The 478306-nt window shown below is 42.8% G+C and overlaps 46 protein-coding genes and 3 long non-coding RNA genes across 87 annotated transcripts; 25 read left to right on the top strand and 24 right to left on the bottom strand.

The window, feature by feature from the left end:
- Positions 1–4906: 4906 nt before the first annotated feature.
- Positions 4907–7899, bottom strand: exd1 (exonuclease 3'-5' domain containing 1). The gene is made up of 11 exons (XM_037241001.1): positions 7750–7899; positions 7546–7614; positions 7442–7475; positions 7311–7372; positions 7183–7250; positions 7014–7100; positions 6812–6916; positions 6672–6752; positions 6450–6593; positions 6166–6357; positions 4907–5467 (listed from the first exon to the last, which is right to left on the bottom strand). Exons 1-11 carry the CDS (start codon positions 7871–7873, stop codon positions 5078–5080), a joined length of 1356 nt encoding a protein of 451 aa, XP_037096896.1. The 5' UTR covers positions 7874–7899; the 3' UTR covers positions 4907–5077.
- Positions 7900–9119: 1220 nt separating this feature from the next.
- Positions 9120–18808, top strand: LOC119116001 (RAS guanyl-releasing protein 1-like). The gene is made up of 17 exons (XM_037240995.1): positions 9120–9394; positions 9870–10045; positions 12472–12577; positions 13233–13295; positions 13760–13891; positions 13992–14145; positions 14281–14454; positions 14896–15012; positions 15250–15525; positions 15904–15984; positions 16124–16228; positions 16305–16414; positions 16700–16844; positions 16969–17005; positions 17153–17287; positions 17781–18097; positions 18178–18808. The coding sequence occupies exons 1-17, from the start codon at positions 9282–9284 to the stop codon at positions 18310–18312; spliced, it is 2376 nt and encodes a 791-aa protein (XP_037096890.1). The 5' UTR covers positions 9120–9281; the 3' UTR covers positions 18313–18808.
- A 6316-nt stretch (positions 18809–25124) lies between these two features.
- Positions 25125–31463, top strand: LOC119116003 (synapse differentiation-inducing gene protein 1-like). Its single transcript, XM_037240999.1, has 4 exons — positions 25125–25524; positions 27195–27646; positions 30363–30500; positions 30887–31463. Exons 1-4 carry the CDS (start codon positions 25491–25493, stop codon positions 31043–31045), a joined length of 783 nt encoding a protein of 260 aa, XP_037096894.1. The 5' UTR covers positions 25125–25490; the 3' UTR covers positions 31046–31463.
- Positions 31464–35368: 3905 nt separating this feature from the next.
- LOC119116006 lies at positions 35369–36187 on the top strand. The gene is made up of 3 exons (XR_005096223.1): positions 35369–35495; positions 35801–35895; positions 36089–36187. It is a non-coding gene; the product is annotated as an uncharacterized LOC119116006 (long non-coding RNA).
- A 23-nt stretch (positions 36188–36210) lies between these two features.
- Positions 36211–37914, top strand: LOC119116362 (gastrula zinc finger protein XlCGF8.2DB-like). The gene is made up of 3 exons (XM_037241677.1): positions 36211–36415; positions 36586–36597; positions 37016–37914. Exons 1-3 carry the CDS (start codon positions 36211–36213, stop codon positions 37912–37914), a joined length of 1116 nt encoding a protein of 371 aa, XP_037097572.1.
- A 2602-nt stretch (positions 37915–40516) lies between these two features.
- Positions 40517–48449, bottom strand: vsx2 (visual system homeobox 2). 2 transcript variants are annotated; one of them, XM_037240997.1, is made up of 7 exons: positions 46703–48449; positions 45826–46035; positions 45017–45651; positions 44700–44784; positions 44140–44263; positions 42163–42343; positions 40517–41945 (listed from the first exon to the last, which is right to left on the bottom strand). In XM_037240997.1, the coding sequence occupies exons 3-7, from the start codon at positions 45450–45452 to the stop codon at positions 41557–41559; spliced, it is 1215 nt and encodes a 404-aa protein (XP_037096892.1). In that variant the 5' UTR covers positions 45453–45651; positions 45826–46035; positions 46703–48449; the 3' UTR covers positions 40517–41556. The 2 variants fall into 2 exon arrangements, with proteins under 2 accessions (XP_037096892.1, XP_037096893.1); XM_037240998.1 differs by lacking the exon at positions 46703–48449 and having other exon boundaries at positions 40517–41882; positions 45826–46445.
- Positions 48450–48540: 91 nt separating this feature from the next.
- lin52 (lin-52 DREAM MuvB core complex component) lies at positions 48541–55589 on the bottom strand. Its single transcript, XM_037241000.1, has 6 exons — positions 55521–55589; positions 54868–54942; positions 54729–54766; positions 54585–54651; positions 54371–54454; positions 48541–48828 (listed from the first exon to the last, which is right to left on the bottom strand). The coding sequence occupies exons 1-6, from the start codon at positions 55537–55539 to the stop codon at positions 48773–48775; spliced, it is 339 nt and encodes a 112-aa protein (XP_037096895.1). The 5' UTR covers positions 55540–55589; the 3' UTR covers positions 48541–48772.
- Positions 55590–55730: 141 nt separating this feature from the next.
- On the bottom strand, positions 55731–60743 carry pomt2 (protein-O-mannosyltransferase 2). The gene is made up of 21 exons (XM_037242025.1): positions 60099–60743; positions 59921–60005; positions 59736–59840; positions 59555–59663; positions 59371–59479; positions 59124–59283; positions 58952–59058; positions 58804–58886; positions 58613–58722; positions 58465–58531; positions 58325–58385; positions 58181–58259; positions 57901–58052; positions 57744–57835; positions 57571–57647; positions 57424–57495; positions 57292–57351; positions 57107–57212; positions 56899–57039; positions 56723–56834; positions 55731–56228 (listed from the first exon to the last, which is right to left on the bottom strand). Exons 1-21 carry the CDS (start codon positions 60353–60355, stop codon positions 56123–56125), a joined length of 2250 nt encoding a protein of 749 aa, XP_037097920.1. The 5' UTR covers positions 60356–60743; the 3' UTR covers positions 55731–56122.
- Positions 60744–61288: 545 nt separating this feature from the next.
- Positions 61289–112157, bottom strand: LOC119115982 (latent-transforming growth factor beta-binding protein 2-like). The gene is made up of 40 exons (XM_037240977.1): positions 111544–112157; positions 109308–109381; positions 102789–103041; positions 92148–92374; positions 91348–91536; positions 89933–90133; positions 89579–89856; positions 88845–88947; positions 83235–83309; positions 81215–81337; positions 80494–80658; positions 78970–79266; positions 78874–78893; positions 78769–78805; positions 78338–78397; positions 78035–78163; positions 77845–77973; positions 77644–77763; positions 77453–77572; positions 75436–75555; positions 75158–75280; positions 74961–75086; positions 74777–74902; positions 74508–74633; positions 74242–74367; positions 73728–73853; positions 72744–72869; positions 72440–72559; positions 71348–71470; positions 70816–70944; positions 66643–66771; positions 66347–66481; positions 65422–65619; positions 65264–65353; positions 64901–65029; positions 64229–64369; positions 63996–64169; positions 63644–63922; positions 63410–63559; positions 61289–62875 (listed from the first exon to the last, which is right to left on the bottom strand). The coding sequence occupies exons 1-40, from the start codon at positions 111843–111845 to the stop codon at positions 62700–62702; spliced, it is 5874 nt and encodes a 1957-aa protein (XP_037096872.1). The 5' UTR covers positions 111846–112157; the 3' UTR covers positions 61289–62699.
- A 9270-nt stretch (positions 112158–121427) lies between these two features.
- arel1 (apoptosis resistant E3 ubiquitin protein ligase 1) lies at positions 121428–131499 on the bottom strand. 3 transcript variants are annotated; one of them, XM_037240792.1, is made up of 22 exons: positions 131430–131499; positions 130261–130444; positions 129868–130036; positions 129008–129228; positions 128828–128899; positions 127810–128036; positions 127492–127729; positions 127231–127400; positions 126967–127147; positions 126542–126786; positions 126382–126459; positions 126074–126215; positions 125894–126015; positions 125746–125821; positions 125551–125660; positions 125297–125476; positions 125030–125155; positions 124676–124805; positions 124517–124575; positions 124070–124159; positions 123820–123995; positions 121428–123633 (listed from the first exon to the last, which is right to left on the bottom strand). In XM_037240792.1, exons 2-22 carry the CDS (start codon positions 130406–130408, stop codon positions 123531–123533), a joined length of 3063 nt encoding a protein of 1020 aa, XP_037096687.1. In that variant the 5' UTR covers positions 130409–130444; positions 131430–131499; the 3' UTR covers positions 121428–123530. The 3 variants fall into 3 exon arrangements, with proteins under 3 accessions (XP_037096687.1, XP_037096686.1, XP_037096688.1); XM_037240791.1 differs by lacking the exon at positions 131430–131499 and adding an exon at positions 131078–131161; XM_037240793.1 differs by lacking the exon at positions 131430–131499 and having other exon boundaries at positions 129868–130028; positions 130261–130360.
- Positions 131127–132688, top strand: fcf1 (FCF1 rRNA-processing protein). The gene is made up of 8 exons (XM_037240801.1): positions 131127–131245; positions 131510–131574; positions 131646–131714; positions 131793–131941; positions 132016–132088; positions 132154–132241; positions 132320–132414; positions 132502–132688. The coding sequence occupies exons 1-8, from the start codon at positions 131243–131245 to the stop codon at positions 132548–132550; spliced, it is 591 nt and encodes a 196-aa protein (XP_037096696.1). The 5' UTR covers positions 131127–131242; the 3' UTR covers positions 132551–132688.
- Positions 132689–133005: 317 nt separating this feature from the next.
- Positions 133006–135711, top strand: vash1 (vasohibin 1). Of its 2 annotated transcripts, XM_037240800.1 has the most exons (8): positions 133006–133203; positions 133638–133874; positions 134150–134238; positions 134302–134358; positions 134493–134567; positions 134670–135051; positions 135119–135228; positions 135296–135711. In XM_037240800.1, exons 2-8 carry the CDS (start codon positions 133653–133655, stop codon positions 135366–135368), a joined length of 1008 nt encoding a protein of 335 aa, XP_037096695.1. In that variant the 5' UTR covers positions 133006–133203; positions 133638–133652; the 3' UTR covers positions 135369–135711. The 2 variants fall into 2 exon arrangements, with proteins under 2 accessions (XP_037096695.1, XP_037096694.1); XM_037240799.1 differs by having other exon boundaries at positions 133006–133874.
- A 132-nt stretch (positions 135712–135843) lies between these two features.
- On the bottom strand, positions 135844–140074 carry angel1 (angel homolog 1 (Drosophila)). The gene is made up of 10 exons (XM_037240794.1): positions 139987–140074; positions 138841–139467; positions 138555–138766; positions 138412–138481; positions 137886–138328; positions 137552–137693; positions 137356–137478; positions 137247–137277; positions 137000–137157; positions 135844–136932 (listed from the first exon to the last, which is right to left on the bottom strand). The coding sequence occupies exons 1-10, from the start codon at positions 140051–140053 to the stop codon at positions 136775–136777; spliced, it is 2031 nt and encodes a 676-aa protein (XP_037096689.1). The 5' UTR covers positions 140054–140074; the 3' UTR covers positions 135844–136774.
- Positions 140036–143749, top strand: LOC119115905 (leucine-rich repeat-containing protein 74A). 3 transcript variants are annotated; one of them, XM_037240797.1, is made up of 13 exons: positions 140036–140640; positions 140717–140889; positions 140954–141061; positions 141144–141237; positions 141422–141471; positions 141543–141624; positions 141722–141807; positions 141870–142064; positions 142132–142227; positions 142295–142438; positions 142507–142611; positions 142758–142843; positions 143060–143749. In XM_037240797.1, exons 1-13 carry the CDS (start codon positions 140514–140516, stop codon positions 143631–143633), a joined length of 1920 nt encoding a protein of 639 aa, XP_037096692.1. In that variant the 5' UTR covers positions 140036–140513; the 3' UTR covers positions 143634–143749. The 3 variants fall into 3 exon arrangements, with proteins under 3 accessions (XP_037096692.1, XP_037096690.1, XP_037096691.1); XM_037240795.1 differs by having other exon boundaries at positions 140711–140889; XM_037240796.1 differs by having other exon boundaries at positions 140711–140889; positions 141870–142068; positions 142136–142227.
- Positions 143750–143976: 227 nt separating this feature from the next.
- si:ch211-173a9.7 (olfactomedin) lies at positions 143977–145927 on the top strand. Its single transcript, XM_037241676.1, has 5 exons — positions 143977–143995; positions 144084–144328; positions 144507–144719; positions 144782–144929; positions 144998–145927. The coding sequence occupies exons 1-5, from the start codon at positions 143977–143979 to the stop codon at positions 145831–145833; spliced, it is 1461 nt and encodes a 486-aa protein (XP_037097571.1). The 3' UTR covers positions 145834–145927.
- A 212-nt stretch (positions 145928–146139) lies between these two features.
- On the top strand, positions 146140–151228 carry mis18bp1 (MIS18 binding protein 1). Of its 3 annotated transcripts, none has more exons than XM_037240843.1 (16): positions 146140–146835; positions 146922–147053; positions 147133–147353; positions 147608–147681; positions 147762–147883; positions 147956–148046; positions 148264–148358; positions 148445–148593; positions 148692–148764; positions 148906–149890; positions 149952–150136; positions 150206–150333; positions 150399–150532; positions 150652–150736; positions 150805–150859; positions 151015–151228. In XM_037240843.1, exons 1-16 carry the CDS (start codon positions 146229–146231, stop codon positions 151113–151115), a joined length of 3237 nt encoding a protein of 1078 aa, XP_037096738.1. In that variant the 5' UTR covers positions 146140–146228; the 3' UTR covers positions 151116–151228. The 3 variants fall into 3 exon arrangements, with proteins under 3 accessions (XP_037096738.1, XP_037096737.1, XP_037096736.1); XM_037240842.1 differs by having other exon boundaries at positions 148258–148358; positions 148695–148764; XM_037240841.1 differs by having other exon boundaries at positions 148258–148358.
- Positions 151229–151384: 156 nt separating this feature from the next.
- On the top strand, positions 151385–155731 carry tpp1 (tripeptidyl peptidase I). Its single transcript, XM_037240844.1, has 13 exons — positions 151385–151483; positions 152195–152269; positions 152392–152531; positions 152733–152883; positions 152959–153080; positions 153164–153333; positions 153402–153600; positions 153677–153865; positions 153946–154018; positions 154077–154197; positions 154272–154433; positions 154518–154643; positions 154731–155731. Exons 1-13 carry the CDS (start codon positions 151473–151475, stop codon positions 154869–154871), a joined length of 1680 nt encoding a protein of 559 aa, XP_037096739.1. The 5' UTR covers positions 151385–151472; the 3' UTR covers positions 154872–155731.
- A 59-nt stretch (positions 155732–155790) lies between these two features.
- yy1a (YY1 transcription factor a) lies at positions 155791–158368 on the bottom strand. Of its 2 annotated transcripts, none has more exons than XM_037240846.1 (5): positions 157738–158368; positions 156991–157075; positions 156854–156914; positions 156616–156774; positions 155791–156484 (listed from the first exon to the last, which is right to left on the bottom strand). In XM_037240846.1, the coding sequence occupies exons 1-5, from the start codon at positions 158234–158236 to the stop codon at positions 156302–156304; spliced, it is 987 nt and encodes a 328-aa protein (XP_037096741.1). In that variant the 5' UTR covers positions 158237–158368; the 3' UTR covers positions 155791–156301. The 2 variants fall into 2 exon arrangements, with proteins under 2 accessions (XP_037096741.1, XP_037096740.1); XM_037240845.1 differs by having other exon boundaries at positions 156991–157141; positions 157738–158366.
- A 566-nt stretch (positions 158369–158934) lies between these two features.
- Positions 158935–163660, top strand: degs2 (delta(4)-desaturase, sphingolipid 2). Its single transcript, XM_037241969.1, has 3 exons — positions 158935–159108; positions 160836–161578; positions 162284–163660. Exons 1-3 carry the CDS (start codon positions 159027–159029, stop codon positions 162425–162427), a joined length of 969 nt encoding a protein of 322 aa, XP_037097864.1. The 5' UTR covers positions 158935–159026; the 3' UTR covers positions 162428–163660.
- Positions 163661–165148: 1488 nt separating this feature from the next.
- evla (Enah/Vasp-like a) lies at positions 165149–181030 on the bottom strand. 3 transcript variants are annotated; one of them, XM_037241483.1, is made up of 14 exons: positions 180587–181030; positions 172227–172395; positions 171978–172158; positions 170498–170555; positions 170306–170367; positions 168801–169619; positions 167862–168115; positions 167456–167571; positions 167352–167379; positions 167221–167260; positions 167050–167110; positions 166928–166985; positions 166790–166847; positions 165149–166695 (listed from the first exon to the last, which is right to left on the bottom strand). In XM_037241483.1, exons 1-14 carry the CDS (start codon positions 180589–180591, stop codon positions 166658–166660), a joined length of 1947 nt encoding a protein of 648 aa, XP_037097378.1. In that variant the 5' UTR covers positions 180592–181030; the 3' UTR covers positions 165149–166657. The 3 variants fall into 3 exon arrangements, with proteins under 3 accessions (XP_037097378.1, XP_037097377.1, XP_037097376.1); XM_037241482.1 differs by lacking the exon at positions 180587–181030 and adding an exon at positions 178862–179258; XM_037241481.1 differs by lacking the exon at positions 180587–181030 and adding an exon at positions 176892–177684.
- Positions 181031–181313: 283 nt separating this feature from the next.
- eml1 (EMAP like 1) lies at positions 181314–203023 on the bottom strand. 6 transcript variants are annotated; one of them, XM_037241578.1, is made up of 24 exons: positions 202865–203023; positions 192091–192273; positions 191886–191939; positions 190845–190983; positions 189302–189430; positions 189149–189177; positions 188565–188591; positions 186930–187059; positions 186673–186822; positions 186464–186533; positions 186256–186363; positions 186073–186168; positions 185733–185867; positions 185516–185615; positions 185109–185260; positions 184667–184792; positions 184460–184591; positions 184231–184298; positions 184002–184090; positions 183700–183797; positions 183488–183575; positions 183305–183400; positions 183086–183216; positions 181314–182921 (listed from the first exon to the last, which is right to left on the bottom strand). In XM_037241578.1, the coding sequence occupies exons 1-24, from the start codon at positions 202890–202892 to the stop codon at positions 182796–182798; spliced, it is 2484 nt and encodes an 827-aa protein (XP_037097473.1). In that variant the 5' UTR covers positions 202893–203023; the 3' UTR covers positions 181314–182795. The 6 variants fall into 6 exon arrangements, with proteins under 6 accessions (XP_037097473.1, XP_037097469.1, XP_037097472.1 ...); XM_037241574.1 differs by lacking the exon at positions 202865–203023 and adding an exon at positions 198482–199012; XM_037241577.1 differs by lacking the exon at positions 202865–203023 and adding an exon at positions 192884–192938.
- Positions 203024–210913: 7890 nt separating this feature from the next.
- pkdccb (protein kinase domain containing, cytoplasmic b) lies at positions 210914–219548 on the bottom strand. The gene is made up of 7 exons (XM_037241573.1): positions 218846–219548; positions 217762–217875; positions 216310–216581; positions 215654–215733; positions 215260–215367; positions 212801–212977; positions 210914–212674 (listed from the first exon to the last, which is right to left on the bottom strand). The coding sequence occupies exons 1-7, from the start codon at positions 219386–219388 to the stop codon at positions 212583–212585; spliced, it is 1386 nt and encodes a 461-aa protein (XP_037097468.1). The 5' UTR covers positions 219389–219548; the 3' UTR covers positions 210914–212582.
- A 1237-nt stretch (positions 219549–220785) lies between these two features.
- Positions 220786–228960, top strand: disp2 (dispatched homolog 2 (Drosophila)). The gene is made up of 10 exons (XM_037241571.1): positions 220786–221036; positions 222991–223135; positions 223191–223429; positions 223519–223548; positions 223672–223795; positions 224275–224390; positions 224482–224573; positions 224895–224992; positions 225176–225334; positions 225407–228960. Exons 1-10 carry the CDS (start codon positions 220942–220944, stop codon positions 228644–228646), a joined length of 4338 nt encoding a protein of 1445 aa, XP_037097466.1. The 5' UTR covers positions 220786–220941; the 3' UTR covers positions 228647–228960.
- Positions 228961–229431: 471 nt separating this feature from the next.
- On the bottom strand, positions 229432–231667 carry rpusd2 (RNA pseudouridine synthase domain containing 2). Its single transcript, XM_037241572.1, has 3 exons — positions 231022–231667; positions 230609–230905; positions 229432–230528 (listed from the first exon to the last, which is right to left on the bottom strand). The coding sequence occupies exons 1-3, from the start codon at positions 231643–231645 to the stop codon at positions 229794–229796; spliced, it is 1656 nt and encodes a 551-aa protein (XP_037097467.1). The 5' UTR covers positions 231646–231667; the 3' UTR covers positions 229432–229793.
- A 168-nt stretch (positions 231668–231835) lies between these two features.
- On the bottom strand, positions 231836–251160 carry pcmtl (l-isoaspartyl protein carboxyl methyltransferase, like). 2 transcript variants are annotated; one of them, XM_037240711.1, is made up of 9 exons: positions 251101–251160; positions 233750–233904; positions 233567–233671; positions 233465–233496; positions 233256–233360; positions 233038–233158; positions 232859–232944; positions 232524–232693; positions 231836–232315 (listed from the first exon to the last, which is right to left on the bottom strand). In XM_037240711.1, the coding sequence occupies exons 2-9, from the start codon at positions 233865–233867 to the stop codon at positions 232303–232305; spliced, it is 750 nt and encodes a 249-aa protein (XP_037096606.1). In that variant the 5' UTR covers positions 233868–233904; positions 251101–251160; the 3' UTR covers positions 231836–232302. The 2 variants fall into 2 exon arrangements, with proteins under 2 accessions (XP_037096606.1, XP_037096605.1); XM_037240710.1 differs by lacking the exon at positions 251101–251160 and having other exon boundaries at positions 233750–234128.
- LOC119116360 (fibrinogen C domain-containing protein 1-like) lies at positions 244529–249727 on the top strand. Its single transcript, XM_037241675.1, has 9 exons — positions 244529–244600; positions 244752–244840; positions 244924–245275; positions 245717–245810; positions 245892–246022; positions 246183–246279; positions 246358–246537; positions 246610–246767; positions 249299–249727. Exons 1-9 carry the CDS (start codon positions 244529–244531, stop codon positions 249725–249727), a joined length of 1602 nt encoding a protein of 533 aa, XP_037097570.1.
- Positions 251161–251221: 61 nt separating the features above from the next.
- ccdc32 (coiled-coil domain containing 32) lies at positions 251222–252570 on the top strand. Its single transcript, XM_037240712.1, has 4 exons — positions 251222–251386; positions 251506–251750; positions 251846–251999; positions 252122–252570. Exons 2-4 carry the CDS (start codon positions 251507–251509, stop codon positions 252309–252311), a joined length of 588 nt encoding a protein of 195 aa, XP_037096607.1. The 5' UTR covers positions 251222–251386; position 251506; the 3' UTR covers positions 252312–252570.
- A 1228-nt stretch (positions 252571–253798) lies between these two features.
- On the bottom strand, positions 253799–271566 carry bahd1 (bromo adjacent homology domain containing 1). Its single transcript, XM_037240709.1, is given in 8 exon segments — positions 253799–256952; positions 257028–257119; positions 257219–257298; positions 257402–257561; positions 257631–257660; positions 257662–258041; positions 258111–259695; positions 271217–271566. Coding segments are annotated over 7 exon segments (2421 nt in total). The 5' UTR covers positions 259597–259695; positions 271217–271566; the 3' UTR covers positions 253799–256759.
- A 1563-nt stretch (positions 271567–273129) lies between these two features.
- On the bottom strand, positions 273130–277610 carry ivd (isovaleryl-CoA dehydrogenase). 2 transcript variants are annotated; one of them, XR_005096360.1, is made up of 14 exons: positions 277553–277610; positions 276767–277011; positions 275973–276062; positions 275851–275902; positions 275580–275749; positions 275401–275494; positions 275145–275275; positions 274975–275071; positions 274818–274911; positions 274667–274748; positions 274496–274600; positions 274311–274383; positions 273690–273920; positions 273130–273386 (listed from the first exon to the last, which is right to left on the bottom strand). XR_005096360.1 is itself a non-coding variant. In XM_037242453.1 (13 exons), exons 1-13 carry the CDS (start codon positions 277593–277595, stop codon positions 273787–273789), a joined length of 1410 nt encoding a protein of 469 aa, XP_037098348.1. In that variant the 5' UTR covers positions 277596–277610; the 3' UTR covers positions 273130–273786. The 2 variants fall into 2 exon arrangements, 1 of the variants encoding a protein (XP_037098348.1); XM_037242453.1 differs by having other exon boundaries at positions 273130–273920.
- A 28-nt stretch (positions 277611–277638) lies between these two features.
- Positions 277639–284415, top strand: itpka (inositol-trisphosphate 3-kinase A). The gene is made up of 7 exons (XM_037242454.1): positions 277639–278159; positions 281777–281873; positions 281958–282171; positions 282693–282897; positions 283186–283287; positions 283464–283535; positions 283836–284415. Exons 1-7 carry the CDS (start codon positions 277914–277916, stop codon positions 284037–284039), a joined length of 1140 nt encoding a protein of 379 aa, XP_037098349.1. The 5' UTR covers positions 277639–277913; the 3' UTR covers positions 284040–284415.
- A 1138-nt stretch (positions 284416–285553) lies between these two features.
- ltk (leukocyte receptor tyrosine kinase) lies at positions 285554–313163 on the bottom strand. The gene is given in 30 exon segments (XM_037242449.1): positions 285554–288804; positions 288890–288980; positions 289063–289197; positions 290441–290542; positions 290962–291054; positions 291124–291221; positions 291296–291425; positions 292687–292751; positions 292940–293030; positions 293111–293297; positions 295355–295465; positions 295547–295708; positions 296305–296403; positions 296468–296653; positions 298385–298541; positions 299204–299326; positions 299418–299568; positions 300019–300193; positions 300404–300475; positions 300716–300810; positions 301369–301529; positions 301603–301703; positions 302528–302677; positions 303598–303741; positions 303834–303970; positions 304736–304880; positions 304883–304963; positions 305117–305260; positions 306587–306682; positions 312881–313163. Coding segments are annotated over 30 exon segments (4500 nt in total). The 5' UTR covers positions 312933–313163; the 3' UTR covers positions 285554–287838.
- Positions 313164–318699: 5536 nt separating this feature from the next.
- Positions 318700–328227, bottom strand: rpap1 (RNA polymerase II associated protein 1). Of its 2 annotated transcripts, none has more exons than XM_037242450.1 (27): positions 328156–328227; positions 327419–327621; positions 327147–327295; positions 326946–327038; positions 326556–326721; positions 326284–326451; positions 325941–326159; positions 325211–325320; positions 325021–325119; positions 324817–324918; positions 324586–324753; positions 324346–324522; positions 324134–324268; positions 323904–324074; positions 323683–323840; positions 323428–323598; positions 323143–323338; positions 322901–323010; positions 322611–322806; positions 322399–322545; positions 322131–322273; positions 320967–321399; positions 320775–320893; positions 320405–320636; positions 320163–320339; positions 319303–319359; positions 318700–318975 (listed from the first exon to the last, which is right to left on the bottom strand). In XM_037242450.1, exons 2-27 carry the CDS (start codon positions 327615–327617, stop codon positions 318820–318822), a joined length of 4251 nt encoding a protein of 1416 aa, XP_037098345.1. In that variant the 5' UTR covers positions 327618–327621; positions 328156–328227; the 3' UTR covers positions 318700–318819. The 2 variants fall into 2 exon arrangements, with proteins under 2 accessions (XP_037098345.1, XP_037098346.1); XM_037242451.1 differs by having other exon boundaries at positions 327419–327638; positions 328156–328205.
- A 379-nt stretch (positions 328228–328606) lies between these two features.
- On the top strand, positions 328607–332430 carry LOC119116359 (transmembrane protein 151B). Its single transcript, XM_037241673.1, has 3 exons — positions 328607–328733; positions 328800–328948; positions 330768–332430. The coding sequence occupies exons 1-3, from the start codon at positions 328607–328609 to the stop codon at positions 332337–332339; spliced, it is 1848 nt and encodes a 615-aa protein (XP_037097568.1). The 3' UTR covers positions 332340–332430.
- Positions 332431–332779: 349 nt separating this feature from the next.
- Positions 332780–335547, top strand: lrr1 (leucine rich repeat protein 1). The gene is made up of 5 exons (XM_037241974.1): positions 332780–333250; positions 333680–333778; positions 334104–334356; positions 334421–334895; positions 334997–335547. Exons 1-5 carry the CDS (start codon positions 333068–333070, stop codon positions 335250–335252), a joined length of 1266 nt encoding a protein of 421 aa, XP_037097869.1. The 5' UTR covers positions 332780–333067; the 3' UTR covers positions 335253–335547.
- A 57-nt stretch (positions 335548–335604) lies between these two features.
- dnaaf2 (dynein axonemal assembly factor 2) lies at positions 335605–339361 on the bottom strand. Its single transcript, XM_037241973.1, has 3 exons — positions 339116–339361; positions 336851–338880; positions 335605–336097 (listed from the first exon to the last, which is right to left on the bottom strand). Exons 2-3 carry the CDS (start codon positions 338798–338800, stop codon positions 335735–335737), a joined length of 2313 nt encoding a protein of 770 aa, XP_037097868.1. The 5' UTR covers positions 338801–338880; positions 339116–339361; the 3' UTR covers positions 335605–335734.
- Positions 339362–340411: 1050 nt separating this feature from the next.
- Positions 340412–343775, bottom strand: klf11b (Kruppel-like factor 11b). Its single transcript, XM_037241963.1, has 4 exons — positions 343554–343775; positions 342695–342982; positions 341308–342151; positions 340412–341151 (listed from the first exon to the last, which is right to left on the bottom strand). Exons 1-4 carry the CDS (start codon positions 343590–343592, stop codon positions 340847–340849), a joined length of 1476 nt encoding a protein of 491 aa, XP_037097858.1. The 5' UTR covers positions 343593–343775; the 3' UTR covers positions 340412–340846.
- A 4092-nt stretch (positions 343776–347867) lies between these two features.
- grhl1 (grainyhead-like transcription factor 1) lies at positions 347868–357825 on the bottom strand. 3 transcript variants are annotated; one of them, XM_037241486.1, is made up of 16 exons: positions 357616–357825; positions 355213–355402; positions 354899–354972; positions 354631–354764; positions 354320–354552; positions 353814–353896; positions 353538–353691; positions 353333–353444; positions 353150–353244; positions 351845–352088; positions 351618–351745; positions 350912–350940; positions 350583–350668; positions 349483–349568; positions 349222–349286; positions 347868–348970 (listed from the first exon to the last, which is right to left on the bottom strand). In XM_037241486.1, exons 1-16 carry the CDS (start codon positions 357633–357635, stop codon positions 348856–348858), a joined length of 1848 nt encoding a protein of 615 aa, XP_037097381.1. In that variant the 5' UTR covers positions 357636–357825; the 3' UTR covers positions 347868–348855. The 3 variants fall into 3 exon arrangements, with proteins under 3 accessions (XP_037097381.1, XP_037097382.1, XP_037097383.1); XM_037241487.1 differs by having other exon boundaries at positions 351878–352088; XM_037241488.1 differs by lacking the exon at positions 357616–357825 and adding an exon at positions 357335–357588.
- Positions 357826–362868: 5043 nt separating this feature from the next.
- LOC119115890 lies at positions 362869–366832 on the bottom strand. Its single transcript, XR_005096206.1, has 3 exons — positions 366583–366832; positions 366233–366424; positions 362869–363648 (listed from the first exon to the last, which is right to left on the bottom strand). It is a non-coding gene; the product is annotated as an uncharacterized LOC119115890 (long non-coding RNA).
- On the top strand, positions 365145–368204 carry LOC119115889. The gene is made up of 3 exons (XR_005096205.1): positions 365145–365484; positions 367285–367397; positions 367505–368204. It is a non-coding gene; the product is annotated as an uncharacterized LOC119115889 (long non-coding RNA).
- A 915-nt stretch (positions 368205–369119) lies between these two features.
- Positions 369120–375101, top strand: LOC119115888 (14-3-3 protein zeta-like). 3 transcript variants are annotated; one of them, XM_037240764.1, is made up of 6 exons: positions 369120–369261; positions 369811–370184; positions 373262–373382; positions 373642–373805; positions 373886–373981; positions 374110–375101. In XM_037240764.1, exons 2-6 carry the CDS (start codon positions 369891–369893, stop codon positions 374182–374184), a joined length of 750 nt encoding a protein of 249 aa, XP_037096659.1. In that variant the 5' UTR covers positions 369120–369261; positions 369811–369890; the 3' UTR covers positions 374185–375101. The 3 variants fall into 3 exon arrangements, with proteins under 3 accessions (XP_037096659.1, XP_037096660.1, XP_037096661.1); XM_037240765.1 differs by having other exon boundaries at positions 369141–369261; positions 369763–370184; XM_037240766.1 differs by having other exon boundaries at positions 369146–369257.
- Positions 375102–375662: 561 nt separating this feature from the next.
- Positions 375663–382571, top strand: adam17a (ADAM metallopeptidase domain 17a). Of its 3 annotated transcripts, XM_037241622.1 has the most exons (20): positions 375663–375888; positions 376165–376297; positions 376480–376613; positions 376728–376816; positions 376895–377078; positions 377293–377423; positions 377507–377593; positions 377983–378105; positions 378355–378499; positions 378609–378700; positions 378790–378942; positions 379512–379711; positions 379819–379922; positions 380131–380265; positions 380337–380467; positions 380546–380624; positions 380689–380777; positions 380865–380924; positions 381181–381217; positions 381710–382571. In XM_037241622.1, exons 1-20 carry the CDS (start codon positions 375783–375785, stop codon positions 382078–382080), a joined length of 2583 nt encoding a protein of 860 aa, XP_037097517.1. In that variant the 5' UTR covers positions 375663–375782; the 3' UTR covers positions 382081–382571. The 3 variants fall into 3 exon arrangements, with proteins under 3 accessions (XP_037097517.1, XP_037097518.1, XP_037097519.1); XM_037241623.1 differs by lacking the exon at positions 381181–381217 and having other exon boundaries at positions 375664–375888; XM_037241624.1 differs by lacking the exon at positions 381181–381217 and having other exon boundaries at positions 375664–375888; positions 381714–381844.
- A 352-nt stretch (positions 382572–382923) lies between these two features.
- On the bottom strand, positions 382924–384222 carry iah1 (isoamyl acetate hydrolyzing esterase 1 (putative)). The gene is made up of 6 exons (XM_037241625.1): positions 384110–384222; positions 383965–384017; positions 383728–383873; positions 383496–383657; positions 383313–383434; positions 382924–383242 (listed from the first exon to the last, which is right to left on the bottom strand). Exons 1-6 carry the CDS (start codon positions 384170–384172, stop codon positions 383066–383068), a joined length of 723 nt encoding a protein of 240 aa, XP_037097520.1. The 5' UTR covers positions 384173–384222; the 3' UTR covers positions 382924–383065.
- Positions 384223–384618: 396 nt separating this feature from the next.
- On the top strand, positions 384619–385980 carry LOC119116421 (dnaJ homolog subfamily C member 30, mitochondrial-like). Its single transcript, XM_037241756.1, has 2 exons — positions 384619–384734; positions 384864–385980. The coding sequence occupies exons 1-2, from the start codon at positions 384635–384637 to the stop codon at positions 385571–385573; spliced, it is 810 nt and encodes a 269-aa protein (XP_037097651.1). The 5' UTR covers positions 384619–384634; the 3' UTR covers positions 385574–385980.
- Positions 385981–386071: 91 nt separating this feature from the next.
- On the bottom strand, positions 386072–390071 carry LOC119116419 (cleavage and polyadenylation specificity factor subunit 3). The gene is made up of 18 exons (XM_037241755.1): positions 389887–390071; positions 389706–389769; positions 389526–389623; positions 389283–389411; positions 389021–389198; positions 388803–388892; positions 388568–388718; positions 388317–388492; positions 388049–388207; positions 387809–387955; positions 387567–387719; positions 387319–387427; positions 387149–387247; positions 386982–387076; positions 386826–386913; positions 386701–386767; positions 386539–386635; positions 386072–386438 (listed from the first exon to the last, which is right to left on the bottom strand). The coding sequence occupies exons 1-18, from the start codon at positions 389955–389957 to the stop codon at positions 386316–386318; spliced, it is 2094 nt and encodes a 697-aa protein (XP_037097650.1). The 5' UTR covers positions 389958–390071; the 3' UTR covers positions 386072–386315.
- On the top strand, positions 389298–393621 carry itgb1bp1 (integrin beta 1 binding protein 1). Of its 3 annotated transcripts, none has more exons than XM_037241759.1 (7): positions 389298–389426; positions 391093–391211; positions 391389–391467; positions 391546–391676; positions 391816–391908; positions 392187–392336; positions 392409–393618. In XM_037241759.1, the coding sequence occupies exons 2-7, from the start codon at positions 391140–391142 to the stop codon at positions 392478–392480; spliced, it is 597 nt and encodes a 198-aa protein (XP_037097654.1). In that variant the 5' UTR covers positions 389298–389426; positions 391093–391139; the 3' UTR covers positions 392481–393618. The 3 variants fall into 3 exon arrangements, with proteins under 3 accessions (XP_037097654.1, XP_037097653.1, XP_037097652.1); XM_037241758.1 differs by lacking the exon at positions 389298–389426 and adding an exon at positions 390232–390424 and having other exon boundaries at positions 391083–391211; positions 392409–393621; XM_037241757.1 differs by lacking the exon at positions 389298–389426 and adding an exon at positions 390239–390424 and having other exon boundaries at positions 392409–393621.
- A 721-nt stretch (positions 393622–394342) lies between these two features.
- asap2a (ArfGAP with SH3 domain, ankyrin repeat and PH domain 2a) lies at positions 394343–417601 on the top strand. Of its 2 annotated transcripts, XM_037241478.1 has the most exons (29): positions 394343–394858; positions 402707–402779; positions 404344–404489; positions 404586–404660; positions 407554–407603; positions 408498–408627; positions 408977–409062; positions 409134–409209; positions 409296–409382; positions 409506–409514; positions 409831–409934; positions 410047–410116; positions 410204–410291; positions 410552–410600; positions 410799–410965; positions 411147–411280; positions 411492–411586; positions 411657–411846; positions 411982–412067; positions 412276–412391; positions 412807–412874; positions 412941–413048; positions 413128–413329; positions 413733–413900; positions 414057–414162; positions 414364–414422; positions 414616–414695; positions 414767–414886; positions 416086–417601. In XM_037241478.1, the coding sequence occupies exons 1-29, from the start codon at positions 394733–394735 to the stop codon at positions 416158–416160; spliced, it is 2943 nt and encodes a 980-aa protein (XP_037097373.1). In that variant the 5' UTR covers positions 394343–394732; the 3' UTR covers positions 416161–417601. The 2 variants fall into 2 exon arrangements, with proteins under 2 accessions (XP_037097373.1, XP_037097374.1); XM_037241479.1 differs by lacking the exon at positions 409506–409514.
- A 1436-nt stretch (positions 417602–419037) lies between these two features.
- Positions 419038–437443, top strand: mboat2a (membrane bound O-acyltransferase domain containing 2a). Its single transcript, XM_037242114.1, has 13 exons — positions 419038–419285; positions 425731–425876; positions 427430–427507; positions 430223–430318; positions 430693–430748; positions 431623–431677; positions 432044–432230; positions 432575–432767; positions 433119–433222; positions 433304–433368; positions 433427–433559; positions 434317–434468; positions 434787–437443. The coding sequence occupies exons 1-13, from the start codon at positions 419202–419204 to the stop codon at positions 434938–434940; spliced, it is 1503 nt and encodes a 500-aa protein (XP_037098009.1). The 5' UTR covers positions 419038–419201; the 3' UTR covers positions 434941–437443.
- A 1986-nt stretch (positions 437444–439429) lies between these two features.
- Positions 439430–469322, top strand: kidins220a (kinase D-interacting substrate 220a). 11 transcript variants are annotated; one of them, XM_037242102.1, is made up of 33 exons: positions 439430–439561; positions 442085–442302; positions 442435–442533; positions 442763–442861; positions 443551–443649; positions 443799–443897; positions 444029–444127; positions 444204–444401; positions 444485–444583; positions 444906–445004; positions 445080–445178; positions 445249–445426; positions 445504–445668; positions 445751–445930; positions 446127–446292; positions 446376–446527; positions 446862–446962; positions 447031–447216; positions 447348–447488; positions 447938–448175; positions 448234–448325; positions 449924–450068; positions 450138–450300; positions 460279–460457; positions 461645–461859; positions 462226–462342; positions 462632–462691; positions 464032–464064; positions 465400–465516; positions 465624–465722; positions 466556–466777; positions 467189–467410; positions 467577–469322. In XM_037242102.1, exons 2-33 carry the CDS (start codon positions 442171–442173, stop codon positions 468351–468353), a joined length of 5070 nt encoding a protein of 1689 aa, XP_037097997.1. In that variant the 5' UTR covers positions 439430–439561; positions 442085–442170; the 3' UTR covers positions 468354–469322. The 11 variants fall into 11 exon arrangements, with proteins under 11 accessions (XP_037097997.1, XP_037098005.1, XP_037098004.1 ...); XM_037242108.1 differs by having other exon boundaries at positions 439434–439561; positions 442144–442302; XM_037242106.1 differs by having other exon boundaries at positions 439444–439561; positions 442090–442302.
- Positions 469323–470485: 1163 nt separating this feature from the next.
- On the bottom strand, positions 470486–472399 carry id2a (inhibitor of DNA binding 2a). The gene is made up of 3 exons (XM_037242115.1): positions 471915–472399; positions 471764–471825; positions 470486–471167 (listed from the first exon to the last, which is right to left on the bottom strand). Exons 1-2 carry the CDS (start codon positions 472284–472286, stop codon positions 471769–471771), a joined length of 429 nt encoding a protein of 142 aa, XP_037098010.1. The 5' UTR covers positions 472287–472399; the 3' UTR covers positions 470486–471167; positions 471764–471768.
- Positions 472400–478306: the final 5907 nt, after the last annotated feature.

The following is a 478306-nucleotide window of genomic DNA, read 5'->3' as shown; positions in this document are numbered from 1 at the left end:
AGCGCGGCGGCCATTGTCCACCGGCGGTAATCGTCCATTTTGCTTTCCCCATTACAGCACAAAGAGAGGGGAGGTAAAAACAGTTTACCCACAAATCTCCCTCTGTGTGCCAACTGGTTTCCTCCACTTATTCAGGCCAAGAAGCAAAGACCATCTGCTCATTTCTACTCCCGCCTAAAAACACTCGATAATGCGCATTCACTGCTCGCATTTGTTGTTTGCCAGCACACGATTTGACCAAACACTTACTAAAACTCCCTCCAAAACACATCTAAAGCTAGCTTGACCGAGCCATGAATGCGGCCGCTTTGAATGCGTGAGTCCTTCGTCTCCTCCTGGCTCGACTTGAATGGCATCCACCAAAGGAGAACCGGACAAAGCCGTAATTGAGGTGTAAGCCAAGATACAGTCAGCTAGCGAAAATGAAATGATTTGGCAGTACATAGTACAACATTGCTTTGTTGATATATATATATTTTTTTTAATTGTTGGATTGAGGTATTTTGGATCTTTATTTATTGCTTGGCGACCCATCTAAAGACCTCCAATGTCTTTTGGCATGTCTCGGTATGACACTTTGATCCACTTAGCGGCTCGCAGTGCAGGGCCAAACAAACACGCTTTGAATGAATATTCACATACAGCTGTCTGGGGCAAGGCGATAGCAGCTGCTACGCTTGACACCCACAAATAGACCAAAGTCGTGCCTGGACATGGGCGGCTACATCTGGGCCAGGTTCAACCCGCCAAATCCCACCGGCAGGTCTGCGTGAGGCCATTTTTATTACAGACCAGCAACACGGGGAACGGATTCGTTTTTATTGGGTCACTCATTTGTAGAACCTTTCATTCGGAAGCCTAGGAAATTAATTTTTAGAATGAAATATTCTCTTAATTTAAGAGTCCATTTTGTTCCCAAATATTATTGTTTGCCTTTATGTGTCCTGCACTTGACTAGCGACCAGTTCAGGGTGTACCTAGCTTGACAAAATATATCTAAAGGCAGATGTTGATTTTTATAATTCCGCTTTTGTAATCTCAATAATAAAGGATTTTTTTTTTATTAATTAAAGTGAACTACAATCCCATATAAAAAAATGTAATATTTCAACAAACCAAAATTCCATTTGATCAGGTTTCTTCATTGTGATTCAATATAATCAGCTTAAAATGGCATTTCCCCTTTCCAGTGAATGTAATTTTTGAATGAGCAAATTTAATCTCATCCTAATCCAATGGACTCGCCATAGCAAGTACGGCGAGCGGGTCGGAAGACAAAAACCGCTGTTGTGAGAGTTTCTTGGGCATGGTATGGATACCCCCTAGCCCTCATGGGTTGTTGGTTGGCCCTGACAACACACCTCAACACGGTGCCAGGCTGTCAGGGTGCCAAGGCCGGGCAGCAGCTGCCGGCCCAAACCAGCGGGCACTAATTGAGGCAACGGCAGGGAGCCTCATCCTGCCCTGGTCCTCCCACTGCCTCCTTCAGGCTACGACCACACAACACACACACAATGCTGCTTTAATTATGAAAAATTAGCCAAAAGCTAATCTCCAATCTTTTCAATCAACAATGTGCCGGGGCTTGCCAATTAGCAATTTTAAGCAAAAATAAACACGGTTCCCTTTGAGTAACTCTCATTTTTCTTCCGAAGCACCCTATAGCCCGTTTCACATAAATACGTTTGAATATTTAAATTGATCATAATCGCAATTTCATTTAATACCCGTTTAATCCAGCTTTATTTTCGGGGTGTTTTTGATTTATTAATGTTTAAGACCAGGTGGCAATTTTTTTTCTACATTTATTGACTCAATGTGAATTGAAGGGCAGTTAGTACTTAGACTTTCCCATTTAAATACAAAATGGAGGACAGTCAGCCGTCACTTCAATTTGACCATGCTAACAGAGTCAGAAGGACAAAAGTAATATTTTCCATCGTACTTCTTTGTTTAGCGTGCGCCTCTTTTTTTGTTGACTGTTTTAGTGTGTGATGCTGGTATGATGTCACACTCTTTCCATTCATGAGGTCATCCTGCCTCCATCCTGCTGTGTATGAAACATGTAGTCATACTAGTATGACTATCTACTACTATTGATTGGATTAGTGTTCAGGATTGCGCGCATTTCTTTTGATGCATTTTCAGGAACCTTCCTGAGTTCAGGTACTGCTAATAAAGTAGCTTGAAATATTGATGCTCTGTTTTGTTTTCATTTTTGGTGTACTTGAGAGGCCATCTGGATCTGCCGTCCTTTCTCACGTTAAATATTCATCGACCTGGTGAATGTGACCAGGGGAGAGCAAAAGAGGGTCATATTGTAACGTGAGCAAGGACCCGGGAGAGGTGCTTGTGGTTGGGGGGGTTGAGTGAAGGGGCCTGAGCAACATTCAACAATAGCTTTGGCTAACAGATGGACGATAGTGCGCGGGGTTATAGTTCAGTGTCATCGTAGAACCCGATATCTGATTATGTCCAGCCCAACCTATAAATACAAAAGGATTACATGTGGTTACATGAATAATGAATTTGAGATTATTTTGTTGACATGCTTCTAATTTGTTGTGGCCTTGCAGAATACCACAAAGGAGCAAGCGGATCGTGTTCCTCCAGCGGGCCAATTAAATAAGATCCTTGTGACCGGCTCTCGCGTGAAGTGAAGCTATTAATTAGCGCGAAAAATGTCCATGTTAGCAGGTGCAATCAGGAGAACATATTTAACAAGCTGGAAAACAAAGCGCTTATTAATGGGCCAGCGCTCCAAACTGTTTGGAACCTTTTTTGTTCGTTCAGCAGTCATAATAAAATGAAGCGTGGTTGGAGTGTACACAGTCAGCGAACTCCACAAACAATTCTAATGATGTACAAACACCCCCCCCACATGAAATGCATACAAAGGGGCTGCTTTTTGAGTCAATCACCTTTTAATATTTAATGACAGTCCATCAATTATGAACAAATCTGCGGCTGAACACTCCTTAAGAAGAGGGACGGTTGCTTAGGAGCACTGGTATGTTCTGTCACTTGTGCGGCGTTCGTAACTGGACACCCTGCAGTGTGACAGTAATACGGTGGAAAGTAAATAAGGCAGGCGGTGCGGGGACCTTTGTTGTGGGGGGCTGCCTCAAGCGTGCTACAAATCCAAGTGTTCAATAATGCAGTCTGACACGTGTCCTGCTTGCTTTGTTACCCAGCACCCTGGACATGCCCAGGCGTGCGTGAGCTAATAAAAGAAGACTTTCTTTAACTTTTTAAGGAAGCCTTATTGGGCTATTTAGTGGAGCGTTTGTCCTCATTAGGATCATGTGATTATGGGACCCCCCCTGGACTGGTCGCCACTCAATGTGTGAAAGAATATATATCAAGTCTACCCACCACTGATCAAATTTTTTTGGTGACTATTAACATGACCTAGATTGTCTGTACAAATTAACGAAAAAACAGAGATGTTGCAGAAGTGTGCACACCCTTATAATGGTTGTATTGAGATTTAACCAATCACATTCATGTCAAATGGGAGACCGCACACACTTGCCACTATAATTAATAAAGTTCAGTTTTAATATGTTAAAAACTTCTACAAAAGCGGCCATTTTGGTTGATTTTCAAACTTAACATTTTGCGGTAGCGGATGATAATGTTAAATACACTGAGATGCTGATGATTTATTCCTACCAAAAATCGAAGTCAAAACAATCGTTGTCCTTGCCTCCATTTTTAGGTTATAAACACAGCTGGACACCCTAAAACTTTTTGTGTTTATGTCTGTTTGCTACCTTTCCAACTTGAGGCTAAAAATAGTCTCCGTGTATCCGGCTGGGATGCTAACAGTGCAGTCATCTTTCCCTGTGAAGGACACAACACTGTCTGAAGTTTTGGGAGCAGGGAGAAGGGAGAGCGGAGGGGGAAGGAAACGGTGACTACCGTGTGACAAGCGCCCTGTTCCTTCCTCCCAGGCCTGGGAAACAGGAAGTGCTACACACAAGGCATTATTGTGACGGAGAGGAAATGCAAGGTCCTCTAAAATAGGAACCTCAATCTGGTTGTCAATGACATGGGACAGAGACCCCCCACTGTTACCACACACACACCAACAGTATCTGAAAATCTAGATATGGATATTTATTATACAGGCCTGAATAATAACATTTCAAAGGGGACATGTGTTAAGCAAACGTTAAGGAGGGGCTGGTTGCTAAGAGAGCTAATCAAAATCTTCCTTAATCTGTTCCATGCTTTCAATTAGACAGGTCTGGAAATGGCCGACTCCTCTGTGAGGAGACACTGGCAGAAAACTGGCAGAGCAGAGTTGTCGGCCATGTCTTATGATTTCACACACTATCATCCTGGCAAATTCGCAGCTATTTCCCCCCTTTTGCCAAAATCAGCATGGCAGCTCATGTAGCACATTACATGGATAAGATCTCCATTGTGCGCCTGTGGAGAACATAGCAGATGTTGGCCACCTGACTTACTTTTTTTTTTGGTCAAGTGGGGGAAAAAAAAAGATCTGAATTGTTTTTGTTTTTCTCAATTAAAACTAGATCCATCAATGTCATTAAGCTTTTCAGCACCAATTAAAAGAAAGGAGGAAGCCAAGACATTAATCACTCTATGTAAAGTAAGATATGGCTGTTAATGCATTCAGGGGTACCATATACACTACAAATTATGATTTGATTAGGGCAGATAGTCAAATTTTTTGAATCAATTGTTTACGATAGAAATACTTTTTTACTATTATGTTTTCCTGTAAGTACACAGATGAATGTTGTAAAGGCAGAATAATACAGCTCTTGTAATGGATTTCAGGAATCATCATGGTGGTCAAGTACAGAATATTTGTGGCGTAAGAATCACTCTTCACTCACATCTGAAAGAGGGAAATCTTATTTTAATTCAGAACTCAAAACTGGCATCATTCTACATTGCAAACAGATGCATGTACAAAGTAGTTGAACAAAACAAAATGTTTACTGCCATCTAGTGGTCAATGTATAGACCAACAAACATACTTGGCTTGTGGCAGTCTGAACAGTAAATGACCTGCCTGAACCCAAAGACTACTACTACGCCTCTAACTTGGTGATTCTTTGCTAGAAGGGCTCCTTGGACTCATCACTTCCATCAAAAGCGTTGCTAAATCTTTAACTCCACCACCGAAAGATATTTCGCTCACTTGCTCTGATGTGGTGTCTGGGACCGGATCTGGAGTGGCCACATCCACTAAAGTGGCGTTTTCATCGGCTTCCATCGGCGGTGGCGCCGATTGCGGTTCCACGGTAGGTTCTGTAGATTTGTGTTGCTCTGACACAGGTGAGGTGTGGAGTGGGGTCTCCGTTCGAGGACCAGAACGAATCAGCAGACCTTTGTCTGTAGTGGGGTAGCGTTTGGCGGCACACTCCCGACGCTCGCAGTGCATCTGATCCAGCAGCCTGAGCTCGGCCGGCAAGTCAAACACTTTCTCCTGAGGTAGAAAACACAGCATTTAAATTTGTTCAAAAAGTGAAAATAATTCAAATCTCATTAACGATCATCGACGGAAGGGCTAACTGACTTATTATAGCTCGAATTAATGGCATGCATTTTTAATGCTAACATGGATATCCCGCTATAAAGCTCAAATTACTTTACAGGCATTATATTTTGATGTTACTAAAAAAGAAAACCCAAACAAATATTTTACACATACCTGTGATTGCGGTTTGGTCCTTTTAGAACTGAATACTGCGTGGCAGACTTGGCATCTTCTTTGTACAAATTTTTATGTCATCCATTGACTCAACGTACCCGCTTCACCGACAGGTTCATATGAAATCATTTTTACATTTTCTAAGCAAATTAAAAACTCTGAACCCTTTGGGGTCTGACTGACAGAATAATACCAAACACTTTTTCAATTTAAATCAGCAGGAGTGACTCTTTTTCTGCCACCCCGAAGATACAGCAACCAAATGTAACCCCACCAAATATTTCATGAAAAGTGTACCACAATCCAGACCATGACCCCAGTTGACTTTCAAGTTGTGTGCACATTTAAAAAACAGTCATAGACCCCCCCCCCTCATCATGGCACTTCTAAATTGCCAAATGACATTTGCAATATATATTTCAATGTAATGTTAATCAATATTTCAATGCACCACCCGGAAAACGCATTCCTACCATATTGATGCTTTCCAAATCTTCATTTGGATACTGGCTATTTGAGAGGTAGACATCCACTATAGCCACGTAGTCCGTGAGAAGACAATCCAGCAGTGCCATTCTGAGAGGTTGCAAGTGGATCACTGACAGCGCCATCACATTTAGCAACGGTAAAGGACATGGACGGTTGTACCACAACTTGCTTTCCTCCTGCGATTAAAAATAAAAACACAAACACACCGCTGTCATGACAATTGACTGATCAGGTGGAGTAACCCGCATTGTCCTCTATCAAGACGTACCTCGGTAAACTGGGACTTGGTCTCTAGAACGGAGAGGTGGGAGGAGGGCAACTTCAGGTGGCGACTCACCAGTTCATGAAGAGTGCTTACTTTGTGAGGAAAGAATCCTCCAGTCTCAGAGTGAAAGCACATGACATCTGCCACCTTGGTAAGGTAAAGGTAACTTTAAAAAAATGGTACCACAAGGATGTACATATTGCCACCATTTTCCCCCTCATATACCTGAGTGTCAAAGACATTCGTCATCTTCACGCCGTGTTGTGTCATCAGACACCCGGCAATAGCTCTGCAGTCATGAACGACCTGTGTCACATAACATAATCAACAAAGCCCCCCCCAAAAAAGCATGTACGACTTCTCACCTTCAGTATGCGCTTACTCTCGAAAATCATAGTCAGACCGTTTTTAAAGGCTTTCTCTCCAAGCAAGAGAATGTCAAAGAGATAAACCTTATGTTTGGTGGCAATCTAAGACACAAACAAAAAACATAATTAGATACAGATAACATTGAGTGAACCTAATGTTTGGGATTTTACTGAAAATGCAAGACACCAGACTTCTCACCTGAAGCCAACACAGTCGGCCATGCTTGTACATGTCCACCCCATCAGCCCCAACGCCAACCACATGCTGCTTCTTAATTTGCATCATCTATAAAGTAACATCACAAACAATCTAGCGATTGTATAGTATGGAATCCTGAGAACTAATGTGTTTCTTACGGACTACTTACAGCGGGTCCAAATTTCTCATGAAATGCATTAATAACTTCAAATTTGATGTATTCATCATCATCATCAGCTATGAAGATAAAGACATTATTAATCAGCAATTAGTGTTTCTATTTTGATGATTACTGACCGTGGTAAAAAGTCTTGAATGGCTGGAATTCAGACAGCTTCAAGTGGTCTTCAGGAATATTTCTGTGCAAAATTTAACAGCTTTAAATCAAATTTTTGCCTTCAAGATGAGACATATTGACAACGACTTACCCATGCTTTTTGTCCTCGTCATCGGCAAACTCCACTATGAATTCACAGCTTGTTATTTGGTGGAATTTTCACTTAAAAGATGTTTGTTGGGCTTTTGTACTCACCATTTACAAACTCATGGCCGAAGAATAATCTACTTCCGGGAAGTTCGCGGCCATTATCGCCAAACACGACTGAAAAATCACCATTTCAATTAAAAAAAAGATCTGTTTAATGTCCTCGGTCATTCAAGCGCAACAGATTATTAGCTTTAATTTTGTTTAAGTAAATAGTTACAATAATAAATAAATAAAAATAAAACTTCATACCGTTCGTGAGGGTCACCGTTTTGCTGGAGCTGATTCGTTGCACAACGCCGACGCAAAACGACGATTTAAGAGTAATTTTAATACGTTTGCCTTGGAATATATTCGAGAATGAATCATCTGCCATTTTGAGGGGCACTTGAGTGTCGTTAAATTAAATAAACTCAATAGTAAGTTAACTATCGAACGCGGACATCATCACCTCAATCAAGCTAACTTGATGTTGCGTTCAAGAACAACCCGCGCGTTTGGGAAATAATACAGAGTTGTTGTTTTTTTAATGTATCTTATTCTTAAAAACAATTTGTTGAATCATTGTTACAGGTAACACTTTTTTTTTGTTTCTTTTCGAATAAAATTGATTTCGCTACCTTACATCTGAAAGACGTGTTAATATTTATTAATTTATTTATTGTAACTCGTGTAAGCAAATTAAACAATATGACTACAGTACATTTTCAGCCACATGGGGGCAGGCTTATTGCATGTAGCACATTGCAATAAGCCATATAAAATAAGTTCTATCATGAGCGATACTTATAAACATTGTATAAATAAGGTAGTAAAGATGTGGGAAATGAGTATTGGATGTGTTTCTTATGTAGTTCTGCAAAAACTTAATTTGATCCAATGTCAATCATTTCTAATTTATAGCTTTTGTATGCTCACCTGCTTGGACATGGACCTGCTTTAAAAAGTCGACAACTGATAATTACTGATCACATCTGATTTAAACTGGGTTTGAGATGATTTAATTCAATTTCAGATATTCACAAAATGGATCAGTGCTGGATTGCATTGGTTTGTCATTGCATCTTGTGCTGCACATCGCTGTGATAAAACAATAAAACCAGATCAGAATTGGATTAAATTTGGGTTGACACTAAAAGTGCTGATACGCATGCCCACATCTCATTTGTTTTAACTGGCTTTAAAAAAAAAAAAGTTAATCGTGCTGTCACATGCACAAACTGGAACTACAAGTTCTGATATGCATGCCCACATCACATTTGTTTTAACTGACATAAGAAAAAAAAAAGTTAATATGCTGTCACATGCATAAACTGGATAAAATTGAAATGCTGCCTATTGTTCAATGTGGATTCTTTTTTGATTGAATTTTGACCTAGCAGACACACACACATAGACCATTTTCTATCATATCTGACAGTTATGTTGGTGTTGGGATTCCCCCCCCCAAAAAACCTGATCAAATTACATCATATACTTTAGGAATATGTCTTCACTAGTCTAAACACCTGTGAAAGTTGAGTCAAGAAAAGTGACTGGCAACCGAGTGTGACGCTCAGAGGAGTTCCTCTACCCACTTTGCAGTGCAGTTAATGACATAGCGGCCACAGTGCAGCCTGCCTCCCGCCCACAGACAAGCTGCGTCTGAATGTTGCCTGTTGCTTGTGTCACGTCCATTGACGAGTGTGCGTGCGTGCGTGCGTGTGCGTGTGTGCGCAGCATGCTGCTAAGAGTACCGGTGTGGCGAGCACAGTGATCAGTTGCTCCCAACGAGGAGGACGCAGATGGACAGCTTAGTGCAGCCTCTCGTCGCCCAGTACCTCGCCATGGGCTGTCAATCAAAAGACAACAACAAAAGTGAAAGTATGACCGCGGACGACAAGGGGAAAGACGATGCGTAAGTGTCATACGAAGATTTGAGTCTTTTCATTGAATTCTTTTTCAAATTCTTTCCGTCACTAGTTCTGTATATTTAGTTTTTCACGTGTGTATGCATATTTTGTCGATACGTAGGCTCTTAAAGCAAAAATAAAAGTAATGCATAACATTTAAGAAATGTTGCTTTTTCATCTTAGTTGGACAAAAAAAGATTAGTATTTGCCGGTCAGCCATCAAGCTAAAGTGGATGTCCGTAATTAAGTGGTATTTCCCACAGTTGGAGGAAGGAAATGAGAACAATGCACCCTATCTCACGGGAGTTCCTTTAAACACAAGCCATCTTTTGTACTTTGCATTTTGTGCGATGGATGTTGCGGCAAAAAATACTCACACTCTGTATTTAAGGTGAACTACTGCATGCATAGAAGCAGAACATATATTTTTATATTCAGAAGAAATATCTGACGCGATCCTGTGTGTTTATTTCCAAAAAGGAGAGGGACACCAGGATCCGGCCCCAGGTCGAGAGTTTCCCCTCCAGGACGTCCTAAAAAATTCCACAAGCCAGGTCAGGTCCAGACCCCCATGGGGAAACCCACAGTGTCAATAGGCCATCTCGCCAAAGGAGCCAGCTGGGAGGAGCTGATCCAGGCTTGTTTGCAGGCCTTTGGTAAGCCTTATCTGGCCTTCCTTGACATGTTTTTAATGTTGAAGTGGTTTCAAAAGTCTAAGCACCCCTGTTGCTGACTCGCATGAGTTTGAATATGATCAGTCCATTTTCAACACTGTAAAATTCAAGTTTTAAGAGGGTGTGCACATTTATGCAACTACATTTTCTGTTTTTATTTTGACTTTCCCTTGCAATTTCAATTTGACATTTATTTGGATGACTTGTTGTTGAAGTAGGTTTGTGATTTGGCTTGCAGTCATCTTACTGAAATCTGCAGATTGATTCCGGTATGATTTTATGTTGCAGATGTTGATGATATGTTTTTGCCTTATCCAGGCAGGAAAGGTGTTTACGAGCGCACCGCAGGTTGGTTGAGTAGGTTGGATCAATCAAGCCAATATAATTGGCTTCATTAAGTTGTCAGGAGAGCTTTCTGAGTTTTGGTGATTATATCTCTGGAAAGAGAAGCTTTCAAAGTGCCGTTGCCCTGGTTACGCAAATGGAGCAATGGGGGAGGCGTTACAATGGACCGCACATAAAAGGGCATCCCATAAAGAGCGGTCGTCAGCAGCGAGCTACAACCAGGTGGAAGTTTGTATTGCCACATAAAATATCAGCATGAAAATGACAAAAAATTGAAAAATGGAAATAGAACTTTAGGGAGCGTCAACATTTGTTGTATTACTCGTGAGTGTGTAGTTTTATGAATATCTGTGGATGAAAAATTCTTAAAAAAAAGGTCGGCGAGTTCCATTTGCTCTTCCAATATAAGCGTGCTGGCAAGAGTTATTTGAAAAGTGACCCTATGGTACCTTCAGGCTCTGCTGAGCCTAAAGGTCAACTCTTCATGTAGCATCGTTCGCATGGTGACCGGCTTTTGAAGAACACTCCGCTGTGAGACGTCGATCAATATCCACTGACATCATCGCTCGCTTTGTGCTTTGAGTTATTTATTGGTGCACCCCCATTTTTTTAAATCAATTTTAACCATAAGCATCCACTTGGATTATTTCAAACTATTGAAAAAAATACTGACATCATGTTCTATTTTCAAACATGGACCACCTCCCTTCAAGTCTAAATGTTAATCAGATTTCAAAGAAAAACCATAAAAGGATCATCATTCCATCTGATAACATTTCAAAAGAAGGAAAAAGCCACACGCAGATTTGGAGTTTGCTGATGAGCATTTAAGATAACCTTAAAAGTGCATTTCCACCACCGTGGGCGTTTTTCCTCATTTTCCAAGCGTCGAGAGATAGCCCAAAAGGGATTTACCCCAACAAACAACCCTTTAGTGGTTGTCAAAACAAGCATGGGGTCATTGTTTACCTTCCGCGGAATCATCCCTTTCCTGTTGTCCATTTATGGCTCTCACTTTGATGCTTGTGGTGGCTATAAAAGTAGTAAACAAATGAAATGGAAGCTTCGAGTGAAAATTCAGGTAATGGCTGAGTGGCACCAACGGAAATACTGCCCAAGCAGGATATGAGAGAGCAGGCGGGAGAGGCTGGTTGCTTACAGATAACACAGATTGGAAAATGTGTTGCCATGGAAGTGGCAAGTATATCCAAGGTGATAAAAGTGTGTCTTAAATTCTCCTGAGGAGATGGAACGCTTGAAATTATTGTGATGCATTTTTTTGTCATCTCGTTGAGTGTCTTTTCTCTGTGTTCACCGCGACGGTGGTTTTTCTCAGAAGATAAATGGTCAGGAAAAGGTTTGCACGCTCTGAAATTGGAACGTGGCACAGCATGGTGTTGTGCGGTTTTGGTGCATTTTTTTTTTTTTTACTTTGCTTTGTGTCTGTCATGACAATAGAGGAAGTGCTTGAGTGCAAATTGGTAGAAAAGAGGAACATAAAATGTAAGTCTACATACGTAGTTCCAAAGGTCAATGGCCTCTATGACATCATTTATTAGAGTGTCTCCATCAGTGGTTTCCCCGCCTGGGAAAAAGGGATGGCAAAAGTTTGCATACACATCATACAAATCCTCCAGTTACAACACCCGAGTATTGTGTGATTTCTAATTTAATTGAATTGAATTGAATTTAATCATTTTATTTATTTATTTGTCTACCACTAAAATCAATTTGATCAATTTCAAATCAAACCATAGTTTTATTTTCATAAATCCTCCTCCTACCAACTGTTATCAAACAGAGCGAATTTTCTTTACACAAAATTTGGAACGCTTGCTGATTTTACATGGCAATGATTACTGACAACTGCTGCGCAATGCATTTGTACAGCATCGCACCTTTTAATCCAGTTGTGATGAATCACACAGATTCTGCCTTTGTGAAACAAGGACGATCATGAGTCACTGACGATATTTCTTTTTTCCCCTGAGCGTATACATTTTGCATCAAACAATATATCCACACTCAGGTTTATATATATATATATTTTTATTTCTCCCCAGATTCAGACGGTTACACAAGTGAGCGCAGCCACTTGTTGAACATCACACTGACCATGCATCGCCTTCTCATCTCCTCCAGCGACCTCCTGGAAAAACTCACCGATCTATATCCTTCCGCAACGTCACAGATACATTCCGAATCGTGCGTTTGCCCGTATTTAATTGTCAAGAGCGACTGCCAATCACCTGCTTGGCTCACGTTGCTGGCGTGAAATATTGGGATAATAACGCGGGTGAAGGGCTTTGGGTCTCGGCCTCCATTCAGGAACCGTCACAAAGCCTCTCCGAGGAGCGTGTCGAGGTTTCAGGTGTTAATTACCTCTGTTTCTTTGGCGGCCGTGTACACGCAACTCCTCCTCTTCAACTATATATAAACAGCTTAAAGAGGAGCCCGCTCGCACAAACCACGTCAGCGAGCACAATAACAAATGTCCCTCTGCTATTTTTAACCCTCTCATTGAGAACCCAAAGGCCCCAGAAGAATCCATCAAATAGATTGAGAGTGTGTTATGATCAGGGAGGAGACGCGGGGGCCATTAACAGGCTTCCTCATCACAGTCCGGCCTTGGGATTGCGTAGGCGCTTCTTCTGTTCCCATGACGCCATTAGCCTTTTTATGCTCATCACTTGAAGATGATTCCTGCCAAATGTCAGTCCGTTTATTTAGGAGGGCTGGGAGTCACATCACACCGTGTCTTCTTTTTGTGTGGCCGCTTCATGTTCATCGTATGTTGTTCGGCATCCTTAACCAGAAGCTTTACGTTTAAAAGTGCCGTGGAGAACGAGCAGCCGGCAGAGTGCCAGAGAATTTGCTACTTCATCAGGTTTGTTCATTTATTGGACACTGATATTAAAGGTGTGACGACTGATCGATTAATCGGCAACTAATCGATTCCCAAATTAATCAATGGTTATTTTTGATAAGCCATTAATTGTTTGTTGCTCAAGATTTCTCTACAATAAATGTTATCTAATTTCTGTAGTCATCCATGAAAGCAGACTGATTGGGTCGATTCAAAATAAAAAGAATTGTTTTTATTTTGGAAAACAATGATCAACATTTATGTTCTTGGACCATATTCAAAACTGAATATCGTTAATTTCAATGTCAACTTGAATTGATATATTTTTAATTAACTTGAAAATAAAAAAAAAAAAATAGTAAATCTGATTCCTTGATTAATCGACAAATTAATCGGTTGCCAAAATAATAGTTGCAGTACTAATTGATATCAACATTCCTTTTGCTATGGCTATCGTCACACACATTGTCCTCTCTAACCTCCAGGCATTGGATTCAGGAATTCTGGATGATGTTCCGATTGCACCACAGCTTGTCAGACAGCTTGGACCAGCTCCGAGATCTAATCAGGGAGCAGGGACAGGAGCATCTCTGCTCTCTTCTCGAGACCAAATGGATGTAAGCGTGCGACCAGCTGTCAACTGAGAGGCTTGAGCACGACAGCCAGGGAAAAAAAAAAATGAATCGAGTCACAATTTGTTGCCATCGTGTATTCTAGAAACGAGCGAGACTGGTCGTGGAAGGCCAGCCAGAAGATTAAAGCCAACAGCAGTAAAAAGAGGAAGGTATCTCTTCTCTTCGACCACCTGGAGCCCATTGAACTGGCTGAGCATCTCACCTTCCTGGAGTTTAAATCATTTTGCAGGATTTCCGTAAGTGCGCACTCATAAGAGCATAAATGACTTTTGGTGCTCGGGGGGTTTGCAAGCAAGGTGCAGATTTCCTTCCAAAGGAAATGTCAAGCTGCTTCTTGCTCTCACCTCTTTACTCTCTACTCTCACCGCCAGTTTATAGACTACCAGAATTACATCCGCAACTGTTGCATGAAGGACATCCCAGTGATGGAACGTTCCATTGCTCTGTGCAACGGGGTCTCCCAGTGGGTTCAACTAATGGTGCTGAGCAGGCCGACGGCTCAGCTTCGAGCCGAAGTTTTCACAAAGTTCATCCACGTGGCCAAGGTAGAGTTTCAGTCACATCACTGTGAGTCTGAGCGTTTGAAAATATTTGTCAGTTGTCGGCGGGACTGCTAGCCTGCGCTGGTTCGTACCATTAAATCAGCAGCCTGCTGCAGAGCACAAAACCCATGGGGTGTGGAGACAAATTTCACACCATCATTCTCCAGTGACAGCAGGAATTAGAGAGCTGAGATGAGATTTGAAAATGCTTTGAGTAAAAAAAAAAAAAAAAGGAGAGAGAGAGACACGGTGTGAAAAAACAACAACAATTTAAGTGGTTTATGTAACTGCCGTTTTATGTATTATATAACCAGAAGTACTTGAAACTTGTGCCTATCATCGCTTCAAACTACAAACACAATCCCGAGCTTTGTGTTTTGGATCTCGATGGATCGCGCAGTGTCCAGTTGAACGACCTTGTACGTGTTTGTGTGCGTCCGCCAGGGTTTACACCTCATGCACAACTACAACACGCTAATGGCGGTGGTGGGAGGGCTTTGTCACAGCTCCATATCCAGACTGAAGGACACCACCTCTCATGTACCCAATGAGGTCATCAAGGTAATGAATAATCACAAAAGCATAAGAAAACCAAGCACGGTTGTATTGAATAAGAACAGATTTAATTTAATTTAATTTAATTTAATTTAATTTAATTTAATTTAATTTAATTTAATTTAATTTAATTTAATAATAAATGCATGATATAATTGCATTGGCTTATTTCTTTATTACTTTTAGTAGGCTTAGATAATATTCAGCATCGTGGAGTAAATGTGTCCTTCCTGTCTTCCTCAGGTGTTAAACGAAATGACAGATCTGCTCTCGTCGTGCCGAAACTTTGATAACTACAGACAAGCATACAACAAGTGTACCGGTTTTAAAATCCCCATCCTGGGCGTGCACCTCAAAGACCTGATTTCAGTGAACGAGGCCATGCCCAACTATGTGGAAGACAATAAAGTGAACGTGCAGAAGCTGCAGGCGCTCTACAGTCATATCAATGAGCTGATGCAGCTCCAGCAGATCCCACCCAGGCTGGACGCCAACAAGGACTTGGTCCATCTCCTCACGGTATAAATTCATAGCCAACATGTTGTTTGTTATATATCGTTGCATACGTTACATACGATCCGATTAGCCGATTAATCATGACTAGCATCGGTGACTAGTCGACAAGCAAAGTAATCGTTTGCGGCTGCCTCGATTCCAGCATGTGGTTTGTTGGCATGCGTGTGGGTGAGATGAGAGTCTATGATCCATGAGTGTGTGTGTGTGTGTGTGTGTGGGTGGCAAACCGAGTGTGAATGAGAGGGAATTCAAATTGCTACGTTGTACTTGTGTGTCATCCTCGCAGTGTTTTGCATGAATACAGTATGTCCTTGAAAATCTGCTCTTCTACAATGTGACCAATCCTCTCTCTCTCTCTCTTTCTCTCTCTCTGTCTCTCAGCTGTCCTTGGACCTTTACTATACCGAAGATGATATCTACGAACTGTCTTACGCCCGGGAGCCCAAGAACTGTAAAGCCACTGTGAGTGATAGAGCCATTTAACACCCTCAAGTCAGAGCTGTGTACATCCATCGGCACATTTGAGAAGCTAATACAGAAAAAAAAAGAGGCTATTTTCTTATTGAGACTTATTTTTCAACATAATTTCATTTTCCATCAGCCAACCACCCCTTCTAGACTTCCAGTAGTTGTCGACTGGGTATCCGGAGTGACTCCAAAACCGGATCCTCGAACTATTAGCAAACATGTGCAGAGAATGGTGGACGTGAGTTTTTCCTATTTATTTTTGTTTTAGTATTGGGAGCATTATTTAATTTATTCTTTATTTCTTCTCCTCCAAGTCCGTGTTTAAGAACTACGATCACGACGAGAACGGCTTCATTTCTCAAGAGGACTTTGAGAAAATTGCAGCCAGTTTCCCCTTTTCTTTCTGTGTCATGGACAAAGACAAGTAAGTGCTCGGCGGGTCGCACGCTCATTTGCAGCTGCAGGGGAGAGCAAAGTGGTATTTGTAGTGAGACGTACGGCAACAGGAAGCGTCAAGTAGCTGCACAACTAACCATAAACTCACCACTTTCGAGTGTTTTTTTTTTTTTTTTTTTTTGCACGCCGAGACATTATGCGATGTTTAAAGACCACAAAGAAAACCATGCAATCCCTGTCAAACAAAATTATCAGTGTAAATAGTGTTTTTTGTTGATAATACAGTTTTTTTTTTTTAAATATGTTTGTGCAGGGAAGGACTTGTCAACAGAGATGAAATCACAGCTTATTTCATGCGGGCCAGTGTCATCTGCTCCAAACTGGGCTTAGGCTTTGTTCATAACTTTCAGGAAACCACTTACATGAAGCCTACCTTTTGCGACAACTGCTCGGGACTCGTAAGTCACCAAAAAAAAAATCATCTTAACCCATTCAGTGCCATTGACGGTTATAGACGTCAAATATATTAATTGGATTGGCAGTGAATGAGTTAAATGTTGGCTTTTTGTATGTTCCTTCTAGCTGTGGGGTGTCATCAAGCAAGGCTACAAATGCAAAGGTAACGTCGGATATTAGTCATGCGAGGTCTCTTCAGGGTGGGAACCTCGACATAACGACCATTCGCACAATCTAATTGGAGGAAATAGAAAAGCTCCATCCTCAAGTAAAACACAGTTCCTGTTTTGACTTTTTTGCGTTCTCACAGACTGCGGGATGAACTGCCACAAGTTGTGTAAGGACCAGGTGGCCTTTGAGTGCAAGAAGAACACCAAAATGAACAACAATATCACCGACAGTCCCACGCCTAGCTCCACGCCTGTTACCACGGGAACCTCGGAGGGTGGGTCAGGGCACCACACTTATCCCCTCATGGTATTAATTATAAGGACTTACGCAACTGGCGACCCAGGGGCAGCGCATAGAATCGCAAATTCATTTACGTTTTGGTTTTATTTTTTTCCAAGAGTCGAAAAGGTTATCTGCTATGGGTGGGTGGTTGGTTTCCCTCTAGCTGTTTTTCTTTTTACTTACAAGCTGCCCACCTGCGACAAGAAATTTGCATTATACAGCTGCAGGTTAGACATGAAAAAAAAAATGTAATGTTGTATTTTGACACATCATCTGAGTCATTTTGTTTTGCAGTCATGACCTTCCTCTTAGACCGCAATCTTTTCTGTGTGTGTGTGTGTGTCTACACAATTAAAATGTTGCCCTACTTAATCAATCAACTTTTTTTGTGTTGACCCCAATATAATAAATGTGCATTATTTTGCCACCTCAACATGTTACATCCAATAATACTAACAGGCCCCTACCACTATCTCACCATTCAGGTTCAGACGAGTTTCCTTTCCAATACCCGCCTGATGACAACAAAGACTGGAGTCCAGACTCTCCAGTTACCTCCCATTTGAGGCAAAACCGGGTCCACAGCGCCACTCAGACCGAGGGTCCGCCGCTGTCCCCCGATGCCACTAGCCCTCATCCCTCTTTTCTGGGCCCGGTGGCATTATCTCCCTCAATGTGTCACAGCCCGCTGCTGCAGAGGAAACAGCGCCATTGCGCCAAATGGGAGAACCGAAATTCTGTTGTACAGAAACCCCGAGAGCCAGAAGAAGACAACAAATCCATCACTGAAGCCTTGCAATCAGTGGGTGGCACACTTCTTTTTTTAATGGTACTTGAACGCACCACGATACTTATAAATCTTTTTTTTTTTTTTTAAATCAGGAGAACGACAGGCTCCAAAAAGCCAACGAGACACTACACAGTAAGTTGAAGGACTCCGAGCAGGAAGTGGAAATGTTAAAGACACTGTTGAAGAGGCACGCGCTCTATCCTGTGGAGGAGGAAAAATCCTTCTAAACACGTCAAGGACATACGGTATCATCAGACCAGCTTTTTAACATTTAACATAGAGTGTAATAAAGCACAGTCAGAGTATTACTGTATTTTGTTTTTAAATTAAACATCACTGCAGAATGAGGTTAATTATAGAAATTAAAAAAAAAATCACTGTAATGCAGAGTGCACAGGAAGCTGTTTGCAGAGTGATAGTGTCACCTAGTGCTGGTTGCCTGAATTAAAGCTTTCTCACCAAAGCAACAGAACAGTATTAACTGTTCATTTGGGGAATAATGTGCTTTAAAAAAAACAAAATTTGTATTTTTATTCAGTGAGTGGCGGTTTAAATGCTGCTGGAACACAGTGCATGCCTGTCTATAAAATGTTATTTTGCTAATAAACGACAATCCTGCCTGGCGAGGTGAAATGGAGTAGAGGAAAAACTAAGTGCCATAAAAAAAAAAGGTGTTCAATCAGATTTGGGCAGCAACATGCTTGCGAAATATGTACAGTATCATTTTGTAAAAAATATTGGGTTGGCCTAATAATTGCAGTTCAATTGCCTTTCATTACAGACTTTAAGTGCATCTTTTTATTGTGTGAAACACTACACAGTTCACATAAAGCGTGAAATGATAAATTGTTTTGTACTTTGGTAGGCCCACCTTCTGTTAGATGTGGTTTTTGCTTATTTGTACACGCTACTTTTGTTTTTAATTTTTATGGTCAGTGTTGTAAATGTTGGAAATTGTGGTGTTTGTGTTTATTGAAAGTGCCACGACAAGGGTTGGGGGGGGGGGGGGTTGTTAAGTTACATCTCATTTTTCATGTCAGTATTTGTGAGCTTTCTAGTTAAAAATAAATGCTGTGCATTCTGCGTAAAATGTACTACTTGTGTTCTTCCATTTCAACAGTAGGGGGCGCTGTATTCTCACAAAATCCCATACCGTCTTCACTCCATCAGTGCTTTTGAAGAAACTTCTTCAATTAATTAAAAAACAAATTTTTAAATTAAATTAAAAAATTTTTTTTTATTAATTAGTAACTTGAGAAATAAAATACAACAAGTCTCCAAATGACTTTTTTTTTTTAGCAGTGTGATGTAGTGAAAGTGTAAATTCCTGTCACAGGTGTTCATCCCATAATAAGCAACCGAAAGCTCTCATTGAGAGTCATTGTGTGTACATTTCCAGCAATGTCGTGTGCAAAATTGCCTCTGAGGTGTAAAGCAGCGCCTCCCAAGTCAATAGCATTTCTGACAGCTCATTTAGTTCAATTTGAATGGGAACGAAGGAAATAACATTGGCCCGAGTCCAGCAGGCTGCATTCACGCTGATACTGAACAGTTTGTAATTATTATGGCTGGCTGATGGAAAAAGGCTCTTTTATACGCATCTTTAAAAAGGCAGTTACGCCATGCTGAAGATGAGAATTTTGGGGGGCATATTGACAAATAAATCAATTAAAAATCAATATGCAACTCACAATCTAGACAAGCTAATATTGTTTAGCGTGAAGGACGTGTGGGCTAAATGAAATGTTGCATTATAAAACAGCCAAAAAGATTTCAGTGTTTTGAGGAACCGCCCATCTAACACCCCAAAGAAAATCGGAACTAGTTTTTGTTTTTGCAATGCCAACATGATAAAGTATTAAATTAGTTAAATGATTTTGCACAAGCATCATTCATCTCCAGAAGTCTTTAGTCTTTGCTCCTCAAAAGTATTAAATTAGTTAAATGATTTTGCACAAGCATCATTCATCTCCAGAAGTCTTTAGTCTTTGCTCCTCACTTTTGTCTTGCTATCACATCTGTCTACATGTGCTGCTGCACCACTTTTGTTCAAACATCCATTCCTAACAAACACTATTCACAATCTCATCTAAGTCATTCCCATTATGTTTTAGCATTAAGATAAGTTAACGCTATCAAATGAATGTGTTCTTAAGCTAATTAGGCAACATTATCTTTGTCCTCCCCCGGCACACAAAACACCATGACAACAAAGTGCCTTGAACACACATTTGAACACAAAAGAACAACAATGCCTGCAGGGTGTTTCAAAGCTGCTCTAATTCTCTTGATTATGAAAGTGAGTTCATTAGGTTGATGGCCGAAGGAGCCGCATGGGCACCGCGGTGGGAGCCTGTAGTGATAATCAAAAGGAGAATGACTTGAAATAGCCAGAATTGCATGCAGACATGATTTCATTGTCCGCCAAGAGAAACATAACTGCTGTCTCATATCTCATTTAAATTTCATTATGGGATGTGATGCACGTGCTAGAGGAGGAAAATTAAATAACTATGGATGATAAAATGAGTCTATGCGGCACCATACTAAAATTCTAAACATTCAAAGTGTAAAAGTTTCTCATCCCTGCCAAGAAAATGCATAGTGTACAAAGTATCTTGAAAACAGCAAGCCTAAAAGCAGAGTAAGGTATTAAAAATAAATAAACCCATTTTTTAAAGAAGTGCTCAGCAAAGATGAGCTGCTGCATACAAATGTGTATTGGAACGACACATATCTCGAGAGAAAAGTGTATTGTGAAGCAACAGACACAGTCGGGTTGATGGAGCAAAGTCAGATGGGACTTGCTCCCCCAAATGAGAATTCCGCAGGAAGGGGGAATAAATTCAAGTCTGAATGTCATTTGCCAAGTTGTGGTGAAATGCACACAACTCATCTCCAGTAATGAAACACGCCTCTGGTATTTTAAATGTGACCTTGTGAGCCTTGTGAATTGAAAATCAATAAATATGAATACAATAATGAATATATGAATAAAGCACCAATTCAAATATTGCATTAAAAAATAAACAGTTGCGTAGGATTTCGAAAAATATATTTTAATGATCTGCTAGGCCACATTTGGCTCCACATCGGAAGGCAAATAAAAGTGGCATTAAAATTCAAATAGTTTATTTTACATCCGCAAAGAGCATTTCAGAGCACATTACGAATAAAACTGAGGGATGCAATAAATGTGTAAAAAGACGCTCTAACTACTGAGCACATTGATGTAATGTTGTAATATTCTTTACATCATTTTCAAGTATTTGCTTCTGAGCCTTGATCTAACAAAACGAGTTTATTTTTTTCTCACATCGGCATTTAGTTGCTTCCCTATCAGCGGCGGCCTAAATGGCGAACATCAGAGCTGTTTAATGGCTTTACTGTTGGCAGACCACTTTCCCCAGCAACTCCAGACACTTTTGGAAAAGGTACTGCACACAAGGTTCCAAATCATATTAAATATGTGTCATCCAGCACGTACAGTATCTTCACATAGTCTCTAATTAGTTAAGAGACAAAAAGCCATATACTTCCTCTGCAAGCTCTTCCTCCTCTACCTACTTGGTAACCATGACAACATTAGGTGTCATTTTGTCAATCTATTTTAAGAAACTGTCTCACACCATCCACTGTATTACACACACAAAACACACACAAATTGTAGGAGGGAGTTGGTCATGCAGACACTTAGACTTGCATAACTTTAACTCCATTTTTGAGTATATTTTTGGGCCACATTAGTGGTTGAGGGTGTGCATGCAAAACAATAAAAAAAATGTGCATGGCAAATGGGCCAAAGTTATTCTGGGCTTATTCTGTTTTTTCATTGACCTGATTTTTTTTTGGGTCGCCTGACATGATGAGATTTTTTGGGCCTTGTAAGGTGATGAAAACAAACAGGCGCCGACACTCTGTGTGCTCTTCAGATCAATACGCAAAAAAACCCCCCAAAAAAACGATGGTGCAGACATGTGGCGCTCGGTAATTATGTCCCACTTGGTTCTTCACTGTGGAAATGAGTGTCACAGACTCCTAATGGTCCATCTGAGGCTTCCCAAGTGATACGAGGTGTGGAGTGAAGCCCTCCCTGACCTCCTTCTCTTTTGAGCCCCCCCCTCCGGAATGCCACAGCCTCTGTGAGCTTGTTTACTGCTCTCAAGTGCACCACAGCGACTGTGTACACTGAGTATGGCTTTTTTTTTGATAAATGATGCCGTGGGCAGCCGTCTGCCAGGGCACGGATAATAAACCCACCTGAAAGCGCACCTCAGTGGGGGAGAATTCAAAAGCAACATCAAGAAAAATATTGATTGAAAGCAGAAGTTGGGTGCAGGGCTACATGAAAACATAAAACAAAAGCTACTTAGAGTAAAGTCTTGTTATTTACGCTAGTCCAAATAGTTTTAACGTGCGGAGGATGATGTCGTCTACTGCAAGATGTTGTATGCTGATAGCAAATGTATATCTCCTCAGTGAATACACAGCCATCAATCAAGAAGTTGCAATCCAGCAGAGCTGCAGAGGAAGCGGCAACACAGTATCATCCTGGTATCTTTAAAGCTCTCCGGGGAACTCGCTTTTATTGGTATGCGCTGTGGAGACTCTGGTCGGACAAAATGATTTTCCGTGGATTTCTAGACCCTGTTAGGAAGGGGAACATGTAAAGATATTAATATCCCAGTTCAATAAATGTCCTTACTATTTTCCCATCAGCCAGGGGTTTGGCGCCATCTAGTGGCAGAAAGCACAGATTCTACCTTTTTTTTCGGGAATCGCTAACCATGAGTCCATTGATTGATAGAAACAAAATATCAAAACAGCAAAACAACGCAGATTGTGACACGCATACCGACTGTCAGGGTTGGACGGTTTAATCGTTTTTCCCCCCTAGATGGTTGCACAAAATAAAACGGCCCTTCTGTAACAAGTCACCCCTGAGACTCACCCCAGAACATTCCATCTGCTTTTACAAGATTCTTTTAAGTGGTGCCGTGTCATTACGTGTCAAACGGTATTAAACGTCCAACTATAAATAAGCCGCGCAAGATATGTACACAACAGTTTTTTCTCGGGGTGTTCTTCTAGCACATTATAGGAAATCCATCATATTAATGATCTTCAGCTCGCTTCATTATTCATGGAGGAAGAGCGCGGCTGTCCAAATAGATTATCGTTGGCCATCCATTCGGCAGTGTAATCAAATGTAGTTGATAATATCAAGCTGCAATTTGTCTGATTTACTGATCGGCATACTTATTATATAAAAGTGAAAATAGATAAACTAGCTAGCTAAACTAGATAGCTAACGCCATTTTAATGTAAACCATCAATGATCATTATGGTAATACTGTATTTTGTAGTTATTATTTCCAAGACAATTTGTTAGATTTATCTTTGCCGCATTGCTGCATTTATTCTTAACGCAATTATAATAATGTACAATGGGAAAAGCTTCATAAATTGACTCTGGTTGCTTCACCTCCTACAGATCAATTCAAGTGCTTTGCTACTTTGTGCTCCCATCGGATTAGGCTGACTAATTCCCACTCGTGTGGACGTGATTGAAGCTAATGGACGTCGGGAAGATTTGCAGCCGCTCGTATTCCGCTACGCAGGCATCGTAATACATATGACGAGCTGCTTTTTCTAGTTAGCGCCCAATCGAGAGAAAATTGATATCATTCCGATGAATGTGGCCGCTATAGCAATCATGCCTGCGCTATGATGACATGACAGCTAAATATAGGGCAGGAAAATGGAGCAGAGGAAAAGGCCACAGTGAGGACCATAAATATTCACAGTCCAGAGGCTGCACTCGAAGCAGAAAGTCAGAAATGTTTCTTAGAATTTTTCACTAAAATGCTCTCATACACACAAATAAAAACATCTTGTCGTTTATTCCACGGCTGGTGTTGATGCAGCTCTCAAAGTCTGATGAGAAGATGAAGGAGGACGAGAAACTAAATGGTTGTGACCCCAAGCCCTCCAGCTCCTCTCCAGCCCTCGCTTCCAATATCCCCCGTCCCCCGAGGGAGCGGTATCCATCATGAAGACGGCGAGGCCGTTATGGCGCCTCGTATGGCGCAAGACGCGCTGGTGTAAAATGCAGCCCATGTTCCTGCCGTAAAATGTCCATCAGAGCCTTAATGCATCTCCCAGTGAAAGTGACAGAACCTCGCCTTTGCACATTATTAACTCCAGACGTTTTTATGAGCGCACAAGAGTGCTCTTCTGCATAAGATATGTGTCCACCTTAGTTTTTGGCATCACATCACTCTCCCTGACTGTGGCCCTTTAAATACTATCATTATGTCATAATTATTCACTGGTGGAAGCCAAATAAATTAGGCTGACGGATTAATCTATTTTGCTACACATCTCGCGGGCGATTTATAGGAACGTTATGTAAACTGTTTCCGGTGATAAATGGTGACGTGAAAGCATAAGAAGCTTGGCAGAGGATGCTGTCAAGGCATAACCAATTTGGCAGGCTCATGATAAATACATGGGATTAAATATGAACGAAGCGATACATTTATTAATTCTTTTTGTGTGTTATATTTAAAGCCAGATCACAGAGATTTGAGTCATGTTAGAATAAACTGCAAGCTTTTTCTTGCACGCTCGCTTAATACCGTATCGGCCCGAATATAAGACGACCCCGATTATAAGACGACCCCCTCTTTTTCAAGACTCAAGTTTGAAAAAAGCCTTTGTCTAGACCCCGAATGTAAGACAACCATCCCTTTTTTAAGTTTTATTTCAATGAAAAAAACCTCGTCTTATATTCGGGCCAATACGGTAAATGATGGACTTTGCTTGTCCATGGATGAGTTTTGTCTTGAGCAAAAATGTCAAATTTAGGTCCAGAAAGTAGAAACTGTGTCCCTATGTGGCTCCTGGGAGCTTCTACACTGTGAATACAGTTTGGTCCCATCTGCGGGCTGAGACATCCTCGTTAATTGTTACATTTTATTCGGAGGAGTACATCCACCCCCACCCAACCTGTTCCACTAAGCACTGATCACCGATGCGTAAAATCGCATCCAACCCATGACGCAACAGCAAGGGAGGAACGACGAGCAAATCCGTGATCATCTCCAGTCGAGAGGTGACATCCTTGCGAGCCAGCGAGCTCCTCCAGTCAAGTCAGTCCACCCTAAATAGGTCGTGATCGAGATCCTTTCGGGACTCTCCGGTGGGCGTGCATGCGTGCGTAAAATGGAGCCGCGTGTGTGCGCAGCGCTGCGCGGCACACTTGTGTCACACACCGACGGACAAACTTGCTTTTAACGAGGGAAAGCTGCAGCGTGCATGGCGGCTTCCCCCGAAACGATGATGTGAAGTCAGTCACGAGCGGGCGAGTCAGTTGCGCCAAGGAAGGAAGAAAAGATGCTGCATGAGCGAGGCTGCGAGAGGACATTTAAACCAAGGTGAGAGACACTACTTGTCTTCAGCTGATGGACAGCCTCGCTTTGTTGTTATTGCCTTTTTAACAGGTGTGTGACGTCATCTATAGTTTTCTAAAGTGTGCATGCTTTCGATGAGAGAAAAAAAAAAATGAGCTAAATGAACAAATTGGAAAATGAGCATGTATTATTCATACCAGAAGCGCACATACCTGCTAAGTGCACATCTTATGGTGTTTTGATTAATTATTTATGAATGTGGGATGGGCTTTTGTTGTCTAATGTTGTGTGTAATGGAATTGTGTGTTATTTCCTAGATAAGCGAGTGCGCTTTGTGCGCGCGTGTGTGTGTGTGTGCGTTCACAATCACACACACTTGTTTTTTCCACATTATTCACGCGTGTCCAGGCGGAACATTTGTGTCTCGGCCTGGTTTTGTGTTGAGCGCAGGGGCCACAAGCTTGGCAGCAAAGCATGTAGAACAGTGACAGAGGCACTCATGTGCAATATATTCTATGTTTGTACTGATTTTTCTCTATAAACAAACCTGTGCTAAGCTAAGCCATTCCAAAAAAAAAAAAAAAAAAAAAAAAATCGTCATTATGCACAATTGATGGGGTTACATCCATAACAACAATGCAAGCAATCGGAGTTCACTGAGCTGAAGTCTCACAAAGTTTGCTGGCATCTCACGTGACTTTTCCCCAGGTTCCATTATTCCAGGAAGTGGATATATTTCATCATTGATTAAATATATCCACCTCTCTCACTTTAACAGTCAGATTTACAAATATATAAACCCCAAAGGATAGCTTATATCAATTGGCTTCTGGTTATTTCATTATACCAACGCGTGCACACGATTTGCGGTCTTACCTTTATTTGTAGATGAAGTCCATGCGCCTATCCTTCGCCATAGAAGCTCCATTCCATTGTTAAAGTCCTTTTCTTTCATTTTAGCCTGCACCTCACAAAGCTCTGATGCAATCAAAGCAGGCTCCGTCATATGTTTGTATTCTCCAACATTCCCAAGACATACGTAGCAACAGTCGATTTCACTTTTAGCTCCATTGCGCAACATAACAAAGATCTGCACTTTGTTTGACACATCCGTTGTCTCGTCTACCTTGGCAACAACAAATGGGGCAGCATTAATCACCCTTTGGCTCACATACGCCCCCCTTCAGTGCGGCATGCAGAGTACCTGTGACCCGCAACCTGTGCTTTTTTTTTTTTTTACTAAGGTTTTATGTCCCGTCAGCAAAACAAATATGCAATTTCAGCTATTCTGGCTATAAAAATGTTCGAAATCAGTCATACATACAGATCAAATAATATTCGTTTTATGTTCTTTTTTTTTTTTTACTTGTCATGATCTGCCTCACCTGTCTCTCCTGCTATGTGAATATATGATTCATCATATATTATACTTGTGCAGCTATGCTCATAAAAGTGAGTCAGCCCCTGCTTATCGCCGTGGATGTCGGTGAGAGGGGGGGGAGAATGAAAAAATATTGAGCAGATGGTGATTTCATTGCACAGGATGCTAAAGTGTGTGCGCTGAATATTGACAAACAAGAATATTTATTTAGCCATATATTGAAAACCCTTGCAAAATAAAAATATATATGCTGAGGCATTTTCTCATAGTCAACTTTTATCATCAAGCCTTAATTTAAATGTTATCATTTCAGCTTCCAGACCGCCTAGCTCCGCTTGGACTGTAAGCAGGATCACAATGGAGAGCCTCAGTGAGCTCCAGAATCCTCTTCTGGACAAAAGCAACAAGCGGCTAGTCCACGGTTACCATGGCGACTACCCAAGCCAGCAGCAGCACCAGGACGGCCTCATGGGCTACCTCTACAGCGGGAGCCATGACGAGCACAAGTCTCAACAGTTCCTGGACGCCACCTCGCTGCATCTAGCGGTGGAGGCCTTCTACAAGCCTGATTTCATCCTGTGCAAGGATGACGTGAGCCTGCACAGCAAAGACTCCAAGAGCGAGAGCTTTGAGACCACCTTTACTGAGAACAAAGACGTGGCGCCGGGGGACGAGAAGCAACTGGGCGGCACCCAAGGAGGGAAGGATGTGAAGATCCAGACGGTGTCGTATGAGGTGGAGGATGAGCAGGCTCCTGAGTATGAGGTCAGTCAAACAAAAATAATTTGGGTTATCTTATATAAAAGCAAGAACAAGATCTGACAGGAAGTAAATTAGGGTGTGAATTTTAATGAGTATAAGTTCAAACGTAGAAACGAAATGTCAGTTCCTAATGAGGCAATATACATTTTCTGACGTTCATTGGCTGCTTTGGTGCAGCGGGATCGAAGAGCACTGTGCGCCGAGTCACTTACTTCATTAACAACAACTTATAAGGGCTCAGCCATTTTCCGTGCGGGCGGGGAGCCATGGGGATGTTTTGTCATTTACATTATTTTAACAACCTAAGAGACCAGCGGCACCATTCGCGCTCATTTGGTATTCCCTTCTCCTCAGAAAGGTCATTTCACTGCCAGGCTTTCAAGTTTGCTGTGGACTCACTGCGTTTTATAATTGTGATTCTCTCCGTCCGGGCGATTGTTCTTGGGAATGACTGGTAAGCTCTTCAAAGAAAAGTCTGTCTCGAAAGCAAAGCAGCAAAGTCATTTCTGATGTGCTTGAAATCTCATTTCACCCGCAGACCCTGATCGGAGCGCTTTTTTTTTTTTTTTTTCTCGCTCTGGCTCACAGATAGAGAGATGCGGCGTTGCTACAAGTAATGCGGTTGGCGCTTTGTGTGCATTAAGAGTCCCTGGAGCAGGTGGCCACTGGCTGAGGTTATTCCCTGTCAATTCAACCGAGTAAATCCCTCAGACCGAGTAAAAAGTCGCCTCTCCGGCTTCTGGTGTGTCCACTGACCTTTAGCTTCAGTGTGCGATAGAACCTAACCGAAGTCAAAATGAATTCACCAACGGATGACTTACTGCATTTATAGTGCAGCTTGGAAAATAAAATAACATTTAAGATGATATCAGGTGTGAGCAAGCTTTTGTTCTCAAGGGTCACTGATTTGAAAAATAAATTGATGGATGGGCTAATAATGACAGCACCAAAAAAAAAATCTTCAAAAAATGCTGATAAACATTCTGTAGATGTTCTCTATGGTGGAATATGTGGAAACAAATCACCTGGAGAAAGAAAACTGGCCTAGCATCTGCATAATTTGGGGGGATTCAATGCCCCCGTGGCCACCCCTCTAGCTCCGCCAGTGGTCATCCATCTGACAGTTTCCTTTTGATAGAATTCAACTATAATGGGTGACAATGTAGTTCAAATCCAGCCATGAGTCCTGTGACCATGTTTGCTAAGGATGACACGTGTCTCCACAAGAGTGCTCGGTCGCATCGGCAAATAATAAACAAGCACAGCGGGAGTGTGTCTCCAGTCCGTGTCAGCGACCTCGAAAGCAGCAGTCACTCAAGAGTCCTTATCCGGTACAGCTCACCAGATAAAGGAAGATTAGGGCTACTGTGTGCCCACTGCTTTATTCATGGGGTGTCACATCATGGAGTGCTTATGAGCAGTCGCCGTAGTGATGGATCACAGCCGCCTGTCCAGGTGCAGCGTGTTCATAAAGCAGATAACGGGGAGACTCGTAATCTTGTCTTGGCACAGGGGGCAGCTGTTGGGAAACAAGTCCGGATGATTTACTGCTGCACTTCACTGTCTAAATAAATACGACGTAGTCACAATGGAGGTTATTTATTAGGGAGTCTGGCGGCGATAGGATGTTTTAATTGGGAGGGGGCCAAAGGATATCTAAGGATGTCCACAATTTTTTTACAAACACAAATAATTCTTCAGAACACACAGATAAACATAGGGTAGGGTGGGTAATGTGGAAAAAAAATGATTTGAAAAAATCTAATCGTCAATTATCTGGCCTGGTAGCTGCATATTTGGGGGGAGGCACTGCCCCCACACACCCCCACTAGCTCCGCCAGTGGTCAGTATTCTATTATTAATTAATTGTACCCTATAGGAGGTTATACACCTTGCTTTATTCTACAGTATAGTGGGAGCGTGCAGCATCCACAATGTTTTGCTCCCATCTTGACTGATGGCTGCAGGCGGTGGAACTAATGAAAGCTGCTCTCTACTTTCTACTGGTGCAATCTTGCACCGTGCGCTCAGGACAGCTGAGCGAAGCAAAGGGCTGCGGCTTCGTCAAAGGTCACCCCGACATTCGCGTCGCCGTCCTCATTTCGCTGGCCTGGCTCAGATCGATGTCTGTCTGTCACTAATTAGCCCCCACTCGGTCTTTGTGAGGTGTTGAGATGTATGTTAGCGATGGTGGAGGGGGGTCACGCTGGAGAAGCAATTTAACAACTAAATGGCACTGTCCTCGGGCTGTGTCCCTGTCACCTCGAAATGATGGAACAATCCGTTAATCCCGCTTTATCTGTCAACCAGCTCACGGTCTGTTGACAGGCTCCAAATCCACTCGGGTGGGCGAAGCACTTCCTGTGTCAGTGGTCCAGCGACGAGGGTACGGTACTCTGTCAATAAGCTCCGTGGCTTACTAACGTCTTCATGTGTCTGTCAGTGAATGTTGCTAATTACAGTGTAGCTCACCACACTGTATTATTTTCATAACAGCTATTTTGAGTGGGCAGGTAATTGTATTTATTAAAATTGCACGCTTGCTTCCTCCCGCATTACAAAAACATGTTTGGCTGTAAATTAGACAAAGTTGCAAACGTTGAGTGTAAGAATAATTGAATGTTCTTCCAACAGGGTTAGAGTTGGCAGAAGAATTGGTATTTAAACATCTTTATGTTCGTTTTACATAGTCACTCATCCTGTTCTTAATGTTTTGCAGAGTGACAGCTCCAGTGAGAGCGAGAGCGAAGACAACTTCCTGGTGCTTCCTCCTCGGGACTACCTGGGCCTGACTATCTTCTCCATGCTCTGCTGCTTCTGGCCTTTGGGCATTGTTGCTTTCTGCTACTCTCACAAGGTATAAAGTTGACTTGCGGCATGCATATATAGATATATTTATTATATAATTTCTGATGACTAATGATTTGTTGTGGCCATTAGTCAAAACTTTGCAAAGCACGGCGTACCATGACTGTTTCTCTTGGGATTACTGCACACTGACAATTACAATGGAGGGGTATATTTTTCATAGCTCAAAAAAAAAACACCTAAACAAGCCATTCGTCACTGTCAGAGCCATGACCTAATTGCTATGGCAACAAATGGCAGAGCGAGAGAGAGAGAGATTACTTATTTTCTCTCCGCTAACTGGGGCCCAAAACACCTACTCACGCACTCGTCGCTGATGATGACTAACTCTCCGAATTTTTTTTTGTCCTTTCTATTTTTTTTTTTTTTTGTCAGACCGGCAAGGCCGTCGCTAAGGGAGACTTCTCCAGAGCTGGAATGAGCTCCAGGAGAGCCCTTTTCTTGGCTGCGCTTTCCATTACCATTGGCACGGGAATGTACGTGGGGGTGGTGGTGGCCCTCATCGCCTACCTGTCCAAGCCCGGACATGTATAACACTGGCAATAGAAGCAGACAAATGGGAGGAGGAGAATGGACTTCATCACTCCTGTGGGCTGCTGGTTGTCAAAGTAGAATAAGAGGGAAGGAAGAACAAGAAAGCTGTTTGGACATTCAAATGGATCTTGAATTTTGGGGATGGACTCTTAAAAGAAGAAAGGAAACAGCCTCCCTATTAAGAAATATTTCCCTGCTTAATTTAGAATGAATGTATTCACTCTCAATACAATCGCAGCGTCAAAGATTTCTTTTTATATTGTCCAGATTGAGAAAGAAAATGTAGATTGTCTTTGTGTAGACAAAAAGCTGCTGAGCAGTGGTCACTAGGGATATTTGTGTTTATTCTGTACTGTCCACCAAATTAAATGAACACTTTTGGCATGAATAATAAATAAACGTCGCTTCTACAAATGTCCTTCATCTTCTCCTCGTGGTAATGAGTGAAGTCATTTGTAGGGATGAGTCATGTTTACACATTGAAAAAAAAAGATGCACACTAAAAATATTCTGACCATAATATAATGCATTGTTGTGCCACTCCGATAAAAATTGTGGTGGAAGGTCAAACTACAAATATGATTCTTTTTGCTAAGACATTTGTTCTTACCCTTGTCTGAGGTTGCAAAACATTTTGGGTGTCTATCATGCTGATATTGTTTGCTATTGCAGGCGACACTGAGTCTCTTGGCATTCTTCACTGTCAGCGCTCGAGGTGACTTTTGCTGCCAAAGTGAAGAGAGCCTCGGGAAAAATGACTGCTCTCCGCAGTTAGAATGTCAGAATGCACTTTATTCCTTTCCGGCACTTGGATTCAGCATTTGCATTTTTGCACCACCTGACTGGCAGTCACAAAGTTTGCCTTGGAAAACACAACATCAACTTGGGAAAAGAATCCAAATATTTTCAGTAATTGCTTTCTAGAAAATACACATCCCAAAATTTACTCTATGTGAGATTTAAACAGAACCTCAAATGAGTTTCCCAAATTTGATTGAATATCAATTAGGGAGAATATACTCAGTTTCTCGTTAAAAAGCATTTTGATTGATATTTGTTGGAAGTTCTGAGGTTCTGTTAATATGGTTATTCATTTTTTTAATTTAATTTTTAATTCCTTAGCACCTGTTCTCACTGAAGTTACATCTACATCAGGGGCGTAGCTAGAACTTTGTCAAGTCAGGTGGCCAAGAGGGGCCCCCATTGGCCACCACATAGCTCCGCCCCCACTATACAAACAATTAACCATCAAAATGTTCAAAAAAACACAAAATTTCCTCATCTCAACGTTGGCTAGCTTAATGCCAATTGTAGTATATCAAAACCTCAACCATAAAATGTCATCTCAATATTAGCTACCTTAATGCTAATAGGCTACATCGTGCAAAACGCTAAGCACTAATGTACGTAATTTCACGCACACAAAAATCTTAAAAGAATCCGCGATATCTACAATATGGGGTGAAAACAATGAACCCCTGACAGCAGGGGAACGCTATCTCCTTTAAACTTCCGGTGAGGTCTAGCAGGCCTTAAAGAACAGCGCGGCTGGTCTCCGCTATGCTCATGTTGTCGTCTCTCCAAACAAGCGTGAAATGTGACTCGATGGGGGGGCGAGAGTAGCGCTGTCATCAGCGAGAGCTCGACGCGGGCGCTGGAGTGGGCTCGCTCGCCCAGCGAACGCCGCGTGTTTTCTCTCCCTCAGCGTTAGGGATTCAGGAGGAGGCTTCACCCACGCCTGCGAGGCTACTTCAATTAGTCATCCACCCCCGAGTGGACACAACGCTTGCAATTGCGCAGTCAGATCGCAACCTCGGCAAATATATAACAGCAGGACTTAAATCCCAGTAGGAGATTCCAGAGTTGAAAATATCATCATCTCTTTTTCAGTCAGTTCTGCAGAGGTCAAGTCAAATATGGGTCAAAGGTCACGTCGCAAGTATTGCTCTTCAAATTTCAAGCGAGTCCCAAGAAAAATAAGTTGTTTGCGTCTTTCAGAAATTTTAGCCAAGTCCTGCAACTTACTCAACATCTTACTAATGTGACACCGAATGAGACACCTTGATAATGACAGACATTAGGGCAGAAGAGGAAAACAGTGATTTATGCGCCGAGGTGAAGTTGATAAAGAGAAATGAGCACACATTGAAAAGAGGAAATGAGATGATGATTTATAACAAACACACTGCTGTTGATTCCTTCCATTCCTATCGCTCCTCAAATGAAACACCTGTCAGCCGGCCCGGGGACGACACACGCATAAACAATACTAAAATGGAAAAAAAAATAAAACAACATAAAAACGCCGGCCTCCATACTGCATACAATCTTTCAAATTAGAATCCCTCATTTAATCCAATAGATAACACATCCTCACATGCTGTTTGAAGCTTATCCGGAGATTATTCGCTCACTCGCACGGAGATACATTTAATGTATATTTGATTATTCCAGGGAGACTTTCTAGGTCAGCACCAGTGAGTCCACTGGTGAATGAAAAAAAAAAAAACACTCGCTCAGCATACATCTCACCAGAGTCAAATACAGATGTAGTTAAAGACTCTTTGAATGACGTAGTTGCCTTGGGACTCTGTAATGGAAGACTTGGAATATTTCGATCCAGTCCACAATATTTTGCTTAAGATGGATGGAGAGCATAAATTGGAACAACAAAGATCAATCTTTTTCATCCTTCATGCTATCCTTCTTTAACGGCGCCGTTTACAATAACAGTTGGACTTGAAGGAATAGGGTCAAAAGACACAAAACCCGCCTAGCCACAATACCAGATACGCTCACATCTCTTTGGATAAAGTATATAAGCAGACAAGTATATTCATGGAATCAACCAATAAAGCAGACATAACTAGACATTCTTTGATATAAGATAATAACAGAGGTTGCTACAACTTCATGATTCAATATGTATTTCTGTGCACTGCAAAATAAATGTCTTTTGATATGTTGCTTACATAGCTTAATGACCCTTAAGGGACTGTGTAATGCATGCCTGATGTTTGTTCTCTAAATCATGGACACGGCCAGAGTCGTCTTGACCGTACAGTACTTGATTATATCTTGTGTTTTGATTAAACGTCATATGTCGCCTAATGCGAGACGCCAGCTTTTCGATTACTACTGAACGCTCTGCACAGAGGGAAATGTTTTGCCTAACAAAGAAATGATATGGTGGGAAGCATGATTAAACTAAGAATATAATAATGTGAGCAAAGACAGGGAGTATCAAAAGAACTAACTTTGCATAGTCAGGGAACAGTAATAGATTAATGATGTTACAGCCAAAAAGCTCACATTAATTCGTACAAAATGACAAAAGTGAAAGAATGAGGTACGACAGCATATGTGCAAGAATGGAGGAGAATGTTTACAGGAAGGTCACTCGGAGATAAAAACCAGCTGGTGCCAGAAGGAGACAGCCAAGGACTCGGCCAAAGATGATCACCAAGGCCGAAAGACGGGATGAAAGACAACAGCCCCCACACACACACCGAATCTTCCATAACCAGCACCCACTCTCATGGAATCAAACTCTACTGCGAACTCGCCCCACCCCAACGACTCATCACCCATCAAACGCGCCCCACACCAACTGAATATAAGCTGACCAAAGAACCTTGAACGTTGCCTTTTCTGAATGGAGACTTTCTGCTCTTGAAAGGCCCAGCGCTGTATTGTACTTTCCTGAAAACAGAGCTTTCTTAACAAGAATTACGATTGAACTCAACCAACCTGTGTAAGTCTAATTTCTGCTTCAGTGTCTTTGCATTTTCCTAAATCTGAAGAAATTAAACGAGCACGCAGTGAGTGAATTGGATAACAGGTGATTGGCAATGGCTTTTGCCGGGAGGCGCAGATAGCGCTCCCTAAATTGTGGACCAAATCCAACAGACTGTTGCCGATACGGAATTGTAAATCATGGCAGCAAATGCTGTCCTTGACAAACTTGACAAAAACATGTGTACTAGGCACATTGAAGAAGTCCTTGTATAGGTTTTGCCAGTGACAATGTACTGTACATGTATTGTATTATGTTTGAGGCGGTCCAACAAATTCCTGGACAATTTTGAAATTTCCCCGGACATTTTTTAGGGCTTAAAAGACGACGTCTAGTCACCCTAATTAAAATCTATTGGAGTTTTTTTTTTTTTTTTGAAAACGTGCACAAAATGTTTTTTTTAATTGCACGCAATGTTGGTTTGTTTGCTGGGCAACAACATGAAACGTCCCACGGTCCTTCGCTAGAGGGCGTACGAGAACTCTCTCAAATGACATCATCATGACGTAGCAGGAAATAAAGCGGCGACGGCAGAACCGCACTTGGCAGTCAAACAGAAGCTTATTGCCTTCTATTTGGCTGCATCAGATCAACACGGCACTTATGTGGTGGATCAGTAATATTAGCTACATTTGAAGTGCCACGACGAAAGAGGTAAGTTACGACTGTGGACTGAAGTTGTCATGTTAGCACCGTTATTTGTAGTACGAGTTGGTTGCGGTACAGAAGTGCGGCCCGCTTTTATTAGCATGGTAGCTACCACAGCATAGTGCTAACGTTATGATCTTTAGCTTGACTATTGGCGTTATCTTTGAATTACAGCGGTTTTTTTGTCATGTCGCTGCAAAGGCTACAATGAGAAGCGGACTCGACGAATGTTGGATCTCAAATGAGCCATTGTCACATGCTAATTCTGCATTTGTTAGCCAAACGTTGCTGAACAGATGTTGTGATTGCAGTGTGAAAATGTCTGCAAGGACTCCATCAAAGGACCGTAGTCGTCGACGACTGTATGATCTTTGGCTGCAGCCTTATGTTGTGTTACGCAGAACTGGTTGGTACTTGTTTAGGAAATATAACTATTTTCTATGAACCCTCTTCCAGTGTTTATTTTTAGTAGAATTCTATCAAAATCATGTGCAATAAGTAGATTGAATAAGTCCTTGTATAGGTTTTGCTAGTTTCTCTTCAACTGTAACTTTTATTGTTAATATACATTGATATGATGTGTTTGTCTTGTTTTGCAGACATCAGTGAAGCTATTTGTCCTAGGCAGCAGGCGCAAGAGCGCACTCGCGTTAAAGAGGAAGATGGAGGCAAAGAGGTCCACCACTTTGATGAACAAATGAAGCAGACGTTTCTTTGCAACATGAAAGAGGAGGAAGAGCCGGAGCGGCCTTGTATTAAAGAGGAGGGAGAAGACTCCTGCAACATTAAAGAGGAGGAGGAGGAGTATACATGCCAGATGCTAATGACTGGTGTTCTTGTGAAAAGTTTAGATGAGGGTCAACATGAGATGAGCAAAGGGGCGGAGCCTCCAAGCTGCAGTCCAAGTCAACAAATGACCAGCAAAGGTGATGGAGACCACTGTGGAGGATCACAAGCAGCTCCACCATCAGATAGTGATGACGTGTCATCACATGCTTCTGCTGCTGCTGATGAGTCTCAAAACAAACACAGGCAACACATGAGAAGAAAGAAAAAGTTTTCTTGCTCAGTTTGTGGCACAAAATTCCATGAGAAGGGAAACTTAAAAGTGCACACAAGAATCCACACTGGCGAGAAACCTTTTTCATGCTCAGTTTGTGGCCAAATATTCCGTGAGAAGAAACACTTAAAAGTGCACACAAGAATCCACACTGGCGAAAAACCTTTTTCATGCTCAGTTTGTGGTAAAGAATTCGCTCAGAAGGGATATTTAAACTGGCACACAAGAATCCACACTGGCGAGAAACCTTTTTCATGCTCAGTTTGTGGTAAACAATTCTGTCAGAAGGGACATTTAAACTTGCACACAAGAATCCACACTGGCGAGAAACCGTTTTCATGCTCAGTTTGTGGTAAAACATTCTCTCAGAAGGAACATTTAAACTTTCACACAAGAATCCACACTGGCGAGAAACCGTTTTCATGCTCAGTTTGTGGCCAAAAATTCCGTGACAAGCAAAAGTTAGACTTGCACACAAGAATCCACACTGGTGAGAAACCATTTTCATGCTCAGTTTGTGGCCATAAATTCTCTCAGAAGGGAAACTTAAAAGTGCACAAAAGAATCCACACTGGCGAGAAACCTTTTTCATGCTCAGTTTGTGGCCAAATATTCCGTGAGAAGAAACACTTAAAAGTGCACACAAGAATCCACACTGGCGAAAAACCTTTTTCATGCTCAGTTTGTGGTAAAGAATTCGCTCAGAAGGGATATTTAAACTGGCACACAAGAATCCACACTGGCGAGAAACCTTTTTCATGCTCAGTTTGTGGTAAACAATTCTGTCAGAAGGGACATTTAAACTTGCACACAAGAATCCACACTGGCGAAAAACCTTTTTCATGCTCAGTTTGTGGTAAAGAATTCGCTCAGAAGGGATATTTAAACTGGCACACAAGAATCCACACTGGCGAGAAACCTTTTTCATGCTCAGTTTGTGGTAAACAATTCTGTCAGAAGGGACATTTAAACTTGCACACAAGAATCCACACTGGCGAGAAACCGTTTTCATGCTCAGTTTGTGGTAAAACATTCTCTCAGAAGGAACATTTAAACTTTCACACAAGAATCCACACTGGCGAGAAACCGTTTTCATGCTCAGTTTGTGGCCAAAAATTCCGTGACAAGCAAAAGTTAGACTTGCACACAAGAATCCACACTGGTGAGAAACCATTTTCATGCTCAGTTTGTGGCCATAAATTCTCTCAGAAGGGAAACTTAAAAGTGCACAAAAGAATCCACACTGGTGAGAAACCTTTTTCATGCTCAGTTTGTGGCAAAAGATTTTCAGGGATGAAAATCTTAGAAAGGCACACAGGAATCCACGCTGGCAAGAACACTGCTGCCCACTCAGTCACTTGCTAAAGAGTCTATTGAGAATTCCGAGTGTTTGAGTAGATTTCATGAGTTTTTGCATTAACGATAATTCTATTTATTTACCTTTTGATTGGGATGCTGAACTCATTTTCTTTGCCACAGTTTGTATATTAGTCGGCATAAATTTGAGAATATATACCTTATCTGACCATTTTCTGTTGGAGAAATCTAATGCATATGTTATGTTTTGATTCACTGAAGTCAAATCAATAACTAGCTGCAGGGGTGTGAAAAAATAAACGTATCTTTGAAATTGTCAAAGTGATGTCTTCTCACAAATACAGAATGCCATTTATGTTGTGTTTCATGCCAAATCAAGTTTGCCTTGATTGGAAGATGGTTTTGTGTAAATTAAACACATACACTCCCAATTTGATTAGTTTACAGTTTTTGTGGAATATTACCTGATGATGAAGTGTTCCTCCAGTTCAGTGAGCCACAGTTTCTCCACGGCCGCCATTATATCACATACAGCAGACAGTCTCATCTCTGCAGGCCTGATTACACATGACAAAAATAATCAAAACATTACATCATGTCTTTTCAAAACATCCATTGTCCCTCCTATCCAGGTATGTGTAAATCCATTTCAAAGTTTCCATTAGGTTGTGAAAAGTAAATCAACTCTAGTTTAAGTGTAAAAACCAAAAACTTTGGTTAAAAAAAATGTGAAAAATGACTTTTTAATTAGCAAAAAATATGACCATGTATAGTCAGCCTTTTTTTTTTGTAAAAAACAACAAAAGACCACGACCATACAGTTGCCTTATGCATTCTTTTCGGTTAAAACTAGAGCGACACTGCCCTCGTGTGGTTCATTATTGTACTGCAAGTCAACCTATTTGTATTGATACAGAAAAAAATATTTGGAAAAAAGATCTCGTTTATTCACAGTAAAGTAACTTCTCGTGTACATGCATGCATAGAGCACTACGTGCAAACTAGGTAAAAATATAATGGTGCCGCGTCGCAGAACGGATGAAATTCTGTATGAAATTTTGCAGTAATGCGTTTGTGTGAGTCAAACGTCAGGATAGTTATCCGGCTTCTGCAGACTTTGCTGCAGGTCAAATTAAAAAAATAAAAACCTTGCTTATTGTATGATCATTTAATTGAGGTGCTGCAGTCGAGAGACAAAAATATTAGAGACATTCCTGAGGAGAAAAATCGAGTCGGAACACTTAAGATACTAATTAGCGATATTGATCTACAAGAAATGACAAACTGTGCTTCACAATGATCATAATAAATAAATAAAAAATCTGCAGTTCTTCATATGACCAGTAGATGGGGATATAAGACCACTTTGGCGCACTCTCACGTCAACCCGACCAACAGGACATCTCTATTTAGATGAGACTCTCGCTGAGGGGTTTCCCAAAATGAGCTGCATGCGCTCGCTAATCTCACCAATGTCAATCAAATTGCTCCAAGGGAAATTGAATGTTAATATTGCATTAGTGAAAATCTTCCCAGAAGCCTCCGCCTGATCTCACTTTGCATGGATTGAGATGATCTTGCGGTGGTCTTTTACGAAACATACAGCGTTCAGGCCCACTGTGTGAATGACCTCGTGGTTTCCAGTGTAAACAGCTGGATCTTCCACAAATCTGATCTATCATAACCTCTTCCTCTCTCTCAGGGGATTAAATAGATTTGCACTTAGAGGACTAATCCTCACTGAGTTGCATGTCTTGGCCTCAATAGATGAATTCGGATGGAGCCTTGCAGATGAGGACTGAAAGCATGTTGTTATTTGAGTGGTGCCCATTGCTTGAAATGTGATCTCAATCCTGCAGATAGGTCAGCGTGAATTTTTTAAATACATTAAAACTAACTGGGTTTAGTCTACAATGAATAATATTATAAATATTAAACTATATAAAACATTGGAAATGTAGATTTTAAAAATATTTGATTTTAAATAACTGGTTTTCCTACATTTGTAATGCTGTTTCGTAAGGGACAATGCTTCTATGTCCGTTTCTGAAAAAAAAACTATTTTATTTGTACAGAATTATCCATGTGTATACTTGTATTCCAAAATTTGTCATTTCCAGGGTCATCCTCTCAGACACTAAAGTTTCCACTCAGAGGAGTCAATAAATAAACAAACTTTATAGAAAAGTCCCACGAGCTTGATAAAGTGGCCTTCAGGTAGCTTGATAGAAAACATTTTTGAGCAGACAAGAGCGGTGTGAAGTCAAGCTGTCATTCTTTGGATGTAGAAAAGAGGATGCGTGAGCGGCTTAAATGTTGGCTGTTAAAGTGATTTCAAATCAGACATTCTCTGCTTTCGCTCTCGTTGCCCAGCCCCTCCCACTCCCCTCCAATTTCATCTGAAATTGAAGGCTCTCAACTGCGACGGATTATAGGAGCTAACCCCGGCATGCAAGGGGGGGTCGCTGTGCTAATGAGGCAAGCCAACAGAGCATCAACAAGTAGCTTCTGCACTGAGGAGACGATTTGCAGTGCAGACCAGTTGAGCCGGAAGAAAAGTTAGATGACAAACACCGGAAAATCACATTTATTAATAAAAAGATGTGGGTTTTTCTTTTGGATGCTTTGTGGATGATACATTTTTTTTGGGGGGGGGACGTGAAAATATTCAAATTGTATCATGGAATACATCAGCAGTGGTTCTCAAATTGAAGGTCCGGGAAGCTGCAGTGAAGTTCAGAGTCAAATTTATAAATATATATAAACCCAAAAGGGTAGCTTAATTGAATAAATTATACAATTTGCTACCGGTCATTTCAGATTTCATCAGCAGTTTGTGGTCTTACCTTTGTTTGTAGATTTTGACCCCATGAATTAAACTTGGATGCCATTGCAGCTGCTCCGTCATACTAGTTTTTCCACAACAGCTGTATTTCTCCAAGGGGCGCTTCTATCATCACTCACGTCATCACATCCCAAAAACGCTTCCATCACTTCCCAGTCCACTTTTAGCTACATAACGCAAAAAAAAAGACAGAGATCTGTGCATTATTTGTGACAGCCGTCTACCTCGACGGCAAAAAAAAAAAGGGGCAGCACCTGTTGGCTCACGTACGCCCCCCTTCAGTGTGGTAGAGTACCTGTAACCCGCAACCTGTGCCTACTGCGGCTTTATGTCCTATCAGCAAAACAAACCTTTGTATTTGAACAGGAAATATGCAATTTCAGCGATTTAGACTATAAAAATGTTCAAAATTAGTCAAACATAAAGATCAGTGGACAAATATTAATATTCATTTTATGTTATCAGTATATTTTTTTTTACTTATGATGCTCCCCTGACCACACATCTGTAAAGCTGTAACTATGGGGTCTGCAAAAAAATTGGGCTTCTTGGTGTCAATATTATGAAAGGATCCTTTGACTTTAGTTAGATTTTTTTTTTTACAATGTCAGGGTTCCCTGGACCCCAAAGATTTGAGAACCCCTGATATACAGCAGAACACAGAACAACAATTAAGTTTTTCTCCTTATGAGCGGATCGTTGGCGGGATGGTTTGCATTGGAAATGTAAACCCCCAAAAAAGTGCGTCTGCATCTTCTGTATCGCAGTGAATCATCCTCATGAGAGTCCAGATGCAGGCTGCTTGAGAAGAGCCAATGAGAGGTCAGCGCCCTGCATTCAGTCTTTTAAGGGCTGCTCGCCTCCTCGGCAGGACTCGAAGGAGCGCCGGACTTCTCCCGCTGGTCCTCATCCGGTCGGTCGTGACAAACCGTCCCGAGCACTTTGGCACTGTGCTCCTGCGCTTTGGCCCTAAGGGCAGCGATGCTGTTCTCTCTCAGTTCTTCTTTAGAAATGACTGACTCGCCCTTCGACCTCCTCTCCTCTGCCTCAGAGTCTTCGGCCCTCTGAGAGCCGGGTCGCGGCGGCGGCTGAGGCTGCAGCGGCGGCTCGTCACAATTGGCGACCGCCGGCTGAGGGGGCGCCGGGGTCTCCATGGACTTTTTGTGCATCCCTGCAAAGAGTTGCGGGCATTCAGATTTAGAATAGCGCCTGCTGATTGGTAAGCCATCTTGAACTGAAAACAGCAAGCAAAGAAGGTTCTGGTTTAGAATTGAATGTCGCAACAGCAGTGAAGGAACAAGCTTGGAGGATGAACATGACATGAAGAAGGAAAGAAGGAAGGACAAAAGGAAAGAAGCATTGCTAAAAGGATACAAGTAATATTGAGCAAGGATGGGGGGGTTGACCAAACAAGAATGAGGAAGAGGATGACAACGAGGTAGGTGGCTCACCTAGCAACCAAGGCGCACAGGACTCCATGATGCCATCCTTCGCTGACTTGAGGATGGACTCCGGCAGAGGGATAGAATGCCGGACCATGGCCCCGTAGAGGCCGTACTCGGCCATGACGGTGCTGCGACCCCAGCACTTCTCTCTCTTCCTCCACTTGGCTCTGCGGTTCTGAAACCACACCTGTGACGACATAACACGCTTATTTACTATGCTTGTAATTTCCAATCGCTTTCAACTGCGGCTGATTCTCGTTGAGAGAACTGAATCTGAAGTCAAGTCAAGTCCCCGCTAAATCGATTCAAGCCAAGTCCCATGATTGGTGACTTGTCTCTGAATCACTATGGAAACAGATGTGGAACTCATTTACAGCGACATTTTACACTTTTGTCTTTAATGACATTTTGGGTGTCATAATTGTCATAATAATTCATACGTCCAAATGGGTCAATTTACATTTTTGTTCAGAGGATTTTTTTTCTCATGTCAAATACGAAAACAAATGAAGGATTCCAGTGGACGTGCCTCCATAAAGTTTGTGGGAACACTTCTTTATCAGATGACGTCTAAGGTCAGCCCCGGACGTCAAAGGGAGCTGCGAAAAGGAGCAGCTACCCTGGGGCATACTGCCGTCTGATTGAAAAATAAGTTAATTTCAGTCCCGATCAATGGCGGCCAGGCGGACAAATATCACGGGAAATTAAACTAGCGGGACTCGGGGGTGCAATGCTATTGACCCGCGATAATAAATTCAATGTAGTTATTTCATTTGAGCTCACCCCCCCTTCCTCGCACAGCAGTAGCCCCGAAGCCGGTCTCATTTAACTAATTACGCTCAATGAGCAAAAATTGGGTGTTAATTTTTCCTCAGCAGAGGAGCCAGCTTGATCCTATTTATTTATTTATTATTTTATTTATTTATTTATCCATCCCTTTGCATGAGGTATTATTTATTGGGAGATGTTTTGCGCCCTTAATGAGAAACGAGATTAAAAGGCGGGCTTGTGCAGGCAGATGGATGGTGTGGGGTCACGGCGCAATCTTCTCCCGCCTTGATCGCTTGATTAGGTCGTTAGTGTCTGCTTCCACACAACAAATTGTTTCACTTTCCAAGTGAGCCTGATGAAAAACGATGTGTCCCGGGCAGGGGGAAGGCATCACTCAGAACCTCGGAAAGATGAGCAAAATGCAAGGTGCACACACGGGGAACGGGAATTTTCATTATTATGGTTCTTCTCTCTTGTAGCTACTAAAAATGTGCCAAAATATTAGGAACAACTGATGACAAGTCTACATTCCAACCACAATAAAACATTAATTGGCCCTCTGATAGTGTCAATCAGAAAATAGTATTAGACTTTAAAATGTAGATTTTATGCACTGACCTTGTTTTATTCTAATTCATGTCAGGAAATAGCCAAAAATGTTCCTCGTTGTTTACAAGCAGATATTTGCAGATGTCTTATTTTCATTCAACACAGAGAAGTCTGCTTTTATGTGGAATACAGAAATCTGAGAATATTTGCTATTAAGAGGCTTAAATTCTGGGGATTTGAATATTTTCAAATTCAACAGGGGCTTGAAACAATTGATGAGCAAAAATAATTATCAATACATTTTCTGAGCGATTAGTTGATTAATTGACGCACCTTTAATGAAAATAATCTCTATATGCATACTTCATCTACACAGGCCTTCATCACACAGGAGTATGCTATGGGGTCTTATAGGCCAAAAGATGTGAATTGATGTTCAAAATACATCAACAGGTGACTAAAATTCATATAGGCCTGACCTACAGTTTTTTTTTTTTTTAAAAACATCTTAAAGGTAGCTCAAAATAAAAGATATAAAGGGATATTTATTTGAAACTTGGTGCAAAATATAATCTCGTATATGATATACGTATAGGCCTGTATCTGTAGCTGTGTGTGTGTGTTTGTGTGTGTTGTGTGTGCGTGTGTTTGTGTGTGTCTGACCTGTATTCTGTCTTCAGGTAATTCGGTTTTCATGGCCAACATCTCTCGTGCGTACACATCCGGGTAATGAGCCTCATTAAAGGCCTTCTCCAGCTCCTCCAGCTGGTACGAGGTGAATATGGTCCTGTTTGGACAAGTCCATCAAATATCACCCACGCTCAATTCATGCACAAAGCCATCCCATTCCCTATTTTTTTTAGAATATTGGATTTGATTTATTTTATGGAAATATATTAAAATATTGTATAGGGAAAACATGCAGGTGTATTTATCTCAAATGTGTAATAGACATGACATGGGGAAAAAAAATAAAGATAAAAAATAATCATAAGAGGCACAATATGACTCCTGACTATCCAGTGTTTTTTAATATAGCCAAAATCACATTTAATATACTGTTGTTTTTCCGTTTCCTATTTTTTAGATTTCTTTATTGCACAAGAAAGGCAAAAGATTTAGCCTGTTAAAAACAATACAGAATTTAACAACGTGGTACCGTCAGATAAATTGGAATTTTTTTTTTTTAGAATACAGATTTTAATTCTGAAATCATTACTGACCTGTGACGTCTTTTCTTGCGTTTCTTGCTCTGAGCTATTGAAGATTTGGGCAGTTTTCTTTCACTGGAAGACAAATCCTCAGAGTCTGGACAAGGAAAATATTACGTTTGATCACACATGAAATAGCATATTTGTTTTTTAATTTACGTGGGGAAAATAGTAGACTCTTGAAATTTAAATTGAACTTTGCACTCTCAATTAAAAACACACGAATAGCGGACGTTGTATTGTCGTATAGGAGAAAAATGCGTTTTTTTTTTCTTTTTTCTTAAGGCATGTAAACTGATTTCCTGCAAAATAAAAAAAAAGATGCTGACCAGAGCTTGCAGACTGCCCGGCGTCCATCCGCCCTGCAGAGGTGTTGTTGTGCGGCCGCAGGTGAACATCCTGCGGCTCCAGCACGCTCTCCAAAAACGCTGGCTGACGATAAAACGCCGGAATCCCACCAGGGCCGATTAATCCCACCCCGACACCCACGCCGGCATGGCCCAGCATGGACCTAGCCGCGATGAGATGCGCCCCTGCCGGCAATGAGCTGAGCGGGTTCCTCGGGGCCGCGGACGGCTCCTTGTTGAGCCCCAGGATCTCCTGGATTCCGAATCCGGTGCACCTGCTTGGCGGGTGGATCACGGTGGTCTTGGCCGGCTGCTGCTGGTTGTTAACGCTGCTGCCTCCATTTGAACCCAGAGGAGTTCTTCTCGTCTCCACGGGGTTCAAAGTTGCCGATAACACCGCGCCTTGTTTGCCCGTCATGGTGGCTTGGCTTCAACAGGGAGTTTTTTTTTGTCCTTTTTTTTTTTTTAGTGGATATAACAGGCTGCTCCCCAGTGCATGGTCCTCTGTGCACAAGTGCATGCGGGGGCTTCTTTACAAAATGGTCCCTTTATCCAACAGGTCCATCCCGACGAGAGGCAGGGCCCAGCAGCCAATCAGCAGCGAGGATTCAGGATTCCTGTGGATCATCATTGATGCATTTAGGCAGACGCTTTTTCCCTCACCCTCATAAAATCTTAGGACTAAAGAAACACACAGCAGTTTACGACAGGCAGGGCAGATCGTTTAAAATTAGGTGAATTTGAAAATCATGTTTTCATGTGGGGGCGGGCGGCGGATTATTAATCCTCACCAAAACGCGTGGCCATAACATGTTTTTTTTCTGCAGATCACCGACGCATAATTGATCTCCAGATGTTGTGTGCGTGGCTCTGTGCGTTGGGGCTTCATCAAAGGCCCTCAAAAACACGACAGGTGGACCAACGACGTGGAGCCAGCGCGTTCTGGGTGATTGTTTGTTGCATCCGTGGACCCAGCATCGCGTCCTAATCCCCCAGCAACACTTTCAAGGGCAGGCAGAAAAGAGAAAGATGATACACGTATCGGCTGAGTGCACATAAAAGTGGCTGGAAATCGGCCAAGTCACATTAAAATAATGATAATAATATAACAATAATAATACTTACCGTTCACATAGACATTATCGTTTGAGAATATTCACAAATTAATTGATGAAAATATATTTAGGGGATTAGGTCAAAGATTTTGGCCTTAATCATGATATCATTATACATTAACGGACGTAAAGGAATGTGAATACAATTCGAAAATCACATTTAAGTATCAAATCTGTACATACATTTATAAATAATGACATTTATAAATAAATGTATCAATAATGAAAACTCATCACGCCATGCCTCTTGTTTGACTTTGGTCAAAATATTTCTTAATATAAAATACATATGCAATGAAAATAATTAGTTTCGTTTGGCGTTTTTTCTTTTCTTCCCTAAATGGCTCTTTGGCCTTTATAAAATAATTAAATAAACTGAAACAACCCCTGACGGCTTAAGTGCTATGCCCACCTACTACTACTATTTATAATAGTAATAGAAATAGTCATAATATCAATAGACAATACATATATTATTTTTCCAACGCACTGTTTAAAGTACTTTAGCATGACGAGTGCAGTCAAACATGCCACTTAATGTGTTTTGACTCACTTGGCAGTGACAGGCACACGTCAATGCTTTGTTGAGCAGAGCAGCCTATACTGTTGAGTGTTGAGAATTAAAAGCGCATTTAAATGCATGGCACAGTATTTCTTGACTATAATACTGACCTCAGGTGCTCCAGTCTGTTGGCATCCTTTGCATACATTACCATATCATCTTGAGCACACAGCTGATAAAGTGCAATATTGACTTAGAGAGTCATCGCTGCGTGCACATCCACTGATCCACTAACAAAGTCGTAATTCACATCAAACATTTGGAAATGAGCCGCTGATTTGGAGGCAGGAACATATTGCTGGTCCAATTAGTGCTGGGCCTGTTGAAACTAATTAGAGCCTATTTAGTGGAAATTCCATTAATGAAGAAATCAATGTTATTAAGGTATGCTAATGACACATCAGCCTGTTGGGATCTGGTCATTTATTAAGATGGAAGGGAAATGGGAGGGGTGGGGGGTTTACGTGGTGGTCACTCTCTGGCCTATCGATTACAAACAATATATAATTTTTTTAAAAAGTCTTTTGTTTTTGTTGAGGGAGGGGAACAGTTTATGGCTTGTACTAATCTCCTGCGTGAGCATGGCGGCACGCTGATTTGTATGTTTCGGAGATGCGGCCTAATAAGGCTCCAGATTAAGCTTGAAGCTTTACAGTATCTGGTGATGCCCATCAAAGAGCATGCAGATTAACAAGTAAACAGCTGTTGTGACTTTTTTTTTTTTATATATAGCATGCAAAAAAGGAAACAAAAAAGTCTGAAGAGGAACGAGAGCACCACAAATGATGATGATGATGACCTTACACACACACAAAAAAAAAGGTTTGCAAGGTCAGCAGTTTTCTCATGGCCCTACTGTAATTAATGGCATGTTTGGTAGCTGCCCGCAGATATTGCTTAATTAGGCGAGGACTTGATTAATTTGCACTAATTGACGGCTAATTTAAAGACTGAGAAGTGGGGGGGGGGCACATCGGACTGACATTTGTTGGGGGCTCAGAGGGTAACGTGGGGTTAAGGTTTGGACTAACCCCGCCAGGCTGTCTGCCTCCATGTGGATGAGCAGGTCTGCGGACAGCGACCCGGTCAAACGTGGTGACAGGCAATATGGAGAGTGTCAGTGTGGCTAACATGTCAGAACAATTTGTATGGCGTGGGAGAGTAAATTTACCGTGGGATCATTTACTGGTTCATCGTCCAGCCCAAACTTAGAATCGATCTTAAGTGACACCAGTCCTGGAAAATGTTCTGCCACATTTTGTCTCTGTGACCTGGTAAATCGCACAAATGATTGTTCAGAAGGGGTGACCCGGGCGGGTGCGAGAGGTGAAGTCACCCAAGCAGAGCCGGCCGGCCTCTGTCCGTGTGAATCGGAAAGACCATTGGGGGCTTATTAGAGGCCCGGGAAGAAGTGTAACTGGTTGGCAGCGAGCGGCCAGAGAGCGAGCGACATCTCCAGCCGGGAACAGTCGGAGGCGTTGTCTTACCTAATTACGGCCGAGCAACTTCTTTTTTGTTTCCCATTCGGCATGCCTGTCTGATTCTCTTTTTGCCTGAGCGCTCGCTCCGACAATGCTGAAGTGTGCTAATTAGAAGAGAAATGGTCCAAGTAATTATGTCAACTCTGATTAAAGGTGACGACAATGAGCAATATTATTTTTACGCAATGTTTTGTGTATAAGGGAGCCTGCTTCCAAAGCTCATTAAAGGAGAAGCGCTGAACTGGCGGCTCAGGGAGACGCTGCTTCCTTGGCTGTCTGAACTGAGTTATTGCCCAAAATAAACAAGTTTGGTGGGATTTGGGGGAAAAAAAGGAAAGGAAGATGTTATTATATCAAAACAAGCAACATTTTAATACATCATAATAATGCAAATGAGAATAAATAAGAAGCTTTAAGTAAATGATAATACAAGGACAGTAGGTTCTTGAACCACAGCCAGAGGAAGGTTTCACACAACTCACCTTTTCTGTTTTTAAAACCTTAATATTTTTTAGTATTTGAAAAAAAAAATTGGTTGGATCCATCTTGCAGGAGTTAAACATGGGAACTATTACAAAAGTCACTTCTTCGGCCTTTCCAGGATGTTCAGGAACTTCCCTCTTGTCATTTCTCTGGCTGTAAAATAAATAAAAATAAACAAGAAAACCAAATGAAAAGTGTGAGGCAAAAACATCCGCATCAAGTTTGCACGGAGAAACTTCAATCTGTGATCAACGTTCGCCTTCTTGAGCCGCACCATTAGTGATGCAAAGCATGAATTTAATACGCGCATGCAAAGTCACACCGAGAAGGTAATTATTTCACATCTGTTCACTCACAACAGCATGAAAAAAAAAAAGTGATTTGTGATTCACTTGACAAGTGCTCCGAACGTGCTCATCGCATCAACATTATGCAAAGCATCGGTATAAGAAGAGCAGAATACTGAGGCCCAATGTCGCCATTCATTGTATCATGTCATTAAGGAGCTGGTGGGGAAAAAAAAGTAGGAATCATTTGTCCCGATTACAGAAAATATTTTCAGAAGAGTATCAGATGATCAATACTACTTCAGTACCATCAGAGAGTCCGTAGCGGCACCATCCAGGTTACCGTAATCACTCTTTGTTGAAGATGAGAAGCCGCTGTTGGCCGAGCCGGTTGCTTTTATGAGCCGCCGAGCCGGAATTACCTCCGTGACTTCATTTTGCACATCACACAATATAAATGCACGGGTACAAAACGGTATTAAGCAGAATGTCATCCACCTTCATAATAGCCGCAAGAGACGAGTGTCTGCTGCTAAAAAAGGCCCCTCCCCTTTCCTAGGCATGGGGGCTAATGAAAAAAAGCCAGGACCGGTTGGTAATTCTGATGAGGTGGCCGGTATGGAATTTGAATGGCGCTCGTGCTAGCGTCACCTTGAGGTGTGTGCTATCGGGTTAAAGACGATGCTAATTCAAATGGCGCAAATTAATTTTGCACTTTGCCATCTCGTCCCATCTCGGAGAACATCTGGGGCGTTGGACACACGTAGAGAAGCCGTCTGATTGGAACAGTCATCAAAATACTTGAACGCAATTACACCGGGATGACCCCGACGGCGCACTTTCTTATTGGGAGCAGTTATGCTTGAGAACTGTCTGCGGCAGTTAATTTTTTTTTTCTTTTTCATTTATGATGTCGCTCTCGTCTTTTCTTCAGCCTCTGATGAGCCCGAGATGAACGCGCCACGCCTCTCGAGCCCCCCGAACATCACCGAGAGTCTCATTAATTACAACTCGTCGCATAAATCAGCACTTTGTTTTCATGCGCGGCCTGTCGAGAAACTCCGACGAAGTTCGAATAATCTTTGTCAGAGTTTTATGGTGACTGTTAAGCTATCCAAAAGAAAATGGCGGTTTGTCAAATGTTTTTGATGCATTAAAAAGTACTTGCAAAAAAATGTAAATATCAGAATTTATCACATTTAATGAATTCAGATTGAGTTCAAGATTGCCTCAGATTACATTTTAATGGCACAATTGGCAGCAAAAAAAAGTTTTTCATTATCTTCCAGCTGGCAATTTTTTTCCCCCCATGCATAAAAGGGCTCAGAAAACAAACAAGGCGAAAAAAATAAAGGACAATGATGACAGGAACAAAACTCCCATCATAATCTCTCATCTTTAAAATGCAAGGGCTGCCTCGCGCGCTTTGTCATACAACGGGCGAGATCAATACTGATTAGGGGAACTTAGAGATTTGTTTAGTTGATTAGAAAGGTCAATTACTAATTTTGCACTAAGTTAATCAGCATCTTGTTACTACTGCCATCCATACTAAATGACACCTTATGGATTGCCGGGGCTCGTTTCCTTGCCCTGCTGATTTGCCGCCATCTCATTATCATTTAGGCGCTTCCGTCGGGGAACTGCATGCAATTACTGAACCACGTATGATTTCTATTTTTTGGGGCTATTTCTTATTTGGGCATTTTGGATGCTAATGTGGGCGGCTACTACCTCCAGACTGTTATAATCCTCTACAGAAGTCACGCTTAGTCCTGAATCCATTGTTGGTAAGAAGATTAAACTATATGTGAAAACAGATGAATGTGTTCCGCTGCTATTTAAAATGCAGGCTTTTTTCGAAATAAAAAAAAAAAAAGACCTGGATGGAGTTATACACCTAAAAGAAATTTGATGTCACAAGTCAAATGTATTTTACACGCTATGCATCGTTAAATCATTTTTGGTTTGGAGTAAATCACAAATGGTTGGAATGGAAATGAAACGCTGCAGTGGAACATCTTACTTGCACGCATTTATGGCGATTGATCAGCGTGTCATTGTCACCGCCTCCCCCGCACCCCCCAACTGCAATTCCCCTGTGTATGAAATGAGAGTAATCATCACTCCACCTCTCGGGACGGCAGGACCCCTGTTAGCCCCCAAAGGCAGCTGACCACCCGGGTTAACAGGAGTCCTGGACCTCGGCCCCGCCTGCCCCCGATTCACTTTCATTATGAGCTAAGAGGACTTATCTGACCCTCTCCGTCCGTCTCAAAGTGCTGCCCGGCTATTACGGCCTGTAAGCTTTATTTAATGGGTTTAACATCCACTTCCCTAGGGGGGGGGGGGGGGGGGGGGGACACGGGAGACACAGGAGATGAAACACACAAGAGTCACACACACACTCGGCCGAGCGCCGCATACACCTGACGCTCATGTTTGTGTTCAAAATTCAATTACCCACTTATTGATACTTCACAGGGATATTTAAGATGCAGACACGAGCTGTGATTTCCCAAGGGGGCCACTGGTTCCTCTTTATGTCCCATCGGGGTGGGGTCTAGTCATCCTCGCCTCATTGACACACACATACACACACCAAAACAAACACCTGCACTTCCCAGCTCCCCCCCTCCTGGCCCCTTACTATGCCTGTTCAAGAGGTGTCCTTATTAATAGGCAATCAGTCAAGAATCATTCATTAAAAAGCCTAAAAGGTTTTACACCCAAACTATGATTAGCTGGGAAGGAAAATTCAATGAATTCCTAATGCCTTTATGGAAATGAGATGTCATTTCCGATCCGCTCAGGCGGGAGGCAGAGACGAGGAGCCGTGTGTGTGTGTGTGTCTGTGCGTGTGTGTGTGTGTGCCCACAGCGCTCTGCCTCGTCTCCTTTCACAGAGCGCCAACACTGCTGCTGTCTGGTAAACGAACAGGCTGCTGCAGACACAGCCGCAACCTGCTGCACACGTTGGGGTCATTTCGTTGCAAAGGGTTTGCCAAATTATTTTTTTTCAACAAGGGGCTTACTAGAGTTGAAACTAAACGGGAGTGCGGGTGATTTTAAAGGCTAAAAAATACGCCCCCCCCCCCCCAAAAAAAAGAGAAAATGGAGAAACTAGCAAACCACACAGCAGTTTACAGCATTGAGCCGGCGAAGAAATTGGCTGGAGGTGAAAAGATGAGGCGAGCGTATTAGGAGTGGTAAAGAGGAGGAGGAAGAGGGCGAGGAAGGGTATCCTCATTCAGCGGCTGTCGCCGCAGACACTTCATAACCGCATGTCCTTTGGTCAGCCCGCCCTGATGGATTGATGGCGGCGCATTAGTGCCAGTTGGGCCCAGTGAATGCAATCATATTCAACGGCGGCACGCTTCTAATAGGCCGGAGATTGATCCTGGGGCGGGTGCCGAGGGGGAGGAGGAGGTGCCGAAAGCGGGGTTATTAGGAACTGTCAGGGCAGGCTGACCTTCAGGCTCACCTTCACGTAAGGAGAAGCAACAGGGGTCGGCACGGGACGACGCGGGGAGGGGCCAGTTGGTCTGGTGTCTACTTTCGAAACATGAATAGTTGGGATGACAAAGAAGGTCGGGCAAAGGTTTTTGAGAGTGTGTGGAATATATGCAGAATTAAAAACTACATAAGAATGGGTTTCTTTACGCGGCAGAATTGGCTTAGCTTACCCGTGCCAGCATTTGGACATAAAAACCAAAAGCCAGATTTGGAGGGGGGGTCGCTTTGGCTCCAGCGCCCCTTGGCGATGTTCAACATGCTGACGAGCTCATGTGTGTAATTAAGAATTATGACGCCATGAATTTGGCTGCCATTATTAACTCGAGGATGTATATGTGGAAAAAAACGGTTGTAAGCACTCAACTTGTGAGTCGATCGGTAATCTTTAGGGATGCCACTGACGGCGCTTGAGACACAACAAACTAATTGAAACTGCAACTTGACACAGATGAAAGGTAACGCCGGTTAATGAGCAGAGATACTTTTAATGAATATAATGTTCCCCGGTTCAAGTGTTGCGCAATATCCTCGAGCACACCGGCGGGATAGACTACCACCGACGCCGCCTTGGCAAAATCCTACGCTCTTCAGAGGCTCCCAGAGGAACACTCAGCTTTCAATTACCTCCGATAACAGAATTTACCGGAGCGCCGCGCTTTCCCCGGAGACGCGGGGCCTGCTGCCCATACTCGGCGGCCCGCGACAGAAGCATTCATCACTGGGAGGAGTAACAGCTGGGCCCGAGGAAGAGGCACGCGTCAAGCCCCAGTGGGAATTGACTAGGCCAGCGTCATGCAGCCATTGTTGGAGGGCGAGGGGGGGGGGGGGGGGGGGGGAGTGCATGCATGCTGATGAGTTAACATGAGAGTGTGATGAGCGTACAGGAAAGAAAAATCGACACAAACTCAGTTGCTATAGGAGCTCAAGGGAATGTTTTTTTTTTTTTATATGCGTTTTATGAAAGACTGGCTCAGGTTGCTTTTCTTACTGCAGGAGGCTGGCTGAGTTTTCACTACTTGATTGTGTCCTGCCCTTTTTAATAGTCCACATGCCCGAGGAGGGCGGGGGGGTAGTAAATCCCGTCCCCCTCGCCCTCGACCGAGTCTGGTTTACGGGTCCTGAGCAACACGGCAAACGTGATGAAAAAGTAGCTGAGATTTACAAGCCCTCCCCTGACAGCCAGGAAAAGGAGAAAATTAAACCAGAGAGCTTTAAACAGGCCGCACATTACAGGGTAGCTCCGACACCAATAATAACCATCGTTGGGTCTCGTCAAGCGCGGCTACATGACAGGACTGCAAATCTTGCATCTGTGACAGCAAACATCTTTATACCAACTAGATTAGTCGTTCCTCCTGGTTAGCAATAGTCCTAGTTGCAGTAAACAAAAGCTGCACTCGTCACTTTTTCAGTCACCAGCCTTTGCATTATTTCATTGGAAAAATAAGCAGTCATTTTCTCTTTGGAAATTTTGAGCACTTAGCTACAGCTCTCTAATCCACACTCCAGTGGGATTATGACAATGGAGGTAGTAAAAGGGGAAAGGATTAAAAACTCAATTTTGCATGCATCACACACATCCGGCACTTGTTTTATTACCAGAATTCATTGTCGTGCTTGTGTTACTCACCTTTGATGCAGTAACAAGATTGACCCAAATAGGTTATTTTGACGGTTAACTTGCTTGAGCAGCTCATTGCAAATACACATTTCGACCTTGGATCATGCTGTGTGTGCTCAACGCTTTGTGATTTAAAGGCAGCAGCTGCCATCTAGTGGCCAAGTAAGAATTTACATGGGTCATTTTAACAGAATATAAAACATAAGTTTAACAGAAAAGACTTGTCTTCATACTGACCACCAATAATATTTTGTGTTGCTAGTGGTACTTACATTCTTCCAAGCCCAGTTGGTAAGCGAGGTTCTGAAGGCCTTTGACCTTCTCCGTGAGATTGGCTGTTGTCAAACTACCCAACTCTGCAGGAAAGAAATAAAACATTTAATACTTATATACTGTTGGTTTACACGCAGTCAATATCAATTAATGAACGACAGATTTTCTCAAACAACAATAACATGGCATGTCAAGCAGGCAAATTGGTTTGACCTTTTAACATCTCAATGTCCTCGCTCTCCAGCTCAGCCATCCACTTGGGCGGCGAATTTGTGATGGGCTGCGGAGTCACAAACAGCCATTTGATTAGAATAATGCGTCAAAAGACCCGAGATGCTAAAGACAGATTAGTCTCACATTTTTACAAGAGGCAGCAAATTCAACAACTCCAGGAACTGCAAAAAAAGAGGACAGATAAGACATAAGCAATTCAACAAATCCAAGACTGCAAAAAAAAAAAGAGATAATAATAAGAGAAGAGAAAATTTGGCCTTACGCTGCTCAGGCCAAAGTTCGGGCGATGCTCTGTCCAGCTTCTCATAACAGAGCAGAGAGCTTCCAAAATCTTCAGCTATCAAGACAAGAAATGTGTTTGCTATTAGAATGGATATTAATACGGTATATTCTGGTAACATGTGCAAATTTGAAAATGCAACCCTCCATATTACATAATTGCTTTGCCATTCCATCCTTGGGGGAAATTGGGAAACACAAATTTGGTACCAGCAAGTGTACCACAAATGATAATAATAAAGAATTAGAATACATGCATTAATATCTTCAGCATTCTCACAACAATAACGTTACGTCATCGCAAATCAATATCATTGTGATATTAAGAGCATTTATGTCGATAACTTAACTCACTGAGTATGTCACAAACAGAGCTTGCATTTTTAGCAGCTAAGCAACAAGCACATTTAGCTGTTTACGTGTGTCAAATGTCTACTGTTGCTGCTGAACGTACATTTGACATACACAAACACACAAGTCCACTAGAAGAGTTCGCGTCAAACAGAAAATTGAACAGAAGATGTTGACTTTGACCCGTTATGACGTTTGAGTGGGGTCGATGATGAGTAACAGGGCAGAAAAATAGCGAAATATGAATATAGACACAGAACGTCTCGGTAAAGAATTAGAATTTACCTCCATTTGGAGACGCCATCTTCGAATTGAACACGTGACCAAAGTCGACCAATAGCAGCCACGAACATACGGACGTCCGTGTTGACAGCAGACGTTTTCCAACCAACATTGAGGGTGTAATTTGCCTTATCTTCCGCTAGGGTTCTACCAATCAGTATTTTGATCATTTTGCAGGAGATCGTGATAATTAAAGTACTGCAACACACAGGCTAAAAGAATATCATAGTTTATTAACATGGACTGTTATATATGCGTAAAAAGCTATATCACAAAAAAATCTAGATCAAGATAACAATAAAAATAGTCTTTGAACGACTACCAAAGAAATTGTGTTATTTTCAGAATTTTTGAGGCACTTACGATCGTTCTTACAACATCCGGTATAATTACAACGCAATTTGTAAGTTAGCGCTGATTACTTGTAGCCTCAAATCCTCCAGCACCAAACACTCAATTCAAACAACTCTGACGGTGTACAGTACTACGACAAAACATTTTCTTCAACACTGCAAGACTGTGCAATTAATGACAAATTAGTTGAAGTCCTTTCTGCTCAAAACGGTTTGACTTAAAACTTTAGTGTCATGTTCACGGAAAACTTGTTAGAACTCCCAGGACTCCATCCACTTCAGTCCGGCCATTGAGCTGCCTGGCTCGTGCGCCAGAGGCCCCGTCATGCCATAGGTGAGCGGGTGGAACAGGTAGAAACTGAAAAAGAGAAACAATACAAATAAAAAATTGAGATACAATGCACAATAATTTGATGTACTGTAAATGAAAAAAAATACAAAATAATTTAACACATACATTTAACAAATTATTTTATAAATCAAAGAATGATTAAAGATTAAAGATTAAAGTCCCAATGATCGTCACACACACACCTGGGTGTGGTGAAATTTGTCCTCTGCATTTAACCCATCCCCGTGTGATTTTAATCCATCCCCTGGGGGAGAGGGGAGCAGTGAGCAGCAGCGGTGCCGCGCTCGGGAATCAGTTGGTGATCTAACCCCCCAATTCCAACCCTTAATGCTGAGTGCCAAGCAGGGAGGCAATGGGTCCCATTTTTATAGTCTTTGGTATGACCCGGCCGGGGTTTGAACCCACAACCTTCCAGTCTCAGGGCGGACACTCTACCACTAGGCCACTGAGCTGGCCTATCTATCTATTATAAAAATCAAACGTGAAATATTGGGTCTCACCTGTAAAGAACAACTACCAGTAGAAACACTTTTCCAACTCTTTGCAGCCAGTCACAATATGGTGGCGCGAGAAGAAGGTCGGCCATGTTCAACAGGAAATCCAACGTAATTCCTGTCATCAGCAAACATCACAATTTGTATCCTCTCGAGCACAACGAGCGGGAATACTGTGCTACCTGTTAGCATGCTGCTAAAGAGCATTGCAGGGAAATAGTGATGGTAGTAGAGAACCCGGCCCATGGTGTAGAATGGCACGTAGTGCAGGAGCCAGCCAAGGAACAGGAGGCCTCCTCCCCTCATGACCACATAACATTGATCTGCAAGACAGAGAATGAGACATCATGATTCGCACTGTTATATAATAAAGTCCCAAATCAATCATACCTCTTCTGCTTTGGCTCACTGAGATGCCTCTTTGGAAAGCAACGGAAGTGACTGCTACCAGAATCAAATATAAACCCAAACTGGCCAGATTTAGCCACCAGACCACCTATGAAAAAGTTAGGAAATTAATGTGTGCTGATGAAGCACAACCCACAAAGGAAGACATTTTGAAGCAGAATACTCACAGGGTTGCCAAGTAAGTACACGCGATACTCTGTTTCATTCACTCCTGAGAACCTCAGACCCTGCACAAGAAACAAACACCAGTGATTTGAAATGATCGACTCAAATCACACTCCATTATCACCGCAGCTCACCTGGTAGTTGATGGGCCAGTGCCATGGTTTGGAGTTCATCTCATTGTCTTTGGGCTTCAAACCGCTGTTACCCTAAAAAAAATAAAAATAAAATTCGGAATGTTTCATTGCATTTGCTGAGAACGACAAGGATAGTTTTGCACTTACTCTTATCATCACAATGTGAGACTCCACGAGGATCTCGAGAAAATGAGGCTTCAGCACTGCCAGACTAATGTTGGGCACTGTCAAGAACACAAGAGCAGAAAAAATGGTGCTTGATTAATAACATTTAAAAAAAAAAAGAAAAAAAGAAGATGAAACGAAGAAGTGGCTCATACATTTGGCGTTGACGTGATCTTCAATGTTCCACTGTGAGCTGGGAGTCTCCTTCAAGTACGGACTACAGGTGACCTCCACTTGTTCCCAGCCCCTAAACGCAAAACACGGGTTCAGCTTTCCCAAGTTATAATTACGACTAAATGAGGTCATCCTTACCACTTGGGGAGAGTTTTCCCAGATGAGGAAAGCGCACAACCGATGGCTTTGTGCAGAAAGCGAACTTTGCTGCGCAGCACCTTCACAGGGTCACCTTTGCGACCTCCGCACACCTCCACTTGCCAGAGGTCATTATTGTCACCGGTATGATTCTAAGGATGAGAAGGTCCCGATTGCAATGAGTTCTTTCAGACACACAAATATTTTGTCCAAGCATGGTAATTCTATTTTTATTTTGCAATGCTACCACTTAAACATTTGCAGTACGTTATCTACTCACAATGCCATACCCCGTAACTTGGAAGTGCTTTGCGGTGAGCGGGGCTTCATGGAGGTGACTGTGAAGGTTTCGAGTTGTTCTGGGGGAAACCAGGGAAAGCATTATTTGAAGCAATTGATACAAAGCAATTGCCATCTTACTGACTCTTTGTGCTCCAATCTGATGATGTCACCATGACGAACCAGATCAGGGGACTTGGATTGAGCTAAAGCACAATAAAAAAATAATAAATGTTAAGATTGAAAAGTAAAATTACAGGTTGACTGGTCTCCAACTCTCCTTACAGTTTGTATCGTTGTGTCTGTGCACCAACCACAAGTTGTTGTAGTCCTTGTGAAGGTAGGCTGTAACCTGTAACGGTATATATCATTTTGTAAACATGCGAGATAGATTTTGTGTGTGAAGTTGAAATTAATGAGAACAAATGATGACCTGCTGCTGCTTCGCTCCAACTCCGTCAGGGTACAAGTGCCAGTGAGAGTGCAAGTAGCCTCCAGCAATGCGAAGATTCTTCAACGTAATGGTGGAGCCGTACGCCAGGTCTGCAAAAAACAAAAAAATTCCTCACATAAACAAGCAATTCTAAAACAGCTTTTTTTTTCTAAATGTTGCAGCACACTCACACTCAGGCATAGACGCATTGTGCAGGTTGTTCCCGATGAGACGGGACTGGAAGGCGGAACTGAAGAAACCATCTCCTGGTCCGCTGAGAACAAAGAGCACAATGAATCAAACAAAGTTATCCAAGACATTAATCTGCATCCAACTTACCTTTTGTTCAACACCACAAAATGGACTGCAAATATTGTAACGTAGAGGAAGATGGGAAGCAGGATAAGCGCCACAACCCTCGCCAGGAAGTTCTTCGCGATGTCCACCTAAAACCAGGAAACAAATCACGTTAAACTGGTCAACATCGTCATTTTTGTATACTGATGATTACCAGTGATAGATCCAGATCTCCTAAAAGTCTCCAAAGGTCCGAAACTGTGTTCAGTCCCACGAGCAGGATGACAAAAAGACCCACAAACTTTACCCCGAGAGCCCCAGCAAGATTGACACCGGTAAGTATCATCCAAAACCACCAGGAAGCAGAAAAAGGCCTGGAAACATACAATATAATAATATTAATGATAATAATAATGAGATGCAAAACAGTTGAAGGAATGTTAGGTAAAAATATTGCGAACCTGTCTTTTTGCTGCTTGAACTTGACCATACTGAGCACTGCTGCCATGATGAAGAACAAGAGGATGGGGTCCAACAGGATGTACTGACAAATCGTGATGCAGCCCGTGTCTGTCAGGAACAAGCGGAGAATATCAAGTGAATGATAATTCACAAAAAAAAAATGGAATTGACTTTGAGTCCTACCAAATATGAGCAGCCAAGCAGCAATGAGAGCAGCAGTCTGAGAGTGCGACAGCTCCAGTACGATGAGGTAGGCAAAGATGGGGAGAAAAGAGCCTAAGCCCGCACAGAACTGGAGGAACAAAACACATTTTTTAGAAAGGTAGATTTTTTTGATGCAGCAATAGTGGCAAATGCTATATACCATTCTCATGCCCCAATAATTGTGATGTTCATATTTATCTCCTGGCTTTGTGAATGGAAACGTGCCATCGTAACCACTCATGTATCCAGCTAGTCCGATCAGCATCTGAGAAAACGATGGAAAAAAATATTTGTTGTATTCCCTTCACTGGAATGAAGTTCAGATAAAAACAAAAGATAAATCACCTTCCCCAGAGGTGGGTGGACATCAAAAAAGAAGGTCCTGTTGATGTAGTAGCTTCCCATTTTTCCAAAGTGTGTCTCGTCCCAGCTTATAAATAATAATGAGACCATATTAGGAAGCATCCACATCATCAATCCAGACCAACAGTATGGAAAATGGATAATATTGTTCCCAACTCACCACACATGAGGAGGCTCTTTTATATTATAGAGACGTGTGGAGAAGGACAATCCAGCCACCAAGAGAAGCAGTCCTCTACTGGTGGACTCATCACTGGTGGAGCTTCTTCTTTTTCTGAAGTGACTCCCATTGGTTTGCCGACTGTCATCCTCAGTCAAGTGTCCATCCTTGTGGGAGTTTTTGTCAATAGATTGAGGAGTGGATGCCTGGAAGGTTTTTCTGTGTCTTATTGATGTGTCCCCTGCTATGTGGACCATTGTCCCTTTTCCATTAGAACGCTACAAAAAGAATGTCCATTCCAAATGTCGAGCTAGCGAGGTCAAAGCTATTTTTTTATTATGCAGTTTAGATATACTGCAATATGAGCATCATAACCTTTCTCTATTGACAGCCACGTGTGCCAATACTGTCCATGAATGTATCACACCGCTTATGAAACTCATATTTATCGCATACTTAACTTAGCTTGGTCGGTTCATCTGTTAAAAACAAACAAAAAAATGGTGCTTCCAGACAGACAGACTTGATTTGCGATTAATTTAAACTATTACAATAAAAAAGCCTTACGAATGCAATTATAATTTCGCCTTGTGTTATTGACCATAATCAATCTAGTTTGGGCAGAGCGTGAGCCGATAGCAATGGTGGAGGGTTAAAGGTGGTTTGTGGGAATTGTAGTACAATATTGTATTAGACTGGCTTTTGGAACGCCCAAAAGCATACATATCCCATGAGTCTCCGCGCTTAATAAAATCGTTTGCTACTGACCAATCACAAGACAATGCTGTGTTGCTGCATTTTGACCACAAGGTGGGGCTACAACATAATGGTTCATGTTGATTGTATTTTTTTTTTGCCCCTGAATGAACATATTTGAATACCTGCAGAAGTAAAAAATAAAAAAAGACTACATAAATCCACTTAAATTATTTTAAAAAACACAAATAAAATCAGTCAAAACATGATTAGTATTATTTACTAATAAATGAAAAAGAGGTCATACATTTCACAAAAATGAATAATGTACTTATAATATTCTGTTATTTCAATCCATAGACACACAAATGTACTATTTGAGCATTCATTGTATCTTCTCATTTGTTCATTTATGTACCTTAATTTAAAATAATTGACGAGGTACAGTCATGAAATGCATTCCTAGTAAAAAAAACAACACCACCAAACAGATGTCTATTTTTACATTTTTATTTGGATGACTGACAGTGATTACAGTCAAGAGGTAAACAAAACGAATGAGCGTGATATTTCCGATGGCCACCCGCATTTCAACGAGACATTACCACTAGGTTATTTGTGGCTTTTACAGGAGCCTTGATTGTTCCAACTCTGACCCAAATGTTAGACTTCCCGTCTGGTTCAGGTGATAATTAGAGCAGCACAATCAAAGTACAGTGCACATCGCATGGAAACATTTGCGTAATTGCAGCTTTTATAGTTCATTAATGCAGGTTAAGGGGGATATTGGAATTAGACTGTGCTGCCATGATTGTGTTTTGCCAGGTGCCAGTTAAACAAATGATTAAATTAAACCTGAACCACAAACATAAGTTGCAATAAAGAAAAAAGCATGTAGGCTGTCTATGATACATTCATGACTCAGAAAAACAACAGTTAATATTCAACCAGAGAGTTGTAACATACAGAAATCGGTGTTTACAATTCAAAAAGCGTTGTCTTTGTAATGAAATGGAAAATGTCGGCCATCAAATTAAGAACAGTGCTGTCACTTCCCCCCCAAAAATATATAGTTCATATTCTGCTCCACAGGGCAGGTTATACACACACACAGTTCCTCTGGTACAGTGTCAGTCACTCTCCTCACACATAAAAAGATTTGCTTTTAAAAAATAGTTTGTTTGTTTTTACAGATGTATAAATCTACAAAGCTATATATATTTTTTTCCAGATTTTGTGTTTTATGTCAAACAAACAAAACAAATGTTGGTCGTGCTATGTAGGAAGCATTAAAATGATATTTAACAAAAAATACATAGAGCTAGAGCTGTACAAAATATACCAAACCTCTCCAATGGAGCCTTTGTCTTAGTGGGAATGAAACGTTTGATTGAATTGTGTACACAAATTTGTTTTTACTTAAAAAAAAAACAACAAAAAAAAAGTTATACTTGGTTGATCGGGTCTTGAGACTAAATGTAGCCTCCCGCTTTGAGAATCTTGCTCCTTTGTCAACAGAATAAAATAAGTTAATACTGGTGGTTGGATTTTTTTTTTTTTTAAGTCTTAAAAAAAAGTGGTCAAACCAGATGAAGGCAAGTATTGCACCTTTACAGAACATCATATCATCAGATCCTCATATACATCTCGAGTCTTTAGAGGCGGCAGCGAAGCACTTTATTTTTGAAACGTTTGGTTGTATTGTCTTCCCAGCTCTTGGTCGGCACATTTGAGACGGTGCTGTTCAGCTTCGTGTGAAGAAGTGGAATGAAGAATAAGAAAAAGTTTTTTTTAAACATCTGTTAAGTGCCATCCATCTATTTTCTATTGTCCTCATTAGGCTCATGGCTAAGCAGATGATTCTTAAGGAAGCAGGAGAACTCCACGGCCGTCCATCTCTTGGTCTCAGTTCCCCGTTTGCTTGAGCTCTGTCGCCGGGATAGCCGGGTTGCATTTGTGGGGCTTGTCGGAGGCCACGAAGCCGGGCAAGCAGGTGCATTTGTACGACCCTTCTGTGTTGCTGCAGTGGCCGTTCTGACACAACGGCACCTTGTCGCTGATGTCCTCGCATTCGTTGATATCTGCGGATCAGGAGCATATTAAAAGCATATCAAGCATATCCCCAAATTAGCACTTCCTGGTAAAATATTGCACCACCTGTTTCCACTAGCTCGCCATCGACCTTGAATATTGTATTCATCGCATTCCAGAACAAGACAGTCTCAGTTTTTTTTTTTTTTTACGAAACAAAGCACACTTAAAGAATATAAAAACCCGATGTGATTGAGTAAGTGGCCGGAGAGTCAAGGCCTTCTTCTTGGCAGCGAGTATCCAAATTGTGAGCTAACAGACAATGCATGAGGGGAGTAAACAGCTTTCATGAGATCGCTATAAAACACAAGCTAATGAATGCAAGGTTGTTAAACGCAGATTCTTCTTGAGTCGCCATAAATCTCAAGTGTGACTCCACAAAGTTTAAATGCGGGAGTGAAAGATTACCAAAGTCTGATTTCAATATTTTGACAGACAATTAAACAGGCGTTCCATGGAGGCGTGGTCCAGTTCCCCCCACCCATCCCTGATTTTACATGTTAGATGTCATCGCGAGAACACACCTATGCAGGCCATCTTGTTTAGGTCCAACTCGTAACCGTCGAAGCAGTCGCAGGTGTAGCCTTCCCTCACGCGAACGCAGCGTCCATTTTCACAACCGTTCAGGATGCCGCATTCTTCCGCTTGGAGACCTTCAAAGGCATCGTAGCGCTCTGGAAAAACACAAAGAGGAGTTTGTAGAGACAGAAGTATTGGGACACCCCCCTAATCAATCCATCCTCACATTCCCAACCTACCATTAAAGGAATCCACCGGCCGAGGTTGATGCTCACGAGGTCGATGAACGGGGACTCGCGCTGGCGGCTGTCGGACGCCGTAATCGTTATCGTTGAACAAGGGGACGCTCGCGGGAACGTCGTACGGTCCCGCCGGGCCGCCGTAGTTGTCCCAGTAGGGCGGAACAAAAGGCTCCACGGGATCCTCGGGCCCGTCCACGCCGTACTCGTAGCTCGGCCGCTCTCGTAGACTGTCTGAACCTCCTCTCAGAGGGAGGTTGCACATGACGGCGTAGTCCTCTGAAAACAACACAGCAGAGAGAAGATGAGGGAAAATGTCATTTGAGGCATGGAGAAAAAATATTTTTCTCACCAGAGTCTTTCCTTGGACAAAAGGCACACTGTCCACTCCATGCAATTCCATACAGGCAGCAACACTCGGTGTAGGTCGTTCTGCGACCCTGCAGGGGTCCGACACACGTGTCGCCGCCTTCCAAACGCTGCCAGCAGATGTCCATGTGCACGTCCAGGCTGGACTCCACAGTTTCTATGAAAACAACAAAAGTTAGTTTTTGTCATGTGACGGGTTCTTCTTGTATGACATACCTTCTGTTGTGTTGACGCTTACGCAACGCCGCAGCGTGGCGTCCAGCATTAACGGCGGGCTGCAGAAACAGTTGAACGAGCCCGCCGTGTTCACGCACGCTCCATCAATACAGGCGTTTCCGAATTCACATTCGTCGTAATCTGAAAGTCATATTGACAGAGAAAATAAGTCCATCTTTAGAAGTGGGATGCAGCTGGAGAGAAAAACCACACAAGCTCAAGAGAGAACATGCAAATCCCGGAAATTCCACACCTGTTTGAAGCTCAGAACTGTGAGGCAGATGTGCTAAATACTAGACCACCATCTTTGAGCTCGGAATCCAGATCTCTTGACTCTGAGCCTAGCAACTACTCGGCCAGAAATTTATTTATTCTATTTGATCCAAACAATGCCTGGTCCCTTTTTTTATTTGTATTCATTGTCATCATCTCAAACATTTTTTCCATTCCATGACATAAAAATAGCTGCTTTCTTTATTCACAAGCAGAGAAGAATGCGGTACCAAAACAAAGAGTTCAAACGTGTGCTTTGTGACTGAAAGCAATAAGACTAATGGGACATGTGGTGTCAATAAGATCAGTCAGAACAATGGCACGAGATGCACGAGAGAGTTCAAAGGCAGTGATTTTAATCAACTGACAATTTCGAAAAAATAAGGACGACTTTCTTACCGACGCACTCCAGTCGGACGTTGTCGTAGTAGAAACCCGAGCGGCAGTAGCAGGTATAGGTGGAGAAGAGATTGACACATTGTCCGTTCTTACAAATGTCAGGTCCAAACATTTCGCATTCATTTGCATCTGAGGACAAAAAAAATATCTTGGTGAAAAGCTGTTTCAGGAAATGTTAGCTGGCGCCTGAGCAAACAATGAAGCAGACTGCGACGAAAGCATGAAAACAGGTGTGCATCCTACCGAGCTTTGGCATGGGTCCGTCTCGTAAAAGCTGGCGAGTGATTATATTTGTATGTTCGGCTTCAAAAGTGGCAGAAGGTGAAAGTAAAAGTGGAGGAAACGATAAAAAAAAATCATTACCTATGTAGAGTCGTTCTGCCAGATTTTGAGTGGACGAAGCTGGCAGGGGGATGGAGCCGCTGCCGTGAGGGCATAACTGGTTATAATCATCTAGAAAAAAAAATATTGTTTACAGGGTGAGCAGAATTAAAATGCATGCATTGAACATTTCATTGCACCTCCTCCTGGAGCGGGACAGCCGTGGACCTCGCAGTTGTCGCCCCAGCCGGCGCCGACGGTGCAGCAGCACTCCTGCTTGGTGCTGTTACGGGATAAGACGTTGTCGCAGAAGTTGGCGTCGTTTAAATTGTAGTAGCATTCCTTTCTCTCCTCGGACGAAGGGGCCGCTGGGGCGGAGCCTTTTGGGTCAGTGACAGCTACGAGTTGACAAAAAAAAAAAGTTAATCCAACATAAAACAGACTTTACGTGATTTTTCCTAGAGGATAAAGAATATATGCACGAGAGTATTGTTATATTATCGGTCTGGTGTGGATTTCCAGTCATCTATATCTGCAAAGGAATAAATCAGGACAACTAAAGTCTTCTTAATTGTTGGATTTATTGTGTTGTTCTCTTGTTTTCTGGAAACCTTTGAAAAATGCAATTATGCTTTGAGACTAACTATTGTTTTTCACTTTTGTCGCTCCACTGTATAATTGACTAGTATCACGCAGCGACATTGTCAAGTGTCTTTATGAGTCAATGTGTCTGCATGCCGCCTAGTAGGTGGTGCATCACATAAGCTGCCATTTTAACCAAATGGAAACACTGGCATGTGAGTCAACTCTTCACATTCACATGATTGATTAACACACGTCCAAAGCAAACAGTAGAATGTGGTAAAAATGTACACAGAGGCATAGCTGGGGTTTAGAGTAAAAACAACCCTGCCGAGACTCATACAAATTTTGCCGGCCCGTCCAACCAACCGCAGTACTTAGCCATGAAAGCAGCCAGGTCAAAATGATACACGAAAAGACACCGAGTAGGTCGGCCCATGTTGTTTAGATAATAACCACACGGCTCATTAAATGAAGGAAAACTCCGTCTCCCGTCGATGCCATGCAGAATTAAGTCGGCTGAGGCTCGCGGCGGTCTCTTACCCAGGGAGCGGCAGCGGCTGGCGATGGGATCAAATTCCTCATTGTCGTTGGGGCAGATGCACAGGAAGCTGCCGTCGAAGTTCTCACACAGGGCCTCCCCGCACAGCGCCAAGCTCATCTCGCACTCATTCACGTCTGAGGGAGAGGTCGTGAGGTCAATCAAAGGATCAGGCGTGTACACAAAGGCATGTGCAGTAGCAGTTGCTTAGTCGTGCTTAGATTGAACTGTGGGGGTCCACTGTGTATCATATTTGTGAAAGTAGAATGAGCAAAAAAGTTCTGGTGAAGATACACACCAACACATTTGCCGGTGTCTCCAGGAGGGTTGGCGTAGCCCAGATAGCACTCGCAGCGGTAGGACCCATCGGTGTTTTCGCAAAAACCGTGGCTCTCACAAATGGTCTCATTGAGGCATTCGTCCACATCTGCGGGGGTGGGGGGAGCGCCCCAAAAAGAACAACACAGCGTTAAATGTTTGCACTGTAACAACACAAGTTTCTTTTTATGCAAACTCACTCGCAATCCAATTCTAGATTTGACTTATAATAACGAGTGAAACCACACTTTGACATGTCCAAAAAAGTTCGACATTTGTATTATACGGTTCCGTGACAAGGTTTTCAAACACCGGTTGTTATTCAGTGAATTCAAAAGAAATTTTGCAAAATTGTTTTTTAACTAAGTCCAGAGGAGCTGTCAGGATACGGTGGCTGTTAAACTTGGACGGCCACCATTTTCTTTTTGAGGGAAACCTTCAATGAATTTTTCTCACAGACCACAATAGCCACACATTATTTTATTCTTTGTGCAAGAAAATACTTCGAGAGGGCTTCAACCTGATGTGACTCAGGGAGGAATCGCAAATGACAAAAAAAAAAAATACTGGAGCGCTCTTTTGGCCCAAAACAATCCACAATGAATGGAGTTGTTGTGGCAACCATACACACTAAAGAGACACGACAGACAAATTAGTCACTAAGTGTTTTGAAATCATTTGGTGAAATGAAAATATGCAAATAAATCTGGTCATTTGTGTGCTTTCAATTGAAAGCAACATTCCAAAAGCAATTTTCTTGCCGTTTGTAATTAAAAGCTATTATTCACTTTCGGCAAAACATGTTGTGACTAACTGGCTCTTGTCGGTCCAAAATTGGTTCTTTGAACAGGATGCGGCAGACCCACTTGCGTCTGTCAACCACATCCTTCTTTCAAGAGGAAACGAGCAAGTGATGTTACTAACTCGCCGTGAAAATACCTTCCTAGTAGTTACGGGCTAGTCCATAAATAACTCTGATGTATTGTTTCGCTCGTGCTCTGTTAGATTTCATAATAAAATAGAATTAATTTGTATTACCTGTTTCGTGAGAGTCCATTTTTTGGGATAGACAAACCGTATCGTTGGACATTAAACGGCGAGTGACTCAGGTGTTGATTGCGAAGTTGAACTTTCGTCATTGTTTTTACAGGCACGAATATTTTTAGGCCTTTGTGATGGAGCGTAACGTTAAAATTAGTGAAAGCACAATATACACGATATCTGTTGACCTTTTAGTGGTAACCGCCCCCTATGAGCGCTGCAGTCTAAAAGTTTCCATGACTAATGGCAACTAAGCTTCGAAAACAGGAAGGCCCTTTTACAAACAAAGAAAAATACCGTCTATAAAACCACAACGGTGCCCGTCACTCGTGCTACATTCTTATCAATGGCGATAAACACACGGTTCTTTTTTTATGGTTCGCTGGGAAGACATGTGATGCTGATATCACGAGTTTTTATTTTGACCCTGAGGACTCAGAAGGTAGAAAAGAGGAAAATGGGCCAAAAACCCATCTGATTTGAGCAAAGTATTTTGGCTGGCGTCCTGTTTCCTCGTTCAGCACAAACACACAGACTTTGACAGGCTTACTGGTAGGCTCATCCTCACTTGGCTACGTGCATAGCATGAGACGGGGAGGAGAGCTCCCACACGCCAATAAAACTCAGACAAGGCTCTCTTGTCCTTTTTCCAGGGAAATGTTGAGAAGGACCTAAATTGCTGGATTGTAGCAAGAGGAGAGAGAATGATGGAGACATTGCTAGCTTAACTTGTTTAGTGGTTGCACAAGTGTGCACACCCTCTTTTTCTGGATGGATGGATGGATGGATGGATGGATGGAAGGAAGGAAGGAAGGAAGGAAGGAAGGAAGGAAGGAAGGAAGGAAGGAAGGAAGGAAGGAAGGAAGGAAGGAAGGAAGGAAGGAAGGAAGGAAGGAAGGAAGGAAGGAAGGAAGGAAGGAAAGACAATGGATGGATAAACAATGGATGGACAGACAGCTGGATGGATGGATGGATTGACGGACGGATGGATTGATTGATTGATCGATTGATTTAGAGTTGTACAAATTATCCGTCAGATTAATGGTGGCAACATTTTCTATTAATTTATCTGGGTGTCAGTTTGTTATTGTAATTAGGTGGTGGAAGGAAAATGGAGATTAAACAAATAAATTCTATATTTAAAAAAAAAAAAGAGACAATTCTCCACCACTGCAAACCACATTAATAAACATGGTTAACACTTTCATGACATTCAGTCAAAAGTCTTTGTCAAGACAGTATGATTTAGTATGTTTTGGATCTCACTGGATCGTGCATGAGTGTGTACACAACTCGCTATTTTAATATTCCCTCAGAAATGTCAAATGGATCCAGAAATGTTTCCCTCAAGCGTGTCATTCATGTGGAACAAAATGTGTTGCAAACCGCATGTAATCCAAGGAACATCTCTGGGCAGAATGAACACATCAAGACCCCAATCATTTTTAGGATTAATGTCTTCTTCCTCAAAATGTTATGACGTCTTAACAGTAGCATTTCGTGACCTGCCGTAGTAGATCATCACAATAATATTTTGGGCTGGTACAACGGTACACACCAAAGGTGGGATTTCACAACTCTGTGATTTAGTAATCACGACTCCGAAAATTCCCTCGAGGGGAGAAATGAGTCAGGGAAGAAGGTGAACAGTGGTGGTTGAGTGCCAAGGAGGAACCAAAAAGGCTCTTCACCTCCAGTATCTGAAATCTCTGTGCTAATTTGGAGCACATGGCGGCAGGCAGTCGGTGACAGCCTAAACCTGATTGAACCCACATGCAGACGTTATTTCACGCGTGGGCAAGAATGAAAAACGACGACATATCACGGGAATCCTGTTTGTGCTCTTTAACGCTCATTACGTCAATCTCCTATCTTGGACTGACCACAGTGGATCACAATAATGTGGATTTTATTACAGTGTGTGGGCATAAAGACATGGTAACCAAAACACACACATGGCAAATTTTCTCTTTTTAACTCGGCTGGATGGTTGACATGGATTCGACCGCATACCATTTCCACCCTTAGGCAAGTCTTATTAAAGATGATGCTTACAGCATGAGGGAGCTAAATTTAACCAATGACATATTCATGGATGTATAGCAAGCCCAAAAATCCCCGATGGGCATCCGAATGACCCCTTGGAAGCACAGTTGCGGCTAAAGTGTAAGAAAACCAGATATCTCCCCTTTTATTATGATTTATAAAATTAAACGAGAAGCGCTAACAGAGCCAAAGAAAAGCAGCGTCCTTTCAAAAACAAAGCAACGCCCAACTGCACGACCTCCTCTTGACTGATCGATGATCATTTTTAGAAGCAGACAAACACACCCTAAGTATTTTCGCAACATGACGATAGCGAGGACGTCTAGACTTCTCCCGAAAAATGGGGTTTTAGTGGTGCCCGAGAGACCACAACAGAAGAGCATTGAAGAACCGCTAATGTTGCTTCTTGAGATGATCTCACAGTTTATATCTTGTACATTTCCTCCATGATGCGAACTGAATGCTAGCCGCTCGCCGCCATTAACACCGACGGCTTCCATCTGTGTTGGGACAGCATCATTCCATTCAGATGCTCTCAGCCTGCTTTCCCCTCTTCCCCTGTCCTTCTCCAGTGACTGTTTGGATGAGATAAATGTTTGGCCCTTTTATCTCTCAAAAACCTCATAAGCCCCCTTTTTTTTCTTCTTCTTCTTACGCTGAGAACAACAAAGATGAATCCTCCGCTTGGGGATTAAGAAGCAAGTGAGGAAATCCAAAAGCTGCGCAAAGAACCCGAGGTGTCCGTGCCAGTAAACACACAAGCGTACTCTGGATGTCACGGAGATGCGTCTATTGAAGTTGGACAAACCGAGCGAGGCCCAGATGTAGCGAATGCACAAACGCGGCCAGCGAAACTAGGTGAACTGAAACGGAGAAGGTATGCGGACATCTAAGCGAACCGTCCCCTGTCCTTCCAATCAAAAGCAAAACAACGATTCAATTTCAACACATCTCCAGACACACTCCAGACTTGTGTGAGCTGCTGACCTCACTCACTGGCCCTGTCTTTTCTCAAAAGCGCTAAATTGTGTCCTCTATTCCTACTACATGTGGTTTGACCACTAACCGCAGTCTGTGGCCTCTTCTCCCTCAAGGCCAGGCTGGCAACCCATGAAGCAGCGGTACGACCCGATAGTGTTCTCACAGCGCCATGTCCCGCACACGGAGCTTCCGAACTCCTTACACTCATTCTGATCTGCAGGGAAAACGAGAAACAGCGGGTCGGTTAGAAAATGGTACCATCCGTGGCACGAATGCAATCCCCCCCCTCCCCACATCTTCTGCTTCAAGTGGTAGCTACACAGCTGGAGTCATCCAGGAAGCCTGCGGTGGAGCTGTCCTCGGTGAACGCGGCAGGCAAGAGGGATGGCCAAGAACAATATTATCACAGCAACCAAAGAACTTGCAAAGGAGATGTTCCAGAGGGAGAAAACAGCTCCTGCTCACAATGGGGTCATTCACGCTTTTTTTTTTTGAGGGGTGGAAGACACTCACCATGTCATTCGGGAACCCCCCCTCGCTTCTTTATGCCACTTGGACACTTCTATGATGTAATAGCCCTATATTGAACTGATTAAAATAAATCGTAGCTGTCTTACCTTCACAGTCAGCCGTGTCCTCGCTGTACTTGAAACCGGCTTCGCATAAGCACATGAAACTTCCCTCAGTATTGAGGCATTGTCCCCGAGTGCATATGTTGTCTTTGCTACACTCGTCCACATCTACGATGGAAAGAAAAACGAGATTTATTCCATCACAAAATGTAACTCGATGAGTCAACAGAGAACATTGGTTTATATTACAAAATAAACTTGCGCAATCTGTTTGAACATGAGACGCATATTTGGATCATGTGAAGGTATACTGGCACAAAAGGAAGAAAAGTAAAAATATCTACCGTTGAGTCATAAATGTTGCTAGTGAATGCTACATGCTTGATGAGATGCACAATGTTGGATAATTGCAGCATTACAGCATAAATCGTGCTGTATAGAGGCGGGCGGGAGGTGAGGAGGAATCCTGTTTTCCCAAAAATGATCTTGTTATTTAAGTCGCTATACTTTTTGTGACATCTTTCTTTGGTGAGAATTTTCAAATTGGTAGACGTCATCCGTGCCAGCAAAAAAAAAAATAAAATAAGGAGACAACGTCTGATTAATATGATAATCAGTGTCCACCGTTTGTTGTGGGCGGACAGCCAAAGTAGCTGACGCAGGCTGGTAAGCAATCTTCCAAAACCTCAGTGGGAATATCTCCCAAGGCAAATAGCTCACTAGCAAATCCAAGAACCCGGACCAAGGGGACCAGCCCATCCCCACAGGCATCATTCATCTAACTTCACCCTTTACCGTATTGGCAAAGACACTCCAGAAATAACAACGGCTTCAATTCAAACATTCCAGTCAAATCCTTTTAAATTATTTTGACAGCAAATTTGCTGAAAAGAGAAGCTAACGGATTACAAAGCAACATTATTTCCCCCAGAGCTGTGAGTGCTCGGTCGTTGGGTGCGGCTGGAATAATATAAAACTGAAAGCCCGCTGGTGAGATTGATGCTGAGGTTATGGGCAATTAAAACAGAATGATTGGACTGAGTGCCTCAGTTCTCGGAGCTAACTCGAAATTTTTTGGGCAAGCTTACAGTATAAAAACTATATTGGGGACCCTGTCCTTCCCCGGAATGTGTTTACCTCTGCAGGAGGTCCCATCGATTACCTCCAGGCCGTCAGGGCACGTGAAACCGAAAGATCCAACGTTGTTGGTGCACTGACCTCCCACACAGCGACTTGTGTTCTCACATTGGTTTCCATCTGCGTCCAAACAGACAAACACGTCATGACCATGACATAGTCCGACCAGCTGGAGACTGCTGTGTTCTTTTCCAAATGTTTTGTCATCTTAAGGAAGATCTTCTGGTACTAATCAACAGGGTACCCATTGAAATGATTGCTAGTCTTGGAAATGATGGAAGCTCAAGTAGAAATGATGGCGTACCTTCGCACGCGCGGCCGACGGGTGGCACGGTAAAGCCGGGGTCAAAGGTCAGACATGAGTAGGAGCCCTCCGTGTTGATGCAAAAGCCCGCCGGACACACCCCTGGTGTCTGGCACTCGTCGATATCTGAGAGACAACGAAAAAAAAAATTAAAGAATCCACATTGTGGAAATGCTATATCTTCCCCGTCTGCTAATATTATTAACGAAAGAGTCGAGCTTCAGCACAAGTGCAAAGCATTAGGCTCGGTTAAGTAAATCTCGCTTAATTTGATCGCGCTGACTGTTTTATTAAAAAAGGACGGAAAGATAAGTACGCAAGACGATCGTCGGCCGCAAAACAGCAAGCTATCGCAGGTGGTGTGTAATTTCTGGAGAAACAAACAGTGACCGAGATGGCTGTTATGCGATCGCTGAAAATTCCACAGAGCAGCACGGATTAGATTCTTTCGAGGGGGAAAAGAAAGTGCGGGCCACCGTTAAGTGATGGCTCAGTTTTGCCTTTGGGTGAACGGAGGGAGTTCCACATAGCGAGCTTACGGAGGAAGGATGCACGGCGGTTGACTTAATTTCAAATTAAGGCCTTAATATTTTCCATCGTATCATTTAAATCCTATCAGAGGCGGACTTGGACCCGAGGTTGTTTTGTGAAACTTTTTCCCAGCGCAGAAACATACATCAGTGGGGGGAAAGATCATCCTCTCGGGCTAGAGCCCCACTTCCATTAAAAAACACACAAGAGTGTATGTGAATAACCCAGGCCGCATTTGAATTAAACAATCATCCGGTTTTGTCGTTCTCATGAAGTCATAGCGAAGCTAACCTCACTGGTTTGGTCAAAGCAGACGTTGGATTCCGTTGATCTCATAAATCGTGATGTATTTCGGCAAACTGTAATCAAGTTGAGGGTCTCGAGTAATTTTTTGAGGTCGGCTTAGATCCGGTTAGATAATGACTCTGATGACATCATGAAAGGTTGGTTTACCCTCACAGCCATCACCGTCCTGAGACAGCTGCAAGCCGGAGCTGCAGCTCGTGCAGGTATAAGACCCGGGAGTGTTTGAGCACAGCTGGTCCGGGCACACGTTAGCGACCAAGCATTCATCCACATCTGGATACAAATAAACAAATGGACACATCATAACCCAGATTGCCATCTCTGGCGTGAACCAAAAACATCCTGCCTGTTCGAATCAGCGAAATTAAAAATCAGCCAAGCTCGGAAACGTCAACACGTGGATCATTCCGTTATCCGAAGACATCATGCGCTATTCTGAGACAGATGTGTATTTGTTTTTGAGCAAGAGTTAAATAATCAGCGCTCGGGGGCAACGAGCTTGAGCAGCCAGCTATGATGTGATGTCTGAGAGACGGCATGTCGGCAAACCTGAACCAGATCGAATCCATTGACACATTAATCCCGCTGGAGACAAACATCTGCGTGCGAGTAAACAAACATGAACCGAGCCAACATCCGGCCGGGTAGCCAAAAATCTCACCATCACACTGCTGTCTATCCTCAGAGATTCTGTACCCAGGCTGACAGCTGACACATGTGTAGGAACCTTCTGTGTTTGTACATGTTCCCCGGGGGCACGTCGTGGGCAGCGCGCACTCGTTAATATCTGGCACCAAACAGAACAGGATATGAGAAAAAAAGTGGGAATCTCTTCCGCCAACAAAAACATCTAATCCGCCGTGACAGATCTTCTCCAGTGTTACTATGAAGAGCAAAAGTTAAAAATGAATGTGCTGAGTTACCGACCTTCACAAAGTTCTCCGTCATACGACACCGTGTAGCCCGCCGGGCAGTTCTCGCAGGTGTAAGAACCCTCGGAGTTTAGACAGATGCCATTGGAGCAGGTCGACAACGACTGGCATTCGTCAATATCTGGGCGGATCACAACAAAAACATCGCGGGACATGTTTGGACCTCACTCGTGAAAAGAATTCTCGAGTTGAATGCGAAGCTTATTTTGTCAAGGCGCCCGGTATGTGTCAAAGGAGAGAAGAAATGGTTTTCTCGGAGCTTACCTTCACATCGGCGTCGATCCGGAGTCACTTTGTAACCCGCTTTACACCTGGTGCAGGTGTACGAGCCAGCCGTGTTGGCGCACACGCCGCCGAGACACCAGTCGCCTTGAGAACACTCGTCCACATCTGCAAACAAACACACTTAGCCATATTGTCGCTTTTGTTGCTAATTATTAAATTGTACCTTCACATCTCAGCCCATCTTCTGATGGTTCAAAACCAGGATTACAACTCTGGCATGTAAAGGAACCTGGCGTGTTGACGCAAATTCCTTCAGGACACTTTTTACCAGATGCGCACTCATCGATATCTAAAGGGAAGAAAAAAAAAAAGTTTGATTTGGTTATATGTGTAAATCGTGTGATGAAATACACAACAGACCTTCGCAGGTTTTGTCGTCTGGGGTGACTTGGTAACCATGGTTACAAGTACATCTGTGGGTACCCTCCAGATTCACGCAATGTCCGTGAAGGCACATCCCCGGAAGCAGACACTCGTTCACATCTGGAAATAAGAAAAAGTGGAAAATGGAAGAATAAAAAAAAACACTTTTTATAACTTTTTTTATAAAAGCTTCAAATTTGCCATGGAGCTTCCGCAGTAGCACGCGTGGAAACTATTTACACAGCTTGTCACGGATCTCGCCGCTGACGACTTACCTTGGCATACGTTGTCCAGCGCGAGTTTGTATCCTTGGAAACAATTGCACCTATAGGAGCCCTCGCTGTTGACACACCTTCCGTGGCCGCATATGTTTTGGTTCAAGCATTCGTTTATATCTGCGGACACGGCGGGGTCAGGAAAGTTATTGTCAGTTTTGGGGGGGTTTGAAACAATAAAAGTTGTTTGCCAAAATGTTGATATCCACTGTGGTTGTTATACTGCGCAAAAAAGGGAAAGTATCATGCGTGTAAAAAAAAAAAAAAATTACTTTTTTTAAATAGACCCAATACTCATTAAGGCTTTTAACGATATTCCACTTTATTACTCGTGGAAAAACCTTGTGTTTTGTAGCGGAATGTTTTGTCAAGGGTTAACAACAATAATGTGGCAGGATTATGTGGAAAAAAAAAAAAAGCAAAGTCAGAGGAGTGGACGTTACATAACACACAAAGGAAGGGTGCTCGTTCATCTGCAAAGGAGCTGGAGAAAGAACAATACGACGAGGTGATACATGGAATTAAAACAGAGGAGAATGTCACGGATTGAGTTTTTTCTGGCCCGATGCAGTCATACGGCCGTGTGATCAACTTTGACAAGGCAATGGAGCTGTTCACTATCACGACGGCAATTAAGCTTATCGGCGACCCGGCCAATTGGACGCAAATTGCCGTCCTCCCGTCAGAAGGTTGAAGCGAAAACTGGAAAGCCGCCTGTTTATGCCGGAGCAGCGCCAGTAGGCCCGCATGTGGATTAAGTTGACAAAATGTTTACCTTTAACCTCTCAGCTCCTATTTATTCTTCCCAGATTGCTACAGATTAACAAAGTAGTTCACGAGGAGTTCTGCGTGGAAACACGGCAATTAGATGATGCACCGAAGAAACACTTTGAGTCATTTTCATTTAGTCTGCATTTTTTTTCACGTCTGGAATCCTCGAAGCCAGGCACTCGGCTTTCCAAACATATTAAAGGGGTGTAAGGTCACGGAAAGGGGATGTGGTAAGTCACACCGATCGGGTTGTTATGTAACCGGGCCACATTGGGGTTGAGTCTTAATAGCTTCAAAGCAACCATACGTGCATTCAAATCTAATAGACCACAGCGAGAGAACACGGCGGTTGAGTGAGAAGATTTGTTTGCAAGTCCCGACCTCTTCACAGTCGGGAGTTGACCGTTTGACCCTCCTCATACATCTCCAGTGACTGCCCGGTCCCCTCACCCAATCCCTGCTAATCAAATCCTGCCGGCTTCCAGCGGGCCCAACTGTACAGTGGTCAGAGCTCTCCAACAATAACATGCTGTTTGTTCAAAGCTGTGGCCGAGAGAAAATATTTGGACTGTACCAAATTGAAGTATTGTAAACAATCTTTTCTTTTTCGGGGGCCGCTGATATCAGAAGATCAACAATAACACGGGAAGATGTTTAAATAATATTGTGGATATTACCGCGGGGCTGCTGAGCTGATATTTCAGACATGGAAGAACTGAATGGACCCAGAAAGGGGCGGGCCGATCTAGCCGTCATCGCTGTGGTTTTTGAACCTGTCACGTCGGCCTTATACCGCTGCACGGCGGACATAAAACATACACGGCGAGCTCGTCTGAAGTCGACGCACAAATGTATTTTCGATACATTTAAACACATGAGCAGTCATCGCGCTTTAAAAAAAAAAACTAAACGCGATTTAATCAAACCAATGTTGGATCGCAGACTGTCGGCAGGTCATTACCGCCGGGGCTTGTTGCCATCAGTTGGGTCTGGCAATTCCATTAGGAAAACGCAGCTTTTAAATGTAACCCAATGCTTTTCAGAAGTTTGAAAAAAAAAATAAAAAAATTGCGGCGGTCTCACAGAACGCTTACACGACATTTGGTGAATAAAAATTTCTGATAGTTTTCCCATACGGACAACATTGTCAACACAATTCTTGTTTTATCTGCAAAAATATTACATAATTAGAAAAAAAAATCACATATAAAAACATTTTTGTGATGATAGGCTTACGTAACCTTACCTGCACATCCATCGCTGATTGGCCTGAAGCCGGTGCTGCAAACCCGGCAGTGAAAGGAGCCCACGGTATTAACACAACCACCATCAGGACAAGTGCTTGGATCCTGACACTCATCCACATCTGTAAAAAATGAAAGATGACATGAACGTTTAGCCGTTATCGAGCACGAAGCGTGCAAACATCCAGGTCACCTTCGCATTGGTCTCTCCAGGACTTGGCAAAACCGTTGTCACATTCACAAGTATAAGACCCTTCCGTGTTGATGCAGCGACCACTCTGGCATTTGTTGGGCATGCTGCACTCATTAATATCTGCAATGTAGGAAAGCAAAATAAAATGCAGTGTTCAAAAGCACATCCCAAAAAAGATCACAGCTTATCATTCTCGCTTACCTTGACAGAACTTTCTGTTTTGAGTGATGGCTTGGCTGTACCCGCTGAAGCATTGACAACTGTAGGAGCCATAGTTGTTCGTACAAATCCCTTTTCCATCACATGGCTCATCCTCACACTCATTCACGTCTACAGAAAGGAACAAAAAGTCAGCTCACATTGATCATTTTTCCATCTTCCAGGTACTCACCTATACAGGTGGTCTGTAGAGCATTGAGTTGAAATCCTGCTTCGCAATGGCAAGTGTAACCACTCTGCACAGGGATGCATTTCCCATGGCCACAAATGGATGGAGTGGTTGCACACTTGTCAAAACTTCCTAAAAGACAAAAAAAAAATTTGTAATGAGCTCGCTCAGTCGGGTCTCAACCAAAAAACAATATGGCTGACTTATTATGATGGTAGATGCTGTGAAGTGTGACCCAAAAAAAAAAAAAAGTCTCTATGGGAGCCATCATGCTGTTTTACTTGGATTTTATAATATAAATCTTACCTGAGTCTGTGTGGGCTGTTTCCTTTGGATCAGGCTTGGCTGGTGAGTTTGGAGAAACTTCTGGAAGGAGGGAAGAATAATGTTAGCTATGATGTATTTGGGTCCAGTATAAAAGGACACAACCACCAACGCTCTGCCTAAATTACGCATTGCTTATTCTCCAAAATTCAACTGCTTGAGCTGTCACTCGACAGGCGACTTGAAAAGAAAAACGATCCCGACTTTTCTTCGAGTTAAAAGAGTACAATAGCAGAATTAGAAATGTTAAAATTGGACCCTCTGTGTTTTTGCTGGCGCCAGAGCAGAGCATGTAACTGGAAATACTGCGTTGAATCAAAACATGCAATATATCTTCAGATAGAAATGACAATAAATCATCGTTGTTTCTTGATCTTGAGGAATAAACTAAATTAGAAGGTTAAAGATAATACCAGGATATTTGGATGGCGAGTCCGTCACAACAGCTGGCTGAAAAACAAACACACATTCAGACACATGTCGGTTAAATTAACACCTTTATAAAAGGAAGAACTTACCGGTCTTTGAATTTCCACATCTGGCAGGAGAAGACAAGAAGAGGAAGATAATTAGTAACCTCGATGCCATTGCATTTGCAAACGTGTTCTTCTCACCTTCAGGCTGTCGAGATGTTTCTCTGTCTGGGATTAAGGGATGGTGAGGTTGGTGCGGATCGATCGGGTGCCGGGGTAACTCTGGGTACTCGGGCCATTGGGGTATTTGTGGGCTTTGTGGGTAAATGGGATATTGAGGCTGGGAGGATGGCAGCTGAGGATACGTTGGGTTCTGCTCCTCCCAGGACAAACCGGTACTCTGAAGATCATCCCGGCCCAGCTGCCGCAAGGAAATCTGAACATCGGAGCGGGAGTAGGTGTATCCGTGACCGACTGGGCAGATCTCCTTGAAATGATCTGCATGGAGGAAAACATGGTAGCAAAAACTGGGTCAGGATTCAAGATTCTGAAAATTGATCGAGTTTGCAGGATGATACACGACATGGTCCTCAACTCCTCAGTCTTAGTCCTGACCAAGTCTCAGGTTGTGTTCCAGCTTCCAAATAATACCACAATAGACTTACAAGGTGTGATTCATATTTCATCTTTAAATTCCATTTGCGTAATTTTCTATTACAGTGTAATGGAAGACTCAGTGAGAGCAACCAACAAAAGGGTTTTTGGAAATACATTTGCATATTTGCATACCCAAATAGCCTCAGAGGATTCCATAGTACTCACTGACCCCCTTGCTGATAATTGCAAACTCGACAGACAGTCGGAGCCCAGCGAACCTCAGAGATGGTGAATCCATTACAAGCTCGAAGTGCACTGTCCTCTATTTGACCTAAGACGCGCAACCTAATGCCCAAGGAATCTGGAAAAACGTCGACACAGCTAAATATGAAGAAGGTAAAGGAGGGACTGACTGACTGATGAAGGTGTGGATGAAAATTAGCCTTGATATAATCCGCAGTACACCACCGGAGCTGAGGTGAAAGTTGGTATAAAAGTCGGCAGGATCTTGTTACCTGGTCACAAGGAATAAGCCCGAGTGCTTTGTTCGGATCATGACTAGCTCTTTGTCAGTCCATACAAAAGCCAGGATCTAAAAGATCAGAGGCTACTTGTCAGTCCTGGTCAAAGCAACATCGTGGAGGTCTATGATATTTGATCTATGACGATTCTTTAAAATCACTGGCTAAATCATACCGTGAAATCTCAAATGACGGGTTTGTATGACAAAAATGTTGACAGTTTCCCATGTTTCTTTTGGCTAAGCTATTTATTTTCTGTTTCTGAGTTTCTCTCAGTGGACATGAGCGATAACCCTAAAACTGACTCCCACTCTTGTGCGGCCTCCAAAATATGACAACTGTTATGCTTTTGGTCTTTTTCCACTTCAAACAAATTGTGATTATTCCGAACTCATTTGCAAAAGCTGGCAGACGAGAAGGGTGTTGACTGACTGAACGTCTCGATTCATCGTTCTTTGAGATGGCTTTCAAAAACACCGACAACCTTCACGAGTAGCATTTTAGAGCTACAAACATCAGCAACTAAGCAAATATGCAAAACTCAAGACGGAATGTGTTTGTAGATTGAGTACATGACCTTGTAGAATATTTGTGTGGAGCCACATACCAGATTCGGGCAAAGGGCAGCGATCGCAGCCATCTCCCCAGGCTTTGCCCACGCGGCTGCAGCAGCAGATCTGCTTGGTGATGTGTTGAGAAAGTGGCAGCGAACATGCTCCTGCTGACACCGATCTGTAGCAAAACGCCTTCTGGTCTGAAACGGCCTTGTCAGCTGCGGAGATAGTACATCATCATATTAGCGCTGCAATTGAGGATTATTTCGATTCATCTGCCGATTATGTTGCCGATTAATCAAGGAATTGGATTTACAAAAAAAAAAATCCAAGCTGTTACTTAAAATCCTGTCTTAAAGTGAAATTGAAATGAATTATGATTCAGTTTTGGATATGGTCTAAGAACAGTCAGAAATGTTGATCATCATTTTCCAAAGTAAAATCTAATTTTATATTTTGATTCCACACAAAAATCAAGCATCTGCTACAGAAATTAGATAACATTTACTGAAGCTGAAATTCTAAGCATTTGGCCAATTTTGAATTGAGAAAGATATCCAAACAATTCATCGATTGTAAAAAACAATCATCGATTAATCGTTGCACATAAACCTCCCCATTAGATTGCAAGCTATGATATCATTGAAATGGAAAATGTTCAAACTAGGGACTTGTTAATACATCATAAGAATCCTTGCTGTCGGCCAGTTCCCAAGCGTACACATCTTCCGGGCCAAACGACTGCCACCTCCAATTTTACAAGTGGATACTTACAGACGCAATGACTTCTGGCAGGGTCCAACATGAAACCAGGCTTACACATGCACCTGTAGCTTCCTTTGCTATTGAGACACTCTGCATTCTTGCAGATTCCCGGCAGCAGGCACTCATTGATATCTGTAAAATATGCAAAGCGTTAGCCTTGAAGCTTTGTTTCATCCTGACAGGCAATGTTGGAACTGCAAACCATCTCCTGGAAATGAATATCACATTTCTTTTACATTGAGTATGCAAAGCCGTCAAGACCAACGATGATGTAAGTTTTGGGAATCGTTCGAAAGGTGACAAAATATTGTATCGTTACAAAAAAATGCCAGCTGCTTAGAGGTGATGACGAGTGGAATGCTTGAAGTTACCTAACGGTATGAAATGCAGGAGGAGTGATGACGTGAAGAAAACACATGCACGGAGGAATTGACGCTCATTCATTTTAAAAGGAGGAGAGACAGGCAGAAGTGGATGCTTTACACATCCCAGGTCAGGGAGGCTTTGTTTTTCTCACTCACTGACCAGCCGAGTCCCAGTTCAGCTCCAGAGGCAATAAAACAAGTTAAAGTACCAGCCAGGAGCCGGGAGTCAGACACTTAATTTATTTTAGCCATTGTAGTCCCGCTGGACTGTGCAAATGTAAAGTTCAAGCAGTATGTTTTCTGGTCAGAGTTCAGGTCAGGATTGGGCTCAGCCTTTCGTCACATGGGGTCTCTAATCCACCGTTTGGTGGAGTTTGAGATTAGCGCTATTGTTACAGTCTGCTGCTGGGTTGACTGGGATTGACGTTGACTTTCAATGACACCCTGTCCTGACTTGCACTAATCTCAACATCATTTTTGACTTTGAATGCGAGACAGATGTAATTAATGGAATTAATCAAGTATTTGTGAAAGGTCGGGATGGTGTCTTCTGACCTTACATTCTTAACTATTATTATTAAAAAAAAAATGTCCACCTGTAGTATTACATAGGAGCGCTGTAAAGGAAATTGGCTATTAACTGTTTTAGCCAAAGGCGGGATAAGACAATTACTTTGCTGGTCTAAAAGTATAGACGTACGTTATGGGGGCAAAAGTGCATCGTTCGAGACGGAAAACGAGGAATGCAGCGGTAGTGAGATGGAGGCGAAGGTCGAAGTTGGCAAGCTAGTCGGCACAATTTTAATAATAAAGTAAAAAATTATTTAGAAAAAATATATACTTTTTTCTCATTGGCACTTGCAGCAAAGCCTCTGGGAATGAAGCAACAGCTGAAAGGGACATTAGACGTTCCAAAGAAAATACAATGGGGGGGGACTGGCAGCTCGGCTGCTTTTGTAATTAAAGAAATAAGCAGCTGCAATGGAGGAACATCTTGAAACCATCGCATAGGAAAAGCATGACTGTATTAAAGATACATTATTTTACCTGCTTGAAAGACAAATGTGCCCTTGTCTACAAAAAAAAGTTTTATTTCTTTTTTCAGTCAAACCCTTTGAGCTGTGGCCAATAAAGCAGATCTGAGATCCAACCTGAAAACTAGCACCTGCTTGAAGACCTCAGAATGTTTTTTTTTATTTCAATAAATAACCCAAATGGCTCCAATATTGAATATTTTTATTTTAAATGGTCAGACTACTTCCATGTCCACACATTGGAAACCATGTGTGGCTCTTTTGGACCTGACCTAGCAGACACTTGACAGCCATCCCCCCTCTGGGATGTTGTGATGAAGCGAAAGCTGCTGTTTTCTTTTCCAGGAGTGACTTGATGTTGTTTTTTTTAACAGATGGATGGACAAGCTAGCAAGTCACATCGCATCTCCTCGACGACTCGTGTGGGCCAAACCGGCACATAAGTCGACATACTTAAAGTGAACTCAATCAAAGGCTGCTGAAGAAAGGCTAATTGTGGTCTTGACCTCTGCGCCACAGGGGCCGAACACACGGGAAGAAAAACGAAAGTCCTCAGGGGGGGTCCGTATGTAGAAAACATATGGATTTTTTTTTTCCATCTCATACACAACTCAGCGGTTTGGTTCTTACCTTGACAGTGCGTCGCGTTCATCCTTTTATATCCGACAGGACATTCCACTTGTCCGTTTGCAATCACCGCATACGCTGCGGAGAGAAAAAAAACGATATTTTAAGGGATGCAAGAACACAAAGCATCGCATTCATCGTGAGCGAGAGGAACATATAACTTGCAGATGTGAGCATCTTGGCAACAGAAAAAATGAGGCGACCCACAGCTGGGCCACACGGGAGTGAGTGAACAGATGCTAATGGAGCCCCGTTGAAGTTTTTTTTTTAATATGACAGCGCTGCCATCGAACAGAATAGTTTGTTTCCATATGAAAGTATTAAAGGAGGGCTGCGGTAAATAAATCAGCACTTGGTTCGTGCCCCAGTGCGGCCACATTGTCGGTGATAGATGGTTGAAAAACATCAGGTCATTCGTCACTCGCCAGCGGGTTAAAAAAAAAAAGTTAAAAGCCTCAGGATGCTCCATTAAAGATACACACAGGTCAATGTGGTCATTCAAAAAGCAAAAAAGTCACACCGTGTGTGTATGCATGTTTCCAACACATTAAAACAATTACTGAAGAACGTCTTTTATCTTGCTCTTGAGTCATGCAAGATGAGTCACAATATTGCAAGCTTCTTCCAAAGTAATCGTTATGTAATTCTGTCCTTCTTGTCATCACTGTCGGATCCAAGCTCGGGCAGACACGTTTGAGAATCGAGAAGAAAAAATGGCCATATGATATTTGAAAATAAATCTTGACTTAAAAAAGTGAATAGATGCAACTATGTGAATAAAGTCTATAATAATAATAAAGTTACATTTTATATGAATGTAATAATAATAATATTAATAATAATAATAATTTAGTTCCTGGAATTGTCCCCCAATGATTAATTCCAAATCATGAATCTGTGCCACTCTCCCAGGAGTGTCTGGAATGTGCCAAATAGAATCTTCCTGGGAATAAAAGTGTTTTGTTCCCACTGTGACCCAGTGGACCAAGCGGGTTCAGCACACCTGAAGGTTTGACAGAGCAGAAGTGGGTCAGTATGAAGGGGGCATGGTGAAAAAAAAAGGGCGGGGGGGGCTGTGTCAGAGTGACGCCCGCACTCCTGTCTGCCCACCGCATCATGTTCCTCCACACCAGCCTAATCCGCCTGCAAAGTTTCCGAGTAATGAGCTGTTGTGGTCGGGTGCTGGGCATGCCCTCCTGCAGGGACGGGATCAGGGAAAGTCTGGCGTGAGTGACAGCGGGGCGCACATGCCAAGGGAAACCCAGTGGGAGAGGTCGGTCTGTCTCAATGAAGCTTATTAATACAAAGGAGGCTGCTATCTCTTCCAGGAGCAACTTTGACATGTATCTGAAATGGTCATGAACGTGAACCTACGGGCGTTGCATCCAGAAATGTTTGCTTCAGTTCAGTGAGTTCCTTTTGGGATTATTAAAATCCTGAAAATCCAACTAATGAACATTTAGACCAGGGGTGTCAAACTATGACCCGTGGGCCAAATACGGCCCGCAGTGTAATTCTATTTGGCCCGCAAATACAAATTCTGCATCGACTTTGCGTCAATACAAAAACCTTACTAGCAATTTTTATTACCATTCATCAGTTGGTTGCGTAGCCTATACTATATGAGACGTTCATTATTTGGGTCGACAGTCATAATGGCACTCCAATGCAGTCGGTGACAAAAATGAGTTTGACACCCCTGATTTAGACTGTAGACATCTCGTCGTGAGCTTCCTTATTGTTTTGTTAAGTTGAGTCTAATGCTGCAAAAATAAGGCCAAGTTGTTTCTGGTGCGGTACACAAATCTAAGGCCGACCTTGTTTTCGGATCACTTAATGATGCGTGCTGTCTCACGCTGGCACCTACCATCGTTTGAGTCGAAAATGTCTGTGCGGAGTTTCACAGGCAGCCACTTGCAAGAGTGAGCTCAAGCTGTGCATCATTAGCGTCGCCCTTGGTTACAATGAGTTGAGACGCGGTACTGGTCTGTATCCACTGAATGTACAGAGAAACACTTCCAATTGTTGTCCATCCATTTAGCCCCCGATTAACAAAAGACTTTGTCACCCCTCACTAATTTTGTCTGTCTCCATTCAATTGTGTTGTGAATGCCACTGGCAACTGTTGAATAATATTTGGTTGAATTCCCTGACTTGTAATTCACATCCCTTGGAGCTCCCTGATTGGCGGCTCGGTCCTAAATCTGTTTTTCGGATCAGGGACGACCCTATTGAGCAAATGAAAGGACGTCTTATGCAAAATACAAGGAAGGGGCTGAGAAAGGAGATGGATTTTATGCTCACATGGGGATTTCAGCTATACTAAAATGGCCTTTTAATTCAGTCTTTCTGCGGGACCACCCTGGCTAGAATGTAGTCTCGTGATTCGCTGATACGGTCAGGTCACGGCATGACTCGAAGAACCTTCATCAATGTTTGTGTGGATCTAGCTGGAGATATATTTTTAAAAGATGCAAAATGGAAAACTTTCGTATTGACACATGAAGTCGATGCATAATTCGTCTTCGCGGGCCACATAAAATGATGCGGTGGGCCGTATGTGGCCCCCGTGCCTCGAGTTTGACACCTATGATCTAAAGGAACTGGAGAAAGTCAAACTATTCCTTTGAGGGCCTCTTTCTTGGAAAACTTTCCTGGCCAAGACCTCCCCTGGACCCTTTTCCGGTAATTCGCTTCCTGACAAACTGCCATGGAACAAACTGGTGGCGCACAAAGGAAACAAGGGGCACACTCAGCACCCTAATCAATGAACGGATTAAGTCTTTTGACCCCCGTCAGATGCCAAAGCCTTCTCCTCTTGGCCTTGGAGTCAACATTTGATTGGAGGGAACAGCTCGAAGGGAAGCTGTTTGCTTTTAAAGTCTCCTTGGCACGCGCCAACACGCAATGATGATTTGCACGGCTGCTTTCCATCAACTTTACTTGGTGCCACATTTTAACAGCAGAGATAACGCATGGGATGTATCTCCTCCAAAATAACAACTTCCGTAGTTGTTTTCATATATCTTGAGCGGAAAGTATGTTCCAAGCATTTGGAGGCCTAATGTTGACGGGTGTGCAAAGTCGCATTCAAAACAGACCGACATTCCTCCCTAATCTCCAATTCACTGTGGCGCATTAACCACCTGGGATGGCTCCAAAGCAAGACATGCCAGGGGTAAATTCCTCATAAAAATTTGATCAACATCGCATGCATCCAATTATGAAATACAACACCAGTATGAAAATATATCAGATTTTATTTCTCGTTGCGGTAAGACTCTGAGTCCTCATTAAGCGCACGGTGATACATTAGCAAGTCAACACTACGAACGTGATTTGAGGTCTTTATCAAATCTAAATTGGAAGCTGCTGTGGAATAATTCCAAGGGCATCTGTTTCTTTGCTTGCTTATTTCCCACACCAAATTGTAGCACCTCTGGTTTTCGTTGGCCATTTACAAGTGTTTGATTGATCAAAGCGGAATCAAAAGCAGTTCCAAACACAGAATTTGGCTCTTTCCATGAAGGTTAGAAACCATGACTGAGGAACTGAGCAGAGTTCACATGGAAGGATGTAGATGTGAATCTTACATCATACATCAACGGGCAATTTCTGACATAATGCGAGGCCGCCTGAGGAGTGAGTGACGAAACCGGGCAACTCCCAAATTCTGGAAAGGGGCGAGCTGGATGGAAGGGCAATGACACGAGAAAGACCTGGCTGGCCCAGTGGGGTAGACCGAGCCATGGTTTAAATGGGTGTGGTGGTTCCTTAAGGTCCTGGGGCGGAACGTCTGATCTTCCATGAGACTTCCCATCATCTCATCCATGGGAGCGTCTCAAACAGGGAAGCTGCCCAGCATTGACAGATGAAGAGAAAAATGGATTGTGGAATTCCAATAGTTGTGAATGGCAGGGCTGCCAAGTGTCATGAGCAAAAGTTTACCGAAGGAACCTGATATAGATTTATTAAAAAACATTCCGATATAATCATCGCAACACAATCCTGGCTCGGAGCTTTTAAAGGATTCATTTTCTCTTGAGGATAAAACCGGACACGCAGGAGAGCCCTAAAATTCGACGAGTCTCATCCCATATCGCAAACTGACAACTGACCCTTTCACATTGAAACAGAACAAAAGAGCAACAACATTTTTCAGGGGCCATTTTCTCCCCCTTGGTTCCATATTGCTCCTGTCAACCACAGGCCACGCTCGGAGGAATGCACCTTAAACATCTCGCCAAGTTTCTAAAGTGAGAACAATAACACTCAGGAATTCGAAGCACTTTTCTTATTAAAGCTTTATATGACTTCATTTTCCTTCTCATTTTCCGTGTGAGCCGGGCCGACAGTATACCGCCAACATGATGAAGAAGAGTGAGCGCTTGTGCTTCTAGTTGGAACTTCAAAGCACCGGAGGAGAACATCTGTGAGCTCAGGGAAAAGTGTTGACTGGAGATGAGCGATATAGGAGGAAAGAATAGATCCATGATGGATGGAAGGGGATGCAGAGGGATGATGTCTGCTTCTTATTAAGAAGATATTAAACACAGCTTAAGGACTTTGACAGCCAACCGACATTTGTGGCTTTGGCTGATGCCACTATTGCTGCTTTGCTTGCTTCGGTGTGGGGACGCAATTAAGCCCCGCCCCTTTCCCTTGCAAAACACACAGGACTGTCAGGTCGAGTAGGAGTCTCTGTGTACAGTTTGAGGTGTCGCCGCCCACCCAGCTTGTCAGCATGCAACCAGCCTGCTGCTGTTTCTCAAACCTACCGCAGCTCAACTTGGAAAGCAGATGAATCACGCTTGTTCATTTCCTCAACGACCGCTTCGTTATGCCCGCAGGCTGGGTGGTGCTTGCTAGCACCAGCATCTTCGTACTTTCATAGGCTTTCCAAGTTTTTATAGAAGAAAAAAACGTAATTTTTACAACTCTGGGGATAGTCAAGTTACGCAGTCGTTTCGGAAAGCTAATGACGACTGACTGCGTTAATTATTCGCACTCCCTGGTTCTCGGTAGTCTTTAAATCGGTGATAAATGCTTTGAATCGCTAGCAATTAGAAACAACTAAATTAGACCACTGACTAAAAAGCCAACAATAAACCAAAATCTGGATAGGAAACTGCATTTAAAAAGAAAAAGGGGGCAAATTGTGGCTTGTGTTTTTTTGGGTGTTTGTATACAAAAGCAGAATATGAACAAATTAATATCACTACACAAAAATATACAAAAGGCTTGCTTGTAAATGGCCACAACAAGATCCACCTGGCATTTCCATGTGTTTATCATTCATAAAGTACACTTCACAACTGTCTTTGGGCAACAGATGGGGGGGCCCATTCTAGAACTGGTTTTGGTTTAGCCACAGCAAAAATATGCAAAAACTCCGACAGTGGGCCCAATTGTGAAATGAACGCAACATGGACAACCAGGCGACTCACTCCTCCATCTGTGTGGTCTTGTTTGCTTTGAAACATCACAGCTGGTAAAAATGGCTCCATATAAACACAAATGTAGCAAATGTGTGTAAGCCACCAGATGATGGTATTTATCTCTTTGGGTCATGTGACTTTTCAATCCAGTTGCTATTGGTCAGTGGTGGCTTACCTGGTTTGCTTGGACACTTGTGACACTTGTTAAGACCCCAGGAGGCTCCCACGCTGCCACAGCAGTCATCTTGCTTGGTTAAGCCCGGCAGAGGATTTCCACACTGCAAAAAACCGCATCGGTGGTAAATATCGGAAACAAGTTTGGCAATAATTGGCTATGCAAAATTGTAGAATCTACAAGTGTAGCGAGAACACGAAGACCTTAGTTTCAGTAACTATCAAGCATGGACCTCCTGGCAATTGGATCATGGACATTTGGCTAATTAGGAGGAATTCCTTGCTGAACTGAGTGGATTTTGGCCAGTGGAGATTTACGAAACTCAAGTGAAAACACAGCAATCATTCTTTCGCAAAAGCACCAAACGGCTACTCTGGCAAGAGAAGTGAGGACAACTGTGGAAAATGGGAGATGTAATCTAATACACACAAACATTCGTGTCAGGCTGGAGACACAAGTCCAGTGTGACTAACTCTGGATCATGACCATTTCGTTAGAAATCATCGTACAAAAATTTCCGAAACAAAACTTTGGGCCCGATAGAACGAGCTCCAAAAGAAAATTTGAAACGGAAAATAGCCGACAACATGTGAAACAGATATGTTGGAGCATTATGTTTGAACAGTTTATATAGCATGATGCCTTGATAGGTGCTCCTGTTTTGGTTAGCAACATAGTTTACTGTCATGTGGTCGTGGCTTTTCAGCCAGGTTTTGTGTTGGTGTTAATCTTACCTGTCCGTCAACAGTCTCCTGGAAGCACCTTCCCACATGTCCGTTCTGACGATGCTGTGTTCTAGCGTAATCGTCCTCGCCGGTGTGTACGTGTCTGCCGCCGTGTTCGACGGTGAGCTCGTGGCCGTTGCCAGGCTGAGAGCGTTGCTGGACGGAGTGAGCCCCCTCGGTGGCAGGCAACCGCTGGCCAGGTTGGACCCGAGCCACTTGGTGGACGTGGACCTCGGCTTCCGGCGGGTGCTGGATGTGGACCTTGACCAAGGATGGGTGAAGTGATGCTGGGAAAGACAAATAAGAATTTTACAGCTGCTGGTCTGGCGTATTTAAGTTTTTATTGAGTAGCACATGGAGTACCTTGTTGATTGGAAAGCGGCAGCGTGTACGTGGAATGGGAAGGAGATTTGTGTCCGGAGTTTCTAGAGTCCTTATGAACGGCGGGTTTCGTGTGAGGCTGAACCGGCAAGTGACAAAACTTCCCGGTTGAGTTGGACGGACACCAACATTGGTCCCTGCCAATGCAACGGCCTCCGTTTCGACAGGGGATCTGACAAAAGACTGCGGAGGACAAGACGAGACAATTGTATCGGTTTTTCAGGGTTATCAGCAATGTTACTGTTCAGGAGTAGGGGAAGGCCTCCTTTGATTAGATATGCTGGCTATCGTATCAGCTCAAGGGGGCTATTAAATTCTTTCAGAACGAGTCTGCACTCGTCGGGCCAGTCCCACCCGGAGCTGAAACTATTCATAGACCTCGCGCAGTATTTATGTGTCCGCTCCCAAAAAAAAAAAAAAAAAACACTCAAATGACCAAACGGAACATGCTGATGTTTGTCTATAAACGGACGTGGACCCCATGTGATGTCATGTTTCCAAGTGCTGTGCGCAAGGGAGTCTGTTATAATTACCCAAGCCGGGCTTTTTTTTTTTTTTTACTGCGTAGGGAGCATAACAAAAGCATGAGATAATTGTTTGCCGTCCTCTTGACATTCCTTGATGAAAACGCACGGCCAAGTGATAACAGGAAGCACACCACCGCCTTTCGATACATGTTTGACTTTGACATAATGGAGACTGACAGGGAAATAAAAATGATTCTCAAAGGGGGGGGAGGTGGTAGGAATACGACGTTGCTGCCGGGATGCTGGAAATATTGAATTGAAAACCAAGACAGCTCATTCATATAGGCGAGATTGTTCACCTGTTTTTATGTAACCATTAAGGCCTTGTATGTGTGTGGTACCCGTCACCGCTAATCCACAAGCGGTAATTAGTCTGAGCCTTAGCAGGACTTTTGCGACTGAAGAAATAAAAACACGCAGGGTCGCGACCCTTGACCTTGGTGTTGACCACCCTTCTCCCTTCCCAGGGACACTACTGTGGATACATTTGATGTAATCCCTGTTCATGCTGGTTGTTCAGTTTTAGCGTCGCGCCCGTTCTCGTCTTTCAAACTAGCGCGCTCTCCCGGTGAGCGTGTTAAATGGTTAAACGGCGAGGTGCAAACCGCAAAGAGTTGGGGGTAAGTGGTGGGGGCGTGGGACCACCATCTCTTAAATGTGTTTGGGGAGATTAGTCCTTCTTTACAGACCCTGCTTTTAATCTGCTCTACTCCAACCTCCAAATTTTTTTTTTTCTATCTCCTACTCTCCGAGTTTTGGTATTCAGAATAGACAGCATGACACTGGGAACCCATTTTGTCAAGCTCACCGTGTAAAATACGTGTGAGAGAATTAGAGAACCAGCCAAGGGAAAAGAAGATGAAGACTCACAGAGTCGAAAGCCCGACGTCTTTGGCTGTTGCTGCTGCTGCTGCTGTTGCTGCGAAGTCTCACTGTAGACGGTGGTCACGTCTCCTTTCTCGCAACTATTGTAGCAGCGTCCGTTGCCGCACACCCGGCGGCACGTGGTGGGCGTGAAAACAATCTTTATGCGGTCCAAGTTAGAGGTGAGGTTAGCTCCTGGAACGCACACGCACATCCGTTTGAGAAGGAGCACGATCAGAATTAAAGCAGAGGAGATCTCCATGCCTCCTTCCTCACTGCGACACTCTGCTCATCTCTCGGAAAAGTGACGGGCAGTTTATAAACGCACAAGGGCGTGTACCGATAATCACCATTGGCACGCTGGAAGTCAAATGAGCAACTACCGGCCGGCCGGCCAACATTCGCGCAGCAGATACAGTAAGGCCTTTATCTTTGCGAGAGGGTGTTTCAGATGGGTGAATGAGTGAAGAGGGCAAAGAGAGGTGAGGGTGACCAACAAGCATACCGCCGCTACTCTTGACTTTATTTTAAAGTGATCTAATAAAAAGAACTTTAAGTATATTCTTTATGGGAGACTAGGCAGAGTGCCAATAAGTGTTTAGAGTCTTCGGCAGAAGCAAGGATACAGATGAGCAGGCGTGAAGTACAGTTTGGGATTCTGCCAATATTTTTATGGCCCATGTTCTAGTTTGCAATGACACAGCAGGATGTGTCGGGATGTATTTGGACCTGTTGTTTGTTTTGACGTGCCAAGGCCGGGCAAAAATGTCAAGTGTGCATTTATTTCAACAGTTTTTTTTTTTTACCTGCTGGCGACAGCACATTGTTGAATTGGTTGTTACTGGTCGTCCTGTGAAAGTAGTCATGCCCGTGTCTTTGTCCATGGGAGTTCCCGTGCTCATTTGCGTGGGCGTTGCCGCCGGGCAGCGCGTTGGAGGTGATGGGCCCAGAGGATGACGGATAACGCTTGACGGTACGGGAGGTCCCCGTCAGCTGAGGGGAGGAGTCGGGGGGTTCCCGTCTCACTTGGGTCCTGTCAGTCACATCATCACAAGACGGCAAATATATGACCTCGGAGCAAAGCGAACATCCCACACATATATCGTCGAATCGGCGTTGCGTGTGCATCAGCGTGAAATCGGTTTAAGCGTGGAGAGCCTGCGCGACAGAAAATAATATCCCTGAGAGATGTCTTAGGTCATAACTCATCTTAATTAATCAATTTGTACAAATTAAATCGAGAATAAAAGCATAGTTGTCGCAACTAACATCTGCTGCAGGTCAAGAAGCCGTGACCCTTACTCATCCGCCCAAATTCTTTTTCATGACACAAAAGACATTTGGTAAGAAAAGATAATTCATCACTTAGATGAAAAAACAATCAGAGAAAAACCATCCCGATCCCGCAGAGGAAACGATATTACCATGAGGCCTACGTTAGCTTACCTATTTACTCTGCTTGACTAGATAATGAACTTGTCTGGACTGAAGGCCAGAGGAAGTATTAAAACTAGGGTCGAAGAACAAAGCTTGACCCCGGGCGGGCATTTTTTTTCCCCCCCCAGCGTTTTGATTTGGGTCAATTACTTGAGTCCGTGTTGTGCGACCTGGAAGCTGAGCTCATGTGAGCGACGTGGGGGAGTCGCGTGCCTCAGACAGTCAGGCAGACACTTCTACCTGAGCTGTCGAGGCTTAGGAACTTTTCATCCTTGCAAAAAAAACACATGGATCCTACAGATCAAGATACTGACCAAGAAGACCAGATCAATTCTGCAAAGTACACCAAGGACCTTGCACGGTAATTAAACCATAAATCTTCCCTTCAGATGAGAATGTTGGTAAGAGATAATTTATCGCAACTGTGATAAATGTACACGCAAGTCAATGCATGACTTTTTCTAAACAGAGCAGACCAGAAAGCGCCGCCCCGTTGCTGTCGGGAAGAAGAAATGAAAGGGAAAGAGAGTCAGATAAACATTTGATAATGTTCTCTTGCGTCATCGTTTTGGAAAGGCGGCAGACTGGAGTTGACAGCTGCTGACCTAGATCCTGAACCTCCATGGGCGGCTCCCACGGATTAGGATATGACACCGGGAAACACAAGGTGCTTGAGTCAAGGCGGGGACGCCAGAGAAGGCGGAACGCTAACGGTGCTCTGTCGTGCGCTCCAAAGCATGATGAGCTTTTTCCATCGTTTACAATGATACCTGGCTCGCACGCATCCTGCCTTTCTTCCTGGGCTTAGCCAGATGTCGCTGACTTCCAATGGCGAAGTGACTTCCTTCCAACATGAGCTCACAACTGCCCCATCGGACGCGAAGAGCAAGCTGGATGTCATCGGCAGGCCTCAACTAACTTCTTGCTCTGGGTGACTTAAAAGCAATCATAAGACCTTGGCCAAGATGACACTGAGCTTGATTTTAAAAGGCACATGGAAAAATGTTTGGGGTATCAAATGGTGGCCATACATGTTCAATTAAATCCCCGATGATCCCGATGAATAAGCTGCTAAATGTGAGCACGTGCGGTTCATAGACGGATTATTCCGCTCTGTGTCTGCTGGAAGTAAAACAAGCTCGTGTTTCCGAGCAGTTACGGTCAATTACACCAAACAGAAGATGTTGCATGCTTGACCACTAGCCCAGCTTATCTATTAGAGTCGATGTTACAAAGGAAATGTGATGGAAATCCATTGAGGGGGAAGATGTTATTTTAACATTTATTCAATTAATCGTGCAATTAATCGGTAATTCTTTTTTTTTTTTTCAAATAATCAGAATCATCTTTTTAAAAAATAAATTTCGTATCCAGTATAAAGGTAAAATCCTTAAAAAAAACCTCAGTCCATACAAATGATCTTAATTCTCTTCTCACTTTTGATATTTGATTGCAAAGAAGGTCTCCAAGACATAACGCTATCGGTCGGGTCCTCTTTCACTCGTCATACGGAAAGCTATTAAACCTCATCACATTTACGGAAATTACAAATCACAATAAGAGCCAAGAATTTACAGTCGGCAACGACCGGGACTGTTAATCTTCCAGCTCATTGCACAACCATGACTTGGCGTTCGGTCACAGCGAATATCTTTGAACTTGTTTTGGTATTACAGCATGCGGATGCTCGCCACTCGTGAAGACAAAACAGGCAGCCCGAATGGCAGTTCCAGACTCAGGTCCTAAACCCAGATGGGGCTGGAAAGCAGTCCAGGTCTGAGAACTGGAAGAGGAGTTCAAATAAAGCTTGAAAAACAGCTTCTGCTGATAATAAACGTAAACTATGTGTGAAATTGTGTTCAACGCGCTACACTTGCAAGCCAAATCGTAGTTGTGCTTTGAAGTTTTGTTGAACCTGCACCAAAGGCTGGGACGTGTCAAACTATTTGGTTAGGTGCTTTGCTTTGCTTTATTGGCTGCCAGTAAAACCCATTTCAGTTGACTTGGACCGCACAAATTGTCGTGATACCGGGAACTGGATGAACAGAAAAATCCTGGATTCTTCCGATGATCCGATTCAGTCCAAAGACACCAAGGAATTGTTTGCATCTCCATGGATTCGAGCTTGCCCAATGAATTCTGCGCCCACGTTGATTAATTTATTCACAACCCGGTCTGGTGGCTTTTATTCCTGTCTCTCCTAATAAATTTCCATTTGACATCAATGTTTTTTGTCAGCGAATACACTTCAGAAGTAAAACCTACTTTTTCCTACAGTACATTTGTTTGAAAGTGGCCTCATCCAAAACCATGTCTAATAGCTCGGGTTGCAAGTTTATAGAAGACATTGCAGAAAATAGACTGATATAAATAAGAAGCTCGCCTGGATGTAGGATCGAGTCATTTGGCTCCGAACATTCTGTCTAAACAAGAGAGTCTGACAGCTGGAAAAAGTGTCTGGAATGGGCATCCCAGTCTGGATCATAACACAGAACTCAATAACGAATGGATTCGTCTCGGTGACCTGAAGTAAAATTGCATTTAAGATAAACTTAAGTTTTCCATTTTCAGCTCAAAGTATCAAGACAAAACATGTTTTATATGAAAGCTGTATGAAATTCGAGTAATTTAAAGGCTACTTGGAAAATGGGAAAGTAAATGACCATCATTACAAGTGTAAATCAAAGTTTTCATCTCACTTGGGTAAACGCATTAAAGTTCATTTCATAGCCGCGACGCCAAATACGATGATCATCAGTCTGACTGGGGGGAGTAGCAAATATAAAAATTGTGCAGCTGAAGACAATGAAAACTTTGTACTACTTCGATCAAGCGATACAAAAAGATTTTTTAGCAAACAAAAAAGGGCTGATTTATGAATGGATCAGGGTGCTGACAAGAGAGCTTTGTAAGCGATTCAAAAATATCAAATGTAGAACAAATTATCTCATAACAGATTTCCATTTCCTCTGTGTCGTTACATCAGCTATTTATTTATTTTTATTTTACATTTTTTCATTTCTCAATTTTTTAATTTGTTTTTTATTTATTCTTAAATATTTTTTTATATTGGCACTAAAATGGAAGAAGTTTATGAAGTGGGCTATTGAGTCAGCTACGTGAACTACTACACGACTAATGGGCCTCTGTTTGACTTCATCAAGGAAATCCAAAAATCTACAGTTGGAACGGCAACATGTCCGATGACATCATCAACCTGGAACCAACTGCATCTCCTCAATCCTCACCATTTGTATAAAACAAAGACGTCTTGTGAAATGCCGTTGATGATCTCTGAAAAAAATTCACTTGGACTTTAGTTTACCTTTCTCAGATACCTGTATCTATTACCTGGATGACTTAACGCCTTCACTGATAATCCCAGGAGATGGAATTTAAGAAGTCCAAGACATAAATACACACTTGTTCGTGTTTTGCTTTCCTAAACCGAGCAGTGTTACAAATCCCCGTCGAAAACATCAACTACAAACTGTATCGGGGAAAGTGCAAACATTCCAGATTAGCTTAGATGCTATCGTAGTTTCAGATCGTCCTTGCCAAGTATGACATGGAGCGTGCAGAATTTCATTTAGTAACAAGTTTTTACAGCGTTTACATCTGATAAGCGATAAAAGATTAATTGCGGTATTTCAAATCTATTTGCTTTTACGTTGAAAAGATATGTTTACTTTTAAATTGTTGATATAGCGCACAGAGGCCACAATCAAAAGACTTTTAGTCTTGGAATTTGGTTTGTCTTTGCAGTCTCGGTATATTTTAAGAGGTGAAAGAAGTCTCGGCGGGCTGAGGAAAATAAATTAATCCTTTTTTTTTTTATACGCGTAAGGCAAAGCACCGCAGCAAAAACCAATTGTGGTCACACTTTTTATTTCTCAGGCTTCAGGCAGCACTCATCGTTTGCCACCGAGGCCTCGTGTCATTCTTTCAATAAAATCCTGAGGTTTGATTCCCAGCTTGTGCCATTAAATATAATATCCGACCCCGGGGAATTTTACATTGGGCTGTTGTTGAGCGTTTCTCTTGGCAACAAGCTCGTGTAAAATAAAAACGACAGTGGCAGACTTTATGCTAATTGGCGATACAAAAATAACTCAGCGACTGCTCCTGTCATAGTAAAGTTAAAATTATAGCTTTTCTAGAAGTTTAATATCTGGTAGTAAACTTCCACTTTATATTTCAAGCTAAACACTCCAAGTGTTTCAACTTTATGTTAAAACCATTAAAAAGAAAAATTTGTTAGCATAGGCAAGTTAGGTGGATGCTACGGATGCCAAAACTAAAATTTTACCTTTGAAATTTTGTATCGAAACATGTTTTTATTATTAACTACGGTATACATTTTTGGCTGAACTAAAGCGATTTTCCCGATGGCTGTGTTATGCAACGAACGAAGTGCTTTGTTTGAAACAAACACTCCTTGGAAATGACATTTCTTAAAGGTAGTGCCAGTAGTTTCAAATGAATAACACACTGACACTTTCTTTTAAAACACGTAAAGGGATAAGGCCAAACATCGGTGAGCAATTAAGGGCTTTTTTTCTTTTTTTTTTTGATAACATCTCAAGTCATTATGACTTAGATAATTGCGGGTCCTGGAAGAATATTTCCCCAAGTGAAAATCTGGGTGTGTCTAGAGGCTTATCGCACCCGCCACTGAGACTGGATTAAATCATGTTCTGTGTCTGGACAACCTTCCAAGAATCCCGCTAGCAGCAGCCAGATCCTGGGTGAAATGAATTACTGTGGCTTTGGGTTGGATAAGGTCTCCCAATATAAATGGGTCGAGTCAAGCAAAAAGGTTCTTGAGAAAGAACTTCAGGAAAGTATATTAGCTGGATGTGACACATTGACAAATTAGCAGATGAAATAATTATAATAGTATTATTTATATGATCAATTTACAAATGTTGAATCCAAGATAACTGGACTTTTTGGATTCTGTTGAAAGCGTCTGCAGTTTTGGATTCAACACAAAAGTTCAAGTCGCCTTCAGTTCAACTTTTGAGGATTGCAACGACCTGGATGACTGACTACACGGAATATAATAGATCTCGACATGAACATAACACACAACTGTATTGGGGTAAACAGTTCCTTTTTTGTCTCCTAGGGCGCCAAAGACATAAAAAATCCAGAGAGGTTTGATCCTGGATGGAAGCGGAGTGGTGCGGTTGCTGCGGTTCAGGGCTTACAATCAGAACGTCTGGAGACATTTGTGAACCCAGATGTAATTTGATCCTCGACGTTCTCTTGACTCTGATCAGTCAGGACAGGTCAGATCTGCTGACTCAGCTATTTTTATGAGTGTCACATGTCAGACTGGATGGAACTTTTGAATTTTTCTCTTACAGAGCGATTCCCCCATCTGGTACTAGAAACGATTAGTCCTCTTCACCGATTTGCTCGAAAGTGGGCCAACTGTTGCCCGGCGAGCGTGTTGCAGACAAGGCTTTAGAGAAATTGAATGCGCGAGTGAAAGACATATCTGTCCCACGCTGAGTGCTAAATTCTCTATGGTCCTTTGTTCCCCCTGGCCTAGCAGGAAGCCAAACACTCATGGGACTCATTTGGCTCTGTATTTTTAGACAGAAACACAGTTACTTTTCCTGGCCCAACTGAGTCAATATTGCCCGCTTTAAACGGAGTGAAATTCAGTCCACAGTACATTTAGACTGTCTTCGGCACATATGTTACACATGTCAAGCAATATATATAGTGAGCGAAGTCGAAACCACCTCCCTTGTGCCGGCGCTAGACAAAAACAACACTCGGAGGACAGAGATCTATTTTTTCACCTACATTTTCCATGATTGATTGGCAATCATCCTTCAGCTCTTTCATCCAGAGCAACTTTTTAGTTGCGCTTTGACATATTTGATAATAAGTGATTATATTTCCATACAGGTGCCGAGGTCACCGATAGGATTTTGACAGCGGTTTGTGCCACTGCTGCTGTTGGTGTGGTTTGTCCGTAATGGGAGTGAAAGCAAGCAGTGATCCATGTTTAACAAGGAGAACTCCCACTATGACCACAGTTTCCTCTGAGAAACGGCTGTGTGGTTACGTGCTAAAGTCTAAAGTCAACAAGCCACACACAAGCGCTCCGCCGCCTTAGTCGTCATTGCATACTCGGCGTGGTCATATCACGCTGTTGAGGGTCATTCGTCTCTCGTATTTGTTCCCGGTTGTTAATTCGTCATCATAGTAAGGACTGTGTTGTAAAAATAACAAAAACACGGATGGATCAAAGACGAGAATGACGGACAGAAGACGAGACCGCTGTCAGGGTTGAACTATCCCGATTTGGATGAGCCTGAAATGTGTCATGGAGAAGTCATACATGATTGATTGGGAGAGGAAAAGAAATGGAACAACTGAGGTTTCCAAACTTTGTTTTGGATTTAGAATGAACCGTTGGACTTGATGTGTAGGCTTTGCGCACCGGACTATAAGGCGCACCATTAATGCATCATGTCAGATTTTTAATCCAAATCAAATCATTCTCCATTTTATCTTTTTTACTTCAACTTCAGATGCAACAAATTACTTTATAATCACAAAATAATGATCCATAGTCTTTTTGATTCATGATTCATAGTCTTCAGCGGGCCACTTATGATTGATTTCATGACACAATGCTTTGGGCCAGTTTAAATTTAGGAATTTGGTCCATATATAAGGCGCACCGGACTATAAGGCGCACTGTCGGCTTTTGAGAAAATTTTAGGTTTTTAGGTGCGCCTTATAGTCCGGAAAATACGGTACATGAAAAGCCAAGAAAAAAAAAAGTAAAACAGTTTTTCAAGACTTTCGAGGCATATTTTTTTTTGCAGAAACTGAAACTGTACAATCTCAGGAACGGGCATACCCAAAAATGTCCTGGAATTGTGACTACTGTTTACATCAGGCTTATTACATACTTTCCCCCCGCCGGTGTTTTACTGTGTGAGCTTTTTTTTTTTTTTTACGAGCCAATATAGCGAACGGCTGGATTGCATTAAATTTCTTTACTGCAGGAAAAACAAAGCCGTTTAGTGAGCAGTAAGTTAACTTCTTGAATCCTGCCAGTCACACATGCCAATAGTTGGACTGACTGAGCTACATCAAGCGTCCAGGTGTTTTCTTCAGTCTGACTACGTAAACGAGAGCAAGATGACCTTAGCGGGGATGATGTACATGCTGCACACACATCCTGCTCTGCCCCGTTCTGTTTCCTGCAGACTGATGTCATGGAGGTGATATGAGCTCGGGCCTCGATGGAGAAGGTGATTTATATGTTATCGCCATTCCAGCTCAGTCAGGGGAGTTTATCATTGACCTTGACCTTTCTACCGTGACCATCTGCGATCTATAGGATGTCATAGTGATAGTTGCGTGTCGCACTTCCAGGAAACGGCCGATGTCAGAGTGAAATGTATTAACGCGTCACAATTCAGGTGAGGAAACAGCTATGCGATTTTTTCTTTTATCTTTCATTAAAATCGACAATTTATAGTCCCCAAGCAGATGCTGTTGAGGCATTTGATATTCATAGTTGAAAGGGGTCACAAAAACTCGGTTGAAAAAGGGTGACGGGTTGTTCCCGTGTCTCGGAGTTTAACATATGTTAAGACTTTCAAGTCCAAGCTGGAAAGGGAAAGATGGACTGCGGCTGCACTGACAAAGAGTTCACAGGTAGACTTACAGACGAAAAAAAAACTGAAGTAATAACTGATGACTTTATACTAAGCCTCTGAGACTGAAGACTTCCAGTCCAAGTGTCCACACGACTCAATATTTAAACCATTAATTGAAATAAATCCTCTGGGAACTTAAATAATGGCAATAAAGTCATTCTCGGGTTTGATGCAGTAAAAAAAAAAAATTAGGAACTTTGAAGTCACTAAATATTTTGCACAGGGGTGCAACCAAATGACATATTTGGAAGCACCAAGGCTAAAAACGCGTAAATGTTGGTCTGGTGCCTTGCGATGACTATTGAGCGCTCATAATGATGTGGTAATGGGTCAGATCATTCACCGTAACAACCTTAGTTATGTTTTATATGGCACCCCAATGGAATGTGAAAACCATTATATTTAAGGTCATCACTAATCGACAATAAATGAAAATAAAAGACCGAGTTGCGATCCTGACCAATTTATTATCGCCGTGGTTATTGCGTTTCAATCTTTTATGCAAATGTTTGCTCTTCCCCGGTGTTTGTCTAATTCTTTTTCCAAACTGTTTTTATATTCTACAATGGCGCCACTTGACAAGTGAGGTCAATAAAAAGGGTGCTGCTGACATAAAAAGTCAAACCTGATCCAAGGCAGACTTATTTAGTACCTGATACCCTCGCTAGTAGGACCAAACTGGAAGGAAAGTAGCTGCACACATGGGAAGGAATTTACTCCCTGGGCATTTAGGTAAGAAAAAAAAAAAGATATTTTTGAAGTAACGTCAGTCCTCCCTACTCCTTAATCCAAATACCGAGACTGGGCAATGGTGTTGTCTCACTATCTCGCTCCATGACTTCATGTTACTCGTGCTTTCTTGGCTTTGGAGCAACGAAACATCAATCAGATATAAGAAACGTCAATTTATCTCAAAGATTGCTGAAAGGTGCAGGAAGAGAATTAAATGTTGGCAGATATTCCATCTGTCATGTTAAGAGCATGTTAAAACCGCGTCTAATAATTAGCTTAAGCTGCATGCTGGGAAATGGTGAATTCCGGAAGAGGGGAAATGTCTCATCTCGGAGCCTAACCGCACTTCTTAGTAGTTAGTCAGCTTTTGCGGAGTTATCAAGAGGGGGAACAGTCACATTGAGGGCACGCGTGACTCAGCAACACTTTTTTCCCTTTGGCCCACAACTGTGAGTCAGGAAGCAGAAATACTCAAGAACAAAGAGGAATAGACACGGCAACTGTGCGATCTTCACCGAGGAGCAATTAGATTTATTATGGCTCGAAGATAACCATTTTGGATACATGAGATGATTCTATCAAACAGCTGCCAAAACTCAGATTGATCACAGATACCACAAACATGACCGCAGTGAAGCCGGGAAGACACTTCAACTTTGGCAAACACTCAATGGGCCCTATTTTCATTTTTTTAGTGGATGGAGTTTCCTTTAATTTGGCATTTTTGTAAAAAAATGGGCGTCTGCGCCGTTGTGGGATAAAACACAGTCCACTGACTTGATTCCCTGCGAATCGAAATAGGAATTTTTCCAAAATCTATTTGACGAATGCCTGCTGTAAACAACAATAAACTATTAACATTTTCCCAGAAAGCATTTGTTTGAAAAATAGCTCAACATCCCAGATAAATAATACGTTCGTATCCATGATCGAACGATTAATCAACCCAAAAGGTTATTTCTAAGGAGACGGAACTTAAAACAGTCACACGCATATAAGCCAAGAAACTATTAGGCCTGTCTGATTAGCAGTCTTTGGAGAATTAACTGAAACGACATATTCATCGGGGCAATTACAAGTTGGACGGGTTGCAGTTATTCGAAAATCGGGAAGAAAAACGGCAAATGTCAAACACTAAGAAAATATAATTGCCCCAAGGCTATTTTCATAGAAAATAGTCCGTTTGATACTTGCGTCTAGTAAACCGTATTAAGTTTCCACAGCTTAGGGCTTTACCTTAATACCTCAAGTATGGAAGCAAATTCTTATCGGTCTTGACATTTGTTTTACAACGAGTATATCAAAGATTAGGAGTTGAATCGACTCATCTGGAAGGATTTATTGCTCATGTAAACACGGGCATGTAATTAAACTGCGGCTGTTTGTCCAAGAAAGTTAAAAAATGTTGTAATCTAGTGGGTCATATCTTTTTTTTTTTTTTTTAGCCGGCCTCCCCGTATGACCGTTAAGGTACTTTAAACAAACTACTCTGGGGATTTTTGAATTTCAGATAAATTATTTGGCCTGTTGATTGAGGTTGTCTTGCGACAGGTGAGGGAGGGGGGGGGCTGGATTACTTACGCAGAACGGACTGGTTGCCTGGTGGTCGCAGGTCTCGGGGTCTGGACCTTAGTGCTTTCTTGGCGTCTTCGTGGTTGGTCTCTGTGGAAAGGGTTGCTGCCCGGCTGCACGCGCCTCAGAGACCCTCTGTCGTGGATGTACACCTGCTCGGGGGCCACTTCCTCACAACGGGACCCCTGGAAACCTGAGCGGCACACGCAGGTATGCGGCCGGCTGCAGGAGCCGCGGTTCTGGCAGGGCGGCTGGCAGTCGGCTGAAGAGAAAACACAGATTGAGTTTTTTTTTTTAGAACTTATTGCCTGTCCTCAGTTGTTGCCGTTAGCTTAGCTTTTATGTAGCATTGGGGAAGCTGTCATGTTCAATTCGGGTCATATTAAGTGAACACAAAAAAAAATAATCTAAAAATATCTGACACTTCGCAGACATTACGTACAAGTGCAGCTTTTATTTAAAAAACAAACCTCACCTCGATGATAAACGGCCGCATAATATTTATTAAACGTCGGCGAATACATTGTACCGAGGGTCACGTCGCGGTCATGGAAAAACAATCTGTGTCAGTGGGCCGACCCACTTCCACATCCTCCCGTCGCACGACAGCTACTTCAAGCCTCAAAATCCCGGCGGCATGCCATTTATGTAAACAGTCTCTCCATTTTGTGACACATAGCTTTTTAATAGAGGATGCTCGAAGGGGATTTACGACATTGTCCTTTTAACGGTAAATCAGGTCGCAAAGTAAAGAGCGGCACTCTGTCAACACGCCGATGGAATGCTATTGACATAGACGCTGTGAACACGAAACACGAGCACAGCTTCTGGATTTGAGACAGGCCCCCTCTTACGTGAAATGTACTTATCCAAACTAAAAGTCTGTGTTTCGGTTTCCTCGCCATGAATGGTAATCGGAAGAGCAGCCCTATTATGCGGGAGTCACGGTGTGACGTGAGGACAAAAGCTAACAAAGTGAGGATTGAATATCGCACTCTCTCGAGTTTTGCGGCGGATTCATATCAAACATTTAACGACTGTTGGGAAAAGTCAGACTGGTTTTTTCGCTGATGAGTCGTACACCTACATAGGGCGGTGCGGCTCGGTTGTGGTGATGGGAATTTTCCATCATGGGATTAAATGGGAATGCCCTGACTCTGTCTGGCACGGAGGTCGATACATCATCCAGATTGTATGGCTTGGCTATGTGCCAGCTTCATGTCAAGTTTTGAGGAGGAACACAGAAGCCAAAGTGACGTTCTGGAGATCCCCAACCATATTTTTGGTGATGTGTGAAAGGCCAGTTTTCTAGTAACAACATTGTCACAGAAACTCCAACAATGACTCGGGTATTGCGCCCCACATGAAGCTTCTCGGCGTTGATGCCCGTCTTCGGCGGGCTTTGCCTCTGGCCCGGTGAGCGCATTGTCACAGTAATTGCTGTCGTGCAGATTTGTCTTGCACATCATTAAAACTAATTGCCTAGCATTCCAACCATTTCACAAATACGAACAGCCAGCGTCATAAAAACAGAATCTGTCGGAAATAAATGAGAAGAAATGGCAGACATTCCTAACATTCGCCTTTAATGATTAGGGAAGGCGGTGTGGCCAAGTTTTGGGTGATTGTGTCCAAATCCGGTCATCTGAAAAGACGATTAAGATTGGTGTTGGCAGATTGGGACAGCCCAAACAAACATGCTGATGCGGCCAAATTAGCAATAAAACACACAATAATATGGACTTTCCACTCAGACTATAATTATTTGTCGTAAATAAATAATTTTCAGACAGACTAAGTGGGTGTAGTTTTCTTTTCACCAGAAATCTTCTTGGCTAGACTCCAATAGAAAAAAAAAATAGATGGACGAACCTCCCGTGAAGACAACCCGCAGAACCTGATACGTCCCATGAAGCAAGCCAAGTGTTAATTTATAAAAAAATATATATATTCTATTGAGAATTTCATAAAACGATTTTGCTAATGATTTCAAGTGAGCGTTAATCTCTTTCCAACATTTGACTTCCACATGGTTGCCGGTCCAGTGCTATGCCTGCCAGAACCTGACGTCGCTGTCCGCAAGCAAAACGGCATCGACTTTAAAGCTTCTCTATTGTTCTAATATAAAACAGACGGGAGCATGACAAATGATCATGTATTTTCTCTTTGCGGTAAATCTTACACGGCTCGCGTTTCAGCGGATTAGAGCGCCTCCGTCGCATACTATGCGCATTTCGGGAATCAAGTCTTTCGGTCTAATACGGAAGCTGGAGCTTTTAATTCTCCACACCACCCTCGGCTCATTGGGGGATTTTGCTAACCTACAGTCGACCCATGACTCTGTGTACGTTCAGATTGATGGTAGTCAAACCCACCACGCCTGTTATGTATTCATTTTTCCCATAGCTGACATTTTGTCATTGACAACAAACTATTTATAATTTCCAGTTCGCCTTAATTCAGAAGTATTCAAACACAATAAATGGATGAGGGAAGTGATTGAATGCCAGATGGGAGGAGGCATTTTGGGAAGAATTTTAAACAATGTCTGTGGGATATTACAATTTATGAAAGGGCAAAGTGGAGTTTAATCTTTGTAAATTTTAATTTTTTTAATTTTTCAAATTTATTACCCGAGATTTTTTATTCTACACATGAGACTGTTTTCAGGCTTCAGAACAATAGAAAATTCCATCTATGATTTTTCTTTTTTTTATGACAAGAGACTCCTAACTGAGGGAGGCATTAATTCATCCCAAGTGGAGTGTTTAAATATAATTACAGGCACAATGGTAAAATCCCCTACTCCAATATAAAAAAAAAATCCTCAGTGATGATCATCTGAGGATGCACAAAAAATAAACAACCCCCTCAAAAAAAGACAATTACATCCAATACAGATATTTGAGTATTCCTTCTTTTGGCTCCATTTTCAACGATGGTAGCAATTAAAGAAACATGTGGCGCAAGTGGAGGCTTCAAACAGGCCAAGCAGCTGGAGTGGCGAAAGCAGCACTCCTGCTTTTGGGGAAGACAAAGTGAGAACAGGTTGTCCGGCTTCAATGTTAATGATAGTTTTGGGGAAGGATGGCGTGTGTATGGATTACAGGCTCTGCCTAATGGCTCATAACTCTCCACGAGGCTGCCACAGGGGAGTGTGAACTCGCCCCCCCCCCTCTCCCTCGACACATATAAAAGCCAAGGAGGGGTTTGTGGCTGTCTGCAGAACTCTAATTTTACCCTCCGTTCAGTTAAATCACAAACTAAAAGGCATTTTAAAAAGCTCCTCCTGTTCTTGTAAAACATAAGGCTGCCACTCATGTGTAATGACGCCTTTGAAAACAAACTTCTTTCATGCTTCTTGGTTGTTGTGGATGCAACGAAATGGATTCCACCACTGTACGGTTCACGTCAGTTCATATTTTGAAGTTCTGAGGATTTTTCGTGTCGCAAGGAATTTTTGAACAACATTTGCGACCTTGGATGAACCCTGATGTGTATTCTCAAGGATTAAAGAAAATGTCGAAAATAATGAATTTGTAGCAAAATTAAATGGGTCTAATTTTTGTCGTGTCCTACATAAAATAAATGAATTAATTAAAATTAAACAGAAAATTAAAAAAAACATTAGAAATCACACAGATGGCTGGACAAAATTAACAATACAAAATCAAGAAGCAAAAATTGGGATAAATTGCACACATTTAGAAAAATGGGAAACAAATAGCACATATGGTAGAATTCACTTTTTGGGCAAATCACTTAGTAGTTTTTGTCACAATCCTGCCAACTAACAAAGCAACAACAACAAAAACGATGTGACAAGTACATTTCACATTCTTGTCCCGTAATCTACAGTTAACTGTTGAAATGCGACTCATTTGCTGGCTTTTGTTTGATTTTCTTTAGCTTCTCACGGCCTCCAGCTGCACACATTTTATCAATGTAAATGACCAACATTGCAGCTCAAACATGTGTTGCTAGATAAATTCTTGCAAGGCAAACAAATAGAATAAAAAATTGCTCCAATACATGCTTGATTGTAAGTGATGAGTTAACCCCAATGTAGTCACTTCCTTTCTTTTACACTACATAAGCAGAAATAATATTTTTGGGGATATTGAAGCCGAGGATGATGGTTTGTTTCTATTAGCGCGCCAACATTTTTCAATGCACATTTAAAAGATTCGAAAACATTCACAGATGTATTGTATGTCCTTGATACTTGCCCAGCTGTTTCACACATGTTCAAGACAACAATGAGCATGTTCTGTTGCTTTCCAAATTCCAAAGGGAATTTGAGAAGTCTAAATTGTGTGTTACGATGCTTGTTAAATTATTTTATCAATCAACGCCAAACGGCTCGAAGGGGGGGAAAAGTGTCACGGCATCGGGCGTGATAAATGATGATGATTAACAACTGCGTTTTTTTTATTTAGACACATTAGAAAACATAGTTCATCCATGTAAAGAAACACGCAACGATTTATGTAACAATTTATGTTTGAAATGAAATGATTCATAGCTGGAGTGAGCAAAAGGCTTTTAAAAATGGGGCCCGGCGGAAAAAGTTGAAAGAAACTCTGAAACCTTCGATCGTGTTTCACTCACGGTCTAGTCAAGATCCTGACATCAGTTCTATATCAATGATGCAACTCGTCATCTGCACTCTGTAAGACCGGCGGTGGCTATAAATCGGTTCGGAATTGTTCGCCTTCCAGCTTGATACCATGTGAAATAAACTGAATTATGGTGCGAAGGGTTGAAAAGTGTACCTGGTGAAGAATCGGGTCAATAATTTAAATGACCTTCCTAGCATGCTAGCTAAGAAAGCTAGTTGGAGCAACACTGCTCAGCCAAACATTTTTTTAAAACTACCATTTAAATCTAAATGAAAAATTAGAAAACAACACAATAGCGTCACTTTCCTCTTGAAAAAAAAAATCATGCCAACCAAAACTAATTCCAAATTGACCTACAAGATCTAATTGAGGATTAGCCCATACAGACCCAAAACATGTCAGCAATTCAACTCTCATTTTAATTCCACCGCTAAGTAGCTTATGGTTTTGTAAACAGATTTATGTGGCCATTCTTCTCAATTCAAACCACTGTTGAACCCTGCACGCTTTATCGCTTTAGCATTTAGCTCGATGAAGCGTTATTTTGAAATAGCGCCTTTAATATTCTTACATTGACGCTAATTTTAACGGCCAGCTGCAGCTAACTGATGCGGAACAACTGGCGGGCTATGAATGGGTGAGGCTAAAATATGAGTCCCTCAGCTCGCTAACAAAAACTGCAGATGTGGATAAAGTGACAGTGGAGCTTTCTATACACTAAGTCCTCCTGACACCAAAACAACACATTACATTCATCTCATCCAATTTTAAGATGCACTCCAGCCAAGCCTGCACATGTCCTCACTTTACCCAACCAATGCATTTGCTTTTTGGCCACCACATTGAATTTTCTCAGTTCCACCAAACTGGAGAGAAAATAAATAGTAGGAGGAATGTTCTGTTCGGTCCTAATGGATCAAAGTAGCAATACGTTATTATTACGATCATTTGCAGACCAATGATCAGAATTTCGTCTCTGGACGAAGAGTATTTCATAAATAACGAGGTGGTCCAATTCCAGTCATATATTTGCTCTAAGCTCAACTAAATTGAACAATAAGGTTCTGTTAACCCACGACACCCAATCCGGTCTCTTAAGAAAATCCCGAAGCTGACACTTTTAATATTACAGTCCCTTCAGCGGGAATTTCCTTGACATAGCTCAACCCTGCTATGTTTTCATATTTCTCTCCCAGCCAACAAGTTTACCCCCTCAGAGTGAGAAGTTTGCTCCCGCTGCCAATGCATAATAAGGCACCTTAAAGCGAGGACAGTTGGATGATAACCATTTTTTCTTTTTTTATCTTTCCAGCCTAGGGGAGCAAAGTGTTGGCAGCTCGTCAGCCGAGGGGGCTTCACTTTGCTGATGATAGCGATGCCTTCGTGGTCCAGAGCTATTTTGGCAAATTTAAAGTACATACACTTTTGTTCGGACCACCGCAGCCTGACGTTAAACGTAATTAACGCCTCGCTAAGTGTGCCTTTAGCGGGAAATTGAGTCGGGGGGAAAAAAATTCAGGAAAGAAGGAAGTGGATCTAACTAGGAGGCTGCTGGGGCCAATCAGTTTGTTGTGTAATCTACTTGTTGGGTTATGTGAGAGAGAGAAAGCAGTAAACAAGTGACGATACTGTAGATCGAGCCTTGTAAACAAAGTTGGCTTGTAAAATGTAAAAATAAAAGTTCCCCAAAAACATGTGATTACAATGACACACATAAACCTGAAATGTAATTGAAAAAGTGTTTTTTTATCCACAGTGACAAAAAAAAAACTTTACAAAGTGGGAAGAGTTACAGCACAAAATTAGGAACACCTAATATGAGTTGTAGCAAAAACGCTGACTTTGCAAAGATATTGTGGCAAAGTATTAAAAAATAAATGTTTATTATTATGGTAGTTGGGCTTACGTTTGATGCAGCGGTTGGTTCCCGGTGCCACGGCCCAGCCGGAGCAGCATTGTTGACCGCCGCACACGTTCGGCCTGCACAGAGGGAAGCATGCTAAGACAAGATACCGACAGCTCATAAAGCGCTAACGATATGCGTGAGTATCTCCTCAGCCCTTCGCGTGACAAACCCGATCTGATTTCATGTTTTAGGTTCGGATCATTCTGACGGGGGTGGCCGATCGATAATGACACGACACCTTGGAGAATACGATTTAATAGAATTTAAAGCAATAAGACGAAAATCAGGGGAGGGTCGGGAAACTCGATCTGAGCGTGGATCCCTTTTACCCTCATGCGAGAGTCCACAGTCAAAACAAGTGAGGGGTTATTTGAACCTTGAAGGGATTATCCGAGACACACGGGACTTGAAAAGCATCCTGCATCCTTGATAAATAAATTATCGAGCAAATGAGATGTTTAAAGAAAGATTTTTGGGCTGGCATGGATGTGGGTCACTTCTCAAGACAAATGCATATCTGAGTCATGGAGATTTGGGAAAAGAGGACTCGGATTGACTTCTCGACCTCGCTTGGATTTGACTCATTAAACTGAGGCGCCACGGAGATAACATAGTAGTTGTTTAGGCCCTTTGGCAGCGCTCCTCCATTGACGTAAATCAAACACGCCAAAGTCATCAGTCAGCGCATACGAATTCCATCACATGATTTACTCACGGAATGGACATTTGGATAGCGCAGGTTGCGATAAATCAGCTTGTTAACACCTTGACGTTTGTTTACTAAGAGTGAGTAAAATCAAGGAGTCGTGTTTCGGTTTCACAAAACAGGAGTCGTGAGTCAGTGCGAAAGTGGAAAGGGGAGGGAGAAAAAAAAAAGCTGCAGGCGATCGTTTTGAATGGAAACGCATCCAGAAAAAAAGAAAAACATTGAGTCATGTGAAGTTGAATGAATCAACGTGTTCAAATTCACGATTCATTTATTACATCGTTGGCAGATTTAAAAAGATCTCTTTTAAATTAGCTGGATTGAGAAGCAAAATCCTGAAGCGGATCTTTTACTTCAGTGTGTGCAATTCAAGGGCAGCCATTCAAATCCCCCATCTGATCATTATGTAAACAACCCCCCCCCCCCTCCCCTCGCAGCATGGGCGAGTATCATGCTTTGTCCCTATGGAACAAACAGAACTGGATGCATGGAGGGTTCATTAGACAAAAAGAAAAGCGCTTTAATATGGAAACAAGCCATCTTCTTGGTGGAGAGTTTGATGGAGAAAGACAACAAGAAAAGGGACTCATTGGACAAAACAGGTGGTTCCGATTGCCCAACAGATTTTTTTTTTTGTCCTACAGGATACTAAATGTTGCCCCACATGTTGTGTTTAGGGGTATTCACTTTTTTTTTTCTCCCACACTCTGCTTTCTCAAAGAGAAGCTAGTAAGCAAGCCAGCTGCAGCGCACACCCACCACCAAGTGAAGCTGGAGGGGAGACGGCCAAACAGCAGCCAGAACACACACACTTGACTTCCTGCTTGTCCCAAAGTAGAGAAATTGCATGCTTTACCAAAAACATGTTCTCTTTAGTTGCGTTTGATCCCGTTTTTTTTTTTTTTTTAACAATACAGTGCTCTATTTCTTTATTTGGATATGTTCCAAAATCTAGTCTATGCTGATAACATCCTTTTTTTTTTCAAAATTGGTAAACTTACCTTAAAAAGTTTGGATAATAAATCAATGGATATCTCGTAATATTAGAAATCTTAGCCAAAGAGCTGCAGCTATCACTTTGTTTGGTTTTAAAAAACAGAAAAAGCAGGTGAGGTCCAATTTAAAAAAGATCTAGGCTAGGTAGGTAACTTCCTGTGCTTGTTTTTAATTTGCAGTCTCCAGGTAGATTGTGCACTGCCCTCTAGAGGTTAAGAGTGGTATTACACCCCAAAGAGAAATTATTGAAAACATACTGAGTTGTTAAGTGTACAAAAAAAAAAATGTTAATACCAGGACTGCCAACTTGGAACCTGCCACTTGTTTTGTGATTTTGTGTGTGTGGTTTTGTAAAATATATATCTTTTTGGGGGGGTTGTTGAAACTGATTAATTGCACCTCATTTCAAGAAGCAAAAGTGATTTCATATGTAAATCATAAAAAAAATTAAAAAATGTGACTTGAGCAGGATGCATCTCATTTGAAATACATTCATGAAACGTGAACATATGCAATTCTGGGTGCCACTCTTACCCGACAAGTCTCCTGGTGCTGGACTTGCTGTTCTGCCGACGGTTCACTCTGGCTCTGGGCTGCGGGGGGGTCACGTTGCGGGGGTGTCGAGCGCTCCTGATCGGGACAGCCTTTGACGGGAGCCCGTCATCCCCCCGGGTGTGGGTGGTCTCCAAAGGGCTTCTTTCAGCACCTTCCATCAGCCCGGCACTTGGACCTCTTCTCTTCCCACCTGTCAAGGTGTCCGTGTGGCCATCACCACCTCCGTGAACAAGCGCTGCCACGGCCAAAAGCACCACAACAACCAAACGGATTCGCTCCATTTTGTTTACGAATAAAACCCAAAAATGTCCCTGCAATTCAACTTAAGATCTACTAAACAAAAAAAAGTCAAGAAAAAGAAGTCCAAGACTCTGCTTCTCAAGTTGTCTTAGACGTCATTATTTCTTTTTTGAAGTGGGTTCCTCCTCATAATGACCAGGTAAAACTTGCAATGTCCTCAAAACGATGATGAAAAAAAACTCAGAGAAACATTGTCCTTCCTTACTCCTTCAGTGAGGCGCCAGAAAGAGCAGCGAGCTGCTGAGGCTGAGCTCCAAATGTGAGTGAGAGACGCAGAGGAGAGACCATGTGCGTGTGTTTGTGCGTGTGTGTGTGTGTGTGTGTGTGTGTGAGCGGCGCCCCCATGAATATCACCACCTCCTCGCCTCAGGAGTCACCGGGAAGAAACAGCCCCTTGTGCGCCATATTGTTGCTCCCACTCCACGCGACTGCGCTTGACAGCCAGCTAAGAATATTGACCTATTTTTTAAAAAGTGTATTTTCGCAAAATAATGGCATTAGATTTTAAGAATAAAATTTAAAAAATATATATATATTCACACGTTGACTTGAATAACGACATATAATGACTTTATCTAAAAAATATATATACAACTTCGTAAAAAATGTGTTTCTTTTTGTAAAAGTTATGTATCTATTATATATTTATTTATTTATTATTATTTACCTTAAAATTATGGAAGAAGCCCCCCGCACCATTTTGAGTTGATTAATCACAAAATATGTCATCATAAAAACAGGCGAAACAATTCATTACGCTGCCACTAGATGGCGTTTGTTAAAATTCACCCTTTACATAAGCCATTGGATTACATGACAAACGCATTTTTTTTGCCTTCTTTTTTGATAGTCTGTGCGATTTTTCCAATGTAAAATAATGTGCCTTGGCTCAAAAACCATTGGAAACGCTGCGTTGAAGGGACCAGCTTTTTCAAGGCCAAATGCTTACAGCTTTTTTAAACCGAAAGCTGCTGTTTATTCAGAATTGTAAACATGCATCTTGGCCTGCTTGGGCACACAGATGTAGTAGATGAAGCTCGCATTTCAAACGTCGGAAACTTTGGAAAAGTGTTCAGGTTATGTAAGAGGTCCCATTCACGGGCTCTTGTCATCCACGCTGCATCATCAACCCCCCCACCCTAACTGTTTGGAAACAACATAATTCTGCACCATCATTAAATCTCCACCGAGACTCTGCCACCATCAGGAAGACATGGAAAAAGTCAATGGCTAGGTCTCACCATTTTTCTCACGGGTTGATTTGTTCTAATAGGTCTGCTGTTAGAATTTAACTTTGCTTGGGGATTTTTCAATTTGCGGAAAAATCCAAGAGAGTTGGCACCGACTCCTTACGCAGTCCGTGCCTCCATTGTGGCTTGAGCGCAACACGACCGCACTCGAAGCACGGTGGCTCCAAAACACACAGCGCTGGAAGATGGAGACAAACAGAGCGACGGATATTTTCAAAGCGACCGAGGCTGCGTGCCACAGCTGATTACAGCTAATCTTGCGGCCCAGCAGAATCGAATTAGAGAAGGAGCTTGTATGTATCTTATAATTGTGCAGTAGTTGCCCAAGACTACGGCCACTCCTTGACAGCAACTGTGCACTCATTCGAATAGATTTACAAGTTGTGAGGAAAATATGGAAGAGCGCTTCAAGCACAAAATAATAAACCAAGACTGACCGCAATTGTTTGTTATGACCCTTTTTGACTCAAACACAGCTTCAAGGAATGGTCGTGCTTACGATTGCGGCGTATAAACGATCTGTTTAGGGGGAAACAATAATCATCTGGAGGAAGCCGGAAACCACATAAAACGGTGTTTCGTTAACTAGTCAACAAGCAAGCGAGGGATTGGGAGAGCTTGGTATCTTTTGTCACAGGACTGAAAAGACCGAGATCCTAAGTTGATAACGATGTCCTTTTTCCGAGCGACACGCGGGCGTCCATTTACATCTTGAGTGACTGGCCTGTCGGCGCCAAGTGGGAGAAGGGTTAGAGTTCAAGTGTCCCTATTAGAAAGGCAAAGAGTATCACGAAAAGCCGGGCTCTCGTTTTTAAGCAAAGAGCGTCAACCGAGCTGAATTTTAAGTGATTCGCCTGAATCGGCCTCTGTGATGGTTTTCAATGGTGAGCACCACCGAGGAATGTCAATCTTTTCTTGGAGCTACTTTTTTCGTATCGAAGCTCTCTCCGGCTTCTCTTTCCTCTCGTCCAGGAACGAACATAATACCGACATTGTTTCCGAACAGGCGGCAGTCGGGACCTGAGGGAAAAGGTGGGAGAAGGAGGATTCGTTTTGGCAGAGGTCGTGAAAGTTGAAATGATGGACTTTTATTTCATTGAGTGTGACCGATGCCAAATATTGAAGGAGACCTTCATCATTATTTACACTGATGCAGCAAGACCAATGACATGAAGATGTAGCAGGAGAATCATAAAATGTGGATCCCTCTATGAATCAAATATGTAAGGTTTGGAGCTGTAAGCAACCCAGGATGTTTATTTTAAGCACATCCATGAGGAATAAGCATTACGTTAAGACGTAAGCTGTTACTGTAATTCAGCTCCATTCATTTGAATCTCTATCATTTTCTCCAATCATCTACCACCACTTATAAATAAATAAAATAAATAAAATAAATAAAATAAATAAAATAAATAAAAAATACGCCGTCACTCTTCTGTCTCTGATTTCCAAAGATATCATAAGAGAAATATTGTACAAAAATCTGTTTGTATAGATTCACCTGGCTTCTCACTTTTCCAGAACCCCGAGTGTAGCGTCCCTCTCGGTTTTGACCTAACTGTAATACGGCCTCGCCAGAACCCTTCTTACTTTTGTCCTGCATAGCGAAACAGCCACGGAAAATTGAATCCTAAGTATTTTCCGCATTACCGGGAGGATAGAAAGTGATATGTGTGGCGACTACCCCGCATCCCTCCAATCCTACCACAGAAGCCCCCCAAAAAATTATGATGAATAAGCAGAAAGGTAAAAAGAAAAAAAACAAGTCTGGTACTGAGTATTGGCTTTCCAGTGAGTTGTCCAAATTTTCGAATTTGAAGGACAAGTGGTTCTTTGAGGCAATACCTGTAAAATGTGTTATATCCTCCTCATTTCATTTCTTTACACTAATTATCTCCAGACACAATGACAGCACAGTTGGGAATCTGCACCAGGTCGAAACCTCAACTATTTGCTTTTTAGCGCGTCTGCCATAAATCTTTTTAATCGTTGCAATCTCCTCACAATTAAAAGCGCACTCTCGCTCAGGAAAACCACAAAAGGTTTACGAATCCCCGGCTCAGCCCGTTGAGTAACGCGTGTTTACCGCGTGGAGCAGATGATGCATAAAGACCATTTAGCGGTTGACTCACGGATGACACGTGCCTTCAAGCAACCCCGACGCCGACAGCACACCGGTTTGGTATGGTGTAGCGCGACGAGACTGACTAATTGCTGGCTGTGTTTTCAAGCTGGGTATTACACATATGTAGCGTTCAGTTTCATGTCATGCTCACGTTTGATGAGCGCCGGTCCCTCCGGACGGGCCTCATGCTTGGTTAGCTGCGAAACAGAGAATCATGTGCTCTGCGCGACGGTTACGGTTAGATGAAGCAAATGTCTTCTTCACTGCCCCCAATTAACAGTGAAGGTCGAGCAACCAGAAAGTTATGATGCGATTTAACCCCCCGCATGAGGTCAATTTGACCTCGACGGCTTCCTACTAAGCATGATAAATTTGTTATTTTTCAATCCATTAAACCTTTTCCACATAGTCCATTTAGTCGGAACAAACCGCCAGCCTGTCTTAACCTTACTGCCTGGACAAAGAAATTGCGCAAATTAAATGTATATGTATGCGTGTGTGTGTATATAGAATGTATAATATAATAAAAATAATAAAATAAAATAAAATAAAATAAAAGAAAATAAAAGAAAATAAAATAAAAATAATAAAATAAAATAAAATAATGTAATGTAATATAATATATAATATAATATAATAGCATTCCTATGATAAATAAATCATGCAAAATAGGAGGTTCAAGTGCATTAACTAGGTCACGATGTCCTTGGATGTCTCCCGTTGCTACCTAGCTTGTAAATAGCACCTTGGAGGGAGGTGTTCCTTACTTGTTGTGCAACATTGCTGTCTACAAGCCCACACAACCCTCCGAGGCTTTGTCCAGCCTTCTCGTGCAAACGCTAATACGGGAGTGTAATGTGGTGGCACACTTTCTGACTCAAATTTAGTAAACATGGACGAGCCCCGCGGCAGCAGTGAAGCTTTAATCACTCAGTATGTCAACAACAGATGAAAACTTCCATTATATTCTCTGGAGAAAAAAAAATAAAATAATCGGTGGGTTTTATTTGTCTTTTCTTAACATTCCAGTTCAATGTAATGTAAAAGTGTTCATATGACTCGACCCCCAGCCTGCCGCTACAGCTGACTTTTATACCCCGGCTCTCCGTAGGGAGCAGGAAGAGGCCCCGTGTGTCCAGGGCCCCGTCTCCTGGGCTGCACTAAGCGCTCAGCAGGCTTCAAGGGCGAATGTTCATTAGGGAGCCAAGTTTTAATAAGCCCGCAGACAGACATGCTGCTAAACAGCCTCAAATGCCAGCAGAGGTGACTTAGCTTATCTTGCCGATCCTCATGACTTCACATGAAAACGTAAGCTATTTAAAAAAAAAAAAGTTGCACAGAACACCTCATAGGGCAAGGAAAGGACTCAACGACTAGTGGAATTGAGTCATTCGGGAATTTAAGGACAAGAAAATCAGACAATCAAAATGTTGGATGAAAGAAAGTTGAAGAATCAAGACGACAATAAACTTGACCATGAGATATCATAAAGGTCATAAAGGTCATCCCTTAGATATGATAAAAGCGAGGAATGGCGGCGATTCTGGATCAAAACGTGCACGAGTGAACCCGATATATGTCCTCTCTGTGCGGGATGTTTAGATGTTTGGAGAAGTTTGGCTCGCACACTATGTTCTGAAGCAGGTTTTGCGCTTGGAACGGCTTCAGGGGATTTTAGAACGGGATGGACGAAGGCTAGAATGACAGGGTTGATACTCACAAACAAACCAATGTCTGTTGGATATTTGAACATTGATCCCTGATCCATTGTCAAGAGCGGACTTTTGAAAATAAACAGATTGTGTTGCTCAACTCAAGTGCCAAGTGTCAGAATTGACACATGTTCCTGTTATTTTTTATATATCAATAAAAATAAAAAAATATACATAATATATACATTTAATATATATAATATATATATTTTATTATTTTAATTATAATTTTTTTTTTTTTGGCAAGCGGGATGGTGCGCTGTATCTCTGCGGCATTGATCAGAAAAGTTGATGGTGTGCCGTTAGGTCAAAGCACATCTGGTTCCAGCCTGAACGCCGTTAATCAGTAAGCTAAACAGAATGGAGTCAGATCTCCTCGTCACAAGCACGCTCCTGGAGTTGCGTAAGGCTCTTTAACATGTTATTTACATCCTGACAACAAAAATATGTGAGGATTTGAAGATTTCCATGAGTTACTAACATACTTTGTTAAATGTCGAGGTGGCAAAGGTGCTCATGCAGAACTTAAAAGATATTTGTATAAGAAAAAAAACCTGGTAAATGTAGAAGTACTGATTTAAAAATTCTGTCAAGGCAAATTTGATGCTGATGTCATCTTAATTTGCTGGCTCGTTTTTGACTGGAAAGATGGAAAAAAAATCTCCACCGCAACGCACAGATGAAGTTGCACATCTGACAAAATGCATCCGTCCTTACGGAGGAGCCTTTGGCCCGACTCGCAAAATGAAAGTCTGGAATGGACGACCTCAAATGTTGGGGGAATCCATCGAGGTCTGCGGAATATGCTGGCCTGCTTGAGGTACAGGAAGTTCAACATCCTACCAGGCGGCCAGACTGATGGCGATGACAGAAGATGTCATTATTATGATTTCCTAAAAGCTGGACGCTGTCACCCTTGGGCCTTCTTCCCAGCTTTGTCTTCTATCATCATAAAACGGAATTTAGTCCAAAGAGTGCCAAGGGGGCATTTATGTACTCAAAGGTCATGATTTGAGAAGATTTGGAAAAATTTGAATCATAATCTGAGGAAGTGGGTTGGGTTTGGACTAAGATTAATAATAAAGTTTCAGTTTGGGATTACAGATCAGATTATGGATAGCAGTTCGGGTTCAGGTTTGGGTTAGGTTAAGCGATGGATTTACCATGAGGCAAACACAGGCAGTTCCCCCAAAAGGCTCATAAAAATGTTCAGCAAAGTTTGCTTCGATTTAAAAGGGTCAAGTCCAAAATGATCTTGACAATTCTATGTTCTATGCAAGGTGCTTATCCTTAGCTCACAGTGAACATAGAAACGCTTCCAAGGCAAATGAGTCATTTTTACCATTGCATCAACACAACTATGAAGTGAAGAGAAGAAAAACGGTTGTTTTGTTTGCTCGGGTCTCACACAGATTTCTCCGTGGTGACCTTTGAAGGCAGCTCTTTTACTACCGGTTGCCAAAAAAAAGACAAATATTCAGTCAGCTCACACAAAAAAAATGACCTTTGTCTGATTCATTGACCAACCACGTGGTATTCTCATCATCCTGCCTGGTAGCTGACACCTCAAACAGGAAGAGACTCCTGCCATGACCCATCAGAGGTCAACAGAGGAAGCAGACAAGTCCGGATCACTTTCGTCACAGGAGCACCGGCGGAGCTAGAGGGGGCCGCGGGGGCACTGCCACCCCCCATGAAATATGCTTTGACCCCGCCAAGGTGCCAGACCAGACAAATTATTTTGGTGTATTTTCCCACTGATTTTTTTTTTAACAATTCCACACATCCCCTGTAGGGAACATGAAGCTCCTCAAGTGCTTGTACCTGGCCCAGACTATGACTTTAATAATTTCTGAAAACATGCTGAGACTAACTGCGGATCACATGCGGCAGTGAGTATCAATACGAGTCATGAGAACATAGCTGCAAGGAAATCAAGCTGAAAACACAGTTTACTAGATGGCTACTCGCGATTATCAAAAACTAAAAGTGATTTTTCCCCAATATTCATTCCGTTTTTCAATTTTCGATTGGGATGAATTAAACACAGAATATCATTCTCTTGCCTATAGATGCTCCACTCGCCAGCCCTGGAGGACAAAGGTTAAGGCAATCTGCGGCTTCGGACCGTAAACACGGTCTTTCGCCAACCAGTACACAAAAAAAACTCAGACATGTGCTGGCCAGATGTGAATACATTTGTGGAAATCTTTTTAACTGGAAAGAAGGAATATACAAATGGCCCGACATGTGGATGACTAAAGCTATACAACGAGTCTCAGTTTGGCAAGGGTTCTATTTACCAACTGGTCACTTGGGGGCAATTTGCATCTTTTTATGGCCCTGCAAGACCAGTTCAAGGACAGACAAAGTCAGTCCAGGTGAGAATATCTTACGCATTGGCCTATATCCTGACAACGGGCCAACACGGGCTCATTACTGGCCAATTCCATCCATAGACCTGGCAAACCTCCCACTAAGGTTTGTTTAACTATTGGGGCAGAGTTTATGACCGGTGTTATGAACCGAGACCCCGTTCGGTTCATGAAGAAAAAACGGGCTGGACTCAACTGTACGTGAAGAGCTCAGAAGATCATCAAACAGCTGCAGCGCATTCAGAATGCTGCAGCTTGAGTTCTTAGCAGAACAAAGAGATCAGAACTTATTAGTCAGCTGTAGAATGTATTTTAAAATAATGCTACTGGTCTATACATCACAAATGGCTCGGTTCCTGAATACATTAAAGTTCATGGAATATAAACCCAGTAGGGAGTTCAATGCTTCTGATAGTCTTTGGGAATCGGTGATGTCCAGTGGCTCCAACCGCCCTTTTATATACTTAATGTTTAAAACTGCAGCTTCCATCTTAAAGGCCAATGGAATACTTGTAGTCAATGAGTAGACAGGAAGACAGCCATAAACCGAGAACCTTGAAGTTCTTGCTGCTAAGATGCCTGAATCGTACGCCGATGATGAAGTTTACTCATGAGAACGCCGTAGTGTACATTAAAAACCTCACACAGGAAGTACAGCATATCGCCTGAAATGTTTCATGACACATCGAGTATTATCGGGCTTCACCTCCCAGTAGGACCTCGAACGCTATGAATCAGCCTCCCTCTAAGGTCATTTATAATACGGGGCAGCCACCAGCTGCGGGACACTTAATCTCTCGCAAAAAAAGGCCGTTTTCCCCCCAAACCGCTTGTAAGCTTCTGCTCGTCTCTGACCGCACTTTAAATCATGTTCACAACAAAGCGCATGGAGGGATATAATCTAATAAGGTGATTTCGGCGGGGACTCGCGGGTGTGGAGAGACAGGTCACGGTACTTAAATGACAAGAGTTTGGAAACGGGAAATGGAAAGTCAGGGGGTACGGGGGCCTCCCTTGTCCTGGCTGGAGGATTGGGGGAGTTGCTTCAAACTTGGCGGGCAAAAGAGTGGGAGTCCCGAGTAAAGTGATAGGATACCACCCTGCCTTCATAATGCTTAAAGAATCTCTCCTGCATGACGACAGATGATGTCATCATGGCGGGGCGAGGATCCATACATTCTTGGGCTGTGATCGGTTTCCAAACCTCATCCCTGTACACAAACTAACAGGATGCTTTTAGTCTACAAGAGCGTCACTATCTGGAGAGAATTATCTTCTGATACCGTTGGAGAGAAGACAGACACGTTCTTTTGAAGCAGGCTGAAATGATTAAATGCATTTTATCTACGCTTGATACTACAAGTATAAACTAATTTTGACGATGAAAAGATTTTTCCAAATGTTGGGAATAAAAGTCATTGGAAAAATAAATGTTCAAGTAGAGATGCCCAAAAGCAACAAAGAATTTCTACTGTATTTCCTCCCACCACTGATTTATGTTAATGACAGTAACTTAGAACCTTTCCTCCAAAAAGTGACCCCCCACAGGTTCTTTGGGAAACAGGAAGTACTTCATCCATGGTACACTGCCTCTGGTCCAAGTGCCAGAGGATGACTGATTTGCGGACCCTCTTTAGCAAGCATTCCTAGGGGGGAATTTGAGAGGGGGCATTATGCAAATCACCAGGTGCATGCTGGGACCAAATAAGACCGGACTACCCGCCTCACAAGTACTTCAAGATGCATATCTGCTTGTCTGTTTTGGCCAGACTACAAATGCATGTCCACCTCCTGGAAATTCAATTCATTCTAAAAAAAAAAAAAAAAAAAAGATTGGTTGTGCAGGACGTTTTGGACCACATGAAAATTAACTTCAGTTTAGTATATTCACAATATGTCTGTGTAAGGTATCTTGCTCTTCTATGAACAGATTCAAGGTCACCTCCAGACTGGTTTGCTCAAGGAAAGGCTAAGGAACTAGCTTCCATGTGGAGACACTGCCCCCTGCTGTCTGAATCCTGCATTCTTTTTCAAAACATTTTTATACTTTTATTTTTTTCTGTATTTTCTTTTCCAAATTCATTTCAAATACATTGAGTCCATTGTTTTGTTATTTTTATTCTCATTAACAAAGCAACTACAGGAAATCCCAAACATTCATCATCAGAGGCCTGCTGTAAAAAAAAAATAAGCGCCTTATCTTAAATGTCATATTATATAGGTGAAATATAAACAGCTAACAGTCCACAAGATGTCTAATCTAGCAATCATTAAGAAACTTGAGCAGGTTTTAGATTTCTTTTCTTCAAATGTTTTGTTTGATTTTTATCCTGTAAAGAGCTCTGGTGAAGGCTGGAGTGATGACACTCGGCAATATAAAAAAAAAAAATTACTGGGGAAGAGGGAAGAAATAAATATCTGGGAAAAAAAGAAATCTAAAACCTATTTAAAAAAAAAAAGAACGTTACTAGAGCAGTCAGCGGTCATGAAATCACTAATGCACAACTCCATGTTTTTTCTTAATTCAGTTCATTGGGGCTTTAGAAGTTTGGAAAACAAAAAAACCTATTAGTACACTACAATAGTGCTGAGGTTACATGTTAAGCACATAAAAACCTTTTTTTTTTTTAATAAACCTACATTGCACAAAACAAAAGCTTTCCGTAAAAAAAATAATATTTGCTTCGCTCTGGTGTTAAGATCTCTTAGATGCTTAAATTGAAATACTACATTCAGTATCCTTGAGGGGAGCTGGGAGCATCCTCACGTTTGTCTTTATGAATTTACATCTATTGTTACATTTCAACTCAGCAGTATTTAAGATAGGGAAGATTCTTCTAAAAATAAATAGCTTGGGGCGGGATCAACAACGAGGTGTGTACTGCGGGAAAGGAGGCAGCTATGAAAACTGTGCGTTTGCTCAAAGCCACTGTACACTTGTGTCATGTGATGCATAGGCGGCCAATAGGAGATGCTGAGGTAAAGCCATAAAAGGCCGGGAGTGGTACAAAAAAAAAAAAGAAAACACGCCTTGTTAAGCCCTGCGTGCTATCTAACAATTTGTTTTCGACCGTGCCGCTCACCTGTACACGTCTCTGGATACAATCAGAGGCCAAGCATGGATAAGGCAGCCTTTAAAAAAATACTCAACACAAAACCCGTTACCGCTCCTAAAACAGAAGGGTGGGTCAACATAAAATATTTCCTCGGAAACACAACAAGCTAAAAACAGACACAAACAAGAGAGTGGGTTCTTCTAAATGTGACGCCACCCCCAAAAAAGCTGTCAATATATTAAACTTTCAAATGAATCAAAACCCTTCTTCATAAAAGGTCACATGAGAGGAAAACGTCCGCTGTGTTTAAACACAAAAGGAGTATTAAGACCACACTTGAAAAGAAATCTATCAACGTAAAGCCAGAATGTTACGAGGAAAAAGAAAAAGAAAATTGTTTTGACTAAAGTAATAAAGATGATTATTATTCTATTTCAGGAACGACGTTATAAGGTTCTGAAAAAAAATGGTGTATAACTGGAATTAAATTGTACAAGCATGAGACCGGTCATATTGTTCATTGTTAAACAATTAAATCAGAATGTAAGTGGAACTAAGTAAAACTAGTGGAACCCTAACATACTCAACTTGATGACATGAATTTGTTTATTATCAAATAGTTCACCTTTACTGATGAAAGTACCTCATGAAATTTCAACCTTATTCTTCAGTTATTATGGCTTCTTTTTTTTTCAGACTAATTTTCGTCTCGTTTTCCAATGTTAGTTTTATTTTGTGTGGCCCTAATCCTCCCGTGTGCACACGTGTATATGTACAAGTAAATAAAAGCGACGGTATATATTTACAAACACGTGTCAAGTCCCTGATGGTTTAAGGCCAAAGTGCTCGCGATGCAGACGGCAGCCACATCCCATGTGAGTTTGCTGCCTCAACTTTAGTCTTCCTCAGTTTGTACAATAATACTCAAGGCCTTTTTGCTCTAGTGTCATCCAGAAAAATCAGATAAGCTCAAATTCTAGCCTCTTTTTCTACAGTTTGTGGGTTCCTAATAGAAAAGTTTTTATGTACATACACCAGTTCATAGGATTCCAGCGCAGTCGTCTGGGAGCTTTCCTGCGACCCCTTCCCGTCCTAACGAGTCTTTGCAAGGGGTTTGACGAGTGGCCGGTCTCTCCAGAGTACCGTCAGAGCATCCCGAAACCTTCGCTGCCCTCGCTGATGGCCAGCTTCAGCAACTTGTGCAGCTCCTCGTACGAGTCGTAGGTGGGGAGACACAGCTGGTTGAAACTGCACACGGGAAAAATACAAAACAAAAAAAAATCATTTTTAGATAGAAATTAGGTATGAATTGACCTTCTGTGAAGTCTGTTATGCATTTAATGTCTGAGTTTCAAAGTACAAAACATTAAACAAAAATAGAAGACTCATCATGCACATACTGCAAAAATAATTATTCATATGTTCTGTACTAACCAGGTGTGTGCGGTGGGCAGGGTACTTTGTGTGGGGGCGGCGATGATCTGGAAAGAGGGGCACAGCGTGTTGAAGCCTCCGGGGGGCAGCTGCGAGGAGCCGGTGGTGAATTGCAGGAGGCGAGCCAGCTCCTCCTGAGTGAAGCTGGATACCACAGCCCAGAACCACTTCATCACCTGCGGGGGACGAAAGCGGACACTGATAAGCGTTGTCTGGCTTGAGGCGAAGACAATAGGAGACAGCGGCTGACCTTCTCCCGGAAATGCCACGATCCGCCCACGATTACGGCGTGGGCCTTGAAGTCTTGCACGTTTATGTCACCAGTGCCGCACATCAGCAACTAAAAACAACAAATAAAGCACAAAGCAAAAAAACTGAAGCAATTAATGCCCCACCAACCCCTTAAAATAAATTGTCAATGATAATGTTATCACTACAAATTATGATTCCAAAGCAGTTTAATTTCATACTCAATCTTCAAGATTGGCCTAAATAAATAATGACTTGCGTCTTGTGATGTTTTTTTTTTTTTTTTTGGTTTGTTTGTTTTTAAACACCAGACACATTTTATGAGATTTTAGGTTTCACACTTAAGGGCAGGCCGAGCCAGCAGGCACAAACTCCCGAATCTGTCTCTTATTAAATAAAAAGTTGCTTTTCAATAATAGCTCCCATTTCAATCTCAAAAAGCACATACCTCCAACTCGTTCTCATCAAATATGGCTAGCAGGTTTTCTGGAACCAATTCATTCAAACCTGCGATAGATGTGGAAACATTACACTCGTTATGTGTACATTCCCTTGAAAAAGATGCACGAGGGTGGGGGCGAGAAAATAGCAGGAAGCTTTTGCGTACCTTTCAGGAAGTGTTCCACCTCATCCCTCACCTGACTGGCCAGTCTATATTGGGCCAGCAGGTTGAGATAATGAATCTTGTTTTCATTGGTAACTGCAATTTGGGCTCCGCCTGCGATCAGCTCCACCACCTGAGGCAAAAACAAATACTAAAACTCACAGATGGAAAAGCATTTGGCCAGAATCCGTGAGAAAGCAAAATTGCTAAGCTACAGTGATCCACCACCTTAAATGTTCTTTCATTAGGAATAAAATCATTTTACCAATTAAACAACCTGGCTTCTCTTTTGTTTGCGTTACCGATGCTATCACCTGCAAAACGGCGTATTGATTTTTAAAAAATAAAGGCCCTCACCTTTTCCAGCTGTCCCAACTTGTTGTACTTCTCCTCAGCAAACACCAGGTCCATTTCGCTCACGTCGTTGTTCAAGATGAAACACACTTTGGTCTTGTACAACTCTTGATCATCCGTTTCAAAGTACTACACATGTGGAGGAGGACAAGAAATGTTGAAATAAACATTTTGTCTTCGCAATAGTGATCGGGGTCAGCTTTTGAAATGTTTAGATGCAGAGCAGCTGGTGGCTAAAACTTAAATTAGAGCAGGTGTAATATTTCATACCTTGTAATTCATCCTGAGACCAATGATTTGGGCCAAGAAAGAGCGCGTGAAGCGAGCTCGGACTAGTTGCTTGTAAGCCCCGCCGAGCGCAGACTCGTACAGGCACTTCCCGACGACGCGGCCGGCAAACTCGTATATTTTCAGTCGCAAGTGTGCCGGTCGCTCGGCATTTGGGTGCACCTGAATAACCAGCGAATGACCATGTCGTGACTTTTTGTTTGAGATTAAAAAGCCACAAAGTGAATGCAACTCACCAGGCCCTGGTTGTTGTCACTGAAGCGGGTGAACAACTGGTTGGACGTGTCGAAGAGAGTCTTGCATATCAGTTCAAACCATTCCCTGCGAGGCCCTCCCCAGTCCAGAGCTGCAGAGCATCATCAAAATGTTACTCTGGCATTCCAAGGAAATGTAGCAATTATTTACGATTGTCTTAAACTATTTTGATTTACCTTCCTCATCGTGAAAGAGCACCTCAAAGTTTTTATTCCAATCTGACACTGAGAAGTTCCGCGTTGCCTTCAGGGACTGACATAGGGAGATTTTTCACAAAGAGTTCATAAATCACCTTATCTACTCTTGGATACAAAAAACACTCACTGAATCAAGAATGGAGTGCCGGATGATTTTTAGGCAGATCTTGGTGCGAGGTCGCCTTGAGTGAATGTGCCTGAGTTCACGTTGAAAGAAGTTCACCTTGTCCTGGAACGTTTCGGAGCCGCCTGTGGACAAAATAAGTGTTAGAAAAGCGAACTCATGAATTAAACTTGAAAAACAAACCTAGGTTTTTGTGAAGAAAGCGGATGAAGGTGGCAGCCATGATGTTTCTTTCTTTGCAAGTGAGCTCCACAGGTGCCTGTATTCCATCATCCACCACGAGCGTCAAATACTTGTGAACGGGGTCCAGACCGTGATAGGTAAACTGAAAGACGAGAAATTGGCAGGATGATTCCGTGTCAAACTCAATCCAGTTTACTGCATCATTTTTAAGGCAAAAAAAATTGTTGGCATAACCTGAGTAGAAAAAAATGTTTACATTTAAGGTGGGTTGAGTCTTAAAGGTTTAAAAAAAAAAACATTTTATTTACCTTTGTTCCAGGACAAACTCTAAAAGTGAAAAGGCGCCATGGAATAATTTTCAGGTAAAACTCCTTCACAGATAGTTGCTGTTAAAAAAAATAAAAAGTATAAATATCGTACATAGCTACAAATGTTCCGATAGGTTTTGGGCTCTGTCGATGCACTTACCTTTGACGATATGTAACAGTAGACCTTTTTTGGTTTCTTGATTTTCTCCGATTGGCCCTCCACAGGAGAGTCGTGCTCGTCCTCTTCCTCCCCCATGGATGGCCTCCTCTGTGGAGCCAGCAAAGAGGAGGGGGGTAGTTGCCACGGCGAGCTGCTGTAGTTCCCGTTGCTGTAGAGGTATGCCTCAAAGTAGATGCTGTTGCCCGGAGTGGACACATTCTTCTCCACGTAGGCCTTCTCATTCTCTATCAGTCAAGGAAAAAGTTGCAGCACGCTTGAGCAACTGTGCAGGAAATGACTGATCTTTTTTTTTTTTAATTATTTTTTAACACCTTTTAGATGACAATATATTTTACATATATTTGAAAAAATAAAATTACAAAATAGGAGAATTGCAACAAACACATTGAATTCAATTTACCCACCATTGAGAACAATAATGTCAAATTCCCCATTGCTGAGCGGCTGATCCATATAAGCGATGCGGGCCCTGAAGCAACCGGTCTTCCACAAGGTCAATTTCATCAGAACCTGACACTGCTGCTTATTGAGGGCCACCGTCTTACTGAAGATGCCCTCCATGCTGTCGTCATCCACCGTGCCCAGCTGCAACACAAATAACGATGACAGAGCAATGGCGGCGAGCTTTCAAATTCCCATTTTTTCCGAAATTGAAGATGCTCCCTTACAGAGTGCATGTGAAGGCTGTAGTTGACCTCATCTGTGAGTGATGTGGAGTTACTGGTGGGGTTTCCATATTCATCTCTGGGCTCAATCTGCAGTGTGTGCACCTTGCTGTGTGTTAGCACCAGCGTGGAGAAATGGTAGGCTATCTTGGTCTTGGATGGGACGACTGTACCTGGAGTGGAACAAAAACAATGACGAGTCATCAGTTAAAAAAATTGTTTTTTAAAATGCAAGAAGTTTAAATATAGTCCATTAAAACCAACCTGGCTGGAAGATTTTATAATAAGGGCTGTAGGCCACGTTGAGGCCACCAAGTTTGACGGCGACTTCGTAGCGGCCAGCCTTGCGCACGGTAAAAGTGACTTTGACCACGTGTGACTCTGTTTCTACTAAGACCTCCTGTGTAACAGGGATATCCAGAGCCAATTCAATGTGGGTAATGTTGACCCTCAAGCCAACGGGCCGATGTGCCGGGAAAGGTTGGCCGTTCTTGTAGAACAGCTGAGAAGAAAGGAAATCGCAGATGAGTGTCACAATTAAAGTCGGTGAGTGACGTTTAGAGCCCGAGAGCAGATCAATACTTGGACTCTGAAGCTCATCGTCTGCCCCACTTCTTGTGGCTCCTTCCAATCCCAGGACACTTTGCAGGAGCGCGGATCCAGGTAGTTGCCCCGCACATAGTCGTAGATGCTGCGGTCGCCGCGCCGGCCCGGATCCTCATTTTGCAGGAAGCTGACAACCCGGGCTGCAAGCTCACACAGGAACTTGATGGTGAAGACAAATGCAATGATGGAAACAGTAATTCCACCTGCAGGATGATGTGAGGAGACACAAAGGGAGAAGAATTACAACTCGACAAGTGCTTTGCCTGGATCCTGCCAATAATTGGATCGAAGCTCATCAGTCTTTTCTATATTGATGGCTCGACATGCACAATAGATTTTGTAAATCTAACACAAATTCAAAATGGTCTTATCGTGAATTTCAATTTCTCGGGGCTCGTTATTAATGTTCTTCTAAGAAAGGGGTCAGCCCAGTTCTCGATCGAATGTTGGTTGCTTTGCCAGTAAATGATTTTCAAAAGTGATAATAAGGCAAACCTTCCTTCGGGCACAAAGCAAACAAACAAAATCCGAGTCAACGGAGGACATCAGAAGTGCAGTTCTAATAAAAGCAAACGAATTAAAAGCCGTTTCCTGTCATCGCAACACGCTGCTTTAAAATGGGTCCTTTTATCAACCGGCGTTAAATTAGACTCGCACTGAGGTTTCCGACGTTTGACTTCATTGAAGAGCACAGAAAAGAAAAACTGTGTTCCTGGTGTCCTATCATGTGTTCATCATAACTTATAATTGCTCACTGTACTCTAAAGCCAAGGAAGACAACTGAAAAAATAAATAAAAACACTTCAATTACATTAGGGACATAAAGACGGTGGTCCATGTGATGGGTCATTCTCAAAAATAAAAATACAGTACACCAAGGTAAAGTCTGACAATCTAGACGACAGCTTTTATATTTGCGGGAATCAAATTTCCATCGGAAAACAAAACACCCTGGTTGCTTAAATAGAAGTTGTGATCTTCAATATGGACTCACCAATCACGTAAAACATGAGGTCCCTTATCAAGAAGCACAGTGCCACAGTACAGCCGAATAGGAGCGCACCCGCTGCAAAAGACATGAAGAAGAAAAAAAATAAAATACAATGGTGTGATGACTTTAAGTGGGCCAATATGGTCTTCGTACTTGAAGGACAAAATGAAAAACCGATCTCACCGAATGACCACTTCTCATTCAGACGCCTTTCAGCAAGACTGCGCACCAACTGGATTTCGTAGTCCTGGTCACGACTTCTCCGTGAGGTCCGGAGGATCTTGATGCCGGTGGACAACCTGACGTAGTCTTCGTAGTAGTACCCCCAGGCGGCCAGGGAAAGGGGCAGCTGACTGTTGAACTGTGACAGATCGTCCAGATTCATATAACCCAAAGTCTTCAGCCTGTAGCGGATCAGAAAAGGGATTTCATGCATGCCAACGTTCAATTTTGAACATGCACAAATATTATCACCGCCTGATCCATTCAGCGGGATTTCTACAAGTAAATATTTGTTATTTTTTCCCATTTTTTCACATTAACTGTGACAACGGGGGTAAATGACATGACTTATAAACTTTTTATATTGCCTTATAAAATTCTGAATAATACAGCATTTAAAAAAAAGAAAAATTTGGTCTATAGTCCAGTGTGACTGGTTTTCTTCACAATGTATTGCTGATACGAGTTATAGTCCGGTTAATAGGGTTAATACATTTACACTTAATATATACATACACACATATATATATATTTATAAATAAAACTATTTAGGCAATTATATTTTGTTCATTGATCAAATCTAATCTTGGTTAAATATATAATTAGTCTGCCGATTAAAATGTGGAATAATTCATTAAATTCGCCATTCATAAACAAAAATGCTATGTAAGAAATAACCGATTAGGTAAATGAAGTAACTAAAAGCATAGCCATATAACATAACTTTTCATTGATAGTTTCCCACCGTAATAAATTTGATTCCCTCAATAGAAGTCTGTGTTAATGCAGCAAATTTCCTCGGAGCATTCCGATGAACTTACGTTTTGTAAAAATGTCCTAGGTTCTGAGAACAAAGCCACTCCTGAAAGGCAAAGTCTCGGAGCAGTCGAATGTGAGCCTCAGCGATTTCCCTCCAGCTCTGTTGTTCCTTCACCACCTCTTCCAAGCGACTCAGTACACTCAGACTTAGCTCCTCCAGTGTCTGCACATCTAACAGAGTACCATATCAAAATTGTCTATGAAGAAGCCAGAAAATGCACTAATTAGTTTCACACATTAAAACAAGTCCTCCCTCCCTTAAGGGGGCACATGGCAAAGGCGATGTTCTGTTATACGAATGAGACAACTTCCAGTCGAATTATTTTCTACCATTTCTGGAGGGCCGTGTAACAAATACATCTGTCTATTTTATCAACAGCCCAATGGACACTGACCTTCAAACAAATGCTTGTAATGAGAGAGACGGTGTCCTCGTAGCCATTCCTCAATCTGACCGTCTTTGCCTTTCTTCCAGCGCACTTCCCAGAAGAAGATCCACAGTGCGGAGCAGATTAGGAAGGTCAGGAAGAAGCGGCGGTCCATCAGACCATAGTGCCCCTGCCCTGACTATCTAATTTCCTGGTGAAAGAACAACAACAATGATTGCACTGCAAAGCATGACGAGAAATACAACAGTTAAGAAGTGGTTTTGAGGAAACACTTCATTCTAAACCTAACGTTGCAAGAAGCTTGCATTGTGATTGGTTCAACTACACGAACATGAATATTAATAAGGCACTATCAAGGACTAGCCGGGCAAATGAGAGAATAACAATAGCCCTTTTGTTTGACACGATTTCAATGACCTGGAAGAAGTTACCTGATTGACCTCTACAAAATCCAACAGAATGAGGACAGGTGTTTATGACGTCACAAAAAGCTTTCATGACGTGTTGGCTAGGGGTTATTCTTAGACAATATATGACGAAAATACCACACGGGAAAGGGAATCGTTTAGTTTACATAATCGACTTTAGCAACTTGGCAAAATAGATGCAAAGAATGCACAAATACATCATTTCGGTCAACTCAAAGGTGAAAACCGGGTAGCTATGACGCTAACAACAGTAAGCACAAAGCTAGCAAACAGCGTCAAATAAGTCAATAAAAGACCAAGACATGTAGGAAGAAGCACATCGTACGCATAAACGATAACATTCACAACCTTTCAACAAGGTGTTTCGCACATTTTAATAAAAATAGCATTTTTACCTCGGATATTTCTCGCATCACCACAGTGCAGTCCGTGCACCTAACAACCGGAAAATACGCAAAGCGCGTCGACGAATGATGACGTCACAACTGTGTCGCCACACACGAGGGCCACTGTAGCATTCCGTCAGTGGATCGTCAGGGATTAAATCATTATTTTCAAGCATGGTATGTACACTTTGTGTATGTGCGGACATGCATAATGTTGCGAGAGTTTAGTCTGTTGTGTTTAATACGTTAGTTTGTGTTGATTAGTTGGCGAAGCTTTGGCAGATCAATGCTTCGAGCTAACACTGTTAGCCTAGCGTCTTACGATACGAAAATGGAAATCGGTAATAACGAGCATACATACGTTTATCTCCACGTTAAGGATGACTTTTTTGTGCGAAGTACAACATGACCAAGAATGATTTTTTTTCCCCCCTCATGTAGCCGAAACAGAAAAAAAAGAAGTTTGCTGCAATGAAACGGATGATCAGCTTGAAAGATCAACGAGTGTGAGTTGTTTTCTGTTGTCCTTTTATGGTTATTAATTTGAATTTAAAAGACACTCACACTCGTTTTGCAGAAATGAGAAAGATCGCCACAAAGCCAAAGAAAAGAAAAAGGATCCTTCAGCGCTGAAGGAGAGAGAAGTGTAGGTGGCCAGTTGAATTTTCACTATGACCTGGACTATGACCTGGTTGTTTGATTAGTCTCTTATCTCTTTGCACAGCCCCAAGTATGCATCGTGTTTGTTCTTCCAATACAACACTCAGCTCGGTCCACCGTACCACGTTCTAATCGACACCAATTTCATCAACTTCTCCATCAAGGCCAAACTGGACATTGTTCAGTCCATGATGGACTGTCTGTATGCCAAATGTAAGCATGATTGTCAAATTTCAATCGTTTTATTATAAAGATTTATTAACAGCAATTGTTTTGTTCCAATCCAGGTATTCCGTATATAACCGACTGTGTGATGGCTGAAATTGAAAAACTTGGAATGAAATACAGAGTTGCGCTCAGGTATGAGCAACTTCCCATGTCTTCACCCATTTCATTTCAATGTCATGTAAGTGTTTGCATTGCAGGATTGCAAAGGATCCGAGATTCGAGCGCTTGCCTTGTACACACGCGGGAACATACGCTGATGACTGTCTGGTCCAAAGGGTAACACAGGTATAACATCTGCTATTAGCAGAACAACATGTTTTCTGGTTTCGTAGATGTGATAACTATTTCATATTATTTCTGCAGCACAAGTGTTACATCCTGGCTACTGTGGATAGAGATTTGAAGCGAAGGATCAGGAAGATCCCCGGAGTGCCCATTATGTACATTTCAAATCACAGGTAACGTCGGTCTACACTTGGACTAAGTAGAACTCACAAAAGTAATCGCATGATACAATTTTTTTTTTTATTTTTTTTTTTACACAGGTACAACATTGAAAGGATGCCAGATGACTACGGTGCACCAAGGTTTTAGTTATACATACAAATGTGCAGTTGTAAATAACCTTTCTTTTGTCTACATTAAACTTTTTTGAGTAGTTTGAACTGCAAAAAATTGTGTTTCTATTAAAAATGTGGATCATGCAGTTTCAATAAATTATTTCATGCAATTCGTCTTGAAGTCAGATTTTTTTTAAAATGTTTTTATGATTTAGTACATGCAAAGTGAAATATTTTTAGAATTTATTATTAGGGCTTAAAATATAGAATAATCAGATTGTTAAAAAGTATTATAATCTTGTTGACAGTTACTTTAGTCGTTATTGTTTATTTTTACCCCTTCAAAATGTTACAATGCTTTTCTGTTGATTTATCTTCTTTACAAACGCAAATGTGGTTAAATTCGCTACAATCTCAGTGTTAGTGATTATTACGTTTTACGAGTGTGCCTGAACGCACCCCTCGTGAAAACTGAGCTCATCCTCCTGGCTGTGAGCATGCGCAGTAGAGAGCAGTCAGGGAGTGTCGATCGGAGCGTCTAATCGGATGTGAAGCATCACGCTTCGGCTTTGTAAGAACCAAGTAGCATTTTGAAACAATAATCCCTGAAAGGATGTACAGGTTTTTAGTAAGAAACGCAAAAGAAGTGAACGACTGACGTGGAAAATTGGATTGTCGGACGAGCAGGTCATTTGATGGGTATCTTTTGTTCAAAGGACATCCGAATGGACTGGGAATTATGGGAATTAGTCATTTCCTAAAGAGACTTTTGTCTGCTTGCCAAATCCTCTTACATTAAATGTTAAAGAGCAGGCTGCTTTGTGTACCTTTAGTCATTTAAATAGGTTAACCATTCATTTAACCATTTTTATTACAGGTGACCAATAAATGGAAAATATTTTTCAAATTAATATGGAGTCAAAAAATTAAGTGGTGCACTTCATTCCGCTGCTACTTTAGATTACCTCATTATGAATCATAATACCTCGAAACCCGTTGGAGATAGCAGTTCCATAAGCTGGAGGACGTAACAGTGCTCTCTAAAGCAAATCTCTTCAAACCTGCAAGCAGAACCACCAGGCAGCAGTCCAAAGAATTGCCGTGTACATTCCCCGTGCCAGGTTTCCGTCAGTGGGATGCTGAGTGCCACGGCGGACTCAGTGGAGGAGAGGGATGACGAGCAGGAGGATGAAGGAGAAGAAGAGCTGAGAGATGGAGGAGTCCCTTTCTACGTCAACCGAAATGGCCTCCCCATGGATGAGGACACCTGGGAGAGGATGTGGCGCCACGTGGGTCGGATCCACCCAGACGGCGATGCTTTGGGGAAGAGCATCCGTGGTGCGACTGACCTGGCCAAGGTAAACTTATAAATGAAGTTAGGTTCAGAAATATTTCGACTCTGGACAGAGTGGTTGTGCAGCAGAAGACCTCATTTGAACCCAACCTAATTTAGGTTCATTTTAACCATTCCGTCATGGAGCTGATCATCTGATGTGTTTGTACACAATCACACACTTGTCCTAATTGTACAAACTGTCCTTGTGAAGTGCACACCGAGTGTCGAGATATTTCCACCGACTGTATGTTCCATGGAGGTCTTGCAGATATAACCAACTGCCTCTCTGTCTTGCAGATTCCAATACCAAGTGTGCCTACATACCAGCCTACCACCGCAATTCCATTGCGCCTGGAAGCCATACAGAAATATATCAGGGAATTACAGTATCCTTTGACAACAGAGCACTGACTATTGATCACATTTGCTGCCTTAACTATGACCTCCAGATACAATCACACCGGGACACAGTTTTTTGAAATCAAGAAAAGCCGGCCTCTTACCGCGTAGGCAATTTTTATTTTGTTTTACCTTGATACGTGTGAATAGGTTTTGTATTAGACATAAGCAGCAACTAATTCTAATCATAGTACAAATATTTGGATTATGGGCCATCTTGTTGTCACATTGTCCTCCACAGGTTGATGGACATCGCCAAGGAGATGACACGTGAAGCCCTGCCAATCAAATGCTTGGAAGCAGTTATCCTGGGAATGTATCTTTACTGTGGAAAATAAAAACAAAAGTTCAGCTAATGAAAAATGAAGCGAAAACAATATTGTTGTTCAAGACATATCCTTGACCAAGCTCTACAAAGTCACCTCACCAACAGCATGCCGGCTGTGGAGCGTTTCCCCCTCAGCTTTAAGTCTCAGTTCTCAGGGAACTACTTCTACCACATCGTGCTGGGAGTCCACAGCGGCGGACGCTTCGGTGCGCTGGGCATGAGTCGGCGCGAGGACCTCATGTTCAAGCCCCTGGAGTATCGTACACTGATGGACTTGGTGCAGGACTTTAAAGAGGCCTACAGGGGCTACTGGCACACCCTACGAAAGGTCAAGATCGGCCAATATGTGTCGCGTGACCCTCACAGCGTGGAGCAGATCGAGTGGAAGCATTCCGTCCTGGATGTGGACGCTCTGAGCAAGGAGGAGCTGAGGAAAGAGCTGGAGAGGCATACTCGGGATATGAGGCTCAAGGTTGGTTCAGTGCCATTCGTCTTGATGGGCACATTCTAAAGTGGGCTGTGGTTTTTTTTGTCCGCAGATAGGAAAGCCTGCACCTTCTTCTCCTACCAAAGACAGGAGAAATAGCATGGGTTCACCACTCAGAGGACAAGGAAGCCCCATTCGCAGGGTCAGCCGTGTTGACAGACGGTATGATTCTCAAATGCATACTTTACCTCTTAATTATTTCCTCGCTAAATTTCTTTTTTGGTTTCAGCCCATCTGGAGAAAAGAAAACTTTGGAACAGAAAGCATCTGGAGACATGAACATGTATCAGATTCGTGTGTGAAACCTCAAATTCATCCCAAAAAAAGAGCCGCATTCACTGTTAAGTTGTCATATCTATTTTTTAATGACTTCTTGAACATTGTAGTTGCATAACTGGTGCTGTTGTGTGTCAACATTTTGACTAACTATTCCACCGTACCTTGCATAAAAGTTAAGAGTATCAATCGACATAAATGTGCTACTTGATATCATCAGTGTCATTGTTATGTATGTTAGCATGTGTCAATTTACATCTAATCCAAGACTGCTTAGTGTGGTGATCATAAATGACCCTTGTGCCTTCCCACCCAGCAAAAACTGGTTGGGAAAATGTTGAAAATTTCACCCTGTCCAAAAAAAAAAAATGTCTGGTTTTGGTTGAAAAGTTAAAAGACGTCACTTTCATGTCGTTGAAAAGAAGTCTACAAAAAAGATGTCCTTTTATAGTCGAAATTTGGTTGTACTGTAGCTTTGCTTGTGTACATAAACATGCTTTCTTTATAGCAATTTTTTTTTTTTTTTTTTACTTGCCTTAACAAGTGAACACTTCCAAAAAGGTGTCAGTTATGCTATTAGTTGATTGCACTTTTTATCTTTGTACTTTTGAGAACTATCAAGTTCTGCTGTTTTATACGTCACTCTCGTCATATGTAAAATACTCCACATGGAAAACACGTAGTTATTAAATTGCCACAGACTAAATGTTTGTGTTGTCTTTTTTTTTTCCACGCTTCAATAAACATATCTCTAACGTCCATTCTTCTCTCCAGATGCAAAAACACTCGACCTTGTTTATGACACTGGGAAACAGACGGCACCTTGTTAGGAAGAAAAATTTGCTGACCCACTTCTTTCTTCCTTGTATGAATATATTAGATGTTACAAAAGCAATGCAGACAAGCAGGCAAGCAGCATTAAGGTCAAAGTAGTGCACATTAAACTACACATCCATGAAATAGTCTTTGGTATGTCCACCATGCATGACATTTTTTTTTTACTTGCACCGCTCAAAGGATATCGACTCATGTGACAAACATGGCATCCCTCAATCGCATCTCGAGTATTTGATTCAAATCCACAGTGGTGGACTATTAAGGCAAAAGCATTAAAAAAAAAAAAAAAGATCTGTCACCAACATTTCCAGACTAAATTACATTGTCCTGAATAAAACGTTTAATGAAAGCAAATGGAAAAAAAAAAATCATGTATTCAATACAGTAACACTTTTTAAATACTTACAATAAAAAAAAATACAATAAAATGTGCAAATTGTCAACCGCAACGGTCATTATTATTACTACAGCGTATAGAAATGTTCAAACCTTTTTGCTTCACGTCTCCTTTAACTTGAAACCCAAGTGAGGATATGCACAACAAAAGACAACAGAGCAATATTGCCCACTACAAAATTATCTCCAAGACCCGCTTTTAACACTGTGTGTTCAAGTCCAATTGAAATTTCGCCACAAGACTGAGATGATCAGATGGGAATATGTAGCTGGGAAGACCTTCCATGGAACATAAGCTTTCCTCAGATAGCAGCGAGAGATAGCCAAGCAACTTCAGACCTTCGCAACCAAATTGGCCTAATAAGCAAAACAAAAATGATTTTTACCAAAATAATGCAAATATTGAATGTGATGTGATTCATACCTGCTCCAGCTGAGATGCGTTCAGGGGAATAGAAGATGTAGTCCACGATGGCTCCGCCTTCAGAGTGCAGCGTTGTGACTTCTGGGTCAGCAGAATCGGCGAATGTGTGTTCATAGGCGGACTCCAGGTCTAACTGGTGTGTGATTTTGTGTTGAAAACTATCACACACAAACATTACAACAAATTATGTTGTGCATCGCGATTAAGAGACTTTCTGTTAGACGAAGAGTATTTCGGTATAACAAACCTAAAATCTGTCTGAGTTCTGCTTGACACATCTTTCAAAAAAAAAAGAAAAAAGAATATGAATAAAATGCATTGTGCATTTGGCGGCGAGCGTATATTTTTAGCTCTACCTAGATTGTTGTCAGTGAAACCTGGAATAAATGGTAAATCACTTGGACGAATACAAGAAAGTGGACAAAAGCGCAGTTCCAAGAGGAAGTCGTGGCTGTAGTGACGTTTTCCACCAGGAGGGGCTTGAAAAATCACAATCAATACAATTAATCATTTATTGTTATTGCTCGTAGAGAACATAATTAAAATACTGACCTGTGACTGGATTGTGGCTTGCATTCACCTCACCGGAAGCCACATACTGGCATCGGTCAGAAATTCCAAGACAGTCGGGCCATAGAGGAGCACGCAGTACGTCGTGAGTAGCTTTGTGTGAAAAATCCTTCTGACCCGACACCTGTTGGAGAAAACTGAAAGTGAGTCGATAAACCCCGCCCCCGGCAAAATAAATGAAACATCGTTATTGAAAGTTTCGATAACATGGGAGCTTAGTGGTTAGCACATCTGCCTCACAGTTCTGAAGATCAAGCTTCAGTTCCAAAACTGCCGGTGTACCTAATGAAGTGTCCATTAAGTGGTCGAGTCTCACCATCCATGTCGGCAGTCCTCGGAAATCGAGTTCCCCGGTGGTGACGAATTGGTAAAGAGGCATCCTCGGCACAGAGTTGAAGTCCCCGCACAAGATGACGTTACAGTGTTCGCCTTTATTCTTCCACGTTTTCACCACACTGTTGATTTCGGCCAGCATTATGGCTAGTTGGGCTAGCTTGATGTCGCCCCTCCTGGGATTAAACAGCAGGTGCATGTTGGCCACGCACAGCAAGGATCCCTTCGACGTGACCTCTGACCCCTGATAGACAACAGGCCGAAGCAGCACGATGATGCCCACGTTGTGTCGGTCCAGCAGCTTAGTTTGGGGTCTCAAGAACTCTACGGGCTTGACCGACACCTCGGAGAAGCGACTGCTGCGGTAGCAAGTGGCACAGCCGTCCGTCTTGTTCCCCGTGCGCTGCTTGTAGACACAGTTGTAGCCTGGAAAACCATCAGAAGAACATTTGAGTGAAATCTGGAACTTGATATCCATCAACAATAAGCAAATAATTTAGAAGACTCACCCATCTGGGTCAGAAAAGGCTGCAGTTGTGTTTGATAGTGGTTCTCCTGGACTTCTTGGAGACAAAGAATCTGAATAGCAACATAAAAAGTGTTTTTTTGTGTGAAATAGTTGTTAACTGTTGTGTGGTCGTATTTGACTCACATCTGGCGCCCATTTCTGTATTTCCTCCAAAATCAGCCTGTAGCGGTTGCTCCACTCCAGTACTTCTCGAGAGCAGTGCATGTACAGCTCAATGTTGGCCTCCAGCAGGTCCTGAGCCAAGATGTTGTAGGACATGACAGTAAAGTCCATGGAGGGTTTCGTGAAAGTGTCGGACTGCTGTGTTGAGACATCTTGCCATAACCGCCACATTACTGTTGGAAAACATAAATGCACATGAAGGATATTGAATTGAGATGTGATACGAGTCAAGATGCCACATCCGCACCTTCAAAGGGCGTTGTCTGCTCCAGTGATGGATGATAGCTCAGAGTAGGAAACTGCCAGCGCGGGCAAAAGATTTCCTCTTTACCGTCGGGTCCCGCAGGGAAGTGCCATCCGCTGGGTGGATGACGGCGATTGTCAGCGCTGGAGAGAAGCGATGTCTGCTTCCAGTTTGCTACACCGGGGAACATTAGAGGATCATATTCATCCCAGCACTCGCTTTGTTGTGCGGGTGCATTTCCTGGCTCGACTGCGCTTTCCGTCCTTGTCAGAGCCTCTATAAGACAGATGAAGTCATCATCCTCAGATTCAGTTTCTTTAGTGTTTGGATGGACAAGCGGACAGTGCATTTGCCCGATTTCTTCTTTGGGTGTCTCCTGTTTAACTTCTACTCCCTTTGAGGCATTCTCCATTGCTGCATATTGGGCCTCACTCATGTTTACGTCTGGCTCCAGTTTTGCATCCGGTGTCTTATTGTCCTTGTTGAAAAATTGTTCACTCATGTTTTCCTTCTTTTGTCCGGTGGACAAACTGCTTTGGCTGAGCCGCTGGTCAGGAGGGATTTTTGGAAGATTGATGGACATCTGACTTGTGGCAGAAGCACTCTCACACACCACCCTGCCATTGACAACTACAGGAGGGCAACAAAATACAGAATCACTGACAAAAGCGGGTACCGATGTATTACATTTACTCTTATGTTTACCTAAATAACTTTTATTTTAGATAAATTGCTCATGGCCTCACATTCAATTTACAAAATATAAAAATGAACAGCTATGTTGCCTCAAAACATTGCCACGCCCTGTTATCGTGACGTCACACGCAAAGAGTTCTGCTAACAGGTGCAAGCTAACGCGTTAGCATGTCCCCCCACCCACCAGTGTTTACCAAACTCGACAGTTGAGTAGTGCTCTAAAATATTACTTTCTCCACACTTTAGCTTTGCACAATAACATGTCATCATACAAAACGTCAGCTTTAACTCGTGCACGTGACAATTAAAGCTACCGAGTCTACAAGCAAAATGCATGATAAACTAAGCACGAGCGACGTAGCTTATTTAGCGTCGCAGCGCGTTGGCCAACGGTGGATATAATGGTGGCATGGAATAAAACGCATAAACATGCTTTTTTCCAATTCTGCTTACCCGAGGGGCGTCTACGCAAGTACTGTGATAGCGGGTACATAGCGTAAAATAACAGGCAGCTGATCATGCTTCTTTTCTCCCGTCTGCGCATGCGCCATCAGAGCTCTCTTGGATGCAGAGCACACAGTCAAGACCTAAATAACAAGTTTTCATCATAAAAGCAAACTTCATTACACCGACTGATGGAACTCAGAGATATGTTGCAAACTTAGCTTTAATTCAACAATTCTAAAAACTAATTTTTCTTCCATAGAGGGCTGCAGCGTGTCATCCTTTTTCATCAAAGTCTATTTTTTGCATCCTCCCTGACACCAGCTCATGTCTTCCATCAACCTCTTCCTTTCATACAATTCTATTTACTCAGACTGAACAAGTCTGGGATGCATGTACATAATTTAGTGCGGTACACACCACGTGCCATCTGACAGATAGATTTACACAAAGGTGTTCTCTTTCACCTCACAGACTTGTACATCAATGAAGAATATGGCACCATTTAGACAGGAAATTCCTTGTTTCTCCATTGCATGTTTTTAGTTTCACAGCTAATGCAAATGTCAACTCTGTCTTTTGAGTCTCTCTGTTTAGAGGATGATGATCCATCTACCTCATTAAGACGAGGCTTGGAAGATGATTTGGACGCAGACTTAGATGGTGAGTGCATTATAACATAAGCTCTCAACTTAATTATCATTTATTTTTAACGTTTTGTGCATCCCCAAAGCTACAGATGACGAAACCTTGGGTTCGACATCTGTAGCTGATGTCTACCTACAAGCCTGCAAGTTGTTGGGTGTTGTTCCAGTGTCCTCCTTCATCCGGAACCTCGACTCTCCCACCATGACCCTCAGCCACTATGGTCTTGAACCATTGGGGTGCAAGGCACTCGCTATTGCTTTGGTGGTGAGTTGCAAAATGTGAGCATGTCACTAAGAGCAATCACTAAGAGCAATACTTTTGCACTCAGGGTGACATGCATGTCAACACTCTGGAACTGGCAGACAACGACATCCAAGCAGAAGGAGCCAAGGATCTGGCAGAAATGCTAAAAGCTAATTTCACCATTCAGCATTTGGTATAAAGAAAAATGCTTTTAATAATAACAAATTAAAAATAAATATATTTATGGTACAAGTGGGTGTGCATACATATTATAGGACTTGTCCAACAACCATCTTCATTCTTCTGGTGCTGAGCATGTGGGTAAAATGTTGCTGGACAGCTTTTCACTAAAATCAATCAAACTTTCAGGTATGTACAGTATATAATGATGTTAATGTTTGAATTCTATTCTTTATACTGTTATGAACTCATAATGTGGACAATACTCATGACTGGATTGGATATATTATCAATCAATGTCATTGCATGTCATATTGTCACTGTCAATAATATTCGCTAGCTAGTCATTATTATGTTTTGTTTCATCCAACAGGAAATGGATTTATAGACGATGATGCAAAGTATTTTGCAGAAGCTTTTTCTGTGAGTTCTTCGATCCGCTGACATCTGACCCTTGCACTCTTTTCTTACGTTGCAAATATTTTTACATTTAGGTCAATGTAAGTATTAAGGAATTAGACCTCAGCCATAATAAGTTTTGTGGACGCGGAGGAGAGTATCTTGGACTGTTGTTAGGTATGCTAGCAATCGCTCACCTACTTGTTTTTGTTAATGTGTTGGCATGACTGTTGGATAATAGTTGAAAGTCTATTCCTATTTTACATATTTACAGCAAATGCCGAGCATCTGGAAGTGCTGAACCTTTGTTGGAATCAACTCAGAATGAAAGGAGCTGTTGCGTTTTGCGCCGGACTCAAGGTACATGGGCCTCGGAGTCTTAAAATATAACACTTGATCTCATTGTCTTTCTCCATATTTAGGTGAATACAATGTTAAAGCACCTTGACCTATCATGGAACGGTTTTGGGAACGAAGGAGCCCTAGCAATGGGTGAAGCTCTGAAATCCAATCACACTCTGGTGCACCTCAATCTCAACAACAATCGCATCACCAATGAAGGTGTCAGCATGCTCTGCAGGGGTCTCGAATACAACGACAACCTACGGGTACTGATGGTGAGTAAACTAGTGGTAACCAGCCGACTGTCTGATATAAAATTATGTTTTTTAATTGCTCCTACAGCTAGCTTACAATTCACTAACAGTAGAGGGAGCACTGTCCCTTCTCAATATGGTGAAGAAAATGTCGAAAACTGCCTTGGAGGAGATTAATATATGCGTAAGTGAAGATAGACTCATCAATGACGTATATTCCAGTTATTTATTTAATTTTTTTATCCGAGCAGAACGTATTGGTCAATGAAACCTTTTTAAATCTGCTGGAGGTGACGTGCGAAGATCATCCTGGTTTGGATGTGCAGTACAGAGGGGTTGGAGGATTTATTGCTAAGAAACCAGTAAAACGCATCGACCCAATGAAAGTCATCCAGGTTGGTTATATGTCCTCATGAAAAGTATATCCAATGTCTGTCGTAAATTTATTTTGCATTTATTGAAGGACTATCTGGATCAACGCAAGCTACGTCTGTGGGATTTCTTCCGAAAGATTGACAAAGATGCCACCATGCGAGTTTCTGTGGTTGATTTCAGGAACGCAATCCAGGTTTGAATAATAATTGACCATATTTTTAAAAATACACGATGGTTTATGTACCGCAAAGTGCATTTATAAAGAACTGCAACAGAGTCTATAAAAATAGAATCTAGAAACTTTTAATATATTTCATCTTTCCTTTGGAATTTGAACAGCAATCAAGCATTCCCTTGGATCGATTTCAAATTGAGGAGCTTATCCAAAGGCTCGATCGCGACGGGACGGGAATGGTGGACTACAGGTGACGATGTCTCATAATGTTGACTTATATTTGTCTTTTCAATTACTCCTCTCTGTGTATTGTTATAAAACATTTAGTGGTGGCAACTCTCTCGTCAAACACTGGTTTTATTAGTCAATGATGCTGTCAAACTGTTTGATTTATAACTCAACAACGTTATGAGGTGTCTGTGTTAATATTTAGCTTGATCCCATGGAGCTATTTTGTTCTCTGCAGGGGACTGGTGGATACCAGAAAGCAGATGGTGCAGAATCACCGGCGACAACTGCGCAAGGTCGCATCCCGTCAGAAGAAAGAGAAGCACAAGAGCGATCGCATCCTCAAGACGTTCCAGAGCGCCGTGGAAGCGGTGACGCCGCACGGCTCCGTGGTCATATCTCCAGGAGACACCAGAGAAGATTCCACCGGGCCTCATCGCTTCTCGGCTACTCCTTTCAGCTCTTGGCACCACATTGTGATGTCAAGCAGTGGTACGGTCTCCAACCCCAGCAGTGACCACCTGCCCATGTCAGCAGGGGTGACGCCAAGCCGATTCATCAAGTCTTCAAATTTACACTCATGTTCTCAACCCAACCTGCTGAGTGGTTCCGCTCAGTCTGCCCAAGCACGGGCCGTACGCTCCAATCCAGAGATGGGCCACAGCAAGCTTAAGCAACCAATCGTCAACCACCTGACCAGGTCCAGACCTGCTCTTGACGCCACGCAGCTCGGGATTAACACCAAGAAAGAGAAGGAATCTAAAGCAAAGAAAGATATGGCAAAATACTCAAAGAATCCCAAAACATTTTAAAAAATATAATCAGAACCAATGTGTCTCAATATTTTAAAAATATAAATGTGTCTCAAGCTTGACTCGGAAAACTGAATAAACACAAACGTGCCTTCATCATTCTGTCCACCTTTCAGTGTTGACCTCAATCAGAAGTATCAAATACACACACAAAGAATTCACGAGGGAATTCTGTCAGCTGTTGAACACACCCAACCGCATGACCATGGATAATTTCAACCTAAATGAGTTCCTGTTTGCTGAAGATAAAATTGTTTCATTTTAACCGGAATCCGAGCAAACAATGCTGCGAACCTGGACAGGTGTTACATCCTTTTAGCAGATTTTAATGGGCTATATAAGCATGGAAGGCTTGGGCCAATGTGTCATTTACCCATCTTGCTATTGCGAAATGATTGTCCCTCTGTATGTCTTGGCTCTACTAGGCTCGGCATTGGCCTGGGGGGTAAGTGTATGACTTGAATGGTCTTTTTTTATATATATACTCGGGCCTCCATCCATATAATATCTCTCTGTTTCAGGCTCTGAGCCAGTGGAATGAACTGAGTGCGATTGCTGAGGCTGGAAGTGGTGGTGCGGATTCTTGCACTTGTGACGCCTTTTTGCCAAGTGCTACGTTTCCTTTAAAAGATCTCGTGGTGGTGGAAGAGGCAGCTGAGCAGATCTCCCACAGGGTGGAGCTGGAGCTGGCCAAGGTAATCCGTTATGATGCAGCATTCCCCTCATATTTTAGATTTTTAAGAAGATGATTTATTTATTTATTTATATTTTATTATTATTGTATTATTTTACTTTTATTTTTTATTTTTTTTTATTTTTTTACTATTTAAAAAAAAAAAAACATTGCATTCAAGACTTGTCCATATTTTTTAGATCGAGGAATATGAGAGTAAGATGTCCCAATATGCGGAAAAAATCCTCGGGCTAACAAGGGAAATTGAGCTACTGGAAAAGGATCCTGATGGCCATAGTGATGCCACTCTGGAAGACTTGGAGGTGAAGATTGAACAAGTTGAAGCTCTGATTGAAGAGCTGAAGCTCTCATTCCGAAGCTCGACTGCTTTCTTCCAGTCGCTTCGCGAAGAGGTAAGTTGATGTGCTGGCTCAAACTATATACTATACTATCTAACTATTTTTTTCATGCTCAGATCACAGTCATGGTGGAGACCCTGAACCAGCTGGAGAAGACCCACGATAAGAATTTGGTTCTCCAGACACGCCGAGAGTACATCCATATCCAAATGGAGCTAGAAGAGTGCGAGAGACGCCACCAAGAGATCTTCAACCCCAACATTGGTAAGCCACGCTTTTCGTAGACGTGTGTGTGAATGAATTTAAGGACACGTTCCTTTCTCTCTGTGAAGGTTCCTGCGATCATACGGGTATCATCAAGGTCAGCAAGCCTATCGTGAGTCAACTTAATGCTCTTCTGGGCACCTCCTACATTTACGGAGGCTGGGGCAAAGACTCAAAGCCAATTCCTGACAGGAAGTCCATGTACTGGTTCTCCGGAGATTCCTCTTGGTACATTGATGACATTAGGTTCTACACAAACTACAAAAATCTGGTTTTAAGAAACCCTTTCCTGCATCACACCATGTCAAATGGATGGAATGGTCTTGGCAGCAATTATATAGTTCGTGACAACACACTATATTATCAGAAACACCATCCATTTGGGTTGGCTAAATATAATTTTACAAGCTTAAAATATGAAACCAGAGTGATTCCTGGGGCAAGCTCGACCTTTTCCTACGCCAATTATGCGTATCAGTTCTTTGATTTTGCTTCGGATGAGAATGGCCTTTGGGTGACGTATGCCACGGATGAGTCAAACGGCAAGATGGTCATTGCTAAAATAAACGAAGAGTCTTTTGGGATTGAGGAAATATGGGAGACCAATATCTATAAACCAACCATTAATAACATCTTTATGGTGTGTGGTGTTCTTTATGCTGTCAGGACAATTGACATCCAGAATGAAGAGATATTTTTCATGTTTGACACTAAAACCAAAGAAGAAAAGCAAATTAGTATAACTTTTGAGCGCTTCCAGGACAAGTATTCCAACCTGGATTATAATCCAATTGATCAGAAATTGTACATGTACAATAATGGCTACTACGTTAACTACCACTTGTGGTTTAACCACACGGCTAAGGCTACAGTTGAACCACCTTTTGCTCCAACCCAAATCTGAGATGAATCCTTTGGAAGGGTCGTATTGAATTTTCTTCATTTTTTGTCTCATGAAATTAAGTATCCCTTCTAATAAAATATCTCATGCATCATCAGTCATATGTGTCTTTTTGAGCAGGCATCAGAGTTCCACATTTAAAAGACATTAGGCTGACTACTGCAGATAGTATAGAATATAAATAGAATAAAAATGAAGGAATAATCTTTTTTTTTCAGATAATGAATAGATAGATGGCTGTTCTGAAATATAGTTTCAATAAAGAAAAAAAACGATGAACGGAAGTGACGTATAATTATCGTAATACGTCATGCGTCTCCGCCCAACGGCGGTCGTTTAAATTTTAAGCTAGTCCTTAGCAACGGCAACCAGGCGAGCATACAACTTTTAAAGCAGTCATGGCGTCGTATCAATGTGCCTTACAATGTCCACACACTCTGTACCAATCTCCGGCTAAGGTATTTGCCAAGCTTAAAAAGAAAGTACAGGACGGAGAACAAACGACGTGTGGAGTTGGACAATACGCCACGCAAATGACAACACGTTGGAGCGGAAGAGACTATTTCTGGGACTCGAATGAACTCCCGCACAAGTTTGGTGAGGAAGAGGCTTTGACTATTTCGCCTATAAAAAGTCCCCAAAAAAGCGATGGCTATTCATACGCAAGGGAGCTCCCAGATACAACCAACGCGTTACATCGATTCAAATCACCAATGGGACGATTTTTGGAGTCGACGTATGAACCTCGCGTCTGCACGGACCCACATTCAACAACAGACCCCCGACAGATTTTTGACAAAAACGTCGCGAATGAAATCTCTCCTACTGACTCCTGCATGCCTTCAGTGTCCAGTTTTTCCCCTGCGAGGAAGAAACGGCGGAAAAGAAAAGCAGAGGAGATGAACAAGATTTGCTGCGATGCAAATGTCACATCAGAAATCGAAGATGACAACATTGACACAGTTGGCCATCGCTGCACCCCAAAGAAAACACGCGAGATGGAAAGTAAGGCGATTTGTGTTGTCTTGAACCTGCTTGTCATTGATGCAGTACTTGTTTTGAGTAATCCATAAATGTATTGCTTCGCAAAGGTTGCAGTCTCTCTTTGGAACGACTCATGTCTCCTGCTAAGATATTCGCTTTCATGAAAGAGAGGGTAACCAGAAGAGAGAGAGAACAAGACAACAGAGACTGCCAAGAACCAGATGAACCCCCTGATGGAGGTAATGCTTAACCACAAAAGTCTTTGCCTGATGATAAAATCAACAAGACAGGTGTCCTAAAATTTGTGTTTATTATTAGTTGGATGTCATAGGCCGGAAATTGGGCCAGGAGTCACCCAGGAGTTTGCAGACAACCAGTCAGAAACACATCATCCCGAAGAGGACTCTCCCCTCAATGTCACGTCGGAGAATATTTTGTTCGATCCCATCCTCCTCAACGAGCCCTCCATCTGCATTCCAAAGAAACACAACTCACTGTTCAAGAACAAGCAAAAGGAAAACTTGACAAAAATACCCTATGTGAGTACAAGTTTCATCAAAATTAATTTATCTTAAAATGAAGCATTATTTATTGTTTTGACAAGATTCATATTTATGAGGAGCATCACAGTTATAAGCGGGGAGGTTGTCACGGAGATAAAGTAACTTGTGAAATTATGATTTATAATTTTTAAGAGTGACTATTATTTTTATAATATTACAATGTAATTTATTGTTGTTGAAATCAATTTACAGGCACATTACATTTTTTGTTGTTGTTTTTTCCTTGGCAGGAGAATGCTATTACTCTTAAAGAGTGGTTCCTGAGGAGGAATCATAATGGCATATTTGTGGAAGGAATCCGCATGTAAGTCATTTTTGTCATCTTTTGGCCAAGATTTAGATATTAAGTACATTTAAAAAAAAAAAGTGTTTCATCTGGCACAGGGAGAACAGGACAGCGTGGAACAGCAACATCATTGTGGAGAGAATTTCCAGCACTGTGTTGAAAACGTTGTCTGGCAACGTTTACATCTTGGTGGGGAAGATGAATCTGCACATGAAGACTGGTAAGATGAATGGAATGCTGAATTGTAATGATCGTGATTGTTTCACTGACTCGTGTCACATTTTGTTGTTAGACTTTCCCCGCTGGCTTTTGAGGTTGTTTGCTCATGGATTCCCTGCAAATTGGAAAGCGCTTTACCACAAGTTTTTGGCAGAATTAGAAGAGTAAGAATTTTTTTCTGCAATACTTCAGACCCGTATATTCTTCTGACAATGTTACAGTAAATGAGAAACAGTCAAGTAGGATGGTGAATGAGTGTGATGACTTAACCGAGTGCCGTCTGTAACCTCAAAATGTTGCATGTTGGGGGACTGTCTTGGTCGGGACCCCCTTTATTGAAATAAAATAATAAAGGCTGAGTTTGATTTATGTTAGCAACAGGAGAAAAGTAAACACTGTAAAGGCAAGTAAAACAACAGAGAAGTCTGCTCCCGCCCCAACAATAAAAAGACACAAGGAAGCGCCTGTCCAGAAGAGTAAGTAGAAGAGGGGAATAATCGATCAAATTTGAATATTGATCAATCTCCAGCATTTAACACTTTATCACACTCTTTTTTTGTAGCGAACACCAGTGCGTTTTTCCAAAAAGCGACCCGGAGCGGTCGGATGATCAAACCACCCCTGGAATTCTGGAAAGGAGGCAGGATCTTCCTGGATGCAGACTTGAATGCTACCGTCTATGACAATTACAACAGCCTTAGCCTCTACTCCGTAAGTACAAATTAGTGATACCATTTTTTTTTTTTTGTACATTTAGAACAGATGCCCAATGTGTGATGAATTTGTGATCATTTTTATTTGACTTTTAGCAGGATGTTTCCAAAGTGGTGCCTAAGGCAAAGTCTAAAAAAACTACCCAGGCTATTCCTCTCAGCGATAAAGGTAAATGCTCATTTGAGCAGCAAACATTTGCCACCTCGAATGAACTCAACGCAGTTCACTTCAAGTCACAGACATTTACCATGGCAATAAACAAATCAAATCATAAAAAAATTATGACTGTGTTCTCTCTTATGGTTCTAGGTCACACACAAAGCGAATCCAGCAGAGACAGCGTTCCGTCGGCGACACAGAAAAGAGACAAGAGGCCGCAAAGTCAAAGTCTACCTGAAGCGAATCACTCTGTTTCACCCAAAGCAGCAGTGAAGAGGCCGAGCCGCCACGCCGTCAATGAAGAGTCGAAAAATGACGATGCGCTACCGTCCAGTCAACCCAAGCAGCTCCCCCAACAGCCGTCCAAAGCAAAGCCGTGCAATGCTCCTCTGAGGAGGTCAGCGAGAAAAAACACCCCCCTTCAGTTATCCACCACTAATGAAAACTCACTCGCGTCTGAGGATGAACAGTCGCGGGACAAGGAGGAAAGGCGAAGCAATCACGCTGCTAGCGCCGATGAGAACACAAGACCCAAACCCCAAAGGTTCCCCAGAAAGGAGTCCAAAAAGAAAGCACTTAAATCTGCTGCGTTAAATAAGTCCGAAATAAAGCTCGCTTCACAGTTGTCTGCTGATAAAGAAATATTAGAAGAGGAGCAGGCGCTTTCTGCATGGAGGAAAAAACAGGACAAGAAGGGGCATCCGTCGCCAAGTCATTCCCAAAATCTCCCGGTAGAAGAGCCCAAAAGGAGGCAGGCGAGAAAACAGCCCCCGCCTCGCTTTTATGCTCAGGAGGAGGAGGTGCAGGAGAGGCCAAGTCCTCACACCAGCAGCTCCAGTGATCAGTCAGACATTGAGAACACATGGCCATCCAAAAAGACTTCCCAAAAGGGGTCCAAAACCAAGGGGTCCAAAACCAAGGGGTCCAACACTCCATCAAGAAGAGAGGAGGCAGTGAAGCGAAGCAAAAGGAAGCCCAGAAAGCAAAACAGGAACCCGAATCGCGACAGCGCCAAACTCACATCGCCCGCAAAGTTGACGCAATCTAACAAGAAAGTCAGCCCAAGGTCCACTGAATCTCCTCAAGGCCAAGATGAGGATCAGTGGACACAAGATGAGGAGGCAAAATTACAGCAGTAAGAGCAGCCACAAAATAATAAATGTTGTCTTTAGCAGAAATTCACTTCTCTTTGTCAGGGCTTTGTCCAGGTGTTTTTTTTCCTCTCCCACGGCATGCTGCTGGGAGAAGGTGGCCGCGATGGTCGGCACGCGCTCGGCAGAGGAGTGCTACTACAAGGACATTGCCTTGCGAGGCTGCCACGTTCCGGGGAGCAGCACCGGGAAAAAACAAAAGAAAAAGGCGGAACCGCCAAAACCCACAGGTAAGGCATTTGGAATTGAGTACAAATGTTGTGCAAGATCTTGCCAAACTATTTTTCTTTCTGTTCCAGACTGTCCCGTCATATCAGCAGGCATCGGGACCTTCAAGAGAAAACAGCAGGTGCGGCAGTTCCTGGAGACCATGCCCCGAGAGAATACCGACGACGCCTTCAGCGCACCGCACAATAAGGGCTTTGAGGTTGGCGCCGCTATTTCCTCTTTCTACTCCGGAGATGAGCTGACATTGCTCCTCACCCTTTGTAGTTCCCGCCCTTGTGTTTGGATGGAACGCAGGACTTCCACCTGGAGCCCATGTCGCCGAGTACGCTGCATTTCTCTCAAGCGAAGACTCCTCGCTGTCGTCACGCCTCTCCCGGAGCGGTGCATTCTACAAACATGTGACTGCTTTGTCTCAATTCTCGCCACACAATTCAGAAAAGCCTTTTTTTTTTTTTTTTTCGGTACTAGATTTTTCAAGATATGTCCTTGACTTGTCTCCTTCTCCTCAAATTTCAAGGCTCTATGGGGACAAGCTCGTCTTTAACCTACAGAAAGCGATAAAACAAACTCGGGTCAACAGCTGCAAAAAAGTTCCAGCGAAGGTACTATTTACATTCTGATGATACTTTGTCAGTCAATTTGACTTACTTTCTTTTATTATCCCTGCCAGAACGTCGCTCCCCCACCATCAGTCAAACGAACAACGAAAGCAATTAAAAACTTAGGTAAGGTTTTATTGACAGGGGGTTTGGATTGCTTGAAAATAATTCAAATATACGCAAAACAAAGTAGCAAAAGTAAAAAGCTTCAATAGCTTTAAGAAAAAATGATTTGTTCTTTCACACCTAAGCAAGTATGCACCCTCCTTTTCTCCCCCTAGGAAACGATTCCGTTATCATCCAGGAGTTGTTTTCAATGAAACCTGCCACGTTGCTTGACAGTGGGGAAGAAAAGGACTTTTACTTCTCCGACAGTGACTGAAACCAATTGACATTAGACATAATTGTAAAGATGTAAATGAAATATATCCATGGCAAATGTTTGTTTTGTTTTAATCGTATTTCATTAAAGAAAAACCTACCTTTTTTCCTGTACATATTTCAGGTTTTTTGGGGTTTTTTTTTTTTTTTTTTTAGGGTGGGATTATTGTCAACAGACCAATCATTGATCAATTCTATTCATGTGAAGTTACTTGTACTCTTGTTAGTTGTACCTAATAAAATGGCCAGTGACACGCTTGCGCTTGGGTTGCTGGTCACGTGAAGACAGTCACGTGATCACTGCACCTCTTTCGCAGCCTGTCCTCCGGTCAACTCGCCACACAACACAGAGGACACAATGAGTACGCTGTAAGTTTATACTTTTATTTCAACTTTATTCACTATCAAAATAAGTATAATTGAAGGTTGTGACGTCACTGTAGTTGTAGTACATAGTGTGTTACAGAAGTCTTTGATTCCGAGACATGACCTACATTCGCGTCCAGTTGTTAGCCGTGAGCTAATCGAGCAAGTTAACTGTTGTAAATATAAAGAAATTATGCTTTGGTTGTGATTCGATATAGCCCGATATATTATTGTATTATATCATAAATATACAATATTACACGGGGAGTGCTCGGTCTCCATCACTATGAAAACGCTGTAGTCACAATTGGAGTAAATATTTACATGAAAAACACTTCATAAATGTAAATTAATAAAATAAAAAGCGGGGTCCGTCGTTTACGAGGACGCAACACCAATGGAAGACAGTTGTGCAAGTCGAAACGTGCTGTAAGTGGCTTGTTGAGAATGGACCAAAATACTTGGAAATAAAATTGAACTGAAGTTCAAAATAGTCTTATGAAAACGAGTGTTTATTAAGCCAACCTACCTATTTTATGCAAAAACATTTCAATTGAATAGTCAAGTATGGCAGTATTTGAGTAAGACCATACAATTTCCCTGATTTGTAAACTAGTTTATTGCTCGCTGTTACTTATGAAACTGTATATTGAGACGATAAACTAAAGAGTAAGCCCCATGTATACTATATTATATTTCCCATCTTCTCATCAGGTTAGCAGTGGTCATCCCCTTGTTATTCAGCCCATTGGTGTGGAGTGGATACCTGGAATATGACCAAAATGTCCTGTGAGTATTTCACTTTCCATCCCTAACATCGTGGGGTCACATCTGGGGCAGCTAGTGACCACTGCGAGCTACATTTTAGTAGGGCTTGACTCTAATTGTTTTCCATCTTTTCTTTCCTTTAGTGTGCCCGCGGACTGGACCCGCGTTGGTCGGGTCAAGCCAACTGAAAAGCTGGAGCTGACCTTTGCGATCACTCAGCAGAACGTTGACGTACTGGAGGAGACGCTCAGAGTCGTCTCTGACCCTGACTCACCTCAGTATGGTAGGACAACAAAGCTGAAATTTTTGGCATACTTGCCCTGATAAAATGCCAACGATATTTGTCCAGCAGCCAACAGTATTTACTGTGTGAATCACTTCCTCCATTGCAAAATCAGCTCTTTCGGATAAGGAGAGTCTCACTTTGTCCTTTCAATTCCGCTTTTACTAAGTACACTGTGCTGATACAGTTTTACTCCTTCAGGTAAATACCTCCAACTCGAAGAGGTGGCCTCCCTCGTGCGACCGTCCGACGCGTCCCAAAAGGCGGTGCGCGACTGGCTGCAGAGCCATGGCGTCACAAACTGCTCGACGGTTCACACTCAGGATTTCTTACAATGCAACTTGACTGCAGAGTAAGCTTAAATGGATGTTTTGACTCACTTCTTCTTTCTGTTGTTGAAGCATATTCCGCATTTTTATGATGTAAGGGTTGCAGAGGTTCTGCTCCCAGGCAGCAAGTTCCAGCGTTATCTCAGAGACGGTCACCCCATTGTGAGGTCCTCAGCTCCGTACTCCGTTCCTGATGATGTTGCGCAACACCTTGACTTTGGTGAGCCTCATTTGTTTACATTTAATATAGCCACCGACTATCATGCGTTTTTGAAGTTTGATTTTGATCTTCTTTAATAACAGTGGGAGGGCTTCACCGCTTCCCGCCTAGAGGACACAAGGCCTCGAAGGAAATGCGGCGGAGCGACAACACCTTTCACTTGGGAGTGACTCCTGCCGTTTTGAGGGCCCGTTACAATATGACTGCAGCTGATGTGGGATCAGCTCAGAACAACAGCCAGGCTGTAGCTCAGGTGCCATCTTGTTAGTAGGTTTATACTGTCATGGAGTTTTTGGCATCAGCAAGTTGTTTCTGTTCTAGTTCTTGGAGCAGTACTATAGTCCTGCGGATCTGGCGGAGTTCATGAGCCTTTATGGTGGCAGCTTTCAGCATCTGTCCAAGGTTGACCGTGTCGTGGGGACGCAGGGCACCGGAAAGGCCGGTTTAGAGGCCAGTCTGGATGTGGAATACATCATGAGCACGGGGGCCAGCATCCCCACTTGGGTCTTCACTAATCCAGGTTTGTAACTCCAGTCTGTGCTGAGTCGCACTGAAGGTCAGAGTTCACTCACGGGATCGTCTCGGGTGTGTTCCAGGTCGTCACGAGTCCCAGGAGCCGTTCCTCCGGTGGGTGGTTCTGCTCAGCAATATCTCTGACCTGCCTTGGGTGCACACCATCAGCTACGGAGACGACGAGGACAGTCTGTCTACTGCCTACATGCAGCGTATCAACACCGAGTTCATGAAGGCCGGTGTCAGGGGTCTCTCCTTGCTCTTTGCTTCCGGTCAGTTAAAAGATCTTTCTTCCTCTGTCCTCTGTATGGTTTTCGTTTATTATTTTAACTGTTTTGAAATTTGCTTTTAGGTGATAGCGGAGCCGGCTGCTGGCACATGACTAAAGAACAAAACTCCTTCAGGCCCAGTTTTCCCGCCTCAAGGTAACAACTCTGAACGTCATGACAGTCACAAAATAATTTTTTAAATTTTTTTTCCTAGTCCTTATGTGACTACAGTCGGTGGAACCTCGTTCAAGAATCCTTTCAAGGTGACTTACGAAGTAACCGATTACATCAGCGGAGGAGGTTTCAGTAACGTCTTCAAGATGCCCGATTACCAGGTAGGAATTCTCGTTTGAGTCCAGCACAACAATCAACAGCATTCAAATGAGTGCCGTGCATTGATTCCTCGCAGGCCAGTGCTGTGGCAGGATACCTGAAGACTGTAGCGGCGACGCTCCCTCCGAAGTCGTACTTCAACGTCAGCGGGAGGGCATATCCTGACATGGCGGCTCTGTCGGATAATTACTGGGTGGTGGTCAACCGAGTACCCATTCCTTGGGTGTCTGGCACTTCGGTAAAATCGTTGAGATGGTTCCTCAAAATTTGAGCCTGTCAAGTTCCCTGCGCTTGTATTAAAAATGTTTTTGTGTCTTTCCAGGCGTCAACCCCGGTGGTTGGTGGGATGTTTTCTCTGATTAATGACAAGCGTCTGATGAAGGGCCTGCCTGTCCTGGGCTTCCTCAACCCTCGTCTCTATAAGCTCAAGGGACAAGCTCTTTTTGATGTCAGTCAATAAGCTCATGTGAAATACATAAGTGAAATCCATATCTGAAAGATGAGACCAGTGGTTTGTGTGCTGTTGTGTCTCCAGGTGACCGAAGGTTGTCACCTGGCCTGCCTTGATGAGCAGGTTCAAGGTCAAGGATTCTGCTCTGCACCGGCGTGGGACCCGGTGACAGGTTGGGGAACACCAAACTATCCAGAACTCCTCACGGCCCTCCTAACGTCGTAAAGTCAGTCACGCTCTACTGGAGAGGACAGGTACCAAACATCTACACGTCATTGTTGACGACCATGACGACTGTCATGGATCGACTCACTCAGGTCTACAGAGGTTTTAAGTTCTTTTTTTTCACTGTTCCGCTACATTTATCCACGCATTTCTTCCGTTTTCTATTGTCAATCGAAAATCAGTTAACACTTTTTTTTTTTTTTTTTTAAATCAAACTTCAACATGATTTTTTATGTTTCAATCTTGGGCTATGTTCAAAATGCAAACAACAAATTCTACAGGGATTTAGTCCATTGTTTTACATTCACTTGTAACCTGAGCCACAATTTTCTGAAAACAATCGTGTGGCACAATTATGGCCCAAACACTTTTTCAATTATTCATTATGTTAGGGAATTAATGTGTATATTTACTGCACTGCTTTTCAACAACTGTGTTTTTAGTGCAAAAAGAAACTTTATTTATACATTTATTATAAATTTTAGGGTTAAATATTAAAAAAAAAACTATAATGTAAATTGGAAGGACTAAATGAATAAATATGCTATCATCTTTTTTAGCATCATTTGCCCTAAATACAAAAAAATCCAGACAAAGATTCTGTCCTGTTGATTTAATTTTAAGTCGGCTGCAGCAGTTTACAGCCGTACACCAAACGAAGGCACTGGAAAAACATTTCCAAATGTTTGATTTCTTTTAAGCCTAAAGCGGAAAATCAAGTGCTACTGTCTAGTGGTGTGATGTCATAGATTAGTTGCAATTGTGCCAAATGCTTGCAGTGCAGAAGGAAATGCAAATGAACCGAGCTGCTGTGCAGTCATTTTTGTTCATTGTTGGAACTAATAAACAGTATGACTTGATTCATTTTCCGACCATACGCAACTGTGCAAAAGTCAGTGAAGTGATGGATAAGTCAATGTTGAGGAAGGGGAAAACATTTTAATCAACAACCTATGGATAATCACGTTATCTACAACATGACGGACATTGCATTGTACAAAATAAATTCCTCTTTCACACGCACTCGAATATTGGAAAACAAAGCAACAGAGATCCTCAATCAGCTCAGCGCTTATGTCAATCAGTGTACAATATGCACACTTGCGGGGGAGTAGAAAATTGAAAAAGGGTCACCGCTCGCTGAGGACTCTTTCAAATGTTTGACTTTCAACGTAACACTGCTCAGCTAGAGTGGACTGTGTTCAAGTATAAATAAGACAATCGAGTAGAAAGTTCAATTTGAGTAGCGCTCCAGTCAGAAGCGTCAACGTTTCCATCTCCGCGCGTTCGGACAAAGTCCGTTGAAGGTCTGTCTTGAAGAAAAACAAAGGGCAATCTGTTATCTCACAAGCAAGCACAGGACTTCAGATGTCTGTCAAGGAGCTGCGGTGCGAGTCTTCCAGTGTATGCTGGTGTCAACATGGATCCGTTCACTGATTGTTCTTTGCTTTGGCATGTGTGAGGATGTGAGACTTGAGGTTGGTGGACTGGGCAAATTTCTTGTTGCAGCCGTCAAAGGGGCACACGTACGGGCGATCTCCCGTGTGGATACGCACGTGTGTGCGTAAGTTAAAGTCCAAGGAGAATCTCTTGCCGCAGCCTTCAAATGTGCACTGGAAATGGGAAAGACAACAGATACATTTGGATTGAGATCATTTCATTGTCCCAAAGCTGAAGCTGGCAGGTCCAGTTAACCCCGTTTGAAGAACTGCTGCAGAGATCAAAACCAAATTTCGAGGCCCACCTGGAAAGGTTTCTCCCCCGTGTGTACGAGTTGATGTCTTTTCAGCTTGGAGCTCTCCACAAAAGCTTTGCCGCACTCGGCGCAGACGTGCACACGAGGCCCGTGGGTGTGCAAGTGCTTCCTCATTGCAGAATTGTCCCTGAACATCTTGGTGCAGCCCTGAGCACAACGTAATGTCAACAAATTTTCATCCCTGATATTAATATCATCGGTTTTTGACAGAAAGTGGGTGACTCACTTTGTGTGGACAGGCTATCGTTCGGGGTGCGTCATCTTCTTTCACTTTCTTTGGCTTCATTCTAGAAATTAAAACCAAAATATTTATTCGAGTCCACACACTTCTTCCAGTGTATTCTGAATGAGCGCATAACATACCTTGCAAACTCTGCCAGCTGTTTGGGGTCCGAAAGGTCGATGCCCGGGATGCCCCCTGGCGGCAGCTTCTTCCCCGTCATGTACTCTGAATAGTCAGGAGGAGAGTTTTCACCCGTGATTTGCTCTTCATGGTCAATGTCCTTCTTGTCATCTAAATCACATAGTCGGAATTCAATAAATGCAGATAAAGACAAATGGACCCGATAACCAACTCAAACAAGTTCACCTGTAAAAGTAGCAGACAATAATGTACTGCATTGCACATGGATGAGCTCTGCACATGCGACGCTAACTCATTTGGGAAACGCAATAGATATTTATGTAAATATTCGATAACGTCTTTCATCTACGACGTCGACGTAAAAAAGCAGTAACGGTCGGAAACGGCGTAAAAACCGAGGGTCCTTGAATGCACCGCCTCCACCGTTGTGAAGTGCGCAATAGAGGCCTAGCTAGGCGGTTCCAAAAGCGGCGCTGCACTTTCCGCCATCTTCGTGGGGCCAAATAAACGCCATTTTTCCGGGCCGCCATACTTTCTCGACCGGGGAAATATGGCGGCGCCCATCGGCACAGAAAACATGGCTTCCCATAAAAACAAAAACACTCCAATTGAATTCCAAGCGGCGTTTTCGAATGGTAAAATTGGCGTTAACTTTTGTTGGAGGACAAGGCCTCGACGGTGGCCTGGTAACGTCGACACACGCACATCGAGAACAAAGCCGCGACAGGAATCCACTCCAAACTTACCCGAAGCCCACATAGTAACGGAGAACTCCCCTTCCAATGTCTTTATCTGCACTTGCTTCTGTTCCCATTTCCTACCCATGTCCGCACCGCTTAGATAGCTCTTTTTGCCCGATTTCTTTCCACTTGCAACCCTTTTCATCCGACCCGTTGTCGAGCTTCTCCCCGCGACTGTGACCAGAGTCTGTTCGATGTAGTCCTCCTCCACGGCGGGCACTGGGATGAGGATTTGGTCTTGGTAGCCGTCATCCGTGTGCAGTTCCGAGTCATCCTCACCCACAACCTCCTCCCGGGTCTGCACCAGAATCACCTCTTGGTGCGGAAGGATCGAGTGCGGGTCGTCCGTGTCAAGCGTTTGTAAGGCGATCATGGGCTGGTGCTCGTCGTCATCCCCGACAACAGTTGTTTCGATGGTCTCCACTTCGATTTCGTGCAGTTCAACGATTTCGGCGGGCATTTCCGAGCCGTCCGCCTCAATGTACAGGGTGTCCCCCGAAGCCATGACTTGTTATTCCGTTCTTTTGACCCCCTCCACCTTCGAATGCTTATTTAGTCCACCGTGACTTCTCCTCTGTGTACTCTCTTGCCTCCTCCCTCTCCGACGACTCGGCAACAACGTGTACTCTCGTAGCCACTCTGCTCCACTAAGCAAGTCTCGCGTGATTGTGATGAATGGATGGATGGATGGATGATCGATATGTGGATAGAACTTTGGGGGAAATCTATTGCATAACTTGTCTGAAAAGAATTCCACAATTTATTTATTTATTTGACAGTAAGATAATTTCCTTGTGCAGTTCTCATTCATCAATTCGGAACTAATTATTAATCTTATTGTTTGATTATTGACAATGTACTGGATGATCATTTTCTTGTGCAGTTCTTCACTAATTTGGAATTTATTCTTAATTTCATTGTTTGATTATTAACGATGGACGTATATTGTTATGTAATAAAAAATCTTTTTTAGCATAACAGTATTTATTCCTTATTATTCCGTTTTGCACTAAAGTAGAATTAATAACCAAACAAAATGAAACGCCCTAAAACGAGCGTTACACAGGCTCATTTGAAGCCGGTGCGGCTGTGGAACACCGTTGGAGAGGAGAGAAGGGAAGGGGAAGGCGGAGGGAGCAGAGTCGACACACCTGCAGCGTGCTACCTGCTCGAGTGGGCGTGGCCTCGAGAGTCTGCGTGTTGGGGGAGGTTCTTCATTTCCACTACGAGTTGGAGCGGTGCCGGCCTGTAACTCCGCACTTCATCGCTCCACTCAGTTCCGTTCACTCGGCGACATGGACAAGACAGGTGGAAGGGGCGACTTCGAATGGGTCTATGACGACCAACCACACACGGCGAGGAGGAAGGAGATACTGGGTGAGTGACCCATAGCTCCTTTGGTTTGACTGTTAATTTATTTATTCAATTATTATTGCCAAGTGTGTTAACAAGTGCTATGATCCGGTTAAACCAGTTTACTCGCTCTTTCCCAACCCGTCCTTACGGCTCAATAGACTTTCCAGGGATACCTGAACTGAACCATTTATCGAGCCGAGGCACATATTTGACATTCGAAATAGCTCACGGCTAGGTATATAGTATTGTTGATTGATACTGGAAGTTAAATACGACGTTCGTCACGTGTCTGTTTCCTTTTTTATTTTTTTGGGGTCAAAAACTCCCAATGGAACTTGACCCATCTGTTCACCTGAGTTGCACAATGACAATATTGCAGATGGAGCCGTGATAATGCCTCCGTGCTGGTTTGGTAACAAGGCACAGACTCTATTCTTTCTCCATGTGTGCTCTTGACAAATGCATACACACGCACGTCCAATTACAAACAATGCAGTGCGTGAGAAGATGGCTTACATGGCAGTCAAATGAGTATTACAATGGGGCATTGACGGGGGGGGGGGGGGTCTTTCTACCTGCTGGGGCATAATACAAAATAACTGAGAAGCACTGCACTAACAAAAAATTTTTTTTTCTTCCCCGGAACCCTGCATATATCCTTGCCCACAGGAAAAAAAAAATCCTAGCTCCGCCAGTGGTCATGGGATATTATCCAATTACTCTTAATTTGTCAATAAATATATCCATGATCAAACAAATTATTGTGTTTAGATTTTTTGGTTGACTTTATTGTTTTTGTTACCACAGGTGTGAATAACACAATAGGTTGCTTGGCACCTCCAAGCCATCAAATATTAAAGGCTTGCATTTTGAATTGTTCGCTGCCCCGTGGAGCGGAAAATACTGCATTTTTTTATTGGACGTCAGTTCATTATTATATTTTAACTGCGTGATTGTTTTTCCAATTTAACAATGCTGGGCGCTGTGAATCATCCGCTCTTTATAGAATGAATGATGAAACCAGAGTCTGACTCTCGACACGCCCTCGACAAAACGTCCAGTGTTTTTATGATGTCTGGTTATTTATTTAACAATAGAGAAGGCTAATAAAAATGTAAAAATGAGCTATGAGGCAATATAACAAACAAACATACAGTGCAAACATACATACATGATGACATCACATCATGATGTTGCCTCATTCAATACATTCTTAAGTTTTAAGTAATAGTTTTATTCATCATTCCTTCCAATGAACAATAGTTGGAAAAAAAGGGCAATTGAGTTAAATATTAACTCTGAAAAGAAGGATTGGTCCAGTCAAAGGCATATCGACGCGACATGCTGCACAAATGTCATTCTGGCAAGTTACTAATCATCATATGTCAAAAATAAAAACCTTAAATCAGCAGCTCCACAAATTTTAATATTACATAATCCTCAAAACAATATTTTCAACACAATAAATGTCAGATTTGGAGCTTGGAAAATCAACAAACAACTTTCAAATATTGACTTTTTAATTAAGGTGGAGTAAACTAAAACCCAAGCTGGGTCTCTCTGTTTGTGGTTACGGTCCCTCGGGAAAGCAACACCTTTGCCAATTAAAAAAACAAAAACAGCACCCTCCCATGAGATGAAGCACTGCCTCCACACTGCATGCACCGTGTTGTTTCTTGGTCTTAACATAAGTTCTTTATTTAAAAAAAATTTATCATCATTGAGTTATTCTCTTCTATCCCCCATAGCCAAGTACCCAGAGATCAAGTCCCTGATGGGTCCGGACCCCCAGCTGAAGTGGGTGGTGTCAGGCATGGTGCTGTCCCAACTCCTGGCCTGCTACCTGGTGCGGGATCTCCCGTGGAAGTGGATCTTGTTCTGGGCCTACGCCTTCGGCGGCTGCGTCAACCACTCTTTGACGCTGGCCATCCATGACATTTCACACAACGTGGCCTTTGGCAACAAACTGGCCAAGTGGAACCGCTGGTTCGCCATGTGGGCCAACCTCCCTATCGGCGTGCCCTACTCGGCCTCGTTCAAGAAGTACCACATCGACCACCACCGCTACCTGGGCGGGGACAAGCTGGACGTGGACATTCCCACCGACTTTGAGGGCTGGTTCTTCTGCACTCCCACCAGGAAGTTAGTGTGGCTCTTCCTGCAGCCGTTCTTCTACTCGCTGCGTCCGCTGCTGGTCAATCCCAAACCTGTTTGTAAGCTGGAGATCCAGAACTTTGCCGTCCAGATGGCAGCGGACGCCATCATCTATTATTTGTGGGGGCTCAAGCCGGTGGTTTATCTTATCGCCGGGTCCATCTTGTGTTTGGGACTTCATCCCATCTCTGGACATTTCATCGCCGAGCACTACATGTTCATGAAGGGACACGAGACGTACTCGTATTATGGGTCGCTCAACTTGATCACCTTCAATGTTGGCTATCACATGGAGCACCATGACTTCCCGAGCATACCTGGAAGTAAGCTACCTCAGGTGAGACCGACATCTTTTTACGTTTGTTCCATTGGTGGAATTTTCAGTTGAATAAGTGAACACGACTCAAACTAAAAATTCAATCAAAGCAAGTTTGGGAATTTTACTCATCATGCTATCTTGATTGATAAGTGCTAATCTGTTGTTGATAATAAAAAAAAAAAAAAAAAAAAGATTACCCTTGACCTTGTGACAATGTCAAACCTAACTGATTCTATCACCAGTCTTTCAATCAATGACAAAAGAAACAGGAAACTAGAATGGCATGTACGAAAGGGAAACAAATGGCGACAACACAACTGATACTGGAACTTGGGTGTGACCTGTCTTCAAGTTTACAAAAGAAAAAAGCTTTATATCAGATAAAAGCAGGTAACTGATTAACCAATGCCACTCAAGCGTGTCACAGACACAAAAAGGCTGTCAACAGTTCATGTTCACAAAACCTGTTTGCCCACAGACACCTTCCAACTTTTTTTTTTCCTTTTAAAATAATTACCAATATCAAACATGTAACAATGTAAGAGGAAGTGGATGAAACCATGTGCTAAGGTAAATGTATTCAAAATGCGCACGCCACATCCTCCACTCCAACAAAGAGCTTCGGGTCTGTTTCCGTGTGCGTTTGCATGTCATCAGAATCAGTGAGAAAAAAAGGATAACGTGGCCCTCAAGCACTAAAATTCCTCTCCATCTCCTTTGCAGGTGAAGCAGATCGCGGCCGAGTTTTACGACTCCCTTCCTCAGCACACGTCGTGGATGCGGGTGTTGTGGGACTTTGTGTTCGACGACAGCATCGGCCCGTACTCCCGAATCAAGCGGGAGTACAAGTTGAACAAGCAGGAGTAGAGCAGATGTTTCTCAACGTCTCCAGGAAGGAGGGTCACCGATGTGAATGTGACTGGTCGACACACCACATTCCACGTGATGTTCCTTCTCAACGCTGGATGCTATCTTCTTTAGTCTATTCCGTTGCAGTCGAGCATGTTAAAAAAAAAAAAAAAAAGAACATTTCCTTCTTTCACAGTTTCCACTTGAATGGAAAGGCCTGCCATGCCATTTGAGACTACAAGGAATATTATTCAACAGTGCACATTAATTTTTTTTGTAAGGTCTACAGTTTCATGTTGTTGTTTTTTCACCCATTATTACTGTTGTGTGGTTCCTTTTGCTGCCTCTTTTTCCATATTGTTTGGAAACAATAGGAGTATTTCAGGGTGGCAGAAAGCAATATGGCTCCCAGATTTCAACTAAAAGTGGGAACAGAAAAAAAATTGTTTGGGATTATGCTGCCAATTAGCCTGTGGCTCAAAATGTATAAAACAACCCCACCCCTCCAAACCTAACCTAATTGAGCCGAGCAGCAAAATGGGAGTGGAAGTTACAAATAGTTTTACAGGGAAGATAACGACACTGTTTGACGTAGTTGGAACGACATAGACATTTTCTCAAAGGTATGTAGAAAATGTTCCCTTGTGTTGTCGAAGTAATTTATCAAATCGATATCTGGCCTACGACTTCAGATCAGCACTCCTGTGTGTTATAAAAAAAAAAATCAATCAAAGCAATAGAAAAATCATTAACTAGCTAGTCTCTTAATGATCACATTAATAATTTAATTAAATAGAAAGGTGTGTTTATTAAGTGGTGCCATCTGAGCAACTGCCACCCAGAAGTACTACATGCTTTCCACAGTAGGGAAAAGGTCTTCGGTGATGCGTTCAAGGGCACAGTAGAAAAATCAGCACTGAAACTCAAGCGCTTGACAAAATAGCGCACTAGTGTCATTTAGGCTTTTTTTTTTTTTTTAAGGCTCAACAATGTTACTCTCTTTCCATGTCGACGCTGAGCTTTACTCAACTCATCAAGAAGTTCAGAAACTTGAGCGGTCGCCAGTGAAAGGCGTAAGTGTCGGAAGAATGAGAAGAGTGAGAAGCTGAGTTCAGAGTCCCTAAACGTCAAATGTATTGTGTTTGCAATCAAAACACTTTGGCTTGACCAGATGCTGCTGCGGGCCTGCTGTATACACTTACTTGGAATGTGTGATGTTTCTATTTAAATGTATAATAAACAAATACATGTAATACAGAAGATACTGACAAAAACATGTTCTCTTGTTTGTTTCTTACAAAACAGCTTACCTATGATCTTAAGCAAAGTAGAGATGAGAAGAATCATGTTTTTTTTTTTCTAAACCAAAAAAGCCATTTTTTTTTTTCACAAAAAAAATACATATACATATACATCAGGGGTGTCGACCTCCAGTCCTCGAGGGCCGCGTTCCAATATGTTTTCTAAGTTACCCTCGTTAAACACACCTGCGTGAAAAGTTTTAGCTCCTTTCACGTTCTGTAGGAGCTAAAACTTTTCACGCAGGTGCGCTTAACGAGGGAATCACACGGACACTTCATTAGGTACACCGCCATTTTCAAGTGTACCTAATAACAGGCCACTTTATTAGGGAAATATCATGGTCAAAGGTCACAGGTGTCAAGCTCTAGTCCTCAGGGCCGCGTTCCAATATGTTTTCCAAGTTACCCTCGTTAAACACACCTGCGTGAAAAGTTTTAGCTCCTTTCACGTTCTGTAGGAGCTAAAACTTTTCACGCAGGTGCGCTTAACGAGGGAATCACACGGACACTTCATTAGGTACACCGCCATTTTCAAGTGTACCTAATAACAGGCCACTTTATTAGGGAAATATCACGGTCAAAGGTCACAGGCGTCAAGCTCTCGTCCTCAGGGCCGCGTTCCAATATGTTTTCCAAGTTACCCTCGTTAAGCGCACCTGCGTGAAAAGTTTTAGCTCCTTTCACGTTCTGTAGGAGCTAAAACTTTTCACGCAGGTGCGCTTAACGAGGGAATCACACGGACACTTCATTAGGTACACCGCCATTTTCAAGTGTACCTAATAACAGGCCACTTTATTAGGGAAATATCATGGTCAAAGGTCACAGGTGTCAAGCTCTAGTCCTCGGGGCCGCGTTCCAACATGTTTTCCAAGTGACCCTCGTTAAGCGCACCTGCGTGAAAAGTTTTTGGTCACTTTCACGTTCCGCAGGAGCTAAAACTTTTCACGCAGGTGCGCTTAACGAGGGAATCACACAGACACTCCATTAGGTACACTGCCATTTTCAAGTGTACCTAATAACAGGCCACTTTATTAGGGAAATATCACGGTCAAAGGTCACAGGCGTCAAGCTCTCGTCCTCAGGGCCGCGTTCCAATATGTTTTCCAAGTTAGCCTCGTTAAACACACCTGCGTGAAAAGATTTGTCATTTCCATGTTCTGCAGGAGCTAAAACATTTCACGCAGGTGCACTTAACGAGGGAATCTTGGAAAACATGTTGGAATGCGGCCCTCGAGGACTGGAGTTCGACACCCCTGCTATATATACATGGTCATTTTTTACATAATAAATTGTTTCACAAATTTGAATTTCATTTTGTTTGGGTAAGGACAGGGGTCAAAGGTCAGGAGCCAAATGTAAGCACTCATAGGTCAGGGATCAAAGGCCAGAACTTGTTCGGGTGTTGCAGAAATGTCCAATAGTGTAGTGTTGCCTTGAATGAATTTTTACATCCAGCTTTTTATTTATTTAATGAGAACATCGCTGACAATGCGAGTGCAACAATCCAAACTCCCGCAAAGACACTTTGAGCTACCGTAACATTGACTGACCATTCCATTGTGCACATTCTTCTGAGCTAACTTTGCATATTTCCATAGAAACAACCTTCAATGTTTAAATTATGCACCCCTCCCTCACTTTGCGACCATCATCAGCATTCAGGGGTGTCGACCTCCAGTCCTCGGGGGCCGCGTTCCAATATGTTTTCCAAGTTACCCTCGTTAAACACACCTGCGTGAAAAGATTTTGGTCATTTTGGCCTTCTGCAGGAGCCTAACTTTTGCCACAGGTGCACTTAACGAGGGAATCTTGGAAAACATGTTGGAATGCGGCCCCCTCGGACTGGAGTGCGATACCCCTGTTTTACATAGAGACTGGGATTCATTATAGAAACAAACCACTGTTATAAATGCACCACCATTTTTATTTCCTGTTTAACCAAATAAAGAAATTGATAGAGATTAAGGGTTCATGCATAACATAGGGAGGAAAACTACCACGTTGTTCGGCCATTTCCTTTTTTTTTTTTTTTTTTTTTTAAACCGCTTACCAGGGATGGGGAACCTGGGACCATTCCAAAAAAATTGACTTGTACATAATACAGCAGTGGAAGCCAATTTCCCTTAGTAATGTGAAATTTGGTAGGCATGTGTAAAGCCAGGGGAAAAAAAAGACTCAAGAACACATTTCTGCCATTTTGGTCCAAAAGATTTTCTGTCCCACTGCTACCAAATTTGAGCCTGTTTGTTCAGATAAAATGTCATGGTTCCTCATCCCTGAGGGCTTTTTATCAGGCGGATGGCCGCTCAGTGGTGTGGCCTTGGTGGTGTAGCAGAAGGTGAATTTCAGTGGCTACTTGTCTGCAGGAAGAAAAGGTCAGACGCATGACCCCGGTATGAACATGGCAATCAAAACATCAGCTCAGCAACATTTTTGCCAACTTTGTGCTTGTTTCCAACAAATGGTCTGGAATCAAATGAACAGAAGTATAAAAGGCTGACAAGTAGGGTGCGCAAGTTTCCATTTGTCCTTTCCGAAATACTCATGGTCGACGACATCGGCACAGAATTTTAAATAATACAACAGTACAAACTTAGAAAACCAAAAATATTTTCTTTTGAAGACGGAACAAAAGAAAACGTGGCAACACTGGGCAGTCTGAGTCGAGAGGCGCACGCACGCACAACCACAACAACGAAGTCGCCACGACAGTTCATCTTCTCTTCCTCTCCTCGAGTGCGTCTCGCTCTTTTCAGTACACGTTGCTGTCCGGCAGACTCAAATGTTGGCACAACGTCTCTGTGACGCGACTTCACAGAAACATTGAGAGAACATTCTAGGTGTTCTCCTCGCGGCTCCACCTGTGTCCATCCGACGTCCTCCTTGTCCTCCTCGTCGTCTTTCTCCAGCTTCTCCTGCTCTCCTTCCGAATGTCGCTCAGCTGGGATTAAGACGTGCTGATCCGACCTATTTCTTGTCTGATGGCTGACAAAAGCAATGAAAAAAAAAGCTGCTTATCATAACTTGTTTGCATTGCAGCAGCAAGATAGACGTCACCCGGAGGTTGAAAACAGCTTACCATGAATTATTTCATCCTTTACTTTATGCAATTCGCGTACAACTTCATCCAAAATCTCCTACGAGGAAAAAAAAAACAAGTTAACAAACAAAAGGACGGCTGAACGGTGGACTTGATTAGATAGAAGCATAAAGGAACCTGTTTCATCCTGTCAAATTCTGTGTCGGATTCACTGGTGCTGCCAACGGGTCTCACTCTGCAACACGAGAGAAGAAACAAATCAGCTCTGGCCTGTTAAAAAATGTTTTTCCTGTTCGCACCTTGACACCAATGAGGACTTCTCTGAGGAATTGGATCTCTCCCACGGCTTCTTCACAGCATCTAACGAGGAGCAGGAGATCAAATTGTTGGTCCACGCCAAAATAACTCGACTAAAACTGTTCTGAAAACCGACCAATGAAAACCAAGCTTTTGAATGGTGGTTGAAATACCTGTAGAGTTCTGACCAGGCCCGCGACTACCAGAGTCGTCCTGCAGGTGAGAAAAAATTTTGCATCATCATTTAGCAGCCTTAAGATTTGACCAGTCATCGAGCACAAGAATGATGAAAATGAAGACTTACCTCATCAGGTTTCTCAGAAGCTTTCCGCCTAAGAGAAAAGAACCATGACATCATTAAGTAAGGTGAATTTTCTGCTTGCTCATCAGATTTGATTTTTGTTTTACCTGCGAGCTAATAAGGCATTCATCTCCTGCATGAGACCCTCTCCGCCACCTCCGCTCCCGCCGCTAGATCGGTTGGAGTCACTTCTGCCGCTCGATCCCGGCGGACTGCTCTCATCCTGCAGCACACAAGCGGGCGGGTGTTTTGTTGACTTTCTATTTATTGCCCTCGCAAAGCACACACAATCACAGAGGCGGTCTCACGCCTCGTTGGATTTTACAGCTTGTGTGGAGTCTCAGTTCTATTGATTGTTCTGGATTCATTGGCTAAATTTTTATTCTGCATGAATTGGATGACAAAACCCTTTCCCGATTACTGCAGATTAAAATATTGTTGTTGTTGATTTAAAAAAAAAAAGATTAAGCAATATCGCATGAAAGGGATTTGATGGTTTCCAAGGACGCTCACCCTTTGAACCTTACGAAGCTTTGCCCCTGCCAGCGCGGCCGCCAGCCCCGAGGGCTGCTGCTGCATCCCAGGGGGACCCCCGGGAGGTCCTCCGCCGGTGGGCAGAGGAGGGGGCATGGGCGGGGGCACCGCCATCGGGGGCGGCGGACCCGGCGGCGGCGGAGGGGCCGGCGGGCCGGCCATGGGCGCCGGGACCCCGGCCGAGGGCGGGGCCACGGACAGCATAGCGGGATGACCTGCGGAAACGGGGGCGCCTGCGAGGGGCACAGTTAGAGCTCGGTTAATGGCGGCGGCCCCCTGGAAGGTTGACTCAAGGTTGGTCCTGGGCGCTCAAATTGGAGGTGAGCCGTTTGACTTTCATCTTTAACTCAAATTACATTTTAAAGAAGCAATGCGAATTGATTCATTGTTTCCCACTAATAAAAAATGAAATACAAACTTAAATATTAATATTCGGACTTTTCAAATTGAATCAGATTCAGTGTATATGAGATAATGCTCTGTATTATATTACGCTAAAAATAAATATAAAATATTTTAAAGTGGACAGAAAACTGTAAAACAAGCATAGAGGGGTAACTGGAATGCGTACTAAAAATCATACGTACCTACATGGCATCAAATCATCTTTAACAGTGAGGAAATGCGACTATTTGTTCCATGTAATATTATTAACAATGGCCTCTCTCTTCATTTCACTGCATTTCACTCGGCACCAGTACATGGAGATGCGTGTTCGATATTGTGTCCAATCAGATTTCAGGCCCTATGCTTTGCCAAGCCAATGTAATTTATCTGCCTAAAGGCCCTTCACAATGAAGAATAACTTTGCTTAACCTTTCAAATTCACCTCAAGGGGCCAGAAAAAATATTGTCGGCTTTTGTCTAACCCTTTTCTCATAAAGACGAAACCTGGTCCTCTCTCCTCTTCATACTTACTGCTGTTGGTCATGGGGACGGGGGAGGGGGTCTCCTTGGGCGAGCCCCCGTCATTGTAAGAAGTGGGCGAGTTGCTGAGGGGCTGGCCCTGCTGGTGGTGCGCCTGCTGCTGAGGGTGGAAGGTGGACGGGTACTGGTGATTGGGGGCGAGGCCTGCGGGTGGCTGGCCCATGAGGGGGGGCAGGGGCACGGCCTCGCAGTACTGCGGGGTGAGCGGCAGCTGGTGGGAGTGGGAAGCGTAGGAGTCGTCCGCTTGGCCGTTGGCGTGAGGGTGGGGCTGGTGGTACTGGGCGCTCGGCTCCAGCGGCGGGGGCTTCATCCTCATATTTGGGAGGGGGTGCGCCACGGGGAGGGCGGGCTGCGGTGGCGGCAACCCCTGCCTGGCGGGCACGGCCATCATGACCGGAGGGGAGGCGGAGGGCGGGCACTGGGCGTACATTTGCTGCAACTGAGATGCCGACCAAGTGCCGTGTTTGGGGGGGAGTGTGATGTCTTGGTGGTGCAGGTGAGCGTGGCGCGCGGCGGTGGGTGGAGACAGGGGGATCTGACGGACCTGCCGGCCCATCGTGGTCACACCTGCCTGGACGGGTGAGAAGGCGGAGGCCAGCGAGGTGGAGAGCTGGGAGGAAAGCTGGGACTTGTCCCTGGCCGCCCCCGCCTCCTTCTCTTGGGAGGGAGAGGAGGAGGCGGAGGGAGGGGAGGAGGAGGCCACACGCACATAGGAAGGGGGCAGTGTGCTAGCTCTGAACTGTCTGTACTCGGGCGGAGTGTCGGGGTGGGCTGGGGGTGCGCACACTTTGTATTGGAGAGTGGAAACGACTGTGGGGGGCAGCGGGGAAGGGAGGGGGGAAGGGGGAGAGGAGAGACAGAAGGAGATGCGGACGAAGGAGGGCGACAAACAAAGGAAAACAGAAAAGAGAAAAAACGTGAGAAGAATGAAAAGCAACCAAGCCGAGATGAAAAGATAAAAAATCAGGAGCATAATTCAAAAAACTGATAACCGCAAATAAAGACTCAAAATATCAAGCAGCAGAATGCAACATGACCAGAAAAGCATATGACATTTCCCCCCCAACAGCAGCTGGAAGAAAGAGATGGCAGCAGAGCATGTTGCAGGGGCTTGGTGAGGGGTGGGGGTCAAGGGTTAAGGGGTTCAGGGAGGGAGGGTCACCGATATCATCGAGTGGGACCGAGGAGATGTTGAAGTCTCCTTCTGCAGAAAGACTTGAACATGTGTGTGTGCACATGGAGAAAAGGGCAACGTGGGAATGTGTTAGTCGTAAGGAACGGGAAGTACTGGAGAGTGCTGGCTAGTCATGATGTCATCACCGCTTACGTTTGTTTACTCTGCCTGGCAACACACCGATAGCAAAAAAGACAAAGACGAGCAAACACGCGCCTGCTCCGAGTTCTCGTGTGACTTTTAAATGCTAGCGGGACATTGAGCCACCCCGGTTGCCGTGGCGGCCGCCCGGCCGGCGTGTTCATATTTGTCGAAGGCTCACCTGATCCCGACGTCCGTCGCTCCCTCTCCTTGTGCGCCTGCATCTGATGCTGCTCCATCATCCTTTCAAGAGCAACCATGTGGCTTCAGTGTCAACACTTAACTCGGACTGGCGCTCTTTTATTGCACTTTTGATACGCGTATAAAATGGAATGAGGTCCAATACAAAAGTCACATGAGTGGCAGTAAGTACCTCCTCTGGGCCTCGCTTTCCTCTGAAGAAGGTCCATTTTGGCGCTGGACAACTGGACCTGAGAGATAGAAAGTGGGACATGTGAGTGATCACAAATTTACCTTTTGTCCAATTTGAGATTTCAAATGTGGCACTGTTTGTCACAAGCATAACATTAAATAACCATGAAACCACAGCTAACACACTAAGATTGAAGCGATGAGCGAGACTTGACGACAGTCAAGCGTAAACACCCGTCTCCTGCGTCACGCCGACACTTTGTTTATGGCAGCGGGCACAGTCGGCGGCACAAGCCAAGCGTGGAGGTGAATGCAAAAAAGCAGCAGAACTGCCGGGCGGCGTGTCCCCGCACACGGCGTGCTCCACCTGCACGTGTTAATGGAGACAATTATCGCCCTAAGCTGCCAGGTGCTGCGAGTGCGCCCATGCGTGCGTGTTTGTGTTTGCTGACACCAAAAGGTGGCGGGCTGTTGCCATGGTAAAGGTCAAGGACGCTCCCATAGAGAATTGAGGAGGGCTTGATCAGGCTTGTTTTAGATGAGCATTCTTTCATGTTATGAAATTATAAATAACACAATTTCTTTGTTGTTTTTTACGTCATCTGAAATGATTATTTTCCTGATGACTCAGCAGCAGCAAGTAACAGATACACTTCGATACCCCCAATAAAGGAAGCCCAGAACATGATGTCGCCATAAGTGATATTTTAACCACCATTAGAGTCACAAGTGCAGTCTGGCTTGATATGGCAGTTCAACACATTCTTTTTCACACCACCCCCCCATTTTAAATAACTCGTAACCGGAGTGGCTCAAAGGCTGTTAAATGCACAGCGGGTGACTCCACAAGTACACCCGGCTAAATATATGTACTATATAAAACCACAGACAGCTTAACGTGTCTCACAGTGAGCTTTAGAAATAAAAATACATCTCCAGTCAGGGCTGTCTCACTCATTAAAATGATCCACCACTAGAGGGTGATACAGCTCACGTAAGACAGGGTTCAACATCTGCATGTCAGAGAGTATTAAAGGGGGGAAAAAAAAAAAAAAGATCCTGGTGCGGTTTAACCCTTGTATGTAATTCAGCTCTGTGGGGCCTGTTTTCATTTCTTATGAAAACAAGAAAGATACTAATAATTTTTGCAGACTTAACGTCATTGGCTCGGCTTCTGTGAAACATCGAGCGTGACTCATTTCAACACATTCGCTTGAAAAATACTGGAAGCTCTACTCGGAATGGGGAGTGAGATAAATATTCATGTGAGATGATAAAAGCAGGGCGCTTGCAACGTGCGCGCTCAAATTCCAGCAGCCGTTCCACGAGACTGCCTTTCCAACATCAACAAAAGGACACCAAAAAGACACACAAATCTTCCGTTTGGCTTTGGAGACGAGCTATCAAATGTCAGGATAACATTCAGCAAATATCTGAAATAGTCTGACACGCGGCCAGGAGGTCAAAAGGATCCTTTTTACCTCCGCTGTCAGGCGAGCTGAGCACGTTGAGGGCGAACAGCATGGCGTTGGAGAAGGTGGTGGCCTCCTCCTTGCTGGCAAAGTTGAGCCCGTAGACTTGGCGAGCGTCGCGCCATTGATGGAAAGTGGGCGTGGCCTGATTGTACTTCAGGCCCTTCACGATGGAGTAGTTAATCACCACCTTCGTGCACAGAAATGAGTTGAAATTACAGACTGCAAATATAGCGGACCTTGATGATGCGAACTCACCTGCTGGTCCTGCAGCTTGACACCCACCACCCTAAAGGTGTTGTTGGCAGTGTTGTGGTAGATGTTGATGCGACTGAAGCCCTGCTGGCCCGGCTTGATGGGCACCCACTTCTTACTGGCGTCGTCGTAGACCATCACAGAGGCCCGAGCCTGGCAGATGCTCTGCTCACTGCAACGAGAGGTGGCAGAGATTCATCAGTGAAGGAAAAAGAGAGGGACAATTGAAAATGGAACACGGATTTGGATAAGATTAATCATTTTTATCAGATAAGATAACCATGAATCTCAGTGTGTGGTACCCAGGCTCCCTCTAGTGGTGAATAAATTAATCATAATTACGTTTTTTTTTCCCCCAAAGATTTCCATTTTCCTGTAATCATGCACTATGTTAATACTTAAAATTGTGCATAATGTGACAAGACAGTAATGCTAAATATTCTTAATATACTTAAACAATTTTATTTAAAATATACTTTATCTTAGATATGAACACTTGAGCTTACTAAGCTACTGTATTTAAATGTTGATCAAATGCTGGCCGAATGATGACAAATGCAACATATACTTGACTTTTTACTATATATCACGAATAGCACTCCACATTCTAATTGTGCACAAATGCAATAAAACCGTGACTTTCGTGTGGGTCTCCCAATGTGGTTAGTTTCCTTTCCATCGGTAATAAACAGCAATGTGACGTCTGACATCAAACAAATCAAGAAGACGGTGGGGTTGTTGCTTTGAAAAGCTGCAAACCTCAAAACTAAAAACGAACATCACCCTTCTGTTCTTTGGTGCGGTGAGCATCAGTGCTGTGGAAGAGGGCGTCACGCGTGTGTGTATGTCTCTGGTAATGATATGGTTTGTTAGAATCACTCAGAACACATTGCTAGTTTTGGACACGCACTAAAAGAGCGAAGGGTGACCATGAAAAGCAACAATGTAAAAGAGACCATTGTATTTTGTACCAAAACATTAGTGCAACAGTGGAGAGAGCTGAGAGGCAAATCCCGTGTCTCCCAAAATACTTTGTAGCAAAAGGTGGGTGTTACTTGCTGGTATTTAAATGTCACTGTTGTCTTCAGGCAACAAACCCATGAGAATAAAGAATGATTGTTAGCATCCTCAGAAAAAAGATGTCGGACTTCCTTGAAGAGCAACTTCCACTGTAATAGATACTCTGTCTCAGTTAATTATGGGATACGTAGCGTAAATAAGTGCCTCTTCACCATTACATGCATCGCTTTTCCCCGAAAAAAAAAATATCCGGTAGTAACTGTGATTACCTCAGTTCACAGACGCTGTTGCCAAGCTTTGCTTTTCTTGGCCTTCACACCTTCAGGCCATTAATGTGAGCGGCTTTACAAAAGGGCTACACACATAGTTCCTTATCAAGAGTGATCATGTGTATCTCGGTACATTTATTATTAAATTACATTTTCTAATAAAATCCGTGAAATTAATTCCAAAATAAAATTATATACTGTAGTGTCAACAACATTCTCAGTCTTTGGTCACATGTTTTTTTTTTTTTGCATTCCCCGCAGAAATATTTTTGAGAAATCAGTGAGCACAGAATGTGGTTTTGGTGGCTTTTTGCTCAACACCAATAGTGACCAGAATGCACTGGGCTCCTTGCCCTCCGAGCCGACGCCCTCTGGGAATAAACCGCTCAGCCAGAAGGCAACACAGGCGGACGTTTGAAAGCATATTTAGCAAGTCACTAAGAGAAAGTGATACGATTCATCTGGTTACATCGATTAATCGTTCAATACAAAGAGAAAGCACGAGTCAGCCAATAAATGAGAGCTTCCATAAACAAATAGAGCAAACCTCATTGACATCATGTTTACAGATACACGCTAATCTCTTCACACTCTCTCCTGTTTAAACAGCAAACAGTTGGGCAAGTTGGGGGGGGACGGGGGGGACGGCGACAGTCCCACTTGTGTGTGTGATGGATCTTCTTACAAAAGCAGCAACTATTTCTGGAGTAGCTAGCAAAGGAATGGACTGATGCTTTCATTTCTCCTTTTGGACTTTAAGGGCGTCTCGGTGGGCAAGTCACAAATACAGCGGCATTCCGGTCTAGTCGCAGCGTCTAATTTCACTGGTAAACATCTCTGACATGCTGATACTTTGAAAGTGTTAATGAAGACAAGAAGGTCTTTGCGAACAAGTTTGATGCTAGTCATATTTGGGCCGCGAGGTGTCGAGAGTACACGTGCGTGATGGATGACGAAGATGCATCATCGTCGAAAGGTCGTTGCTCAAATGCCACTCAGTGACTCTCGATTAATAGGATGAATCAAGAGTTTGGGAGTGAAAACTACGTTTGCTAGCTAGAGCATTATGTACACCTGTGCTAAGCGCCCACCTATTCATTTTTAATTGTGCTTGTCCTTATTAAAGTTGCGGATTTACAGCGACAGGCGGGTACATATAGATAAGCCAGTGGCGGCGTTAGAGGGGGGAGTGTGGGGGCATTGGCCCCCTTTGAATAATGTCAAGACCTCCCGGTGCGAGGCCTGATCATTTACTTTTTAATTGAATTTACTCCGATAATTTTGCCCAGAAAGTCATGGTTAAGTATCCATTTTGTTTTTCAAAAAAAAAAGAATGTCTCGCTTTAGTTATCCATACAGTGCATGGTGGCTTGTAACTTTAAATATGCATAAGTCCCTCCTAACTGCCTGGAGAGAAAGAAAAGAAAAAAAACAGGAATACAGCACAGTTTGTATCCTGAACCTCGTGACAAATTTGATGAGCACAAAAATGCATCCTTTTAACTGTGTGGAAAACAGACTTCATGAACAAGGCTGAAAGAACACGAGAAGACAATAAGCAAACAAGAAAAGGTCAGCGAGAAGATAAATAAAAACCAACAAAGCAATGACACAAAGCCTTCTGCCACACTGTCAAACAAGCCTCGGGTAGGGAAAAGGAGGCCACCATGCCAGGCGGCCTTTTAAATAAAGCAAAGCTTGCACACATGCTTTGACATATGTGTCGCCTTTCTCCATCGACAGTAAGAAATATGAGCAGGAGTGATGGGAGACTTTACAATTAATTCTTCCAGCAGCCGACAGCTACATTATTAATTATAATTAATAACCTTCAATAAATCATAACCTCTGGTAGTCAGCTGGGAGCAATGACAGCATCCGGGGGAAACTTCCTGGTCGGCGTGGGAGGTAATTAGGCGCTGTAATGCATCCAGCCTGCTTCTGAATTTAGCACAGATACACACTGGTGAGTAAAGTAAAGAAAACAAATGTGTGTGTGTTACATTTGACAAAAAAAATGGAGGTCTGTCCGACAGGCAGGATTAGAGACGGGCGCGCAGCAGGCCGATGACTGCAGTCTTAAATCTAAATTAACCAACACTTAACTCTCAAACAAGACCTTTAATCTGCTCAAGGGGGGAAAGTAGTGCTTCAGGAACGCCCGCGAAAGCTAAAAACAGCACACGCTGACATTTTTTTTTCCGGAGGAATCAATGTCAAGTCTGCACCTTTGTAATAGAACAAATGATGCGCTTGTTGAAAACAAACAGCGAAACGATTCCATTGTTTCACGATACAAACATCGAAAGAATGTTCATTTAAGCATTTCTATTTTTAGACTTTGCAGCCCATCCCCTGCTAATGTAACGAGATCACGTCGAGGATTTTCATCCACCGTTGCAACGTATACGGACGCCACTAATGCATCACATTGAGCCTCATCATACTGTAATCTAGATTTTGTCACCAAATCCGCTCAAGTCCCTGGTGATGACCAGGTAGCGACCTCTGAGCTCCGTTGTAGTGTTTCTAAGTGCAGATACATATAAAGGGCACTTTAACCCTGCGGAACGGCTTGCAACTAAGCCCTCTCGTGTGTGTGTGTGTGTGTGTGTGTGTGCATGTGTGAGCATAGTGAGGCCTTAATGGCATTAATGCTAACATTAATGTGCTTATGTTCTTAGCTAAACATCCCCCAGTGTGGTTGAATGTGGAAAAGCTCAGGCAGTTATCTGTTTGCAATACTCCTACACTTACACAAGTTAAAAAAACCAAAAAATAACACAAACGGCACAGTTATTCAGTGCGTGACCTACATAACATTTTTTTCTTGTCTCTGTGATTTGCATGGATCGCAATTACACCCCCCCCATTCTGCGTATTGTGACTACGACGTATGCTGGAAGAAGAAGCGGCAGATAAAGCCAAGGCGCTAGCGACGCTAGAGCTGGAAGTCGTGCCGCGTGTGAAATAAACATGGCTTGCTCGAGTGTTTGGGATAAAGAAGATGCTTGGTGCAGTGGCTCCATTAGTCAGGCTGTATCCTACGCGGAAAAAAGGCAACGTGACATACCGGGAAAAAAACAACACAATATAAAGCCATCGCAAAGACAAAATGACAGTTTTGTAAGAAAGCCCGACGCCGACACAGTAGCTAATCCGAAATAACCTCAATTCTTTGTCTAAACAACAGATTAAGATTATAGATTAGTATTTCAGATCTGATTAAATTCAACAAGAAAAGATTTGCCTTCTGTGCAGTTGTCCGATCACAATACTTCTCTTTGCACACAATGTTTTTTACCTGAAAACCACAAAATATTGGAATGTAACATCATTTCTAGGTCTCTGGACTTCAATCACAACGAGTAGCACCAACCTGCAGGAGATGTGCGTGTAAAAGAGTCCAGAGTCACTGACGCTTTGAGGGAGGCCATAACGTAGCACCCGCACCCGTTGGATGTCCATTTTGGTCAACAGCTGTATGGAATATAACCTCGGTGGTCGGACTCCACTAAAAATCGCATGCTAATCCTCCGCTAGCCCTCCCGCAACGCGAATTAAAAACAAAACAAATAGACTCGACTTCCAAGTATGCGAGGCGACGAGGTTGATGAATGTCCACCCGGCAACAAAGAGACGAGCGATGGATGAAGTCATTGACTGGCCTGATGTCGCTCTCCAAACAGATGACCGTGTGTGTCATTGAAACTCCGTGTTATTGTATTGTGTTAACCCGGGGGGAGATTACCTCATATCTATCTCAAACAGCTCCTAATGCCAACCCCCCTCGCATCCACACGAGCATTTTATTGCGTTTTTTTTATTTTTTTTATTAAGAGGATGGCAGATGGACGCTGGGAATCACAGAGTAAACTCATGGTAGGATAATACCACAATATTTTGCCAATGGAATTATACCCAATGATGCCCCCCCTCCAAAAAACAAGAAAAGTGTTTCATATTGGGACAAATTCAGCAACCATTGTTGCCACAATTAAGATCATTCCAAATGAGCTGCTATTGACTAGCATGGCCTGAACCTCAGAGGTCAGCCAAAGAAGAGAGAGGCAGCACGCTAATTGTCCATTAACATGCAACGGTCATTGATTACCCCTCAAACTCAGTCAAGGTCTTACATTTGCTGGGTAATGATCAATACATTTAAGAACTTTTCCAAACACTCTAGTGAACCCCCCCCAAAGTAAAAGTGCAACTAGTGACAATAACAACAGTGCAGGATTCCCACTGCTTTCTATAAATACATTCAATTAATAAGGAATCAAGACTAGCATGTTAGGTCGGCTTCGACTAAGCGTTCCAGTTTGTCACATGACCTCTTTGGAAAATTATTAGCCCAACCCTGCCTTATCCCAATAAAGAATATAAACACCACTGAGCATTATATACGATGTTGTATGGGGGGAAAGTGGGGGACCATGTCACCATGGTAACAACAGCAACCCTATTTTCATTATTATAGTCCAAATTTACGGTAAAATTACGACAAATACTCGCTTTGACACACAATGACTCATCCCAGCATGTTAAGCCGGATATTTTGACCATTTATTTGACAGAGAATGATTGTTATGGATACATGCAATGTATAGACACAAGCAACCCTCCCCCACTCTCCACTTCACCTTCCTCAGCATACTAATCCTGATCCTCAAAGAGAGGCTGCTTCTATTCCGGGAAGAAAATACTTCCTATAACCAAACATAGCGAGAACATGCAAATATTTTGCTTTTGTGGGTTGGTTTTAAGTAGTAACCCCAAGACTCCATTTTTTTTTCCAGAATAAAAAAATGTTGCCAGACTTGACAGGAGATTACTAGAATGCACAAACACAATTTGGGAATAATGTCATGGCGTCCCACACATCTGTGTCTGGAGCATCAAGCAATCACGTGGTCATTTGCCAAGGTCTCGCTATCAAGGCGTCATCTGGCTCCGTAGTCCCACTCATGAGCGATTAAGCGCTCTCTATCCCGCCCGCGCTTCCTGTACTGACTTTCTCACACTCGCATGCAACTCAGATGGGAGAGATCCCGCCAGGCTCTGCGAACAGCTGACGGAGTAAGTCATTCCCTCTACTCGGGGAAAAGACTGAGCCAATAAAACAAAATGGAGCTTGGCTGGAGAAAAGAAACACAGACTGAAAAAAAAAAAGGCAGGGAAACAAGCAGGATTTTTTTCCAATCCGTGGCTGGAGAGCAAGGGAATTGCATCCAGGGAACATTTTGCGGTCACGCAGCTTAAAGAGGAGCCAACGGACGCATTCCAAAGCCATCTTCTATCACACTTACACAACAAAACACCATAACACAAATACGGTTGCCCTACCCGAAATCATCCAAGGAATACATGTTTCCGGCCAGCCGGTCCTTCGGGGCAAAGAATGGAGGGAGGTGTAAAGGAGGAGATTACGGAGGAGCGGCTGAGGTGCTAATCTGAGAGGAGAGAGCGTCACGCATGCTGCCGGCGTCAAAGCTTCCCTTCTTCACATCCTCGAAAAAGCCGAGTGAGCCAGAGACGCTGTTAAGAGGACCGTTGTGACTGACGAGAGGAAAGGAATGCAAGCCAGAGAGAAAGAGAGAGAGTGAGAGAGAGAGAAGGCAACACGTGCCCGGCAAAGACCAGTCATCTCGTTCCATTGGTTTGCGTGGAACGCTGACTTTCTGCTTCCATGTTTTTTTTTTTTTTGGTTTCCTTTTAAATGTTGTTGTGAGAATCGGTTTCTGCCGGGGATGAGGAACACACACGGTAAAGTTGCTAAATACAGCAAATAAATCACAACACTGAGTGTGTTTTTGTATACTAGCTCCTCTGTTAGCAGTCCTGTTGTTAGCATTAGACGTGCAACGATTAATCGACTCCTCTGCAGTAAATATTGTCCATTTTTTGTAGTTTGTCATGTCATGAATTGAATTGCAGGAATTGTCATAGAGCTTCAAATCCTATTTACTTCAATAACACGCCATTTTGAACTTTGACTGAACCTGTCAATGAAATGACAGGAGGACCGGCGCAGGTGTACTTTGTTGATGGCGCAGCATCCGAAGGCGAGACTCACGAGTCAGCTAGTACTTCACCGCAGCGGTCAGTCTGCATTAACAGGACAGGACGAGCGCATGTCATTTTGCGCCCGTTTCCAAACTAAACTCACACACATATAAACACAAGCCGAGTGAAAGAGGCCAAGAACAGAGAAGCACCATAAAAGCACTCTGCCTAAAAATAACTAACACTCGCATTAATGCTACAAAGGAAGCAGTCATGTCGAAAAAACGACTTGAATGGGTTTTCTTTCCACTTTTACAACTCAACCATCATGCTGCCTCTCTTTAACCGAGCAGTGTAAAACCAGCTAAAAAAAGCTCCAAATCTGAGCTGCTTCGTTGAACTTGAAGCAGTCAAGCGAACATTTGCGCCTGTACACACACCCACGAGAGTTCAACTACAGGCGGGAGGCTCATATACTGGAAATAGAAGTTCCATGAAGTCGGGCTGGAGGTTTTGGGGCCCCTGCAAATTTAGATGATGGAGGCAGACGAGGAGATGAGCTTTGGTAAATGTGTGACTGTGTGTCATCGGGAAAGGGGAGGCGAGGGGGGCTGCCTAACCTGCCTGGCAACCACCAGAATAAACACCTCCTCTTTCTTCTTCTTCTTGGTCTACTTCACTGCATGCGTGCTTCTCACTCCCTTTGCAGCCACCACCGTACCACCTGGTGCATAGTCAGTGATGCTGTCGTTGCCATGACTACTTGGGGGATTTTTAAAGCTGCATCTGTAACAATTGGGGTGCGGACCCACCGTGACAATTGGGGGAGACTAAATTAGAGGAAAGAGACAAATTAGACTGGGGGAGTGGGCGGCGAAGACCTCCCCCCCTACACACACACACACCACCCTTTGACGATGTGCTGTAGTTCATTAATGTTGATGCAGTAATACATCCCACAAGCTTCTGGTCACAATATATTTGATGCTAAGGCTGAGAATGTATCTGAAGAGTCAATGTTCATTCGTCATGACGCGTCAAATAGGGCGCGTGGGATTAGCTTACCTCATGTCGCCGTCTATTCTTCACACGACGACGACGAGGAAGCCGATGGAAGTGCTTTCGCCGTTTATATGAGCAAAAATACTATAAAACAAGTCAATCAGGCTTCACAGACGTGGAAAAAAAGCGTGCTTTAAGGGGCTATGTGATGAGGCGTGCTACGGCTTCAGGCTGTCTCTCCCATCCGCTTTGTGCTCCGGCGTCTCGGCTGCACACGCGCGCCGCGGCGTGTCCTAACATCCATGTTCTTTGTCTTCTATTCTATCTTATTCACTCGGAAGCAGGCTACCAGGCGGGTAACAGTGGTCGTCAGCGGACGCCGCCTCCGTCACGCCATATTTTCTTCCCATTCGGAGTGTTGTTGGTTTGTGAGAGGCGCGAGGCGGAGAGATTTGGCAAGGTTACAATGCGGCGTGCGGAGGAGTCGGCTCAATGCCGACCACTGGTGGCGTGGACACGTAACTGCAGGCAAGAATTGAGACCGCCCCTTGCGAATTATGCAGTGGGGTTAACCCCCGCCTATTCGCGATTAACCATTCGCGAATCTTTCAAAAAAAAGTAAAAAAAAAAAAAAAAGGAAATAGAGTAAATTCTACAAGTATATATCTAGTTGCTTTCCATCTGATTAATTCATGGTTTACAAACTGGGAATGGGTTTTTAGCAAGGGTTCACTGCACACTCAAACAATGACAGATATGGGATGTTTTAAACAAATGTGAATCAGAGACGTTTAGTTTGCACAGAATCCTAGGAGGTTTATTTGGTTTTATCTGTCAGACAAATGTTAAACGTTCAGTGGTAATTGCGGATCCGGGTGCATCATAGGAAGACAAATTTCAGTTCACAGCGCTAGCCTCATCATCAAGCCAATTTTTTTTACCCAATTTCCAAACAACATTTTGAGTGTGAAATGTACCTGTACAATAGATGATTCACAGATCAAAGGGTTGAGAAAAAAAAAAAAACTACTGGTAGTTCTTGGAAAGCTTAATGACTTAGACTGAATGTGTCATTTCTTCAATTGTGGGAATTTAAAAGAAAATCACGTTGAATTCATATGTTGCCTTGACTGAGTGTGCACTGTGGAGGAGCACATTAAGCAGTTACAGTGATACGGTCTCATGCTTCCAACAAAAACAAGCATGTTGTGGATTAGCTTGCAGGTGGCATTTTCACTCCCCCCACCCTCATGAAAAAAAAAAATCACCGTTTACTCCCCAAATTAGGCTCTATGTAAAAAAAAAAAAAAAAGTAGTTCTGTTGGTAATAAACAGTTCAATTTAAATGTCTTTTTAGGACATTTGAAAGCAAAAATACTAACTCACTAGTTAGTGTTTTTTTTGTAGTGCTAATGTCCTTTAAGTTGAAAAATCTGATGTGTAAATGCATATAAATAAATCAAGTGCAATTTAGCAAGATGACTTTAGGGTCAGGGGTGGGGAACCTAAGGCCCTGCAAGAGTGTTTTATCCAGTCCGCCATGCAATACTCAAAGTAAATATCTAATCCCAGAAGAGCTGTTTTAAAAAGTCCAAAGACATTTAACCCAAAAAGCTCATAGTAATATTTGTTTGCTTATTAAGAATTCCCCCAGATAGTAAAAAGGTATTTAGTTGAGTCCAATGTTTGTGTTGCTGTCACGGGAAGGGTTGAGTTTCCTGAGTGGTTTAATACAACAGAAAATTAACTAAAAAAAACGTTTCATGTAGTTTTCCATCTAATCCTCCTCTTTGATTTGGCTTGATTAATGTAAGGTCAGTCCATAAGCTATTTTAAGAGCGTGCGCAATTGCACAAATAGTGTCATAACTCGGAGCCTTTGGTTCTTTTTTTAAAATTTGGATTTTTCATCTCAGCAGTGATTTTGAACCAGTGTGCTGTACGAGGTGATCAGATCTGCTGCGTACTGTATGTGCCATGGCTCAATTGAGGATGGGAACACTGGACTTCAGTAAATTGGAGGGATCTTACATGTAGTGCGATTGAATGAAAATAAAAATAGGGAGAAAACACGAAGCAACACATCACACTTCACCAGCTCATCTCACCAAGGAAGTGAAAGCAGACCCGCAAAGAAAACCCTATGTAGATTCACCTCAGTCAAGATCCACGTAATTAGGCATTTCACTCGGTTCCTTCGTAGTGCAGTCGGGTTTTGCTTCCGTTTGGAGTGAGCACCGTCAGAGGGAAATCCATGCTCCGAGTCTTATCGCTCAGACTATCCTCCATTGCATCACACTCATGTCCTTCCCTCCGGTGGACACCAGGCAGCTGTCGTTATACAGGAACGTCACGTTGGTCACGTGGCTGCTGTGGCCACCGTAAACATGGCTGGGAGCCTGAAATTACGAACACAGCCAAGTGATCTAACATTAGTCACCTTTCAAAAAAATACTTCGCCTTCATTACTGGGGGTGTCCCTCAAGGTTCCGTGTTAAGCCCAATTTTATTCTCAATTTACATAAATGATTAAAGTTTTCACATAACAGAGGAGAACATTTACCCTGAACTGAGAACAGGGGAAGGAGAAGAGGTGGACCTTCCCAAAGTCGTCACCAGTAGCAAGAAGGCTCTTATCATTGGATCTGCTTCCAGCATTGATGTCGGTGCCGTCCGAGCCATCGGACCACATGCCTGGCGGGAAGATAATATACAAAATTTGTAACCCTAACAGATGTCCTAACCTTAAGAGAAGAAATGGAAAAGAGCAATCAGAACCTACCAAAAACCTGAAAACCGAGAGTGCAGGTGTGTGTGGCCCATTCAATATCTCTGATGGTCTCCATGCTGACCACCTGCTTGCACACGGATGGGATCCCTGTGGAAGTAGAAGAATAAATAATTGCATTATAAGTACATATGTTCCTTTAAGGTTCCTTGGACCTAAACAAGTTGGTGCACTTACAGTATAGTATCTCATAGTCTCCTGAGTTAGACACCAAGTACTGGGAATCCACTGACCAGTCCAGATGGGTGATGAAACTAGAGTGACCCTGGAAACAGATGTGTAGAAGACAACATCTTGAGCTGTATCTGACTTTACATTTGAATACAAAGCCTGATAAGAAATGTAAACAAGCTATTGCAGGTGAATGGGACGACAAAACAGACACTCACTGAGCACTTGCCCACCCTGCTGTACTTCCTGCCATTTTCTGCCACGGCATAGATATAGATGTAGCTGTCATGAGAGCCGATGGCCAGAAAGTTGCCGTCTAAAAGAGTTTTTAAAAGGTAAACAAGGAGGAAATGGAATCATTTTAGTCCTTATGTAGATTTAGAAAACAAAAAGTTACATTTAGATTTAATTAGACTTGTGAAGTGAAAATACTGATCTAAATTCTAACACCCTTGACAATATGCAGTCCTCCAAATCGCAAATAAATGGGAAAATATTTAGTGTATAAAAATGTACAAACCTGGGCCAAAGCTCATAACAGAAAGTTGTTCATTTCCGTCTGTGTGCACTGTGACCAAATCCTTTGAGTCAGTGTCCAGCACCAGCCACCTGCAAGACGGACCACACCAAAAGTTGACAAACATATAAATTGCATTGATCACTTCCTTATGGATTGCAACATTGATTTGTCAGTACAACATCAAATATTTTAAATGGTGTCTCTTTCAAGGAAGGGTTTCTCTTCCTACCTGCCAATCTGGGTTCCTATAGCAACAACAGATCCAGACGGGTGGAAGTCTGCAGATTGGGCAGTGTCCTGAAAGGATTGTGGAAAGTTTAATATTAGTAAAGCAAAATGAAAACAGAACAAGATTCAGTTGCATGACTCATCTCCTAAAACAGCACAAAACTGACGTGTAATTTAAATAGACTGAATGTGATTCTATTTAAGGCCTCCAGGGGGCAGTGTTGACTTACTTCCATGTTTTTACTCCAGACAAGTTGATGTGAACTGGAATCCCACATACACACTTGTCTATCATAACCACACGTGAGAAAGTGGGGCCTACAGGGGTGCACAGCCAGACCCCACAACTCATCTGTGTGACCCTAAAACCAGAACAAATTATTTATTTGACACTCACTTCACTTAAACCAAAATATTAGTGTGCAAAAGTGACTAACCTGAGTAATGGGCACAAACTCTCCATCCAAGCTGCCTTGCAAAACAAAGTTCTTTGTGGTTCCGATGAGAACAGTCTCACCTCTGCCCTCTGCTACAGTTCGGATGGGCCCAAACAAATCTGGCACCTGCGACCAACCATGTACACTATTTATTTTCATTAGCCATAAACATCTTTTAATGCAAAGTACTATCTTGTTCACTAGCAAGAGAAGCCACCATCTGTTTTATTTATGAGGTGCAAAATCTACCGCCTGCGGGACTGCTGCTTCTTGCCAACATAAGCAGCAAAGTTCTTCACAAGAAAGTAAACACGGTACACACTGTTTAATATTTTATCACAGCATTCGGATAGCTTTTTAAATCCAAAGACGAGATGCTGAAGAGTCAAAAATAGAAATCGTTTGCATATATGTGTTTCACTATTCACTATCTATTCCTCACCTCCACTGTTTGGATCTGCTGGTAGCCGCTATCCCAAGAGATGAGGCGGGAGTCTTTGCCTCCGGACAACAGCGTGCCATTCCTCAGCATGCACAGAGCAAAGATGCTGCCTTCGTGAGCTCCGTGGATGACGTGACTGATGCGATTAGTGCCTGCGTGACAGAGACGCCGTAAGATGGACGGGAAGCTCAGAGAAAGTCGGCTTGCCGGACTCCGACAGTCAGACAGCTGGATCGATAGAGTGGATCAGTGAGAGATTATGTTGGAAGGAGAGGGAGTAGAGTGTCTCTTGTTTGAAAAGTCTCGGCGCCGTTACTAATAGACGGCTTTTGAGCTAATGATGCAGTTAGAAAGATAAACACATTCATTCGCTGGGCTTCCGAGAACCATTTCAATCGATAATATACCTTTTCCCCACACCAATATGTTTCCACTTGAGTCGCCAGTGATGGTATCTCCATTTTCTGCAAAGGTCACGCATAAGAGGAATTTGGGCTTCTCATGTTTCTGTAAATCACAAACACATGAGCCATTTAATGTACAGTAAACAGCCACCTAGGTTTGGCTCAATGACGACATTACTTGGTCAACAGACAATAATAGAAAATGGATGTGACGTTTTACCTCGAAAAGTCCTTGCTTCTTGACCAGCACGCCTTTTTCCAAGTTCCAAAAATGGAGGTGTGACTTGCCACAAGTCACCAGGATATTGCTGTCAGTCGGGTGAAAGTCTGCAGCAAAGACTGTGTCGTTGGACGTCTGAAAATGAGTTTGATTGGTTAAGTGGCACACCGAAACCCAAGATCCAAAAAAGGACTGGGTTCACTGGCGGAGCTAGAAGGGGAAGGGGGGGCACAAGGGCATTGCCACCCCTATATAAGCTTTGACCCCAAAGATACCAGGCCAGATAATTGTCCTTCAGGTATTTTCAGATTTGTTTTTGGCTCCACCAATGAAGACCCACCTTGACCTCAGCCAGTCTGTCTTCTCGCTGCCAGTCCCAAACAGACAGCACGTGATCATTCGAGTCGTCAACAACGCAAAGCGTGTTTCCTCCATTCTAACATGTAAAAAAAAAATATGACTGTTAGCTAAAAATATCAAACGTCGCTTCCACGACTCAGTTCCTTGCAAGCTTTTTCCTCACCGACTTAGAGAAAGCCAAGCAGACAAGCGCTCGCTCAAAGTAAGCCGCTCCCAGAACATGAAGCGTGTTGAGGCTGACAGAGTCCCACACGCGAATATGTGGAGCCAACTGTGAAAAAACACATCAAAGTGTAAACAATTCCATCTTGTCATCAGAGAAGCATACTAAAATAAATGTGACTCAAAACATCAAACTGGAGTTCACTTACTTTACCCTCCAAAGAGGTGCCGGCAACCTGCCCGGTTGCTATGGTGATTTTATCAGGGTGGACTGCCAAGCTGAAGAAGACAAAAACAGACAACAGTAAAAAAAAAAAAAAAAAAAAGTCTTTCAGCAGCAATTCATCAAAAAGAACATTTGAATAAAGATGCTAGCAAAAATGGCTATACAGTTTTTTGCTTGAATCTTTTTTTGTACCATTTAATGTCGTCCGTGTGTCCAGTGTAGTGTCTCTGCAACTGCTCATCCACGTTGAAGAGGACAACCACAGAAGCAATGAAGTACACAGTTTCTCCGGTGGGCAACAAGTAAAGATTAGAACGGCAGTCTCGACCGCGGTAACCGTATCTGGTCAGAATTAAGGTCAAGAAAATAATACGACAGCCATAATATTCCATAGGTTAAAAACAAGTTAGAAAATGTCCATACATTTATTTAAAAAAAAAAAAGGATACACCCAGTCCAGTTTGAGTTTGTTAGCCGGAAGGTCGGCTCTGGCTTCCAAACAGTAGCCGTCCACTTGGTCTTTGGGCATGAACATGGTGATGGGACGGCCTTTCAAATACATTTTCACATAACCTTCCTCTGGAAAAAGAAACAGAGGATCAGTTTGATGAATGACTGTTGAGATGATATTTTGTTCATGATGGATGGTTTTTGTATGAGTGTAAACACAGCACGGTTTTGAAATGTAAGAGGACGACATAAGCTGGAAAACGCAGACAAGTGTGTTTTCAAACCGACTTTATTAGCCACTTCAAACACATTCTTGTAACAAGAAAAAAAAAACATTGTTATAATGCGGAAATATTTGGCTCACAGCAGAGGTTAACCAACATGAAAACGCACACAAAAGCAGATTGAAATGTTATGAGGGGGTGGGGGGGGGGGAAATATGCCAAAAGTCATTCATGCAATAAATACCAAAACAAACCAACTGAAACAATGATGACAGTTTGTTGAAAGATGACACAATGCCATCTTGGATTTAGAGGACATGTGAAATGCAAGTACCATTTGTAAATCAATATTATTATTTTTTGTAGTTGAGTCGAATAATGTAGAAATTGAGTGTTAATAACAAATTTGAAAGTATTGGCTGGGGGATTTCACTGCTCTGCGGTAACTTGGCGTATTGAGGCCATACTGATTCCTCAACTGGAAACTAACACTTGGAGTCTTTCTGAACGGTGGCGCCCTGGCGGCAACTCTTTTTCTGGCCTTGATGCTGTCTGGGGATTGGCGGAGGCCCGCAGCTGAACGTGCCAATATGGCCGAAGCTGTAGCGCCGCCGCTGGTCCCCGTCGTGGAGCGGCTGAGGTAAATCTGGACTGTAACTAGTGTGGGTGGGCCGTGAGGGGGGGGTCATAGAGAAGTTGGGCGTGGAACAGGGGTCAAGGGGAAGGTTTGGAGGAAGTCAGTAAAATTTGTTAGACAGCTCCTGTCGTCGCGGCGCTAACTAAAGCATCATGAATACAAAAACAGGAAAGTCAAGAAGGCGGACTTCTATTTATCAAACACATTTGGATTCGTAACGTTGTGAATTAATGACGTCGTACGTGTTTCAAATCTTTGACTTCGGACATACAAAAAAAACAACACATTTCTTAAAGCACAAGCAAACAAAAGCGGAGCTTGTTTGCAATGCAAATATTTATTGTGCGGTAACTAGAGCAGTGGCGGATCTACAAGCTCTGAGCTGCAGCGTGACGGCAAAACTTCAGCGAGGTTGCCTGAGTGTGTGCGCGTGAAATCTTTGTGTGGTTACTAAGGCGACAAAGCGAACATAGGGCAGACAAACACTCCAGGATTGTCTGAAGTGGAGCTGGAAGTGAGACGATTGAGTAAGCGTAGTGACGGTGGGGACACAGTGAGTGCATATTAGCTTGGGTGTTTTGTTAATATGCTCTTAAAACAATAAAGCTAACACACTCACAGTTTAGTAAACCACTCCTGTTCCTGTCTTGACAGCTCTCTGAGGAATTTTTAGATGGCTTTTGCGTGAATTAAGTTATCCAGAGAGCTGTGAAGTCTCAGGTGGGGAGTGAGGGGTGTCTTTTAGGGGGGTGGCATTAGGGGGAGGAGCATACCTTTGCAGTGTGTCACACGTCGCATCCCTTGTAAAGGTCACAGAGAGAGACACAAGCACCAGGTGAGGGGTGTCATGGCTTCCTCACTTCCTGGTCTGTTATAACAGGTGAACGCATGGTCTGACTTTTTTTTGGTGTTCATCTACACAAGTTGTGTATGATGGCTTCCCACGCAGTCAGTAACAATGTACACAAGGACTACTATTGGAGTATATATAGGAGTTTAATTCATGATTTAATTTATTTATTTGTGTCTTAATAGATGTACTAAATAATCAAAATTTAATTATTACAAATAATGAATATAAAAAAACGTTATAATTATTTTTTTAAAAAGCTATTTTACATTTAATTAGATAATAGTATAATAATAGTCATCTATCAATGTCTGGCCTCATCTTTTAAAAAGCAAATGTATTTGAAAATCATAGCAATTGACAATTCGGGAAAGGTGAATCAGAAAGAACATGAATGATGAAAATGGAATAATGAATGAAATGTGATATGACAGAATGTGTGTAATAGCTACCATCAGATTGTCATAATGCTAGAAACTAGCAAAGTTACAAGAATTGAGGTCTCACCTGCATTGAACACCGGGTCCCTCTGCTTGCTGCAAAGTAAACGAGCAAACTGTCAATCAGCGTCCTTCCTGCACGTTCGGCATGGACATCTTGTTGATTTGGATGAAGGTCACAGCAAAGCAAACTCATTGGCGTGTTCAAGATATTTGTTACCTGTCACTTCTTTTGCCACTGGAATTGCTTCCCGTCGACCCGGCCCGAGTTCGGTTGCCCTTGGCGTCGCCCGAGTCCTTCCGCGTGAGAGACCCGACATGCTCGTTGGAATTGGCTCTCCTCACCGTGCTTGACAGACGGACAGTGAAAAGAATAATTAAATATTATTCAGTGATTAACGCCAAATCAAATGACCCTTATCCTATTTTCAGATTAGATAGAGATGCAACATATTCTCATTCATAGTACAACAACATAAACAGGCTGCAAGCCGGAATATAAAAGGTGCTGGCTCATAGTTGGCTTTTTGACTCCCCCCGTAGATGGCTCAATCTGATCAATCGGGCCTCTTTTCAGCCGCGTTGTGTTCAACACAATAAAAAGACTCCATCAGCAGTCCACTGGCCAGTCGGCCTAATCCAACCTATTGACATTCAAAAACCGTCGGCCCGTTTAGGAGTGATTTGTTTGCTGCGAAACAGAATAAAAAAAGTTGGAGGAAAAAGCATTTGCCTGCTGAGTTAGCCAGGGAGGTCAAAGTTTGTTCATTTTTAAGTCGCGTACAATTACAAAACTGATGCAGGGAACGTGTGAATAAAAAATAAATAAAAAGAAAGCACTGAAAGTATGTTATTGTCATGACAGGAGAGTGATGTCATCATCGTGGTTAAGTTACGGTTAGACTGAGAGCGGCCTTATCTCGACATGCTCACCTGAGCAGCGGTGAAAGAATTCTGGGTGGCAGAGACAAAGGAGACAAACTGCGCATCTTATTAAAATGTGACAAGCTGTACATTGGCTGCATGACATTTGGTGAGTCACAAAAGAGGAATAATTGGGAAGACAAATGACCAGAATGGACCAGGAAGCCACTGAGAATTAAAACTAAGATTCTCCACATTTGTTATGATTAACGATCTTGTCTGCTCAGTCGTATTCCCTCAAGAGGCAAGCGTGAGCCACTGAAGTGGAGCTGCAATTTGGAAATTACAATTAAGCATCTCCGTCCAAGTATTTTCTGCATTGCCCAAAGCTCCCATGAGTGAAGTTTTTCATTATCATCTTAAGACAAAAACACAATTATGTGCTGATCATGTATCAAAGATAATGACAAAATATTTAAAAAAAAGAAAACTGTAAAATACCCTAAAATTTGTGAATATTATTAAAATAATAATAAAATAAAGAACGAGCCAAAATTCCTTTGACATCGTACGGCCACAATGCAATCAGCCATCTGATGTGCTTACTGAGATCTTTTGGGACTAGTTACCGCTGTGTGCTGAGGTTCATCTTATTATATTACCAACATCCAGCGATGGGAGACGCTTACATTTCCCCCCAATTATGCATGAACACACACACATACTGTATTCACACAGAAACACACTTTTGTTCTGGGCTTACAAGCCCTGTTAAATGTCAGCGGCTTCCGCTGACAAAGCGACATTTAAATGTCCAGAGAACACGATCCTACAACCTGGCAAAGTGGCCAAGCAAATTCACCATTAAATTGGATTAATGTCCTTGCACATTTGCTCACCTCCTGGTGGATGCTGTGCCGGTGTCCTTCCTGGATCCAGATCCAGACGGGGATGGCAGAGTGCCACCGCCTTTCTTTGGTAGGATGGTCCCGTTGTTCACTGAAGGTCTTAACGGCAGGGTGGCGATCATTGGCCGGGCTAGCAAACAGATTGGAATAAAGGATCAATGTAAAAGGGTACTTTGGTTATATTATTTATGGATTGTGTTACATTATGACGGAAACAGGTTCCTGCGTGGACTGGTACCAAAACTAGTAACCCTTCAAATTGGTGACCCATCCAAACTCATTTAGCTTAGCAATAGAGCTTAGCATTTTGGCTATACCGGTTGAGAACATAGTCGCAAAATTGATAGTCCAGACCACTTGCAAGAAGTAAAAAAAAAAAACTGTGTTACAGCACTATGTGAGGGGGGAATTGAAAAAAATAAAACAAACAAAAAATATGGAAGACATTTTGTTTTAAGTGGTAACACAAAAGCGCATGCACACACAAACGTGGCAAAAATAAAGGCCTAAATTTAAAAACTAACAAGGTGTTTTTTCTGCAGTGATAAATAAACATTCAATCCACAGTTTTATGAGGCGGACACACACACTTGTTCCGCTATCATCTTCCATGCAGTAATTACGCAGCAGGGGTAAATAAAAAGCTGTCATTTTGAACGTGATCTTGTGTTTGTGTCTTTCTGTTGCCCGGTGTGCTGTAACTGAAAAACAAAGCCCTGAGTCATCTACCAGGCCTAAACCCAAAAAGCGCATCAGTCAATTTGTAGGCTAAAATGACCAGACTAAAAATGCAGTTCTTAAGCACAGTTGCTGACACTTAGAGATGACAATAATAACAAATCCGTCTTAGTGTTTATAAAAGCATGGCACAATTCAAGTCCCAGTGCATCAGGCAGAGTGATACAACATTAAGTGTTTTTTTTTCTTTTCTTTTTTCTCCCAAAGTGAACACAATTTGAAAACACAGTGCGAGAAATGTGCTTGCTCACACAAATGCCATCAGGCCAAGTCGGCGCAATACAGTTAGCCTACCTGACTTCCCAACATGGCTGTCTGCCGAGGGTGACTTTCTCATCAAAGGAGGCTCTATGCACATGATGCATAATATGACAACACAACTCAGTCCCATGGATGGAAAGCGATAAACAGAAAAGGTTACGACCACACCCAAAAAAAAAAAATCCTTCCTAAACTCAAATTAATGGCCTAACCGAGAGTAAAAATGATTTATGATCACCTTTGGTTGGCCCTCGTCGTGAGCTCATGGCTTGCTGCTCCTCAGACGCGTTGAGCCGACGGACCACGTCGGCCAGAGCGGATTTGAGCAGCTGGATCTCGTCCTCCTGCATCTGGACCCTCTGCTCCAGGGAGGCGATCCGGTCTGTGACCTCCATGCTGCTGGATGCTGACGCGCTGTCATCTGAGAAAAGATGGTGAGCTGCTGTCAGAGAGCAGTTTATATTCTCGGCTGCCTCTAAAATGTATTATTATATTGAAACATACTCAATTGTCACCTCTGCATCACTGCTAAGAGACAGTCCACTTCATCAATACAAACACCCACGCAATGACTTTGATCAAATATACATGTAAATCTCCGCTGTGTTTTCCCAGCAGACTTGCAATAACAGTCAGATGAATAATGCATGGGGTGCATCGGACATCTGCGGCATGCGCGTTCTCTGAGGATTTGCTTTTAAACCCGACCGCCTGCTCAGATGATGGAAATGCAGAGGAGCGCTTGACTTGGGTAAATAATGTTGTCAAACACTTGACTAAAACATTGTTTTGCTTAAAACAAAAAGATACATTTTCAAAAAACCAACAAAAAAAACAACAAAAAATAAATTTGTGCAAAATGCTTTAAAAATAAGCTAGATTTCAGAATAACTCTCAAAAAGAACCAAATTCTCCAAATGTGATTCTACATAAAAACTCAATATAAAAAAACCCTCAAGATTCAAAAATGATTTTTCACAGAAATCTTCTCTCTCAGTCATCTTTCTTCTCTAAAAATACAACATGCTCACCTGATGTGTGTCTTTTGAAGTAGCGCTTCTTCATGTTCATTTAGGAATCTGACCATCCCGAGATAAAGCTTCAACTATCTGATGAGCACCCCCCTCCCCTCCCCTCCCATCTGCTCCCAGCAAAGACACAATCGTATGACTGGTGTAGAGCAAACAAAGACAAATTGTCACGCAAGACCCCGAAACCTGACGGACAGCTTCAAACGTAACCCAACATAAGGAATGGGACATGTTCTTGAGGTTCAGGCCATATATGTAATTTCCGTGTAGTGGCCATCAGCGATGTGTCACTCTCCATTTAACAAACAATTCATCAGGCTGGACATCATTTGGACACCAATGTCTCTCTTTCAATCCAATGAAGCCACATTATTACACCACACCCAACCGAGCTCATTGGAGGCTGGGCTTTTTCAATGACATCATTTCTCTCTCTGCCCCCCCATCTTGCCTCAATTTCAGCCGGAAGTGAGGGCGGAGCACAATTTTTTTATTATGCACTTGCGTCATTATATGATATGGAACACGCATCATCAAATCACGGAGGGAAATGTGAACTCGCACTTGGCACGTCCATCCTCCATCACTGAACAAACACAGAAGCACTTTCCTGAGTCATGCACTGACCTCACTCTCGTCAATAATTGAATTGTGGAGCGCCACTCATTCTGATCCATTTCAGCACTCTCGACATCAACAACGGAGGATGTCTTAAAAGCAGGCACTGAAATATCCTCATTCATCAAGACGCGCATAATTGTGAGGATGACCCAAAAGAAGTGGATTAGCTAACTCAACCGTTCAAATGGCGGTCGGTTTTTCGTGCTTCCAGATGACTCTGCTGCTGGACAGAGCTATTTATAGCCCAGAGATGGCCAACAGGAAGGAAAGCCACGATGGGGTTTGAATTTTGTTTTCAGATATTGGGATGGATGGAGAGGTCATAAATAGAATAAAGAACGAAGGGAGGCCCAATGACTTTGCTTGACTACTCAACTTGGAATGTGACAAGGTAGGAATAAACAAGACGCTGGTTCTACAGCTACGTGGCCATTTAAGAAGCGATTCCGACCACAGAGGCATAAGTCGAGCTTGGCAGCGGCTCCAGGCACCAACACAAATGTGCGTTGTCAAACTCAACCTTTTGAAACGAGTCTTTGTCCCCCGCCAAGTAACAAACACCCAAAACGGGAGATTTGTTCCATGCAGCGTTTGTGTGAACTGCTGTTTGTTCCGTCCACTCGCGCTGTTGTTATGGGAAACGCTTCCAGTGCCAGACACTGTCAGCACGTTGAACATCAGCCAGAAGTACTTCCACCATCTGGAGCGTTGAGAACATACAGTTGTGCAGACACCCTTGTTATACAACAAAATACAAAACTGACAGCTTATTAGTCAAAAGATTTCCTCAATCATTATTCGAGCCGTTTTCAACCAGCAACACCAGAAAAAAAATTTGAAAAATTTACTTTACATAATTTATGCCTTGCTAGCTGCCTGCTAACCATCCGGTCTGAAATAAAAGCACCTAAATAATAAAAAAATTATAACATATGAAAACAAAAAATAAATAAATAAACAAATAAAATATAATATACTATATAAATAAAATCAGCCAACTGAGCAACCCCGCAACTGTTCATTCATAATTTTATTACACCTCCCGAGCCAATTAGGCGTGTCCTCCTGCCTCGCATCTCTGCATCTGTGCTCTTGATTAATCTATTTTTAATGGGACCCTTCCTTTTCCTTTCCCCCCTCTCCATATGTTAGAAACAGGCTGAACACGCACTTAGATCAGAGGGTTCCCTCTCTGCTGACCAATTAGGGCACAAGAGGAACTTTTGAGAGCTGCACTGAGGTTAATTGTACCTGAATGCATCACACAAGATGTGCTGGCTGGAGAGGTGCATAAATATGTTGCAGAAAGCTTTCTTTTCTGGCCCTTGCATGACACACACACTCATTAAACTTAACACTTTGGTCTGACTCACATCCATACATAGAATCGTGCGGCCGCTCTATTTGAACCTTCCACAATTCCTACTTTGCATGCATGATTGTTTTAGTGGGTCAGACGATGAAGCTGCACGAATGTGTGTCAGTGCGGCAAAAGGCGAGAGAGAGAGAGAGAGAGAGAAAGAACGATGAAAGCAGAGAAGGCAAATGGATTCCTCGGCAAGTCACATTTCAATGATCAGCCTTAAGAATTTACAACAAGATGCATCAAGGCCGAAGTGGAGCAGGGATCAAGGATAATCTTATAGGACATAACTCTTTGGCATGCTGGGTCAGGAGGAAGCAGTTTTTTATTTACATTCTTTTTTTTATTACCAACGACTTCCTTTGTGTGCACCTCTAATGAGCACACATTGTCACTCTGAGTAAGCGTAAACACCTTGGCACGCTGCCATACAAGCAAACGCACAGGCTGAACTCTTATCAGGAGTAAAAACAGAGCAGAGAGATAAGAGCAAAATCGTTGAGGAGCTACAATAGATGCTCTAAAGTTCAACGCCTTAAGGCGAAGGTCACCAACGTGGGTGCAAGCCCCCCCAAAGGACCACGAGTAGCCAGAGGTGTATTATTTATTGAAATAGGAAATCCAAATCCGATTGCGGGCGGATCCCTTCAAAGTATTTGAAGTCAAACGTCTCAGATCGTATTTCTGTAGGTGTTAAAAATGACGCCGGAGCATTTTCCCAAGATCAAACACAAAGCTTGAGAGAGCGTGAAGGGAAAATGAGGAGGGGGGGGGGGGGGGGGGGGGGGGGGGAAATATGCCTGGGAGTTAAAGCAAATGAAAAGCTGATAAGCAAAAGTATGAAAATTTGATGGAATCCTGGGAAATTTGGGCGTCTGTGTGACTGCAGATAGCTAAAAATAAACCGAGAGTGGAGTGAGCACTCAGACGCGATGTTGGAATGGATCAGCAGTCGTGGAGGAGATACGCCGGATCAATTCCATATTGATCACGCTGCTGCGTATTACAGATGAATAATGTCGAAGAAACACAATCGCTCCTATATTTGATACATTTGTACGCAATCTTATTTAAGACGACACCTAAGGACGTAAGTAGGGCAGCTCTGAGTTGAGCTAGCGCGACATTGAAATGTGAAGACAATGGATGCTAAACTTGGCTGTTGAAGTCTTCGGGGTGTTGGCAGAATATCGTCCTCCTCCTCCCTGCTGGGCTCAGTTGGCTACTGTCTTTGGTAGCGTGTGTGTGTGTGGGGGGGGGTTAATCCTAATCCATGTACACGTGACATCATCAGACATGCTTTTTGGACCAAGGCTGAAGAAGGGTTGTGAGATGAAGTGTGTCAAAGTATCCCCATGTTGCAAGAGTGGGGGGGGCTGTGCCAATGTGCCCGTGGGCGAAGAGCATGGAGTGTCGAGATAAAGGGATGTCGAATTTACATTAGCACACATTATGAGTCCAAAAGGTTAACAGGATGAACAAGGATGGATTTTTCAAGATGGAGGTGCAGGGTGTCATCTTCAGAGCTACTCAATGCTGCACTGTTTTACGAAGCACATTTTGCCTCCGAATCGGATAGAAAATAAATACCAAGAGGAACTGGAACTGATTCGAAAGCAGAGCAAAGAACTGTTGACATTTGATACTGGATCACATGCTGTGTGTTTTTCCACAATGGCATTCGGAAAAAAAATCACAATTATTTAAAGGAGAGTCTTTGGGGGGGAAAAAAGTTAATGTAAACAAATGCAGGAATTCAGACACCAAAACCGAAACTATGAGCAAACTGCATAAAACAGCAACTATCCTCTCTTTCTCCGAACATGTAGAAAAAAAGAAACAAAAAGAACGACAACTCACTAAATGACTAAACGTCCATGAGAGTAAATCAGTCCTAAGTGAATAATGAGGCTAATTTTCTCTTGGCATAAACTAGCAAGCTAGCTGTGACCTCCTGAGGACAAAACGTGCAGCTTGCGTGTGTTCCTGCAGTTTAGCTGACCTAGTCTCTCAACATTAGTGTGCTCGGATGCGCCACAACACACGGAGGGAGCTGCAGAGAGTGGAACGGATGACATCGTTGCGTTTTGGTCCAGTCCAAGCGGCGCTATGATGTCACTCTGGCCTGCGGGGCCCAATGATGACACACAAGGCTTACTCAAAACAGACCTGCAAAACATTAAGAAGTCCAAATAACGACTAGGAAGCTACTCCGCTTTGTACTCAAATTTGTGTCTGTGTTCCCTCGAAGCCAATTTTGTTGCTACAAACAAAGCACGTCCTGTAATTTCCAGCATTGTTCCGTCGCTTGACATAAAACTGTTCTAAGATTACCGGTGCGCCTGTTTTTCTGGTCAATCGACACAATTAAGTTGTGTACTTGAAACTTCTCTTACATTACTTATAAAAATTTGCGAGAAGAGAAACATATCAAATATCCAAGATACTTGGATAGTAGCATACGAGCTATGTCTGTCACTTCCAAGTACACGCCCACCGGTTAGAACATGAGCCACGACAACTGTAACAAAAACAATGGCTTTAAAACTACAGTTTTGCGAGTCCAACTTAGCCAACCAATCAGAAGGGAGGGAAAAATGATGATGTCATTGTGCAGCAGTTGAAGAAAAAGTCACTTTGCTAATAGTTTACAGTAAGTTATTTCGGCCAAAACACCTGATTGTGAAGGTGGATTCGAAAGACATGGAAGCATTAGAAGCTCAAATCTGATCGGACACAGATAAATAAAGAAACGCACAAATAAATTAGTGTATAAATAAATAATGCATAAATAAATTTGCGAATAAATAAATGAATTAAAATAAATGAATTAGAAATAAATAAATAAATGTTTGTGATAGCTAGAATTCATTTGAAGAGTCGTTCATGATTCGCGCCCTTAGGTAGGATTATGCTCTCGCCCCGTCACAGGTGGTTAACAGCAATCTGTGTCGTAAACACTATTGACGTTTTCATTATCCAGCAATGTCAAATGCGTTAGGCCATGAATCGAAACCAATCACACTCATGGCAATGTCATGTATGATATGATATCATCACAGCAACGCCCCATCCGTAACATTCAGACATTTTGTACTAAGTGGACCTAATTAGTAAACATCAAATGACCCACATAAAAGCAATGGACCGTGGGTTCTCGTAAAAAGGACGTAAGAGAAGCAGAATGAGTCATCAACACAACAGCAGATTTAAATCCATCTGCCACAAAAGTCCTTCAACTTTGTTGCCCATAATCCCCTTTGTGCTTGTGTTGCACCAACACATCTTTGACTGCTTGCACCGTCTCTAATATTCTCAAGGCGAGGCTTAACTTTTCAGAACTTTACAGCCTGTTTTGGAATAAATCTTTGTTGAAAATGATGTCATATTGATGCGTCATGTTGCTTAGCCTCTCTCCTGAGTCATCGGCGCCTGGCTACCATCGCCACAACCTCCACCCAGCCGACACATCATTGCTGTCCCACAAGCACTTTGTTGATTACCGCTTAGCTCGGACTGGACGTGGAGAAACTTCCTTTTTTTTTCTCAGCTAAGCCCCACGATGACGTGTCAAGCCCAGAGGAACGTCATGCCAAAAGTAGGAGATTGTTTACCATTGCAGAACTGCAGCAGCGACGAGGTGTCATACAAGCTGCTGTAGCTGGAAAAGCCGTCCTCCATTCTCACACGCTGCTCCACTTCCTCTGCTATCCGCCGCTTCTCCTCTCGTCTCTCCGTCACTCTCTCTTTCTCCGGTGACTCCCTTTGCCTAGTTTATCGTTTCACTTGGCTCTCCCTCCATTCATTCTGAGCGGGTCAGGCTCCCTGGGTGTGTAACCATGGCAACCCATTCACTTGCATGAACTCCAGTTCCCTCTTCTCTCTCATAGGTGGGTGGGGGAAAAAATAAAATAATACTAATATAAAGAAACTCCAAGAGAACGCTCTCTCCCTGAAGACTGACTGAACTGGACCGAAAGAAGTTCAAGAGGTTGCTTTTCTTCCTCCTCCTCCTCCTTCTCTCGTCTGTCCTCAGCAGCTGTTCGCTCTCGCTGATCTCTAGCAGAAAAAAAACAGCTTTCGGAGGCGTTTGCTTCGTGGCTGCGCGCTTATGTGTGTGTTTAGATAATGCTAGGGAGAGCCCAGCCTTTCCCGCTGTCACACAGCACAAGCGAGTCAAAGCTCGGTGGAGGCGGAGCTTGTGGGATGGCTTGTTTCTTCTTTGCTTAGTGATTTAGAACAAGGTGGAGCAGATGAGTGGAAGGGAAACATGACATTAGATTAGAAAAGGGGAAATTGAAGACACGGGAAGGGATCATCATAAAAGAAGTGGAAGGTCATGCTTCTGATTGGCCAAACTCTGGAGTGTGTAGAGTCAACTTTTTCTTTTTTTTTGGCTGGAGTGACATAAGCATAGCATCATCAAGTCACATGAGGACAGCACAGCGAGCCCATAAGTCAGTCGCAGCCAAACGTTCATTTCCGGGGTCGCCGCCCGGCCTCAAGCAGATTACCATTCTGTTGTCTGCCTGCGTGTCTTATCGTCTGCTGCAGACCTCGCAAATACTGAGGAATCCCTAAAACAAGGACAAGAGGTGGGAGGGAAAACTGAAAGGGAGAGTGAGCTATAGAAGAAAGAGAAATAAATGGGATGGAGGGGGGAAGGGGAGCGTGGAACAGGAATAGAAACAAAAAAAGAGGGCTTGCAGGAGGGGGGGGGGGGGGGGGAGCAAATTAAAAAGTGAGCAGGGAGGGAGTTTATTGAGGGGAAAGGGGTTTGAACTGAGTGCTTCCTAATTCAGAATGGGGGTTTTATGTCTCAGAAGAGGTGGCAATGCATTATTTATAATTCAAGCTTGCTTGGGAAAAAAAAATAATCAAGTCGACCGTGTCTGTGGCCTCCTTTTACGCTAGAAGTGTGAGACAATTGTACAGATCAAGTGCTACGGTTAAAATCACTTAACATCTAGAAGGTTTGGCTATAAATAGAGTATTGATTTTTGGTTTTAATTTAAAAATGGTCTTAGCTGGTCCTTATGTTATTACACAAAGTCATCCAGACGTGCAAATCTCATCAGCTGTGTAGCAGAGAGGATTAGGGGGGGCAAAACAAAGTATCCTTTGTGAGTTGTTGAGAATTTAAGTAGTTTGTTACATTTGAGAAGCCACTTGAAGCAAAGCAGGATTAAACCTTGACCGTTACAACATTTGTGCATCTAAAGTAGACAAATAAAGTGGAACGCGTTTTCGGATAAAACGTGATTTGAAGTCTCGGAAGTGTTTACATTCAGATCGGTGGATTTAATACGTCGGATATAAACGTGCCACTGGATTTTGTTGTGTCAGCCATGTTTTGTCTAAAAGGGGCTCAGATTATTGTAAATCTCTTTCTGGCGCACATTTGGAATCAGGATAAGCATCAGATCTACTCGCTAACACCGCCAGCGCCACCCCTGCTTGTCCCCCAACCAACGACACACGGTGGGTGGCAGGTGGTGGGATCACGACCGCTTCGGGCCCTCCCCTCCCCACTGTTTCCCCTGTGGCTACCCCCCCTCCCACATACGATTAGCAAATAAACATTGTTTGTAATGATATCCCACTTCTAGTCGCAAATAATGCACGTACCTAACTCACATGAGAGCGTCCAAAGCCATTTGTAGACCACAAGATCCATTTGAGACGTACCAGAACACTTGCTTGTGTTATCAAACATTTGGATCTCTGCTTCTGCATGACTCAGCACAACAACCACCATCCCCTCCCCGACACACACACCTTGTATTATGACTACAAACAACAATAGCGAGTCAAAATAGAGAAAATAATGTAAATGATGGGGCATATAATCCAAATAAATTCAATTGGGATCAAATCTTAATTAAATTACATTCTGTCTGAAAGATACCAAAAAGCAACTCTATTATTACTATTAGAACAAGTAGGATAAGTATATTTTGGATGTAAATGATCGGAGTGAAAATCATTAAATATTTAACGTTAGCTCGCAAGACGCTCTCGAAGGCCGCAATCAAACTGGGCAGATTTGTTTTCTTTCTTTAGAAAAAAAAAATGCTGACGTCCTTTAAATTCCACACATGATCAGTCAGTCTGCCATTGGGTTGGGATTAAACAACCAAATCCAGAACGAAGGAGGGAACAAGGTCAATCCTCTGGTTGATCCAGCCACCATCTGTGTGCTGTCCTGGTTATTGGGCTGGTTTACACCATGAATTAATCCCACCTGAAGCTTCGGTGATTTAGATAAACACTACATTTGGGCAAAGACTGTAACAATTTTATGATGAATCATTTTTTACAAGACATTATTCTCTGAATAACAAGAACAAAGATGGTGGAGGAAAGAATGAAGAAACATTTCATAGCAAGAAATTCGATCTTTTTGTACGGTACGGATCTTCACACGGTATATATGTCGGAGAGTACAAGACTGCGCTCTCTCAAGCAGTGGCAACATTAATCACATCCGACATGGCTGCTGAAACATCCCCCCCTATTTCCTGAACAACCTTTTCTCTCCTCTCTGCATAAGATGAACGTGACATGTCCTCACGCAGCACTCGCTGTATGTTGCCTTGCATTGAGTTCTTTTTGTGTTATAAATCAGAAGCCTTTGTTTGATTTTATGCACTCCTCTTCTTTATCCTTTCAAAGTCAGAGCAAGTCGAACCCGAAATCAATAAAGTCGAAAAGAAACTGCTGTGGAAACCATTATGTCCTTCTCCACAGATTTTATCCAGTTGGTTGGGAGGAGTAACAGTTTCAGCTTTACCAAATGTTCTTGCTTTATGACTCAAGTCGTATATCCATTCAATATACGAATATTTAACATTGGACATTTTCTGGAATTTACATCTTCTTCAAGCAATTCCTTAAAATGTCCAGACTTGGTTTACTACAGCTTCAATTCAACAGACACGCATTAAACAACACAATCGCATACAGGCACAGTTTACACTGCCACCTGGTGGTGTACGAGGGAACCGCTGCTGAAACTCCAAACTCAAAAATGTGGAACGCGACCTGCACTCTGACGTCATAAAACCTATATGTCCCGATATATATTGTTGTTGTTATAATTATAAAAAAAAGTTGTTGTTTTTTAAATTCATCTATCTAGCTACTTTTCAAGCTATTTAAAGCTCACTTGTCAAGATTTACCGTCACGTTACAGCAGTAACAAAGATATAAAAACAAGATTATTTAAATGTAGACAGCTCTCAATAACAAATAAACGCAAATAGACTGGGGGGAAAATATATACAAATGCATTCACACAAATAAGGACCTACATTTGAATAAATGCCTGACAACTAGAGTAAGTAAAGAAATAAAATAGACAGACTTGCATTGCTTTTGCACTGTAAATGGAGTTGCTGTGAGAATAAAGGGGGGGGGGGGGGGAGATGGATGGGCTAATCGAGAAAAGTGGCAACAGAAGGAAACATGAGTCAACGCCTGAGTGAAAGGCTGAGAGAAACTATAAGCCAAGAGGCAAAGTTTCGATTCCCAAATGATTGTTGCGGTTAATCTGCCAGCTAGGGCACAAAGAGATTTAGTTCTCCTGTTCAACTTGGCTGCTCTTTGTGGGAATTTAACCTTCCTCCACGCACACAAGCAATCACTTGCAAGTGCAACTCATCTTTTTCTCACATCTCTCCTAATCAGATCACATAAGAGCTGCCAAGTCCCATGCATAAGTCTTCCTCACAGTTTAGCGAGACTGACAGCACATAATCAACATTTCGACACAAGCGGAACGTCCATCCTCGACTGGGAAATGCCTTCAAGAGTCCAAGTGTCCATATAAGGGGCAAAACCAAACCAGATGAATACTTGCCGGGTGCCGAAAACAGAATGAGCCCCCTCCTTCCTCCCCTTTGCAACACACATTCCCATAAGTTGAAAAATGCAGAAGTCTAAACAGATATTTCATCTTTCGGTGACACATAAAGACCAACTGTTTGTTGACTTACCCAGTGGAAGCCCCTCACTGTCAGACATGGCTGCAGAAAGCACCACCAGTGACTGTTGTGGCCTTTAACTTTTAATATCTCCCACACTGAGTCCCTCGCTCTGTTGTAACTTTCTAACTATACTTCAGTCCCCCCCCCTCCCCACCCCACCCAACACCAGCACTCCCTCTCTTTTTCTCTCTCTCCTTACTTTCGCTCTTAGCTCCATGCACAGAATCAGCAGTGGCCTAAGCACATGTCGATCAAATGTCACATTCTACGCCATTGGAGAGTAAATGTGTCACCAACAGCCCCTCCCTTGGGATATTATTTCGCTTAGGTATGACAAACATTTAATGATTTCGTTTGCATCGTTCAAATAAAAGCCAAGTTATAAATTTATATCCTTAATTAAGTAATAGCGTATTTAATGTGAATTTTTTTTTTCCAATTTGCTAAATAGTTTCACCAAAACCTGGCATGACTCTACTTCAATATGTTCAAGTTGTAGTAACTGAAATTTCCTGTGAGAGGCGCTAGAACCAAATAAACAAGCAGCTCCCGATTGCGTGGTTGGCTTTCTTTCTTTTTCCTATGGCCTACATACCAGCAAAATATCCAAAGCCAAGTCACATTTGAACAAATAATCTTAATGGAGTATTTGTTTCTACACGTCAATACCAGTCAGTCATGCATGTTAAGAAAATTAAAAGACAATAAAGAGAGGGTACGCTGTCTGTATTTTTCTTGACATGTCTTCAGGAGAAATATGAGTGCGTGAGGGAACGAGACGTGCCAGTACCATTGGTGGCAAATGAGGTCAGTTGTGTTCACACCCACAACAGTGCAAACTGCCCTTTTTAAATATTGGTGCTGTCCTGTGAAAAACAAGTATGTCCATTTTTGTCATTTAAAAAAAAAAAAATCTGTTAATGAGATTTCCAAAACACAGATGTGTTGTGTGAATGAAAAAAACAAAAAAAGACAAAAAATGATAAAAACGTGGGAACACGTTTGCTAACTAGCGCTTATCAACAAGCGATGTAACATGATTTTTTTATTTTCTTTTATGACCATTTTAAGTTAATAAAGAGTAAAACTATTCTTCCAAACGCCATTCAGCGGTCCTTGAGAGCCCTCAGCTGACCCATTGTCACTTGACTGAGAGGATTATGGCAAGAGAGAAAAATGCAGCGTGTGACTGGAGAGGGGTCAGATGGTAAGCATGTCCAAGGAATAACGGCAGTGTCGCAGAGGTTACGTCTTAAGTGCTGGCACACAAAGCTAATCTCGAGCTACAACACCAGAGAAGAAGAAGTGTGTAGGAGAAGGGAGGCTATTATCTATGCACCAGACCTGCCCCCACCTCCCCCCAGTACCAGGTCTGGTTGTCGCACAGCACCCTGGCTCTGTTTGATCTGCTGCAATTGTTTGCAGAAGAGCTGGAGGGCCTTTCCAAACATAACCCCAACCTTCACCCTGTCAGGACCTTTCGACCTCTTTTGCCAAGGCAAATAGACAGTCTGCCCCAAATGCATTACTTTGGTTCTGATAATATCCCGTGGTTCAGTTAAGACATTTGAACTTACTTTTTGACGCTATTGTAAACATGTTTGAACAAAAATTGCCAGCATAAAAAATATAAAAACTAGACATATTTAAACACACAGAAAATGTAAACATATGTTTATAAAATACAATATGGGTTGTGTTAGATAAGTGGCTTTAAGAAGTGAGGCCTGGTGGAGTTTTTTTTTTTCAATAAATAAAGTGCTCACGCAGTCTGGACAGAGTTATTCTAATAGCACTACCTTCTATGGGAAAAAAATGTTTTGGAAAATCCAAACAACTCTAAAGCGGACCCGGAACGAATTATTTTTGCCCTTGGATGTTCCGCTGTTGTTGTTGTTGTTAAATCACACAACATAGAGATTTTCACATGTTGGTAAGAAAGTAGGTCAGCTAAAGGCAACAAGCGTGAAATTGAGTGAAAATTAAGTGTAAAAATGAGATTGTGACTAAGCGGCTGAAAATGCTCTCCTCTGTTACGCCAAAAGAGTTGAACAAATGCAGATTATAATGCTTTTTCTTTCAACAGTATAAGAACCTTTACATTTATTGCCTTAGTATCAAGAGTGCAAATGAACCAGAAGCCTCCGTATAAGACTGTTAATCTATTCCTATATGAGCTGCATCTAAAAGTTAAAACCTGCACTCGGAGTTTATTGGACATCAAATGCCACATCTAAGAGCTGAAATGGGCTGGGCGTAAAATAAAACAAAATACCTATCGCGCTTTTACAGGCGTTAGCCAAAGGGGACGCAATTCATCCAAATGAAACGGAGCCCATTAATGACTCTTTGTTAATGACCTCACGGCAGTGAACGCAGCAACTAATGAACTCTTAATAGTGTTAAATCCAACAGCCTCTGAATGAATCCGCTAACTGTTTTATGACGTTGTGGGCAGAACCCTAATTGGGGACTTGTGGTAGTAGCGGGGTGGGAGGTCGGGAGGGGAGGGGGGGGCGTGATGCTTCACTTCATTGTTCCCAAACACAGACACAGAGTACACAAACAATTGCTGCTTTTACAATTGTAGCGAGTCACTGAGTTAATTTCTAGCGCATTCCGGACATTCGGGCCACAGCACTTAAGACGATGTTAAGTTGCAACTATGGACGTCGACGTTTTGTTGACCGCTTTTAATAAACTGGAGCGCTTGTAGGATGCAATGAACCTTTACGGGACACTCGTTAAAGTACTTTTTACATTTTACACAGAGAATTATTGAAGAGTATTAAAAGACAATTTGTCTTTGGGGACTTTTACTATTCCCTATCCGGCCATCCAATTTGGATACCGAATTACCTGGATAAGAATTAACGCTTAACTTCTTTTTACACTTGCATCACAGACGTCTGTGAAACAATTTTTTTCAAGCCATATAAAGTATGATAAAAATCTCAACGCTAAAAATAGTCTTTGGTTTTGTGAGAAGAGAAACATTCGAGTCATGGCAAGCTTAGTAAAAGCCATCGCAACGGAAAAGGGACAATAATTAAATTTCTCTGCTCATTTTAAACACCCATCCCAGTAACCACATATGGTTCGTTGGACAGAGAATGAGTCAACTTTATGCTTTTTGAAGACGCCGCAAAATCCTGAATCCATTTTATGCATTTTCTGTATAATTCTGTAACTTGGAGGGGGGTTCACAGGATGTATTTCTAGTAGATTAAGTGTGGAGGAGGAGGAAGTTCCCCTCTGGCTGGGGAGCAAGAGTTCCCCTACCACCCCCCCCCAACTGAGAAAGGGCCGAGGTGTGACGGAGGGGATTCCAGAGCATGCAACAAAAGGCACTTTGATTTGAACAGCAGTGGTAGACCTACCCGCACACACGCATGCACACACTCTTGATCCTCAACAGGCCCTGCCCTCAGGTCCCAGCCAGTTGAAAGAGGGGGGAAACTCCAGATGCTCCACAGAAGTTGTGGGCTGCAGCGAGAAAGGGAAAAAAGTTAGGGAAGAGTGGCTGGGAGGAAGAGGAGGAGGAGGACACTCGAGGAAGGTTGGAATTATATATGAAATGGAAACGTTTAGCAGCAGCGGTGAAGGCCTAAATTAATAGCGAGGCTATTGAGGGTTTCGGCCTGCTTGGAAGGGAAGACAGAGGGGCATGGGCGGGGTGAAAAAAGACAATCCCGAGCGAGGTCGGGTTTGATGGATGGACTGTTGATGAGCGTCAAAACAGGGAGGGGAGGGGGTGATGGGGAATGTTATGCAGCAGCACATATGGGAATCTCACAACCAGAACGTCTTGCGCTAACACCACAGTGTGGCTTCAAGACCAATTTATCCAAACACAGACACTCAGTGAAGACTAAAGACATAACTGGACTATTTTTAGGCAACTCTTTTTCTGTTTAGTCAAATATGCTGTGAAGCGACTGCAGCTGTATAAATGGAATAATTGCAGTGGAACCACAGCAAGACTTGAAAGGCTTCTGAGTCATATCGTTTGGAATTCAGCACCAATTTTCAGGAAGAATATAATTCTGTTCTTTGCAGCCCCACTAGTGCAAAAACAGCATTTTGATTAATATTGCATTAAGTAAGCATGTTTTTATCTCTCTCAGGGGGCGGCCATTTTGTCATTTGTAGTTGACTAAAAATGACATCACGGTTGCTAAGAGCTCAGTTGACGACTAATCCCAACTTCAGAACACAGTTTCTGTTCTTCTCCAGAGTGGCAAAGAGTGGCAAAACATCAAAACATCCACAAACTGTAATGAGTTGTGCTCTACTTTACTCACTGTATTTTTCTCAGTTTTGTCACTAGATACCACACTGTGCTGTTCCACCTTTCAGAGGAACCTGTGGCTTTTGTGGCAGGCATAAACCTTTGCACCCGGGTTAACTTGAGGGCTTTTAAAAATTATCCGACACCACTCGCAACCCCCCCCCCCCCCTCCCTCCCTACTCTTAACACAGACAAACCTCTCGTCACACACTGCTCGCTGCCTCCTTCAGGGCCTGCTGAAGCCATTACAGCTTTAAAAGAGATTGCATCGGCTCCAGGCAGACTGACAAATAGTTAGTTAGATATACAGACAATGACCTGCACGTGCACTAAGAGGCGTCTGTACTGAAAGGGTTGAGGGAGCCACACACAGCTGCTAAATGTCTAGCTGCTCTTCAGAAGCTCTCAGGTGTGACCGGCTTGCCTCCAGACAGACACGGAATTGTTCGGAGAGACCCGACGTGAGTGAATATCGGCTCTATCTCTCCGCTCTCATGGTCGCGAGTCCCTCCGACACAAGCCAGATCTTCTTTCCTCGGAGGACTGTGCCGGCTTTCACTGCATATTTTTAACCTGAGCCAGGGTCAAAGCGTTTGCCAAAGACCTGCCTGACGCATCATTTCTCCCTGCAGCTGCACTACTAATATTTTAATTTCACTTGGAAGTAGAATCAAAGAATGTAGACCGAGCACAAATGCATTGCAATGATTTTGACATGCAGAGGAGATGTTAGGGGCTTTGCTTCTCAGCTCAGTCAATCATCTTCCTCCATGAACTAATTGCCTCCACAACTGGAAAAACTGTCATTTTATTTAGCCCTTGTGTTTTTCTACATGAAGTCGATCCATTCATCCATTTGCCTCATTATCGGGGAAGCATAGGTCATCTGTAAGGCCTTCAACTATAGAACTGGATCCCTCGTTTATCGCGGATAATTGGTTCCAAAAAACACCCGCGATGAGTGAAATCCGCTAAGTATGGTCACCAACAAGAAGTACTGGACAGGCTAACGAGTTAGCGGAAAGATGTTAATTCGCGATAGGGCTAACACGCGAAAACGGACTTCTAAAGGAATGTAAACGAACATTTGGAGCAATAGTACATAGTCCTAAAGGTTAGACACATGTTTCCTCAATTTAGAAGTTTTATTTTTACTTTTAAATGTTTTTTCAATTTGGGAAAAAAATCCGCGATGGAGTGAAGCCGCGATAAACGAAACGCGAAGTAGCGAGGGATCACTATTAGGATTTGGGAGATGCTCACCTGCTCCTGGGTACTGATGACGTTGCTCTTGAGCCTTTTTTATTCTGACACATCTCCTTCCATTCCTGTGTAACAGTTGTGTTTTATCAGTTTGCATGATTGAGGATAAAAAAGTTTTTTCCTCCAGTGAAAACGTTTTGCCAGTTGCAATGAATGACTCAATTCAAACGCCAACGAAATAAAAATAAACGTCATTTCCTCTTGTTACTTTCCACGTCAATAAAAAACATTAAATTCATGTTACTCACCATTGGTCTAAAGCAGCCTCGGTCTCTGCCTTGCTTCACTGGTGCGTGTTTATTGACGCGTTGTCGAGCTCCATCATTGTTTACCTGTGCTTGTAAACTTCCGGCGAGAAATGGCGGCATTTCCGGTCAGCACCAAATTTTCTGTCTCCAGAGTGCCCTTATTTGGAAGTGTTGACGTAGCATCACTCATGCAACTCTTCCCTAAAATTGCTGATGGCTTGTTTTCATGAACATTTATTATTTCCAGATGGAGGTCATGAATAAAAGTCAACGGAAACAAGTTGGGTGAAACTGGAAACCTAAAAAAACAGAAATGAGGCTCTTCGGTGTTGAGAAAAAAAAAAAAAGACTTTCTCCTCCTCCTCCTCACCCTTCGCTTTCCCTGAACCTTAAAAAAGGAGCTTGTTGTCAATTACACGGTTGAAAAAAAAACTGAGGAACACTGTGCCACACACAAGCAGCACAACCACGACGAAAGATTTGCAAAAATGAAAACTTCCACAGTACAAAAGCGACTTTCATATCAAAACAGAAAGCCTTGAAGCAGCTGAAGCGTAAAAGCTCCCTGCGCCTTTGCAATTAAATAAACACTGACAGGAGAAAAAATACTTTCCGATTCAAGTGGCAAAAAAAAAATTTGATTACATCATAGCCAACACTAGACCAATAATTCATAGTGTGCCAAAAGTAGGGTGCATTTCCTGCATACATTAGACTTTTTAATTAACTTGTTTACGGAAGGGGGAAAAAAGTAGGAAGGAAGCAAAGAGGGAAGTAGGGTGGAAGGAATGAGGCATGGAAGGAGAAAGGAAGGAAGGAAAAAACAAGGAGATGAAAACAAAGGGGGAGGTTGATGGTGATAAGCAAGGAATCAAGGGAGGATAAGTGAAGAAGGAGGAAAGGAGAGAAGGAAGTTTGAAAGATAGGAAGGATGGCTCAAAGGAAGGAAACAAGGATGTTGAAAGAAGAAAAGGAAAAAAAGAAAGCAAAGGAAAGAGGGCCTAATTCTTGTACATGATTTTTCTAATCCACAAATAAAAACACAATGTGCAAAGCTTCAACTTTTAAGATGTTGCTCCATATGAGAACAATATGAAAGTGTACAGAGTGCAGCATGCACGCTAAGTTAGAACATCCATTAAGTGGGTCCCAAAAGGCGAGCCAAAATAAACCAGACGCCAGAATTTTCTTCTCTTTGCTGATGTGGATGGAGGAGGATGAACCGCAGCTGTAAACTTTCATAAATCACCTCTTATTACCGAAAGAAATATCAGCATGCCTTTTTTTTCTTGAGAAATACTTTGCAATCGGCGAATAGACGTACTCGCCTTAGCACGTACTATAAGATTAGAAATAGTATAACATTCCTGACGATAACTAATGAAGGTTATCTATATGCTACGTAAAAAAATATGATGTACTCAATAGCTAGCGGCTAGGTTGTTATGTTGTTAAGACAACTGGTTTGAGTTTTTCACTGCGGGGGGAAAAAAAATACATCCACATATTTTTGTCCTCATTATTTCTTGTAGCAATGAGGAAAAAGTCCATGTCTGGTTAATATTATGCTACCACTCAACCAGTCCTTCTAGTTAGTTAAGCTGTGTTGGTCCACTTTTCTTTCTTATCTAATCAAAGCCTTCCTATCTTAATGTCCATCTGTCTAATCAGCTCGCTTTGTCCAGACAGCAAGGGGCCAATGTGAGGCTAACAGAACCCTCGGGCCTTTCCACTTACGCCATTTTTAGACTGGATGGGCCATTTTTAAATCAGTAAAAATGTGATATTATTTTTTAAACATTGCCTTTAAGTTGTTTGGCAGGTAATCACCTAATCAAGACTTCCAAAATCCAGAAAGCCTTTGCCCTTATCTCAACCTCAACCCCATTCTTGTGCAAATTGCGCCTTTGCCTTACAGTAACTCCCTCTCAACATGAGAAAGGGTCAGTAGGTGTGCTCATTTACATTAGTATTAATTAAGGTCCATAATGAGCTCAGCATGACGCGGCATTTCAATGCATTCCTGAAGCATTGTGCAAACTCTGCGGAGCTCTGGAACTTTGCAAGCCAAGCCCATTCAGCTGGGTCTTGCGTTGGAGGCGTGGGGGCTAAAGGACTAAAAACACGTACTAAACCACATGTGACGTCCCCCACCCACAACCAAGATTCAAGAGTTTTTAGTTTTAACCACTGGTGCTAATGGGAAGAAAACAGGCCGCTTATTGTTAAACATCATAGAATAAAAATGCAAATGAAGACAGAATCAGTACAAATTTATAAAATAAGACTCTGCAGTTACATTTGGTGCAGTATATAAAAAACAGAAGTGAGTCATTTTCCATTGAAAATAATGGTTTCACCCACAAGGTGCACTTAAAACTCTACAAGCACAATTGTGTAAGAACAATCATCATGACACATTAAAAAAATTAAATTAAGTTGTTTACAAAAGGATGTAAATGAACTGGAATGATTTGAAATAATCTTTGCTGCAAATGCTCATAGCGATTTAAGTGGTAGTATACAGCAACTTGTCTTTAACTTAAACATTTCAAAGAATAAGATTTTTTAAAAAGGCGTGTCTCAAAAAACTGAAAAATGTTATAAAATTGAATATAATAAAAGTCAGCACAAAGCGCTATTGAGGCATTTAAGGCAACAAACTACATTCAGCATAGTCGCATTACTTTCATCCAAATATCAAACAGACCATGAAAAGGTGCTTTCGAAATAAAAAAAAGAGCAGTTGGTGTTTCATTACAAAGTCAAATTGACAACTTCTGGACTGGCATGTATATTACTGCATTTATGGGTTTTTGAAAAATGTGAATAAAAAGTATTACCACTAGCCTCTACTTGCATGAACCTGCAAAAATGACCCCAAAGAATTTGCAATATACATGCCAGGCCAAAAAACCACACCATTGCTTGGAAAACAGTTTTGGAATATTTGTAATTTCAGGCCCCAAAATGTCATTATCTTCATTATCTGTTTGTTTAAGCTACTTTGACTCTGGCTTTAAATGTTCCATTAAGCTAACTAGTTGTTTAGTTAGTTTTATTTACCTTCGTTTTATTCGCTAGACTGAGCTTTAATTACCAATTGACTTTTATATGCTACTTTCCTCTGACTAGCCGTTTGCTGTGACATCATAATGATAGATTATGCTAACTTCTTGTTAAATTTAGCTTTATTTTCCACGCTAATTAGTTCCTGGCCGTATCTTTAGACACTAACTAGATGTTGCGCTTTATACTATTCGCCACACAGAGCTAAAACAAGCTCCTGGCTGTAGCTTCAAATGCTACCTTATGCAAACTAGCTAAACAAACAGACATCACTCCCCCCCCCCCCCCCCCCCCCCCCCACATACACACACACACGTTAAAAGCGGCGTTGTAAAGGTCCCATTCAGATCACAGTGCAGTTAAGCCCCAGAGCCATGAGAAAACAGTTGGCACCTCAGCGCATCAGCCTAAGCATGTACTCGAATAAGAGCTTGTTTTCTTTCCTCGTCCTCTGGCTTTTTGGGCTGATGCTGCGGCTCGACTTCTTACATCCAAGCCTACCACAGGGGGGGCTGGCTTCACAAAAAAGCAGCAAATAAAGTCAAGGTAGTAACATAAAAAAAAGGCTTTCTTTCCTTAATTGTATCTGAAGGGAAATCCCTTCAAGTAGCTGTTGGCAGAAGCGGTGACCCGGCAGGCGCATGTAATGAGTGCAGTGAGCGGAAGGCCTAGAAATCCATCACATTTACCCGCCTTGGCTGCGACTTCTCTCCCGCAAAATTAGGGACGCCGTTGGACGCCGCGGGACTCGTCTAATTTAAGCGCAACGTGTTGCTTGCTTCACATCATCATTGGGAGTAAATGAGCTCAATGCATACTCTTCTCTAAAATGAGAGGTCTCATCTGTGCGTCATATTTACACGGCTGTGCTTTTCTTCACATACACCTCGGAGGTTTCGTCAGGCACCAGAAGTTTGAAGCTGCTCCTGAAAATGGCCAGTGGGCGACCTGCAGACGGAAAGTAGTTAGCTAACATTAGCTTTATAGTGTGTTATACATGTCATGTTAAATAATCTATATTTTAGCTTAAGCTTACCTGAAATGTAAATTTTGTGAAGACAAAACTTGACTGACCTGTCCATGTTTTCTGTCCAGTCAGAGTGAAGCTTGTGCACTGCGAATGCGAGTTGCAAATGTGTGCAGCCTCGCTGGCACTGTGGATGGACAAGACGCAGCCTTGTTGGCTGTAGGATGGCCAGCAGTGGTACTCTGTGTTTCCTGATGTTGCCATGCCTCGCGTCAAGTTGTAATCTAAACACAACAACGCGATTTATGTGACCAAACAATGCCAAAGATTCATTGAGAAATTCAGGACAGATTTACAACAGTAGCCTATATGATTTTATGTCTATCCATTAATTTTATATTTCTACTCATTGTCGCAAAAAGACATCATGATTTGCACCCTTGGCGATTTTTTATACACTTGTTTTAGCTGTTTAACATTCCCTCCTCTCTACGCAGTTGTTATTTTATAAGCACTCGGTTTCATTAATAGCATAAAAAAACAATTGTTTTTGCCTTTGTAGTTGAAGCTTTTATGAAGGCAGATGAATTGAAAATACATTCATTTCAATGATAATAGTTACAGATTAGAAACATATTGGATTTGACTGTGGTTCACTTGTGCGCCACACACAAACGCAAACTACAATCAAAATAAATGCTTGCCTTTGGTCCTTTTTAGTGTCGCTTTTTTTTTTTCCCTCAATCTCTTTACTCAACATATCGTTAGCCTACCGCAAGTTTTTTGTAATTGCACCATGCCTCTGCAGGACATCTTGAGCAATCCTCTTCCAGTGACCTGCCGCAACACATTGAACGCATCACCCCACTTCGACCCAAACATTTGCCTTACATTAATCATTCTAATTCTTCCAGTCAGGCGGCCTGTCTTAGATCATCTGCTCCACATTAGCCATGAGAAACACACACACAAACACGCATGCGTGCACGCAGCCACAAGCTGAGTCTGGGAGTTCATAGAAAGGAGAGACTCTGTTACAAACTGCTAACCGTCTAAATGGTTGCAGTTGTGTGTGTGCGTGCGTGTGTGTTGTTGAGGGGCAAAAAGACACAAGGGTCAGCCTTCTGGGGATGAGGAGAAAAAACAAGGAGTGTTCAGAGGATCTTTCTTCGGGTGGGGAAAAAAAAATGAGGCCCGTTGTGAAGGGAAAAGGTGGCCGACCTCAGCTGTTCGGGCACCAGAGACGTATGGATGAAAGCTGTCTTTGTGCTTCACGCGGAGGGCGGGAAATGTTTAATGTATAGCGAAGCCGTGTTGCTTTCCAATGCTTCACTTGAAATGTTTTATTATTAGCCTCAGCTGTGGATTGCATCGACGCAGAACGGTCTTTACATCTGCGAGCCATTTTTAAGTTACCTGTGGACGCTTGGCCTTTTTTTTTTTTTTTTTTTTTCAAAAAATAATACACCTATATTTTAGTAAGTTCGTTTTTTTATTTTATAGTAAAAAAATATATACATATGTTTTAAGGTTATTTTTTTCAATTTAATTTCATTATTTATTTAAATTCCTGTCGTTATTGCAACAAATAAAAAGTATTGATTAAAGGGAACAATGGTGTGAATTACTCCAATAAATAGTTGGGGTTAAAAAAAAAGAAAGTAAAATGTCTTTATATCTATTGCTGTTATTCTTGTCATGTACATTTAAAGACAAAAAAGCAGCTTCACACAAGACTGCCCGAGTGTTAAGTGAAAGTGGCCAACTGGATGTCACGTGACTGCTCGTGACCTTCTCACCTTACTCATGGAAACGAACCTGCTCACTCCACTTTCCCACAGCTTACCCTATTATTCACAAAAAAATACTCAACTAAGCTTGCATATTAAGTCCAGACAACCTTGGTGCAAAAACTCCCACGCAGCAAATGTGAAATAATAAGACACATTTTTTCGTCTCTCTTATCGCGCTTCCAATCAGCTAAGCGGAGGCTTGACATGTGGCACCTCCCTGCGAAGCTAAAACATTCCCCGCTGGTGTTAGCTTCGGCGCCCGTGGCCTCTTTCCCCTCAATCTGCGATTAAATTCACAAAGAGCTGCTATATAAACAGTCCGGCATCTGGGGGGGATGGAAACAATCTCACCGCAGGAACGTGGCCAGTCTTTCTGTTATTAATATTTCATAGACTGCAAGGAAGGAGGTCTGGCAAGTGGAGTAAAATGTTTATAGTTAGGGGACACAACGTGAGGAACGTAGACTTGAGAGGTTCTTATTGATTTAAAAAGTAGCCAAACTTTCCGTGCGTCCCAACCCCGACAGACTTTCTGAGCCGGAGACACGCAGGATTAATCCCACTCTGTTGGTTTTGTCCTCTCATTCCAGCCGCCTAATAACCTGTCAAAACAACCCATGCGAGCGAGAGCGACCGGACCCCCCCCCCCCCTTACACACACACCTCCGAAACAAAATGAAAACAGAGGTGCAGACTGTGCCGCCTTCTCAAATAAGGCCCGGCATTGTGTCCGCCCAAGAGAGGTCAGCGTAGCGTGTAAGAAGCGAGCTTACCTCGAAGTATGGATGAAGGCAGCTTGTCCAGGTGCAGGCCAGATTGATAAAGATGCAGGATGTTCTCGAAAGCATCCAGCGTCTCGTTGATGTCGGCTTTCAGCTCACCTGAAAGACGGACGGTACATGGAAAACAAATATAGGCAGTAAGGAAGATGCTACATGCTAACTTGTACACAGCGCTGTTATAAAATCAAAGTGAATCCGTTTAATTGAAAGGTGTGTCTTAATATTTTTTTGTTCACCGCGTATTCATTATCTTGTCACCTGTCAGCTCTTTGAGGAGCGTATTAAATAAAGCACTTAAGGCCTGTCATGACACGAGCGCAATTTGATTTACTCCTTTGTGTGATCTTTAAACGACGTCGTGTTAAGGCGGCGCTCTCTCGTTCACCTGTGACGTTCATGATGTTCTGCACCAGGTGTGTGAGGCCGGGCGGGGCCTGGTGAGGCAGCAGGTAAGTGAAAAAGTACCTGTGATGAAAAAGAAGAAAAGAGCACATCCATCATGGGACATGACTTGAAAGAATAAAGCTGTCAAAGATCTGAAGGGCTGATCAAACGCGACGAGACTCGCTTCATGAATCATGCCCGTAAACCGCGAATCTGCAGCACCCGTACACCTTGACTAGCAACATTGTGTCAAGACAGCCTTTGTTGAGGAACTCGGTGGTGGGTAGAAAAAAAATACAAAAACTTCATTACCGTGAGATGTTTTTTTTATTTTTTTGTGCGAGCACTATGAAATGTATTACTTTAACATCTACGCTATTTTCCGTTAGCCCGTCTATGGCGATTCATACCATTTAGCATTAAGCTAGCAAACTTCCATAAAATGAAATTATATGGTTTGGTTGAACATCTTGTGATATAATATAAATATATAATGTCTTGGTTTATGTGTCACCTACTGCTTGAGTCACAAGCAGCTTGAAGCAAGCACACCTGACCTCTTTTTTGGAGACCAGATCGAGCGTGAGAACAGACGCTAAGAATATTCGTACACAAGTATGGATATTTCTCGTGCAGAATGAGTGTCCCTCCGCTTACCTGTAGGCATTGTAAATGTTCATCTTCTCATTGAAACCCTCACACACGCCACGAGCCGAACAAGTCAGGGTAAAATTCCGGTGCGGAAACTGCAGGGAGCAGTCGGCGTCGCAGCCGCAGGGTGTGTCGGCCGCGCTGGCATCGTCCAGGTCGGTGAGCTTGAGCTCGCCCGACACCATAACGAACTGGCGGGGCTGAAAATCCAGCAGAGCCACCGAGCCTAGTGGCGAGCGTGACAAGAAGTGGAGGAGGCGGACTAAGTCCAGACACACCTGGAGGGACACAAGACAAAAGTCGTCTTCTCATTATCTGCTTCACTATTTGTTTAGCTGCAGAGAAGTAATCCTGTTAAGATAGTGTAATGAGATGACGGCATTAATCAGTTTATTGACATTAAAAAGCAATTGACTGTATCAACATTCTGCCCTCTATAAATCCCAGCTTGTTTTTTTTTAAAATGTTTCCTCAAGGCTCAAATAAGCACAGCTGCATGCTGACAAACCGTGAAATGACTCTCCACATATGCGGCATGCATGTGTGTGTGTGTGTGTGTGTGTAAGACGGTACAAGTATACCGCAGTTCGTGTTTAGTACTGTAAAGCTTCGAGGTAGACGTCACTGGCACAGTAAAAACGGCAGTGGATGAAACCAGACACCGCTGGATTAGTGGAGCTCATACTCATGGAGCTGACATTGAGCAGGCTGAGCAGCACTGGGAAGACTTTTTTGAACGCCCACTATGTAGATTATGGATATACATCATTACATTTTTTTTCACCATTTTAGTTTTCCAGATTTAGGGGGGGGGGCTAAAGAGTTGCCCCTCCCACCCTATAAGAGAACTTGAGAGCCTTCATTTACATCAGCGATGATATGACGCAACTGCTAGCTAGCTATCCCTACACCCCCAAAAAAAGCATCTTCTCTTTTGATAGTCTGCTGACGTGGTTACTTAAGAGCACACCATTGTCCGCCTTGAGTGCATGCAGACATTACAGCCAGCGAGTGGACCCTTTTGAAAAACTTTTGTGTTCAGCACCACTGTTCAAAATGATGCAATGTCAATGAGATACTTTTCATTGCACTTTATAATCCAAAATCAATCGGAGTGCTTGTTCTGAGTACTTCCCTCTCACTCTCTGCTTTTATTTCAAACACAGCAGCACACACTCCCACATTTGGATCCCTGCAGTGTAAAAACGGCCTCTGTCGACTCCCACTGTGAGCATACCTACGATGGGGGTTGAGCTAAAGTCCTGTGTGTGTGTGTATGTATGCTGAGATGACATTCCTAGCCTGCAGTGGATTAACTCCCGGTCCCATCTCCATTGCAAACCCAGCCTGATCGAATACACGGAAGGGACAGATGTTAGCGCTCCTAAAGTTTCACTCATCTCGGCCAACTGGACGGCGGTTAAGAGACAAAGTATGAGAAGAGCATCAAGAGCTTACCCTGAAGCGGTCCTCCCAGGGGCTCTGGAGCAGCTGGAGCATCTGGAGAGGGTTCCCCTGCTCCAAGATGGCGGTCATTTGGGTTCCCGCGTCTCCAGCGCAGTGACCGCGCAACTGTCGAAACCACATTAATCATCAGCACTTTGTCTTACATTTTGAAGAGTGACGAAAACTAAAAGCGGGTTTAAGAGTGGCGGGAATCAGGGGATGACGAGAGAGAGCACAGAGACACATTGTCTACGTAGAAAAAAAAAAAACGTCACCCTTAAGGTCAAGATGGGTCAATGGATTTAATTTAATTGGATGGGAAGATCCTGCACAGCAACTGGCATTGTCAGCTGGCAGGCCCGGATGTGAGACAAAAGGAAGATGTGGGTGGATAATATGATGCTGTGCCTGCTACTTTTTGGTTCTTTGCATGGAATTCATGAAAAGACTAAACTCATTTGATCATAGGCCTTGCTTTGTTGTGCATGCCGGAAGAAGGGGGGTTCAAACTATTCTTCCTTAGATAACGTGCTGCTTTTCATTTATTAAAGTTGCAAAAATGCTCTTTGTGACTGTTTTACACTCTTGTGTTTGAAGTTGTTTGTGCACATTTAATAAGTAAAGTGCTTGGCAGCCATTGACTATTAGCAGGAGAACACAAATGGGACACATTCATCGAATGGCCTAGAGACATTTGTATCCAATAAAACACACTTAAAAATAACTTTTGAGCCTTTTAAAGGAAAGGGAACATTTTCTAATGATTCAAAGAAATTAACGACAAACGTTTTATATAAGTTTCCTGTTACTCAAAAGACAACTATTTCTTTCGGTCTGCCATTCTCCTCAAGCATTTTGAGAATATCCATCAATTTTTGGTCTCTTTATACAAAGATAAATAAAGATAAAAAAAGTGGGCTAATAAAACAATAGTCATAGAATGTTTGCTTTTTGCACAAGTTTGGGTTATCTAAAGTTGAGGCGTCGTTTTTTGCAAAAAAAAAACTAAACTCTTTTATACAATACGTCTTCGAAGGGAGATGATAATAATGAATAAAAACAATTAATAATGACGATAACAGTGATGAACGTGCACCTTGATGATGTTGGGATGCCGCAACCTGTGCAGGAGGACAACTTCCTTGCTGAGCTTGTAGGAGACCAGCTGACGGCATCCGTGGGGGTCCTTGAAGCCCTCCACGCACTTGCCCATGTCGATGCCGTGCTCGTTGACCATCTTGAGGGCCACCGGCTCTCCTCCAGCCAGCGTCACTTTCACTACCAGCTTGGTGTACCCAGAGCCGAGCACCTCCAGCGGTTGCATGTCCAGCAGAGCTCCGCAACCCAGCGGAGTTCCAGCGGCGGAGGAACCACGCGTGAGCTCGCCCCACAAATTAGAATCCCAGGTGGAGAAAGGCTCCTTCTCGTGTCCGGGGGAAAGCAGTGGAAGGATTTCTTGGCGTCTTTGCGCGAGTTGGTGGCTCAACGCTGAGCGGAGAGAGACCAGCTCCTCATCCAGATCCTCGTGGCCGCTTCCGAGATGGCGCACGCTGCCGAGGAGCAAGCACACCAAGAAGGACAGGACCGCCACGGACAGCACGGTGGCCGCGCGTAACGACTTGCCCACGGCGGCGGGCATGTTCCACCACGGCCAGTACAAGGAGGAGGACTGGCGTTGACTAGAGGGTGGAAAGGAGAAGTGATCAGCTCCTTCCACCACCTCCTCCTCCTCCTCCTCCTCCTCCACCACCACCTCTTTGTGGAAACTCCCATTGGAGGTGTGTCCAGTCCGCGCGTAACTTTACACCCGGCAGGCCAACCAGCAGGAGTTCTCGTCAGCGCCCCATCAGCGGCAGCAGCAGTCGCCGCAGTTTATTTCAATGCAAACTGAATTTACGACACAAACTTGATAAAGCAGACCAGTAATACCTAGTTGTTGTCCGCAGAGGATAAAGAATATATGACATTATAGGATTTGCATATTCACAGACTCCCCCCTCTCTCTCATACAGCACGTCATACTAATATTATCGAGTGTGTTTAAAATGAAAGTATATTGTATATTGCATTGTGGAGCAGTGATGATTAAAGATTGTGCAAAGTGATTCGTTTACCCAATCAACCGACCGTGCTGCCTTCAAACCAGACTCCTTCACAAATTAGCTCCTCCTTGTGATTCAGTGATGCATTAATAGATAGAAATTAGGTCACATTACTGACATAAAAGAAAGCCTTCCTTCCTGCTATGGTTCTCATTTCAAACCTCTAAACTGACTTTGATCTGGCCCTTTACTGGTCCATGTCTTTTCAAAAGCCCCCCCGTGAGACTGTCAGGGTCCGGTGCCATGATTCCTATTAGGAAACAGAGCCAGACCAGCATCCATCCTGCCAGCTACCTCATTAATGCTCACTTGCTTTTCACACCCAGTGCTTCTGTTTTTAAGACAGGGTGTACTATCTTGATGTTTAAGCACTCAAACAATAATCAAAAGTCACTATTTATACACGCATTACCTGAAAATCAATTTACTCAACCATATAAATCTCTCTGAATCTTCCACTGACCCGGATCCTCTCTGCTGTACACTTTCATGGTTTTCAATAGGGTTAAGGTCAGGGGACCGAGATTGATTCTCATATTGATTAGCCATTTCTACCGTTTTTAGTTTGATGGTGTATAAAATGATAATCTGCATTAATATGATTTTCCCAGCTATAAGATCAATGTGTTAAATGTATAATCATCAAAATTCTGCATTATTATCTTCAAAAAGGCACAATTCTCGACACTTAATTGTATTGTGCAAGTGTACCTAATGTTGTGGCCATCTCAAAGCAATACAATAGTGACGTCACTGTGAATTAGGTATAGCATCCCCATTTGTGGATCCATCTCAAGACGGAAGCAGCAGGTTGTTTCCGAACAACTGGGAGCCACTTGTATCTATCATAGACGGTCCAGTACGGGCGGTTGGGCAGAACCAGGCGGGGTCCTCAACATCACCGCGCGTCCGCCAATCGGAGCGCAGCTCTGGGCAGATTAACCCGCAGAGCGCCGGTGATGCTCCAAAGTAGCCCCAGAAACAAGCCTCGCCTCCGAGGCAGATGGGGACTGCTCGATATTTTGCTCAAACCTTTATCATATCGATCTACATGTTTTTATTATAATCGGGAAATTTAAATGAGCAGGAGATGGACGCTGGCTCGACCACAGGGGACAGCACGGATGCGATAGTGATGGATGATTCTTCCACAGAGGAACGGGATACCCAAGAGGCTCATCATAGGTGGGTTTATGCACGGAGTAATTAGATTTTTTTTAAGGAACCATCTCGCTGTGAACAATTAAATGCACGCCGACCGCTTCTATTGTTTTGACACGCTGGATGGACACTTAATTAGGTACGCCTACACATTCTAATCATTCCAAAGAGAACACTGCCTTTACAAAAAAAAAAAAAATTCAACGGATTGGTGCATGTCAAAACGGCATTTATTAAAATGTATGTTTATTATTATATATTTTTTCGGGGCGGGGTTGCACTGGTGTACAATTTCACAATATGCCACCCCTATTAATCAAATGAGCTCAATTAAGTCAATGCAGTTGGATTCAATACAGCAGCCAGGCGACAAAGATTCATTTCAACACCACAAGTGAATTCAAGCTAAACATTCATGTTTGTGATAAAAGTCCAGATGGTGCAGGTGTAGCTAGATTTTTTGGTGCATTAAATCAGTGTTTACCTTGATTGAACCGAGGTAAATTAAATAAAAAATCTCACAACATATCCCTAAGAACAACATAAAAAAATGATATTCTGAAATAATTGTGGTTCTATTTCTTTTCAAATTTACTTACAGTGTAAAATGACAATCGCATTTGTTATTTGTAACTTCTGCCATCTAGCGGGAGAGTATTTAATTGTTCTGGTTGTCACTATACATTGCTGGGATCAATAGAACCAAAGGCACAGTCGATATTTTTTGGACTAATTGAGTGAAATTGGATCTCCTACCGTGGTTGGAAATCACAATGTCCTGAGATTGCCTGGCGACCAGTCCAGGGTGTACAGATAGGCTTCTCCTCCCCGACAACTCGAAAAAGTGGAATAAAAAAAAGATGGATGGCTGGAATAATGGAAGAAACATTAATACGCTTTAATCTTGCTTGATAACATTGCTCAGAAGGCTTGCAAAACTGCAAGGCAGCAGCAATAAAAAAATAAAACTATTCCCCTCTAATTAAAAACACACAAAAATCCGCAACATCTGGGAATGGTGTACCTAATAAATCAGAACTTTTTATATTGTGCATTCGAGCGTGCGCAATTAGTTTCGCCTTGTGTCAGAGTGCGGTAAGAATTTACATTCCTAGCACGGTGTGAAACTGGCTCGCACCTCCCTGGATTATTTTTGCACTCATCGTCTGAAATATTGATGACTCAGATTGCTCACTTTCCTCCACTGCTGTGCTCATTGCATCAATACGAGCAGATACGGATATAATTGGATTCTTTGTCATACTGTGCATTTCCTCCATCATTGTGCCTTATTAGGAGAAGCACATTAACAAGTGTGAGGTCACTTGCTTGTGTAGATTTAGTGCGTTGCCATAGTGACACGACAGGAAGTGCGGTCGCATCTCGGCCACGGTGGAAAAACAAGCAAGTGCCACACAGACAGCACGATATGCCTTCTTCTGACGCACATCTGCAACACAACCTATTTGTTATATATCTTATTTTTTTATTTTAATAACCTTGATTTAGACCAAGAACAATTCATTTAGACTGTATGGGCTTTTTTTTAAAGCTTGTCCATTTTTACATCACAGTGTGTCTGTTTTGTATGAAAAATAAGAAAACAAAGAGTCCTGCAGCCTGGTGGTGCTTATGTTCAGTAATTAGTTTACAAAACTGGATGGTGGCCAGATAACCCAGGCAAGCGGCAGTTGCCATCCATTAAAGCCGAAGCTCCATGGATACACGAGGATGTGGCGTGTACTGTCAGTATTCCGTGACGTGACACTGCACGAGTCACATCTGCTCACAATCTCCATTTCCTGCTTTCTTTAATTGCCTGCTGCCAGTTGTCACAGTGCGGCACCATTCTTAGCCTCATTAGTTTGACTCAATTGCTGTGGGGGTGGGGGGGGGGGGGGATTTAAAAGGCTAGACAGGAATAAAACTGGAAATGTCACGTTTTTTTTGTTATTCTCTCGTGACTCGTCCTCCACAGCGGGATTCCGGTCCTGTCGCTGTGCCCCCCTGACACTGTGTATGGGCAACAGAGCAATCTGGATGCCATCCGCGACGATCGGGAGCTATGCGACAGCTGCGGCAGCCTGGATGGACCCTCGTCATCCAGCCAGCTTTATTACCAAGTATGTCAAATATTCTCATCTTTTTTTGCACTGACTGAAAACAAAATCCCTTCAGGTTCCTCAGGGTCAAGCTCAACTCCGTAAATGCCCCCACTGTGACCCCTACGATGCTCTCAAAGCAAACACAGAGTCAAACAGTAGCAGCGGCGCTCGGACTGAAACCGGTTCGGTGGTCCGAATGGGCTGTAGTTCACCCCACGGGACGTCTCGGCAACACGCGGCGGTCAGATGCCACTGGTTGCACGGTGAAGGCGGCGCACAGAGACCGACGCAGCGGCACGTGGTGACGCTTGGGTGTGTTGACTAATTTAGTCTCTTCTGATAACTAGTTGCCTTGTTTTGTGATTATAAATAAAATTGCCTTGTCTTGCTGTCATTAACAGGGATGGACAACTTTACTGCTTTGTGAGAAGGTAAGAAACGTCTATAGATTTTCCCCGCCAGCATGTCCCACTTGCAAAATCAAATGCAATGATAGAATTGTAAGAAAGACTTACTCTGACAGCTTCTTCTTGGGTTCTGCCTCCACTTGACAGTTATTCCCGGATGCTGGTGGACTACCCGTTAGAGGTTCTCCTGGGATGTGCCTTGCTGCTACTTGGATGTTCTCTGGCTGGTCTCCTCATTGGACCGCTGCCGGACTTCTCTGAGCCTCTGCTGGTGAGTGATTGAGAATTTAGCTTCATGATATTTTTATGATGGACAGAAATACAAGAAGTCCATTAATGATGTTCAAACAAGACCAGGAGATGTGTTGAATGTTGAAATCTTGAGCAATTTTTTTTTAGCTTAAATTTTTGCAATCTTCTCTGTGACAAAAGTGACTTTTTGGGTCATTTTTACATTCTTCTCTGTGACACAAGTGACTTTTTTTATTATGACTTTGGTCTTATCTCCATGATTAGTCACAATGCAGCACTAAATTAGATCAAATGACACGCTCTGTAATCTTGATGAATTTAATTAAAGAAGTAAGGCATTCATTCCCACAGGAGCTAAATGGATTAACGAGGAAAATTAAATGTCCTGTTCTTGGTGTTAGTTAAGGACAAGCCGGATCTAATTGAAGTGCAACCGACAACTGTACGACTCGACGGCCCATCTTGAGCAGTTTTTGTGTGTCTTGTGTTTTTCTTAAGGGCTTTGAGCCAAGAGGGACCGACATTGCCGTTCGCCAGTCCAGCTTGTCCAAACTGCGGGAAAACACCGGCCCGGGGAAACCCTTGTCTCTTTTGCCATTGTGGCTGAGTAAAAGGTCAGTGGAGAGTTTGATTGGAAAGCCTTTTTTTCTCACTTTGAGATGATGAAGCAGTAAACAATAAATAATTTTCTGTCATTTTTTGCAGTGGAGATGAGATCCACAACACTACTGGAGTTCGATTCGAGAGGATGCTAGCCAGAGACTCAACTTCAGAGTCTTTCCTCTGTGATGCACCCGGTGAGTCAGTCTTGAGCAGAGGATGTCTATTTAAATTTATTTTTTAAGTAGACGGAACATTAGCAATCAATACATTTTTATTTCTAAAAAAAAAAAAAAAAAAAATGTTTTAATTATTCAGTCATGTACATTAGCAATAAATACATTTTTATTTCTAAAAAAAAAAAAGTTAAAGAAAATGATTGAGTCATTTACAGGTTGAGCACTGAATAATTTTGTTTTATCAATTATCTGAAATACAGAATTGTTTTAAATGCGAGAAAGAAAATGACTCATAGGTTGCCGCATTCTATGTTGAGTCCATCTGTCCCTTGCTCACAGGCCAGCATTTGGCACAGCTCGTTTTCCGCTCCGAGAGCTCTGCCAGTCTCTGGAGCCTCAAGGCCATCCATGCCATGTGCGAGATGGAGCAATCCAGGGTAGGCTCTCATCAATACTAAGTCTTAAAATCAATTTAGTCATATTTACCAATTAAAGCTGAGTCAAACTTCAATGGAAGTCATCATCCATTTTGAATTCCTCGGGAACATTTTCTCCTCTGAAACGTAATTGCTTAATTAGTCGCGGAATGTTTTCCAAAACATCTCCCTTGTTTATCTCAGATACGTTCCCAGGCGCGATTCCAGGATGTGTGCCAGCAACATGTGAGAGGCGAGACTGAAGCCACATCAGGAAGTGGCTGCTGTCCCAGCTGGTCCTTGGGAAATTACTTAGCCGCTCTCACCAATGCTTCCTGCTGCCTGGGCCTAACCTCACAACAGGTAGGAACCACACGGGGGCGGAGCCTAAAGTTCCCTTTTAATAATAATCTTCAATATATTATTTACCCTCAGGTCTCCGAGGCGCTGAACCTCCTCCGGAAATGCGCTCCTTACTACCACGATGGCCATCTGGTGGAAACTTGTTTTCAGCGACCCAAATACGGCGGCTGCTCTTCCGTCCCGTCACGCTGCAAACAAACCCGCATAGTATTCCAAATCCTTCACTTCCTGGTTGATAAAGATTTCCTCGGACCGCAGACCACCGAATATCAGATCCCCACCCTCAAATACAGTCTTGTGTTTCTCCCGGTGGCCAAAGGGGAACGCATGATGGAGATCTACATGAGGAGATTAAAAGGACGAGATCTGACGTATAAGAATACCACAATCACCGGCATGGACCTCGGGATCAAGCAGACCCTGTTTAAGTATTATCTAGCGAGAGATTCGGTCTTCCCCGTCCTTGCAATCATTTCACTTCTTCTCACAATGGCTCTCTATCTTCACTCTGTCTTCATGGTGGCATTATCTGTGGTAGCAATCAGCGGCTCCCTCCTCACTTCCTATTTCCTCTATAAAGTCGCATTTCGTCTGACTTTCTTCCCTCTGGTTAACCTTTCGGCGGCTCTCGTTCTCCTGGGAAGTTGCGCCAATCAAGTTTTTATCTTTGTGGATTTCTGGAATATGCAGTTGGCCCAGAAACCTTCAGCGTCCTTGGAGAAGAGAGTGCATAGAGTTTTGCAGGAAATTGGTTATTTGATATTAGCTTCGGGGTTGACGTCCAGCGCGGCGTTTTGCGCCGGTTATCTTAGCAGCATCACGGCTATCAGATGTTTTGCGGTTTATCTTGGGACCTCCTCCTTTATTAGTTCGCTCTTGGTCCTTGTATGGCTGCCGTGCTTTTTGATCTTGCGTGAACGTTACATGGAAGCATCCTCCGCATCGCCGCCAGGGTGGAAGCCATGTTGCTCCAAAAACCCAGGCGGCTTCTGGGACGCAAGCTCACGCAAGAGGTTCTTGTTTACATTCGGCCAGAAGCTGCGAGAACTAAAACGAGGTCTTGCTGACACGTCTAATTTAGTGTTCCTCAAAATCTTGCCTTGTGGAGTGGTGAAGTTCCGATACATCTGGGTGTGCTGGTTCGCCGTGTTGGCCGTAGGCGGCACGTACATGTCCTGCTTTGATCCTGGAATGAAGCTACCTACGCTAGACGGGGCAATCGCTCAACTTTTCCGCTCCAGTCACCCGTTTGAGCGATACGACGCCGAATATCGTCACATGTTTATGTTCAACAGACAGACCAATGGAGAAGATAAAGCCGTGACCCTGACGCTCGTTTGGGGCCTCCAGCCAGTGGATAACGGAAATCACTTCAACCCAAAAAGTAATGGCTCTTTGGTTCTGGATCCGGATTTTAGAATGAGTCAACCTCATGCTCAGGTATGGTTGAGGGACTTGTGTGGGCACGTGCAAAATCAAAGCTTTTATTCGCCGCCTTCCAGCGAGGACAAAGAAGCCATGATAGATAATATCTGTTTTGTGGAGCAGCTGCTACACTGGATCTCCTTCAGAAGATGTTCAGAGAGCCATATTTGCTGCAACAACATGGCTTTCCCTTTCCCTCCTGGTGTTTTTGAAAAGTGCCTGAGCATGATGTTGGCAGAGAGGTACGCCGAGGGTCATTTGATTCACGGCGGCGTATATTTCCAAGCAGATGGCCGGATCGCCGCCCTCGTGTTGGCGTTCAAAACTACGTACCGCTACAGCTTCAACTTCAGCCAAACGAATGTTTTCTACAGGGAAACCTTGGAGTGGTTCAACAAGGAAATATCAGGGGCACCGCCAGGGTTGGAGAACGGCTGGTTCATCAGTCAGCTGTCTCTTTTTGACCTCCAGCAAGCGTTGAGCTCGGAGATGTTGGTGGTGGCCGGCGCCTCGGTGGTTCTCACATTTGCTTTGCTGCTCTTGACCACTTGCAATATTCCGCTAAGTTTGTACGGAACTGCGGCGGTAGGGGGCAGTGTGTTCCTCACTGTCGGACTCCTGGTTCTTCTGGAGTGGCAACTGAGTGGCATCGAGGCTCTCCTCATTTCATCCGCAGCCGGCTTATCGGTTGACTTTGTCGCCGATTATTGTATTTCCTATTGTTTTGCGCCGCATTCGGACAAAATAGGAAAAGTGGCGCATTCCACTAAAAGGATGGGCTGTCCCGTAGCAATCGTTTCCGGGGCCTTTTTCTGCACCGGCGTCATTATGTTGCCTTCGACGGTCTTGCTTTTCAGGAAATTGGGAATTTTTTTGTTTTTGGTCAAATGTGTAGCATGCGGATTTGCCACCTTCTTTTTCCAATCACTGTGCTGCTTTTGCGGTCCTCAGAAAAACTGCGGGAGGATTCCTCTCCCGTGTTTGTCGGACCCGTCGGACGGGATGTTGTCGTGTTGCTCGGGAGCGGAACCGGGTCCCGTGTCTACTAACGGGGCTTTAGGTCGAGCTAGGGAGACGACTTATGACAAAGACACGGGTCGTTACCTCTACCCAAATCAACAGAAGCTGAAACAGACGGGAGGGGGAGGCGGGGACAGAGGGCCGGAGCAGTACGAGCTGCAACCTTTGGCCTATCGACTAAGTGACAGCTTTGAGAACAGCACTTGTACCAGCAAGCTGTCAAACAGGCCGTCCGTGCTCTCCGATGAGATCGAGTATTGTGGGAGGGAGGCCTCCTTGGATGGGGAACGTGGGGAGATGTGTAGAGAACAAGGACCTCCGGCTCTGCAGACCTCATCACCGTACAAAGAGAACTCAAGACGGTCTACAGGCCTAGCGAAAGACGACGTGACCAAGAGGCTGTGTAAAGCCTGCCAAGATCGTTGTAACTCAGTGCAGCAGTGGACCAATAAAACATTTTCATCCTCGTCTAGCATGGATGAAACTATCATTAGCCACACGCTGGAAACCACCGACCAACCATGTCTGTGCGCAGAAGATCACACCACAGGTGAAAGACTCCTCCAGCCCTCCTCGCAGTCTGTGAGCTCCTGCGAGTTTCTGGATGCCTCCAATGAAACGTGTTTGAGTGACATTGAAGCGGGTTCTTCCAATGCTCAGCAAAGCGATGGAGAAGCTCAGTTACAACCGGGACACCTGAACGGGAAGAGAGACACTCTACGTCTTTCCCTCAGAGAGACGGTTTATGAGATGTGCGGGAAAAGTCGGAGCAGTCAGACGGAGAATATTGTTATTTTACCAAACAGTAAGCCAGACCTACCAGATGTTTGGATCAAGAGGGACGGGCAACGAGATGATACACTTTAAGCATGAATAGGACATATATGGAAAATAACTCATTAGGCCAACAAAAACATTCTTGTCAAGTGACAAAGGCATGAATTGGAATATTTTCAGAATTATTTCCAATTCAGTAAGACAACCAGCATGATCCAATAGTGACTGAAGTAATTTTGATCAAACTTGCACTACGTTGTAGTTACAATTTAGGTCAACAGAGGGCGCTGTTGACCAGACGACAACTAAGATACTGTTTAGCTCAAATTATAAGACTTTGTCTTGTGTGCCAAAATTGAGACAAACCAGTCTAAACTATGATAAAGAATATTTCAAGTTGGTTGAAAAACAAATGTTGTCCCTTGTAGCCATTGAGGAAGCCAAATGTCTTAATTATCAAGACTTGTAAACAGTGGGGGGGGGAAAAAAACAATGTGGTTTATGCTTTAAGTATTGTTTGGGTTTCAGTGCGTAATGATCCCTTAAAGTGTGTTTGAGTTGTGATAATGAAAGAAGAGTAATTGCTGACATTGCAGTATTTTTAAGAGGTAATTATCTTTGGAACAGAAATGCTTTATCTATAGCCAAACTCCAATTGTGTAAATCTTGTTTCATTACAAAACAGACATGATAAAACAGTGCCAAACACCCTGAATTTTATATGCAACAATACCTGTTGTGTGTGTGTAAATTAAAATGTTCATATTATTGTGATGTCATACAGAGTGTAAAACTGAAGTGTTTTGAGGTTCAGAAAATTGTCTCATAAGAACTGAAATTGTATTTTGACAATTCAATGAGCCTTCACAACTAGATATGTCGTAAAACAGAATCCTTTATTTAAAGACTTCCTTTACTTACAGGACTTGAAACTGTTACATTTTCCAATCAGATGAAATTAAAGACTTTCCTGCAGTGAGTTTAATTTGCTTATTTTTTTTAAACAACTCTTTTACCTAAAAGCATTAACAGAAAAAAACCTCATTGTCCAATAACCTTGAAAATCCACTTGAGAATTTATGATGATGAAAGGTACCATCACAAAAAAAATATTATTGTAAAAACTGAATATAATTATGAACAAATGCACATTTTCTGTATTTGGGTTTACCCAATCAACAAAAAAAAAATGTCACCGCAAAATTCATCTGGAAATCAATTTTGAAGACATCTTGTCTCAGTCCACTTGCACCCAGTCCTCTTTGGCCCAGTCAGGTAACGGTGTAGAATATTCAAAGTCTGGTCCTTTGTAGCGTAAAGCGTGCAGATACATGATGAGTTCTTGTTCGGTGGGGTCAGCTCGTATTAGTTTGCACTCACTACACAGGGGGTCTGTTGGTGTCTGCACTTGGTCTTCATGTGACTTATCCGTAGGAGGTTCCCGAGATTCTTCGATTAAGTCGGCGTCACCGCTTACGTCTGAAGAACATGCCGCATCCTTTGCGGTGGTCTTCGATATTATTTCACCGCAACTTAGTTCATCATCCTTCCGTCCCTCTTGAGACAACATGTTCCCGTTGTCTGATACATCCAGCAGGTGGAGGCTCTCCTGATTCTTATGCTCCTCAACCAAAGCCTTGAGGAGCTCCTCATCACTCTTCCCCATCATACCGCCCTTTCCCCTGTGAGGCCCCCATGCAGAGGCACCGTAGATGGGATCGTTGAGGATGGGGAAGCCCAGGTACTGGAGGTGCACCCTGATCTGATGGGTGCGGCCTGTCAGGGGCAAACAGCGCACCACGCTGGTCTTGCCATTAAAGCTAAGTCTCTGGAATACCGTCCGACACTCCTTTCCCTTTGGGTCAACGCGGCAGAGCCCAATTTTAAAAGACACAACCAGGATGGGCTCCTCGCACACCAAGTCACCTTCTGGAAACTCACCTTCCACTCGGCACACGTATTCCTTTTCCAGCTGTGAGGATATATTTCAAAGTTCTAAATGCTCGCTAAGCACGAGGAGCAAGAAACGAGAGTGGAAGAAAAAGAACCTACCTGTCTGTCTCTCACCAGCTGGTCCAGTTTCTTCGAGATCTCCAAAGTCCTGGCAAAGAGCAGCACCCCCGAGGTGAGTCGGTCCAATCTGTGGACGGTGTGCAGCTCCGAGATGCCTCGCTCTTTGCCCAGGATGAAAATCACGGTGTTGTGTCGGAAACGTCCGCAAGGGTGGACGGGGATGGAAGAGGGTTTGTCAACCACGAGGACTTTGCCGTCGTCCACCAGGACCTCCAGAGGTTTGCCCACGACAGGGGGCTCGTGACGATGGACTGTATTCTTCATGTGGTCATTGTTCTGCATCAGGGACAATTTGTTAAGAGTTTGAACTTGAATAATGGAACTTCACATAACATTTTATTTAATGTCCATGATTTGAAGACACAATATTTAAATCTTGTCATGGAACTGACCTTGAGGACCACATTCAGGTCTTCCACGGGAATCTCATTCAAGCGGATGCGTCCCTCTTTGACAGCCTTCTGGTAATACTCAATAGACTCCGCTCGGAACTCACTCTCGAACACTTCCAAAAGGCTCTTCCCTATCCAGCGACCTTTGCAGTAGGTCTTGAAGTCAAAGTAATACGGGTGGACTTTACGCAGACCGTCCTCAAAGTAGTACGACGTCTCGTCAAAATGCTCCTGGCTGAAACTGACACCCGGGTTGCGTTTCTGCGGAGGAGGTACATATCTCTCCCCGCGACGGAGTTTCTTTCCTCGGGGTCCTCTCCGCTTTTGGGGCAAGCTGCTCGCCTCGTCGCTTTTACGTTTGCCGCTTATTTTGTCTTCTTCGACCGTGGTTCCCTCTGCTGACACCGGGGTGTTTTCTTCCACCGGTGTGGCAGTTTCCAGCTCCATGAAAGATACACAATTATTTCGACTAGAATGAACGTTTTTCCGGAAATTGCACGATACAGAACTGCAATGAACGTATGTAGTTTTGTTCACTAAATATCTTGTAGCTTCAACGCAAAGTAAAAAGGACAAATGTGGATTTAATTTAGCAAATCCTACGACTGTCATAGCCGCGTGCATCGCCGGGGTCCTTCCAAAACAGCAGGCGCACAATTGTGACGTCATTTTCCAGTCCGAAAACCCGGTGCTAAAAATAATGAAGCGGTCTAAACCTTAAACTTGTGGTCCAATTATAATGTTTTCAAAGTTTTTTCTAGTTTTTATATGCTAGAAAAGGCATTTTAACATTGTTGTTTTATTGTTATTTTTCTTTTGTCTGTAGTTTACCATTTGATAAATAAAGAATTGTTAAAAAAAAAAAAGTGCAGGTTATATAGTTCTTGGAGATTTCAATTCCGAAATTCTAAAACAGATTCAAGCTCTATCCATGTATTGTACACAAGCAGTTCATATATATGTGATTGTAAAACTGTATAGTGGATTCTTGTACTTGCTTGTCCATTTGTAGCTCATGTAAACGATAACACAAAGTTTTATTAACACAAGTATTTTCATACTCTTGGGATAACCCATGCCCTTTAATATCTTTTTACACCAAATGTTTACTCTTTCAATTTGGAGGAAGACAATGATGTGAGGAAAACCTTGCCAGATACTCCTTGTTGTGTGGTGTTGGGTGACACACTTCAGCAAGATAGTGAACATAGAATTGGGTTAGGGTTGAGGAAGCCAGCAGAGAATTGAAGAACTTGCAGGGGTGGGTCAACCAAACCGCAGTCAGAGCTCACTTCTGAGAAGACAAAGAAAGCAACATGATGTAGTCACAAATAGTGGATAATCAAAGTCTACACACCGCTGTTCCAATGTCAGGTTTTTGTGATGTAAAAAAAAAAAAAACTGATAGCAAGATAAATCACTAATCCATCACAGGGGTGTGTAGACTTATGTCCACTGAATGTCATTAAGCTTGCGGGGGTGAAGGTAGTGTTTGGTTATACCCCGGCCACTGTCGTCTCTTGTCTGTCAGGGGGACATAAACTACTCCCATCAAAGCTCTTTTGAGGAAGGTGCCGTCATTTTGACGGTCGTACTGCTCCAGCACCTGACTGCCACCATCGGGGCCGACTGGCAGCACCAAGCGGCCGCCTGGCTTCAGCTGCTCCAGAAGCTTTACAGCAGGAGAAAAGGGAATTCAAAATCTCACTTGCATTAGTTTTATTTTCAAGGTCAAACACTATATATTTTTTAAATGGTTATAAAAGGTAGTATGTTGAATTCTAAAATTGCACATCTCCAAATATATTTGACTTGAGCTGCTAAAATGCATACGTACGGCCTTTGGAACAGTTGCTGCAGCTGCCCCGACGTGAATGGCATCATAAGGGGCTCCCTCTGGGTAGCCGAGCCTTCCGTCTCCCACTGTGCATACATATAGACATGGATGGCTTCTTTTAAACCTCATTCAAAATATGGAGTGTCCTCAAAGGAATGTTTGTGTGTTCATTAACTCACTCACGAGTCTGACGCGTCCAGAGGTAATAAGTTCCGGGTCATCAGCTTGGATGTTTCTAATTGAACTTTGAACCAGTTGGTCGATGTGGTCGATTCCCACGACTCTCCCATTGCTTCCTGTCTGTGCACAGAAGAGAGGAGGGCAGTTGGTGTGGGAACCAAAAGAATGAAACGTCCACACCATCTTAGAAACCATCTAACCTGATCATGACATTTACCATTCTTGCAAAACAGGCTGTGAGATATCCGCTTCCTGAGCCCACGTCTAGGGCCGATGCTCCTTCTGTGAGTTTGTCACTCAATAGCTCCAGAGCGTGGGCGTGCTGTCAGGATCAGTGGACATTGGGAGGGGGTGATTTCATTTCATACCAATTGAAATCTCTAAAGAGCATTGAGCCATATTATCAATGATGTTGAGGATACTTGCCATGTGTGGTGCACTGATGGTGGCTTGGAAGCCTGTGTCAGAAAACACATGGTCAATTTCGTTAAACATGTATGGCAAAATAGAAATCCCTGTAATGGAGACCTATGGACTGGGGAGAGTCTGCATATGGATAATCTCTGGAGTAGATTCCTCTGTCTGTAGCCAGCATGGCACTGAACACTCTGTCGCTGTGGATCACGCCATGATCTGAAAATGCAAAAAGATGACAGAATGACATTTGTCATTTGAACATTTCTACTCAGGCATCATACTGACTGAATTTACCCCTCAGCCTAGTTATGAGTTCTTGGTGCGTTTTGCCGCTGGACATCCACGCCATGGTTCGGGACAGCAGCACTCCCATCGGGATCGCCACTATTGCCAGACGCAACGCAGCTCTCATCTCTTAAAACAAATCTCTCTGCACTGACATCATGAACCTGGGCAAAGGACGGAAAAAGACACGAAATGTACGTGGAGGTTAAATAATTTATATACACCGTCAGTCTCGAGCCTATGGTAAACGTTTAGCTTGTCATTCACTCCAGACGTCAATAAATGACAAAATTAAAGCTGGGTTTGGTTTAACTCAAGTATGTGCTCACTGACACTGAACTGCAACGTAGCTTTTAATTCCGTTTGTTTACTCGTGTTGGCTCGTGAGTGAACGATCCGTTCAAAACAACGAATCTTTTTAGTGAACGAGAGTGAACGAATCACTTCCTACAGTGATTCGTTCTTTTTTCAGTTCATGGTAGGGGGCCAGCTTCACGCAGGTTGACGGTTGTGTTGTGGTGCGTTTGGGGTCCAATGGAAATCAGAGCATGCAGTTCAACCGGAGAACCTGGATTGGTTATTTTTCACATACATAAAATAAACAGTCAAGTCGAGACACCTCGACTGTGATAGCCACTCAGCTGCTGTCAGAACACAGATTGTCTTTAAAAGTGACTTTGTTCTGATTGTTGCAATATTTATAGACCTAGTCTAAAACAGTAAACAAAATCACGTTGATTCTTCTATTTTAATCACAATCACTTTAAATTGTTCATTTCTTACACCGTCTAAAACCTTTTTAAAAAACGGTCCCTTTTATTTAAAAAAAGGAATACAATTTAAAGAATATTTAGTATTTATTTCAATTCAATTATTCGACTCTCCATAATAGGACTTTACGTCTTCCGTTGTAATATAACTGATTTTAATATAGGAGCATAACAGATTTTTGTTGGCGGTGTGCCGCGAGATTTTTTCCGATGAAAAGGTGTGCCGTGAATGAAAAAAGGTTGGGAAACACTGACCTAATGTGCATTGATTGACATGTCATTTTATAAGCTGTGATGAATTGCATTTTGGAAACTTTGCAGCGCGCTATTTTGCATATGTTCACGAATGCAAATGAAATGCGCGTCATGGTTCTTCTAATTGCGTAACCGATGCAATCTAACGTATACATATATTGTATCCTCCATACGAATTCAGGGGCACTTTGGAAATATTTTGGAGCACCTGCTTGAGGAGCCGTATACTTCCACAGCAGCAGCAGCAGTAACAGCAGTCTGATGACAGCAACCGGCCCGCCAGGGAGTTGAGTCCGGCCCAGGGATAGCATTATTATTGAAAAAGAAAGAAAGAAAATGTGGTGAATGGTCTTTGTTGCTTCGCTGGTCTCCAAAAAAACACTTGGTGGAAGATGGCTGGCCCAGAGAAGGAACACTCCAGTGACACACGGCTGTCCCAATGATGGTCATCACACGCACACGCACACACACACACACACACACACACACACACACACACACACACACACACACACACACACACACACACACACACACACACACACACACACACACACACATCTGGGTGTGGTGAAATTTGTCCTCTGCATTGAACCCATCCCCGTGTAATTTGGATCAATCCCCTGGGGGGGAAGAGGGGAGCAGTGAGCAGCAGCAGCAGCAGCAGCAGCAGCAGCAGCAGCGGCGGTGCCGCTCGGGAATCATTTGGTGATCAATCCCCCCAATTCCATCCCATAATGCTGAGTGCCAAGCAGGGAGGCAATGGTCATAGTCTTTGGGTTTGAACCCACAACCTTCCAGTCTCAGGGCGGACACTCTACCACTAGGCCCCTGAGCTGGCCCTACACAACCTGTCTAAGAGCTCCTGCATCGCTCTACCCGCCGACTCCGCTCTGCTGACCCCCAGCACCATTGGGGGGATAGAGCCTTTGCCATTGCTGCCCCCACCCCCCACTCTCTGGAACTCTCTCCCCCTGAGCGACCATTCGTAACGCTGACTCCCTGCGCTGCTTCAAACACCCTCCCGAGACCCACCTCTTCGACTCTGCACATGACACCGAACTCATCGTGTGTGTGTGCGCGCGCGCGCGAATATGTAATGAATTTCTAGGTAAAGCGGCTTTGTTTTCTCAAAAAGCGATGTATAAAAGCGATCTATTATTATGTCGTTGTTGTTGTGTGACGGGAACAGACTGGTTTGTGGCATCATGTAAAAAGGCCCAGGACGCCACGTCCCGTCACGATCACAAGGCCAAGTTTTTATTATTGAAGTGACCTAAAGCAATAGTACATTTCTACCTCGTTTCTACAACTTCAAGCTGATTTAATACATAACAGACATAGGATGACATTTGATGGATTGAATGACACCGTTTGTATTCGGTCTATGTCGAACCCGATTACAGAGGCGGCATCTGTGGCTCAGTGGGTAGACCAATACGTCCAATATTGCGACGCCGAGCCAAGTTTATTTGTATAGCCCTAAATCACAAGCAGTCTCAAAGGGCTTCACATAGACAAAAATTGACAATTATTCTCAAAGCATCCCCTGATCTTAACCTCCCAAAAGGGCAAGGAAAAACTAAAAAAAAACCCTGCCAGGGGAAAATGAGAAACCTTGAGAAGGGACCACAGATGAAAGGATCCCCCTTGATGATGAAAGGCTGCAATGGATGCAGGGAGGGCACAAATAATACATAATATGAAAATCAATGAAAAAGTGGGTGCCACAGTGCCCCATAATCGGAGTGCAAGCCTGAGAAACAGGTGGTTGATTTGGCGGAGGAACTCCATCGTCATTTTGGCTACCAAATGCGGGCGGCTTTGTATATTGTTGTGTTTTTGTTTGCTTTCCGTTTTGTGTTTCAACTGAGGGAAGGAGAAAAAAAAAGAAAAAAGTATTGATCCATTTCACCATTTTTGCTTGTGTTTTGAAACAATCGTTTCGTTTGTTTGTTTATTTCAAACGTGGGGGGGGAAATAAGATTACTGTACACAAATGAAAGGACAAATATACATGTATATACACTAATATAGATAATACACATTTATATAGAGATAGATCTATATATATATATGTGTGGATATAAACTAAAAGAGTAGCAAGCAACATATAACCAAAAAAGAAACCATAAATCATATTCACATGGCTGCCCGTGTTGTGCAACAGGAACAGACGAGACAGGTGTAACATATTGTACTTGTGCTTGGAACATCCACGTCACTATCGGCTTGACATTAAACGCTTCCAAAAAAGAAAAAAAGAAAAAAAAAAGCCTAGGGTCGAGACTCTCTCTGTGCGTGTCATTTTCCTGCCGACTATTGTCAAACACGCTGCGTGCTGATTGCGCAGTCCAAATATTCTGCCACAGCTACAGGTCGACGCTGATCCGACTGCGTAGGAGAAATGGAGCTGGAGACGATGCAGGTTACTATCAATACTTTGCTCAAGCTAGAGTTGTTTGTTCAAAGGCGGCCCTTACACTAAGCAAACTAGGCCGCAATAAAAATAAGACATGCTTATTTTTGGTTTGAATGATCCTTTTCTTTCCAAGTTGTTCTAACTCATATAAAAGCATAATTTGATATCATTCATAAAAGGCACCCTCCATTTTATTTGAGCGATTATATCCCAATATGCATGGATATGAGTTAGAACAACTTAGAAAATAATAATTACAAAATATATGTATTTTGGGGTGGTTGCAGGTCGCCTTCCAACTGTCGCGCTAGGGCAATGGCTTAGTCCAGGGCTCGGGAACTCCAAATGTTCAAAGTGGCCCAAGTCAAATCAAAACCATACCTGTCTGGAGCCGCAAAAATCTAAAAGCCTTTTATAAGGCAACATAGACCAGGGGTGCTCAAAAATTTTCAGCTCGCGAGCTACTTTTGAAATGACCAAGTCACAAAGATTTACCCACTAAAAAAAATAATAATTATATATATATATATGATATGTCATCGTGAAAAAAAAGTCCTGCTCCCATTCCCTATGAAAGTGATACTTCTTACTATGGCCAGCTCCCCCACTCATTTTTATACCCTTTCTTAAGTTTAAGAGAAAAAACAGGGTTCTGACAATTGGAGGGAACTCGCGAGCTAGCGTGTTTGTGTTGTGTTATTAACGCCGTTGTTTGAACACGCGTCAAGTGCGAGGAAAAAAAACAACATTTTAATATCACGCGATCGACCAATAGTGGCTTGGCGATCGACCGGTCGATCTCGATCGACGTATTGGCCACCCCTCACATAGACTGTCAATACATAAGCTGTATGCTGACTAATAAAATAATTGAAATAATAATAGTGGTATCAATTCGATCATTTCTTCTTGCGGCCCATTAGAGGTAGTAGTACACCTGCGTGAAGCTGGCCCTCCAGCCCACGCAAAATTGAAGCAAAATTGTCTGTTTCGTTTGTGCAAAAAAAAAATTTCGTTTGTGCTGCTGTTTTTTTTAGTTATGAAAGAGGATTTGATAAGTCATCCAGACTTCACCCAGCCCCCCATCTGCTCCAAATGAACCCAAAATGGTACCGTTCGTTTGTGCTGCAAAAATGTTCGTTTGTGCTGCTACGATTTCGTAGATATTACACATTTATTGGATAGCGATGACGTCACCCAGCCCCCCCCCCCCTTTTACTCCAAATGGACCCAAAATGGTAGCGTTCGTTTGTGCTGCAAAAATGTTCGTTTGTGCTGCTACGGCTTCGTAGATATGACACATTTATTGGATGGCGATGACGTCACGTAGCCCCGCCCCCCCTATTTACTTCCAAATGGACCCAAAATAGTGCCGTTCCTTTGTGCTTCGTTTGTGCTGGTTTGTGCTGCCAAAGGTTTCGTTTGTGCTGCTGCTACGGTTTCGTAGATATTACACCTTTATGTTCTAGCCATGACGTCACTCAGCCCCCATTTAACTCCAAATGGACCCAAAATGGTACCGATTGATTGTGCCGCAAAAAATGTAGTTTGCGCTCAGTGAATCATTCAATTTGTCATTTATTTAATATTAATTCATTTTCTAGAGATGTCAAATCTTTGCTCCACGGATCGTTAATTAACCATTTGTTTGTGCCATTGCAATTTTTCATGATTAAAATCATGCATCTTCCTTTATCCCCTGTCATGTATTTTATTCTAACAATTTTTCACTTGACATCATGATAACTCCTCAATTCTTACACATGTATTATCCAACTAATTACCATGCAAAGTGACCTCTGCAGCCCGGTAAGACATATCGCAACAGGGTGGCGAAAAACAAAGACGTGCAACTTTTTCAAGCGACAAATGCATCTATCTCCGAAGATTTAATAACAGTGAGTGACAGAAAGCGTCTTTTTCTGGGAAGTGACCATCGACCAATGTAAGTAAAATGTGTGTAAAAAAAAAAAAGAAACGAGTTCCTACAATATAGAATTAAAAACACCCCAGGTAGTCTGAATAGCTAGTTCGCTAACATTGTCTTATTAGACGTGTGTAATTTGCACAGACCAAGGAAACTAGATTTCTAAAGAAAGCATGCTTGATACATTTTGATGTCAAAATATTCCTCCCTTTGCATCATTTTTCCGTCCATGCATAGCAATTATAATGAACACGCATGTGTAATTTTAATTATTCAAGCAATGAATCCTGATTATATTTATTTGTCCTGCAACTAGATGCCCAAACAATCGGCAGTAGACAATGATTTAATTGTTGCAGTTCTCTGCTCATCAAAAGAGGCCATACTTGAAAATGGTAACGTAGCCACTCCAAGCGCTACTGTGTGGACAGATCTGAGTGACCGGTTGGAAAAGAAGGTGTCTGCAAAGGCTCTGTACACCTTTGTAAAAACAAACAGACACAATCTCTGGCCAGCTCTGGGATTCAGTCATGATGAAACCGATCCTGAAACTAGCAGTGAAGCAAGCTCGGAATCAGGCCCTGAACGGTCATCCCAGCTTCATATTCCTTTTGACGAGTGGATGGAATTCATTCCGGAAAAGGCTGAATACAAAGATACGAACTGTCGAACCCAGAAAAGAGAATATGCCATTTTGAAGCCTGGCACCTGGACGGACCCACATCATAAATGAACAAATCTGGAAAACAGTCCAAATTCCTTGCACGTTTGTTTTTAAAAGAGCCAAGGTCTATCCATTGGTCTCAAATAATGATATCCAAATCAGAGGATACTGCAAGGAGTGTCATGGCCTTCTCAACATGAATTGTGGCGGAGAGCCAGAAATTAACAGCCCAATAATATTGAACTGTTTCATTAAGAACAGTGATGACTCCCTACACGCTGGTAGCTCAAAGCGCTTTCTATCTGGACAGTTGCGTGTGCAGGTAGCCAAGGAACTTTGTGAGGGCAGGATGGAACCACATGTATGGCGAGCATCACAGGCAAATAGACGGATGGACTTTGGAGACCCTGAGCCAAGCCACCTGCCAAATTTGGCCACCCTGGGCAAGGCAAAGCAAGAGAGAAATGATTTGGCATTGGGTGACAAAAATCCCATTTTCTCATTGCAGGTGTTGAAATACAGTGCACCTCACAGTGACAGCATCAAAGACATTGGACTTGTCGAGTTTGTCTGTCACTATTGGAGTCAAACACATATGCATGTGCACAAGAGCTGAAAGAAATCTCACCCAATATTATGTGTTGATGCAACTGGCTCAAGAGTTAAAAAACGGATGAGGCCGAATGGCATGTCTGGCCATATCTTCCTGTGTCAGGGTGTTATGGCAGGGCATACCAGCTCCAGTGTCCCAGTCGTGCAGATGCTGTCAGAGAAGCATGACGTTAAGGCTATCACACAGTGGCTGAAGGAATGGATCCATGCAGGCGCATCGGTTCCGAAAGAAGCAGCGAGCGACTTTTCTCTGGCGATTCTTGGCGCTCGCGTCAAAGCTTTTACCCCTCATCCTGATCTGAAGAGCTCCATCAATGAGTGCCTTAACATTTCACGTGGGAATCAACCTGGACATCTACCCCCATGTTTTGTCAGGGTAGAGGTAGCACACTGTATTAAGATGATCTGCCGATGGGACTGCCTGAAAAACAAAAGGCCTCGTGTGAAGGATTTCTTTGTCAGGTCAATAGCACAGCTTCTTAAGTCACAATGTTTGCAACATGCAAAAGAACTTCTTCATGCTATCACCATTGTGGCACGGAGTGAGACAGAGGGTAATGACAATTCTTGGCTGATGGGGATCAGCTACAATCTGGGAGAGTTTGTGCGGATTGACACTGACCTCGGTAGCAGTTGCAAGGAAGTTGCCTTGCTTGCATTTCCCTCCAGTCTGGAGCTAAAAGAGAAGACTTTTACCCTGAGAGCAGTCATTGCCTTTGAACCAGGACTGACCCAGGATTCCCTTGGGCATTATGTGGCATACTGCAGGAGGGCTGCGTATGCCTGGGAGATCTATAATGACCTGGGAAGTGGAGTGAAAGCAGCTTCGGTAAATACTAAGATCTTCCCACATGCTGTGTTCTACACAGTGCAGTGATGCATTGTTTGAATTGTTGGAAAAAAAATGGTGATAATGTTCCCTTTGACAAAGAAAGTTATTTGGTCACGTTTTCAAGTTTCTTTTTCTGGCTGTCATCAACTTCACGTGTATTAATTGTTGCATTAATTAATGTTTTGGAGCAGACATAGACTCATCAGGTATTTAGGTTGCGGTGAACCTTTTGCACGTCAGATGTAATTGAAAAAAATGATCATATAGGCTTATTGAAAACAAGGAAATTCATCAATGAGCACGATACAAACATAATTACAGAAATATCCTCGTACTAAAAGCCATACCCCGCAGCGAAGGTTTTCTGTAAGCTAAAAAGAAAAGAAAAAAAAGGCTAAGAACATATTTGCCTTGAAAAAAAAGGCTAAGAACATATTTGCCTTGTATTCGTCCTGCATCAGGAGCATTCCAGGAGCTTGAAATTCGCGACGAAATACAGTGACGTGGGCTGGGTGACGTCATCGCTATAAATTAAATGTGTAATATCTGCGAAACCGTAGCAGCACAAACGAAACTTTTGGCAGCACAAACGAACGACACTGTTTTGGGTCCATTTGGAAGTAAATAAGGGGGCGGGGCTACGTGACGTCATCGCCATCCAATAAATGTGTCATATCTACGAAGCCGTAGCAGCACAAACGAAAATTTTTGCTGCACAAACGAACGGTACCATTTTGGGTTCATTTGGAGCAGATGGGGGGCTGGGTGAACTCTGGATGACGTATAAAATCATCTTTCATAACTAAAAAACCATAGCAGCACAAACGAAAATGTTTGCTGCACAAACGAAGCATAAACGAAACAGACTATTTTGCTTCAATCTTGCGCGGGCTGGGGGGCCAGCTTCACGCAGGTTTAGAGTACACGTACCTGCATAGCAGAGCTGTCTGTTCGATATCGAAATTGATGTCCTTGATCTGGTGATCGGTGATATTGTTTGTGCGGAGAGGCATGTCTTTATAGTTTTCTGAATGATTCCGGTTTTATTTTTCAAGTCCGAAAATAGACACTCTGATATTTTAATGAATGAATCCCTCCCTTCATGTACTCGCCATCGGGGAATGGTTTCCGCGCTTTATTATCTCCCGGGCTGCAACAAAACCTGCAGCAGTAGTAGAGTTTGGAGATGCAATCCACTTTTTGGAAATGTTTTTTCGGTCCTCAAATTTCTCCACCAGCACTGCAATTGCACGTTCCCTCTCAGTTGCAACTGGGTGATCGGCAGCAAATTTAGCATGCTTTATCTGAAAATGTCGCTCCAAATTCCTCCTCTTGTTATTTGACAACCTTTCATTGCAAATCAAACATGCAGGCAATGCTTCAGCATTGGCAATGAAAGCAAATAGTTCAGTGCATTCTTTCTTAAAGCCTCTTTTCTCATCAGCAATCTTTCTCTTTTTGCCTTTTGAATCCATGGCCAATCACTCACACACCTGTTTGTTTACAACTCGCATGTGGCGTGTCGTAGACCATGACGCAATTTTGCTGTTTGACGCCATTCTTAAATTCGGTATTTGTAATATATTTACAACTACATACATTTTACAGCATAAGAATGGTTGTGTCATGATTACAATATAAAAACCATATTTTAAAATTTAAAACCAACAACAACAACAACAACCAACAACATATTTCTCCATTTTCACGCATTTTTGCGAAAATTCCAGGGAGCCGCTAGGGGCGTGCTAAAGAGCCGCGGGTTGCCGACCACTGGGCCTAGTCTCGTTCATAAAAGGCACCCTCCATTTTATTTGATCCATTAGATCCCAATATGCATTGATATGAGTTAGAACAACTTGGAAAGAAAATAATAAATACAAAATATATTTTTTGGGGGTGGTTGCAGGTTAGGGTTAGCATTTATACGAGTTAGAACAACTTATAAGAAAATAATAATTATATATATATAAATATATATAAATATATATATATGTACGTATATACGTTCGTGAAACGTTCACGTGTAACGGTTAGTGTGTGCGTGCGCGTGCGTAACATTGGGAGATGCGACGTAGCATTGTTAACCTTGGTTAACCAGGGACCTCTAGTGGTCACAATTCACCATAGCAGAAGTCAACATCTTGTTGAGGACTGTTATCAGCACTTTTTGGAACAAGGTAGACAATACTGTCAATAGGTCTTCAGACGTCTTTTACTATGACCACTTTTTTTTGGAACAGACAGAGTACAAGGCTGCAAATAGACAAACTTCCGCCATTTAAATTCACACCTTGTCCCTCATCTGGACCCTAGGACCGTTCCGGGACCACTGACGACGGCGTGTCCGAAGGAGCATCTGAGTCTGTGGTCGTCGTCCAGTCAGAGACGTGAGTCAGCTTACCTATCCATCACTCTGCTTCAGTCCTATTTTTTTGGCATGCTATTCGATGTCCGTACGGCGACCTGGAGAGTGGAGTGCTTTGAAAGGCGCCTTATCAATCAAATGTAGTGTTGTGATTACTCGACGACAAAGTCTGCCGTTTGGAGTTGCGTCCTGTTTTTCTGAAATTTGCCTCGGCTGGCTTTCTTCTCCGCTTTCGAGCTCTTGTCTTTTTTTGTGTTTCAGTAAGTGGAGTTTGCAGTTTCCACGTCCCTCTAATCGGAGACAAGACACCACACCATGGTGGCGTTTGGTATTGCTCCTCTTTATTGTTTCTTGCGCACTCATATACACATGCGCTTTTTGTTTTTGGTCACTCACACGCACGCATTCACAGCGTCAAACGTGGGAATCGAACTCACGGTGTCGGCACCAATGTTCCCAATGTAAGTGTAATAAATAAATGAGGAAATACAGGAATGAATCAATCAATCCAAAAATACATGCATAGATGAATGAAGAAATAGATCGATAGATAGATAAAGACTAATCAATCAACCAACCAATAGATAGATCGATAGATAGACTAATCAATCAATCAATCAATCAATCAATCAATCAAAGAAATCTTGTCACTGACAACTTGAACTTGCTCGGAGTCGCATTTTGTGTTGTGTCTTGTGCCCGTTCCTTTTCTGTCGGGCTTTTGCGCTCTCTCGCAATAATGTACCGACCGAGCCCAGACAGAGGGGTCATCCCGTCTCGTTGCCGCAAACAAGGTCAAAACCAACGTCAAGTGCAAAGAAAACTTCACGTCACTTGGCTAAACACAAAATACGGCATTAGACGCACGCAGAACAGACAACACGTACACAGCTAGGGACATTCGTACCGAGTAAGCAAGAATAGAATGAGAGCGCAAAATGTCAAATGACAAGTGGTTCGAGATGAACCAAAGCACCCAGAAGCTGATCGGCGAACCACCAAAGCGCAAGGTACGCATCGGACGCATGGACGCGCACGCGCGTGACTAATGGCTAAGTCGAGTTGAAAGCATTTGCAAGTCGTTCGCTCCGTCGGGGGAGAGACAGAGAGAGAGAGAGAGACGCCGCCGCCTGTGACGTCGTTTGCACTCAGTCTGTTCAGATACCCTGGGGCTCCATTCTGGCGGTGGTCCCGACGCTCCTCTTGGTCGTGCTTTTCATCCAAAACATCGTCTTCTTCCTCTTGAACAGGTACGCACGCACGCAATGAACAAACACTTGACCACCACAAGTTACAATCCCCCCCTTCATGTATACCCTTTATGTGTTCCAAGGCCTCAGGACATCGTCAAAGAGATGGGCGCGCTGGTGGCGACTTTGCCCAACAGCATCCCGGACCGCAACTGCACCGACTTAGCCTGCCACTGGGCGGCGCTGCAGACCGCATTAGCACAGCTGAATGCAAGTCACGCCGCGATTTCCAGCGACCTGGAGAAGAGTCAGACCGCATTCGCAAGGCTGAAGGCAGGTCAGGAGGCAGGTCAGACGGCATTGGCAGAGCTGAAGGCAGGTCACAACGCGAGTCAGAGCCTGCTGGCCAAAGTCTGGCAGGAGATTAGCAGCGACAAAGGGCTTCTGAGTCAGACACTGAAAGACCTGAAGACGGACTACAAGAGCATGTCTCAGGTGAGGTGGACATTTCAGGACTTAACGTCCCTCCCTCCTCTTACACACAAACTACTATCTCCTTTGAATAAGAACAAAAGCAGAGGCGTAGCCAAGCCGGGGCGAGCGGGGGCGGCGCCCCGGTTAGGACTCCGTGCGCCCCGGTTGGAAAAAAAATAAAAAATAAAAAATTGAGCTTTTTCGATTCTTCATTTTTTTCTTTCGGTCTTGCGCGAATGTGCTTGCGCTCTATGTGCGCGATGTTATCCATTCACCGTTTGCCTCCCGGACGTTGTTTTAGCGATCAGCGAACGGCGTGGGTGATGTTCGATTTTCTTTCCTGTGGGCGTGCACCCCTACTGGAAAAATTCCTGGCTACGCCTCTGAACAAAAGTATTGTTGAAAGATGCAAACAAAGTGTCCCAGTTGTCATTTCAGTTCTTTCAAACGCTTGGTGCGCAGGAGCTGTCACAAGAGAACAAGAACTTCAGTTGGGCTTTGTCCAGCCTGCAGCAGAAGGTGGTGGATCAGCCCACACTTAACAGGGAACTCAGAGGTAGCTAGCGAGCGTGTCCAGTTTGTTTAAAGCGGGAATCTATTTTGCACTCTCACATTTTTTTTTTTTTTTTGGCTTCAGCTCTCATGGCCAGAGACTGCAGTCAGGTCATGGCGGCGGGAAAGTCCCAAAGTGGAGTCTATACCATCTTTAGCGGGTCCAACAGCTTCGAGGCTTACTGCAACATGCGGCAGGACGGGGGAGGCTGGACCGTGAGTGCTTGACCCCCCCCCCCCCCCCCAAAAAAAAACACCCCAAAGTTCCCCTCGTGAAGCCTTCCCCAATAAAGTTGGCACTTATCTTCAATGCTGAACGTCCAGTTGGCCAGTCATGCTCGTTTGCTCCGTTGATGGTGTGTGTGTGTGTTTGCAGGTGATCCAGAGGAGAAAGGACGGCTCCGTCAACTTCTTTCGGGATTGGAACGACTATCAAACCGGCTTTGGAGACCTCGCCGGAGAGCACTGGCTCGGTCTGAAACAAAGACATCCTTCTTATCAAGCCTTTGTGGTTTGCGTGACGTGAAGCCGCCGCCTTTGCGTGTTTGCAGGCCTGCAAAACATCCACGCTCTGACGGCCTCGGGCGGTTACCAGTTGCGGATCGACATCACCGATTACGACGGCCGCACTTACTACGCTCTCTATGACGACTTCTCGGTAGGCCGGAACTCGCTGGACCCCGAGAAGGACGGCTACCCGCTGCTTGTGAGCGGCTACTCTGGAAACACAGGTAGCGCCTTCCGCCGGGGGGGGGGGGGCACACTCGAGAGCCTGCTCAAAAGCAAGTTTGTGTGCTTTGCAGGCGATCAATTCACCTACCATTCTGGGATGAAGTTCACCACCAAAGACCGCGACCAAGACAAGAGGTCTGCAGAGGCTGATAACAATTGCGCCAATATGCACAAGGGCGGTTGGTGGTACAACAACTGTCACGGAGTCAACCTGAATGGGCCGTACAAGGCAACCGGCACCTGCACATTTCGCAATCTAAACTGGTATTATTTGGGGGCATCACCGGCTACCTGCCTGAGATTTGTGGAGATGAAGCTCCGGCCCAGAAAGTGAGCGGTCGGCCGGCGGAGCCTGGGAACGGCATCCCCGTGGGATCACGTGGGTGCTGCCCGACGTCACCCATTTGCGCAGCGCTCGTCAAGTAAAATGGCGGTGCGCAAATGTGTGTCGGATTTGGCCCGGGCAAATTGGCCCAAGTGCAATTCCGAATTTCACCAGGAGCTTGACACGAGAGAGACCTGACAAACGTTTAGTTGGAAGTTAGTTCCTCAAAATGAACTCTTATTAAAGGGCAGTTTGGCGCTGTTGCAGTTCCAAATTTCACCAGCAGACGGTGCCAAATTTAGACTGACGTGACATGGTAAATCCGTCGTTAGATTAGTCGAAGTTATTGACTCGGGAAACACGACCTGTTTTGAATGACACGCACGCGCGCGCGCACACATACACACACACACACACACTTTTGGATCATTTTAAGATGTTTTGCTTTGCTATCATAAAATCCCTTACATCTGTTAACATAAGGAGTGCCCATAAGCATAGGTTAGCTACGATTGATTATGTGTTAAGTTAATGAGTGTTCGATGAAGTTGTGTTTTACAATGACATCGGTTCAAGTAAGGGTACATTTGACATTCTCTTGCTTTGCCATGAAATAACTAACAGCTGAAGCATTCCAATGGCATCTGTTAAAGTAAGGGTACCCACCCATAACCATTGTTTAGTTAGGTTGCGTTGAATATTGACTTAGGTTTCATTTTCTTCCGTTTTGCGTAGGTTTCATTTTCTTCCGTTTTGCGTCGTTTCAGTTGAATATTTTCAAACATGGTTTATTGCTGTTGATGTCAAGAGGTTGGTTGGTTGGATGGATGGATGCATCATCAACATGTATTCAATATGGATGTTTTATTCATACATGGATGTATTCTCACGTGAGTAAGGACTGTTAAAGTAATCATCGTTTAGTTATGTTGTGTTGAATATCTTTGAAGTGTTGTAGTAGTTAAGTTGCATTTTCTTTTCTTTTCTTTTTTGGAACCAAAATTTGGATTTTGGGAATGAGGCCAACTGATTACTCCACCCATTCCAGCAATTTATACCCTCGGTCTCCTTTTTGTCCCCTCCCTTTACGCGAGTTTTACAATCCAAAGAGGTTTGCGACGGCATCATTCTCGCTTCGATGACAAATGGCAAGTGGAATTGTCGTCGTTTGTACAAACAATTGAGATGTCTCACTTTTTTCCCTTATTCATTAAACTTTCTCTTGATAATCGTTTGACGATTGATCTTTTTTTCCCCCCCACGTATATTTTACTATGTGGTGCAAGGTTCTTCTATATTCAATAATGAATATATTGAGAATATTTGTCATTTTTCACATGTCCTGAGTGTTGCTAGTCACCTAAGCGTTGAACAGAGGCTGTGATGTACCGAATCTTCGTACTCAAAGATGGCAAATCGAAACTCTTGAATCTACCCTCAACATCGGAATGAGCCAGACCTGGTCGGAAGTAGTTACCTTAAACTCAGCTAGTGCTAGTGTCAATGAACTCATCCCCGCGGCGGTTGCAATAAAGATGGCTTAACCCAACCGCGAGTTACCAAATCGCGCCTACCTAAGGGCAGGGCTGTCATACTTGTGTTTTTTTGCCGGGCCGCATTGTAGTCAGAGCTTCTTTCGGGAGGGCCATTATGAACTGTCGACCCGAACCAATATATAAGCACCTCGTATTCTATGCAGTCAAAGCTCCAAAACAAATGGACTTGTCAAACCTCGGTTTTCGAACGTCCCGGTTCTCGACCAACTGGGAATTCGAACACAAAATTCGAGTTTTTTTTTTTTTTTGCTTCGGTTGTCGAACAAAATTCGGAGGTTGAACCTCGCGAGATGAGCCGGGAGGACCCGAGAAAACCCGACCGAGCGGCCTGGATGCCCACTGACTCCGTTGTTATTGCATTTTCGTTACTTTGAGGATTGCATTAACCCGTAATCATGCCTCCAAAGGAAGCAAGTGGGAGCAATAAAGCCATCCTAAAACACAAAGACGCTCTTAAAGCAATGCGACAGTGAGCGCCCGGCCAGCTCGCTGCGGGCGGTTGCGCGATCGGACCAAATGAAGCTCCCTGCGCACTGAGGTCCACTTCAATTTTGGATAGTACATCAAGACTTTCAAAATATTTTCCAAATTTCAGCGACGGCTCTGTCACAATAATACAACCAGCGCGGTGCAGTTGCGCGGTCGGCGACGCGCTACGGTCGCGCGATCGGACAAAAATGCGCAAATGAAAAAATGCTTGAAAAAGGCGTTTTTTTTTTGCTTGGAACGGATTAAATTTCTTTCCTTTATTTGTAATGGGAAGACATGATTCGGAATTCGAACAATTCACTTCTCGAACAGCCTTCTGCAACGGATTGTGGTCGAAAACCGAGGCTCCACTGTATAGACATTTGAATTTTGTCTGTGATCTGGACTTAGGACCATTCCGGGACCAGTGACGACGGCGTGACCGAAGGAGCATCTGGACATTCACTTCCACTTGATCCATTTGCTCCGAGGTGGGGCAAACTCACCGATGGGACGCCGGCGGCGATGGGGATCATCAACAGGGACAACATTCGCATGGCGTTTGTCACCACCTTGTGGACAGACAACAGACACGTTGGACCTCTGGAGGGAAAACAGCTGAACAAGAAGAAGATGACGATGATGATGACGACGTTAGACATGATCGGCCGTCAATCGCATACCTCCACGATGAACAGATTGGTCAGTCCAAGGGCAAGCGGCAGAAGCCACGTGGAGTCAGGTGACGTCAGGTCGGGGAACCACAGAGTGCCCCCTGTGGCCAAAGAGGCGTGGAGCACTGAAATGAAAACTGTGCTTCAACACGTGCGGAACTCCTAGGGAAGTATAAGTACAGGAAGAGCAGGAAGAGGAGGCTTTCTGGCCAAGGCACAGCCGCACCACGCTCTGACCGGAAGCCGCAGGATGTGGAGACTCCCCAGGGTCAGCATGGCGCCGGCCGTCCCACTGCGAGCTTATCAGCTTGATTTTGGTCATCACAAAACGACGTGTTCAAATGTTTGTGGGAATCAACAAAGTTTCACGTGTGTTCTGTTTTGTTATGACATACAGTACGAGTCGGCTAAACACTGTGCAATCAAGCAAACAAAAAGCCACACAATTGCTCCTGAGGGCTAAATAAGACAAAATTAAAGTCTCGTATTTTGTACTCACCTGCTGGGGGTCGTTCTTGTTGCGTTTTCACCTTTTGCTTGCTTGCCACTCGGTAGGTCCGGAGTCGGTAAGGAGCGTCGCGGTGTTGGTGACGTCACTTGTCCTCGAGCGGCGGTTGGATATGACGTCATCCACAAGTGCTTCACGTTTGTTATATATATATACAAAAAAAAAAAGAATATATATATATATATATATATATATATATTTTTTTTTATATATATATATATATATATATATATTTTTTTTTTGGGTGGTTGCGACGCCCTCTCCCCAACTGGCGCCCGAGGCAATGGCCTTGTGTGTGACTTCAACCAGTAGGTGTCGGTAATGCCCATTGAAGCTGGTGCCACCTCGCCGTAAAACAAAACAAAGAAGAAAATGACGTAACTTCCCGTTCACGAACGAGTCGTGAATTGCAATTCCCGTTCACCAACGAACGAATCTGTGAGTGAACGAATCACTCACTGAGTGAATCACTCACTGAGTGATTCGCATTTCCAGTTCACTGCGAGAACGGATCAGTGAGGGAACGAATCCTGGCTTTCCCGTTCGCGAACGAGTCAATGAACTGCTTTCCTGTGCATTAACGGATCAGTCAGTGAATATGTTGCGTCTCTTGGCGTGAACTATGTAAGCCAGAATGTAGATTTACGATTTACTTTTAAATAACGTGTATGCATATATATGCCTAAATGTTGTTATTCAATATATCGACTGCAGTTTCACATTTGATTGCTGGTTTGAGATGTACTTTTTTTATTATTATTATTATTATTATTTTAATAAACATTTGTTATAACTTGTTATAACGAGCCAATTATTATGATATATAATAATTTGGGGGCGGGGTAGTTGTATTGTTTGATGTGTATGGGTTGTTTCCACTGGATATATATTTAAAAAAAAAAAAAAAAAACGTATCATTGTGTGTGGGGGGGGATTCATTGAACGATTCGTTTGAACGAATCTTTTGAGTAAACCGATTCTAATGATTCAGTTCACCTAAAAGAACTGGAATGCACATAACTATCGTTTACCTCCGAAGACGCGACGGGGACCCCGGACTCACTTCCGGGTTGACCGTTGGCTAGCCAATCATCTACCTCGGTTTTGACCGGACATTAGAGCGAACCAATCGCATCATAATACATTTAAGACCGCCCAATCAATCGTCACGTAATACGGAAGTGTGCCTTTGTTTTCGTCGTTTATTCAAGCTACAGGGTCATGGAGACATTAAGCTTGTAACGCATATCTTTTATTTCTGTTCACAAAACAGATAAGCAGAATAAAACAGACGACCCGTTAAATATATCCAATAAGGTAAGACGTCTGTTTATATTGCAGTTGACTGATTTTGAAATCGTAATCATATTCGCTCATTTCTTGAACGTTACTAAATCTAATTAATTTGATTATGACGTATTGACTGATTGAAACAGAATGATCGACGACTTCGAGAAACAGGAGCTTCGCAGCAGCGGGGAGCTCTGGTCCCAAATCTGCGGTCCCAGCCAGCCAGGGATACAAGTTGAGATCTCCCCGAACAACAACACCGTCTTCCACGACTCTTTCCAGCCGGTGGCAAGGCAGGGCAATGACCAGTCTAACAAAACACACGCCACTGCCTTCCCGAGTGCTCAATGGGAACCCATGGAGGATTCAGAGACCTACATTGCCAGTTTAGGTTTGATTGTTTTGCTCCTTCCCACCTACAGCATCAATGTTAGCTAGAAATGGAAGCTCTTTTTTTTTCTTTACACTCCTGTTTTTGTGTCTCAGAGAATCGCCTGAAGAAGCTCAAGGGGCAGTCCAGCGACGTCACCTCCAGGGACATGTTACGCTCCTTGTCTCAAGCTAAGAAGGAATGCTGGGATCGATTTCTGCATGATGCTCAGACCTCTGAGCTCTTCCAAAGCAACGACATGGATGAAAGGTATTAGGGGGAAGTAAAAGCACAAACAACTTAAGGTCCAACTTGAGCAGGAACATATCTGGAAATTACCAATATTTAAGCATTAAACAATGTACCATTGACTTGTCCCCCACTTTCGGCAGTGCTGTTGAACACTTCAAGAGGTGGCTGGTTCCAGAGAAAGTGGCCATCAGCGCTGAGGAACTGGAATATCTGCTCAGGCCGTCTCAGACCAAGGAACCCTCTCAAGTGGAACAGCAGGCGGAGCATGGGGATGCTGTGGAAGTGCGTCCCAACACTGAGGAAGAAGAGGCTCACACTCCTGAAAAATGACACTGAAACAAAAAAAAAGTCAAGCATGCCAAAAATGGCTCTCACAGGTCATCAGCTGCGCTTCCTCCTGTTATTCCTTGTTCATCATGTCGATGTTTTTTAACTGATGCTAATGAAGACCACCTGAAATATAAAACTGTAACATAGATGCTTACATTCATGTAAAAATGCACTCATTTGAAGGTGATTTGATCACCTTATTGTATTGATTTTGTCCTTCCATTGCAAGTAAATCAACGTGACTTTGATGGTGGCTGGATGTTTTTCAAGTTCTTGACCCCATCTAGCGGCGGAAGTCGGAAGTAAACTTTTTGCATCTCATAAAACCCCAAAGGCCAAGAAATGTAGCTCAAGGCACTGCTGTATTTGATTGTTACGTGTCAATCATCAAATTTCTATTATATTCCCCCAACCAAATCCAATGAGCAATATTCTCTCAATATGGCAACGGATTTTAATCATATACTTCACGTGACTGTTGTAAAAGGTTAAAAGGAACGCTTTTAGCGCTTTCTGCGGCAGCTATGACATTTGCACTTCATGCATAAATTGTGATGCGTTTAAATGTCAAACAAAACATTACTGCCATGTTTGATAGCAATGCCCGCACAAAAGGCATACGGAAAATGACAGCCCACAACTCTAAGAGTTGTCCACACCTCTAAATAAGATGATGAGCAGTGAAACAAGCTGTCAAATAAAACCTTATAAACTGTTATAAAAAGCCTTACAACAATCCACTTTGGTTTTGTTCCCTTAAAACCCATGGAAGAGAAAATGGGCAAATCCCTGTAAAAATAAAAAAAGAATCTGTGACGAATCATATTCAAAGTGACGTTAAAACCTGTACAGTTTCGTTAAAAATGGTCAGGGGTGTGTTCACTTTCATTATTCAGTACTAAAAAGTCATGCTGGAACAAGGTGTTATTTAACCGGCTCTTAAATGCAAACGGTTTACCTCCTGCTGATGTTCAAGACCTCATTGCCTGATTGAGTGGCGCCACAGGGCTGACTAGTCGTCATACATAATTCATATAGTCCTGATGATTAAACTTTCTTGCATCTGCTTTATTTTCACCTTCAAATGTCAAGCAACATTGACTTTTTTTAATGTTGGTGTCCAAAGTCTCTGTCCGCTGCATGTGCCGCATGCACTGATCCGCTACAGTTAAGTGATTCTCAAAATTGATACCACTATTGATACGTAGAAATTTTTTTTTTTTCCAAGTGTCACCAGTTCTGAATTACTAATCAAATTAAAGTGTTGGAAATTGTTTTCTCTATTTGATGGCGCAATTATAAAATGCCAGGGTGAATTTTTGGGTCTCCTGTAAAGTGGAGTTTGACTAGCGCGCCCTCTCGTGGACAGCAACTATTCCTACATGAATCAACATGATTGGGTCAAGTTAACAGTACATACGAACAATCACATTGACGCCTATGAACAGTTAAAAGTCTAACTTACAAACTCCACACACAGAGGCAACTTGAACTCATATATTATTTATTACAATTAAATATTTGTCTTATATTACAGCGGTCCATTTTGTTCAATTCAAATAAACTGTGCTGTGATTAATATTTCCAAGATACTTCCAAAATGCCATGCAAGAGAATACAAACTAACAGCTCACACTAGAAACAATGTCGCTATTTGATTTTCAACGTTCTTCTACACCCAGAGGAATGATATTCATAAATTCATATTTCTATACTTTCCCCTTTTGTCTCTCTCTTTTTTTTTTTTTGGTGCAATTCAACATGAGACCAGTGTCTTCTGACTTAAATGACAGAAAAGGCATTTGGAAGTTACATCAAAAATAAACACTAACTGCTCACATTTCTGTTCTTGGAAAAACACTTGGAATATATATTTATATATATATATATTATTAAATATGGGTTTACAGGAACAGGCACAGAGGACCAATTAAGACATCTAAGTATCACACGTTGATTCATCAGGAGAGCTGAGCGACTTCTAAGGCCATACTGCATGTATACTGCACTCTACTGTACTGTAAGAACACCCAGTGGGATTTTTTTTCATCAATTGATTAACGCTTTAGCAAAGCGGTCGTACTTCATCCACCCAACGCAACTCACACCGACTGAATGTTCTCACTGGAATTCAGTGGGAAATCATACAAAAAGTTAAGCGCTGTATTATATCCAAAAATATGTGCCACTTTCCTCAACGACAAACATCGAAACAAGCTTTTGTGCAAGCCAACTGCTCCACTAAAATAAATGGTCAAATTTTGCATCCTTGTCTAAAACGAGTATATTACATTTGCATTATAAATATTTTTTTTTGGAAAAAAAATAAATCAAAGTGGTTTGGGCAAAGTATTTTATGCAACAGTTTGATTATTAAAAACATTACTGAGAAATTATTTCCAATTCAAAGATGTCAAATTTGTGTGTGTATAGATTTTTTGCACGTCCCTATTAACTTTTTGTAAAAACAGATTAAAAAAAAGTCTGTTTCATATCAGTCCAATTAAAATAATTTTTGTTTCTTTTAAATAATAATTCAATAATTCAACCAAAGAACACTGGTAAGAAAAAAATAAATAAAAAAAAAATCACAAAATCTGACAATATTTGCTTGACAGCCATATAGGTTTTAATTTGTGCTCACTGGTATGTAGCAAGATTTTTAGAAAAATTAGATCAGCAAAAACCTTCCATCGAGCCACAAGCATTAAGTTCAAACCTAACAGGAGGCGAAAGCTTTATTTTTTTTCTCTCTGCGAGGACTAAGAAGAAGGGTAAACTACTTTGGAAGATGTACTTCAATGGCTCTGATCGTCAAACAAGCCCTCACAGTATACACACTACTCCCAAAAAATTTGGAATATTCGGCTTTCGGGTGAAACTAAAAGATGACCCTAAAATGCGCTCTACAGTTTAAAACCATTCCGGTCTCGCTAAAATGTCACCCCAAAGCTGAATACTGTACACCAAACATTTTTTTTTGTGAGTAGTGTACATATTGCAAAAAGGAGAGTGCAGCTAAATGGGGAGGCAACTTGTAATTTCCTCACCTCTAAAAAGCCTTCTTTTAAAATGACCTCTAGAAAATAAATTAGACTTTTATTCTCTCTCTAATAAATAAATAGTCTATCTTCTCGCGAACGTAGAGGAATAAATCATTGATCACGTCATCTAAAATCTACCGAATACATGTGTCAGCGCGTGGAGAATAAGAATATAGTAATAGTATTAAGTCTGACGGCGTCTGCACTTTGCTTTTTCTCAATTTAGGATTTTTTTTTTTTTTTTTTTTTTTTTTTGAGTGCACATGTGCGTCACAAAGTGGAAAATCTCCTCTGAGGTCATTTAAAAATGTGACATGAAAGCTTGTTTTTATTTTTAAATATGAATACTTTTTGCAACTACCTGCACATTAAAATACTTGATCAATATCATGATCGATGGCTTCTTTGAAGGGACTTTTGTTGAGTGGTTATTGAGCCGTTAGCTTGTTGTTGCTTTGCCGTGATAACTCTTGAGTTTCTCCAATATACGGTCATGTGATTCTTTCTATCCTGTCAATGCTGCGTAGACGAGCGACTAATAAAGTTTTCAATTCATTTATATTTGTTGACGTTTACATTCGTTTAATAGCTGTTCATTACAACTAACCAAGTTAGTTTCAGATGTTAAGCTAAGTTATTATTAGGTCCACTTTCAGACAAATTTGGGTGAAATATTTTTTTCTCGCTCCTAATTTACGTCTATGCTAACATAAGTTAGCATTTGGTGTACGTGCTACGATGACCCTGTCGCATTTTGAATAAAATCATTTACAAATTTTGTTAGATTTTTTTTTTTTTTTTTTCCATTCAATTTTTTTTAAAATTAGGATTTGTGACATCATGTAGCTAACAGCCAATGAAGATGCCATTTATAAAATTCTAACTTATCATAAATAATCACATATACGAGTGGCGGCGATCCTTTCTCTCTCTCCATCTTTAAGTGTGATCTTTGCATGATGGCATGATGGTTAAGTCCTACATTCACAGTAAGGAATCTCTTTTAAAGAGCAATGAGGAAAGGAAAGGCCTCTTATGTTGCGTCTGTGTAAGAGTGATAGGCAGATACTTTTCCGTGAGTCACGTATAAGCTCCTTCAAATCCATCAAATGGCACATTTCTAAGACCTGCAGGAGAAACGTTCCGCACAGAGCGCACTCAAAACGAGAAGCCGCGCGTGATTAAAACCATTTGGACGGCCATTATCGCGCCGATGCAACGCGTCAGACCTCAACGTTGACTTCACAAGTGTGTGTCGTGTCAGTGTGAAATTTCAAAGAGAAACTAATCTCACGTTCCTTCATCTTCAAACCTCCAGGCCCTCACTTTCGCAGGCAGCGGAGCTCATTTAAGCGGAGGCGGATCAATCCACCTTATCTTCACGTCTCTGTGTTCGGCGTGGAGCTACTGCAGGTTCTTGAGGAGGCGTCCGTAGCGGAAATCGTAGACGTGGCGACAGAAAAACACCAGCTCTGGGTCCACGTCATCCGGCACGCAGCGGTGGCTGGGAGCGGCGTGGCCCACGGCGGGGGGGACCAGGTGGGACGCGGCGCTGTCGGGTACGCCCTCCCCTCGCCGTTTTACCAAGGCACAAAATCTGGAAATGGGGAATATTATCAATATTTTCAGCGAGATTTCCGCTGCATAAAAATATATATCTTTTTTTTCTTACCGACAATACTGTGCCAGTGTCAGGACATAGCATTTGTCTTCAATACAGGCCACGCTGTTCACATCTTGGTGACGGGACGCAAAGATCTCATTCTGTGGATATTTAGCGTGGATGTTTTAAATCCCGCCCACTGAGCTGTGCATAGTCAGTCTATGACATCATTAGGAAACAAAAAATAATTTGCTCGTCACCTGACAATGCACATTAAGGCTGCGTCCTCCTTGTGTGTGTTCTGGACGGTAGTACCAAAACAAACTCATCATCAACTCTCCTGGAAATAAAACAAAAACAAACATACAATATAAACTCAGAAAAGTTTTAGGAACCCAGAATGCACTGAAAGTTTAATTGTCACGTAAAGTACGTCGGGCTACCTGTCTCAGGCTCCTCCCACAGCGCTGAGATCTTTGCCACATAAGGCAGAGACTTTTTCCTGGGCCCGGACTTCAGCAGGACCGTGTCCCTGACCTGGATCAGCTCGCCGTCCCGTTCGACTCCTTGGTAACACTTCTTCGGCGCCAGAGCTTCCTCTCCCTGGGATGATACAGGTAGCAGGAAGATTTGCAAGTCTGAATCATTCAATACAGAGTTGTGGGTACGTACCACAGAGAAAACGTCTTTTTCAAAGGGGGGGGCCGACGGGCCGCCAGCCGTTGGTGCTTTTTTGGCGTCCGTTCTTGGGCTGCTTGGCAAGCGCTTGTCCTCTGGCGCCGCCGGAGCCCAGCTTCTGCTTTTTTTCCTTTTTGAGCGGGAACACAAGCGAGCTGATGCTGCCCGTGTCGCGGGCGCCAGACCGGGACCCGCTGGGAGGCTTGGCGCTCTGCGGACACTCCTTGGCCACTTGCAGCGGAGGCTGCGGTTGGCTGGGGTCGGACAGAGGCGTCTGAACGGGGGGCACTGATTGGCCGGCTGGAGGCACTGCGGGAATGGGGCAGCCGGTGAGGATTCTCGGACTGGGACAGATGGAGATGGAGGACGGGCTGCGGTGGTCGTTGAGGCTTGATGAGTAGTCGTCTGAAGGAGAACAGAGAAGGTAGCCAAAGACAACGGACACTTTATTAGGTACGTCGAGACTCCACTCACCTCTGTTGATGCCACGGCCGCATTTGGCGCAACCTCCTCGAGGAATTGCCGGAATCACGCTGCTGTAGGTGGAATAGCCGTTGATCCTGCAGGGCTCTCCGTAGCACGCTTCCACGGAGGTGCAGCAGTAGACCGGATGAGAAATCCCTGAGGGCTGCGGACCAGAGCTGGGCAGCAGTTTGGGTCTCTTGCTGCTCTTTGGACACAGAGCGAGGGGCGTCATGGTGGACGGCGAGCTGTCCGGGTGGCTGAAGTGGACGCAGTAGCTCGGGAAGCATACGTACGCGTGCGGCGTGATGGTTATGGCTGCCGGGTGGTGGAGGTGGTGATGGTGGTGGTGGAGGTGGTGGTGGTGGAACACCTCGGAGAGCGAGCCTTCGTCATCGGGCTCCTTGACCGCCTTGTTCTTGAGGAAGAGGGCCAGTCTGTGACAATATTCCACGCATCTCTCCCGGCTGCAGCAGTAGCAGGGCGACACGTCCGTCTCCCCCTGCTCCTCTTTGATTGTTTTTAAGGAGAACCCCAGAGCCGAGCCGCAGTGAAGAGGAGTTTTTAAACAATCCTGTCCACCGGACTTCCACTCGGGATCCAAAGCCTCCGTCTTGCAAAGACTACAGAAACCCGGATCCTCTTTACCCTGTTTAATGTGCTTTAGCTGCTCATTGTGTTTTGGATTTGTTCTTCTTTTGGTCTGCGGTGTTGCTCCACTTAAAGGCTTACCACTAATCTCAACCTGAGTTAAAGCCTCGGCTTTACTTTCACTAGCGGGCTTGGACTCCTGCTTCTTTTGCCGCTTGCTCCCGTAGAGCGAACCGGTGAGTTTGAGCAGCGTGGCGGCGGTGAGGCCCGCTTGACGGCGAGGGGTCGGGGCAAACAAAGCCAACCAGTCCACCGGCGGCGCCTCGGCCTTTTGTTTTTTACGACTTTCCTTCACGTCTGCTTTTCCTCCCCGAAGAACCTTTTTGGCTTTATGAGGTCTGCTTTCACCTTTCGACGGCGCTTCGTTGGACTCTTTCTTAATGAGACTGGATGCCAAGGGGTCGGCCCTGTAGAGCAGCAGGCTGTTGACGGCCTCTGCGTTGAGGGAAGCCATTCTTCTCCTGCGAGGCTCGGGAACAAGCGGGGGCCACGTCAGCATGGTGTCGGATTTGCTACTTTTTGCTTCCAGTGCTTGTTGATAAGCAGATTTTTTGAACTTTTGATGAGTTTTGGTCAGTTTCTTCTTGGCCTTGACGCTGGGTTTCTGTCCATCCTTCTGCTTCCCTGCAGTTGCTTTCTCCTCCAACCGGGTGAGCAGAACACAACAGTCCAACGCATCTCCAACTTTCCCCGCCAATGTCTTCTTCCGAAACGTGGGCGACTCTTTCTTCTTCTGCTTCTTTCTCCTCACTTCCTTTGTTCTATCTTTGCCTTTCCTCATCCCGCCTCCCTTTTCTCCGCCTCGCTTGCCATCTTTCGCTGGCTGGTGTCGCTGAGCTTTCACCATGTTCTCTACCTGGAGCGCAAAGTCCGTCCCTCGTCTTCATCAACGGGATTCGAAGACGCCGGCTGGAGCTCAGAGCGGCCTGATCATCGTGGATCGTCTCTGGGGGGGGGGGGGGGGGGGGGGTGGGGGGGGGGGGAAACAGAAGGAGTCGCTTACAGATTGCTCTGTGACGTGAACATAACAGACATTCATGATTTAGCGACAGATTTGCCAGCGAGATATTCCCCCAAGAGGATAACGGCCTCTTGGCTTTAAATATAAATGTAATGTGCAGAAGGTATCGTTATTTCATTAGGCTATGGATTAACACCTCGGGCCTAGTTAATGTGCAAATTTGCCCACACGAGCCGATGACATTGCTGCCAGAAGCCGTCTGCTTTTTATCACCATTTTCTACTCAGATTGATGACTCAAGTAGCCCACAAGGAACACAACTCAGTCACCAGGCCGGCGTAGCACAACAGCGCACGTCAATGATGTATTCTTGTTTGTTCTAGCTGACGGATGCTTTTAGCGATGAGTTGGGATCTGTGCTTCAATGCCACGCCGATTCAATTGACGTCACATGTGCGCAGATGAAAGCTCACCGACTTAAGTGCCTTCCCAAAAGGCTGGCTCAATGGATATAAAATATTATTTATTTTTAATGCCTATAAAATTCCCCCTAAAAATAATACAGGAATAATAAATAAATAAATAAATAAATAAATAAAAAATAATAAAAAATATATATATATCATATAATAAATAAAAATAATTTTATGACACGCAACCCTAATAACAAAAAAAATGCTCGGTTTTACTGTAATAATTACGTACAATTATATTTTAAATCAACAGCAGCAGACTTTTACGTCTTCACAAACGATTTGGTGAAATTCTACAAGTTGATCAAAGTACGAAAATAACTGTCAAATCTTGAGTGGCCACCAACTGTTCTCAAAGCATTTAACGGCTGCCATTGGCCTTATTGTTGCACGACTGTGAAGCATGAAATGCAATTTATCAGAGGGAGAAATGTAATTTGAAGATAACAAGAGGACACGGGGAGGGGGAGATGCACGGCAGGTTTGTGTGTGCCGATATCAAATCAAAGCGCATACACAGACATGCAGAGTGGAAAGACCAGCATCCTTTATTAATAAGATGTGGTCGTACACAAACTGGACATAAACGTTAGCGTCTCAAAAGCAAGTGACATTTTAATGGACATTTGAACCCAAATCTCCTGACTGTGAAGCTGACACGCTAACCACTATTCACTGTGAGGCCAGAAAAACACCTCGACTAGTCAATTCAGACACCTAAAATAAAAAAGAGAGAGGAACCCACTTAAATTTATACTTGGTGAAAGCTTCTATTGACTTAATTACAGCATTCGGTCTTCTCGGGTAGGAGTCTGTCAGCATTTCTCCTACTCTGGCATGCAAAAGCATTCTAAATGCATCACATGATGAGGGTGGTGCAGAGACCCTCTTTAGCTCACCTCGCTAATGTTCAATTGGATTTTGCCACACTCAAATGAAAAGATAATAGAGGTGAAATATTATGTTTTAAAAGTTTGTCATTTGTGAGTGTATCTATGATGATGACTCGTCAATGCAAATTTGGACATTTCTTTTAATTGTACCGTTTATGATACCTTCTTCAAAATTCACTCCAGCTTCAAAGTTGAGCTACTGCCACAGTAAATACAATTTTATTCTTGTAACATTGTAGAAGGGAATTTCCCAGAACACAGATAACAGTCTTTCTATATATGTATCTCTTTTTTCATAATGGATTTTAAACGCTGCAGAAATTGGAAACAATTGTATGTTTATGATCACAAGGCGGCTCAGTGTGACAGCAGCTGCCGTGTTAAGAGCGCTTGCGTGGATTCTGCATTGAGCGTTAGCAGACCGCAGATGTGCACCATTCGGACTATATTTCAGGTTTACGTCAGTATGTGTTCCAAGAAGGATTGGGCATCGGTCCAATTTGGGAAATTTCAGTTTTATGATTCTGATTCTTAAGAATAAAAAGTTTGCATGATTTATATGAGGCCATTAACTATTTTTATTATTATTTGTATTACTTTTTTATTTATTTAAAATAACGGGGGAAAAATTGTAAGTTCATATTTCTTGATTCATTTAGAAAATTATAGTTATTAATTTCCAATTACCATTTGGTAACTGAAACATGTTAGGCTTGATTTATTTCTGACCTCAGAGTGGAAAATTGTGAATGAGGCTCGAAATTCCTTCCATTCAAAATTTAAACAGGCTTACATGCTATTCCATGATGAGCTCCATATTCCAAAATAAAAAACAAGACATGTACCACACGTGCAGCTCTTTCCAGAAATCCCTACAGTTCCTTTAATGTTACCCCTCTTTGCATCCTCCCTGACCGGTTTTCTTCTCGACCTTTCAGAAATCCAGCAGTGATGTCCAAATATTATTATGACACATTTTATCCAGGTGTTGACAAGATTCCTAATTTGCGCTATTAGCTTGCGTTCATGCCTTTTGTGTGGATGTTTTTTTTCTTTAGGCCGTGGGCGAGTATAATGTCAAGAAAATGAGAGATTCCCACTTTATTCTGGGTTAATCAGAGTCACTTAGTCTAAATGTTATTCCTGAAATCTGACTGTCATAACGCCATTACGCACACGCCGAGAAATTCTATGGGCGGGCAGGCAAGGCCGACATGTCACATTAATTGGGATGCGCAAACCTGAGAAATTCAAAATTAATACCCTTGCTCAGAGGCATTCCATACAGTCAAATCCAACAATGTTTCACCTGAATGTGAAAAGTTTTGACATGATTTATCTTCACATCTCACCGTCATACGTCACCACAACCTGACATTTTAAAAGAGGAGCGTTTTGACTTTTCGGTTCTACTGTAAAAGAATTTAAAAATCAATCACGTGGGGTTTGACTTAAGCAAAACATTTATGCTTTTCTATTTTTATAACTAGGAAGGAATGTAGAATGGCCCCTGAGGTTCACAAATCCACCTCTTAAGTCGAACAAAACTTCAGAATGGTCATGCGTGGCATTAAGACTTGAACAAGATCTCAACTCGTGAATTAAAGTGAGTTTTGCTTTGGTGGCAAAATGGCAAAAATCTGATAATGAACATAGATCAGGAAATTGTACACACTGTTCTGACTGCTTCATAAAACATGCCTTAAGTCATCCGTAATAACAAAAGGAACAAAATGTGCACCAAAAAAAAAAACATGAAAAGAAGCACTTGGTTTTTATTTCACCGTGTCAGCAAATGATGAGTACAAGCCCCCCCCATTCAAGTATTAATACACAACATATATATTTTTATTTACCATGCTGTCTATATTTAAGCAATTCCCTCAATTCCATTTTATTTACACGCCGATGACTTTTAAAATGTTGAGAAGTGAAAGTTGATGTCAGCTACATTTGGGATGTGGGAGGGGGTAACCAGCCCTTTAAATTGCAACACCTGTCAGGAGAATCCCTGCGGGGGCTCAGGGATTATTTAAAAGTGCTGAAAATAAAAATCCACAGCGATGGGAGGGGACAAGAATGACACGAAACCCTTATTAGAAGTCAACCTGCCATGCATGCGTCTATTTACTGGTGAAGTGGGAGCACACCACACGGGTGACTGCCAACGAGGGGGAGGAGGCAGGCAGGCTGGTTGGGGGGGGCGGGGGGTCAAACCCCTACAGAGCTATGGAGCATCACAGCTGGTGTGCAGCTTAGGTCCACTTTTCAACATTCAAAGCGTTTATTATCATATGAACAGTTGGGGAAACATGTTTCCACTGCGCAATACATTCTTACTGTGCTGTCCACATGGATGGCAAAATAATAGAAGGTATTAAGAGTTATCAAGCGAGATGATTTCTATCGTAAAAGATTTTCACGTAGCTCACTTTATCTCATTTAAGTTTGGATAAGAAACAATGTTCTACAGTACACCAGGGACCTCTAACCGCTGTGCTCATCAGGCGTGCCATGAGAAATAGTAAAATTTCACTTAATTGGTTCGGAAATCATGCATTACCATCAAACGATTAACCATTCTTCTCCATTCACGCCAGAGACTTATAGTGACAGGCAGAACTAGATGACAGAATAAACCCACTTTTGCAGAAAATTGGGTTTTTTTCCCCCCATCAAAATAGATCCATTGGTTCAATAAACACTGTTCTACACAACCACCAGCACCACCATCATCGTCACCACCGCCACAACCCCCATCATCATCATCATCGCACACCCTCACCACCTTGTAGGTCGATGCAAAAAGCGAACAACACACACCCTAGCTTCAGAATCCGCTGTGCTGTATAATTACAAGCAAAAGGTGGAAATAACATGTATTGTCATGAGTGCGTGAAAAGAGACTCGCCTACTTACTTGGCCGCGGTCAGTGACAGCATGCCGGGGCAGGAGTGCTGAGATGGGGGGGGGGGGGTCGAGAGAGAGCGGAAAAAGACGAGCGCAAAAGAGGCCGATCGTCGATCAATCCATCGCGGAGGCTCGGAGGAGTCCGCGCAAGGAGCTACGAATCACGGGCGAGTGTTTTCAGAGAAGCTCTGGAGCGATCATCTCCGCCTGGAAGCACCGCCACGGTTCATCGTCTAGCTTCCGTGTCCCGTCGCGATTTCCAACTAGACCCTGCGAGCGCGCGCGCACACGCACTCACGCGCACACAATAATAATAATCCCCCCCTCCCCGTTTCGTCGCTGCTGCTAGTTTAGTTTCCGTTTTCACTCGGGCTTCTGGTGTCGATCGGCGGAGTGAGAAGCAGGAGACGCGGTGAACAAATCGGCGTGCGGTGGGTGACCTACTTCCGAAGTGGCACAGTGGAGATGATATTCATGCGCTGGCGGCTGCGTGCATGCGCCGGGACATCTCTCCCCCGTCTTTCCAACGCCTAATCACTCCCACTACGCACCCAGTAAGCCACACTTGCCCGGAGAACGAACGCCCGTTTAATAGTGGGCCGTGCGTGCACATCAAGTGGCAAGCTCAAAGTCAAGCATTCGCACTGAAATGCTTTGGAGCAGGAAATATTTTTGAATTTGTTAAAAGTCTGGCACACTGGCAAGCTTTACCTTTTCACATCAAGATATGTAAATAGTTAAAGTAGTAAACTGTGTCAGGATTTAGAATCAAACAGTCAAATGGTGCTTTTTGTGCACCAAAGAATAAAATAGAATCCAGCATTGGAAATACTAAGATAGGCATTCAAAATATTAGAGTGTGACTGCTTTATGAATCAATACTTTTTAAAGTAATACTTTTCTTCTTCTTCTAGTGTTACTATTTCAGTCACAATCTGTGAGTGGAGAACAGAATGTGTGGCGAGTGTAATTGAGATTTTTTGCACAATCCTGTTATCACATGAACAGAAAAGCCGTGGATTCACAAAGATCATAGCATCACACCAAAGCATCAAGTCAGTAATCAATAATGAGTCACTCGGGAGTTAGACTCGATTCCTTTGTTTGAATGCGTTCAAATATACACGCTTGCCTTTTCTCTCTCAGAATTGCTGCGATGCATTTAAGTGCTCACGTTTATTTCCTCACCTTCTACCAGATTATTTTATCACTTTTTGGACAAAGGAGCAATTTATTGTAATATTCAGAGTTTCCGAATGTACAAAAGTACGTCAACTTTATGGTTCAAGGAAACAACGGGGCTTCCCCTAAAAAGTGCAGCTCATGTTAAACAAGCCCCTACAGTCACATAGTGATGGAAATAAGATGAGGTCAGATCCGTGTGAGAATTCTTTCACACAACAGCAACGATCGTTATATTCCGCTGTTTGACCAAATAAGTATTTTACGGTGTCTTTTCCGACATATTTGCAATTTGTGCAGCAGTGCAAAAGGATCAGCTGAAAACAAATATGATCAATAATGTCAATAATTACCACCAGGCGGTGAGTAAACACTGTAAATTATGATGATGATGTAACAGCGTCATAAAGCCAGGCCTACTGATGTTATCAGAAAATATGAGCGCTGCCAGCTCTCTAATTAACAAACATACAGCAATTGTCAGATTGATGACAGTCCATAATAAACATATTCAGCAATCTTTATTGGGCTCATTGGCTTTATATCCTCTTAATAACACGTGCGGTCTGATAATAACTAACCCTAATTTGATGACTGTATTTGAAATGAAAAAAGTCACAATGTGATCAGACCAAAAAATAAATAAAAAATCAACGTTAATTGTGATAAAAGCTGGCAACCCTCATCAATAGGAGCTTTACAGTGCACAGTTAGCGGCTGTAAACCAGCCGAGTGTGTGGAGGGTTAATGAGGCGTGGGCGACCGACCGCTGAGTGCTGACCTGCACTGTAATAACACACCGAGCAGGACAATTACGGAGAGCGCAACTCCAAGGTCTTACTTAAGTTGTTAACAATACAGTGCAAGCTCAGGTGTCCAACCCGAGGCGTGGGGGTCAGATTTGGCCTTGGATAGCATGTAACCTGACTGTAAAATAATAATGTTAATCAAATGTTTATTAAGATTTATGAATTTCACACATCGGAGTGTATTGCGTCTGTAAACAAGCATGGTGGAATTTAGTTTTGTGAATTACCATCAGCTAAAAATGGCAGAGGATATTCCCTTTTGTTCAAAAGCTTGCATTAGGCACAGAGAAGCTGCAGACATTTTTTAATGTGACTCATATTTGGATTTTCTTGTTCCCCTGAGCTGTTTTCTCATGCGCGTTCACCAACTAATTTCTGCTCTTGGGAATTTTGTGTGGGATTTTTTAGATTTTTTTTTAGTGTGTGGTTAAAAACTGGAAATGAAACTCTCAAGCACCAACTTTGTCCACTCACATCAAGTCAATCAGCATCATAGAAAGTGATTGTGTTCAACTTCCAGAGCACCCCTCCATCACTTCCTTACTCGACATTGACAGCTTTTTAACCAGAAGTGACTAAAGCTCCGCCCACCTGTCAAGCCCAAAGAGCACTAAGCACAGAACAGCTGGGCATCATCATCCTCCTCATCATCTCCGCTGCTGAAAATGGACTGGCAGCGCTAATGAATGCGAGCGTGGCTGTTTAATGTCAGTACAAGCAAACAGTGAGAGCGGCAGCATGACATGAAACACAAGCGCGATGATTCAAGTCATAATCCAGACATCGGAATCAATCGCCGCCATTTATCTTTGGAACATTTGAGCAACCTGCCTAATTGCCACTTGTGCAAACTGTAAGCGGCGCTTCTCTATGCGATCCGACGTGTTTGTGCAACATCAGCTTGCACCCTCCAGATGAATGGAATCAATGAGGAGGAATTGAGCCGCAGTCAGCAATTCTCCTTACAAAACACTTAAGCAAAATAAAGAAAATATCTCCTGACTGTTCAAATGCACTGCGCCATGGTCTCAACCTTGGAGGAGCAAACACTCGGGCACGGTGGAAATACCACAAATAATTTAGGAGATATTACCGTGTCGGCTCGCTTGGAATAACACATTTTGCTCGCAGATTGCTTCTCTCAACACGCTGGAAAAAGTTGACTTTACTTAATTGAGTTGACCGAAGGACGATGGAAGGTAAACATGGCCCGGTTATATGACTGATCGTTTCCTTTGGGAGGGGCAAAAATGGAGGTGTTGAAGAAGCAATATTGTAAAGTTAGTCCATCAATATTTGGTGTTTACATTTTGTGTCTAGTTGAGTTGTGCTTCAGGGTCATTTTACAAATAGTTTGCTTTCCCTGGTCCAAATCACAAATCACAACGTAAAAATGCGTCACAGCGAACAATTTGACGTCACTCTCATCTCTTAATGGTCACAAGAATGTAAACAGGATGAAGGTTGGCTAGCAAGTGATAAGTGAATAAAAAAAATAAGAAAAAAAACATTTCTCAGCTAAGGATTTCGTATGCCGTGTTCACACCGAGCAGGGATACGAACAAAACAAACAACACGAGCCTAATGTGAAAACGCGCCGAGACAAACAGAGCACTGAAACAAGTGCATTGAGACAAGCCTCGCTATCTGTGACAAGCATTGAGCGCGAGGCGGAGAGAAACAGGAGGCCTTCTGTCCCACTTGACATCCACGAATGGGTGGAGTTGTACAAGAAGAACCTTGCGCCTCAAATCAATAAAAGCTAAACTCCCCAACACTGAAGCTCTCTTCGGCCGGGACAGAGCGGAGCTTTCATAGCGGCTATGAATGCTGGAAGTAAAGATGTACGTGAATTTAAAGACCTAAAGCTGTCATAGATTGCTGATCCTTCAAAGTTTCATCGCAGACGCTGATTTCTAAAGACGCCTCTCAAGACATGCCTGACAGAAGTCGGAAATAGATGAAGACTGCATTCAGACAGAAGAGCGCCAGGGAGGAGCGGAGAGGGAATCATCACGTCTCATTCCGGAGGAGAAAAAAAAAAAAAGGCTCCTTGTAAATCACAGGGGCCATTTTTCACATTGCCGCTTTTCTATGCGTGACAGGCCCTCGGAGATACACGGGGAGCGCCGAGGGTGAGAACAAGGCGCCGGGAAAAATAAAGAGAGCGTGCGGGAGCCGCGGGGGAGGAAAGTACAAGGTAGTGATGGATTGAGATAGCGCTTCGAGATTGTCATCATCATGGTGAGCAAGAAGAGAAACCCTATCGCTGTGTTTCCAATCCAAGCTGAGTGAGGGGCAAATCGGGGGGTTGCCACCTGTCCGTCCGTTCGTCCGTCCACCTGCCAGGGCTTCAGTCATGCTCTTAGCGTCTGCCAAACCGAAGGTCGCTTTGGTGCTTTTTCACTGCGACGGGCTTCTGTTCCATTCCCCGAGCCACACATGGTTTAACACCCCCGCTCTTTTATGCACACACACACGCGTAAACAATCCCAGTTGTGTGCGATAAGTGAGAGACACCCCGTCTCCGTAAGGCCCTCTCATCCACTGCAGCTGTGAGGCGGCCGACAGCTGAGACCCGAGCGAGCCGCGGTTGTCGTTTCCCTCCCCACCGGGCTTCGCCTTCTCTTCTTCTGGCTTTCCACGAAGCAGACCTGTAATTTTCACAGCTGTGTCTTAGGCGCCGCTGCGCCAGGGCTAGGATGAAGCAAGCAGGAGGGGTAATGGCTAATGGCTTTGAAAGGCGCCTCAACAGCTTTCCACATCCTGAGCCACTGGAGGTTCATTCAAATCCAGAACCTTGAGCAGGAGTGAGATGCGGCTGTGAAGTCGTCAAGCAGGCGGACTGAACTGAAGCGTCCAAACTAGACGGAATTAAAACAAGAACAAGGTGGCATTTGTACAGCCACAGAGGATAATCCTGCTTTATTACAAACTAGCTCAAACTGTCTACGCTGGCTTGTTGGAACCTTTAAAGGTTAAAATTCTCATGTCAGTTTGCGTTGTTGTAGTCAGTCCTGTCTGATGCGCTGACATCACAATTCAATCATTTGCTAATTATGCAAGCTAGTTTTTAGTCTCAGTTTTTTCCCAACCTGGTCATTTCTTTCGTCAACTTTGAAGTGATTTCTTTTCAGACATTTGCCAGTTTGCACATTATTGGAGCATGACTTTTATGTACATCGTAAACAAATGGAGGAAGCGGTGGGATACATCAGGGCCCGTCTACGAGCGAGCATTCCGTTTCCTTAGTCTGACTTCCTGCTTCTCTCTATCAAACAGCCAAGAGGGCAGGGCTTGCATCTCCACATTTTTTTTTTTCCCATTGGCCCATGCGACACAAATGATGGTGCACCACAAACTCTGTATGAATGTAATCCAAATTCTTCTAGGCTGGGAGAATAATTCACAGTGGTCAGAAATTGCTCGACTGCAAAATATGATGCAATTTTCCGAAAAAGTGGCGATACGACTTAATATTAGTTCAGTAATTTCCAGCAACGCAAAAAGTGAATGTCGAGAGGAAGCAGAAGATTGAACGTAAACAAAAGGGGGCGTGCCGTTGCATTTATGATACAACTTGATGAACAAAAGGTCATTCATGCAGAGTGGCATGTTGTTTTCACTTTCTGAACGCCAACTGTTTGCTTGCCATTCAGGCGAGACAACAATGGCCCGCTGATGTTTAAACTGCTCTCTTGTGCACATGGGTTACATTCTCCATGATTCTACCATCTTCCATCAGATTTCAGGAAATACACGAGTGTGCCTCCACGCGTTCGGAGGCACGTAAATCGGCAGCGACCCGCCGGCTCGTCCCTAAAGACCACAACAGGACGCTTCTAGGGAAATAATGGGATTACGAGCGGGATTGATCTCCTGCTTTATAGCTCACATGTGGTCGCCGCAAGTCGGCCCGAAACGTCATGATGGGTCTGTCAAGGACGGAGCACAAAGCTGAAGTGCTATTGTCAGGCTTGTCTGTGCTTAATGGGCTTGACACAGCATTTATATACCAGAACTGGCCCGGCAGCTTGCGAATGTAATACGCCATGCATGAAACCACATTTGAGTATAGCTGATCATGTCTTTTTGAAAGTGAGATCTGAGCATTTAAAAACGCCACTGATAGGAAATTGATTCCTAACCTTTTCGTGTAAATGCTGACAGACCTTTAAAGAGCATTTTTATAGTTTTATCACAGCAGTTAACCTATTTTTATAACTGTATGGAAGGTTGTTCACAATGACAACTCGGGTGGCTCTGAATCAAACCCGGTCGATTTCAATTGTTTTTTATGGGGGGGATCCCAAAAAGGACTTTAGAGAACAGTCCACTTAACATAGTTTTTGAAACTCTGGCTTCCTCCCACACACCAAAGGAGGAACGTTAAGGGTCATTGAAGACTCTAAATTGTTCATAGGTGCGAACTTCACATGGTGCTGACAAGCAACCAGTCCAGGCTGAATGGAGGCTAACCAAAACACTGGAGATAACCATAATAATTAACATATTGTTAAATTAACACACTGTTTTTATTTTTTGGGATTATCCCAGCATTCTTCAAAGCCCAATTGGTGCATGTTTCCATGGAACTGTGGTGGAAACAGAAACTGTTCTTGGGACTATTCATCCCATTAAAATGGAAACATTTATGGCATGCATCATTTGTGTAGTTTGCAAAAATTCATGAGATTTTTAAATATTTCGATTTGTGTGTGTTTTAGGTCACTATTGGTAAAGTCATCAAATATCAGGATGAGTGAATGAAATTTAGAATATTTTCTATTATGGCAAATGGGTCAAATTGGCCCCAAACAGGAGGTTGAATTTGATTAAATGTGTACCACTGAGGTCGTCTCAATTAACCAAAGAGACTTGTCAAGTGATTTTGCTAAAAAAGAAAGTAAAACCTCAGCCAGGCTGCATCTCTAAACATTCTTGACAGCGAAACCTTTCAACCGTGCGTCGAGGCTCAAACTTGACACAAAGCTGTCAAACATGCATGACTAAGAATGACATTTTCACACTCAATCGACGCACTTCGATTAAATAAACACACAGGAAAGCACAAGTGATGCAAGTACAAACAACAAACTGTTTAGAAAAGAAGCAGGAAAAAAAAAAAAGAAAAGTTGCTAGCTACGCGGATCGCTACATCGGCGTGTAGCTTGGCGCACTACCCCGGCTTGCTCGCATCGTTCTCGGACACTTTGACGTTAGCGACTCGGTGTCTTACCTCTGATGCAAACGCTCTCCTTTCGTGGAAAGAAAAGTCAATTCCAGTAGTTGCAAGGAGAGGGACGTGTCAGGTGTACGCTTCCCGTGCACGGTCGCTCATGATCACTTGAAGCTCCTTTCAAAAAAAAAAAAAAGACACTCCAAACTGCCGAAGCTCCGCTGGTTGCACTTCCGACTGCTAATCCGAGTGGATGGCGCACACACAAGGCGGACGCAGCGTGCGTGGGGCTTGGAGTCAAGCAATCGCTGTGTGTCGTCTCCAGCGTGCAGGAAAAAAAAAAGCGAAAAAAGTACGGCTCACTTGTGCGTGTTTTTACATAACAGCATCATCCGCTTTTTTATGTTGACGCATCACGAAGAGAAAACATGGAGAGTTTCTTAAAGGGCCACACGGAGGGACGACACCATGACACCTTGCCTGGTCAACCACACATTCACATGTAACAGTACTTATATGTCAATCAATAATAATACGATACATAAATGCACATCACATATTGAAACTGTCAGAATTCACAAAACATAAAGTAACATTTGAGTGATCGTTAAGATGCAGTATTGTAAATTTATTTAAAGCTCCCATATTGGAGGAATAAAACTGAGTCCATTAAGGCTCACTAGTTACTAGTTGCAGTGACGTAATTGCTCACAATAGTTTTTGTTATGTAATGGGGGGGGGGGGGGAAAGCAGTAAATGTAAGTTGATGAACAGATCTATTTATTTTTGTGGAGCGCATGAGTAAGAAAACTAAACATGACAATATAGAACACCGTCACCACTCAAAACACTTGATGACAAGAGGCAATTGGGGTAATGAATGGCTTGAGTGGTTGAAAAGACAGGCACTACTTTTATCCTCTTGTCATGCATGCTTCCTTTAGTGGCATTATTTTCTCGAACATCCTTTTTTGAAACAATCAAGGAGTAATGTCCGTTAGATTATTTAGTCTGACACTCAAAATGCTCACCATTGATTCATGGCTATTAAAGGGCTATGTAGAATAATTTCAAATCTGGCATGTGGTTGTTTTATCTCATTACGTCCAGCTGTCATGGTATGACACGTCACTTGGTCATATCTGATTTTAGCTGCAGCTATATTTAAGTCATTGATGTTTATCTGACTCAGTGCCTCATTATACTACAATCGCGAAATCTGGTTAACTTGACCACAAATGCTTGAGTAATAATAAACTCAATGTGAAAGACAAGAAGAAAAATAGAAGTTTGATTACTGGCTCCTCTGGCTCCATTCATCTGGAAAATCTTTGTAATTCTACAATGGAAGAAAAGCCGTACAAATTTTTCATTTGGAGTGTCGATCCATGGATTGTCATCATTGTTTAAGTAATGGCTTCCGCAGACAAACCTGCTTTTTAGTTCAGCTCAAAAGAAAGCAGGAAAGAGAGATATGATAGAATTGAAATACGTATAATAAGTTATGACGAATGAAATCGATACCTAAGTTCTTATAGAGGCCAAGAGACTCATTCCATTAATGTGATTAGTAAAACAAAGAATGGTCCACTCCCGCATGACAAGGTGAAAAAAATAATGCATTTCTCAGAGGAGCAACTAAAGTCCAATTTCTCTTAGGCGGAAACAAACATTTTGTCATGAAGTAGAAAATAAATTGATCTAAACATAGAGCTTAAACATAATTAAATCATATTTTATCTGTGCAGTTAGTTCATAAAGTCAGGTCATGTCAGTTTCCACTCCTGTCATATTTGCAACCTGTCAGTTAAAAAAAGAAAAAAGTGTAGTTGCATTATTCTAGGCCACGTTCCATTAAGGCTACCTTCGCTTCTCATCTTTCAGCAGCACTTAACGGAATGGAGCTGTCGTTGTTACCTTGACAAAGCAATAAAATAAAAATAAAAGCCAAAGGAGGCCCAGAGCCTTATTGGGGGATTTTTTTTTTGGGTGCTTTTATTTTACTATAATTACACTCATGCATTGTTATTTTTCTACACCACTGTATATTTCCTGTTGCATTTATAATTCACATCATACAACAGCATATAATAACTAACTCACATGTGAAAAAGTGTTCTCTTTACTGCACACAAACACTATTCATACATAATGTACACCTACATAGTCTCAAATCCAAGAGAAGTGGAGTGAAGACAAGCAAATGACAGACTATACAAAACTAGAATGATTTTATCTCCCAAGTAAAATAGCATATTTTACTCTCACAGTACCGTAACAGGATTTTTTTTTATAAAAGGTTAAAAGGACATCCACCAATGGTACCCAACATAATGGAGAATATTTGTTTGGTTTAGCTGGAAGGTTCTGGTAACTGATATGAAGCCAAAGTGAAAAAAAAAATTCAAATGTTATTAGATTTAACGCCACGAATGACTCTGTGTAACTGGCATTTGAGTACTCAAAGTAATTGCTTGCTGTGAAAAAGGAGACGAGAGCTTTTAAAACATGATGTAGGTCAGCAGCGCTGACGAGTCATAAAAGTTAAGGCCTTGGGTTTGAGTGAAGATGTTTTTCTTGAGGACAAAATTGCACTTTTGCTCGCTGAGATGAGCACTTCTCTCTCTCCCTCACTTGAACATAGCGTTGAAAGATCGTCCGATAATAAGGCGGCGGATTTCACTCGTGCCCGCTCCGATTTCATACAGCTTTGCGTCCCGCAGGTAGCGTCCCATGGGGTAATCGTTGATGTACCCGTTCCCGCCTGGCGACACAACAGCGACAAGGATACAGTTGAAATTGCAAACCAATTAGGTTGGAATTTATTGCGCCCTCTGCTGGTTGTGTCAAGTAGTAAACTATCAAACCTCCTTAGCATCATGACAAAACACACATTGTTGATATGAAGGTTAAATCAAATAAATTCACCATGAACATGAACCGATTAGAAGATCAGGCACATCGCTTACTTTCATGCACTTGAAGTGGCGAACACCAGCGATTTTCTTTTGGTTTAATAAACATTTTATAATAACCCCTTTGTAGTCAGTCACAGCCCAAACCACTCCACACATAATTGTCCTTTCCCTTGAATGTCTGCTACTTGATTCCTTGATTGTTCATGAAAAAGGGTGAAAGAGGTCGTATGACTCACCCAAACACTGAATGCCGTCCAGCGCGACCTGGGTGGCGTTCTCGGCACAGTACAGAATGACTCCGGCACAATCCTGCAGTGGCAACACAAAGCAATAATTAAACGTTGCTGCCAGACTTGCAGACCGCTAAAACGAATGTCAAAATCCAAACAAAATGTTCAAAAAGAAGATTTGAGAGGCTCACCATGGCGCTGAAGTGTCCTTTGTCACAGGCCCGGGCCACGTTGTACAAATATTGCCGGGAGGAGCTCAACCTGGTGTACATGTCAGCCATCTTGCCTTGCATCAGCTGTTTGAAAGACAAGCATTAGGTTCCTGTCACTTAAGGACGGATTCAAACAAATGAAGTACAAACCTGGAAGTGTCCAATCTTCTCGCCAAAAGCTTCTCTGACATGCAGGTAGGGAACCGCAGAATCCAAAACCGATTGCATGATTCTGAACACAAAGCGATTCCGTTAATTTCGATACAGAAAGTCAGTCTGCATTAATCAATCTAGTACTTACCCGACAGGTCCAGCTGCAAGTACCAGCCTTTCCAAATCCAGACCGCTCATCATCACGTAAACTCCTTTGTTTAGTGGACCCAGGATGTTCTTCTCTAAAAAAACAAACATGCATAAGCAAGAACCTGAAACTGTGTATGCGCTGCTTGGACACGCACCTGGAACTTTGCAGTCCTCAAAGATCAGCTCACATGTGTTGGACCCCCTCATGCCCAATTTGTCCAGCTTTTGTGCTGTGGAGAAACCCGACATCCCCTACAGGACAGGACCACATGGACGTGTGAGGACCACCACATCATCGTCCATCAACAGCAACGGACGGAGCCACCTTCTCAACGATGAAAGCAGTGATGCCTTTCTGGTAGGCCTCTGGGTCCGTCTTGGCGTACACAATGAGGACGTCGGCATCTGGTCCGTTTGTAATCCAGAACTTGTTCCCATTCAGAACATAGTAGTCACCTGGGGAAAAATAACTAATGAGGCTAACATTGAAGCTATATGCAATTTATAAACGATTATCTTATTTCTACATGTACACAACATGATTGAGAATATTAAAAAGTGAGATAGTGTCTCAAGCTTACCTTGCTTCTTCGCCTTGAGTTTCATGGACACGACATCAGAACCAGCGTTGGGCTCACTCATGGCTAAGGCTCCCACATGCTCTCCTGTCAGTAACTGCAAATAAACCACAAATCTCAGGTGACCATTAACTTTTTTCTCTTTGGCCATTTTTTAACCAGTATGCAGCCCAGGAACGAACCTTTGGCATGTACTTTTCTTTCTGCTTCTCGGTGGCGTGGCGCACCATCTGGTTGACGCACAGGTTGGAATGAGCGCCGTAGCTTAGAGCGATGGCCGCTGACACGCGAGAGAGTTCCTCCATTACGATGACGTGATCGAGGTAGCCCAGTCCAGTGCCTCCGTATTCCACTAGAAGACACACAATTAATGAGAGCGAAAAAACAATGAAGCTCCCTTTATGATCAGTTTTGTCCAAACTATTAAAAGGAGATAAGGAAGAATGGATGTACCTGGTGCAGTTACGCCTAGCAGCCCCATCTCTCCCATGTCTTTCCAGAATTCCTGGCAACACAACACGATAAACTCATCTCTCCAATATTCATGGACTCTAAAAGCAAGCACAGGAACTCACCCGCATCCCTGCAAATTCATTCTTCTTGTCGATCTCGTCAGCATGGGGCGCAAGTTTTTCGGCACAGAATTTACGAACACTTTGCCTGAGCTGTGCAAGACAAAAAAAAACACTCATTAAATAATGATAGAATAACAAAAACACAATATATAATATAGTAAAATAAAAAAAAAAAGATACAGTAACAACATTTTGGAAATCTAGGGACACATAGAGGCATCTCTGATTAAAATTAGCAGTTAATCAGTCATGCTCGCCTTTCATTAACAATGTTTTGGATTGTTCTGCAATAATATGAGGAGTAGTTGCAGCACAGTTTTGCTAAAACATGCATTCTATCGCTGATGTGAAATGATCATTTTGAATCAGATGTTATACAATTCACACTAGAGTAACTACAGTATTACATTGTAATTTTAAATGCCCTGCAGGGAGCAGTGCAAACTCCCCCCCAATCAAATGCTAGTTATAAATTCCACCCACTTCTCTGCTCACAACTATAATCCATTTATATGGTGTCACCTTGCTGTATAAATGGATGCATGAGCATCAGCAAAGCGACTGTAATTTAGTACTTTTTCCTTCTAAAACAAATGAGAAATAGCGATGTGCTAATTCGGCTATTCCCAAGGTTGTTTATTGTTTAGCTTTTAGCTGTTATGTCATCTTGTCACGCGGACTGTCTCCTATTACCCAAAAAAAAACATCTGACAAGACGTGAATATTCAAAAGTGGCTCATTCCCTGCAGCAAAACTATGAATTTTGTTTTGCTAACTTGCCCTGTGCGGCTAACCTGGATCTGCTCGTCTGTCAGCCCGTTCACCACATCGTCCACCGGGATGGCAGCCCCAGCGCAACCTCGCCTCGCCAAGGCGGCCACGAACAGCTTGGAACCGAGGCGCAGAGAGCTTCTGACAGCAAACATGGTGTTCTTCTCAAACGTGTGAATGGAGTGAGAAGAGAGCGTGCCGGAGAGAGAACTTGAAGTGTTCTCGTACAGGACACTGGAGGTCTCACTTTTACAACGCGGCTTTTCTTCTACTATGCAAGGCTAACAGTGAGCACGTGCATCATCGCCACCTATAGGATGGAGTGGGCAAAAGGTGAAATTGTAGTTTTACATTTTAATTCTTACTAATAATATTAATTATATGATTATTTGTTGATAGAGTGGATTATCCTTGTGTATGAATAAATTATATATCTCGCTACATAATATGTAGCCATTGTTTAATCCAGCCACCCGAGCAGTTATCAAGAGTCCTGCAATTTCTTGCATTTGTTTTTTCTGCGTCTGCCTAAAAAAAGTGGTTGAATAAAATAAAATTTATTTATCACAATAAAAAAACTATTAATGTACTGTAATTACCCAAACAATATTTTGACCAATTAATAATGTCATGTATTGCATACGTATTCTATTAAACTGTAATAACACGAAACTAAATAATTTGTTCAAAATTAACAATTTTACATATTTTACATGTATGTACTGTATCATCTCGAATTTGTTATTTAGTTAGAGTTGTTTGCATTAATTTATTAGAGTACAAAATTATTACAACAAAACTTTTCTCACCCGTCCTGTAGTTTTTGACAGAGTGCGCAGGCGTGAGCCACATGAACGCGCGTCGCGCACCAGCTACAGCTCAGGGGCGACGATGCTTGGACAGAAGAAACGAGGAAGTCGTGTGGATCGTTTGAAATTCAACCAGCTTCTGCTATGACAGCCTCCACACAAGCTTGAAGCAGCGCGATCCTCGAAGCTCTTTTTGTCGTGCTCCGTCACGACGCATTCAATGTCGCCCAAAAGAACGTAGGAACTCCTACGACCTGGGGCTGACTCTTTTTTTTGTTTGCACAAGTGATTCCCGCAGAGTTGGGATGAACTCGCACAGTGAGTCGAGTGAATCGAGCCGGCGAGCGCATTCGGAAGAGTGATGGACGCATCCCGAGTACCGCAGGTGACCATCACCCCGGATGGGGGCGGCTTCTCGCGGGAGATGAAGCAGGAGGACTGGGAGGAAGGCGAAGCGGTGGACGGCAAGCTGTGTAGGAAGCTTTCCACCTCCTCCGTCTCCTCCACCGGCTCCTCTGCAGTGGAATCGGAGGATGACCTGCTTAGCGACAACGAGAATAAAAGTAAAGGCATCATCACTTTGGAGCCCCTGGTTGACACTGGAGAGGTGAGTCCACCAAATCAACAGTAGGAATTATGTACTGTATATTGGTATTTTATAATGACTTAAATGCCTATTGCATTTGGAAGTTGCAATTGTACAGGAGAGTTTTGTATTTTTTTAAATACGCCAGAAGCCGAGCAGCACTGTATTTTTTCTAAAGTGCATGGTAATAACACTCATCTTATACTATATATTGATTGTATGAGCTAATGATTGTATTAGTAGTTTTTTTTATTTTTGCATTTTGTGTTTTTTACCAGATCAAGTTTAAATTAGTTGAGGAAATTCAGTATTCATGGTCCCCCGTGAATAGTATTATTAGCAATATAGGAATAATGCATGTACTATAATTATCTTAAAAAAATGTCACTTGGTTAAATTTCAACTTGCACAAAAAATAATTTTAAAGATTAAAAATAAAAATGACAGGTAGTTTATATTGTTGACAAGAATCGATGATCGTTAAAACAAAAGTGCAAATGAATTAAATGAGGTCCTTGACCTACAGTGCTGCCATTGCTATGATGACCCCACACTACAGAGGACTTAATTGAAGTGGCTAAAGCCAGAATAATTGTGGCACATAAACAACAGTAAGCAAACAACATCCGCCCAAAGGATCTCATTCAGATAATAAACACGGGGCCAATTACACAGCGATAAAAGTCTGTTTGCCTGCTTGATTTTCAAGTGCCATAAAATGTCAATGTGAGTACTTCAGCAGAGCCATCATGTGGGAAATAAGCCACTTCTACATTTTGGAGCTTTTCCACCTCTATCTGCTCACGTATGTTTTGCCTTTTTGGAAATCATGATAATAACACACTGGGCAAAAGCCAGTGTGACTGTTTCCCATTAAAAAAGATAATCATGTGGCAATGTCATTAAGGCCGATGAAATTAGGTTCTTTCTACTTTGGCTTATCGAAGACTGTCATCACCTTAACGAGGCTGACGGTGAGCATAAACTGAAACGACTTTTGTTGACCTCAGGCCGGCTTTCAACAGGTAAACCACTTCATTATAATACGAACAGAACCCTGAACTTCTCACTTGACCCAGAGTCAACATACTAGGGATGTCAATATCGAATGTTTTTATAATCGATTATTCTATCCATTATTGCATCCATTGATCGAATAATCTGATGCAATTTGATTTGCATTAAAGTGTCATGTTTTTGTTTATTTGGTATTATTTAGTGGCAAAAAAATGTAAATAAACTAAATAATACCAATAATTTAGTGTTAATTTTTTTTGTATAATCAGTTCTAAAAATATTCAATGACCTTAGAGAAAGCATACATGAAAAAACAGAAAGAAAAGTTCAGATGTAGAAGAAGATATTTTGTAAATTAACATAATTGACTAGTTTGGGATTTGAATAGCTTTTGTGTGGCATGAATACAATTTAAAATACAAATGAAAGTTTAGTGTGAAGCAGTCACTTTGAAAGTTTTTCGTCTGCGTCCCTCCTTAGGCACACATAATGCAGGTGCTAAGGGAGTGGCCGCAAGTTAAACAGAAGCCAAAGGTGGTTGTATGCATATGTTAATCTTCTTGGTTGAAGGACATTTTGTTCATAGAGCACAATCTGCTAGATATCAGCCATAAGGAATTTCCAATTATTGCAAGGCAAAAGTGTGCTCTGCAGTGTTTCGTCTTGTTTATGTCAACCCTGTCACGGCTAAACTATTCTTCCACTTATTCTCCTCGCTTCTCCATAAAAGGTGCACGCTTGTCATTTTCTTTTAAACATACTCAATACAAATGACCTGTTAAGAGTGCGTATCCATCATTTGGGATAAGCGAGTACCGATACCAAGTATCCGATACCAGCATAATTCTCGTGACCGTTTTACGATCCCGAACTAGAAATGAGCAATTAGAATAGAAAAATGCAATTAACTCGGACAATTTAAATTTATTTTTTCAACTGTATAAGTGGTATCCGTACTTGGTATCGGTAAATACTGAAGAATTGAGTGATGGACAGCATTCACTGGTCTTTTTTTTTTGCAAATTTGACATCCAACAAGGCACCACGACATCACTCGCTTCCACATCACTATTAAGCCGCAGTCTTTCACAAGTTAAGCGCTCAAAAGAGACTCGTCATTTCTACCGCTTCCATGCTAATGAATTTTTATAACCCCCTCAAAAGGTGTCAGCACACTTTGATATGGCAGGTATTAGTCACAACGTCTGCCCGTCTAGCACCTGCCTGTTCTTTTTTTTTTTTTTTCTTCCTTGAGAGTGTGCCTCTGCAGTCTGTACTCGCAGTATTGCCATGGGCAACCGTTTAGATTAGCTTTGCTTTGCCAACCTTGGTGTTCCACACGCCAGGAGTCCCCCCCCCTCCCCCGCCAGAGAAAGCTGCACTGCTGGTGGAAAAAACATGCCAAACATTACAATCATACAAAGGCAGAGTTTTAAATGAATGCGAACTGGGTTTAAAAAATATGACACACCAGGAACTATAAAGTCATGATCGCTGTCATTATATAAACAAAATTACATCAATATTGATCTAGAAAAGGCAGAATGATTGAAACATTTTACATCTAGAAGAGTTATTTGTGTGTGTGTTTCATTTCCTCTTTCCATCACTTGACGTAGAATAACATGACGTCAGCCGGGATTGACCTTATCTGCCACAGCGTGTTGATCCTGTTTTTAAAGAAGTGCGATAATGTCACCGTTTCAATGTATAGAACATTTGGGTTCTAACCGCTTTTATGGCTGAGAAATAAAACTGGTAGTTCCCTCAATGTGTGAAGCGCCGCTGTATGTCTCTGTGAAATATGCAAGCTGTCACTTTGTTTGTGCGTGTTTGTATATTTGCATGTGTGTTACGAGAAATAGAGGGAAGAGAAAGCAGCAGTGAAAAAGAGGAGCCCTTCAAACAAGCATGTCAAATACACATGCTGGACAAGAAAAGCAGAAACCACGTACTGCTGTCCTTTTTAAAATTTTTATTTTTTTACAAACAGTCCCGTGAGACAAGACAATAATTATTTCCCGAAAACCTTCGACAATCTATGATTCTGCCGTTATAAAGATAACTGCGTACTTAAGCATATACCCTCTGGTCCAAAAGTATTGGGACACCCATTTATTCATTTTCTGCATTTGATACAAAACTTATTATTAAACTTATTGGTCAAATTGTATCTGAACAATATTTTCTGTTGTTTTTTTTTTTTAGTTATCTTCTGTCAGCTTCACAATTGGCTCTTTTTTTAAACTCGTAGATAGCTCTCTGGTTTTCATTACCATACATTATTGACACAAAGTACATTACTTAACTATAAGTTACTTCTTCAGTTTCACAACACTTAGCATCTTGTACATAATTTATATGTTGTTCTTTTTTTATGGCCGACAGGGTTCGCTTCACCATACATCATTCTTCTTATGCTTTTAAGCTATGGCGGCCATTTTAAGTGAACATGCAGTTCATATGTATGTCGAACTGGTGAACTTCTACAAAGTGTACAGAGAGAGAAGGACTATCCAAATGTTTTTTGTACTTCTTCAATTATTGTTTGTTATTTTCTGACAAAAAAAGGAACCGGTCGTATTTAATATTTTCGTAATTATAATGCATCTGTTGAACAGAGCAAGCCATGGTGGAAGTTGAAGACCATCGTCCAGTGGCCCTTTAGCGCTGCCCATAGAAGAAAGCTGAACTGGGTGCAGTTGGCCGGTCATAAAGGTAAGGTAAGCCCACCTGACCCAAATCGGGGTCTTTCATAATCATAAAAACCAGTCTCAGTGAAGACCACACATGTTATCTCAGGGAACTTCAAAGCGGCGGATGAAGGCAGCATTCTGAAGAAGTATTCTGAAAATGAGGTGCGCTGCTTTGAGAGGTTGAAAAGTGACACGCTGCTAGCGTTCGTACCCGCTTACCACGGCGTGGTGGAAAAAGACGGAGAGTCTTTCATCCACATGGCTGACCTGCTGGCAACCTTTGACCTTCCAAATGTCATGGACTGCAAGATGGGAGTGAGGTAAGCAGGATTTGACATGGAGAGCCGTGATAGTATTTACTGCTTAAAGTAAAGTGCTCTAAAGGGGAACACATTTAAGCTTGACTTCCTGCCCACAGCGTTATGTGCATCTACACACTAAATATACCCCTGTACTTCCCTTTTGTTCGACAATTTTTCATAATTAAAGTACCCGTCAACACATTGGCACATTTGCATCACGTTCACACAATCGGGGTGTCCCTGGAGACTCCCCCCTTTGTTTGTTAACCGCACGCTTTCAAAACCGCTCGCTTGCATAAACACCGTTGAACGCTGCATGCTAGAGTTTCCTCTCCGTTCCCCTTTGCAGAACAGAGGAAGTGCAGCTCAAAAATTGAAACTGAAAAGTCACATGTGCTTGTTTACAGCTACAATATCTCGGATGGAACAAGGCATTATGAGTTTTGTCAATAACACGCCTCCAATGTAAATAGCCTCTGCCATTTTGGACTGTCGCCTTATATGCCGACGGCGTGTAAATAAACTTCTCATGCTTGTAGAACATACTTGGAGGAAGAACTGGTTCGAGCACGGGAGCGGCCCAAGTTGAGGGCGGACCTGTATAAGAAGATGGTTGAGGTGGACTGCCAAGGCCCGACCGCACAGGAACATTCTCAATGTGGCGTCACCAAACCTCGCTACATGCAGTGGAGGGAAAGCCTGAGCTCCAGCAACATTATGGGCTTCAGGATAGACGGCATCAAGGTATGCATGGAGGGTGGCAATACAGTCCCTTTTAATAACCTTGAGTTAAGCAGTGACAAAAGTACTACGTCTAAAAAAAAAAAATACTTATTTGTACTTAAGTAAAAGTAACAAAGCAGACAGTGAAATATAGCCTACAAGTACAAAATAAAAATAAATAAATAGAGGCTCTGGGGGGAAATTTTTTTTGAATTATATCATGTTGATAAAGATCTAGCTAGCTTTTTCTTACACTGCTGTTTCCATTGTGTTCATCTTGACCTTATTATGTCTTTTCCTTGTGTTCAGAAAAGTGACGGCACATGTCGGACCGATTTCAAGAAAACCAGGTTGGAGCAAGATGTCATCGAAGCGTTCAAGGACTTTGTCGGCGGCAACGTCAACGTTATAGTATGTGGCAGCCAGCTGCTTTTCGATGTGTTTCCTTGTTCTAGGGTTATCATCACATTTTGGGTCTTTGCTGTCACTGATACTTCTATGGTGTTGTCACTAAACACAGTTTTGCTCAAGTTAAATGAATGTCATGTATATTTATGTGCATGTCTTGATTTGTTTTCGCAACACAGAAGTCATACCTGAGCAGACTGATGGAGATCCAACAGGCTTTGAAAAGATCGGAATTCTTCAAGCAACATGAGGTGATACTGGTGATGATACTGAAAAAGACCATACCATCAGAAAAAAAAGTTTTGCTCTATTCATAATTAAATAATTGGTTAAGTGATTTATTGTTAATAATAACATGAATACATTCATTTTCTATAGGCATTTAATATTTTCCATTCATCCATATGATTTTTTTTATACTGTTTAGGGTTTGGTCTCTTTACTCACATGTGGTTAACTGTGTTGTTTAGTTTTGATGTGTCCCTCTGTTTATTATTCCGCTGTGGAGCTGCACTGCGTCATACTGAGAGGTTTCATTTTCCCTCCTTCAGGTCATCGGCAGTTCTCTGCTTTTTATCCACGACCACACGGGCAACGCTCAGGTGTGGCTTATTGACTTTGGCAAGACCACCGAGTTGCCGGAGGGCCAAGTGTTGAAGCATGACGTTCCCTGGCGAGAGGGTAACAGAGAGGACGGATACCTTTTGGGCCTGCAGAACCTCATCGGCATCCTGGAGGCTGTGAGCAGTGAATGAGTCTGACTTGGACTGTGGGACATGCAAGTAGAGGAAAGGTCAACTGGCTGAAAATGAGCAATGGAAGTGGAATATGTGGGGGGGGGGGTTTATGTGGAAGTGAGCAGGTGTGCACACTGTGTGGACAAAACTAACATCGTGTTGAAAGTACATATCCAAAGGGGCTTGCTAAGAAGAAAAATTCAGATTCAGTTGATGTCAATTACCACGGAGGATACAGAGAAGTTGTCAGTGAGTAAACAAACTGACAGTTTCAGTTCTGCCTTCATAACATTATGTAAACATTTGCTATTAGTTAGAAAATGGAAAGAGATCATCTTCTAATGTTTTGAATGTAATAGTAACTTGACATTATGAACAAGACCTCAGTCAGTCACATGACCTCAACACTTTTTACAGACCTGTACAGTCTTAGCCAAATGCTTACATTTTGCAGCTATAGAATTTTTAATGAATATTTTTAGAGTTCCATTATATACTGAAAACTTTGATTGGAATGCACAGCAAGTTCTGTTGAGCCTTGTTGTTCATAGGTTGAACACGTTTTTGATGGATCTAGAAATACTTTGAAGTCATTAGCAAAGTGAACCAATCACATATACAATTTAAAGCCGCAGTTAGTAAAAAGAGGCTGGAAATTATTTCGCTTCAAGCAGAATGCATGGTAACCACGTGACCGGGAGACTTAATGTAAACAAACGTTACGTCACTCGACGTCATTCGTCAAAGTTCATGTGAACATCACTACTTATTTTAATTCAATTGCCCGCTCCAAATATTTGAACGTCACACAGGCGCTCACTATAATTTACTGACAAACACGCTAATCCACAGGCGTCAAACTCAAGGCCCGGGGGCCAGAAACGGCCCGCCACATCATTTTATTTGGGTTGACAGTCATAATGGCCCTCCGAAAGAAGCTATGACTACAATGCGGCCCGCGAAAAAAAAAAGAGTTTGACACCCCTGCGCTAGTCCATAAAATCCAAATTATTGCAGCAACGCTTCTAATAATTTGATAGGTTGACAAATACCAAAGTCTCCCAGACATTTAAACAGTACCCGGATGTTATTGTGGCACTCACCCGACGAGTCTTCTGCGGTGCTGTAATGCAAGCAAAAAAGTTTAATGCAAAAAATTGTTGCGTCGTAGTTTGTCCATGAAATGAAAAGGAGCATGTCCCAGATTAAATTTCTGCAACAAGCTCCAAAATCGTGCAAGACATTGTTCAATGCAATGAAGACTAATGAGCGCTTTAAACCGTTCAAAAACACCGCTCTGTGAAGCGAAGCCCATTGGGGAGCATTTTACCGGAAATCTCCTCCCACATTTGTCTCCCTATGAAAGCGCCCAGGAATAAGATGGTAATATTTATTATAGTAATAAATATAATAAAAGGTAACGGATCTAATCCCAGAGGAAGAACCTGACATTTTTTTTCAAATATAAACTAATCTAGTCAAATTGTTTTTTATTTTATTTCCTTCAACACAACAAATTTGACAAATAATTCTATTAATGAATATATTCATTTTGGCATATTGAAATGGCACAGACAAATGTATATGGAACTACAGCACAGAAAGAAATTCTGTTGATTGTTATCTTTTCACAGTAAAACACTATTGTGGCATCTTAATGGGTTCCCTTGCATTTATTTTCTGCTTCTGGGGGTGGGTCCAGATGAGTAATTATATACAATTACACACAACAAATACACACTAATGAGCTCAGTACTTTTGGGAACAATCTGCTTAGATGCAAGTGTGAAAGACAGTTCCTGTACATTGCATAGAGTTCACACTCAATCTGAAATTAAATGTATAAAAAGTGTTAGACAACGTGGATTTCGACACGCGCATATGGACAATCAGGCCTTCTGAATCACAAGACAGCAAAGGCCAGATTGCTTCTTTATTTTTTTTAATTTTTAAATTAAGATTAAAATTTATCCTGTGTGTCAGACTGATGATTCCTCACCGATCTGCATGGAAATCACATCATAAATATTAAACCTCTTTAATATTTACAATACCAAATCCTGTTGTGTTGTCCCCTGTCGGGTACTCCGTGATTGTGACGTCCAAATTTGCTATTGTGTTATTGCTTGCTGGTTGTGTTGAGTTTTTTTTCGTCTCCCTCGAGCTGGACATGCCTTCAATAGTACGTTTAAAGCATACAAAAAGTACAACCCTTATACAACCCATACTGCAAAAATACAAACATTTATAGGTGTAGATTATTATTGACTACAATCTACAAGAATATTCATAAACACTCAGCATGTGTGTGATAAAGCGCACACGAATGGAGCAGCTCGTTGTGTCACAGCTAAACACCTCCCCCTGCTGAGTAAAGGTGGCTACTACAACTCTTTTGTCGTAATATCCAATGGCAGTGATTGACTACAAATAACAAGGCGATAGTTAGCGTAAGTAAAAAAATATATACAAATGTTAGTCCAGTGTATAGAAGCGAGTATAAAAATAGCTAATATTTCACAGCTGTCAGCATCCATATTGTTTTGAGTCAATATGCTAAAGCTAAACAACTTAACTACATGCTACACTGATTCAACATAAATGAGTACAAACATCTTTCATTCAAGTGGAACTTCAGCATTTTTTTTCAAATATTTAGAATTTCTTGCTAGATAGGCATTTAAAAAAAAAAAAAGATTGACTTGATAAGAGTTGAGAGATGGTCATATTTGGCCCAAATTTTGCCCATCCCTGATTTAAACTCTAAAAACCAGCAAGTTAAGTCGTTGCCATGACAACATTGCCAAAATATTTGTCTGAATGGTCACGCTTAGCCTCCTTTCAAAACCATCTCTGTATAAAAAAAAATACACATTATTGCAAACGTTATGAAGTAAAATGTTTTTCACATGATTCCTTCTGAACAAATCCTGAAAACTCTTCCATGAAACCTGAATTTGTCTGTTTTTGTGGATAAAAAAAAATCCAACAAATGAAAATGCATCTTGTATTCTCATACTGCCCACTGATTGCTCCACCGTCCAAATCACTGGTCATAGAAGCAAGTCCCAAAGCTTCCAGGAGATAAAAAAAAAAAAAGTTGAGATTATTTCAGCATTTTGGAGACAATAAGAAGCACACAATGAGGTCAACTCGAATATAACGTTGCTCTGGTCATATTATGTTACTTTTGCTCTATTCTCTTTTCTCTTTGTCTGTCCCCTCTCCAATGTCCAGTCATTGTCCTTCATCAAACATCCTTCATTTAAACAATAGTCTATCAAAGTCCTCCGTTGCACAGCAAAATTGTTCTGGCATAAAAAAAAAAAAAAAAGGCATACAGATCCATCCACACTGCATACCAAGCAGCCAAAGAAATGAGTCCAGTTCTGAATCACAGTGCAGAGGAGTATGTAAGGGTCTCATTCCAGCATTGTAATCATCAGAACCATTACACAAGCTCAAATCATTCACTACCTGGCGGGCACAGAGGATTTAAAAAAAAAAAAAAAAAACTCCACTTTTTTTTCTAGCGCATTAGATTTTTCAGATATTTTCTTTTTTTTTTTTATTCAAGTTATATCTATTAAATCTTGTCCAACACAAATTTGATCATGATTGTAATTTATAGCAATGACATTTCCAACCAAAATTCCATCTGTTGCTGAATCTAGCTCCTAATTAAAATACATTACAAAATATTATTGTAAGTAATAGAAAACCTGATGTGCGAGAAATAAAATCAGCGCAGAGAATTCATCTACAAAAATCTACTATTTTTTTTTTTACATCAGGAAAACCTGCTGCATGTTGACTCTCAGAAGGGTGTGACACTCAAGTCCTCGGACAGAGAGAAGCCGGAGTCTCGGTCTCGTGTGGGCTTCTCAGCTTTGGTGTGTCTCCTCACGTCCTCGTGCCCGTAGCTGGCGTGGCGTTTGAGCAGCAGCTTGGGCATGCAGGAAGAGGATGACGTGTAGAGGCCCAGAGCCAACCCCAGGCCTGTTCCTGAGGACATGCTGGGGGCGGAGTTGGTGTTTTTGATAGCTTCTGGGGCTTTGGTGTGGACGACCAAGGGCAAGCTCTCTGCCTCGTAGTTTTGCTCGTCGTAGGCGTAATTGACGTTTCCGCAGGGGAAACTCTGCAGCTTGGCCAGGTCAATGCCCGCCTTTGAGGGAGCGCTGCTGGTTTGGCTCTTATTGTGGGGCACATTCGGCGCGGCTTGAGGCTGGCAGGAAGGGCAGAGGGCGGCAGATTTGAGATGAGAGCAGTTGGAGGTCTCACAGAGCGCCCGGTTGCACTCTAAGGATGATTGAGGAGGACTTGAGAGTGGCACGGACTGAGTGTGAGCCAAGGTCTTCTTTCCCTTGAAGCTTTCCAAGACCCAAGAGCCGTAAGTCGGGTTCCACAAATTCTTGGTTTTGTTCTTCAGCCGTTGGCTCCCCACACACGCGCTGTTCGTGGAGCAAGGTTGGCGCGAGGGAAGCTCGGGGTGCAGCCAGAGGCCCGCCGTGCGCACGACGGCCGCCGGAGCCGCCTCGGCTTTATGGAGATCCGGGAGCACCTCGTGACAGGGTGTCGCCTTGTGCTGGGGTACACAAGGTTTGGCGGGCGGCGGCGGAAGAACCGAGGGCGCCAAGCTCAAGGGGGACGTGGGGGCTAAAGAGACGGGGAGAGGAGCGAAGCTGGTGGGCGTGTGGTCGGAGGGGCGGATCACCGCGGCGCCGTCGTCATCGGTGGTTGGCCGATATTCCACTGGGAGAGGCGTGTTGATCACATCCGGATCCTGACGTAATAACAATCAAATTAATAATTTTCCACAAACTGATTGAAATGACCAGGTGTACCTAATGAAGTGACATGAATTGTACCTGAGTGCAGTAGTTGATTCTCTCAAGTATTGTGGAGAAGTTGGGCCGATGGTCAGGACAATGCTGCCAGCACTGGGTCATGATCCGATAACTAAACACATAAACAACTATGAATTTAATCCGTGGTTTCAAAGTTTGCCATTTAGCCTGTTTGCTGTGTTCTAAGCACTCACACTGGACCCGGGCAGCCCTCCGGGGGGTCCATCCGACCTCCACTGGTGACAAACTCCAGCACCTCCTGGTTGGTTTTACAAGGGTATGGCATGTAGCCCAGAGAGAGGATCTCCCACAGCAGTACTCCAAACGACCTGTAGGGGGAGACACTACGATTGAGTCCACAAGTTCTCAACTTTATTTATTGAGCACCTCAAAAAGCCAGATATGAGGTAACTCAATTTGTATCTCAAATCATCTTCTTTGGTTCTGGTGTACCCACCGTGGCCACAAGGGGGCAATATAGAGTTATTCATATAGCGAATTGTTTTGGTTGTTTCAAATATATGATGTGTAATTTATCTTGATTTAATATTTAAATTCACCCAAGGAAGCCTACCCATAACTACTTGGATATACAAATAAATGAGAGAATACCTGGTATTTGCATTTGGTGATGTTTTTATGAACCATATACAAACTATTATGTGTAGAGTATGTAAGTGATTCCTTCATGATTGAAAATGATTTTATTTATTCATTCCAGACCACAGGTGTAAAACTAATTTTCGTCACGGGCGAAATCTTGGTAATGGTTTCCCTTGAGGGCCAATCGGTTGTATTAAGCATAAAAAAAAGAAAAACCATCTGTCTCCTCTAAGTACGTTTCCCTGCTAAAAGTCTAAGCAGCTGTTGGGGATTCAAGCTCAGCATGGATTGAATGTTAAATACTTTCTTATGGCAATCAAGGCTGAGTCTTGTTTATAAAAAAAAACAAAAAAACATGCAGCTTGTCCATTTGCTCCTTTGTTCAGACAATAATAAACCTACTGTTCAATTCATACACTTTTGTGTCCAAACTAAGCATTGTGTGCGACAGCTCTTGTGTTAAATTTGAGTGGATTGTGCAAATGTTGGCCATCTACATTTTACGCAGGTAACTTATTGTTATTTGTAGATGTTTCTTTTTAAAAAAACAAAACAAAAACAACGCATACACACACCCTGACAGTTGTGTCCATATGGTTGTGGTTCAATTTTCCCCCCTCAGGCAACACCTTCCGAAGGAGCCTCTTGTAGATGTGATTTATTGGAAGACGTCAGACATTCGCTTTCATGATGACGAAGATTTTATTTTATGGAGCAACATCTGGTTTGTATTCATTACAACATGTTCCCATAGGATTGCACCCATTTTGCCTTTTTTATAGCTATATAAAATGAATGTGTGTTTTTGATAAACGTGTGCAGACTGCATCGATGAACAAGACATCGGCCTCCATTTACAAACGATGACAACCACTGTTTTTCCCTTGTATTCGATCTTATTTGTTTGTGCAGGTGTACCTAATGTTGTGTCCGGTGAGTGAATATTCCAGGGTGTGTGTGTGTGTTCACCATGTATCAGTCTTGCAAGTGAAGATTCCTTCCATGAAAGCCTCAGGCGGCATCCACTTGACCGGCAGCATGGCACGACCACCTTTCCTGTAGTAGCTGGCTCTGGTCATTGCAAAAACAAGAAATAATCAAGAAAAAGTTGATATACTGCAGTATGTCAGAGTGACTTTTCTCAATCCAGATCATGTAGCTCACCATGTTTACGACGTGACTTGTTCATTTTCCATTTTTTTTAGGACTTTTAGGTTGCTATGTTTACACTTGTAAACTTAGTTTCCATAATACATGGAAGTGAATGTACTGTGAAACAAAATGTTGCATAATGATTTTTATCTGTTTCCTGTTTCATCATTTTTATTATTAGAACTTATTAACATGATTGGTGTTTTCACAAAAAGACAATTAATTACAAACATACGGTCTAATTCTAGGAAACTTCAGAAAAAACATTATTTCGAAGTGTGAATCGAATTTTACAACTTTATAAATATGGTATTGCATTAGCACGTTAGCATACAAACCTGTAAATGTCTCTGGCCATGCCAAAGTCTCCAATCTTGGCCACCCTTTCAGGTCCAGGGCATGTAAGAAGGCAATTTCTAGCAGCAATATCTCTGCAAGAATAAATTAATGACAACATATAAGTTGTTATCGATAATTGCTAACAAACAGCAAATCACTACCTGTGTATGAAGTGATTCTCCTCCAAGTAGCGGCAACCTCGTGCGATGTCCCTGGCCATCTGCAACAACTCGTGCATGCTGAGTGAAGGAGCTTGGCCCTGAAAGTGACACGGCGCACGTAAAAAACAACAACGCAACGGGCTTAACGTGAAGTGTGCGTGAGAAGACATACACGTTGAGGTCTGTTCTGCCTCAAGAAGCTCTTCATATCTCCTCCGGTCATCAGTTCCAGCAGGATGAAACGTGGCAGGTTGTTGAGACTAACGCCCATGCAGTGGACGATGTTCTCGTGGTTGAACTTGCTGCGGGAAAACAGTCACGCACATTCTGGATTACATCATCATGAGGGTCGCAGATGAGCTGGAGTTTAGGCGCTAAACTGCGAATATGAAGTTGTAATATTACCAATCACCACTAGGTGGCAGACATGTGTTAGTTCCACTCTTATACAGCCCTCCACGAAGAAATAATATCCTCCATAAGCCAAAACCAGTTTCACCACAACAAATTTTCAGCCATTACTTTACCGACCAATTGTAATGTTGCTTTTAAACCACCCAAGAAAAGCAGCTTTATTCCAAAAATGAATCCACCCTTCCTTTTGTCTCACCTTTCACGAAAAACAATGAATAAACCTGTTCACGCTCAGTTTGCCAATAACTACAAAAGCCACTATTAGATGAAAAGAGCAACTTGAATTTCTGATGGAATCATCATTTATAAGCTAGTCTGGTTTTCGGCTGGATCTCTTATCTGCAGAGCGGAGGATTTCGGCGCTTAGTGGCAAGAAGGAAAATCTTTGGAAAGGTTGAGAGGTGAGAGGAAGGTTTTTCTCACAAAGGGGCCATTTTGATAACGATGTCATACACTCGCCAAACTTTTTTTGCTTGTCACTTTGCCAACTCTACTCCTGACGTTTAAATATTGAATATTCAAACTTTCCCAACAGACACAAATCACAGACTTTAAAAAAAAAAAAAAAAAAAAAAACCCTATCAGCTGATTAATGAAAATGAGCTCTATCCGCCAAAGCGTCTTTTGGAGGATAGACTGTGCACGTACCCGGAGTGAATGTAGAACACGTGCATGTATATAATTCAAGCTCCCGTGAGGCAGAGCAGTGACAGGAAGAGTATTAGGACCCGATCTTTATGTCATTCGATGGATGGCGGCAAAGCCGAGTGCAGCGGAGGACGCGGGAGTCATTATCCAGAAGATGTAGCGCGGAAGATAATAAGTCAAGCTCACATTAGAAAAGCTGCCACTATGCACAGAGAATGCTTGTGAACATGAAACAGCGCCTAAAGAAAGAGTTTGTTCGTTTTGATCAGCGTAGCTAGCCGGAATGAGTACGAAGATGTGTACGAAGAATAAAAAGATGACGTTTAGCCCAGCAATGATTGATGAGGCCAAGTAAGAAAAGAAGCCGAAATGCTGCCGGAAGCAAAATCTAAATAGGACAAAATAGTTTGTTGTTATTTGGATTGAGCGAAGCGCCGTATATTCACCGCAACGGAACATTTCCGTGCACTTTGTATGATTACGCCAATGCAGGATGTGTACCTCATAATCAAGGCCTCCATTAGGAAATCCATCTCATCCTGTTCTGAGCAGATTTCCGGAAGAGTCTGGCGAAAAGAAAGAAGCATCTTCAGGTGGGTGGAATGAAATGAAAAGCATCGCTTCACCGTGACCTTTGCATGGGAAGGAACCCCCTCTCCCCCTCCCCTGCTGAGTGGATTATGTGTAACAAACATCACTCCCGCTGATGAGCTGTCATCCAGTGCTTAGGTGCACATCGCGAATGGCAACTGACCTTTATGGCCACCTGCATGGGGCCGTTATCGGCGTTCATCCCGAGGACCTGACCCTCGTACACCTCACCGAAGGCGCCGTGGCCCAGAGCTCTGCAAGCATATCACAAATCCAGATAAACGTAAAGACGACGACTCATAAATCACCAATATAACAATTTGGTAAGGCTTACCTGAGCAGCGTGATGTTTTTACGCGGTACTTCCTTCAGCTCACTGAGCGCCGAGGCCTTCCCGGCAAAGCAGTAATTGGGGTTGTAGTCTGTCATGATGGTGGAAGAACGGATTTTACTCAGCTTGTACTCGGGGCTGTGCAGGCAGCCCCTAACTGCTTGCAGATCGTTTTTCCAGCGATGCCACACTGGGGACGATAACAAAGCAGAACAATATTTAAAATCTATTTACACACTAGTTCCCTTTTATGGAATTTGGAAAAGGAAGCAGCGAGTGAAATCATTGCCGCTTTTCATATTATACGGAAAGGGATGCCAGCGTCCCTCCATTGCTACAAATCCTCGACGACACCAGGGAGCAGGGACTCACCCGCCGCGGCCCCGATGCAGGTTGGTAGTCTGCCAGGGAGGGGGGCGTTGCGTGCAGGTAAGAGGTGCCGTCGAGCCAGCGCCCGGTGCAGATGCGAGGGTCTCGAGGGAAGGGGATGAGGAAGGGAGGGGAGAGATGGAGGGAGGAGGGAGGAGGGAGGAGGAGGATGGTAAGGAGGCGGTTGGGGATGACAATGGGATGGGGGGGGGTTGGGGTACAGACTACCTCCCTGCATGGGGGAGAGCTCAGGTGAAGAGACACCATTATCCTTTGGAGCTTTTGTGTTTAAAATTCTATTACACAATTGGACGATAAATGCCATCTTTTTTCGTGTCGCTTTATTCAGTGTCACACAATTACACGCGATGCATTTAGTTGTGAGGAAGTGTAGAATGTGGAAATATGAGTCATCAGTTATCGTTCTAGATTACTAGATAAATATTACACAATCTGCCAGATATGTGAAGTTCACACCCTCCCATTTTTGTTCAATTTTCATATTACACAAATATAATGATAATGGCCACAATGGTGGATACGGCTGATCCAATATAAAAGCTGTATCAAAAATAAAAGGATATACAATAATAATTGGAGTGTACAACTGCACTAAAGTGTTTCTAATATTTTGGGTTTCCTCATTTAGTCACATTCTCTAAAAAAGGGATAAAAAACCCAAATCTCTGCATAGTCTACCATAAAGTTGAATAGCTGAAAAAGTAGTAGGGAAACCTCCAAAGTCAAATACCATAAAAAATGGACGATGACAATTTTCAGCCAAGGAAGTCAAACAATCTTGGAGCGCAATCTATCATCGCATGTGCAATCTTGCAAATCTTCACTTCAGCTACAAGTGTTTTTTTTTTTTTTATGGCATCACACCAAAGTGTACACTTGAAAATGTGATGGAAATGGCAAATATTGTAAAATACGTTAGGAAAGTGCCCGTCATCATAAAAACAATTCACCAATATTATTACACTTTTTCAAACTCGAGACAAACTTAAATTCCACATTATTTCTTGAAATTATTTTTATGCTCTCTAATCCTTCATATAGATTATCCTGGGCCCAAAGAACAATGTCTACTAGAAAAAAATACTTTGCCGCCATCTACAAACCATTTTTCTTGCTATCCGAGGTAAGCATGAATGAATTGATTGATTCATAGCTACAATGTTTCATGCACGACTTTTCCTTACACCCATCAATCAAAGAAAAGCTCATTTATTATTACCGGGTGCACTTCAAACAATGAGTGGAATCTCTTCACTGTTTAGTACATGCTGTACATAGAGGTCGGTGTTGGATATCCGCTACAAAAACGGTGCGTAAAATAATCTGGCGGAAAGCATATAAATTAACTGCATGGCAGCGTGGTACAGTAATGATCATAATAATAATAATAATAATAATGCCTCATTAGATGTATTAGCAGTGTTATCGGATCTATTGATTCTGACCTCTCGCTCCTCAAAATAAAATAAAAAAAATATATATATATTTTATTTATTTTTTTATTTTAGGAATTTTAATGATAGTAAGAATGATCAGTAAAGTGTCTTTGAGCAAGCGGGACTCTAATGAGTCACAAGTGTTTTTTTGTAAATGATTCTGATGAATGCCCAGGAGGCGCATGTAATCCAGAAATTGTCACTTGGTGCATAGTAAAAACTTGTTTTTCCCTCTTCTTTTGTGAATCCCAATTTATCACAATGCTCCAGTTTGTGGATGAAGAGCTTTTGTATTTCCTCCACAGGGTAACGCAATGCCCTTTCTTTGTAATGCCATTTTTTTTTGCTCCCACGGATGTGCCTCACAGCCGATGAAAAGTGGCGGGCACCACGTCGGCGCAAAACCGCACGAGTCTCTTACTGAGGATGACCCCGGCGCAGATTAAGGCCACGCCGCTGACGACGGCCGAGGTGACCACTGCCAGGATCAGCGATGTCGATGTCTGAGCTGGAGGAGGCTGGACTGCAGGCGCTACGAGAAGAAGAAGCCAGCTTGTGTGTTTCTTGGCCGTAAAAAATCATAACACAGCAATACTTGAAAATATTTTCTCACCAACTGTGTCGACGCACGTGACGTTATCGCTGGCCAAGACCTCGTCGTCATGGCACAGGCAGAGGATGAGGTGTGTCTCTTCATTGCGTTTGCAGCTCTGAGACTGACAGTGGCTGCAATTCAGCTGCACTTTGATTTCACACTCGCCGTGACTCTCCATGGCTGAAACAAACAATATAAACTATCATGCGCTCTTAAAAAGTGATTATGAGCTACATGTGTTCCGCCACAATAATTTATTTGATCCTGATAAGCATTAGCATGTTTGTGAAATGTGTGGATTTGGCTTCTTCAAAGTCTGCTTTATTGTCAATTTCTTCATAAACACTATCAATCTGAATTCCACACAACATATTGAAATTTAGGAATTGATTCCGCCTTTAAACTATTGATAATGTTTGATGTTGGTGACATTGCGGACTGCTTAATAGTTTTGTTTTCCTTCAAATCATTCTCCTAATGCCTTTCATGTGCTCTCTTTAATTTGAAAATGAAGCATTGACGCAAGTTCAAGTATCAGCATGAGGTTGAGAATTAGCTGTGTGCCACCCACCACATAATCAGAGTCAGATGGCAAGCAGACAAAAACAAAGCTCGGGTCCAAAAAATAAAAAAAGAGCAAACATGAGGGTGTCAGACACAAATGTCAAAATCCATCCATTTAAAAAAAATGGCTGTCATCATTGCTTCAACCATCCATTATTTCATCTCAAGCTCATTTTTGGATATCAAGCTCCACTCTAACATATTAAACTCACCCGCCAGAGGCTGCAGGTAAATCTCTCCATCCGGATGAATGAAGGAGATGCCATTGCCACCATCGGCTTTCATGTCATCCGTCAATGCGGCGTCACCTCCTGTCACAGAATGGACGCACATCAATAACGCCTTCAACACAATTGAGGCCAGCTGGGAATTCACCTCTGTATCCGCCTCCCCCTCCTCCAGCCGTGCAGGCGCCACCTCCCCCTCCGAACCCCCCGTAGGTGGACCAACCCAGTTTGGACTGGGATAAAAGACACGCTGCACCCCCGTCAGCACCTTCTGACAGGGACTTGCCCGCCACCAGATGAGTGGTCGGAGAGTCTTTCCAACCTCCACCTCCACCTAACAAGACATCACACATAAAATATTAGAATCTTCTTATGATTTCCACAAATTGTCTCTTCATTTGCTTTCGTAATTGATTTGTTGAATCGTAAACACATTTTTATCACCTAATATTTCGCCGGGAAAATATCCGACTGGGGAACCATATCAATTCATGGACAAAAATTGCCCAATAAGACTACTACAGCAGCACGGCTTTCTTGTGTTCAAACGAGAAGATTTAGAAAGTTAAACTGGCGCCAGAGGCATTCATTGAGATAGAGCCCTTCGACTTGAATATTCAGCCAACAAACTAAGCGCTGTGCGTGGGGAAAATTGGTTTCCTGCTATGTTGCAGAAAAGTCCAAGAAACATTCTTGTTAAATTAAAAGAATCACATGGTCAAGGTGGATAACATCGGGTACATAGATTCAAACGTAACTAACGTAGGAATGCGTGCACAATGCAATGTGCAAAAATATCCAAACCACACATATCTTTTGTTTTTGCCAAACTTGCTGTGAGAAATCAAAGCTGACCACATACAATTTTAATCAAAATTTTACAGTGATGAATCATTTAGTGTCACTTTACACAATGACTTTGATTTACGATGTGTTAAATGAGTGTGAACACAATAGACGGGCTAATCAATAGCAACTGTGCAGTGTTGGTGTTAAGCCATGCTAAATGACGGATATTTATATGTGAAGAATTGACTAACACATGCAGATAGATAATATAATAATTCTCGCAGGTGTATAGTTTTGATCCTCTGCAAAGAACAATGAATATTACTGCAGCTTACTCAGGAGCCGAAACTGTCTTGAATTGTCATGAATCACATGTTTCGAGGAAATGGAAAGACGTGGCACTGTTCAAGTCTAGTATGAAACTCAAAACTGAAGATATGATTTTGAGGCCGTTTGCCGGACACATTTTCCACTTGGATTGGAAACGAATCCAAAAAAAAAAGCCAATACTAACAGAATGTGAATTACTACGTGGTTACTTGTCAAAATAATGACACTACAAATTTTTATGATTTTAGATAATCATCGTGCTGTGAGGAATGAATGTTTATTCAATTTCAAATTCAAAAGAAATGATTATCATCTTTTCATGCTTATTTGCCATGACCCCTGAGGTTTACGCAAGATATTCAAAACAGGACAAAACGTTTTTTTTTTTCCAATACCTGTGTCAAAAATATTGACTTTAATACTTGTTAGTTTTAGCCACAAATTGATTCTGCTCAACGGGTTGCCATTTGGCCTGTACACCATACGTCCTTCTCCTTTGACAAACAGATTGTTGGCTGACCTCTGCGCTACTGAGCGCCATTCCTTTCTTATTTGTCATGCATTTATGTGTCGGAATGCATGAGAAAATTGGGGATGTGTGGTGGAATTCACCGCGGATGTCTTGGATAATGTATAACGTGTTTAACATTTGCATTCAAGGCTGATTTGATGTTCAAGCAGAGGGCAAAATATTAACATTGGAAACATTACTTGGCACCCATCTGAGGTATCGATCCAATTTACACTTAATGGTGTGTAAATGTTTGCTGTCCTTAGGTGAAATGTCAATAAAAGCACAAACTTAGGGTCAGCCGTGCATAAAAAGCAGCCTCATTAAAATAGCTGATTTAATTTTCATCGATCGTACGACTAAGGAGGAAGTAATTCAAGTTGACATTCAGAACCTGCTCGGAATGGATGAGAAGATTTAGTTGGGTGACAGTACCTGCAGCGCCGGTTTGGCCATTGGTGCCGGGCACCGTGGTGCTGTTCTCAAACTGCTCCAGCGATATCTGATCCAGACTGGACTTCGGATCTTCCATGTAAGCATTTCCTCCACCACCGGCCGCAATCAGCAAGGGAATCAGTTCATCGCCCTCCATCTGATAAGATAGCAACACACAAATGATTTGAAAATTTTCAGCTATATTCACAATTTTTGAGAAATCTGAAAATCAACCAATTCAGATTTTTACAAAAATACTGGTGGAGCGAGGATTTTTTTTTCCTTGGTGAATTTCTTTCCCCCAATTTTCCAGGGAGTGATACCGATTTTGAAGGGTTATGGTCAGGATCACTAAAATAATTTTTACCGCAATAAATGCGTTTTTAAAATTGTTAGTGAGTTTTATTAAAAAGCCCATTAATTTGCTAGAATTATAACAATCAATATGGTGATTCTAAAAAGAAAAGACATAATAATAACTTGAGAAAGCAATTCAGTACAAATCGTGCATGAACGCTGAAAAGCCGCCAGTGAACTGAAATGTTTTGGAATCCATTGAAACGTTGTTTTGGAAAATGGAGAATTGAGAGGAAACTTGTCATTATTTAATTTGGAGAGAAGTTCGCGGAATTTTGTGAATAATTGGAAATCGGAATGGTTTGAATTGGTTGATACGTGTGGAAGGAAACATATTTCATAACAAAAAACAAGGTGGGAAAATAACTTCCCACATCAATTGAAATGTCCTCAATGTTGACATTTCTTCTTGTCATCATGGGAATGTTTATGCAAATCAACAGCAAATCTGGCTTGCATCACCTTAAAGATGAAGGTAGCTCCGCCCCCTCCGCCTCCCCCTCCAGACCACTCAGTGTCATCCTCCCCCCTTGTGTCGATCACAGATGACTCCCCCAGGCAGATCTTATGTGTTTGGGAATTTCTCTGGATCAAAAGCGCAGAACACAATCAAGACATTCATTTGAATCCAACTTTTTCTCTCAAACATCATCATTCAGCTGTCCACCACACTCACCCCGGGGCACGCGTCCTCTCCCTGATGACCCACTAAGATGTAAAGTAATTCGTCTTTCTCCAGCGGGAACACAGCCGATATGAAGATGCCATGGTTGGGCTTGTTGTGGTTTTTGGCCCCTTTTCCTCCTGCGGCGCCGTAAGCTGAGATCCTGAATGATGATCCATGACTTTAATTTGTTCTGTGACCACACTAAATAATCAAAACACTTGTATGGCAAATCACTTTTAATTTGAAATGAAGTGTAATGTGCGGGCTCCTACTGTTATGTGTGCTTTGGCCACCAGGGGCAGTATAATAAGACCAATATAACATTAAAACTTGGCTATGTCGTAATAAACATAAAGACAGTCTCAACTCTGAGTGACACCCAGTAATATTAATTCATGGGTGTTGTTGTGGTTGTGTAAACACGCTTTAGTCCGACCAATCAGAAGTTCTTAGAATTTCCGGGCACAGGATGTACTCTACCGCCTTTATTAGTACTATTCGTTTTGGTGACCTGACATTTGAGATGCACATGGTGCGGTGTGAAAAGCTCATCAGAGCTTTCAGAATGGCTTGCATGGGAATCACTGTGATAAGCCCAAAAAGCACTCACCGGTATCTGTTGGTGGCAGGGACCCTCCACATTTGCACCCCCTTAAAGGGTCCTTCCTTCCCCACAGTCACGCTGACATTTTTATGCCTGTAGGTACTGTCACACTGGGCCTGGGTCGGCCCATAGGGACCGCTGGCACCGCACGAGTTGAAAAACCAAGTCATCAGAGAGACTTCTAGAAAGACGTTTAGGGAGGACGGAGAAAGAAAGTTCTGTGATTTTGAAATACTGCAGGAGGCACTTGGAATATGACTGCTAATGCAGAATGGATTAACGGTTCCTTTGGAGGCTTCATGCATCAAGAGACACGGCAGCTAACACCCATTACACGCTAATAAGATTTGTCATTCATAATGGATTAGAAGTACGACGTTTGGAAAATCACCTAAAAATGAAAGCTCTGCGAGGGGACTAAAGAAATCCCTCAGGTCGGCCACAGGCAGGATAGAGTTGAGATCTGTGATGAGACAGGAAGTTAAAAGGTGAAGAATGACAGATTCCGTTTTTATCTCGCAAAAGAAAATGATAATTGAATGACTCTGCTATTGCAGCTGCGGGCGGTCAAAATATTTGAAACGGCTCTCCGTGTGATCCAGTGCAGCTCGACAACAAACTGAATGGAAACTCACCCATGCTTTGGTCGAGTAATTAAAAGGGTTCATGATAAAAAAAATGTGAGGTTTTTGTTTTTTCTCACCTGTGCCAAAGCAGGTTGCACTGAGGGCAATTTCATCCAGGGCGACATCAGCATGGGAGCCTTGGAGCCAAACAGCTGTGACCTTAACACGGAATCTGGCCCAAAACACATTCCATTTAGGGTTAGATAATTGCTCTACAGAGTGCTTTATCTTGTTTAGTGGTATATAAATCTGGCTGTCATCAGGAGAGCGATGGAAGGAAATACAATGCTTTTGCAAGATGGAAACCTGTGGCCATAAAGAAAAAACCAAGGGCCCTTAAATTGAACCCTGGGGAACTCCATGAGACAGCAGTACAGAGGTTTACACATATAGTCTGCCCAGTTGGATCGAAACCAATCCAAAGCGCTCTCACCAATGCCCGCAAGATGCCGTGACCGAGCCACAAAGATATTATGGTGCAGTCAAGTCCAGCAGGACAAAACACATGTTGTCCTCAGATTCATCTGCCGAGAAATTTTTATTCAAATCTTTTGATAGAGTTCACTCTGTGCTATGGCCTCCAGGACATCATGCGCATCCATCCGTTATGCACAACTTAGGATTTGTGAGCAGACCAAAAATTCGATATTTCCAGCATTTTTTTTCCATCTACACTGACTTAAATGCACAATATGACCAATAAAGTTCCTTGTGTATGAATATACTGTACCCATGATGAATGTCTGTCAGCTGCAGGACAACATCCTCCCAGTCATCGTTCCCCTGACCATGTCCCTCCCAGATCAGTGGCGCTGTGGAGGTCCCATTCTCCTCTATAGCCACCGACAAGGAGCCATTGAAGGAGCCAAACAGGTACAAAGAAAAACGCATCTGCACAAACAAATGTCATTTCAAAAAAAGACATTTATGGTGACTGACGAGCAGTGCAGTCTGAATAACGTACCTGGCAAGTTCTGTTGGAGACAGGTGGAGGGAAAAAATGGCTCTGGACAGATGCCTCGTGCAGGTTATGTTTTCTCCCTGATCTCCGAAACAAGAAGTGTCCTGGGGGTAGAAAATAAACAACTTAGCTACAAGGGTCACTCAGACACACAATCTCTTCACCCATGGATAAGGTGGGGGAGACTAGTTTATCCACCCATCGATTTTCTATACTGCTTATTCTAAGGAGGCTTTCAGAGGGATTGGAGCCAAGCCTGTCTTCTGCTGAATGGCAGAACGCAGCCTGGACTGACTGCCAGTCAATCACACAGTGATTGTGAATGGCACATTGACCATGAACCAAGTTAGCTACATGAAGCGCTACATTGCTAAAGGCTGCAACGGATACATTCAAGCGCAACTGTCCATGTATCTTACTCATATGATCCATTCCACTCTAATGATGTTCATGATAGACTTTTTGAAAGTAGTACAGTGGAATCGTCCTAACAACAAAAAATATCAAACACGCTCCATAGTCAGAAACCTGCTCGTAAATCACCCATGCTGAGCCAACGGTCTCCAATGACTCTGCTCAGCAGTTGTGGCAGGCTTTGAGCCTTCTGTCTCTACCCTCACTTCCCCTGAGTACGCGTGTAGTGTGTAATTGCAGCTTTGGACACGGGCATGTTGGAGCAGGCCAGCGGTTGCATGCTATCTAACAAATTAGCATTTGGCAATTCTTAAGCTGGTCTTGACTCTACTGAACCGGCAAGACTCATCATCAAATTCTTTGCATCAAGCCATTTTTGAGTGTGTGGTGTACTCTATACTTATCCTGCCCTGTTTTGCATTTTGCCCTAAGCCTACCTCCTGGTTCAGATCTTCTTTTCTGCATCGCTCAAACCCATTTGCAAACATCACCGACCTGGTTTCATTTTGCTTACCAGGTGTAGTGCTCAGGGTGAGGCCCCGCATGTCTTTTTCCTGCAGCAACTCTCCTCCGGCCACCCTGCTCCAAGCCGATTGCTGCTTGGACACGGACCAACCACAAGCATCCTGCTCAAATGAGCAGTACGATCCAAATGGCATCGAACCTGTACAAGACAGCAGATTGTCATTAGAGCTCATTGAAACACCAGACCGCAGCTGCTACCAAGACCCCCTTCTTCTTTCCTCGGAATCCTAATTTCCCAGTGGAAGGCAATGCGCGTGTTGTAAATTTAGAGTTAAGACACATGCGACGCTGAGGGCATGCTGTTATTGATAAGTCTAATGTGACTGTCGTCATCTGTTTTTATGACTCTGTTCCTGCTTCACCACAATGGAATTAAAACAATCAAGTTGTGACTGTATGTGATGACATTGGACTGCAGCTCAAGGGGTCCCCATGGTTTGTAGGCTTTCACTGACTAGTTCCGAGGATGACAAATTGTGGTTAGTTACCCGCTCAGTTCTGTGTATAAATAGCGTGATTCCTAATTGTCTTATTTCCGTGTAATGTTGAAAGTGAACACTTCAACCACATCTTAAATGTTTTCTTTCATTCCCACTAAGTATACAGCCTTATAAAAATCCAATAGCAGCCACTCGAATCTATTTTTACTCATTCGTTACATTGTTATCTTGAGGGGTAAACAGTCCAATTCAATTGAATCCTAATTGTTTTTCATTTGAATGGGTTAATTACAGAGCTCGGGATTTTGGCTCTTGCGTGAAATGTAAAAGACGGCACAAAGCTCGAGCGGCATAAACGACCGGTTTCACTCTAAAATATTTAGCCTTGATTTTCCAAACATAGACTAACACCTGAAATAATTTTAGGTGGACCTAGTCAGGGCCTGGTCAGCATTAGAAACCTTTCTAAATAACTATAATCTAATAACCTGTTTTTTGTAATTATACATAAAACAGGTTATTAGATTATAGTATAGCAATTTTTTTTAAGTGAGCAATATTTGAAAAATAACATCATTAACAGGTCATAAAGATGCATTAGTGCTAAATAAAACCTTACCGCAGATGAGGCCCTCATCCTCTCCTAAAGGGCAGTCCGTATGGAAATCGCACACATAATTTTGCTCGATGCAATATTCAGATTGTTCGCAGTAGTAATGATCGCCGCAGTCCACATCCGGCGGGATGACCTCATCCTCTTCGTCTTAACCACGACACAAAACAGAAAATCGTGCACACGAGTTAGAATGCAAAAAAATTCTGTTGTGTTGTCTGATTTGTCTCTTATGAACTCACCTGATTGACAGTCAATGAAGTGCAGTGAATCGAGCGCCACGATGGAGCCTCCCTGCAAACATCCAGTGTAGCTCAGAATCACCTGAAAGGGCTCGTCCACTGAGCCTATCCCAGTCTCCACCGCCTCCCACTCCGTTCTGCAAAATGTAGTGAAGGTAGCTCTTTTGTTATTTTATTTTATTTTATTTTATTTTTAAACTGTGCTAATATTGATATACGCTAATAACATGAAACACTGAAGCAACTACTGATACATTTTTTGACAATAATTCACTCGAGCTGCCGAGGTTGTTTTTGTGTCCATCGTTGAATCCATTTTTGCACACACCAATTCCGCCATAGTACAAACTTATCGCATATGCCCATCCATCCTTCTTCTGTCCAAAGAGATTATATAAATTCATTTCCAGAATCCACATCAGAAGAAAGGAATGCTTTTATCTGCGCTACAGAGGGCTGCACCATGGCATTAAATCAATAGCAAATACCTGTTCTTATTTCCCAAACAACACTCTTGGCTTTTTCCCCATGCGGCATTCTATTCCACACAGCCTCTGGGAACATCGCTCCTCATAAACTTGAGGACCACAAAAGGAAAAGGCATTACTCTCTCTGGTCTTGTTTGGTCTGAAAGACTGCATGGCCTTCTACTGCATTAGATCCAAACTTGTATTCTCTAGGTGCACGTCAAATCGCAACACACTGATTCATTCACGCACTAATTAAATGGGCAAGTTGGAGATAATGAACTTCACTGACCAGCCACAACATAATAAGCACTTACAAAATCTACCGTTACTGTCATTGGAAATATTCTATTCTATTCTATTCTATTTATTTATGTATTTATGTATTTATGTATTAATTTAATTTAATTTATTTCTATAAAAATATATAGATACCTGGGGTCCTCTCTCCTCTCACGTTTGAACACGGCGGTGTCACCGAACAAAGTGGAGTCAAGTGACTTGATCAGGACCGTTAGATTCCCTGCCGATGGTGTCGTCTCATAGTGGGCCAGACGTAGAACACATTGGCGCTCACTTTTGGCATGACTGGGCTGGTTAAATAATACTCGCATCTCTTTGAGGCCTCGGCACCAGAGGAGGGGCTCAGGAGAAGAAAGTGACCTTAAAGAAAAAAGCAGTCGTTTCATAATGTCAGTGCAAGGGTTTGAGAGAAAGAGCAGACTTTGATATCAAAGACACAGAGCTTTGATAAACCGCCAACTCTTCCCCTTATGAATATTTCATATCGCATATCGTTAAGTTTGAGATTCTCACCATCAGAGCTCCCCTCCGAGTGGTCCGCCTCAGGCGTCAGACCTTCTCGCTCGGTTTGTCGTGCAGATACTATGGACCAGTCACTTTGCTGGCTGTGTTTTGATGAAGTCCAGAGACACGTTGACTCAAAGTCACAGGAAGAAACTGCAAGATAAGAATCACGTTCTGTACGATTCAAATATGTGGGAGCGTAATTCAACACCAGAACAAAACTGATAATTAAATGACAGTGATTAGTGGCAATGGTCCACTTCAAGCCAAAATCCACAGAAAGCCTGCCGTCTTTCATTACACGCAAATCCTGCATCATTTTAACAAGCCTGTACAGCTTCACCGCATGTCACAATAATTGCCTCGACATGTAATTTGCCAGAAAATCTGGGAGAAAGTCTTTGCAGGAAACATACGGAAAGTTACAAATCACCACCTAAGCAATCACAACGGCCCTTGGGTCATGCTTTTAAAATTCCTTTCGATAAAATCAGAAAATCTAAAAGACAGACCATCACTCTGTTCATGTTGATTGATTGTGTGTGTGTGTCCCCATCAGAGCCGTACAGCACATTGAAAAACAAGCTAGTCATGTGATGACTGGAGAGGAAACTGCCACTTCAGCTAATTTGCCAAACGGATTCCCTGAGGGGATAATCCGAGCGTAAGGTCCATTATTAGTGTTATCTTTCTTTTAAAAAATTGGTCGTCATGATTTAATTACAGTCGTAGCTTTGCTCACAAAGGATAGAAAAAGAGTCAGGTTTCTTCATCTTTATGAAACTGCTTTATTGCCTTCTGCTACAAAAGTCTCTTTGAATGGGATACTGTATTTAGCCGTTTTCATTAAAAAGTAGATTCACTGATTATTCACTGACACAATAGAAAGTGTCGCCATCAAGTACCGTCTAATTGACATTAAAAAAAAACTACGAGATTCTAATACAGTCTTCTTAAATGAAGACTGGGTAGAATTTTTCTAACATAAAAGTCAGCTAACCGCATTAACATGATGCTAACAGTTAGCCTAGCTTCTTTTATTACCGTATTTTCCGGACTATAAGGCGCACCTTCAATGAATGGCCCATTTTAAAACTTTGCCCTTATATAAGGCGCACCGGACTATAAGGCGCACCATTAATGCATCATGTCAGATTTTTAATCCAAATCAAATCATTCTCCATTTATCTTTTTATTTCACCTTCAGACGCAACAAATTACTTTATAATCACAAAATAATGATCCATAGTCTTTTCGATTCATGATTCATAGTCTTCAGCGGGCCACTTATGACTGATTTCATGACACAATGCTTCGGGCCAGTTTAAATTTAGGAATTTGGTCCATATATAAGGCGCACCGGACTATAAGGCGCACTGTCGGCTTTTGCGAAAATTTTAGGTTTTTAGGTGTGCCTTATAGTCCGGAAAATACGGTATATCTTGTACTGGAGAACAGTCAAAGTAATTGGACCCTTACATTGATTGACATCTTGTGTGTCAGCATGACGAGGAAGCATCAGATATGACATGTCGTCTGGAAAAGTGTCCAGAAGTGCGTGGCAGTGACTGCACACTAAGAAGAAAGAGAGGGAAAACAAAGAAGTCAGTACTCGTAATCCAAACTGGACATAAAAAAACAATAAACATACATGAACACATAGCACGCGATTAAAATTCTCTTCAATGTGCTGATGACACTTTTTGGACACTGCTACGAGTTGATCAGAAGCATGAGGCAACACGGAGGCAATTTTGACTGTTTCATATTCAGTTTGTAGCTTGGTAGAGCTATAAGCTCAAATGATTGTTAAGAATTGTGTTGTTGCTTGAGGGGTGGTGAGTTGATGGAGGACTTGACGCTGCATGTGATACAGTGAACATTTAAAGAGCGTGACCAGCAAACAATGAAGACGACGATGGTATTGCTGTAATTCATTGCAACATAAGCCGTGTTACTGTGCAAAGGCGCCCCTGGGGTAAGGGCTAAAAGGCCAAGCGTGACTAATGAAATTATTTAATAAAAGCAGCCAGAACGCTAACAAGGGGGTTAAGCTATTAAATACTTGGGAAAGAAAATAGCTACGACGCCTGCTGAATGCAGAAAGCACAATTGTTTAAAAAGTAAAGAGAGAGGCTAGCATTCATTAAATATAAATACATGTCATAAAACACGAATGGGGTATTATTAACATTAAATGGTGTTTGGAATCCCCCTAAAATCTCAAACTTCTTTCACTACCACCCGCGGATCTACTTTTTCAGTTCACTGAATGTGGAATTGGACAAATTGAAGAAAGTAATCAGACTGCTTACGAAACAGAACTACAATTTTACCCTTCCTTCTGTCATTCAACTTGCTGTTTTAGGATGAAGGCTGCGGAAAGGTGGTTAGCCCAAAACTACCCGGCGGGAGTAAACGTGGTTGCATGCTTCTCATTCGATTTCATTCAAGGGTTTGGTTCAGAGTGAAAATATGCTGTTGCTCCAGACCACCAGTAAATTGCACATTTCTATTGTAGACCGCAGAGGATCAAGTTCTGAGAAGTGTTTTATCCGCGAGACATCTAAGATTTATCACAAAATCTTGAAGATAACAATCAGTGTGACGCATAACAATAAACAACAACACACGATGACCAAGAGGGCTGTTACGAAACCAAAATACTTGTCCTTAACATAACACCCTCAACGTAGCAAAACTAAAAAGACACAGCATCGTCAATCTCATTATACCGAAGCGAAACCAAACGCTGTCACTTTCTCTCCACCTGCTTAACATATCCCCCGATCCGAAACAATCCTGACAGGTCAAATCCCATAGCCGCTAAACTGAGCCATGCTAAATTGAAACTTCATCTGACAACTTTGCTGCAAACTGCAAGTAGGTTGCCGGCACAAATGGACTGCTTACAGGTTAATTGACAAAGTAAGGTGGAAAAAAAATAGACTAACTGTGCATTTCCTAGATACTAAAGATACTCGAGCCATGCTAACGGCTAATCTTATGACTGCGGTAGAGCAAACAAATATACAGTAACGCAAGAGCATTCGTCTTCATTTTTATTGCCTTCTCAGTGATGGAGCTTCGCTAACTCAATGATGCTGCTAAATGACATTCTCTGACTTCATCAGTCACATAAGTTAGAATGGCCCTGGGATACTGAACGCCATGCTCTGTCCTCTTATAGTAAATCAAGTCGGTGACGTAGCAAATGTTGGCACTCCCGCAGACAGAAACGTCTTCTCAAGAGGACGGAATAGCTCGGGGGCCATTTGCTGGCTAAGTTTATAGGTTGCAGTTGGGGGTTCCGTGTGTATCTTGAGGGCATTGTTCAGTCTAAAACAGCAGCTGATAACATCGCTTTATAAAAGTTCAGCTGCCAAGTCTATTTTGGAAGAGTTGAGAGAGAAATCACTAAATCAGTCACTTCCAAATTTGGCTGGCTCTTCTTAAAAGAGGAAACCGGCCAGTGGTATTTGTATAAATGAACATCTTCGGGCTTTCTTCCAATGGAAAGTTCCAACAAAGCAAAAACCGAGCCCACAAATGATTGGACATCTCCTCTGAAGATAAAACAGCTTCCCTGCGACAAGGTTTGAATTAAACAAAGAATTTTGATTCAAGAGGGAACTAATGAGCCTTACATTTTTTTTATGTATTGATTAAAGTCCAAAAATCTTCAAAATTCGGCACACTGTAGAGAAATGTTGTTAATGACCCTGCTAAATTTTAATGAGTAAAATATAACTAATTAGGCTGTAGACCACAAATCATCATCAAATCAAGCTCTTGTCTCTGCTCTCAAATGCTGTGAGTGTTTCGCTTCAAGAGTTGCTGCTCCTGTTCTACCGGGGATTCCTGCAATCCAAGACAACACAATATATGAAACACTAAGTATGTGTCGATTGTTTGGGCCTTAGGAGACTTCAGTGCAAAGAGAATCATGAGAGTTCACAGCCATGTCATCAAAACAAATTTCAAGTTGGTTCAGCTCAAGTTAGGCAGTTTTTGATGAATCGTCGGCTGCAAGTATGAACATTCTTGTCTGCTTTACCGCTCCACCTTTTAAAACACATCTCGCAAATATTCACGTGCAGTCAATCAGGCTTCCGCAAACTAATGAAGTCCCATGACTCCATTTCTGACTTGCGTGTTTGCGATGTCATGTCTACGACAATTAACTATGATAAGAAATGGCAGCACAAGATAAACTAATACAGGAAACATTTAATCCAAGGTGACTCAAGTACTGCAAGCTAGCATCTTGATGAAAGTGAAAGCTCAGAAGGATGGTGACATGGCCTCTTTACATTAACGTGATGGCTTTTGCATTTTGAATAATATGAACTGCATCAAATCAGAATTGGACACTTGGATTAAGTCTGGCTCCAAAGTTAGATCAGAACATCATCATGACCAACCGATGTCCACGGCATGTCTATTTCCAATTCAAGCAACAAAATGAAAAGTCTCCACCTCGACGATTTTCGCCGTAACGTTATGCAGCGATGAACTGACGGGAACTCAAATCTTGTGATACATCATGCGACCGTAGAGGCCTTGACATTGGCTACTCTGTTATCATCTTGTGTGCTTGGAAACAGTCTGTTTTCATTAAGGAGTTGCTAAGACAACTCCAAAGAAATGGAAATTACTTAATTTGAAACATTTTAGATTTATTCCATGACCCTTGTTGCTCTAATGGCTGAAATGATGTCACAACATGGATCGGCAGCCTTGATTGAAATCCACACCAAGTCAACGTTCAACTACTTTGTTGCTAATAACCAGAAGAAAGAAAAGGTCCTTCAAGTGCACGACTCACACGGGGAGCGCCGGCTCGCTCACGTGTCCGTGAAGGAGGCGGCCAAGTGATGCCTGGGAAAGCGCCACTTTCATCTGCAACATCAAGTTGGCTCTCATCCAGCCACTTCGCTTGTGCACTTATGCTGCTTCTGCTTGCTGCTATCGGAGTCCCACAGCCATACAGCGTGAGAGCGAGCCAGACATACGCTAACTGGGCGAGGCAGCTCGTTCATGACGCATGTTGCAGCGAAAGTAGTGACGCATGCTCTCCTTGGAAATTAACACATTTGGTTATCACATTACAAATGAGCAATAAAAACTACCTTGAGTATGAGTGAAAGCAACCAAGAAATGGGTTAACAGGTTATTTCAACACACACACAAAAAAAAAAGATAAAGAATGACAACAATCTTCAACAACAACTGCTTCATCCAAATAATCAACTCAACTTTGGATAAAACACTGATTATTATTTTTCTTACTGAGGACAGAAATGTGGAAAGCATTTGAATTACTTTTCGAGGTTTCTTTAATGAAACACAGGGCTGGATAACTGCTCGTCATGCCAACAGCTGATTTTTTTTAAACAAGCTTGTGGTCTTCCTATTGTATTGACCAACACAGGATATGGGCATATTAAAGCAATCCTTGCACAGTAGGACGGCATAGTGGTTAGGAGTTGAAGTTTGAGGTTCAAATCTCAACTTTCCTGCAGAGTTTGTGTTTTCCCTTGAACCTCAGAAAATTTGAGACAGATGCCCGTAGCGTTACCAATTTTGTTAAACATTCGCTGAAAATTTGGCTGATTGTGTGGAATTTGATGTTGATTCATTGTGTTTTGAGTTGGAGTCATTGCCTGAACTTGGCTGCAGTCTAAAGAAGCCCAAATTTATGTCTATGGTTAGCTGAGCAACATCCGTGTGATGGACAGCGTTCTGCGTATGCAGCTCAAAATAAATATTTTGGGTGAACTCGAAATTACACGGCAAAAAAATTTACAACATTTCAACCAAATATTTTCCTGTTGTGAAAATTGGCTTTCCTACATTTCATAAGAAGTTTACAGAACAAACGGTTGTTGCCTACAACTCAAAAGATAAAAGTAAAACCTAATGTTGTCGTAAATCACTTTGTCCAGAATGAATGATTGTTTTAGTTCCAAAAGAATTAAGTTGTGGGTTTTTTTACTGCGTGGTAACGAGAGTTCAGAATAATCGTATTCTCTCATTGAAAAATAATATTAAATATTTAAAAGTATATTATAAAAAAATAATGATGGCCAAACACAATCTGTTTTGAAGGGGACAGTTCTATTTACTTTTATAGTTCCATTGAGACAAAAACGGAATAGTTTATGAGTGAATGGTGTTGCGTCTACAGTGAGTGGCTAGCTCATAGCATCAAAACTCAACTTCTTTGGCAAGCAAATATGTTGAGACAAGTTACACTGCCCTCTTGTGGTTTCTAGCAAGTATTGCACTCCTTTTTGCCTAAGCTAGCCTTGGTTATAAAATGCAAGTACGCTAAATTATTTAGATTGTTATGTTCAGGATGGGCATAACGATCAACAAATATATACTGTTAGAACATTTTTTATTTGCTTATTTTTAATTTTGATACACCTGCTGCTGCTTTCAAGCGCAATATAAAAGGAAAGGAATTATGAGGCAACTCTAAGCTTTACTCCAAGATGAACAAAACAGACATTGCTCATGTGGTTTTATGGTTAATAGAGAACAGATGGCACACTTGGACGTCTTGTGGCTTGTCCAAATATTAGTATGTTTTATATTTCTCAAGAGGAGGAAAAAAAAAACTGATTTGTGACCATTGTGATTGCCTAATGCTGGGGTGCCTGAATTTAACATTTATTGTATGTTAATGTTGTGTGGAAATGTTTGATGATTGTATTTAACATTGAACGCAGCAGCGGGAGGGATGCCTTTGAAAATTCCACTGAAAGTTACCGTAAAACCTCGTCCATTAAAGGAACTAATTCATTTTGACCATGTTCTAACATGTTGAATGATGCAATTTGATCAGACCACCAAAGAGAAAGCCAAAAGCAGCGATGAATCACCACTTCGATACAAACAGGCACAAACAAAAACACAGTGAAATTATATTCGACAACTGTTGTGTATTTACATAGTCAGGAAAAACCTGCATAATATATGTAAAGCTAAACTATAAGTTGCACGCAAGATGGCATGGAAGGGAGAGTTTTGGCACATATCAATACAGGGGCACTGATTGCCTAAAGCAATTATAGAAACAGTCTTCTCTCCCCATTTGGCAGGATGCACTTACTGAGAGGGGCTTCTGCATACGCTGCAGGGGGACATAAATAGGTGTGCGGTTGGGGGTCCTTGTGAATTACAGTTGCCTATAAGCAGTTTCCAGTATCACAACAGAGGGTGAAGCTCAGAAACAAGTGGCCTGGATAAAGAACTGGCAAAGAAAAATCGAGCTCCGCAGCCATTCAAAATCGAGCGACCTTTGTGCAATGCACTTCAAAAACCACTTTAAATCAACAATGCTAATTAGAAAGCGTGCGTGGAACAACACCCCACTCGGATGTGGATAGCAGTGAGAATACTGTACATAACGATAGAATTTTTTTTATGGATTTAATGCAGAGCAAATATTGTACTGTATATATAAAGCATTAGTAAGCTAAAATAACAGATTTTTCCCTTTTCAGTCAACAATTCTCAACTTTTTTCCACAAGTTTCGCCACTTACATATCAATTCATGTCAATTAAAGTCTTCACAAGTTCGCCCCGTGGTTAATCTAGGTCAGTGCTATTTTTTATTAAATGTGAACATGAATAGATGGATGTTTAAAAGTACACATCAGAATAAGAGTTTTCATATTAAAATTGCCAAAATAGTACGAAATAACATCAAGAGAAAAGTTTCAGATTTAAGAGACAATCGACTGATTAAACTTGCCACTTACTTAATAGAATGGCGACGTGAAGAAAAGCACTTTGCGTTCTAAAATCGTCCATGGCTCCCTTGTTTTGTAGTCAATCCACCCCCCCAAAAAAGAATAAGAGTCCGCACTGTTTCGGGCGCCTTTAGCTCTTCATGTAGCCGCAGAGGAGACGCACGCAAGCAGCCCCAAGAGACGCGGCGGGCTGGTGCGGCTGTTGGTTGGTTGGTTGGTTGACTCGCTTCTTGGCCCGAGTTGCGCACTGGTCGATGTGTAGTGATGTTTTTACTGAGGTTTTTTTAGTGATGCTGATGCTGCTGCACTGACGTCACTACACGAATCCTCCCGGCCCTCCCCGAGACGCGCTTGCTACCTTCTGACGACGTTCGCTTCCGACGGTTCCCCCGGCCCCACCCTCGCCCCCCCTCACCTAAAAAAAATTAGGTAATGCAAACCCTGCTGTCGTAATGGTTGTGCCACTTGTGCACATTCAAAAGGCGCGTGCAAAACAATCTGCAATCAACGCAAAGCACAGAGGACAAAGATGGAATCAAATGTTGTTATTTTGTATTGAAATATTCTATACTTAGGTCCAATATAGGTCAAGTTTAGTCTAGTTGATTTTTTTTCCCAGTGCTGTGCATTGAGTTTCACAACCTTACAAATAAACAAGTAAAAATAATCCATAAATTCCAAGGTGAAAAAAAGAAATATCAATAAAGTATTCTTAGGAATCTCATTTTATAAATGCTTCTTTTGATTCTTGATTCTTTCTAACAGTCACATAACTAAACCAGCTGGAAGAGGAAGTTAGACAGACACACTAAGCAAATTTGTTCTACAACGCCATTACTTTGTCTATTCTTATTTGTTTAACCAATGAATCGTTGCTTTGTATTAAAAAGAACATGAAAAATTACTTAATTGGTTTTACACAACTACTTGCTCAACAAAAGTCAGTCTGTTGGTATTTGCGCATTTCTGAAAATATTTTCACTCATTGTATAAAACGATAAATTAAATTGCCCCCACACAAAGCTTCTCGGTCCATTACACGGTTTGCTAGGCTGGGTGAAGATCCAAAGCCACTTTCAAGCACCGGCCGGGACTACACTACCTGAAACATTGTCAGATGAATAAATAATGACGAATGAATCAGTGGTAGTGGCGTGTATTAAATATACGTAAATATGTTCTATACTACAGAGAAACAGCGCCATCTACAGGGAACTGCAGATTACGCCATAGAATGCTAAGTTTGAATACATTATTTGTTCATCCACTCCTGCAATCGTAACCGGCTTATTCAGACTTTATTTTAGTATTCTGTCCCCGCGGAACAACTTGTGTTCGTAAATGTCCTCTAGTGCAACGTTCACTTTAGCAGTCCTCTGAGTAACTTCCAAATACGGCGGCTGAGTAATACGAGGGAATGCATCGATGTGAAGATGAAGGATAATTAAGGAAGAGGAAAGGAAGCACATAATGAAGCAAAGGACGTGAGGGGAGTTATAAACTTCTCATTAAGATGGCAGCGGGGAACAATCGAGTCAACAAAAACGTGAGTCAATGATCACGCTAACGTCATAAAAGTTCTCCGACTATAAAAGTCGCACTTTTCTCATAATTTGCCTGAATAAAATTAGAGAAAGCAATATTTCCATTCCTGAATCGCGTTAAAATTATTTTGCCGATTATCAAACACTTTAGGTAGAATTGGAAGAAGTGTATTTTGGATCATTCTTCCATGAGCACATTCAAGGTCACAAAATGACAAGAATGTCTGGCTTTCAGTCTGTCTTCTAATTCATCCCAAATGTCCATTCTTGGGTTGATGGTCATGAGTCAGCGTGGGCCGGTCAAATTAATCCACACCAGATTTCGTCAAATATTATGAAACGTGTTAATTTTACGGTGCTCTCATGATAAAAGGCATCCGGCATCTAGTTTTCATTAAATGCGTTGTTTGTATCAACTAAGCAGGTCACTTCTCTTTTAATGTGTTTTATTGATTCTTGTTTTAATGTTGGACATTAAAAAGCAGCCGCGGAAAACACATCAAAGTAACTTTAGGGACCACAAAGGCCTGAATGATCACGATAATAGGCGTTTTTTTTTGGTTTTTGTTGCTTTCCTTCCGGCATATCACCTCTGAGACGTAGAGTGAATCTTTATTCTGAAATGGTGCAGTTGAGACGGAGGAGAAAGAGAGGGACGAAATGTTTCCTTTGTTTCCGCGCTCGGTAATTATTGAGTGTTGCTCACAAGTCTGTCGCTTGCGTGCTTGCACAGGCAGGAAAGACTATGTTTGTACCGTGACCTTGATGAACTCCCACTTACTGACATTTGCTGTGCTATAAGTGTTTTGAGGAATTATCTGTTATATTCTTAATAACAGCAGTGCGTTTAAAAAAAAAAAAAAAAAAGTTCAACTCAAAATTTTAACGATAGCTTGCATTTATTTCTGTACATAAATCATTTCTGACATTTTAACATGAAGAGTCGGATAATGACTGCCCATTGTGATCAGACAATAGCTGAACGAATGGACAAGCCGCTGACAATCATTTTGTTAATCATGGAGCCTGACTTTAGAACTTTGCCTTAACTAATGCTGAATAGCGAGTCCTGCCAAACCACATCTAATTCAATATTATCAATTGCGGTTTTGTTTAAAACAAACAAGCCCAACTTCAAGCTGTTCATTATTGCTAATGCATTGTGAAAAAAACTTTAATCAGGGTCACCCTATTGATCATTTCTATTTCCCATTGGAAAAAACACACACACATGCAAAAAAAACACATCGGTAATTGATTAGCTTCCAAGAGCAGATCGTGTTTGGTTTCCAGTAAAATGTTATCGTTCATATTTAGTGTTTTCATGTGACAGTTCTGTCCAGAACAAAAACAAGTTGATTTGCTCTTTCTAACAGAAGCAGATTCTAACAACGCTGTGGCTAATAATTCCGATCGCTGCTTGTCGCCATCAATCAATACTGTTGCTCACGTCATGAAAAAGGGATTTGATTGGGCGAGAATTGCTAGTCGTATAAGGAAGAAAAAAAAAAATCTGTTTTGGTTTAGATGTTCTGCTGCAAATTGAAAAGAACAAATCCATTCAGCTAAATAAATTTAAGCATCAATTACTGGGCTACATGAATTGATCTGGCCTCCGGGGCTTTGACTTTGATTTTTGTGATTTAGAAGTCTTCAATTAACCCAAGATGGACTTTTTTTGGAATGTGTAATAGAGCTGGAGGACGGGAAAAAAAAAAAAAAAGCACAAAGAGGACATGCAAACTCCAAACAGAAAGGTCAGAGGTTGGATTCAACGTTATAACTGTGAAGCAAAGTGCCTTGATATAGAATTGAGATAAGGTGGAATCACGAGTGGAGCAATATTGGAGCACACAGCACACATTCACGACATACTGTATATATATTTGGATTCATGAAACAAGGCAGGAAACAAAGCGAACATGAACAAATGCCCGATCAAATGATTCAGACAAAAAAGCTTTTGTGTTTGAGGGCATCGCGAGCAAAAACATTTTCTGTTGGGGAAAAAAAATTAGAACACTGACGTAAGTTTTGTTGTCACTCAATTGCGTAGTTGCACATGCTACAATCATTAAAAAAAAAAAAAAACGCACTACCAACTTATAGCGGATATAAAAAGTTTACACACCCTTGTTCAAACACAAAGTTTTTGTGGTACGATACGAAAAAAAATGACCCCAAGTCAAACCACTTCAGATATTTGATTATGACCAATATAACTCAAATAATAAATGTGCGCACCCTTTTTGTAACTACAGATTTGACTATGTTCAGAATAACCACGAGTCAAATAAGCCAACTCGTGACTTTGTCAGTTTTAAAAGCACATCCAAGTCCACGCCGATAAAATTCAACCTAAGTGGTAATTAAGTGCTACCATTAGCCATTAACCTACAATAAGGGCAGCATTAGATGAGATCAATCTGTTGACACCGATTAATTAGAGCGCATGTGAATTTATACCCATTAAAAAAATCAATAATAAAGTCACGTGATTTTAAAGGTTACCTTTTGAATTTCAAGGAAAACACATTCAGAAAATCTGATCAGCGATGATAGTAACCTTAAAAAAGACACACATTCTATTCAAATTCAGTCATTGCAAATCCTGCCAAGGGCGAGACGCGTGTTGCACTTGATTCATGCAACTTTACAAACTTTTTTTTTTACACATGAAGGAATTCCGGATTGCACCGCATCATTAATGAAAGCCGAAAATACACATCTGACTTTTTATTTGCTGTAGCTATTCTCTACTCCATCTGTTAGCATTTTTAAAACGTTTTCATCCACAAAGTTAGAAAAATACACGAGTGTAGGAATTCCCATGTGGATTTTGTGCAACAAAAATAAATCAAATGAGCTTCACATTGGAGCCTTTGAAAAAAGTCATGGCGGCGAATGCTCCGCGTTCGCTTTCATGCCGGGACACGTCATTAAACGCATCTCAGAGGCAGGGCCATCATTAACTCAGTGTTAAATTTTTAATTTTGACCCAACTACAAAGGATGAGCGAGGCAGCGGACTGTACTTTTGCGCTATATTCTGACTGTCTGCTGTATGCACACTTACTCCATTTTTGCTCCTCTTATTTATTGTGTTGTTTATTTATTATTTATTCATCACTCTTATTTACTCATTGTTTGTGCCTTCTTGTTTTTATTTTGTGTGTGTTGTTTACTTGTATGTATATTGTGTACTATGTCTTGTCACCGTGGGATAGTGGGAACGTTATTTCGATCTCTTTGTGTGTCTTGGCATGTGAAGAAATTGACAATAAAGCAGACTTTGACTTTGACATGAGAGTGGCAAAAGCAAAAAAAATCAAAACAGTGGCAGCGATGTTTTTTATGGGATTTCTCCACAAAAAAAGCTTTTGGTGTGGTTTTTCTTTTCTTTTTGGGTTAATATTTTGCATTTCAGTCTGGTGTGTTTTTTTTACTGGCTTTGAACCTCCAGCGTAAAATACTTTTTAACACATGTACATGAAAGTACAAATTCCTACATTTTCTTCTCTAACACTTTTAGTCTAATCTACTGTTGCGCAATACTTAAACTCTTAAATGAATGCCAAATTCAATAGAATGGAAATTGTGAGTTTTTATGAATATAGAGTTGATCTAACAAGAAGACTTCTTGGAGGCCTATTTGCATTTGTAGCCTCTGGTGGTTTTCAGTCTGCATGAAGCAAAAAAAGTCTAAAGGCACTCTTTGTTAGCGAAGGCATCGTGAGACACCATGTCCTCCGTGTAATTCAATCAGTTTTACTAAATCACACCAGTGTCGTATGGCATTAGAAACTGGTGACATTCGTTTAGTCCATTTAGTCTGCGTTTCTCTTTGAAAGTAGGCAAAAAGACGACGGCGAGTTTTGCGTGCTTAAATGCGCTTCATGGGAATTTCATCGCGTTGTCTGGCAAGTAATTTAAACGTTGGGTAACCTCATTATTAAATGTTTTATAGGTTACAAAAGAGTTGGACTTCTACCATGATGGGTTGAAAAACAGACCCAAGCAAGGGTGAGTGAGTATACGTGGGGGGGGAATAAAAAAATCCACCCCTCATGGGCATTTTATAAATCTGATGACTTGACCGGCTGCCATCTGGTTCGCATGCTTGGCTTGAATTCTTGTTAGTTAAGAACATCAGTTTGAGTGGTATTACTTCCCATTCCCAAAAACATAAATCCACAGTGTATTCATCAAATTCCATATACTAAACAAAAACGTGACAACCCTACAAAACCAAAATCTCCTGAATCACATGACCAAGAGTCATCCATTATTGTCAAGTGTTTAATAGAGTGTACAATCCTGCGATCAAATACAATTTTTCACTGAAATACTGAAAAATTTAATTGTTCATGTCATTAAATGTCTTATGGTGACATTGTTCTCCCCTTCACCTGTTCTCCGTTTGACAGCTGCCGCCATTGTGCAGGCCCACGACGTTCTCCAAATGCTTTGCTCTTGTAGGAGGTAAGTGATCGTACATTTCGAAGCCCAACTGAGAGTTCTGTTTGGGCATCCGGAACAGCAACATGTGCTTCTTTAACACCTGCGTATTGAGATCAAAATATTAGAAGTGGGAAAAACAAATCAAGCACTTTAACATTGACAGCAAATAGACCTCCAAAATTTTTGTTCATTTACGCAAAGACCTAATTTAGCCCATCCAGATTACATCTATTTCTCCAAACACTGACAGCGGCTAGCAAAATTAAAAAAAGAAAGAAATGAAAGCATTCATCCGAGGTTTAATCATAGTTGAGAAAGCCTGCGAGAGCAAACGAGAGAGTTGCTCACGGTCACTAAAACCTCTCAGCGGGTGTGCAAGTAAAGAGGAGTTTGAAAAAATGTGATTATAGGCAGAAGAAAGAAGTACCTCATCCGTCATGTAGTAAATTCTTTTCAGCATGCTGTGTCGTGCCGCTTCAAGCTCCTGGAAAGGATGAAGGGAAATAAGATCAAAAGGGGCCTGTGGTTCTAAAAACTAGCCAGCTTCATGCATGAATGGTGGTAGCTCATAACGAAAATGTAATTTACAAGCAAAGCACAATGAGTGATGTGTGGAACCTAGTTATCAAAATTAAAAACAGAAACCATAACTGACCGCTATAGCTATTTTTTTTTAGACTGTAAATTGCTCCAGAGTATAAGTCGCACCAGTCAAAAAATGCATCACCAAAAGTTCTGGTCGGACGAACCTTCCGCTTTGAACTTAAAGTTCTTTTAAAATTTAAAACGGCTTACCTTAAATAGAATCCTGGTCATTTATTCTGCCTTTTGGTGCTGTGAATTGTTGCGACGTAAAGACGCATGCTAATCTAGTGATATGTCGTAGCCATGATTAATCTTTTGCTCTCAGTTGCTGATTTGCGTTCAGACTGAAGCAATAAGAGTATTGCTGTAGTACCATCTGGAGCCATCTTGGAGTCAAGGAAGTATGTTGAAGAGGGTAAGTAGTGCTTTGCCACCATCTTGTAGTACGGCATTTATACGCAAACCTTTTTTGACGTGGCGTCAAAAACTTGCAGATTTTTGCAATTCACGACAAGCCTTATGTAAAAAAATAAATAAAATAAAATTGAAATATATATATATGAACAAACAAATCCATTTTATTCGTTCCAGCCCCCAACCCCAAATATCTTTTTTTAAGTGTTTTTAATTTAAAAAAAAATGCTTAAAGTTACCCCTTCCACATCAGTAGGAGGCAATTTCCTTCACATGAAATAAACATACCTGCGCTGCAGCATCCTGTGAGAAGACAAAAGCGTTGACATGAGCCAGAGCCACCACGTACAGGAAGGGACACCAGGAAGGCTTCGCACTCCCGGTGACAAGAGAGCGAAAGTAGAGTCGTACCAGAGGGAGGGAGTCTTCAGGGGGAGATGTGAACCTCTCCATGGGGATGGCAAGCTTCCATTAAAGAGGCACAAGGATGTTATTGAAAGAAACACTCAATAATCAAAATGGCTGCTCACCTGTTCCAAAGTCACACCCAATGACCTCAAGATGCCCACGTGCTCCCCAAACACGGCCAACCTCATGGTGGCGCTGTACTTCCTCTGCAGGGGCAAGAGAATCCAGCAGCCGAAGAGGCGGTCCCCAAACGACACGGCCTCGTACTGAGCCAAGAGGGCACGATACAAATCTTGGAAGGAGGCCAGACCTGGAGGGGGGATGCTGAGGTCTAAACATTCCAGTCTTGAAGGCCTGCATGCAGAAAAAGTGAGTGAACAAGATCATTGTCACTGAAGAGTAAGTAACAAGTGCTTAGTGGAGATAAAAAAAAAAATAATATTCAATAATTAATGCTAATCAAAAATGATATCACAGGACTTTGACTCAAACCTTGATAGTAGCCGAAACAGACCCCAAGTCAGTTTTTGAACTGGTTTCTCCAGGAACAAATCGCTGGAACACAGGAACACACAGGACAGCCGGGCCAGCTTTGAAACAGGGAGGATCACCTATAGGATATCAAATTCAGGTTTTTAGGAAGATGGTCTCCTTAACTAGAGTAACTCGAAGAGGTCAATGCACCTTAAGGGCTTCCTCCCGCCAGACTTCCAGCACCAGTAACCACTGAAGACATTGGGTGACTGCCAGCAGAGCCCCCTGGGGAAGCTCCTCCACCGATAGCCCTCCACCACCTGACACCCCGGTTTTCTCATACAGGCTGACAAGAGGAAGAAAAGGCCAGTCTGACGGCAGGGTTGGCCCGCTGAGTTCTGGTAGGAGGTGGGATTTGATCCAGGGGTTGCGGCCAAAGAGAGCATCCTGCGAGACCAGCACGGATGATTCCAGGTGGGCCAGGTGTGTGAGGAAGCAGCCACGAATGGAGGGAAGGTTGGCGCAGGCTTCTCGTAAAAGAGCTCCCACGATTTGGAGCGAAGGAGAGTTGGGATGGCTCGCTTCCTCTTGAAGCTGCAGTTCCCCCAACTCAATGGCCTCCGGACCACCACTGTGACCCTCCCTAAAAAAAAAAAGACAAATAAAATGATAATTTATCAAATGTAAAAAGCTATTGTGATTATTTTATTTATCAAAAAAATAAGTTGATATAATAATTATTATAACAAGCCTAATTACATTAATATAGGTGCTATGAAAGCTCTATGTAAACTTCTACGACCATTCACGATCACATTCACCCGAGAGGTCATAAGATAAGTCATGGGAGAGGAATTATGAGAACAGATTCACTAATTTGATTTTGCTTTGGACGCTTGCCATTATTTTGGTGGTAGAGTTGGATCACGACAATGTTTTGATGATATAAAAACCATGTGAGAGGTTTAAAGGTATTTGCTAGTGCTGTAAACAAGTGAAACTTGTCATAAGAAACTTAAGGCTGATAAAGCATAGGAACAGATTGTTTAAAGCTCATATTTGTAAAGCGTCATATTAAGCATTCTGTCAAAATTAGTCAAATAATAAAAACTGCCAAATTCACGATTTTCCACCAGTGTCGAGCTGCACTCAAATAAAAAGCGTGGTTCATCACGTTTTTCTTTTTTAATGTGTTCTCTGCTGCTTTGATGAAATTCAAAACAGATTGATCTAATTTGTAAAATGACATTATAATAATGGGCTGCATTTTGCAAGTAAGTATTTTCACAAAGCAAGCATTATGTGACTAATATGTCCACAGCTGTTTTGGTTGCTAGTGCACAAAATTGGCAGTCAAACGTTTTAGAAACTCACGGTATGAAGTCCTTGCTGAAAACCATGGTGGCGAGCAAGTTATGAGCAAGGTGCTCGCTTCCAGGCAATAACCATGGGAGAAGAACGAGCGCCACCTTGTGGTAGAGCTGGGCGTGCTTTGCCACTTGTGGCTCAATCGAAACCTGAGATTGAAACAAAATGCTTAATGATGACATAACAGAAATAATGTCCAGTGAACCTGACCGACACAAATGTATATCATAAGAGATTTTTAGTTTAAGAATAAAAATTAAGAGTTTGAACCTACCGATCTATATGCCAAGCGCAGCAACAGGAAGATGAGATGGTGCTCATGACGGAGGAGCCAGGACCAGGTATGAGACAGTGTGGGTGTGGCCTGACTGACAGTTTGCAGGTAACCAATGACAGGCTCCGACACAAGGAAGCTAGTGAACTACAAGAGATACATTACAATCAAATCGAGCTTGACTTTAAGAGCTCAAGAACAACATGACTTACCTTGCAGGTGAGACCTTTGTGGATGCCGGTGATAGTATCCAAGAGGAGCGTGAGGCTTGTGAGGAGAGGGAAGGGAGAGGAGTGAGACATCAAGCCTGGACGGTCCCTCCATCCTGAGCAGGCCAAACCAGGCAGGCTGGGAGAGGTGTCCAGATCCACATGAGCAGGAAGGACACTGCATACGACTGAAGATGACCTGGGAACAAAAATAGTGAGAATTTGTTTTTCAAGATAACGAGGAGAATAGTCACGATTTTGACATAAGGGGCTTGACAACAAATGAAACATACTTCAGGTTCTTTATCAGGTCTTGCACAACACTGTGGGACATTAGGGGAAGAAGAACCTCAGAAGCCAGCTGCTCTAGTTCTTGAAGACCTTCCACTGGCTTGAAACAGTTCTGAGGAAAAACAAAACACATATTTAGAGTTTGATCTGAATTCCACAGTGGTTGAAGGACCAGATGATTGCATTTGAATTTCTTCTAAGGTAGAAGACAATGGATGGAATAACAGTAGAAAATGAGAAGAACCTGTTTGGAGAGCTGATGGTAGAAGGCCTCAAAGTAGATCAAGTAAACTGGAATCAGTGCCAGACTGATGTCTCTCTGTACTGGATTATCGAGACCTTTTACAAAACTCTTTAAATGGCCCATAAGTGGTGCTGGCAAGCCTGTGACATGCCCCCATGTCACCGGAGGGGGAGGAGGACATTCATCGCCTGAAGAACTTGAAAAGAAAACAAAGACCATGATTCAGCCAGTTTCATCAATCACATCCAACTTAAAACTAAATCAAATTCAATCCATTTTTTTTACCTGACCATGCCAGCCTGCAGTTCCTGGTGGCAACCGGCAGTATGTGTCACCTGAGTGAGCAGAGTGAGCAGAGCCAAGACCCTCTCGAGCTGCAGATGCAACAGATGGCAACAGCGAGCCAGTGTTGTACAAACAGACTGCAACGCCGTCAGTAAAGCTGGATACAAATCTCTGTGGAACGGCATCAATCACATCTGATGAGATGTTTTGGCATTCAAGTACAAATGTCTTGCAAATATTCATACTGTTACATACATGTACAAGTCGCAGGCTTGGCCATAGCCGGCTGCCACAGCCCACATCCTGTAAGCTTCTGCGGTGATCCCAAGAGCCTTGCGTGGCTCTAAAAGGATCTCACTGGGCTCAGCACTGAGCAGACGACACAGACGCTCCCTCACACCCGCAGAGTTCAACTAGAAGAACAATTAGTGATGCACGCTAAATAGAAGCAATGTGAGCTTACAAATAACACTTACCAGTCTGGCGCATGCATGTCTGCCAGAAGTAGCCAAAACTCTTAAGAGCTTCATGGCAGAAGCAAGGGGGAGCCCATAAACAGATTGAGGGAAGGAATTAGAAGGCACGGTCCAGGAAATGGGAAGAAACTCTGACATCACCGTCTCCATCATGCGAGGACAGTCCAACACCTGAGAGAACAACAAGACTGCAATAACTGGGGAAAAAAAATCAATGAGCTGATATCTACCTGAGTGGCAGATGACGAAGAGTGTCTGGCGATACGGGTCAGGATCTCCAGAATGTCATGAACAACCCGGGGGGAGGGTCGGACAACTTCAAGGATGTAACGTAATCTGGGGAGAAGTTTCATTCTCAGGAGCCCCTGAAACAAAACGCATTTCCTCATTAAACTGTTTAACAAGCAATTATTTGGTAAGTTTTGACGGCGCTAAAAATCACCTTGACAACATCCTGCCTCGCCACGTCATGATCAGGCTTCCTCTCCTCCCTCTCCTTGGCAGTCTCTTTTAAAATTTCATCCAGCCCTTCATCATCTTCCTCTTCTTCCTCCTGCGATGGCAGCAGGGGGAAGGCGGCCAGCCCACGGAACCAGTGGAAAGTGAGGTCCAAACACTCCTTTGAAATATTTTACATCAATGTTTGTTTCGAAAAATTCCATTTCGAGTACTTTCGTCTTACTTCATCTTCTGTGCACACCAAAAGTGCTCGGAGTGCGTGCACGGCGGCGGCCATCACTGCCTCCACGTTATCATCAAGCGCAAAGCGAAGCAGGAAGAGCAAGCCGGCGTCGAGCAGAGTGGACAACACGCTGCCTTTCAGGGTTGAGCGGTAGTCCCCGGCCTGAGCCTGTGAGCCGTGGAGATACACGAGTCATGCGTATCGTTGACATGTTTGAGAGAGTTTGTGTACCTTTGAAAGAATATTGCGGAGGGTGCTGAGAGCCAAACTCCGCTGTTGGATGAGTTGACTGCGCGACAGAAGGAAAAGCTCCTGGAGGGAGTAACCCGCACGCTGGTGGAAGGGGGGGATTTGAATTAAGCAGCAAGATCCACCCAATTTTGAATATATAATGTTATGCACACTAAATTATAAGAAGCTGTATCGCTTGGATACCTCAGGCTCATCTCCATGGTGGTGCAAGCCCAGGTGGGTGGGCAAATCTTCCGTGGGAGGAATTAGATTTCCGTTAAAATCAAAACGGGCCTGCATGGCCTAAAAAAAAAAGAATATGTGATGTGTTTTCTCAAGTTATCGTAGTGTTCATGTTGAGTTAATTCAAATATTTAATAGTTGCTCTTCTCACCTGTTTGGTTCCAGTTTTTCTGGGTGCAGGAAGGTCCCCAATCCACTCCAGCTTCTCTGGTTCCAGTTTATCCATATGTACCCAGTCCTTCTGAGGCTTCACTGGCAGATCTACTCCCACACCAAAACATTATCAGACACTTTATTAATTATAGCTGATTTTCCATTGTCCTTCTCACCAAAGAAGAATTGTTCAATTGAAAACCACTGCAAGTACGTCTTCATGTGATCCACGAGGAACACTTTCATCAGATCTAAGATTAACCGCAAAGTAGTCAGGAGAGTGACTTTCCTGCTAATCAAACAAAGTAAAGCCAGTGCTTAGCTTTTTGCATGGAATTCGGCCATGCGGCAAAATAATGTGGGAAGTCGCAGTAGCAAAAAAATTCCCTACATTGGACGGCCACAGAATCAATTAAGTCACTTGACAGCAGCTACGTCCACATCTTTGAAGCAATTTATGGAACGGACAATGTCAGGGATAAAGATGGATAAAGTTGGCAGGCATTTAATTGAATGCATCTTCTTGACAGAGTGGGACAAAGTCCAATGTCTCATCTGGAGCTCGAAGAATTTAGACTAATTAAAAGGATTTCTCAAGCTCAGCAACGTTTACAAAGTGAAGTGCAACGTTAATATAGGTGGAGTGCATTTGGTTCATTTGGATCTCGACCAGACAAAAAAAACAGAGAAAAGGCAATGAGAAGGTTCCCTTTTAAAAATCATCATACCGATCACAGCAGATCGGGGCGACAGTTCCTCTTCTTCCTCCTCTTCCTCTTCCATCTCCACATCTTTGGGTTTTGCAGAGGGCGCAGCACCACTGGTGGAGTCTGAACTGAGATGAACACTTCCCTCGCTGCTTTTGCCCTCGGGGTGTTCGCGTGAGAAGGAAGAAGCCGGGGCGGTCGCAGCTCTCCGAGATCGAACAAACTCCACCAGCGTCGGATCTGGCATGCAGAAATAATTGTTTTGAAAGAGTGGACCAACATAATAGAACAACAAAAGCCTTTGTGCACCGGCTTCATTTAATATCATGTCAGGTCACACCGGCGACGGATGCAAAAAGCCTACCAAGCTGTGATAGGAGCCTCTCCTGCTCCTCTTGTATCTCAGACTGCGACATTGCCAGGATCTTCTCCTGGTTCTCCCTGTGGATCCTCTTGCTCTCCTCTGACCTATTGGGACACCCGAGTCCGTCTCCAGACACCAGTCTTGAACTTGACACTGGAGATGACACCGCTGAGGAAGAATATTATGCATTATTATCGATTACATATTACTATAAAAAAAAAATATGAAGAGTCTTAGTGATAAAGTTCCAGACCTACTGAGGAAATACTTACTGTCTCCATTGTGGTAAGACATTTCCATAGGCCTCTGAGGAGGAAGTTTGTGTTTTGATGTAGCTTGAGATGTAAACTTTAATGGGGCCTTCCCCTCTTTTAGTCTCTGAGCCGCAAGCTGTTGAGCAAAGATGCTCTTTTTCTCACCCACGGCCGACAGAGGCACCTGATTGACAAAATGGGCAGCATTTAGGGTTCGTACAATCAAGAACTTACAAAATTTAAAATTTAGTTTTGTAATAGCAGCAGAAAAAGACTATAAAGTCAAGGCTACGTTTTCTGCACAGGTTTCGTTAACTGCCCCGCAGGGATGAATAAAAGTTTTATTAAGCACATCTATTCGGTTTATTTCTTCTATCCACAAAGAAAGTTATTTTGGTGTATTTTTACCTGAGTGCTGTTTGTTGAGCGATGACATGCTTTAGGGAACGCCACGCCAGTAAATTCCGGTAGTGATATCGGAATGGAGCTGGTGTCTCGTTCCTTCAAAGAAAGTAATAATCACACAGTTATGAATGAAACTCCACAGAAAAAACGCAAACTAGTTATAATGTCAGACTTTAGGGCAAATTATGGTTTAGGGACACTTACAACAATCTTGGACAGAACTGCACTGATGTGAGTGTCATGTCTGTCCATCGTCTCTCCCGCATCCTCGTCCTCAAAGGTGACATGTCTGTTTTTGAAGCGGGACTTTTTAGGAGGGGCTGGTGTCAGAGATGGAAGCTCGTCCGGGAGATCTGAGAAGTAATATAATTAAAATTATTTTGAAAATCCCATTAATCAACAGTAATCAACAGATTAATCGATGATCAAAATAATTATGATGCATTCCTGGTTCATTAAAAAAAACAACAACAAACCTTCTATGGTGACCACATCCCTCTGACTTTCTTCATCGTGACCATCATGATCCTCCCCAGGGTCTCCTCCTGTCTCACCCCGCCTCTTGTCGGGGCGGCGGAGCACGCTGGCAGCAGACGGAGCTCCAGATTTTAGGAACTCTTCCTGCTCCTGCAGGAGATCCGTCTCAGAGCCGCCAGGCTTAGGACGTCGCAGCATCCCTCTGGAGAAGGACAAAGGCAATTTCCTTAATTCAGCTGGCCTTTTTCATCCAGAAAAAAACACAAAGTGCTTCACGAAACAGGTTATTAAAGATGAAAACGATATTGAGTATTCCATTTGGACATCTTTACTTAAATTACTTCATCAATCTGAAATGATGGTGCAACTCTGCAGACACATATTGGACAAACAAGTCACTTGTGTGGGGAACTCAATTGGATAGCTTCTATTATTCTGAGTTGTATCATGCAAAAAGAACAAACTACAACTTCAAAATAATTAGCACTGGGGTTTCCGATATTTTAGGTCTCCCTGCTGCAGAACAACTAGGAAAACAGATCTCGAGGACCAAGAATAAAGACCCTTTGCCTAATTGTTGTTATCACGTGTGGCGATGTTTATTTTATAATACGACAAAGTGAACTGAACAATTCATTGCACCTCTTCAAACACAAGACTTTCGTTATATTTGTCAAAAGCAAGCCGTCACATTAAAAACACAACAACGCCGCTTTAACTTAGATGTAATGTTTACCTTTCTTTAGCTATGCGAGCAGCGACTAGCGAAAATCCGGATGTACACCGAAGTGACGCATTAATATCTGCTTTCGAAATAAAAGCTCTCGCAGAAAGCGGAAGTGACTTTTTATGACTTTATGAAATTCTATGACACATCGTTTTACCCGGTAATCGCAAGGACAGCCTCCGCTTGAAAGTGTAAAAAAAATATTTTTTCATGTGTTTAAGCTCATTATTACAATCAAACATTTTTACAGCTTTATTATAACAATTTCAAAATAAAAGCTCCAAATGAATGCGCGGCCATACAGGACGACGTTTTCTTGCGCTAGAAAAATATCACGCTCCCCAGAAGAAACATTTTTGTCACGACTTCCTCTCTTGTGCAGCCGTGGGATTGGTGGAAGTGAGGGCGTCGGGTTAAATCGGGACGCAACACCACGATCATCGTTATCGCTGACTGCATCATGGTCAACCTTTGCTGTCTCTGCTGTGGTGAAATCCCTCAACCCCGCCCCCCTCGGTCGGGACCACCACGGGATCCCCGCCTCACAGTGCAGCTGCAACCCACCGGCACCACCACCACCACCAAGAGTAAAGTGGGTCCGAAGAAGACGCGAGCAGACGCGGATGCCACTGCACATACCGACAAAACGGATTGATCGTGCACTTGCCGCCTGACATGCAAGAAGTGCAGGATGCTCTCCTCCGATCTGGACTCAACAGAAGATACCGAGGCCAGCGCTCTTAATCATGCCGAGGAAGAGGCGCAGGAGGCGGACTCTCCAGTTGAGAGTGATGTGGGTGAGGTAAGTGGTATGCACTCATAGGTTCACCACCAGGATCATCTCATGAGATCCAATTAAGCCTAAAAGATGATCAATTTTGCAATGATAATCAGTTCAGTGTTGATTGAAACTACTTATTGCTGTGTTGTGGTGGTTTGCACTGCGTCCCATTCCGTCGAGCTGTTTCCAATATTTTGGTGATCTGATTTAACCATAATATGAAGAAATTACAGTTTAGCTGTAGTCCAATTAGCACATCAAAACAGAAAATTGCTACATCTGCAAAAGCTGAATATTTAAAATGAGGTGTTTATTATCTAAAAGGCAAGTATGATCATAAATCCTCAAATGACGGCATCTTGGGAGTTACTGCAAAATTAAATCTTCATGTCATCATCCTCAGCATTGTCGGTCATGTATAATTTAAGGCAATAATTAATAATTAATTCCGTTTCCAGTATAATTCATTGTGTCCTGAAGTGAGTTGAAGACAACGGTGTAGAATATGTTTCAATTATTAACCCAAAACTATTTTTGCACAATACAACAGACTGAAAGTTTATTTCCCATTAGATTTCATTCTGTTTGCATTATTCTCTATGATGATTGCCTCTTAGTATTTAATCATTTAACCTTTTATTTATCAATCCCTGAACTATTCCCAAGGCAAATTCCCCACTGAATCCACACGGTAAATCGTATTCAAATTCCAATTATTATTAGCAGTCAGCCGTGAAAAGATAGTAAAGTACTTCACATTTATTTTTAAACCTCTCTAAGAGCAGCATTCCGATAAAAGTAAATATTATGATTTCATTTTTTTTTTTTAAATATTCTGTATTTAGGAATTAGCAATGTTCGCTAGCACACGTTAACCAGGCCATCAAACAAGCTAATATCATCTAAACGCAGAATTATTTTCAAGATGAATTAATTTAACATACCTCAGTGTGCTTCTTCCATTTGGATGGAGGGTGTTTTTGAATTATAATATAATTATGTCACTCTGTACTTGTATAAAAATTCATTCATGGATGTAGTAATGAGGAATAAGCAGCAAACTTCAAATCATTGAGTGCTACTGACGATTGTTACTGCTGCCAATAAGTCTGTCCTCCGTGTGGTTCATCATGACAACTGAATCCTTGTCTTTTTCTCCGCCATAAATCAAGTGCGGCTGAAGCAGCACAATGACTCTTCGCCTAAGCCAGTGCAGTAATGGATGACTTTATGTCAGCAAAGAATCCTTTCACTCCATTAAATGCAAGATGACAAAACGGGAATCTCCCGAAGAGAACTACCGAGTGACTAACACGATGGGAACATTGTCTTTTCTAATTTGTGGACCTCCAAACGATCCAGCTCAATGGAATTGATTGGAATACATTAAATATATTAGTGTCTTGGCTTCAGGCAATTGTCCTTGCTGATTGCAAAGATTTGACTTCTAGTTAGTATTGCAAATGTGTGCAATTTCTCTTGCTCGTCTGCCCTGGAGTAAATAATGACTCAGTGTTTTCCCTGATTCACTGGAATTAAAACATGAAATTGTAAGTCCGTGTACTGCCATTATATAAATTGAGATGACAACATCTTAATAAGCTATTTTGTCCTTCAGCTGCATTGAAGTCCTCACACGACACGCTTTAATTGAATCCCCCTTAAGCTTTCTTCCATTTGATTTACTTTCTGCTTAGCTATGGCAAAGCTTCACAATTTACAGCGCGTGCTCATTCATTAGCATCGCGGCTACAACTCCTGATATCACTGGCATGTTTTAGGAGGCTCATTGCCTTAAGTGACCCCATTTCTCACCGTGCTTCTGAACTTCTCTCCACAGCAGCGTCCAGTCAAGCAGTCTTTGGGTGCCTGCGTGTGCCGGCAAACTCATTGGCGCTGCCTGCTGCTCTCCTTGCTCATGTACAGCTGCCTGGGTGCGGTCAGCTGGTGTCAAGTCAGCCGCGTCACCAAGATCAGCTTCAATTCAGCCCTGGCTTCCACTTTCACGGCTTCCTTCGCCACGTCCCTACAGAGGGGATCCCATCCTGGAGGTCTCTCCATGATCTACCACGATAGCCCTTGCTCGGACGGCTACGTCTACATCCCCTTGGCCTTCCTCTTCATGCTCTACGTGTTGTACATTGTGGAGTGTTGGCATTGCCGAGCCCGCAGCGAGCGGCAGTGTAAAGCCGACGTGGACAGCGTGTACGAACGGGTGGCGCGTATGCGGCAAGCTCAGCCGTGCATATGGTGGAAGGCCGTCAGCTATCATTTCGTACGCCGGACACGCCAAGTCACCCGTTACCGTAACGGAGACGCCTACACCACCACGCAAGTGTACAACGAGAGGGTCAATACGCACGTGGCTGAGAGCGAATTCGACTACGGCCGCTGCGGGATGAAAGACGTGTCGCGTGACCTCGGAGGGTTGGATGAACATCCGGCGACTCGCCTGCAGTTCACGAAATGTTTCAGCTTCACCGAGGTCGGCCCGGAAAACGATTACCTCAACCAGCGGGCCAGGTTCTTCTCGGAAGTGGAAGGTTTGGATGATTACATGGAGGCCAGGGAGGGGATGCAGCTGAAGAATGTGGACTTCAGGGATAACTTGATCGCCTACGTGCACCCGGATAAAATGCCCTGGTACAGTTCCCAGGTGGCCTTCTGGTTGGCTGCTTTCTTCATGCTCTCCTGGCCCCTGAGGGTGCTGATAGAGTATCGCACGGCATACGTGCATTACCGCATTGAGAAACTGTTCGGGGTAGACTACACGTGCAGCAGCGACTCACCTCTGGATGAAGATCGGAATGTCAGTTGCGTCATTCCCAGAGTTGATACGCTGGACAGCACCGAGTTGGAGTGGCACATCCGCTGCAACCGCCAGGTGATCCCCAGCTACTCCGAGGCCATGCTGATCAACATGAGCTCCAATTCCGACTGCACCGCATCCTCCAACTGCTACCTCCTGGACACCAGCCCCACCACCCAGAGCTATGGAGCCCTCCAGGGTCAGACGGGGCGGGAAGGCAGGCGCGGGAGAACCAGGAGGAGGACCGTCACCAGCTCCAGCTGCTCTTCTCTCTTCTCCTACCAGGGAGCACGTTTCCGATCACGCTTGTCTTCAGCCACTTCCCGCTTCTCGTTGTGTCGCATGTACGGGTCACGTCGCACGGTGGCGCTATGGAGGAGCCGCAGCAGCAACATGACGGACCCCTGCTGCATGGATGAGCAGAGCCGCTCGGACTCCAGCCAGCTGGCCCTCAGCGATAGTCCGCCCAATTACAGCGATGCCAGGTTCTTTCCTGTGCTGATCGTGCACGGACCTGACGGGTGCGGGAGCGATGACGGCAGAGGAGGGCCTCAGCATTGTTACATTCGAAGGGACTCATCATGCGTGGAGACATCCCTGTAAACAAGAGACTTAATTTATGTACATACAGAACTAGAGAAAACTGCTTTCAATGAATGAATCATTCCAAACTTGAAGGTTAATTGAGGCAAACGCAATTTTTAAATCCGGACCCGGATTATTATATATATATATATATATATATATATATATATTATTATTATTATTATTATTATTATTATTATTTTATAATTTGTTTTCAAGAAAAACAAGTGACAACCCATCATGTAGCCTAATTTGATTTGTCCAGTTCAACCATTAAAAAAAAGTCTTTAAATATTGCTGAATACGTTCCTCAATTTTCCAACTATTTTATATTTGTGCCTTATTACCTTTCATCCGCTCTTTCAAAATATCACATGACTACAGACAGTGTATTATTTTGGAAGACCTTGTGTTATTCCTAACACAATGTTTTATTTTGAAAGTATTCTGGCGTCATTGCCGACGCGCGCGCTCACGGCGCTAACAGTGAGCTAATCGACTCCTTGTCATCATCTACTACTCTGTACTAAGCAAACACAGTCGGGTGTCGCCAGGATTTCTGCACTACCATCCGATCGTGCAATCGTGACTTTTTCTCCGATTTTCTTTGAACTCCGACACGCCATACGTGCGTAGCATCGGCGGGTGGTTTTCATCGAAGTTTCCCCCCCTGGAGGTATGCATCACCCCGGCCCTTGTTAGCGCGGAGCTGGCTGTGAAACTTTAATCCCCGATAGCCGATCAGGATGAAGTTGCAGTGCGATGTGGAGGTGGTCAACCGTATGCTTCCCACCTTCGGTATGAAAAGTCGCGGCAAGGGGGTAAGGGCGGTGCTGTCCATCGGGAAGAACTTGGACAAGACCAATCAACGCTGTAATGTCTACTTGATGATCTGCACCGCCAAGGACAGAACAGGATCAAAGTATAAGGTCTGACAAAGCTGACACGATTTACTTGATGTGTTATGGCTAATTATGTCTCGTACGCCATCTAGCGTAAGAGGATTGAATTATTTTTGCCTGTCACTATACGTCGGTGGTAAAAATACAATAGAGTGGCTTGTTGCTTGATCTGTAAACAATATTTTTTTTTGGGGAGACTAATAAGAGACACAATTCACCTTTCTTATTATTTTTAGTTTATTAATATAGCTAGAATCAAAAAGAAAAGTAACTCATTTGACACCCTTGAAATTTTGTCCCAATCTCATATACCATTTTTTAAATATTGTGACACTGCAAAAGTGACGCACGCATACGTTCCTGTTTAAGCTTGTGGAGAGTGTGACCAACGTTGTGTCATGTTGTTGTGAAATGAAATTTTCCACTCGTTGAACGTGAGCCAATTTTGTCTTGCAGCTCAAAGACAACATTGAGAAGTTCTTCACGTGGTTTGTAGAGGATGGCAAGGCCACGGTGAGATTAAAGGAACCTGCTGTCGACATCTCGCTGAGCAAGGTAGGCGTGTCGTTGATTTATCAAAAGGCATCGAGAGGCATTCAATTGCCCGTTTGTTACCCGTACAAAAAGCGTTTGTTTTGACGGCCGTGGCCAGACACCCTGGCAGCCTCATTGCTTCCAGTGGCTTCCTCTGCCTGAATGCTGTCAGGCAGCTGTGACCTTTCACCTCCATTTTGAACACGACTGACAATAACATTCACTTTGCAAATGCCCGACAGTGGCTTTAGACGACAGCTCGAGTGCTACCCGTTTTGGAAAAGGCCGCAAAATGATGTCTGGCATCCACCGTATCAACACGCTAATGATGTCACTTGACACTCAGGCCGACGCAAACAGCTTGAAGAACTTCCTCTCGGCCGCCCGCTTGGCGGACAGGGGGAGCGAAGCCAGCAGCCTGCCGCTCTCCACTCTCACGCCCGTCCGCGCCAGGGATGTGGAGCAGCCCAAGAAGAAGATGACCATCGTCTCCAAGAAGGACTACCCGCTCACCTGCAACTTCCCGTACTCCCTGGAGCAGCTTCAGGTGTCCTACTGCAAGCTGTCGCGCATCGATACGCGCATGCTGTCACTGAAAGGTATGTGATGCTCAAAGAACACGATCAGTACACTTGGATGCCTCACACTTTTTTTTGTGTGTAGCTCTTCGCAAGCTGGACCTCAGCAACAACCACATCAAGAAGCTCCCGGCCACCATCGGCGATCTGGGCTGCCTGTCCGAGCTGATCCTCCACAGTAACCACCTGGAAACTTTTAGCGAGGCCCTCTGTCTGTCCACATTACAGCAGACCCTCCAGCTCCTGGACCTCAGTCAGAACCGGCTACAATCGCTTCCCGCTCAGTTCTGCCAGCTCCGTGAGCTGGTGAACCTCAAGCTGGATGAAAATAAGCTCATCACTCTGCCCTTCCACTTGGGACGTCTCGCTAAATTGAGGTTCCTGTCGGCGGCCCACAACCAGCTAGCCGCGCTGCCCGGCAACTTCCGCAAGCTGAAACTGGAGAACTTGGACTTATTCGGAAACCCGTTCGTCCAGCCCAACCCTCTGGATGACATCATGCGGCTGGCGTTCCCGGTTCCTCTTCAAGAGCTAGCTTCCAGGGCTGTAGCTAACCTCAGGTGTTTTAAAATCCTGCATTACACATACAATCAATCGATCAAGAATTTCGCATAACTAGTGCCACCTCATCATCTAATGAACTTTCATTTTCTTCCATCAGAATCCCATACGGACCTCACCTCATCCCCACTCACTTGTGCCGAGACCTGGAATTGGCCAAGCTTTGCGACTGCGGCCGCTTCTGCGTCAGTTTTTACATCAAGACGTGCGTGAGCATGAACCTGCACCAAGTTTCTCACACGGTGGTTCTCGTGGACGATATGGGAGGGACGGACGCTCCCGTGCAGCAGTACTTTTGCTCCCTTTCTTGCTATTCCGAATTCTTGGACAATTCTATCCAGAGGGGAATCAGATGAGGATGGCGAGGACGTGACACTTTTTGAACTCTGGACGCTGTTGGGGGCTCAGTATTTTATTTCTAGAAATAAGAAATGGCAAAAAGAGGAGGCAAGCGTATCTACTCCAGCTGAATTGTCCTGCATCCTTCTACTGACCTATTTGCATAATGCAATTAAGATGTGCTGTGACCTCAATTGCCTCTCTCTCTCTCTTTCTCTCTACCAGAAGGCTAAATAAAGAGTTTGTGTTGTGCTCGTGACCTACTATTTTTCTATATGTTGAAAATTTCAATAAAAGTATTTGTTTCAAGAAGTTCATTGTGGCACCTCAAATTTAATTTCTGGATTAATTCTGACAATTTTCAATTAGTATTTAATTTCGCTTCAAGCCATTTGTCACTCAATTGAAGATTTATGTAGAATTTACAGTTGATAGAATAACTTTCTATGCCAGGTTTTGTGATTTTTAAAAAAAATGATAATCTAATAATTCTTTAGTGTCAGTCAAGTTCATACAAGAGGGAGTTCTGAAAGGTAAATCCTGCCGATGTGGCGTGATCGCTAAACACTGTCTCGTTTCCGTCTTGGTCGATTTCTCTCAATGAGACAGGCGGTGAATTCTTCTCTGGTTCTGGTTTTTGGATGATCTCCTTTTCTGGCAAGTTCTCTGCCTCCTCTTCCTTCATCCTCGCCTCATCCTTTGTGGAAGTTGGGCTGCTTTCCTCAGTTATCTGGGTTATTTTGTCGCCTGCTCCTATGTAAAAAGGTTCTTCTAGTGTCTCACTTGTTTTTGTGGTGTTTTTAAAGCTTATTTCTGTGGGCGTGGCTTCACCAGATGCCTCCTGTAGTGTCTCTAGTTCCATCTGGTAGAAATAAAATACATATTTTATTTTCTCTGTGAATATTTTACACTATATAAAATACAAGCCTTAAGTGAATTTTATTTGACAAAAAAAAAGCTAACGATTATTTTAGGTATGTTTAGGGGGAAGCAGTACCACACTGACAATAAATTATCTAAATATGTATTTTTGACTGGGTCATTGCATTCATATAAATTGCCACTAGATGGCAGTATTGGTCTGCAAACGACCTTTCCTTGTATCATCTGCCTGATGTCTTTAATTTAATTTAGTAAAAATTTAACTTTTGCTTGTATTATATATTTTATACTTTTTATTTTTTTTATTGGAACAACTTGGAAGACAACCAGGATTACGGAATGGATTGTGTTCTACTTTAGTTGTGATGTTATATAGACATCAAATGTCAAATTTAATTACAGCTATTTTGTGGCACCACCCGCGATTGTTTGGAGGTGTTTTTTTTTTTTTTGGGCAGTACATCCAATGATTAATTGGTTACACCCAAAGATTACTGGATCTATAAAGCCTACTCTGAGTCATACTTACAAAACGTTGTATTCTAAACGATACGTAATTATCCGTAATATAATTTGTCTAATGAATCATTTTTTTTTATGTTAGTCATTTGTTTTAACTTTTTGACAGATTTTTATTTTTTATACTCCTCTTTATGCAGCTGTGGTTGTGTAAATGAAGTTGAGTTTTAGTTTTATATAAGGAATGACAAGCAGGTTTTGAGTGAGGACTCACCGTAACATCCTTTTCTTTGATTTCCGCAGCTTCTTCCATTTCAACGTTCTCCGCTTGGCTGCTTGAGTCTAAACATGCATCTTGACTTGCCGGGTTTATTTGAGAGTGCATTCTCTGTGGTACATCATCTTCCCTCACTTGAGCCTCAATAATATTATCACTGAGGTTGATCTGACTTTCTTGAATGCACAGTACATCCTGTTCTTCATTTTCTTGCGTGTCCTCATCTCTTCGTTTCCCTGTCAACGGCTCCTCTTCCCACGCCGAAGCATTTTCATTGAGGTTGACCTGACTTTGAAGGGCATCCTGTTTTCCACTTTCTATGGTCTTTTTTTCAATGACTTGTTCCTCCTCAAGCTCTCCGCATGTTCTCTTCTCTGTGAGCTGCTCCTCCTCACTAATATCGACTTTTTGGCGCTCGCCTATTTTAGGTTCCTCACCTTCACGATAAACCTGGTCTTTCTTCATCTGCTCTTCTATCCCTGCAGTTTCTTGCATAGAGTCATCATCCTTCACTTGGACGCTTGGATTTTTAGAAAGTTGGGTGGGGATCTGGAGATCAACACTTGCTGGGTTTCCCTGATTGGAATCAATTCTCTGTGACGCATCTTCTTCCTTCACTGGATCTTCATTTTTATTTTCAATGTGGTAGACGAGACTCTCTTTAATGTGAAGTACATTCTGATCTCTATTTTCTTCAAGTTCTTTTTCCTCCTCCACATGTTCTTCATCTGTTCCCTTGTCTTTCAGCTGCTCCTCCACACCTGTGTCTTCTTCACCAATCACAGTCTGACCTCCGTCCTGACCTTTTATCACCTCCCCTTCAATTAGTTGACTTTCTTCACCTTCCATTTTCCGTTCCTCCGTGTCACCTTCCGAGACGTTATTACTCCAGCAGAATTCCATCGCGTCATTGGAGGGAAGGACGGGCAGTGTGACTGTTAGTTGTCCTCTCTGCTTGCTGAACTTGGCTTGTCCTCTTTCTTCATCCACTGGGTAGGAAAGAGGTAGCTCCAGACGGTAGGCGGGCGTCTCAGACTCCAGCAGCAGACTTTTCTGCTTCACTTCAAGGTTAGCGTTCGCAACTGACTTCAGGAGCGGTACGTCGATGGTGATGACAATTTCTTTGGGCCTGGGGCTCTTTCCAGAGTCCCTGGAACATCTGAAGTCCTGCAGGTCGATAAATGATCGATATTTGACGGAGTAGCTTGGCTCAGTGGGCGCTTTGCTTTTCTCATCCTGAATTTGAAAGCTCTGCGGTTTGGGATCAGGGATGGTTTTTGGGGTTTTTTCATCTGGGTATGGGAAGGCAAGCGGGTGGTCTTCAGGAGGCTTAGCTATATGTCCAGGGATGGCTTTACGGATAACACAAGGCTGAGGCGTACCTTTGTACTTTGTCTTCATCTCCCTCACATTGTTTTTATCCAACGTCACCTTAAAGGCATCTTGGATTCCCTGAATGGCCGTGCTGATTACCATTTGCATGAATTCTGCTTTTTTATTTGCTATGTGGAGCGTGTCAGGGTGGAAAATGACATCATAGATCATGACTTTGTTCCCCTTTGGATCTGTGTCTTGCCTTCCTGGGTGCATATTGTGAGGGAGTGACCAGCATTGCCCTCTGCGGCCATCTTCTGAAACACCCCACTTACACTCAGGCTTCCCAACTTTGTCATTAGCGCAGATGTTGATGTAGCACTTCTGCTTGCGGTTCACACTGGTCCTCAAAGCCCTGAATGGCTTCGGGTGGATGAACTCGATGGTGTTACCCCTTTCCTTCTCCAGAATAGCAATCTCCTCCTCGTAGATCCTCCTATTCTCCGGATCTGCTATCTCTTGGGCGTAATCATTCAGCATTTCCCTGAATTTTTCATCTTTAAACGCCTTTGTCAATCTCTTTATTTCATCTCCTGTCATGTTGAGCTCTTTTAGCTTTTCTCCAATTTCCATGATGAAGTCGAGTAATCACAAAGAACCCAGGGAAATTAATTTAAAGATATTATATTAGGACAACAGCGAAGGTTTTGCCTCTCCTGCAATGAGAACACCCAAAAATGAACATGTTGGGTAGCATTGTTCCCTAAGCCCACAAAAAACATTTTATTATTTTTATTTAAAAAAATGCTCTGCTCCAGTTTGGCAGCGTTAATAGCACCAGTAAACAAATATGATGATGATATAGGCTTTGATTAAGCATTAAGTCAACTAAAGGAAGTGACACTCGTGACGAACAATGCAAAAAGTTAGCTTTTAAATTGTTTGAACTTACCGTGCATTTTCCCGAATTCAAAGTATGTCTTCAGTTTGATTTCAGTATGTTTGCCGTTATGGAGGAGCTAAGACAATCTAACTTCGTTCTATTCCCTTCACTAAATTTGTCATGCGTGTACTGTAACCATAGAAACGAATACACCGTTGACACGTGGGAAAAAATAAATTAAAAAAAGAGCAAGAATTTTTTTTATTTTGTGCTTATAAGTAATCTACACAATACTATTTTAAAAATTGTATGCACATTTCCGGCTTTTTTTTTTTTTTCTGTTTTGCCAAACCAATCGATTGAAGGTCACATGACTTCCTCTTATCCAAAACCATTTGACGCAACATAAATTTATGGGACGTTTTAAAATATAATTTACTGTGTTTTATTTAAATTTTTGTTATTTTTCCTTGTTTTGCTGAATTCATTTATTTTACATGTTAGGGTAATGTTTTAATGTAGCCACCAGATGGCACTATTGACCGCGTTCCAGGGGACGAATCAAGCCGCGGCGTTAAGTCGGTCAGTAAGGCAAAGGGGCGAGTGTGCAGGCAAGCAATATGATTGGTCGCGCCCCCAAGAGTCCATTTTTCTCTCTCTCTGATAGGAAGAAAGGCCCTGTTGCTAGGTGAGACCGCTACCAGGAAGAAGCATGGGGGAGGCATACTGACGCACTGGATGCAACTTGCCTTATATAAGTTACATCAAAATATCTAATGACAATTATTATGGTCTAATTTGGTATGTAATCGTAACGAGGATAAGGTGTATTGAAAATGAATGGATGGCTCATTATAATAAGCATTAAAGGTTATGAGGCAGATGTGTACCACTACTCACATTGCTGCCCTCTTTTGTATATCACACTTGAATGAAAGTGCGTATAAATAAATCTGTTTTCAATGTGACTTAAAATGAATGGCGAGAGCACACAACATTTTTGCGCTGCCCTGACTCACTGAACACTTTGGCAGCCTGGTGAATAAACAAGACATGACGTCTCTGCGTGGTCTTACAAAACCGAGCTTTTATAGCACCGATAAACCAATCAGTGGGCCAGAAAGGAAGTTGTCCCACATATTCGTCAGCACATTTGGGAGGATGCGCGTACACGCTCCAGACCAAAAAAGGGCGGCGAGGGCGAATAGTGTGACACGCAGGATGTGAGAAGGCGGCACCACTCCGTTGTCTTTTACGGAGAGTTGCTGACTCAACTGAGAGCCCACACCTTGTTTTTCCTGGATTAGATACTGGAAAAGTTATGACTAAAAAGTAGAAAACAACCAACAAAGACAAGTGTGAACAGTAAATGAGTCATCTTTTTAATTACAAATATGTATTAAATAATATGAAAGTTACACATAGAGGTATGCGGTAATCATAAAGGTATCATAGTAATGGCGATTACATTTTATTTACATTGTTGGTATATGTATTTCAACACGTTCCTCAAATAGGAATCGCAGCAAAACATTCACATATGTGTCACAACAAATAAAAAAAATGTTGCAGAAGGGTGGAAAATATGAAATTCAAAGTTGTACAAAGGCTTTGGCAAAGAGTGCATCCATTTAACAAAAAGAATCCTTTTGTGTAAATGTACAAATGAGCAGTAGAGATGTAAAGGTCCAGTGCATGTTTTTTTTCTTTGTTTTGTTTTGTTTTCTTTTCTTCCTATGAGTCAAGACGGCCGTTATGTGCCAGGCCGCTCCCTGCATTGGTTAAGTGTTCCTTGCCTACTGAGAGCCGGCAGGTACCAGCATGCTTATTGTGGCCAGACTGGGTTTGGCAGGGTTAGGGTTTTTGCCAGTGGCCATCTTGTTCAGGTTCCGAACGTCGGCCTGCCAGGTGGGAATTTTCTTGGTGGTCATGTGACGCCGGGCGTGTTTGGTGAGGTGATCGCTGCGCATGAATCGCCGATCGCACACGGGGCACACGAATTTCTTCTCGCCGGTGTGCGTCCGCCGGTGGCGGGAGAGCTCGTCGGAGCGGGCGAACCTTTTGTCGCAGCCGTCCCAGCTGCAGCTGAACGGCTTTTCACCTGCAATTAAAAAAACGAGAAGGTGGTGGTCAGCAAAGTCACTAGAACATAAATTAGAACACACCATTTTTATGGTACAAACAGGACATTGAGGCAGGCGCACCGAATTCCGCATCTGTGTGAGTCATTAACAACGAAGGGCCCAAAAATGCTCACCCGTGTGCGTGCGAAGATGAGCCTTGAGGTGCGAGCTCTTGAAGTACGTCTTTCGGCAACCGGGGAAGTTGCACACATAGTTCCTCCGGCGGGAAAAGTCCATCTTTGTGGCCGCCGCACCACCGCCGAGACCCGTGGGCACGTGGACCGGAGCCGGTGCCAGCGGGAGCAGTTTGGTGTTGCCCAGCGTCATGACAGTCTGAGGTCCGTGGGAGGCCTGGGAGACCGAGGACTGGGGGAGGACCAGCATCACCGTACCCTGAGGCACCGCCGAGCCCACGATGAGAGACTGCTGCACTGCGGCGGGATTGGCGGAGCCAGGCTGAGACAGAAGGGGCGCAGTCCGGGCCCCGGCGGACGACGTCTGGACCGTGCTGGGGATTAAGGTTGATATTATACCTGATTGGGCGCTAAAGGGGAACATCTGGCAGATGATTTGAGGGCTGGTGACTGGAGTCGGGGTCAGGGTCGCCTGAGCAGGGGGGCTGTTTCGCTGTTGAATGTTAATAGGAATGGGAGTGGAGACAGTGTCCAAAGAGGGTCTGGGAGGACCAGCCTCTGTTGTCGAGCGTATGCCAGGAAGAGGAAGAAGAGGAGATGGAGGTGTGATGCTCTGCTGCAGCTGGCGGGCTGTCGCCTTCTCTAAATTGGGGGCCACTGGAATGTGGTATTGGCACAGGGAGCTGTCCGCCGTGTGGCGGATTACGCTCGTCGCCATGGACCTGCAGGGAGGGGCGAGTGAGGGCGGGCTCTTGGCCACGGAGGAGGCAGTGCATTGCGAGGACGCGCCGCCGCTGGAGGATGAGGTTTCGGCAAAGCTGGGGCTCTGAGGCGGAGTCATACACTGTGACGAGACCAAAGACAAAAATCAGGAGGAAGGTACTAACAAGTCTTGGGTGGTCATATTTTGTTCGACAGAGGTAAGATTTTAATGAGCCTTCATGCATAAACAGTGTGAGATCATCAGGTGTGCTGTGGGAAATCCCAAATTGCTTGAATGACAACAAATAATGCACCCTTCCTATCCATGCTGTCGACATAGGATGGTAATTTACACATTGATCCACTTTTGGTGCATTTTTTGTTCACTAAAGCACATCTTTCTTTTCTTATATATTTTTCTTATTCACTGCCAGCCCAGGTAAAATAATGTACCTTTGACTTCTATAGCCATCAATGGCAGTGAATGAGATAAGAAAATCCTGCCATCTCATTTCATAGTTCTCTCTGCCACTGGATAGATGATCAAGTAAATATTTGACTATACACTAAATAGACAAGTTGTTTAAATACTGTAAAATGGCTCGATCAGTCCATCTTCTGATCGGATCAATAAACTGTTATTGTTTACGGGTCTGTGAGTTCCGGACTGTGGTGGGATTCTTACCAGAGAGGAAAGGGACACAAAGTCTTTTGAGGGCTCCGGGAGCTCGGGTGGCAGGATGGAGTCGCAGGAGTCCGAGGCCGGGGTCAGGGGTCGAGGCTTGCAAGGGTTAGGCCTGTTGCTGCCAACAAAGTGACCCCATGAGCTCATGCACACCAGCGCCTCAGCGGCCTCCAGGTCTGTGTACTCCAGACTGGGAGAGCATCTGCTGTTGCCACTGGGGACGGGCTGCTCGGTGGTGTCGTGCCTCCTCCGCTTTGCGTAGGACTCGCACTGATCGACGGACTTGTTCTGAAGGAAAGAACGGCGTAAACAAGTTGAGTTTGCATCACGGCGCGGAAATGGGAAGTATTGGCTGCTCAGTCATTATTTCCTGCATCTCAACTTGGAAATAAAGTGAAAGGGCGGAGGGCTGCTGACTACACCCTGGCCCAGTATGCACTGCCCCACATTTAGAGCCAGGACACCTCCCATAGCCAAATATAGACCAAAGAGTGACGTGCTGGCCAGATGGGCCATGTGAAATCCCCTATAAAGCTGGTTCGCCTCTGGAGGATTGCTCATACCAATTATGCCTTTTTACAGTAAACAAGCACGCAACTTCGATTTACATGCAAAGACGCGTTCATGAAAAAAAAAAAAAAAAAAGAGTTGACTGGGAAAAATGATGACGAAATGTACCCCAAAAATGACGTATAGTGCGATATCGGTATTAAAGGATGTTGTCATTCTTCAAAAGTGACCTTAGGTTGCGTCACGTTAACGGTAAAACAAGTCATGACAGTCAAAGGCTCGTCAACAAGTTAGAGAACAAAAATTAAGACGACACAACTATATAGAAGAAAAAAAAAACGTGTCTTACCCCGCGAGGGTCCATTTCAATATACTTCCGGGATGGCATGAGTGAACAAAACGTTCAAAATGTTACTTTTTCTTAGTGGTCAAAGCCCAGTTAAGTGAACAAAGAGACGGCGCTTCCCGGTGCCGCTGCTTGTTCTGAGGCAGGGCAGAGATTGCTTCTTTTTTTTTTTCCACCACTCTAGGACTGGCTCCCTCTTTTCTCTCAGCTGTGTGAGTAAAACAGGGGGCGGAGAGAAAAAAGAAAAACAAAACTCGCAATGCACACGTGCGGGTGGCAACACTCGGCCAATCGCAATCGTGTGTGTGCTGCACCTCGGCCAATCGGAAGGCGGCGTGCGCGTGGACAGTGCGTGCTCAGCGGGCGGTTGGAGGAAACGGGGTGCGTGGCCGTTGGTAGGCGTGGCCTCGCGAGTCAGCAGTGTCAGAATAAACCCGGTGAACTGCTATCCGTTAAACTAGGCGAAAGGTCGATCGAGTGTATGCTGCCTTCGCGTACTGTAGGAATTTAGAGACGTCATACGTTTGGCAGTGTCGCGCATTCGAAAGGATATCAAATTGTAAACGCGAGTGTATCGACATAATATGTCGTCTAGTGAAAAAGTGGCAAAATAACCCTCACCGTGTACTTGAGTAGAAGTAAAGATGCTTGTGTAAAAAAAAAAAAAAAAATACTGATCCTGCACTACGAACAAAAGTTAAAAAAAAAAAAAAAAAAAAAAAGCCTACGTCAGCTTTTCTCCACATGGCTTGGGAAAAAGTTTACATATATATCGGTACAAATAATCAAATATGTTACGGGGTGATTTGGAAAGGCGACTATTTTAGGCAAAGCGACACAGTTGATGACGTAAACGCAGCGAGAACTCCGTAACGTTGATAACTGCTTAATCCGATGGTCTTTAAATGCAACATTGTCGTCGAATGGAGCGCGCGCCTGTTATTTGTTTTTACTTTGTTTGTGCATCAGCTGATAGAGAATTGATAAAAAAAAAACCGATATATTTAATACATATATATTATGAGCCTATGTGTTCTGAGGCTTATGTTAGAGGTATTGCAAGGTTTTATTTGTATTTTAGAATTGCATGTCAGCCACGATCATGCTCTCTAGGCTTTACTGGATGGACCCACAAACTCCAAGTTTCTAACGCTTCCATTAAAGTAATGTGTTGTATCAATTTATGAGCACATGTTAGGGATGTGCCTCTTAGTTGCTACGCTGTGAAGACTCAATCTTGATGCACAAAAAAAAAACACATTCCAGTCTGCAGAACAACTGATAACCTAAAGCAACATTCCTTCATCACACAGATAATGCAAACATTCTTAAAACTTCACATCTCTGATAGTATACGGCTATTTGTTATAAAAAAACGCATATGCAAGAAGCAAAGTTAGCATTGACCTACATATGACGTTATATCACACTGTGTAAACGAAAGGAGCATGTGTCACAAGGCCTATTCAGGCAAAAGAATGCAGCCAGAAATATGTTTATATAATAAAGAAAAATAACAAAACACAGTTTTTGCATTGAGATTTTGGCTCAAGTCTTTCTTTGTCTTTCCTGTGCTTGCATGGGTTTGTCTGTCTAACTGGCATGTTCCAAAAACAGCCATGCTAGTCTCATTGAAGACTGAAAATTGTCCATCGGTGTGAATGGTTGTTTGTGTGTTATTTGCCCTGCGATTGGTTGGCAACAAGTCCAGGGTGTACTTTGCCTCTCACTCAAAGTCAGCTGGGAAAAACTCGCGCGATCCAGCAGAAGTAGGTGCGCGCGCCTAGCAACCACTGCAGACCTGTGTCTCCGTGTGTGTGTGTCCTATACAGTCTAAGCATGACTGTAGGGTGCAATGAGGGCAGTGTGTGGCATTGCAGAGGAGCGGTATGGGGTGAGGGAGTGCACGCAGCGCAGAGGTGGGGGTGGTCGAGTAAACGTGCGACAAGCAGCTCGCTCCTGACTGCTGTTTGCGCGCTAAAGTGGGGAAGTCCGCTTCAACTTAGTTAGAGAATCTGGAGGAAAGGTTATGGCCAGGCCTCTGCATGCACACCTCCTCCTTTGTGCCGCCCCCCCCAGTCCAGGAAGTCCAGGAGTCATCGAGGATATGGAGGGAGGGAAAGGGGAGTTGCCCGTGCAGGGTTAAATATACCACCCCGGGGCCATATTTCACAAACAGCTCCTGCAGAGCTCTCTGACAGGCAGCTGAAGACAACAGTTCCATTTGCAGTGCATATATAGACAAACGAGTACATTTATGGACAATTTAGAATCTGGTTATTTTGTGACCATTGTAAATTTGAAATGTCCCCAATTGACAACGAATCCATGAAACAAAAGTGAAACTTGACTTCCAGCTTGGCGTGCAAGCAAAACTTCTTTCAGTACGCTCATCAAGTCAAACAAGATTCAAGCGCATGTTCCACGAGAACCAAGAACGGACTCGCTGAACTGCAGCAGCGGTGATGATGTCATTGGCGTGAACATGGCGGAGGCTTTGTGTAGCTCTGCAGACGTGGCCCGGCCCCCTTTTCTCTCCCACACATGAGCAACAACAACACATTCCGCCACAAGACGCCGCTTCCCGATTGGTCAGCGGGAGTCACTGAGGCCAATCTGCTGCTAGGAGACACTGATTGCCAGCTTGCTTGCTGGCTGGCTGTCTGTTGTCATGGCAACGTGAAGAGCAGGAGGCAGGGTTGCCGGGTTCCCAACGACGGAGCCTCCCCTGGAGATGCACTGAGCATGTGCGCCGCCTAATGATGTTTCTACAGCTGCTATGGACTGCAAAATATGTGGAATTGTCATCATATGGATTGTAGATCACAACCTCGGTGTTACTCGGGCCATTTCCACTGCGCTGCTCCTCCCCGAAGACGATCGCTGCTATTTTCAGTGCACACAAGAAACAAAGGAGAGCTTGTGTTATGTCATAACAAGTGTGTACACAGCCAGTTCATCAGCTCCCAGCAGGAAGTTTTCAGTTTTCTACCACCCAGAATGTTTCTGTGAAACTGACCCACCCATAAACAACATGTGCTGTCAGAAAAAAATAGGGACGGGCTAAGAGACAGTCTGTCGCCACTTGGAATTATTCTTACAGTGAATGTTTAACTTGAATAATAGCAATAACAGAATATCAGTGGGTTTGAATGCACATACAATGTCACCTTAGGCACAATTATGCTTTTTTTTTTAATATTAAGTTACACATGTAAGATTGATTTGCATAAAAATGAGGAAAAAAAGAGAGACCATATGTTAGCTTAGGCACAATTATGCTTTTTTTTTTAATATTAAGTTACACATGTAAGATTGATTTGCATAAAAATGAGGAAAAAAAGAGAGACCATATGTTAGACTGATTAAAAATGTAAAGGTACGCATATGTAATGTGACTGTAGCATGCATTGGAAAGAAGAATCAATATATACATGGCGAGTGTGAATAACCTGCCAATAAATAATTGAATAATAAATAAATGAAATATACGCAGAGATCAGGGTACTGCATAAACAAAGAAACCAGTGCAATAAATAAACATCATCTGGATGCGAGTGATGACGTCAGAGCAAACTGCGTCATTTACGTAAATAGTTTTGACAGAAACAAAGCGAAAACTAAACATTTTCTTTTATAACGCTTGTCCTCATTAGGGTCACGAACAAACATGCAAGACCAATTTGCTGCTTGTCATGAAGCTAGATATTGCATTTTATGAGACAAAAAAAAATCCTCAGATGCTCTCCCGTATTTTGCCTTTTTTTTTAGTTGGCTGGCTTTCGAGCACAGAAACAGAAAGTGTGAGGTGGAATGAGGACAAGGGAGGAAATTTGGCATCGTGGTTGGAGAGAGGGAGAGAAAGCGATGATAAGCGACGGAGTCAAAAAGACTTACAGCAGATGGCTTTATCCTAAAGCGATGAAAATATGCGGGGGGGGGGGGAGTATGGTAATTTTGGCGCGTGTGCTGAGTTAAATATCTTCCATCACATTCTGCATGCACTCTGGGCACACCCATGAAAAATCCGATCGACCGGTGCACGCCTACTGACCTATTTTTTCCAATTAAGATCCGTATATTAAAAATAAAAAAATCCCGTTCGTGGTTTCTAATATCAATGTTTGCCGTTTGAGAAAGCTTCTAAAAAGAATTTTTTTTTTTTAAAGGGCCAGCACAGGAAATTGCATCCAGGTGGTGTCAGAACCCGTGCATGCTTCCTGAGTCCCCACAGTGTTGAGTCTATGCCCATTCAGACATCTGCTCCTGCACAATTTTCAATACATCCATCATAAGACTTCGAGAGAAAGACAGCAGCACAAGCAAGCTTTTATTGAATGCTTTGTGCATTGAAATTCTTACAAAAACGAACAAAAAAAAAAAAGCAGAGGCTCCAATAAAATGAAAAACCGCTGGTCCCTTGACACATAATAAATCCATAAAAAAAACATTATATTAGCAATGATAGACATCTGAATATTTAAAGTCCAAAAAACCCCACAACCACTCTTAATAAATATATACACAAATAAGTACTGCGATACAAAGAGGATCAGAAGAGTAAATGTAAGCATGTTTTTAAAAGGATATTTACATATATTAATGCTGTCATGTTTTTTTTCTGCATACAACTATCATATTGCACTTCCAAAACAAGATGGCGACTATGGTCGACCAATTAACCCAGTAATGTAGCTCGTTAAAAATCTTTCACAAGGGGAAGATGCATTTTAGCCTTCTATTTAAAAATACTATCGAGGCTATTATTTCAATTGGTCAGAAATTGAAGCCATTTCACTCTCAAACAACAAGTGTCTTACTCTTAAAAACCTGTACATGTGTCTACCCTAATTGTACAAAGGAGATTTTTTACATGCTAAATACTGCCACGTTTTTTTTTTTTTTTTAATCATCTCATTAATGTTGCAGTCGGTTTACGAGCTGCACGACTAACTATTCATCATAACCGGTTGTAATCATCAGTGCTATGGCTTGATTAATATCAGCTATTTCTCCTCACAATATTTCAGGATATTGAGGAACACTGCTGCTTTTTTTTTTTTTGCAATAGGAGAATGAGGTATAGCAGCAACACAGAAGCATCATATAAAACACACACACACAAGGAGAAAAGGGGACAAACAAAAATATTTGGACATTCATTGGAAGCAATGGGACAATAAGGCACGTTAAGAGCTATATGGCTTATTAAATACCATTATTTTGTTTTGCCTTGTAACGTGATACAAGTCCATCATCAATGCACAGTGTAAACCCTTCATCCTCCTCCTCCTCCTCCGTCCAATCAGATTTCAGTGAGAGTGAGCTTGTACATGCCGCCCAGCTCTTCCATGGAGATCTGGAAGGTGTCTTCATTGGAGTAGTGTTTGATGATATTGTCATCCATGTGCACCAAAATCCTGGAAAAAACAAAAACAAAACAGGGTTCGGGTTTATGATACTTATAATTGTAGCCAAATAAATGGGATGGATATTTTTTTCATTATTCTGAACTAAAAATATTTTTATTTCAATGGTTCGCTCTCTCTTTGAGCAATCTGTTTTAGTTGCAAATAGAAAGCGAAATCTCCCACAGGAGGATATGCCCTGAATGTGACGTGAGACGAAAAGCACCTGTCAATCAAGTTTGCTCATCGTGATTCATACGTACCCTTTCTTGCACTTCTTATACACTTTTCCAACCTTGTCCAACGGCAAGTCGTACTTCTCTGAAATCTGAAAACGAAAAAATCCTCGTCAGATTTCCTTACGCGCTTCCCAATCCGGTCCCATGTAGGCGTCCCGTCACAGCTCATTTAGCGACCATATAGCCTCAGAGCTGCTGACGGAGACGTCTCCATCTGCCACTGATTAAACACAAAGGTCCACGAGTTCATCTATACGAGTTTTTTTTTTTTTCTTAAATACTTACAGCGTCCACCAGGCCTTTCAGAGTGGGGTTCTTTAACATGACAGCGTCAAACACCTCCTCCGTCTCCTTGCGTACGTACAACAACACTAAGGTGGGCACACACAAAGAGGTATGGACAGATCACGACTAAGAAAGTCAAAATCTAATTTTGACAAACCCTGTCAAGTAATACCTCCAATTAAAGTGCTTAATGAGGCCTTTCCGGATAAGTAACTGGAGGTAGTGTTTTGTTTGTTTTCACTCATGACTACTCTTATGAAAATGTGTTTGGCGTCATTTTAAGAAACGGCGTGACAAATGATTGACAGCTCTGTTCGACAACAACATCATTGCCTGTAGCTGGCTGGTGGACCGGTTGAACCGCTGCAAGGCTTGTCAAACACCCAAAAAAAAGTTCACGTGGATGTTTTTTTGTTTTCTTTAAATAACGCTCAATTCTTTTTAATCCGTTAATGATTGAAAGGGACATTTGAGGTCATGGTAGGAGCTTGATTATAAATCCTAAACAAGTCATCTATTGGATTTTGTGTGGAAATCTTGAGCGGCCTGATAAGCTGAGGAAAAAGTTCAAAACGAATTATGTGGGAAAACAAAATATCTTGTGAGCCCTTTCATGCTTTCTGCTCAAAACCTCATGATGGGAATCAATGTAAACGCTCTTGTTTGTACTGAGGCGTTGAAAAATAATTATTACGTACACCGAGACAAAAATGTTAAGCTATGTTTTTGCAATAAGAGCTTCTCACACCAATTACCTCCTGACAGCAGTCCTGCAGGAAAGGCAAATACTTTTATTTTTTTGCATTTTGCAATGACAAGCAAACTAGGCTGCATTTAGCCCACGAGCCGTCCTCAGGCTAGCTCTGATCTAGGCTAAAGGGCACAAGTTTGTTTGTGTGTGTCAGTGCGCAATGGTATTTCTGTTGGAAGCCAATGAGTGAAGGCCACAGCATGTGTGCGGTTGAAATTCAGAGGCGGCTACCAGAGCAAGCTGACATGCACGTGTACTAGCTTTGGCACGTTATTTTTTTCCCCTACAGCAAATTCCCCCCCCCCCCCATCCCTCTACGCCGCACACACATACACGCATGCATGCTTACCTTTCTTGGGTTCCTCCGCCCTGGCTACCTTATTGGGCGGTGACCCGAACTCCTCATCGCTGAAGGGCAACCTCTTCATGCCGGAGCTGCGTGGGACAAGCGGGCACATAAATCATCGCTTACGAGGTCTTAACAGCCAGTTAACAGGCAGTAAAAAGACACTGGAGAACAAACATGTGGGGATGCAACGCCTTCAAGGCTTTCCTAAAAACAACATTTTTCCCTTAGCGCCTTTTTTTTTTTTTTCTTCCCTCCTCAGGAAAGTGCCGAAAGGTCACGGCGGTCGCAAACCCAAATGTGAACAGAGCGAGTGTGAAATCCCAGCTCACCTGTCTTCTCCATCTTCCGCCGCAAAAGGCTGCAAGACACACAAACAGACCCCCAGTTAGATGGCCGACAAATATTTCATGGAATCAAATTGAAATGATTTCCCTCCAGTGTATTGATTGTAGGTGTTGCTGTTATTAGAATGCTATTCTGGGACCGATGAACCCGGTAAGCTCAAGAGTTTATCAGAAAGTGATAGCCAGGTTCAAAGTTAGCGGCAGCACCAAAAATAACCAAAGTAAATGTTAGCAGTAAGGGGGGGGCTGTTTTTGGCAGTAACCGCAGTTTGTTGTTTGACTACTCGGAAGCACTCCGAATTTACACGTATTTATCAATGGAGGGGAAAGGGGACATTTTTCCTGTTACCTATGGAAAGGTACGAGCCGTCACTCGAATACATGATATGCAAAATCGAACTATTTTTCAAATGACAAAGCATTAGCTCATATTATGGCATGCAAAGGTCCGTTCGCTATCTTCTGGATCAAATATAAAAGCTTGTCCACGCTTGCATGTGTTGCTACGTGGTCAACCTGGTCAGAGTCCAAAGTGAACACGTCTCCACTGACAGGCTGGCGTCTGTATGCCAACACTAATAAAAATCGGAATTTAAACGTGGGTGTTCGTAGTATGTGTTTGTTGCATCATACCTCTGCACGTAAAATATGGCAGAAGCATATATCTGCTAGCATGGAAGTGAGAACTCACATGACGCTGGAAGGCAGAAAAGTGAATGTCAGGTATGAAGAGCACAGGCTGGGTCTCCAGATCATTCATCATTTTGAAGATGGTCACGTCGTTGCGTTTCTGCAGGATGGGCACTTTGACATCCACGACTGTAAAAAGGGTCGTAAAATAAGAAGCGGTTAAAGTCTGTTTACGGCGCCGGCGTGCCACGCTGTTGCCTCGTAACATTCCGAGGCGTTGCCACTCACAGGACAGGCCCGGGTTGAGGTCGGCCACCTTGCCTTTCCTGCGGGACTGCTTCCTCTCCTCGTCTCGGATCTTCCTCTCGGCCCCCTTGTCGCAGAACACCTTGATCTGGCAGAAGGCCCGGTGGATGGGCTTGTTGCTGCGGTTGTTGTAGCTGTACGTGTCGATCTGCAGGTTGAGAGGGAGGCCCTTCACGCCCTTCTGAGATGAGAAGTCCGTGCTCAGGCAATTGACGGAGATGAAGATCTGAGGAAGGCACATTTTGGTTTTTTTAGAGAACCGATCTTCTGTTATTTGCTGAAAACTTGCTCAGGCCAAAGCCGTGTCTAATACAAAAATGTTGCTATGGTGACGTTTTGTGATGTAAGGGGGAGAAGCTTCATTTTGTCTGATTTGGCTCAGTTCACTTTATACAACAGACCTAACATGAACTTTGTGAAGTATGGGAGGAAAAAAAAAATCTCTAAAGCACGAGAGGGGAACTTTGAAACTTTGCACAGCAAAGCCTAAGCCGAGATTGGAACAGTCTGAGGCAGCTTTGATAACCATTCGAGCTAACTACATCCCAGGCGATCCAAATACATGGAAGAAATGACATATTATACAACTGCTGCCTGTTACAGAACTGCTCATGACAGCAGCAGCAGAAGGACCGACTGGATAAATGCAACGAGCGTGTACTGTTCAGTGCTGTGCCTCCCTCTAGTGGGCAAATCCCGTAAACACAGGCTCGCACTTATTTCTCACTAATAGCGAAATAAACGTCGATAAACGACAATATTCTTGCCTATAATATGAAATTTAACTTGTACTATTTTCTTCTTTGAATTTTATTTAAAAATCTCTTTCATTATTATTTTTTTTTATAAATATGCAATTAAATTCATTTTTAATTTTGGGGGGTTATTCTTATAGGCTTAATTTAATTTAAATTCATATCCAGTTTACATTATAACATCATTTTGGAAATAGGACAAAAAAACTGCTGACAAAAAACACAAATGCACTTACAAGGATGAACATCCTATGGGCCTGGAGTCATGAGACGGTTAGAGTCACATCCTGGTGTGTGGGTGTGTGTGCGTGCGTGTGTGTGTGTGTGTGTGTGCATGTGTGGCGCCAGGTTCTTTGGAGGCCCAATTATATCATTCATCTTTCCTCTCAAACGTGACAGTGAAACAACACATCAGGGCTTTCTCTCACGGGATGAATAAAGTCTCTCTCCGTCTAATCGACTCTAGTAACTGGAATATGTATACCCATTACAGTGCATGTGTGTGTGTGTATGTAATTTTTTTCCTTCTTACTTTGGCCTCTTCATTCGTGTCCCATGTGAAGGAGATGGCATTGTAGGAAATCTCCTCGATGTTGCCAATCGTGTTGAAGCTCTCTTTGTAGTCAGCTGCAGAAATTTTGACATATAATACTGCATCATTAGAAATTTCAAGTTATTATGTAGAAAACAATTGATTAAAAATAAATAAATATACCAATGTCGAGACACCTCTGCTTGGCAGTGTGTTGTCTTGAGTGCCAGTACTTCCAATGTTTGAGCTGGTCCTCTCTGCACTTCTCCTCCCCGAATACAACCATCACCACGCTCTGTGATAGCACAAGCAGTCTTCAGTATACCCTGTGGGTCTTTTTGTGGGAATAAAAGTAGTACAAATGGGGCTGGAGCTCATCAATTCTCACCCTGACTTTGGTGATTGGCTGCTGCAGGCCTTTGTTGTCAATCTCACGAAGGGTGATTGGGTAAAACTGACCCTTGTTCAGATACGTCATGGTCCCGTCCCCTGTCTTCTGACGCAGAGACTTGGATGCTTCGAGGGTGTACTCGAAATTATTCCTACGATGGAGAGATATCAGGAGAAACATGAAGCTATCCATCTATTTCTACAGTGTTGAGTGATAAGTGGGCTCCCCCTAGTGGAATGTGAAAGAATGACTGAAGTATAGTTGGTGACTTACCCCGGCACCGTGTCAAACTGCGTGTAGTCCTCAGGTGTCATGGAGCTCATACGTAACTGAAGTTCACCCGGGAATGAAAACACCTGCACGAAGAAAAAACAACAACTTTTTTTTCCTTATCCTGAAAAATAAATTCAAAAAATAACTGAAAAGACCAACCACCAGTTTTTCTAATTACTTTCCCAATCAATTATATTTTATTCTCATCCAGTGTTATTTTTGTTGCACTCATAGTTGTTGGTTAGTCTTTTTTTCTTTCCGTGGTAAATGGTTGAAAAAAAAAAATTACTATAGTAAGGGCCTTTGGCTGTTGTTGAGGAAACAGCACAACACTTTGTATTGCTGAGACAATGGCATAATAACACACTAGCTGCCATTTTGCCGTGTTCAAATAAAACCAATGGAGGCCAAGCCCACCGTGGACTCCACGGGATCAGGTGAAAACGCTATTGTTCGATGAGCCAGATCTGAGTGGCAAAGAAGAAGAAGAGGAGGATTCTGCTCACCTCCTGGGAACCGTCCTTAAAGCTCTCCGAGAAGGTGGAGTCTGGGGGCGTGCGGGACTGCGTGCTGGGGCTGAACTGGACCGAATTGTGTGCCAGCTGAGGGCGGTCAAAGACCCCCACGTGGCTTTCGGTTTCGGCGCAGCTGTTGGGCACGGTCAAACCGTGAATGGGCACTTCGGTCTTGACGTGCGGGTAGTTCTGCAGGGCGGCGATGGACACGGTGACGGTCGTGTCTGAATGAAAGACGTCATGTGACAATGAGATGACAATAACGGAAAAAGAAGATGATTTAAAGGTGAAGGAACATCTACCTGGTGATGGGAACTGATTTCTCTTGTCCTGGGACAGTTGGAGAATGTTGAAGGGCCCCTTGAGGACTTGGATTCTGTTATCCATGCTGGTCTCTGGAAGAGGAGGGATGCCATGTGCTGCTTGAAGCTGGTGCCTGCAGAAAAATAATACACCTTTAAATGCCCCGCCCCAAAAATAAAATAAAATAAAATAAAATAAAATAAAATAAAATAAAATAAAATAAAATAAAATAAAATAAAATAAAATAAAATAAATGTCAGGCCGTACCTTTTGTTGGGATCCACATCAGAGACCAACGCATCTGGCTTGCCCTGGGTTATAGTTCTTTTTTCCCGGGGCACCTGTATGGGAGGGTAAACACAGCCGCTGAGCGTCTGACCACATCACATCGCCACAGGCTGCCGTCTTCAGTTACATGTGGCGCGCTACACGCTCTGCCTCACAGATGTTGCGCCACGCCATGCACGCCGCTTATGATGAACTTGCAAAGGCACTCCATCCCCCCCTCCCCTTTGCACTTTTAATTGAGTGCAAGACCACTGTGATTGTGTCACGAGAAAGTTTTGACCCGCCAGGTATACCTTATAGTAATCATAGAGCAGACCCAGAGCAGCGGCGCTGTCCTCGTCCCCGTTGATGCTCATCATGGCCTTGGTGGCCGCCGTCAGGGGGTTCTCCAGGAACGACTTCCAGGCTTCATCTTCTGTGGTGAAGGAGCGACGCTGGCCGCCATAGTTTGGGTCATTCTGCACGACCAGGACGGCACGCTTGCTGCAAAGCAAAGATGACAAACGCTTAGTCATGGCCAAAAAGATCGGATCATATTATCAGGACATCTAACCTTTATTTGGGGTGAAGTAGAGATTCTTTAAATGATCGGTGTGAATGTGAATTTGTGTATATGCGAGCCCTGTGATTGGCTGGCGACCATTCCGGGGTTTAAACTGAGCCCATCCTTCTCCTTCTTCATTTTAAGGATTAAGCATGTCAATAAAAGATCACGCCAATGACGTCCTTGTCTCAAAATAGCCACATGGGAAGTGAAAGAGTTCTTTATCTGCAAGACCAGTTGTTCAGGCTCTTCTGTGATTGTGCAACAAATCTCAGTCATGGAACGACCGATCCGCCTTGAGAAAAGATGCTCTACAGGCTTGGCCAGTGTAACAACTTGGGCGCTGCCATCTCATAGGCCCGCACGCCAACTGCAGGTGACGCACCAGACCGGGCCGCATTCCGGCGTTGTGGCAATTTTGGGTTTTCAAAGACGACGACTTACTGGAAAATGACGAGAGTAAACTTGGATGTGCCCCAGCGCTTTTGCCTTGCTTCGCCTCCTCTGCTGCTTTGTCAACACAAACTGAATATTCAGATACTTGCGTGCGAGTTTGAACCCCCTTTGGCTTGTTTTGTCATCACTGCGAGCCTCTAAGCTCAGAACTTCCTGTTCTTCGAATAGAGATGAAAATAAAACACCCATCAACATGTAGGAAAATATTGGACTTTTTACTATTGGCTCAGGCCCGTTTGCACAGAATATATTTGCTTATGGTAATATTAATGACGAAGCCTCCATGGCATTATGAGCTGAGTTCTCGTTTAATTTAACATTTGGGTGGGGAACATGAGCCCCCCCCACCATAAGCATTTGATTTGGCCTGCCGTCAAATTTTAAAAACAAATTCGAGGAACTGTCAAAAGCACCATCTGTATATTTTCTCTCGGCCAAAACCTAGATGGTTAATTTGATAAGAAAGAATTTCAAAACACTATTGAAAATTTGACACTTTTGCATCTTTATCCATTTTCTGTTCTGGAAACTAGCACTGATACCGAATGAATGGACCAAAGCATTAAATTAATCTCTTTTTGCTTGGCCTCATTCTGGTTAAAGGTGAGCTGCGAACCATCTTGAACAACACCGCCAAACGAACAAACGATTGCGCGGCTCAGTTTCTATGCATAGTATCTACAACAAATGCACCCTTTTCCCTCTCAATTGTTCTTGCAAAGTGTTCATTAGTAATCCTAGATCTAATTGTGCCTTTCAATAAAACCGCAACCTGATAAGAAGCATTATTTAGGAGCAATAAAACTCTTGGGAAAATAACATTCATGAGGAAAAAACAGTTTGGATGAGTCACATGGGGATTTACATTCAATTAAATAATTTAAAAAAAGAAAAGTTGACCAAACTCATCGCGAACCTCAAAGGACCCCCCGCGTTTGCTTACATTGTTGTAGTGGAGCCAACGCCTAACAGGTGTACAATTTCATTCCAAAAAGTCTCCTTGCCATTGCCCTCGAAAAAAAATGATGACCTAAGCATATTTAGCATGAAAGAAAAAAAAAAACCACCAATTTATTTGCATGCAGCAGTATGAAGCTGATGACTTTTTACACACAAAATATAGGAAGATTTAATGTGACATCACCCCCACTGCACTTTATTCCTGAACAAACATCATTAGGACTAAACACATAATAGGGCCCAACTGTTTAGCGCTCTGGGCCAAATCAAACAATCCAAAATGGAAAAAAAACAGCCATCACCCTCACGGGACAGTCCTTTTTTTCTTTCTTTCTTTATTCTGATCATTCTAACAGGCGCCTGTACTCTGACAACAGGTGCTGATCCACCTGTACAGGCTCCAACATGACAGGTGAATCACACATGACAGGAGATGCCTGTATCAAAAAACTTACCATTAACAACAAGATAAAACAAAAGAGTCATTCCTAAAGTGACATTTTAACAGCCTGGTGCGTTCAGGGGAAACTTTAAAAAATAAGAAAAAAAATAAACGTCAAAGGAGAAGCAGCTGGTCAGAGGGAAATCAAAACAAACTTTTAAACTCCAGGATGAAAATTGTCGTAAAAAAAAGATGTTTAAAAAATCCAGAAAGGTTGTTATTAACAAGTGTGACTATTAAGTGTGAGGTGGTTTGTTGTGAGGGCGAGAAAGTGGCGAGGCCAGGACAACTTACTTGTCATGCTCCTGTGACATCTCGGTCGGTCGAACTGGACTTTCTAGTTGGTACTGAAAATCCGATCCGTCTTCTTTTAAGCGTAGAAAAACGGCGCCGCGAACGTTTGGATGAGGGCAGCGGCAACAAACAAGGTGTCCCCGGCGGAGTAGAACGGGTTTTGTCGGCTCGACTCGCTTTTTTTGAGGGGGGGCATTACTGAGATAACGAGGCCGGTTTTTACCTGTGAAGGCGACACGGATTGGATTACAGGTGTCCGGTGGGCGGGGCCACTCTGTCCATTACCCGTTCCGATGCCGTGATTGGCTGAGCCGGTTGACTACTTGATTCATGACAGTAGTAAAAATATCAACTGAGATTTGACAAGGCTGTTTTTAAATGTCACTGTCACCTAAAATGTTATTATTAGGTATTATTAAATGTCATCATAGAAGCAAAATGTTATCTGAAAAAACTACTAAATAAAAGTACTCTTAATAGTAGTTATAGTACATTAGGGTCACCCAGGACTGGTCGCTGACAGGGCACAGACAAACATTCACATTCAGACATTCAGATCAACTCATGCTATTTGGACTAATATTTCTACATACAGTTGCCATATATTTATGTTAGACTTTTTCTAGGAATTTTAATTTTCATCAGCCTTCATTTTGCATCAATTTCAATCACCCTCAACATAGATCATTCTTGTCACCTAAGTCCCTTAAGTGCAAAGTGGGGTACGTAAATTGCACCACGAGGTGAAGTGGTCTAATACTGCACCCCAATTTCACTGTGAAGATGAGTATCAACCTGCAGGTAAAGCAGCATGCAAATCATCCAAGAATTGTGAAAGATTGCAAATTGAACAGTCAATTGGCATACATGCAAATCAGGAGTGAGCTTGAGGGGCAGTAAAACGCCATTTGTTTATTATCGTGCCACTAAAACAGCTGATTGAGGGGTCACAATGTGGTCTAAATAAATATAGATGATAAAAAAAAAAACAAAGCCGGAGAGAAAAAGCAATGCTTTAGGTGCAAACAAATAGCTTTGTTGGAGACAAAGGGGTCTTAGAGATGCTATCAGCGACCCCTCCCATACACACACAGACACATTGGGATAGAAACTAACTGTAATCCCCCCTCTCTCAACCCTCCACCTCCCAGATCCTGCTTTACTGTTTATATATCCCAGAGGAAATACACCTGCTTCTCTCTGAGCTTGTTTGTGTTTGCATTGAGGACAGTAGGGATGGAGTGGACGGTGTGTGTGGGAGGGGGGAGGGGGCCTTGTTGCTGATGGTGGTGGGTCCCGTCTGGATGCTGACTCGACACAGACATATATGATCTGTGAGACAACTGAGTCAATAAAATGGTTCCAGACCCCCCTCCCAAAATTGAAGACCGCTGCCCTGAGAGAAAATTATTGAGAGTGTCAGGACGTACGTTGAGGCAGGGCGTTGCAGGATTAGTTTTGCATCTTGCTCCCCTTTAAGTACTGGGTGTGTATCCGTAGGTAAGCCCCGGACTGTTTCTTTTTTGTCACCAATTCTTCATTTGCTCTCATGTGAAACTCCTTTACGGTGTGCCCCGAGGTGCTTTTCTAGCTTCATCCTTGTTTGCCTTGCAAACGTTTTGCAGCGGGCTAAATTATACCTTTTGAAAGCAGATCGCAACACCCTGGGGAATGCTATGTTGATTCTGTTATGAAATAAAACATTTACCAAGCAAACCTGTCTTGTCCATTTGATGCCATTGTGCATCTCATATGGTATTGTATTAGTTTTACAGTTTGCCTGACATGAAATGATTAAAACGATCAAAATCCCTTCATACTGTCCAATTACTTTTGTTCATATTTTTTTGCTCTCCTTACGTTTATTCATTATTACTCAAATTTTTTTATTTTTTTGCATTGAATAACACAGGCCCATTTTTTCTCATCCTGGAAGACAGTTGCTTTTTAATGACCCCTACCCTGGCTGCGCACTCTAACCGGGATGTAAATAGGATGCAAATCCATTTCTCCAGCATGTCCGGACCTGTTTGAGGTGTACAAGTGTGTCGGGACCGTTAGCTCAGAAGCACACTGACATATAGCTGGAAAAGTCCTTGTTGGCTAAACAATCAAAAAAGCAGTTCAGTTGTGTGTGGGGATGATTATCAGATGGGTGTCGATCGTATGTTGACTTTAAAGAGCATTTGTTAAGTGATTATTATTCTCATTTCAACAACACGTGAGCGCACACGTTTGACCTACAAATATCCATTTATTGACATTGTGGGATTGTCAGCTCGCCCCCCTTCTAACTGCTTCTCGTCCTGCTTCTGATCTCACGGCCTCGTGTGTCTGCGTTTGGCGAACAATATGACATCATCTCTCGCACGGGTTCTCCGTTTAAGCTTGAGGTCCAAAACAACTCAGAACGTTTGGGAGTGTTTTGCTGAAGTGCTTTGATGCTATCTCGTCGATCACATTGATGACACTCAAAACACTCGGAGGCACTGAAGGCAGGGTTGACCCGTATTCTTCCAAACACTCACGTGTACACAGGCACACACACTTATCCTTAAGAAGTGGTCAGGCGTTGTGGGATTATGGGATTTTTAATGGAGTGTTTGTGTGTGTGTTTTGCTTTACAACATGCAGCTTGTTTGACCTATGAGCTGTGAACATGACCTAACATTCACAGTTGACAACAACACTTGTTCATCATACAAAATTGATTGTCACGTTTAAGTAGTAATGTGCTTAAAAAAAATAACATTTGTTGTGTTCTTTGTTATTTTTATTTTATCTTCAGATGATGAAAGGGCCAAAATAAAATCCTGTTTATGCGTTGGAACAAAAAGATATTTTTATTCACTCCAAGGTGTGGTTTTCTGTTCTTAATAATATTATGTTTTTTCTCATTTGCGTTTGTACGTTTGTTGGATCAGAATGGAAATTTTCAAAACCACTTTTTTTAATCTTGGCGTCATTATGTCGCCGGTGAACATAAAAAAAAAGCAGCTACTCATTTATCTGAACAAATTGCAAAGGCTGACACATCTATGCAAATTATATGTTAAATGTTCTCCTTTTCCGACAGAATCGTTTTCCAAGATGGATGGATGGATGGATGGATGGATGGATGGATGGATGGATGGATGGATGGATGGATGGATGGCACGAAAGCACGACTCTTTGCATGTGTTATCTTCCTCGCTCTTCTCAATTCGCTTTACCAAGAAGCGACAGCTTACTTTTTATATGAGAGTTTCTTTTAAGGAAGCGGCCCGACCGGCTTTCTGAGGAATGTCGACCAACACAACGCGTGACATTCCTGTGTGATCATGAACGCTACAAGGTGTTATTTTAACACACAATCCTTGGGAAAGTTGTCGCTTCAGTTTTTTTATACCAACCAAGAGAAATTTTGCCATCATTTTAGTATTAAGTAGCTTTAACCTGACCATGAGGCATCATATTTCCATTTTGACTGACTGGTTGGTTGCCAGTCAATTCATTGTAGGGCATAAAAAAAAATATTCACACTCTCATTCAGTCCTCAATAAAGATTTTTTGGACACCAGCACTCATCTCAAAAGTACACAAACAAAAGAACCGTTGACATTTTGTTTGAAGGGCATCAGGAGTTACTAAATGCGTGTCCTCCGAAAACATTCAACATTAATAGTGCTACAAATGTTTACGGTGGCTTGGAGAAGCGGCTGTTGTGATGAATGGAAAACTCGCCATGCAGAGGGGACTGAAATATTTTAAAGACATGCAGGACAAGCATATGATACCAGATGCATGGTCCACAACTGACCACTTGGTTTGGTCCAGCGAGACAAGATAGAGCTTGACTACTCAAAATCAATTACACGTGACCTATTGACTGCCAAACTGTGAAAGCGAACGTTGACGAAAGCGTGGGATGGACTGCCGAAACGAGCTCTGCCACTTTTTTTTCACACCTTGTCAGACCGTCAAGTTTGGTTTCTTCTCACGAGTCATCAGGACTCACCTTGCAAGGAATAACAATAACTGCCTGTTAACTTCATTGGTAAAACAGGCCACAATTGTTGGATGATTATCTCTTATCTTAATCAAATCTGAGTATTTGCTGGAATTGCGCCTGTGTATGACATATGAAAAAAAATAACATACTACAATCTTAGTTACATTAACGTGTCATAAATATTTTACGATATTAATTTATGGCATTACATTTAACGAAAATTAATTTATAAACATCATTTGGCTTCCACTATTAAGGCAAAATAACGTTATTTTTACATTTTATACACATGGTATTTTATTGTGCATTTCAAATGAAAAATTATAAAAAATAATGAGGTATAAAACAAAAATTCACATCTATGTTGATCAAATTAGGAAAAAATAATGCAAATATTTAGAGATTAAAAGAAAAAAATATTCTGAAATAGAAAAAGTGGTAGACAAATGCTTTCAAACTGCAACTTTCAAACTAGAATATTAAATTAAAAAAAAGGAACCACACACACTTGCCACACACACACACAGTGTTGCACTTGTTTGTGGTTGAGACAGTCAGGAGAGGACATGTAGAAGCGTGCACCAGTCAGTTTCTGTTGTCTATGAGCCAACCGTTGCTACTGCTTAGAGATGATTGAGAAGACAGCAGCGAAACCTCTGTTTGAGAAAAGACCCATTGTATCAACACTTGTCACTGCATTCTGATTGATGGGTCAAATACTCCTCCCAACGTGAATAAGCGACCACTAAAAAGGTGAGTTTCATCTAAAGAAATTGCCAGGATGAGGCCCAAACTCATCTCCGCTTTGTGATGCCGTCGACAGTAAAACTCAACAAAAACAAAATAGCATATGTTTTTTACATATATATGTAACCTTCATCTATCAAGTATTTGAAAAACCTATTTTCAAGTAATTTATACAAGTTAAACTTTTTGGTATAATCATTTATAGTCATAAACGAAACTTTAAAAAAAACAACTAATTATTAAAAACAGCCCCCACTATGATGCATTGCAATTCAGTGGCACCACAATATTAAAGAATCAAAATTATTATTTGTCTGTGTGATAGTGTGGCCTATCATCCACAAGAGTGCAGTGCGAGCTCACTTTAGGGAGGAGAATTTAAAAAAAAAAAATTCAGAAACAGCTTGCATAACAAAACCATAACGTTTGTCTCCACTGATCTGTTCCAACATGTCTAATGGAGAACACGCACACACATATACACACACTTGAATATAATGAAAGCGCAATTTCAAACAGCTCAAAGGGTCTTTTTAATGTACAGTGGCACCATTGACCCCCCTCTACTTTCATGCAAATGTCTGTTGGACAGTGTGAATAATTCCCTGCCAACATTAATTAGATTGTGACGTTTAGTAAAAGATAAATGACGGCCGGCTGAGCCTCTTTTGCAAGGAGCCCTTGTATGAAAGGAGTGTTCGTTATGTATTCACACAAAAACGCGTGCGTGTGTCACGTTCATGCTCTAATGAATATTTCACCACACTGCAATCTCCATTATCATCATCATAGATATAGGAGGGGTGTGCACACTTGTGCAACACGGTTATTTTTTTATATCACAAGAACCTGGCATTTGAATAGGGTGTGTAGACTTTTTAGATCTACTATGTGTGTGTGGTATTGCCAAACATCTCCAGTCATGTAGAGACAAAGGAGAGATGAATATTTAAAAACAAGCCCTAGCAGGCAGAACGAGGTTCAAGAAAACATGAAACGGATGGATGAATGCATGGATCCACTGAGGAGAGGAAACAGGAAGCAAGACATAAAGACAGGAAGTGCAGTAAAGCCCATCCTCCTGCTTCTCCTCCTCCACCTCCTCCTCCTCTTCGTCTTCCTGCTAGCAGATGCTCCCGTGTAATTCACCTCACAATCCTCTGCACTGGTAACGGCAGTCTGTCGACAGTTACCATGGAAACTGCACCGGGAATGTGCTCACAGTGATGGCGCCATGAAGACCTGAAGATGTTTTCTGCATCCATCAGCATGGCTGAGATGAATATTATTTCCTGCTGTCAATTTCACAATTTGAAATGAAAAATGTGTTGGAGCCAGGAAATCATTTTCAATCATCAATACACACGCTCATATTCAAACCCAGAACCTCAAAACAGTGAGGCAGTTGTTTGAACCGCTACGCCACAGTGCTACATTTAAATAAGCATTAACAGAATTAAAAAAATAAAATAAAAATCAAGACACAATTTAACTCAAATTTATTAACCACCTAACATTTTAAAATGTTAATAGACTTAACTTTTCAATTTTAATTACATCTAATGATGTTCACCACACAAACACAACCACAAGACAAGAAATGAATGCACACTCAAGACAAGACGCTGACTCGCCCATTTTTAATCTTCCTCTTTGTCTGACTGAAGCAACGAGTCTGTTTACTCGGCGGTGACAACACTGTTCTGGCATCCTCCCCGTCTGACCTCGCTGTGCAAAGGTCACGCGCTGAGCGACTTCTCTTTTTTTTCCTCAACTGTCCTAGGTCTCCATAGCAACAGCCAAAGTCAGGGTGTGAGAGGGCGTCGTGTCGCGAGAAGAAAGGAGCTTTCACCACAGATGAATCACGACGTCTGAGTGTGCAAAAAGCTCACGATCGTCATTTATGCTACGCCCAATTTGACAGCAGTATGATAGCTGACAGCACAAATGAGCTTTAAGGATGACGAGCTTGCCCAAACATTATGACAACTCTAACAACCTTGAAGTATGATGATATCCAAATCAGAGCTGCTTCAAATGTTGTGCCTAACAAAACAGAATCATGCTTTTTTTTCCCAGCGGTAGTCATCTCAAAATATTGCACAATAATAAACATGTAAGTATAGCAAATCAATTCTCCCCACTGAAATGAATTGAAATATAATTAATCTGTTCCAGCCCTACTTAAAAAAACATTTTTATGTTGTTGCATTAGTCTGCGTGTGAGTAACTGGGTGTGAGTAGTGAAAAATGTTAATCTGACTTCATTTACACAAAAGAAAATCTAAATTGTGATTTGTAGTCTCTTGTGCTTGTGCCGGGTAAAAAAAAAAAAGGCTTTTAAGAGGAGCAGAATAGCAGATGGAGGGTACATGGCACATAGGAGGAGGGAGGGGGGGAGGAAAGGGGAGGGAGGGGGGTATAGTCGAGCGCTGCTGCATTATAACTGAGTGAGGTCACCTTGGGAGAGAAGAGGAGGCCTTCAACAAGCACTTTCATGAAAGGAAGGGAAAAAAACATGTTTGGAATAGATAGGGCATGATCGCACACAGTCACCAATTTGATTTCTCTTTGTCATAACAAAGACAGAGACATACTTGATCTTTTTTTTCCCTTCCCAACTTCACGACATGACAATAATATAAAATTACAACAGCAAAAGTGAAACTTATTGGGTAAGGGAAGCTGTGCCCATATTTGGGACATGAATCCTTCCTGTTGGGAGGAGGACATAGAAAAGGTGGATACTTCCTCCAGGGATATCCTTTGTGTGTTTATAGACACACAAAGGATATTAGTACCCGTCCTGGCTCGGCGCCTGTAGCAAATATAGATTTTACGGCAAGTGGACTTTACATAATACTCAAAAGGGCAGGCAGAGATCCAGCAAGGTTGAAATATTTGCCACTTGTGAAATTAATAAAGATAGTCCCGGCCTTCTTCCTGTGTGTGTTCTCCCCAGGTTCCTCCCTCATTCCAAAACAAGATTCTGACACTATGTGACTCAAATTCTGGCCTTGAGTGAGAATATGAACGTGAATAGTTGTTTGTCCGCAATTGCCCTTGTGATTGGCTGGCTACCAGACTCCAGGGCGGACACCGCCACTCACCAGTGGAGCCTGTAATTCTTGGTGAGATTTCATTTCAATGTCTCTGAAGTTGATTAGTCAAGTTGGGTTATTAGTCAAATTTTATAAAACTAAAAACAAACAGTTGCATATAAACGTCTTTGTCGGAAGTCACGTAAACGTTGCACACTCCAGTAATGTGTAGTTGATTCTTATCGGTGTTATAAAGCACTCCTTCATTGTTTCCAGCGGTTGCGCAACGTTGCCATAAAACTAACGACACTGTGAGATAACAGCGCCATATTTGCTGTAGCAATTTGCACTTGGTCAACCGGCATGGCTTGTGATTCATCGGCGGGAGATCTTTTACCTGCTGTCTCTTTTTGTCTCTTTGAGTCAGAGCCATCTCGCTGTTACTAACAATATCCATTCTGGCCCAGAGACGAACCGGGCCAGACCACAAAAGACAAGCGAGCGCAGAAATGGCACCCTCCATTTCACACAATCTATAAAATGCAGAATGGGTGAAGAAGAAGTGTGTTTGCTTTGCTGTGCGTGTTGTTATTCTTTTTTTTTTCCAGCGAGTGGGTGTGTTATAGTGAGAGTATTCGAATTTGCCCTCGCATTTGTATGATGTAACAGCCAGCACAATCCCGCGTAGGACTGCGGAATGATAGCAGCACGTGCTGTGACCTTCTGCTGGTGTCGGCCTGCAAAGTCGCTTTGATTAATAACTCACACAAAGTTGTTGTTATAAAGTGCACACCAAAAAAAAAAAAAAACACACACAGAGAATATGTTAATGCATTACCAGGAGTACACTGGAAAAATGCTCCAAACTCGTCAGTCAATAAATCCATCGGAAATGAGGCATGCCGGTGAATAATTGAGTCTGCATCCTGCTGACATCATCATTCTGTCGTTGGAGCCAAAAGCCCCCCTGGCCAGGACGGGGAGAGCTCAGCTCGCCTGCTGGTCCACACTTGGAACATACTGTAAAACACTAAACAAGGATTTTTGGAGCCTACCATTACAAGTGAAAACAGGAAATAACAGTTTGGTTTGGTGAGTGGAGGTTTTGGAATAGAAGCCAACACATATCATGCAATTTTAAACCATAAGTATATTAAATTACTTCTTTAGGCTAAATTGTGACTTTACAATTTAGGTGCCTTGCGATTGGCTGGCAACAAATTCGTCGTCCCGCTGCCCACTCGTGACTCATAGAAGCCAACATGGCTTTTGCAATTACGTTTGCCCATCTTCAGGTCTGCGTGAGGCGAATAGATTCAAGCACTGACCACGTTCATTGGTTCTGAGGGAGGGCATGTTGGTGGGAGTGCAGTAGAAATTTCAAAACTGATTTTTTCTTTGTATTTTACCTCACGAAAGAGGAGGAAGGGGGAGGCTTGGGTGGGAGAAAGAAACGAGTGACTGAGCTCTGAGTCAATAGTCATGATTCAGACGTGGCGTTTATAAACTCAAAGAAGTTATGATGATAAATTGTCTGGTGGGGTTCTTGGTGAGGAGGGTCTTAACATGAAACAAAAAAATACTCTCTACTTTTCTCCTTGTCTCATATGATCACATTCGGACACCATTACAAAATGGCGTAACTCCTTAATGTGCACATTCAGACACAAGTCTCCCACTTTGGGTGGAAACACTGTTGTGTAACATTTCATTCCTCCTCCACACCATCGCCCAACTCTGCTTTCGCCATCCGTTGTGGGATGTTTCACGCTTTCGTGCCTCTGCACTTTCACTACATATTGAGTCAACATCAAGCATCAAATTTGATCAAGAATGTCTGAATTAGTTCAATCATTTAGTCTGCGCTACCTTTCTCACTCATTAATGGAGACCGAAACATAAAATGGCGTCCTAATCAGCAATGGATTGTTCCTCTTACCCCTTTGTTGAGCACGGATCTTTCACCGGACCAGGCCGATAACCCGGCCAGTGCGGCTGTGAGGGTAATTACCGCCCATCAATAATTGATTGCCATTGCAGTTGCTGCAGCAGAAAAGCACATTGCGATAGGAAAAGCATTTGTTGGATCTCTCTCTTCTTTCTCACACAGGGAGGGGCCAGGGCCTCACAAAGAGGCTGCAGTGATGCTTAGCGGCTCTGAGGTAGCCGTAGCGCTGCAGCATGTCGCATGCATGGGACTGCGGAAGAGGGTGCGTAGAATTGATGGACAGGTGGAGCAAGCACAAGCTTGCATGTCTCTCCTTCAAGGCATACGGCACATATTTTGCATTGTCCATTATTCATGCGAAAGCAGCTGTAGACTGCACACAAATGCACATGCATGTTTCCAAGGCTACATGGCTCTTCTTGATTGTTTATCTCTGACTGTGCTGAGATAAATTTGTTTTAATTAGCTCTAATTATAGGCGAGGCAGGCTAGTGAACTGAAGAGCAAAGGCTTAATTCCTATATGCGACAGACTCACTATACAATATAAGACATGGCGCACCTTTGAAGCATTGATGCACAGTATCGATCGTAACGTGGAAAAATAGCACGCACATCATATTTTGGGTGTCGAAAATACGGCTAGGCCCGCTGCTCACTAATATCAACCGGAGTGGCTCAAATCTAGAGCTGACGCCGTGGGATTTCCTATCCTATTAATATTGCTATTTCGAGCCATCTGGCCTACTGTGGACAAGACAGTCTATAACTGAGAATGTTGGTTCTAGTGACCGAAATAGATGTCTTACTTCCTATACACTGGAAGGCAAATGTGAGTGTGTGAAATAAAAAAAAGAGCGAAAGAGAGGGGCCTAGTTTCATTTGGTTGCATTCAGGAAATTAGCCTTTATGTTCTTTCCTGTTGAGAGCAAATGTTGCCATATCGGTGTCCTCTGGCCTACTTCAGCGTGTGCTCTGGAAAGTCTCCATGATCACGTCCCATTGGGTCGGTCCGACTTGGAGGAGAAGAAAGATGAAATTGCCACCGTGTGCTACTTTTTAGTCAAGACAACGTCTTTCGTTGGGTTTGGTACCTGGGCCTTCAGCGAGGACTTACTTGACTAAATACACTTAATGCCATTAGTATCACTATGTGATTATACCTTCACTACTAAAAAAATTTAATATAGCAGCATACACGTATGCCATACATCATTTAAATGTGTCATGTCACTGCAAGCAAGCTTCTTTCCATGGCCTTCCCATGACTAAAAAAGGGTGGGACATAAGTGAGTAAAAAGGGCAGGGCAGGGAGGTTGGAATTTGCTTAATGAGAGCAGCAATTATGTTTTCCAAAGGCCTTTATTCCCAAGAATAACACATCTTGAATGGGCTCGTTTTTATCTTTTTATTGCTTAAAATGAGTATATTAATAATGACATAGACTTTTTTGGCACCGTATACTATTAAATGTTTACTTAATAGAGAAAGGATTCAAATAAAAGCTGAATATAAATAGCATTGTGCGTTTGAGTGTGATCGTGCCACGCCTAGTGTCCGCACGTCGTGCCAAACTCGGGAACGATTGGACCGATATCTCCCTGGCAACGCAGTGACGTCATCTCCCTTGCTCTAATTGGAGGAAACCCCGTGCGACCTGCCGCTGCAGCGTTCCGGTCTGTCAAACTACGATTTGATCCCCCGCCTCTCACCCCCGCGCTCAATGTCTATTCGCTGGCCCTCCCCAAATTACCTGTCACTCAAAAGAGATAGCGATTTTCAATTGGAGAGTCGCTCCTAAATAACCCGCCCTCCTTTAATCACGTTCAGTTGGACTTTAGCTGCCGCGGCTTGTTCTTTGCCTTTCTGCCCAATCCATCGAATCGGACCAATTTGTGAAGCGAATTCGGACCTCTGTAGGTGAGATACCTCTACTAATTCATTTTATGCCTTCAAGAAAGCGTCCATAATGTCTTTCCGACAGCCAATATGATCAAAGAGGACTCGGTCCGTTTTCGTAAGCTGCGCTTTCGGTGACACTTTTTCATTGATAGGAGTGGCCCGTTAGCTTAAACGTACAGCTTTAGCTTCGCTAGGCTAAATTTGTAGCTAGCTAGCTACCTCCAGACAACTTTGTGGCGGGCTGCGGTACCGACGTGACTCAGCTTGGCCATTTCAGAGCCCCTTTTTGTTGCTAGAAATCAAATTTTAACTAGCTGCAGTATTTTTGTTCATTATATTACATCAAATGACTGTTACGTAATCGCGTTAACGCTCATTGTGTTTCCCAAGGCGACGTAAACGCACTAAAAACGTTCACGTCGTTTTCTGTTATAATTCAGTGTAATTCTAGTATTCCTGATGTATGTAAAGGTGATGTTTTGATTTTCTCCATAAGCGATCGGTTAATTTTTTTCTCAGCCTGTCACGCTGCGGTGGTAATAACGCCACTCCTTGTTCCACTCCCAGTTCACAGTCCCCGACTCTCGCTCGCCCCGTCCGTGTTGTCTGATCCATCGCTCCCAAATCAATTATACAAACAAAAAAAAATGGATAAAGATGATCTTATCCAGAAGGCCAAGCTGGCAGAGCAGGCCGAGCGTTACGACGACATGGCCGAGTGCATGAAAGTGGTCACTGAGAAGGGCGAGGACCTGACGAACGAGGAGAGGAACCTGCTGTCCGTCGCCTACAAGAACGTGGTGGGGGCCCGGCGATCCTCATGGAGGGTGCTCTCCAGCATCGAAGCCAAGTCCGATACGAGCGAGAAGAAGCTGCAGCTGGTTAAGGAATATCGGGAGAAAGTGGAGAAGGAGCTGCAAGAGATCTGCTCGAGCGTTTTGGTACGTGGCCTTTTTAATAATGATTTCCAGAGAACCAGGCATGCTATATAAGAGATGGATCAACCAGTCAAAATGTAGGTACAGCTACATCAAAGTTTCTCCCATTTCAAAGATTAAAGCGTCAAAGATGATTTCATCGACATGGGTGATTTAACACTGATTTCATCTCATGAGTACTGAATTGTGTGAGTGTTAAAAAGAGGCTTAATCAGGACACATTTCTTAACCAGTTCAAACTTGAATGAGCTCATCCAGAAACGAGTGAGCCAATACGTTTGACAATTTCAGGATGTATTTCGTCTTCAAAAAGTATTGAACACAAAGGCAATGGCATATGGAGGTTGTAACGCAGTGTTGCTATACGTTCTGAAGTTTTGTTTTGTTCTGTTTTCACCCCGGCGACGGGAATTGCCAGCATTCCTACGCAATCCCTGAGGGGCTTGTAATTGCTCGTCGGAACGTTGCATGTCATTTGTGACAAACTCCAATGCTGCAGGGCGATTATTCCATCTTTTTTTTATTTGAATTGTCATCCGAGATTTCATTTGTTCTATCTTGGTGTGATACGTGTACATAATCTCAGCCCTATTCTTTAACACCTATTCTTTGTTGCATAGGGTGTATAAGGAAGTATCCTCCAACTGTTTTTGGGAAGCGAGAATTTTAGAGACATGTTATTGCATCGCATTGTTCCATCTACTGGTATCGGGTCGTTGAATGAGGTGATTATTTTTATAGTAGAACCTCAACGATGCTGAATCACTTCTAAATAGTTCACATTTAATAAATTCTCTGACTTGATTACAGGCACACACTTATGCCATTATAATACATTAACTCCAGACTGGGTTGTTTTATAACTTGAAACTTAACTGTAGACAGAATGAAATGGTGAATTTAAAACAAAGAAACTTGGTAACCTTTGAAAATGCCTCATAAAGGCCAAAGAGTGGATGCTGTCACCTAGTGGCATTTCATGGATATTTCTGTAATGAATACGTTAAATTGTCTTTTTGGTCGCGTCATTGTGGTGCAGTGGATTTTGATGTAATCGATTGTACCGCTCGTCTTATACCTAGCCAGACCTTTCCCCATGAGTGAGTTCCATTCCTGCTTTGACGGTTGTTAAACTTTCTTTTTTTTTTTTTTTTTGCCCGCAAGGAGTTGGCTGGCATCACCCAAAAATCCAAACACTTGTAAAACTGATCCTTTGAATGCTCGCGGAGCTGAAGTCACGGGAGATTTGCTTCATGCCACGCAATGACAGGTTCTGGGGCTTTGGGGATTCCACTGCAATTGGAACATCGCTCGCAGGACCCCTTACCCCAACCCTTCTATGTTAACGTGCAATTATTGTATCCATGTCGTGTCTCTCATCTGGCAGATGGATCGCTAATGTGTCGAGCCATGTGCAATAGCCTACATGCACAAACAGCTCCCACTAGTTAAACAGGATACCTTTCAGCGGGGCCGTATTTTTAAGCTCACGACTTTGGCCTACATTCGAAGTACTAGTTCCGAGCCCGCTCTGCTCTCACTTCTTGATTAATCTATCGCAGCAGCAGGGATTGCGTTTTGCATTATTCCCCCCCCCCCCCCCCCCCCCCCCCATCCTGCCTTGATAGTGGATTAGAGGAGATCGGGTTGGAAGATTCCAGTAATGTCCCCCGGGCTCCTGTCTGACGGAGACGCCGCAGGGGCTGTTCCCTGCCAGTGACTCAGCCTTTTGTGTTTCTTCTGCTGAGTGTTGCAGAAGGGTGTGTCCCTCCTCAGGCCTCAACTCGTCGGCAGAAGCCTTCCGGCTTTTCTGACTCGCTCCAAAAAAATAAATCTCGGACCACGTTAGCCACGAGGAAGGATTTCGGCTTGTCCGACTGTGGGTTTGGTTTGTTACCTTTTGTAAAAAGCAGTGTTTAGGTGACACTTGGGCAAAACATTTTGAGGGGCTGAAATAAGGAGAAAATAGCCTGTTCTGAAAGCAGTCATTTTTACAGGCGAGTGTCAAAATTCCCACAGAAATGGAAATGGAACAGTCTGAGAACAGCTGCTGTCTCGAGAGAGAGAGAGAGCAGTCATACATTAATCAGGCACCATCATTAAATATTTGTCCGGCTCGACAAAAGGTGATTTGAGGTTGTCTAGTTCTTCTCCTCACATATTTACACAGGTGCAGTAAGCTTGATGTAGTAAAGCAATAATTGTAAATTGTCAAATTATAACTGTTTTACGCCTAAAAACGAGCTGACATTTCTTTCGTAATTTGATGGTTTGATTCTTGCATTTCCGTCCTCCAGTTTCAACATGTCAGTGACTGCCTTTTTTTTTTTTTTGCAAATCCTGCCTAAATCGGTTATAAAAAGCCACCGATGCCCCAAAGATAAATTCTTGTCGGCCGTGTGAATCGAGTCAAGCTCGTGACCAGTCAGAACCTTCATCTGGCGACGCCGTTTGCACTCTCTCGTGAGGGCCGGCCACTGAAATCAGAGCTTTGTGTGAAAGCGCCGCCAAGAGAGCATCCCTCCTCCTTGTCTTTTGTGCGCAGCTTGCAGGGGGAAAGGAATGCTCGGCACATGAGCCGCGTGCATGTTTTGACCGAGCCAATGGTGGCTTGTGGACGTGACTTGGGAGTGGTTGCCGGGAGGGATTTGGCTCAGACAAGGACACTTTCTTCGCCCTGCCAAGGCTTGGAATCCAAACCTCCTTTTTCTTCATTAGGTTTGAGGTTTATGGTGCTTTGCGGATGGTTAATCTGCGCTGTGCTTTAATTGAAGTAGGACACGTTTTTCCTCCACTTTATAATCTCCGTCGAAAGACCCATGACGTGTCCTAGAAAGGCCACCGCACGTTATGATTTTTATGTTGCCGCTGTAATCCACCTTAGGCAGTATGTTATTTATAGGGTTGGTAATTATAGCCCCACTTAGGATGGATTTTTAATATATATAAATATTTGTGACATGAAATAATGGGATGAAAGTCATCTGACGGCAGATATCACTTTGAGGAGTGTGTGATTTGTTCTCTGGTCGATGTTTATTAGTGTTACCGCATCTAACCAAGTCCCCCTCCCCCTACAGTCACTGCTGGAGAACTATTTAATTAAGAACTCCAAACAAGAGAGCAAAGTTTTTTACCTGAAGATGAAGGGGGACTACTATAGATACCTCGCTGAAGTTGCCTCCGGAGATGACAAGAAAAGTAAGTGTACCGCATTTAACGTTGAATTATTAAAACCTCCTTCATATCTTTGCGCTCCAACTCGGAATGTGTCATAGTATGTCTGACTGTTTGCTGGAAACGATGTCACGGGGCCCCCATTTCAGAAGCTAGAGCAGTCGTGGGTGGGCGCTGACTCAGCTTCCGCACAAACCTACCGCGTGATTGTAATGTTCTGATTTGATCAATCAGCGTTTTTTCTTTCTGATTGACTGTTTCACCATGACGTCTTCTTCAATAGAGATAATCGAAAACTCGCAGCAGGCGTACCAGGAAGCGTTTGACATCAGTAAGACGGACATGGACCCCACACATCCCATCCGCTTGGGTCTGGCTCTTAACTTCTCCGTCTTCTACTATGAGATCCTCAACTCTCCAGAAAAAGCTTGTGAACTCGCTAAAAAGGTTTGTGCCCAATCTCGCACCATTTGCCACTCGAGCCCTATGGAATTGTTCGTTTAATATATATACATTTTTGTTGGCAGGCGTTCGACGAGGCCATCGCCGAGCTTGACCAACTAAACGAGGAGTCCTACAAAGACAGCACCCTCATCATGCAGCTCCTCAGAGACAATCTGACAGTGAGTGTCCTCTTCTCACATTGCGCAGAATGAGCATTACATTCGAGCTACAGTTGTTGCCTGAGAATGCACAGTCGCTGCCGGATAGTGTTTAAAATGCAACCTGTGTCTCGCGTTTATCTTCTCAGCTATGGACATCGGATACCGCTGGGGAGGAGAACGACGCCGGAGAAAGAGGTGACTCCGGCGAAACTGAGAACTAGAAGAAAGTCCTTGACCTCCAAAAACGACAAAAGGATTAAAAAAAACAAAACTTTTTACACATCCGTCATTCCTTATTGCGCCATTCTTCCAATGAAACCCATTGCTCCAAAAAAAGTAACCATGAAAAAAGTAAATTGGAGAGAAAAAATGAAATTAGGTTGACTTGTAAAAGTAAATCCCTCCATTCCTTTGGTTTGTGTGTGTGTCCTGGCCTTTCAGTATGTGCAATTTCAGCTGTAGAAAAGTATTGATAGCTTGACATGGTATTACGCTCTTTTCCTAAAGTTAGAGGCAGAACCCCTTAAAATTCTTTGAGCAACAGGAAGTTTATCCAAGGAAGATTTAGTGTCCAGGTTATAATCATAGTTTCCTTTTCCTGCTCTGTATGAAAAAGAAAAAAAATAAAGAAATAAAAATTGTGGTACGGTTACAGCGTCTGAAATTCCACTTCGGATAGTTTTCATGTTGCAGGGAATGCCAGTGTTCCACGCATGCTGGCGGCAAATACTTAGTAGTGCCCCGTCGGATTAATCCTCACTTTATGATGCCACTCTTTCACTGAAGCATGTCTTGTTTGCGGGGAATAGCGGGGGGCTTGACTCACTGACACGCCGGGACCTTTTCAATGGGGGGAGATGAAGAGAATTCTGTCATTGCATGTCTCGAGATATTACACTGGAATGGGAACAAATGCTGTAACACACAAGCGCAAGTGTCAAGTTTAATATTTTTCAATGCAGGTTTGTACACATCCTAAATGAGGGTGGTCTGTTTGTCTGTCCAGTGATTGTCATTAGAGATTTGGACCACTATTGTTTTGCTATTCATTCGATTGTAGTCCCCTAAAGCCTTGTGGAAACCGTTTGAATCCCTGTGTAACAGCTATGTTAACATGAATAAATCATTTTATAAACCATCCTCTTGTGTCTAATATTTTCTTTATTGTACTGTACTTTACTTTTCCATGTCGTAATTTGTGCCATCGATGATTTTTATCCTAGCCAACCCTGGACTACATTCAGTAACTGGTAAAGTATATCCGCTGTTACGTAATCTGTAACAAGTCCCTTGGAGTTAAAAGGTTGAAAAAAACCATGCTGTATTTAGAGGGGTAGTTTTTTTTTTCTTGTGCCCCCCCCCCCTCCAAAAAATCTGATGGAAATGTTTTCCTAATTTTTTTTTTCAGGTCCAACATGATATATGAGCATGGGAAAATTGGTTAGCTGCTAAATGACATCAGAATTGGCTAATTTATGTAACCCTGAAAGTATTTTGGATGCTGATTTATATTTTTTTAGCCATAACCTTTCAAATGAAATAGTGGGGAAGTGTTCACCATCCCATGAATTAAAAAATAAAAAATAAAACTGGCGACACATACCATGCAGAACTTTTAAAATGCTCTATGTTAGGCGATTGACGCGCCTGGTATGGAAAAATGGATGAATGACGTTGCATGATTAATTTCCTGATGACACTCCGACCGGAAATTGTCGTTCGGTCAACTTCCGCTTTGCTCTCGCTAGCTTGCCCGAAAGCTGGTAAACTTTATGACAATGTCGGCTACGCTGTGATATGTTATCAGCGCTGTTTCACCATGTGGAGCGTGTGCTTATTTGTTTTTCTGGCACATTTATGCTTGATCGGAGCTTTTAAATCAAGAATTACGGCTGAAGAAAACCGCGAAGCTAACGGTGAAATTGGTAAATATTGCTAGCTTTTCAAATGTAGTCATCTGTCGTTCAGGAAAATAACCCCGATAACTAACAGCGGTTTCATATTACTTGTCATATATCTTCCTTTATTCCAATTATGAGTTATATATTGTTTATAAAGTATTTTGGTCGTTTTAGTCAAGTACCAGCGTGTGGCTTGACAGTTGTGTTTTTCTCAAGCTATACAATGCTATGTTGTTCCCATTAATGTAAAGCTGTTCGTTATCTAGTTATTCGTGACTGGTTTCGTCCTATGTCTTTCAGATTCACTTCATTCCATTCTGTCTGATTTTGAGATTCTGCCAGTGTCAGACCTCCAGTTACATTCTGTCAGGAAGAGGGACGTGCACACCCCGTCCCACTTGGAGCGCCTGGTCAGCTTCAGAGCCTTGCAGAGGTGCACAAGGAGCATTCAAACTACATATGTTTTTTTTGTTTTCATGTCATTTTGGGGTTAAAAATGATCTAACTTGTGTAACTTGAGTTTATATTCTGGGTGGTTGGGGGAGGTCCCTCGGCATACCCCCCTACTACGACATCAACGGTGTATGTGATTTGTGTTTTGTGTGCTCTTTCCAGACATTTCAAGTTGTACTTGACCACCAACACAGACCTTTTCACCGACAAATTCCGAGCCGTGTTTGTCGATAACCTCGGAAAGGAGGAAAACTTCAACGTTCAGCGTCAGAACTACTTCACAGGTCATGTGGTCGGTAAGTTGATGTTAAATCATGTTGAGCTGTCGTGTGGTCAAAACGTGTATTATCACATTTCCTGTCCAATTGTAGTTTTATTTTGTAGTTTTATTGTTTTGTTTATATTTTCAGGTGAAGAGAATTCCCGTGTGCAGGCACACATTGATGGAGATGAATTTTCAGCTCACATTCTAAGTGATGAAGCAGAGTACAATATAGAGGTTAGGAGACATGTAGTATTGGTCATTTCAAATATCTTCCGCAGTTCTTTAATCAACTGTTTTGTTCATTTTTGCCAGCCCTTATGGAGGTTTACAGACAGCGCTGACGATGGCAGGTTGCTCGTGTATCGCTCAGAAGACATAAAAAATCTGAGCCGCATTGCTTCTCCAAAAGTGTGCGCTTACATGCACGCCAAGGACCTGCTGCCCGAGTCCGCTGGGGCAGGTTGGGAAGAGCCCGAGGTGACGGACAAGATCGACGGTACGTCTGCTTTTACTCGTATCTTGTATTCGTCGATGAAGTGTTTTTGTGGTTGAAGATCAGGGATGATGTAAGTTGGCAAGGAAAAGGAGAGGGAAAAAACGAGTAGGAGGATAATAAATGTCTAAGCTGGAGGAGGCTTTGGTAATTAGACAAAAGGATGTGGGTGTCAGATTCTTATGTCTGACTAAAGCTGCACAATTTCACTTTGCAGATTCTCATCACAGAGAAAAACGCCAAGTCCACGACCACAAAAGGAACACCTGCCCCCTGTTGTTGGTTGCAGACTACCGCTTTTTTAAAAACATGGGACGCGGGCAAGAAAGCGTCACACTCAATTACCTGGTCAGAGGCCGAAAACTGAAAACCTCTATTTGGTTTATACATACGATCCATACATTTTGTGTCGTAATTTTCCATGTCTTCAGATTGAGCTGATCGATCGAGTCGATGACATTTACCGAAACACAACGTGGGATGATGACTTCAAAGGCTACGGGGTGCAAATACATCAGGTTTGTGTAGTATAGCATGAATGCAGAAAAGACTCTTCCCTTTTCTTTTTCGTTGTGTCACCACAGGAAGCGATTGACTAGCGGTCCCCTCGCTGAGACATACATTTTAAGAGGAACTGAAAGCTTTTGTGTGCGGCTCATTAAGTTTGTTCCACATGCGTTATGCATGAATAGACACACTGTTTATTGTACTGTGACTAGCCTTTTCTCACTCAAAAGATATGCATTCATTATTCAGCCACACCAAGTCATTTCTTGTTTGTCCTCAACAAGAAGAACTTTTGACTGCCTCTGCAAAGGCTATTTTTATGATTTTAGACGACATAAAATTGACTTGTTCTTTTTTTTATACTTTACCACCATATGTTTGTTTATATCGCCGTTCTCAGATGATCATCCACAAGGAGCCCACAAAACCTACTGGTCGTGCTGGCCCTGTCTGGGTCCACTACAACATGGAGAACAGCCCTGTGAAAGAGAAGGCGGTTTGGGATGTCAAGAAGCTTCTGGAGGTAGATGGGGAGAAAGTTGACGAGGAAATGATGCTTCAAATTCGCTTCATGAACCAGTTGTTGTTTTCGGACTCTCGATGGCACTCTTGGTTTAAAGAAAGGGGTGTAAGAAATGGCGAGTCAGTGAGAGTGCCATCTAGAGGGCTCAATGAACACAGCAAGTGCTTCACGAAGCAGCTTGAAGCTTCATTTTCCCCATTACTGGGAGAAAGTCATTGTGTCATTAAGTAGTTGTGAAATTGTTTCCAGCAATTCAGCTCAGACATAGCCGACAACGCGTCTACCGTGTGCCTGGCCCACCTGTTCACCTACCAGGATTTTGACGAGGGCACTCTGGGCCTGGCCTATGTGGCTCCCTCCAAACCGATGGCCTTGGGCGGCCTCTGCCCCAAACGTAAGGACAGTGGCATTGTTTTGAAATGCCTGCCATATAATCTTGGGGTTTTGCTTGGTGCATTTTACTGTTTCCCTTCTGTATCGTGAAATCTTGTTTGCTTTGACAGCTTATTATCCATCCCTGTCTGCCAAGAAGCCCAGTTACCTCAACACCGGCTTGACCAGCACCAAGAATTATGGCAAAACAATCCTGACAAAGGTCAAGATCACCCCTTACATATGAACTCTGTCTCCCGAGCTTTGTTTTGAATGTTTGCCTTAAACGCAACCATATACTTGTCCCATCAGGAGGCAGATTTGGTGACCACTCACGAACTAGGCCATAACTTCGGAGCCGAGCACGATCCGGACAACATTCCATTCTGTGCTCCCAGTGATGACCATGGTGGAAAGTTTGTCATGTACCCAATAGCTGTGAGTGGAGATCATGTAAACAACAAGGTACATACCGCTTGCTGCCTCTTCTTTTCTTTTTCATGACTTGCTACAACACACGAAAATGCTTCAACCAATTTCAAATATTTTAGTTGTAATTCACTGACTTGTTACATAAAATGCAAATGCAAGAACCTTTTGTCTTGCATGAAATGTAATTTGTTTTTGCAGCCATCTTTGTTGTATTCATCGGCACAGACTGCTGATGTAGGCGACTTATCAGTTTGCCAGAAAGCTCGCACAATTTGCATAAATTGCATCAAAGGCTTGGATGACACCCGACCAAATACAAACTCACTCAACCACTGAAGGTGTTGAGTCGATCATGCAATGTGTGACGCAAAGTGTGAAAGCCAGTTTTGAATGTTTACCTTTCAATTTTATGTAATAACAGCAAGCTGTTGTCCGTTTTGGCTTTAGTTGTCATTGTTAGTGCAGATGAAATGAAAACGGTACAAAAACAAAGCACATTTTTGTGCTCACGATTAATCCGATTTGAAGAGTTCTTCTAATCGGCCTGCTAGGGCAGCTCCACTTGCAGTCTGATGATTCAACTCCTCCAACATCTCTTCCAGCGTTTCTCCAACTGCAGCAAGATCTCCATAGGAAAGACGCTTCGTTACAAAGCTCCCTTGTGCTTCAAGGAGAGGAACAGCAATGTGTGTGGGAATTCCCGGGTGGAAGAAGGGGAAGAGTGCGACCCCGGCTTGCTTCATCTCAATGATGATGCTTGCTGCTCGTCCAACTGCATGTTCAAATCAGGGTCCCAGTGCAGGTAGGAGAGCTGATATAAAACTCTGGTGCACTTAATTCCTTTCAAACACTTTCGACAGTGAATTTTTGTAGAACTTAACCACATTTGTTTTTTTTCCCTCCTCACAGTGATCGAAACAGCCCGTGCTGCAGAAATTGCATGTTCGAGCGGGCAGGAACAAGGTGCCAAGAGCCCATCAGTGCCACATGTAAGGGCATTGCCTCCTGCACAGGTAGGTATGCGCCCCCTGCTGGCCAAAGCAGACACACACTACAATCTCACACGTTCGCCCCCTGCTGGCCAAAGCAGACACACCATGATTCAATAAAAATGACACTCAATGGCACCTTTAAGTAGGCCTATGATGACAATCAACTGCTCAATAAATGAAATGGCAATTTATTTTTCAGGATTCAATAAACTGTTTTTTTTACTTCAAGGCAACAGCAGTCAGTGTCCTCCCCCTGAAAACGCCTTCGACAACACAGTTTGCGTGGACAACGGCCGGTGCCTAAATGGAGAGTGCAACCCGTTCTGTGAGGCCATGCAGAACCTTCAGTCCTGTGCCTGCAATGGTATGCAATTCTTGTGTTTCTTTTTTTTTGTTTACCCTGTGTGACAGATTTCTTCCACTCTCATAATGCAGCCACAGAGGATTCCTGCAAAGTGTGCTGCCGGCGTGGCGATGGCACCTGCGCGCCCTTCGTCCTGACCGATGGCAATTTGCTTTTACTACGTAAAGGGAAACCTTGCACCGTGGGCTTCTGCGACGAGAACGTGAGTGTGGAAAGAAACGTGCGCTCCAGACCCCGACACTTTACGATTGATTCAATGGCGGTGTCAATGTTTCCGCAGGGGAAGTGCATGAAGCAGGTGCAGGATGTAATTGAGCGTCTGTGGGACTTCATTGACAAATTGGACATTAACACTTTTGGTAAGTGCTTCACGTCACACAAGCGAATGAAAGAGCTAATTTCATTTGACTTTCTCCCCGTTAGGGAAGTTCCTGGCGGATAACATTGTGGGCTCTGTTGTCGTGTTCTCGCTCGTCTTCTGGATCCCTCTGAGTATTCTAGTTCACTGTGTGGTAAGAACCCAACTTTAATTCTGCCAGCGGAGTTCAACTGTTAAAAAAGGATTTGCCCTGTTTTACCATTTTGCTCTTCTCTTATAGGACAAGAAACTCGACCAGCAATATGAGGAGAACACAATGTCGCTCTACTGCCCTCTGAATGTAAGTGTATCACCTCTTCTCCATTTTGAAGAATTGTACGGTGAGCACGAAGCATTTTAGTTCAGTTGAGATGTTTTTTGTTCCGTTCCATTCATTTCCATCAAAACAAGAGGCACCGAGTGTTTCGGTAGATAGATTCGGGGCACACCGAGACTTGTGTTCACAGTCGAAGCTAAATTAGCGCTGGGTCTGTCGGTCCGTGCGGGCTTTCAATGACCTTTCTGTCACTCTTGGCCTTTTCTTATTGGAACTGCAGCAGACGCTGGAGGTTTGTAATAGAGCTCCAGCCTTAGGTGAGTGCGTGTGCCATGGCTTGGTGTTGCGTTGCCATCCAGTCCATGATGATGCATGGTCCGTGGGCCCACGTTTGCGATACTCCCCGCACTCCTTTACTCCTTGACGTAATCGCTGATCGCCCACAAAGTCGCCGCAAGGACGTCCCACACGCCATTCGATCAGAAATTACCTCAAGAACGCAAGATTGCATCTTGGGAGTTCTCAAACAAAGACTTGTTGTCGTTCGTACGATCAGATGCGGTGTGTGTCCACATTTTCAGTTTTCGTCTGCCGTGAGCAGATGAGAGTTCTTTTTAATTCACTTCCCGTCTTTTACCCCTTTTTCATTTTAGTTGCTATTTCTGCACAGTGTTCACTATTTTGTTGTTTGGGTGAAAAATAGTTAAGCCTCTTTTACTCAAATCAGCAGGAATGCTGCACATAAAACACAAGTGCCCCCCACGCAGTTACTATCCGCACATGCCTCACACCTTTTGGTCTCCCACTAGCAAGAAATCCTGAGCAACATGGAGACGGCCCCCATCCGCATCGTCAAGCCTCCTCCGCCTCCCTCTTCCTCCTTCGCCGGCCCGACCGCGCCCTTCTCGCAGCACCGCTTGGTGGCGCCCAGCGCCGTCTCAAACCAGACCCCCAGCTCGAGCTACGTGCCCACGCCGGACGGCAGCGACGTGGCCTCACGGATGGCCACCATCCAGGAGGACAGCAGCGACTCTCACCTGGGAGAGGAGGCAGGCAGGGCCGACGACTTCCCAACCGCAGGAGCCTGCTCGTTGGCTACGAGATCCTCCTACGAGGATCTGAGCGATCAAAGCCCGTCGGCCCGGGAGAGGCGGCGCCTCAAGAGGCAAGAGTGCTTTGATTCCAAAGAGACTGAGTGCTGAGTCCAATCAATTTGTAATTTATAAATTCGTACATTGACCTAAAGCTAGCTATCATGGATATCTAATACATTCACAAAGGATGCTCTTCTTAAGATGAACCACCTCCAATTGAAGTGTAATTTCCTCTTTCATCATACCTCAAACACATTTTGAACAGTATTTGCTCGCCACAAGTTGCCGTGCTGCACTTTTGAAACAATTCTCCTTGTGTTTTAGTGTACAAAACCACTGGATGATCGTCTTACTGTAATCCCCGTAGGGGGACAGGGACCAAGCCCTGCTGCAAATAGTGACAAACTGACAGTAATTGATCTAATAGTTAAAACCGAAAATTCCAAAAACAGAATTTTGGGCGGTCATTAACAGCTTATAAGCAGTTACAACATTTCTTCATTGATGCCGATCACGATGCTTCAATTTACTGGGCTTTAGTGCCTCTTGTGGCATCTTAGGGCGCTATTTAAAAAAACAGAGATGCTCGAATAGGTGCGAATGTTTAATGAATTAGTTATCCGTGAATATGCTGGGGACTACTGTATACACTTGTGTCATGAATCATGATTGGCTTCTTTTTAAATACAGTATGTCTGCTTTGTGTCAACCTGACTCCAAAACACTGCTGTGCCTTTTTGGATGGTTATTCCCCATCATAAAGACTTAGAGAGAGAATTTGAATTGTTGCAAAGCTGTGAGGTGCTCAAGTTGTGTTACTGTTTTGTTTGCTCGTGTCAATATTGTTGTCACAATGTCTCGCCACTGTTGCCTGTTATTTAATTTCAAGCCAAAACAGCAACAAGGCTGACAAACTGAATGGTTGTGAAATTGTTAATCAATGTAAAGCTTTTATTCATGTCCACCGCTTGCATTACTTAAAAACATCCCAATAAATGATTGTATACAAAAAACATGACATTCAAAGCTCTTAAAAATCAGAGTCCTCATGCCGTCTGTCTATCTTCGAGTTTACGGGTCACACAGCAGACTGTTCTCGGGGCTCCCAACGTCCACATCCCCCCAATAGGGCAGGATCAAGGGCAGATGAGCCACTTTGCTCTCCAGCAGCTCCCAAAGGTGCTGCATCACAAACTGGTTGCCTTTTGCAGACAGGTGGAGGCCATCCGACAGGTAGACTGTGAAGTCCTAAGAATCAAACAGGTTATATGGATGCATTTTTTCTTTCCATAAAATATATGATACAATAAAATAGAACCTGTCCGTCTTTTTGCATGAGCGTCCACAAGTCTAAGACGTCAACACCGCATTGAGAAGCCGCTTGGACGCACGCTTGAGCGTACTGGCCCGCCACGGAGTTCAGTCGATTGAGAGGACAACCTAGGATGCAAAGACACTTCATGATCTTCAGCGGAGGCGAGAATGTGCATGTGAACGCTACCTTTCAGCTTGCATTCTTTCTCCCAGGCTGCTTCATTGATGGGAGCAGGGGTTATGAAGATGACTTTGCCTGCAGGGACCCCCACCTTGGTCAGGTAGCTGCTCATTGACTTCAGGTTCTCCGAGTACTCGTGCAGAGGGACATGTTGCTGAGGGTTTTTATCTAAGTGCAGATTTCGATGCAATAACAGCATAATACATTTGCGTTTTTGCATGTTTGAGAAGTTGTATACCTTGCAGGGCGCAGTCGTTGGCTCCAAAGAAGACAGTAACTGCTGCGATGTTTTCCGACTTGTCCTGATGCAGTATACGAGGAAGAACAATCCTTCCCCATCGGGAGTTGTAGCCCGACAACCCTCTGTTGATTACGTCACACTTCCTGCTCGAACAAGTTAAAATATTCCCATCGATTAGTCTCCTAATCATGTATTGACTACGAAATTGCGGAAACGAGGAGAGCAAAAGAAGACCTTGCTAATTTATCTGCGATGCCTGCACCCCATCCGTTCACTTGGAAGGAACCCTGGAAGAAACAAAATCAGCTAGCAACATATAGCAAAGCAGCGAACGAACAACAGCAACAAAGAATCGTGCAGTTCTTTTGTAGCAGCCAACCTGTGTGATGGAATCCCCGAACAGAACCACCTGAGGCCAGGTTAAAGTTTTCAATTTGGACATGGCGGTACTAATACACACTTGACACTCGAGTTGCACAGCGCATGCGCAATACTCACCTTTATTTTCTGTCAGTAAAACTCTAGTCTTTAAAGACTATTATAATTAAATAAGAAAATATATAATATGACTATAAAAATAAGTAAAACAATAAAATGGGAATATATGGAGAAAATATATTTCCTTTTGCTTTAAACACCTCGGGATGCTGGCCACCACTACTGCAAAAATTGGCTGCATCTTTAGTTCAACAGATTATTCAGTTCTACACCTGAATTGAAATTACGAATACATTTAATGTTTTCAGTATTTTATTTTCGTGTTTTGGGGGGGAATTTGAGAAAAAAAGATTTAAAGGCCATTGTTTAAGGGAGGTGCTATGCCAATTATTTGACAGTAGAGGGCGCTGCAAAAAACAATAACAATCAAAAGTAATTTCCGTTTCCGTTTCTTGACTCCACAAACATGGCGGAGGTCATACTTCGCTGTAGCAGAAGCACTGTCAACATTTCGCCCAAAATATGCAACTATTTTCCACCGAAATCTCCTGGGAAGCACGAAGAAGGTACAGTGTACTCTTCCACGTTACCCACCGGTGTTCCATTTTTAAATTTTAATCGTAACGAAACAAACTGTGTAGTAACAGTTGAGATTTCAAGTTTTGTCATTGTTGTTTTTTTTCTCTTTTTTTTAGGGCTGAGGGATGACAAAAGAGCAGGTCATGGACATACTTCTGTATCTTGGGGCCACGGAGACTATCTAGGGATTTTCTTCCCTCAAAGCAGCGCCCGTCCAGGCTCTTGCTGGGGACATTTAACCTTTATTAGGACTTATGCCAATGGCACCAGAGAGGAGCCTCTTTACAGAAGCAAAACCGGCTACTACGACATCCTCGGCGTGTCTCCCACGGCCACCCAAGCGCAGATCAAAACCGCCTACTACAAACTGTGCTTCCTCTACCACCCGGACAGAAACGCCGGAAACGATGATGCCACCGTCCGCTTCTCAGACATCAGCGAGGCCTACTCAGTGCTGGGCCACAAGGGCCTGCGAAAGAAGTATGACCTTGGCCTCTTGAGTCTGCTCGACCTGACCAACAAGACCCAGGTCAGACCCTCCGCCGCCAATCCCCCCGGAGGAGGGAGCTCAGCGGCAGCAGGAGGGAGGAACGCGGCAGTGGACCCCCGGAGTACCATATTTGACTTTGACAAGTTCCTTCGCTCGCATTACGGCGACCAGCTCCAGAGGGACAGAGACATTCGAAAACGGAAGGAGGAGATGCTGAAGAAACAGCAGGAGTCGCTGGGCGAGAGGAACAAGGAAAGCACCATGGAGGTGGGTGTCGTCATGATGCTCGTTGCCGCCATGGTGCTGCTGATCACCTTGAGGGGAGTGTCGAGATGAAGTCATACTGTTCATTTTCCTTCATGCACACACAGTTAAATTTCATATTTATAGAAAATTATGAACTATGGGTAATCATTACCTCTTTAGAGCCACAAAGGTTGTGTATTGTATGATGACTGCTTCTCAAAAATGGTTAGAGGTATTTAAATGTGGGGAGGGGGGCAGTTGCTGTGTATACAATTTCCCAAAAGTTGTTTTTTTTCAGCCTAAATTAGTAGGATTACTCCTGCCACTGTCAATCCGTCATACTTTTTTTGACTTACAATAAGTCATGGCACACTTGTATTATAACTATTGCTATTTGTCTTTTTGGGCGGTGCAATGTTCTAGAATAATGTGCCTTTTATGTGGGTGCTTTTGTCATCCACATATATAAGTAATGAATGAAACATATCTGGTGTTCATTGTGTCATATCTAAATTTTCTTGAACTTGTATATCGAAGCGAAACCACACATTCAAATCACTGAGAAATGATGACCCTTGACACCACTGATGCCAAATACTGAACATTTAGTGCAATTAGAAATTCACATTGCCAAATACTGAACACTTAGTGCAATTAAAAATTCACATTACATGTTAAAACACAAATTTCAAGTCAGTGCATTTTTTTTTGTAACGAACACAACATCAACAATAAATAAATAGAAGTGCTTGTAGTTAAAAACACAATACGGTACATGTTATAAATACTGACAAACTATTAACACGTGTTATCCAGGACATAAAAATATGCATCACTTAAGTGATGGCATGATTGATGTGATGGGGTTGAGGGCGTCAAATAGGCGCTGCACTGCTTGCTCCACCAGCTCCCTCAAGGAATCGTCTTCTGTGTCCTCGTCCTCGTAGCTCACCGACTAATTGGTGTGGGAGAAAAGTGTAAATTGGGTGTCTTCATTTTTGTTCGTTGAAATGTTCAAAGTGTCAAATCTCGAAGCAATGGCGCAAACACCTCACCCGTGTTTCCAAGCAAATGTTCACCGTCTTGCCGTCGACGGTCACCGAGATGTTTTGACCGTCGCTGATGTCCACGCAGTCTTGTCCAAACATGTCCCTGAAACCAAACATTTCTTCACTTCTTCATTAAAACAGGAAGTGTAAATAAGTCATAGTACTCACTGCAACATGACTTCAAGTCGACTTTGAAAGATGTCCATGTCCAAAATGGAACTCTGGCTTTCCATGACTAAACACAAGAAAAATTAGAATGTTCAGTAGCATTGCTACCACCAACTACCGCCCACCTTTCTGAGCCTTCGGATTGGACTGGACCTCCAGCACCACAGTGGTGATGGCGTCGGCGTACATGTCGTTAAGAGGGTTGGCGATCCACTGAAAGCAGAATATGAACAAGTTTGACAACCGCAGCGGGATGGAGTAAGAGCATCCCCGGCGCTCACCTCAAGCAGAACCATGCCAATTTCATGGATCAGAGTGATACTTTGGAAGATCTTCAGGGTTTTCTTCTCGGTGCCGTCGAGCTCTTCTACATCACCTGATGACGAGAAAGCTCGGTGCTTAGTACAAAGGAACATTTGATTTCAAAATGCAGTATTTCGAGGCTGACCTGTAAGGTTCCTAAGGTGGCAGACGAGCAGCGAGTAGGGTCCGGTGAAGGGGATGGCTTGGGTTTGCTTCACTGTGCTCATGGACAGCTCTGTGTACACTGGAGAAGAAAAAAAAAAGCATCCTCACGTGCACTATGTGGGCGGGCGTATTGCTGAGGACTTGACTGACGTGAAAGGTCAGAGGGATTGAGGATGTGGTAGTTGAAGTTCTTCTTCACCAGAATGCCCGACACTCTCTGACCCTGAACGCATTTTTGATCTGCCAGAGAGCCCATCACCTGCACAAAACGGCGCAGCCACGTCACGACGCTCATAATCTCAATAAAATACTTTTTTGTTTTATTAAATCTGTATAGATTGTTTTTAATTATCCAGGTCATGGAAATTTGCAAATGTTGACTCGATGTATTTACGAACCTTGGCCAGTTTTTCTCCCCTGAAGTTGAGGGTGACGGACTCTGTGTTGCGAGGGTTGTGGACTTCGATGTGAACCTGCTCGTTGTCCTCGTACTCTCGGATAAGCGCCGCTTTCAGGCGGGCCATCTCGTTCTGCTCGCCGTGGACCAAGATCTGAGGGCGGCAAAGTTTCACATTTTGTACACAGACTAGTTTGTTTGCTAAGTTCAACAAAATCTAGCGATGCATTTCAGCTTCCCTACCACATGTGGAGGTTTGAGAGCGCGGATGAACTCGCTGGTCTGCTGGTAGTCCGTATGGGCCGAGAAGGAGATGTAGTCCACTGACATCTTCAGCTGCAGCTTCTGTCCCGACATGGTGGTGATCTCCTCCGGCTCGGACATGATGTGCTGCGCAACAAACGTGACCGCCAACTGTAAGCTGCACTTCCATGAGTTACGTAACTTTGAAATTACAGACTCGCTTTTCACATTGCAGCTGACCTTTGCCAGTGTTCCCTCCACACAGTATCCAGCGATGATAACGCCGTTCCTCTTGTCTGTGCACCAACTTTCGAAGAGCTCCCTGGAAAGGCCGCTCTGCATCATGCCAGGGGACGCCATCACCACACTGGGACCGATGTCGTCAAAGTGGTCCATGCTCTGGAATTTTAAGACACCCAAGTAAGTTTCCATTCCGATTTCTTTTTTTTTTTCATGGCGTTTGAACATGGGTGTGCAGACTTTTTATATCCACTGCTTTGTGCTCTACCTTGAGGTTGCTAATGTGCTTGAAGACAAAAGGGTTGTTTATGTTGATGGCCTTGCGGATCTTGTCGTTCATGGCGTTGACGTAAGTCTGGTACACGGCCATGCACTTCTTGGCCAGGGACGAGGCGTAGTAGATGGGGATGTCGTGGAGCTCCGGATGGTTCTGCCAATACTCGTCTGCATTCAACAGGAACAAAAAAAAAGACATGACATCATACAGAATTGATTAGATTGCATGTGTTAGATCATCACCCAGTATGAGCAGCAGTTCCTGAGCTCGGCCCAAAGCGAACACGGGGATCAGACAGCGGCCCTCCCTGTTGACGATGTCGTGCACCGTGTTGCAAAAGCGAGCCTCGCGCTCTTCGCGCTTCTCGTGGATATGCGTGCCGTAGGTGGACTCCTGCACAACAGCGATTAAAGAAACTTTTGTTCACCTCAAGAAATAACCAAAACACAATTTTTGTGAGAAATTTTAGGGGTGTACAATGATTAAAATGTCCGGTTTGACGCTAGGGATCTCGGCCGCCATGAGGTGCCTGTCTTCCTGTCGTGAGAAGTCGCCTGTGTACAGCAGCTTTGTAAGAAACAGAATGAACAAATTATAATAGCAGTCAGAGGTGGGTAGAGTACCCAAAAATCAAATTCACGTTCAGGTACTGTAGATTTAGAATACGACACAAGTACAAAGAATTCTTCTATTACCTTGACTCCGGCTATTTCAATCATAAACATGGCAGCTCCCAGCACATGGCCGGCATGGTAGCACCAGAACTTGATCCCCGCCACCTCCTTGACCTCGTGGAAGTTAATGGTCTCAATCTTATCCATGCTCTCCTCCAGGTCCGTCTCGGTGTATAGCATGTCGTCTGCAGAAATGTTGCTGCAACGGGTTAAAAAAAAAAAAAAGCACAAATTATAATATTGTATTGTGATTTACAACACAATGAAGGGTTTCATGATTTACCTGACTTTGACGTAGTCTGACAGGAGCCATCGGTAGATAGCCTTGGTGGCGTGGGTCATGAAGGTTCTGCCTTTGAAGCTGGTCTTCTGGAGGAACCAAGGTAGAGCCCCACAGTGATCAAGGTGGAAACTGGAGACAAAGGAAGTGAGTGAAGGGAGGAATTAAATGTCAAAGCAAATTAGGTTGGAAGAATATGATGGAAGAAAAAGTGCAATCTTTCTCCTGAAAAGAAGAGATGCTTACTGGCTGATGAGCAGCAGGTCAATCTCCGCTGGGTCGATCAAGTCTATATAAGGGAGGGCATCCATTCCCTCTAAGCCGGGATGGATACCACAGTCCAGCTGACGAATAGACAAATCAAAAATAAATTATAGTCTCCAATTATAATCTCTATCTGATCGGCTTCAATTAATAATTAGTTACCATAATTTTTCTCCCTTTGAATTCCAGTATAATACAAGACCTCCCAACCTCCTGCCCAGCACCCCTGGCGAAAAGACAACAAAAGAAAATAAATAATAGCTATAATTAAGCTTACACGGAGATGCATCATATATAATATATAGAATTTAATATATATTAATTAATTTATTTATCATCGTACAGCGGACGAATATGAAGCTGATCACTCTCCTCTGCCGGAACGGCAATCTCCACTTTGCGTTTTGAAGCCATAGCTGCCGAAAATCACAGAGTAAAATAAAAATAATAAATATCACAATCCGATCATCGCGCACTGTTTTGAAAATGAATGAGGAGGCGGTCTCTTGCAAAACGGGACACTTCAGGTCTTCCCTCAAAACACCGTCGATAAGAACGAGGGGTAGTGACAAACGGTCCGGCACAAATGTTCCCTTCCACAATAATCATTATTTCAGAACAAAACATAGCAAAATGCTTCAAGAATATTTTAGAAATAAACAAAATGTGTGGGTTTATTGATTTAATGTTTAACTCTTATGACAGCAGTTTAGGTTTAGCGCTGTCATTGGTTAAGTCCCCTTTAAGACGGGTTGGGCGGAGGCTGTGAAACTCCGAGAGAAGCGAAACAGTGAATAAAAGCCGACAAACGCCCTGTTGAAAGCAGGGAGATTATCCAAGTGATGTTAACGGTGCACTGATGCGCCAACAAGGCTGACCAGGTATGCATCTGCTGGATTTCTTGCAATTACGGCGATCTCTCGAGGGAGTGAAAGTTGACGAACTTCAGCGTTGAAATGAAATCGACGTTATGCGTGGGAGGTGGATAATGAATGGTTTTGCTTGGGTGTTTGTACTTCTAAATTAAACGCTGGTTATAACTTTATTTATGTCACAACATGTCATTTGCGAATATAAATTAAACAGCAGCTAAGGGCAAGGATGTAACAGATATGTGAGAACCCTAAATATTTTATAGTCCACCAACGGACGAAGAAGCAACTTTGGGTCCGCAGGAAGCTGACGTCACACGTCTAAATAAGACAAATTATAGTTTTTTTTTTAAAAATTCATCATGACATAAAATTGCATGAAAAATAAGATGGTTAAATGGAAAATTGAAATGACAAAAAACGGCCATTGCAAGCATAGATACTGTAAATTCATCAAGTTCAATATATTTTATCCAGTTTGTAGAAAACATTTTTTTCTCAATTAATTGACAATTTAATAGGTTGGTTCACTATTCAACTTAAAATTCATTATTTAAAAGGCTACCAAATGATTAATTTTGGTACAAAAACGAGACAACAGTGAATATAATGCACATTGTCAAACAAAATGAGGACTATGGTGTAATCTTACATGTTAAATGTTTGGTGGCGTTTAGCTTGGAGGTGGGCTGGAATGCGGTGGTCCAGGATGCAAAAGTGAAAGATGTTTCGCAAGGTGAAAAAGCGCCACAGCAGCAGTAGCTCTCAAAGCAGTGAGATCAGCACCAAAAGTAAGGTACAGTAATCAAACCCAGTCTTCACTCACTGGAATCCAATGAGACCATGTACAAGTCACGTGTAAAAACTGAGGCTGATAATTCTTAATTTTTTTTTTTATCTGTCTTCTATTAGATCTCATTAAATCATGCAGGTGTACCTTATGTCGTGGTCTTGACCGATGTGTCTTCCTTAGTCTGTAGACTCCAGTTTGGGAGGACTATCCAGGTCCAGCACAGTCGCCAGCCTCGACACAGACTCTACCAAGAGCTCGGGTCAGTTGGATTGCATAATCCGAACATTTTATTCTATTACTCCTCTCCCATTAATGCCAAAATGTACGACCTCCCTAGGAAACAACTCATCCGAAACGTGCGCAGAGTTCCGGGTGAAGTATGTGGGAGCCATTGAGAAGTTGCAGTTTGACATGAGCAAGATGCTCCAGGAACCTCTTGACCTCATTAACTACATTGATGCGGCACAGGTAAAAAATATTAATCCAATGTCGTGCAGTACATAATATCTGTATGACATCAAATCTGCCAGTCATGCTGAGTTTTAATTCAATTCCATCATGTATACAGCCAAAATTATACAATTTGTTATACTTTGTCTAATTTTAGCAAGATGGAAAGCTGCCATTTGTACCAGGAGACAAGGAAATGATCCTGTTTGTGTCGAAACACGGAGTCAAAGTGGCCTCGTTGGACCAATGTGTGAGTACTGTTTTGTATTCTATTGGGTCTAAATACAACTTTAGCCACGACTGGTGAATATCCAGCAGTAATTTATAAATGCACACAAAGGTTTATAACTTCCTCTTAATGCCACAAGAGGGCGGCAGAGCATGGCATTTGTCACTTCAGAATGGGTTTAGTTTTTTGTTGCACAGAAATTAACTCCTTTTTACACTTGCAAAAGGTAAAATACTGATGTTAGGGGTAATAAAGATTTGGTGATAACAACAGATAATAATTAACATTTATTCCGTCAGGATGTGTTGCATCGCCACCCGCTCTACCTGATCGTGCGCATGCTTTGCTACGACGACGGCCTCGGCGCGGGGAAGAACCTCCTGGCCCTCAAAACCACCGACCCCGAACAGGAAGGGTGCACCATCTGGGTTTACCAGTGCATCAGCTCTGTGAGTGCCAGCGAATTATCTGCCATTAAAAAGAAAAATACTTGATTGCCTTTTTTATTTTTATGTAAACAGGAGCAGGCTCAGTCCATCTGCAAGGTACTCTCAGCTTCCTTTGACTGTGTAGTCGCATCAGACAAGTTGTGAGGATGGCGTGCGAAAAGTAAAACCAACAAAGGGAGACTACAATGACTGACAAATTCAACTTTTTCTCTAAATCAAGTTTGTTTCACTTACTACCTAGATGCCATATCATTATCAATATCTGCACCAACCAACCACCACACAAACAATCTAATTTAAACTTTAAGTTCAAAATGAAAGATGCAAAGTGAAATGGTTGCATCCATTTGAATTTATTTCAGGTATTCTGGTTAAGTGGTACAACAGAGTGCTGGATACAGCAATAGTTCGTTGCAACTATTTGGGTACGATTCTTTGCAATGTAGCCGCTTGTCCTTAAGTTTTAAGACTTGAATTTATTAATTGTATGTTTTTCACGCTTGTGATAGATAATATCAGAAAGCAAATTGCGGTACATCATTTATTTCACGTTACTGTCACTTTCATCCATTTGTTAAAAATGTTTGTTACATTAAATGACTGAAACCTTTTCAATTTTGAGTGCCCCCTCTCTTCTTTGTTATAGTTCAAATATCCACCAGAGGGCGCGCTTGATGTGTAAAACCTTCCTTATAGACAACAGTACTATAGTTTAACTGAGACTGCGTGTACCTCGTGAAAAGGTGGGTGTGTTAAAAGTCAAGAATGTCATGCACGCTGTGTGCATATTCTGAACAGGTTGTACCGGTACTTTGTGTCATTGAGTTAAGGTTAAACTGCACTGGGTGGACTTTGCCTGATGAAGAACGCATGTTGTGGTTTGGTTCGGTTTACAAGACAGCGCTTTGCGGTCCATGTCACATTCCAATACCCACAAATGAAAGAAGTAATTGAATTTACATCATGCAAATGAATACATGTATGCTGAATTCAGGCCATTGGTTCAGAAGTGTAGACAGGTGGAAAGCTGCAGGTTGTGCTGAGCTACAGTGAATCTAGGTAGCAGATGTTTGTCTGCTTTTTAATTTCATAAGGCATTTGAGGCCTTCATGCTAGACATTCAGGCCAAATCTTGAGCTGCTTCATTTAGCAGCTTTCTAGGAGACGCTGCAGAAATGCAAGAATGTGTTAACACTGCCCACTTTGTGATTTGAAGTCTGGCTTGGCTGATACTATATATAAACCAATTTCCCTGCCTTGGGTTGGAATTGGAAACAACTTTTAATCCAAAACCCAGGGAAAATCCATGCTACTCTGGGAGAAGAAAATAATTCTAGTAAACAGTGATCAGCTGTACGCAATGCTCTTCTGAAACACTACTTTGTTCAAAGCAAAAAAAAAAGCACACAATGAGTAATGCCTTAATTACCAGATCAGCGGAGATCCTGCTCATCCAGTTCTTCACTGTTTACAGACGTGTGCATTACAATGAAATAAAATCGTAGTGTTTTTGTGTCTAGTGATGCATAAACTTAATTTCCCTCATGGGATAAATAAAGTAAATCATGCAATATCTCATTCATTCATTCATTCATTCATTCATTCATCAAATTATTTTAAAGGAAAAACACTGGTGAAATTTGTAACATTTTAGCATACGCTGCATTCATGGAGTACTAGAAAATATTTCCTGAACAAACAACTAAAACAAAGACAGGAATTTTTAAAATGTGGACACGAAAAAAAAAACCATAGTCGTGAACAAACAGAATAAAAATCCACAATAAAATCTTAGATCTTGCTCAGTCGAGTTTCCTTTTAATCGTGTCCAGGGGATTTGTTCAAAGTCGTTATAATTACAACTGTTTAAATTGAGTTTGAAGGTAGCAAAAGGTCACGCCCTTGCTTAGTTTTGATTGGCTTTCCTTTACCAGCCGTCGTTTCTTATTGGCTGCTGCCGGTACATTGAATCCCTCCTCTACCTTTGTGGATTTCATGCGCTCCGGATGAAACCGTTTTATTGTTGTTCCCCCCGGCTCGCCACAGTGAGCCCTTCCACCTCGTCCCACGTTTGAATACAACGGAGGACAATAGACTCCACGGAGAGAACTTTGGTGTCTGTATCGAACCGAGGGACAACTATTTAACCTGAATGGACTGGCAATACTTCACTGAAAAGCAACTCGAGGTTAAGAAAACGATCCATCACCGCGGAGCACTGTGTCGGGGACCGAGTGTTGTCTGAGATCTACCCAGACATGGTTCACTGTCAGCCGGGATCGTCAAGGACACTACGACCGCTTCTTTGAACTTTTACAAACCAACACCGAGAAGAAGGCATCGGGGATAAGAGCTCGTATTCTGCTGTTTATCAGACAGTAAAGGGAGTTTTAATTATGCCTGACCAAATCACAGTGTCTGAGTTTGTGGTGGAGACCAATGAGGACTACAAGTCACCCACCGCCTCCAACTTCACCACCAGGATGTCCCACTGCAGGAACACGGTGGCCGCACTGGAGGAGGTGAGTGCAACGGGTGGGAATGCAAATACACCTTTTTTCTTTAGTGCAGCATTTCCCAACCGTATTGAGTCAGGGCACATATAAATTCAAAAAACAACAAAAATCTGTGCATCACTGAAGTTGAATTATCCTGTCTGTATACATTGTAGTCATAGATAGAAGTCAATATAAATATTTTTTGAACCAATTAACAGGAATTGCATATTTTTCCTTACATTTTCAAGACATAAAAATCAAATTAATAACATCCAGTCTTATTGTATTTGCTAACTCATGAGCATCTATCAAAATGGTTATAAATGCAGACTTACTGTATTATATGAGTGAGTGTACATTAACATTCAAACAAATGGATGCTTTGCATACACCTTTGGGTCTGTAGTGACTTAACAAGATCAGTAAGTATATGCTGCTGCTGTGAATTTTTTAAATTGTTGCATTACACTCTGTTTGTGTGTGTACACAGAGAAGCATATTTCCATGCAGGTTTTCTGAAGAAGGGCTTCCGTTTCCTTCCCCATCGTCGTCCTTCTCCTTTGCTAGAGTTTCCCGACTTTGTGTGCTCCACGACTTAGAGCCTCGCCCAGCCCTGGCGGTAAAAATAGAATTTCCCACATGAGCTGGTTGGCAGCCAGTGGTGTGTATATGTGTTAGTGTGTCTCTGCCTCTGGAAGACGTCAGGTGACCAGGGCCGGTTGATCACTTCCTGTCTGCAACTGTTTTACCTGTAAGCAAGCAAACTGCAGAAGAACCTCTGAGAAAGAAAACAAAATTGAGACAATTCACTTTTAAGCCATTACGTTTTTTTAATTAGTACCATGACAATCCTTTTTGCAAAATGCTAGTTGTGGCGGCGGGCTGTCGAATAAACACCGATGCTCAAGTCGCAAAATATCACTTGAGTTGGCCTGTTTGCAGCTCAGCATTCAGTCCGACAAGTGTAACAAGTAGCAAAACCATAAGCGCCATTAATCCTTTAATGCTCACCTAACTGAGGTCGCTTCAGGTTGTGACGTCATGCTGGAAGGCAATTTGAATTTCAGTCGTTTCACAATTCCTTCCACCTTCCCATTGTGTAAACATTACCAAGAGAATAGCCTTTTTTTTTTTAAACGTAAGGCTAATCCACATCTGGGCTCTGTGTCAACAGCTTAAACTGTCTGAGCTTCTACACCTCGCTTTATTTTTACACCGACAGACACCTGCTCCGGCTATCGGGCTCTCCGCTGACATCATCACCATTGTTGCTGGTTTATGATGAATCTGCTTTGGGGGTTCCCTTTCTTGCACTCAGTTCAGCGTGTGAAATTTGTCGAGACGTTACTGCTGACCGACCAGTGGGTGCGTTTTGAATAGATTAAAAGACAGGTTTGTCGCTGTTGACTCTGCTCAACTGTTGTTCCGCTGACGTTGACCTCAAGCTCAGCCGACACAAGGCTTTATTGTTAGCTGTTAGCTCGATCTGCGGTGGTACGCTTGGTGAACGCTTCCATTTATTGTGATTTGCTCTCCAAACAATCACAAATGCACATTTTGCATCACTTTTCTTCATAGGAACTTTGAAGCAGTAATCTAAAGAAGATAATTGCGCTCAACTTAGTTCCAACCTTCTCGATTTAGCTTCCAAGAAGGCAAATCCTTTAAGTGATGACAATGCGTCTGTTTGCAGGTTTTTCTTGGGTTGCAATGTGCTAACAAAGGGGATTAATTGGTTTGTCTTGTGCGATTAATGCACAAATCTGTTGTACCAGATGGCTTGCGAACTTCCAGTTTGCTCCGAATGGACATGATCGACGTTTTGCAGCAAGTACAGAGCAACTCGGACAGGAGCTAATTTCTTATTTCTCTCCTAAATGCGTCAGAAAATGACTAAATAGATCTCAGTCCTAAACAAGTGCAGTTCATAGAGCCCCTATATATATGTGTGTGTGTTTGCGCTCGTGTGTGTTGATGCTTGTAAAACCAGCATGGTAAAAACCAGTTCATCCATTAAAGAGGATGTCGACCCCCCCTTCGTACTTCTGTAAAACTTTTCTGTCTCCACTTTTTTCACAGATCTCCTAAAAAATATGGATGGAAAAATGTTGTCTGAATAATTAGAGGTTGTGTGTCTTTGTAAAATTATGTGACCACACAAGTTCCATGAGAAGAAGTAGTTGTCAAAATCCCCCCCTCGGGGGTTGAGTTGACCTCCTTGTGAAGTATTGATCTTGGTTAAAATGTTCCTAGCTGACCTCTGGGAAGATTTGCTGGAGTTACTTAATGTTGTCAGGCACAGCAACACCCAAAGTGATTTGTTCTCCAGCTGGCCATCATTTCATCCAGCAGAGGTTGCTTTCACAGCGGTATGCCAGCTATGCAAAGCTCAAACAAGTTGCCTCGCTGTTGATTTTGTAGCGGGACTATTGCGGAATACCTCTGGGAATCGGGGATGGTATTCCCAGCATTAATTAGGCAACTGCTGGCACTGACCGTGAATACCATACCAACCTTTCAGTTTCCAGATGATTGCATAACACATAGCAACGTAATGAAGCTCGTTAAAAAGCAAGTAGCTTTCTATGAACTGAAGAGAGTTTATGAGCTCCTTTTGTAACCACAACGAACCCACAATCGTGGTACCGCTCAATTTCCTAACTCGATTCTGGTCTCTTGTGATACCATCTTGCCAGCTGGCCACGCTTAATATCTCACGACTGTTATTGTAGCTCACCGCTAGCAGGTACTTAAACGTCTCATTCAACACGATCTATTTTACAAGCTAATGTGATGACACGAGGTGGCAAGTGTTCCCTCGTACGTCTTGACTATGTGTTGGTCTGACATCTTGTGTTGTTTCTGGGATTTCTACAGCTCAGTTTCTTCCCCCCCTTTCAATGTTTGGCGGGAACGATAGCGGCCACGCTGGGAGTCGCAGCTGCTGTCTTCGAACAGGTGGCTCAGTGGAAAGTTTTAACAAGGATCCAGACACGTGGATTATCAATTGGCGGTGAAATCCTCATCTAATAGTCTTAGAGACACATGGATGGGATGGGATGGGATGGACAAGCACTCCCACATATCACCTAAATGGTCAGTGGGTCCCAAGTGAGCAGATATGGCCAGTCTTGAGTACATCTCCTAAGAAGCTTAATGCTCCCTCTAATTGAAATGGGATTCGAGAAGGATTAGCACAGTGCTAGCGTCTGGCTTCGGACATACATATCCAACACCGTTGATAAATATCCTAACAAAAACCAAGTCGAATAAGAATGTGGTTGTTCTCAGACATTTTTGATTTAGCTTACTTGGCTACTGGTTTTACACGTTTTTAATTCCTGTGGGGTTCTTGGTTTGAGATCAGCTCATACTGTCGAGTTGGCGTTATCATGCAGAGACAAACTATCAAGGCCTTCATTATGCGGATGCTTTCTCTGTGGCTCCTTCAGGGCCAGGGTAAAGGTTACCGTCTGGACCCAATCAGTGTAAAGCCACAATCTTAACCAGCGGTTTAGAAGAAAAGTTCAAACACTCGATTCAACCATGGTGAATGAGACTTGAGGGGCCAGGGGGGGTACTACCTACTTATTAGCCCAAAAAGAGGTTAGGGGTTGGACACTCGCGGCATTTGGTGGGGGGTCAAAAGCATATGACACGCTCCTCATCCATCAGTCTGTCCTCTACCAGATTCTCCGAGACAACCTATGTTGCTGGCTATTGTCCTCTGACAGGCCGGGCTTCTTCTTTAATGAACTCCACCATTGATTTGTCGTCCGCACCACTCGAGTGGGAGGGTGAGTCCTTATGTGTTGTTCTCCCGTAGTCACTTTCACAAGATATGATGACCCACAATCTCTCTGGGGATCATTTTACCTTAAATTAAGGGAGTCGGAATGAATTTGTCACATTTGACATCAGACCAAAGAAATGTGATGTATAGTAAAGTAAAAATAATTGAAGATTTTACCAATACGTTATCGTTATCATTACACCTCTGGACAAGAAACCGAAGAAGTTGAAATGACCGAACAGTACATTGTGTCACCTGGTCCACAGAATTATAAAATAATACAAAGTATCATCTGCATTTTCTGTTATGGCTTCAAGATAAATGGCTTGCTTTGATATCAAATTCCACCGATGAATCCAGCGGTCACAAGATTATTGCTTTTTGGAGAAACCGAATCCATCAACTATCGCAAAGTTGCAATATTGGCATACTCCGGCCTTCTCCATTTTCTTCAGACTGTAACACTGCTTGATACTGCAGTCGATTAGAAACCGACAAGCAAGCCCAATTCCCCTTGTGATTCTCCCGAACGCTGTCACGCTCCATTTAATAGTGCGGTAAGAGCTCCCGCTACCGCTCTGACACCGTGGGGTTGATGCATATGTTCATGCGAAAGAGCCAAAATGACTCTCCAAGGTGACATCCTCTGTTTCCCCTTCCAAAAAAAACCTTGGCACATTTCATCCCAACAAATATACTTTTATGAGTCTCCTGCTGCTTTATTACCTTTTTAAAATAGTACTCAAAGTATACAAGGTGCTATCGGGTCTCCACAGTCTTCTGGATCTCGCAATTTGGTTTGAAATATGCTCACCTTTGCTTAGAATGATGGAAAAGTTTGGATGGAAATACCTCAGTCTCCTGGGAAAACCAAACGAAACAAATGGCCCGCCCAGGTCCTTGTAAAATGCGAAACGTCTCAGCAGTGAACATGAAAGTTTGTTTTCTCTTTGCACTGCAACTGATGTTGACATCCTGCCGTGACTTTTGGCAGCTTGCGGCAGGGCCTGGAGCGACTGCTCACTTTATAGTGAACCATAAAGTACTACCAGAAGCTAAGTCAAACGTTTTAACTTTGGAGTTGTGCAGAAAGATCTTGACAAGTGGACAGAGGACAAAATGTCTGAGAGACTCATGGACCAAGCTAGCAGTCCTCTTTCCCTATCATCAGACTTTCCAATGACTTACCTGGGAACAGAACATGTTTGTAACAGCCCGGCTGTAACGTTGTCTCATCTCCTCAGATTTCTGCCCGCGGGATTCTTCCGGGCCGGCAAGGTGGAACTGTATATTTGACATATGTTTTGGATGAGTCATGGCTTTTCCGCAGGACGAACACTGCTGTGTTTACACTGACTGAACTGTGGAAAGCAGTTTTTCCTGACCAGGAGAACACAGGTGGAGAACAGCCACGCAGTGTCTGGCACATTTTAAGCAGTCCGTGTTTATATACTCCGCAACATCTTGACTTAAAAGTTACAAGATGTCTTCTCCAATACGCACGTCCAGCAAATAAATGGGATAATTAAATGCGAGACTGCTGCCTTCTCATTACCTGGTATCATCGACCTCACGTGGCAGACTTTCTACTCATGACTGCCTTGGGTTAAGTTAGCGTTAGCCTTGTAAAGTTTTGTAGTTTATTTGTGTTTCTGTGAATCCAGAATGCCAACCAGGCCTTTGAGGAACGCGTAAGACCATCTTGAATTACAGACATGTTGTCATCGCAAGGTACTTTAAGTGGTACAAACAATGAGGCCGGGTGGCTTGTCTGCATGCAATCATCCAGGAATGTTTTCAGACAAACGGAGAGAAGAACATCAGTTGAACAGAACAACTGGATGGAGCTGTTGTTGTCAATGATAGCTCATTGTAAAGCCTTGAATCAGCAAAAATATTTTACTATCATCTCCAAGACTGGAGTGGTAGGCCAGAAGCCAAATGTTAGCTAGTCATTATGTTGAGTGTTCGGACTTGGCAGAAGTTCACAATCAACTGAAATCTGTTCCTTAGATTAGATGCGGTTTAGGAGACGAAGTCGTGATTTGCAATTCAGTTCGGTTACAACAGACTTAAGCAATCCCCAAATAGTTGTACAAGAGCCAAATTTTCACTTGTCCCACTCATACCTTACTCACAAACTCAGGAAACGTTCGACTATGAGTAAGGATCTCCATGGCAACGGCCCTCATGACCCACTGTAGATGTCCCGCAACAGATGGTGCCTGATTATAATCAAAACGTTGCTAGTCATAATGATGTCAGGTATTATTTTGGTTGAGTCCGAGATTTTCATTTATCGCCCACGAGCTGCTTTCAAGGGAAATGCTAACAATGCAGTGATCGTCTTTTGTCAAGCAGCTTCTATTGTGTGAAGCGATTTTTGGAAGCCTCCGAGGCGACGGAATTCCCCCGGGAATAGTTTCTGGGTTAAAACCAGCTAATTTTAGATCGGAGGACCGCGTTCACAACAAGAGGGCCGAGTCACTTCCCTCAAGCCTGCAGAGTGCAAACATGAGAAAGCCATTGATTCTTTCGCTTTGGGAGACTTTGCCTGAGAGAATTTGCCTCCTGGCTGAATTTGTGAGCGACCGTGTGTTACAGCTTGGAACGGTCCAATTGATTCAGAGGGTGATTACTTGTTGCGGTCAAATAAAGGTTAAGCTGGCCCATCAGCTAACTGATAGATGGAGCTTCTTAGCTAATACGTGATATTTGAGGTTATGAGGTAATTGGTCCACAAAAGCTGCTCTTAAGGTTAAATGGGGATTTTTTTTTTTTTTTTGCCAATACGGATTTAAAGCCTTCACATATTTTTCAATTTGCAGTATCTGTCTTTATTGTATACATTAAACTTAATGATTGTATTTGTCTTATTTGATCTGTTGTATTGCTCAGACTGAGGAAACTGATTTTAATGATTGGTTCTATGGTTATCATCATCATTTTACTTTTCTGTACTTTTCCACACAAAAATAACAAGGAAAATTGGTTTGGCTCAGTATGTTTTTTTTTTTTTTTTTTACTTTTGTACACTTGTGTGAAGTCTGAGATGGGGAATTTCTCTCTCACTGTGACAGATCGCAACAAATTGGATAATGACGCATGACACAAACGAGTCACTTAACAGGCGCCTAAGGAAATAAAACCGCAGCTTTTACATGTACCGAGTATGTATATATGTAAATAGAATGTAGACATTTGGAGCTTTATTTTCTTTCCACTCATTTTCTATAGCGTCTCTTGTCTTCATTGGGGTTGCGGGTGAGTTGGAGTCTATCCCAACTCTCTTTGGGTGAGAGGTGGGGGTACACGGCAAACACCTATAGTCAAACCAGCAATATGAAAGTGTGTGTGTGTGTGTACAGTGCTGTGCATACTGTTCCTGAATGGGAGTCATTGTGCCATTCTTGTATGCAAAGTGTCTGGAGCATCTGATACGTGTTAAGCAGATAGGGGGGGAGCAGGTTAGGTAAACATGGCTTTTTCCCGCTTGAGCAGGCGTACTTAATAAGGTCTCCTCAAAATCGCTCCGTTTCCTTCGAGGTACAGTTGGCGTATTGTCTCAGCTGCATTTATTGACTATACAATCAGCCATAATATTAGCTTGACCTGCACTCTATTTGGAATCGAAATCCAAATATGAGAGTTCTCACAAGAATTCTGTATTTTTAAATTTAATAACGCCACTTGTGTTGTCATGTCGAAAGAATTTAACACCATCGTGCTTATTTTGGTTCCCTCATTAAGGACGTTCTGGATATTCCAAACTACTGTTGTCGTAGCAGCTCACACACGAAGAAAGTCACACAAGCACACATCCCATCAAATAAATACAATAACTGTGGGGAGCATGTCTATTTTTAGCGCTGCCTTGAATAATGCATTACTTTGCAGTCAGTGTAGATACACAGCACACAAAGTGGGCTCTCCGCATGCATGCAGAGTGTGAAGTTCTAAGAAGCAACACTAAAATATCAATCAATGTCATTTCCAGAAATCTCCTTTATTAGTTTGTGTGTTTTTCATTTGAATGAAATCCTCCTTGTCCCACATTTTCTTCTTTGTATCCGTTTCAGGCCTTAGATGTGGACCGCAGCGTTCTATACAAGATGAAAAAGTCAGTGAAGGCCATCTACACGTCTGGTTTGGGTGAGTTTTTATTTTTGGGTCATGTTTGCTGTTACAGCCAATGTGCATCGGGGTCAAGCAGGGACAATAATGCACCCCGACAAGGTCCGCTTCTGTAGTCCCAACACGTACATATTCCGCTTCAGACATTGGAACGTCTGTTCTGATTGGCTGAGTGTTTTCCAGCGTCTTTTGTGTGACCTGCCAGAGCCCCCGCTGATGGCGAGAAAGCCAGCGAGCCAGGGCGAGAGACATGCGAACAATGTGCTGAGCACATCTTTGGGGGAACACTGCGAGCTCTGTTGTGGTCCCCGCGACAGCTGTCTGATCCCGACTCTCAAAGGAACAGCTGGGAGGGCCGCCGAGGCGTGGACACACGGCTGCTTTCACCTCCCGTCACGTTATTAACACGCATCGCTGGAATTGCGTCTTTGTGCTGTGACAACTAAAAGGAGAAATCCCGGTGTTTACAGTAAAAACATGATTTAAGCCACTGGGCTGCTGGAATAGTTTAAGCAACTGAGCCTCGGTATTAGAAAATCGATCTACCCGGACTCTTATTTGTTTATAATACAAACAAGTCAGATCCATGAAACCCTGTGCGGCCATTTTTCTTTGCTCAAAGTTATAATATAAATATGCAGAGGCCTGTTTATGTAAACGCTATCTTGCTATGTTAGCCTTAAAAGATAATAAAATTTTGGATGAGAAGTAAATCAATCCAGTATTATTAAAGCCAACATTCTGATAGTTCTTAAGTGCTTGACTGCACATTTCTACAACGACAACTAAACTATAAAAGCTCACACTGGTGCGATGTACAATTTAAAAAGTTACTAACTCAAAAGTTGAGGTCACACTATATATTTGACCCTTGTAGATTTTATTACATGCTACTGAATGGAAACCAGCATTCAAATTTGTCGTGTCTCTGCTTACCAGTGGCAAAAAAACAAAAGGGAATAAAAAAAAAAACTCTTTGTAGACGACACGTATGGTAAAATGTTTAGTCTTGCCGTGACTTAACCTTGCGTCTCAAATTAGACTTCTCCGATGTGTTTTTGCACTTACGAGTGACTCAGAAGCTTTCAGCTAATAAGATTGTGCATATCTGCCGAGCCACAGACATGATGTGATGCAGCTCCATCTATAAAACTGCCACATGGCTGAACACCGATGTTGTCTGCTTTGTGTCTGTGTGTTTGTGTGAGTCACGGCCGCATCGCTCCAGGTGTGTTTTAGTGCTCACCTTTGCATTTTAACACTCCTCCTCTTTCCTTGAAGCGCTAACCTCCAGTGCCTTACACGTCATATTTCCTTGTGATGGTTGTCATGGCAACATCCCCCCCCTGAGCGCCTTCCCAAGCTCTGCTGCTGTCCTGATTATATTAAATGTTCCCCCTCTCATCCAAGATAGCTAAGGTGCTCCAATTGAAGATTCAGGTCACAAATTTTTGTTTTTGTTATAAATCAATCAACATTTGTATTTGGTGGTGTGCCATAAGATTTATTTTCTGTGTATTTGTAGCATCTGTCAAAGCGGACCTGAATATGTATGTGGTTTTTTTTTTTTTTTTTTGTCTAGCTCACGTTGAGAATGAGGAGCAGTACACTCAGGCCTTGGAAAAGTTTGGAGAAAATTGTGTGTATAGAGACGATCCCGATTTGGGCTCGGCGTTCCTCAAGTTCTCCGTCTTCACCAAGGAGCTCACTGCGCTCTTCAAAAACCTGGTAGGTAAAATCCACTGGGGAGAGAATTTCCATTTTGGCCATCATTGTCTCAAATGCCTGAAGGCACACACTGAACACTGTGTGTGTGTCATCTAGTTCCAGAACATGAACAACATCATCACCTTTCCTCTGGACAGCCTGCTGAAAGGAGACCTGAAAGGAGTCAAAGGGGTAAGTCAGCTACTGGTGTCACTTTACAAGCAAACTTTTATGAATGGGATGGATGACAAACTGGGAGGATTTTTTGCCGAATCAGCAACAAAACTAAAATCGCAAAGGCAAAGTCATTTCTCCCATATTTACTCGTTGCATAACACTTGTTACTTGTGACCTCGTGACCTTTTTACGCCTTGTCTTTGGTTAATGGCTGGCGCTACAGTATTAATATGATGAGATTAAGTCAGCTCCAATGAGGCTGGTAGCTATGGAAACGTGGCCCCGTGACCTCCAGCCGCACGGTCCGTCTCGCTATCTCAGAACTGTTTGTCTCTCCTTGTTCTTTTTTGTTAATGTTTTCTCCAAGCGTCTGACATGGCTTCCTGTCATTGTTCTCGCAACCCTGCACCACCAGCCCCCCCTCCCCTTTTAAAAAAAAAAAATCCACACCATTTCTACTCGTAATGCTTCACCACTTATAGTTTTTTTAATAATTCAGTGCAATGGAGTTCATTAAAATTCTGCTCAAGACAATATTCAGAAGTTTTTTATTCCCATATTCCCAGTCCTCTTCTCACCTTCATCATCTTCTTCCTCCTCCTCCATTATCGCCCTGTATGGCTTTCCCACGAGACCGACCTGTCAGCAGACGGGGAAGCGGCATCGTGTCCAGACTCGCTTGACAAGCCGCCGAAGCCATAGGGAGAAAAAGACAAAGTAACAACTCGACTTGAACGTCACGAAAGGAGGACTAGGGAAAAAAAAAAAAAAAAAAGTCGAGAACTCGGTGTAATAAATGTCACTCATGGAGGTATTCAATGTGGATAAAAAAAAGTGCAGTCATGTGTGGAGAAATGCCGCACAATTTAATTTTATCTGTTCATCATAGAGAACAGCAAGTGTTTTCAAAAATTCAAAAAGTACTGAGAAACAAAATATGGCTCTGTAGAGTAACTTGCAAATTAAAGCAGGAAGTTTTGGACTTCCCAGTTTTGTGGAATGCAGGATTAATTTCCTGCTGGTTAATGTTTTCCACAAACATGTCAATACTCCCCCACTACTCTCGTCAGTAGTAATACCAATGCCTTGCTAGTGACTAATTTAGCAACCTTTCTAGCTTTTGGCTCAGCAAAGAAAAAAATATTCCACGTCATCTTTTCTCCTTTGGCCACCCAAGACAATCTGGACTTTGTTTGGGTTAGCTCCCGCTCCTACAAAAATGACCACGCATGAGTTCCCGCAGGACCTGCTGGTGTCCCTCTTAAAGATAAACAAGCTTAATACACTCCCAGGCAGCGGAAAATGAAAAGTGCTGAGTCTAAAAGTCAGTTGTGCAAACGGGAGGGATTTTCAAAGTGGACGCCAGCATGATGTCATGCCATCCCGTGCTTTGGATGGCCACTGTAGCATCATCTGTGTTTGCACAAGTAAGACGCGAGACGAGAAGGGCGTTAGTGGTTCTGAATGGAGTCCAGCTGAACCTCGTCCCGTTGTGGTCCGGCCGCTGGTGAACCACCCACTCCTGCTTACCGCTTGAGATTTTGAGATAAAAATGATTTGTCCATTTTTTTCTATGGTTTTAGAGTCTTGGCAAGATTGGACTATGACAGCTGAATTTGGGTGAAAGGCAGACTACACCCTTGGCATGTTGCCAGCGGGGGGGGGGGGTGCTTGTGATTCGGCGGGAATTGATCCCACGCCAGCTGTACGGAAGTCAGAAATGTGAACCACTACACTGCCTTAGCTTGCACATCCTGTTTTTTTTTTTTTTTTTAAAAGAACCTTGGTGCTCTCGTTGGATCTATTTTGAGTACTTTGTGTATGGACTCTTGCCCAAGTACAAAACCTGGTCTCCACTGGTGCTGACCTTGCTGCACATTCAGCATGGAAGTGGGAAAGATGGTCGATTTGCGAATGGAAGCATTTTTAAGGGCATGACACCATGTTCTAGCTTCGTTCCTGAATTCCAGCCAAAATGGGAACAAGGGTACTAAATGCTGCTTCTCCCAGAGGGACTATTGTGCCCCCGTCATGGCCTTTTCTGCCAAGCCATGCCCACGTGTGATATTTTTAGCACTTTCTATTTTTCTGGTGTCTCAGGCTGTGATATTTCCTTCCATCTCGCCCCACTTTGCAGTTTGTTTTATCAGCTTCCCGTTGGCTCTAAACTTTGGCTTCCCCGGCTACCCTTCAAATGTTCGGTGAGTGGCAGAGTGCTCTTAGATTTGGTTCAGCGGACCAAATCTGATCCCGGGGTTTGAGAAGTTGAGCATGCCACTCACTCCTCTGCAGCTTAATCGCTGCGGAAATCAAACAATGGCACTGCAACGTCAATCTAAAATCAGTTTGATATGGATCAAATTCTTTGGTAGTTTCATAATTCCGAATTGACTGTGATTGTGTTGACTTGCATCGGATCTAATCTGCCTTTAATCAGCACGGCGACAGCGGGGATGCTGTTTAATCAAAAGTTGGTTAAAGCTCACCCTTGACAATGAGAAATCAGCGTTGCTTGTCATAGGCGTGACCCGGGGGGAATTTAATGTCCTCCAAACAATCGGGCCTCCCTGTTCCCTGCTGAGACAGCATCTATGCACGGAAGGGGATTCCCTTGTGTCGATTCTCGTCGTCGCATACACATTGAATTTGCTCATTAGTCAGTATGGAAGCTCTCAGCGTGTCTGCTCAGTGGAATTCCTGTGTGTGTCTGCATAGCCATGGTTGCTTTGTCTTTCACTATTCTTGATTCTTAATATTTTTTGGGTTGACTAATCAGCATGGATTGGCCAATCTTGTATTTATTTTGTTTGTCAGAGTTACTGTAAAAAAAAATTGTATCAACATTTTGCCCTAGATGCAGTTTTGAGTCTCCATAAATGTCATGTTTTGTTTTTTTCTCGCCACATAGGATCTGAAAAAACCTTTTGACAAAGCCTGGAAGGACTACGAAACTAAAGTGTAAGAAGATAGTTTGATCCAATTTGAAATGTTTCTTTTGAAATGTGTCTCTCCCTTGCTTTAACACCGCCTTGTGATTTTCTCTCACTTTAACAATATTGTAAATAACCTCTGTCCGCATGCCTCCCCCCCCTCCCCTCACTGAAAAGTCTTGTGCATGCAAAAAGATGTTTATAGCTTTTGATATATATCTTACAAGCTGCAAAGGACATTCTTTACTGAAAGGGTAATACTGCACATCTCTCCAAACCTTTTCCAATGAGACAATCTGGTCTTGGTGCCAACATCAAGTATTCAGCCTGATGCTGCATGGCATTAGTCCACCATCAGTAAGGTCAAGTTGGAATGGAAGTGAATGGATTCTCGTCAAGCAGTGTCTTGGCTTGTGGCCAAACAGCCTGGCATTTCGGGATTTTGTAAAACACGGTCATAGCTGAGGACGCATGTGCTGACACCGCGTAATCCTGTCAATGGAAGCCTCCCATGTGACAGGTAAAACAGCTGCTGATGTTCAGACAGAAGCTGAAAAGTAGTGACTTGATATGATTTTTTTCGTCGTTAGCATTGCTCGGACGTGCTGCAATATTTCTCCGATTGGCGATCCAAAGCTGCTTTTATTTATTTATTTATTTATTTTCTTGCAAAAGAATTGCATGGAAATGGAGCCACCCCTCCATTTTGCGGTCCAGTTATGTTCCAGTCATTGCCTGCAGAAGTGCGCCCCATTGTTGGTCTTTGTGCAAAATCACCTCCAGAATTGCCAAGATACTCAAAATATGCACCCCTCACTTGCTTGCCCTCAAAAAAGTAGTTGTATTTCACAAAGACCTATTTATGGTGGGGGTTGAGGTTCCTCAAGTTCACCCCCCTGCAATGTTCTCCTTGCTTTGGCAGCACCAAGATAGAGAAGGAGAAGAAGGAGCACGCAAGGCAACACGGCATGATCAGGACGGAGATTAGCGGGGCGGAAATTGCCGAGGAGATGGAGAAGGAGAGGCGATTCTTTCAGCTGCAGATGTGTGAGGTTAGTTTCATTATTATTATTAGTAAGCAATTTTTTTTTTTAAATGGCAAAGTGCCAAACATGTCATCGATATTTGGGAAAATAACACCTTTTACCAGAAATGTCATTATTTGATAAATATTCCAATCCAGTACGTGTATTTTTTGGAATACAGATACTCGCTTAACATGTTTTATGATTGTAAAGTCTGAGCCGTTTTTGATTTAAGTTTTACTTTCATGAACTTGAAGGATAACATTTTTACTTTCAAGTGAAGAAGATGAATTGAAGAGGGTGGGGGGGGGTGAAAATAAATGTTCCCTCTGGCTGAACCTTTGCCTAAGTGGGGCCATCTTGACTCTTTTCACAGTATCTGCTCAAAGTCAATGAGATCAAAATCAAGAAGGGAGTGGACCTGTTGCAGAATCTCATCAAGTATTTCCATGCACAATGCAAGTAAGACTGAAATTCAATTTGGATTCTTGCAATAACAACTTCACATGGACCTGACTGTTCTTCTGGTCCAGTTTTTTTCAGGATGGTCTCAAAGCTGTGGACAACCTGAAGCCTTCCATTGAAAAACTAGCTACAGATCTACACACAGTGAGAAATATTTTCTTGACACTTCATCAACTGCCTGGCTTCTTTGCTCTTTTTTGCATTTTCATTTTCTATCATCTCATCACCAGATTAAGCAGGTGCAGGACGAGGAACGCAAGCAGCTGACTCAGTTACGGGATGTTCTTAAAACAGCGCTACAAGTGGAGCAGAAGGAGGTAACACACACACACACACACTCACACACACTTAAATGTATTTTGCTGTGATCACTTTTTACATCTTGATCTTATCTGAAGTTTTCTCCTCTCTTTTACCGCCTCCTCAATTTGTGAAACAAGTCTAGAAGAGTAAGTGGATTAAAAAACACAGAGTGAATACTCTGTGTAGTTTCCTGTTTTTATTGTGGTGGTAGTTTTATTTTGGTATATTATCCAATACTATAGTAGCTTTTTTAAAAAAAAATTAAGTTGCAATTCTGTTGGCTTTGTGCATGTCTGCTGGTAAAAAAAAAAAACAATATCAATACAATTGTATTAGTGTCATCACAGGCCTTGAGATACTTCCAGACAGTACCACTTGACATCATCCACTTGTCAATGTTGACATTGATTACAGATTTAAAACAAAAAAGCTCCTATTATAGTCTTTGTGTGTGTTTTCCAGGAATCGCAGGTGCGGCAAAGCACTACTTATAGCTTACATCAGCCACAAGGCAACAAAGAGCACGGCACTGAGCGCAGCGGCTATCTTTACAAGAGAAGTGATGGGTGGGTTGTTAAAAAAAAAAATCAAATCATGGCTTCACTCATTCGTTAAGGTGATCACATGAAAAATGCTATGTAACATGTTTTCTCTGTCTGCTATGAATGTGTGGTGCAGGTTGAGGAAAGTGTGGCAGAAGAGGAAATGCACAGCTAAGAATGGATATCTCACGATCCCACACAGCACGGTAAGAAAACCACCACGACCTAGGCAAAAACTTTTGTCGTCAATTCAGATTGATCTATTTATTTATTTTCCATCGTCCGTCTTGCAGGCAAACAGACCGCCAGCCAAACTCAATCTGCTCACCTGTCAGGTGAAGCACAATCCAGACGAGAAGAAGAGCTTTGACCTCATATCACGTAAAAACAGACTTTCTTTTTTTCCCTTTTTTAATCCCTACTGTCACCATTCCCCATTTTTTTTTTCCTTCCTGCTCTCAAATTGGTGTTCAAAGGAAGTAGAAGGTCACAGCTGGGTAGAAAGCAGGATGGGGTTGTTATTTTATTTTTACCTCCAGCAAGGATGTTATCTTCTCATTGCTGCTTTACTGTTTATGTCAAAAGGCCAATTAAAAAAGTACGACTCATTACAAAGCAGTTTATTTCTTTTTTCTTTTTAGACGACAGAACGTATCACTTTCAGGCCGAAGACGACCAGAACTGCCAAATGTAAGTGCCCGTTCCATTTTTTTTTTTCACGCTTACGCCCAACTTACCTCTATTAGCAATTGTACAGCTCCCATACTTCTTTATTTTTATCTTCTACCCGGCGACTATTTACCCCACTTTCTCCTTTTGTTCCTTCTCACCTACTTTCTCCTCCTCCTCATCACTTCCCATGCAAATTTTCATTCCTACTCCCTCCAGCTGGATCTCAGTGCTCCAGAACAGCAAGGAGGAGGCGCTGAACCAGGCTTTCAAAGGCGACCATCACGTCGGCGAGAACAACATCGTGCAGGAGTTGACCAAGGCCATCCTGTCTGAAGTGAAGAGGATGACAGGGAACGATGTGTGCTGCGATTGTGGAGCGCCCAGTAAGTTATGAAAGTGGGAAATGATTGACAGCTTATAAAATGGTCCAAGACTGTATTTTGAAAATAAATAATAATAATAATAATAATTAAATTTAATAATAAATAATATATATATTTATTTAAATTAAATAATAAATATATATATTTTTTAGAGTTTTACATTTTCTTGTTTTCTTTCCAGACCCGACGTGGCTGTCCACCAACTTGGGCATCCTCACATGTATCGAATGTTCCGGCATCCACCGGGAGCTGGGCGTCCACTACTCCAGGATCCAATCGCTCACTCTGGATGTACTCAGCACCTCCGAGCTCTTGGTAGGCTATGCATCCATAATTCTGGAATATTGCGGCAAGATGAAAGCATGCTTGCATTTTTTGGGGGGGAGGTTAAAATCTGTTTGACTAGCCTGTGGCTTTGGTCACATGACTCCTTGTTAAGTGCAGGGTTTTGTCTAGGATGTCCATAGCACGCCTGATTTAAGTGTCGAATCAATGCGACGCTACTCTAACTAACTGCATTCCACAGCTGGCCAAGAATGTGGGGAATGCAGTCTTCAATGAAATCATGGAAGCAGGTTTAAGTGCCGAAAACGCGGTGAAACCCAACCCCGCCAGTGACATGTAAGTCGCCGCCGTGCTTGTACGCATGACTGACACCGCTAATGAGCTGACACTCGGCACCTTCCATCAGGCAGGCGAGGAAAGACTTCATCATCGCCAAGTACACCGAGAAACGTTTCGCCAGGAAGAAATGTCCCGACTCAGCTTCGCGACTCCACACGCTGTGCGACGCCGTCAAAGCTCGTGACATCGTTTCCCTCATTCAGGTTTATGCTGAGGGAGTGGACTTGATGGAACCCATACCTCTAGCTAATGGACATGTCAGTAACGCTTATTCACACTCACTGGTCACAAACTTAGGTCTAGGTCAAGCTGTGTCTTTTTTTGAGTGTTGATTTATGTCACGCTCAGTTTGTCCACTATGAAAGGTCTAATCTCTTGACGTTGTCCCTCAGGAGCAAGGAGAGACCGCCCTCCATCTGGCTGTCAGGCTGGTGGACAGGACCTCTCTTCACATCGTCGACTTCCTCACCCAGAACAGGTCAACAAAAACTACACAAGAGAAAATCAGTTTTCTGAGAGTTCATTTGGCGAGCATATGATATAATGGTCCGTTTATCCGTGTGACATTTCAAAGGCTAATGTTGACATTAGCTGGTGGGCAGATGTCTCGAAATTTGATTACGGGTACAGAAAGTCATATTTTACTTCATCACAATCATCTTTTTGCTTTCTCTGCTTGCTTGCAGTTTAAATTTGGATAAGCAGACAGCCAAAGGCAGCACGGCGTTGCACTACTGCTGTCTGACTGACAACAGTGAATGTTTGAAGCTGCTGCTGAGGGGAAAAGCCTCCATAGACATCCGTAAGTAGAAAATATTTTTTTTCCCTCTGTATTTATTGACACTTATTAATTTATATAAATATTTTTCAATTTGATTGATTTCTTAAATTGCTTTTATAATTATTATTGAATTTTTGATTTACGGCCACAAATTACCGACTCAGAAATCTTCTCCTTGAGAAGCCTATATAAGGACATCATGCTGATTTTTTCTCTCCCACAAACACACATCTGTGAGGTTTAGTTCCCAAGAGTTTCGACTCCACGGCGACTCTTTCTCACAACACTAATCTTTCCTCTGTTGCGGCCCGTCATCTGCAAAACACTGATAATGACGACAGAGAGGCAGAGGACTCAAGTGTGGGAAACGGGAAGCAAATCGGGTCGAGTTTTTGCTCTGTTATTGACTCCACGTTCATCCGATCCACCCTTTCAGCTAACGAGGCCGGGGAGACGCCGCTGGACATCGCTCGCAGGCTCAAACACCATCAATGTGAAGAGCTGGTGAGCGAGCTCACTGCTTTTAAGGGCTCACCCGCCACATGCACACTAATTCTTTACATATTTTAGTTGAACCAAGCCTTGGCAGGGAAATTCAACGCGCACGTCCACGTGGAGTACGAATGGTGCCTGCAGCATGAAGACTTGGATGAGAGTGATGAAGATCTCGATGAGAAGGTGACAGTAATCCCGGTTGATTGGAACATTTTTAAACAGAAAATATTTTGTAGCATTGAGACCTCTTTGTGCTCTCCAGCCCAGCCCCCACCGCAGAGAAGAGCGTCCGGTCAGCTGTTACACACCGAGCACAAACTCCCACCTGGCTAAGGACAAGCAACGCTCCTATCTGCCAAATTTGGTCAACAACGAGACCTACGGCACCATCGTAAACAACAACCCACCTCAGCCCGGTCTGCCCGCCACCACCTCTGCGCCACCGCTACCCCCGAGAAACCTTGGTACATGAATTACAGTGTCTCTCTGTATTGCAGATTGCCCTCGTCATAAAAATGGTTTCTCTGTAATGCTTTTGGCCTGTTAATAACGGCCGTCTGACATCATGTCCGCGTTTGGACGCCATATACGTTTTGCAGCAAGCCAATTTAATTTCTTAAAGGAAAGTCTGTGTGATTTTGTATGTGCTACTAAAAAGCGTAGCATAGCTCCACTGGGCAACCGCACGGTGACGCCGCCATCACAGACCCTCTTTAATAACGTTAGTGGTCTTCTGGAGTACCGCCAAGGAGCACGCCATTCCTCACTTTCACTCTCCCCCTATTAGTGTCCCTCTCAATTCCACTCACGTATAATCAAGTTACCCTTCCTTCTTTTGACGAGCCTCCTCTTCTTCTTCACCCGCAGTCCAGTTAGCGGGCCTCGGCGGGATGAATCAGCCCTCGTCGTCAGGCAGCTGGAAGCCAGCTTCCATAGACCTGGTTGGTCGGCAACGGTCGTCTTCGGATCCCCCCAACATGCACCCCCCGGCGCCACCTGTTCGGCTCACCTCTACAGCAGCTAAGCATGACACAAGTTAGATCTTATTAGATATTTATGAATACATCTTATTGTAAGCAGATCAGATAATGGATGAATGTATATTAAAAATGTAATCAGAGCATCATTTAGCAGAGCTTGGATATGCAAAGATAGGATGTGAAATAAAAGAGGTGTCACGATGTGCCACAGGTTTGGGCGCTTCTCCTGCAGGGAAGATTGACACAATGAGTTTACACTCCAAGTCAAGTCAAGGATCTGCTGGATCTAGAAGCAGTCAACAAAAGTCGTCGGCAGGGTGAGGACATAGGGGCATTATTTTATTTTATTATTATTTTTAATTATTTTATTTTTTTAGTATTAATTTTTTTCATTTATTTTTATTTTACACTATGAGAAACATCTCTTATTACGATTTCTGTTCTTATGGCCTTGATGCCGTTTGACTTTCTGTTCTGCCTTCCATCCGTGAATCATTTATTTTCCTTCTGTTTTCCAGCAATGATAAAAGTTTCAACCGAACGCCAGCAAATCGGACAGCGTCTATCGAACGGCCAAGTGAGTAAACTGATAAAAACAAAAAAAAATAAAGGCAAATAGGCCTTGTGTGTGCAGGAAAACTTGATTACTGCGCAGTCCGATTAAAAAGCTACACGTCAGTTGTTTCTCTACCCGAAGGCTTGATAGTTTGAGCTGTGGAAGCGTGCAAACCTTGTTGTCTTTCTGATATCATTTCCTCTTCCTGGTGCAGCTAAGGAAGTGCCAGTATGCCCCCAGAACTCCATAGGTCACGTTCTACCGCCAGCCCACCACTCCAGGAAGCCCTCCACTGTAAGTTCATCCCTCTTTTTGTCTCGCTCACTAGCTTGCATCGACGTCTCACCATGTCATCACCTTCTCAGAAGCACAGGCCGAAGCGAGTGAAGGCCATGTATAACTGTATGGCAGACAACCCAGACGAACTGACCTTCTCGGAGGGCGAGGTCATTGTGGTGGATGGGGAGGAAGACCAGGAGTGGTGGGTCAGTATCCCAAAATCTGTTTGTGTCTTCCAATACTAGCAACACGCAAATGCAGTGAAAATCGGATTTTAATACACAAATATTTGATCGAATCTCGAGGTGACGGTGAGTTTTTGCGGATGACATTATCGTTCATATGAAAATGATGGAAAGTGCAAAAGATAGCATCTCCAAATGAGATCCTTTCTAATCATGTGCACTGTTTCCACGCTTTAATTAATCCGACAGTCTGTTCTTTGTTTGGTTTTAATTAGCAACAGCGTTCAGCAATTAACTGAATGTCTGTGTTTGAACAATAGCATCCGCTTATTTTCCGATGGAGAAAAAGAAGGCGTCTATTTGATTGGGGTATTTATTTGTTTAAATGGATAATGTAACCTGTGACTGATTAATACTCGGTATTTATCCGAGTCGAGGCCGCTATTTGGTGAAAATACGGTAATCGTCCTGTAAACGTACCCTCGAGACGATCCTTGGTCTCATTTCCACGGTAACCATGGTAGCGCCAGCAAAAAGCCATGAGCTCATCTTGAACCATGTCTCACACACAAAAGCCTCTTCCCGCTACCCCCCCCCCCCCCCCCTCCTCTTTACCACCATTCCCGCTTCCTCTGCGGAGCCCCTTGTGTGAAAGTGAACCAGCTGCAGCCGTCCTCGCTGTCCCCCCCCCTCCCACACCCATAAGGGTCTCTAACATCCTCTCCCAGCATTTAGCATTGTTAGCGCCGCTATGTTTTCTTGGCCAGTGCACAAATATATTCTAGCTTTGTTGTTTTCAGGTATAGAAATGGAGCTTTTCAATGTCAAGGTAATGAGTGGTCACATCCTAGTCCAATAGCCGCCTCGTGAAGTCATGAATCTCCTTGTCAGCCATGAATATCAAACACATATTGTATTTTTCAGACTTAAGTTGCTTCAGAGTCAAAGTCACACCAGTCAAACATGATTCATGAAGAAGAAAAAAAAAGTAAAAGCTGCGGGAGAAGACAAACTATGAAAAAAAAAAGTGACTTATAGTCCGAAAAATACGGTGCTTCACCCGAAACCCTTCTAGCAAGTCCACAAAAAACCCATACAAATTTTCCAATTTAGCTCCAATAGGTGTGTGCTGTACATATTCTGTATACTTGACATTAAATAGTTGCCCTCATGTGGAGGAATGTTTTGTTCTCATATTCCCTTGTGGGCTTCCTTTCCAGCTGGGCCACATTGAAGGAGAACCGATGAGACGAGGAGCCTTCCCGGTCACCTTTGTATACTTCATCGTGGACTGAAATGTCACTGCAGGGGAGGTCAGCAAGTCCAAGTCTTGGTGACCGTGATGACATTCTATGTGTTTTTGAACCTCTTGCTGTTTGTGACTGGAACACAATTGAAATGATTGTAGTGAAGGACATCTCACAATAAATGCACTTTCCCTTGCCGCGCCGTCACACATGATGGAAGGTTGTGCACCACTCAATTCCTCCTGCTCCTCCTCCTCCTCCAGTCAGCAGGCCTTCACTGTACACGAGCAAATCAAAATCCATTTAGAGAAGAGGTTGGCGTCACCATGCCACTTTACAAACATGCCCAACGATGGCAGGAGGTTTCCCACTCGTACCATTTTGGGAGAGGGGAAAAAAAACAATTGTGTCACGCTTGCTCTGCCTTATAATGAAAAGTGAACAACAACACTTTATTTATTCGTCAGATGATGAGGCTTTATATTAGTAATATATGTGCGTGTGCTCCACCTGTCATCTGCCTTATTAAGCAGCTAGGTAAATGTAAAAATAGAAATGATTCATATCTGGCCCCATTTTGAGTTTAAGTGCGTTCTTATTTGGTCAATGCATAGAGAATACTTTTGGATGGCAAAGAGACAAGAAAATGTTGAAATATGGGAAAAAGTTATTTTGTTCACTACGTAATTAACCAAATGTAAATGTATTGTTTGCATAATTAAACATGATTCCGTATAGATTTTGCTAGAAATTACAAAGATCCTTTAGAATGCTGCAAAATTCTACTCAATGTCGGACTAATTTTCAAAATGCAGAAAAGAAACACCAAAAATGTTCATTACTGTAATATATAACACAACTTTGTTTTTTTGTATCATTTACAGATACTCCGAATTTGGCCAGAATAAGAATATTTCTGAATGTACCTGTATGTATGCGCTCATTCATGACATGTTACCATTCTGCCTTTACGTAGACTTTTCTTTGTGCGTTGACATTTCGATTGGCCCACACAAGAAAAATGCACGCATAAGCGCCATTGACGCCAGTAGAATGTATGTATGTGTGTGTTTTAGACATGTCAAACTAGTGGCTTTTTCCAGCAACTAACATCCTCCTCCCTCCATTTGTACAGTGTTTTCTTTCCCATATTAACACAAGCATTCAATGTAATTAAAATGTGTTGCAGAGCAACTGTGTGTATACAAAAGTCAACGTTCTGATGTAGGAGAAGGCATTTAAAGCCGAGCCTTGTTGAGTGTCTAGGAAAATTGCAGCTAATATTCATGGTGTTTATTCTGACTATTATAATTAACTCACTGGAAACAGGATGTAATCTATACATGTGTACATAGGTGTGTTATTTAAATGTAAAGAGACTGTGGGTAACACAGCTGGACTTTAGTGTGAGTGTAAAAATAACATCTGTTGTCATGATTGACTCTGTATGTAAATGGGAAATTAAACTGGAATAAAATAATCAAAAGAGTGCCATGTTGTTGCTTCTGGGAAACGTGATTAAAGTGGCTCAATGTGTAAATGGTCATTGATTGTAAGGCTTTTAAAGCAAGGTGCCTGTTCTGTTCCATTAATGATGAGTCCACTCTAGGCTTGACTCCAGTGAGTGCAAGTATATCAAGTGTCCTGCACTTTATTATCTCCTGACAGCTTCCTTCCATCCTCTTTTCCACTTTGCAGGTGAGAGGCATTACAGAACCAAGGAGCCATGTGACTGATACACTGCTTTATTTAAAGCCTGTTAATCATGTTTGTTCCTGAAAAAAAAGTAAGACTAAGTTTGTGGATAGCTATGGTAAGTTAAATAGCTCCAAAGTGCTTTTATCACGCATCCTATGCTGTGTATTAGAATTATCTGAAGTATGACATGTAATGAATGAGCAACACTGAGTAAATAGAAAGACTATATTTATTTTTTTGTATGTTAATTAACCTCGCTGGTTGTCTAACATTTTATTTATTTTATTCAAGTTTAAAATTTCATTCAATTGTATTTAATTCTATTTCAGCAGTCATCCAGATCTGTGGCTTCCACTTTAACGTTATAATGCCCATTCCTATGCACATGCTGCCCTCAACCGGCAGCAATGAAGAATTACAATAGCCCTCAATCAAATTATGTAAACTTCATTTCAACTTACCGTTAGGTGGTGTCAGACAACTCACAACACGATGACAATAATAATAATAATTATTATTATAATTAATAATAAATAATAATAATAATAACAATAAAAATAATAACAATAGAAATAATAATAAAATAATAAAATCAAAACTACTTGATTTAAATACATGAGTGCACAAGTCACTTACGTTCTTTATTTTGATCTAATAATATTAAAGGATTTTCTTAGTCACTGAAAGGTGCCGTACAGCTGGTCCAGATGTAAGGGACCCAGCCCATTTTTACGTCACACTTCCCGAAGAACGCGAGAAATGTGGGCGGTTCTACCAGATTTTTGAGAGGATCCCAATTTGCCCCGAAGCCTGTAACTCAAGCGCACTTGCTTCTTTTCTTTGCCGTGATTGGCTGTTGAGATTTCACTTTCGCCAAACCACTGGAAGCTTTCCCACCTCCTCTCTCCCAGTTTTACTGATGCCAAAGATACGCACTAGCAAGAGATTTCACCCCCAATTATACCACAGTCGTATTTATTATCTAACAGGCTGTCATTATGCGATAAATGCGGTGTTAAAAGTGCTTTAGAGTTGTTTAACTCCCCACGAATTCTGGTTGTATCACGTTTGGCTAATTCCACAACCAAATGAATAAAAGAAATACTACGAGGTAAAATGACAAAGCAAACGCGTTGAAACGACTTTTTGTCATTGTTGAGACGAAAGACACGGTGATTGTGGTGTCGCTCCCGTTTTACTCTTTTCTTCTTTGTCTGGATGTGCGCCCTGGATGACAACCGCCCAGCCAGACGCAGCGGCAGCAGCAGCACCGGCGGCGGCAGCGGCTGTGGCGGTTTATTTATCATCGCGGCAGCCGAGGGAGGCGAAACACACCCGAGGGGGAGTTGGGAACGAAGGAGAGAAAGGATTTATACGTCCACCATCCAAGCATGGCTACCCAAAGCACGGCATCGTGCACCGGATCCACTCTGCTGCAACCCATCAGCGACATTATCAACCTCCCTCTCGACCAGGTACGACTCACAGTAGTTCGGGCTTTGGGTGGAAAAATGCAGCCCAGACTGCACATGACGCCGAGGCTCGCTAGCTATGTGTGCACACAAGGCTAGCAGAATGATGCGCATCGCTAACCACTGCCCAATGTGTGCAAAAACCAGATTAAAAACGTCGGATTTATCCGAGGAGCACCGGTCAACATTTTGAGCTTGAACATCCCATCACTGACGACGTTAGCTTGCTTGCAACTACATTAATAATACCTTTTGTCTCTTCCACATAGCCTTTTTGAGTAGTCCGTCCGTCATCACGCTCTATTGATGCGTTCATATTCTGGATTAACTAGTTACATCTCATTTACATATTCACTTAAGGCCACCGGTTTACGTGTCCAGTTGCAATTGCTGAAAAGATGACACTGGAACAAATGTGGTCAGATTTTTCTAAAAATCAAACCCGAGGCTACGTTTTGATAAATATATATGAATACTAAATAGTTTATATTTGTCAGCATGTCTCGTTTTGACATTAGACGTGCCGTGATTTTATGCAGTGTGGTCCTACAGCGGCGCCTTGAGGTACGAGTGACCCGAGTTAAGATTCCCCCCCCCCCCCCCCCCCCCCCGTCTATTAGCTGATTGTTTGCTTTGATTTGAGATATTATATAAACGTGCAAACTTGAGATACGAATGCATTGGTAGAGCGAGAGGGGGGGTCTGTTCATCTGAAGGTTACTGTCAACCAAAACATAAAACCAAGGCTTGTTTAATATTTGCATACAATGGAAAACATCCTAAGCATGCAGGCTACCAGTTAGCATCTGCATGGTGGTGGTCCACCCATTGTTGTGATTGTATCTCAGTGTAAGTTGCGCAATTCCCATGGCAGACAGGCTTCGGAGCTATAATGGGAGTGTGAAATGTGCACCTCTTCCTCACCCTAGCTCCTCTGCCACCTCTCCCTTTTTATAGGAGTACGATGCCATTCCTCTCACTTTAAATAAAGCCTCAAGTGCAAGCTCATGAATGATACGCTCAATGTGACGGAACCTCATTCCGAAAGACTCGTAATGTCGTCGGACATTGGCCTGTCTTCATCCACCCATCATAAACCTTGACTGACTCACCGGTCCTGCGCTTGAAGATATTGACCTGACAGTGTTGATTCCAGAAGAATCCTTGACATTTTACCGCTTACGCATCCGCTTCTTCCTCTGTGGATTTCCGCCCATGTCCACAAAAGCACACTTTGCTTTCACTGGAGTATTTTTAAGCAAGCAACCGGTTCTTTTTAGAGTCAGAGCTTGTGTTGCGGCTTTCAACCGAAAAATCCCTAAGCCTCGTAAGTTTCGCATCTTGCAACCCTGTCATGATGTGCATCAATCTAATTGTGTAGGTGTCAACACTATTTCTCTGTGCACTCATTGCCCGCTAACCAACTGTGCAAGTCATCTGTTTCTGTGACATGTTGCACAATAGTCATCTTTTGTCACGTTACAACAAGCCGTGTTTTGTGTCCGTTGCCTTTTCTACCAGGCCACCCTGCCCACATAGTTTGGAGAGCACCATTTTCTTTCCTGTTCTTTTCCATCGCTGTTTTATACTGTTGGTTAAGAGCGTTTAATCGGTGAAAAGCAGTCAATGCAATCGTATTTGTATGAGTAATATTTTGAATTGGTCATCACTGCAGTGAAGGGGTCGTGCTCCCTCCAATTGAAGAATGATGGTGGTCCACATATGCGGGCCAGGCTTCTGGTAATTGAACAAACTTGCATCCTTGAAGTGGTTTTCTCGCATGACCTTTGATGCAGTTACGGCAGACTAAACTCCACACTGACAACAGCGGGGTTGAGTTTCAAATGATCATATTTCTAGTCTGGACTTGCAAGATCTTGGATGGCCTATCATTGGATCAGCTCGGTCTAATGGGGAGAGTGGATCTTGGTGGCACTGATATTAATATTTCCCCTGTTTTCTGACAGGAGAGACAGCTTTGGCTAATGGCTAGACGGGAACTTGGAGAGTTTAATCTTGTTCGTGAGGTACATTTCCTCCATGACATATTTCAGGCTGAGCGGCGTTCAGTGTCTTCTTAAACGAGTCACTGTATGAAGTTTAGTTCAGGCCACTGGATTAAGTTGTTCTGTATTGACTCAAGAATTTAATTTACATAACGGATTCACATCTTGTTTTTTTTTTTTTTTTTTTCGCCCCACATGGGAAAACATGGCTTTAAGCACTCTGTTCTTGCTCTTGTCCCAAAAGTACCTGACTTGGGACTCCTGATTTTGTTTTAAAGCCCTAGAGTCCAGTCAAAGTTCTGCTCAGCTCTCCTTTGAATTTAATTGGCTGCCCTCTGGGGAGTCTTATAACGGCAATTGATTTCTTCCCACTCAGGTCTTGCTAATGGAATGCTGCGGGGCTGACTGCTGATATTATTATTATTATTATTATTATTATTATGTTGCACAATCAACACTAAATAATATGAGTGGTATGCACAGCAATTGCTTGTCTTATAAACTTCTTTTTTTGGAATCTTCATACAGCTTTAGCATTTGAGGAATGTGCGGAGTAGGCATCTGCTGGTTGCAGAATCTACACTCCTGGCAGAAGAAAACGTAAAAACCCTTTTGTCTGTCTTTGTTGTTTTAGAAGTGAAGAACAGTAGAAGCTCTGCATTCACCTTTAAGCTCTTAAAAATTTGGCTGATGTCCAAATTTAGGACATCTGTCATGCTGCATGACGCCAGCTGTCAGTGTATCTCGCTCGACCAGCATCGTAGGATAACTTTGTGCGTTTGGATATTTACTTTGGCTTTGTTGCGGCTTTTGTTTTCTTTGAGAAGCACACCAGGACAGCTTGGACCGAAAGTCAACCGGGTATCACAGTTCAAGAAGAAAAAAAAAAAATCAGTCTTTAAAATGGTGTCACATAAACAACATTGTTGTTTTCATTGCAAACTACTACGTTATAGAAACGACCCCTTAGCTAAGTTTATGCGCCGGCCTTGATCCCCTCCCGGCAGGGTGGAGGCATTGCTGGAAACCTGCCCAAGTCATTGAGGGCAACAGCTGAAGCAAAGGAAACATAGCCAGCCACACACTCTTCTGCATTTGGGCTCCCTGATGGAGGAGTGAGGTGCAATGAAGATACCCTTGACCCTCCCAAGGAAAACATCATAGTACTTCTCACCTGACCATAAAAAGCCTCGCCGAGGGAGGAGAGTGGGAAGAAGAAGTTAAAAATGACAAGTGAGCATGGGAGACTTTCGACGAAGTGTGGACACAGATGCCTGGAGGAGCCTTGTGTTTCTCTCACACATGCTCTCCATATATATTTATATACACGCACACACACTCTGTATTTGAATCAGCAAGGAGCTTCAGGAAGCTGGCTTATCTCGCTCATACTTGCACCGGCTCTGACTTCCTCCTCCCACTCCCTCTGCCAGTGTATGAGGCTAAATGTTGCACAGCGCTGCACCGCCTCTGCCAGGAGGAACTGCCTGAGAGCTTATTGGCCTTAAATGCTAATCGCTAACTGGCGCCTGCCACCTATCAAAACATCGTGTCTAGCTTTTTCCAACGTGTGTGTTTTGGATATGCATAAAAATGACAGATGTCCTGTTGCTTGTTCGCTCCAGTGCCGTACTTGAATAACTTCGGTGGATCGTGACACATTGTAAAAAAAAAAAAAAAAAAAAAAAAAAAAAAAAAAGATGTAAATAGGCAGTCACTGCGGTTGAGAGCCTGGTTAATTAATACCGTAGGGTCTCTTATAAGGCGGTAAAAACAGGGACAACAGTGACAAGGGGGAATGTGATGAAGGGATTTTTAACGACTGCAAGAGATTCGTTTCTCATACATTGCCTTATTTAAGAGAACTGTCCTAAGTTTACAGTGACAAGAAATATTCATTGAAGTGTGTCACGCAAGTTTCTAAGCCTTAAGTCCATTTGCGACATTTCAGAAGACAAAAACAATCTGAAAGGGTAAGGCATTTAAAATTGTCACTCAGCTGTAGCTAAGAGCTCAATTCAATAGTCTGCAATCACTGCAGAACCATTTACTAAATTTGACCCAACCTCAAGTCCTTTTTTGTGCTTGCTTTGAGTTTTGCTTTTCAGGTTAGGTGAGTTTTGAACAGCCGTTGAATGGATGCCCTGTCGCCCAACAAATGCCATTCACAGTTTTTTTGTTTTGTTTTGTTAAGATAGATAATAGATGGAATGGCCGTCGAGGCCGTCTGGCCTACTAATATCCAGACTCAGATCAAATCAGCCGGTCTCTAAAGTAAAGATCTCTCTCAATCTGTGTTCCCATTTCTGAACGCCTTACAAACCTCCCCGCGGCGCCATTGTCGAAGCGTTCCATCTGAAACAGTGCGAGCATCGAACCCCAGGGTATGTTTTCAGCGGATCAATAATGAAAAAAGGGATCCATGTATTATGAATGAAGAAATGTTGTACCCTCGCGCAGAAGCTTACAAAATGTTTATTCACTAACGTACAAGACAAGCGTGCTGATGGACGCACTCGAATGCCTTCCGTGTTGCCTTTTTAACAAAACGCATTGTTTGTTACTGCGTTTGACGTGAAATGTTGTGATTGGTCTTGAGTTGCGTTGGTCGTAGAGCCACCTGCAGCTGATTCACAAAAGTGGAAAGAACATGAAGTAGGATTATGCCATGGTTTAGTGTAAAACGTTGTCTACAATTAAACATTAACAGGTTTCACTGACAGAAAAACAGACATACAGAAAAAAAAAACAACAGTTGCAGGTTCAAATAACGAAAAAAGCTGACTCAGGCTTAATGATTCTTGTAGTTGACGTCCTGACCTATTTTCTACCATTGAATGATCAGATTATTTCTTATTTCCATTATTTAATATTTCTTATTTATTATATTTCATTTATTATATTTCATTTAATATACTTTATTTATTATTGAAGTATTTAAATAATAATTATAATAATACATTTTTATTTTATTTTATTATTTTACATTATAGATATATGTAGATATTTATATAGATATATTTAAAAAAAAAAATCAAAACACATTCTGAACTTTGACTTCGAGTTCCACTGCACTCAACTTCACTTCTACTTTGAACAATACAGTTGTTCCCTCGCACCCCTCCCAATCCACCACACCAGATTCCTTTCTTTCAGTGCAATATGCCACGACCCAGGGAGGAGCTCTGACTTCACACTCACAAGTTCAAGTTCCTCAACATTCATCTTTTTTGTCTTCTAAGCCCTTCACGCACTTTCTAAGGAAACACCCACTTGTGCAAACTGTTCCTGTTTGATTTATTGTGTAAACTTTTAGCTCTGTGGAAAAATGTACACATTGCCAAACTATTTGTTTCGTCTTCATGCTAACGTTAAACTATTTGACGCCCACCCGGTGTGACGAGGGCCTGTGATCCAACGATGAATATTCCGGCCAGCCAGTCGCCGGCTTTCTGTTGGACCAGCCAGCTGTGAGATCCTCTGGAAAAGATCAGCGTGTAGTCATCAAAGCGTGAAATGAGTTTCAAAGCTGTGTGTTTGCGAAACACACCCACTGTGGAGCTCGCAGCAGAGGAGGAGGATGCTCAAAGGGTCACTTGATGGGATTTGTTTATTACCGAGGCCTGGTTTTATTTTTAGCCCCGAGAGGTGAAGCAGGGTCTATTTTGGGCTGAATGATGGAAGGTAGCTGCCAGTCAATATGCACTAACCTCTTATTAACTTCCGGCTGCCTATGAATTGTATCCACTAGCAAATAGAATGGAAATACGGAACCTACTGTTTTATTGTCGGACTTTGCTTTATGCAAATACAATCGCAAAAAAGCCTTTTAGTTTTAATCCTCTTGCTTGGTTCCTCTTGTCTTTCAAATACCTCCTAGTGCCATATGACAACAGTCGACAATTGCCACCTGCTAAACTGGTGAGCACAGAATCGACACGGTCGTAAGGAACAACCCATAATCAATAAATTAATCAATCCCGGTTTGGTCTACTGCAGGGGTCAGCAATTAAATGATAATGAAACTGAGCTGAAAACCTGGAGATCATATGACAAGCATGATAACAAATATTTGATCAGCACCAACAGAAAAGTTGTTATAGTCCATTAATATTATTTTTGATTTTCACAACAACATTAATTATACAGTACACAATAAAATAAGCATATACCTTTGATTATTTTTATGTAGTCCAGGACCTTGAGGCCAAAAGTCTGTCCACTTGTCAGGTCACGATCGCCCCTGCTTTCACTTTCCCATGCACTTTGAGCTCCTGATGTATGCATTTGAGGCTATATCTGTCTCACCGACTCGCTCATAAATCATGCAAGAAGCATAGATAATGGATGCCGTGTTGTGGTGTCTCGAGAAACTAAGATCCAAGTTGCCGCAAATGTACATGTGGTTATATTGTCTAACGATGGTGCTTTTTTCCGTGCAGGTTAATTTTGTGGCAGGCCAGTTGTTTGCGCTGCTCATGGCCGTGTGGTTCCGTCTCTACCTCCACCCCAGTAAGACCAGTCCCTTCGTCAGACATGTGGTGGCCACTCTACTGGGCTTCTATTTGGCTCTCTTCTGCTTTGGCTGGTGAGTCACTTCTTCCCCATGTAAAATACATGCTATTCTTTACTTTCCTTCCTCCTTTCCTTTATTCCTTCCTTCCTTCCTTCCTTCCTTCCTTCCGTCAAACAAACAGTGGAATGTAGACTGAGCGTTCACTGATAGTGTTTTCAGGTGAGCTTTATGGTCGTCAATGACTTGAGTTCATTGTTGATTAAAGCCACAATGGGTGCATGTTCTCGTAAATAGATTACAGCACTTCCTTTCTCACTCGTGGCCAAAGCAAATAAATCGATGGCGTTGAAGCAGATACCCAATTAGAACGCTGTCCGTCACACTGGAATAGACGACACTTGGCACAGTGCGAGTGTGCGTTTTGAATGCTTGCTTATAAAACAGTATTAAGTTTTGACTTCAAATATATTATGATGAATAATAGTCCCCCAATTTCACAACTCACAATTGTCACAATCATGTAAATCTCAACAACAAAAGAGGAACTGGTCTGTGAGTAAAACTGATCCTGTGTCGCTGATGGGAAGTTGAATTAAAAAAAAAAAAGGCGACTTAAAAAAAAAAAAAAAAAAAAAAATGTCCTTTCAATTTGGCAGCGGGTTTGTCTAAAATGGATCAATACAAAAGACTTTTATGTTGTTGAACGCATGCCAGACGATGAATGTTATTCGCTACATTAATAGGCTATAATCCCAGAGAGATTGCTGTGCCCTGCTAGGATTTAAAGCGCAAGCATGGGACGCTTTACTTAGCGTTTCAAATCTCGGGTATAAATCACAAATGGACTTTCAAATAATGCTTATTGTACAACCAATGCAACTTTCTTATCTATAATTCATACCTTAACTGTCACACTCTAATGGAATGAATAGATATTATGCATACAAGTCGGCGCCGATTGCTATCCTGTGACGGCCATGACGCATTTTGGGTTGGAAAAAAAACCACATGGTGGATGATGATATGCATAATTTCCTCATTTTGGGTGTCAGTCAGAGGTGACACAGCGGGAGATGACAGAAAGAAGCAAGAACAGTATTATTCCTGTGTTATACTTTCTTGGTGTCAAACTGGTGTAATTGCCTGTCACTTTTGAGGACTATTAATTCATTAATCAAAAATATTGGGACAGCAAATTCCACTCTTCTGCAAAGACTTTCCACTCAATGTGGTTTTGTCCAGTCTTCCAGAAGGAACATTTGTGAGGTCAACAGTCACAGATGTTGGACCAGAGAAGGGCCCGGTCCACAATCTGTCTTCTAGTTCATCCTCGAGGTGTTTGGTCCGTTGCCATATCAACAAGGCAGGCTATTAGTTGTCGTGTAGCGATTTTATAGTGCGTGAAGTGAAAATACTTTTCTTCTCTTAATTCGGGCATGGAGATCTTAAAATGCATTATGTGAGATCATCTGGACAAGCATTATTATTGGACTATGAAATGATGTCGAATTTATTAGGACACTGTCATAAATAAATAAATAAATCAGATAAAATAACATTTCCTCCAATTTTGAGCAAGAAAATACAGATGTGTGTCTATATTTACATGGTGTCCCTCCCTCCAGGTATTCCCTCCATTTCCTGGTGCAGAGCGGTTTGTCCTACAGCGTCATCGTCTTCGCCGGCCTGGAGCACATGCACAAGTAAGCGCTCGTCACGTTTAGCCCTCAGAAACAGCCGCTCGGCGCACAGCGGCGGCGCGGGACAAACGATATCAGCGTAGTAGAATCGACCGTCTGCGTTTGTTTGTCTGCCTCTGTTTGAGGCGTACGAGCCAGGGTTACGATGACAATGATTCTGCCCTAAGGCCTGCGTCTCATCAGGAAACACACACACACACACATGCGAGCAAACACACACTCTGATGCCAGAATTCAAGGTTATGAGTGCAGGTGTAAACAGACAATGTTTCCCCGCGGGCTAAGCACTGAAAATAGATGCTAACAATATTTCTTTTTTTTCCACCAAAAGCAGCTGCTATGGTTAAAGGCCTTAGCGTGACCATGACCCAAAACAAAGAACAGACTCATGCTAACTGAAGAAAGGTGTCTCTGGATTGTGTACGATTATCGAAGCGAGCAGAGTTATTATTGTGATTGATATGCAAAGGTGGTGTCGTTTATGGGTGTTCCTAATCCCGTTAAGAGAGTAGTTTTGTTTTCATTTTGTCCCGCATCTTCAAGCTAGTCTTGGCTGCACTGTCGGTGTCAAAAGTTCCGCTCCAGGGCACAAACTCTGCGGCAGGATGACATGCTCCTCTTTGCCGCCGAGGGCGTTGAACCTTCAGAATTAGTTTTTTGTTTTTGTGGTGACAGGCTGAGATTGACTCGGCTGTGTGCGACCTTGCACATGTTTGTCTGAGGATTATATTGTTACATTCTTATAAAATGGAATGCAAGAAACGGAAGCATTTTACTGAACTCAAATCTGACTCAAATACGTTTCGCTCCCTCGCTATCTGATTCCTGTTGTCTTTTTGTTTGTTTTAATCGTAAGACGTCCTCCACACCCTGAAGACCGGGTTCTATACCACTGCCAAAAAAAGATTAAGTGACTCTCGAGCTGTTGCTTCTGTTAACCCTTATGTGACTTCTGCATTAATTTTTAGAACATCCCACATGACTCACTGACTTTGGTCAGGGCAATTATGTCTATTTCAGTTCTGCCATCCTCGGACTGAGTGCAGTATGACAACTTTACGGAACTGCCAAAAGCTTTTTTTTTTTCTTTCTTCACTGTGGGAACAAATGTGAAAACGGCCCCGCGTGACTCGTGACTCAAAACAAATGCTTTGTTCAAAATGCTAAGCATCGTATTTCACGGCATTCCCACTCTCCCGGCTTCCACTGTGCCACTCCCCTTTCTCCCTTTTGACAGTTCACCTGCTGTACATGTCAGGCAGAATGTTCGAGAATGTTCCAAGTGTGACACACAGCGCTACCTGCTGGTCACTGAGTGCAAGTACAAATAATGCTAACATTTCTTGTCTACTGGCACAAAAGAAGAATTCATACCACCTTTCCAATTGACTGGCAGTCAAAAACAGAAACATCTTTGGCATTTCATCGAGGGGTTGGATTAATACTTTGATTTCATTGGCCTTAGGCCTGATTTGCAGATAACCTTTCGAACAGTCCTGCTTTGTGTTGCAAGCTGTTAGATGGCATGTCACGTGACTTTGGTGCGGAAGCTGTGAAGCCTGTAGTGTGAATTTACTGAATCACAGCTGCTAACCGAGCAGATGGAAATTTTCCTCTGCATGTATTTGAATGGGCACGGTAGTATTGGGCTAGTGGAGGTGGCTACCAAATACACAAACACAAATCAGATGTGGATAATGGTAGGATCCCTGTTGGGCCTTCTGCAAACATAGCAGCTGCACACACAATCATAAAAAGCACAGTTAGTGAGGGCAAATGGGATCATGAAAACGGATTAAAACTCCTCTAGTACGCAAATACATGGTGAGCTGCTTATATTATATTGTCCATTAAACATATATGTCATAGATCCGACGTAATCTACGTGGACACCCGGTAGCTACGGAAATGCCGTCTTTAATGTAATATATGTCTTTATGTAATATATCATTTATAATATCTTTAATGTAATAATGTAGCTGCAGTTTTGATTGACAATGTCAGACTGCGACCATTTTTTTTTTTTTTACTCGGGAAAGCATGAAAAATCTTTTCCCCCCCCAACAATTTTTCATCCTTATCTGGGTGCAAGCTTTCCCAATCAAAAGGACGTGTTGTGTCTTTTTTCCCGTCGTGCTTTGGCTCCGGCCGACGTGTTGTTGTGCGCTCCTTGTGAGAGCAGCACAATGCTTTTATTGTTTGTAGCATGGTCGATGCTAGGTTGCTAACACTTGGACTGTACTCAGTCCACCCACACAGTCTTGTTCTGCCTTGGCTTTTTCTTTTGAAAGCGCTTGCCTGTCTTTTAACAGTGGCACATTGTTGGACGCTCCTCCGCCCTTCTTGAGCATTTCCATAGTGATGCCATTGTCTTTTTGTTTTTCACCACTGACAAATAGCCATTGATTGTTTCTATTTTATTTGTTTAGGATGTCCCAATACCTTTATCTGTATGGAGAATGTACTATATTGTCCTGACTCCTCCCATTCATCAATATAGATGACATTTTAAAATTAGAATGTCATGTTCAACGTTACGATTTCTCATGACATGACAGTAAAGAAAGCGTATTGCTTTATTCTCACGAATAATTAATAAGTACAAGAGCTAGCTCGGAGATTATCCGGGGGGGGGGGCTCTTTTCATTCATGCGCCAGACATCAGACCGGAATGTAAGAATTTCTTTTTCTCTCTCTCTCTCCCCTCTCTCTGCACAGGTACTGCTTCATCGTGACGCTCGGCTATTTGATTGTGTGTCAGATCACACGCGTCTACGTGTTTGATTACGGCATGTACTCTGCAGATTTTACCGGGTAAGCGCCAGACATCAGTATGTATGTCATGCTGTGGTGATGCTTGACAGAAAGGAATCGGAGAGCAATGCGGGGGGGTTCTTCCACCGTGAGCCAATAAGATTCGTCAATAAGGGAGTCACGCTTTTGATCCCTCCGCACTTTTGTGACAATTCGAGCAGACTGCCTGCACACTCCACAAGGTTGTTGCTTGGCAACCGGATCCAAACCAATACCGCCTGTTGGAGAGCACAGATTTCACTCTTTATCTTCTCTCCTTGTCCCTCTTTATTTTTCCCCAAGATATGCCATTTAATTACTTAAGTGAACAGCCTATAGTCGTTTTGACATCCAGACAGGAGCTTGAACGGCTTGTGTGTTCTCGTCTCCAACAGGCCCATGATGGTGATAACACAAAAGATTACAAGCCTGGCCTTCGAAATACATGACGGTAAGCGAAATACGACTTTTTTTTTTTCTCTCACGTGACAATGAGTAGTTTCTAAAACAAAGCACACGGCCACATTTCCTCGCCAAGTACTAGTGGGGCCAGCGCAAAAAGTAGAAATACTGTTACGTAACAAAGCACTGACCCACTACGCCCTCTCGCTCGGTTAAACGGTTAAATGGCTGACTTAAAACACAAGTTTCGTTTTGACACACGCAGTTAAAACCGGGACATCCGTTACATTAGGGTCAAGAAAGGTCACGCTCCGTGATGTCATCCGGCCAGCAGGCGGCCAGCATATGACACTGTCAGATTTTTGGGGATCAAGTATCACGAAGTGTCACGTGACTGACTTTCATATAACAGTGAAGGAAAAGACAATTTTATACGCAATTAAAAATTAAAAAACAGCCAGTCATCCTGTTGCTGGGCTTCTCATTGACAACCGTAAGCTCCGAAAACAAATATTGACTCAGCCAGTCCCCAAGACTCACAGCCTAAAATATTTGTCACCAAGGTGCCGTTTAGGAAAGTGGAGCCTTCTCTTGTTTTGGTGTAGCACCGCAACTGTTGTTTGTTTAACCTTCGCTGAAGAAGGCCAGTTCCAAAGTGACATTTGGAGAGAGGAATGGGGGGGTGCTTTTTCCTTTTTTTTTAAGTTACCTTTTAACAGCCACGTTGTAAATCACACAGACACCAGGAATAGCCTACAATTCATCACATTGAAGAGAAAAAAAAAACCTGGAAAAAGAGAACTCGAGTGCTGACTGTTGGATCTTTTTGGGGCAGTGCACCCCCCCGATGCCCCTCAAGCAGAAAGGGTCAATACAGATTTTTTTTTTTCTTTTTGTTCATGCATGTGTTGTCTTGTTTGCAGGTCTGACCAAACGGGACGCACAGCTGACTCCAGGTCAGAAATACCTTGCTATCAGGTATGTGACACAGGTATGTTTTTACTGCTCTAGATAGATAACGAACGGGTCCTCGCAATTTGTGCTGAGTAGGGATGTAGTCCATTTTAAAGGGCAAGTGATAGCATGACGCAGACTCGAGTGAAATAATAATAAGCCCCACATGTCTTAAGGATACGTTTCTCTTTCCCCAAACGTTTCGCTGAGCACGGCTGCGGGGGTTCAGCAAGAAGTAGGTCAGGGAATTAATACATGACATGACTTAAATAGAGCAGAGATTAGAAGAGTCAACAGAGTGTGACATCTTGACATGTAAGGAAGGTTGAAGAGAAGGGCACCATTTTTTTTTTTTTTTAAGAGATTTTCTTTTCCCGCCTCGCCCCGAAGGCGAATGCCCAGCTTGTTGGAGTACCTCAGCTACAATTGCAACTTTATGGGCATCCTGGCGGGACCCACGTGCGCCTACAACGACTACATGGCTTTCATCGAGGGCACGTGCTACCAACCGCGTCATCAGGAGAACGCCAACGGCAAGGAGAATGGCAAGCACAAGCAGAGCGAGCCTTCGCCCAAGGTAAGAGTCGCAACTTCTTGATAGAGTTGGAACTACATTGAAATTGAACATTATTTTTACTGTGCAGGTCTACCTGAAGATATATATATTTTTACACACTTGTGAAATGTGTTTGTCAAACTACACAGAGGATAAATATTAGAAGACAATCATCACAGTCTGGTTCAAATGTTACAAGATGACAGGGAACACAGTGTTTCCAGCTATTTTTAGCAACTTATCCCGACCTCTATTGATTTTTTAAAAGCCATGAGCAATAAATCTTGTGGCTTTTTGTGGTGTGCTTTGAGACGGTGTCAATTTTTCATTGTTATGATTGTCTCTTTTCTTTCTTGCTCACTTAGGATGATGTCATCTCCAAATTGTGCACTTGCGCCATCTCTCTGGCCACCTACTTGTCACTTTGTAAGCTGATCCCAGTGGAGCGCTGCATAGATGAAGATTTCATTTACAACACACCCTTCTACCTACAAGTGGTCTACCTTTACCTGGCCATGCTGGCGCTTAGACCAAAGTACTACTTTGTTTGGACACTCGGTGAGTTCCATTAGAGACAAATTTGGATTTGGGGGCATTTTTACAATAAGTAATAAAACCCCTATATAATATTTCAATTATAAAATGGAGCGTAAAGATAAAAAAAAAAACACATGGCATTGGATATCAGGCCATTAGATAAGCAGCTAACGTTTAATATTCATATTACTTCGATGTTATTGTTATGTTAATATCCGATTTAAGCAGTAGGTCAAAACCGGACCTGCATTTTAAATGCAACCTTCACAATTTTGATATTAGAGCTCCCCCTGGTGCTGTAATGGAAAAGTGCACCGTGTCAATTCACTGGTGAATTCTAAGCAGGCGTTCATTTGTATGTTTCCTTTGCAGCCGATGCAATCAACAATGCAGCAGGATTCGGCTTCAACGGCTACAACAAAGATGGCTCCCCGCGGTGGGACCTGATTTCCAACCTTAGAATTCTGGACATTGAGGTTCAATTCTTTTCTCTTCATTATTTCCTCTCGATGCCCGCAATTGAATCGTCTAAGCGCATGTATTTTGGGGACTTTCAGTTTGCCACCAGTTTCAAGCTTTTCCTTGACAACTGGAACATCCAAACATCTCTTTGGCTCAAAAGGTAAAAGAAGCCCACATGGGAGGAATGTTTTGTTGTATTTTAATGACATTTTTCTTAGGGTGTGTTACGAGCGCTGTCCCATCAACCCCACGGCCGCCACCTTCCTGCTGTCAGCAATGTGGCACGGCGTCTACCCGGGTTACTACTTGACATTCCTCACTGGCATCGGGATGACCATGGCAGCACGTGCAGTAAGTACACGCAACGCTTCTTCCCACACGAATAAATTGGACGTAAATAAAAAAAAAACTGCTCAAGTGATTTCCATTTGCGGGTTTGTCAAGCCAAAGTGTTGCACATTAATCGTTAGGCGATATGTTTGTTCCCGGAAGTGTTCCTGAAACATCCATATATTTACTTTTTCCATCTTTCCTGACTGAGTTGGAAGCGTTTTCACCGCAGTTACTTAGCAGACCAACAACACACCACAAAATCCTTCGTATGCAATCATCATATATTAGCCCAATTAAAGTGAGTGCCTCGGTCAGTAAAAATAAGAATATTGATGGCGGCCAGCCAAAATCTGGGTCAGTGTGAAGTTACACTGAAGCCTCCTTTATTATGGAGGATATGTTCCAATATAAAACTATCTTTAAAACAAAAAAATGGTCACGGTCACTCCCTGTTGAAGTTCACTGTAAAACTGTAAAATTACAAATTACTATACACTGAACCTCTTCCAGTAGACCTCAAGGCTGCCCGACATGTTCCGGCACAACGTTATGCTACACTACAGGCAAGGAACTCTAAATTTTGACTGTCTACTGTAAAAAGCACCCCACCCCCCCTCCAAAAAAATAAAAATAAAGGTCGCTATAGTAGGGGTGCAAACTGCAAACGATGAACTGCAAAATAGAAAATGATCGGACAGTGAAGCGATTTAATTACTTTTTTTACTTTCTTGACCAAGTTCAGATTGCATGATTTTTTTTTTCTCTTTACTTTTAGGTAAGGCACAACGTCAGACCTTACTTCCAAGTCTCGGACATATCCAAGCGCATCTATGATGTCATCACGTGGGCGTGGACTCAAGTTGCCATCAGTTACACAGTGGTGCCATTCGTCCTATTGGCTGTGGGGCCCTCGCTCAAGTTCTACAGGTATGTCTGGATTAAATTGAGGGCTGATTACGGATTTTATTACGGCAATTAGTAGAGCAAGACTTGCATCCCGTCCTAATGGGGGAAATTACTGTAATATCTAACACCGAAATGGAAATGATGGCACATGGCGGGGATATGAACGTTTCCCACTGCAGTTAATGAGACATCGTAATGAACGATTGTGAGAATTTATGAAGGAGGAAATTAAATCCGCTTTAACATGGCCGCATCCAATAATTAGCAGTGTCATTCTAAAATGGAGATTAAATCGGATTTTGCTACGGGTTCATTGTGTACTGACTGATGTTTTTCTAGGTCTTGGTACTTCTGCCTACACCTTCTGTGTCTACTGGTAGCGCTGGCCCTGCCGGTCCGATCGCGACGTCGCGAGGCCAAAGGTCGACAGGGAAGCACGCAGACGGACGGCGGCGCCACAAACAACTGCAGCAAGAAAGTCAAAACCACATGAGGCTCGGCACAAAAAGCATCAGTAGGACGAAACGGACACCGCTGGGAGCTGGAGTCTGTTTACGGACCAGGAAGCAAACATTTGGACGTGCTTGGACGGAACCTGACCATACTTCCAGTAGCAAGGGAGGACAGAGTGGTTGCATTACATTTTACTTGTGGAAAATGGAGATAAAACTGAATTCCAAGCTGCCTTAAACCCTCTATGTACCTGGCAGGTGAAACAACAACACATTTGGATGACACAAATACACGTGCGGTCAGTATGTGGAGGGTTTTTGTCACTGTCTGGATACAAGCCTCTGTTAGGTGGGAACGTTACGTTTATCATCAGCTGCCAACTTTCAAACAGGCCTTAGGATCCTCAAAATATTGATTTCACTCAACGCCGAGTTGACATTAATAATACGTGTTTTGTATCTCGATGTGACGACACTATTCCCCGACGCTTTCTTTTGCAGAATGAATAGAAAAGTCCCAAAGAGGAAACCCAGAGCTTGTCTGTCTCCGGAGATGGAAATGTCTCGCCCAATGGATTTTTACACAGTATATATTTTTGTTCTGATTTTTCGGCAAACTTATCAGCATCAAATATCTGTGCGGTTGAAAAGGGAGATGATTAACTCTGTTGTGACTTTGGGTAATTCCTTTCAAGGTGAGTTTTTTTTTCTTTCTAGTTAATTTGATTTTGATGTTCCTGTTTTTCACACCGCAGCCTTGCAACATGAAACGAGCCCCTTAAACGACAAATAAGTCAATACTTGCATTTCCGCAAATAGTGGCCTCTGCTTCAATATGAGCTAATTACTTGCTAGGTGCATCATTCACTTTAAGAAATACCTCCTTCAAATAGGAGTCTTTCAAACAGGAGTCGTTTTTCATCACAATAAAAACAAATGACTGTAATTACTAGGGCTGAATGATTTTGAAAAGTGATCTAGTTTCATTTGTTTTCCTCCCCTCAATATTGCGATTGCGATTTGATATGTGATTATTTTTTCAAGATCCTCTTTCCATGTACACGTAGACTGCACTACTTAAGCACTGAATTTATCTAGACACTAAATAAATAAAATAACAATGTAAATTATGTATTTAAAATAAAATAAAGCTTAGCGACTAACCAAAATAGTTTTTTTTTTTCAACATTGCAGCCTTTGCAAATTGAAAATGAAATGAATGAAAAAGAATGTTTTTCACTGCAATGTCAATTCAAATGTAATTGTTCAGCCCAAGTAATTACTTGTAGTTGTGTTAAAGGGATAACTTCCAAGCCTTTTTTTTAACTCTGTTGCTAACCAAAACAGCAACACTGTTTCAGGTTGACAGTTTCACTGATGAAATAAAGCGCGAGCTTACTGTGCAATATCAAAGTTCATCCTGTGTTATGTGTAGACGCCGTCTTTGATGATTTGTGTTCTATGTGATCACTCCACAATGTTGCGTGACCATGTTTATATGTTTCAAGGACCTACACAATGTATTAGTTCTGTATCATATTTGATTCTTCCCGACACTTTAATTGCTATAAATCGTAAATACCTACCATCATTTGCAGCTGACAAACTTCAACACCCATGGCCACTATTTGAGGAAATACGGAAATTATGGTACTTGGCAGTTGTAGCGACAGTGCTCTAAACACATTTTGTCACTGATGTGGACTGTTATTACACACGGACGTTAACTACTGAGCCAATTTGAACTCTGTTGCTAACCAAAACAGCAGCAGCAAAGCACTTGGACAATTTCTCATATAAAACCAAGTGTGGTGTTTCACAGCAGTGAGTTCAGTGCGCAGTATTAAAGGAGGGAGGGGAAGTCAAGTCAAAATTTTCGTTCAATGCACCCCTACTACATGGTGTTTTGATTAATATTGCAATTGTGGAAGATGAATGAAGCAAAAAAAAAATCCACTTGCTTTTATCTGAGACGGTCGGCCATTTTGCTTTGTATTGCCACTTGCTGTCGACAGAAAATGACCTCACAGCGTCTAAGGTCTCATCTTGCGAGCATCACATGACCAAACTCAGAGAACAGATGAGACTGTGATGTCATTTTCGGTCGACAGCCAGCGGCAAAATGGAGATGGAGGGATGGTTTTATCTTCTGAACTCGTATTCCACAAACCATATTAACCAGAATACCACATTTAGACTAGTGGGGGTGCATAAAACATACTGTCATGAAAATATTTGACTTGACCTTTAGTGGTGTTTAGCGTTCCAGTACAGTCTGACATGTTCTCATTCCACAATGTTGTGTCCGTCAATTGTTGCGATTCAGGGAGCCCCATGCAGCTTATGAGTTCCGCGTAGTACTTGCCATGTCTAAGCATTTCTACATACGAGTACTTAGTATGGTATGTCAAACCCCAGTTCCAATTGCTTTAAATAGAAATATATTGGTAATTCCATACAGCGTCGTGCCTCCTTCCCAGAATTGACACTCTTCTTATCTTCAGTTGACAAAAAAAAAAAAAGTCCTTCACCTCTATTTGCGGAGATTTTGGAAACTAATAAGACTTTATACATCTTGTACAGTTCCAGTACTAATATTCTCATGACGCCCTGTCAACTTAAATGATCTTTATTTAATTGTCAGCGTAACCATAATGATCCTCGTGATTGGGAAATAAAATGGTCCAAATAGGTGCACAGTGCATAAAAAGCACATCATGTACTGAGGCTACAAGAGTGAGTGCAATTTGCTTTCATTGTCATTGTGTTGTCAATTGACTTGATGATGTTGTACAAAGACCGGATGTCGTGTTAACTTATTTTTTATGTTAGAATAGGGGATGTTTCAAGGTGCATTTACTGTACGTTGTAAGAGACACTGGGTTCTTGTGTTGTTTTTTTTTGCTTCACGTCAAGCCTTCTTGTTTGTTGTAACACACACACACACACACACACACACACACACACACACACACACACACACACACACACACACACACACACACACACACACACACACACACATTACACCCTCGTGACTCTGTCCTGACGCCATCATTGCTAAGAAGTCACAGTTCTACATATCCTTCAAATGAGGAACTTCATGTTCACTTTGTGACCTTTCTTTTGTTGCATTTGTAAAATAACAACAAAGCAGCCAAGTTGACTTTTGGATTTCTTTTTTGGGACGCTTTAACATTTTGCATATTCCTGCCATAATGTGTGTCCTGTATGAGAGTTTGTGTGTGTATGTGCGTACCTGTGTTCATGTAGTTCGTACATATGTATATTTGTAGCGCGGCCCGCTACAGGTGAAAATCACCTGTAAGATAAAGAAAGGGATGTCAGTCATTCTGCAAACAAAACATTTAGGACATGATTACACTGCATGGCCACCAAAACCAGCAGATCAATGCAAACTGCTCCATATGTCCAAAGTGCCAAAGCATTCAATGGCGCATTTTTTTTTTTCCAGAATATTTTGTGTGTATGCGTGCATGTGCGCCTGCCTGTGTCTGTGGGTGTGTGCTCGCGAGCGTGCTTGTGTCACATAATGTTATTTTCGTGTCAGAAGGAAATTTATTGAAAGATTTGTATGATTCATTACAATTCTGATTTATGTGGCAAAATAAAGAGAGGTTATTTTTAAACACCACTGCTGATACGCTGATGTTTGAAAATACGTAAATGTCTTTTTTTGCTTCAATTAATTTTAGTCAGATAGGAAGACTTCACTGATGTGGTAATTTAAAAAAGGTGAAAATTAACAAATTGTATGTGATAAGGTGACTGGTGATTGTTTATTTTACTGTACTAAATGCGCAGGTGTACTTGTTTACAAAACAAACCCATGGTAAATGGGAGTCAGCACACACTTGCCACAATTTAAAGTGCCTCTGATTAACCCCTGAAAAGTCTGGATCTAGTAGGCTTTTCCTGACCTTTTTTGTTGCTTTTTAGCAGAATCTAAATGTACATTAAACATTTTACACGGTCTTTAACGTTCAGCTTTGTTCTTAAATGAAACAAAACTCAAACTAAGGGGGGGGGGGGGGGCGCTCTGTATATTTTGATTTTACTTTTTTTTTTTAAGATTGGTTCTATGTAATGTTATTCATTCATATATTCAGTCATTTTTTTTGTTGGTTTCCATAGAATGATTTCATTTTTCTTTCAAAAGAAAAATTCATAACAATAAAGCAGCGGATGGAGCAACTAACGACGGAGCTGTCAAAATCTCAGGGTGTATGACGTCAAGAAAGGATTACTTCTGTTAAATTACACCGTTACAAATCCAACTTTGATCGTAGAAGGTATTTAAACCCTTTTGTACGCTACAATCATCGTAGGGGCGGGGTTACGCAATGTGACGTATCCTTCAATATACATATAGTCTTAAAATTATATTTATTCTTAGTTTTAAATTACAATGTGCATACTTGGATTATTTCTAATGCATTAAAAGAATATTTATATTTGGTTTGTATATTCCCTTTTTCCTCGGATCTGGACCGTGTTACCCCCCACGTCGACGTCATTGGGGGATAAAAAAAAAATAAGGGAAAAAAAATGACAAGCCTTGCAAATGTTAACGCGACATGATCAGGACATTGTCTACTTGTAATTGAAAAGTTCCAACGCTTTCGCAGAGTTTCGTTTGAGGTAGGAGCATTTTGATTCTTCTGTGTGTTCTTTCCCTTCACTTCGTTAAAATGACAAGTACTAGTTGATGTGCTAACCACCCGTAGCTAAGGCTAACAAGTTGTTAGCTTGTTAGCTACTGGAAGTTCAGATCGCTTCTGTCACTGTTGTCATCGACTCTTGTGGATTGAACATAACAGAGTAAGATCGAAGTAAGTCTTTCAGAGCACGATAGTATTACAAATATATATTTGCTTATCTTGTAAATGTATCACGTTGTGGCCATGTGACAGGTAAAAGTATTATCCAGATGTTGTGCTTTCGTTTTGTTAACCCCCACTGCTTGATATGCCAAACAAACATCAAGTCCAAAAGTGCAGATCACTGAGTTAATTTTTAAGCATGATTTTAGAATTTAATTTGTATTTTGGAATTGTTTCCCTGGTTGTTTTAAGAGCAGGAAGTAGCAGTTTTTGTTTTTGTTTTTAATAAACAAAATAATCCATCCAGTATTTTGCATTGTAAAAATAAATTAATGTACGTGGCTTCTGAGTGTCAAATGTTTTTTGGCATGTCTTGTAACGGGATCCTCAGCAGTTTTAACATCTACACGACATGTAACGAAGAGCTGACTGGTAAATTTAGAGTCTTGCCCTCAAACTGCTTGCCTTAGCATGTTCCTCATATTACACTAGGGATTATTCCATGAGATTGGTGTTTTGTTGTTTAACATACATACAAACTGGGACATATTGCAACCTTAAACAGATCCTGCAAATTGATAAGTGACATTAATGGTGCATTTACGTTGTATGTGTGTGGGCTGTAGAAAAAAAAAACAATTAACTCACAGACTAGCTATTGTTTTATTTGAGAGTAAAGCTTCATTTGAACTAAATTTAGTCCATGTATTGCATATACTGTGAAATAAATGCTTTAAATGACAGATTTTGACTTACCATTAATTAATAATAAATAATAATGAAATCATCTCTGTCATTAGTTATATTTTAAATCTGAAAGAGGAATACTTAATCATTACGTAATCTTACACAAAATAGAAAAGAACTCTTTCATCCGAAGGGAAATGGTGTGGAGCATGCTCTGAATTGAAATCTAGTGCCGCCATTGTGTGGGGAAGCCATAAGTGTCAGCCAGCCCCCCTCATCTAATATTCATCCTAGACGGGAAAAAAAAAGAGGTGGGAGGGATGCCGAGCCTGATCCAGGCAGCGTTTGTAGATTCTGTGTGTGTAGCGAGAGAGCAAGACTTACACTGTTGTTGGACAATAAACCTTGCAAGGTAAGAGAGATCCTTGTTTGATCATTTTCTGTATAATCTACCATATTTGTACGTAAACTAGATTTCAGCACTTGTTGGTTGCTTTGTGTTTTTTGTCCGAATGAGGTGACACAGATGTGATGTAGTCATCTCCTTGTTGCGCTGGGAAACCAAAGAGCAGAGAGGGCGTGTCAACTGTTGCCTTTTTTGTTAACAAAGGATTTTTTTTTCCTGCTCTCAGGATTTCTGTTTTGAGAATATAAGGTAGAAATAGGAAAAACACAAATGTCAATCTTTGGCTGCCTTGGCTCTTTTGTACTGTCTGGCCAACAATTATGTCAGGCAGTATTGACCCGAGCACGCTTCATGCTTCCTGGATTGTGTTGAAACACAGAGCTGCTTTTAGGGGAACCGTCTTCTGTGGCCGCTTACAATCATTTTGGTTGCCTGGTCGTGCCTTGATGGAAGAGACCATCTCGCACCCGATCATCAATTTTCTTTAGTGCATTCAGATTATTACTAGCTGGATATCATCCCGGCCGGCAGGGTACACCATAGACGGCTTACCAGCCCCCAACTCTGATGATGAATTATTAATGTTCATCGATCGTTTGAATCACTCTTACAATGAAGCGGCCATGTTTGATGGCTTTTCCTTTTGTTCGGTGAAATAAAAGCAGTCACGAGAGTTAATTATTGCTTCTTGTGGTCTTGTGGTCAGGTATTTACACAAGTGAAACGAGTGCTTGATGCTGAAAAACAAGGTCAAAGCTGTGACTAACCCCCCCAAAATTTCTGAACTTAAATTATGTATGCACTTTGTCTGCTCCAGTTCTTCATCATCCATCATTCCTAAAGGTTTTTATGAAGCTAATTTGTCACTCTTGAGCTTACTTTTGATGGTTTTGATTTGATTAAAAATAATTGAATGCTTTTACAACTACTTTAATGTTTTTTACCGTATTTCTTCAACTCCAAATGAACACCTTTTTTTATTCGTTCAGAAGAATTATAAGGTAGTGCCACACATAAATTACTTTTGTTAAAAGATCTGAATGTTTTGAGGGCGGATACATTTTTCATGTTTGGTTCCATTTTCTGCATGAGCAGCCAGAATTGAGTTAAATCTTCTAATCCCGATCCTATTTGCATCAATGCTATGGTGGCACTAATGACCAGCAAATATGACTAAAATCTACTTTGTAATTTGCCTTCCATGACGAAAATTCATTTTGGCTCATCTTTCCTATGTGTTATTTCCAGACTAGTTTGTCTACGTGGGACCGACCCATAAACTAATTGGCCTTCCTCGCCCGTCACAGCGCCGTCCAGGTGTTGAGCACTGAGCCATGGACACCACCACTTCCCTGAAGATGACCTCCGTGGCTGTCCAGAGTCTGTTCAACTACGTGGAGGAGGAGAACCTGGCTGCCATCAAAGCACACTTGGATAAGTTCAGAGACGTCGACAGCAGGAGTGATGTAAGTTGCAACCGCTATTATCTTTCCCCATAGAAGTTTCTGTATGGACATTGCTACTTTGCAGACCCAACCCTGGTTTGTTGGTTCAAATTTAACAAACATACTCTTGATCTCCTTGTTTTCTCCCTTCAGAATGGACAGACTCCGCTTATGGTGGCAGCTGAGCAAGGCAATCTGGAGATCGTACAGGAGCTCATCAGGAGAGGAGCTAACATTAACTTCGATGATGTTGTAAGCTTGCCACGTACACAAACTTGAAATGAATTTAAAGCGATCCGGAGAAGGTGTAAAAAGTAGTTCAGATTTAATAATAATAATAATATTTAATCAGACTCCATTCGTTCATTAATGTCAGATCTTGTAACCTGCTGTTGCATTTGTAGATTGTGCACAGCCAGACACAGCTTTGACATGGCGCTGGGTGGCGGTTCCCATGGTAACAGTTTGCGTCTTTGCACAGGACTGCTGGACGGCTCTGATGTCAGCATCCAAGGAAGGCCACATCCAGATAGTGGGAGAATTGCTGGACAACGATGCTAATATGGAACACAGAGACATGGTGAGAATATCGACATGAATAAAAGATGTCAGTAAAAGGGAAATCATTGGGAAATAATTGATGGTGAGGGGAAATTGAAACTATGAGATTGCCAAAGAAATAGTAAATAGACATTTAGTCAAGTGAAGAAATTCAATATACATATCATATTACAACTTTCAGGTTTTCATTTAATAGCTATTATTGGATTTTCTTTGGAGTGCTGGTTAAATCTGAAGATGCATTTAGCTTTGAAATGACATTACTCCTACCAGCAGTATTGTGAGTGATGGCTCTTATCCTTTACTAATCTCATTTATAGACCCCTAATGTTATTTATATGAGGCAATGATAGGATTTGCTTCTGTAATAGAGACCTACCTACTGACCTACGAGCATACAGTCGTCTCTGTGTCCAGTTGCACTAACAGGCAATCCCCGTTAAACTCTTAAAGGAAGTGACACAATCTGAGTCATGCACACTGTGCATCACGGTGGGATTATTTATAACAACAAAAGATCATGTTGGGTGCTACTGTTCCCTTGGTACAATGTGTGTCACTCACTCTCTAAATAGCACATTGTCTCGAGTCCCCAGAAAGCACTACAAAGATCATCTTTATTGTCTTGTGCAGGGATTAATTTGAAGCCATTTTTGTAGTCCGTATGTATTATTCCCTAAATTGTATCTATTTGTGTCTTTTAATTAGGGAGGTTGGACTGCTCTGATGTGGGCCGCCTATAAAGGTCGTACAGATGTGGCAGAACTGCTCCTCAGCAAGGGAGCTAACCCGAACATCACGGGTCAGGTACTAAAACTGGATACGCTCTTCTACATTCATACGTCAGGTTTTGACTATGCATTTAAGATTCAGTGGTGGTTTACATTTTTATTGATTTTTGTTTTGCACCCTATAGAATTATTTCTTAACATAATTCCTGTGTTCTTTCCGAACAGTATAGCGTCTACCCCATAATTTGGGCGGCGGGTCGAGGCCACGCTGAGATTGTCCATCTCCTGCTGCAGCACGGAGCCAAAGTCAACTGCTCGGACAAGGTAACGACCCACTACTAAGGGATAATGTGTCATTATCATTCAAATATGTCTGTCCTTTCCTTTTTCGAAAAATAATTAAATTGCACTTGTCTAACATTTCAGTAACTCTTAAATGGTTTCTCTCTTTACAGTACGGCACCACTCCACTGATCTGGGCTGCCAGGAAAGGTCATTACGACAGTGTGATGCACCTTCTGGCCAACGGGGCCGACGTGGACCAGGAAGGAGCTGTAAACAGATTATTATTATTATCATAAGAGTCAGTTTATTAAACACACAGCCAACTTGTATTTGTTTCTTTTGCAGAACTCCATGACAGCGTTGATCGTGGCAGTGAAAGGCGGCTACACCGACGTGGTCAAGGAGCTGCTGAAGAGGAACCCCAATGTCAACATGACCGACAAGGACGGCAACACAGCCCTGGCAATCGCTGCTAAGGAGGGACACACAGAAATTGTGCAGGACCTGCTGGATGCCGGCACCTATGTTAACATACCAGATAGGGTGAGACCCACTGGACATTTGTTTTTCAGACATCCACATGGAAAAACAAATGCAATCGGCCTCACACTGTTTCTTCTTTCCAGAGCGGGGAGACCATGCTGATTGGAGCAGTCAGAGGAGGTCATGTGGAAATAGTGCGAGCTCTACTGAATAAATACGCAGATATTGATGTCAGGGGCCAGGTAGGAGCTCCTCGGTGAAATCTTTGTTGATCTTTAGAAATAAGCGGGAGGCCTATTTGTGTTCGGTGTAACTCAACACTCTTTGTTTTACTTGAAGTGAATTTAAATCCACGGCTCAGAGTTTAAGAAAATATTTTACACCAATAGAGTGCATGACACATTTTGGAGATTACTGCACTACCATTATGTCAAAATGATATTTTGCAATGGTCGTCACATTTTTTGCCATCAGGAAATTATATTAAAAAAAAGGTTTATTATTATTATTTTTTTTATTTCATACTAATTGCTCTAAATTGAATCCCAATGCCTTTTTCATCAGGACGGAAAGACTGCTCTCTACTGGGCTGTGGAAAAAGGTAATGCCACCATGGTGAGGGACATCCTGCAGTGTAACCCTGACACGGAGAGCTGCACCAAGGTAGAACATTCTGCAGCTATCAAGCATGTAATGTCCTTTCCACCAAAAAGCATATTGTCCACCCTGTCGTTTTAGGAAGGAGAAACCCCACTCATCAAAGCCACAAAAATGAGGAACATTGAGATCGTTGAGCTGTTACTGGATAAAGGAGCAAAAGTGTCAGCTGTAGACAAAGTCAGGATTTTTTAACTCTTAATGATGTTTTGTCATCTTTATTTAATGTGTCCTCATTTTGACTAAACAGAAAGGCGACACACCCCTCCACATCGCCATAAGAGGGAGGAGCCGAAAGCTGGCCGAGTTGCTGCTAAGGAACCCTAAAGATGGCCGCCTACTTTACCGTCCGAACAAGGCCGGAGAGACTCCGTACAACATCGATTGCACCCACCAGAAAAGCATCCTCACGCAAATATTCGGCGCCAGTAGGACCATTTCCTCTGTTGTTCAGTTTTTATTGGAAAACCCATTAATGCTTTTTTTTATTGCGTGTCTCTTTCAGAACACCTCTCCCCAACTGAGACCGACGGGGACATGTTGGGTTACGACCTGTACAGCAGCGCTCTTGCGGACATTCTCAGCGAGCCCACCATGCAACCGCCCATCTGCGTTGGGCTGTACGCACAATGGGGCAGTGGCAAATCGTTTCTTCTGAAGAAACTCGAGGGTAGGCACAGCATCCGAAATCTCCTATTCGGCGATGGGTTGAATTAACAGGACTCCTCTATTCTCTCTATTTGTCTCAAAAGATGAAATGAAGACATTTGCCGGGCAGCAGATTGAGCCGTTGTTCCAGTTCTCCTGGCTGGTGGTCTTCCTCACCCTCCTGCTGTGTGGCTCAGTGGCTGTGATATTGGGCTTTACTGTTGATCACAAGCTGGCCATTGCCGTTTCCCTCAGTTTCCTCGCTTTGATTTACATCTTCTTTGGTAAAATGATAAGACTATTGTATTTTGTGAAAATGTGCTTTCAAATGTGTTGCCCACAAGAGGGCGCCATTACATAAACAATAAAAAGATGTTGGAGGAGAAATCAAGCAAGAAGAAAACAATCAGCTTGCCATGTTGAATGTATGTTATGTATGTATGTTAAAACAATTCAATTCAATTGAATTCTTTACTCCAGTTTTGGTGTACTTTGGAAGCCGACGTGAGAGAGAGAGCTGGAACTGGGCGTGGGTCATCAGCACTCGCCTGGCCCGCCAAATTGGCTACCTGGAGCTTCTTCTCAAACTGATGTTTGTCAATGCCCCCGAGCTGCCTGAACAAACCACCCGTGCACTGCCTGTCAGGTGACCCGGACACACAAAATGACTCCCAATGACCTTTACCTGAGTTTTTGCACAACATAAATTTTCTCTCTCGTTGGTGACAGGTTCCTGTTCACGGATTACAATCGCCTGTCCAGTGTGGGAGGGGAGACCTCTATGGCCGAGATGATTGCCACGCTCTCAGACGCGTGTGAAAGGGAGTTTGGTTTCATGGCCACTCGGCTGTTTCGAGTTTTCAAGAATGATGAGATCAAAGGTGACTTTACTGTCTTGTATTTATGACACCAGCTTCCAGCAAGTCACAGTACATTTATATTACGTTTTTTATTTTTTTTAGATTAGATTTACTATTTTCTGATTTTATTTTTATTGGTCAATATCATATAAATGAATGTTTCATCATACATTAGCGGAAATATGACAGACATCCTGTTACCATGCTTTATTAAACAGCAATAAGTAAATTAGGGCTCGACACAACTGCTGTTTACTTCCGTTTGTGCATTATTAAGTGATTAAGGAAGCTGTTAATTACAATTAGCATGTTGCAAGCTTGATTAAATCATTCTTGTTGTTCTTTCACCGCCCAGGTAAAAAGTGGAAAAAGACATGCTGCGTGCCATCCTTTGTCCTTTTTTCCTTGACACTTTGCTGCCTCATTGCCGGTTTAGCCTTGCTCGCAATATTTAAGGTAAGCTCGGTAAGAACAGTATGTCTTGCTTTTGTAGGCCTCTGACTGATGTGTGCTTTGTTTTTCAGGTGGACCCTGAGAACCTGACAGTCAATGCAGTGCTTATCGCAATGGCCAGCATTGTTGGCCTGGCCTTGCTGCTCAATTGTAAGACCTGGTGGCAGGTGGGCGACTCGGTCCTCAACTCCCAGAGAAAACGCCTGCACAGCGCTGCCAACAATCTGCACCAACTCAAGAGTGAAGGTTTTATGAAGGTAGCGTGAACAGATCCCAACTGAGACAGCTGGAATTCTTTGAGATCATAAATTAAGATGATTGAATTTGCAAGTCAAATCAAATCAGCCGCTCGTAAATGTTTTGAAAGCTTTCATCCTCGTCACGCCAGGTTCTGAAACACGAGGTGGAGCTGATGTCGAAAATGGCCAAGACCATTGACGGATTTACTCAGAACCAAACGCGAATGGCCGTCATCATCGATGGGCTGGACGCCTGTGAACAGGACAAAGTGCTGCAAATGCTGGACACGGTGTGTGGTTGTCACTTTTGTGGTTCAACAATATTTGTTCCCATGAACCTAATTTTCTGTGACTTTGAGCAGACACACAAACACTCAGCTGGTGTACAACCACCCTGTTGTTCCCAGCTGCCGCAACTTCCCTTTGAATTTAGCTTCCTGCTCCCAGCTGCTCTAATAGAATTATTCCACCTTTAGCCAAATGTTATTATTTTATGGGGTGATCCCAAAGTAGATTGAAACCTCCTGTGTGCTAATCCAATCTTCTCAATTCTCTCTGAAGTTCACATGACAGCTGCTACTAAAACGCTAGTTCGACCTCCTGTGTGGAGTTTACGTGGCTCAATGGTCAAAGGTTAACAAATTGTGTTAAAGTTGAATAAGAATTGAGATTATAGTCTGGAAAGTAGTCCCAGTCAGCTTCATATGGTCATTTTTATTTCTCTTGCTTCTCCTGCTAGGTGCGAGTTCTCTTCTCCAAAGGGCCCTTCATTTCGATCTTCGCCAGCGACCCGCATATCATCATTAAAGCCATCAATCAAAACCTCAACAGCGTGCTGAGAGACTCCAACATCAACGGCCATGACTACATGAGGAACATTGTCCACTTGCCAGTGTTCCTCAACAGCAGAGGTCTCAGCACTGCCAGGAAGCTCTGCATGGCGGCGCCCTCCAATGGCGACAGCTTCGCTACAGAAGGTATAGCAAAATCCACCGGAGGACTTTAAGGCGCAAAGTAATATTTTACCTCCTCCAGGATGGACTGAAGACGTTGACAAGAAGATGTCTCAGAGTAGCCTGGCTCCGGACCAGGCGAAGTTTGGCAGCAAGAACGCTCTTAACCGCAGGGTAAATCTTGTTTTAATGATGTCGAGTAAAATCCTTGAAGTGGAACGTCTTCGATTTCAGCATTTTGATTGACCTTGAATTTGCACAAATTTAGAATTCATTCTCGCCATTATATACAAATCGAAGGCAGTGATAAATAAATCATTTATCCCGCAATTGTGATAGGATTCACATTCTGCCCGTACTGGAAAATGTTTCCTCCAGACTCCGTGCCCTAGAAACCCTCGCTGCTTTCTCATTTCCGTCCCCCTCCTGAAGAGGATGCTTAGTGCAGGCGTGGCTTTGGCAAGCAGCGTGGAGGCCAGTGGACAGGAGGAGACCCGCTGATATGTAAAGCGAGAGGAAAGAGAAAGTGGGGTGTGCAGCCAAGACTCCCGGTGTAATTGATGTAATGGCTCTTTATCCTTCCTGCTGCGTCGCCACCGTCTAATGACAAGGCCGAGCAGCAGTAGGTCCCCGCGACAAAACACTGGCACCGGCTCTGCTGGCAGGAGGCTAAGCGACTCTGCTGCTGTCACTGATGCTTTCCTGCCCCTTGCGAGACCTTATCACCAACCGTACACTTGCTCCCCGCCTCCCTCACTTGTTTGCTAAACATTTTTTTTCCTACCTCTGGCACCCTCAAATTCACGAGCCCTTTAATTCTGGAGTCGTTCCGCTTTTCAGTTTCTTGGCAGGAGGGCGAAATGACAGAATGACTCATTTTCCATGACTTTTTATTTTGATGTAAGTTGAACGCAAGTAAATATTTCCCCTTTGTGACAGTTTGGAGCTAACTACATGAGCAGCTATTTGTTAAATGCTAAAAGCGGATGTACAAGTTGAAAACTTGAAAAGTCTATCTTTAACTTGGACCGTTTGGGCACAGACTGAGTGGTAGCCATATGTTTCATCTCTGAGAAAGAGGTCACAAAAGTGGTATTACGACTTCAAAGTCGACCAAAAGCTTCATCTTGGCTCATGACCATGACAGCTGTCTGATACCATCACAGATGTTCCCCGGTAGATCTGTGTCAATAGCTTGTCTGTGTGTCATGTTCTGCTTGGGACAGTGGCTCTTTGATTTGTTTTTCTCTTTGCAGTCACAGAGAGTTTTTCTCTTTAACAGATTATATGACAGGAAAAGCTTCTGGATGAGAATGTGGCTTAAAAGATAGCTTGCAGAGGAATTCCCGTTCATTGTTTCTTTAGTTGTTTTTTTGTTTTCAAGATAATCTCAACAGACTGCCTTGAATAAAGAGAATATTTTTTTTCCAGATGATATAATAAGAGACATGTATGTTTATTTCCGGCTTTAGTGTTTTTTTAAATGACTTGGCCTGAGCTCACATGGTGACCCTGAAGGCTGTCTTTGGGATCTCGTGATGCAGTTTGTGTCGATTTGTCCTCAGGGAGTAGTCTGTCAATTTACGACTTCCAGGAAATTATTTTAGCTCCATTTAATCTGATATACATGATTAGTTCTATTCATGGTTTTTACTATTTAAAATCACCATTCATTCTCCATCCTTTACCATTAAGACTTTTGTTACCAAAGCATGGAAAATATTAAGTTGTTTGTAATTAAGTAATTGTTGGAACGATGCCTTTCTTTCAAGGACACGTATCGGCGACGCCAGATGCAGAGGACCATCACTAGGCAGATGTCCTTTGACTTGACAAAGCTGCTGGTGACCGAAGACTGGTTCAGTGACATCAGCCCCCAGACCATGAGGAGGCTGCTCAATATTGTTTCTATCACTGGTAAACCTACACATGGAAAATTTTGTGGATTTTACAGTATGGTCACCAGCGATGTCTGCCTGTTGACAGGTCGTTTGTTGCGAGCTAATCAGATAATCTTCAATTGGGATCGTCTGGCGTCGTGGATCAATTTGACTGAGGAGTGGCCTTACAGGACATCATGGATCATCCTGTTTTTAGAAGAAAGTGATGGCGTGTCTGATCAGGTCGCTCTCAAGACGATCTATGAGCGGTAAGAACACAAAAGGTCAAAACACCCCCCTCAAAAAAAAAAAAAAAATCATATAAATATTTGTCATACACAGTAAATCATTTATAAAAAATATTTTTCCAGTGAGGAGAGCACAGAGATTTGCGTCATTTTAAAAGGTCACAATTGCTTTAAAGTGCACATCGAACTGGCATCATATCATAATTTGACGCTTGGTAATTGAGACTGTTCCTGAAGAAACATCACAGTACCGTGACTGTAGTTCTTAATGCTCCATCTTAGCAACTAACTTGCTTGGTAATCACTGTAACAATTATCCCAATCCTCACTCCTCAGGGTATTATATGAATTAAAGGTATTTATTTATTTTCCCGACAATCATAAACTTGACCAGCAGGTGGCAGTAGATGATTTTCATTTCCAACAGCCTTCAAATGGTAATTAGTGCCACAGCACTGGCGCTTTCATTTAGTATTTTTTTTTCCCCATTATGCATGCATCAAATTACGACTCTATTAAAGTAAGCAAGCTAGATTAATGACTTGACATGGTTTCCTTTGAAGCGGTCAAAGTAGTTTCCGATGTCTTTGTCGGCGGCGTTGTGTGCTCGCCACAGCGATGACATGCCATCTTTGTGCATGTGCGGCCGCAGATGCTCTCGGGCAAAGGGCCGTCGTGGGCTGAGTCGCTGGGGTTTGGGCGCTGTTGTGCATCAGTCGCTGGCCTTTAAAGGTTGCACTCTGTCACAATACACTAGCGCATACAACTCCCGCGGCAGGGAAGTGTCACACACACTTATCGTCAGCCGGTCAGCCAGCTCGATTCAACAGACAGCATTTTTGCTTTTTCACAGTCATAACGAGTGGATTAGGATTGATGAAATCTGATCATTTTGGAATACGATGGGATATGTCTTGTCACTGCAGTGTTACAGAAAGTAACCACGACATGCTTGCGAGGAAAAAGAACGTCCAACAAAAAGCTGCCATTTAGCTAAGCGTGGGTGTGAGCGCACATTTGCTCATTAGGCTTAATGTAACCATCTTCCTGTTCCTGACCAGCAGCGCTGTCTGTCTTCATCTTCCTCCTCACTGGGTGTCTTTCCAAATGGCCGCTCTGTCTCGCTGTGGCCGTCGGACAAATGACGTTAATGATGATGACATCTTAAACAGGCCTCGCCTTGGGGCCTTTATCTTGTGCACAAATCTACCATTGATAAGACTCAGGTCTTTGCTTTGTGCGAGAAATCTCCAAAACCCCTGCGACATTTTGAAACAATTCACCAGCAGAGACGGAAAAGTAATAATGACCGGCCTCATTAAGAGTTAGATTATTTATTTGCGAGCTGGCAGAAAGCAGAAGTAATTAGTCATACATACGGAAAATTTTAACTGTACATTATCATCCATGTGCAGTATAATGAACTGTACTAAATTATATTTTTGCATTTTCAGCTGTAAGCTTTTAAAGTGGCTTGTTGTGAACACAATAACAAGTCTTAATAGTGACATTGCATTCTAAAAAATTCTTTTTTGCGTATGCACATTTGACTTTTTACCCGAGCGAATCCTTACCCAGCATTACCGCACATCCCCTGAGCGTTAATAAGTGAATATATTAATGGTGAAGTGAATGTGGGGGTGAGTCAGCCCTTATAGGTCAGCTGTCGTCCTACATCTCAGTCACAAAGCGAGCCGGCTCTTCCTCTCTTCTCCGTTATAAGCTTCTGAGCATAACATTGGCGTTTTGTAAACCGTAGAATGGAGGAATTATGGTTAATAATTCTCAAGTTATTTTAGAATGCTGCTTTAGAGATAGGTGGGGGGGGGGGGGGGGATAAAAAGAGCTGTGGGGTTTAATCCTTGTCAGGTGAGCTACGTGAGCCCATGCATGACTAAGTTGTAGGCAAATATTTTAAACACACATTGACTCTTTGTCATTTCCCATCATTCCCATCAGGCTGAATGGATAAATATCAATAAACGAACCTGGTGAACTTTTTAGAAAAAGCAAAAAAAATGTGAGGGAAGGAATTACAGTACAGCCTCCAAAGTAGTAGACCACAAAACCATGTACAGAAGCTGTGAAATGTCTTTTAAGGACACGAGGAGAAATGTTGAGCGCTAATACCGTAGCGGGCGCCGGGCGTCAACCAGTAGAGCTTCTAATCTGATGGAGAATGCGCAATCGGTTTATAACCTCAGCGATTTACCATTAATGGTCGAGTGAGGAGGGGGGGGGGGGGGGTTTAACCAAACTGATGCAAGGTAACATCAGCCGCAAATTATATATCAGCAAATATGTCTTTGAGGTTTTCATTTAAAGCGACCGTGATTAAAAAAGTTTGCGTGACAAGTTCTGTGAGGGGAAATAAACAAATTAAAGTCTGAGCTGTGTTCCAACGTTGCGGTCCGCCCGGCACACCGCCGTTGATGATTCAACATGAAATGAAGCAAATCGTGTTTTTGGACCGGCTTATTAGCATTCCTGTTTGTACTGCTGTTTTGTCTGTTCACACACTAATTGAATTTGAGCTCGCAGGCTCGTGACTATCATATTCAGTGCTCTTGCATGTCTTCATCCTTTGCGTGCTCTCCGGGGGTCCGTTTTTCTCCAGGTTTAGCTGCCATTAGAGCCTTAATGACAACAAGCTAACTAGCGTCTCTCCTGCTTCATGGTGATTGCCCAAATGTGGCCTACCACTTCTAAATACCATTAATACGCCTTTCCTGTTGATTTCCTTGATGTAGTTTCGAGTCATTACATTACATTTAGCCATTTAGTCCTTATGTAAATTAACTTCTGGATTTTCCTCAAGACTCACGAGTCACGACGATTATGCTTTAATTGATTGCATTGCTTCTGTGAAACAGAGCAATGCTGTTCCTGAATTATCTTTCCATTGTTTCGGAGATACCAAAATAAAACCAGCATTTGGAATTATTTACTGCTATTTTCACTCCCCCTAATTAATATTGATATACTTTTTTTCATACTAATAATATGTTGACGTTACTGACATCACCTTTCTTACCAAAGCCCGCTTTTTAAAAAAGAATTTAGTCTTAATTGGAGTACCGTATTTTCCGGACTATAAGGCGCACCTAAAAACCTAAAATGTTCTCAAAAGCCGACAGTGCATCTTATAGTCCGGTGCGCCTTATATATGGACCAAATTCCTAAATTTAAACTGGCCCGAAGCATTGTGTCATGAAATCAATCATAAGTGGCCCGCTGAAGACTATGAATCATGAATCAAAAAGACTATGGATCATTATTTTGTGATTATAAAGTAATTTGTTGCGTCTGAATTTGAAATGAAAAAGATAAAATGGAGAATGATTTGATTTGGATTAAAAATCTGACATGATCCATTAATGGGCCGCCTTATAGTCCGGAAAATACGGTAAATGTAATTTGCAGACTACAAAAGACACCTGATTAAAAGGCGTGACAGCTAAATTCAGCCCGAAAAACACATTTAGAAAATTAATGAAGAGAACACGACACAAGAGATTAGTAATTTAGCTGCACCATTAAAAACTGACAAACATGTAATTTTAAAATCAGGCCCATTAGATAGTAGCGTGGTCATGGAGCACACCGTCTGTCTCTTTTCCATCCCACATGAGATGATAGCCTGCCAACAACTGTCAATCAAACCCGACCGACACTGGTCATGCCCTTGGAGCTGACTAAGCCAAAAACGTCCGAGTCGACTGTCCTTAAGGATCCTTCTTTTTTACTACACTAAATACATAGGATTTTTTTTATCCGATATTGAGCAAGTGATATTTCCTTTGCTTGTTGTTGCGAAATTGGCTAGACAAGATGACTCCAAAAGCCAAGAAGCAATTGAGACGCTTTTGCAAACACAGGGGACAAAACTGCGACAGACCGCCATGCAAATTAAACGGAAGGGCATGGTCACCCCCTGTACCTCCCCGCACACGCTCAGACTTGATTACAATCTGTACACTCAAATGTTTAATTGTCACTTTTGAAAAACTTTTCCGTGTTTCAATGAGGGCCGGTTCTGTTCAGTCCCCACAGCGGGTTTATTCTTGGACGCTCAAATCCTGTTTTCAGCTGTAAAAGGTGCCATTGGTCCGCTGAGCAGGTTCCTACTCAGCTCTGACATCTGGTGCCCTGTGTGTGCCAGGATGCCCCCGCTGCACATAGAAGTAGGTTTCTGGCGCCGCACCTGAATCTTCCGATCATTACGCTAACCCACATACACACAACTTAATGCATGCCGAGCACTTGACCACATGTCCGCACCAGAGTTGTTGTAAAACTGCAAACACGCGAACGATCTTTGCCAATACAGTTGAACATATGTCCTCATCAAGTCACACCTAAAACCCGGCGCTTGCCGTTGCCGCCGCACAGACGCACTCGCTCTCTCACCACCACGAGAGCATATGTCACCCTCAATTCCTCCGAGAATCCGTGTAATTAATCAGACCCTGAGACGCCGGCTGCGTTCAACAAACAAGCACATTCACACGGCGCAGGAAGCGGAACTCTGCAAACAAAACTGCTGTCAGGTAAGGTTAAGGACAAGAGCTGAGAGCTCGGATTAAACAGGCGTTGCAGGCTAAATTATTAAAGATGGCGCTGGTAGTCGTCGCTATCTGCTGTTAAGGCCCTGATTTACTCAAATCCAAAATTCAAACACACATTATGACAACAAGTCACATGGTAAAGATTGAAGTTAATTCTGAGCAAAGGTTGAGAAAGCATTCAAGCTGAAAAAAAGAACAGATAAGGGTCGCACCATTTTCCCTCCACTGTTAAATATCTCAAATCGTATTAAAGGATTTCACATAAAGGGAATCACCCACCCACAAGAGCGCTGGAGCGGCACTTTTATCCCAGCACATAATTGCAACCAAATTACAATAATTAAAGTAACCCTAAATGCTGAGTGTCATCTTAATGTTTCAGCACTTCCGATGGGAGTGTCGCTAATTAAGACTGAATTGCCTGTCTACATATTTGTTCTCAATGTGATTACAAACAAAAAAAAGTTCTCAAGTGCTCCTCTCTAGTAGAAAAAGTGAGACAATCAATATACCAATTGATATCAAATCAGACTTCATAGAGGATGTGCAATTTAGAATCTGGTCAAGATTTTCTTAAAAGAAATTGGCCAAAACCTCGGAGTCTGAACTATCAAATTGCTAATGTATAATTTATTGCTAAACAGGACATCTACTGTGCGAGAAGTGCAGGTATCGTGCAAAATTTTCTAAGTCGCTTTGTGTGTACTGTATGTGCAAATGGAAAGAACGTCAGGCAGCATTCTTTGCTCCGAAATCCTTAAAGCCCCTTTCGGGTTGTAAGCTGAGGTTGATGGATTAGTTTAATTGGTCTGAAACAGGAGAAATGCTTTGTTCCATTTCAGTTCAAAGTCAAGAAAAAAAAGAATCATTCCAAATAAACACTCTGAATATTTTTGATAGCCCTCTCCTGTGCTTTCACTCCTAAAAGAGTCATATTAACATTTAAATGTTGCACTGAGATGCAGTCGGCAGTATTAGCAATGATCTCTCCTTCTCTTCTTTGTGCTAGAACCGCTGGAAGGTGGGAGGGATGAATATAAATAGCATCACGGGGTTGCGAGAGGGTCAGCGCTGACCTTTAAGTAGATGGCAAGATTTGTCACTCTACCGCAAGCTCACGTGATCTACACTGTTAATTATTATTATTTTTGGATGACTTGGAAACACTATCGAACAATTCCAATTTTTATTTTCGTCCCGATATATCTGACCTGGCGTATTTGCCTTTCGTGCCCTCGTCATTTTATATCTGCTTTAAAAGCAGCTTTTGAACCTTGGCGTCAATCCACTAGTGAGGATTTATCAATCAGATTTGTCTGCTTTGGCGATGGATGGACGCCATTTAATAGTCATGATAGATTCGATAGGTTTGTAAGAAGTGAAACGTTTTTCCACGCATTTGTTTAGCGACATAATTGTCCGTTCTTGGCTAGCTGTGTTCAATACTTATTTGTTTATCGACATTGTCCCATCCTTATCTGTACTACAAGGCTCCCTCATTGACCTGAGGATTATCATTTTAGCTTGAGCTTAACTTTTTTTTTTGCAATAATGCTTCACTTTTGGGATTTTTAGTGCATAAACAGACTTTGTAACTGCACTTCTTAGCTATCAACTGGTCTGTTCTATCTATCAAACAACCACATGCAGCCTTGTGAACTCTACAGTGAAATTAGTGCCCTCCGAATTGTGCATAAATCACGAAGCTGAGGTTTTGTGTTTTTGCTGTTTCTCAAGAAATTAAACTCTTGTAACTATGTGCGGAGTTGTTTTTTTTTGGGAGGGTGGTCTGGAAAAAGCGTCTCTGTTTCAGGGCTACACATGAGTTTAATCACTGATTGGGAGAACCACGGCGTCCCGAGTCTTCCTCACCGAGAGGCCGCCCGCTTTATCAGCCTGTTGTGTTTCCCATTAGTGTTTGTGGCTTATGTGGGGATGCACAGGTCCAGCTCAGTGGAAGAGCGCTTCATTCAGTCTGACGAAACCGAACGTATATTCAAACCAGACACGGCCGCAAGTCAGGGAAAGCAACGTGTCCGCATTACTCGAAGCATTTGATTCAAATCAAGAAAATTTGCCGGATTTATGGGAGACAAATAACGCGGCACCGTCTAAAGTGAAAACATATTTATGCTCTCCCGTCATCGTCTGACGTTGTGGTAGCTGGAGATATGGAATATTATTCTTTGCCAGCCAGCTTGCCCGTAGGTCTGTTGTTTTCCTAGATGTGGCCTCGCTTGCCTTATCCAGACAAGGTGCCAGGGGCTGCAACAATGCCCGGCAGAGGAATGCGACGGCCCCGTGCCTGGTTAACTTCTTCACCCACGCGCTGTTGCATTGGTCGTTGAGCTTCTGACATGGGCGCTCTTGAGCTCCTCAAGCACAATGCGCATTGTCTGTTCTGTCGGCATCCCTCTCAGTCTTTGGACCCCTTTATGGAAATGTTTGGCTGCGGGACCACCTCTTTGTGTGCGCATGTTGTCTGTTAGCACAGAGGGCAGCTGTAAAGCAAAGTCAAGTGGCACATTCATGCTTCCAGCTTCCAAAGAGCATGGAAGGGATGAATTCTGCTCATTCCCGGCAGCGTGTGGGAGGCTGAGAGCAGAAGAAAGGCTGTACTCCACTCAGCTTTTGGACTTATTAGCATTTGGATAAGCTCTGAAAGCTCCCAGTGGCCGAGCCACACAGAGAGCGGTCGGACCTGAGAGCCTGTACTGCCTCGGTCATAAGCCGGGGTCCCCGTCAATGAGCCCTATTGTGTCGCCATGACTTCTGGGATGCTTCATGGCTTCCATCTCACTTGTCAGCTTAAAAGTATCAAACCCCCGTTTCGTCGGCGCTCCAACTTGTCGTTTGGCAAATCGATCGTTGATAAGAACGCCTTTGTTGCTTCATCCGTTGGCTGCGAGGATGACTCACCGAAGTGAGTTGTGTTCATTGCTTGATGCCAAGGTTAACGACTCAGCGTTCGTTATCAGCAAAGGACGCCATTTGATGTGGTTAAACCCCATTGTCATTTTTACTGGGTATTGCTCACCCTTTCACACCATTCCAGCACTTCCCCTGCTTTTGGCTCTGTATCCTTTCTCTTGATCAAACGCCTACTGATTGGCTCGCTCTCTTCTGTCGCAATGAACTGCCATGAGTGTTCAGCTGGGACTGTCAGAACCGAACTTCCGACTTTTTTTCTCCCCTTTCCATCTAACGTGCCTTTTCTTGGGCATTCCTCACCCTCTTCTTATCTTTGGAACAAATGTCATCTGGCATTTCTCCGTTTCCAAGGAGAAGACGATCTTTCACTGTAAAAATATGAACCGTGGTAGCTAATATCCCACTAATAAACAGCTTGATTGTCTGTGGCCGCACTATGAAGAGAGAGAGTGAGTCGCTGGCTCCTGTTGGTCTGCGTCTGCGTACCGCTAATAAACATCACTAAGCCCGCTGGAAATGTGGGAAAACAGACTTCTCTCAGTCTGTACACGGGTTAGCACAGTTCATGGGAAGAAGAAGCAAATACACAATGTACATGAGCTCATGCCTTGTATTATCATTTCCCGTCCTTGCAGTCCAGTTGTCTGCTTTTGATAGCAAATCACAAATTGTACCGTTTTTCTCCAGGTGAGCAAGGTTCCATCTATTTGCCAACATGCTGCTTAGTTGACCTTTTGGGTCCGGCACGTTTTAATGGGAGATACACTGAAGAGGCTTTGTCCTCTAGAGCCCAGCTGTATGTCCTCAAGTGTTCACAGCACTTATATCTGTGTTTTATGGCTAATTAACAAGGCATGTCTTTAAGTGGGCCAACAAAGTTTTGATTGTTTGCCATGACAACACATTGCTTCACTGTCTGTTTTACTCTTAAGAATGTTCCTAACTTGGACATTCTCCTCCACTTGCACATCTTGCCAGACTTGCACATTTGGTTGGAGACGTCCTGCATCCACAAGGTCACAGGTTTGTGCCCTGCAACAGCAGATGAGTCCATCACCAGCCATCTGTGCTGTCAAAATGTCCTTGAACAGAAAGGTGGACCCCTACCTGCCCGTTTGCCCATAAACTGGCTGGATTTTAAAACCAATGAAAAGTCAAAAGCGGCTATGAATGAACTTTTGTGCCGTCCACCCATCACTCAACTATGAAACGTTTACCGCTTTGGAATTCCTCCAGGCTGATGGAGCTGTTTCCACCAGTGCGTTAACTGGATTATCATAGCTGCGAGTTTGATTATTCGCTAACAATGTGTTGTGTTGAGCCCTCGCCAGATGCTGACCTCCCCCTGACTTTGCGAGAGTGCTGCCTCGATGGTAGCCATCGTTGAATAAAGTCACGCATAGGCCGGCCTGTGTTCATTGGCAGATGAGACTCTGGGCAAAAAAAAAAAAAAAGTTCCAAACAGAAGAAAAAAAACTGATAAACTGCTGGCTGTTCCACGTGAGCTTGTTTTTGGAGGTCCAAAGCATTACTATAGAGCTTGATTACCATCCGTGGCCACCCTGTAGCTCCGCCCCTGAACATACCAGTATGTGCAAGGATGGAATTGTATGCGCTGAGTCCACATGTGAGATGGAAACAACGATTAAGAAAATGCCTGTTCCCTTCTTCAGTCTCCACGTGGATCTGATAAGAGCGTCACATTGTGTTGATGAACGGCTCTTGTCACAAGTCATTCTGAGATTCATATTTCCAGGTCTGGATGACCCAATTAACGAGTACTGATTTATTGGTCAGTGTTGCGCTCCAAAATGATTAAAATGTAAAATTCACTTCATATTTTCAGATGTTGTTTTCGCTTGTCAACATTCCTTTCAAGACATGTCACATGAATTCCTTTCATATGACCTTCTCAACAAAAATCTTGGCCCGTCTTATAAACAAGAACTGAACTGCGACACAGTAATGTAACCACCCTAGAACATAATGTTTACGACGAGCTTGAGATAACAAACATCATGTTAACTGTAGCGCTACACCATGACACGCTTCCGTCTGCTGCTTGCTAAATTGCCCCGATTGTCATCTTCTCAGGTTTCCTCCTCTGCTCACAGAAGATAACGTGCCTGACTCTATCTGTCCTTGAACATCCACCTCCTTATTCTATCTTGTCTTTTCTAAATCTGGTTATCTCGCCCCTCTGATGAGGGCTCTGATGATGACCGTTACATACCGTATCTCTTCCATCTTGCTATTTCCTCTTACTTTCCCACCAGACAACGTTCTGCCTCTTACACTGTATATTCAGTATTGAGACATTCTGCATCTCTTAATTCTTCACACTGTTCAACTTTACAAAGTTTCCAGCATGGTGGCCGTTGTATTTTTCTTTATTTCAGCCCGAGTTAAACAATGCCCATATTGAATAATATGAAAACCTGTACAGTCCTTAAATGTATCGTGTCGTTTTTAAATCTCTGCACTTTTTTTTCCTCTGAAGGCTGTCCAAGAATATTCCCACCACCAAGGATGTGGAACCGCTGCTGGAGATCGACGGCGACATCCGCAGCTTTGAGGTGTTCCTCTCCTCCCGAACTCCAGTCCTCACCGCTAGAGATGTGGAAATGTTCCTTCCCTGCACCGTAAACTTGGACCCCAAACTTCGAGAGATCATAGCAGGTATGAACACTGCCGTTTCCACTCTTATTCCTAATTTAAAATGTGTAAAAAAAAAAAAATATATTATTCGAAATAATTCGTAATCTACTAAATTACTATTAGCAACTGGCGTGTAATTTTTTCATCAATTTTGTCAACATTGCAACAACAACAACCCTTAACACGCAGTGCTCACAAATACTTCTTTTCACCAAATTCGAGCATTCACGCGGCACAAACACAATTAAAACTATTAAGATAGGAGCCAGAGTGGCGCCGCACTTTTCATGGCATGCGTCACTGTACGTTCAGCCCATTTGAGAGTGTCAATGACGCCTAGTGTGAAGTTGCTGCATCATCGTGTGAGGAGACCACAGGAAAACACACACAGTCTGTCCTAATGAGGCAATGCTGAGTCATGCATTGGACCAAATTAAAGGAACTCCTAAAAATAGCCAGTCCAAGCAGGTTTTCACCTCTATACATTTCCCTATGCAGAGGAAGGTCATCTCATCTAGTTCCCTCCTCTCAATGTGTGTGCAGCCGTTATTTGGGGCCCGGTGGTCAACCAGTGGGCAGCACTGTCACTGATACCCGCCCATGGGCCTGACTCACATCATAAGGCCCCCATTGTGTTCGCAGACTGCTTTGGGTCTCACTCAGTGTGTCATTCAGCCACCACTTGTATAACCAGGAGACATTCTGGTGCCTTCTGTTTCTGGCTTCAACTTTCTTGCCAGCGACACAGAGCCACTCTGTTTCTGTCGCTGGCCTTGTTTAACTTCACTTTAGGGAGGTTCCCCCCGCCATTTCTCATACTCGGCGCCTACTCGGATTGATTGCGGAATACAATTACGGCACAGTTCAGTTGTGCCGATGAGTTCCCATGGTCTTGTGTTGTGTATTTGCGTGCATATCGAAAAAACAGAATGTCAACAAGGCTGCTTCCTTGAGAGCAAAATTGTAAATATCAAAGTCTGAATGAAATTCTCTGTTGAAGGTTGTTGTTCTCTTTTTATTCCAAACATTCCCCCCCTAAATTGGTTTCCTCTATTCATTTACTCGGAACAGATGACGAAATAAAGCAAAATTATTGATGTGTGGGTAGCATCTGAAGACCCTTTATAGTCATCGCCAGAGATATGATCATGGGCGTCACACACAAACAATTCCCTCTCTCTTCCCCCGTGATTCTCTTCTTTCTTTAGATGTGCGTGCAGCCAGGGAGCAGATGCACGTGGGAGGGGTTACGTATCCCACAATACCTTTGCAGGAGGCGGTGGTGCCCCGTCCACAGCCGGGATACGGCCAGCACACGGCAGCCTGTTCCCCGGCTGGCTCCTTTGCCGGTTCCTTGCCGCCTCAGCCTCACAGTGCCTACTTCAGTGGGATGACTGGTCCTCAGCATCCTTTCTACAACCGGGTAAGACAAGTTGGCTGCCAATCGGGTCTGTCAATAATCTAATGTTGAGGTGATGTACAGTCCCCCACAACCACTCCCAACACATGCCTAGATTTTGCTTCATACCTCATTTTCCATCCATCTCGACAGTCCTTATTTTTATTTCTTTATTTTTATTTATTTCTTTCTTTTTGGGCACCCAACATGAGAATGACCAAGTTGTTTTGTTTTCTTTATAGCAGGAATGGGCAATTGATAAAATGGGTTTATCAGGATTTTCTTAGTAAAATATTTTGCATATAAGTTGCCCATTCCTGCTCTGTAGCCTTATTTATTTTGATCCCACCTATGATTTTCATCTGACCTCCTCTCCTCCTGCCTCCTTAGCCTTATTTCCCCCAACATGTGTATCACCTGCCAAGGCATTACCCCCATCATGCCCCCTCATCCTTGCACCCTTCCATTAAGCATCCTGCTCACCCCAAGGACATCACCGGTGGACTTGTAAGTACGGACTCGAAAATCAGATGTATTATTTTCTTGATGTCAATCATGTCAGTTGGTTTGTGAGAAGATGAATCAATTGCTGTCACACACACACACATCCCAAAAAACACATTTGTGAATATTTACTGTAGCTCTTTTTGTGTGTGTCTTTCACCTGCTCACTCCTCCATCCTATCCCCTTAATTCTCCTTCTCGGTGTATTCCCCTCTCGATAAAACAAGTCCTCGACGGTTACATCGAGACAAAACGGCCATCAAGTTTTTTTTGTATTCTGTGTCCACGTCAGGACGTTATAGCAGAAGATGCGAGAGAAGGCCTCCACACCTGTCCCTCTGACCCCGCCATGGTAACCAAATAAACCAGCAAGCAGACCCGCTCTGACGGTTTTTGCAAACCCGTAGCTTGTTATTACTACTAATTTGCTCGCTGATGAACTTGCAAAACCTCAAGCATGCTGAACATTGCATGCCTTGTTAGTCTCTGAAACATGCTCTTTGGGCGCATGTGTAGTATAAGTTATTGGACTCCTCGTCGCCGTACACCGATCGTCTGTGACTTGAGACCTTTAACACAGAGGAAGCATTCTGCTCAACGTGTCATAAGGAGGACGCATGAGACACTCCGACGTCCATTCAAAGAGAGCAGCTTCTGTTGGAACAAACGAGCGATGACACTTCTCGCCCGCTCGGCAAAGCCACTTATCAGGCTGCCGCCAGCAAGCGTTTAAAGGAGCGACACTATATGAAAGATTTGAATATGGAGCACTGAGAATGTTCCTTCTCTGTCTATCTTTCCCATTCCACCTCCATCTGCCTCTTGCTCTTTTGTCCCGTCTCCACCGCTTGTGTTAAATGCCCTCGGTTTCATCCTTCGCTCCGGCTTTTCCGATGCGCATCAGGCCCATCTTATCCCTTCTCGCAAATCTGTGAATGTGTGCGTGCACACGGCCTCATTTATGTGGAATTCTTTGGCTATGTAAGCGGGCCCAACCCAGTATAATTGCCAAGCTTATAGAAGTGTGAATGTGGATTTCTCTGTCTACGGGGATTATCATCAGAGCAACTGGCAACACACACACACACACAGTCACACACACACACACACACAGTGACAATGAACCTAGCGCTGTTCGAGCTTATCTCCTTACCAAGACGCTTCCGCTCCTGCAGAGCTCTGTTTCCTCTTCCCCATCCTTCTTGCCCTGCCCTGAGCTCAGCCCGGCTGTAATTATAGTCTTATCACACACACACCCTGGTTCACACAAACACACACTTGGACATACTCGCTGATATTTGCAGGGTTTTTTTTTTTTTGGTGTGTGTTCCGAATTGAAGGCCGTGCCTAAATTGAAACCTCTGCTTCTCTTCAACTTGGTTTCTAATCTGTCTTGGGTGTAAGATGTTCTGGCTGGAAAGATTATGACCCCAGAAGCTATGAAAACAAAATCGCCTTGTGTAATAACTCTACCAGCATTAGCCTCGCCTCTTCCGATCTGGCTTGGATGGAAATGGGCTGCCGCCTTGCCTGGTTCCCTCCTGCTCCTTCCTTCATGTTGTGCTTTAGTGCCTTTTTCATTTCTACCTCTACCTTCTCTTACCTCTTTCCACAGGTGCCACCCTGGCGTTATGTCTTTGCATTTATTTGTCTGACCATATGTCCGTCTGCTATTTTTGTCTCCTTATCAAGCTTTTAAGGTCACTGCCTTACAAATCAAAGCAGGTACATTGTTGGTTTCATTTTTTTTTTCTTTTTCCACTCTGCAGTGGGGTTGCAACGGTAAGACAGTTATACAGTATGAAAACTGGATGCAATACAGTTCTTAAGTATCTTGAGGTACTTATCACCGATTCTCATCATATTATTTTAATAGTATAAAGTTAGTTGTGCAATGCAATTATTTCGATATTTATAAAGTTCATTCGTGTAATTTAATTTAATTTCAGCATTTATTTTGATTTATTTATTTAAATTGTAATCTTATTTTGATTGTTAATAGTTACCTTTGTGTCTCACTATCCAATAATTATTTGGTATATTGACTGATTTATTTCCGACTTTCTTCAATATTTAATGGACAACACTTTTGAAATTTCCAGATTATTTTTCTTCATTTCTGTATATTTCTGTTTCCATCAATTCACATTTATTACCCCAACATTTTTAGAATGACTTTGAACTCCACAATTGAAGTGTAGTGAAACTATATATTTTTTTTATACACACACCAGTGTCTTCACAAAGTTGCATCATGCACATGAAGCGTGATATCCATCAGTGTTCATACAGCTTGTGAAACCAGTGTACCGCTGCAACCCTAATCTGCATCCAAGCAGACATTCAACTAACACTTAGACCGTCTTATCAATATCGTGCATGGTGTACAATCAGATAATAATAAAATTAAAAAAAAACACGTACTGTCTCCTAGTCGCACTAACAGTTTCACACAAGTAGCAGTAGTCCTCCTCCCCTCCGCCGTACGATATTTGTTGTTTCATCCCCGTCTAACACCACTCACAATGTGATTAAGTGCCACACTCCTCTGTCCAGGAATCAGAAACAAAACCTGGGTGGGCATGAGAGCGGTAAACACAGGTTGCAGAAAGTTAAAGCGAGTAGTGAGTCCATACTGGGGGATGAGTGGAAAGAAAAGAACGAAGAGTTGTGGTTTTCAAGTAGACAGTGAGATGATTTTCTTGACGCATCAAGAGTGATGCCAAAGCTTGGACGAACTGCTCAACGACCACCACTCAGACTCTCAGTCTCCATCCCTTAAGTATGTCGCGTGCAATTTATGAGCTTGTACAGCATATACATACTAAAAAAGAACAAAGTGGTCTAGCTGTTTGGATAGGTTGGCAGCTTTGTTTGCTCTTCCCCTTAATTTGTGTGACTGACAGAGGGAGTTAGTGTGCGCAAATTTGACCACAGGCCGGCGTGTTTCTACCCTCCACAGAGATCCCTTTTTTTTTTCCCCCCTCATGCACTAACAGAGTGCACTAACATGTAGGACGCCATGAATGTGTTCTTATTTATGAGTACATGTTTTGGTAGGCCTCCCCAGCCGTCCTCCTCAGCTCCATGAGTACCGATGCAGTGTGTGAGTTCCTCAAACAGATCGATGGAATCGACGGCAGCATGCTGCGTCAGTACACCGCCACCATCAAGAAGGTGCGCTTGTCAATAACGTTTTCAAGTCGACATGTGGGAGTTTTTATTTCCTGCATTTCTCATTTTTTAATCTGTTTAAATGAATCCATTTTCTTCCGACGTTGCAGGCTAATATAAATGGACGTGTGCTGGCCCAGTGCAACCTGGATGAGCTGAAGAAAGAGATGGATATGAACTTTGGTGACTGGCAGCTCTTCAGGGGAATGGTGAGGCCCTAGTCATGAGAGCCAATACAAGAATTGTGTAAAAGAAAAAAAAATGTCCCAGTTTCTATGGTCACGTTCTTAGATTAATTCCAATGTTAATTATCGCGTTTGAGCAGTTCCAAAAATGATGCAATGCTGACCTTTGACCCATCCCGTTTATTTGTTGTTTTTGTTTTTATTGTCAAAAGATTTGCACTAATGCAAGTGTGATTTAAAAAGAGTAGCAAGATTGGATGGAACTTCCTGGCAAGTGAAGATTTCTTTTTTTTTTTTTTTTTTAAAGAACAGTAACAATATAATAGTCTCATGTCATCGGTGAGCTATTTTAACAACAGGCCTGCTGGCTTTTTGTGTTTCACAGTAATTTATTGCTTATGTTTTTTAAAGCGAAGAGAACCTTAAAAAATAACCGCATATTAAATCACTATCGTAATATTGAAGGGAAAAAAAAACCTCCAATTTGATTATATTTTTTTAGAATACCCAGACACACGTAGCAGCCTCCCTATTAACAAACCAGTCGTGTTTTTAGCAGACATCTGATGCTGAGCTCACATCAGAGCAGCTGGAAAGTGCTGCGTCCTTACAGCTTCATGCACTAAACCAGTGTTGTGTTGCCAGGACGCAGCCAGCTCAGCCATCTGCTCGAAGATGGCCGACTGATATCTGGATGAAGGGAGGTCATTGTCAGGGATGAGTGGACTCCCATAAGGAGCAGCTCAAAGTTCCCCTCCTTGCTTGCGTGTGATTTCCTGCTGTTGCCTTGTAACATGTTTGTTTGCATGATCTCACTTGTGAGTCTGTGTCGAGTTAACAAAAATCTTCTTCCCGAGGTGATGGAACAACGGCACGCCGAAAGCCAGGCTGTGCTTGAGGACGAGTCGCGAGCTGCGAGCGAGCAGGGCAACAGCGTGTTCAACGGAGGAGAGCCCGCCAAGCGTTTGGTGGGGGCCCAGCGGGAAGCGGGGACCTTCAACCTCAACTTGAGCTTTGAGGAGCTGAGCGGAGCAGCACTCGAAGAGCCCCCGAAACCCAGCAGCATCTCGCAGTGGCCGGTTAGTCCTCGCCCTGCCGACTGTTCATATACGACAACCACAAAATATGACCTGGTGCAGAATGTACATTTTGTAATTGTGATAATCCGGTGTAAGCATATTTAAATGGGACATACGCGTAAGGACGTGCTCTTAGAAAGTGTCACAAAGCCACAAAGTCCTCTTCATGTCGGCCTCACGCACCTTACTCATGTAGCGGAGTGAGAAAAGAGCACAGCAGAGGAAGTCAGTGGTTAAAAAAAAAAAAAAGCACACACAAGGGGCCTCATGGTTGTTATTTTCACCTTCAGCCTGGATTTGCATAATCTCAGACACATCAGCAAATTCTGAAATTATTTTTTTTTCCACACACTTGTATTCGTTCAAATGAGCTCAATTATGTCGTGTCGTTTTTCTTTGTCTTGTCGTCAGGTGGCGAGTCTCCGCACCACAAGCATGTCCAGCCTCAACTCGCAAGAATCGTCCAACAACATCTGCAGGTTGACCGACAGGCAGCAGGCCGAGTACCGCGACGCTTACCAGGAGTACATCGCTCAGATGGCCCAGCTGGACGTGGCGGGCGGCGCCAAGGAGAGGCCGGGGCAGCACCAGCCTTCGACCTTCCTCCAGGCTGCCAGCTCGGACGACAAAGTGGTGGGTGGACTGTCACAAATTCAATTGCCTTGGGAAACACTTTTTGAACGACTAACTTTGTGTATTTTGGCACCAAATGCTAAAAAAATTCTCTCTCCAGAGACCTTCCGTCCAACCGCTTCTGTATATTTTCATGTTCTCATTGAACTCTTTGCCCACTTCCCAGGCGAAGGAAGGAGCAGACCAAGATGGCCGCAAGCCTTTCGTCAAGAGAGTTTCCAAGGTGACTGAGGCCACAGAGGTGCCCTCGGGGGCTGATGCCCAGCTCCTCGATCCCATCAGCGAGGAGGATGAGAAGCTGGACCACAGCACGAGCTCCAGAAACAACGCGACCGAGACGCGCCTCCGCAAGCTGTCCAGCGATGATGACTCAAGCCCGGAGGAGGCTGACAACACCACGCCGCTCCTCCAAAAAGAAGCAAAAGCCAAGTTCTCACATTTCCTCACCAAAGGGCTTTTGGATCGGAAGGAGTCCAGCGACAGCTTCCCAGAGAAGGCGGCGGGAGAACCCGGCTTGGAGAGGGCGGCAGCGAGGTCAGGTGTGATGGAGCTGGAGCTGGAGGGCCTGGTCAAGAAGCGAGGCGTTCTCCCCAGTAGCCTGCAGGACGCCGCCGTGGCCCGCATGTCCATCTGCTCCGAAGCGGCCTCCGAGGCCAGCCTGATGGCGAGCAGCCCGGACGAAGGGTGGCCTCCCGGCGGGATAGGCAACCTCAACCGCAGCGAGAGCAACACCACGCTCAACAACAACACCAACGACGCCAACTCCAACACCAACAACAGCAGCTGCCAACAACAAGAGTTCGCCACTTCCCCCTCTGGCGTCTCGCCCTCCGTCATCATCGCACCGGGCAGCGGCAACACCACCGTCACCACCGCCACCGTCCACCACAACCAGAACCTGCGCTCCATCAACCTGGGAGATGAAAGGGAGAGCGTCCTTTAAGATTCTTTCTAGTTATGATTCAATGATCATTTTTGCTAATCAATGAATTAATTTGCGGAGTGACTTTCTAATTTTGATGGTTATGCAACAATCACCCAAACATCTAATTCAAGTGTTTCATATTTACTTGTCAATCGTAAATTAGCTTAACAATTCTCAATCTTTGCCCATTATCTCCTAATGCGGCATATTTAATACCACGCTTCCCAGCCGAGGTGAAAAAAACATGTTGCGACACATTACCGTGCGTGCGCCCAGCCTAGTGAAGCTTTTCGGGACCATCTCCAAAGCAAAATGATAAAATCTGTGATTCTGTTTTGCGATTTATTGTGTTTAACTAAGACGCAATGTGCAACTTCTGACTTACAAAGTGCAATGCAAAGCCGCTTTATTTCGAGCCTTGGTCATGTGACGTGTAATAGAATGTAATCTGTTAGGATGGAATTGTAGAAGCTGTTACTTGTTAATGGTAATATTGTACTTTAAAACAAAGGTGTCAAACTCTTTTAACGTTCCAATTTTGACCATGATTAAAAAAAAAAAAACACAGAACATTGGTTGACCAGAAGCTGAGCTGCACTGGGTTTGTTTATGAACCAAGCATGTGGCGTGATCATGCTCCTTAATTGCTAGTTTTTCGTGGGCCACGTCTGATGGTTGGAGTTTGACACCCAGGCTTTAAAGTATCATTAGAAAAAGTCTAAATTAGGAATGGATTATAGTGCAGATGTTGTGACATTGTGGTGCTTGTTACCTAGAGATGATTTGTGGAGTGGTGAAATGTTACATGTCGAATGTTGTGTTTGCTGGTATCGACATTTACTCAGTGGTCATGTGGAGTAGTGGACTATTCTGTCAAAGGTATTTGCATGCACTCCAAGGTTCTGCTATATGATGTTCTGTCTGCTAAATATTGTCAAATTATTTCATTATTTAAATCAATACACTTTCTTCTGGATGTTCAAATCACTGGAATGACGTTTTTCTTTTTTTTCCTCAATGCAGGAGAATCTGATCTTTCAAACTTACCTTGCTGAGAAATATTTAGTTGCCGTTAAGGAAACAGGTCGTCCGATAGATGGCGCACTTTCCCTTCTAACGGTACTGCGCATTGGCTGCTGCACAGATGCTGGCTGTCAATCGTCTCAGTGACCCCCCTCCCACCTTCTGAACGGGGTACATGCAGGGTTCTTTTGAGGACACTAATAAGGTACTTTGATGACTTTTTAAGCACCTTAGCAGTAATTTATCACTTACAAGTTTCTACATCTCTGGCCTTCCTGTTTGGGGATTGCATGTAGTGTGCATGTTTGTGTGGGCATTTACCACATTCCATAAACATGTGAGTTCATTGAAGACTCGAAATTCTTCACGGGTGTGAGGGTAAATGTTTGCATATATATCAGCTGCAACTGCCGAGTTCAAAGTGTACACTGCCTTTCGCTTCTGTATTGGATTGTGGATATACATAATCCTAATAAGTCATACGACAAGTGAGCCAGTTTTTAAATTTCATATTGGACACTTCAGTATGTCAGCAACAAAGCATGCAAGTGGTTCTTTTTACTCAATTTTTTTGCAACTGTCACATTTGCCAGTCAAAGATACATTTTCACAATTGTGTACTATTTCCCCCCCTCTTATACATAAATTCCTCCCAACTACACAACCGACAGCCCTTTTAGCTTTAATGTCTCGGCCTGTCACGCTAAACCATCTAATCCTATTTACATGGCACCCAAGGAAGTAAAAGTGCAGTCAGCGCGCCCTACATAAGCGTTCTATGCAATCGTGCGCCCTGAGGTGCTGTTCGCCTCGTTGGGACTGACGCACTGTCTTCGCACTATTCTGGGTCACATAGCAATGGTTGGAACAAGGTTTTTTTTTTTTTTTTTAAAGGAATTTTGATAGTATGCATGTGTGTAAAGCGCAGCAAAGAGTTGTGGCTAGGATCCTCTTTTGGGCTATTTTGGTCATAGCCGTATTACATTTATGAAAAATTTATGTCTATGAGGTTTTGTGAGTTGAGCATTTTCGGACTGATGTGCGTCGCATGAATTGCTTTGGTGCACCCCGCAGACCCACAAGCCACAGGTTGCCCACCCCCCCAACAAAATGAAGGCATGCTAAGGTTGCTTTTGTGATTTATTTTGTATAAAAAAGGTACAATTTACATTACTTTTATAAAAAGTTTCAGCATAAGTACAACATTACACTTTTTGCAGAAATGCCTGCAACTATACAAGATAAACTCTCAAGAAGAGTTCACAAGGTGTCATTCTTTTTTTCCACTTTTCATCTTTTAAACGTCCAGTCCTTCATGTGCCAACAATCCTGACAATACAAGACTAAACTTATTTTTTTTCACTTTTTTTTTTTATACAGTAAATAACCAAGTTCCCACCTCCGCAAAAAAAGCGAAGACTTCAACAAAGTAAGGGAGGACAAGAGGAGGAAGGCGAGGGGGGAATAATAATAATCAGCCTCGTGTCAATCTCATTTTGCCTCCCACAACTGGGAATATAACGCGCCTTCCATTTCAAGAAAGGACTTACAAATAATTAAAAAAATCTTAAATTAAATAATAATAATGCGGGAAAAATGCACATCACATCATAAAGATTGTCCCATAGTAAGCACAAAGTCTCATGATGGAGGGAGGAAAAAATAATCCATCAGGCCTGGAGGAGGACAGAGGTTGTTGGATTTTTTTGTTTGTTTCTGTTTTGTTTTTTTAGGAAGGGGGAGGAAGCCCTGCATGCTCCCCAGGTCCTGTGAGATTTTTTTTTTTTTAAACTTGTCTTGACCAAACACCTGCAAAAGATTGAGAGAAAAAGAAAGAGGCGTGTTTAGAAAAAGGCAAACAGGGCAGAGAGAAAGATCGGACAGACTGGCGCCAGGGAGGAAGCCGCATACTTTTTTAACATTTAACCAAACACTCCCAATACTAAGCAAACCCTGCACTCCAGATGTACACACACATACACACTCACACACAAGTTTAGCCTCCAATCTGGGGAAGAATCATCGTAATTGCCGCTCAGCTGGCGCCTTCCCACTTCTTGTACCAATTATGTGCAGACATAGTAGCGAGCAATCCAAAACAGCCATTATTTTCCTCTTTACAGATGCCCTTCATTATAGATACGAGAGGCTAGACAACTGCTACTTTATTAACCCCTACGCACCCTGTGCAAGTGGACATATTGCACGCGTGACTGCAGCAATGCTTTTTAATGCACGAAAAGTAAGCATATGGTATAGTTGGGATCCTCACTGACAGGATGCGCAAGCATATTGGGACGCGATCGGAACAAATGTTGTTGGTGATTGGGTTGCAAGGGGAAAAAAAAAAAAAAGCCTTGGACTTGGCCGGCATGCGTGAGCAGACAGGAGTCCAGACTACTCACCGCCTTTAGCGACGCAGAGTCCGGCTGTCATCTGTCGTCAGCTCGGATGGCAACTCGGAAGACTGAAAACAAACAAACAGAAAGCGAGCGCACCAAATGTTATTTACGCGTCATGCGTCATAATGCAAGCCGGCCGGGGAGAGGGTTGTACCTGTAGCGAGAGGATGCTGATGTCCGTGTTGAGGGTGGTCAGCGGGGTCCGGGATGCAGCCGGGGGAGGAGCCCCCTGGCCCGGCCGCGCGGGGTGATGCAGGCTCGTTCCCAGCGCGACGTTGGAGTCGAGCGCAATCTGCAGGTCCAGGATGTAATCGATGACGTGCTGCAGGATTTCCATCTTGCTGACGTTCTTGTTCTGCGGGATGCTGGGCACCAGCTCCTTCAGCTTGGAGTAGCAGTCGTTCATGTTGTAAAGCAGGCTCAGCGGGTCGTCCACGGGGGTCTTGCTCCGCGACAGACCCAGCGAGTGCTCCGACAACGCGGCGGTGTTTTTCCGGAAGGACCGAACGGGGCTTATTGCTTTCATTTTTTTCCCCAAGTTAAATTTAAGTATCACGCGAGTTTTTCTCTTGTCTTGCTTCTTTTAAGTCCAGTGTTGTCAGGCGGTGGTTGTTCCGACTGGATTATTAGAGCGGCAGTTTGCTTTATATAGACGGCAGGTCCACTGCGAGATGGAGGCGGGAGCAAATCGCCGATTGGGCAGAACCGACGTGTCATTCCAAGAGCGCTCTTTATTCTATTGGGTTTTTACGCAAAGTTCCGCCTCTTTTGCGCTTCGTTACCGGTGGCAACGCGAGCGGGGAGGCGGGGATCCATCCGGCAGCCTCGGCAGCTCCGGTGGGCAATTTGGAAAATTAAGCTCTTACCTGTTTGTGATCAAGAGAATTAATGCTGCACAAGGCTCGCAATTGACTTTGACAAGGTGCGGCCAATAACTGCAGAAAAACAAACTTCCCCCTGCTATGACTTGCTTTCCTCCAAATAAAAAAAACCCAACATGCATGGGGGCAAAACAAAACATCAAACGTGATTTTTGAGAAATTGTACAAGGTGTTCGGAAAGTCACTGTGCACGTGTATTTTTTCTTATATTTACCTATGTATATTTATTATTCATTATATAGGCTACCAAACCTGTCAATAAAAGTGCGCACGCGGCGACTTTCCAAACACGCTCTATAGTGCGCGCGCGCGCGTCTGACAGTACACATTTAGAAATAAGAATAATACTAATAATGATAATGCACATGAATATTTTTCTGTGCTTTGACTCAAACGAGACCAGGCGCGTCGGATTAATCCACGCAAATCCAGACCGGTGTGAACTTTCTGAGGGAATAGGTACAACGCGACGTGTAAAGTCAGACCCATTGCAATCTTTATTCTTATTATTCAACATATGCAATTTCGTGCTAATGCATGTAAATCTACAGATTATTCCAGTTAATTGCGCACAAAACATGACATTTATAGCGCATATGCTCCCGACAGCCACTACTAGGCACACCGTGCACCTGTACATATCCAGTTTTAATACAAGTGGCTGACAATTCGTGCGCTTTGCACATTTTTAAACCCATCACGATATACTATAATATTACCTTGCTACATGTACAATAATAGCCTATTCTCAGCATGCACCGCAATGCAAATTACCACTATAAAAGATCAATTAATACCTTTTCTGATAATGCCGATTATTACTGAGCGTTGGTGTTACCCGATTTATTATCTTTATGACCGTCATCATACGTACTCCACACTGAACAAATTAATTGTTCTGTAATTCTGTTGCGCTGGTCCTCGGTTAACGAGGGAGTATCTTTCCTTCCGCAGCGACGCAACTTGAGCGTGTACGGAGTTCGGACCGCGTCATAACGCACTAACAGACGCTAACGTCGTCATGTCAAAATTGCGGTGCTATTTCGTAATATCAAAATGTCCTATGTTGCCGTGAAGCGAGGACCACCTGTGTTCAGCGAAACCCGCTGTCTGCCTGGAGCAGAGAAGGTAAGGAGACTGGCGCAAGAGCTTCTTTGTGAGGAGCGCCCTCTCTCTCTCTCTCTCTCTCTCTCTCTCTCTCTCTCTCTCTCTCTCTCTCTCTCTCTCTCTCTCTCTCCCCCTCCCTCTCATGCAGACTCTCTGGCGCCGCCGTTGTGACGTCACTGGATTCATAACAAGACCCTTTGCAAGCCCCTCGAAGCGCCGCTCAGGCGGTTTCCATGGTCACCACGGGTGTCAATTCGGGGAGGCCGTACATCTTCTCAGCTGATCGACCCGAGGTCCGAACAAACGCGTGCATGCACGCGCACACGCATGCATGTGCGTGCACACACCGTGGTGATGGAATGTTATTTTCGTTACTCTTGTTTCTCTCTCTTTCCCCCCGTTCTCTGCCTCTCTTTCTGTCGTTCTCTCTCTCTCTGTCTCTCACACTCGATCTCTATCTCTGGAATAGTACAGTGTGTTTAAAGTCCAGTTCCTCCATTCAAATAGTAAACAAGTCCAGCACACAGAAAAAGTCGCACTCAGATGTCACAATAATAGGTACACTTGCACAATGTATAAATCGTACATATAATATATTATTATTATTATTTCACAATTTGTATTTAAATGATCATGATAGTTAAGGGGGTTATTAAATATGAATAAATACTACAAATGAATAAGATTCTCTTTGGTTTCATTAACAAAACTACTGGTAAGCCGCTTCATCTTAAACGATCTAGCCAAACAATTAAGAAGCAACCTTGCTCTTGTTTCAATCCCACAAAGCCGTTGGTCAGCTTCCTCTATTCCAAGGGGAATTGAGACCTGAAATGAGGTTATGAGAACTCCTTTACGGTCACAAGTCTAACGGCAGAGCTGTTCGTGAGAGTGTTTGCGTTTATCCACATGAAATATCAGCTACAAGATGGTCACGAGCTGAAGAGCATCTTTCTTACTATCGTGGCGACCTAGCTTGCATCATCGGCTTTAGTACGCTAAAATATTGATGCACCAGCCTGGACACCTCTCAAGTTGTGTTGGAGCTAGCATCTGTGCTAGCTTTTCTGCTCAGCATTATTGGCCACATGGGAAAATGCTCAGAAATAAGTAATGCTGTCCCATGCAGGACAAGTCACATTAGTTATGTTTGTGCTAATGTTTCTGGTACTTACCGTAAGTGCAATGAAAAGATCCAATTTATTCCTTACTGTTGCTTTAATGTGTGTCAGCACATTTTCCCTTTTGAATGGAACGGCCCACAATGTCTTGCAGTGGCCTCGCATGTAGATTTGCAGCAAGTGAGCATGTTGAAGTGGTCAGGTGGATCATTGAACGCATCACGACGACAAAGGTTCTCACGGCCATAATCGACTTGGCCTCTTATCGCTCATCCCTCCTCCTCCATCTCATCGGCTCACCGCTCAGGATCAGACGGAGCAGCAGCAACAGAGACTGCCTTTCCCTTTCATATCCCCATTACTTTCTCTTTTGTCATCTTTCAGCTTATCTTCCCTGCACGTCATCTTTCGCTCTCTCTCTCTCTCCCTCAGTTCGCTTTTGACACCTAATCTGCTCTTTCCCCCAGCATGGACGCTCTTCAACCTTTTCAGCAACAAAAAGTAGTTACTTTTGAAGTGAAGAGTCTTCAAGGCGCACGCTGAGAGGAGGATCTGAAATCCGTCGAGTTTGCCTATTCATCTGTAAAGCCAAGTAGCAGTTCATTTGGGATTATTACAGAACTATTTTAATTGTGGAGTATTCTGGGAAGGTGGGCAAAAGCGATATGAGCAAGATAAATACTGTAACCTGTCAAAGAATCAAACCAAAAGAAACAACATAATGCATCACAAACTGAATGTGCAGGGGCCAACTGAAGCTCCAAATGCTTCATGAATCAGTCGTGTCATTTTTTGAGCCCTCTAGATGGCATTCTATTCAACATAGCACACCGACTTGACATTTCTTCAACCCACTTCTTAAAACCAACGTAGAGGAGACGGAGAGAAAAATGAAACTGGTTCATGAAGCAAATTTGAAGCTTCATTCAATTTCCATTCACTACTTATTCTGGCAGTAAGCAGTAGGCCCACGGCGGCAGATTTTTTTTTTTTTTACGAGGAGCACAGTCCCCCTTTGCGAAAGCCAGCATAGGTTAACGATCATTTATTTTGATATCAGCAAAACAGGACCAACCTTTAGCTTCTATTAATGTTATTAAAAAAAAAAGCTCCAGCGGGAGCTTCTATACGACTGTTGTGTTTTCACGCTTCATCAAACGTGTGTGTGTGGTTGTATATTATTGAGACTTATTGGAGTAACAAGCTAATGGAATTAAGGTGCTGGGTTTCACTCGCCCTTGCCAAGATTGAGCATTAAAAGGATGAATAAATAGCGCTCGCTAAGTAGATGAGATGGCGAAACGGAAGCAACGCTGCGTTGTTTACGCGGCCCGGGAGCCAGTGAAAGCGGACTTGGAATGGAATTAGCAGACAAACAAGTTAAAATGCTGAACGCAGAGGAAGTTTTCCCCACGTGCGAAAGAGAAGAAGAAGTGCTGGAAGCGCACCTAACGACAGCCTCTCCATGGAGTGTGAGGATTTCTATATTTGCCAGCTAATTACTTCCATGAAAAGCCCAATAAAAAAAAATAAAAAATCCAAACATTAACCAAAAATAAACGGGCGTTTTGTTTGCGTCCTCCGTCAGCTGTGCCAGCAGCGAGTCGTCTCCATTACACATAATTCATGTGATGTTTGTGTTGCTTGCCGGATTAGCTGGGAGGCGTTGCTTTTGGCGCATGCTGTAAAAGGCTCTCATCTGTATTTTAATGGACTAAGAAGCAGTGGGAGGACATGGCGCCATGCCACAATTACACACTGAAAGAGGGGCCTCCCCTCTATGCAGCAGGTAATCTGTTTGTGAGAGGCTTTTTAGCCGTATAAATGGAATTAGATGACGGTTTGATGACACATTAAAAAGGCAACTGTGCGCGACGACATGTTTACCTCCGAGCACCAGGTTTCCGTATTTGGTCGACCCGAATTAGGAATTCTGTGCCATTTTTCTGCCGTGAGCAGGAGTAGAAATAAAATGTGTGGTCAGGGGAGGCAAGTGAGGATATGCCTCACCTGCCATCATGACAGGTAAAAAAAAATAATAATCTACGAAGGCAAAATGCTTTGCTTTTGCTGATGGGACATAAAACCACAGTAAAAAGGCACATATTGAGGGAGGTAGAACTCTGACGCACTGAAGGGGGCGCATATGAGCGAACAGATGATCAATACTGCCCCATTTTTTGCTCAAGAGGTAGACTAGACCATGCATGTCACAAACAAATCACAGATCTCTGTTATTTTTGTACCCACAATTGAATTGGATTGTGAAGTGATGGAGGAGTTTGATGACAAGAGTGATGATGGACGAGCCCCTGCTGTATGTCTTGGGAGTGTTGGAGAAATACAGCTGTTGTGAAAAGCCAGCAGCTCAAACATATGATGGATCTGCTCTGATGGCATCAGAACCTAATGAGCTGCAGGCCCAAACAAATCCACAAACAAAGGTAAGACAAGTCAAGTTTATTTATATAGCCCTAAATCACAGGCAAGACTGATGAGAAATAAAATAACTGGTAGCCAATTGAATAAACTACCCTTTAGGGTTTATATATTTATAAATCTGACTCTTAAGTAGTCAGCCAGCACCTTAATTCCACTGTTTTATCTCAATTAGTAGAGCCCAGGACTCTGCCAAGGTTGTAGTGATAACAAAGGTGAGATGAAGCTAAAGCGTTTGTGTGTTGGCAGCCTACTTCCTGTTTAATAAAAGTTGGGACCGGATTGAAAATAAGATAAAATCATCAGTGCCAAATAAAATACATTTATTGTACTGATGCATTGTTAATCAATTGTGAGTTGTTGACTTGGTTTCATGATGTCAAAACATGCTTATATGTTGTTGCCGAAAAAGCTTGCAGATGGCCGGGGCCGTGCAAGGCGGCTCTTTGGAGGCCTTTCACAGTGTGGCTGGAGGAGGAGAAATCTTGTCTTCTATCAGCAGTGTTGACATTGGGATGGCACCTAATTAGGTTTAGGCCCAGCACAGCATGCATGCTTAACTAGGCTGGCCTCCGCCTCAGGCTGCCGCACTGATCCCAAGGTGACTGCTCCGCTGCAGCCCACCAATGATACTCCATACTGCTCATGGATTTTCTCTTGTTCAGAGATAACCATGACCTGGTTGTCACAGAAATTGAGTTGAATTGTGTCATTTGATTCATGCCACATAAATCCAGCCTCAGTCCATAAAAATGAAAATAAATACAGTCATGCAGATTATATGCAGAAAAGGACTCCTCTTGAAGCTACTCCTATTTCTGAGAGCGTAGCATCAAAACATGTTTAAAGCGTCACTTAAAGGCTCTTTTCATCTCATGCTGGAGTTGTTTTAACTTGTAGACCCACCTCTAATGGAGCGATAGACAATTGCCAACGAAAACAAGGTCTTAAATAAAGCCAACGGAGGCACTGTGGCAATTGAAAAATGAGAAGGACCA

The sequence above is a fragment of the Syngnathus acus genome, chromosome 22 (genome assembly GCF_901709675.1).
Source record: "Syngnathus acus chromosome 22, fSynAcu1.2, whole genome shotgun sequence".
Lineage (NCBI taxonomy): Eukaryota > Metazoa > Chordata > Actinopteri > Syngnathiformes > Syngnathidae > Syngnathus > Syngnathus acus.
Note: the sequence above shows the minus strand (reverse complement) of the source record. Positions and strands in the feature narration are given on the sequence as shown.

Excerpts from the sequence above, each read along its gene's own strand:
- exd1 (XM_037241001.1), bottom strand. The coding sequence starts at position 7,873 with ATGGCAGATGATTCATTCTCGAATATATTCCAAGGCAAACGTATTAAA. Across the intron at positions 6,917-7,013 it reads GCCGACTGTGTTGGCTTCAG|ATTGCCACCAAACATAAGGT; the intron begins GTGAGAAGTCTG and ends TTTGTGTCTTAG. Across the intron at positions 6,594-6,671 it reads CGAATGTCTTTGACACTCAG|GTGGCAGATGTCATGTGCTT; the intron begins GTATATGAGGGG and ends TACCTTACCAAG.
- LOC119116001 (XM_037240995.1), top strand. The coding sequence starts at position 9,282 with ATGGACAGCTTAGTGCAGCCTCTCGTCGCCCAGTACCTCGCCATGGGC. Across the intron at positions 16,415-16,699 it reads TGTGTCATGGACAAAGACAA|GGAAGGACTTGTCAACAGAG; the intron begins GTAAGTGCTCGG and ends ATGTTTGTGCAG. Across the intron at positions 17,006-17,152 it reads GCAAGGCTACAAATGCAAAG|ACTGCGGGATGAACTGCCAC; the intron begins GTAACGTCGGAT and ends GCGTTCTCACAG.
- LOC119116003 (XM_037240999.1), top strand. The coding sequence starts at position 25,491 with ATGAGCGAGGCTGCGAGAGGACATTTAAACCAAG. Across the intron at positions 25,525-27,194 it reads GAGAGGACATTTAAACCAAG|CTTCCAGACCGCCTAGCTCC; the intron begins GTGAGAGACACT and ends TTATCATTTCAG. Across the intron at positions 30,501-30,886 it reads CTTTCTGCTACTCTCACAAG|ACCGGCAAGGCCGTCGCTAA; the intron begins GTATAAAGTTGA and ends TTTTTTTGTCAG.
- LOC119116362 (XM_037241677.1), top strand. The coding sequence starts at position 36,211 with ATGAAAGAGGAGGAAGAGCCGGAGCGGCCTTGTATTAAAGAGGAGGGA.
- vsx2 (XM_037240997.1), bottom strand. The coding sequence starts at position 45,452 with ATGACGGGCAAACAAGGCGCGGTGTTATCGGCAACTTTGAACCCCGTG. Across the intron at positions 44,264-44,699 it reads CGCAAGAAAAGACGTCACAG|GACCATATTCACCTCGTACC; the intron begins GTCAGTAATGAT and ends TTGTCCAAACAG. Across the intron at positions 41,946-42,162 it reads CTGTGCGCCTTGGTTGCTAG|TTCAAGATGGCTTACCAATC; the intron begins GTGAGCCACCTA and ends TGCTGTTTTCAG.
- lin52 (XM_037241000.1), bottom strand. Across the intron at positions 54,652-54,728 it reads TTGCTGCCTCTTGTAAAAAT|CCCATCACAAATTCGCCGCC; the intron begins GTGAGACTAATC and ends GTGACTCCGCAG. Across the intron at positions 54,455-54,584 it reads GGACATTGAGATGTTAAAAG|AGTTGGGTAGTTTGACAACA; the intron begins GTCAAACCAATT and ends TCTTTCCTGCAG.
- pomt2 (XM_037242025.1), bottom strand. The coding sequence starts at position 60,355 with ATGGTCCACATAGCAGGGGACACATCAATAAGACACAGAAAAACCTTC. Across the intron at positions 58,532-58,612 it reads TTGGAGCGAAGCAGCAGCAG|GTTACAGCCTACCTTCACAA; the intron begins GTCATCATTTGT and ends ATACCGTTACAG. Across the intron at positions 57,836-57,900 it reads GGGAAAACTCTCCCCAAGTG|GGGCTGGGAACAAGTGGAGG; the intron begins GTAAGGATGACC and ends TTTTGCGTTTAG.
- LOC119115982 (XM_037240977.1), bottom strand. The coding sequence starts at position 111,845 with ATGGAGCGAATCCGTTTGGTTGTTGTGGTGCTTTTGGCCGTGGCAGCG. Across the intron at positions 77,573-77,643 it reads CTGGAGAGACCAATGCGAAG|ATGTGGATGAGTGTCAGGAT; the intron begins GTGACCTGGATG and ends CATTTTTTACAG. Across the intron at positions 70,945-71,347 it reads GGACACGGCTGACTGTGAAG|ATCAGAATGAGTGTAAGGAG; the intron begins GTAAGACAGCTA and ends TTTTCCCTGCAG.
- arel1 (XM_037240792.1), bottom strand. The coding sequence starts at position 130,408 with ATGGACCGCCGCTTCTTCCTGACCTTCCTAATCTGCTCCGCACTGTGG. Across the intron at positions 128,037-128,827 it reads CCTCATGTTTTACGTGATTG|GTGGAATTACTGTTTCCATC; the intron begins GTGAGTCCATAT and ends ATCATCCTGCAG. Across the intron at positions 124,576-124,675 it reads GGTGGAACACTTCCTGAAAG|GTTTGAATGAATTGGTTCCA; the intron begins GTACGCAAAAGC and ends CATCTATCGCAG.
- fcf1 (XM_037240801.1), top strand. Across the intron at positions 131,715-131,792 it reads GCGCTGAAGGAGAGAGAAGT|CCCCAAGTATGCATCGTGTT; the intron begins GTAGGTGGCCAG and ends CTCTTTGCACAG. Across the intron at positions 132,242-132,319 it reads TGGTCCAAAGGGTAACACAG|CACAAGTGTTACATCCTGGC; the intron begins GTATAACATCTG and ends TTATTTCTGCAG.
- vash1 (XM_037240800.1), top strand. The coding sequence starts at position 133,653 with ATGCTGAGTGCCACGGCGGACTCAGTGGAGGAGAGGGATGACGAGCAG. Across the intron at positions 134,359-134,492 it reads AAAAGCCGGCCTCTTACCGC|GTTGATGGACATCGCCAAGG; the intron begins GTAGGCAATTTT and ends TGTCCTCCACAG. Across the intron at positions 134,568-134,669 it reads GAAGCAGTTATCCTGGGAAT|TCACCTCACCAACAGCATGC; the intron begins GTATCTTTACTG and ends AGCTCTACAAAG.
- angel1 (XM_037240794.1), bottom strand. The coding sequence starts at position 140,053 with ATGATCAGCTGCCTGTTATTTTACGCTATGTACCCGCTATCACAGTAC. Across the intron at positions 139,468-139,986 it reads CTTGCGTAGACGCCCCTCGG|TTGTCAATGGCAGGGTGGTG; the intron begins GTAAGCAGAATT and ends GCCCTCCTGTAG. Across the intron at positions 137,278-137,355 it reads TTTCACTGACAACAATCTAG|ATGTGTCAAGCAGAACTCAG; the intron begins GTAGAGCTAAAA and ends TTTTTTTGAAAG.
- LOC119115905 (XM_037240795.1), top strand. The coding sequence starts at position 140,514 with ATGTTTTTAGTTTCACAGCTAATGCAAATGTCAACTCTGTCTTTTGAG. Across the intron at positions 140,641-140,710 it reads TTTGGACGCAGACTTAGATG|CTACAGATGACGAAACCTTG; the intron begins GTGAGTGCATTA and ends GCATCCCCAAAG. Across the intron at positions 141,062-141,143 it reads ATTTCACCATTCAGCATTTG|GACTTGTCCAACAACCATCT; the intron begins GTATAAAGAAAA and ends TACATATTATAG.
- si:ch211-173a9.7 (XM_037241676.1), top strand. Across the intron at positions 144,329-144,506 it reads TGGAGCTGGAGCTGGCCAAG|ATCGAGGAATATGAGAGTAA; the intron begins GTAATCCGTTAT and ends CATATTTTTTAG. Across the intron at positions 144,720-144,781 it reads TCCAGTCGCTTCGCGAAGAG|ATCACAGTCATGGTGGAGAC; the intron begins GTAAGTTGATGT and ends TTTCATGCTCAG.
- mis18bp1 (XM_037240841.1), top strand. The coding sequence starts at position 146,229 with ATGGCGTCGTATCAATGTGCCTTACAATGTCCACACACTCTGTACCAA. Across the intron at positions 146,836-146,921 it reads GAAAACACGCGAGATGGAAA|GTTGCAGTCTCTCTTTGGAA; the intron begins GTAAGGCGATTT and ends TGCTTCGCAAAG. Across the intron at positions 147,884-147,955 it reads GAATCTGCACATGAAGACTG|ACTTTCCCCGCTGGCTTTTG; the intron begins GTAAGATGAATG and ends TTTTGTTGTTAG.
- tpp1 (XM_037240844.1), top strand. Across the intron at positions 154,198-154,271 it reads TCAAGATGCCCGATTACCAG|GCCAGTGCTGTGGCAGGATA; the intron begins GTAGGAATTCTC and ends GATTCCTCGCAG. Across the intron at positions 154,644-154,730 it reads AGGGACAAGCTCTTTTTGAT|GTGACCGAAGGTTGTCACCT; the intron begins GTCAGTCAATAA and ends TTGTGTCTCCAG.
- yy1a (XM_037240845.1), bottom strand. The coding sequence starts at position 158,236 with ATGGCTTCGGGGGACACCCTGTACATTGAGGCGGACGGCTCGGAAATG. Across the intron at positions 156,775-156,853 it reads CGATAGCCTGTCCACACAAA|GGCTGCACCAAGATGTTCAG; the intron begins GTGAGTCACCCA and ends CGTTGTGCTCAG. Across the intron at positions 156,485-156,615 it reads CGGGGGAGAAACCTTTCCAG|TGCACATTTGAAGGCTGCGG; the intron begins GTGGGCCTCGAA and ends TCCCATTTCCAG.
- degs2 (XM_037241969.1), top strand. The coding sequence starts at position 159,027 with ATGGACAAGACAGGTGGAAGGGGCGACTTCGAATGGGTCTATGACGAC. Across the intron at positions 159,109-160,835 it reads GAGGAGGAAGGAGATACTGG|CCAAGTACCCAGAGATCAAG; the intron begins GTGAGTGACCCA and ends TATCCCCCATAG. Across the intron at positions 161,579-162,283 it reads CTGGAAGTAAGCTACCTCAG|GTGAAGCAGATCGCGGCCGA; the intron begins GTGAGACCGACA and ends TCTCCTTTGCAG.
- evla (XM_037241481.1), bottom strand. The coding sequence starts at position 176,980 with ATGGACATCCAACGGGTGCGGGTGCTACGTTATGGCCTCCCTCAAAGC. Across the intron at positions 167,572-167,861 it reads AGCTTCGTAAGGTTCAAAGG|GATGAGAGCAGTCCGCCGGG; the intron begins GTGAGCGTCCTT and ends TGTGTGCTGCAG. Across the intron at positions 166,848-166,927 it reads AATTTGACAGGATGAAACAG|GAGATTTTGGATGAAGTTGT; the intron begins GTTCCTTTATGC and ends TTTTCCTCGTAG.
- eml1 (XM_037241574.1), bottom strand. The coding sequence starts at position 198,548 with ATGGAGGACGGCTTTTCCAGCTACAGCAGCTTGTATGACACCTCGTCG. Across the intron at positions 184,793-185,108 it reads AGCAGATCCAAACAGTGGAG|GTGCCAGATTTGTTTGGGCC; the intron begins GTGAGGAATAGA and ends GGTTGGTCGCAG. Across the intron at positions 183,798-184,001 it reads TGTTATGAGCTTTGGCCCAG|ACGGCAACTTTCTGGCCATC; the intron begins GTTTGTACATTT and ends AAACTCTTTTAG.
- pkdccb (XM_037241573.1), bottom strand. The coding sequence starts at position 219,388 with ATGCCCGCCGCCGTGGGCAAGTCGTTACGCGCGGCCACCGTGCTGTCC. Across the intron at positions 215,734-216,309 it reads AACATTTACAATGCCTACAG|GTACTTTTTCACTTACCTGC; the intron begins GTAAGCGGAGGG and ends TTTTCATCACAG. Across the intron at positions 212,978-215,259 it reads GCCTTCATCCATACTTCGAG|ATTACAACTTGACGCGAGGC; the intron begins GTAAGCTCGCTT and ends TGTTGTGTTTAG.
- disp2 (XM_037241571.1), top strand. The coding sequence starts at position 220,942 with ATGGACGCTGGCTCGACCACAGGGGACAGCACGGATGCGATAGTGATG. Across the intron at positions 223,430-223,518 it reads CGGCACGTGGTGACGCTTGG|GGATGGACAACTTTACTGCT; the intron begins GTGTGTTGACTA and ends TGTCATTAACAG. Across the intron at positions 225,335-225,406 it reads TGGGCCTAACCTCACAACAG|GTCTCCGAGGCGCTGAACCT; the intron begins GTAGGAACCACA and ends ATTTACCCTCAG.
- rpusd2 (XM_037241572.1), bottom strand. The coding sequence starts at position 231,645 with ATGCACGCGGCTATGACAGTCGTAGGATTTGCTAAATTAAATCCACAT. Across the intron at positions 230,906-231,021 it reads ACCTGAATGTGGTCCTCAAG|AACAATGACCACATGAAGAA; the intron begins GTCAGTTCCATG and ends TCCCTGATGCAG. Across the intron at positions 230,529-230,608 it reads AGCTGGTGAGAGACAGACAG|CTGGAAAAGGAATACGTGTG; the intron begins GTAGGTTCTTTT and ends ATATCCTCACAG.
- pcmtl (XM_037240711.1), bottom strand. The coding sequence starts at position 233,867 with ATGAGAGCTGCGTTGCGTCTGGCAATAGTGGCGATCCCGATGGGAGTG. Across the intron at positions 232,945-233,037 it reads TGGACGCGTCAGACTCGTGA|TGGGAGACGGAAGGCTCGGC; the intron begins GTGAGTTAATGA and ends ATGTATGCACAG. Across the intron at positions 232,694-232,858 it reads CAGCAACTGTTCCAAAGGCC|CTTCTGGAGCAGCTGAAGCC; the intron begins GTACGTATGCAT and ends CCTGCTGTAAAG.
- LOC119116360 (XM_037241675.1), top strand. The coding sequence starts at position 244,529 with ATGTCAAATGACAAGTGGTTCGAGATGAACCAAAGCACCCAGAAGCTG. Across the intron at positions 244,601-244,751 it reads GCGAACCACCAAAGCGCAAG|ATACCCTGGGGCTCCATTCT; the intron begins GTACGCATCGGA and ends CAGTCTGTTCAG. Across the intron at positions 245,276-245,716 it reads ACTACAAGAGCATGTCTCAG|GAGCTGTCACAAGAGAACAA; the intron begins GTGAGGTGGACA and ends CTTGGTGCGCAG.
- ccdc32 (XM_037240712.1), top strand. The coding sequence starts at position 251,507 with ATGATCGACGACTTCGAGAAACAGGAGCTTCGCAGCAGCGGGGAGCTC. Across the intron at positions 251,751-251,845 it reads GACCTACATTGCCAGTTTAG|AGAATCGCCTGAAGAAGCTC; the intron begins GTTTGATTGTTT and ends TTTGTGTCTCAG. Across the intron at positions 252,000-252,121 it reads AGCAACGACATGGATGAAAG|TGCTGTTGAACACTTCAAGA; the intron begins GTATTAGGGGGA and ends CACTTTCGGCAG.
- ivd (XM_037242453.1), bottom strand. The coding sequence starts at position 277,595 with ATGTGGCTCACGCCTGCGCACTCTGTCAAAAACTACAGGACGG. Across the intron at positions 275,072-275,144 it reads CTGCTTTCATCGTTGAGAAG|GGGATGTCGGGTTTCTCCAC; the intron begins GTGGCTCCGTCC and ends CCTGTCCTGTAG. Across the intron at positions 274,601-274,666 it reads AGAAGATTGGACACTTCCAG|CTGATGCAAGGCAAGATGGC; the intron begins GTTTGTACTTCA and ends TCTTTCAAACAG.
- itpka (XM_037242454.1), top strand. The coding sequence starts at position 277,914 with ATGGACGCATCCCGAGTACCGCAGGTGACCATCACCCCGGATGGGGGC. Across the intron at positions 278,160-281,776 it reads CCCTGGTTGACACTGGAGAG|AGCAAGCCATGGTGGAAGTT; the intron begins GTGAGTCCACCA and ends TCTGTTGAACAG. Across the intron at positions 282,172-282,692 it reads GACTGCAAGATGGGAGTGAG|AACATACTTGGAGGAAGAAC; the intron begins GTAAGCAGGATT and ends TCATGCTTGTAG.
- rpap1 (XM_037242450.1), bottom strand. The coding sequence starts at position 327,617 with ATGCTGCGACGTCCTAAGCCTGGCGGCTCTGAGACGGATCTCCTGCAG. Across the intron at positions 324,754-324,816 it reads TCCGCAATATTCTTTCAAAG|GCTCAGGCCGGGGACTACCG; the intron begins GTACACAAACTC and ends CACGGCTCACAG. Across the intron at positions 318,976-319,302 it reads TTTACTACATGACGGATGAG|GTGTTAAAGAAGCACATGTT; the intron begins GTACTTCTTTCT and ends CTCAATACGCAG.
- LOC119116359 (XM_037241673.1), top strand. The coding sequence starts at position 328,607 with ATGGTCAACCTTTGCTGTCTCTGCTGTGGTGAAATCCCTCAACCCCGC. Across the intron at positions 328,734-328,799 it reads CACCACCACCACCACCAAGA|GATCGTGCACTTGCCGCCTG; the intron begins GTAAAGTGGGTC and ends ACAAAACGGATT. Across the intron at positions 328,949-330,767 it reads TTGAGAGTGATGTGGGTGAG|CAGCGTCCAGTCAAGCAGTC; the intron begins GTAAGTGGTATG and ends TTCTCTCCACAG.
- lrr1 (XM_037241974.1), top strand. The coding sequence starts at position 333,068 with ATGAAGTTGCAGTGCGATGTGGAGGTGGTCAACCGTATGCTTCCCACC. Across the intron at positions 333,251-333,679 it reads GAACAGGATCAAAGTATAAG|CTCAAAGACAACATTGAGAA; the intron begins GTCTGACAAAGC and ends TTTGTCTTGCAG. Across the intron at positions 333,779-334,103 it reads TCGACATCTCGCTGAGCAAG|GCCGACGCAAACAGCTTGAA; the intron begins GTAGGCGTGTCG and ends CTTGACACTCAG.
- dnaaf2 (XM_037241973.1), bottom strand. The coding sequence starts at position 338,800 with ATGGAAATTGGAGAAAAGCTAAAAGAGCTCAACATGACAGGAGATGAA. Across the intron at positions 336,098-336,850 it reads TCAAAGAAAAGGATGTTACG|ATGGAACTAGAGACACTACA; the intron begins GTGAGTCCTCAC and ends TATTTCTACCAG.
- klf11b (XM_037241963.1), bottom strand. The coding sequence starts at position 343,592 with ATGCCATCCCGGAAGTATATTGAAATGGACCCTCGCGGG. Across the intron at positions 342,983-343,553 it reads TTGAAATGGACCCTCGCGGG|AACAAGTCCGTCGATCAGTG; the intron begins GTAAGACACGTT and ends TCTTTCCTTCAG. Across the intron at positions 341,152-341,307 it reads TCATCTTCGCACGCACACGG|GTGAAAAGCCGTTCAGCTGC; the intron begins GTGAGCATTTTT and ends TTTTAATTGCAG.
- grhl1 (XM_037241486.1), bottom strand. The coding sequence starts at position 357,635 with ATGTCACAGGAGCATGACAA. Across the intron at positions 354,553-354,630 it reads AAATCAGTTCCCATCACCAG|ACACGACCGTCACCGTGTCC; the intron begins GTAGATGTTCCT and ends TCTTTCATTCAG. Across the intron at positions 349,287-349,482 it reads TGAAAGGCCTGGTGGACGCT|ATTTCAGAGAAGTACGACTT; the intron begins GTAAGTATTTAA and ends TTTCGTTTTCAG.
- LOC119115888 (XM_037240764.1), top strand. The coding sequence starts at position 369,891 with ATGGATAAAGATGATCTTATCCAGAAGGCCAAGCTGGCAGAGCAGGCC. Across the intron at positions 370,185-373,261 it reads AGATCTGCTCGAGCGTTTTG|TCACTGCTGGAGAACTATTT; the intron begins GTACGTGGCCTT and ends CTCCCCCTACAG. Across the intron at positions 373,383-373,641 it reads CTCCGGAGATGACAAGAAAA|AGATAATCGAAAACTCGCAG; the intron begins GTAAGTGTACCG and ends CTTCTTCAATAG.
- adam17a (XM_037241622.1), top strand. The coding sequence starts at position 375,783 with ATGTGGAGCGTGTGCTTATTTGTTTTTCTGGCACATTTATGCTTGATC. Across the intron at positions 377,079-377,292 it reads GGTGACGGACAAGATCGACG|ATTCTCATCACAGAGAAAAA; the intron begins GTACGTCTGCTT and ends TTCACTTTGCAG. Across the intron at positions 377,594-377,982 it reads ACGGGGTGCAAATACATCAG|ATGATCATCCACAAGGAGCC; the intron begins GTTTGTGTAGTA and ends CGCCGTTCTCAG.
- iah1 (XM_037241625.1), bottom strand. The coding sequence starts at position 384,172 with ATGTCCAAATTGAAAACTTTAACCTGGCCTCAGGTGGTTCTGTTCGGG. Across the intron at positions 383,658-383,727 it reads CAACGACTGCGCCCTGCAAG|ATAAAAACCCTCAGCAACAT; the intron begins GTATACAACTTC and ends ATCTGCACTTAG. Across the intron at positions 383,243-383,312 it reads TCATGCAAAAAGACGGACAG|GACTTCACAGTCTACCTGTC; the intron begins GTTCTATTTTAT and ends TTTGATTCTTAG.
- LOC119116421 (XM_037241756.1), top strand. The coding sequence starts at position 384,635 with ATGGCGGAGGTCATACTTCGCTGTAGCAGAAGCACTGTCAACATTTCG. Across the intron at positions 384,735-384,863 it reads TCCTGGGAAGCACGAAGAAG|GGCTGAGGGATGACAAAAGA; the intron begins GTACAGTGTACT and ends TCTTTTTTTTAG.
- LOC119116419 (XM_037241755.1), bottom strand. The coding sequence starts at position 389,957 with ATGGCTTCAAAACGCAAAGTGGAGATTGCCGTTCCGGCAGAGGAGAGT. Across the intron at positions 389,412-389,525 it reads GACCTGCTGCTCATCAGCCA|TTTCCACCTTGATCACTGTG; the intron begins GTAAGCATCTCT and ends CTTTGTCTCCAG. Across the intron at positions 389,199-389,282 it reads TCAGACTACGTCAAAGTCAG|CAACATTTCTGCAGACGACA; the intron begins GTAAATCATGAA and ends AACCCGTTGCAG.
- itgb1bp1 (XM_037241758.1), top strand. The coding sequence starts at position 391,140 with ATGTTTCGCAAGGTGAAAAAGCGCCACAGCAGCAGTAGCTCTCAAAGC. Across the intron at positions 391,212-391,388 it reads AGATCAGCACCAAAAGTAAG|TCTGTAGACTCCAGTTTGGG; the intron begins GTACAGTAATCA and ends TGTCTTCCTTAG. Across the intron at positions 391,909-392,186 it reads TGGCCTCGTTGGACCAATGT|GATGTGTTGCATCGCCACCC; the intron begins GTGAGTACTGTT and ends TTATTCCGTCAG.
- asap2a (XM_037241478.1), top strand. The coding sequence starts at position 394,733 with ATGCCTGACCAAATCACAGTGTCTGAGTTTGTGGTGGAGACCAATGAG. Across the intron at positions 411,281-411,491 it reads TCAGCACCTCCGAGCTCTTG|CTGGCCAAGAATGTGGGGAA; the intron begins GTAGGCTATGCA and ends TGCATTCCACAG. Across the intron at positions 412,392-412,806 it reads AAAAGCCTCCATAGACATCC|CTAACGAGGCCGGGGAGACG; the intron begins GTAAGTAGAAAA and ends CCACCCTTTCAG.
- mboat2a (XM_037242114.1), top strand. The coding sequence starts at position 419,202 with ATGGCTACCCAAAGCACGGCATCGTGCACCGGATCCACTCTGCTGCAA. Across the intron at positions 427,508-430,222 it reads GGCCTGGAGCACATGCACAA|GTACTGCTTCATCGTGACGC; the intron begins GTAAGCGCTCGT and ends CTCTCTGCACAG. Across the intron at positions 433,223-433,303 it reads TTAGAATTCTGGACATTGAG|TTTGCCACCAGTTTCAAGCT; the intron begins GTTCAATTCTTT and ends GGGGACTTTCAG.
- kidins220a (XM_037242102.1), top strand. The coding sequence starts at position 442,171 with ATGGACACCACCACTTCCCTGAAGATGACCTCCGTGGCTGTCCAGAGT. Across the intron at positions 460,458-461,644 it reads ACTTCGAGAGATCATAGCAG|ATGTGCGTGCAGCCAGGGAG; the intron begins GTATGAACACTG and ends TTCTTTCTTTAG. Across the intron at positions 462,692-464,031 it reads GTCCCTCTGACCCCGCCATG|CTTTTAAGGTCACTGCCTTA; the intron begins GTAACCAAATAA and ends CTCCTTATCAAG.
- id2a (XM_037242115.1), bottom strand. The coding sequence starts at position 472,286 with ATGAAAGCAATAAGCCCCGTTCGGTCCTTCCGGAAAAACACCGCCGCG. Across the intron at positions 471,826-471,914 it reads TCAGCATCCTCTCGCTACAG|TCTTCCGAGTTGCCATCCGA; the intron begins GTACAACCCTCT and ends GTTTGTTTTCAG.